Genomic DNA, 562,487 nt, shown 5'->3' on the forward strand with positions numbered 1-562,487 from the left:
AGAAAAAGGAAAGTGGAGAAAAGCAGGCATCCAGTGTTTGAAGCCCTTTCTTGCCTTGCTAAGGTAGCTGGACAAAGCAGCCACAGGCCTTCGTGTCTCCAGGTGTTAGTCTAGCTCTTTCCTGTCGGGGGCTGGTAGGTTTCTCGTTCCTTTTGCGACATTTCTCTTTCTGCAGGACATAACTCGGCCTACGCTCTAGTCAAGACGGTGTTTCCGTGAGTCATGTCCTAACAGGCTTGCGCTGCGTTGCAATTACTGTTGTCTGGCGTGTCAGCCCAGATGCGGATCTAGTTCTACATTTCGACGTGCATAAGAGCTGCTTTTAACTCTCTTAATCTGCCAGCCTTTTGTGTTTTCTCATCAAGAGGAGGATAGCTTGTCCTTTTGCTTTTGCCTTAACAGGCCCCAGAGAGATCCCAAGGGAAGCCACACTACCCTCTTTTTTCTTAAGTAGCCTGATCACTCGTCACCTTCCATGTGGTAGATTTCTTTACTGCCCGCATAGGATGCCTAATGAAGGAGCCTGGGCAATGCACGAGAGACAAAATCATATCTACACCTTAAGGACAAGCTGCGGAGAAATGCTATGTTTGGGGTTTGGGATGTCAGCTCTTCCCCTTTGGTGCACGGATATCTCAGGAAGTTCTCTGAGGCAGTAGTTGGTCATCCTGGTATCACAAAATCCGAGAGACTTCTTCATTAAATTGGTGTTTATTTAAAAACTGCCTTTGGTGATTCTAACGTGAGAACCATCACTCTAGGCGCACATCGAAGCCAGTGGGGCAGGAAGGACCGGGTTAGCTGAGACGCAGGCTTGGGCCACACTTCACCCCACCGGTGCCTGGGAGCCCCCGCCCCACCGGCCTCAGCCTCAGTTTCCCTCCCTTGTCTGTCTGCTCCTCCCTCCTCCACCCAGGGACCCGTCACTTCCTCCACTGGAAACCTCTGCATTCCTTCAGCATTCCTCCCTCCTGGGCTGCACCCTAAGATGCAGGTCCCCTTCCTCCCAGCCTCGCCTCTTCCCTCTGCTGCTGCAGAACCTTCCACACCCTTCCCGCCGCCCTGCCCCCCTGATGCTCACTTTGGCTTCCACCAGCTTGTTCACCCCCTCGACCTCACCACCCTGATCTTCCCTCTTTGAGACTCAGTGAAAGGGAGTGACGAGGCAAGCTTCTGAAGCTTTCTGGATCTCAGCTTCCTGCTCTGTGAAAGGGAAATAATTTACAACGTCATGGGAGTTTTGCGTGAGTTTCATGAGACCACGTGTGATGAGCTGGCGTGCAATAACGGATCCTGGACAAGGCCCAGAAATCTGCATGTGTCTAACACCTCAGTGATAACAGTGGGTGGTATGGACTACACTGAGAAATACTGGTGAAGACAGTGATTCTGCACCTGGCTGGGCATTAGAATCCTCTGGGGAGCTTTAAAGACACTCAGGTGCCCAGGCTGAACCCGAGCCAATTAAGTCAGAAGTTCTGGGTGTGGAGATCTAGGTGTCCATGGTTTTGTTAGCCCTGCAGGTGATTCCAATTGTGCAGCCAAAGTTAAAAGCAAAGGCTTTGAGGGCAGCAGGACTGCGCTGTCCTGACTTGGAGCCGGTTGCTAACCTCTAAGCTTCGGTTTCTCCGTCTGAAGAAAGGGAATAACATGTGTACGTTGCTGTTTGATGATGCAGGTTGGTTGAGATAATTTTGTACAATGTTTGGCATGAAGCCTGGCACACGGCCCTCTGTTGACTGGGTTTGGGAGCTGGTAGGGGGTACATCAGAGGCTCTGGCAGACGGAGCCCCTCTCAGCAGCCCTGGGCCCACCCAGAGCACCCCGGCCCTCTGGGAACCAGGCTCTCCTGTCTCTTGCTACTCTGGTCCCAGCAAGTTTATGAATTAGGTTTTGAGCATGATTCACAGGGGCCAGAGTGGGGAGTTCATGCCAATGATCCTGTTTTAAAGCATTTAATGCAAAATGCTATTCAGTTTAAAAAATTAGTAATGATTAAATGAAAAAGACAAACCGATAGTATTAGTTTCTTTTGTTGTTGCTCAATTGCTAATATGCAGTATGTTACCTAACTTAACAGGTTAAAATTTTGCTTAATGCATAGCAACCTGGAAACATGGCCACCACTTACAATATTCTGTGAAGATAAGTGTTCTGAGGTTGAAACATCCAGCTTATAAATCCCCTTTTGGAACATGTTTATAGAGTATGTGAGTGTGTGAGTATGTGCATGAGTTGTGTGAGTGTCGGGGTGTGTGTTTTGAATGTGTGCATGTGTGTATATGAGTGTGAGAGTGTTGAGTACGTATGGGGGTGTGTGTGTGAATGTGTGTGAATCTGGACGTGAGTGTGTTTGTGTGTGAGTGTGACCCTGTGTGTGGGGAGGGCTGCATGTGCTGAGAGTTGTCAGAAATCAGGATTTTTATTTCTCCTCTCTAGTCTCCAGATTCCACTTTATTTCATCCTCTCCTAAGCCTTATGCAAACTTAAGACAACTCAGCCTGAGACCCTCTGTTACTGTCAAAGCCATTTCGAAGCACTTCAAATGCTCTGTTTCCATTCATCTGGGAATTCTGTGCAGTCTCGGAAATTATAACGGCATCCTAAGATCATCTGTTGCTTTGTAATATGACCTTGTCAACAAACAGTTCTAGGCTCTTCCGTGCCCACCCAGGGTGGGAGTGGGAGTGATATCTGTGGACAGCCGCCCCATGCTGGGTTGACTCTTTGCTTCTCTCACATTATCTCATTTACTTGCCAGAGGAGCCCTGCACGGCCGGTATTATTATTTGTCTTTGAAAAGACACGTCCAGGGAAGTTTAGCAACATGCCCATCACTGCACAGAGACGTGAGCTTGGATCACCAGCTCAAACTTTGCACTCCGTTTTTACACACTACCCTGGAAGCTGATCTTTATTTTCCTTGCCTTTCTGCTCTTCTTTTTTCTCTATCTTCGGCCCTTGCTAGGACATTCCTGGTCTGGGGTGATAGTTTCTGCCTGAGACTTGTTGGAATCCGATTGTAACCAAACCTGTTTGCTAATTGTAACCAAACCTGTTTGTCCCAGAGCAGATGTCCCAGTGGAGATAAAAAGCCTTTGCCCTCTCTAGGTTGGTTTTTCACACTATGGGTTACGGAGCAAAGTATTCCTGTTTCAGAAAGGGGAGAAAATACTCTGTGAGATTACTCTAATTCTCTAAATCTTTGCAATATGTAGTAAAATGGGGCATAATTTCAAATTTTGTTAATCTGAGCTTCGCTTAAAAACTTGCTGTGTTGTTACAAGATTCTTCAGTGAGGTCAGGACTCGCAGCCAGGTAACGTGGTATATTCTAGGCACATGGAGAGTCACCTGGTCTGTTTTCCAATCACCAGTATGATGGTCATTGATAGCGTGATCACCGTGATTATTTCTGGGCATCCCTGTCTCTCTCTGCCGCCCAGCCTGTTGGCAGCGGGGGACAGCCCCGCTGCAGGGCTTGGCAGAAACCAGGATGATGAGCTGTCGCTTTTGGACAGATGGGGAGAGAAGAGAGGGCTGGGCCAGGGAATAATTTGGGCGGATGCAATTGGCCTGAGGAAAAACATTTCTGTAGTTTACTATAGCGTTTTTTTCATCTATCACCAAAATCACAGAAATAGTTACATTTAGAGTTTACATTTTATAAAAACATTTCTTTCACATGGTTCAGGGTTGTTTTTATATCACCTTGTCCTCTCTGTTTTGCCTTATCCAGAGTATAATTTTGGTAACAAACAATTATTAAATAATAAGCTAAACCCTCAGAAACTCTTAAAGGATACTCTTGAGTTTATATAGAAATAGAAATATTTTAAAAACATTTTACTATTATTACTGTCTTAGCTCATTTTGCTGTTGCTATAACAGAATATTACAGACTGGGTAATTTGTTGAGGACTGAACCCTGATCTTTCTTTGCCCAAAAATTCTTTTCTAAGGGGGCCTGTGAGTCACGCCTACAAATGATAAAATCTCAGTAAACAGGTTTTTATGATGTGGTTCACTTCCCAACCTGATTCCAATATAGCATCACATAAAAAGCAGAAGACCCTTATCTAAACTCAAGCATTCCTTCCACTGATTCCTAGTCTTTTGGACAAAGCCTAACTCTTTCTGCCAATTGTCAACTAAAGAATCCTTAAACCCACCTGTGACTTGTAAGCCCCTGCTTTGAGATGTCCCACCTTTTTGGGCCAAACCAAGGTATGCCTCCCATGTATTTATTTATGACTTTACCTGTAATTCTTGTCTCCTCGAAATTCGTAAAATCAAACGGTAACCCAGCCACAGTGAGTCCACTTGCTCAAGGCTTCTTGGGTGTGGCTCTGGGTCATGGTCCTCAAATTTGCCTCAAAATAAACCTCCTTAAATTATGTTACAGAGTTTGTTTCTTTTCCATTGGCATTATAAAGAATTTTATTTCTCACAGTTCTGGAAGCTGGGAAGTCCAACATCAAGGCATCTGGCCAGGGCCTTAGAGCTGTGTCGTCCCATAGCAGAAGGACAAGAGAGTGTGACAGAGCAGGAGCAGAGGGGCCCAAATTCACTTTTTATCAGGATTCCACTTCTGGGATACAGACAGTAATTCACTGATGGGGGCAGAGCCCCCAGGGCCTAATCACCTCTCAGTGGTTCCACCTTTTAATACCATCACAGCGGCAATTTTTAAAACCTGCTGTCTGTCCTCTAATTTTTCTTTTCTTTACAAAAATGGAATATATGGAACACATACTGGGAGGATCTATGTGTACTACATTCAGAGGAAATGCCATTCCATTTCAACCAATGCAGGGAAAATGTATAGAGGAACTCTAATTCTTGTTGGGTTTGGTTAATGCTACAGCAGTATTTCAATCATGGGATCATCTGGGAAATTCTATCACTGGAGAAGGTGGTAAACATTTCATTAGCCAAAGCTCCATTGTTTTATACCTTCCTAGAGGCAGAAACCACTTACGCTGACAATCAAGATCTATTAAAGCAGATGCATGGGGTTTCAAAGCATTTGAGGCACTTTTTAAACTTTGTATCAACCATCTCTAGGACCTAGATTTGGGGAGTGACTGGGGTTGTCTAGGAGAAGGCTGCAGGGAAGCTCAGGACCTGTCGAGAAAGTGGGAAGACAGCAATTCAGTGGGGAGCCAAACAAGGTCATTTTGGCGTTGTTGCTGTTTTTTTTTTTTGTTGTTTTTTTTTTTCCTTAAGCCAGTTCATCAGTATGAGTGTACCCAAGAGTTTCTCAAAATAGGAGTTACAGACACCCCAAGGTTGCAGCCATCAGCCCAGGGCCACATTTGCCCACTCAGCTCCTGCTTCTGCCGTTTCTTTCTCCGAGTGGTTCTCTTGCTCTGAGAGACTCCGTCTGCCCACAGACCCAGCCCAGACCTCTCCTTTGAGACTGTCATTTTGCGAGGCCATTTTAGTAGATGGTGATATGGGTTCAGGGCAGCTGGTTTGTAGCTTAGAATCCCTGCCATGTACTGAAAGCCAAAACCATGAAATTGAATACTCAAAGTTTCAGCACTGCCCTTGGACTTCTAAGATCTGTCTTCTTATATAATCTTAGTCTTCAATGATTTCAAGAACAGATGAGTGCAGAGGGAACCCGAAGAGACCAAAAAGGCACTGTGAGCAGACCTGGCTTGCAACTATTTGTAAATTAATTTTGTCATTCCTTACTCCCTAGACATGTGTGGTTCCTTGAGTTCTCCTTTGAACTGGTTATAATATCTTACTGGCTCCCTCATGAATGAGTTAAACAAAATTTTTGGTGTGTTTTCATTTTATATTGTACAAGAGGCATGATTTTTTACCTTTGAAAATATCTTTTAACATTTAAGTACATTATATGCGAAGGAGCTCAGGAAATTTCATCCCAAAATATGACTTCTTGGTATAAAGAGTATTTTGAATTAAAGGCCCTTAGAGATCAATAGGCCCTTGGAAGGAGCTTTCCCTCTAGCTGCATAACCAGATGGACCCTTCCCCATCGAAAGGACAGTGGACTTCCCTTCCCTGTTATCTCACTATATTGTAGGAAAGAAAATCAAGAATGCAACCAGACCTGGCCCAAATAATTTTAAATACAATACCTGTCAAGGTTAGTTTAATTTGCAAAGAGAATCACTTATTATACAAGTCAATCTGTATCCCCCATCCATTCATCTCTAGTAGCCATTTATTGCCCCTAAACAGAATTACCTATATTCCTCATCTCCCCCTCCCCTCCAAAGGGAGGTATACAAATATCTGGAACCCAGTGGGTGCTCACTCTGATTGTCCCTGTGCACACAGTAAATAAACCCCTTCCTCTTATTAATCTGCCACAATTGTGAGTTGATCTTTCAGTGAACTTTCAGGGGGAAAGGGGAAGTTTCCCTCACCCCCACATATACTAAGTACTTTTCTAGACACTTTGTGTTTATTTTACAAACATACAGAACACATTTCCATATGCTGGGTGCTACTTTAAGTGCTTTGTAAGTATTAACTAATTCAATGCTTATGATAGGCCCATTTCATTTAAGCTTCCCTTCAGCCTTGATTAGCCTTGTGTTCTCAAACTGAAGCTCAGAGAGGCTCAGAATCTTGCCTGAGGTCGTGTCACAATGAAATGTTAGGGTCGGTGTGAGGCTGAGGCAACTGACCTTCCCATCAGGCCCTAGGAGCTGCCAGTGATGGACTAAATGTTTGTATGCCACCCCCCCTTCATATGTTGAGACCCTAACCCCCTGTGCGATGGTATTAGGGGGTCTGGCCTTTGGGAGATACTTAGGTTGAGATGAGGTTATGAGGACGGGCCCCGATGATGGCATCTGTGCCCTTATACAAGGTGACCAAGGAGCTTGCACTTCCTCTCCTCAGTGTGAGGGCACAGCAAGAAGGTGGCCCTCTGCCAACCAGGAGGAAGGCCTTCCCAGGCTCCCGATCTGCCGGCACCAGGGTCTGGGACTCCCCAGCCTTCGGAGCTGTGAGGAATAAGCTGCTATTGTGCCAGCCTCCCAGTTTTGCGGTGTCTTTGTTATAGCAACCTGAGTGACCAGGACACTCCGTCTAACTGAGCTGGGGGACGGCGTGAGGGAGGGTCCCCAGCTTTGGTTTCTGGGAAGCTACATCTTTAAAGAGCAAAACAATCGTGTTGACAGAGGGGAGGGGCCGTGATGAATGTGCCCTGAAGAAGCAGTCCCCAGCTGGGGAGTGTTAGGTTTGTTCCGGGTGGGAACCCCAAAAATATCGTAAAGCCTGTGAAACAAAAGCTGCAGAAGTCTGGAGAGTCCAAGGTCATAAATCTAACTTCGACCACAGACGGCTGCAGCGATGCTGGCATTCCTACCCCCCTGATAAGGACTGAAGCTACCCCCTCCCCTGTCTCTGCAGGTGTTGCTCACTCCCCCCTGGAGAAACCCTCTATAAAACCCAAGGCTTTCCCCTCCCTTGGTGTAGACGCTTTTTTTTTTTTTTTGCCTCTACCCACCTGCACCCAGATACTCAGAATAAAGAGCATTTTGCTACACATGAGGCTTCGTGTGTCTCTCTCCGCTCCAGACCTAACAGGGAGGACTCCTGCACCTGGGCGGTGTGTGGCCTTGGCCTGACAGCGGACAGGTGTGCTGACCATGTTCACTGTGTTTCCTACTAGAGGCTTAACTTAAATATTGGTCCACTGCTTTCCTCAAGGGCCCTCTTCCCCCTCAGAACATGCGTCCTGGTTTATTTTTAAAAACACATATGGTCGCTACGATCAGGAGAGAGTCAGGTGACAGCGGGAGGCAGCATGGTACTGGGGGTTGGGCACAGGTGGAATTTGCTAGACGGGGTTCAAATCCTGGGTCTGCCAATTACTGGGTGAATAAAGTTAGAATTGGCTTAAATTAGCATTTAAAATTTCAGTAGGATTAAGTAAGTGCTTCCTCCTGACTTTTGCAAGGCAGGTGAGAAAGGTCTCAGCTAGCTCTGCGGAGGGAAGGGCGGGATGGAAGGGGCCCAGGGAGTCTGAATTGGCAGAGAAGGTGGCAGCGCTGTTACCGGAGGGCCAATCCCCAGGCTGAGCTGCAGCCCTGTGCGCTGGGCTGGGCAGAGACTCAAAGCAAATTCAGGAAGCAACTCCCAGGCCAGATAATCTCTACCTCTGATCTGAGACCGGCAGCCCCAGGCCTCTGGGTTTCAGTTCCAGAGCAAAGGTCGCTCAGCCTTGCTCAGCTGCTTGAATCAGCCTTTTTTTTTTCTTCCCCAACTTTGTTTACTTGATAAGGAAGGTCAGCCTTGCAAAGTCAAAAGTGCTTCTTATCTTCCCCTGCTTTCTACAAATAGTTCCGTGAACCAGAATATTCCTGTGAAAGATGTCCGGGAATTCAATCCTGCTGGCTGCTGTCTCTGTTCTCTCTGCCTGTCAGCAAAGTAAGATGCTTGGGCGGGGAGAGAGGGAAAGGAGGGAGAGGGAGAAGGAGAGGGAGAAGGAGAGGAGGGAGGAGAGCCAGCTGGGTCCAGTGTTTGGGTTTAGACTTGTTTCCCGCTTGCTCTTGCTGGTGGCCCTGGGCTCTCTGTAGAGCAGTCTGCTCAGGGTTGTCAGCCTGCTTAACCTCCTTCCCCGGGACAAGCAGAGATTGGGAACATTCCAGAGATTATTTCTCTCAACAGGGATGTTGTGGGCCCTCAGAACTCAGCGATTCTGCGTCATCTGTGATCAAAACTCACAGCCCAGTTCAAACAAGCATTAGAAGTGTGCTAATCTGGAGGAAGAGGGGTATAAACTGTAAGGTTTTTTGGATTGGCCGGCGCCAGAGAAAGAAAGACGAGCAGAGTTGAAAAGGATAAGTAAAGAGGCTTTATTGGGGTGCTCCTGGGTGAGGGTAACGAGTCCCAAGAGAGGGACCCGGGCGAGATTTTTGGGTCTGGGGGTGGGGGGAGAGAGAGAGAGAGAGAGAGAGACCCGAAAAGTCTCATCGCCCAGAAGTCTGAGTGGGTTTATATATGTTTTTAGGGCCGGGGGTAGGGGTTTCTTTGGCAGGAAGATTTATGGTGGGGAGAGCAAGGAATTGTCCCTTGCAGTTTTAGGGCGGGTATTGAGAAATAGGAGGAGTCAGTGGTATGTGTGGACTCCAGGAACCCAGACTCTTATCAGGGTAACCATCCAGGTGTGGTTGTCCTTTAACCTAACTGGGCCTTGCAGGCATTGTCCTTGGCCGGTCTCGTGGGCTTCTTCTTCCATCAGGGAGGGGAGGAGTGCCCGCCGCCAGCCTTACATAAACATTCATTAGGAGTGTTCCAAGGGTGGCGTTGTTCCTGCTTCTAAACCTGGTTGTGATTTCTTGAGCCCTGATCTTTAAGTAATGTGCTTTCTTAAAGAAATTGCCTGTGGCTGGTATGATTATCAGGTTTAAGAAAAGTCTTCAGAAATATGAGCTTTAGATTAAGTAATTAATTCTACATTTTAAAACACCTTCCCACTAGGATTATTCCATATCCCGACTACCTGGTTAAATAGAGGGCTTTTTCTCGACAGGAGTCACATTTGCCCAATTTTTTATTACTTTTCTTACTGGGTTAGATGGGGAAAAGTATCTGAGTGCAAGTGAGCAAGACTTCTTACCAAGTGTGCCTGTCTCTTTATTTTTCCAAGTGTGCACTTACCAGGAAACAGGCAGAGCTGCAGAATGCTCAGGTTAACACAAACAGCCGGAAGCATGAAGCATGACGGCAGCACAATTAAGGCTCAAGTTCTGGCCTTCATGCACACACGGTGTCTTGCCTAGTGGTCTGTTTTGTGAATGTATAAAAATCTTTAACCTTCAGACACACATGTTTTTCTGGAGAAAGCTAGAAAAAAGAGGGAAGATGGGCAAAGTAAAGGGAGATTATTCTCAGTTGATTTTAATCAACTCATAAGAAGGGAAATAAAATTGAAGCTCTCCAGAAAAAGAGGTGAAATAGCTTTTCCGTCCTCATCATGTTGTCCCTATGATCGTCATGGTCTCTTTGAGGCCCTGACTGAGAGTGTTATATCACTGCCCGCAGTGCAAGAGGAAGCCAATACACTGAGATAGAGAAAGTTCATTTATTTTTTTATTTTTTATTTGGAATTTTACAGATTTGATATTCCATGCTTGAAGAACATACTTAATATTTTGTAATTTTTAGTTTATTACACAAAAAGGAATTCACCACCAGCCCAAATTATTACTAATCTGAATTATTGAGTGCTTACTGTAAAGACAGAGGGTATATAGAACCATAACAGTAATTATCAACATAATATGATGAATGGTTAAAAGAGGGAGTACCTAAGCCAGAGAGAATCCTTAACCAAAGCAACTTGATGGCATAGCTATTCAAACATCCTGTTTCTCGCCTAAGGCAGGCACACTTCCTGTTTCCTCCCTGTGTGGGACACTTCCTGTATCAGAGAATGTTTACTATCACAGGTGCCAGTGGAGGAGAGGGGAGGAAGTTCTCAAATCTGTCTCCTGGAGGATTTGGGAGAAAGGGTTTTTAAAGACAGTTTGGCAGGCAAAGGGCTAGGGAACGGGGTCTGCTGATTGGCTGGGGATGAACTCGTAGGGTCGGGAAGCAGAAATTGTCTTCTTGTGCCCAGTCAGTTCCCAGGTCGCACGACCAGTTGAATCAGTTCCTTGACAAGGGCCACCGGACTGGACCGAGTGGGTCAGACGTTCTACCAGAATGCAGGGCCCGGAAGGTATCTCAAAAGCCAGCCTTAGGTTTCACAAGGGTGATGTGATCTGTGGGAGCAGCGAAGAAAGCTAAGAATCTTTATGACCAGCTACATGGGTAGTAAGCAATTACAGGAAAGCAAGCTAGGGAACAATGACTGGTTATATACACATTTCCCCTACCACAGTCAAACCTTGTGGCCCTTTACTAATTTTATAGAGGGTGGTTTCAAGAGAAAAGGAGGGGGCTTCTACCCCTTGGGGCTGGTGCTGAGCCCAGCTGAGTTTTCCTTCTTGCGGCTGGGTTGAATGGGTGAGGGTATAGAGCGCCTTCCTAGTGTATGCCAGTGTCACAGACAAACGCCTACCAGGTGCCATTAGCCTAGAGAAAGACAGCACTTTCAAAGCTCTTACTTATTCACAGCTTCATTTTGAAGCTCTAGGCTCTTGTGTCATTGCCGATTGATAAATCTAGGGGCACACATCTTTCATTGTTTCCATTTCATTGGTGGAAACAAGACTTGCCAAATGTTTTCTCCAAGGCTGTGAAGCAAGTTAGAAGCGATGGTAACGGCAGGGTCCAGAATGGTCGAGTCCCAATTTCCTCTTCAACAGATAGATCCCCTTTCTTGGCTCCAGCTGGGCCCGTGAGCCACTGGCCTGTCCAGATTTATGCTGCCCTAGCAGGATGGGGCCCAGGGCTGAAAACAGTTGGTTCCTCTCCCACTGTCCTTGTCCTCACTCTGCTCTCTCAGGCTGCAGTGAGAATGAGAAAGACTCCTACTGTAAGCATTTACACACTTTAGATATTCAGCTACACATTTTAAATCCTAAACAACAGCTTATTTGGAGCAGAAGGGGATTAGTGGAAGGGAAACGGTCTGCTTTGAGAGCCCTTGCTAAGCCAGGATCAATATTGACTGACTCCTTGTCAGAGGGCAAGTAGTATCCTGCTTCAGTGGGAAACACATTGCCCCTAATACTCTAGCACACAGAGAGGTGGAGGCTACAAACTCAGTGTGGAATTTTAAAAGGAAGCCATTTTAAAAACATGAGTGAGTAAGAAATGGGTATCGATGTACTAAAATATGGGAGACGGGGGAGTGGTGTTGGAGAGGATGGTAAGAAAATGACACTGCAAGAAATAATCCGAAGGGGGCCGGGCGCGGTGGCTCACGCCTGTAATCCTAGCACTCTGGGAGGCCGAGGCAGGCGGATCACTGGAGCTCAGGAGTTCGAGACCAGCCTGAGCAAGAGCGAGACCCCGTCTCTACTAAAAATAGAAAGAAATTATCTGGCCAACTAAAAATATATATAGAAAAAATTAGCCGGGCATGGTGCCGCATGCCTGTAGTCCCAGCTACTCGGGAGGCTGAGGCAGTAGGATCACTGAAGCCCAGGAGTTTGAGGTTGCTGTGAGCTAGGCTGACGCCATGGCACTCTAGCCCGGGCAACAGAGTGAGACTCTGTCTCCAAAAAAAAAAAAAGAAAGAATCTGAAGGGAAATAATAGACCCTACAAGTTGATTATGGGGTGAAAAGAGGGAGATAAGGACAGAGGCAAGAACTATTGAAGGTTCAGAACTGACAGAGGAGGAAGTGTGGGTCTGACAGTGGAAGAAGTCTACAGAACTAATCATCAGAGAAGGCTATCCCAGCCATGAGTGCTGATAAACTAATGCAACTTCTGGACAGCAAATGAAAGAGAAAAAAGTCAGATCGCTTTATAACAGGGAAACTGAGTCAGGCTGGGAACCATCATCCCCCAAAGTTTTCTTGTGCCCAGATCCAGCCCTCCTTCTCATCTCCAGGCAACCACTGGTCTGCTTTATGTCACTATAGATTGCTTTGCATTTATGAGAATTTCATATAAATGAAATCATACAGTAGTACTTTTTAATTCTTGCTTTCATTCAGCATAATTATTTTGAGAATCATTCATGTTTTGTGTATCAATAATTTCTTTCCTCTTTTACTGTTGAGTAATGTCCCATTATATGGATATATTACAATTTGTTTATCCACTCACTTGTTGATGGACATTCATATGAGTGAGGGGTCCCCAGAGAAACTGAGTCAATGCACACACTCAGACACAGACACACAGACACACAACACACACACACATACACGCACACACGTTTATTTTAAGGAATTGCCAATGTGATCGTGGAGGCTGGCAAGCCTGAAATCTGCAGGACAGGTTGGCAGGCTGGAAATTCTGGCAAGAGTTGATGTTGGAGGCCCAGGGGCAGAATTCTTTCCTCTTCGGCAGACCTCAGTCTTACCCCTCAAGGTTTTCACCTGATTGGATGAGGCCCACCCACACACGGAGGGTGATCTGCTTTGCTCAAAGTCTACTGATGTAAATGTTAATCACATCCCAGCAACATCTGGGCTGGTATTTGACCAAATAACAGGGCACCATAGCCTAGCCATGTTGACACATCACAAAGTTCCTAATTTTGGGCTGTTACTTATAAAGCTGCTGTGAACATTTGTGTACAAGTCTTTGTACTTACGTTTTCATTTCTCGTGGGTAAATACCCATAAGTGGAATGACTGAGTTATATGGTTGATGTATGTCTAACTTAAAAATCCCTTCCAAACTGTTTTTCAAAGTGGTTGTACCATTTTACATTCTCACCAGCAGTGTATGAGAGTTCTGGTTGCTCTTACATCCTTGCCTGTCTTTATTAATTGGTGTGATTTGTCTTTTTAATTTGAGATATTCTAATAGGTATGTACTGGCATCTAATTGTGGCTTAAATTTGCATCTTACTATTGACTGATGATGTGCCACATCTTTAACACAACATTCCCCTTTACTTGCAGGTTATTTTGCTTTGCATGTCGGAAAGGCAAGATTAAAATACAAAGTTACGCCTCCAGCAGTCACTGGGTCACCAGAGTTTGAGAGAATATTTCGTGCACAGTAAGTACGGCTTCTCCTACCCTTCAGGGATCTGTGCCTGCCACAGATTCCCAATTCCTGATTAGGGGGAAGAGGTATGGAGAATACCCTACATGCATTTGCAACATCCAGTTATAACAAACTACTCTTCACAGCCAAGACTTTTCTCATAGTCCATGAAGCTTGTGCATAGAGTCTCTATCCACCTCTATTACGAATTCAGCAGGGTGTATTTACAGAAGAGGCTGAGATCTTAGGAAGAACTGCCATGTCTCTCATGACAGATTGGTCCAAGGGGCCTCCTCCAGCCCCATGAGTGCAATAGTCTCAAGTTAGATAAATAATGCTAGAATATTCTATCTTGATTTCTTCCTCTCTACTTTAAAACAGAGGTGGGTCAGTATCATCCTCTGTCCATTCCTCCATGAACCATTTCATCAAATCAGACACCTGTAAGAATGAGAAGGCTTGTCAGGTTACATGGATTCACAGTGTTTTTGATCATTGGTGCTTCTTGCTTTTTCAGACCCACACAGAATGTTCCACCATAAACACCATGAATTTGCCTGCTGCAAGATGCTAGGGCTACCTTTATATTTCATCCCCCAAAACTAAGTGCTGTAAAAAACATTGCATGCATCTCCATTGATACATTGCGGGGTTCTTTCGTTCATATTTTGGGATTTTTCATTTATGTCTATGAGTGAGGTTGGCCAGTACCTTTCCTTTGTTGTATGGTTCTTGTTGCATTTCGATATCAAGATTGTACTAGTTGCAAATGAGTTGGAGGAACCATCCTGTTCTATTTCCTCAGAGAATTTTAATAAGGTTAGAAGAATGTGTTCCTTCAGAATTGTGTAGAACTTGCCTTAAAATAATCTGGGACTGATGTTTTTCTTGTGGAAAAATTTTAAATTATGGGACTCACATTCCTTAATAATTATTGGAATAGTCAGTCTTGAATCAGTTTGGGCAGGTCATGGTCCTTGAGATGATGACATTGTTCTCTTGATTATCCACTTGCTCCAAGGAGGATTTTACAGAGTATTCCCTAGGCTTGAAAGTGTGGGGCAAATACCACTGGTAGTACACGGGATACTTTTAAGAGGTGTGTGTGGGCTTGATTTTAAATAACATGAACCACATGATGAGACGTCATTCCCATTTCAGTTGTCTTTGAATCCTTATGGTTACGTCAAGTGGAAAGTATTGGTTTGGTGCCAGTATGTCCTATACCTCAAAATTAATATTTATTTTTATCAGAGGAATATATTTACATGATCTGAAAATAAAGTGGGATTACAAGTCTTATAATGACAACAAATAACTCTTCCTTGTCCCTACCTCCCCTCACCCACATCTATCCCCAGAGATAACCACTGGCATCGCTTTCGACTACCACATTGGGGGTTTACTTCCATATTTCTAAACACTGTGCTTTCACTGCTATTTATTGATTTGCAAATTTTAAACATTGTCAATTGATTTCTTTTCATGGGAGAAAGAATTTCATGCTCCTTCACTTCCTCTTTTCCTTACCTCCTTCTTCCAGTTATGTTATATCACTTTGTTAAGGTAAATCAATAGCCGATATTTATATTATTGTGACTAAGTAAATAATGTTCAAAGCTGAGCCAAATAGTATATTGTGATTACATTTCCTTCTTTTGCCATTTTTCCCCCCTAGGGTTAATAATTGTCTCTTTGTTTATTTATTTGCTTAGTTTCATTCCCAAACCTCCTATAGAACTGAAAATCTCTTTTCATTATGTTCAAACACGTTAGATAATCAAGTAATATCGTTTTTTCCCCTTGGAGACATCTATGCTTGAGCTCCCCAACTTTCAGCTCCAGGTTGGAGGGTGCTTTCTGGACCTGCTTCACAGATGCTATCCTGAGACTTTCTGTCACCATGCTGGAAATTTCCTTTATAAGCTCCTGGTTTGGATTGCCTATTTCCTGGAGCACGTGTTTTCCTATTATCAATTTTCTGTCTTATTTTGGTGGAGTGCACCCCCCAGAAGCTTCCTGAGAGAGGTGGATGGTTGGTAAAGTTTTGAGACTTTCCATGTCTCAATCTGCCTTCATCTGGCCTCGTGTGTGATTGATGGCTTGGTTATGTGTATATTTCCAAGGTAAAAATCCTTACCCTAAGGATTTTGAAAAATTTCTCCATTGTTTTCTAGTTTCCATTGATATTCTGTGCTTTTGTGATTTCTGATATTTTGTTTGGAAACTGTGAAAACTTTAAGATCTTCCCCTATCCCAGTGTCCTGAGATGTGAATGGTGTTATGCTGGCCGAGAGGTTTTTTTTTCATTGTGCTGAACCCCAAGTAAGGCTTTTTCACAACCCAAAAGCTGATGTCCATCTGTCTTAGAATATTTTTTTAATGTTATTTTTCTCCCTAAATTTCCTCTCCTTCATTTTCTCTATTCTTTCATTCTTAAAACATATATTAGTTGTGTGTTGACCTCCTGGACTGAACCTCTACTTTTCTTTTATCCTCAGGTTTTCATATTTTTAGATTTTTGTTTTTGAGGAATTTCTCACTTTTCATTGATTTACAAAAAATTCAAATATCATAATTTTAATTTTTAAGAACTTATTTTTCTTCTGATTGTTTTTTATTTGTTGTTGCTGCTATTATTAAATCATGACTTTTTTGTTTCATAGATGCCATGTATTCTTTGATAGTGAAGATTTTAATATAATTTTAAAAGATTCCCTGTATCATCTCAGTTTCTTCTTATTTGTCTATTTTGGCTTTTATCTTTCATTTGTATCTACTATTCAGCTATTAAATATTTACCGAGCACCTCTCTATCCTGGAGATTGTTAAAAGAGCTTGGCCTTTATCCGTGAACAAATCAGACAAAAATCCTTGCCCTCTTGGAGTTACCTGAGAGGGAGGAAGACAGAAAATAAATAATAAACAGATAGTATTATTAGAAAGTAATATATTATGTTAGAAGGTAATAATTGCTAAGAAAAAAAAGAAAAGGAAAAGGAAAAGGAGAGCATTGTACGAGGGCCTAGGGTGGGTAGCTGGGGTAAGTTGGGGTGGGTCAGGATGTCAAATAGGGTGTGGGCTCCAAAAGAAAGTGGCACTTGAGCAAAGACTGGAAGGAAGTGAGGATCTTGGCCATGTGAACATGTAGAGAAAAAGCTCTTGGGGCGGAGGGAATATCGGGGCAAAGACCGTAAGTGGGAACGTGCCTGCTGGCAAAGAGGTTGAGGCCAGCAGGGGTGAGAGGAGGTCAGGTCAGAGGTAATGCCACGCCACGTAGGGCATTAAAGGCCACTCTAGGGACTTTTTCTCTAAGTGAAGCAGAAAGTCATTATTTTTAGGGTTTGAGGCAAAGGAGTAACATGATATATTTTAAAAGGCTGACTCTCTGCTTTGCTGAGAATCGTCTGTATGGAGGTATTGGTAGAGGCAGGAAATTTTGTTAGGAGGCTACTGCAACAAGCCAGGTGCGATGACAGCAGCTGGAGCCAGGGAGATAGCAGTGGAGTTGATGGGAAATGGTCTGATTCTGGATATATTCTGAAGGTGGAGCTGATAGAATCTCCTGACATAATAAATGTAGAGTGTAAGAAGCATCAAGAATGATTCTTAGATTTTTGGCCTGAGTATCCCAAAGGATGGAGCTGTGATTAACTGAGATGGAAAAGGCTGCAGAAGGAGCAGTTTTGGGGGAAAAATCAGGAGGTTCCATTTTGACATGTGTCTGAGATGTGACTTATGCTACAGTTAAGGAGAGGCCTTAAGCTTTATGATCTACTAAGCTATTCGGATTGTTTATGATTGCATCGTAAACTGATGAATACATTGGTGTTTACACCTCCAAGTAGAGGTAGAGAGTTGGCAGCTGGATATACAAATCTGCATTTTAGGAGAGAGATCTGAGCTGGAAATATAAATTCAGGAGTGACTGGCACGTGAAGATGATTTAAAGCCATGGGACTGGATGAAATCCTTATGGGAGTGGGTGCAGCTAAGGAAGAAAAGAGGACCAAGCACTGAACCTGGAGCTCTCTGGTATCAGGAGGTCAAGACAATGACCAGGGTCCAGCAAAGAGGTCTGAGCAAAGGAGATCTTAGAGGCTTTACTCAAATGTCAGGTGGTTCTTGACTGGCTGTGCAAATTTGAGAAAGAGGCAATAGAGAGTGAACTGGAAGCTCGAGGTGCATGGCTGGGGCTTACTCAGTGGTCCATGATTGGTCAGGAGGAAGCTTTCCTCTGCGGATGTAGGTCATCTTCTTGTGGAAGGAGTTCATGCACCTTCTCTCTAGAGAAAACTCTTTAAATCTTCTTCGGGATCAGGGAGAGAGTAGAGGTGGGGTTGACTTTTGGCAGTGCGGTAGGTAAAAGCAGGAAAGTTTTCCTGCGGTGCAGTGTACAGATTCTCACTGCTTTCAGTGACAGCTTTGCCTCCACCCTCCATAGTTCCTGGGGTCCCCCAGAGATTCTCTGGTTCAGTTTCTCCAGACACTAAACCTCCCATCTTCTGAGATGGGGAGTAGAGGTGAGGCTGGAAGTGGAAGGTGGACGTGGAAAGCCGCTGAGTCTTCCTCATGCATTCTTTCAGCCAGTCTTCTGTTCAAGCCTTTGGGCTCTAGGGTACCTGGTGTCTCCAATTCCTGAGCCTCTCGAGCTTCTGGGGTAAGGATGGTCTCAGTCTTTGTTGGTTCTTTCTTCTGCTGGCACTTGGGCTTCTGCTTTCTGCACTCTGCGAACTCAGCTACTGTTCCTCCTTGTGCTGTCCTTCCTGCAGAAGTTTGCGAATGTTGCTCTTCCACTCCTGTCTGCTCCCTTTCTCTTTGCTTTAAGGACTTTTATATATTAATATTTTATTCCTTTACTAGCATTTTAGTGAGGCTTCAGGAGTGAGAAGAAATAAACGTGGGTTCAATCATGTTTAGCAGGAAGAAGTCCTCGTAATATGTTCTTGACACCCCGTGAGCACCCCTTGTCCCAATCAACGGACAAAGGGTCTCACGCTTGGAGCCTTCAGCTGTCAATAGCATCTAACTAGAATTTAGTAGCTTTTTGTTTTCCTTGGATTTGTTTTTATACTTATCCCTTATTTAGAAAGTGATACTCTTTCTTCACTGTGGCAATGATATAAAATTTCTTTTTTCCTAGTTTAAGTTTAGAAAAAGTTGATTTATAGAAAAATACTAAGTGGTACACGGAGGGGGGGAGCTAACATTCTGACAGTAACAGATGAATGCTTGAAGCTGAGAGATGCCACACTATTTATAAGAATCATCACAGGAGGAAATTCCAGATCTTCCCACTTTGTCTTTCATGATCTGAGAGCTTTTAGGGGAGCGCTGCGTGTCCGACAGGCTAAATTCCTGGGCCACTTCTCGGTTCTATTTTCATTCTCATAGTTGCCACAAATTTGATTTTCTTTGAAGTTATTGTTCCCTTCTTCCTCTTCTATATGCTCTTGTCCTAGGAATAAAGCTGGACACTGTTTCCAAAATATTTCTCTTTTTTTTTTTTTTGAGACAGAGTCTCACTCTGTTGCCCAGGCTAGAGTGAGTGCCGTGGCGTCAGCCTAGCTCACAGCAACCTCAAACTCCTGAACTCAAGCGATCCTCCTGTCTCAGCCTCCCGAGTAGCTGGGACTACAGGCATGCGCCACCATGCCCGGCTAATTTTTTCTATATATATTTTTAGCTGTCCATATAATTTCTTTCTATTTTTTTAGTAGAGATGGGGTCTCGCTCTTGCTCAGGCTGGTCTCTAACTCCTGAGCTCAAACGATCCGCCCACCTCGGCCTCCCAGAGTGCTAGGATTACAGGCATGAGCCACCGCGCCCGGCCCAAATATTTCTCTTAAATTGCTATTTATAAAATAGGTGTGGTATGCACACTCAATTTCCTTGTTAGAAATGTTTTGCTTTGTGGGTTAATCACAGCAGAACAGAAGAGGGTTAGAATAGAATATAATGACCAAGAATCAGGGGGTATTTGGAGCCATGAAATAACTTGGGGGCACAGTAGTTTTTCCCCTGGTTTCTCTCCAAAGGGTGAATGGGGATGGCCCTACTCCGTTCTCTGAATTTCTTCTTGGAGATTCCCCAGCACTAGCGCAGTTCTTGCCTTAGATTCTAAGGTTTAGGATAAATCTGGCCAAACCAGATTAGATTCATCACTAGTGAAGCCATTTAGATTTTACCTGAAGTAGGAAGGGCAAAATTCCCCGGGGCAGTTCATTCCAAAACCTGCTTGGCTATCTATCCTTCTCTTCAAGGGTAGCTCCCCTCTCCACTGGAGAAGGGATGCACTTTCTTTTCTGACTCTTCTGGACCAAAGCATGAGTCCCCTCCACCTCGCAGGGGTGGGGAACCTGCAGCCTCAAGGCCACATCCCAGATCCCCAAGTTGGGCAACTCAACCGAATCCAAACTGCACGGAAAGAAATCTCTTCAATAAAAGGATTTGTTCTGTAAAATTTGGATTCAGTCAAAAGGCTGCGCTCAAGCATCCAGAAGGCCACATGTGGCCCTAAGGCTGCAGGGTCCTCAACGCTACCACAGAGATGTGGCCTTTCCTCCTACCCTTTCCTCCTGCTGCTTTTGCCCTCAGCATGTCCAAGAAGCCCCAAATTATGACTAATTCTATCTTTACATGGAAATTGAGGTCTCATCATCACTTCAAGGTCCACTGTTTCTTGTTTGAAGGTCATCTCGGCAGAGCTGACTGTTACGAAGTCCAGAAGTCCAGCCTTCCTGAGTTACCCAGGGCTCCTTCTCAACAATCCCCATTCAAATTCCTCTTCCGTTCCCACAGGGAGAGGCCTTACGGATGACTGTCTCTACAGTTTTTCAGTCCTTTGCCAGAATACATTTTTTTTTTTTTTTTTTTGAGACAGAGTCTCACTCTGTTGCCCGGGCTAGAGTGAGTGCCGTGGCGTCAGCCTAGCTCACAGCAACCTCAAACTCCTGGGCTTAAGCGATCCTACTGCCTCAGCCTCCCGAGTAGCTGGGACTACAGGCATGTGCCACCATGCCCGGCTAATTTTTTGTATATATATATTTTAGCTGTCCAAATCATTTCTTTCTATTTTTAGTAGAGACGGGGTCTCACTCTTGCTCAGGCTGGTCTCGAACTCCTGACCTCGAGCGATCCACCCGCCTCGGCCTCCCAGAGTGCTAGGATTACAGGCGTGAGCCACCGCGCCTGGCCTACATTTTTTTTTTTTAAATTGTGAAAATGGTAACTATAATTTCACCAAGGGCCATTCCTTTATGCTTTTGCTAAACCTAGAAAATTCTATCTTGTCTAATTTGAGCACCTTGATCCCTTTAGATTAAAGGCTTTTCTAAAATCTAAAAAGTAGATCCAAGTAACAAATTGATCTTCTTGCAATTTAAATACATTTCCTCTGATTCTGTCTTCACTGGAAGAGAACAGCTGCTGACCTCGCTGCCTTTCACGTGCTTCAGGACCACTGTGAAGCATCTTTTATCTTCCGTGTTTGGAGGCTGGGCGCACTCACGCTTCAGCTCTTTTTTCAAGCATTTGGAATTTTTGATTGCTCTCTTTAGACTAAAATTTTTAATATTATTCCTAAACCTGGAGTCTATAAGTCTATACAGTATATACCAACAATGGTTTCATCAGTGATAAGAGAAAAGAATTGCTTTAAGAAGCAATTCTTACAAGAAGAATTGCTTAGTTCTTGTGAATATATCCCTATTTGCTTAATGCTGGATTATTCAGTTCCTGTTCCAAAATTAACCTGCCAGAAGGCACAAATAAACCCAATCATCGTGAATCTTGGTACTCTTTAGAAATATTAGCCTCTTCTCTATTGCAGTTTAGTATTTTTTCATTTCATTAACTTTTTAAAGTCATTTTGAATTCTGATCCTGAAATTTAGAAAGTAAAACTAGTGACCTTAATGCATGTCTTTAAAACTATGGAGAAAAAGGGAAATTCACAAAGATAGTGATTTTTAAAATATTTTGCAACTGTAGGATTACAGTACTGTGGGCCACTCACTTTGGTAGTAAGTGCAAAAAAAAAGTGGGGGAAAAGAAAAAAAGAAAGAGTAAACACATCCCTATATTTCTTACAAGTACAGGCAGTCCCTGGGTTATGGACGACCCAACTTTTACGGCATTCTGTACTCAGCATGAACAGGCTCCCAAATCTCCCCATAAGGATAATTTGTAATTAAATAGTTAGATTAATAAATCGGGAACTAGTTTCTTCCATGCATGTAAACACACCCACATGTCATAAGCAGATCGTTGGTGTAGCATCTTTATGCTAGTGGCTAGTCTCATTGTTTATGTGGTCGCTTACACTTGGCATCGCTTTTGTCTTAACTTTTTTATTTAATTTTGTGAGTCTGTGTTCACACTTATGACCACACCTCCAAAGCAAAAGTCCACTGCAAGTCCAGATGAGTCTGCAGTGAAGAGATAGGTGATTACAGTGGAAATGAAAGTAGAAATAATTAAGTGTTCGGGGGAAAAGCCAGGTGCCATAATTCATTGGGAAAGCATTAGGCTTCAGTCGCTCAACTATCGGGACAATTATGAAGGATAAAGTGAGAAAAATGGGACATGTGAAAGGCAGTGCTCCAATGAAAGCATCAATTATTCCTAAGCAGCGTCGTGGGTTAATTATTGAAATGGAAAGGTTATTATTGATTTAGTTAGAAGATCAAAATAAGCGTAATTTTCCTATTAGCCTAGTGTTGATGCAACATTAGGTGAGTGTTAACCTTTAATATTCTTTGTTTGAAATTTCTCCTATCTAACCTTTTTGTATGAGTTTGTTTTTACGTTCTATTTGTTTGAATTAAAAGAAAGAGCATAATAGTTTCTATAACTTATTACAGCACATGGGGTGTGATTATTATTATTACAGCATTATACTGTATTATTATTATCATATATGAGCCGTTCTAGTATTGTTGTTAGTATTATTATTATTGTATATGCGTCATTCATCAGGGATCCAAGTTACTTGCAAATCTGACCTAAAGACGTTCTCGGGAACGTATCTTACCCATAACCAGGGGGACCCTGTATAACCGTCTTGACCATTAGCTGAAAGCACCAGATGCCCTTATCCACTGTGTTATTATAAAGGAGCTAGGGTCAAACAGTTTTTGTTTTGTTTGTTTGTGTTTTGTTGTTTTTTTTTTTTTTTTTGAGACAGAGTCTCGCTTTGTTGCCCGGGCTAGAGTGCCGTGGTGTTAGCCTAGCTCACAGCAACCTCAAACTCCTGGGCTTAAGTGATCCTCCTGCCTCAGCCTCCCGAGTAGCTGGGACTACAGGCATGCACCACCATGCCCAGCTAATTTTTTCTATATATATTTTTAGTTGGCCAGATAATTTCTTTCTATTTTTAGTAGAGACGGGGTTCTCGCTCTTGCTCAGGCTGGTCTCGAACTCCTGACCTCCAGTGATCCGCCTGCCTCGGCCTCCCAGAGTGCTAGGATTATAGGCGTGAGCCACCGCGCCCGGCCTATAAAGGGGCTAGGGATCTTCAAGATGACAAATGAATCTCAGTGATGAACTCTTCAAACTCCAGCATCCTCTACAAACACCAAACCGTCTGTCACAGGAGCTGGGGGATTCCCCAGGTGGTTAGGGGACAAGAGGCAGCTGGACTTTGGAGGAGCAGCAAGGCCCACTCCCATGCCTGCTGGTCCTGCTCCTCATCAGCAGTGCCGCTGGAGGGGGCTGGTTCCACTCATGGCCTCCTGCCACCAGCTGCAACCTGCCTATTGTGTCCCCACTCCCCAGTTACTTGGCAAGGAACAATTTCAGCAGTTACGAGTCTTTCTGAAAAGATTAACTCCAGCAACCTCTCATCCCCAAGCCTTTCTGAGCCTATTAACCTGTTGCTCTGATCCCCAGTTAGTGTAATAACCCCAGGCACTGCCCAGGGTCCAAAGTCAACGGCCCTGGGCCGGGTCACCCCCTCACGGTGCCACCGGCTCACGGCAGGGTACAGTCCACTGCTTCAGAAGGAGTGACCTAAACAAGAGGAGAAAGGAAAAGAAGCAAACAAAAAACTTGAAAGAGAAAAACCTCCTAAAAAAAAAAACCTCCTTTGAGTTGCCTTGTCTGTTTTTATTTTTAAAAAGATACACTGTGAGCATGGCATTAGAGATACCCTGCGGCTTATCAAGTTTTCCCTTTGGAGAATGTTTCAGATTTTCTGGACAAGGTGGTTGCAATCAAAGTTTCCTGTTGTGTGTTCATTAGGAATCTATCCAATAGAAGAAATATTCAGAAATGTTTCAGGTCAGAGGGCTCCAAGTGATGTGCACACCCTGAAGCGATATACTAAGTAATCCAACTGTGAAAATCCAATCCTTTAATTTTTATTTTGTGTGTTTTATAATGTATATGATGATCCTTTCCAGGCCAATATATTACCTTTGTGTCTTAGTCTGTTTTGTGTTGCTATAAAGGAACACCTGAGCCTGGGTAATTTATAAAGAAAAGAAGTTTGTTTATCTTACGGTTCTGCAGGCTGTACCAGACAGCCTGGTGCCAGCACCTGCTCAGCTTCTGGTGAGGGCTTTTGTGCTGCGTCACAACATGGAAAAGGTCAAAGGCCAAGTGGGCACGTGCGAAATGGGACCAAACCCGAGGAGTGTCCTGGCGTTATCACAGCCCACTCTCGCAGGAATTACTCCATCCCCTACCCCTGACCAGTCCAATCTTGGGAGGGCAGCTCCGGCGGGAAGGGCACCAAGCCACCTAGAAGGGATCTGCCCCCATGACACAAACATCTCCCGCCAGGCCCCACCTCCAGCACGGCCACACTGGGGATCACATTTCAACATGAGTTTTGGTGGGGACAAACAAACCCTATCCAAAGCATAATATGGTGCTAATAGATAAAACCCGAACTCTCAGTTGTTACCACGATGGAAATTTGTGTCTCGCCTGCCCATGTCTGTCCTGCAGGGTGTTCCTGGGCAGGTGGCTCCCATGTGGCCCCCAAAGTACAGGCTCCTCCCACCTTCTGACTCTGTCCCATTCAGCTCCTCAGAGTCTCTCCTTTTAACCAGCCGGGGTGGAAAGGGAACTTGGCACACCAGTTACTTAACCATTTGGCCCACAAGTGACGCGTGTTACTCACTCACTTTTCATTAGCAAGAAGTGGCTCCACCCAAATCCTGCATTGCAACAGTTTCCACTGTCATTGTCAGCCCGGCCTCGCCACCTCTGCTGCAGCAGGACGCGTACATTGCACGGGGCTGTGCAATGGTAAGGGCCATGCAGTCAGAGACGTTTGGAGACTGGAGGTGAAGGCGCTGCCAGGCCACAGTTTGATCCCTCCCACCCAATGGTATGAACTTTGTAGTATTAATGGCCGAGACGAGACTCCACTGGTACTCAGTCGGGACCATCCTCACTGCCACCAGCCACCAGGACCAGGGGCGATCTGCAGTGGCCGTGTGTCGTGAGCCCACATGGGCCAGGCTCCTCAGTGCTGGGATGGACAGGGAGGGGTTGCAGCAACTTTAACTCCTTAATCTCCACAGTCTCTACCAGACTGTCCCTTACAGTGACCAGTTCCCCAGTTTTTCTGGGACTTTCCCAGTTTGAGCACTTAAAGCTCCATGTCCCCCCAAGTCCCCCAGTCCCAGAAAAACCAGGACAGTTTACCTGGGACAGTCCTGATTTTACAATGGGAAGTCCCAAGGTCTGGAAACCTCCTCAGCTCAGGCAGGGATGGCTGGGTCCCTACTGTCCTTCCATCAAAGCCTTTTCTGTCACCATCTCCTGTGTAGAGTTAGAGGCCCCTGGTGACATCTGCTTATAACAAAGAATAAGCTTCTCCCTAATCTTCTCATGAGAAGCTTCAGTATCGAAAGAGCACAGGACTATTGTGCAAAGGGGGCTCTAACCAGGGAACCAGTAGACGTGACCCATCGTCCCTCCTGCGGACGTGCAGGAGAGGGGACAGCCCATTTGTGGTCACAGTCAGCTCTACCCCCTGTTCCACACTGGAGGAAATCACACACGGCTGCGGCGTGCTGTTTCCTGTCCCATGGGGGACGTTTTCTGGGTATCTCCTGTGATAAGAGGATAGGCTGTATCTGCCTTCATGACTAAACAGGCTATATTTCATGTTGTTTCATGAATTATTATTTTCACTTCAGTTATTTTCGTGTTGGTTTTCATGTCAATGAAACTGTAATTAGCCACTGATAGGACTGTCAAGAAGTAATTTTCAGAGTTTGTTCCCCTTGAGTTAAATGTGTCTGCTGACGACTTACTGAGAATGAGTTATCGGGGGACCCAGCCAGGCACGGACCACCTCACCGTGGTATGGGGGATTGGAGGGGCCCAGAGGCAGTGCTGGTGGCAGAAGGATGAGGGCTGGTGGTGGAGGAGGTGACAATGAGGGAGTAGAGTGGGATTCCAGGTATTTCAAGGCCAAGCAGCACCAGGTGTTCTCACCAGGGAGACAGCAGGGAAGACTGGCAGCCAGAGGGTTATTTGCAATCTCTGGAAGATGACAGCAAGAGATAGGCAAAGCCTCATTTCACAGGGACTAAGGCTTGAGGCGGGTCAGGATGAAAGTACAATGAGCACAGCACGGGCATGAGGTCAGGGTGAGCCCAGCAGTGACCAGCTACTTGTAGGGGACAAAAGGGACCCCTTTCTTGGAGAGGAAGGTATGGAGATAAGGTGCTAAACTGCCCTAATACTCCAGGCATTGCCATCCTGGAAGTGCAAATGTGACTATAATCACATCCTTGCCTAAATCTCAGTGGCTTCTAACCACCTGCTGCCCACCCAGGATCCCAGCACCCCTTTCCCCATCTTCCTGGTCACTTCTGGGAGTCTAGAGGAGGTGTCCAGGGACACAGCCTCTGCTGGCAAGCAGTTTAAGGGAGGGGCCGTGCCACTGCCCTGCTCCAGAGTCCCCTGTGAGCATGGAACCCTCCCCAGGTTCAACTGCTAGGAGCTGCTCTGGGTCCGTGGCAGAGGGAGGCGAGAGGTGTGGCTCTCCCCAACTTTCTCTTTGTCATTTGAGGCACGGCACTTCTTGTGTCTGGGGCCTCACCAAGTCCCTCATGAAGATGATCCATCAGCTTCTGGTCTGGTTTCCATTAAGGTGTGAAGCTAGTTCCCCAGCTTGGGCAGGGAGAAAGACCCAAACATTTCCTTCGTTTTCCTTTGCTTTCTCCTAGCTCAGAGCCTTCTTCCTCTTTCAAATAAGAGATGCAAAAGCACACCTACATATCAACTTATGTGGATAGGCACCCAAAGAGTTCTGCCCTCTGTGGTGCAGTTTGGACTTAGCTATGATTCTTTTATACAATATTACCTCTGCCCGCAAATACCATGCCAAGGCCACTAGCTCACTGTAAAGAAAAAGCCCTAAATAAGGCCGGGCAAGTGGCTCACACCTGTAATCCTAGCACTCTGGGAGGCCGAGGTGGGAGGATCGCTTGAGGTCATGAGTTTGAGATCAGCCTGAGCAAAAGTGAAACCCTGTCTCTATTAAAAATAGAAAAAATTAGCCAGACATCGTGGAATGCCCCTGTAGTCCCAGCTACTCGGGAGGCTGAAGCAGGAGGATTGCTTGAGCCCAGGAGTTTGAGGTTGCTGTGAGCTGTGATGACACCACTGCACTCTAGCCAGGGGGACACAGAGAGACTTTGTCTCAAAAAAAAATAATAGAAAAGAAAAAGTCCTAAATAAGCAGACTTTTATGAAGGATAAAGTGGGCTACTTTTGAAGGTGCTTTAATAAAATCTCATCACAGCTAACGTTGAATTAAAATATGTTGTTCAAAAACTTAACCAGTCCTCACATTTGGAATAATTTAAGGCGTATTACAAAACTGAATAAACAATGGACAATTGTGTTGTTTCCAAAAAGGATCATATATAATTCTGACGAGTGTGGAAAGACTAGAGCTCTACTATTCTCTCTGACGTCATGGAAAACCGTTCTATGTACTGAGCCAAGGAAAAGGAAATGTTGGGAAGCTGTTTATTTTTTACATAGCTGGGATAATTCTGACCATACAAACTCATAAAGCCTTTTTTCACTTAACCTATCATAGCCGCTTACAAATTTAAAAAGACATTAATTAAAAGACAACCATCAGAAGCAAAATCATGCCCAGGATGGGAAGCAGCAGAAAGAAAAACCTCGGTTATTCTTTGAGTTCTAGAAAGCTGTGGCTGTGGTTTGTGAGAGTGTCAGTGTTAGGCTCTAGACAAGACATGCCTTGGGTCGTTAAGTGGCCTGTTAGGCCTTGAAGACAACAGTCAGAAAAGGAAGAAGAAACACATTTTTGCGTTCACATTATCCATTGCTCACTTTCCAGGGGATGGGTGGTCACTCTCCTGGCCCTTGAGGATCTGTGTGGTAACCTCACTTTGTCTTTGCTGGTGGGGTTAAAATTTTCCCCTTGTGCTTCAGTATTCTCCACCCGCCATGGTCTTTATATGAACATCGAGTTTGTTAATTTTGCATTTTTCTTACCCAGCCTTAAGAGATAGTTGAGTTATTATTGGGGAGCTTTGTCCCATATAGAGACAAAGCATAAGCTAATAAGCTAATAAGGTTGAGCTGACCTATCCACAGTTTCTTGCCGAATTACGGAGAACGAGGGAAGAATTACGCTTTGCAATCATGCTTTCTTTTCTTCATGAAAAAAAATCACTCATGGTGACTTGGGCCAAAAGACCCAGGTCTTCGATAACCAGCATCAACTATTTCTGGGTTAGTTGCTTCATAATCTCAATTAAGTATTCAAGCTTTAAGGTTTATTTTAGGAAGGATATGGGATCATTACTAATTATACAGGTTATGACTCTTCCACCAGGATCTACTCAAGACCTCCTTACAAATTACATTCAAGTTCTTTCTGGTGGAGATATTGTCAGCAAGAGTTTAGTCAACCTACCCAAGATCACCTGGGGGCATAGCTCAGGAAAGAGGATGAATATAATGCATCTTTTTTTCTCTTTGCTAGGTGCAGACGAATTAATTATAGTTCTTAGAGAGCTAGTCCCTTTTGCTTAAAATAGTATCAGATTTTCTGTCCAAGTCTTTTATGAATAGAGGCAATTTGGTTTAACATTAAGGCAGGGCTTTGGAATCTGAAGATGGACACTGTCTATCTTTAATTCTCTGCAACACATCAGTCAGCCTGGGCTTTTGGGCCTTAGTTTCTTCCTCCATAAAATGGGAATGAAATATTTTCATTCATTTACTTCAGGAGGTTTTAGGGAAATTATTTAAAGACGATTTTTTGAAAATTATTTTAATTTCTTTAGAGATGGGATCTTGATCTGTCACCCAGGCTGGAGTGCACTGGCACAATCAGAGCTCACGGCAACCTTGAATCCCCTCCTACCTGAGACTCCTGAGTAGGTAGGACTCAGACGAGCCAGCCTACCCAGCTAATTAAAAAAAAATTTTTTTAGAGACAGGGTCTAACTATGTTGTCCAGGTTGATTTTGAACTCCTGGCCTCAAGAGATCCTCCTGCCTCAGTCTGCCAAAGTGCTGGCATTAAAGGTGCCAGCCACCACTCAGCTGACCATTTTTTAATGTTCTGAGTAACTCAAGTAGAAGGCAATAGATGAGAGGGAATTTTTTAAAGAAGAAATCTGTTTAATATGAATTGAGTAATACCTTAAGTTCTTTAGATAAGATACAGAGGAGTTATGTAGGCCTGTCTTTTGGAACAGGGGTACAACTTACTTCCACTACTGGCAACTTTCAGGTAGGAGAATGACTCCTGGCCTTGCTTTGAGGTTTAAACAATTTTAAATGTAAGGATCATTTAAGTTTGTTATGTAAGTTTTTATATTATTTTTGTTTGAATAGACTGTATATTTACCTCCAGATGAAAAATCAATACTTTAATGTACAGCTTTCTCGTAAAAATAACCCATGTCCTTATTTTTTCCTGCAGACAAAACTGTGTGGAGTTTTATCCCATATTCCTGATCACATTGTGGATGGCTGGATGGTATTTTAACCAAGGTAATTTTAAAATACAGTCAACTCTGTTCTAATGTGACTATGGTGCTTTAAGCTATTAAGGAGCAGATGTACAACCATGCAGGTACTAAACTTGGAAACCATTTTAAACAAGATAAGCAATGTCTGTGTACATCAAAAAGTGCTGTGTTGCAGATATGCTAACTTTGGCTTCATTCCAATTTAATTTAATAATTTTCTTAAAAACTTGGAACCAACTATATGCTGGGCACTCAAGGAACAAAATGACATGAGCCTTGTTTCCAAATATAATCTACAGTTGACCCTTGAATAATGCGGGGGTTAGGGGAGACAACCCCTCATGCAGTCAAAACTCCTCATAATAAGTTTTAACTCCCCCCAGACTTAACTGCTAATGGCCTACTGCTGACTGGAAACCTTAGCATAACATAAACAGTCGACTAACACATATTGTGTATGTTACATGTATCATATACTGTATTCTTACAATAAAGTGAACTAGAGAAAAGAAAATGTTATTAAGAAAATGATAAGGAAGAGAAAATATATTTACTATTCATTAAGTGGAAGTGGATTATCATAAAGATCTCCATCCTTATCTTCACATTGAGCAGGCTGGGGGGAGGAGGAAGAAGAGGGGCTGGTCTTGTCTCGGGGTGGCAGAGGCAGAAGAGGTGGAGGAGGTAGAAGGGGAGGCAGGGGAGGCAGGCACACTAGGTGGGACTTTGTGCAAATACATCGCATTATAATTTCCCTCTGACTTTTTTGCTTTTTCACTTCTCTAAAAATGTTTCCATACAGTACCACTCCTTCTTCCACCATTTGCTTTAGTTTCAGTGCCCATATCATAGAAAGGTCCAGGTTGTAAAAGAAGTCAGAAGCAGTTTGGAATAATTGAAACTCTTCTGCCGGATTGTCTAATGTCAGTTTGTTTCTGGCCCTGCGTCTTCTCCATCCTCTTCCTCGTTGTCGGGCACTGGTTCGGAAGCACTTGTCTCCATCACGTCATCTTCTGTTCATTCCTTTAGGTGGTGTCTATTAGCTCTTGAATTTCTCCAAGATCCATATCTTGAAACCCCTCACTCCACACCTTTTTTTTCCCATACTCACAATCTCTTTCATGATTTCCTTGGTTGGCTCTGTCATAAATCCTGCGAAGTCACACACAACATCTGGATGCAGTTTTCTCCAGCAAGAATTTATTGTTTCAGGCTTGATGGCTTGCTTTCACAGCTTTTCCTAGCACAACAATGGCATCTTCAATGGTATGATCCTTCCAGACTTTCATGATGTTCTCTCTATGCGGGTTCTCTTCCATAGTGTTGACAGTCCTTTCCACAGGGTACCATGTGTAATGAGCCTTAAAGGTCATATGACTCCCTGATCTAGAGGCTGAAGTAGAAACGTTGTGTTTGGGGACGTGTAGACCACTTTGATGCCTTCAGTGTTGAAGTCATGGTTCCACGTGGCCAAGGGCATTGTCCAATATCAAAAGAACTTTAAAAGGCATTCCTTCATTGGCAAAGGGCCTTCTGACTTCAGGGGCAAAGCATCAATGGATCCAACCCAGAAAAAGGCTTCTCGTTGTCCGGCTTTCTTGTTGTAAAAACAAAAGACTGGCAGCAGGTGTTTATCTTTTCCCTTCAAGACTTGGGGGGTTAGCAGCTTTATAGATAAGGGCAGTCCTGATCATAACCCTGACTGCATTTGCACAAAACAGCAAAGTTAACCTATCTCTTCCTGCCTTAAATCCTGGTGCTCACTTCTCTTCCTTCCTAATAAATGTCCTTTGTGGCATTTTTTTTTCCTGAATAGGTTACTTTCATTTGCATTAAAAACCTATGCAGGCAGATATCCATTCTCCTCAGTGATTTTCTTAATGGCATCTAGGAACTTGTCTGTTGCTTCTTGGTCAACAGAAGACCAAGTGTCAAAATAGCTGCTTCTCCTGTTATCTCCACATTTTCAAAGCCGACCCTCTTTTTAAAATTATCAAACCATCCTTGGCAGGCATTAAATTCTCCAGCTTTAGGTCTTTCACCTTTATTTTGCCTTAAGTTGTCATATAATTAACTTTGCTTTTTCTTGCATCATTAGAGTCTATGGGTATGCCTTTCTCATAGCAATCCTGCACCCACATAAAAGCTGCGTTTTCGATAGGAGATAAAAAGGTATTTCACAACAAAGAACAGGGTTTTTGGGCCTGCTGATATAGCTGCAGTGACAGCTTTATGCATTTCCTTTTCTTTTCTTACAATGGTACTTACACTAAATTCACTTATCTTGAAATGGCAGACAACCACAGCTGCTGACCTCAATTTATGATATATATCAAGCAATTCAACTTTTTCTTGTAATGTCATGACTTTTCTCTACTTCTTGGGAGCACTTCCGAAATCACTAGTGGCACTGTGTATGGGCCTGATGGTGTTAGTCAGGGTTTATGGTATTGCACTAATCCTGATGAAAAACAGGAGAGAACCATGAGAAATCACTTTTAGAGAGATATGCAATTTACTGGCGAGATGAACTGGTCATACAAAGATGACGATGTTTAAAGTAGATACTTGCAACACTTGAACTCACAGCAATAGCAACAGGAGATGGCAATGAAATTATTACAGTACTATAATATGAACTATAGTTAATTTTATGCAGTTAGGATTTAATACTACATATTTACATTTGTTTACATGTCTCTCAACTATGAATGGTGCCATGTCTGGTCTGTAAGTGTGTGCGTAAATTTTGATAAATTTTAACTTTTTATAAGATTTGTGTATATTTTATGGTAGCAAATGATGAAATACACAAGTATCTACATTTATTTTATGCATTCATGACATACCTTTTTCTTAATTTTTTTCAATGTTTCTAGGCCATGTGGTTCATTTGTGAGTGTTGTCAAATCGTTTCAAATCTCCAAAAAATTTTTCAGTATATTTACTGGAAAAAAAATCCATGTATAAGTGACCCATGCTGTTCAAACCTGTGTTGTTCAAGTGTCAACTGTAATTCTAATTTAACTGAAGGAACAGAACACAGAATTAACAATTCACCTTAATGATTATAGCTAATATTTATTGAACCCTTGTTATGTGCCAGGTACTGTTTAAAGTTTTATATATGTATTGTCTCATGTATTGATTTATGGGATTTAAAACCTTCATATGAGGTAGAGTTTAATTCCTACTTTACAGGTGAAGAAATTGGGGTAGAGAGAGGTTAAGTAATTTGTCTAACTCGACATTTACCAATGCAGGGAAAATTTCCCTTTCAAGTACAGAGCAGGGTCTATAAATATTTGTGCCAACAACCCATGTACCTTTTCTTAAGGGTCCTCTAGGATATAGCGCTGTTTGTGTGTAGCAACACTACAAATATCCACGTTCTGTTTGACTAGAGTATCCATGGTGAGCTGAGGGCTTTATCCAAACTCTGCCTATCCATTTAACAGGAGTCAGATCACCACCTGCTGCCTTCGTTGGGGAAATTCAGGCCCCTTTGCTTTCTGGTAACTTCCATTGCCTCATCTGAGTCTGCACTTGATTGCTAAGATTTAAATAAACCAAATCCTACCTGCTTTCAAAGGCAACCTCATCACTCTCTTTTCTGTCATTTTTTTTTTTTACTGTCAGCTGAGGGATTTCAGATAAAATATCCTTTAGAGAAAGACTTCTTAACTTTATTCCAACTCATACTTGTGTCCCTTAAGGGCATGAGCGAAAGCAGCTGTTCCTTGTCATGTAAGAGCACATTAACAACTAATCAGAAAAGTGCCTTTTGATAACGGGGCTCCGTCCCTGCCATTGACCCTTCCGGTGTCGCTGTGATGGGCTGAATGAGGCCGGCTGCCTGTCGGGGAAGGATTTCTTGGGTACCTTGTTAAAATTTTCTTTTCATTCTTTCTCATCCAAAGTGAGTTGCCTATTAACTGCCCCTGAACCATTCTCTTTGGCTTTATGGGATAGAGAGTCTACTATATAGAGAGTCTCGAACCTGAGAGAATACTCAGGATCCTTCTGCCCCCTCGGCCCCCAGCTCTTTGCTTGGCCCCCTCATTCCCTCCCTGCAGGCCCCAAGGCAGGCGGCAGCCCCTCTGCAGGCTTCCCCGACCCCTTCCAAAGGCAGCCTCTCCAGCTCCTCTCTCTCCATCCCTCTTCATTTCCTGCACTGCACTTTCAAGTTTGGACTTTTCTTCTCATCTTTTTTTGTTTGTTTTCTGTCTTTGTTGATAAACTCTATAAAGCCAGGGAGCTTGTGTCTTTTCCACCACTAACTCCAATCCATACGGTAATACCTGGTGTATAGTGGAAACTAAAAAACCAACAAAACCTGTGTGATCAAATAAAATCATAAATTTAATTTTATCCAGCATATCACAGTTCCACACATAGACTCCCAACGTTTAGAAGAAGAAGGCTCTGGCATTTTGTAGCTGCTGAGGAAGAGAAAGAGTCCCTTATATAGGGAAGATATTTTTCATGGTACGGGGTGGTGGAACATAATCGTACTGTATTTTACATTTCTCTCTTTTGAGATAAAATTTACATATAGTACAATGCATGAACCTTAAGTGTTTGCAGAGTTTTGACACAGGCACACCTGCGTGACTCGGTCCCTGTTGAGATGTAGAACATGAGCACCACCCAGAAAGCATCCTCCTGTTCCGGTCAGCCCCCATTCTCACTCCCAGATGTGAACACTTGTGGTTTTCCCATCATTTAGCTTTGCCCATTCTAGAATTTCATGTAGTTGGAATCATGTAGTAGGTACGCTGTGTAATGCTTCATTCACTCTCCAAAATCTTTTTAAGATTTCACCATGTTGTTGTAAATGTTTCTTTTCATCGCTGAGTAGCATTTCACTGAATAGAGTGTTACAGACTCTACCACAGCCTGGTTATCCATTCTCCGGTTGGGCTGTTTCCAGTTTGAGGCCATATGAATAAAGCTGCTATGAACATTTTTGTACCAATCTTTTTATGGACAGGTGCTTGCATTTCTCTTGGGTAAATACAGAAGAATGGAATTGCTGGGTCAAATGGTCTGTTCAGTTTTATAAGAAACTACCAGAACTTTTCCCACAGGGGCCATGCTATTTTGCATTCTCGCCAGTGACATTTGAGGATTCCAGTTGCTCTGCACCCTCAACGTTTTGTGTTGTTGGTCTTTTTAGATTTTATCCATTCTGGTGGATACGTAGTGATGCCATCTCATTGTGGTTTTAAATGGCAGTTTGCTGATGTTGAATCATGTTGAAATATTTTTCATGTGCTTATTGGGACATTTGTTTGCTCTTCTGTGTGGGTTCTCTCTATATTCTGGGTACAAGTATTTTGTTAGATAGATATACGTTCTCTGAATATTTTCTCAGTTTTCATACCACATCTTAAGAGACCTCTATTGTATTATGTGCCTTTTCTTTTTTTCCTTCCCTACAGTTTTTGCTACCTGTCTGGGTCTGGTGTACATATACGCCCGTCACCGGTACTTCTGGGCATATGCCGAAGCTGCTAATAAAAGGTAAGGAGAACCCAATAATTGTGTACTTATGCAAAAAGTAGCAGGCTGAAGTATGGGTGAGCTTTCTGCTCCTGAGAGGAACTAATAGCACTGAGAGTTGTGCTGGCAAAAATGATCCATGCTGCCTGAGGCCAAGAATTGCCAGGCCGCACACAAGTAGGTGTGAGATGGGAAAACGCAGGTATAAAAGTGCACACTGAGTGTGGGCTCTCTAAATCCTTGCAAAACTTCTGCATTGTCTCCAGAAGGTTACCAAGGAAATATCCTGCCCAGCCTTGCTAATCCTATCAGTGTTCAAGGAAGCCCATACACTTCCATGGCTAGGCAACCCCTTGAATCTATATGACGAACCAAAATTTTCAAATGGCAAAAACACGGAAGTTCTGGGTACCATGAGCAATGAGCAGCCTGTGTCAGGACTCCCAGCTTCTTCATCACAGCCCAGTTTGTCACTTCTCTCCCTTGTGTCCACTCGTAGGATCACTGGTTTCCGGTTAAGTCTGGGGATTTTGGCCTTGTTGACTGTCCTGGGAGCCCTGGGAATTGCAAACAGCTTTCTGGATGAATATCTAGACCTCAACATTGCCAAGAAACTGAGGCGGAACTTCTAACTTTTTCTCTTCCCTTTACGTTAATGCTTGCAGAAGCTGTTTACACCCGGAAGGTAATGTGGTGTCTATTAGTTAAATAAATAAATAAATAAATAAAAGTCTTTATTCTGTTTTTCTTGAAATGGCTTTGTAGAAAAACACCCTTTAGAGAATATGTTTCCTATTGAAGAACTGAAATTTGGTTGGGGCAGGTATATCCGTGTTGAACCCTGGTTTTAGAAGTACATGCTGCTGAAATCATGAGCAGCCTGATGTGTGTGCTGGGCCTCCTGTGGGCCACCAACATGGCCTGCCTCTGAGACTGCTTCTGTCTCCATGGAAAGCTCCAGGCAGATGCTGACAAGCCGGCCAAGGCCCCTTCGTTGCCTGCAGGAAAGCAACAGATGGCTGCCTGTGGGGGAGGTCAGGTAAACACTCAGAGTAGCCAGAGAAGGGAGTCATCAACTAATAGCACAACATGAATCTGGCTGTGAAAATGTACTTTACAAGAAAAAAAAAGGAAAAGGAAAAAAAAAATGTATCATTTCAAGGAACCACCCAGGGACCAGTGCTAAGGGAATATTCTCCCCTGGGCAGAGGGAGGAGGGTCCTGCTCGTGCTGTGGGATCTGGGCTGGGTTCCACTGCACACCCTGCACCACCCAGAGTGCGGGGGGTGACGCAGCACGTGCAGCACAGCCAGGCGGCTGCTGTGGCTTCCACGTGCAGTCACTGTCTGGCACGAGGAGGACTCTTCTTCGTCTCCTTCGTCTGTAAAATGGGCATGATTCTACCTCTCGGCCTTCAAAGACCTTAGGAAAATGGGATTAATGATGAGCATACACAACACATTGTAACATCAGGAAAAGAGCCCTCTGTCAATGTTTCCAAAGAAAATGGGGCGGCCTTGAATCTGGTGTGGGCATTGTCAAAAGCTGTTTAATGGGACTTTTCTTTTTTGTAGTTACAAAGGCTGTGAGTAATAGAAAAATAAATAAAGACATTAAAACGCTAGTGTTTCCAGAATACTAGGGGAGAAGACATGACCTCCTGCATCCCAAATAGCAGAACAGTATTAAATGCCCCAAAGTACACTGGCCTGGGAACAGGGACATCTGGATGGCAGCTCACGTTCTCCCACTTGTTGGCTGTTTGACTTTGGACAAGGCACCCCATCAATAAGAAGTCTGGGAGCAAAGACATGAAGACTCCAGGTGAGATGATCTATCCTGTCTTATCACTTGCTGGCCCTGGTACCCCAACACTTCGAAGCTCTCTGCCTCAGTTTATTCATAGGTAAAATGGGGCTAATACCCACTCTGAAATGCTATGATTATATGGTCTTTTTACTTAGTATTGTGACCAGTTATGATGGTGACTTGTATGATGGCATTTTAATTGTTTTATACATTAAAGATAATAAAGGGAGAGTGCAAATTTTTGACCCTAAAGCATAATTATTGCATAATCATGTCATCTGGAAGTGGGGAAAATCTTTCCAAATCTTACACTTGGAAGATTTTTAAACATTTCCATTTTGTGCTTAAATTGATTCTGCAGTGTGAAAACCACACACATAGCCCACCCGGTTTGGTTAAACAACATGTGGAAAGAGCAGTGGGTGTATCAGGCTGTGAAAGCTTTGTAACTTTAAACATTGGAACCCTAGATTTTATTTCCTTTGTTCTAATTCCATTGTCACCAGGCAACCTTTTGATTATTTGAATTCTTATTATATTTGGCTACAGGGAGCAAACGTTGGACAGAGAGGTGTGAGTTTCTGATCAGTTTGACAGTTATCTATAAATTTTTTGTATATTAGTAAATCGACCAGTTTCACTTTTAGAAGTTAGATTCATTGCCTCAGAAAGTCGATGTCACGAAAAAAGGGATGGAGAAGAATTTTTCTACATTGGGAATCTTAAGAGGCATAGAAACCAAACGGCAATGTGAGATCCTTCATCTAATCGTGGTTAGAAAAAACATCTTTGGAAGACATCTGTGAGATAATTGGGATGCTTTGACTATAGAACAGGAATTAGATGATATTAGGGAATTAATGGTAATTGTGTTAGGTGCGGTAATGATATTGTGGCTAAGGAAGAGAATGCCCTGATTTGGAGCTGCGTGCCGAGGCTTGGAGAGGTGAAGTGGTAGGATGTATAACTTACTTTGAAATGGTTCTGCAAAAAATATATTGAAACATTTGTGGCAAAGTGTTAACAATGATTAAATCTGGTTGATAAATGAATAGGTAGTCACTGCACTATTCTTTCTACTTTCCCGGCCATTTGAAAATGTTCATTCATAATAAAAAGTTTAAAAATTTGAGGAAGAGAAGTTAAAACCTAAAGTCAGGTTCTTGGTAGCTCTGAAGATTTTTTTGTGTTGAGCACTGTAGGTTTGATTTGGGATCCTGGGGTACTGATGGATCTGCAGCCATTAATGCTGGCCCGGCAGCTGTCCTGCACGTGGGCAGGGACACGGCCCGCAGGTGTGCAAATTGCAGTGATGACTGCCACGTGTTGCATGAAATGAGGCAGGTCTCTATGGCAGCTTGTTCGCAGGACATTAGTGTGGGACTCTAATGTCCTTAAACTTACACCAAGAAGAAAAGAGAATCAAGGAGAGAACTGAAGAGAAAAGAAGAGGGGAAAAAAATCAAAAAGAAAATAAAACAATAAAGGACTAGTTACCCAAAGCGGTAGCTCTGCTCCCTTCCCAGGTATTTTTCCTCTCCTACTTTTACGGGTTGGAGGTAGGCGGGGTGTGGCCCAGGAAGCCATTAATAAAGAAAAATATCAGGTCATTTGTTTTTCACCCTTTCTTTCCAGACTCAGTCTTCTTTGAAAACAATGGTCAGAGGCAGAAAATGCTTTTGAATGTTCCTTAATCTATCAGCAATGAAATACTGCTTTCTCACTGGGGCGGATGGCTACTGACTTCCTAGACAGATGTGTATTCTCTTCTCCTGCCCCCGTCACACACTTACTGCACCAGGATTTTTTAAAGGTAAGATTACACATAAGAACTCGTTTTAAAGGAAAAAAGTATTTCATTCATTGAGTACCGAACAAATTTTATTTTATTTTATTTTATTTATTTTTTTTTTTTTTGAGACAGAGTCTCACTCTGTTGCCCGGGCTAGAGTGAGTGCCGTGGCGTCAGCCTAGCTCACAGCAACCTCAAACTCCTGGGCTCAAGCGATCCTCCTGTCTCAGCCTCCCGAGTAGCTGGGACTACAGGCATGCACCACCATGCCCGGCTAATTTTTTCTATATGTATTTTTAGCTGTCCATATAATTTCTTTCTATTTTTAGTAGAGATGGGGTCTCGCTCTTGCTCAGGCTGGTCTCGAACTCCTGAGCTCAAACGATCCGCCCACCTCGGCCTCCCAGAGAGCTAGGATTACAGGCGTGAGCCACCGCGCCCGGCCCGAACAAATTTTAGTATAAAAAATGTGGCTTGAATTAATCGGGACTTGGAGGAGTAATCAACCCTTCCCAGTGCTTCCTGTTTTCACTTCTATTATCAGCCTCCCCCTGCGCCCTCCCTCCACCCATGAACCATTTCATTTTCTATCTCGCGTCATCTGGGACAGTGCTGAGTCCATATATAGGGACAAAGCCCAGTGCCACGTTGTTTCCGCCATGGTGTTACCTGCCACCCAGTCTGGAACCACAGGGGTAGGGCTGGCCTCTTCTTCCACAGTTAAATTCATTCTTTTGGTTTTCAGATACTAAAACTCACCTTTGTTTTGGGCCTACTTTTGATGATGACTTTATTCTGTGGCCTATTTTTCTGCTTAACCCAGTTTTGAAACATGTTGTGTGACTAAGATTTTAAAGTTGGATGGAGAGTCTTAGGTCAGGTCTCCTAGAAGTGGCGAGGTGAATTCACATGTATGTGACTTATTAACAAAGGGCTCTCGAGAGGAGAAGGGAAGGGGGAGTGGGGGAAACAGGACAGAGACAGGGAAGAAGCCAAGCCAGGGCGCAACTTTCAGCCAAGTCCCAGCCTCCGCCTGGTCCTGCCGGGGAGCTCTGGAGCAAAAGTACATCTCAGAGTTTGTCAAGTTAACTGGGCCTTTCCACTCCTGCACCAGGGAACTATTGGCTACAGTCGATCTGGAGGGGTATAAACTTCTAAGCACTTTCAACTCTGTGGTGGGCGCAGGCATGGCCAGGCTTTGAGAGCTGGAGTGGGGCCTGGTAGCGGTGAGGGAGGCGCTCCTGGGGGAGAGGGGTTTACTGACTGTCTGCTACAGTGGGGCAAGGCCCCTTTATTGCTTTATCCTAATGCATTCCTTTATTTTTATTTTTATGTTTTTTTAGAGACAGCCTCACTCTGTTGCCCGAGCTAGAGTGCCATGGCGTCAGCCTAGCTCACAGCAACCTCAAACTCCTGGGCTCAAGCAATCCTCCTGCCTCAGCCTCCCGAGTAGCTGGGACTACAGGTGTGTGCCACCGCAACCCTGGCTACTTTTTTCTATTTTTAGTAGAGACAGGGGTCTCACTCTTGCTCAAGCTGGTCTTGAAATCCTGACCTCAAGCAATCCCCCCTACTTGGCCTCCCAGAGTCCTAGGATTATAGGCGTGAGTCACTGCACCCAGCCCTAATATATTCCTTGATTTTTCTTTATCTTGCATAAAAACTTCACTATCATTTTTTGAAGTCTTCCGAATTGTGAGCCAATGAAAACTGAATTGTTATGGTACGGAATGTACAAAGGGACTACAGCATGTTCCTTGTGAAGTTGACTTTCCTCCCTTCTCTTTGCCATAGTCTTTAGAGTGCTGCAGCAAATTTAGCAAGTTTCAGTTGCGTGGTTGAATTCAAAAGACCAGGAATGATTGATCTCTACTGGTAAATAAATGTCTAAATAATGATACTAAAATTTTGAGAAAAGAACTGCAGTTAATCAGTTAAAACTGAGGAATAATATATCTGCTTAATTAAGGTTGGGGATCCAGTGAGGATCCTAAAATAAACTATACTTTGGATTGATTCAGATAATGATCTTTTATTTTTTTTTCTTTAAAAGTGGTATGTCAACATCACTTCATTTCTACATTTCAGAGTTCTGTACATTTCTTCAAAGGAAATAAACAATGCTCAATGTACAAGGTAAAAACAGAAAACTAGAAAAATCTGAATAAAATGGAGCAAGTTGCCATAGGTCGTACGGTACAAATTAGTAATTAGATGTCATCTGAAGTGCAATACCACTGCTGTGATGAGTTAAGGAATGAAATAAAAATACTCTATTTTAAACAAACAGTATATATATATTTATATGTATATTTTTTACAGATAGTAGACCCAGTGATATCTGCAGTATTGTAAAAACTTATGTACAAATAACCTTTTTTTTTTTTTTAGACATTACATATACATCAGCACCGTAGTAAAAACAAAACAGAAACAAAACAACTTTATTAAAATCTACCTCTCTATTAGTTGGTCCCAGTACTGAGCATTTGGAGGAAGCTTTTAAAAGATAATGGAGCCCCCGCCTCTCTCTCCGTCAGCCCCTTCCAGTTTCTCACCATTGCTTATGCATTTATTTCCTGTACCTTTCAGGGAAAAGGTATTGTGTATTCTGTGTCGTCTTGTCTGTTTCCTTTTTTTTTGTTGTTTTTGGTTTCCATCTGTTTCCATTCAGAGTTTCCCTGGTGGCATCCCTCCCTAGTTCAGGGAGTTTCGGGGCACCCTGCTGCCACCTGTTTGGAGAGGGCACATAGCCCCTGCCTGGGAGCTCACCCTCCTGGCACCCCTGGCCTCCCATCCTGCCCCTTGCTGAGCAGATCTAGAACCCTGGGTATGTGGAGAGCAAGTCAAGGGCCTTGTTTGCCCACCTGCTTCCTCCCCAAGCCCCCCGGCCCCAGACTTCCACTGGAACTGGCATTCTCAGGACTCCCCAGGGGCACCCGTCCAGCCCTCACATGCTCCAGTGCTACTGCGTGAGCACAGAAGGGAGCCACTATTTAGGACCCGGAGGGAGGAGGGGACAGGAGAAAAGTACAGGCCACTCTTACTTAGGACAACACTTAGGCCTATGGCTTCCAAGAGGGGGCGGTGGGAGGGGAGGCAAGGACCACAGAGACTAGCCTGGCTACAGTGGACACTGTCGATTCCTTCCGACAGATTTCACTTAGGGCTGATGGGAGTGAATTACAAAGAGAACAACTGTACAGAGCTTTTGAAGTGGATCACTTTGCCCATAGGAAAGGAACCATATCTCCCCACCTTTGATCATCCAAATTTGTAAGGTGGAGCAACTGATGTTTTAGCTCTTCCATGTGGGTTTTAGGTTTGTCTTTCCGATGAGTAGGGATGATGGGCAAGGCTGATTTTTAGAGCATCGCCCCTGGGATTTTCCCGGAGGGAGCTGGAACGAACAACCGCCAGACCACTCCTGCCTGGGGACACCAGAAGCATCAGATGTGGCTCCCATGAACCTGATGCCCACACATCAGAGCCACGCTCTCAGTTCCAGGCGGAGATACTCATTCAACTCCACACATGGAGGGAAAGAAAATGCCAGTGTCGCCTTTGCATTTCAGGCATTGCCTAAGTTCTTCTTGCATTTATTTGGACTCTGCCTGGGCTCCTGAAAGACAAAAGTGTCCCTTCTCCTTGGATTGTCTGTGAGGAGAAGCAAGGGCAGGCTGCGGTGGAGGACAAGGGCAGTCGGGCTGGCAGACACTCGGAAGCCGGCTGGGGTCTCTCCACCCTGCGGCCCCCGAAGCAGATGTGAGCTACCTGCAAGCATTGGTATTGCACCAGGCCCCCAGGAGACTGCAGCCCAACCTGGAGTGATGCCACCATGGTCCCCCACAGAAGGCAGCACCCTAGACTGCCGGACTGCCCCTTCTCCAGACTCAGTTGGCTATTCTTGTCAGGTACCAGCAGCAACACCTCCGCAGTTCCCAGGGGTCACCACGTGGCAGGAGACAGATGGCCCAGCAGGACCCTTGTCATCTCCTTGTGAACATCTCGCTGGTTTTTGTGCCTACCCTCCAAACACAGTAGCATGTCTTGAAGCCTTCCGCCTCTTCCCACCCAGGGTTCGGTGCACTCTGACCTGTGCACTTGGCCTGTGCCACCACCCAGCAGCCTCTGTGGGGCTCTCCCTGGCTGAGGCTCTGCCTCTTTTGTGTCTCCAAAGCTGCAGTCCCCGGACTTGGGGCAGGAGGGGCTCCTGGACACCTCGCTTGGGCAACAGTCCCTCTTGGCTGGAGCAGCGCTGACGGGTCCAGGCCATCACAGGGAGTGCCGAGCAGGGGCTCTGGCTGGCTGCATCTTCCCCGCTGGCCCCTCCTGTGGCTTCCTCTCGCAGCAGGGATCTGCATGGTGTCTCGTCTCGGTTGCTGTGTGAAAATCAGGTGAAATGAGGCCCAGCGGGACTGTGGATTGGCACCTGGATCTTCCACCGTCAGCCAGCTGCAGTTTTGCTCAGTTTACGTGGGTCAAAAAAACAAAAAACAAGGATGAGCCAACATCCTGTTTCTTTTTCACTTCTTAAGCTTTAACCACTAGACTTGTGGCTCCTGGGGGCCCCTCTTGACTAGGGGTTACCAAACAATTCATCCAGCTCCTGCATCCACTCATCCCCTGGCCCGCCTTTGATGATGGAGTCCACAAGGTCTGCACTGTCCGGGAGGCCAGGGAAGGAAGCCCCGGCTCCCTCGCCACTGTAATTGTATGACATGTCCTGAGGAGGGTTCCGCTCATAGGCTTGGCTCTGGCTGCCGGGAGCAAAGCTGCCACTGGGCATCTGTGGCTGTGCCGGGGGCTGGCTGAATGCTGGCATGCCAGGGACACCCTGGCTCAGGCCAGACAGGACCATCGGCCTTGCCTGGCTGGTGCCTTGCTGCCCCGGGAGTGCTGGCATCATCTGCCGGCCCATGGCAGCTGGGTTGAGTGTTCTCACCGCGCCTGTGTTAGCGTCCACGACTGACTGGCTCAGTCCCTGTGGGAAGTGTTGCTTGGTCAGTCTCGGCTGGCCAGCTTGAAGTGGGTAGCTGGTGCCATTGTTGAATGGTCCTAATTCTCCACTAGTCCTCCCAGGCATCCCCTGCAAGCTCCTCTGTTGCCAGCTTTGTGCTCCTTGCTGGACTGTTCCCATAATGCTCTGAAGCCTCGGAGGGGCCTGGGGCCTAGGCAAGGCCTGGCCGACTGGCCCCTTCATCTGCTGGTGCTGCTGGGTGATGGCTGAGTTCACCAGCATGCTCTGACTGAAACCACTCACCATGCCAACCCCTTGCCCAGAGGCAGGCTGCCTCGGTCCCTGGGCTTGGTTGTGTGTGATGCTCATGCCACTTTGGTTTGGGTGCTGCAACATTTGGGTCATTCCTGTGCTCATACTGTACATTCCAGGCTGGCTGGTAGGCGTGGTGCTATAAGGGGCCAGTCCTATCTCCGACTGGGCTGCTGCCGTGGCCATTGTCCCCGGGTTCTGGGAGGCTCCCATTCCCATCATGCCTGTGTTCTGTGCCATCAACCGTGACGTTCGCATGCTCTGGAGGGCTGCTTGGCTTCTCACAGCTGCTATGTCCTGGGGAGAGCCTACAGGGGAAAAAAAGGGGACACACCACTCACTCTTCTCCATAGGCCATATACTGTAACATACTGTAACAAGTTGTTGGAATTTTCTCTGGGAATGACAAAATTCTTCTTTGTGAAAGGATCTACTCTGATAATAATCATTTTTATTAAATATTTATTATTTTTCTGATTGTAACATACAAATTTTTTCTGATTGTGAAAAATTTGGAAAGTATTAAAAAGCACAAAGACAAAAATTAAAGTTACCCGAATTCTCACCATCCAGAGATGACCATTGCTAACTATTCTTTTATTTATATATAAATAGACAGATACACAAAACTTGGGATCATCCTGTACATGTGTTTTTATAGCTGACTTTCCACTTAACACACCCTGATGTTATTTTTGTTTATACTTCAGAAGCAAATTATTTCTCCCTCTTATGGATATGATACCGTCCTCAACCAATGAGATACCATTTTCTTTGGAGGTGAGAGGAAATTCACCTCTTGGGCTAAATTAAGAAGAAATGGCTGGTCACTTTGCATATTCTATTTGTTGAAGTGGAACATGGCTCGGTAGAGAATACTATCAATAAAGCCCATTAGACTAATTTCCCTTAAGACTTGAGTAGGATTTGAGAGGTTAAAGGCCATCGCTTCTGCTAAGCAGCTATTTTGACAGATGGGACATATTTTGGATCCACTCTGTAGCTCCACATGCTCCAGATTCTCTGAATCATAACATGTCAGTGCAAACTGGCCAGCTTCCTGAGCTAGAAAAAGAAATCGTCCTGTTACTTGCTACTTGGCAATGAACTTTATGCATTTCTGCAGCAAAGTCCATTCCTTCAAATCGGCAATGATGACTTCTCTCGGCAGATTGCGAACACGGTTTTAATAACACTGTTTAAAAGTTGGCCAGAGTATCAATGCCAAGTCATTCAGCCTTAATTAGGCATTTGAGTGAGCCCTTCCTTATGTGTTCCCGGGAAATTTCCCACACAAGTCAATGCTGTAAATGGCTAGGAGGTGCACAAAAAATGGATTTTTCTATGTCCCTGCTCGTGAGTAAGTCTATGAAAAAAAGAAAAATAGGTTTTTTTTTTTTTTTTCCTGGACATTTAAAGAAGATGCAGCATGGGGGCCAATTGCTATTATAAGCAAATTCGATCCCACCTGGAACTGTGATGAGAAACCAGATAAGAACAGTCTAACCTTGTTAAACCTGGCACCTTGGCAAATAACTGAAGCATGTTTTTGTCTTCCTGATGCGGCTATTGATTTCTGGGCAGCAAATATGTCTCCATATTTTCTGCCTTTCTTTAAGAAAGAAAACTATGGGAATTTTGATGATGAGTTAAGTTTTTGTGGCTTAAGATCAATAGCACGATGCACTGAAGAATGAAATGAATGGTTTCTGTGGGGAAACCTGAAAGATCTGGGGGGAATCCCTAGAAATGTTTCAATTCTTTGTTTTAAGCTTAATTTTATCTATGGGTTTTTTTTTTTTTTTTAAATCAAAAAACACAGGATGATAGTATATCCTGCAACTTGTAATCTGGCTATGAAGTTTTGTGACCTTAACGACTAAATTCGATCGACTGCATGGCCAATCAGATCAACTGTGGTGAAATGGGTTATTGAGTTGTTTATCAAGAAATTTAAGGGGAAAATATTGCTGACTCAGAGATGGATTGGATGGACCCAAAAAAACATAAGAATGATGTGGTATAAGATTTTTGCCCCTGTGGTCACTAAGATGACAATCTAAACATAAGCAAGGCTGACAGTGGGCCAAGACACTGTCTGTCCTTACTGGTTGTTAAACTACTGAAATACTCTGTACCTTTGTTAAAGAACAGCTACCCTGACCCCTCCCTGGCCCCACTAGGACCTCTCAGTGACCCAAAGGTTAATGTCTGGCACAATAGGAGCCCTCCAGGAACACATTCTGATTGGTTGGGACTCTTTTTCCCACCAGTTGTTAAATACTTTGAGTATGACCTGGACACAAATACAGCATGTACGGCAATGCCCCTAGCTACACACTCACTCACACTTGGCAACTGGAACGTATACATGGAAGAGGTTTGCACTGGCCTCACCTTGAAACTGATTGACCTGCTGCACTGGGTACGGATTCCGCTGCTGCTGGAGGTGCTGCCGGGGCAAATGTGATTGCTGCAACTGCTGGGAAGAGGACAAGAGGGGCGGGGAGTGAGATGGGGGAGAGCAAGCAGTTAAATATCCTGGCAGTTCTGAGGAAGGCAGGGTTTGTCCCATAGCCCCCAAGTTAAACTTTGTGTCAAAGAATAACACGCATACAGCCAAGTGCACAAAGTCTAAGTACACAGTTGGATGGATTTTCACAAAATGAACACACCTCAGACAGCCAGGACAGAACATGGCCAGGAAGCCCTCGGGCCCCTTCCAGCCATCACCCTCCCTTGGCCCAGGGACACCGCTGTCCTGACTTCAGCAACACAGATGGGTCAGATCCGCATCTGTACTTTGTAGAAAAGGATTCACACAGTGCTGCTTTTGTGTCTGGCTTCTTGCACTCGGCACTGTATGTGAGATTCAGCCACACTGATGTGTACACTTGCCTGTTCCTTCTCACTGCTGAATGATATTCCGTCGTATGAACATACCACGATTGATTTACCCATTCTACCAGCGACGGCCATTTAGGGTGTTCCCAGTTTTGGGCTGTTATGAATACGGCTGCTATGAACATTCCTGCACTGGCCTTTTGGTGACCATCTACGTGTGTTTCTGACGTGTGACTTGCTGGCTCTCAAGGAATGCATACCGAGGGAGGGAGGAAGTTTTGACTTGGATTTCCAGCGTCAGCCTGCATGCTTTCCTTAGCACTGTGGGGACCAAGCTTGAAGGGACAAGCAAATACTTTTTAATGACCTAAGTAGATGCTTTGGGCATAGGACGATGGGCTCCTCAGAGGCCGTAAGAAAAGGCCAGCGTTACTCCCATGAAGCCACATTGCCTGTAAAATACATTTCTACACGTAAACTATTCAGCATTGAGGAAACCACACGGGATTCCACATATACCAGGAGGCCTGCGATTTAGTCTTTCTTCTCCCACTCACGGGGATTCTGCACCGTTAGCCTTGTTACCGATACACCGGGAAGGCTATTATCATTATCAGGCTGCATGTGCAAAGGGAAAGAAAATAAGAGTGAGGTGGAAAGAGCAGAGGAAGAGGTTAGTTCTAGGTCTGTCGTCAAGTAGCTGCGTGACCTTCGGGATGTCGTTTAACCTGCTTCCTGCAGCTGCTGAATATTCATTAGGCACCTTTCATCTGCAAGGGCTATAAAGAACATACAACAAGGTCCCTGCTCTTTAGAGTGTTCATTATAAAAATAACACACATTGACCACTTAACGCATGTGTTTATTTCTATTTTTTTCTCTTGTGCTTGTTCCTGGGCAGCTCTATAATTATCTTTTTCTTTTTTTCTTTTTCTCTTTCTCTACAAGGCCAACCAGCATTCTGGCAACCAAAGGATAAAAACAGCTTCTGCTCTGTTGAGCCCATCCTGTGGTGCCTACCATAGAGTTCTGCAGAAAGCTGTTGAAATTAATTGACTGTGTAGACCATTAAAGTGTAGACAAGAAACCGTGCAAAATCCTAGCACTCTGGGAGGCCGAGGCGGGAGCATCGCTTGAGGTCAGGAATTTGAGACCAGCCTGAGCAAGAGCAAGACCCCATCTCTACTAAAAAAATAGAAAGAAATGGTTTGGACAGCTAAAAATATATATAGAAAAAAATTAGCCGGGCATGGTGGTGCATGCCTGTAGTCCCAGCTACTCGGGAGGCTGAGGCAGGAGGATCGCTTGAGCCCAGGAGTTTGAGGTTGCTGTGAGCTAGGCTGATGCCACGGCACTCTAGCCCGGGCAACAAAGTGAGACTCTGTCTCAAAAAAAAAAAAAAAAAAAAAAAGAAAGAAACCATGCAAATCTTTTAGGCAGCAATATAAGGGCGTTATTAAGAGTAAGCTGAGCATTTAAAAGCTTCTCCGCAAACTTCCCCTGTTATATAAGAATCGATCTGCCTCACTTACAACTAGGAAAGAGCCCCGGGCAGCTCACGTGGTGGATTGAGGGTGTGGCCTGGAGTCAGGAGTCCTGGGTTCCATCCTGTCTCTGCCTCTCTCCAGTTCTGTGGTCTCAGAAAAATCACATAAGCTCCCTGGCCTCAGTTTCCTCATTGGTAAAGTGACTTCATGATCTGGAATGTTTCTTTCAGATCTAAAATTCTCAGTTCTGTGGAACCTTTGTGAATGGGTGAGAGGTGACACGCTCCACACTCTGAGAACAAGGCATCAAATGTTAATTCACGCCTGCTTTCAACCTGCTCGCTCTGATTTCCAAGTCTACTGGGAATCATTTTAAAGTTCCCAAAGATACGCAGATCCCCAATCCTTCTGTTTCTCCTCACATGTCCTTTCAGGAAACCCAACATGCTGTTTCCAAAATTGAAAGTGTTAGGACATTTTCAATGCTGCAGGGACCAAGATCATCAGCTTGGTGTTGATGTGGCAATATTCGCTCTCCAAACACAAAGCTGAGCGCTTCCCACTTGTAGCCCCCTAGGGGAACCTGCACGGATAAGCACCGTCTCCAGGTGCAGGTAAGATGCGACACTGACTTGGCTGCAGCTCCCACACAACACTCCCTGACACCAGGGTCACGTGACAGGTCCCCACATACATCTGTGCAGAGAGTACAGCTTCCAAAGACTTTACGCACGTTACCTCCTGTGATCCTTAAAACAGCGATGTGAGGAAGGCTGGGAAATCGTTAAAACTTAACCTTGCAGATGCAGAGGGAGGGTGAGTGATTTTTTCCAAAATCACATCACAAGCACAAGAATGGACAAATTCTGACCCTGAGAAAAGTGATCTTACCCTGGTCCCTCATCATCTCTTAGTACACAGAATTGCTAAGGGATTATACTCAAGTCACAGCTTCCCGTTGCCCCCACCTCTTCCAAGGAGCCTGTATCTCTTGGAGTCCTGGATTGAGGGGTCTCACCCAATCTCTCACCTGCCTCTGGGCATCCTTTTGATGCTTCTGGTCTCACACTCCACCACCTCCCTCCTGGCTCCCCAGGGTGGGGCTGGCCTTGCCCTGTGGGAACACCGCCGGGGTGGCACGGCTGAGCTCTGCGTGATTCCCCTGACTTCACTTTGTGCCTTGGTCATAGCACACATATCAAAAATCATCACTCAGAAATATCAGGCACACCTGAAATTTCCTGGGGCTTGGTTGAGATGATTTACAGAGCCCAGCTGCCCGAGGCAGCTCCATTTATCACTGCCTCAGAGAGATTAGCATGATTCCTTGTCACACACCTTTTGCAGGTGAGAGGGATAGAGGTTTGTTTGTACAATAGCTGCCAGGCGGCTGACTGACCTTGGTAAAAAGGGAGATAATTACACAGCTGTTCAGGAACAAAAGCAAAAAAGGGAACATAAGCGAATTGTGCTCAACAGTACCATTTTTCTCTTTGGGGGATGACTGGTGTCACTTTGAACTGCTGTTCTTGGTTAGCAGGGACCTCCACGTGCCTGTGTCCTACACAGTATCTTGCATCCATGTGGCGGTGAATGCTTGGTAAATTTCCAAAACTATGATCCTATTTAGAATAACGGCGATGCAGAGCTATGTTGGGCTTTGAGCCTTATATGACAACCTCGTACCTCCCGTGCAGAGAGGCTGCTGTGCGAGATCCCCTTGCAGACCTCACAGGAGCCGTCTGGGGATCTCTTGTGGACAGCCTCAGGCCTTTCCTCGGGATAATACTAAATCAGGCGTGGGCATCTCTGAAAACAAAACAAATCGAAACCTACAGGAGCAGTCCACAGGGAAGGCTTTCTTTCAAAGCCAGAGGAATTATATGGCGAGGGTGGACAAAGATGCCTAAGGTAAAGCTGTATTTGTGTTTGGCCTTCCTTTAATGCACAGCTTTCCTGGGCTGTTTTAAAAGCTGTTGGGAATTTTCTTAAGTTTGCACCCTCTCTGTGACCCCTGGTTCAGGTTTCCAGGTAGTTCTGTGGGCCCTATTGTTCGGCTATTGTTCCTGGTCCATTGTTCATGACCAAGTCTACAGAATTCTCCTCAATCCCTCCCTCCTGTCACTTTCCTCCAAGACACAAAGTTCTCTGAATTGTATTTTTTCCTTCCTCCTAGAAATACTGGGGCTTATGAAGAGTGTGAGACAACCCCCCGCCCCCGTGTGCTGATTACACAGACCCCTGCACCAGAAATCAGAAGAAAAGGAGTCAGGCTTGCATCAGAGAAATGTCTCTGGCAAATGAATCTTCAAATTGATGGCTGAAGCCTGTCTTTTAAGAACAAACTAATTCTTTACAGGAAAAAGCCTAACGAATGGAAAGGTATAAATTCTGCAGGTTCTTTTGTGATCCTGGGAAATGCTAGACTTGTGAGCATCTTGATGGAGGATGTGAACCACGACTCCCTTGCGGACAGCAGGTGCTCAATAAATGCTGGCTGAAGGAGTGAATCGCGCCAAGGGGTGTGTTACCTGCTCGGCCAGAATCTGCTGCTGCTGCTGTTGCTGCCTTTGCTCCCGCAGGAACTGTTGCTTCTGCTGCTCCATCAACTGGGCCCGCTGATCCATGAGCATCTGTTTCATGATGGCGGCCTGGGGCTGGCTGCCCAGGAAGCCCGGGCCTGAGGGACTGGCTCCGGAGACCATGCCACCGGAGCCTGGCGGCACAGAAGACTGCATGGGGCCTGTGGTCCGGGGAATCCCGACCGGGTGCTGCTCCTGGGACGACAAGAAGAGAAGAGAGAGACATGTAGTGATTCCCCATGGAGACCCATGGCCATTTAAAGGGAAGCCCCTGCAGAGGGGGAACGGGGCAGAGGTCCCAGCTTGTGCACCCAAGGGGTTCTGAGTGGCATATACCACATTTCCATAGAAACAGCCTCAAACCTGGCCATAAACCTGAGCAGAATTGGAGAGGCTATAAGAGGACAGTAAGACAGCATGGCTCTGGGAAATCTGAGGCCAAGTCCAGTTTGTTTTGCATGGGACTGATGAATGCATGGATGTGGACTGGGTTGTCAACCAACATCTATGTTCCTCTAAGGAAAGGGAACAAGCCCTCAGGCTGAGGTCACCTTAAGTCTGGAATGCGAGAGACATCCTGACCTTACCTGTTAATCCTTATTCCTTACAGTCTACTTGGCCAAAACAGACGTCTTCTTAGCAAGTAAGAGAGACATTTACAGAAGACTGCTGGAATTTATTAATCAACAGATCTGTGATAGAATTCTAATTAATTGCAACATTTGAGAACTCTATGTGTTTTAAAAAATCCTGAGCTGTTGACAGTAAGCATCGGGAACGGTTTACACTGACCGATGCTAGGTCATCGCCCAACATCTTTAAAACTAGAATTGAGTCTCATATGTCTGGGACAATTTATATGTGGGGGGTCGGATTGGGTCCCTCGATCCTATAATTACGTGTCAGTCAGTCAAACGATGGCAACTTTTAAGGACTGGTCCTCAGGGAATAGGAGGTAAAGTGGCAAAGACTTAATCCCACACAGCCCAAGTAACTTATTAGAGAATGTGCTCAGAAGGGAAGACTGTGCTCAGAGCCAGCCAGTGTAGACTATTAGGGAAAAAATGCCGATGGGAAGAATCGGTGTGTGACGGTAAGATTCAGTTTCTAGACGCCTCCGTTCCTGTTCTTTTATCAAGCACACCTGGCAGTGAAAAGTATTGTCGGAACATTCTGCAGAAATATTCCTTCTAACTCATTAACATTTCAAGCAATTAATCTGAACATAGAGGAGTGGACATCAATTAAATGGGCACACATATAAGGACATACATAGTCATTTTGTGAGTCACTATTATGAGACCTAAATAAGAATTGAATGTGAATAACTATAATTATTTAAAAAAATTTTTTAATCCAAACTGGATTTTAATCTTTATCTTCTCTTTTGCTTTGCTACCTTTTCAATATAGACATTGTTAAACATGCTGGCTGTTTCCTCTCAAAGCATCTAGTTGAAGTTTCTGTTTCTCCTAGAGAGAGAGTCCTGGCTTTGAGTCCCCACAAAGCCCTCCCTTCCCTCTATGGTCTGGTGTCTTTGAACCACTCATGCTCCTAGGAGTTACCTGAACTGCATCTTCAGTTGCTCTTCTTCCCTCCCTTTATCTACCCAAACAAAACAAAACAAACAAAACAAACAAACAAAAAACCCCAAACAAAACACTACTGTCTCACCCTAGAAACAACAACAACAAAAAAAACTAAAGAAGTGCTGGTTAGTTGGTGCATTAGTCCAGGTCATACAGCTAGTAAATGGAAGACCCATAACCTACAGGATGAGAACGCTAATTTTGATTCTAAATCCAGAATTCCTTCCACTAGCTCAGGCCTTTCCCAGACCGTGGGTTCGTGGTGCCAAGTGTGCACCTGAGAATTACCTGTACACCAAATATATGGTGTGTCTCTCATAAATGCACTGTGTTCTGTTTTTTATATGTAAGTGCTGTAGTTCAAGTTAATAAAAGTTTTTGTCTTTATATTTTCTTTGTAAATGGACAATTATTAGATGGAAAGCTATGGATTTTTTTCTTTTTCTTTTTTTGAGGCAGCGTCTCACTCTGTTGCCCAGGCTGGAGCGTAGTAGGCGTGATCGTAGCTCACTGCAACCTCAAAGTCCTGGCCTCAAGCAGTCCTCCCGTCTTAGCCTCCCAAAGTGCTAAGAGTATAGGCGTGAACCACCACACTCCACCTGAAATATTTTTGATGTTAATAAAAAGAGCTTAAAAATGCCAGGAACCTTTATGCTACCAAAAAGTTTACTTTATGACTGACCCTTGCTGGGGTCTAGATATTTCAGGGTCTTCCCTTTTCCCCCAAATACTTGCTACCTGTTTTCCAAGCCCTTCCTTCCAATGGGATAAAGCTGTTTCTTGCTACCTTTAGAGACAAGTGGCTGATTGACTTAACACTTTAACAAACGAATTCATACTGAAATATAAATAGCCAATCAGCAAAAATACAGATAGTTTTTTTCTGTGTATCTCAGTCTATTTGATACTCTTCAGTTTTGATAAGGAGGAAGAGAGTTGGAAAGAAAATGGGACCCAAGGGAAGATGAAGTATTCTTTGGCTTGATTTTCTGAGAGGACTGGTCTGGGCTGGCCCTGTTTATCTTTGTGTGTTTTGAGATATTCTTACCTTGTGTGACCAGCCCTGCACAGCTGGGGAGTGTACCCAGAAGTGTAAGGAGTGAGGTGTTGCTTTCCAAGCCTTCTCTCCACCAGGGAAAGAAACGGAGAGGCAAGTGGGATAATGATTGATGATACATCAAACCACTTTTTGCCCCTGTCTTCCTGGGACAAAAAGAAATACTTCAAAAGCACAGTATGAAAAAAACCCTCCCAAAGGGACAGTCAGGTTATTACTTCCCAGGATTATATATTTCCCCAAATGATTCCCTCCCCATCTTTAGTACTTTCCAACAAGGCTGCTGCATGGAACAGTGGGTGAGAGACAGCCCCAGCCCCAGGTGTAGATTCCGAAGTGTGAAGATGCACCAAGTAACTCGCCTTACAAATTCAGCTGGTTGAGGCCACTAACTGCTTCTTATTCCAACGCTTCTTTTAACCTCCAGTCTATGAGAGCTTAATGAGAAATAGTCTGTCAAATTTCAGGATTGCAAGCCACCACTCTTGTTTCTAAGAAGGACACACACTGCGTTGTGCAATTAGAGAAAACCAGGCTGAGCTTTCGTCATGCGAAATGTAATGCCTTGGAGCCAAATGATGCAGTATTTTTAGTTTTAATTACTGGTTTGTTCTCCACTCCACTCCCTTCCCAACGACCTCCCTTGCTTTCTCCCAAGAATCTTAATACAGTTTCTTCCCCTCAAAAATCCTATTGGCTTCATAGATCTTCATTACTCTCCAAACCCTCTCACTCTTCAGTAAAATAAAGAGAGGAAAAAGAAATCAAAACCAATGAACCTATTTTACATATCTTTCCCTCCAGGGAAAAGATTATTTCAGCAATTTTCTAAAGGCTAGAGTGAGGTGGGAGGTGTAAAAAACACCCTTACCTCGCCCAAAGAGGCAGTTTTCGACTTCAAAAAAAACAGCTGTGATAAAAATATCTCCCAAGAACAGCCAGCTGTTTATTTATACATCTGTGAGTAGGGAAGCTTTATTTCTCTAACGTGTTTTCAAGAACGTGCATAGTGTTTGGGTGAGAGGGGCTGGGGTTGCTGGCGGCGAGCCAAAGACTGCAGGCTTCTCGGGGCTGGGGGGCAATCACAAAAGGCTGCTGCGGGCGATGACACTGGGGCGACGGGGACTTTGTAGACGACTGGCTTGAGGATGCCCAGGGCTTCAGCCTTTTTCAGGCGTTCCTCGTGGGGGGAAGAGGGAGCGGCTGCTGTTCTCGCTCTGCCCCAGCAGATGGTGGTGTCAGCCCGGTGCTCGGGCCGGCAGCCCGCCGCGCCCCTCCCCTTGCAGATGGCTTAATCATGACTCGCGTCCCTCCCCCGGCGCGTCCCCCCGCCCCGCGCGTCTGGGCCAGCGCCGCGAACGCGGAGCCAGGCAGTCAAGTGTTACCGCGTACAGCAGGTAGCCTGGCAACTGAGAGCATAATACCGAGCAGATGGTGTTCGCACGGCGTGATGGACATCACACACGACAGCCTGAGACAATCCAGGAATTCCCTGGTGACTCGAGGCCCTCTTTACACAAAATGAGTTCTCTCTCCATTGCCGTGTATCTCTGGGGTTATCTCCCCCCTCTCTCCGACTGACACCGAACTGGTTTCTTATTACCGACTTTTCTCCCGGCCCGAGGGGAGGGCGATTCCAGGTGGGGGAGGGCGCGGGAAGAGGACATGGAAGGAAGCGGAAGGGCCGGGAGCGGGAGGCGGTGGTGGGGGACAGTGGCGACCGCAGAGGGGCGGGAGGGCGGCGTAAACCAGCGCCGGGGGCTGACAGTCCGAGAGGGATGCGGCTCCTCGAACCCCGGGCTGCACAAAGCCGGCGCGGGGAGGGGCCGGGGAGGAGCGATCGCTTGGCCTACGAGCCGCCTAAATGAAATTTAGGATTTTAGTTAAAAAGTCCCCTGGGGCCTACTTCAGCCTCTCGACTCGAGCCTATATGCTTACAAGCCCTTAGGGGCTGCGACTAAGCAGTCAGGAGTGGGCCCCGCGCGCTCCGCAGGCCCTGGAGTGCCTCTCCGCGCGGGCGGCCCTAACAAAGAGGCCGACGCGGTAGCCCGGGCGCGGCGGGGCTCGAGCGAACCCCCGGGGGCCCTGGAGGTCCTTGGCCCGAGCGAGGCTCGGGAGCCCGGGGGCTGCGGCGCGCTCCGGCGGGCGCATTTCCCAGCCCCGGCCACCCGCTGTGTGCTGGTGGCCAGAGAGGGCGTGGGGACAGGGACGAGGGTGGTAGATCAAAGATAAATCAATGTTTATCAATAAATCATGTCCCAGAAAACAAATCTGCTTTTCACACACATGCTGAACTCTGGGTCAAGTCATATTTAAAAAATTAAATGAATCTTTAGCCCAAACGCAATTTCGACTAAATTCCATATATCAAAAGGCTTCTAACGTCCAATCTATGACCAATATCCGGAGGCTTTCTCCTTCACAAGGTACTACTCAAGTTTTAAGTTTCAGAAGGCGGAAGTCTATCAAAGGTGAAGGCTAACATCACACCTGCCGGGCAAGAGTTCAGCAGTTTCGTGTCAGTGAGCACCAAGGGCCAATCTAACACCCACGGTGGGGGCTGAACGGAGGTGCCTGGCTGTGACTCCCTGAGGCTCAGGCAAGCCATTTGACCTCTCCAGCTCAGCCCCGCCCCCTGAAATGAAAATCACGTCCATAAGACGCCTTCTTGACAGTGGAAACTTTGGAGATGACATAGTTAATGAAGTGCGATAGAAAAGAAATGGCTAAGAAGATTCTACAACTTTCCCCATCTCCAGTATGGGCAATTTGGGAACAGTAAGGGAATAAATCAGGGCTTCTCAAAGTGTGGTTCCAGGATCAGAAGCATTAGCATCACCTGGGAGTTTATTAGAAATGCAAATTCCCAGGCTCCACCCCAGGTCTACGGAATCAGCAGCTCTGAGGCTGTTTTAACAAGCTCTCCAGGTGATTACAATGCCCCATAGTTTGAGAATCACTGGGGCAAATAATCCTGGCTAATGGGAACTGACTACAACCTGTGCCCTGATTAGATTCAAACCTGCACTTTCAAAATCAAGTCAGAGTGCTGAGTTGCTTAAGTATCGCATTTGGAACAAAACTCTCAAATTTTTCAGAAAGTTGTTCAGGCCAGTCAGTGATGTTTGCAATGCAACCCAAGAATTCTGAAAAGAAGCCCAAGGCCATGCTGCTTCCAGGACAGACAGTAGTTGCGACTCTGCTGTGGAGGCTGAGGAGCAGACAATACTGAGGAGGGGTGCATTCCATCTCACTCCCTTGCTAAGGGAGCATCAACCATTACTGGACTTCCCCTCATGTGATAATAAGGTAGAACTATGGAAAGCCATGATTTGAGGAAAGTCTCTGGTTGGAAAGGCTTCTTCAAATATGGAGAAGAACAGATGGTAACAATGGAAGAAGACAAGTAACACTTATGGGACACCCACTATAGGCAAAATTCTGTGCTAGGTGCTTTCACCTGTATTCTTAAACTCATTTTGTTGATTGAAAAAACCCAAGTCTCTGAGACGTTAAGTAACTTGTCTGATGACCCACAGCTGGTGGTGGTGTCTTTGGGATTCTGACTTTTCCACTGACCATAACATGCTTCTGGTCTAAATTGAGCAGACCACCCAGGAGGACACTGGAATAAAAAGAAATAGGAAGGGGGCAGGGAGAGGAATGGAGATAGAATAAAAAGGTAGAAACTCTATTGGGATCAAAGGATGAAACTGAAAGAGCACAAAAATATACATCATTTTTTATATGTTGGCTGATACCCAAAATTGGGATGCCTCTGCGGTATCAACTTTGACATTTAAAGAAAGGGCATAAGATTAGACCATTCAACCATAAGTGGAAGGAAGAAACAAAATGAAATAAAACCTTAGAATTCTCTTTGAGGTTGATCAAGTGTCAGGGTAGAAATTTGGTTTCGGGAGAGTGGCTTCTTTTACAGACTTTCTTTTTCCAGAACAGTTTTTCACTGTTAGAAAGTTCGAAGAGGTGCTTACAATAAATTCATAGCACAGCTCCACAATGGCCCACCCCATCTAAACTCCTTTGTCTCAGCAGATTACTGAAAAAGTTTGGATTAAAAGGTTTGTTTTGTGAAGTGTGATGGTTGTGTCCCTAAGATAATTGCGTTTGAGGCAGAGTTTATCAATTGAGGAAGCTTATCACTGAAACCACAGGAACCTAGTGCTAAAGCTGTAGATGGGTTCTTGTGCAAAGTTCTTGAGAGACCTCTAAAAAGGAGTTTCCACTGGGGGAACCCCACAGGCCTGGGTAGAAACTGGGCTCCACCATGGGCCAGGTGACTGGCACCCCCTGACCACATAGCAAACAACTTGTGGTTCTTAAAATTATTGGTATACTCTTTTGTTCACCCTGGGCCCCCTTGACAGGAAGGCTAAGCTACTTGTAGCTTAGTTCCTACAACCATGGGGACTGAGACTTTAAACTTGGTTTTCTTTCTAGGTTTTCAAGAGCCGAATGGAGTCTCTACCTAGACATTTGATAAAGGAACTATTTTAAAAATATACATTTTGCTGATTCTTCCTCCTGCCTCCCAACTGCTGGGGAAAATTGGAAAAACAATGCAGAAAAGTATAGAAAGAAAAAAAAGTCAAAAGTCAAAAAAAGGCAATACTCATTTTTAACACTCAAAGATAACCACTGTTAATATTTTGATGTGTTTTCCATTTCCTCCCAGCTTTTTTCCCCATATGCAGTAACATATTTTCCATGCTCATGATATATACATGATTGTACGCCCTATAGACTCTTACTAAGTAACATGGGAGAGTTAGAAAGTTCTAACTTTCCAAATGCTTACAAGTTATAATTTTCTGGCAGGATGATGTCCTTATGGTGTCATTCCTGGCAAGGTCTTTAGTTCCTTGGGGATCCCGACTATGAGTCTTCCCAGCACCCAGCACAGAGCTGGGTCCATAGATGCAACAAAATAAATATTTGCTGAACTTAATGGGCAATTGTTTGTGATGAATTCTAGCCTAAACCAGTATCAGGTATGACTGGAGAGGACAAAAAAAGATGGCCTTTTAATGGACTGCTTCTTCAAGCTGCTGAGCAGATCATCTGCTGAATATTAAAGAAGGGTTAAAAAGTTGGCGGTTCAGTGCAAAATGTGAGAGTGCCACCAGCCACAGGAGGGTCAGCTTTCAAGGACATTCTTGGGGGTAAAAACAACAAAAATACCATTTTTCCTTATCAGCCCTTTGAACATAGTTACCATAGGTCCCTGCAGTAGAAACATAACTTTGAGAATTATGCTTTTCCTCTGCCCTTGATGTAAATTATAGAGTGCTTTTGATCCCTTTCTTGTGATTAATTCTACCACCAAAGAAACTCTAAATTGGTTAAAAGTTCATTAGTGTGCAACAATAGGAGCTTGATTAAATAAATTATGGTACATCCATACCATGAATACTAGGTAGCCAATAAAAATCATGCCTTCTCAGACTGTCTAATCACATAGAAAGAAGCTTACAATATATAGTTAAGAGAGGGGGGAAAAAAGCAGTCTCTACAGTAGTCACCAAATAGTCTTTTATAAATAAGGATTACAAGTGATTTTTATTTTTATACTCTTTCAAATTTCTATAATGAACATAATTACCTTTAATAAATAAATATTATTTTTTTAAAACTCATTAAGAATACATCTAAACTGACACGAATGAAGTGCAGAGTTCAAGAAGAGCGCTGGTTATGTCTGGGACCTGGACTATTTCTACCCGAGCCCTCCTTACGCTCTGGAGGGTGCACTAGACATGCCTAAAAGGCAGCTCCCCTTTCAGGACCTGGACCTGGCATGAACAACTGGATTTGGCTAAGGTTCGGGAACAAGGCTGGCTTTCCATTGCTTCAACAAAGAGCTCCCAACTCCAGAGAAGGCTCTGAAAGGCACTGACCATCTTCCAAGACTTCTTTGATCCACTTGGACAAGCTGGCCCTTTGTGGCACCACCCTGCTCTCCATGGCTTTTCTCCATTCTTGGCCTGAAACCGCCCCTAGGGCATGGCCAGAACCAGCCAGGCATCCGGAGTTCAAGAACCAGAGAGGTGGGTGAAAACTGCCATTTGGCTCCACAGGTTGTCTTTTCCATGGGGCTGTAAGAAAACCCGAAGCACCGGGGCTGTGAAAACTGCCCCATAACAACAAGCATCCAAAGGGCATCCAATTGGCCGCTGTAAGGATGCATGGACTGTAAGTGGTCTGTCAGCTGCACCATTAGGGTTTTTACCCATATGTTTGCTACCTTTCTTTTCTTGATTTAAAATTAGGGAGGAGGAGCAGCCTCAGCTCCCTTTAGCTTCTAGGAAGATTTTTTTTTTTTTTCTTCTGAGCTACTGTTTCCCCCAACCTGAACCTTTCTCTCATTTCTCCCACCCTTTCTGATGATGAAGTCATCAAAGCAAAGATTGCATAACTGATGCATAGGCCTATCTTGTGTTATACTGGGAGACAGGCCAATGTTTCCATTAATAGACAAGAGCACCACGGTGCTGCCAAATGGAGTTCTCTGCAACAAACACTACAGGACAGGAGGAAGGGAAGGAAAGCTGGGTGCTCAGGGCATGCTATACAGTGAAGGCTCGGCACCTCCTCCAGCATCTCCAGACCCTCCGTGGCCTTGGGACGGTGGCTGAGGGAGACCAGCATGCACTGCCTGAGAAGAGCCACTTCTAGGAAGCTGCCTGTCCTGTGTCCCCCTGCTCTTGCCGCCCTGCAGAGGCTACTGTGCCGGATTCCTGACCACTGAACCTGTCTGTGGGCAAACCAGCTCCGACCACGTGCCGCTGAGGCTCCCAGAAGAGGGCTGCCTGCACCACATTCCCATGAGCAGAAGCCTGCCCAGCTGCCGTGGTGGGGTCTGAAGAGGCTAGGACTCAGGCTAGGACTCAGGGGAGGACATGGGAAGCAGAAAGAAAAACAGCAACATTTAGAAATCTGGAATTGGTACTTTATATATTTAGAGATTGTGGCTGAGAACTAGTTTCTTCGAGGAAACAAATCTAGGAGGAGGCTCACACCTGGTAGGGATGCGGGGTCGGGCCAAGCCTAAGGCCAAGTGACCCTGGGCCTCACATCCACAATGACCTGTGAGTTTAGATTTTTGATATATTCTTCCTATAAGGTTTTACACAGAGCCGCTGAGAAACCCTGACAGGATTGAAAGATAGCATCTATTTTACAGCTTTAAATTGCGCCCTGTTATTAGACTGCTCTAAGTCCATTATCAATTAATATTCCTAATATGGCCTATGTTTATCTCATAAACAGTATAATTACTCTGCACTGCATTTTAAAAAATAAAAACACTGCTTTTTGTTTTTAACCTTATTGGCATTTCTTCATTTTGCAAATCTACCTGGTGACTTCAAAACATAGAAGTGGCCCAGGTCTTTCCTTACCTCGAGAAGACTTGGGGACAAACTGGGATAAAGATAGTTTTAGAAGAAATACAGACCTCAAAGAGTTTCCTCAATTCCACTTTTGTTACAGTAAATACAGCTCCTGACTCCACACCATACACACCTTAGTAACCTGCACAAAGGAATCTGGAAACAATTAGAGATCATCCTCTCTACACATCTTAAAATTTCCACTTCTTTTTTTTTTTTTTTTTTTTTTGAGGTAGAGTCTCACTCTGTCGCCTGGGCTAGAGTGCAGTGGCGTCATCACAGTTCACTGCAACCTTAAACTCCTGGGCTCAAGCAATCCTACTGCCTCAGTCTTCTGAGAGGTTAGGACTACAGGAGCGCACCACCATGCCTGGCTAATTTTTCTATTTTTAGTAGAGATGGGGTCTTTGCTCTTGGTCGGGCTGGTTTGGAACTCCTGAGTTCAAGCAATCTTCCCACCTAGGCCACCCAGCGTGCTAGGATTATAGGCGTGAGCCACAGCACCTGGTCTTCACTCATTTTTATCAGAACTTCTCTCAGGTAGCATGATTCAACGGTGCTTGGCATATAGTAGGTGCTCATAAATGTTTGCTCTCATTATCATTATTGATGATGGAAATTAGGAACTGTAGGTGGGCCTACATTTTCAGCTCATATTTTGTTTTTTTCTTAATGATCAGATCAGTTCCTTAGCTATATGAAGGGAAATATCCCTATTCACAAATGACCACCTTTTGCTTCAGATAAAAATTAATTTTGTAGCTAAATATAGAACTAGATCCTAGAATGAAGGTGAAATGTGTGTGAAACTTTTGTTTCAGTGAGGAATAAATCCACTCTTGTTGACAATAACAATATAGGCCTTCTAAGATGGGGGTTATATGCCAAATATCTTTTGTAGCTTATCCCTTCTAAAAGCATAAATATTTTTACTTAAGCATCTGGGATGTATCACCAGTTTCTCGTTCCTTTTTACCAGAAGTGAAAGCCAAGTCTGACCTTACCATGATATCACATCAAATGCTTGCTACCATGCGCCCTTCCCCTTTCCCCAAAACTTTCTTGGGCTACTTTTTCCTCTAGCAAACTGACTTGTCCCCTTTCTGCTCTGCTTCCTGGATCCAGGCGGGCTCCTTCACAGCAAATGCAGGATTCACATACACACGTCTCCACCTAAAGCCACATGCCTCCTTTATCAGCTTCTGCACCCACTACCGCTTCTCTCAAAGGCGACTGCTCGTAGGTGGTTAAAATCAGCACAGGAGAAGCAGGCTGCTGAATGCTGGCGTAGGACAGCGACATCTAATCTGCTATTCAGGAGACTCATCAACCTGAGAAAGCTTCCCCGGTACTAAGGATCACGTTTCTGGTTTTCCTTCTCTTTTGACCATTTCTCTAGTGCACGCACTTAGTTTCTTGTTCTTAGAGACACAGTCTCGCTCTGTCGCCCAGGGAGTGCAGGGACACAATCACAGCTCACTGTAACCTCGAACTCCTGGGCTCAAGTGATCCTCCCACCTCAGCCTCCCAAAGTGCTGGGATTACAGGTGTGAGCCACAGCACTCAGCCCACTTAAGTTTCTTTTGCCTTGGCCCAACTAATCTCTTTACTTCTCCCTTGTGTTTCTTTTTCCCCTCATCCTCCCCGCCATCTTTAGATAAGTTCTCAATTAGCAATTATTAAACCCTTCCCAAGTCAACCAAACCTCTTCTGAAAGCTGGGATTAAATATAAAAGGCTGAAAACTTGCTAAGGAGCGGCGGAGGGGTGACAGTGCGGAGCGACAGACCTCTAAACTGAACCTTAAATCTGTCTCCGATCCCCATCATGCAACATGCAGGAAAAGCCAAGGAGAGGGGACTCCTGTCTTTCTTTACCTTAGGTTCTCAGGGCTCAGTTTTTATCAAAGGTTACTTTCTACAGAAGAACCTCTTGATTCATATTTAGAAGCATGTGAAAAAAGCTGACAAGGCCAATCTTTATTCCTTTTTGTGATGTAGTCATAGAAAATTTCCAAGGAAAGAAGGGTTAATTCCCATTAGCAAGTAAAAGTAAATCGCCAGGGAGTGAACATCCACGTGTAGGGTGCTGAGAGCTGTCTCACAGTGTAGAGGAGCCATCCCGATGACCACAGAGTCCTGCCACTGTCCCCAGGGAAAAATCCCCCATGGCTATAGCAGGTCACTCTCAGTAGCTCCCATAGATTTCTTGGGGACAGAGCCCAAATATATCCTGCAGTCAGATGCACACACACCCTGGGCAGAAACCTAGAGAGGTCTGGAATACTGTGATTCACTTTCTGCTGAGAGCCTTGGGTAAGGGAGGCTGGTCAGTAAACACATTGCAGAGGCAGCTAACCTAATAGAAGTCCAGGCATCTGGCATGAGAACGTGGAGCCTTTCACTTGAAGCTGTACAGCACTAAATACCCTGAATGGCAATTTCAGTTTCTGTTTCCAGATCTTAGAGTTGATTTTTCTTAGAGAATACTTACAGCTAAAACAAACAAAACAAATAAGCAAACAACTGGTTTGTTTAATACGTCACAAAACCCCTGGGTACGGATTGTGTTTACAGCTTTACTTTGGATTTTATGTGGAATGAGGTACTGTCACTTCGTGGCTGAAATGCATATATCACTCAGAAAACAAGCCTACGCCACAACACCTCCCCCCGAAATCCGAGCACTGGAACATTACGTATGGAATGCATACTTCATCATTAGTGTTTTCTCCCAATTCAGACAGGCATCCCACTTTTTAAGAAGTTTTCGTTGCTCACGGAGCTGTGTGGGCCACCAGCAACCCAGCACGATGGCAGGGGCTGTGGTGGACTCTCAGGACAGTGCAGTCAGGGTCCCTGTCCTTGTAGGGAGACGAAAATCCAAGTGCAGAGACAAGGTGCACCTTCACAGTGCTGCCCCTGCAGATGACACAAGCTGGTCAAGGGGAAGCCGTGTGACATGTGCTCCGGTTCCATTAGGATTCCACAGAGCTGGCCTGGCCAGACCGGGGATGGTCAGAGTGGTGGCACAGCACAGCAGAAAGAGGCCCAAATGGGAGGCGCAGGGCACATGAATTCCAGGCATCATTTTACCTGGGCAGGTCACTGAACATTTCTGAGCTTCCCTGTTCTTTATGAAATGAGGAAGGCAGCCCAGGTGATCTCTAAGGCTCCTACCAGCCCTAAGATTCTCCGGAAGAACTTCATGGATAAGGGGGACTTTACTGGGAGCCTTGATGGAAGTGCAGATTTGGAGTTGGGTGAGAGGAGAAGGAGAAGGAAGGAAGGAGCAGCCACCTGCAAGGGGGAAGGTGGCCGCCCAAGATTGAGTGTTTGCTGGGGGGTGCAAGAGAAAAGCTTCCAGGGCGGACTGACCACAGACAGGTCTGCACGCAGGCAGAGACGGCGGACAACAGGGAGCCAGAACAGCCTCTTAAAGGGAATAAAATGCTAAATGCATTATTTTAAGAAGATTAAGCTGGTGTCAGGAAAGCAGAGATTAGAATGGGGCTGGATCAGGAGAAAAGTGGGCAGGAAGGGCTGGGAGGCAGCCACGGGGCAAACCGGCCAGGAGGTGGGGAGAAGCCAGCCAACACTCAGCCACTGACTGTGGGACCTGAAGGGTGGAGAGTCGATGCACCCGCAAGGTATATTCTAGCAAGAATTCTTCCTTACTATATGCGAAGGTCTGGGGTCTGGTTTGGGGTCCCACTTTCTCCCACTCATTTCTAGTTTCTGTCATTGTCACTCTGCTCAGCCCATGTGGATACCAGAAATCCGGCAGAGACAGTGAGCCCTGCTTAAAAAACAGGTGTAAATAATTCCAGTTAATTAAGTAAACTTAATTTACTTAAATGGGAATTTAGTATACAGTATTTTAGACATCCCACTTGGCTTTCAACGGGGAGTGGAATAGTAGGTATATCCCTTGAATATTTTGAAAGCCGTAATAATACATCTTGAGGATGAAGGGAAGATGCCAAACAGTAACTGGAAATATGACCAAAACTCCTTTAAAAAAAAAAAAAAAGAGATGGGGGTCCCACTCTGTTGCCCAGGTTGGTCTCAAACTTTCCTGGGCTCAAGTGATCCTCCTGCCTCAGTCTCTGGAGTAGCTGGGACTACAGGTGCGTGCTACCAGCTTACCAAAGCTACTTTGAGAAGAAGAAACCTTTTAATTTTTGTGCTTTCAGAACTTGTTTCTCCAATTTCCTCCCTCCTGCTAAATGTTTCATTCACTTAACTTTTTTCAAGAATGCCTGACAAAGAATAGCATAAGTTACATGGTGGCCCAATTAAAGGGTTTTAATGACAAATAGACTTCATAACAAATGTGATAACTAAATATTTCCTAGGCTTAAGCTCTCAATTAGATTTTTTTTTTTTTTTTTTTTTTTACCAAGTCAGAAAATCACTCTTATTCTTATGGCTAAACCTTGTTTGCAAGAGAAATGGTGTGTTACATTTTTATAAGATGGTTAATATTGCATTTACTCCACCAATCTTTTAAATCTAGAGATGGTAGTAAAAATAATTTCTAGCAAAATAGTTTATCAGTACAAAACCAGTCAGGCCATTGAAAATTCTTGATTGAAGTTAAGGATACATTGGTCGTTTTGGGTAAAAACGTTTTATATCATCATCTTGGAGGCTGAGTGTCTTCTCTGAACAAATGAAAAATCTTCCCTTTGAAAATTTTTCCTACCGCTTATTGAGACAACATTGAGGAGAAGCAGATATTGTGGTCCACAACACTCTGAAATTACACTGGGCTCTGGAAAATGGATTGCTGTACCTATTTGTTCTGTCTTCTAATCCCAGGGAGGGGCTGCAAATCTCCCCATCTGTCTCTCTCACTCTGCGGGCCCCTTGTTGCCATGGTCTTTCCCACAGTGTCTAAAGGAACAAGATTCCTCAGACGTTTGACACTGGACCTCCGCAGGCAGCCAATTTGTTTTCCTTTCACCTCCCCCCTTCTCCTCCTCTCTCCCTTTCTAATATGGGATATTCTTTCTGTGCACCCACCAAAAGTAATGTGTCAAACTATGATTATGTTTTCTTTTATTAAACAAGAAGAAGAGAGACCGATTGCTTTCCTTCCTTTGATCAAGTAAAGGTAATAAAAAGCCTGGAGAAAGTAGGGGTGGGAGGGGTTGCTGGCGTCTGCTGTCCTGGGCGAGGTCGGCTCTGGTGGCGGTTCATCTCCAGGAACTGTGGGCCACTGGGCCCCGACTTTCCCTAGTGGCCAAAGGCCAGAGGCAGTAGCGTCTCACTGCTTCTGTATTCTGAGCCGAGTCTGGGCAGCCCTTAGTGGTTGCAGCCTGTTCTGGGGAACAGTATGGGGGCTGAGAATAGAGGGAAGCCTTGCCCTCAAAACATGCAGGGAAATCAATACTTAAACTATCGTTTCTGCAGAATGGACGACTTTCCAAGATTCCAGACAATTTGAAGGAAGTCCAGAGGTGGGAAAAACAATCCATTTAAACCCTTAAAAGTTACTACCAAATCCATACTATTTGCACCACTGAGAAAAGAAATGTAACTTGGGCTTTGGAGTGTGGGGGAAGGAGAACCCAGATCACGGGGCAACTTTTCCCCCCTTTTGGACAGAAATTTTTCTTTAAAACGTCTGCGTCCCTTTAGTTAGAGAATGAATTTTGGGGGAAAGAACTTTTAAAGATCTTGTAGGATATTTATTCCTTGCACACATGATTTTACTACTGATACTTATTAAGAGCAACAGGAATGCACGTAGGAGGTGGGGGGCCTTTGAAGAGGGGACGGGAAGAGGAACACACAGGAATGCTGCCTGTGGCACATTAACCTTCCCGCTCCTCACAGGCTCTCCACAAGAGCGCCTCCGCCTCTCTAAATTGTCCAGGGGCTGATCAGGAAGACAGTGCTCAGAACCAAGGTTTAGGGCGCTTGGGCCTTAAGACAAGACGCTCCCTTGGTTGGGGTTTTCCAGGGCTCAAAGCCTATCTCTTTCCTTTCTGGGGTTCCAGAGAGACAGGCCCACACCTGGAAGTAACAGCACTAAGGACTCAAATACCAGGAGGAGGGTCTGGAAGCTGGGAGGAATGGCACGCAGGCCGAGAACCAACTGGAGAACGGAGATCTGGTACTGAACATAAAAACAGACAGCAAGGGGGAGAGACGAGAACAAAATGCAGAAACGGACATGATTGAAACTGAGGGCACGGGATGCTGTCGGAGAAGAATCAGGCTGAGAAGAGACCAAGCACGGGCTCTGGCAGCAGTTCGCTTCCATCTCAGTCCCCCAGACCAGGATGAGGCCTCTTACCCAAAGCTGTGCTCTCTGTGGTCTCTATGCTTCTGGGGTAAGGAGCCAGGGCGCTTTGGGATGAAATTCCTTTTTTTTCTTTCAGCCTGAATGCAACTGGCTTTGGAAAGTTGAGCATTTTCAAGTAGTTGCCCCTGAGGTTTTGGATTGTGGAAAGGCAGGGAAAGTGAAGGAGGGGCCCAGCCTGGCCAGGGGTCTTGCCGGCAGCCATTTTCAAGGCCTGCAAAGCCAGCCTGGCTTTGTTTCACTGGCCTCCGGAGAGACCCTCTCTTGGGGGCCTCTCTTTGTGCACACACCATTTTTCGTCCTGCATCTTTGGTAAACAGAGTGTGGGCATGATTCTGGCTGTCCTGAAAGTTCCAGAAGGCACCTCCATTCTTCTATCCGTGCCCCCCAAACTACCAACAAAAACAATCCAGTAGTTCTAAACAGAGCTCAAATAGAACAAGTATTTGCTTCCTCAAGGAAGATTAGTAATTTCTTCAAACTGGGAAAAGACAAAGAATGGTTTCTAAATGTATAGTTTCTATATTATTATACAGATTGAATAAAGATATACCCTGATTTTAGAAAATTACAGCAGAGTTCATATCTGACCCAGTGCTTTAGCTTTTCAGTTTTCTCTGCATTATTGTTTTCTGAGGCAAAAACCCAGCCCGAGGAACAGCTCGTAAACCTCACCACAGACACAGTACTCATGGCAACAGGAACTATTTCCTATGGCTTGTGAGCTCTGGTAACTGTCAAGGGGGTGGGGGCGCCGATCAGAGAAATCTGGAAAGACATGAGTCTGTCAGAACACGTGAGCGGACTTGACATGGAGGCCACATTTGTGTCGCACAATTTGCATGAGCACTTCTGGACAAATTCTGTTTTCACATGCAGTGCACAGACCCGCGGCGGCAGTGCTAATTGGTGAGGTTGCCACTCAAGTGTGGTACCAAACAGGAGCTCTCACTACACGGATGAATAATACAGAGTTTTGAGCAATGCAGTAATTATTTTACAGTTATTCTGCGTCACCGTCATTCCATTATCTCTTTGTTCCTCCTCCCCTATAGAGGAGGTGAATAAGAAAATCCACCCCCCCACACCCATTACCCCACCAAAAGTGGAATTCATGTTAGTTGAAATCAGCTTAAGAATAAGAGATGGCAAGGAACTGCTATCATTTCATTAATATGGATGGATTATTCATGTCACTAGAGTGACAGTGAATTTGATTGTACCCTGAAGTGCCAATAGGATGCCAAACACAGCCGTGAAAAAACACAAGAAACTCTGAATGGCAGAATGCTTTGGAATTCATCTGCAAGAATCCCAGTCCCGCAAGCTAAGGTAGCTCATGGCCCACATGGTATTTCCATGCTAAGTGAAGGGGAAGGGAGGGTTAAGATCCCCTGGGCGCCTCCCATAGCTACATAGGAGGGAGAAGTGAGGGTGACAATTCCCCAGCCCCTTCCTAGGTGGCATTAGAAGCTTTAGAAACCATACAGCACCCCCTGTGGGTCACTCTCCAGCTTCAGTAAAATCAATTGATCGCAGGCACGGAGAGGCCTTCTCGGCGGTGGGTCGCTAGTCCCCTTCTGAAGATGGCCGAGCATGTGCTGCCTCTGCACTCAACGCAAACCAGGCGGACTCTAGAAATGGCCTCTGGTACAGTTTTTGGCTTTCTCCTCTTTGTTCCTCGGAGATATTAAGCCTTAAATCCTCTTTGAGAGTTTTTGATTGAACAGTTTCTAAACCATATCGTGTCACATGATGAAACGCGACACACTGGAATTCACTCCTCCATTGTTCACCCTGTCTGACCCCAGTGAAGAAGTCTACCCTTGTGCGGCTGGTAAAAAATAAATAAATTTAAAGAGGTAGTTAGGTCTTCTTTGGGCTCAAGTAACTTCTTTGTATATTCTACCTAAAAATGGTCTCCCTAAAACCACTATATTTTGAATTTCAAAAGTTAGTGATACATTTTCATCTTAGCATTTCCCATCCTCAGGTCTCATCACTACTACCCATCCCCCCCCTTTCTAATGGGTTTTTGTTTTGCTTTTATATTTCTGATTTCAGGATCAGTTGAAAATGAGCATTCTTTTACAGATAGTAGGAGTGGAGATGTCTACTTCCGTTTGGGACACCCTGGCAAGCTGTCTTTTGGGATAAAATCACTCTTTGTCTCAACTTAGTGACCTTCAGACCTGAAAATCAGTCCTCAGTCTTCAGGCTCTAACTCTGGATCTGGCATGCAAAGTAGGCAAAGATGAGTCTTAAATGAAGGTGGGCTGGGTGGTCGTCCACAGGTATGGTTTGCCAAATAACAAAATGCCTCGTAAAAATCTCTTTCCCATATCCCTGTCTCAATGTAACATCGTCACATTTGGGTTTAGATTTTCTAGGAGATGACTATAATACTTAAAATATTACTTGTAATAGTCTTACATATACAGGTTGAGTATCCCTTATAAAAAAAAGCTTGGCATCAGAAATGTTTTGAATTTTTTTTGGAACTTGGAATATTTGCATATGCATAATGAGATATCTTGGGGATGGGACCAAAATCTAAACACAAAATTCATTTATGTTTCATATATACCTTATACACATAGGCTGAAGGTAATTTTACACAGTATTTTTAATAATTTGGTTCAGGAAGTGAAGTGTTGACTGTGGCCCATCATATCAGGTTGAGTGTAAAATTTTCCACTTGTAGTATCATGTCAGTGCTCAAAAAGTTTTGGATTTTGGAGCATTTTGGATTTCAGACTTTCAGATTGGGGATGGTCAACCTGTATGCATAACCCAGGCAGCCGCTTATCCTAAAGAGTGCTTAGGTTCGCAGGGGTGGTATACAAGACGGGTGGGTTTGATGGAACCCAGGAGCCAGGGGACAGGACCTTGTGCCTGGGAGGGGAGGAAGAAAGACGATACTGAAATAAACCCAGGTCACAATTTTACCCACAGCAAGCCATACAGTTACAATGACATCTTTGACCTCTAATCCACAAAGGATCCATTCTTATGTCTTGTAGTGTCTGCATGTAAGGTGACAATATAGCTCCTTTTGATAAAGAAAGGTACACATTCAAAGCAGAGACCTCCAAGGAGCCCCCATGTAAAAGGAAGCCTGTATTGCATTTATTACTGCTGTGGTCTGCGCCCAACAACAGAAATCTGAAGCTTGTAATTAGCCTGCCGACTCTGAAATAGCCTTGTCTTCTCTCTTGCCTGTGACTCAGAGATTCAAATTCTAACTTTCCTTGCAGGCAGATAGTTCAACAATTTCTACAAAATGTTACAGATGGCTATCCTTAGGTTCTCCCTAATACATCCTTTTTCATTAACTCTAAGACTCATACATGTTAAGGCTCACATCATGTACTACTAGAAAGAAAAAAAGCTGCCTACTAAACTATGGTATGCCATCAATAGTAAGATTTGTCTTGAATTCAGAGATGTAAAAGTGTACATCTTAGGATCAATGAGATATGGTATTTAGGGCCAGTGGTCAAGTGGGCCCAGGCCTGGGACTAGGCTCTTATGCAACCACTAGGTCTTGAGTGGTGCCAATATCTCCTCTTCTGGTGGGTGGTGCCCACCCTGGACCTAGCCTGGCTCTTTCTGTGCTTAAGGCCCCACCTCTGGGGACTCATCTCTTCTCTGGGGACAAGGAGGACAGCTGGGGAAAAGTGGCTGGTGGGTCTTGGGAAACCTCGTCAGCCAGGAATCCCCTCTCATGTCTTCATTCACAGCAAGGCTTGGTGCATAAACCTTCTGTATTTGTCTAAATGATAGTTAAAAAAAACCCTTACCACCTAGCATTGCACATATTTCTTCCAAGAGAGCATGTGTATAGATAAGAAGTAACATGCCCACTCAGTGAACACAGGACTAGCACCTAAATGGTTTTAGCTTGATTCTAGAAGGAAAAAAAGCTAAGGGCAGGCAATAATTTTAAGGGGAAAAAAATGTCCCTCTACGTGGCTAAGCACAGTTCTTCAGGCTGCTGATGTCTAGGTCATTAGCCACTTCCTTGTGGTGACACTGGGAAGAGCTAAAAGGGGGAAAGAAAATGGGATGGCAAAGTTTTTGCAGGCTGGGGTGATTTTTTTGAACCTATCTGCTAGGTCAAGATAATAGGATACAATACAAACCTGAGGAATTTATTCTTCCTGTCTTCAAAAAGACTTACTGCTGTCTTGAATCTTGTTCGGGAGAAGGCTCAACTAGTAAAAAACAGATTTATAGAAAGAGCGGGCTCCACACTACTCGATTTCTATTTTCCTTCTCTCCTTTCTTCTTTACCTTTTTTTTATTGTGGTCAAATATACATAACGTGAAACGTATCATTTTAATCCCTTGTAAGGGTAAAATTCAGGGGCATTTAGTACTTCACCATGGTGTGTACCTGAAACCACTATCTATTTCCAGAACATTTTCACTCCAAACAGAGACCCTGTACCCATTCAGCAGCCTTCCTTTCTTTGTTCTTTTCTTTTTATTTATTTATTTTTTTTGCTAGGAGCATTTTGGCTGCTTTTATGGGTGTGGATACAAAGTTGGAAAGGAATGTGACGAATGCATGATGGGAAAAATCCTGCCTGAAAGTTAAAGATGAGTTTTAGAAGCAGGTAAGAGAGAACTATGATAAACAGGCCTAAAACCCCAACTCTAAAACTCACCATGACAATAAAGCATAATTTTAGTAAATGACTTAAGGGAAAAAAAAAACCTGTACTAGGGCAACTGCAGATCTTTTATGCGCTTCCCTACACGCTCCTCCGATGCCGAGGACAGGGTTAGTACGTTTGCAAGGCCACTCAAGTCAAATACACATTAAACCACCAAAGCCTAGCCCCGTTCATTGCTTCTGTCTGTCTGTCCGTTGGTCCATCTCTCCTTTCTTTCATGCATTCTCCTTTCCTGAGCAGGTGCTACACCTGTGCCAGGCGCAGTGCTGGGCACCCTGGCTACCCAGACACGCGGGCATCAGCCGGCCCGCAAGTAACTCCTACAGTGGGAGGGAGACAGATGGAAACGAAGACTTGCGTAATGAGAATAACAGATGAGGGGATGATTAACTCTGTCTGGGGACTGGAGTTGAGGCAGGGGTGAGAGTTAATGAAAACCCTCTTCGCCCAAGGCAGAATTAGGAATTAATATTACCTACTGTGTGAGTGTACACTAATATGTTGTAACGTTATAAAGTTATGAATATGATAATTATAGACTATAATGTGGAACTATAATATTAGCTGAAGAGCCAAATATAAAACAGCATATGCCCTCTCACTGCAATTGTGTAACACTTAAAAGCAGTGTATAATGCAAAAAATATAACTAGTTGTATTAGGGAGGTCAATTATGGGTGATTTTTTAAATTTAAAAATTTAGGCTGGGCAAGGTGGCTCATGCCTGTAATTCCAGTGTTTTGGGAGGCCAAGGCAGGAGGATTGCTTGAGGCCAGGAGTTCAAGATCAGCCTGGGCAACACAGTGAGACCCCCCCCTGCTACAATAAATTAAAAAATTAGCCAGGCATGGAGGTGCACCTGTAGTCCCAGCTACTTGGGAGACTGAGATATTGCTTGAGTCCAGGAGTACAAGGTTACAGTCAGCTATGATTGTGCTACTGTACCCCAGCCTGGGAGACAAAGCAAGACCCTGTCTCTAAAAAAAAAAATATAAATAAATAAATAAAAATTTAAACATGCTCTTGTGTTTCCTTTAGATTTTTTCTTCCTGATCATAAATTTATCCACTATAGAAAATCTGGACAACACAGAAACATATAAAATGGGACAGTAAAATCACTACTAATTGTTGCCACAAAATGGTTATCACTTGATAAATTTCCTACCAAAGTATTCATTCAAATAAAATAAGGATCGTAGTTTATATTATTCCGTTGTATAAAGATGTTATTTATTTAACCAATTGCCTATTGTTGGACATTTAAATCATTTTCAAATTTTCACCATTTTAATTAATGCCGAAATGAACACTCTTGTACATCAATCCTTGTGCATATCTCTGATAGTTTCCTTTGAATAAATTCCTAGAAGTTTTGTGGCAAAAATCATGAATGTTTTTCAGGCTCCTGTTTGGGTACGTATCACCAAATTATCCCCCGGAAAAGTTTTACCTATTTATACTCATCAGCAACATACTTGGGTCTCTAGATTATAATTTAGATTCAATTTTTTAAGATCACCATTTGCCCCAGTGCAAATGTGATTCTTTGTGATTCCTTCCTAATAAATAGAATGGAAGACACTGCAAATAGGGTTGATTTATAACATGTAGTCATCTACCCTCTCCCCTCAGTTTCTCCTTCGCTGCCAAAAGCCCTGGGAGCAGGCCTGGCCCGCCTCTGCTTTCCTGAATCGGCATGTTGACATCCTGTGTCTGTCGTTCTGCCTCTTCGGGGTGGTGACTGCCCAAATGCCACAAACACTATTCCCCTGGGTTGTCACCTGAGATTCTTCAGCTGTCTGCTCAGAGCAAGGCCCCCGTGTGTCAGAGTGAAAGGCATGTCTTTATTCCTGTAGTTGGCTTGGCCAGCTGGCCAGCACCAATTCGCGTGAATGACAGCTGGTTTGCTGTTCCATATTTCAACAGCTGGAGGCCAGGATAACACCTGTAGGCTCTGGGAGTGAAAAGCACCAGGACAACATTGGAGAGAGCCTGCTCCTGTTCTTTGACTTGGACCCCCCACTACCTCCGCATTTTGGATGAAAGATAACTGTGCCAGTGATGACGGCAACCTAGTTAGAATCTGCTGCTCTGTTACAATGGCAACTGATTTGATGCAGGGTTTCCAATTACTTTGTTTGATCCCCATATATGATTTACTACAATAGCAGAAAGAAGTGAGAAAATGCACTTTTGCATGTCAGTATTAAGTGAACATTGACACACTTAGCAAGAGACTCTGGATGGTCTGTTGATGAAACTCCTAAAGGCTAGAAAGTTCTACCAAATTTTTGGTTGCATGAATTTTAGGCAATGGATCAGGAAATGGCAATAGTTAAAATTAAGAAAAACAACCCTAACTCTGAAATTCCCAATCTAACTTCTTTAAAGTCTAATTCAATTTATTGAATGGACACCGTGGGGTCCAAAGTTGGGCGAAACAGTTTTTGCAAGTTTGAAGTCAAATTTTTGGCTCTGTAGAACCCCTGCAGTGATCTGGGAAACCATGTAGGTTATCCGGGGAAGAATGCTACTTTGAACCTTCTAATCCCAATGTACTGGTTGTTTAGTATGCTTTAAAAGTAACACTCCCCCCACTCAATGAAAAAAGTCAATAATTTTGAAAAGTATCATGTGCACTGATAAAAGCTATTCGCTTTCAAAAAGTCTACCATGGTGTTGAATGAAATGGATCTTTAATTTTGAGAAGATTTTTATTACACCCCTTGAGACCCACAATCTAAAGCCAGAAGTATGTTGGTCTATGTAACAGAATCACATATGGCCGAAGAGAGAAAGTTGGCCTTAAAAAGTTGTCTCTCAACATCCTCATGGAATAGCTCAAGAATTATACCTGAGAGTAAAGCACTCTAAGCCTAAACCTTAAATGGATCCCAATGCACTAACTATTTAATAAGCTAACTTCTACTTCACAGGGAAGCTGCCTTGGAGAAGTTGGTGTGTAAATTCAAGCTGGTTATAGAATATTTCTGGAAATGACTCGGTTGTGGCTGTGCTAAGCTGATTTAGGCTCCTGCCGGCATGGGCAGCTCTTTGCTCACTGCACACACCACTCCCCCTGCAACATTTTGCTCTGTGCTGGGTTAATGTCTGACAGGTCGGCACCCGTGAAACTGTTGTTACTAGGAACGTCAGCACACAAGATTCTTTTTTTTTTTTTTTGAGACAGAGTCTCATTCTGTTGCCCAGGCTAGAGTACCGTGGGGCATCAGCCTAGCTCACAGCAACCTCAAACTCCTGGGCTCAAGCAATCCTCCTGCCTCAGCCTCCCGAGTAGCTGGGACTACAGGCATGTGCCACCATGCCTGGCTAATTTTTTCTATATACATATTTTTAGTTGTCCATATAATTTCTTTCTATTTTTGTAGTAGAGACGGGGTCTCGCTCTTGCTCAGGCTGGTCTCGAACTCCTGACCTTGAGTGATCCACCCACCTCGGCCTCCCAGAGTGCTAGGATTACAGGCGTGAGCCACCGCTTTGGGCCAGCACACAAGATTCTTGAGAATCAAAGTAAGAATAATTCTCTAAGGACACATCCAGGTTTTGCAAAGCCAAAACCCTGCCCTTCTTCCTAAAGTTTTTAGGGAGGCTCTCCAGCTTTGCGGGACCTGGTAAGAATGCCTGACTAAGCCTCACGCTAGCACAGCCGCTTGGAAGCAGTCTCACAGCAAAGAGAGAACGCGCTGTGGAACCAGAATGAAACCAGTGTCCCTGCCCACTCCACTCCAGCCTCAAACTCATGCCTCTGGCCTCTGGGCCTTTGAAATGGTGCTACCATCTTGCGAGCCTGATGTCTGACCCTGGGGGTCACCTTAGACTCTTCCTCCCTGACCCCTTTCTTCACATCCAAACCATTAGAGAATCTGGTGGGTTTTACCTCCTTCGCAACACGCTGCCCGGCATTTCACTGGTCCCTTGGCTCACTCTGCTAGTCTTCTCACTGGTTCTCTATTTTTTGCTGTTGTTTGCCTCCAATATGCCCTCCAGCAACCGAGTTGGGACCCTGTCAGTACTTCCTCTCTTGCCCCTGTGACAGCAGGGTAAAAATACTACCCCTTAGCAGGGGACACCTCAGGACCCAGCCCTCCCACATCATTTGTCGACGGCCACCATGTCGGTCCCCGCTCTAACACTGGCCCTACCAAATTACTTTTGTCTGGCAAATGTGTCTTGCTCTCTCTTGCCTCCAGTCCCCCGCCTTCATCTCTCACCTGGCTAACTCCTTCTACTCATCCTTTAACACTGAGCTCCAGAATCACGCCCAGGAAGCCCTCCCTGCCATCAGCTTGGCTGGTCGCTTCCTCTCCGAGCATCCAAAGCACTCTCTGCCTCTTTCCCCTGGCCTTCCCACTGCGTGCACCAATCACACTGCGTGCCACCAGTGGATCCCCCCCTCGGCTGGGGTCCCTTGACAGCCTTTGTCTTGGTACTCACCTGCCTCTTGCAGTGCAAATGACAGAAAAACAGGTCTGTGATTAGCTGCTTCTTATAACCTTCCTACATTCCTACCTGACCCCTCCACAGGTCAACTCAGGACAACTTTTTAAGTTTTCTTGGGGGAGAGCCATCTGCATTTCCTGTGGCTCCTACCTAAATCGAAGTTCTGAGCATCCACGGAGAAGAAGCCATGCCTTCCTGCTAGGCAGATGTGGCCTGTGTATACACTGCTGTGTACAAACCAAAGAGTCACTGCAGAATCTGAATATATCTTTTAAAATGTTTTGCTAATATTTTAAGATAGGGTTGCTATAGCCAATTTCTACCTATCTGTGTGTGCAGAGGTGGCCAGAAAGACTGATGTATGCCCAACTGTTCATTTGACACCAGACACATACTTTGATCTGGGTCTGAAACCTCTATTTGTATGACTTGTCATGGCCTTTTAAGGCCAAGTTCCTGACATGGTGGTCACAGCAGTTTTCCTTCATCCCTTCCTGCTATGTGCGACTGTACGACTATGTCCTGTAAGTTGTCACACATTTCTGGTCCCCTGCTGATGCCTCCCTTTATTTCCCAGTGACAGCCTTCCCAGAATAGGCTTTTCCACATTCTTATCTGTGTCATCTGATGACCAGCTCGTCTCGTCCCCAAATCCCTCTATACGATTCACATCTTCCTCAAGGCTTTTCCTGGACCAAACTAAAAAGTTTCATGAAGACTGCCAGCCCTTGACAAATATACCAAGTGATATCCCTGTTTCCAGAATATCAATCACACATCCAAAGACTCACTGAGCTGGAAGGGACCTCTGGGCAGCGCTGCACCTGAACTTCTCTTGATGAGAATCTACAAGACATTTTGTTAGATGTGTGTCCATCCATCCATCTGTGAAAAAATCACAGTGATTGGTTGAGAGACTGGTTCTAAACTGAACATAATGTCTTTGGAGACAGATGTCCAACAAATCACAGTCACCCAGAGAGAACCTTCTCGCCCATATGATTCCTCTTCTAATCCCTGACGTTCAAACTGATGGTTGGGGGGGAGAGAGAAACATGTCCAGATAAAACTCTCAAGCTGGAGAGTGTGGGCACGACAGTTATGACAGAAAGAGAAAAACCACAGCGAGAGTGACCGGGTTATTCCCCTAGGGAAATGACAGCAAGAGGGTTGGGGGACTACCACGTATGGCCTTGACTAACAGCACAGCGAAGTACACAGCATAAATAGAGCGAACCTGCTGCCACAGGGAGGTGGTCTTTGGGTTCACATGGCAGGGACACCCCTGCCCTACACCACAGCACATCCATCCTACCCTTGCCCCAGGGCCCAGCCTTAGGGCTCACCTTGAACCAGCACCTCTCCCTCACAAATTTTCCAGCTGCTCTTAGCCTGTAGTCCCTGCTCTAGGTGTGGGAGACCAACCCTAGGTCTTGGCCATAAATTATTTGAGCACCTAAGCAAACTGCTTTCTAGATTATGAAAAGAATTGCAGATATCAAAGGCTATCTCTCTCTAGGGCTACTGGACAATTTTGCTTTGCGCTTGCTATCTCTTTTTGTATTTTCCATAGTTTTTCAAAGAAGTATGCATGATTTTAATATTTTGGGGAAAAGGAAAATGATTTAAGATAAAAGATTTTTGCATCTGTGGTTGTGGGAACACTGTTGATGCTGAGAATTAATAAATAATGGAATATTAGGATGAATAATGAAGACAAGCAAGGCAATAGCCCACTTTCATATAGACGGTAAACGGGAACATGATATTAATTTCTGGCAAAGTTTTAGGACAAAATATTAAACACAATTTCTGAAAATATATAAAACTAAGAGGCCACCTTTAGTGCTATTCTTTACTGTTGTTAATCTGTTAGGGTGGGAGAATGCTACACATACATGACATATCTAAAACCAACATGGTATTTGGCAAACTCACTCATGAGAGCTTGTGAAGAAGATGGAAAAAAATGCACAGCATTAGAAGGTAGGTTGCTTGGAAGCTGGCTGAAGTCTGGGTCCTCCTGGTTGGTGCCCAGACTGGTGTCAACCTGGAAAGAGTTCTCTAATGGGGAGCTATAAGGCACTGTGACTGACATGGATGAAGGCAGCAGATACAATGAGACAAATTTTAAAAGGTGAGCCAAAAACTCTCCCCGTGGAGTTTCCAAGATGCTGGAATGTCAAGCAGTAACCTATAATAATGTCAACCTTAACAGAGATAAATCTAGAATTCAGGTGAAAAAAGAAACCAGCTATACAAGTTCGGGATGGGAGGCAGGGAAGTGGGTTTGATAGAATGGGGGCTTAGGAGTTGGATAGTCTGCTAGGTTCAAATCCCAGCACTTTGGGAAATTTACTTAACCTAACTCAGCCTCAGTACAGGTAGAATTAAGTAAGGTGACGATGGGACAATGTTTAGCACAGCACCTGGCCCATGGGACAGGACATGCTCAATAACCGGTAGCTGCTGTTGTAATTATTAAATGTGGTCAGACAAGAGTTCGTTGTATGCAGAACATTAAGGAGTTTCGTTGCCCACAGGAACAGTAAGAACTGACAAAGTGATGAGCTGTAGAACAAGTGAATTTGAACATAAGCTACAGATTCAGGAAAGAAATTGTACCATTATATTCTATCCTGATCAGAAGCCATCTGGAATGTTGTTCAGCCCAGGACATCATGTTTTAAAAAAGACATTCGAGAGCCTGGAAGTTTACGGAGAATGCTGTGAGATGAGAGTGAGAAATAGCTGGGAAAAAAACCAGAATCATTTGGTAAGGAAAAGTGAGTCTAAGATGGGTCATGGTAACTCTCTGGGGACACTCGAGGGGTCAGTACATAGAAGAGAGAGTCAAACTATGTTCTAGAGGATGCATTTCTAAATGTCTTCAGCTGAGGTTGTTTAACCAAAGGGAAAACTTTTCAACAGTCTGGGCAACAGAACAGATCGCTTGATTCTCCGTCCCCGCATGGGTTCAGGGAGTCTGGGTGAATGTCACTTAGGGAACTGGAGAGGTTTTCACAACTGCTCATCCTCCCCCTTGCCTACTCCAGCTGCCACAGCCTCTACTGCTGGACCTCACCAAGGTCCCCTTTGTCCCATTAATTACTATTAGGTGGGATGCAGAAGCTCCTGGTTCCTAACCTCTTCCACTAGGGCAGAGAAGGCACATGCTCACATCCAGATGCACATTCATCCAGCAGGGATGCGTTGGAGGCAGTCTGCAGGTCAGCAATTGTGCTACTTGACAGGGACTACAGAGATGAACAGAGTATATGCCCAGGGAGCACCCAGGCTGGTGTGAAAACACACCCGTCAACAGATCCCTGTGACACGGTGATCCCAAGTGCAGGATGGAGATGAGTGCAGGCGCCTGGAAGCCCAAAGGAGGCTCAACGGACCCAGCCTGCCTGGGTCAAGCAGGGTCAGGGAGGGTTTTCTGGGGGAGGAGATTCGGGAAGCTGAATAGGAATTGGTGACATAAAGTCTTGGAGGCAGAGGGTGAAAATCAGCCCTGTGGAGAAAGAGGTGCATGTTTCTGGATGGGGGAAGGGCATAGGACTGTCAGGAATTGGGCTGGAGGGGTTGGCGGGGGTGGGGGGGGGGGCCCACAGAGCCCAATGTGGGTTTCTAAGGGCTTGTGTGCTACATGCACTTACGAGGGACTCTGGATGGAGTTGCAGAATCCCATCTAGTCCTTGGCATCTAGAAATTATCTGTGCAATTGTCTGTTTCATTACCGTGTGTGTTCTGTTCCATGAGTGCAGGAACCTTGTCTATCTAGTGTCCAGCCCAGTGCCTGATGCATGGTAGGTGCCCAAGAAGGAAGAGTTGGAGCCGAGAGGATGCTCCCTCACAGGGTCTTTGTGAGGTTTCCTGTTACTATATGTAGCATGCTTAGAGCACCTGGCCCTGGAAGGCACGAATAAGGGAGAGCTGTTGTTACTATTATTCGTTTTAATTTCTTGTTCTGCCGTCTTGTTGGTATTGCGAGCCTACTACTTAATACCTTTGCTTTTGTGGCTGCTTAATAAATTTTGGTGAGTAATGGTGTTTGTCAAACAATAACAGCCTCCAAAGGAGGCCCCCAAGGTAGAGAGTTACAGAAATATTCAATGTCATAAACCACAAAATGACATGGGGAGGAGCGCGCCGAGGAGCTGATTAATGGGTTCCCTAAAGCTCATCTTGGCAGGAGGGCCCCCTAGAGAGAGCATGCAAGTGTCACAGAAGGCTCCATTCTGAGACTGAAGGCCAAAACTTGTTACCCTTATGGTGACCCTTGGATAAGAGGCAGGTGGAAAACTGGTTATCTGCAGTTATACACAGTTATGTGCAGACCCCACTGGCCCTAACAACCATCTGAGTTAATCTGGTGGGGGAGGCCAGGCACAGTCCTGTGGTCCCCCCAAGGAGGCGGGAGTGGAGATGTGTGTGCATATTTGGTTGTCCACGGGCAAACATTAGGCTTCCTCACATTGCCTTCTCCAGCTTCTCTTGACATATTGCCTTCCTGGCCTGTGGGTAGCCTGGGATTGGCTGATCTTGGTTACAGGGAAACTGATCAGTGGTGTTCACTCTATACTATTTGTTTTGAAGATTCAGGAGGAACAGAACTTTCTCTGAGAAGCCAAGGCCTTATCCAGGGCTGACAACCTAACTTTTTAGGGTCTGATAAAAGATGTCATGCATCCCTTGTGGACAAGAGTTAACCAGAGAGATTTCTCTTACTACCAGAATAAGCCTGAAAAAGAATTCAACATTCCTCTCCTCTTTCAAGTTCCAAAAGGACACATTCCTTATAGAAAATCTTGGAGTCTCCCTCCTCCCCTGAATGACGAAGGCCCTAGGCCAAGCTGAAGAAGAGTGTGGATTCTCTGAGAATGAATGAGGTGTCTAACCAAGCAGAAGTACAGAGAGAAAGAGGCACATAGTGTTGAAATACGCTAGGTCGCTGTAGCAGGGCTTCTGGTCACTTCCTGAGCCAGGAGAGAAAAATGAAGCTTAGGTGTTAAAAGCTCAGGGGAAGCTGAGATGACTTCAATTGCCAAAATAAACAAAATTGCTTAATTAATCTAACTGAACAAACTTGTTCAGCACTGGATTAAAAAACTGTGTTGATGCTGCCCCTGATTATTTGGCTGAGTACTGGACTGAGAGGGTATATTTAGCCTCAGTGTGCTTGCAGGATTGCATCTTGCAGCTCAACAGGAAATATCTGGAGTCACAGCTAAAGATATCGCTGCATGTTCGGAAATTTACGAGCAGCTGTAAAAGTGGAGCTATGGTGGGCAGAGGGCTGGAACAGTCTCCCTTTCAAATGAGAGAAGCCGCTGAATTAAACACTCGAATATACCAAGTTCACGGCAGGCAGAGGGCACCTGACACGCTAAAAATAGCCCAAGTGGAAGCGCTTCTGTTGCTAAAATAATACTGAACTGACATGTTCCTTTTCTAAACCTACAAGAAATGGGCAAAGGAGTAGAGGGCAGCCTCTGAGATTCGCAAAAAGTGTGTCAGAAGCCATGCCCAAATGGAGGAAGCAATTTCCTAGCTTTGCCACTTTTCAAAAATAAATAGCTTCCTTAAGCTGAGCAAACTGAAGTAGCAGTAATCAATATATTATTTTTTAATAACCTGAGACAGAAATCGTAGCACCAAAAAGACTTTGCATACCTGGACCCGGAGTCCTGCTGACAAGCAAACCTTTTCCATCGTGGGCAGGAATCATTTATTTTTAAACATCCTTTTGCAAGACTCCCTTATCAGCGGCCCCACACCCTGCTCACTAATGCCTGGCTGCCAAGGTCCCTGCTCACTCCTGCGCACATGCCCGGCAAAGCTGCTTGCTTAACAACGTGGACACGGGGAGTGTGCGTGCAACTGCATGTTGCCAGGTAGAGGAGGCCATTACCCTCCCCAGAACGGCCAGTAGGTCCAAGAACAACTGCACTTTCATTCTGTGAGCGAGGACCCTGTCTCATCTTTCCAAGTCTCACCTTCCCTTTTGGGTAATGTGGAGCTAATAAAGATCACCCCAGTGCCTCCTAAGGTTGTTGCAGAGATCTTTTGAGCTAACCCGTAAAGCCTGGAGCCTGCTGGAAGATGCTGTTGCTGTTGTCACCGGGCATTCTACTGGAAAGGCAGGGAAAGAATAGCAACACCTCCCCGTGATTAGAGAGTGCTGTGCACACAGACAGTGAACTGAGATCTCTTTTGTGGACGGCGCCATCGTAAGCGGGTGAAAGCATTGTCCATATCCCGTCCGGACCAGCAGGGGCTACAGGAAGTCCGCTGGCTTTCGATCTCAGCTTGGCTCATTGTCATCACTGCAGGCCAGGCGACACTTCTGCTTCAGCAACTGCGCCTCCTCTGGGCAGCTCACACAGCAGGGCTGGGTCTGGGCTCCCCGGGAAGCAGGGACCCAGGCCAAGGTGGGCCCAGGCTTGATGTGAGGGTTACTAGGTTACCGCCAGTGCCTTCCCTGGGCCTGGGCTGGGTAGTTCTTCCAGCTGGGAGGACAGAGATGCCCACCTTATCTTAGGCAGTCCCACTAACAGCTGCTGTCTAGGCTGCCATTTCACTGAGGTCATTATTATTTATTTTCCTTGGTTCTTCTCTCCTCCCTCTCCCTCCCATGTTACATCTAAATCTGATAAAAAAAAAATAAGTTCACCATGATGGAAACTGTGATGCACATGGACAAAAATATGTATGCACATTGTCTAAAGCAGGAAGGGAATATTAAAAATGAAATTACTTGTATTAGGATGGCAGGATTATGAATGTTTCCCTTGCCTTTTCTGCACTTTCTAATGTTAAATAGTTTTTAAAATAAAAAAAGGAAGGAATTGTAATTGGGGTTTTAACATTTTATAAAATGGTATCAGTTACCCTGATTTTGGCTTCAGTGGGCTTGAAGTGCAAAGTTAAAGAAATGTAATAATGGTAATAATCATATTTTCAGCCTCTAAAATATTTTAACGGTGGCCTCCTTCATTTCAAGGTATTTTTTTGAGAATGTAGTAAATGGCAAAGAACATGCAATGTTTAAAAGTTAGGAATCAAATCATAGCCTTTTTATTTGGAAAACCCTTAGAAGTCTACAATCTTTTCCGTCAAAGACGAATGAGGTGTTTACTGAACACCTACTACATGCTGAACATTGGGCAAGGTGTGGTGTATTTCCCTTTAGTTCACCTTTTTTCCTGTTTATCCTCCCAGAAAGTGATTCTCACTGGTTGTTTTGTGAGGCATGCAGCAGTCAACTCCCTTCATGGATGCTTTTTTAAAAGTTCTAGGTGCCAAGACAGTTGCAGTGAAGGGAATTTCTAACAACTTCTGGTTCCTCAAAGCAGCAACCATCAGCCATTACATAACAGGGCCCGGCACCTCTGGCAGCCAGCAACACCCAGCTGCTTTCTCAGGGCAACTGCTTAGGTCCTCTTCTTTTTCTCCAGACACCGCTAAGTCTACCATTTCCTCCAGCTTAATTTAAAAAGCATCATTCACTCTCTTTGACAAAGAGGTAAATGAAGACAGGGTGAGGTGAAGGTTCTGGCTGCTGGGTACAGAGCAGATGAAGAGCGGAACTGAGAAAAAGACCAAGGTTTGCTACTGCACTGTCTCCCGGATGCCGGCTCTGCACCCATGGCCGTGGGGAGCTAGTGAACGCCGTGAGACTGAACAGTGCGAGGCTGAGCTGGTTACTCTTCGCATTTCAGTAACCACACACAAAACACCGGGGTGAGGAGACGTGCTCCTTCCTATCTCACAAAAATGTCTTGGGTACACATAACAGATGTCCACATCACCATTACTGCCCGCTTCACCGTCATACCAATTTGGTCACTCCATCAATCAATTTACTTCCCTTTGCCTCCCAAAGAAACAGACAAAATAAAACATTACACCACAACAGCCTTCCAATGGGTACATGTCATTAATTCTAACCAAAAAATCCCACACTGGGTCAGCCAATCCCCGGCCATCCATTCAGCTCAGCACTAAATCTCTGTTGGTGGCACCAAGAAACACGGTGACTGAGTTATCTATGTTGATGTCAACCTGAAATGGTGAGAGCCACACACCAAACCACTGAGTCTTCTCTGCCATCTCATCATAGATCTATCATCCATGAAATTGGTTTAAGCCGTTTTAAAAGCTATTTATAGACCTGGTATTATCACATCTTAAGTTAATGAAATTCTATAAGCTTAGGAAATCAGCCATGCAAATGAGTGATGCTTTTTTCTTTCCTTCTTGAATTTGCCTCTTTCAAACTCCAGGATGGTCCTCCTGGTTTTGTCTTACTATACTAGGATTTGGTGAACATGTTCATGTTTGCACTAATCACACACTTGGTGATTTTAAAGAATCCAATTACATTAATAGTTCCTCTGAGTCTTTATGTATTCAGACAGAAGAATCCAACTTTTAAATTTATTTTCACATAGTATATCTTAAATTAAAGGTCATTCACTTTGGTCTGAGGACGCCAAGTAAGCCACGAATGGGCATGAAAATGCACGCACAATTGTGTGTGAACATGCATGCCCTTCTCTGGAGGAAAGGGTTAGAGAAATTCTCAAAGGAGTCTGTGACTCCAAAAAGGTGAAGAACCTTGAACCATCTTGAGTTCCGGTTAGATATTTCTTGAGATGCAGTAGCCAGAATGGCATATAATATTCTAGATGAGAATATGTCAGAATTCTGAACAAGATTATTTTGTTTTCTTTGTAATTTTTCACCAGGTGATGTGTGCTATATTGGTGAATATTTGGGTGGCAGCAGCTGCCCCTGGAACCATGTCTTCGGGGAATGGTGTCCAGTGATTCTCCTGTCCATTTGCTGAGTGCAGTCAGGCACCTTGGAATATTATCACACCATCAGCACAGCCTAATCTGGGTTACTTTCCCCAATGCACTGCCTTCTATTCCTCCACACTGAGTTTCATCTGCTACTTGTCTACTTCGCAGCCACAGTCCTGTCAGCCATTCTGGAATTTATATAATGTGGATTTGACTTTTCATTGTAACGGTGTCCTCTGTAAACTTGCATTTGCGCCTGTGTACTCCCCTTTCTAAACAATTTGTAAATAAGTAACCAAGCCCATATGGCACAAACAACTACCTGCCCCCAAACATTAAGCTCCCCTTCCCCAGAGTAGAGAGTCGTGCCTGGCTGGGGAAGGGGCTGCCTGGCAGAGACCACAATTCCCAGAACCTCCCGGGAAATAACCAGTTCTCGCCAGTGAGATGTAAGCGGAAGTGAAGGATGTCCTGCTGGCCAGAGCTGGTTAAGAAGGGGTGGGGGTTGAGCGGGGAGGGGTCTTCTCCATCATCCCCTTCCCTCCATGTGCTAATGGGATACACAGGACTCTGGCAACTTGCCGAGGGCAGAAACCCAAGAGGGAACAAGCCCGAGTTCCCGCATTGCTGCGTGAAGAAAAGCTGCCCGATGACCAGGAACACCCACACCAGACTGTTGGGCGAGTGAGACATAAACATCTGTTTGCTCCACTGAAATGCAGATGTTTTACTTGTGATAGCAGGTAGCATTCACATAGACCACCATTTGGATTATTTCTATTCCTAGAAAGCTCCATTTCCCTCCACCCTTTATTCAGATATGTCTATGTCATTTCCCTGTCCACAGATAAAGGTCTCCTTGTAAAATCTTGGTATCTAAAGGATTTTAATAGATTTTATCAAGGACTTTGTCAAAGATATTTTGATAGTCTTATGCCACAGGTTTATTTGCCTAAATACCAGGTCCCGGTATGTAAATGATAACATATATGAAAACATTTTTGATTCTTAGAAACAAGTTGCTTTATAATTTCCATGTGTTAGTATTTACTATTGCTCAGATTAATTTAGCCTTAGCACTGTATCAGCATGGGCTCTGTGGGTCAAGTATAAACATGTATTTTGGTTTATAGTTTAAGTGCCTCCTTACGGATCAACAGCAATGTAAATAAGTAACACCAGACCCTTAAGCTGTTCTACCAATGTTTAGGAAATAAAGCAATATTAATGTGAATTCCTGGTGCCACTTTTAGTACCACAATGATGTAGAGAAGGCCCTTGGTGGGCCAAGGCAGAAACCAGTTCTGCTGCAGCGTGAGATGGTACTGGCTGAAGTATGGGGCTACAGTGGCTCTCTTGGACCAACAAGAATGTTGGACATTCGTTCTGCAACCACCTGCTTCCCCTCAAGTCAACAATATGTTTCCCCGCTTTCCTCCCAGGCCGTAATATAGGACAAGACTGTTTAAATTCATTTGGCCTCAGTCAATGTTGACACAAAGTATTCACGACTCTATAGGAATGGGGAAATGGCAGGCCCTAGGTCTGGCCAAGTCTTGGCTGTGGCTGCTTTGGTAAGAACAGGGTGTTTAGGAAGAACAATTCCAGTCTCTTTCCAGTGCTCACCTCCTGGTAAAGTCACTAAGGGAATTCCAAGTTTCAGCACAAGCAGAAGCCCAACCATCATAAACAGGCTTGGAGAACCCTCCGGGGTGGCAAAGAAGCCAGGGGCTTGGAGGACTCAGCCAGGAGCTGGGAGCAGGCGGGCAGGGCCACGGCGCTGCGTGGTGGGTGCTGTTCTCCCACAGGACGGCACATGTGTCCCTCACACCTGGAGGGGCTCTGGGGGTTCCTGAATCCAGATGTAGCAGCAGAAAAGTCAAAACATACTTTTCTGAGGATGCAAATCAGGGACATGGAACACAACACACGCCGCTTTGATTAAGTGTGCCCTCCTGTCCATTTGGTTCTAAATCCATGGGAGAAGGCCATCTGCATGACAGTGACACTCTCTAGTTTACTACGACCAGTCTTTTCTAGGGAAACCACTTTGAGTGGTATATCTTATGGGACACCGCGAGGCTCAGTAGTACCATCACCAGGAAAATCTCCGTGTACGTACAACACTCATCAACCACAATAACAGACGGCGGGTTTGAAGGCCTTCCATGGCAAGGCTTTTTTTCTGTTAGGAGGATTCAGAGACATCCCGAAAAATATTTTCATTACCTTTGCATATGAATAAAGTAAATGGTGGTATTGGGGAAAAATCTTTGGACACTTCTGGCTTAAAAGGGTGGAAGCTCTTAGAGTTCAACAGTTCTTCCCAAGGATAGGGCAAGGGTAGGGGAAAGAAAAGAGAAGTCTCTAGTTCTTAATTTACACTTTTTCTTTCATTAATAAAAAGACTATTCTGTTTGTGTCCCTGGCAACAAGCCCCTCCCAGGCTCCTAAAGGAGCTGTAGACAGGGAGCAGGAGACGGGCAGTGGCTGAGCTGAAGCAGGACGGAATAGGATACTGATGTCAGAGGGCGAGGCAGGCGCTCAGCTAAAAAGTTGTTCTTTGTTCCTAAAAATAAAAATCTGACCCTGCTTTTTTGGAATTTTCCCTGGAATGAAGCCAGCCAACTGCTGACCTCTTTTTAGAATGAGCTCAGTAACTCTCAGCCCAAAGGTGAACTCCAAAGACCCTCCAGATCTTCTGGCCCTGGATAAAATGTTACACAATAAAGTAAATGACATGAGAGAAAACATTTCTCTCGAAAGGAAATGGATGGCCTGTATATTTTAAAGCAAAATCAGCCTAGCAGAGAGGTGAGTGGATTGGACTAGGGCGAGGTGAGTGATACTGAAGACGGAAAGAAAGAGAACACCTAGTTGGAAAGGCTGCCTGGAGGCCATGAAAGGATTAACAACCAGATGTGTCTGTATGCTTGAGGATCCTCTAGGAAGCCCGGGAGTGGCAAGGAGACCTCACACAAAGACCCTCCAGGAAGGATCCACACCACACCTTCCTTCTGCAGAGTTCTCGACAGCGCACCGAATCTTTCCTAACTTTTCTCCATGCATGACGTCTTCACCTAAAGTCACAGCTACAGTTTGTAAAATGGCAGTGATGTATCATGCTGCCCATCCAACAGAAGGAAGGGTCAAAGCCTTTCTCCTCTGAAGAAGCTCTATGTTGGAGAGGGTCCGGGGTAGCCATTGTATAGACTGATCACACGCTGTTATGGGTCCAAGATTCAAAGCCCTTTCCAGAACTCTTCTAAGGTTGAGCCTTGTGCTATGGGCTGATGGTTCTGTATAGAAAGAGCTTTCATAAAACAAAGGGACCCTTTTTGCAGTGTCTTTCCTAACTATGCCAGTGACCAGCCACTTCAAATGACTCAATGCATAAATAAAACATCAGGTAGTCGAGACATTCTTCCCTTCTCTGGAAGAGGGAAAAAAGTCAGTGGGCATAAGCAGGAAGGTCCAAATACACTTCCTCCATTAGCAAACACTGGAAAGAAGAGTCACTAAAACCTGAACCATTCTTTTCTATATAAGTAGTTGGGACTATAGGATATAAAATAAAGGGCAAAACTTCACTAGTTAATCCATACTACTCATCTAGAGTTTAGCTGTTGGAAATAATTTTCTGCTTGAGAGAACAGAAGATGTAAAAGATTTCTCAGGGAACTTTTATTTATTGGATTGGAAATTTCCCAGCCTAGGACAGAATTTCTTAATTAGGTGATCCAGAGAGACCACTTGTACCAGAATCAGCTATAGGTGCTTTGAAGATGCAGATTTCAGGGTCTCATCCTAGACTTGGATCTCTGGGGTGGGGTCTGAGTATCTTCAATTGGAATAAGTTCACCAGGTGATTCTTATGCACATTGAAGTTTAGGAATCCTTGCTATTTCTTGAAAGACTCCCACCCCCTTAAAGTAAAAACAACAACAAAAAAGAAAAAAGAAAAAAAAGAAAGAAAAACAAGACCTGCAGTTCTTTAGGTGTAGTTCTTGCTCACCCAGTTCACAAACATTTTTAAGAAGTTAACATAACATCACTGGGCCTTGATTAACTTTTACCATGTTATAGCAAGACCTAAAAGGATGAGTTGTCCAAATACAGAATGTGTTAGTGAATTTTCTACCACTGCAGGTGTTCAGGTAGAGGCTGGAAAACCACTTCTTGGGAATTCTGTAGAAAAGAATCAAGTATCAGCAGAGGGTCCCAACCCTGAAATAATTTATTACATTTCCCCTAGCTCTATGATCCTGTGATGATATTACAAGAAAATCAGCTTTAATATATCAAGTACTACATTTTAAAAAGTCTAAGCATATACTTGGAAATTTTATTGGCAGTTTTAAAAGGAAGCATGAAAGCTAGTCTATAAAACTGAAGTCCAGAAGCTGAGGACAGACCTATCAATAGACTTGGGGATTCTTAGCCTTAATTCCCGCTCTGAAATGTACTGGCTGACCACGTGCTCACGATGACGAACAGATAAAAGGCAAAGGAGTTCGTCATCTTCACGTTGTTCTACACAATCCCAAGCTTCTCTGTATCTGATGACAATGAAATGACTGCTAAGCCTTGTCACACTTCAGAATGGTGTTCATCAGATTATAGACCTTAAATCTCTCCCAGTGCATCAGGTTCTTTAACAGCAAAAGAAGCATATTACTCAATGCCCAGGGAAGCCACAATTCTCAAGAGGATAAATGCCTGACTCTGCACCTGTTTTCCACTGCCCTGGAGTTTCCTGTCACTGGTCAAGAGTGCGCATGTGCATGGGTCATTGCTACTACAGAAAAAGAATTCCAAACATAGATGGTGGCGAGGATGGGGTAGCAGTCAGCATATTACCAAAAGCCTCAGTGTTAATGAGAACAGAAGATGAGCCTGTGCAAAACAAATTAAAACGCATACTGAAGTTCCTCAATTAATTAAACTAGCAATTCAGATAAATAAGGGGATGTGGGGGGTGGTGAATTTGTGAAGCCTGAATTATCTGGTAAACCATTTACATGTATCATATTGATAAAATGGTTGCCAAATTGCCCATTCTTCAGTTCGTGTTGTCCAAACTGCACATAAGCACTTGGGGAGCTTTGGACCTCAGACTTGAAACAGGCACTTGGAGGAGATGACTGAGAAGAGAGATGTTCAATTTGATGAGAAATTACAAACAACAGGACCTCCGTGAAGTCACATTTATGGATTGTTTCTAATTGGGCACTTCTGAAACAGTTTTCAAGTTTTGTAATCTCAAACAAATGGTTAGGATTTGAAGCAAGCCACATCTGGCCATCCTTTGCAGCACGTCACGTGATCTTTACGTTTACAAACAAGGACCAGAGAAGCGCGTGAGTCAGGGGACAGCAGAGTGCCAGGACCGGCATGGCTTCAGGTTGGAATGCTCACCTCCAGAGTTGAGTTTTGGTTTGCTGCTCCTCTAATTTCAGAAGCAGAAATAATGGCCAGAATGCACCTCACCTTGACCATCTGACCTGTGCTCATCCTCCCCAGTGACTGCTACACTTGGTGATCATTTATTAATTGGGTGATCATTTGTTACTGTCTTCCCACCAGTCTGCAAGTGACCTGAGGGCAGGACTCCATCTATTTTGTTCACTATTTTATCTCAAGTGCCCAGCACTGTGGCTGGTACCTTATGGGAGTTCAATCCACAGTTGTCAAAAGGATGAAGCAACAAATGAATGAATGAATGAATGAAGGAGGAGACACTAACAGACCCAGAAGTAACTAGGGCTCCGTTCTGCAGCCCACTCTAGGGGTGGTAGCATTTCCCCAGTTTTTGAGCTTCAGAGATCGCTAAGTATGATTTTGTGAAGTATGAAAAGGATTTAAATTCTGGGTCTCTCCATTAATGATCAAGACAGGAAGCATCTTAAGAACAGAAAAAAAGTGAGTGAGGGGAGGATGGCAGGAGAAAAATCATGTTTAAAAAAAACTAATTGAAGATTTACAATAGTAAGTTTTGAATCTTAAACGTGAATTACCCTAAACCCTGATAACAGAATTCATGACAGACGGCAGTCATAGGATGGCTTGAACTGCTTATATGATATGTTATTGGATCTCCGCACTGCCAAATTGGTGGAATTTAAGCTGTTTGTAACTTACTTTGGAGGAAAGAGAAATAAATGTGGTGCAAACGTTCATCAGGCCGATGACCTGTCTTTCGGTGCGATTTGATAGCTACACCTGAGAGATGGGCCAAACTCTCTTTTGGGGAAGACTTCCTTTTAGAGGATGCCAGCCATCCCCAAATCCATAATGGTGAATTACACGGGCCTGAGAAGGAGAGGAAAAGTCACCATGACTAGAATGAAAGGATAATGCAAGGGTACTCAGGCTTTCCAGGGCTGCGTGGTATATGATTCTCCGGGTTTTATATGGCTCCTTCCTTAGCCCTCAGAACTCTTAATCCTATTTTCATTGCCCTAGGTAAACTGGGAAATATTTTCTCCTCCTAGACTGCAGTTACTCACACAATAAACAGGTAATAAACATTTTACTGCCCTCAGCAACCTCCTGCTAGGTAGGCAGTCAGAAGAGAAAAGGCTGTGCCCAGTAACCCCCACAGGATAAACTGCAGGGGACAGAGGATGTGAGTAACCCTTTAATAGAGCGCACGCACCCTCTGTGGGTTCCAGGAGAGTGACTGGGAGCCGCAGAGCCACATTAGCCAGCCTGGCGTTTAGATTCCTCTCTGCTTGAGGCTGGAGGGGGAAGACTTGATTTCACCAAAAGGTAATCTAGTTGCCATTTCAAAGCTCTGTCTAGCTGAATGAAGGATGAGGAATGAAACTGGGGTTTACTGTCTCCCAGGTTAAACCGTGAGCTCTGAGGCTGGACAGCCAAAGAGGGGGCCTTAGCAGCAGGGCGAAGTAGTTTAGGGGGCAGAATGATTCAGGTGGATTTCCGTTTGATTTGGGGTTTGCGTATTATTTTCCAACACATCCTTGTTTCATTGTTACTGTTGATATCTTTCCTGTGTATCAAATCAAATAGCTGCTATCACCGGTTGCCTATACGAAAGGCACAGTGGACATCCTTTGACATCCTGTTTTTCTACTGCACTCAGGGTTCCCTCAAAAGCCTGCAACCTTCAGCCGAGTTTAAAGCATTTTATGGTTCCAACCGCTTAGGAGATATTTCTAAGGTACAACTTGCAAGTGCTAGAAGACTCTGTATCTTCCTCCAACTCAGGGAAATAGGAGGAAGCCGAATAAGAATACGATAAACTCTGCTGCTACCACTGTCATTTAACTTATTTATGGGAAATAAAAATCTTACATAAATATTTCCCACCAAATAGCATGCCAAATCTGAATGGATTAACCCAAGGCAAATGATAAATGCATCTGCATAGACAATTTTCCAGTGCATGTAGGCTGCAAAAAAAAAAAAAAAAATGATTATTTTGTAAAGCAACAGTTCTTTGATGTCAATTGCAGTTAAGTTATGGTATTTAGCTCTAATTTTATTTTGGAATATTCATTTTTGTTGTATTTTGTTGCAGAAGTGTGATGATGGTCTAGCGAGAACTGTAACATGCTAACGTGTATGAAGAGATATATTTGAGATCTGATTGTGCCTGACGGGGCTGCTGTCCTGATACAGGGCCCTAGAAAACCCCTACATATGCTTTGTGCCTTGGTTTCTTTTTTGAAACTTTCTTGGGAGGGTTAAGGAAGTGACACTGCAGATTAGGCAGTAAGTGATTAGAAAGCACTTTACAGATGCAAACTGATGGATAAGTGACAAATAACAAAGGTTCTGGCAGCTGTAGGAGAAAGTGCAGAGCTGCAGCTACTGGGCATTCATTCTGGCAGAGATCTCAAGTAGATTGAGTCTTTCCATGAACTGTGTTTGGATGGTTCCTAAAAAGACAGGCTGGAAACACACAGGAGAGTACATTTCAAGCCCAAAACAAAAGGCACAAAAACCAGATGGCAAAAGCCCGGGCATAGCTAGAAGCCCAGGGGCAGAGATCATAGGTGGACCAAGTCAGGCAGGCTTCTCGTGGGAAAAAGGACACACTCCTGCCATGGCTTAAAAGGAGAGTGACGTACAAAACGCAGGAAACATTCTTTTTATTTTACCACTATGAGGCTGTTATTAGACTTGTGTGTCCTACTTTGGCTCTAGTGTTTACAAAATGATTTGTACAAAACTGGTGAGGACCCAGAGGCCAGCAACAGCCCTGATTAAAAGGATAGAAAAAAGGTTCTCCGAAGTAAGATGAAAGGAAGTGGGTGGTTTATCCCGGAAGAAGAAAGGTAAAAGGTGACAGTGACTTGTATTCGAACATAGAAAGGGTTTTGGAGGGGACACTCATCAACTCCTCTCTATGTGCAGGGGGGATGGACAAAAAGCAACAGGTTTAACTAAAAAGCTGGCGAGTGTTCAGGTGGATAGAAGGAAGAACTTATGCAAAGGCAGGGTAATCAAAACTACAGGCAGACTAATACAGATCTAGGACTTAACATGTCCAAAGTAAAATTTCTGGTTCTTTTTTTCCCCATTCCTGAAAACAATGCCAACATCTACCCTGTTGGCCAAGTAAAAAATTCTAGGAATCATTCACATTTCCTTCCTGCCCACCCCCAGTCTAGTCTTTCAGCAGATCTTGTCACAACAAAGTCAGAATTTGACCAGGTTTCAATCTCCGCTGCCACTTCCCCAGTCCGAGCCATCATCATCACTGACTTGGACTCAAGCCAGGAGGATCCTTGTATCCTCCTTCAATCCAGTCTCCCCACAGCTGCTTTTTAGAGCATACATCAGACCATGCTACTTCCCTGCTTGACACCATCCAAAGACTTCCCATGATGCTCAAAATAAAACTCACACTCTGACCATGGCCTTCCAGCCCCTGCGTTAGCCAGCTCCTGCCCTCTGCTGAGCCCTCATCTCATCCACTCTCTCTCCCAGCTGCTCTCCTGAGCCATGCTGACTTTCTTGCTGTTCCTGAAAAGCCTGCTTTGCTCCATCTTTGTGCTAGCTGCTCCCTTGGCTGGGACACGCTTGTCCTAGCTCTTCCCTTGCTTGGCTGGTCCTTTTGTCATTCCGAGCTCAGCTCAAATGTCACCTCTGTGGGCCTTCTCTGGCCACTAGAAATGTACACTCTGAGAGTGAGAACCTTATCTGTCTTGCTCTCAAGGGTGTTCTCAAGCCTTGGACAAGTACCTGACACACTGAGGGGAGGCAATACCTATTGGTTGAATGAAAGAATAAAATGATGATAAATGCATGTTGTTACTTGCCATCCCAAGAGAGCTGGAGACGAGAAAAAGAAACTGCTGTGATGGTTTATATTGCCATGGACTAGGTGATCTTTTAGGCTTAGAAAGAGACCCATAGGGCTGTGCCCCTTTGAAGTGGGGGCCTTGCCTCTTCCACTGAGGTCCCAGAGAAGAGTTAAACCCAGTGGGGCATCATCCTTACCAGAGTCAGAGACTTTGGGAGGCGTTTCCCTGAGCGAGGGCAAAAGCACACAGGGCTGACCTTGGGTCTTGGAGGGCAGCCACAGTGGAAGGAGAGGCGGATGGGGATTTAAGATCTGCCACCTCAGTTGAAACCATTGTGTTGGATCACCTGTCAGGATGAAATCAGGTTTGTATTTTCCTTCTCCTTTATAAAGAATCACAAGAGGCCGGCTGCTCCCTTACTCTTCTGAAAGCTAATCCCTAGCTCCACCTCCAGAGCATTTATAAGGCCCTTGTGGTTCCAAGTTCCCATAGAAAATGCCATGAGCCATCCTAAATCTGCCTTTACACAGCCTATTTTGATTCTGAATTGGACCACAGAGGATTGGGAAGGACCACTGAAGACACGACTGTGAGATTTCTGTAGGTCTTGCATTACAAGTGCTTAAAATCACCCCAGCCAATTAGCCAAGGCCTTTAGAGCAAGGTCAATGTCTTCTATTTTATTTTTGCCCTTTATTTCCCCAAAGACTGCCCCCCAGTTTTTGGGGGCTCTACAAACGTAATAATTGACTCACGGAATTCACAGAATGCATAACTCTAGCAGGTTTGTTGCCCTTCAGTTCAAAATCCCAAAGTGTTATCATCAGGTGGCTGATAGAAATGGAAGATAATTGAAATAAATTTAGAAGCTTAATTTAAAACATAATTTAAGACTCTATTCCCCCCTACCCAAAATCCTAGTGGTGACAATTTTAATTGTGCCTTTTAAGGCTTATAGTCCTGATTTTTTACACTTAAGATTGTTTCTAAAATGTTTGAGGAAGGCCAGTAAAACCTCCTTAAATTTAGGAATACAAGTTAATATTGCCTGCCCATATCGAGAAGTATTTCCTAGACTATGTCTGTATCCCTGGATTTGCCAGTGATACACAGGACCATGGGATATGATGACAGACTGGAACATGGACAGGATTCTTTATAAATCAATAATTGGAGGAGGGGTGAGGGCCTGTAGCTTTGGTGATTTCATTTTCAGCCACAGCTGGCCAGATTGCTTATTGGAAAATAAAAGTCATGGCAAATTGAGCTTGACAATAACCAGGCTTGACGATGTAGGCCCCTTCTCCACTCTGCAATTAGAAGGGGTGGAGGAGGGGAGGCCGACGGGGAGACTCTTCCCTACCCTGTCACAGATCAGTCTTAGTTATTTAGTGGGGCACACGCCATATGCTGCTTGTGTAAGTGCTGTTCTCCATCCGCTCCTGGACTCTGTTCTCTCACCTCTGGGCTGGCCGAGGCACGGTGTTCCTGACTTCCAGCTCCTCTTAAAGGTCGTGAAATCGAGAGCCGTGCTGTCCAATGCAGTGCCCATAAGTTAAATCCAAATTTAATAAAATTAAAAACTCAGTTCCTCAGTTGCACTAGCCACTTTCCAAGTATTCCTAGCCACATGTGGCTAGCAGCTACGGGACTGGACTATGCAGGTGTAGAACATCACTCCCATTCCAGAAAGCTCTACTGGACAGCTCTGATCCAGAAAATTCACCTGGTGCCAGGAGGCCCTTCCTTCTTTGTTCACAGATTCTGAGGTCATGGCAACCTTTGCGGGGTCTGTTAGAAGTGGAGGATTCTCTTAAGGCTGTGCATCTATCTAGAAAGCAGGTACCAAAAGCACTGTGACCCAGGACAGAGTTCAAGCAACCTCAAGCCAAGGACAGAGTCCGAACTAACCTCAAATTTCTCAACAGAAGCATAAGATGTATATGTGTTTATTCTGCCAAACGACAAAAGACATGTGGAATGCTTTCTTTTGTATTTGTCCTCTTTCATGGTTGCTCACGAGTGATCCTTGACAAAACTGCTTTTGATTGTGTACATGTGGCTATGTGTGTGTTGGCCATTTCTGATGACAAAGAATTACAGAGGCTCTGATGATTCCCCTGGGCTCACAGGACAGTCATCAAAATCATCATTTTATCCCTGTTAGGATGCCCAGTACCCCATCCCTATGCCCGGCCACTGCAACTTCTCTACACTGCATTGCATTAATCTCTGTACAGTGCTTGCATTTTATATTATAAATTCTTAAATTCTTAATTTATTTATCACACTCCCAGGTGCTATACATCATCAATGAAAAATGGAGTTGTAGAGGAAAATCCAGAAACACTCTACAATATGAAACAATATAACCACCCTTTCCTATTTGGATCAGAATTTATACTGTACAACTCAGTGGCTGCACTTTTGAGGCATAAACAATGAAAGGGAAGGCCTTTAATACTTCCAAATAGATATAACAACGGGGAAGTCCTGCAGTTTAAAAGGTAGGGGCCTGCTGTTTAAATTTGGTAAATTTAATGATATTTAAGTTTGGTAAACCTCAAAATCCCAATTCTATCACTAGATTGAATTGAGCTTTCTTCTGATGACTTCGGAGCATTTTCATACACATAATCTGCATTGCATACCCATTATGGCTATTTTCTCTACTAGCCTCATTTGTTCTCCTGCATTAAGCAGGATTAGCTATTATCCTAATTTCATAGGTGGGCAAACGGAGGAGAAAGCGGTAAAAGAATTGGCTTCACTTGAGGCAGTAAAGGGTAGTTTTACTTTTAGGACACTGAACACAAGCCAAGCCTGTTTCACGCCTGGGGCACGTGGGCATCGGTCTCAACACCAGCTACTCCATTCATGGTGATGCTGCCTCTTCTCGAAACTTGTGAAAATATGTGACACCCTAAAGTCAAGGTGATTGATTGACATGAATGGCATAAAATGCTAAGGATAAGAAAATCCCCACATGCAACCACCCATGCATGTCCTTTGATTAGATGATGATTATCAGTTTGGTCCAACAGAAGCTGAACTGCACTGGGTGGAGGGGCGGTTGGGTATCACGGGGACTGCACCACGGGACACAGCATTGAGGGAAGGTGCTGGGAAGTGGAAGGGAGAGGCCGAATGATGAGACTTGAGAATTAAGCCTAGATCTATATGCTCAACCCATATATTGTGATGAGTCAAATCTGTTTTGAAAACATCAGCTGAAACATTTTTTGAATAAATTTCGCTGACTTTTTGACCAGTCTGGCATAGTGAAACTTATAGCTCATGTGGACACAGAGACAGCAGTGTTAGATCACATATATATGCAGAAATGATGTTCTTGGGTGGCTCTCCCCACTTTAACGGGGCTCTTAGGAGGGCAATCCACATGTTAAATGGAGGTGGGTCCTCCTGGAACCTCTTTTGGTCGTCTTTTAAGGACTGGCAAAGTCAGGCCAAGGAGCAAGTGCAGGCTGAGCTCTTTTACTGCTGACGAGCCAGCGCGAGCCAGAGGTGTGTGTGCCCGGCAGCTGCGGTGTCTGTGGGTGAGGCGGCACTTTAGACTGGAGGCCTCTGATGTCAACCCTGCAGCTTTGAGCTGCTGGAACACGTTTGGGGCTCAATTTGGGAATCACCCCTCACCTAAAAGCATTTTCCCCTTCCATGTTTCAGATGGGGATTTGAAACCTTCAAAGCAGAGACTTATGATTTTACCTGTTGCCCTCTCCTATGCTCCAAATTTGGCTTTAGGCTGCCTATTTTCAGTGTTTGGGACTTCAAGAAGGAAGCAATGCATAAAACCTCAAGCTAATATGAATTGTTCCCCAGGGCTTGCCATTTAGCTGCAGCTTCAGCAGGCATTTTGAATTAAAAAAAAAAAAAAAAAGGAAAGAAAGAAAAGGCACATGCAGCCTCCCTATGTACAGAGGCCTTAAAGAAAACATGGTCCTTAAAGCCCTTTTGTGTTCTAACTGTAGTACAAGACAATAAAAATGGATACAAGTCGCCTGTTGTTCCTATGTAAATGCCACCTTGAGGACACAGTCTTCACCAGGCAGATGGCTAATTTCTCTGCTCTACCCTCATTTCTCCAGTGTTCCTGTGTTCCTGTGATGTCCTGCCCCTGGAGTCAGGTCCTAATTGCTGTCAAACGTTCGGAGACAAAAGTGGCGTCTACACATCATTCATGCGAAGGCTGTTACTGGCTGTGACCTGCAGTGGCTGCAACACAGACCTTGTGGCAGGTAGTACCTGCCAGTGCTGGGCTGCTCAGAACCTGCTTTTCTGCTTCCAAGTGTCAAGCTGAACATTTCCCTTTGTTACGGCTTCCAGCTCCCAGACTCCAACATGCTGAAAGCCCTGTGTCTCTCTGCTGGGATCAATACTCGCTTCCTTAACTGCGCCTCTCTAGTTCCGACTGCCTCTTGGCATCAGTCTGTCTGTGCAAATCTGGGCAGGACCAAGACAGGGCCCATTTGTCTCGTCACAGATTGGGGGGGTGGGGCTGGTTAACTTGTGGCCCCTTGGAAGCCCTGCTGCCACCAAGCAGACAGGTAATCCAGATAGCCAGGACCCTGCCAGTCAGCGATTGGCCGTCTGATTGGATGCACATTCATCTTCAAATTATGTTGTGTGACAGCCTAGGCTGCTGAACACCATTTTAACATGCAGATTGACTCCTCCGAGGCTCTTCATTATGCATTTAGCGGTCTGTTTTCAGACTAACCAGCATGTCAGAGAGGCCCGCTATCCTTTTTCCACCTGGGTGGAGGAAATAGCTCACTGGCTGGGGGAGCCACAGATATTAAAATGCATATGTTTACTTTCCTGAGCATCCGCACACAACAGCTTTCCCCGATGCAAGAGAAGAAGAAGAAAAGACCCTTGGTCCTGAAATGCAAGCGGAATGGCCATGCAAAACAAGGGAGCCTTTGTTGAACAGAGCAGTCAACAGGGCCAGGCCAGCCTGATGCCGCCCGGCTGCCCGCAAGCCGGGCTGGGCGCGTCCACACAAGCGCTCTTCTTATCGGCACACAGACCCTCTCTTTCTCTCTCACACACAGAGCCTGAGGTATTTTAAGCAGAACACTTCGAATTTCCTGTTTCTAAAACCGTCTTGCATCTTCAATGGCATTCCAAGCCAGCCCAGCGCGTCATGGGAGGAGCGGACTCGGAGTGCCAGCGCGGTGTGTGCAGGTGCAGCCATGCGAGGGCCCTGGGTGCCTCGGAGGCTCCAGGACTCGTCCCTCTTCCCCTCCTGGTGTGAGTTCCTCCCACTTGCTAGGAATATTTCTCTATGCCCTTTACCTGCGACTTCATGAGCACGGATGATTTCCATCTGCATGTGTGTTCCCCTCCTCAAAGATCTCTTTCCCTCTCTTAACAAGGAACCACATTTATGCTGCTTTTTAAAATTCCCTTCTCTTCCCATTTAGTCCCCCAAAGTGGCATTTTCTCGGTTCTTCTGAAGGACCCTCAAAACTTGAAGGGCTCCTAGATCCTGGGCCCTTGGTCAAGTCAGCAGCCTCTTCTGTCACCTCTGCTGGGTGGGGGCTTCCCAATTTGGAGAGTGAGGCCCTCCTGCTTCATGTCTTTGTTGCCGCCAGAGAAAGCTCCTGGACAGGTTTAGAAGGCTGGCGGGGACACAAGCGCTAATGAGGCCAGAGCTGCGACCTGGAGTCCTAACCCACAGCCACCCTGCCGCGTGCCTCCCGGGTGCCCACTCCTCCGAGCAACTCGGCTTCCGGGTCCTCCCAGGCGGTGCCAGATCCCGGTATCAAGGACGTGGCTGCTATTTACATGTTTAAAATATTAATCAGCAGAGCTCATTTTAGCAGGGCTCTGGGCAGAAAATAAAATGACAGCAGAGCCGTATTCCTAATTCTCTTCGAAGGGCTGTGAGAGAGGAATAAAACGGTTCCCGACGCTTGCTCTGGGATCCGCGCGTTCCTGATGAGTGAATCGGGCAGTAAACGCAGCTTTATTTTCGTGCGGAATATGGTGACCCCACTGGCAGGCACAGGCTGCGTGTGGCTGCCGGGCTGTCGCTCGGCTGGCGTTGCTCTGCGGAGCATCGTCTGGAAAGATACTGCCCAGCAAGAACAATATGGCTGAGGCAAGGCATGGAGAGATCTGTCCCCTCATTCACATGTCTCTTCACTAGTTTTTTTTTTTTTCTGTGATAAAACAAATGGATTTCCTGAATTGAAAATGCTACTGAGGGTTTTTGGTCCTGGAACTATTCTATGTTTTAAGAAAAGTCCTTGATTGGCAAGTGAGCAGGGGGCAACTTAAGGTTTGCAAGCTTCTCATACACAGAGAAAGGGACCTGTGAATTCCACTTCCAAATAGCGACCTGCCACGTGGACCAGGGAAAGTCAATAAATCTTGAATTTTAAGTTCATGATGGTAAAACGGGGGTGTTATGGACTGAATTGTGTCCCCTACCAAAATTCATAGGTTGAGGTTCTGATCCCTAGTATCTCCGAGTGTGACTGTATTTGGAGATAGGGCCTTTAAAGAGGTAATTAAATGAGGCTATTAGGGTGGGCTCTAATCCAATACGACTGATGTTCTTCTGAGAAGAGGACTTTTGGACGAAGACATAGAGGGAAGACCATGTGAAGACATCGGAAGAATAAGGCTGTCTGCAAGCCCAGTTGGAAGAAACCAACCCTGCCAACACCTTGATCTTGGACTTCTAACCCCCAGAAGTGTGAGGAAATAAATGTCTGTTGTTTAAGCCACCCAGTCTGTGGGACTTGGGTATGGTAGCTGGAGCAGACTGAGATGAGGGTATGAGTGCTAATGTGCTTCAGGGATGTGAGAAACGATGGAAGGGGAGAGGGTAGCTTCACGGTACTGGGGGGATTGCAGGCACCATTTTAGCTGATATACCTTAAGAGGAGAGTCCAGTAAGTCTCAGCCCAGATGTTAATGTCACAGGGACTAGGTGGGAATTGGGCTGCGTTCTGTTGGCTAAATACCTGTAAAAGTGCGGTGGTTCTTTAGGTTCCTGTGCATCGGGCAAAAATGACATCTTGAACTGAGAAAATGCTGTGAAGGACCTATCTGGCCCTTCAAATAAATCTCTAGATTTTTGTTTGAGCCAATCAATCAGTTCTCCGAGGTGTCAGCTGGTAACAGACATATCTGTCAATACAACAGTCCTGCTGTCACCGGGCAGGTTGTGTTCACAGCAGGAAGCACGGCGCAGCAGTTACTTATATTTGGCAAATGGATAACCCGGGATTATGCGTTTCAGGAGGGGAGGTTAAAAAAGGGTCAAGGGCCAGGTTAATGCTAGCAGTTTCCACTGGAGAAAGAGAGCACAATATCTTGACTTCAGGGAAATGATGTGTTTCCAGCCTTGCTTAGCATCTCTGCTTCTATTCCATCTGTGCCCTACAGGCGCACCCCTGCCAATTGCTGCCGTAGGAAACGCTGAATCACGAGAGTGTAGTTGGAGGAAAAATAAATAATCCGTACCTAACAGAAACATGTACATGCCTCAATTGGGTTTGGCCACCGCACCTTTTAGTTCAGTTTCCTCTGCCCAGCCGTGAGCAGAGCTCTCCTGAACTTTCCCCGTCTTGTAGCAGCACTTGGCTAGCGTCCCACAGGGCATTTCCTTACACTTCACTTACTCATTCTCAGCCGAACAGACACAAATGTTAATGTAATTCTGTGCCCCTTAATCAAATACAGGTCCCCTCCTGGAACAGAGAAATCTTCAACTAAGGGAATACTGGTTACAGACCATCTTATATCTTTGTTTAATATTCTTTTCTGTTGAATTCAGTAAGTGTTGCCTTTTCATACGATGGGACACTCGAACCAAGGAGGAAGTAGCCCTTTCTAACTTATTATTCCTGTTCTATTATACCTCCTCTTCCTTCTTCAAAAATGCCATTTTCCAAGTCAGTAAGCTTATATAAATCCCAAGGCTCACTACTTTTCTAAAGTATTTTCAAATCCCTTTTCTGGGATTTAATATCTCCTATGATAACCCAAACTGGACACAGAATAGCACTAATGTTTTGTATGTTATCCTAAATTTTCTATATTATTTTTTCTTTTAACCCCCAAGCATCCTATTGGCTTTTTAAATTGCTGCTGCACATCAGACAGATATTTTCCCCAAGTTATCAGCCATGACTCTTAAATTATTTTACTGTGAGTTCAGAGCCTATCAGAGATTATGAGAAGTTTAGATTATTTTTCCCAAAGTGCATTATTTTACACTTAACCAAATTAAATTTCATCTGCTTTCACGCTACCCAATCCCCTAGTTTGTTTAGCTTTGCCTGAAGTGTCTCATAGCAATCCTTAATTTTTTATTAACCGTGCCAATTCAAAGCTTCGTACTTAACTCTCCACTTTAGAGCTTTTGCCCTCTATTCTCGTCACACTTTTGGAAATCAGTGGGTTTTTAAAAGGTGTGGAATGAAGCATTATTTGTTAAGATTCTATGCTAAGTGACACGGAGAGGATCCCAACAAGTTAATGAGGACAGTCCTGAAGATGAGGCACCAGAGTCAAATTCAACCTCAAGAAGCACCTTCATTCCTGCACTGAGAATAAATGATCCTGAAATGTTTCCCATTTCGTCTGGATATTGCATAACGGAGAGGAACCCTAGCAGACTCATTTTCCTGCAGGGCCACCCTCTGTTCTGGCTTCGTTTACAACCTGTGGTGGCCACAGGGGACCTGCTGCACAGAGCCTCCTGCACCTCCTTCCTGTTCCTGTCTCTTCTTCATGGTGGCTTTCCTTTGCATTGAATAGTTCACTAGGTGTTTTTCCATGATTACATACTGATTTCTTTCCTCAGAAATCAAAAGAAAGACAATGTGTTGCATCCTATCTCCAGTTCTTTGCTCCTGGCTGTCTCTAATCCTTCCCCCGACACATTCTGGAGGACAGAATGAAGTTCTCCCAATCTCCAAATTACTATTAGGAATGTAGCTGAGACTGTAGTTGATTATCAAGAACCCACTTTCGCCATTTTTAGCTGGGTCCATTGCTGGCAAGCTAAAAGGCTATAATCCTTAACTTCTCTTGCAGATAGGGATGGGCAAGAAACGAAATTTTGGCCTATGCGATGCAGTGAAAGTTTGAATAGGTTTTCTTAGAAATTTCCTTCAAAAAGGGCATGCCTTCTTCTTTTGTTCCTAGAACAGAAGTTCTACCTAGAACTCAGATGCGATGGCTAGATCTCTTAGAAGCCATTATAGACCACGAGGGTCACAACCTAGGGATGGCAGAGTAGAGAGTGGATGGATGCCTGAGTTCTTGATGACTTTGTGGAGCTGCCACACTAGCCCTGAACTGCCCACTTCTGGATTTCCTTTGCCAAAGAAAAATAAACTATGCTGTTTAAGCCACCATTCCAGGGGGTGGAGGTGAGGGAGGAAGAGTGGAAACCTCTGTTATTTGCAGCTGTGTCTAATTTTTACTGATACCAAGAGACTCGGCTTAGGTTTATTTTGTATAACCAAGGCCTTTTAATGCTAGAGAGCAGTCTTAGAGATCATCAGATACAATCCTTTCCCATACAGTCTGATTTATTTCTTTTGTTGAATGTCTACCACGTGATAGGCAGCAGACTAGGTGCCACAGGGGAGACAAATGCTGTGAAATATGGGTTTTCCCTTAAAGGAGCTTTAATCCTACAGCTGACAACACAAGGCAGAATGTCATCTTAAGAGAGGAACTCACGAACTCACAGTGTACTGCAGAAACACGGAGAGGCTTAGATTTGATTAGGGGGCCGGGTGGGGTAACCTGGACCTGGGATGTCTTCACAAAGGGTATTTGAGCTGAGTCTTGAAGAAGGGTAGCATTCATAGTAGGAGTAGGCAGAAGGAAAATAGAGTCTAGAAAGAGGGCACCTCTTGAGCTGAGAGGAGCACAGAGCAGGTAAATAGTCTGTGTGTGGGACTCGGTGGCAGCCCAGTGTGACCAGATGCAGGTGGACGAGAAGGTGCAGCAGGGGTAAGGCCTGGAAGGGAGAGCTGCAGTGTTTTGAATGTCAGATAAGACTTTTTTTTTTTTTTTTTTTTTAAATCTTAGTCTGTAAGTATTGAGGAGCCATCAAAGTTTTCTGAGCAAAGAAGTGATATGCAATCATTTAAAAGAAGTCTTAGAACAGAGGAAATATTGGAGATCAGAGAGAACAATCAGGAGGGTACCCCAAAGGTTTTTGTACAACCTCAATTAGGGCAATGCTGGAGAATTCAGAAAGGAGGGGGTGATGCGGCAGGCATGGGGGGACGTAGATAAAGGGGTTGAAGATGCTGAACTTGGGTGACTGAGAAGCTCATGAAGCTACCAACCAGATTTAGACTATGCTGAGCTTGAGGAGCTGGTGGAATGATCCCAGGAGAAGTCTAGCTGACGGTAGGGATGTAGGACATTCAGACCTTGTTTGCAAGCTCAAGTGAAAAACTGTAATCATTCAGGCACTGCTACCTAATGACTCCTTGAGGACCCTGGTCCAACAAATCTCTGAGGATGCTGGTCTTGTCTCTGGGGCAGACAGCTTGGGAGAAACAGGCAGGGGGCAGTGAGGGAAGGGGCCACTCATCTCACCTGTGAGATTAGTCAACTCTATGGTGGTGACCAACAGAGAGAGACAACATCCACATCTGGAGTGAAGTAGAGAAGTTGCACCCTGGAGGTAAACCTAGAGGTCACTGGTCTCGAGCTAAAGACTGAACACTCGTCAGCAGATGAGGGAGAAAGAGAAGTGTGGGAAGAAAAGGAAACCAGAGGGAGGCCTCCAGCAGACTCACCATTTTGTCTAAGGCCTATGGAAAAGGCAGAGTGGGAAGAGGTCAGTGATGAAGACCAAGAACAGATGGCTCAAGCAGCAGGGAGAGAATGAGCAATGCCATGGACGCTGAGAGTGGAGAGTTTCCAGACGGGTGATGAAACAACTTGCTTATGGATGTAGCGTGAGTGTTAGAGTGAGCCCGGGCCCTGGGCTCCATGGATCCTGGATTCACCGTTCCGTGCCTGGGTGCCCTCAGGAAAGTTATGTGAACTCTGTAAATCTGTGTCTTATGTGTAAAATCAGGACAATCCAACTACTGACTTCTCAGGGTTGTGGTGAGAATTATAAAAAGCATAGGAGACCTGCCCTACAATATGTACTCAACGAATGCAAGTCAAACAAACCCATATATAGTAAAGAAAATGCCAACAATATATTATTCTCTATCTTCCCAACTTTTTTTTTTATTACTTGAGTAATCTTTTTTGCTTATGTATAGGGCAAACCACTTTTTTTCTAATTGTGGAAAATATACATAACAAATTTATCATTTTAACCATTTTTAAGTGTACAATTCAGTGGCATTAGAACATTCACAATATTGCACAACATCACCACTAGCCACTTCAGGAAACTTTTCATAACCTCAAACAAAAAACTTTATACTCATTCAGCAATAAGTCCCTAATACCTCCTCTCTACAGCTGCCAATAATCTCTATTCTACTTTCTGTCTCATGAATTTGCCTACTCAAGGTACCTCATAAGTGGAATTGTACAATATTTGTTCTTTTCTGTCTGGCTTATTTTACTTAGCATAATGTCTTCAAGGTTCATCCACGTTGTTGCAAGTATAAGAATTTCATTCTTTGTTAAGGCTAAATAATATTCCATTGTGTGTACATACCACATTTTGATTATCCATTCATTTGTTGATGGACATTTGCGTTGTTACTGCCTTTTGGCTGTTGTGACTAATATGATACTTGAGTCATCTCATATTAAAATCTCTGTAACCAGCCAGCTATCGACTAAGTTCCCATAGCAACATAGAGAAATCTGAAAATTTTTACAGTGTCCCCTCTTCTTTGTTCTGGGAGTTTTGTAGGGATGATACCATTTAAAGAGACCATATGAACAGAAATTAAACAGAATTTTTGAATAAAAAACTAAGGTGATATCATGATATGATGCCTAAAGATAATTTAGATAAAATTTTAAAGTATCTTTTAAACTCTTAATATGTACTGACTTTTAAAAACTTTATAATAATAGAGCTTTACCCTTATATACATTTTTAAAGTTTATGAAGTATATTCTCATACATTATCCTTTAAGAAAATAAGGCACCCATTATCTAAACAGACTATGTCATTGACTTATGAAGTTATAAACAGATTTCCTCTGAAATATAATAAAAATATGTTTCATAATATATATAAGAATTCCCTTCAGTGCATTTATTAACCTTTTAAAATTCTTAATTTTAAGATGATAGTCAAGGCAGCTGTACTCACTATACCGGGAAATGTTCCTCCCGAAAGTTAACTGTTGAGCTAGTCGGTCATAAAGCACATTATTTCAAAACCAGTAATATTCCAGAAACCAGAGCATATTTTACAGCATTTTTGGCCCATTGTGTTCAAGCCACATGTTCTGCATTGCTTCCTCACCAACATAAGCTACTGTTCAGCAGCCAGCTCCCTGGCATTGTTATTGTAGCTGAAGGTGTTCCTTCCCAGAGCAGCCCACTGGGGACAGATGGACCTGGCACTGATGGAGGCTCCACCTGCTAGAGGGTGCCAGATATACTGGAATCTCTGTTTGAGCTTAGAGCCTTTGAGTATTTGGGCAGATGCATGTTGTAGGCTAGAGAATATGAATGCAGACAGTGCTACATATGTTTTGGTTGCATTGAACAAACCAATTTCATCAGCATTTATTGAGTACCTGCTAACTGTCAGGCACTATGCTGGGTTCAAAGCATGCAGTTCTGCTCATGGAGATATGAAGAGAGCAGAATGAAGACATGGTTATTGTCCCACACAAAGGGATGAGACTTTATATTAAAGTCTCTCTGAAAGAGACCTGAGAAGTCCTCTACTCCACTTCCTCCTGTAAAAATGACCAAATGGTTTCCTGTACAAATAGTATATTTAAAACAGTATAGATGGTTTGGGAACTGAGATTTAACCTGGTGTCTTAACATCAATTTAGTTTTAAAATATTTAAGATAAAAATTATGTTTGATATTAATTTAGATGTCTCAAAATTAATATGCTCTGAGTTACATTCTATAATAAGACTATCTCACAATTACACAGAGGTTAAATGAATTAACCAAGATTAGACAGCTACTCTGTTCCAGTCTGTATTTTCAGATATACACATTAAAAATGTCATATAGTTGGTGCTCATAAGCTACCCAGTTAGCAACAAGATGTGGAATGTAGGAAGTCCTTGACTGAGCCCGAAGCCCTTCTTTTTTCTATTTATTACAAGATTTTTAGAAGCTATTAACACTACGAACATTGCATTGTAGAATTCTAGTTCTGATAGAACTGATCTTCTTTAAGAGTGCTAATAAGGATGAGAAGTTATTGCCTCACGGGTAGATCCATTCCTATCCAAAGACAAGACATACATTCATATAAGAGCCACCTATTACACTAGCTTTTGAGTCACCTTTCCCTCCAGCCCATCTAGCTTCAATTTAGACTTCTAGGTTCATGGAGAAGAACACCAACCCAACTGCTTACATCAGAGACCTGAACATGAAGACACAGTACAGGACCTCCCCGTAGGGCACATTTATTGATGCTAATTTGCCCATGCCCCGTTAAGTAACAACACTCCAATTTCCTCTTGGGGAGTTATCTCCGCTGACTTTGTGGAACTGCCAGGCAAGGTGCCCTGTTCTCCTCTCACCAAGCTGCGGGCACATGACCCACTGGCCAATTGGACCCTCTCTCTCAGGTCTTTGAATCTCAAACAAATGGATGCAAGGATAGAAAATGGCTGGAATTGGCTCATTTCAGTGGTGGCATCTTAAAAGCCTAAATACCACTGCCTGCTAAAAGAGCCCAAGAGTTATCTTTATACCTGTGCTTTTCCAAGCATGATTCCCCAGGGTTCTGGAATCTAGAGGCTATCTAATAGCTTTGTAATATTTTCTTCTTTTGCTTAGGTTCACCTAAGTTGATTTTTACTGCTTTCTACCAAAGAACCCAACTTAGACACTGAATCCAGAAATGCAGACCTTCAGCTCCAGAGAGTATTATACACATTTTCTATAATTTGTTCATGTTAGATTAGCAAACATCTATAGATGGATGTTGAAATATTCCACTGGTAGTGTCCACTGATGAGGCACAAGTCTAAGAGAATATATTACTTTCCTAATTAGAAGGAAAAAGAAAAAAAACCAAATAGCACTGCACATCGCCACAGCTTACCTTCTGACATTAGCCAGAACTCACTGTCAGGAAGCACTCATGTACCTAAGGAACAATCTTGTGTGGAAAATCCATATTCATGCCCATGACCCCCTGGCCCTGTTATGATCCTGAAGTAACTTATAAATCATTATGAAAAAAAGATTGCCTCATACTCATTTCATTTTACTATGATGGGTTTATTTGAAAAATTGTAATATTCATGTTCAGTATTTTAGTTACTCCAATAAGATTAACCAGAACACTATACTCCCTTAGAATGCCAGATAACAGACAAAGTCATCACACACCCTTGGCTAAAGAATGATGCTCTACCCGGGAAGGCTCCCCTTCTCTCTGACTTGGTGTGCAGCACCAGGAGGAACATGTGTGGACTGGGAGGAGGGAGGCCAGCCACCTAGCCCGCTGGTTAGATCAGCAAAATCAACCCAGGCAATCGACGGGTGCCCGGTGTCCCCAGCAGGGCCACCCTCACACCTGGCCTGAGTGTGCTCTGGACACCCAGGTGCCTTCCTAGCTCACCCTGGTCCTGGCCCCACCTCCGTGGCTACTCACAAGGCCTTGCTGAAGCATAGTAGCCACTTCCATCTCCATCTCAGCCGTTCCTCTGCTCTATAACGTGCATGACTTACTGAGATGGCTTTCCAGTTTGGGCTTCTACTTGATCTAAAGAGCTCTCGTCCCGTTTTCAAAATGATTTTCTACTGGGAAAACGCCAACCTCTCTGCTCCCAGTTTTGTGGCTAACATGCAGCTGGGGGCGGGGTGTGAATCTGTGTTCCACATTGGAAAAGTGCATCTGTGTTCGATTCTTGCTGATGGCACCGCCAACGGTCTTCGCTCCTCTGCAGAGCTGGCCAAGATTACTTGTCTTCACACTGCTTAATAGACTGGGGTCAGGTGCCAAGAGGACGCCTGCCCCGAAGGCTTCTTTTCTGAAAGAAGGTACGAATTGGTGGCAACAACACCTAGAAACTCCCAAATAGCTGAAGTTTTCGAGGGAAAAAAATCATTCTGCCTTACCAATATAGTCATCTCTGCTCAGAAAGTGACTGAGAGTGAAGCGATGCTGCTTCCTCCCCAGGGCTCAGGAAGGGCAGCCACACAGCGAGGTGAGGAGGCACAGCTGAAGCCATGGAAGATTTGCATCATGCCTGTCACTATGTCAATAATTCATCCTGAAATTCAGGAAAGCCTGAGACGCTAACTTGAAATTTCATTAATAATTATAATAAAAAAAAAAAAGACTAACCCAACAATAGCCTAACATAATGTTGAATTTCACAGACATTTTACTGAAGAGGAAAACAAAAAAGTAAATTTCGAAGTCCCTTAAAATGCAGACTTCTGGCTGTTGTTTCTTAAAAACAAAAGTGTAAGAATGTCAACTACATTTGAATTCAATTGAATGGGTCATGCTTTATGTGTCAGGCATATTACACATGAAATGTTTTTGAATGCATTTTAGTGAGTGTTGAGGGTGAAATTAGAATGCTTTAAAACTCAGAGGCAATTTCCTGTTAAATTGTCAAATCTATCTTGTTATAGGAGCTTCTGGGGAATGTTGCAGGCAGTGCAGTTCTTGTGTTCTTTTACAAAAAACTGCAAGAGTGGAAGACATTTTTTAAAAGTCACAGTTTCTGGTAAGGAAGGGACTCCATTCTTTTCTCCGCAACACAGACAGACATTCTTGGCTGACAAATCTTCCCACCACAGAGATGTGGTGTCTTGAAAGCTGCAAGCAGGAAATGAGCTTCTGTTGTTTCAGCCGACTCTCCTGAATGAGGTTTCAAGCTGACCCCATTTACAACATGCTGTAGTACCCTACCCTCGTCGAGATGAAAAACACTTCCGGAAGATCCTAAATTATTCTAGGAGACGGTGGTCCCCAGATGTGTTCCCTTGCACGTATGCACACACAAACACAAACATTCTTTTTCTCCCAGTTCATGCCCCCACCCACTCACCCCACCCTAAGTGTGACTGTAGCGTCTTCAGCACAGGTGTGTAACTGTGGGCACTTGGGTAGGGTAATTTTAGGTAGCACAAGGGAACCTCTTCTTTGAGGTTGGAAAACTAATTTCTCTTAGGCTGACAATTTTTTTTTTTTTTTTTTTGAGACAGAGTCTCACTCTGTTGCCCAGGCTAGAGTGAGTGCCGTGGTGTCAGCCTAGCTCACAGCAACCTCAAACTCCTGAGCTCAAGCGATCCTCCTGTCTCAGCCTCCCGAGTAGCTGGGACTACAGGCATGCACCGCCATGCCCGGCTAATTTTTTCTATATATATTTTTAGCTGTCCATATAATTTCTTTCTATTTTTTTTAGTAGAGATGGGGTCTCGCTCTTGCTCAGGCTGGTCTCGAACTCCTGAGCTCAAACGATCCGCCCACCTCGGCCTCCCAGAGTGCTAGGATTACAGGAGTGAGCCACCGCGCCCGGCCTAGGCTGACAATTTGAGGTGAGATTTGATCAGGCATGGAAATATGGGGCCTCTATTTTTTTCTTCTAGAATGACTTTGCTGTAATTTTTTATAAACAAAGGATAAGATCCGTCTCTGACATTGAATTAGATTCACCATGCATTATAATCCTTGGCTTACAGGCGAGATGACTATTATGAGGCTTTAGGAATTGCTGATGTCTACTAGGGCTTTAGAAAGAGAAAAAACTTTGAAAAAAGAAGATATTTTACACTTCACATGTCTGACAAGGGTGTGTGGGGCCAATTTACAGCAGGGGCTTAATATATTTTTGATGAAAATTGCTGCAATGTGGCACACAGATTAAAGAGAAAACAGCTATTTTGTAATGACAGCAGTAGATTCTGAAATGAAGCCCAGCTGGTACAAAGATCCTACATGGATTTCAAGATACACTACCCTCTTCCCAGCATTTACAGCAGCATTTAAAAGTCCTCCCAGCCAGAGCATCCTATCAGAGTTTTCCATGGGTGTGAACCTTGCGGCTCCACCCCGTAAAGGAATGAATTGGATCTGGACAGGCCCCGGTCTAGCTCCGCCACCACAACTACAGCAGACACCTAATATTACATAACGAGCCATAAGGCAGAGGCTAGTTCTGTCCCTTTACACCAGCAATTACAAAAAGGTTCCCATACACATGCTTTAAAATGATCACATATCAAAAGAAAGGATATTCATCAAAGTAAGCACAGTGCCTGGGACACAGCAAGAAGGAACAAATGAATGAGTGAATACATGGTGACTAAAACAAAGACCCAGTGGTTAGGTTTTCCAGATCTTACTGTGCACCTGAGCACTGGACTTGGACCCAGAGAGCTGTAGGTAGGTTATTTAATTTATCTACCTACTTAAACTCAATTTCCTCCCGTGTAAAATGGGGCTAATAATTCACAGGATCATGTGACACCCAAAAGTAATAACGTCAAAGTGCCTGGCCCAGGGCCGGGCCAGGGCAGGTGCTCCTTAACAAGATCGCTGAAGTCTTCAATTTGTTCTTATAATTAAAGAAAATATATATGGCACGTGAAACTTCACAGTTTTACAGTTTATCTTAACCTAAACTAGTGTTATTTTAAAGTAATAAAAACAAGATAGATATGTACACATACACATGCTGATATTTAACTAATTAGAGTCCAGGTAAGGGGTGGTCCTGGCCATCTGAGCAAGGAACACGTCAGCAGGTTCGTGCTGCGGGATGCGGCGTGGGCACTGGCCGGGGGGTCAGGAGAGCCAGGTGAGAGGACGCAGTCAGGATCACTTAGAAGCTAACAACATTATGTCCCACGTGACACTGGACAAATGGCCCAGTTTCTTCAACGAGTCAAGGGCGTGTGATAAAAAGGAGGGAGTGTGCACTGCTCCAGGTTAAGGGTCTTAATCCAAATGCCACATCCTTGGTGGGAAGGGGTGTTCTCCCATCACAACAAGGACACTGAGCAGCCAGGGCATTGCTGGCCGGCCTGTGGGCACACAGAGAGGTAGAGAGCAGATTCCAGGGCGGTTCATTTTTCAGAAATACATACTCTGTGTATAGGGATAAACTGCCCTGCTGGTTGCTTCAAACTTGCTTTCAAAATACTTCAGCAAGAGGAATAAAGAATAAATGAAACAAATGTGTTCCCCCTACCCACCCACCCCCAAAAAAGAGACTTGAAGATGTAGCACCCAAATGCAATAGCTAGATTTCGTCTGAATACTAACCAATCATAAAAAACATTTTTGATGCCATGTAAATACAGATGAAGCACTTATTACGAAGTTTGTTAAGTCTCAAAATGACATTGTGATTACCTAAGAAAATATTCACATTTTAGAATGTATATGTGGCAATATCTTGATAATTGAATTTGGGTGGTATGTCTATAGGAGTTCATTGTAGTAGTTCCTCAACACTTGTTTTGTTTAAGTGTTTTTCAAAATAAAATAAGAAAAAAAATCACTTATTCTTTCTGAGCCTTGGTGCCACATATTTTAAATGAGTGGTATGTTTTAGGTTGAGCCATGTGAAATTGCCATTTTTGTAGATCGAAAACAGTCGCATAGCACCAACTTTAAATGGTTGAACTCAATCCAATCCAAAGACCCTCAAAGGGACTTTGACCTCTGACATTCTATCCATAATCCTAGACAGAGCTAAAAACCGCAAAACGTTCAGTGTCCAAGGTTGTTGGGCAGTACTCTCCAAGGGACAGGCACAAAAAAGTCAGATACTCTGCTGGCCGCCTGCTATCAACAACTGCTTCTATTGTAACTCTATCGTAAAGCGCAGTGGAAAGACGAACTCAATACGAAGGCCATAGCTGTCACTTTTTTGCTTTTAAGGTTAAGCCCACCAATCACCGGTCCTGGTGTGCTTTCCCTACGTTCTTGACCTGGGAGTTTCCCTCACGCATGTATTACACATCACTCACTCATAGACTATGCAGGTCTGGGCCAATCCCACAAACACTGCTTTTTCCTAGTGCAGGTAGTAGAAGCCCTCAGAGACTGACATTCTGCCAGTTTCTAAATCTAGGCCTAGCCTTGCCTCCAAAATTAAAGTAACAAAACTACTTTTGGTATTGTACTTCAAAATAGGGAAAGTTGTCCAATTTAACAAGGATGTATTAACATGTCCTTTCTAATCCTGATATTTTACCAGGCCCTTTCATAGCCTTCACATTACATTTAGTAAATTTAAGTATATAACAAGTTTATCTATTTATCTGAACTGGGCAGATTAAAAGCAGCTGAATCTCTTGGTCTGTAAGTAATGACTTCAGGCAGTCAAAGCCATCTAAACTTAATGGGTAAGGTTTTGAGTGTCTTTCCCAAGCTTTCTGTTCCATGGTTCATAAGACCATTCCTACCCTAACCAGCCTTACTGTAACCTCTGGTCCCTTATGTTCAAAAATTGGGGGGGAACATTCAAAAGCACGACCTTTATTGTCTGCAGGGTGAGTAGTGCCATTTTTGTGCGTGAAATACCACACACAATTAAATGACCAACTTCTTCTAAAGCAAACCACTTCTGTGAGTTATAACTGTTTCTATTTGTTCCGGATCCACAGTCATTCAAGTGGTTCTTACAATGAAAAATGCCTTAACATTATACGTCAACCTAATGCTACCAATTGGCTAATGATAAAGGCAGCTATTCTACTTTCAAGGTTGAAGCAACTGAACTCAGAAAATAACCAGACAAATGTTCATAGCCAAAACGTGTACTGTGTATGTGTATTAAGGAAAAAATAGATAGTTAATTTTAAACTCTGGGCAGTGAAAAGGAGACGCAAAAATCCAAGGAAGGCAGTTAACTAAATTCTCTTTGTGTCCTCATAAGACGGTACATTATTGGGTTCATGTAAGGAAAACTGAAGATGTAGCCTATAAATTAACAGTAGGATGAGACTGGGGCAAGGGAAGGGAAGAAGGATAGGGAGGAGCTGGATTCTTATCTTTTCTTCCAGGTTAAAGTATCTTCAGTTCTGTAGAGACTCAAGACTGGACTTTTGATTCAACCAGTTCCCTCCTACACCAAGTAGGAGGACAACGCACAGCTAGGGCTGATTTCAACTGCGGCATTTTACAGTTCCATTTTCAGAGGGAGGGCTCTGGGCAAAGCCTGCGACTCATATTTAAACAGAAGCAAATGCACTTTAATATTTACCCTCTTAAGTTTCAGAAGCAAGAGAAGGAGCAGAAAAGGGGGACTATGAGACCAAGTATTTATAATATCAGGAAAAAAGCATCAATCTTTGTATAAAACAAAACTGTACTGCAAAGGATTGTATTTATTCTTCTATAATACTGAAGAATATATAAGTATATTATTAAATCTATGACCAACATTATTTTTATCTCAGTAAAAAGCAGAATCGGGTTATTTTTTTTCCCCCAGACTTTAACAACCCATACTTAAAAAAAAAATTGCCACATGTGCCACCCAAAGTGAATATTCTTAAATGCTCCCTGGTGGATGTTGGTGAGTGCAGTGATTTAGGAGTAGAAGCAGCCCATATCTATGTCTAGGTAGTTTAATGGTGACCTGTCTCATCTTCCTTTTTTTTTTTTTTTTTTTTTTGAGACAGAGTCTCACTCTGTTGCCCAGGCTAGAGTGAGTGCCGTGGCGTCAGCCTAGCTCACAGCAACCTCAAACTCCTGAGCTCAAGCGATCCTCCTGTCTCAGCCTCCCGAGTAGCTGGGACTACAGGCATGCGCCACCATGCCCGGCTAATTTTTTCTATATATATTTTTAGCTGTCCGTATAATTTCTTTCTATTTTTAGTAGAGATGGGGTCTCGCTCTTGCTCAGGCTGGTCTTGAACTCCTGAGCTCAAACGATCCGCCCACCTCGGCCTCCCAGAGTGCTAGGATTACAGGCGTGAGCCACCGCGCCCGGCCTCATCTTCCTTAAGGAGGCAGAGAGGGTTGCACAGAAGCCTACATGTGTGGTCTCGGCAAAGGCAAACTGATCAAGATTTTGTCTTTCCAGGACATAAATTCCTGTGTATAGAGCTGTCTCAAATACCTCTGTACTTAGTAATTGATTTGATGATGACAATAAATGAAGATAAAAAAGAGAGAGAAATACGTAAATCGATGAAAATTAGAAAGGTTCTGTTTTAAAAGTTTTACAGCTCTGAGAGAGATTTTAAAGAGAGAAGAAGGAAAGAAAAGGAGCTGCACCTCACTCGCCACGTGGACCTCCGTGATGAAGCCCTCCATCGCTGAGAGACTGTACACACGAGATAAGACAAAAAGAATCCGAGAGGCCCCCGATTTGTTTTCATTTGAAAACTCAAAGCCAGCTTTAATTTTTGAAAGGAATGAGAGATAATGACTCAAAATATGGCAGACTTGTTTTACAAACAGCCATTTGCCCAAAATGAATAATAATTTTCAATGATGAGTTGTAAACACTGATTTCATGTATTTTGCAACCAGTAACCCTGTAGAGGAGAGACGGGGCTGGCAAATTGTTTGAGTTATCTGCAATGTTCCTGGCCCTTATTTGCAAAGTTGGGGGAAATCCTGGTGAAGAGAAACATAAAATGACATTTTGATGGTTAGAACGAGCTGTATCCAGGTAGGGATCTTTTTCAGGGATCTGGTCTGGTGCATGCTGGGCTTCAGATGCCTGGGTTGGACTGACAGATCAAGTTGAAATCTGCTCAGTTCTTAGAAATAACCAGGCTTCTGAGGATAGCTAGGAGCCCACTGTGGGATAAGCCACTTTTGGTGGTAAAACCCACCTTTCGCACAGGGTTGCGACCATCTCCGGACCCCTTCTTGGGAGGACACTGAGTTGCCACACAGGGCTCCCAAGGAGGGCTGCTGGATAAAATATAAGACACCCAGTTACATTTGAATTTCAGATGAACAACTTATACTAACAGACACAGAAACTAAAAAATTATTTGTTGTTCATGTGAAATTCAAATTTAACTGGGCATCCTGTTTTTGTTTGTTTTCTAAATCTTGCAACCCTATTCTCAAGACAAGGAAACTCAGCACGGGCCAGGAGTCAGCTGCACCACCATGGCTGCGAGAGAGGAAGCCTGGAGGCAGGTGGGGTGGGGAAAGAGTAGCACACAACAGAAACTCAGAAACAGTGGACTCTTTTCCACCAAAAAGCAGGCCATAACATATGTCCTAGTGAAGGCATCAAAACCGAGAACAGATTTCAGACTTGGGTGAGTATCCAAGGGAAATGTACGCATGTGGGCACACATGTCTGTTCGTGTCTGCATCTTTGGAAACTCCAGGCAGCAATGGTGCTTGTGTGAGGAACAGACCAAATAACCAAAGTGGGAAAGTTGTTAAACAAGAAGAACAGATGAGAACTAGGAGTGCAGCCTCGTAAAGAGTTAATTCCTGAGTGATGGCAGGTCGCCGCAGGTCTGGGCTCTCCACAGGTGCTTGAGCTTCCCAAAAGCCCAAGAGTCCTGGGCAGAAAGGGGCCAGATGGACAGACAGACCACCCCCTTCAGAATGGGGCCGAGTGTATGACCCAGGGAGTTGTGGTCTGGCCATTTCTGAACACCAATGGTTGTCTTTCACTACAGGGCTTCAATCCCAGAGCTCAGCCTACCTCCAAACCCCAGATTCCAGTGAGGGGGTGGGGGAGTGCTCACTCTCCAGCCCCACTGGGATCCAGTTGCTTCCTGGATGGGGCAGGAAGCGTGCAGTTTGGGTAGCCTGAAGATATCCTATAACTGGGGATGTCTGGGCTGGAGCTGATTGGTTCTTAAGTTGGCTGGAACTGCCTACTGGAAGATCATATACATCTCCTAATGTGCACCTCTCCCCAGAGTCTCTGGCTGCAGCTGGGTGAGTGTCTGCCACTGTGTTTTTTCCTCTCACCCCTTGGTTCCCTGTCCTCCCCATCCAGAGTTGTATCTGTTCACTCTTTTCCCATGAGCAGCTTCTCTTTGCCTTCTCCTACGCCTGGCTTCCTTTCATTACCTTACCTTTGGCTTACTGGTTTCCTCTTGCTCATTCATTCTCCAAATACCTCTCTCTACCCCAAATATTGGAATCATAAAATTACAAAGCTAACAAACAATCCTTATTTCCTGTAAAAAAATCCAACTGAATATAGTTGTTCAGGGAGCAGGGTTCCCCGAGCGCCCCGCAGCGGCGTGGGCTTCCGGGCGAGGCTGCCCCGCAGCCCGTGAGAGATGGATGGACGCGGGAGCAGGGTCAAGTCCCGGCCGTGCTCACGGTTAAGTGTGGGCCTCCAGCCAGTTAACCTCCATTCCTCTAGCTTAAAAATGAGGATAATCACTCCTTCTTAACAGGACTGTTGAGAGGATTAAAGAAAATGTGTATTTATACATTAAATATAATGTTTCCAAAGTGCTTTGGAAACTGAGCAGCCCTTTTCAAATGTAAGGTATTATTACCTAAATGACAAAAATGTCTCTTACCTAATTTTACTCTACAGCAAACAGTGTTAAATGATTACATATTATTGCCGAGAAATTGTGTAACTACTCCACTTTAGAAATGTTGCCCTCTCTGATATCCAGATTTGTGGCTCTTCCAAGATGCTTAATAATATGAACTGGGGAACTCTCCATGAAGTTTTTGGATCACTTGAAAATGCAGTGCTGCATAGTTTATTATAATCCTTCAAATGTTACAAATTACTGTTTTTGAGCAAAAAAAGATTTTATAAAGCAAAACAAAACAAAAACAGAACCTCTATTACGAAGTTCTAAGAGTTATATGTTCTTTTTGCTTAGGCATAGCACCGTAAAGGGAATTTTTGTCAGCAGGTGCTTGGGAGCTGCGTAAGTTAATGACCATGTTTACCGTCCAAACAGTGGAGAGAGGGCTAACTAATGCAGGGAGGCTGGCTGTGGTGGAGCATGAGACATTGGGTGTACACAGGGTGGCAGCTGAAAGTTACTGATGCTGCCACATGCCTCCACTGACTCAATCCCCCAGAGACATGATGAAAATAACGAATCCTTCACAGCACTTTACAGTTTATAAAGTACCAGTTATGTAAGCACATATGCACATCATCTCATTATATGCTCTTTAAAACCCTATGAGATAGGTCTTATTTCTGTAACTCAATTTCATGGAAAAGGAAACTGAAGTCAGAGTTGAAAACCTTGCCCAGGATCACACAACCAGTGAGTCCAGAGCTAAATCTCAATTTGGGGTCTTGGTTCCAAATTCCATACTACTTCACCATACCCGGCTCATGTGATGCAGGCACACTGGGTATGCAGGGATCTGATAGAGGCTTCACATGTAGCGTGCAGAAAGAGACTGCAGAAAAAGCTGGAGGTCAGGAGACCCAACTTTCTGCCCTGGCTCTGCCCCTGAAGAGCTGTGTGCCCAGGGGTTTGTCTCCTTAGCAACTTGGACCTTCGTCTTCTCATCTGAGGAATGAGGGGGTTGGAGTAGCTCTGTCATTCTCAACTCTTTTTAGGGCCTTAGACAATTGGCAACCACATGAAATTCAGCTACTGACTTTCCCTTCAGAAAAATGCACACACATGAGACACACACAAATGCAATCTCACTGACAATTTTGGGAGATTCATGGGTCCCAGTAAGACCAGATGGCTTGGGCTAGTTGATTTCTAAGGTCTGTTTATGCTCTAAAATTCTATCATACATCCTTTCTCCATAAGCATATTAATTTATATGTACTTATAGTCTCATATGTATGCATAAATTTAAGTAACAGGACAGTAAAGTATTAACTTTTGTAGTGGAAAAATGTATGCTTTGGGAAATCAAACAAAAAGTTTTACCAGGCTAGCACCTGAGACTGACTTAGGAGAGAAGTGTGACTTTAGGAGTAGGGGATAGTGTGTCTAGAACACTGCTATCTAGTAATGAGAAATATGTTTGAAAATGAATTTATTATAGGCATGAAGTTCACTTATTTCTTGTTTACTCAAAGACTAAGAGTGGTGTATTATTAGGGATAGTCACTGATGGTAATATAAGAATAGCAATTGGACATTTCTCATCTGAGAAATAATACCTTACAATGGGTTAATTTAATCCAATTAGTTTTCAGATGGAAATTATTTAATTACTAATGACTTCTAGCTTGTCAGGTTCTGTTGGGTTTTCTCATAGTCTAACCCCAATTTAGCTAATCAGGACTCTCCTTTTAAAAATGCCACTTTGCAATCATTTTGGAAACAGAAATAATTAAACACTTAAGTTACCCAAGAATAACCTTAACAAGAAATGAATAGGAACTATATGCAGAAAATTAGAGGATCATTAAAAAAAAAGACTTGAGTAAATGGAGATATATTGCATATTCCTGAATGGAAAGACTGGATATTGTAATAAGGTTAATTCTTCCCAGATTATGCTATAGATTTAATATGATTCAAATCAACATTCTAAAGGGATTTATTTAAGAATTTAATGAAATATTTTTATAGTTATTCTGGAAAAATAAACTGGAAGGAGGAGCTAAAGAAGAGTAAAATGAGAGTTAAAACCTTTTCTAAAGCCATAATAATGGGAAATTGTGCTCGCAGTGGAAAAATTGAGAGGTCAATGGAAGAGAAATTATAGACTAGGAGATCTTAAGAATTCATTATCTGTCAAAAACAGGGAATCAAAGGATTATTAAATAAACAGACAACAGTGGGGGGAAAATTCAAACTCAGATCTGCAGGTCACAACTATACCAAAATACAGTTTTGAAATGCATACAATTAAATGTTACAAATTAACTCTAAAAAAACATTAAAAGTCAATGGGCTTTGGTATATGGAAAGCCTTAGTATAGAATAACTAGAAGCTACAAAGGAAAAGGTTAATGGTTTTCATTACATAAAAATTTTAAGTCTATACATTAAAAACCCTTAAAAATTAGGAGGCAGAATTAAAAAGTAGGATGAAATATTTGCAAAAAATGCAAATTTATAATATGTAAGTTCTTAAAAAGTATATCCTATTCTTAAAAAATGGGCAATAGGCATGAATGGAAGACAATTTATGAATGTAAAATACAATTTAGCCAAAGATTCTTAACAGATGTTCAATCTAACTAATGATCATACAAATGCAAATTAAAATAACAAAATATATATTTTCACTATTATATGGCAAAAAAACTTTAAGTCATACTTCCTAAAGCTGGAAGAGATGTGGTGAGAAAGCTCATTCAGATGGCTGGTACAAATTGATAAAGTTTTTCTGGTAATTAATTATACAACACATGTCAAAATCCTAAAAGGTTAATAACTTGCAACTTAGCAATTCCTCTTTTAAGAATCTATACTATAAAAACAATCAGAAATTCCACTGAAGATCTATTTAGAAGGATGTTCGTAAACAAAAAAAGGTAAAAAACTAAAATGTTCAACAATAGGTGACAGATTAAATTTTAAATAATTTATGTAGCCACGCCAGGGGAAATTATGCAGCCATTAAAAAACATGTTTTATAAATAATGTTTAATGACAAAAAAAATTCAATAAGTGAAAAAAGTAAGATACAAAACCAAATGCTGTGTGATTTAAGGCTGTATAAATCAAGACCTTGTATTGGTCTTATAGGCATAGAAAATGACTGGAATGAATCACTTGGAAATGAGATAGAGAGATCATCCTGGATGGCAGGATTATGCATGATTTTGAAAACACATTATATGTGTACTTTTTAAAATTTCTAAAATAGGTTTTTTAGGATTACAACCATGTAAAAAGTAATCTGTTAAAATTCACCACAATACTTTAGAGAGAGAATATACACTCAGTGGCAAACTAGGTTAGACGTCTCATCACTGGGCTTCTTCCATTCCTGTTTCTGCCACCTATTTGCTCTGTGACCCTAAACAAGTCACTTATCTCTCTCGAAGCTTTGGTGTCTTCAGCTTAAAAACTGTAACCTACAAACTGTGCCATATAGAAAGCTGTGTTGCAAACTGTAAACTATCATACATATATAAGCTATTATTATTAGTGTGTGTGTGTGTGTGTGTGTGTGAGAGAGAGAGAGTTTAGAACTCTAGACTAAACGGACCTTGCAGATTAAAGCAAACATTTACTAACCCATATCTGAAAACCTCTGATTCTGTAAAATCAATGTACTCATTTCATCATACCCAGGACACACCCTGTACATGCTGATCTGTAATAACTGGCTTGGCAGCCAAGAGATGAATGATAAATTGCATCTAGGGTTATGAGTAAGGCAGATAAGAGAAAGATCCAGCCAAGGATGGCCTGAGCCCAGATTCCACAGGATACCTAAGAGGAGCATTCGGGTACCCTAAAACACTGCATGCCCAGTGGCAGACATGACTTGTGGTAGAACACATTGCATTTTACACCTAGGGTACTCCCGGAGGAACACAGTTCTTTGCCACCAGTTTGCTCTCCTTTTGAAGTCAGATCATTGGTGTCAAATAAAAAGGGAAAGAAATAAAGAAGGTGGATTTTATTATTAACTTGACAAAGGTGAAATGGGCTCTGGGCATATGGGTATACTACAGGTGCATGAATGATGTGCTCCAAGTTTGATATATTTTCTTATCAAACAAAACAAAATGACTGTGAATTTTAGCTTAACAAGTGCCATGTTCAAAGGTAGCACTGACTCATAGCCAGGGCTGTTCTATCATTGGGATTGAAGGGTGGAGTGGGAAACGTGTTCTCCTCCACTCACATCCAGCTCTTCCTTCCCCTCACTTTCTCTTCTGTCTCCACAGGCATCGTGCGGAGGATAGTTATAACTTACAGTGTGTGGAGAGGGGCCAGACATTCATCTGTCAGAGAAGCTGTGTTCAGAACACAACAGTGAGCTCTACGTATCCATCATTCATGCATCCATGCATCCATTCACATATTCATCCATCCATCCATTCATTCTTCAAACGGCTGCGTGGGCCTGGGGGAGCCCCTCCCCAGCATCTCTGGTGGCCTCAATATTTTCAATGAACATACATCGGTGTACAAGTGAAGGGCATATATCACCGGCCTGTGGCCAACCGCTGCAGGCACCATACCACTTCTGAGCCCTGTTATTTGATTATCACCATCTTTATTGGCCACAGAGGGGAAGGGATATTATAGTTTTGTGGCTTTTGAGAGTTCTGTCCTTAGTGAACTGCCAAGCCTCAGCAGCAGCTCCCAGATCACAGGATGGGGGATTTTTATGACCACATCTCCGTTCTTACCAGAAAAGGCAAAAAAAAAAGGAGGAAGCAGGTGACGCATTATAGAATACACAGCCACGGATGTGCCCGACAAAGCCACATCACAGCCATTCCCCATCTTGAGTTCTCTCCCACCCACGATTCCTGTCGCCTCTCCCAATATCCCCTCCCAAACTGCACTCAGAACGATTTAAATGGGCTCAACCTCAAAGAGAAGGAAACACAAAGCTGACTATTTGTCATATTCTGTGTCATGCTTTTTTCTTGTCATATGGCTCCCTGAGCCCACCGAGCGTGAGCAACTCCTCGCAGTGGGCCCTGACACAAGGGGTGTGCGTGTGGGTGCGTGGACACACGTGCGGGATGAGCCAGTGGCGGTGGCTCACTGTGTGAGCGTGTGCATGTGTGTGAGAGAGAAGATGAGAATGTTGGTGTGCGACTCCCCCCTTGCTCGGCAGAGGCTGGGAGGCTCTCCTCTCTCAGAGCAATTACTACAAATGATTTATGTGACCAGTCAAAAGGGCCTGCCAGGGTTCTTATTTCATCTCCAGAAAAAGGAACTCTGCTGGAATGTTATCAGGGAGCTTGGGATTAAACTGACAGCTGCCTTTTGTTTTTCCTGTGAAAGAGCTTCTCCTTCGGACTGTGGCATTTGGTTTCCACACAGAGCACATGCAGGCGAAGACCAGCTAGAAAAGCGCCACGAGGGAAGGGAAACATTTTTAAATGGGGAAGGAGAGGCTTCTTTGCTTCCCTTTTGCATTTATCGTGACAGGGTGTGTTCTTAGCCGCTGATTTCAGGAGGCAGCCTGGCTCACGCAGGCTTGGAATATCGTTCTTTCTTTCGCTGCACAGAAACAACCACGGCACCAAACCTCTACGCTCTGTCACCCGTGCAGAGAGGAAAACAAAGGCCCCTTCCAATGTCGGCTGTTGAAGTGTGACCCTGTCCCCGCCCTCTGCTAGACAGTGCACTGGCACACGTCAGGTCACAGGGCACGGGTGTGAAACAAGGCAGGACACACAGCACTCTGTCGTCTGTACAGGCAGGAAAACCCTATGGATATAAAAACACGGAAACCATATGTGTTCTCACCCTCTGCCACCCAAACTCTAATAGACCATTGCAGTTTTCATAAATCCTCAGCTGTAGGCTTGGCTGGCCACGACCCTCCCGGCACGTTAGCCTCTCCACACCCGCCACCTCCCCGACACGACACGACCTGGTTTGCTGCGTGAACAGAGCAGAGGGGTGGCCAGTTGGGGCTGAGTAAAGAAATTCGCGCACACACAATGATGTTGCAGTGACTGCATAATAAAGCTTTGAAGATAAATAACAGTAAATACAAATTAAGGAACCTCTCAAGGGATCAAGAAAAGTGTAGTAAAAAGAAGTTGGTGGGTGGGATAGCTATAAAGAGAAGGCATAGGAAGCAAGGCATGGACTGTAAAATCACCTTTATATTCTCTGTGTTTTATATTCAGACATTCTAGCTAAAAATACACTTTTTGACTTGTGATAATGCTTTGCCAAGAGGTCTCATGGAATGCCCAAAACAAAATTAGTTTTTATCAAGTATTAATAATACATTTAATAGGTCTGTATAGGTCTTCACGGCATATGCTGATAGCATAGTGAAAGATCCCAGAAGGATCCTAGAGAAGGGAACTAACATTTATGGAGGAATATTATGTGTCAGGTGTGTATTTTCTAAGCATTTGCTCCTGTATTCCTCACTGCAACTCTATGAAGTAGGAATTTTTATTCTTACTTTACAAATAAGATTATGAATATCAAATGAGATGAAATAATTTGTTGCTTAGTGTGGCAGACAGCATTGGCTGCCTGGCTAATGTTCCTTTTCTTTTCATTAGAATCCTGATTGTACTTAAGGGGGGATTTCCAGCCTCCCTTGCAGCTAGGGGTGGCTGCGTAATACAGTTCTGGCCAATGAGATGTCAGCAGAAGTATGCTGGGAATTTGTGATCGGCCCTGCTCCTTTTCCCCTGTTACTTTCTTCTCTTTCCTCTGCCCTAAAGAGCAGATGTAAGGCCAGTAGTGAAGACGGCATCTTGTCACTTTGAGATAACAAGCATGAGGATAAAAGCCATGTACTGGGGTAGGAAGATAGAAGGAGATGGGAAAATATCTGATATCATGGATCAGCCATATTTCCTCTCATCTGCCTATCTCTGGCTTTCTATTACATGAGAAAAATGAAACATCTTTTTTATTAAGCCGCTGTAATCTAGTGCTTCTTACATATAGAAAAATGCAATCTGAACTGACACCTGACTAAAGGGACAGAGCTGGTATTTGAACCTAAATCTAATCTGCCTAAGGGCCTCTATTGTACTATGGTACCATCCTGTTTTCAGAGTGCCAACAGTCTAGAAAAGCCTTGGACAAGTGGATGGGCATGGGGTGATCTCTTCAGTATGACTCATAGCTGGCATAGTTCCTGCTACTTACTTAGGCTGCTCTGGAGTTTGGGATTGGATCTCGGTCCAGAATCCAGGGAATTGGTTGGTTCTGATCTGTGAATTTTAGACTACGTACTGGTGAACCAGGGAAACCTGACGTATGTTTCCTGGGATAGTTCTAGAATCACACTGCATTTCTTAAGCATATTTCGATGCAGACCCCCATCACTATGGCAGCCCCAGGTGAAAATATTTCAGGATGAAGGATTTGCCGAGTAATCCAGACAATTTCATTTTGATGCACATAGACATAGGGTATTCCCTATGTCAGTTCATAAATTTCAAGTAAACAAAGCAGGTTGAATACATGTTTATTTCCGCTTCTTTTCTAGCTTACCCCTCACATGCCACAACATGACAAAAGAGAGAATTTTTTGAAAAGAAAACTTTACATTGAGCAGCTAGAAAAGGAGACAAAAGCATATATGAGATGTCAACAAAATGTTGGAAACTAGAAAGCAGATGAATGCATGGTTAACTGACTTAGCAGAGCAAGAAAAGCTGAAATCTAAACTTTCAATGGGGAAAAGCCAAGGAAAAGCAAGCCCATGCGTGTTAAGAATTTTAAAGAGCTCAGGAATTGGAGGCACCAGGGCCTCTGATGATGGGGATGCATACGGGACTGAAACACAGGATGGCTGGTTGAGATTCTCTGTAAGGAGCCCTGGACTCTGAGACCCTTCTCCCTCATCCTGTGCACAGTGCATTGCCATGCAACTATTCCTTCTCCACCGTGTAGGGGTTGGTGGTTTACTCTTTAAGAAACTGGAAACACAGGGATCTGGCACAGGGACACAAAGCATAGTTGAAGTTGGGGGTGCTATACTGGAAAAGGGAATTATCTGGAAACATAAACTCAGTGGTGGGATAATCTTACTTCACTCCAAACTTTTCCATCACTTGGCTTCAAGAACATTGGCAATCAGTCTTATACCATCTAGGCAGAAGACCAGTAGATTTCTCTCTAGGGAAATTAACTAGTGTATGAGAAATGGCTAACAGATCTGGATTCCCCATGGCTGGGTTCCAGGCCAATCACAAACAGTTGAGAATCTTCACATATAAACAAAAGTCTCCAAGTTAGATTGCTAACACCTCACTCTTAACAATTAATGTACAGACAAGGATCGGCAAACATTTGAGGAAAGCCTCTAACACAAAATGCAGAGTCCAAATATACAAATGGAAAAGAGGAAACAGAAATAAAGTAAAGGCAACAGAAGAACACTTTTAAAAAATCATTAATATATTCTCAGAAAAGTAAAAAAAATACGAAATTTATGAATTAAGAACAAACAGCATAAAAATAAATATTTAGAAAAGTATAACTTTCATAAATTTAAATTATAGTAACAGGAACAATATTAAACTAAGGGATGCTAAGGTAAAGTTAAAGAAATCTTTCAAAAAGAGAATGAAAGTAGAAGAAAAAATAAGCAGAAGACATCATAAAATTATCAATAAAATCGTACAACAAAATTTCCCGGAACTTCAGGACAGGAGCTTTCAGATTCAAAGGGCCTAGAAAACACCTTGAACACTGGATGGAAAAAAGGCCACACCAGGGTACATCCCCATACAATCTCAGACAGCTAAGAATAAAGAAAAGATCCTAAAAGTTACCAAAGGGTGGGAATTAGAATGACAGTGAACTTCTTGATGGCAACCTTGGAAGCCAGAAGAAGATGCATGAAGTGCTTCAAAATTCTTTTGGAAAGTTATTTACATCCTAGAATCCAAATCCAGTCGGATGTGAGAGAAGAATAAAGTATTTTCATATGTGCAAGGCCTCAAGGTTTTATTTCTCGTGTGCCCTTTCTCGGGCGATGATTAGAGAATACGTCCCACTGAAATGGGAGCTAAACCAAGACAGAGAGGGCTTGGAATCCACAACCAGAGGGTCCCCACTGGAGCAAGGGGAAGTGAAGGCTGGGGGTGCCGGCTCTGCAGCAGGCTTAGCACCCATCCAGATGAGAGCCGAAAGGTGCAGGACTCCAGGAGGAATAACCCCATGAAGAAAAAGAAAAAGATTGATTATCCAATGTTTGCAAATGTATCTAGAGAAGATTTACACTTTTGATGAAGATTGCATGAATGATTTGAAGACAAACATAAAAAACTGAGCAAGCAAAGAAATATAGCCAATACCTACAGAAAAAGCAAAAGTTGCGTGTGAGAGAAATGTCATCAAAGTTCAACATTTGGCTCAGCTGTGAACAGTATTTATCTAGCCATGGTACACACATGTACACACACACACACACACACACACACACTCTTGATGATACCACCAAAAGTTAGGATGTAACAAAGATTAGGAAGCTGGAGGAGGACCCGTGTCTGAGAGGTAGAAGAAGAACCGTGAGTGAGCAAATCTCTCTTTTCCATGGTAGGAAGTCCATAGGTAATATCTAAAACATAATAATCAAGAGATAACTGTAGAAACATGTTATTTAGAAACACAGAGGTTTATACTAGAAGCAGTAGCTAAAATGCTTTAAAGCTTCAGGGAGCAGAAATCAGGATGGTGATGCTTTGTGTTATATAAGCTTTGCAGAACTCTATGACCTCTCAAATTATGTCGCTGTGTTACTTGGATAAAGATGCTGATTAAAAAACAAAAGAGCAAACCAGGTACCCATGAACACCTAATCAGGATGAAGGTGACGGGTGGGTTTAATTCCCCCAGGCTTTGGAAGCCACCCCGAGAGAGTTTCCCATCATGGAGGAAAATTTCAATATTCCCAGCACTGTTTCCCACAAATCTGTGGCCAAGGTTCTTTGAGTCTTGATTTGGGGCTGCTGGGTAGATATGGTCAAATTGCAATGAACTACGTGGTTCAGAAAATTTTTGGTATAGCTCAGATTGCCAAAAGGTGGGTGTAACCCCCCAAGATTTGGCAAGTTATGCTGACAGTGTAGTTTTTGGGGCTCACAGAGGGGCTGGGAATTTTCTGAGAACCTTCTGAATCCCACCTGCATCTGAGCACCGTGACCCTCCCTATGGACTTGCCAAAACAGGCCGGCAACCGACCCTCCTTCCACATCCAGTAAAAAGGGTAGGGCTGGAAGTGATGGAGGCACCCGGGTAATAGAAGACAAAGGGGAACTTCCACGGAGTTTTATATGCTATTTCCATGGCTGTACTGTAGAAATGAAAGAGTACCATTAGGGTTTAGAGTCTAATGAGGCAGCATTAGATAAGCCAAGGAAAAGTCACTCTATGTAAAATATAATTATCTGGAGAAGAAGAGTAAGTGCATTTGGATTTAGACCACATGAGAGCCAAAACCTAATTTTGATGAAATGAGATGAAAATTCTGACTATGAGAAAGGCAGACTGGGAAGCTAGAAAGCTCTCCTTATGAATGAGAGACAAAAAGGCCTGTTCTGTAACTTAGTGTCCATTTAGTATCTACGGTATCGATGGCTTGGGAATTCAGAAACAAGGGAAGGTGAGAGTCTGAGGTGCACTGTGCTTGTCAAAGGAAAACTTTTTGAGGACTGAATCATTTCTCTTAAAATAGATAAATATGCCCTGTTGAATAATAATAGCCTACATTTTTGAGAGCTTATTATGTGTCAGACACTGTTTTAAGCTCTTTATAAATGTTAGTTTATTTAATCCTCAAAATGAGTCTGTGAGGTATGTACTGTGACATGTGTCTGAGAGGTAAAAGTCTCCATTTTACAAAAGAAGAGAAAAGCAAGACGCAAAGAAATTAAGTAATTAGGCCAAGATTACAGATAATAAGTGGCAGAGTGGAATTCAAATGTAGGTTCCAAAAACCCGGGCTCTTAACGTATCTATCTCTATAAATTATAAAATTCATATCATTATCAGCATGCGGAGTCCTATTCTGCACTAATGGCACTGTTTTTTTTTTTTTTTAAAGTAATACTACTATATTGTGTTGTGTGGTATGTGCTTTATATAGACACCAGTTCAGGCTTCTGGAATTCAACTAGGATACGTTTTAGTTCACAACCAAAGTTTTCTCCGAAGACGACTTTCAGACCTTTGCCTCCCTTTGCCTGTGGACCTCAGGAGGTAACAGCAGCCTGAGCACTAACACAGCAACAATAAGGATGACGATGAGCGTAATAAATAATACTTCTAACGCTTGAACCCTGGTGCCACTAGGGGAAAAAAGAAAAAGAAAACACTCATTGTACTGAATGGTAGAAATATCACATCTGTGCATATATTCACCCCAGCTCCAATATAATTCTTTTAAAACTGCCAAGCTCTGAGACCTAGAAATGGTGAGTCAGTCAGGAGGGGGAGGGGGCGACAAAGATAAAAATAGAGATGTTGATTGCATTGTTACTAATTCAGTTTAGCTCCAACAGCCCCAGCCTGGTGAGTCAACAGCAATGACAGGAAGGCACAAAAAAGAAAGCAGCACGATGCTCAGAGGGGCTGAGCATAGGGGATGCAGACGGCCACATCAGTAACTTCACGCCAAAAGGAGACCAACGGCATTGAGGCTGTGGTGTGAGTTCAAACACAAACAAGTGGGAAGTGCCGAGGGATAGAATGGGCTGGAATCGATGGGCAGCAGTGCCGCTGACCCTCTGGTAAAAAGCTGCCTTTTGTAAGAATCCCCTGATTGTGGGGGATGGGGCCTGCAGACTGAGAGCTTAGAGGCCAACTTACACCATTCAAACACAGTATTGTTTTCTCTGGGGTATAAGGCTTACTGCGATTCCAGACATGTCGCCATGGCAGCGGTGGGGGAGGGAGGGAGGGAAGGAGGAACAGATGGGGGTCACCCAGGTCCTAATTCTCATGCAAGGGCCCCCATGGCTCCCCCCTTTCTCCCTGAGGAGGCCAGCGTTGTGCTGCCTCTTCTTTCACTACTTCACTGGTGTCAATCCAGTTCAATTTAATACATCTTCTTGAGTGCCTACTAAGTGTCGGTCTTGCACTTCTAACTAACATTAGCTTCTATTAAAACACCCAACCTCTGCTTGGTTCTGAAAAGCTGAAAAGGGGAAAAAGACCTAGTTCCCATACTCTCAAAGTTTATCTTTTCCTATTCCCAAACTATATGGCTATACAGGTTAAAGATACATAGCCACACTTAGGGAACCTAATAAACGAAGGTATGTGAATTTGCTAGTAGTCTGCACATGCTAACCTTGCATTATTATACAATTAGAAGAGTGATGTAGTCCTTTAGCAACCTTAGAGTTGCTGTGAAATTAAAGGAGGTCTTTGTCCTTCTAGTTTCTCATCTGTGTATAACATTGCTAGGCAACCCTTCTGAAACATACCTCCGCCGTGATGTTACCCTGAGTACCTTCAATGGTAGTCTAACACATTAGCTTGGAATTCAAGATCTGCTATAGCTGGTCCTCATCACCTACCACTCTTCTTCTTCTATCATTCAAGTGCTTCCATCTTCCTAGGAGTGTGTAATAGGCAGAATGAATGAATGAATGAATGATAAAACAGGCAAACACACACCAAAATAATCATTTCCATCTCCATCCATTGGCTCATGTGCTCACGATATCTCCCCCTTGAGAAGAACATTTTCCTTGTCTTTCATCCATGCAACTTCTACCAAGGTCTAGTTCATATCTCAAAGGTACCTTAAACTCAGTATAATCCAAATGAAATGCGCAATTTCCACCAATTGTGACTGGAAGCACTGCTCTCAATCTGGTCTTATAAGCCAGAAACCCAGTCTCTATCCCCATTTTCCAAATATCACCAGAGCCTTTTAATGGTCACCTCCTCAACACATGTCAACTCCCTGCACTTCCCTCTGTCTCCATATCCTATCACTCCATTCTATCGGTTTTCAAATCAGAGGGCTGCAGTCACCTCCAAATGACTCTCTCCATGTCCACTGCCCTCCATCATCAGTTCTCTATGTTGTGGTCAGAGGGATGCTTTCAACATGCAAACATGATCCTTCCACACTCCTGCATAGCACTCTGTCCTAGGAGCTTTCCATGGCTCCTCGGACAGTGGGCAGAATCCCTGGCAAGGGCCCTGAAGTGATCTGGGCAGCACAACTCGCAGCCTCAACCCAGCCCACTCCCCTCTGGCTCTCTGCACTGACCCCCTGGCGGCTCCACTTGCTCTCTGTGTTCCTTGTGGCCTGGGCCTCAGCACACTGTTCCTTCTGTTATAACAGCCGGAATGCTCTGCCTCCCTCCCATCCCCAGCCCACCTCCTCTGCTGGAATCATGGTTCTCAAACCCTAGGGTTCATCACCATTGCCTGAGGGCTTATTAAACCTCACAATGCTGGGTGCCACCCTGCTGAGTTTCTGAATTAGTAGGTCTGAGGTGGGACCTGTTCATTGCTAATTCTAAGTCTCCAGGCACTGCTGAGGGTGCTGGTCACTTCTCAAGTCACTATTGGTTTTCTGGATCTCTGAGAAGCTTCCTCTGACCAGCCCCTCCTTCCTAGGCCAGGTTATACATGTTTGTGGCCATCTATACATTTCCTTCACAGCATCTGCCCTCATCATAGGCTGTAATTATGTATCTGTGTGATTATTTCATTAATGGCTGTCTCTGCAGTTAAACTCCTATGCATGAGGTTAGGGACCATCTCTGTTTTCTGTCCCCAGTGTTTACTAAGTACCTGGCATATAATGTATGTTCATAAATATTTTCTGAAGCAGGACTAACCTCTTCCATTAAGTTTTCTTCAGCTAATTGAGGACATGTCACCATTCCTTCCCAAGCATGCCTATTTTACTTAGAAGTCTACCCTCCTTAAGGGTTGGTACATTTTAGAAGTTCCCTGGAATAGGAAAACCATCAAACACTGTTAAATACCCAATGATAGTCAGAAAATTTGTCAGAAACAAAGAAGTTGTTACAAAAGATAGTAGTGCCTGCTGTGAGGCCCATTTCCTTGGGATGAGCAAATTGGATATGACATGGCAAGAACTTAGTGTAGCAAACACTTAAACATGTTTGCTATTATTATGGACTGGTATCACAGTAGCCTTTGCAACCTGGGTCTTTTAGCACCAGACTAATTCCAAATGTTCTTCCCCAAGGTCACATTTCTTGACATATTTTGTCTGTAAAATATGGTTGCACAGATGGTCTGTATCAAACATCTTAATATTCATACAGTATATTGTATTCGAATAAATGTAACAAACATTTATTAAGCACCTACTGTATGAAGTCATTTGGCCTGGCATCAAGGGTATATGCAGATGAGTAACAATCTGACGGTGGAGAGAAAGAGATAACCCACAAAGATGGAAGGCAGAATAAAATAGCCATTAAATGAAGGCACTCTTAAAAATCTACAGGTGTGGAAAGGACATAGAATTTCTGGCTGAGGTGGTATCTGATTGTGCCCGGAGGGTGGAGAGTGATCTTGGCGGGCAGAGAAAAGAGGCATTTCAGGCCAGTCTGGGAGGAGGGAACTTAATGGGCTGAGGCTCTGACTCCCTGAAGTGTGTGGCTCACTCAGGGGAGAAAGCAAAGAACAGCGTGCCTGCAGTAATGAGAGATGTAGTGAGAGGGAAAGGAAGCTGGAAAGGTTTTGTATTTGGAGTTAGACTATATATCATCTTGAATGCAATGCTAGAAGGGTAGTATTTTGTTCCATAGGTAGCATGGCTCCAGTTGTATCCTCTGTATGAAGCTGCCTCAATATCCTATTTTTGCTCAGGTTTGGCTTAGGGAAGACAGGTGTGATGTCTACAATGAGTTGATGGGCAGGATTTGCAAGGCTAGCCTTTGGCTGACTTTTCACTTGTTGTGGGGTTTCTTTCCATTGGATTATATTGCCATCAGGTAAGTGGTCCCAGGTAGTTATGACTTTATCTTCTAAACACCCAAGTGTTCTCAGAAATATGATTATGAAAGCAAGATTAGCAAAAAATACCTAGGTATAATTAGGTAGCTTTCTTATAAATGCTTGACTCAGCTTTCTCTCCTATCTAACCCTACTCAGGTTTGAAGACTTTCTTTAACTGACCCTGAGTGTTAGCGTTGACATTTTAGACTTGAAGTCAAAGGTCCTTCCAGGACATAGATGGTCCTCGTTTATAGCTGTTTTCTCACATGTTGAAGAAAATGCTCATTTTCTTCTGCTCTGAATCCCGTAGTATTGAGATAGTATTTTGATGACTCGGGCTTTCTCACTTAGTCAGCGGTGCTGTGCTCGGCACTCCAATACCCTAACTCTCCTCTCATCTCTCACCCCTAGTATAAAAAAGAAATTGCCTCCTGTATCCATATGATTGCCACAAGAGAGGATGGTGGATATGGGGCGTCCTCCGTGTCAGCAGTGCAAATCTTCAATGTGCCATTGTTCTGATCAAGTGAAAGTTTGTCAGCCAATCAACCACCTTGTGCCAATATCTTGGCAATGAAACAACTGTAACACGAAATGGCATAGATACCTCTGCTTTTCTTTGAAAGAAACTGCTTTTAAAGAAACATGAGATTACAAAAACATCAGCTTATATCAGATTGTAACTTCTGGCGAAATGTGTTTTAAGATAAAGAAGAAAATTATAGAGAAACATGAAGGAGTTTCAAGACTGATAGAGCTATCCTAGCACTCATTTTTCACTGAGAACTTAGGCTGATGAGACAAAGTATCTCTTCTGTTGCCAAAATTTTCTCTAGGTTATTTCTTAAGCTCTTTAACTTCAGATTTAGTTATGGAAAAAACACAGTTATTCTTCATTTCACTAAACCAAAAATCCAATCTATCCCAGGATGTTTATATTCTCGCTCTTTTTAAAATATTAAGATCATATGGAGTTTATATTCTATTTTTTTTCACTTATTATATCATGGACATTTTCCCCATGTTATTAAGCACTTTTCTAAAATATCTTAATAGCTGTGAAATGTCTTTCAGTTGAATGTATCATAATTTATTTAACCAATCCACTACTTTTGGTCATATAGGTCTTTCTTCCAATTTTTCACCACTATAAATAATGAACATCCTTACATATATATTTTTTGGTTACATCTCCCATTATGTTCTTGGGATAAATTTCTTTCAATAGAAATCAGGTCAAGGGACAGGAGTACTTTTGCGGATCTCTCCACTAAATTGTTCTATGCCCATTTCTCGCATGTAAGATGTTTGGTGCCACAGCTTGAAAGTTCCTATAAGAAAACCCATTGTCAAACTGAATGGAAGCAGTAACTTCTGTTATCTAAGTAAATCCACTGTTATCATCACAGGAATGGATTATTTTTCTGCCTATATGGAGCTGGTCACTGAGTTTCAGTTTAATGAGCTGATCTATTACAAAGGTTGTGAAACACATGTATTAGGCAACAAGCTATGCAAGCAAGCAGGGCCCTGCTGCACACACCACCCAGGAGAACAGAAGAGGCTGAGAGTACGAGAAGAGTCAGCGAAGTCGCCCTGGGTGTTGGAACCTACCATTTCTGAGCCCAAAGCCTGACTGTAGCATGGTAGCTGGATGCTGTGAGCCAGGCTCATTTTTCCCCCGTAGGCAATGGGACCATAGTGCCTATATTCCAAAGATGCGTGAGGATTAAGTGAGATAAAATGCTTTTCACAGTACCACATGAATTGTAGGTATCCAGGAAGTACTGATTTTTAAAAATTATGAATTCTATGCTCACAACTGCCTACGGAACTTCAATATTTGGGGAGTAGACGAAACCAGAAACAATCCATCTATTTGGGACCAGAAGTTTATAAAGTTCTCATAGCTTTCTTAGCCCGTTTTGTTGATAAGGCAACTGAAAGTGAGGATCATCACCATCATCCCTCACCATCATCAGCACCATCATCATCACAGTGGCAAACAAGGGAGCAGGGGCCCTAGAGACCAGGGCTCAGTGGCCGAGCTGCTGCTGAAGCTGTACCTCCTGCTCTGTGCTTGGAGCTGAGTTTCCAGTGTGAGAGCTGGGCATCAGGCCCCCTGCCAGCCTCACTCTGACTCTCTGGGCAACAGGTTTGCTGAAGGAGGAGTAAGGGCTCATACTTTTGAGGCTCAGGAGTCCTCTTATTGGCTCTAGATCCATGGGCAGGGCTTTTCTGCCAGGGTTAATGTTCTCTTAATTAAGCACAGCATCTGCCTGATCAGAAACGGAGTTTCCTTTGAATCCGTTCCTTCCTTTCGCTGACCACAAACAAGGAAGCAGCTGCAGAAGTACACACGGACATCAGGCTTTCCGCAGGATGGCTACCTGCACTGGGCAGTATGGGCTCCCTTCGGTGACCTGCTCCACATCTCAAACCTTAATCAGGCAGGAAGCCAGGAATCCTAATTTCAGTCCCAGTTAAGGAGGGGGAAAGAAGAATCAGAACTCTATCTGTTTTGCTTTTACACCAAATCGATGCCATCATCTTTGCAGTGATGCAGGAAGCACAGCCCTGACGCTGAAGAACGGAAGCAACGTTCATCTCGTGTCTCTCCTCTAGGTGCTCCAAAACCAGGCAAGGGGTGGGCTTGGGGGTATTTACCTGGATCCTTCCTATTTCACTGCAAGTGTAGTACACGGGACGGGAGGAAACAGATAGTTTTCAAATTAATGAAATGGACCAAATATAAGGGAAGCTCGGACATTGTGTAGCTTTGTCTTTGGAATATCACTGGCTATTAAGACAATCATAATCCTGGGTTATTCCTTCTTAGAAAATCAATAAACGATTCCTTGCCACTTGGGTCAGCCAAATGGTAATACCAGTACCTTGTGATTCTATGAATATGACCATTGTCAGGAAAAGATACGTTTCACACTGAGGATTACATGATGAACCACTGACAAAGGCAGAAAAGGACCCCAGAACTCCAGCTGGGAATCCTGAACTGAATTGGGAGTGCAGAGGCCACCCCAAAAGCATCCCTCGCCCACCCTCCAGCCCTGCACGTTCACGGACATTTGCGTACAGAGTACCTGTGGCAGCCAGCGCTGGTACAACAAAGATACAGCTTCTGTGTGTCTGCATGTGAGTATTGTGGCATTTGTGTGTAGTCTCTGCTCTGGAGGGACAAGGGCAGAATTGAAGGCATCGGCAGCTTAAAAACCGAGTGTCCCAGAACTTCACTCCACCTTCCCTCATCCTGCTCTGCTGCTTCTTTGTTCCACGGCACTTAGGACTGTCTAACATACTGTGTAATTTACACTTATTTATGAGCTTAACATCTGCTAGAATAGAAGCTCCACAAGGGCAGGCATCTTTATCTTTTTAACCCATTGGTATATTTTAAGCACCTATAGCCGTAACTGGCACAAAACAGGTAGTCAATACATATTTGCTTAATGAGTGAATTTTTATTAGCCATTCTAATTTTAGATTCTAGTTAAGCAATTGATAGATCCACAGGCCAAGACCCGTTCATCTCTTTGAAACATTACCCTCACCCCCACCCCTCAGGCTCAAAGCTGCTCTTGATATCCACAAAGCACTTGGCTCTGACACTGTGAAGCAATCACTGTCACTTGGTAAAACTGAGGAGGAAGTGAAATATTTACTGAAGCAGAAATTCCAGGGGGTCAGTAGCCTGGGCTGTTTTCACTTAACTAATGATGGCCGTTGACGCCCCACCCCCACCTTGATATTTATTTCACAAGCAAAACAAGGCCATGTATGATTTTGATCTGTGATTCAAGCATATTCAAGATTTTTGTTATATCTACCAATGACTTATATTGCTACTACTATGCACAGAAGATAGCCTGCCTTCAATGCCTTTCTATCCCCAGAATGCCTTACACGTTTGTTGTCAGTAAATGTTTGAGAAGGATCTTGAAAGTATGCAAGAGAACAGAGAATAAAAATAAAATCATATCGAAGCTGGGATCTCTCAGCTTCTCCCAATTGCTGAGAGGTATAATTAGGGTAAATATATAATTTTTCATCCAAATCAGGACAACTGGCATAAACTGGGACTGTCTTGGGCAGATTATATAGGTGGTTGTCTTTGGTATAATCAGCTTCCATTACACTAGACGATGGGAAAAGGGCTGGCAAGGATCATGCGTCTGACATGTCAAAAGCTCTGTGGTTTGCATCCTACCCGGTTTGAATTCAAGGGTCACAGATGTTGATCAAAATATTCATATTGCCAATTTACACTAATTTCACTAGTTTGTAAGTATCAGGCAAGACTGTTCAATAAATGACCTAGCAAATTAATCTATTTCCCCCCATTAGTTTCTGGCTCTTTAGCATGACAATATCAGACACCCTGTTAAAGCAGAGGCCTGTTTGAGCTGTGTAACTGACGTTTTCGTATTCCTCCTTGGAGACGCATCTGTCTACTTACCACCCCCGCCCCAGCCCACATACCCCATCCATCCCAACCAGGCCTCTATTTTTCAGTTCTTGCAGTACAATCAGAATAAGTGAAAAAGGACCCTGATTTTCCGGAGGGACCTCGCAGTCTGAAAAGGTACATCTTCAACATCATTAGCAGTTCATCTTCTAAAACCTCAGGGCAGCCCCTAGGCAGCCCCTCCTGCAATCCCCCCCACCCCCTCCCAACGCCACCTCTCTCTTTTGGTGTCGGCTTATCAAATTAATGAAGCCTATCTAGACGGGAGGAAGTTGGGGTAGAAGACAGTGACTTCAGAGCAATTCAATGCAAGCCCCTCCCTTTCTTAAAAAAAAAAAAAGAATAATGGAGAAAAAAAATCAGAATTTCTTTCTCTTAGAATGGGAAGAGGAAAGGGAAATGGTGTTGGGGGTGCAGTGGGGGGTGGCTGTGATTGTCTCATAGTTCTCTGAAGGAGGAGATGTCTATTTACTTTCTCCAACCGAACATTTGCATGTTTAAAGGGGGCAGTTCCTTTGTGGGCAGGATTTATCAGGGCCACATTTTCTACTTGACAGAGCAGAGTGCTGGGTAAGGACTCCAGGTAAGAAATAAAGCAACTTCCCACGACCTTCCCGCTCACCTTCAGTCCCCTCTATCACACGGAATACCTGGGAGGCCAGCGGGAGATTTCCGTGGCCCTGCGTGTTTGTGCGGCGCGCTGGCGGGTGGCAGAGGGTGGCAGCTGCCTGCTGCAAGGCTCACAGCGCAAGGCAGTGCCATTGCAGCCTCCCCATTCCCCTGTATCTGGAGAGGCAGTTTCAGCGCGAGGTACAAAACACATCAACATTTCTCCTCACGTCACTGACCTAAATATAGACAATGACTTCAAGGAAGAGGAGAGGGGGGAAAAAAAAAGTTGCACATTCTTTTATACCTGCAAATGCTGCAGAGCTCTTCAAACAAGCACTGGCAATGAGGAACAATAGATAACCAGTCAGATGTGAAGGGGGAAGAGAGGAGGGCTGGGTGTTCTAGAATGATTTCTGTGATAAGGCCATTACGGTTTCTCCTCGTAACATCAATCCTCGTTTGTGACCTGGGATCGGGATATCGCTTTGGGAGTGGTTTTGTGTCCCTTGCCAGCGTTCCCAGGGGGAGCCCCGTGGGAGGAAGGGGGTACCCACCACAGATCTGGCTAAGCGAGGCTGGTCTCTTCACTGATTGGGGGCAGGTCCCTGATTCCAAGAGAAGCCTTTTCCTTCCCATCTGAGAGGAGTGTGCTGTCGGTGTCTTTGTCACAGAGCAGCCACTTGGAGCCATCTCGATCCTTGTCCTCCCCTCAGCATCCGGGCTCAAGGCCCCTTCCACTCTGGAAAGCTGGCGTGGGCTGTCTCGCTTGTTCGTACCACGCGAGGTGTCAGTAAAGGTTGCTTTTCCCTCACAGCACAAATTCAGAGTCGGGCTGAGTTTTTCTAAAGCTATGTTTATAAGAGTGCTTAATTTCTTATTAACTGGGGGATTATTCACCTGCTGGGAGAACAGAAGGGCCATATTAGCAGCTTTTATGGACACGAATCCCATAACTAGGGACCTTGAGAAAGACACCTGAACGAAACATTAAGTACAGAGAGCGGTGGTCTCAGCAATTAGGACACGACTGTGGGCAATCAATTGCAGAGGAAAAGTCACATGTCTGTCCCATATTTCCAATGCGCTTCCTGTTCACTGAGACAACTATCTGCATGAGAACAGCCTGGGTAGAGGCTCCCTGAGTGAAACATAATTGCTGCTGTTGGGAACCAGCAAGCCACTCCGGACCAAAGCTGTCCAGGACTCCCTCCTTTAGGCTGAAACACAACCCCTGCTCTTTTGTGTTAGCAAAGCGTCCACAAATGCAACCGTCACTTTGTTTCTTCAGAGAACACATACACTAGCAGAGACATACATATTACACCATCCCCCAAAGAGCCCTCTCCCTTGGGAAAAGTCATGAAAAATAATGGAAAGAATGCCAGTCTCACACAAGATGGGGACGCTAAAGGCGCCACTACAAGTGAAATACTATAAAAACAATGGAAGAAGTCCAACAAGAAAGAATTGAAGACAAAAAGAAAGCCAGAAGTTGTAAGTAAACACAAGCAAATAACAGCAACGATTAGGAAAAGGTTTCAGCCAACGCGGAGCTGTGAGTGCCCCAGTCAGTGCAGCCCGTGCGGGATCGTCCAGGCGGGCACCTCTTGGTAGCTTCCCTGGCACCGTGACCCTCTGGCATTTACTATTCTTCTAGAATGTGAGGCTACGTCAGAGCACGGAAAATAGGGAGGCGTATGTATTCAGAAATAAAGACACCCAATAGGTGACAGAAAAAACAGCTGTGGATTTCAAATACCAGTTTAAGGTGACCACAACCAGAACAAGAATCTGGCTGCTCTCTGATGCGTAACAGAAAAGATTCCCAGCAATGCCCTACGCCAACGAAGACTGACTGCAGAGGGCTTCTAAGAAGGAACTGGGACTGGGTTCAGGTGAAGTTGCTAAGAGATCCTGACACAGTAACAGGGAAGTCTTTTCAGAAATGGCACTTCTACTAGGTTTCGGCTTCCCCGACACAGACCCTTGGAAATATACTCTCTGGGATCGGTGAATGCAATTAAAAATTACAAAGGACTAGAGGGGAAAAAAATAGAAAATAATTTGGTCAAGAAGAAATATGCCCAGAGTCATTTTTTTTCCGATCCAATATGTTTGTTAATTAAGCATTTTTCCAACCTATGATGAGAATACTAATAGTAATCTAATACTATACTACTCATTACTAATAAAACATATTTATGAAATGGAAATATAATGTGCCTATTTCCAAAATGTGGTTATAAATGACTTACTCTAAGCCACAATTTAAAATGGTTTGAGAAATGAGTCTTTAATAAAGAATTGATGAGGACAATGACTGCTGATAATAATTCTATTTGGTAAGGTTATGTGGTTTGCCATGGCAATTTGAGCTGAGGTGAATGCCTTAAAAATTACTGCAAGTAACCAATATAGGGAAATTTAATTGATGATAAAAAAGCGGTGATATGTCAACTCTTGAAAAAATGAGAATGTAACTAAAGAATCAAGCATCGTCTTGTTTGCTGAGTATACTCATTGTCACTATCCTGCTGTCAAGATGTTATCTGTCTGACACATTTGCACATAGTAGGGATTTAAAAGGTGAGTGAATAAGCACCTATAAATAGTCCTCGATGTTGGTTCCCACATGCAATTATAGTTAATTATAAACCTATTAACATTTAGGGGGAAAAAAGCAATTATAATACAGCCTAGGATACAGCTAACAGCATTTGTGACAGTCAGTGAAGTGGACGTTGGCATGTTTAGAAAGCCCTGATGTTAGGACAGCAGGATTCAGCCTGACCTTTTATAAGGGGGGAAAAAACCCAAACAAACCACCAAAGCTCACTTTTCATTTTATTGGTTTTGCTGCACTAATAGGTCAGGTTGTCTTGACTTGAGCAAAGCATTTGCTATAACTTCTTTGGCTATCCCTCTGAACAAAGAGAGCTAAGTGTCCTAGTAGACCTATACCAGAATCACATACACATAGAATCTTACCAGAACACTAGGCATTAATGTCCTGGATGGTTGAACTCCACAGAATAAACAAAGCCCTGACCATCACGGAGTTGAAAGTCTAATGAGATCAAATAAATGAACAGATGGTTAAACACAACATAACAAATGATAAATGTCGCAATGACAGAGTGGAGTAGGTGCTTCAAAGGAGATGAAGGTTCAAAGCGGGCCAGAGAAGGCTTTGCAGAAGAGGCCATTCTTTTTTCTTTAACAGGTTGTGATTGCAATGAATTAGGGTCTTCATTCAACGTGAACATAAAACAAAAATACACAAGAAACGTTGGCGTCCAGGGTTGGTGAGGAGGTGGGAAATCCTGTGGGGTGGCTCTCCCTAAGTCACGGTCCTGACACAGGGCTTAAGAAAAGGTAAGTCTTGAGTTAAGCCTTAATGGATGAGTAGAAGCTTGTGAGTCAGATCACGTGTGGCCAAAGAGTTCCCAGCAGAGATATAGCCTGTGTGAAGATACGAAGAACCTGGGTTTGAGGAACTGCAGTGGCGAACCCCAGAGGATGTATGGTGGCCGGAGTGGAGATGAGGCCGTGAGGGTTGACAGGGGCAGATGACGAAGCTGGACATACCAAGCAGCCTGGGTTCCACTGCGCAGTGATGGACAACCCTGAAGGAATTTTGCTCTCCATGTGCATTAGTGACTTGTATTAGTCACTGGCATAGGAAGCGGGAAGAATGACAATGACAAGAAAAAAACAAATCTTACCAGGCCAGGAAAGATAAGTGTTAAGATCCAAATACACAGATTCACAAACACTAACTACTCTTGTGATGTGCTTGTCTGTATGTGGCTTATGTTAAAAGATGTGAGGTTTATAATTGATTCAAGCACCTTTAGGCTTCAGGCAAGTTGTGATAATTTTTTACTGAACTCTGCATTGGTCAAATGACATTTGGGATTTTATATAGAGATCTTGGAATATCATTTTTAAAAAGGTAACAGTTATGATGAGCATGTCAGAAAGAGGACAGCCTTTGTGACAATGGGTCAGATAATCATGTTACTATAAGGACTAGTAGAAGGGACTGGCAATGTCTGAGTTGGAAAAGGGAAGATGGAGAAGTATGAAAGCTTTTGTTAGGTCTCTAGAGGTTGCGTATGAAAAAGGCATAGATTTACTCTGTGTCACAACATAGGAGCAAAGTGGAAGTTACATAGAGATAGATTTCAGCTGAAAGCAAGGAAGGACTTTCAAATCACTCTATATCCAAAAAATGAAAATGGATGACAGGCAAGGACTCGACAGCCATCCTGACAAAGAGTTTTGGAGGAGATTCTTGCTCTTGGCGAGAGGTTGAGCTAGACGACCTCGACAGTCCTTTCTCCCCAAAGATTCTCTAAAATGTCAGTACATCCTGGCTCTGTCAGATATCTGCAATTTCAACACAACCAGTGATCCCATATAATTTTCATCTCTGGAAATCTAGTTCATGTTAAATTAATCAACAAATATTTTTGCACATTGTGCTAGTTTTGGGGAAGGATTAAAAAAAATAGGACATGATTTTATAATCACTCTTTTTCTTAAGGAGGCATGCAACATGATCCCAAAGACAATCATGGACCGCTTAGGAAATTGAGGATTGATTCCAGTTTGGCATTAATCAGGAAGCAGAAATAATTCAGAAATAGTTATTCTATCGATGGAGTTTATAGTATATTTTGAGGATACAAAGGGTTCCTGTGAGTTATAAAACCAAAACAACAAGAGCAATATTGATAGAGTGCTCAGGGCATACCTAGCACTCCATGTTTCGGCTGCTAGGCTATAAGGAGAGCAGCAAAACACCAAGAAGGTTTCTCTTCCAAATCTGAACCACTGACACAATCATGGCCACCAAGACCCCTCAGAGAATAGGGGAGGTTTCAACTTTCATAAGCAAGGGACAGTCAATGAGGTCATGGTGAGGAGGTTTCCAATTACTTGTTGCTAAACCAGTATAAGTATCAATTTCACACACCAGAGATCTATTTCTACCTATTAGTTATTATAAAATCCTCAGGGTAAAAATTAACATCAGACTGCTGTTTTTAAATTTTTAATGATTTCTAAAAGCCCAAATGAAGGTCCTTGGATCTAACTTTTTATTTTGAGAAAAATAATCAACACCTAAAATCTTAAAACAAACAAAAAAAATCTGACTTAACCAAACATTTTAAGATTCACTGACACCAAGTCCCAAACTCAAACCCAAGGTCCCAGTTAGAGCCTTGAAAAGTAAACACTCCTGTCTTATTGCAGTCAGTCCACTGGCGAGCAGGTGGGAAATCCTGTGGGGTGGCTCTCCCTAAGTCATGGTCCCCGATAAACACCCGCTCCCTGTTTATTGACACATTTTCTATCCCTGACGGAGAGGGTGTGGCCTTGCTGATTCCAGTGACCAAGCTGAGAACCAGAAGAGTATTTCTCACCGGACAAAGGAACCAAACGCATGCACACACTGGAGCTTAACCTTCTCCTGTGGGATCCCCTTCTCCTCTGTGTGACCAAAGCTGGGATTCTGAGCATGTGGCCACGAGGAAAAAAAAAAAAAAAAAAAAATCAATCAAACTGAACATGATATCCAGGGCACAAAGGCCAGCACCAACCCCGGGAGGTGATTCCCTCCGTATTTTAAAAAGGATTGTTTTCCTCACAACGTGCAGGAGGCTTGCGGGAGGAACTGGATGTACTGTCTGTACCCCTCTTTCCTCTGGAATGGGGAGAGAAGCTAAAAAAAAAAATGAAGCACAGTCAGCCTTTACTCACCATTTCTTCCAACCTTCATTCTTTCCCTACAGATGGACCTTGTGTTTTCCGCCTTTCCTCTGCTATTGATCTAATACAGGAATTCTGCCTGGTTTCTTCTTACTAAACCCTCACCCTCAAAAGTATGGATGCACAAAAGTCATTACCTAAAAAAAACTTAAGAGACGACCTTCATATTAAAGTAAAATGCACAGAAAAGGGGGAGTCCCCATGACCATGTCATCTGTGTAAACAAATGGCCTCAATGGCTCTTTGGCAGCCAGTTTAAGTATCTGATATTTGTGTGTAGCATCCTTCTGTGACCAGCATGGATTCTCCTCCTTAAATTTTAAATAGTAACCTTGGAAGAAGGGAAACGCATCGCCTTTATTTCTAGTTAAGAGAAACAACAGGCCAGAGAGCATAACGGTAATTTATGATTTTGCTGGTGTATTATCATCCAGTAATAAGTGCAACTTGAAACTGCCAATTATCTCATAAGAGGGGTATCACCTTTTCTGTTGTGAATGACTACATCAATACATGGAGGTTCGGCTCCCTCACTCTTCCCCACTTTCCAGCAGCAGAAGTGAGGCAGAAAAGCGCAGAGGGAAAACAAAACCAGTCAACACACACACACACTCAAGTCAGCCGGCCTCTGGCCCAGGAGCCTGGAGAGGGGCCAGGGGAAGACGGAGAAAGACAGGGGGAGGGGCGGCGTGGAATCGCCCGGAGCAGTCGGTAGGTCACACACATGCGGTGCTCGGCAGCAAACTCAGTTTACAAAGAGACATCTGTTCCATTACTCCAATGCATTGTGGCTAATTACATCCTGGCCCGTCTGTGAAATGACAGCCACTTATTCTCCAGTGAACCGTAAAATCTGTACATGCTCGATGTGGGGAGTGGGAGAGCAGAGGCGTGGAGGCTGGAGTGGGAGGAAGGGGGGCGGCGAGGGGCAAGAGAAAAGGCAGGGGACACCGGAGACACAGACCGAGCTGTGCTTCCTGGTGAGACACTCACGGCCCTAGTGGAAGGACGGTGATGAGAAAGAAAGAGCTTCCGCTCTCAGTTCAGGGGCCCTAAGTTTGCGATGAAAGAACTTGTTGTCCCAGCTGTTGCTTTTCCTTCCTATTCAAAGGCTGCAGTGCCAAGGGGTGGCCACTTGAAGTTCTCCATCATCATTACCCCAGGGCTGTGGCTTGGGGACAAATGACTTGCCCATTTGTGTCGGTCTCCAAGGGCCTGCGAAAGAGGCAGCTGGTGGAGCCAGGGTGTGGCTGCAGATGGGGCGGGGCTGGGGTCCCCATCAGCTCTGCGGAGAGTAGATGGCTGTGTTGGCAGGAAGCCTCTGTGGCTGAGGGGTGGGCTTCCTAAAGAGTGGGAGGAAATCCACACCAAGGATTTTTAAGAGGAAAAATCAGTGAAAGAAGTTGGGGCGTGGGGAGGATGTTCCCCCTGCTTTTGGTTGACATTAATACTTCATCCTAACAAAAATCCAAAATCACTTCTGTAACTTGGTGACAGGTACAAGGGAAACAAATGGAAAATACAGAACACTGCCACTTTGAAATGAGACTTCAAGCCACGGCAGGGTTTAATAGGGAACTTATCTTCATTCTTACACAAAAGCTTTCTGCTACTTCATTCACACACTTCCATTGGCATCTGTATTAAATACAACTGCTGATGTTCTGGAGTACTACTGTGGTTCAACATTGATCTGTCTTCCTCTTGGAACAATATCGTATTCTGTGGATCACAGTTGTGGGCTTGAAGGATCTGGCAGCTCTCTGGAGAGGAGGATGACCCTGTAGCTTCAACTTGCTACCACCACTAGAGAGCCTGTTCCTACTCGTGGGAACTAGGTTGCCACTTCTCTCTGTGGCCTGGGGGTCCCCATGAGCCGTGGTCTGTAAAACGGTGCTTTTCCAACCTGAAGGTGCGTAGCAATCACCCGGACCTGATAAAGTGCAGGTTCTGATTCAGTAGGTCTGGGGTGGGCTGTGAGCTCTGCATTCCCACCAAGTTGCAGAGTGATGCTGCTGGCTCCCCCGAGAGCAGCAAGGCTCCACGACACCCCCTGCCCCCCACACTCCTGTTTGATTCTCTTGCAGCTGGGCTGACGTGGGGGAAGGCTGGAATAAAGCAGAGTTCCTGGAATACGAAGCACCGCATTTAATCGCTCTAAGAATTTTATTAATTTTGAGTCAAAGTGATTTTAACAACTCTGTATTAACTACGGAGATGTCATAAAATGGATCAAAGGTTGACCACCCCTTCCTGGGGTTGGGGGGTAGGATAAATATAGTATAGAAGAGAGAGGGTGTGAAATGTGAAATAGGTCCTGACTTTATGTTTACCCCTAGAAGTTAATATTGTTCAGTTCAAAGGGAAAAGTAACCTTATAGGAGTCTTGGACTTAGACTCATGTTCTATCAATACAATTTCTGCTGGCTGAGGAAACAAACAGCCTTGGCAAAGAACCCAGTTATAGGGCGAAAGGAATAAGACAGGGCAATCTCCCCTCTCCTGATGTGTGCTCTTGCGTAGTATTTTGGATTTAACTAAAGTAAAATTTTCACTAAGAGCAGAGGCTGAAGGGAGGTGGCTCCTTCATCTGGCTCGGCGATGGCTCCCAGTGTCAGCAGTGTGCACAGGTACCCTTGGCGGCAGGTGTGCTTGTGTTTCTGTCCCGTGCTGGTCGTGAATGGGCTTCAGCTTATGCCTCCGGGCGCCTGATATCATGCTACAGTCCTCAGTGTTCAATGAACGCTGCTGACCAACTATAGACAGGTGAGGTCCCGCTTTCATTTCGTATTTGAGGTGTCCTGAGACTGATTTTATTTTGGTCCTTGTCTTCTTCCTTCCAGACTCTAAACCTATGACTTTCTGTGAACCAGAAAACTGTGACTAGTCCATGACTGAATTTCAAAGTCCACTCAGCAGTGGGTGGTAACATACAGACACTTGCGATATTAGTAATATTACACAGACATGGGAAAAGGCTGAAAGGAGCCCAGAAATGGTCTAATCCAACTTCTTCATTTTACCAGTGGGGACCTTCCCTGCTTTTACTCAACGGCCTGTGGTCACTGAGACGAAATGAGTCACTGGGTGGTGTCAGCTCCCTGCCTTGAACCCAACCTTCCTAGCTCTTATTTGAGAGATTTTTCTATTACATCCTGCTGCCTCTCGCCCAAAGTTTAATATAACTTTTCCAAAGAGGCCCATAATTTCCTTCATGCAATGACAGAAGAGTCAAATATTATTTCCATGAATGAATTGATTGTGGCTCAAAAGAAGCAAATCTAAATGCAAAGATTTTATAAGAAAAGTTCCACCTATATAATGGAAAAGAAAATAACCTTATAATTCAGGGAGCTGATATTCAGAAATCCATTTTTGATGCTTGCTCATGGAAGTGGGGGAGCCTTGGGTGCGGGGCCTGGGGGCTGCCGCAGAGGGTGCTGAGGGGCCCTGCGGGAGAGAGCAGATGACACAGAACCTTCTCAGGGAAGCCATCAAAGGTGGTGGATCACTGTGGCCCTCGGCCCGCTAGGGCTGAAATGCCAGTAAGAGGGACAGCAACACTCATCATTCTGTCTCTTCACTTCCATGGAGTTTCTATAGATAAATTACATTATAAAACGCACCAAAGTAAGATACATAAGTAAATAGTGACCAGACAAACGTCTGCATTTCAGCCACTCAATCAATTTGTCTGCTCCACCCTCCTGAAGTCTGCCAACTGGTCAGTACACGAAAAAAGCTAGAAAGGGCAGTTGGGAGAAATGCATCAATACAATAAAAGTCACAGACCCACACAGTGTAAGATTACAGGGGCAAGAGTTATGTTGGTGATAGAAAATACCCTCAGAGGGTTGTTAGGAGAGCTATTTCCAATTCAAAACAACAATGATGAGCAACTTTATTCAATTAGCAACTTCTGCTGTTGTCTTAATGCCATGTTCAGGGGTGGTCAAATTACCAATTAAAAATGGAACACTGCAATTCCAGCAAGCAAGTCCCAACAGTTTCGCAAAGTGCTGGAGCCCTCTTTTGATAAAAGGCCACAGGGCCCTTCCTAGCTTCCTGGCTCCTGTGCCTGTCAAGGCCAAGAAATGCTGGGGAGCATGGCCAACATTATTCTGGGTGGAATACATCATTACTCTCACCCCAAAGCAATGCTGTTGCTACTACTATTCGGCTATCTTTCTAGGAAGCTATGAGGTGCTTTCAGACCTCTAATTTGCTCAAGAATTACCAACTCCAATACTAACTCCAACACCATTCCTATCAAAATCTTTTTTCTCACAAAAGCATAGCTCAGCTCTCAAGGCAAAAGAAGGAGCTTTCTCCTTCATCACACAATTATTTTATAATACTATTAATTATAAGGATAATAAAAAACCCTTTTGGCTGAATAAATAAGAGCCATTCTGCACTATATGTGTTAGATGGGAAGGATGGAGGATCAGCTGGCTGAGAGATCTGTGTTAGATTATACTCCCGGTAAGAACATGGTCTATACCAGCAAAGCCTGGGTTGGGATGCGTTTTCCTAGATCGTCATTATAGGAGGATACAAGGTAGCTGGCGGCCGCTTTATATGTGCTGCTGTAACAAGTCTGCCTCTGTTAGTAAAGGATCTATTTGTTTGGTCCCAACCCTACTCTTAATTGTGATATTAGCATGTATGTGACTCTAGTATTAATTTTCAACCAGGCACTAGATTTTTAACTTTCTTTTTTGGGTTATTTCTGAAAATCCTGCATGTCAGCAGTATTTCTCTACCTTACACATATTTCCCTACCCTTGAGATATTCCGTTCTGTCTCATATCATTTTGAGTCCAATTTGGAGGAGGATAGTATCCATTAGATATCACTCAATTCATCTTTTTCCCCACCCCTGAGCACTCCTGCTTTGTCCATGGACCCAATTTGGGGAAATCAAGACAAGACATTTTTCTTAGAAAAAGGAATCCTAAGCTTAATAAAATGCATTTCTGAGAACATGAAATTCTCGAAGTATTGTCTTTCAGTTCCCTGAATCAAAATTTTTTGTCGTCGATTCTTCTCATTTGCTTCTTCCATTTTTTTCCCTTGTAAATTGGATGCATTATCTAAGTTTTCCATAGGAAAAAGCTTGTTCTGTCATGTTCAGGACAAGATACTGTTCTGTACATTCTAGTTCCTTTCATCCTAGAACAGAAAAACCTTTATTATTATTATTACCATTACTATCCAACGCTAATTGCCACTCTCAAAGCATTCCCATAGAATCTGGATGTGGTGTGCTCCTGTTTTCCTTGGTTTCTAATGGTGGGTTCACAATGGGGAAGTGGCCTGCTTGGTCCCCAAACACAGCATCAGTGTCATAGTTCTAAACAGATTTCCAAAGTCTTCTGACCCTTGGCTGAAGTCACTTGAAAACATTCATCCTAAAAAATTCCAGTGGGCTAAGTCATGAGCTTTTCATCCTCCATCAAGATGAAAAGTCTGAAGGGAGCTGATTTCTGGAGGCCAGGTGGCTTGCACATCTGCAAGTCTGACTCGTGGGCACCGCTTGCTATTAAGAACCTCCTGGCATCGTTCCTCATCAGAGCAGCCTGTGATCCCCACAGGTGCCCCTCCCCACTCATCACAGGGACAATGTCCAGCTGAAAGAGTCAGACAGTGGCACCGGGTCCTGTTGCACAGAAAGTCCATCACTGTCCACTGTCATATAAGTCAGAACCTACAGGAACAAGGGTGTCAAGGGGCTAAAGTACTCTTGAGACAGCTTTACCAGAATGTGTGGCTAAGAATCAATTGCTTTTGGCATGTTACCCACACTTTTTCAAAGACAAATCATCATGAACTAGCTCATCTTCTGCTACACAGTGCCCTATCCTAGTCCAACAGATTTATTTATTTTTTTTTAATGGCAGGTTCTTTGGTTGGCATTCCTTTCACTCCTCCCCCAAGAGGAATGGAGTTTGGGAGCAGATATGCAGCGTGTGTGTACCCCCAGCATGTGTTTTCTTGTTCCCACCCTACATTGTTTGTTGAAATAAATATGGAAATAAGGCCGAGCAAGACAGCCCAGCCAGCCAAACTGAAATAAATTCATCACTCATGGGCTCTCAAGGGATGGAAACCATGCATTTTTTTCTAAATGATTATTTCTGAAGCACTGAAGGAATGGCTATATCACTAATGAGGCCTGTACGCTATGACTGCTGATTATAAATGACCCACAGAGCGACGAGGAGATGGTGGGTAGGAAGGGGAGATGGTGGGGCGGAGTCGAGGGGAGGCTGCTGCTGGTGGAGGTTGCAGCCACTGGTGGCAAGCAGTGGGGCTGAGCATCCAAAATCAACTCTCCCTGCTCTCCCGACCCAGCAGTAAACCCCTGGAAGAGCACGTGACTTATTCTTCATGAATTCAAGTGAATGGAAAGGTGTCAGAAGTCCCCCAAAGATAAAAAAGCATCTTGTCCTTAGACCACCATGAACATCTGCCTCTTCCTGTGCGTGGAAGGTCTTGGCAGCATCCCAGGATCTGGAAAAGACCTGGATGGAAACCGCAATGACACGCAAACCACACCAAGAACGATTAATAAATGGTACCCCTGGCCCATGGAATCCTCCCTTGACAGCTAGGTACTGGGTATAGAGAAAAAGAAGGTGCAGATATAAGCACAGTTCACATGTGGGATGAGAGCTCTAGACAGAGCAGCTGGTGAACTCCAGGCCAGGTTGACAACACCGGACTTGCAAACCAGGTATCACACTGCTTGGACCGATAGCCAAGATGGATCCTGGCAAAACTTCTCCAAGCTCTGTGATCAAGTGTTACTCTTATTTCATACGCTGTGCTTTAGGAAAATGCCCACATACCTCCTGGCATGACCTAGCACAAATCATTCAGACAGAAGAACTCGCTGTGCATTGTGAGTAGCAGCTAGAAGAAAAGGCCTGGCAAGGGATGTTCACGACCAATGAAGCGATCCTGTCCCCAAGGGCAAGGGCAGAATGCTGTGGTAGCTGCTGTTCGAAATGGGTGTATCATTTAAACCCAAGGAAATGCCCTAATTATCCTCACATCCTTACAAAAAGGTGTAGGTGGGAAGGAGATTTTGCAACCGGTGGAACTAAGAAACTGTGACAGGATGTGAGGTATGTCAGCGATACTGGTGGTGCCAGAGGTTCCTGCACATAAAGAAGATGGTTGCTCCGTCTGCCCACTACAGCCAGTGAGCCCTCACGCAACATTGTGATAAGGCTCCAGAAGCTTCTGTCATGCACATTCTTCTGTACGTGCTTCATGGACATAGAGTCACATGTGGCAAGAGCGAAGACCTGGGCTCTGTCTCTTGATGCAACGAGTACTCTGGCTGCTCTAGGTTCTCAGCAACTGCTCTGGTCACAGGGACTGCAAAACGAATCGAGGATTCTGGACTAACACCCTCCATTTCCTAAAGGTCTAGAGGGATAACAACACCAGAACCAAAAGATATGTGGCTTCCAGCATCATAAGGGAAGGCTGGTCGCCAAATCTGTCAAGGCAATACTCATAAAATAGGGAGGAAGAGGGAAAAGACATAAAGGACTAATTATAAAGTGTCACTCAGGTGACTTCTGTTTTTCAGCCTTGCTGCTGTGGCAAGAAAGACACATGCATTTAACCCCCTCTCTGCAGCTCTTTTGGGCAACAAAGAGCCACATGTCAGCAAAGAGAAAAGCAACAAACAGCAGGCCCGACATTCTCATTCTTCTCCCTGGGGTGAACGCTATGCCCAGATCTTTCTCTCTCTCTCATCTTCTTCACGTAGAGTGAAAGCATAAACAGAGGTTCTCAGAGGAGCATAACAAAGAAAAAGAATTAAAAGTCACCCATTGCAAGATGCAAGCGCCTTGCCTTGCCGCTTCCAACAGGGCAGCAGAGAGAATCCCACCAGACGCTGCCTCACCTCGGCGCGATGCTCTCTAATGAATCTGACCCCTGGCTGGCGCTCTAAAAGGGTGCAGCAGCGTGTCAGTGTAAACAGCTAAACCTAGTGTCATGTCAAGTGGTAACAAGGCCACTGCTGGGTTTTTTTCCCTTTTTTTTTTTTTTTTGCAAGCGCTGTGCACTTAGCAGATAAAAATGAGCATCCTATCGCTGACCCCCACAAGTCACACTTATCAACAGTGAGAAGAAACAATGCTTTGTTTGATAGGTGTTGCTTGGTGCCAGCATTGGGAAGTTAAATTTCTTACAGGCTGTCCATTAGCATGATGAAAAGGCAAGTAACAGCTGTATTAACGAGATCTTTTTGCATGTGTCCACAGGTAAGCAGCACAGAGCTTCCTGATGTGGCCTCTAATAAAGAGAACTAATTACCCTCCACAGTGCCACCTGGGCTAGAGACAACCAATGTCAGGAAAAGGCTTTGACAAACACATTTATTTGTCCAGGACCAAGTCCAGGGCCAGCAACCTCTATTCTTCCTGGTATCAGAGTGGAACCAGATGCACACAAGATCAATAAGAGGTCCGGAGTTCACTGCAGGCTGGGGGCAGTACCTGCAGACAAGGCGTCCCCGGGGAGGACCAGGGCTTGCAGCCCCGGCAGTGGCGAGGCCTTCAGAGCCCACACGGAGTACAGATCGGCCCCGGCACCGTGTCCAACACTGGGTCGAAGTTCTTGTTTGAAGAAAGCTGAGAGGTTTGAAGGATGTCAAGCAAGGAAGGGGAGTTAAAGAGAAGGGAAGGTTGTTTTACTGATGCTAAAGTACCTGCTTTTTAATAGAAAAATTTTAAGCAGAGAAATATTTGTTGGCATTATTATCTCTTCATTTTACATGCAAGGATACAAGGAAACTACAGAATAGGTGAGTGACTGCCTCACATATCTAAAAATGCAATTACTGCATTTAATGAGCATCTACTCATTATCTAATTATTTCCATAATCCAAGGAGGTAGACATTTTTAGACACATACACTCGGGTTGAGGCATAAGGAGGTTAATGAACTTGCTCAAAGTCACTCCACTAAGGCTGGATTTACACTTTAACCCATCTGGCTTTAAAGTCACCTAGGAAAGGCCCCTTGGCCTTTTATCGAGGGCGAGCTCCAGCACTTTGCGAAACTGTTGGGGCTTGCTCGCTGGAACTGTGGTGTTCCATTTTTAATTGGTAATTTGACTACCACTAAACATGGCATTAAGACAATAGCAGAAGTTGCTAATTGAACAAAGTTGAACATCACTGTTGTTTTGAATTAGAAATAGTTCTCCTGACAACCCTCCGAGGGTATTTTCTATCACCAACCTGACTCCTGCCCCTGTACTCTTATTCCATTTTAAGCTACTTCGATGCCACATTGAGCACTGAGTCCATGCAGGAAGCCAGTTGATAGGATTTTTGGAGTTATTGGAGTAATTTTCCCAGGCAGCTGGGGTCTTCAGGAAGCTTTCACTCTATCGGAGTTTCAGTTCCATCACTGAGGATTTACTATGGTAAACAGGTGCAGCTCCTTTTGTTAACTGCACGTGCTTTCTTTAACTTCTTTCCCTGTAAAGGTAGGCCTAAACCAATGACTTATGACATCTGTTCCTCCCAAAAGTGCTACTGGTACTCACTTGATAATCGGGCTTTGGCAATTACCTTATGTCTCCCAACCCAACTCCCCAATCTACTGTAGAGCTCGGCATATAACACGAAGAACACACCATCCACCTTTTGCTCAAATGTGAGTACATTATGAAGACATGTCTTCTCTTGAATGCATGTGCTCACATTTAAAAACACATCAGACAATAACTTGATAGATCACAATTTTAGATTTACTACGCAGTCCCAGCACAGGGAAGTAGAGTGTTTCAAAAATTATGAACTAAAATGCCAACTTACAGTACCGTCTGGAATTAACTACTCATGTTTAAGGACAACGCAAAAGTAAACCCAAAAACTTGATTAGTTAACACTTAAGTTATCTTGCCCATGTTTTTACCATCTCAGCTCACCAAATCTTTTGTCAGAAAATTCACAGACTACCTATTCATACATGCAGGTGATTATGGACAGAAATCACTCCTAAAGTACCTCACTTCTTTTGAGTCTTCTAATAAAACTGCTACTATCCCCAGTTTCACAGCCAGATTAGTACTGTCCTCCTTGGTCTGGTTCTGTCCTAGTCAGCTTCTGCTGCAAAAACTGAGCATCCCCTCATTTCCTGAAGCCTCACTCTTTGGTCCTGATGAAGCGACCTCCTGTAGGCGGCATCGTGACCATGGAGAGGAACCCCACCCACCAAAGGAAAAAGCTTTGCCCACAGGGCCCCTGGGAGGTGCCATTTTCGTCTTCTATTGCACTGCACTGACATTTTTAAATTATAATGACTCCATATCCCAAATGAGTCCTAAGAACATTCTGAATCAGCTAATTAATAAATCAATTGCTCTTCAGGATGGCATTTATCAAATTCACAACTAATATGTGAGGTGAGGTTAGAGTGGAGGTCTGCAGCTGCTACACCACTCGGGTTGAGGAAACTGAGGCTTACGGAGCCTCGTTTATGTAGGATCCAGCTTATTCCAAAGCCTGAGCCACACTCTGGCCGTACGCGAAGCACCTTCAAGTATCTGTGCACACCGTTTGAGTCCATTGGGATACAATTTCATCGCCAGAGACAGCGTCTTACAGAATAATGAGTAGTTGCTTAAAGAATGAAGAACAGGAGCATCCCTACTAATCAGACACTAGATGTCCCATATGGTGATGGTAATTGAAACATCCTTCTGGTCACACTGTTGAACTAAGATTAAAATCAATTAGATGGTACTGTTTAGATGTTGGTGGCATTCCGCTGTCTTTATCCTGTTCATTAGGCACAAAGATGATGGAGGAGGGGGTTGACAATATCAAGCTGGGCATCCTCCTTCACCAAGAGTAGACCCTTCCTAGACTCTTCAATCCCTTAAGACCTGATGCTTTTTCTACAGGCTTCAGAATCACCACCAGCACATCCTGAAATCAGCTGTAACAGTTCAGCTGCCAGAGGAGCGTGTACTGCTCTTAATCGTTTACTTGGTATCTCTTCTTGGTCACCGACCGTCCCCTCCTTACCACTGTAGCCACATGGCTCTTCTTCACCTGCTGTTGAGGGGCTGGTGTTGACAACAATGGGGGTGGGATAGAGCAACAGTGGGAATACAGCCCAAATGTGCCATCCATCAATAGTGGCATGACACAGAGTTGGACCAGAAGACAAGACAGCAGAGAGACTTGGTGAGCAGAGAGGCAGAGAGCAGCTATTCAGAGGCTAGAGGATTGAGCAAAAGCCTGCCATCGGTGTAGCCCTATTCTGGCTCACATTAGTCACCCTTCTTTCCTTTATATCATCAATATGGTTTTTCTCCTGGAGTGGAATCCTTTCTGTCTGTCTTTTTTTGGATGAGATAAGGGGCGTTGACTTTGCAATAAGACAGTTACCCAAGTTTGATGGCGCCACGAATTACTTAAAATCTAATCCTAAGGGCAGATATCAATGATAGGGTATGTGTGTGGGGAGTCAGAAATAGTACACTGTCCTACAGTGAGGGCACAGGAAAGAAGTAAGCGGATGGAAGGGGAGAGCTGAGAACGGTGACAGAGAGGAAGAAGGACGTAGACATGTGGTTGCATAGAGAAAGTACATGGAAGAATGCACCAACACAGAAATGGGAAGAGGTGTACAAACGAAAATGGAAGAGGGCATTTTTATCCAGGTTTAGGATGTCTGAAGTAGGTCAAGTTAGCAGAGATACCCAGGTAGACATTGAAGTTAGAAAAATCAAATCCATGCAAGGGAAGCATATTTTGCTACGTAAGTTCATTTCTGAATATACAGATGTCAGAAAGTTTCAATGAATGCCCGTATTCTTTTCGCGACTATACTAAGATCTCACACAGTAAGTTATATCAGGAGTTAGACTGGCTTGAGTCCAAGGCAAAGCAGGAAACTACTCTGAATAAAATTTTACTCATCTCAATGTTTTTGGATTTGAGACAGATGCTTACCTCCTAATCTGAACTAAAGCATTTCATGTGATGTGATTCCTTATTCTCTCTTTTGTAGTTCCATTTATAAATCTATAGTGGGTGGTACATAATAGTTTCATAGGTACCACCATCTCCTTATGTCTGATATTATGATAATTCTGAAATAAAAACTCAGTTAAATACATAGGTAGGTCATTTTCAAAATGACTTTTATTTGCTCAACAGATTGAATCTGTGCAGTAGTAAAATTACAGTTGGTTAAGTAAATCTTGAGTCAGAGTAAGGTTTATCAGGGTTAATGTTGATCTTTAACCCCTTGGTCTAGAATGTATTTTTAGGAGTGGGAGGAAATCCCAACATCTATATAAACACAGAATTCACAGAGTTTGAAATGTTCCAAGCAGACTTTCTCATAGTTGTTTGTGACAGCTTGACAGTGACAAAAAAATCAGGAGCTGGAATGCTTTCTCCTCAGCTTTGCGGATGACTTTTTATGCAAGCCTTGATAGATCATTTTGTGCCTTAATTTGCCTTCCTGCAGATTGCTGGAAGCCTTGTTGACTAAACTATGGATTATAATAAGCTAACACTGCACCTTATTTTTATTTCACTAGCCAGACTCTTGCACCAAACTAAGCATTTTTGTCTGTAAGGGAGAGAGTTTAAGAAAGAAATGATCTACTAACCATAGCTTAAATGTTATTTTATATTTAAAGATGTATTTTAAAAAAGCCATTAGTTTATATGACTTCTGTATGGTAACAGTCTTTGAAACATAGCTGCATTGAAACATTTTTGCTTCCGGCCTTCTCCTCTATACTTACAAATACCTCTTGCATGGCTTTATCAGGGGATCCTGTAATTTAGAAAATCAAGGTGATTCATTTTGATAATTTGGAGGAAAACTGTGTGGTTTTCCCCTGTGAGGCCACCGATCCATGTCACAGCTCTTTGATCGCACAAAGGCAGGGGAAACTCAAAACAGTATAATGAGACTAGATGGATCTGCTTTTTCTCACATGATTCAGTGAGATCTTCACAGTTCACACTTTAGGATTTTCTGGATCTATGAAAAGGAGGCCAGAGACAGGGTGATGGGACCGAGCTCTGGCTGACTTGCAAATGGTGCAAATTTCACTACTTGACATATCTCCCTCCGTCCTTTTCTCCTTCCTTCTTTTTCCTTTTTCAGCCTTCTTCCCTCCTCCTTTCCTCCATTATTCAGATTGTGTACACTTACAACACACACATATATATGTTTCTTTTCTTCTGGGTCAGTACACATCACTGTTAGTCCAGGCAAGTGTGAGAAGCTGAGTGCAGAGAGCAGTGTGAAGAGAACAAGATCACTCACTGATTCAATCTATTGAGCCAATCATAAAAATATGTTTTAAAGGGCCCTGCAAGAGTCATACGGAATTACACAGTGCTCGTTTTGCACGTGTTTCCATGCATGCCCGATACTGTATCTCTCTCTCAAACACTTTTTGACAGCTCAGGTCGTGGGAGGTAGCAGGTAAACTGGAACACTGTTTCTAGGCCTCAGTACAAAGCCTTTTAAATATGATTTAGAGAGCTGGGAACTGATTATGAAAGCAAGTGCGGTGGCGAGCGCTAGGAAGCTGATTGCACTGGTGAACAGGAACAATTAAGCACAGGAGATAGAATCTTCAAAAACACTGTCTGGCCATGCCCTGTTCCTGATCACCAAACTCAAGGTAATGAAAGAAAAACATACTTCACCTGATTATTGTGACAATAGAACACGGCTGCTCCTATTGTTCTGAAAGGTTTGCCTGAAGAGGAAAGTTAACCTGGAGGAGTGAGAGTGGCAAACCTCGCTCACAAAGCACGGAGCCCACTTCACTGGAAATCTCTGTCTACGTGGGACTCAGGAAGATACAGAATTTGGAATATTTTGTTTGTTTATTTGTTCATTTGGTAGTATGTTTGATCTGGGCAGGAGACTATTTTAGGGATCTGCAAGCTTGTCTGTTTGATCTATTTTCCTCTAAGCATGTGTGCTTAGTAAATTATATATTGTAAGCGGCCCTAGGGTGCACAATCCCATCTCTTTTAATACACTTTTCCATTCTGACAAGGAGCTTCAGTGGCTTGGAATAATCCTCTTCAATTGACAAAAGAAGCCCCCAATTTCTAAGTTTTTAAACCATTAGTGGCTGATCAGTTGCAACAAATATGCTGCCACTGCTGCTGCTGCTGCACCTAATGATTGAATTTTAAATATTCATGATGGATGGATGTCTGTGTGTGTGTGTGCACAGAAATGACAGCATCGGCGGGTGCTTCTCACCAGGGCACCGTTAAAGCTGAGGCAGAAGCTGCATGTGTCAGATATTTTCTGGTTAAATATTCCAGTCATTAAAAAAATTATTCTATCATATAGATCCAGCAGCATTAATGCATGAGATATATGCATCTACAAATACAATAATGTTGGAATGGGCAGAATCCTTCAAAAATAGCCCTTTAATGATTGGAAAAAACAAAACAAAACAAAAAACACTGAACATACCAGCAATTCTGACATTGGTTATTTTCAGGCATTGTGATTTCCAGTCATTTTCATTTTCTTATTTTTGCTTGTATTAAAAAATATTTTCTACAATAAACAAATTATTTCTGTAATAAGACAGAAGTTCATCTAAAAAACCCCAAGCTAAGCAAGATAACAATGTCATAATAAAATGTTGACCAATTAAAAAATTCTTATTTGAGAAATATGCATTTATATAAATAAACACAAAAGAAGAGAACAGTTTTCTCTAAGTTTTAGCTATGAAATAGGTGGGAAGTAAGTTCTATTTTTCCTCTAAGACTAGAAAAAAGGCAAGTGAATTTTTAGAGGAAATTCAATACAGAGAATATAGTGATCAGAAAAGGGAAATGCTTTATGCCAGGAAATTACACCAAATATATTCTTTGGCTATCATTTATTGCTCAGATTATAAACAACCGAGAAAATTAGCTGAATTGAAAAATGTCCCTAGTTTCAATCTGGTAGGATGAGTCCTTATGTCTTTCTGTTTCCCTCTTTCCTTTCCAGCTCAGCAATCTCTTCAGCCCTACTGTTCTCCTTTTCTGGTAATGTTCTTCCTGACACACATATTTAAACACTATTAAATCCTACTGCTTCTTGCATTGTGCACCCCTATCATCTTCTTTTTCTAAATGGATTCCTATTTAAAAGTATACATGACTCTCATGATCAGAGAAAAAGGGAAAAATAACGAACAAACGCAGGTCTTATAGAAAGCAAAACCAGACATACCTGAACTGCTCTGTATGCATGAACAAAAACTTAGGTTTGTTATTCTAGGATGGGATTCTAGGAGTTCTCAAGACCAGTGACTAAGTGGTTAAAAGGAAAGCTGTATTAACTGCTTGGCTATGAGTGGTCTCTAGGAATTTCCTGTAGAAAAGGATTAGAGCAAATACACTGAAAGGAGGGTGCAGATTCTGCATCTACAAGAAACACGGAGGGTGGGGGGGAATAAGAAGGCAAGATCTGACCTCACGGCTGATAAACAGGTTAAACTGTGCATCTGGGATTGGCTCTCCCCATTTCAGAAGTTACATCATGAGTTTGTTCAGAGGAAGGAGAAATAGCAGAGATGGGCAAATGATAAAGGCAAAAGGAACCTCATTAGGAAAGAATAATTTTAAATTATTTGCATCGTGACAATGTTGCACCTGATGGCAACAGGACCCTGAAGTACAGACTAGTTCACCCAAATGAGATCCACTGCAACTTAACACTCCAATTTTAATTTGTCATGTTTGTTCTATCCTATCAAAATATCCCTTTATGGGTCATTTGTGGTTCAGTGTGTTTCCTTGAAATGTTACATAAAATTCTAAAAGGCTATTTTTCTGTAATTGTTAACATTTTCAATAATATTTGGTGCATTCATAGAAGTTATAGAGAAAACTATCTTATAGGAAAACATGGCTTGGTATGCTAACTAGAAGCAAAATATACACATAAACCTTTACACTATGTAAAAAATGTATTGCGTGACTTATGTGAAATTTACAGGCAAATAGTACTGGTATTATCAGCCATCTTTTTGGTTTGCTTAAAATTCTTAATTGCCTAACACCCAATTTTATTTAGACTCAGTGTATTTCCCCCTACTAGACCCTATGTATGTGTAGCTTCTTGTCCTGTACCTGGTATCAGAATTAAAAAAAATAAAAAGCACGCAGTATTTTATAAAATCTAAGTTTCGATATGATTCTGTGTAAAAGAGATGAAAACATTCAAACAATGGCAAAACAAAATCCTAAAAGATGGTTTCAAGTCATTATTAGTGTCTCAGCACTTTCTGTCCATCTGGTTAATCTCACTGTGCATCATTAAGGTGACGGCACATCCTGATTTCTCAGGACCTTTCTGGCTTACAGCAGGTGTCATGGTGACCCATTTGGGTAGTGTCCCTTTTCACCCTCAAAAGTGTCCTGGTTTGGATGATAAATTAGATGGTCTTGTCTGAGGATTTCTGTTAGCCCATGAGATAAGCCAGGCTGTGTTGTCAACATCTAGCACTAGTACAAACCTCAAAATATATTTTCCCTTGCTTCCGAAAGGATTGTTGAGATTAAAGCTTTCAATGTATATATACATACCCATGTTAAGACCAAAAGAGGACCATTTGCAAGATGAAGAGAAAAAAAAAGAGGGAGCACTTTACCAAAATGTAGAATATGGTTGGCCCTAGAAAATTATCCATATTTTAAGATCTTTGTTCCAGAAAAGTGGGAAATTATGGTAATTTTACATGCAATTTCTTTGGAGTTTTAACACTCATTACTTTAATAACTTGGGTTCCAGAACTTTCTCTAAGTATGTTCTCCTTTCAAACACCATCCCACCAAGAACCTTCTCTCTTAGAGTACCAGTGGCTTTATATTCCACTGGGGTTCTTAGAACCGGCCAGAACCAGGAACTGAAGGTCGGTTCTCAGATACAGAATCGCATCACAGTACAACAATCCAGCTTCTTCTTGGGTGCTGTTTATCTACGGTCTAGGTCTGCTATTGCCTTGCAGTGCACATTTGACATCATGGAGTTAACATGCCACCTGGACCACTTTCTTCTCCTGGGCTTTTTGAGACTCTTTACAGACAGGCCAGCTTCCTTTGGCTTGGAAAATCCATTTTATATTGCCAATGCCCAAGGATGTAAATCCTGGAGCTTGGAGAGAAATATGGATGAAAAGAAAGAGAAAGAGAAATAAAGAGCCACCAAATTGTCTTAAAATATAGAATGTCTTTTGGCCTTTCTCTTCTCAAGCACTGAAAATCAACATAGAGCTCATTATTTCCATTTTCCAAACAGAGTGTCCATGTTCATACCTATGGGGCTAATATAAAGAATAAGTGAGATAGGCTGGGTGGGTGCATTGGCTCAGGCCATTAGTCAGAAAGTGAATTTTGTGTACGTGGCTTCAGGATTCCTCTTGAGATTGCAAAGGAAATAGGAAAACGTGGTTATGCTTGCAGACTGGGATTATTTCGGCCCGTAGGCAGGTGTTCTCACATTAAAACAATGGCCACTTGTGAATAGCTGATTGCTCAAGGAGGGTGAAGGGGTGTTCCTGCAAGAAGCTGACCTTAGAGATCTCTTGAGTGCACAGCTGAGGGGTCAGTGCTAGGAAATAGAGAAGTGGAACTGCCTTCTAAGTCAGTACACAGTCTCCCTCCGAAACAAGCAAGGAGTTCTAAGACCGTGAGTACCTCGTGGCTTGCTGCTAATTGAAACTTGAGTTGAACTGGCAACATAGCAGTTGCCAGTTCTGCTGGTTCTACTGGCTATGTTGCAGGCCAGAACAACCCTACAGAATAATAAGGATTTATAGACTTACCACCTACAGGAATCAGGCCCAAAGGAAGTACACAGTTTGTAATTATTGAAAACATTTTGGAACACTTGTTCTATGTCGCCAAAAATCATTTAATCAAGTACATCATCACCAAGGTACTGAACAAAGCTTGATGAAAACTTTGCAAGGCATAACCATTTTTGGGGAGGAGTTTCATCCTTCTTTATAACCCCTCTACAAATCAACCAATGCCCATGGAGTAAAATGTAAAAGAAAGAGAAAGAAAGCACCACAGGGCCAAAGATGTGCGAAACCTATCATTTATTCCCAGTGCTCACCAAGATTCAGAGGACTGGGTATTTTCAGTTGGATGGTACTTTTCATATTCCTGGACTATTAGTAATCCATTCCAGGAACTTGACATTTGCCACAATGAAGCATTCTGGTTAAAATTATCTCTGCCTTCCTCATTGACTCAGCTATTGCGAAATAGAAAGAGCACACAGGGTTTGTTTCCTTGCTCTGCCCTTTGTTAGTTGGGTGATCTTGGGTAAGTCTTGTACCCTCCATGATGGGCCTCCGTTTTCTTATCGATTTTTTGTCTTGGGTTAAAAGAACGAATGTATGTGAAAATGACTTGGAAACGGGAAAACACAGTACACAAGTTATTACTGTCCTCCTGTGTTATAGACAAAAAACTGACGTCACAGAATGACTACGTGACGAGAACCACAAAGTGACTCCATTACACAACCGCAGCCAGACCCAGTGCCCACACGCACCGGGGAACTGCACGCTTCTCATTTCTGCTCCCACTTTTACACACCGACTACGGACAGGCTTCTAATCTGTATTTACAGTTGCATCCATTTCAAGCGGTATTATCAAAAATATTGCTCCTTTTCTCATGATAATAGTATGTTCCCTTTTTGAAAATGGTAAAAATGAAACTAACTAACCTTGCTGAGGGTGTTTACGTAAATGTTCCAGGTACAGAATAAATAGTCTTTAGAGTCTCAGATAAAAAAAAGTGACAGCAGAGCAGGTGGGGGGCCTGCAGGTGCATTTGCTGGTCCCATGTGGGAGGGAACATGGAAGTTGTACTTTGAGGATTATGGAGACAGATGGCCTGGACATACCTAGGGGACCCGGATATAGAGACCGGGTGATAAGAACACAAAAGCCTCTTCAGGGGAGGCACATGATCTCTGATTATCTCCCAGCTTTATCTCTCTGAGAGCCCAGAGCCAAGCTGATAATATGATGATAATAACACCTCAGAGCTATTCACTTGCTAAGGTCTTCAGGCAGCCTAGTCGGAAAGTCAGAGGACATTAACGGGGGAGGAAACTTCAGTACCCCCCAGGGTTAAAGGAGTCAGCTGGGGAGGCGGGTGCTTAAATACCAGCTCTGCCTTTTACCAGTGCTGAGGCCTTGGGTAAGTTCTTACCCTGTCTACGCTCAATTTCTTCCCCTGAAAACTGAGGAAAATAACCTCATAGGTTGTTTGAGAATTAAGTCTGATGTCTACAAAGCTTTCAGCTCAGTGTCTGGCATATAGTAAGTGCTCAAGAAATGTCAGTTGTTTTTGCTACCAATCCAGTTTCCTCACTGCTCATGAGAAAACTGAGGGCCAGAGAGGTATAGTGACTTGCTCAAATCCATAAGGGTCAAATTGGTGGCAAAATATGGACTATTCACCAAACCTTTTTGCCATTATTACAATACGTGTCCCCCATATTTTAGGCTAATTCTGATGTCCAGTGTGTCCCAGGGACGGGCATCTGTTGAATAATGGTCTGGATGTGCTCTCAGGGCCCTTCTAGTTCTACAGGATCAGTAATGTTAAATGACAGAGTAGTACATAAACCATCTTTCAGTGTTGTATGTTAATGGTGAGGAACATTTTCATGGATAACCCAAGCTGTGGCTGACCCACTCAGTACAGGTTTAGGCCTGGTGGCAACAGCAGAAGGCACAGCCCCGGTCCCCAGTGCAGGAGATCTCTGTCCTGGGGGTGATCCCACTCCATGCTCAAGCTGACTTACAGAGCTGAATGCCATTCAGGGAGGAAGGCCTGCTCTTTGTTGCAGAACAGGAGGGTGGGTACTTAGGTCATCTAGGTGTCTCCCCCAGCAGGGGAGCCGTCAGACAAACTCCCTGGAAGAATATCCTGCTGTGTCAATGGCCCCAGCCTGGCTGTAGAAGCTGAGCCTTAGAATCCTCCAGCTTATTGTACTCATTCTCCATTCCCTCCGCAGCCTCCTCTATTTCCTAAATCATCTCTGTGCTCTCACCCAGGAGAAAGGGAAATCAAGCTTGTTTAATCACTAACCTCGATTTACTTCCAATTCTAAATCAATGGATTTGAGCCCGGGGGTGGCTCTACATCTCAGGCTGTCTTTTACCACTAGAGTTGGGCATGTTTAGATGTCTGCAGTTTCTAGAAGGCTCACCAGAGGATGGATGGGGTATGGCTGGAGCAGGTGTTATATGCTCAGCAATTCTGTCCTTACTCTATTTGAATATGAACTTCATCCTATGCTACATGCTGGTGGATAATAAATCTCAGGGTCTGACACTTTTGGAGGTCTCAGGGAATGAAGCTGCGGCAAGATAAAAAGCATTTCATGCAAAGAGATGAAACAATGTCAGAATAAAAAGTTTATCAATGTATATATTAGAGAAAAGAAATTTGTTCAAGTAAAATGGCTTCGGGGATGTTTTACAGTTACAGTATTTTTAAAAGGCCCTCTCTATTTTTCTCCCTGTTTTTCAACACATGTACTAGATTTATCACCCTGGTGGCATGTCTACATGCATTGCATAGTGTTCTTTGCTTCAGATTTCCAAAGGATTTCAGTTTTTCAGGTTTAAAAATCACCAGGGAGTTTATAAGGAATGAAAAATATTCCAAAAAGCCCGTTTGATAGTCCTAAAACCTGACATTTGTGTTGTTCCCTTTACTTTATGAAGCGCCTTTGTACCCATGATCCCATCTTTATCATGGGCATCAAAGGTTCGCTATCATTTGGAGAGCACGAGACTGGTTCAGGTCTGTGGAGACTGTATTACAAACCCCTTCTTTCTAAGTTTTAATTTTCATATGGCAGCAAAAAATTTTACGAGCCTGCAGGAAAACAACATAAACTTATTATGAGGAAACCATTGTATGCTTCCTTATGAAAATTCCTTAATAAAATTGTTCCATTCCAAATGTAGGGTCTGGAAAACTCCCACTCACCACGTCAGACTGTTCAGATCTTGCCTTTCCAGGGGTCTGAGGTTCACTGATTCAGTCCCCACTGTCTGGACCACGCGTCCTTTGAGCTCCAGACGCACCTGCGTTTAGCAGGATCCCAGCTCATTCCACGAAGCATCGCACCGTCTGCCTGTCTCCCCAGGGGGCTACAAGCTCCTTGAGGGCAACGGCAATGTCTTCTCTAACCTAGCACAGTGCAAGGCACTTAGTAGATGTTCAGTAGATATGAAATGAATGGAGAGAAAAAAACCTTTGTAAATAAGTACTTTATGGAAAGTTTGTGGCATGAACTGGGTGCCTGCTAGTGTAGTCAAAGAATATTCTTAAGCAATAAGATGATCACAACTTTTGTCATTTACGAAGTCAAAATGAAATGGGGGCAGAGAAAAGGAGTCAGGAGACAGATCCTCCTACTGGGAAAAGGACAACTACAAGGACCTGCAATGTAGGGACCTGAATAGACACAAGAGGTGACTGACCTTAACTCTTTCTTCCAGCTTAAAGCAAGTTTCTGGATAGAAAGATACTGGGAAAGCAGAGTGAGCAGGAAGTGCTCAGAGAGTCGATTGCCAGTGATCAGAAAGCAAATGGATGGCTTCATCCTGGTATGCTACACCCAGGCAGGTAAAGGTTGAACTAAAGCCTCTTGTCCAAGTTCTGTGAAGTTGTAAAGTGCTGGAGTTAGAGCCGAAGTTGCACATAAACTGTGAAAAGCTTGTACCTTTAAGAAAATCAGCAATTTTTTGCCTCTAAACTTTGTGATTCTTTGAGTACGGGAGAGTTCTGGCGCCCCATTCCACCCACGAAAAGAAAGTAAATCGACAATTATAATCTTTGCTATTATTGAAGAATATAATTTGTAACTCTTAGGAGACTGCAGCTAATAAACCATATCTGGAAAAAAAAACATATCTGTATGCTATTTTGTAGCACTGGCAGATGCTTAAGGCAACAATAAATCTAAACATACAAAGGGAAAGGCAAAACTGTATGTGAGTGTCTATGTGGTTTTCAAATTTAAATTCTAGTTGTAGAAAAATGAAGGAAAATACAAAAAAAGAAGCCACAAAAACACAACATAAAAGAAGATAATTAATTAGCATAGGCATAATGAAGTTCTGTAATTTTAAACAATAAATGGAACCCAAAGCAAATAGGAAACATAAATACCCGTGACATTAAACACCGAAAGGAAAGAGGAGCGGGGAGTTAGCTTAACCTCTGCAACTGGTTTACTGCTGGCTGAGGCGGAAGAGGTTTAAAAGAGATTAAGAAAGATAAACAATAAGCAGTCTGTTGAGCCACTCTTTATTTGGCTGTATGTACCCAGCCAAGCAGAAGGTCTGTTTTTGAGCTAAAGGGCTCACATCCATCCAACAAAGCCAGGAAACAGGCAACGAGGGAGTGCTCGCTCTAGAACACCACGGAGGCCTCGTCACCCCGCTGCTCCCAGCCCGGCAACGTGGAAGGAAAATGCCACCCCCAGATTCTCACCTGGGGGTTTTGCATTTTCTTCATTGGTGTACAATAAATCAATACACTGATAGTAAGTTTTCTTATCTATTGTCTTAACTAAAATAGCCCAGTTTATTCTTAGAATCACAGAATTTCAGAGGTTGGGCATCAAAGTCCCCAAGTCCACCTGTCAGTAAATCGAGTGGCCATTTGGCCTATGACCACCTCTAGTGACAAGGACCTCACTTCCTTCTGAAGAGGTTATTTCCATCCTTGAGCAGCTCTGAATATTAGTGAATTCTTCTTTAGACTGAGCCTAAGTTTGTCTTTCCGAAACATCTCCCTGGGGCCCCTGGGTAAAAAACAAATCTAAACCATCCACAATATAAGAACCTTTCAAATATTAGAAAATGCTATTATGTACTACTGGCGTCTTCTCTACTCCAGGCAAAATATACTCAGTTCTTTTAACCTTCCATCGTATGATTTTAAGTTTTCTCACCATCGCAGCTACTCTCCTCTGAATTCAATCCAGTTTCTGTCTCTCTCTCTCAAAGTGTGCCATCCATTGGACACATGCCACCTAATGTGGTCTGACGCGTACCAGCCACAGTGGACCATCGCCACCTTTGTTTGGGTTACCACATACTTCTGTAAGGCAACCGCAGACTGAAAGGAATACTCGCCACATTTACTGGAGTATCTACAATGTGACAGGCACGGCACACACTGCAATGTGCTGATTTTAATACTGAGGATAACTCTCTGTGTAAGTGCTACCACCATGCCTAGTTTACATGTAAGGGCACAAAGACACAGAGAGGTTAAGTAACTTGTCTAAAGTCACACAGTAACTGGCTCGTCTTACACTGATTCCGGGCACACTTTATCTTGATAGATTGTGCCCAGTATTCCAAATCATGAAGTTATTTTTAGATCTCCATTTCTTCCTTCAGTGCACTGTATTCATTATTCTTCCCAGCCCTAGGTCATGTCCAACTTGATAAACGTGCCCTTTATAACTTTATCCAAGTCATTCATAAAAATTTTGACCAGGACAGAACTATGCCTGGTTTGCTTTGATGACTCTTGGCTCTCTTTTTTGCAATGCCAGTGGGAATTATTCCATTTAGTCAAATTATGAGACTTCATTTAAAAAATGAATTCATTGTACGTTCCTTAAATGCTAAGACCATGTCACATGCTTCTGTGCATCCCACACAGCTAGTTAAAACTCAGTAAAAATGGTTGAAAGGAGTCCTGTGTTCTGGAGCATGAAGCCATGGAGGAGATTTGAGAGGGTGGCACAGGCCCTGCCTGCAGTCTCTGGGGACCAACGTCTCAAACCGCGTCTCTACTCCTGACTGACCTGCTGTCACCCCGCCTCTCTCTGTGGGCAGATGCCATTGTGTGCTTTCCAGGAGTCAGTAACACCAGGAACATATATCCAGGACACAATGCCTTCGAGACTGGGGATTCAGTAGACACTGAGAAATTTAGAAAAGGAATCACATTTGACTGAAATTAATTGCTACTGGATCAGAAGTCATCTATAACAAAGGGTTTCAAGATGAGCAGTATTTGTCAACCATCAACAAGACTGGAGTCTGGAAACTAGAGTGAAAACAAGGAGAAGTTTGAAGTATATTCTCTCCTCTGAGGGTGCCATCGTGGTTACCACTGTACCAGCTCTCAGGGCGTTATAATTAATGCTCCAGTATCCACGGGCCTCACAACCACGCTCAAAAGCATCTCAGGGTATCAGGGATCTACTAAGGCAGTTGGTCACACCTGTCCGCAGGCACACACTGATGGAAATCATCTCTGATTTCACCCTGAAAAGCTTTATTCTTTGACAGCAACGTTGTCAGAGGTTCTACTGCATTTTATATAGAACACCTTGAAGTACCCTGTCATAACCCTGAAAATAGTGTTAACTTCAAAATTAATAGCAAACCGTGAGTATTGACTAAGTTCCAAGAACTGTGTTAATTGATTCGTACATTCTCTCATTGAATAGTTACGATTTTATGAGAAATATAAATGTAAACTGAGACACAGAGAGGTCACTCACTGCTTGCAACCAGCTGAGCGGCAAAGCTTGGATCTAGCATTGCTAAACGGAACCTCTTAAATAAAGTGTGTGTGAGTTCAGGTTTTCCAAACATGCAAGGATTTTTTTAGGGGAAATGTCCGTGTGAGAGAAACTGAGGCACGAGGCAGGGAGGCCCCAGGGGGCAGTGAAGTGCGACCCAGAGAGGGCAGGGCAGGGCCGCGGGGAGACGCGCCTCTTTTGTTATTGGAGGTGTAAAATCTAAATCTTACAGAGGGATTTTTGTTTATTAACAAAGAATTTCAGACACGTGGCTGAGGAGCGGCCAGGGTGCGGTCTCCATGCGGAGCCCGTGTCACCCCAGGCCTGGGCAGGCGGGGCTGGGCGGTTCCTACCAGCGCCCGGAACAGACTCGCTCCCAGGGAATGCGCGTCTGCAGACGGCTTCATGGGTTCTCTGGGAAGCATTTGGGAGAGGGTTTCTCCTGGCCATGTTCCAGATAGTTCCCAGGGAGGAATGTCCTTTGCCATGCAGCTCACGGAAACCAGGAGGGCGGCTCCAGGGACGCGTCCTAGGTGTGCACCTGCTGTTAACACCAATGTCCGTCTAATCTTCTCTTCCTCCTATTCTTCTCTTGCCTAGTCAAGCTACCTGTTATTTCCCCACAAAATAAAGAAAAATATGACAAAACTGTTTATTTCTTTGAAACCAAAGGAGAGATGGGCTTATTTGTTCACTTTGACCACTGTCCTGCACCCACCTGGTGGGGCACTGGGTCAGTTATGACTTCATCAATCTTCCCAGCTCTGGCTCCAACTCAGGCTGTGCACACAGATTAAACACGGGCACTCGGTTAAGCCTTTTGAATACACCTACGTACATATACACATACCTATATATTATTATGAATAGTATGATATACATGTATGTATATAAAACTGCCTGAAATAAAAAATGAGATCTTTCTTTTCCCTGGCAGACCTAAAACCAAGATGCAACCCATGTGTCATTTCCAGCCCTTGACTCCTGACCTGTGGTATTGCCTGGTGGCCACCCTCAGACCTCAGGGTTTCACTCCTGCCCACCCGTCCTTGTAATTCCGAGATAACTTCTTTCTTATTTCCCTTCCTCCCTCTGCTTTCTCTTTACTTGCCTACCCTTACACGTTGGCATTCCCAAAGGCTCTATCCGGGGCTCACTCTCTCCTCTCTGTGCACATTCTCACTGTGTAATTTGATCCACTCCCAGGGATCCTTAGTTCCTCCTATTTTTCTCCCTGTCCCTCCAACATTGTCCCAGCATCTGAAATTGCAACCAGGCTACCACAGAATATCCTCTCCATCACTATTCTCTGTGTTAAGGGTACTAGGATGTGTGAATGTCTGTCCAGTGCCACACATCTGCCAGGTGAGATGCAGATATAGATAGTCTCACAAGCCTCAAAACAATTGAGCAAACTACTATAGATATTATAAATTCCACATTACAGATAGGGAAACCAAACTCACACAGGTTTAGTTAATAGCCTGAAATTGCAAGTTGGCAAAGGTGGACCTTTATTTTGAATCGAGCCTCCCCTTCCAGACTTCTGTCAGGCTCCTGAACAGTTGCTTTCCCCACTGCTTGGTGTACCCTCAGCAGGGCCAGAATAACTTTTTCCAGAAACAAATATAGCTATATTTCTCCTTTTCTATAAGCACCTGTTGATTACACCCCAAGATTAAGTCCTTACTCACTGGCTCGATCAGTGGTTACCAAATTAGTCTGCATGCTGGACTCACTGGGGAGCCACGACAACTACTGATGCCTGTGTCCCACCCCCAGAGACTATGGAGTTCATCAGGGAGGTGTCTGGGTTTTTAAAAGATCCCAGGTCATTCTAATGGAAAAACGTGTTTGGAAACCACTGAGTCAGGCATAAATGCCCTTCGCCTTCTGACTCTTTCTTATCTCTCCAGTAACTGTATCTCTCACTCCAAACCCTGCTGTGGCTCTCATCATTCAGTTCCCTGTCTTGGGATCCCTTCTGTCTTTGACACACTTTTGCATCCTTTGATACTCAGCTCAGATGTCACTTTTCTTTGCCCTGACCACCCATGTTGCCCTTTGCTGTTCTTGCCAGTCATTCATGCTTTGCGGTAACCTGGCTGTTGACCCACTGGTTTCCCCAGACAGGTGCTGGGTAAGAGTGGATACTCCTCCTATCTGTCTATTTCTGCCTGTATCTGCCACCCAGAACACAATGTCTGGCAAAAAGAAGGTGCTCTGTAAAGAATGAATGAATGAAGAAATGAATCAATGTCAATGAATACCTATATAAGCAGTGGAAAGGATACTGGACTAAATCCACATAGCAATGTTGAGTGGAAAAGCTTGGAATATGGAGCCGGGCAGACCTGAATTTGAACCCTGGCTCTAGTTATTAGTTATGTGATCCTTCTTAGGCTGTCAAAACATGCTGAATTTTAGTTGCCTCTTCTGCAAAATGGGAATAATAATAGTATAGTAGCACCTTCACTACAGGGATGCTATGAAAGCAGGAGTTGATATTTGTGTAAAATGCTTAGCAATGTCTAACACTCAGGTCTTGAAAAACATGGTAACTCTCATAACTATCACTAGCGCTGGTTTGTTCATTCGTTTGTTGTGAGATTTTTGGCATGTTACATACTTTTTCTTGTGCCTCTTTCTTGTTTATGAAAATATGCAGAGTAATATTGTTTCTTCCTCTCTCAAAAGGAAGATGAAAGTGGTGATTGATTGTACAAACACTTTGAAAGAATATAAAATGCTCTACAAATGTAACAAATTACAATTAGTGTGCCATGTTTGTGTTTAGTTCCTAATCTCTGTACTTTCTTTCACCTTCTGTGATAACACTGGAACATGCATTACCTTTCTTTTGTTCTGAAAACTCTTGACATTGGAGGGGAGAATACGAGGTCTGTCTGGAAAGTATCCAGCCATGTAATATGAAAAGTAGAGACATTTACTGAAGAAGATATAAGATACAAGAAACATTGCACGTCGGACAATGACGCCTCAGTCCCCTTAAGAGTGGGCACCTTGGGTCCTCACACAGTTCTCCCAGCGTCTCTTAACTTAACCCATACACTTGCAACCTTCTCAGGTGTTCTGCTTGTTGCAGGCCTTCCAGAACGTGGATCACTTTCAACAGATCCACCGTCTTTGAAACATTTGTGCCGCACTTTGATTTGCGCTGCACTCATTGCATTGTCCCCGAAAGCCTTCAGAATCATCCAACTAGTTTCTGCAAAGCTTACGGCAAAATCTGATGCAGATTCGTTGCTCTACTCACTCAGTCATTTTGAATGCCATGGTCACAGAGTACACGTGCTCACTCAATGGCATCTAGTGCCCCGCTGACTAGTACCGTAAAGTCATCGCTGTTCACGCATGCGCGTCTCAGTCCACTCGCCTTGGCTGCCAGGTTACATCGATGTCGCACAATCTGTTCTTGTTATGTTAACAATGGCTGGATACTTTCTGGACAGCCCTCATCTAGCCAGACACATTCTTGAAGCTAAATGTGCAAATACTACAAGAGCAGATACGTTTCCCCGTAAAAACCAACAAATTGTGATGAAATATTTCATTAGGGACACACCTTCAGATCCATCTAATGTGATAAATGCAAGACCAAAGAAATTTGTAAAAGCTTTTAAAGTAGTATCCGCCACAAAAAAATAACTTTTCTACCATAGGTGTCAATGCCATCACTATTGTGGTAATGCCTGACACGAACCTAACAAGATTTTGTGAAATTTAAACAGTAATGAAGAATAGTACGAAATTATCATTTCGTGAGAGCTACTTTGAGATGACAGGCAGGGAGGCAGAGGCTGAAAGAAGATACAGACTCCAGGCCATTGTGTAGCTCATTCACAAACTCCTTGATGAGTCTGCTCCTCATGCAGGCCTCAAATACTCTAATGCTCCAATATAATCATTAATTACTCACACCATAACTCTTTGGCTTTACTTGCGATGAATCAAAATCTTGAATGATAAATTCCTGAATATCAAAAGTCAACTAAGTTCGCTTATGCTCTTCCTACAATTGCCACCAACATGTCTGGGAGCAAAAGGGGCCCTATTAGGTAGGGTTAAAGGACTCCCCAGAAATCTCAAATTCCCTGCCTACTAAGCTGACTTGGAATAAAGCTAAATATGGATAAAAATACTTTTAGGACAATACTAAGGCGAAGTTGTATCTTGATATTTTGCTGCAAAGCTTTACTTGTTACTCATGTTCTTCCCTCTTAAATCATTCAAATATTTTATTTATAAAACAAAGAATTTGTGAAATGGAGACAAATTATAATGTTGAAATATCATTAGAGTTTTCTTCAATCCTACAAAGTATATTTGGGCAAAATTTAAAATATCCTTTCCTCTTTAATTCTGCAAATAGTGCAATTTCAAATACAGCAACTATCCTCTCTCTAGCTAAATATTCAATGAAATGCTTCAGTTTCACTTGTCTGCAAAGTTATTTTTTTCCTCCTTGGAAAATCAAAATCAACCTTCAGTTTTGTCCCCTTTTTGGGGATACAATACATTGGAATGTTCCCTCTTTAATGGGTCAAGGGGCCAGTACCCAGCAGGAAAAGGGGAAGGTGACCTTGATCTTGGGGAGAAATCATTCCCTGTCCCTGCTTTCAGGTCCAACCATCATTCTTTTGCCTTTCATATCCCTTGTCACTGAAAGATAGAGCCCTGTGGCCTCTGTAAAAGCAAGTTGTTTTTTTTTTTTCCCATTCTCTAACTAAACACAATAATAAATTAAGAGTCCCTATCTTTTCAGAGGTGGTCCATGTTCTCCCTTTTCATCAGCCTCTCTTCCATCCTGTTTGAAGTTACCCTCTTCCTTGCAAAAATGAAGCAGTCTTAATGACTCTGCCTTCATCGTTTCCCCAAATTCTCTTTCTTCTCTTCAGTTATGCTCAGGGAAGGCCTCCTGCCCTGGTCCCCATCTTCAGAGGGTTTGATGAGGTTCTCCTCTGGCCACATCCCTCCCCACCACTGCATGTATTAATAGTCTGCAGGGCCAAGGCAGGAGCCCGTGTCCCTGCTTCTAAACCATGCTCTGGGTACCTGGAACCTCCAATTCCCTGCATAGAGGACTTCAAGTCTGCTTCTCCAGGGCTGTCATCTGCAAGGCCGTCACACGGCAGATGCAAGGAGTGGCCTTGGAGGTGTGAGTGGGAGTGTCCCACAGGGATAGAAAGAGAATGGGGTGGTCCAGGGAACCCACGCTGCAGAAGCACCAGGAGGCAAGGATCCTAACCTAGCCTTCCCAGTTGCTATGGAAGTGTATCTGTCAAGGTCAGCCGAATAGAACATATTTTACTTAACAGCTTGCTAGCTTGATGTATAACGACTAAATATGAAGCATATGGTGTGAAGACCTACATTTGTTCTCTTGCCTTGGACCCCATAAATGTTAGGGACAGATCTGTCTCGCCTCACCCAATGGCCAATCTTCTGCACTAAATTCACATACCATTTGGGCCGTGAACACAGAACAGTTTGGACCTTCAATGTTGAGCTCCCGTTCCCATTAGCCAGGGTTTCTTCTTTGCGCCATCCCTCACCCTCTTCAGATTCAGTCCCTGCCAGAAGGCCCAGCAGTTAATTCGTAAACAAGGAAGAGAAGCTGCGGGTGTCCAACCCCCGACCCCCGCCAATGGGTGCTCTGGGGTCAGACCCCGCCCAATGTGGACCCAATGTGGACTCCGTCTGCAGCGGTAGCCACCAAGAGACAGGTGACCTCTTTTTTTCTTTATTGATTTTTCTCTCTTCCTCACTGCATTATTTCACCCCTCTTTTCTAAAGTATGTTTCAGACAGAGGGAGAGGCCATGATGGAAGGCGGCCAAGCAAAGAGGAGGGTGGGGGAGCAGTCGGCAATTCCAGTTTGACGCTAATGATTTGTGTACAATTCAAGGTCAGAGAATGATATGTGAGGCTTGTGCGCCCACCCACACAAGCATACACAATTTAGTACTTGATTATATCAGCATATAGCGCTAATACATCTCATGCTGCCTTGTTCACTTGCCTCTCCAATTAGAAAGAAAACACGGAGGGCAGGGACCACATGTTAAGCTTCTTTGTTCCCCATAACACCCACCACCTTATTAGGCACATAATAGGCGTTTGATAAATATGTTGTGTTAAAAGAGGCCTGCCTCTGTTAATGGAATAAATGTGTTCTTGCAATGTCCTAAATAAAGTGAGTTTTTGTAAATGGAATCTGATTTTAACGATACTGGGAAAGTTGCAATGGGAATACTATGATAAATCCTTATACAAAGCCGATAATCATTCCATCTGGAGTGTCATATATTTTTTACTCTCTTTGGACCTAACCCAGGGAATCTTAACCTGGAAGTCTAGGAATCCCCTGCAATCACGTCCACATTTGTTTTGGGAATGTGTATTTTTTTCTGGAGTTATTGCTGTAGCTTTCATTGCATTCTCAGAGGGATATGCTACTTAAAAAAAGGGGAAAAAAAAAAAGTTAAAACCCATGGGTCGAGAGGGTGCTACAGAAGTGGAGCTAAGGTTCTAGGAAAATAATTCACCAGCTTTGGTAAGTAGAAAATAATAATAACCAGAGCTAACATTTGTGGAGCATCTGCTACATACTGAGCCTCTGACATTCACGGTATTTAATGTTCCCTGCAAGGTAGGCACTGTCATCCCATTTGGCTGATGAAGAAACAGGAGAGACCTGCCCCGGGCACATAGTTATTAAACATCAAGTGTGAGATTGAACCAGAATCTGTTGATTCCAAATTTGGAAGTTTTTCAATAAAATGGTTTCTGTCCTTCTGATGTTCTACCTAAAATAACAATGATGAAAATGGTAATAATAATTTAACTTTGAGTATATTACTTTCCCTATTTCACAGACTGGAAAACTGAAGTTAAGAAATATACATGAAATTCAAGTATAGACGATAACGTGCTAAAGACCTACAGCTGTAAGTGAAGGTCCATCAGCTGGGGTCCAGCCACTTACTAAGCCCACTGTCCCTCACCGCCTTTCACAGCCCCCGTGGGGACGGCCTGGCTTCCCCGTAACTCTCAAGCAAAAATCAGTAAACTGGGTCCTGGTTTCAGTATACCATAATGATTCTTCTGAAACTGAATTCTCTTCCTTCATATTTCTCTAGAGATAAGTCCAAACCTTTAGGCATTTATAAAGCACTTCTTCTGTACCTAGGATTGTGTTAGGCACTGTGGGAGATGAGAAACCTATCTGTGTGTTTGAGTGTGTGGTGTCTGTGTGAAGCAACCACACTTTTAAAGTAAAATTCTGGATATTATTTTCTTTCTGATTATATTTAAGGGCTACTTAAGAAAATGTTAATTGTGCAATCAACTGTGCAAGTTGTATAAGTAATACTCCCTCCCTGTTCAATCTGAAAGGCATACCACCTATAAATGTAGCAGGAATTCAGAGACAGTGCTGTTGATATTAGATATATATGGAAGTTTGGCCACAGGATCATTCAAGATTCATTTGACATTATGAATTCATTCCATTTAGCAACTCAGCTTGATGCTACAAGAATACATTAAAATATGAAACTACTGTTAGCTCTTTGAAGGAAAATAATACTGAAATTCAGGTTTAATATGTAACCTGGAAGGCAGTTATGAACAAAAGTTAAACAAAGCCTGGGCCCTGAACTCAAAGGGCTCTGAGTTCAAATCTCTATTCTGCCATTTACTAGCTATGTGCCCTTAAATCAAATATATGTATTTGATTGATATCAATATATCAATAAATATATATATTTATTCTCACATATAAATGGAGATAATAATACCTTTATGACAAGCTTCGTGAACATTCAATGAGGAAATGTACATAGAGTGCATAGAACAATGCCTGAGACACTGCATTCGCTCAAAAAAAGGTAGCATTTTTTTAATGTCATGTCTAAAGAAATAGGATGTACAAAATAATGAATAATACAAAATAATGAATAATACAAAATAATGAAATTTCTCTCTAAAAATCAAAGCAGGATAAAGGATACAAATTCTCCTTCTCCATGAATGATAGCAGTGGCATTGAAAAGGAACTCAATTCTTACAGTAAAAGCTCACAGGAAAAGAATTCTAAAATAAGTCTTTTCCTGTGCATAGGTTTATCCAAATTTCCTTCCCAATTTTATTTATTACTGTTGACATTTTATTGCTCAAAATAATCTTGTGTGATCCAGAGGCAGCCACAGAAGTGGGTGGGACACTCTCTGAAATGCACTACGGCCTCTCTGTACACGTCAACATTAAAACAAATTATTTCAACCCCATGTTTGTGTGGGAAACAGGGAAAAGGGAAGATACAGTGAAGAACCCGGTTGGTCTATTCCAATTCATAGTAATTTAGTATATGGAAGTCAGAATTCTTTAAAAATCCTAATTTTCAGAAAAGCAGGGGTGAGGGCTAGCAGCAGAGGGTGCATGACATTGGGGAGCTCCACTCTTCCTTCCAGTTGGCAAGCGAGCAGTTAGATCCATCGGGCCACGGATCTATGTTTTCAAGGACCCAAGGAAATCAGCTTTCTAAAAGCAATAAAATTTTTGTTCTTAATATGTCGTGTCCTTCAGTGAAAATGACAAGGAGGTTGGGGTAACTGGAGGATGCTGCAGACAAGAATTCTTCATCCAGAGATAAAGATGAAAAAGACCTAGGAAGCTGGATAAGAGCAATGTAAAATGTCTGCCTCCTTTCTTGCCAAAATGATGGTAGGAAGTACTAATTCTCAGATGTTTACAGATCACTTGTCCGTGATCCAAGGCCTGCAGACCAGAAACACACCAGTGCCCGTTTGTACAACCAACCAAATACCGCCCCCCCCAAACTCCAACAAAAAGCACATATATTCATTTTTAAAAATAAGCATTTATCCTACAGATGGGGATAGGGAAAGGGGGAAAGGGAAGAGACACAGGAAGCACTGCAATTTGGTTTTTGAAACTGAAGGGCCACTGCCCTGGCAAGGTTAGGAAAAAATGAGACCAGAATGTTGGCTGTGATCTTCAGATGGCTTTCTTGTGCCCATTTCACCCTGTGAATGTCAGCATGGAGGCAAAACTGCATCATGTTTAAGGGCTCAGGTTTGGATTCATAGACTTTGCTTTGGTTCTCAGTTCCAGGGCTGACGTGTGACCTTGAACAGACTACTTAACTTTATATGCCTGAGTTTCAAGATCATTTGAAGATGAAATGAACGGATTCATGTCAAATGCTTAGCACAGATCTTGGCACACAAAGCATTCCACCGATGGTAGCTGTTAATATGTACCTCAGTTTTTTTATTATTAAATGCAAATTGCTGCTTTAATTAAGATAAATAAAGTCCATTATCAATGAGGGAATATGTTAAAAGACCTTTCAAGATCCTGTCCTATACAGTCTAATTCATGGGATGCAACCAAATATTTATTTATTTATTTTTTGAGACAGAGTCTCACTCTGTTGCCCGGGCTAGAGTGCAGTGGCGTCAACCTAGCTCACAGCAACCTCAAACTCTTGGGCTCAAGTGATCCTTCTGCCTCAGCCTCCCGAGTAGTTGGGACTACAGGTGCATGCCAGCACACCCGGCTAATGTACCTTACTTTGGATCAGAGTTTATTAACTTTGGTATCACGGGTATTTTGAGCTAGGTAATTTTTTGTTGTGGGGGACTGTCCTGGACATTGTAGGATATTAACCAGCATCTCTGGTCTCTACCCACTAGATGTCAGTATCTACCTCAACTCCCCCCACCCCCAGCTGTGACAACCGAAAATATCTCCGGATGTTGCCAAACGTCCACTGGGGGATTGGGTAACAACACCATTTGTGGTTGAGAACCACTGCCTTGGATCAATCCAAGTTCTAGAAGATGAGGACAACTCCATTCTTTGTGTTATACATATTTTTTAAGGCCCAGCATTAGCAATTCATACTCTTATTTTGAAAGCCTAATAATAAATACCGTAACTATCACAGTCTCAGTTTCATCTTGAGACCCTTGCTTCAAGGTTCCCCCTTGTTCTAAATTCTGACCTTGAAAATTCTTTTGCTATCTCTTTCATTTCACTAGATTTAGAACAATTTCTTCCTACAAAGAAACTTACACAAGTAATATACATTCAACTGAACAAATTGGAAAATTCAGATAAGCAAAAAAAGAAAGAAAAGAAAAGAAATATCAATTATAATTCCATTAGCTAGAACTAACTAGGATTAACATTATGATGATGAATGGGTTTTCAGATAGTTTTCAAATATATTTATGTACAGGGTTATATACAACATCTCTCAAGAAGTGGTTCATCAACTTATGAGTTTTCAACTAACACCTAGATGTGGATGAACCTGAAATCCACACCTTTACTCCTTCATGTCTCCAAAGAAAGATAACTTTAACTGAATGTCCAACTGGCAATTAAGCCAAATAGTGTTAAAAAAAAAACAACTATTCACTTTGGTCAACTCAACTCTCCCCTGACCAGTAGTAGCCAGTGGCTGTGCTCAGTCTTTGAAGTTGGAGGCTGGTGGTCAAATCTGACTCTTCTCTTCCTGTCCTGTCCTATCCCGACTCCTGCCCATGGTCACTGCCACCATCTCTGTCTTTTCCTTTGGATCTATTTGCAGAGTTCCCATGCAGTCAGGTCCTAATTATTTTGTTCCAGGTGTGCTGTTTCCTAGCATGTCTCCTGCCAATCACTTTGATCAAGATAGTCCTCTTCTCTTTTCAGAAACCTACAATGACTACCCGTTACAGCCCGCATCATGAGTCAGATCTTACTAACCAGTGAGCTCCGAGCTCCAAGGGGCTTCCTCTCTCCCCTGGGTCCTCCTCCTCAGCTTGCACTTTTCATTCCTTATCACCCTTCACAGCCCACGGCTCCCCTACTCCCCTCTCTGAACAACAGTCCATTCAGAGTAAACTAAATCAAAGCACAGGGCTGATGTCTTAAAAAAAACAAAACTCAGAACATTAATAAATTATCCTTCTGCTTATATTACTTCAGTTACCAGTTGTAGCTCATTATTTGTTATATTAATAGGGTGTGTCTTTTTGTTACAGATGATTCATAAATGCTTTATTTATTTATTTTGGTTTCAAAAACATGGTTGAATTTTCACCCAACTGGGTGAAATGTGCTTATAAGACTAGGAAGTCAACCTCAGGCAATGGTTTTCTTGTAGCAAAATTTCTCATCAAGGAACATGCATTTACTCCATCCCAAAGACAGCTAACTAGCTTTCTCAATGAAAAGGTATACAAAGGAATAACCCTTGATTTGATCACTGTAACCTGGACAACGTGCCACTCTATTGAATGTAAATGAGAATCGGTATATGGTTATTATTTTTCAAAAAATGCTTTTTAAATCCAGCTTTTAGTAGAGGATAAACTTCTTAAGGACAGGGACCATGGCTTTTACTTCCTTCGTGATGCTCACAGTAACAGGAACACAGCTTCATGTGCAGTTGGTCCTCGATAAATGTTGCTAGGTGATTCATATTTGAAGGGGAAATGGAAAGAAAAGCCTGAAGGACTTAAAGGATTTGCGTGCATGCATCTTGCTGTGAATAATACAAATGTGGAGGGAGATGACTAAGTGGACAGGATGGAGTCGGAGGGCTCGAGCCCCTGAAATATTCAGTGACAGGAAGTTACACTGTGACTAACGGCGGCACCCAGGTCGTGAGATGGAAAGCAGAGGGTGCGGGAAGAGCTCTGACGTGCACAAAGAAGTGAGCGGCAGCATCACACATGTAATGCCTGTCGGGGGGGAAAACTTCAGAAGGAAAGACAGCACAAAGGACAAAGGAAGGGACAGAAACAATAAAAGCCTTAAAATAAAAAGCTGACGACAGAATTCTGAAAGCAGACGTGAAAAATCCCGTCAATGACAAGGCTGGGTTTAGAGTGAGCAAGATAATGGCTCAGATGCCAAGGCCCTCTTGCATTTTCCTTCCTACTTTAAATAAAAGCAAAGGCATCACATCTGGCTGCAGAGTGCTGTATTACTTCTCTGCTGTGAGGTGTAGCTCTTAGATCAGGTCTGGGGCTGCTAAGTGAAAGGAAAGAAATTTCTGGTGTATCTGGAGCCTCTGACATCATCGCTCCGCTCGCCCCAGCACACCCACCCCGCCCCGATGCGCAGATCCCCACGGACAGAGCTGCTCATCTTCGCCAGCTCAGCTTTCCCACCCTAGGCGTCCTGTGCCAATAACAGTTAAGCACTTCATAAAATGTCAAAAGCCGTTCATGTTAATCATGGTGTCCACAAATATGTTCACAAATTCTTGACACTCCCTTCGGAAGACAGAATCTAATTCCCCTTCCCTAGAGCGCGACTGGACTTAATTATTTTTCTTTTAATAAATGGAATAGTGAAGAGGCAAAGGTGTGTGGCTTTGACTATGTCATGAAAGGCACTGTGGCTTCCTCCTTGCTCTCTCTTGAACCACTCACTCTGGGGCAGCCAGCCGCCATGTCGTGAGAACACTCAAGCAGTCCTGCGGGGAGGTCCATGTGGTGAGGAACTGAGGCCCCAGCCAGCAGCCACGTGAGGGAGCCACCTAGGAAGCACAACCCCTAGCCCCAGTCTAGCCTGCGGATGATGGAGCCCTGTTGACAGCCTGACTGTGACCTTATGGGACACCCTGAGCCACAACTACCAGCTAAGCTGCTCTTGGACTCCCTCAAAAACTGTGTGAGATAATAAATGTTTACTGTTTGAAGCAACTAGGTTTTGGGTGTGACTTGTTACACAGCAATAGATAACTACTACAGTAATTTTTCTAAGATAGCTCTTCTTTATTTTGAAGTTTTTAAAGTTTTATTAAAATGTCTGTTTTAATCTAAATAACTGCAAGATGAAAGAAAACATTTTAAAATAAAAATACTTTTCATTATTTTGGAATACTTGTTTACCTGCTTTTAATACATAAAAAAGGTTAGATGTTATAAATGTTCAGATAAACTGAATCCCCTCTTCCTTTTATTTATTTTTTAATTTTTGTGCTTATTTATTTAATTTATGAGAGCTCCTTTTATTTATAAGCCAATTTTGGTACTGTGTAGACATGTACAATACACAAAACACATCTAAACACACACACACACACACACACACACACAAAGCTTCAACAGCTTTTGTCTCAGAACTCTAGCCATGAAATCCGCTGAAGTGCCACATAAATCTGCACACATTATGTTTCTGTTCCTCTTTCCCTGTCCAACAGCGGACATCCCTGCACCTTGGCCAGGTTGCCCATGGACAGAGATGTCTTTCAATCTATTAGACCTTGGGACAGAGATATCTTCTAATCTTCCAGAACTCAGGACAGAGGCGCTTCTAACCTTTCAGACCTTAGAACCTGGAGCAAGAGAAACTACCATTGGAGGTGACCTTCAACCTCCCAGACCTTGGACTGTGTTTATAATACTATTAATGGAAAAAAACCCAAACTCTGTAAAATAATTTACAGAAGTTTATTCTGAGCCAAATGTGTGTGACTGGCCTGGAATACAAGGCCTCAAGAAGTCATGAGAAAATGTGCCCCCGCCCCCTTCCTTTTTAGCTTCTGATTTTAACAAAGACAAATGATTTTTCTCATATGCTGAGGTACCAGAAACAACTAGGGCATTGTAAGGCATCAAAGAATCTAACACAGGGGTCCCCAACCTATGGTGAGTTATATAATTATTTCATTACATATTACAATGGAATAATAATAGCAACAAAAGGCACAATAAATGTAATGCGCTTGAATCATCCTGAAACCATCCCTCCCCCTCCCCAGTCCATGGAAAAACTGTCTTCCATGAAAATGGTCCCTGGTGCCACAAAGGGTTGGGGACTGCTGGTAACAGACCTCTAAGGTTAGGGGTACGGAGCGGCTAGATTATATCTTGAGGTGTCTCTTTCTCATTTAAGGTCATTTAACATAAAAAAGGTGGCATTTTCTTATTGTACATCAAAATATGACAAATACATGATTTTTATCTTAAACAGAGGTAAATGTAGGAGGAACAATTTTGTTGGAGTCAGGATGAAAAAAAATCATTTTATCGCCAGTAAAACTTGCTAACAGTTTGTTCTTAAAAGAGAACATTAATACGATTTTACCATTTTGGTTACAGTCCCTGGCCATGTAATTTTCACGCTACATATGATAACATGTTTCCTGCAGAATCTTTCCACCTTTGTATGCTCAATGCTTGGGCTCTGCAGATACACAATAAATCCTGAATGAATGACGCTAGCTTAAAGGAAAACTGAACCATAGTTATACTCTCCTAGAGGATCAAAAAGATGTGAATAGCATATGGAATGATTAATGTTTTTACTTTAAAAAACACAGTACCTACTAAGGGTCTGATACTATTCTAAATGCTTCATATACATTAGTTACACAGAATTGTCCTAATAACACTATTAATACCACCCCCATTATGTAGACGAAACCTAAAGTTCAGAGAGGTTATGTAACCTGCCCACAGTCCTGCAAGTAATGAAGTGAAGTCAGGATTTGGATACTTGTCCTGGCTTCGGAGTTGACCCCTGACCTCTCCACTGTGCCACCTCCCCACCGGGGCAGTTCCTTGAATGGTCACACACGAGCTAACACCCAGGCAGTCCTAGAGTCAGCAGAAGGTGGAAGTGGCGCGAGTCCTGGCGAAGCGGAGAGAACCGTGGCTGCTTTGTGTTGTTTTGGGGAATTGAGTTTATTCACGAGTTTCTCTCCCTAGACCACCGATTTAACATGCTGCCAACTGTCCAATTACTCACGTTCACGTGGAGCTAAGTGGGTTCTTCTCCAGCTGCACACCTTCCTTTCTCAACATAATTAATGAAGCTCGTCAAAACCCTAGGAAACAAGCCCAGAGCACCAGCCACTCTCATCAACATGTTAGGAGGGTGCTCCTGACCTCCCCACAGGACATTTATAGGGCCGCAAGCAAGGCTGCCCACACATGTTCTGTGTGGACTGCGGGGTTTGCGTGAACAGGGGGGCTCCTTCTCCCGGTGAGCGGCCGCCCTACACACATGGCTGTGGAGTCTCTGCAGACAGTGAGCCACACGGACCAGAGGGATTCTAAGGACATAGGCACAAAACTGGCTGGGCGTTAGGTTGTCCAATGCAGCGGGCACCCTGGCTGGGTGGAGGGTACTGGGTAACACTAATCCATTCCATCCATTTAGGATTAAACAGCTTTTAAAAGATCTTTTGCAAAGAGAGGCTCACAAACAACAAAAAATTTTATCATTTTGCCTCACCTCTGGCCCTGCCGATATGGCCTTTGTGACCTCACAGAGCAGAATTTTCATTGTTGTTGTTCTAGATCACGCGACACAATGAGACACCAGCCACATGTGGCTACTGAGCACCTGGAACGTGGCTGGTGCAAATTGTGCCGTAGGTGTAAGAGGCACATCAGATTTCAAAGACTTGGCATGAAAAAATGAATGTAAAATATGCCATTAGTAATCTTTCTAGTGATTACATGTTGACGTCATCATATTTTTAATATACTGGGTTAAATAAAAATGTTAAAATTAATTTCACCAATTTCTTTTTACTTTTTGTAACGTGGCCAATAGAAATTTGAAAATCACATGGTTTGCCTTTGTGGCTTGCCTTATATTTTTATTGGATGGTGCTGCTCTAGAGTTTCGAATGTCTACACCTGTCACCCTCTGAGAGGGACGCAAAGGCCAAGCGATTTTTCCAAGTCTTGTCTCTGGGCTTTTTCTGCCACAATAATGAAATCTTATTAATGGGTGATACTGAAACTAGCATTATCCACCACGGAGGCTGCTGTACACACAGATGTGAATCGACTCACGTCCAAGGGCCTTCGATCACCTTGCACTTACCGGCTGCACACTTCAGGCTTCGACTGGCTACAGCAAGAGCACCCTCTGCGGCACACGCAACTCATTCTCACCGCACTGATCTGAAAAGCTGACTGTGCTGCGCGCTTTGTGGCTTTTAGGGAATGGCCAGGTAGACCCAGGGCTGCTACCTATGGCTATGCAGTTTGTGCACGGCACAACAGTGCCCAACGGAGGGGACAAATGGAGGTGCCATCACACTGGGGGTGCCTCTGGGGCTTTAGTTCATCTGCTCAGAGAGGGTGCCTCTCTACACCCAGAGACGATCTTTTCATTGCCTGACTTCAGCTTGGTACTGAAAATGCTCGTGGCCTAGCAAACCCATTAGAACATCCTTTGTGCAAACTGGCTAGAGCCAGGTGCAGAAAAGAAGCCCAAATAAACTCCAAGACATCTCAGATCTAAGGGCAAACAGAGAATGCAAGTAAGTTTATAAAACCTCCTCTAGAAAATCATAATATTAATAAATGGGAGTTATTAGTTTGGATACTATTTGGGGTCACTATTTACTGCTGGCTAAATATGTATAGGTAAACCACATATCTCATGTATCATATAAACTAATCATGATGATGTATTGGAACTCTAACTAACATGAAAGGTATTTTGATTCTTTATGTACTAGATCAGGATGCAAACCATTCGGTGTCATAAAGAAAATTAATTCTATAGAAATTTGTCCAGGAACCAAGACATAATAGAATATCTTGATATAGGAAAGCAGTTTTTTTATTTTCGAAGAGTTTTGTAACCACTAGAAAAGCCCAGAGTTGCTATAAATAGTCAATGAATGTTGACATAATATATTTTAAAGCTTGGATCTCTGCTCTTCTCATATACTTGAATAAAGACTATCTTTAGAAAAGACTCTCTTCAAATAACAGATATGACCAAGTAAATCTTTATAATAAAAATATTAAGCAAAAGGAACATATGATAGTCTGTTACTACTCTAAATGACGAAGACAACCATTTTCATAATAACATAAATTTCCTGAAAAATAAAGACTTATAAAAGCAAAAAGTCCAACTATAAGATTCAAGAGTAGCTATTTGTGGCTCAGTGCAGCACAAACCTGAAAAGAATTGCCATGAGCTTGCTTGACACCTTTTGCTGAGGGTGGGACAAGTACCCCAGCAAACTGGAAATATAAACTACAACTGTCTGAATTGCTTTTAAATATACTGCAAACAAGATTTGATACTTAGATTTGACATGATCATCATCTTTCAGAAACTATTAATATTATGTCCACACAATATTCTACCTTATGATCATAAAGATTTGATTCATTTTCCTTTCATTTTGTCTTATATTCGATCACCAAGTTCTGTTATGTCTTTCCTCTGAAGGCCACTATGCCCATTCTTCCTTAAATCTTGATTGAACACCCAGGTAGAGAGTCTTACTGTCTTACACCTGAAATAGTAGAAAGTTCCCTGTTTTTCCATTCTCCTCACTATTCCCCAGTGTGACCCCTTCCCTCCAGCCTGGCTATAATCCAAGTTGGCCAGGTAAGGCACAGCCCTTTGCCTCCACCAGAATGCCTTTCCACCCACCTTCATGCAGTTAATTCCTACTCACTCCTGTCTGTCTCGAAGCTTATTTCCCTGTTGGAGGCTGCTCTTGTCAACTCCAGGCTGCACTGCCCTTGCCTCTCTCTTTGCCTGTGATCCTCAGGCAGGATCTTAACTACCCGCTGCCCTGTACTGACTTAACGTGGGTACCTCCTTATCTCCCTGACTAGAGTCTACATTGCTGGACATTCTACATTATATTATTTTTGTATCTTTTTTCATTCCATAAGATTTAGAATTTTAGGAGTGAATATGCACAGGGACAGTATGATTGGCCAAGTTTCACAGTTTTCTATACTTGTGTCAGACTCTCAGGCTAGTAGGCGCCTCCCAGGAAAAAAATAAAGCCAGGCCTACTCTCTTACCTGTGTGCGCAGCGGATGCCCATTGTGGGCACTGGGCAGGGGCCTAGGGTACAGCAGAACACACCTTGAAAGGAAGGGAATTTAACACTCCAGAAATGGAATGAAATTGGGCAACACCTCCTCAAAGCCCAGAAACACCTGGGAAAGTGGCCTGGATGCCATCCTTGATGTAACCACGGTCAGAACACTGAACACAGAGTTGTGGCCCTACTCATGTGCCTGAGAGCAATCTTGCTCTGAGGAGAATGTTCCAAAAGAGGTCCTGCATAAGCTTTGTGCTGCCTTTAATGCATACACTATCCATGCCATTGCAGCCTGTCTTCCTAGAGATCTTGAGCAAAGGAGCTTGGCACACACAAGGCCGTGCCGTTTGTAGGTCCTGACACAGAGAAATGAATAAGCAATGTTGTCTTGGAGAGATCAAGGGAGATTCCACCCTTCACCACGTTGGAAGGGGGGAAGAGGGAGCAGTGGAGGATGGGTTGCTTTGTCCTATTAAGAAAATCAGCAGGATAATAACTGCTACATTTAAAAGCATATATAAATATTTAGCAATGAGATAAACACAGGCTGCTCTAACTGCCGTTTCAGTGTTACCTACTATCTCCATCAGAGAACAGCAGTGGAGGTGGTAGTGCTTAGGGGATGGGGGTGGGAGGGGGCTTATTAAGATGCTCACTCCCAGGCCTCATCCCCGACCTACTGACTCAAGCCTTTGGCAGTGGAATCTGACGACCTGCATCTTGAACAATTTCCCCAGGTGATTCTTAAGCCCATAAATGTTTCAGAACCAGTGTTTGATGGGTTATAAGCTCTTTCAGTAAACACGAATATTCTCATCCCATAAAATCTTTAAAGAGTATTCTCATCGGGGGCCAATTAAAACCTCTTTCTTCCACAATACTATCACAAAACTAATTCCTTTTCTAAAATTTGTCCTTTTCTGCTGCTTTCTCTTAGCCTCATATTTGTAAGACTCTGATAGAATATCAACCAGAATTTTCAAAATATGCCAAGATGTGCATGATTTATTTTACACATCGATAGGAGCGTTTCATTTATTATCTGGATTTTTGGAGCACTTTTGCCCACTGGGTTTCCCTCAGCCGGGAGGGCCTGGATTCAGTCGGGGATGAGTGGTCTGTCAGTATCTTACCGTGCGTCTGAATTTCCAGGTACTACTAGCTTAGTCAGGGTCATGGGTCCTAAACTTTTTTCTTACAGTCCTCGAAGTCAGTCAATATTTTCAAGAGTCTAAAGACTACTCAATGGTTATAAATCACAAAATCTTCATTCTAAAATAGCATGATGATCATGTTGACTCTGCTGTCCTTTTGAATACTTGTATTTGACATATGTAAATTTTATGTTAAGAGAGCACTTTAAGTTTTATGAAATCTGCTCTATTAAAGCCAAAAATAATGTGAAATCTGCTGTCAAATAGAAATTTCAATATTGGGCAATATTCGATATCCAAACAGAAAAGTGTTGAAAGTCACTGAAGGAGCCTCTGGGAGAATGAACACCCACAATTATCTTGGCTTTCTCCAGTGCCCCAGTACAATGACAAAAAGGAATAGAAATGATATAAACATTTAAGGACAAAGAAGATAGGAGATGGCAATCGCAATGGGGGGGGGGTGTCAACAAAATTTTGGAAGCTGAAAATCAGATGGCTGGGTGGTAAACGACTTAGCAGCTTAGAGAAAGCTAAATCTAATCCTGCAGTTGGGAAGCCAAAAATGAAGCAAGATGGCTCAAGCTAAAGAATGCTGTGAAGACTTAGGAATCGGAGGCACTCTGAATGCCAGGGTAGGAGTTGGGGGTGCAAAAAGGAAAATTGGCTGGAATCCTGTATAATTAAGAGGTGCATGAGTTACCCTCCCCCAGACTGGAAGAAGGAAGGTGGATTGCTCTGGAGAGACGAAGCCGGGAGACTCCAGAATCCTGGATCTCAGGTCCAGCTGAGAGTGGGCTGAGGAGCCATAGAAAACAGGGAGATTAAGTAAAGTCTCCGTAGTATTTACTGAGACAGCCCTCGCAGTCACCACCAATTATCACCTCCCTCCCCTACTCAGCTCCACAAAGCCAGCAACCAGGTTTACAAGCCCTAAAGTTATGAGACTGAAAAAACAATCTACAGACCTTGACCCCACGCAATGGCCGGGTTCTAACCCAGTCACACTGTAACAAAGGGCCACATTTGACAAACTGTCTAGGCACACAGAGCAACTAATGAGCTTTTTTGTGCCTCACTCTTAAACAGATATCTGAGAGAAGCTTCTAATACGAAATAAAATAAAGATAAAATAAGCACATGGAAAAATGTGCTTGGGAGAAACAGAAAAAGCAAGGAGCATAAGAAAACTTAATTTAAAAATGATAATTAATATCCTTAGATTGAAAAGGATAAATCAGAGAATAAGAAAGAACTTATGGAAATTAAAAATGTGACAAATAAAATGAAATATTTAATATGAGGGTTGGAAGATAAAGGTAAGGAAATCTCACAGAACATGGGAAAAAAGGACAAAGCTATAGAAAAAAGACATGAAAATCAGAAAATAATCCAGGAGGTTCAATATATAATGAATAGAAGTTCTATAAAGTTGAAAAGGGAGAAAATTATCAAAGAAATAATCTAAGAACATATCCCAGATCTTAAGGACACATATTTTCAGATTTTTTAAAAAAGTTCACAGTATTAGAGTGAATAAAAATGAACTACGCTAGACATAGCATTATGAAATTTCAGGGATAAGGAGAAGATTCGAAAAGCTCTCCGAGTTACTAACCAGGTTACGCACATAGGTCGAGGGATCCAAATGTCACTGGACTTCTCAATAGCATGAAAGTTATGACCATGAAGAAATGCCTTTAAAATTCTAATTGAATGTTTTCTAAACTATAATTCGATATCAGGTAAACCATCAATCAAATGGAAGGATAAAGACATTCTCAAAAATAGTTTCCATAAAAACAATCTCCCATGCACCTTTTCAAAAGAAACTATGAGGATGTGCTCTACCAATTTGAGGGAATAATTCAAGAAAGAGGAGGGATAAGAAAACAGATAATGCAACAGAGAAGGGTTGTAAATCATTCGAAGAACAATGGCAAAGGGCAGTTGCAAGACTTCAGTTAAGGGGCAGGCCAAGAAAACTGGAGGACAGAAGCAGACTGGAGCGAGAGGGTAGAGACCTTGGAGAGACACTGAATGCAGAAAGGAAGAAGGGAGGAAGGTGGGGAGGGAAAGGAAAAGAAAATAAGAAAAAAAAAAAAAAAGATTATGTGATATGTTTGATCATACTGAAAGTTTTACAGGGTCAGAAAAGTTTGTGAAGGCATTGAAGGTAAGTGCAGAGACAATACCAATTAAAAAAAAGAAACAATTATTAATTACAAGGGAAACAAAAGTAGTACAAGGAAATATAATCATAGCATACTACATGGCTACACTGTGAGGCGCTATGCAAAAATTAATCATGTAAATATGGAATATTTTCAAAATCATAATTTGTGGCTGGGCACGGTGGCTCACATCTGCCATCCCAGCACTTTGGGAGGCCGAGGTGGGAGGATTGCTTGGGGCCAGGAGTTTGAAATCAGTCTGAGCAACAAAGCGAGACCCTGTTTCTACAAAAAAATTTTAAAATTTAGCTGGGCATGGTGGCGCATGACTGTAGTCCCAGCTACTCGGGAGGTTGAGGCAGGAGGATCCCTTGAGCCCAGGAGTTGGAGGCTACAGTGAGCTATGATCATGCCAGTGCACGCAAGCCTGGGCGACAGAGCAAGATGTCTCAGAAAAAACAAATAAAGAAAGAAATTATAATCTGTGATATAGCTAGTTGTATTGAGAGAATGGGGAAGAGAAAGACTGTGTGAGCAAGGAGTTGTGTATATTCGGGAGGAGGTAGTGTAAGCAAACTAAATCCTCATCTTCCATAGAATCAAGTAATTGAAAAATTGAGAAACAGCAGTTTATGGAGATAAATGAGAAAACAACTTAATGAATTGAAGTGGCTGCCTTTGGGAAGCAGAAATTAAGAATGGAGTGGGTGAAGCCGGGGACTGCTGCTTCTCATCATGCTATTGTGGTACTGTCTGACTTTCTGAACCACCTGCATGTATTACTTGGAGAAAGTAAACAATATATAATTTTTAAAAACTTAACAAAGGGGCTCCAGATTTTTAAAGTTAAGGAAAATGTATCTTCAAAGAGATTGCCATGTGGGCTGTGAATACTAGAACTCTGTTCCTTCTGTGGAGATTTAATGGCTAAAAATCTTATAATAATACACCTCACAAGGTATTCCACAAATTCTGGCAAAATAAAATTGAAAGGGGAAAACATTCTGTAAAATCTGAGCATGTATGTGCTCCTTAGGGTGCACACAGCCACACACAGAAAACACACAGGTAGAGTAGTCTATGATTTATCTAGTCCTAGGAATGCAAGTATTAAAAGTTAACATCACGTTCAGAAACAGCTGGGTGAAATTAGAAAGTAAAATAAATAAAACAATAAAAAAATAAAAGTTAACATCACGGTTTGGAAATTATTCCCCTTTCCCTCTTCCATGTCGGAATTATTCCTGGGCTGTGGGTAGGCCTGTGACATCCTTGACCAGCGAGCAGCCCCTTGCTTTTGCTTTACTCCTTTCAGACTCGCTCCATTGTTTCCTGTTTGTCAGACACAGGGATGGAGTTTGCCTTCCCAGCAATCTCATTGTTGTTCCCCTGGTTCGAGATAACCACCTCCTATCAAAGGATTCTTTTCAGACTTGCCTTTTCAGTTCTTCCATTTGATCTCAACAGCAGCTCTGTGTTATTTGTGCTAATGCTTTCTCTGTTGGCGCTGATGATCAACTGTAAACATATTTTTGGCCTAAACTCTGATAATTGCCATCAAATGATTTATTAAATAGCCTTATGTTTAAGACACAGTGTTAGGCACTATGCAAAAATTAGCTAGAGAGAGAGAGAGATCGATCCTGCCCTTGAGAAACAATAAGATTAGGAAAAAAAAAAAATAGATAGACATGACCAAAGTAAGTCCTGGTTATTTCATCACAGAAACATTAAAAGACTAAAAAATTAGAGAGCAATCCAGTAGGTCCAATCCATGATGAATAGAAGTTCAAGGAAGTTGGGGGCGGGGAGGAGAAATGATCAAAGAAATAACATAAGAACATATGGCAGAGAAGATCTGAAAACTTATAATGGTGAAAATGTTGCTCATACTTCGTTGTCACTATTTTAGCTAAAGTTTTATAGGAATTAGGACAGAGAGTACTGTAAGAATTGAAAAGGGGATGTGGAAGAGAAAGGAAAAGAAACTGAGTGTGGAAGAAAGGTTTTAGGACCCTCTACCAAAACAGGGGTTTGCAACTAGTATATGTAAATGAATAGAAAATAATGGTATTGTCTCGATCCAACTGGCAAATCAATTCGACAAAGAATATTTTCTTAAAAGAATTAGCAAAGTGAGAATATTTTTTTAAATAGGGGTCTCCCCTTCCTTAAAAAAGGTATTTATTTTTCCTGATGGTAGAATTAACACACCCGTATGACAGAAAATTTAGAAAATTCAATAAAATATAAAGAGGAAAACAAGTATCACTCATAATTTTTTCAACCAGAAATAAATACCAGATCTAACAGTTTAGTTATTCAGTATTTTTCTATACCTATTAGAAAACACAATTTGGATTGTAACATACAAACTCTTTTACGATCTGCTTATTTTAATCATATTATGAGCATTTTCATGTGTTTACTCTTTCATTAATATCATGAGTTTCTTGTGCATTATTTATTTTTTTGGTTCTAATTTTTCATTATCATAAGTGATACCATGAACGTAATCTTTGTTCAATCCTCTGACTATAAAGTATAATATGTAAATTCTGAGAAGTAAAATTACACATTCAAAATTTCGAAATTTTTTTTTTGTTTACATCTTTGGTTTCTGTTTTTTGAAATATCCAGGAAGTGAGTGCATTTTTATTTATTTCTGAGAGAAATGGCATTTTCTACAAGTGTCCCAAATAAGTAAACATCTGTATAAAATAATTTTCTCAAAATAAATGTGTCTAATAGGCTTTGTTGCTCAAGTCTTTCATTAAAACGAAGTGTTCTTCGTGGTCCTTGTGAATAAAGTGAATTTTCGCTAGCAATAGCAGAAAACAAAAATGAACTACCCCTATGTATAATTATATTTTATATCTCACCTGTAATGCGTGCTAGTATTTGTGCAATGTACTGACATATAGCGTAATTATTCTGAGAGCTATGTAAATACTGCTCCACAATCAGATAAAAACATGAAATAAATGGTATGTTTGCAGAAAGATATTCACATGTTTATATATGTATTCTGAAGCCTGTATCAAACACTGGTGAGTTAATATTTCATTAAAATGCCTGCTTTTACCTGACGGTTCTTTACAAGGTTAAGAAGTGATTATTCTAATGAGGCCTCGCAAAGGAAGATTCCATCCACTCTGCAAGTACCTTGTGAGACGCAGGAAGAGAGGAGGGGCACACAGATGTAACCCAGAAAACCATCAGTGTGGCTTCTCCACCTGACTGAGCTCTTTGAAAACATGACCTCTGCAGCCAGTGGTGTCGGTGCACGTAGTTAGGCAAGCATAAGGGCCTGAAATAAGTACCTTTAAAATTCATGTTCCCACAAAGACAGGAACTTCGTCCCAAGTTAGCACATTTTGAAAGACATTTAGCGAGGGGGGAGGGGAGGGTGGGTACATCCCTGCACCCACATGTCTGCAGAGCCTGTGAGTTGGAATTAATCATCTTTGGTCTGGTTCAGGGGAAATACGCTACTGTAGCCGGCGTAAACACAGTCAATGGAGAAGCACAATTTGTATTAAGATTAACAACAGACCATTCTAACAGCTTGTGATCTCATAAACCTCCTGACGCGTCTGGGCTACCACAAACATCCCTGCATATTGCCTATATTTTTGATGCTTCAGAACTTAATCTTGAAGTGTACAAAATGTTGCATTTTTCCAATGGTGTGTGTGTGTATGGATATATATATATTTTTTTTTTTTTTTTAATGAAACCAAGATAAAACATAAAAGTTCCCATTTCAGTGATGTTTTCCTACTAGCTACTGATTGCAGCTGATGTAAACCAAGCTATACTTTTATTTATCCAGACAGGGTTTCTTTAGAGTTGGCTGGCATGTGCAGACAAGAAGCCACTGTGAGGTTTTGGGGTTGGAAGGCTGAGAAGGACAAGAACGAAACCACAGAGCCCAGGCCTGTCTCTGCAAGCTGGCACCTCCTCCAGCCCTGCAGCCTTCATGAAGCTTGGGGGCCGAGGGGTGGGGTGGGGCGCTCTAGGAGATACAAGATGCAAACAGCCCAGTGAAGCAAGATCTGCCCACATTACTTCCCAGAGCTTCTCGTGCATCCCATTGTGGACACATAGCCAAGCGATACTTAGAACTTGTTTAGGCATGAGGGCCTCTCAGGCAAAGACTTTTCTGCAAAATCTCCAACTACAATGCCCGTACCTGCATCCCGAAAGGGCTGAGGCACGGCCCCGCAACTGGCAGTCAGAGTATCCCTCCTGAATTCATCCAGGTTGGGGGAAGGTCACTCTCAGGTGCATTTCCCCACTCTCCCCTCCCTTCAGGGTTGATAAAGTGTTAGATGAAAGGAGCTTTGGCAGCTTGCCACTGGTCAGGACGAGGACAGCGAGATGCTTGTCAGTGAGTGTTCACTGCCCAAATGGCTGACGCTCATTTTGTACCATGCACACTGAGAGCCCTGCCCCCTAAGCCAGGACATCATGAAAGAAGACACTGGAAAAGGAGGAGACTTTAATACAGCACTCACTGAGACATATTCACCAGCAAATTTTCTGGAAATAGAGCTGAATGAATCGAAGAGGTCTCACTGTACTCCCAAATAACAAGATTAAACCAGCTCCTAACTGTTGCTAGTCCAGCAGCAAGTGTTTTAAACATTGAACGCTCCTACAAAAATCTATCCACCACTTCACTTTGAAAACACAGAAAACTCTGCTGTATTTGAACACCAAAAATCCAAATCTCCCATTATTCATAATTCAGTAAGATGGGTGAAGATCACACAGGGCTTTATAAAACCATTGTAGACAGCCCTAAATATCCCCATCTTCCTACCACCCCAAGCCCAGGATTGCACGACTTCGGAGAGAAGCTACAGAGGTAGTACCATGTTTGGCCTGCCTGCCTCAGAGTGAGAATTTTATGTAAGTTTTGGATTCTTATCTGCAGTCAGAAACCGAGAACTTTGATTCCCAGGCATTCAAACACAAGAAAGTTCATCACACCACTTTTCCACCCCATAGAAGAAAGGGGGACAATGTCCCCAATCCTGGCCACTACATGAGGGTTTCTGCAGGTCATTAGACCCCACTACAGCTGAGGCTTGGCGAGCACCATAGGGTGACAGTCTGAAATGCACCGAGAGAACTGCTGCAAGTGTGTCTCATGTTCACACTTACCTGCCCGTGGGACGGAAGTGCAGCGTAAGCCATGGGCTGATTCATCACGCCTTTCTGCTTCATGAGCAGCATGCGTTTCTGGTCCTCGCTCAGGTGTGCCCTGGGAGCCTGGAGCTGTGGTGGCGGCTGCTGCTGCTGCTGCTGCTGTTGCTGCGGCGGCGGTGGCTGCTGGATGTACGGCATCAGGGGGTTTTTGCTGGGGTTGGCCATGGGGGGCGTCATTCTCTGACTCAAGTCTGCATTGAAATGGGTCAGAGGTTTAGTGTTGCCATAAGTAAGAATATTGTGCTGTTTGTTTAAGGAGTTTGTACCCAAGTTATTTGGCTGCTGATTGATCATATTCATGTGATTCTGAGGGAGGTAGTTATTCATTGTCGTCTTCTGCAGGTTGTTTGCCATGGGAGGCACTATAGGGTTTTGGTTGTTAAAGGCTTGGGGGTACATCATTGGGCTATTTGGTTTTTCTGCAGTAAAAGCTGCTCCGTATGGACTAGACGGGGGCCCCAAGGGAGACCAACTGGAAGTCTGATTTGAGTGTTGCTGTGGCTGCTGTTGTTGTTGCTGCTGCTGCTGTTGCTGTTGCTGTTGCTGCTGCTGCTGCTGCTGCTTCTGTTGCATGAGCTTGGCCCTTTGTTGTTGCTGTGCAGCCATCTGTTTGAGCTGCTCCGCCGGGGACATGTCAGAGCTGGGCACAGCCACAGGGCCTGACCCTGAGCCGGCCACTGGCACTGCCGCTGGATTAAGGAGATAACCGTTGCCAGGCCGAGGTGGCGCTTGGCCCGGAGTGTGGGCTTGGTTTGGAGTCTGGGGGGACTGGACAGCACAGTTTGCTGGTGAGCTGGCGGGGTTCGGAGCTGCGGGAGTGCTGGCAATAGAAGGTAAACTAGTGGCAGTGGAGACGGTAGAAAAGGGAGGACCAGAAGAAGAAGGCCTCGCCTGGGGAGAGCCCATGGAGACCTGCGCAAAAGGGGAGTGAGAGGGGTCACTCTTCACGCTCGCGCTCTCCTGGGAGAGAGGGGTCTCAGTTGCTGGCTGTGAGAATTCCGGGTCCTTCTTCTCTTCAAAGTCTTCGTTGAACAGGTCCTGTATGTCATCTTCAGGAACCGTGTTGGCCAGCTCATCTATTAATTCTTGCCACTCCTGATCATTCAGATTGATGTCTGAGAACAGCTTGTTCTGATTTGAAAGAGATGTTTCTGATGTGTCTATGCAGGTAGGGTCGTCTAAAGGTTCTTGTTTGAGGTCCTTGCTCTGCAAGATGGTGAAGCTGTCCTCCAAGTCACTGCAACCGTTGACAGGAAGTTTAATCTCAGGGAGCCTCCCGTTCTTACTGAGATCTTCTAGAAGCCCAGGAGTGTGAGTTCCACTATTCTGCAAGGGCAAAGAAGGCTTCAGGTCAAGTTGGTGAAGAGGAGAAGCTGAAGGCAGTGGCAGGCTGTTGGGCAAATTGTTGATGGCTTCCATCCCCGTGGGAATGTCCTTCCGAATTCGCTTGCTAGTTGGAGAAAAATTCCCATCGCAAGCACCATTCTGCTGGTCTCCATTAAGTGGTGATCGGGCTCCTTCCAACTTCCTTTTCACAGTCTCTTGGAGCTGGAAGAGAAACAGGAAAGAGGGTGATTAAGTCTCCAAATCATATTTTACTCCTTAAGCATCATGATGTACATTGCTAGGAATTAACTTTTAAATGGTTTAGAACACTTAGGAAAGAAATCGTACTTCTCATTTCAAAATCAGGCAACACTGCAATTCAAAGGTTTTTATCTAAAAGCAGAGCTCACGGGGCTAAGAGACAGAAAACAAACTAAAGATTGAAGAGTGGGGAACAAAAGAGAACAGACAGTTAAAGGCAATATTCCTCTCCCAGGGAAGAAACATTTGCTATTATTTTCAAAACGAATGCTAGCGATGAGACTTGGAGCAAAGTGTACCACACTTGAGAAAGACGTTAATACCTATCTTAAATTCTTGCCACAACTTAATTGAGAACATGAGGAAATTAAATCAATAATATTTTAGAGAACACTGAAAAAAACCTTTAAGAATACAGAATTGAACATATTTACCGTACAGCATGGAAATGAAGATTAATGTTTAACGGAACCCAAAACATCCTTTTGGTTCCTATTTTACCTCCTCTTTTAGCACCTTTTGATAAAGTAGTTTACTCTCTTTTAAAAGTTCATTTCCACAGATTTCCACCACATCACTCCCTTCTGGACTTCTTCTTTTCTCCCTGTCAGCTCTTTTCTCAATCTCTTACGTAGTCTTTATTTCTCTTCAATTATGGGATTGTTCAATGTTTTGTCTTAAGCTCTTTTTATCCTGCTGCTCACTCTGCCTGCTTGCCCAGGTACTTTCATCTGTTACAACACCTTCAGCTATCTTCTCCAGGCTGATGGCCCCCCCAAAATGTACCCGGCCCAATCTTCTCTGCTAAACTCCACTAACTCCAATGTTCTCCTCCTGCATATGCCACGGACATCTAAAACTCAACACATCTCAACACTGAGCTTAGTATTAATATCTTCTGTTACTCAAACATGATTCTCACCAATGTTCTCCATCTCAGTATCTACCCAGTTATCCAAGTCAGAAACTAGAACATTTTTCTCAAAACCTCCCACGTCACCAATCACCGAGTCCTATGAATTCTACCTCTAAAATATTAATAGAATGCTAACATGCCCCCTCAGATCTACCCTCTTTGCTACTGCACTGGGCCAGGATAACATTCTCTCTCACTAGATGGTTGCAATAATCTCCCGACTGGTCTCTTTGCCTTGCCTCCATTGATCCATCCATTTGCTTTTTGTCTGTTCTTTTATTCACTGTTTTGTCCCTCCTTAATCTATTCTCTATACTGCCACCTTTTCCAAAAAATACTGCCCTTCTTGTTTATAACTCTGCAATAATTTCCATTGTCTGTAAATTAAAATCCAAACTGACTCCTGCCAATATTGCCAGGCTCCTACTCATCTTCCCAGGCACATCGTTCTGCCTTTCTACTCAGCATCCCTCCCCTCCCCTCCCCTATGTGCGTTTTCCATTAACTCTCCTGAAACTCTTTCCGTCCCTTCAAGGTGCCAAGCTTCCTTCTGCCTCTAGGGTATTGCACAAACTGTTTTCTTTTCTTGGAACACACTCCTCCCCCTCCCTCTCCTCTTTCCCTGGTTAATAGCTGCTTATTTTGCAGGTCAGATCTTAGATTTCACTTACTCCAGGAAGTCTTCTCCTATATCCTTTCCCCACCCCAACTATATTAGGCATCTTCCTTGATCCACCTGTACTGGATTAAATATCCTGTAATAAGTTTTTCCAAGCAATATGTTTCTTCATCATAGCTTCTATCACACTTTTGGGCAGTTGCGTGTCTGTTTTGCGAGCTCCAAGAAAGTAGGGACTGTGGCTGCCTTGCTTGCTGTATATCCATAGGGCTGCACCTAGTGGTCAGGTTCATAGCAGTGGTTAATAATTAATTGCAAATTGAATGAACCATTCCATTGTCTAATTCAAAGGGGCTAAAAACGATGAGTTTGAATCAGAGCAGGAGGCAGCCCGCTGACCATAAGGAATGCCTGATTTGAGACTCTACATTCCTGGAAATGGGAGTGATGGATCTCTTACCCTAGAGAGTGTTATAGCTACCTAACTGGACTCACTTAAGAAGTCCAGTTAAAAAAAAAAAAAAAGCCTTGGAGACTCTATGGACTTATTAACTAGAAATCTGATTCATTTGTCTGCTATCTTCCTTTCTGCCAAAAAGTGCCAGTGCATGTGGCCCTGGTGAAAGAGCTTGGCATAGAGTAGTACTGGGGAAATGCTTGCTTAGTGACAGGAGGAGGACCAGGCTGGGCTAGAAGGGGTTTCAGTATCTTTACACAGCTGCAGGCAGAAGGCAGAAAGACACAGGGTGGGAGGGAGAAGGCAGAGCAGTCCTTCCACCCAGGTACTCTCTTACTCTTAACAAGGGTGCTGGGTATTACAGGCCCAATGGGAGAGGAGTAGGATTCCCTCTGACCCCAGCACTTTAGCACTCACATGGGAAACTGCCCAGGCACTAGAGGAGCCCAGTGTATAGTAAAACCAATCAGGAGATGATGTGCTGAATTTCAAGAAGCATCGTTTTCTTGCTGGGTGTTTTCTCATAAGTAGCGAATTCCATTTGAAAAGTAAACAGAGTCCAAAGGGTCCCTGAGTAAAACTATACGCTAACTCTCATTTCTAAATCTTATATAATCTTTTTCTATTTTATTTTCCCCTTTATTGTTGATGTTAACTTTTTCAAATACATAAAATAGTAATATGATTCAAAATCCCAAACCATGTAAAAAGGAATATTGGAAGATGTTCCATTCACTTTTTTGTTTACATTCATTTTTTTTTTTAAATTTCAGAATATCATGGGGGTATAAACATTTTGATTACAGAAATTGCTTTTGTATCGATTGAGTTAAAATTATAAGTGTGCCCATTCCCCAGATAGTGTGCATTCTACCCATCCCTCTCCCCACCTGTTTGATTTCTGATGAATGTTATTTCTGTATGTGCACATAAGTGTTGATCAATTAGTTCCAATGTAATGGTGAGTACACATGGTGTATGTTTTCCATTCTTGTGATACTTCATTTAGAAGAATGGTCTCCACTTCCATCCAGGTTAATATAAGAGGTATTATCAAAAAGTTCCAAAACAACAAATGCTGGCATGGATGCGGAGAGATAGGAACACTCATACACTGTTGGTGGGACTGCAAACTAGTATAACCTGTGTGGAAAGTAGTATGGAGACACCTCAAAGAACTAAAAGTAGACCTACCATTTGATCCAGCAATCCCACTACTGGGTATTTACCCAAAGGAAAAAAAGACATCCTATAAAAAAAGACATCTGCACTCGAATGTTTATAACAGCACAATTCACAATTGTAAAGATGTGGAAACAACCCAAGTGCCCATCAATCCATGAGTGGATTAATAAAATGTGGGATATGTATACCACGGAGTACTACTCAGCCATAAAAAACAATGGTGAATTAAATCTTATATATTTTCAGTAACACCATCAAACTCTGTCCGTAGTCATGTGGTAGAGGCTCCTGAACTGCTGAAGACAAGGCCCTAATTGGGACACACTAGAATTTGACTTAAAAAAAAAACATACTGGTTCAGTCCATCATATTAGGTAGAAACTGCTAGAAAATGATGTTATTTATTGGACAAACCAGGAAGCCAGGGCTCTGATCTCAGGAATGGCAGATACTTGAATGTAGCTGCAAACAGAGTGGCGAGGGCAAGTACCCGGCTTCAGGGCCCGAAGGAAATGAGGCCTGGGGCCCTTGCCACCTCCCATGTTAATCTTCAGTCATGTTAATCTTTGAGAAATAAGCACTTGACTTAAAAATGAACCTGATTTTGTTTTAGAAAGCACAAGTCCATGATTACGCTCTAGGTCATGTAATGGGTGAGGCAGGATGAGAAATGAAGGCAGATGCTCCACGTGTTCCTCTGTGAAATGGTGGTGGCTGAGACCATGCAGCTAGCCAGGTCCAGCTGGGAACCCCAGGTTTCACCTCTTCCCCCCTGAATGGGCCCTGCTGGGTGAGGCAATGTAGTGCAGAATGAGAGAAACAGGAGCCCTTGCTCTGCAGTCAGAATGCCTGGGTCAAACCCAGGGTCCTCTACTCAAGAGCTGATCCATGTCACTGTTGTCTGGCACTTAATAAAGGTTGGCAGTGATACCCCCTGTTAGAATGTAACAGAGGCAGGGATTTTTCCATTTTGTTTACTACTTGGCTTCTAGGAGCTCAGAGTAGACATACAATATCTGTTGAATGAATGAACCCTGGAAAACTTATTTAACCTCTCCTAAGCCTTGGTTTCCTTATCTGCAAAGTGAGTTAATAATACCTACACCTCGTGGAGTTAATGTGAATATGAATTTAAAATAAATAATATAGAACCCACTTAGCTTCATACCTGGAACCCAGTAAGCATCCACGAAACCTTAGCTTAACAATTTTTAAAATTCAGTGATACCAATAGTTACAACTGCAACTGAGATAGACTGCTTCCTGGATCTTCAAAATACAAATAGGTAGAATGATAATATTTCTGTTCCCTAGCCAGCAAAACCCTAATGTTTTCCAAGCATCTGGTGTAGCTTTTTTAATATGAACAACAAAAATCAAATTTGCAATTCAAGTCCAAGTCCAAGTGCTAATGCATTCATGTCCTAGATTGTAGAACAGCAGAGGCTAGATCGTTGAGGTTCAAATCAAATACATTTTCAGCACGTCACCTGAATGGAGCTGCTGACTATCTCCTTTTCCTTGAGGGCCTAATGTTCTCTGCCCCTTTAACCCAAGTCTTGATTTATATATTTCATGTGTCAGCATTTTATAATATAAGAAAGATACCACTAAAGATGCTATGTTATGGTTTTTATATTTTGTTTTGTTATGTCCAAAATAGCAGAGCAATCCTAGCATCTCTTCTGTCTGCCTTGTCATCCTTTGTTATATGGAAAGGTGGTCTGAGAGTCTAATTCTCGCTTTATGTCCCTCGTGGGAGATAGAAGGAGCAAGGAGGAAGACACAGAATCGGCTCTGTGTTTGAGAGGACTGGCGAACTCACAGGCACCCTGCTCAGGGAGCAGGAGAATGGCTGACTGCGTACAGGGCAATGTCCTTCTGAAACCCCGACCTCCAAAGGGCCCAGGACAGAATCTCATGCCAAACAGGCTGATCTGAGGAAGTCCCTGGCCCTTCTGCCTCTCAAAACTGGAAGCCTCTTAGTATGATTGTGCCCACGTGAAAGAATCACAGAAACTCTTTGCTGAGCATCAGCCTCCTTTCTCCTGTATTACTATTATTACATATAAATGTTTTCTCCCATTAGGGGAAGCTGTGGTGCCAGGAGCTGAAGTACGCTGTTCATCCAATGCCTATGACAATATGGGCTGCTATCATGTGTCAATTACTCTGAAGGAAACAATTCCCCCTCCGTAATGGCTCCGGCACGAGTCTCTCGTCTACAATGTGGCTTGATGGCTTGTGCGTCCGTGAAACTGTGGAGCGTGTGTGTGTGTGTGTGCATGACAGAGCGAGAGAGAGTCAGAGAAAGTGAGAGACGGAGAGACAGAATGGTTGGGGGAGGGTGTATACTACACCCAGACCAGTAGTAGTAAGAATAGCTGTGCCTTTGGAGTTACAAAGCACTTGGACACAGAATCATAGTTTATCCTCACAGCAAACCTCTGGGGCAGGCCACGTGCTGGTCTGACGGTTCCACAGGGAAGGGGGCAGTGTTCTGGAAGGGGTGGGATGGGCAAGGCTGGAAGATGCCCTTAATGACGAGGAACATGGCTAAGATCCCCAGGCCTCTGCTGACAGAGGGGCCCCATTCCTAGCAGATTCTTGAGGTGTCCCTTGGGCCAGAGTGTCCACGACAAAGAGATCCTTTAGATTTTTAGCAGTGCTCACAAGTTCAAAGAAACTTGATTTTGCATGAAACTGGGCAGGATCACTGAGCTCGGGAACAAAGATGGCGATACTGCTACTAACCATGAAGACTCGAAGATGGAAGACATGGGAGTAAACCAATATTTTTTTTTTTCTGTCCCACTCCTAATGATTCTAAAAGGTAGGTTTTATTACAACCATCTCACAGAGGAGGGACCGAGGCACAGTGAGATTAAGCAGTACATTCCAGATGACGGGGGGGAGGAGGAGACAGGAGGAAGGGTGGAGGCAGGAGGTGGCTAAACCCAGGTTCAAATTCCAACTCAGGTCTCACTCCACAGTCCACACTGCACCCTCAGCCAGGGCTGGACAAGCACAGCTGTGCCCTCATCCACGGCACAGGGCTCTGGTGCCACCCGTGATGCCGCTCTCTCAGACTGTGTGCTCAGGAAGAGTCCTGGATCCCAGCCCTACACACCACCCACACCCAAATCCAGAACTATCGCTTATCATCTGTGGACTTTCCTCTTCCACCCCCAGCACCCCACCTCAGTTCAGATCCTCAACACTTATCCCGTGGGTCTCTGCAGCAGCTCCTGCCGGGGCCTCTCCGTCCCAGTCCCACCTCGCCCAGCCCATTCTCTGCCTGTGGCTGTGATTTCCTTTATAAAATGTGCAGGCGATCATGCCCAGTCTTCACCCTGAGCCCTTCAGAAGCTGTCCACTGTCATCAGCATCACTCGAGTCCAGCGCACGGGCCCTCGGACTGGATCCTCGTCCCTGCTAAACTCTCCAGTCCCAGCCATCACCTCTGATCTTCCCCCACTTGCCCTCCAACCCCAACCAACTCCAAACTTTCAGCTATCCTCAATTGTTGCAGTTCCCAGGACATGCCATGTTTGCTTTCTTTCTCTCTGAGCCTTTGCATGTGTTACACTCTTATCCAACTCCTTCACCTGACCAGTTCTACTTGCCCTTCATGATGCAGCTTAGACATTGCTTTCTACATGGTCTCTCCTGACAGCCCTTCCCCACAACTCCTGATGTTGCTCCCGTGGCATCCAAATACATATCACACTATAGCTGTGTTCCTTCTCCTTCATGGATGAATGAACGAATAGTAAGAAGAGCTCTCAAATAACCACAATGTGTTTATATAACCGATCTCCAAAGCAGGAACTGGCAAATGTTGGACTGCATGGTGTTTTCAGAGTTAATGTACAAGTTCTTTTGGTTACTTTAAAATATTGAAGAGGGACTATCTCCTCCTTAATATTTCTGAGGACTCTAAGGGTCTACAGAACGTACTCTGAGAACCACTAGACAACATATGAAGTGATCTGTGGAAAAGAAAACAGAAGCCGAAATCCAGAGACCTTAAGCAACATTACCAAGGTCACATGTTTTCACATGCATGTGCACCCCAAAGGCCAGATATTTTCATACTTGAACTTCAAACGTCCATACGAAGGCTGCAAGTGGTTTTCACCCACTGGAGCACCCCCTCCAACCATAAGTGTGAGTGAACTTTCCTCACTAACTGCTAGAGACACTACTCTTTCTCAAGACTTGAAGATGAATTAGAATCTTAGCTTGCAGATGCTATAACTAATTTGGAGGCTCCACGAGAACGTTTTGGTCATTTTGATCTGTTCTGGTCAAACTAGAAGATGATTCACTGGAATCAATTTTCACATGGTTATTCTCTTCCCAGCCACCAGCAGATAATAAGCCTATGGACACATGGAAGAATTTAACTTGCTTATTTCATTAGTGACCCAGAATACTCAGGTGTTAGATATTTTAATTAGTAGAATATGAATAGTGTGCAAAATACTTCTAGAACTGTCTTCTAGATTTAAGCACCCTTAGAAAGGATCTTTTGAGATTTATTTAGAGATTTGATTTTCTTTAGTGATTTTACAACTTTAACGCAACTAGTTACCTGGGAAGCTGTTAAAAATGCAGATTTCTTGTTCTCACAGTCCATAGGCTCTGATTTAGTAGCCCAAAGCAAGGTCCAGACTGGGACATGGGGTGGGGACACAATCTGAAGAACTTAATAAAAACTTCAGATTCTTCTAAGGTAGTTGGTGTAGGATCCCCAACTTTTAGAAATTCTGATCTAGACTAATAATTCTTTTGGATTCTGACATTGTGAGGTTGGTGGTTTGATTTTTTTTTTTTTTAAATAAACATATACACACAAACTCAATGGCAATATAAAATGTTTCTGAGTTGATTGGTGACACTCTGGGGCATCTTATAAACAGAACCAAGAAACAGTGCTCTGGATTGGGCTTTTTCAATCCTCAGAGGATTCTGAATTCTGCAGAAGCTTGCTGGATTTCTATAATACTTTTCATGAGAAGGTGTATTTTTTCGTATTTTAGATTTTTCTAAGCACAGTAATATTCTAGACCATTTCCCCCTCTACATGATATACTTACCTTCACTTTCATTCAATAAATTGAGGGGGTGCTGTGTGCCAGGCACGTGCCAGGTGCTGAGGGGTCAACTCATTCCCAAGAACAAAGACCACCCCAGAAAGCGAACACATGCCAGGCATATGTTGACAGAAACTGGGTACATTTGTTTTAAAGAGATCTATGTGAAGGGCAAAGCAACACAAAAAGAAAAAGAAAAATCTTATAACAACTCCTGAAGCCTCCCTTGTCCACCTTAAACACTCCTAACATTACTTTAGAGAGAAAATAACTTTACTACATATGAATTTAAAAATTATATGTATAATAAGTATATACTATATATAATATTGCACGAAAGCCAAGAGCTTAAAACCTCTGCTTGTGACCATCCCAGAATGTAGCTTCCCTGGACCTGGTCAGTGGGAAAAGTTAGGTCTCTGGAGGGGTCTCTCATCAGCCATGAGCAGTTAAAAATCTCCATTCTGAAATGCTCCAGGAAGAAAAAGATCATTTGTAAAGGGGCCTCACCCTCTTAGTGGGCATCTGAAATATCAGCCGAAGAGCCCCAGGGAACAGAACCATTCAAAACATTTTGAGGTCCTTTGAGGTTATTTTCAGAAACGACCATGATCTTTTTTCTTTCTGCATGAATCCGATTTAGAATGCAATCCCCAAGAAGTCTTAGGTGTACACAAGGCTGACAGTACCTCTTTTCAATGTTTGGAACGCAGATATTCACCCGATTCCAGCTGTGAGGTGCTAAAACAACGGCCCTCATTTACTCTTTAAAAACATTTTAAATCTTTTTGTGTGTGTGGCTAAATGTTTAGGCATGTTTTTATCCTTTAATTATGCTTAAACATGTAACGAGTACCAACTCAGTGCATATAAACATACTGCGAATAAATCATAACACACAGGAGCAGTGGCAGCAAAGCCTCGACGTTTAGAAACCCTAAGTCCCAAGATCCCCTCAAACCTGCAAATTTCCAAATACATAAATGTTTGTACAGGCTCTTGACTTTCTCCCAACTGAGTGAATAAATTATATTTTCATCACAAGTCACACGACTCCTATGTAGTCTTTATATCTGAAGTTAGAAAGTTTTTCACAAGCTACATACATGCAGTTTAAATTGGTGCATTAACAAAATTATTAACCACTCATTAAAAACAAGACTGTTATCCCTACAAATGCCAGGCTATATGATTTTCAAATCTCCTCACAGAGTTTTTAGTAGGATGCTCTAAACTTCTAAGTTTTTATCAGAGAAGTTGATTCACTGCTTACTAAATGTTTCAAGATATTATTGTCATAAATAGTCTAATTGGCCGAGGGCTTACCATATGCCAGACATCAAGCTAAGTGCTTTACATATATTGCCTCGGTTAATCCTCACAATAACCTATGATGGATGATGAATGGGTTCAGAGAGGACAGGCAATTTGTCTGAAGGCACACAGCAGACTCCTGCTCTCACCTATTCTGTCATTCTGCATCTGATGATTTCCGTCCCAATCAAACCTCAGCAAACCTTGCTTAGAAATTCTGGGAAAGTGTTTTAGACACCTGTGTCGTGACAGTCTAAAGAGGATGTGTTCATGTCTTTGAGTCAGATCTGGCTGATTCACAGAAAAACGTTGTGCTCCTCTACAAGGAAAGATGACATTCTGCAAAGGTGGCATGTGTTTGAGAAGTGATGATCGCTGCGGCCCTGAAAACTTCAGGAGAAAGCAGGCGTGTGCGTCCCGGTGGTAGCTTCTTCCTTCCCTCGGTATCTTTCTGTTGGAAAAGCTCCACCGAGGTGGGAAGTTGCCATCAGAATGTCACCATCTGAACCCTGAACTGCTCTGTCTTGTCATATACATAAATTCACACACATATTACATTTATTTTTAAGGACAAGAAACAATTTCCTTAGGAATATCTTCTGATGTCTCTTACTAGAAGTCATGCATACATTCTCTATTCAAACACGCTTGTATGCATGACCTTGTGCTACGATCTGAAAATCCTAATGGAATTTATTTAGAGCTGTAAAGAAATGCCTGTGAAAGAGGGTGGTGAGGAAGAAGGGAAAGCCATAGGGAGGACGAGGGCAAAAAAAAAGATCAGATCTTATCCACATCGTTCACAGCGGGAGACTCACACCAACAGCACAGACCAAAGAACAGGCATGTTAGAACTAAGCATGAGGTTGCAATTTGTTTATTTTCTGGGAGGAGCGAGGCGGGAAGGAGAAATACCTCAGGGAGGCTGAGGACTTTTCTCTCCCTTGGGGAGCAATCAAGAATCTTTTTATTTCATTGTTTACTCAAAATGTCCGTTCTTTTCAACAAGAAATTCTCATTTTTGTTTTTAGGCCCTCCGGGGAGACTGTTTCCCTCAACGCCAGGAAGTCGTGCACCAGCTTAGGGGACACAACAGCCAGAGCGCCCAGACCCGACTCTGCTTTTGAATAAAATCCCAGCACATGTTTATCTCCCTTTGGGAAACAAACGCATTGAAATAAGATTTCCCAGTCTATAAAAAGCCTCCCATTTCCCTCAGACAGGCCAGACCTTGCTCTTCCTTGTGAGCTGTCGTTTGCATAAAGCAGTACTTCCAGGCGACTTCCTCCTGGAAGAGAATTCTGAAGTTCTCTCTCTCATTCATTCTCTCTCTCTCTCTCTCTCTCTCTCACACACACCCCCACATCTCAGCAAACAAACAGAATATAATTCTTATTTCTAAACAGCATCTGACTCCCAGGTCATAGCAGGTTTTTACTCCACACCTGAAGGCTATGGGACCCGGCTTCATTTACCAACAAGGGGACTGCCATTATTTACATTTCTTCACAAATAGGAGCCAAGGCAGAATGAGAGGATTTTCCCCTCCAGGATGAGTCATCCGTGGGTGAAGATGCCCACACGCAGACAGGCACATTCTCACACACAGGCAAACATGGGGGTAATTTAACCCGCGCTGAAAATTTCAGTGGGGCGGCGGCGGGCAGCGCACACCCAGCCTGTAAACAGCCGAGCTCTGGAGCCTGGCGGCAGAGCTTTCATCTGTGGGGAGAAGCTGCTCGGCTTCCTACCACCAGCTGAAATTCATTTTTCAAAAGAAATTAGACCAAGGTACTGTTGTTATAGCAACAGTCAGAGTCATTTACACAGCCTCTTCCCACAACCTCACTCTGACTTCTGTGGGCAGTGATTTCAATTATGCATAGGGGGTGACCCAGGCTGAGCCAGGGTGGACCCTTTATTAGCCCTTTAAGGAGTGGAAGCCTAAATCCTCTGTGTCCAATCGGAAGCTAAAAGACAACAAGACTTTGCCGTGTGCCTCAGAATCCTCCCAGTCCCGAAAGTCCACTGCACAGTGAAGACAGGCAGAACACCTTTGCATCCAGTGTTTTCCTCTCCTGGGTAGGAACTGGGCACGTGACCACTGAGTTTCCTGGGTTAGCCAAGCACTGGCCATTTCAGAATAGGAATTTCCGGTGAGGATGGTCACGTGGGCAATGAATTCTGAAGTGACTTTGTTATTTTAGTCCTCCAGGACTTTATTCTTGGGGGTGTGGAATTTCAAATATGAAAAGCACACTCCAAACTCTGCAAACAACAATCAACCCCCAAAATGCCCCTTTCTTGGTAAAAAATGTACACTATTATGGAATCTTATGGCAAATAACTTTCCAGAGAAGCGGCGACGTAGCAGTTACATCCACCCTACGGATACACAAAGATGGTAAAAATCCATGAAGCCAGGGCCCACGACTAATGATACAGACTGAACTGTGCCTCCCGCTCCCGATTCACATGCTGTTGTCCCAACTCACAGGACCTCAGAAGGTGGCCAAATTCGGAGATTGTCTCTAAAGAGGAAATTAAGTTAAAATGAGGTCATTAGGGTGGGCCCTAATCCAATATCACTGGTATCCTTATAAGAAGAAGAGCTTAGGACACAGGTACAGAGAAAAGACCCTCTGAAGATACCGGAAGAAGATGGCCATCTACCAGCCAAAGAGAGAGGCCTGTCTTAGTCATTTGTGCTGCTATAACAAAATACCTGAGATTGGGTAATTTATAAAGAACAGAGTTTATTTTCGCAGTTCTGGAGGCTGGAAAGTCCAAGAAAAAGGCACTGCAGTGTTGGTGTGTGGTGAGAGCCCGTTCCTCATTAGACGGCACCGTTCAGGTGTCCTCACATGGCGGAAGGGATGGAGGCAAAATGAGACACTGTGTCCTCCCACAGCGGAAGAGCAGAAGAGCAAAGGGAAGGCCCTAAGCCAGTTCCCTCCAGCCTTTTGAGAAGACACTAATCCACTCATGAGGGTGCAGCCATCATGACGTGGTCATTTCCCAAAAGGCCCCACCGCTTAATACCACCACGGTGGGGAATAAGTTTCAACTCATGAATTCTGGGGGACATTCAGATCATAGTCACAAAAGCAACCAACCCTTTTAACACCCTGACCGTGGACTTCTGGTCTCCCTGTTACGGAATACATTTCTGTTGTTAAGCCACCTAGTGTGTAGTACTTTGCTATGGCAGCCCTAGCAAACAAATAAAACTAATAATTTAGTTTAAACATATCTCTAGCCTCTCAGTGTCTTATATAGGTTAGGCTCCCCATAGCTATTTTAAAGGAATATTTTGCAGAAATTTGTTCATGCTTAGTTCAACTAACTGAAGACCTACTGTTTGCTAGGTTCTATGTCAGCCATTAGGGACACCCTAATGAGCAAGTGTCAGTCTCTGACCTCAAGAGACTTCAGAATGGAGAGGAAAGAAAAGCAGATGAGCCGGGACAGCATGGTTTGTCGTAGGCGCCTATGCTGTGGGAGCACAAAGGAGCACTCAGTCCCGACGAGGTAAGGCTTCCTGGGGGGGACTGATGTGTGCGCTAAGACCTTAAGGACTCATAGTGAGGCAAAGACAGTCCAGGCAGAGAGAACACAGACTTTGGCCAGAAGTGACGGAAGCACGCTTTTAAGTGAAACCTTGCTTAATGATGGGGATACGTTCTGAGAAATGTATCATGAGGTGATTTTATCATTGTGTGAACATCATAGGGTGCACTTACGCAAACCTAGATGGTACAGCCTCCTACACACCTGGGCTGAGCTGACAGCCTATTGCTCCTAGGCTACAAACCTGCACAGCATGCTACTATACTGAAATCTGCAGGCAATTGTAACACAGTGGTAAGTGCTTGTGTATCTAAACATATCTAAACATAGAACAGGTACAGTAAAAATACAGTATTATAATCTTATGGAACCACCGCTGTATATGCAGTCTGTCGTTGACCAAAATGTTACGATGCAGCACAGGACTGTAGTTGTATCTGGCTCGAGCCAGAGGCGGAAGTGCAAAGAAACAAGCTTGGAGAAGAAAGAGCTATATAGATCATGAAGAACTTATGTGCCATGTTAAGAAGCTTGGACTTTATCCAGAAGGTTTGGGAGACACTGGAGGAAAAATAGTCACTTGTGAGGCCAACTTCTGATTTTGTTATGAAAAAAATTGGTTATGACCGGTTGCAAAAGATAAAATATTCAAAGTGATCTGTATCGGTTTGTTAGGGATGCCATTACAAAATACCACAGATTGGTTGGCTCAAACGACATAAATTTATTTCCTCACAGTTCTGGAGTCTGGAAGTCCAAGATCAAGGTGTCTGCTGGATTGGTTTCTCCTAAAGCCTCTCTCCTCAGCTCGCAGTTGGTTGCCTTCTCTGGGTGTCCTCACACGGTCTTCCCTCCGTGAGCACACATTCCTGCTGTCTCTCTGTGTGTCCAGATGTTCTCTTCTTATAAAGACAGTAGTCATACTGAGTTAGGGCTCACCCTGATAGCTGCATTTTAACTCAAAATGGACCTAAATCAAATGCAGTCACATCCTGCAGTACTAGGGACTAGGACTTCAACAAATAAATCTGGTAGGTCATAATTCAGCCCGTACCATGATCCAATATCATTCCTGCATGGCTGATTAAACAAATGGATAAAGCCATCCTTAACTAGCCAGTACAACACAGACTTGGTCTTGAGGCAAGTAGTTCTACAACTGTTACTTGGTCCAGAGCTTAACAGTGTTTATATTTATATTTATATTTATTTACAGATGAAGTCTCACTATGTTGCCCAGGCTGGCCTCAAATTCCTAGGCTCAAGCGATCCTCTCACCCCAGCCTCCCAAGTAGCTGGGGCTATAGGTATGCACCACCACATCAACATGTATATATTTTCAAAAGTATTTGCCTCTCAAATTCAAAATAAACTTCACATTCATTCTTTAACTATTAGCAAAGAAATGTAATCAGAGATGATTCTATTTTTTTTCAATTAAATATTTTTTCTTTTTTCTTTTTTTTTTTTGTTTTGAGACAGAGTCTCACTGTGTTGCTGGGGCTAGAGTGCTGTGGTGTCAGCCTTGCTCACAGCAACCTCAAACTTCCTGGGCTCAGGGATCCTCCTGCCTCAACCTTCCTAGTAGCTGGGACTACAGGTGCGCGACACCACACCTGGCTAATTTTTTCTATTTTTAGTAGAGACGAGGTCTCACTCTTGCTCAGGCTGGTCTCCAACTCCTGAGCTCAAGCCATCCTCCCGCCTTGGCCTCCCAGAGTGTTAGGATTACAGGCGTGAGCCACCGCGCCTGGCCAGGGATGACTCTAAGCAAAACCTCAGAGTAGGCAGAAGTTAGCCGGCCATGACTTAAGAAGGCTCTGAGGAATGAGTGTTTGCTCCCTGGGCTTAGAAATGTTACTTTGCAGTGATGATCCACAATCTACCTGACCTCAGAGAGATGCGCAGAGAGAAAACCGAGGCACAGAGACGAGGGCCACAACGTAACTCAGAGGATGAGCAAGAAACGAGTCAAATTTGTGTTGCTGCCGAATGCCCTGTGCGATAAATCACTTTGCCTGTAACAGGTTCAGAGTTTGTCAACTTCCTATTCAAATTGTTGTGCATTGTAAATGTACTGTAAAACTGTAGAGCGAAAAGTATGTATTTCAATGGTTTTATCTTTCTTACCTAGCCATCCAGATATTATTTATGCAGTTTCCATTATAATACTACCGTTAAGTTTGCATAATATTTTCTGTAACTACCTACTTTTGCATGGTTATAGCTCTCTAAAACTCCCCTGGGACACAGTTTTTTTCACCTTGGTCTCAGTTCAGAAGTAAAATTTTTTTTGTAACAACAAATGATGACTTTCGAGATATTTTTGAAGTTACGTGAATGTGTAAGAAAGGAGGATTTTTACTGCAATGAATATTTTGTTACCTTTTGTCCAAACACCACAAATCAAAAAGAGCTGAACAAAAAGGCATCAAGCAAGGCACGGTAATAGATTTCACTGAAGACTGCCCACACTGCCAGATTTAACTAAATTAGGTTTGCATTCACATGCTTATCAGTATTTAAAAATACCCTGAGTGTACACAACAGAAAATGTCAGGAACTTGAAAAGCAAAAATATGCATGTGGCGTTTTCCAGATCTCATGAAAGCACAGCAACTAAACAAACTTAATTATGTGATCAGGCAGCAGTTACTTAACCTCTCCGAACCTCTGTTTCCTCAATTATAAAATGAGAGGGTTGGACTACATGATCTCCAAGGTTTGTTCCAGCTCTAAGAGTCTCTGTTTGGACTCTGGATTCAAACCAATAACTTACTTTTAAAACCACTCTCGAAGGCACTGTTAACTCAGATGGGCAGCTGAACTCGGCAGCCAGTAACTGAGTGACTAAGATCCTTATTTTACATCAGAAAGCAAGAATTCCTTACACTCTTCTGCAAAGATTTCTTGGCCTTGATAAATTTGAAAGAAAAATTACACTTGAATCCTAATCACCATTATCTTTTATAATACAAAACCTCAGAAAACCAAGTATGCGAATTACATAATTCATTTAAAAGAATTTTTTACCTTTTGATGGCCCACTTGGTGTCAGGTCTTGAGCTGGGTGCAGAGGACACAGAGATGCACAAGACCCCTAATTTCAAAGGACTCTGTGGCCTGTTGCATGTTTTGATTTTGTTGCTAAGAGTCTGTTGGAAAATGCTTCCCTCATGCATAGGACTTGTCAGGCACAGACAACAATGTTGTAGCCTATTCTGGCATCCACAATGTGGCTATCTTATACAACTGTGCTTGGCTCCTCTTCATCTCCATTGTGGAAGATCTTGAGTAAATTGCCTTAAATTACATGAAGCGTTTGAATGGGTCTGTTTGGATAATTAGTTAACAGACCAGGTTACAAGTAGCAGCACCTACCTTTTCTGGGTATCCACCATTGCGTGTATTATCTAGAGCAGGCATCTGGGTTGCGGGCCTGTCTAAGGCTTAAGAGTCACAGGGCCCTGGGTCCTAGAATCACTTCTGTCACAGCTAAGCTATGTGTTCGGTGGAAGTCAGTTGACTATAGTATGCCGCCATTTTTGCCCTGGACAAAATCATCTCTAAAGTCCCCTACAGATCTAAAGGCCTAGAATCTTATACTCTCTCTAGGTTAATTTGGGTAGAGATGGAAGATGAACCGACTGAGATTTTAGGATTTCTCTTAACTTTTTGTAAACCATATGTTTACATACGCTTTTCTAAACTACATAACTACTTCCTAAATTCGGAAGAATGAAAACGTTTGTGTCTATCACTGTTCTATGTATGGTGTAGTAAAACCTGCGTAATTCAATTCCTGCCAATTTTGCTTTTAGCTGTAACTTGGCTAAGGGCCAACCTGATATTTACCCTTATGTACAAAAAAAGGAGCTTACCGGGTAAAAGAATAGGTAATAATAAAGATTATAAGGGGAAAATGGTTAACCTACTTAAGATGGAAATAAGTCTCAAAAACTCATGGAGTCAAGAGCTTCAAATTTAAGTAAACAATTGATACATATATTATGAATTCTTCTCATATATTTAAGTAGTCCCCCAAAGGATGTTTATTTACTAAAAATTTGATAGTCTTGCTTGAATTGCAGTTGCTACTTTTAAATATATCACATGCAGTGTCTATTTACTACTATACTTCAATTCAGATTCGTCTCAATTCAGGCAGCTGTTTGCCCAAATTAGTTTAAATTAGGGGAAGTCTATTGTATTCATAAACTTCATCTAAACAGCTGAAATGATGACTATAAAATTTGTCTTAGGTTCGCTGGGACTCTGCAGCTTACTTCTGGTCTGAGGTCCGTAAAGAATGAACATGGGATGATTAATGGCCATTACTGATTTCTTACAGCTGTAACTTACCAGAATATGTATACTCTAATACTGTGTCCATGGTAATTATCTCATTACTATGAAGTGTCACAGAAAGACATTATGCGAAGAACGTGTTGAATCACATTCAGCAATTTCTTTTTATGTTTTAAACCCGGAAGCTTAGGGTTCTCTAACAGTTGGAGCTTTGCGAGGGAGTCTGGGGCTCAGCATGGGAGTCCTGCACTTGGACTGGAGTTCCCTGGCAGAAGCAGAATCAGCTTTGTGACTCTGGTCACTCTTTTAAACTTTTTTGTACAGTAATTCCTAATTTGAAAATACACATATTCATGTCTGACCCCGACTACATACCTCATGGAAAGGATTAGTCTATAAAGATTAAGTCTATAAAACAGTTGGTCACCATGAGGAAAGACATTAAGGAAATTACTCAGCCTACTGCAGTAATGACTTCTCTAACTGCATGAATATTTAACAAACAGGTACACGTAATACTTGACATTTCTAGGGAGCTTGGCGTGCAAGCATCTCAACATCGCTGAAATGCATGGCAATAATGATCAAAGATCTGGGAGGCATCAGCTCACTGGCCAGAGGGGTAGGGACAGCACAGCTTTGCTTTTAACGTCATAGTGTTCAAGAGCAGTGGTATAGCCAAATACAGTTATCCCACACACCTAAAGATATGGCCTTAGAAATAAGGCAATGTCTACTTGAGAGTCATCCTTACATACATATAAGGCTGCCTAGACAATGTAAGCACAAAAATCCCCTAAGAAAGGGAATGCGTAGTTGGAAATGGGCCCTGTTAACCACATGAGAGGAGTCAACAAAGAGATAAAGAAACAGTGTCCATGAGAGATCAAAATAAAACATCATCAAGAAAGTAGGACAAAACAAAAAAGAATAATTTGTGGTCAGATTTGCAGTGTTAGCTGCAGTTTTGAAATGAGGACTAAGAGACTATTGCGTTAGTATCAGAGTAATTCCTGGGGAATCTAAGAGACAGTTTCTCTATCGCCTAGCAGCACCAACATCACCTGGGAACTTAGAAATGCAAATTATTGGCCAGTGCCCAGACTTTCTGAGTCAGAAACTCTGAAGGTGGGACCCAGAATGCTGTGGTTTCACAAGCCCTCCAGATGATTGTGATGAATTTGAGATTCCTTGCTCAAGGACAGTGACATCTCTCCAATAGAACGGACTGAGATGATGGACACGTGCTACATCTGCACTATTCAATACTTTGGTCATTAGCCCGTGTGGCTACTGAGTACTTGACATGTGCCCAGTGCTACTGAGGTACTGGCTTTTTAATTTTATTAGTTTTAATTAAATCTGAAATAGCTACACGCAACCAGTGGCTACTGTATTGGACAGCACAGTTCTAGAATTGTGCTGTAAACAAATGCCAGGTTTTGGGTCAGTGAACCAAAGCAAATGGTGAAGAATGGAGATGCCAGATGTGACTCTCGTTTAGAAAAGCAGGAAGGAAAAAAAAGGCATCACAGCTTGTACATCATGAAGTAAAGGCTTTTTCAGGAAAAGAGAGCTCTGAGTGGGTTTGAAAAAGTAAAGTCAGGGAGCAGGATAGGAAGACACTAAGGAAGGAGCGACAAGTGAAAATTTGTGCTGGAAAAGTCTAAGATGTATAACCTAGACATATGTATGTATGTATATGATTGTGGTAAAATGTCGTTAACATAAAATTTACCATCTTAGCCATTTTTGAATGTATAGTTCAGTAGCACTAAAAACATACCACATACATTCACATTATCGGACAACTATCCCACCATCCATCTTCAGAACTCTTTTCACCTTGCAATACTGAAGCTCTGTCTTCACTAAACAACTCCCCATCCTCCCCCCTCCCCCAGCCTCTGGCAATTAGTATTCTACTTTCTGTTTCTATGAATTTAACTACTCAAGGTACCCTGTATAAGTGGAATCATACAGTATCTGTCTTTTAATGACGGAATATTTCCTTTAGAATAATGTCCTCAAGGTTCATCCATGTTGTTGCATGTCAGAATTTCCTTCTTTTCTACGGCTGAATAATATTCCATGGTGTATTACCAGAGTCTAAATGTTTGTATTCTCGCCAAAATTTGTATGTTGAAATCCTAACTCCTGAGGTGATGTTTGTAGAAGGAGGGACCTTTGGGAGGCGATATAAGGGCTCTGCCCTCATGAATGGGATTAGTGTCCTTATATTAATAAAAGAGACCCCAAAGAGCTCCCTCATTCCTTCCATCATGTGAGAACACAGCTAGAAGACTGACGTCTGTGCTCTAGGAAGCAGACCCTTAATACCCACTGAATCTGCCAGCACCTTGATCTTGGACTTCCCAGCCTCCAGAAATGTAAGAAATAAAGTTCCATTGTGTATAAGCCACTCTATCTGTGGCTTTCTGTTATAGCAGCCCAAATGGACTAAGACATATGTATATACCACATTTTGTTTATCCACTTACCCACTGCATCCAGAGTCTGGCTACTGTGAGTAATACTACTAATGAACATGAGTATACAAATATCTCTTCTAGATCCTGTTTTGATTCTTTTGGGTATATACCCAGAAGTAGGATTATTGGATCATATGGTAATTGTATTGTTAATTTTTTGAGAAATTGACATATGGTTTTCTACTGAAGCTGCATCATTTTACATTTCCATTGAGATATTTGTTTGTGAAACAATGAAGAATGCCACATCAAAGCCATCAAAAGAATGATTAAAAGACAAACATGGGGGAGAGAGATGTTGAGATGAAAGTGGGGGGGGGTAGGGATGAAGCAGTTTGGCTCTAATAGTCTCCATTTTCTCAATGACCTTGACACAAGGTTATCACCTCCAAGGAAGAACACTGCTGAGGAGGAAGAAACAAGGGCTTGAGGAGAGAAGTGAATGAGTATTTTGTAGAGCTCGTCCATTGTAAGAGAACAAGGAGACATTCTGGGGGCTCAGAAGCAGAGGTATAACTACTGTTGCAGGTTGAGCTGCAACCCACCCAAAGCGATATACTGAAGTCCTAAACCACAGTACCTCGGAACGTGATTTTATTTGGAAACAGAGTCTTTGTAGATGAAATTAGTTAAAAAGAGGTCATACTGGAGTAGAGTGTGTCCCAAATCCAACGTGGCTGGGATCATTGTATAATATAGAAGATGGCCACATGAAGACCCACAGGAGAGTGTCACATAACAACGGAGGCGGAGACTGGAGTGATGCAGCTGTAAGATGCTGACGGACCGCCAGAATCAAGAGGAGGCAAGGAAGGGTTCCATGTAGAGTGTCAGAGGAAGCATGGCCCTGCTAACACCTTGATTTCAAACTTCCAGCACCCAGGACTGTGAGACAACGTATTTCTAGTGTTTTAAGCCACTCAGTCTGTGGTACTTTGTTATGGCCCTAGGAATTAATACAGCCACAGAGCATGAATCTGCTGTAGGCCAAGGTCATCCCATGCCAAGGCCATTTCCAAATTAATGTGCACCCCACCTATGAGCAATATGCTTTCTGACACACAACGATAACATAAGTAATAAGTCAATGTAACACATATTTTGAATCATAGTCCTTACCAAAAGGTTTTTCTTTCTGTCTGTCTTTTCCAGGCATAAATGAGGCATGCATATAAACACACTCAATTGTATGCTTGTAAGAACCAAGAGGGAGGAACAATGTCAGTATCTTGGGGCAGAAGTAGTTGGAGTAGACTTGTACAAGCAATGCCTTAGTGTTGTCATTACCTGGAAGTTCGGGATTGTATTTCACCTACATTTGTCCCCTAAATTTTTTTTTTTCCAAGCTATAATCTTGAGTATGGCTCTTACTTCACCTGTAAAAGTCAAAGACCTTTCTAATTTTTGAAATCTCTACATCTGTCTGCTTTGGCTGACTTTGGTCTTTGTCCTAAGTGCCAATGACTTCCGGAAAACAGTAATACAAATATTTTCCTACTTTTCCACTTGAGTTTCATGGGAAAAAAGTCAGTGTTAATGGTCTGGTGATGAGTGTGAACAGATGAAGCCGTTTAAGAAAAAGCTGTCTGGTTATGAACTCCTGGGTGACTCTCTCAGGGGCGGATGTGCACTAAAGAGCTAAATAGCCAAGGGGCTGTGGGGGGTGTCAACACTGCCCCTGACTTCAGCGCAAGACAAGGGCTGGATTCTTCACAACATCTCGACAGAGGAGTGTGGAAGGGTAGCGCAGCTACTGCTGACGTAGAAGCAGCGTGGGTTACTCGGTTAAACAGTATAACCTTGAGCATCTGCCAAGTCAAAATACAAGTCATAAAACAAACACACACACATAAAAGCCTTCCCCTTGCTGCCTACTTGCTCTCTCCCTTTAAAACATTCTTTTGCTTTTGTTAAATTTCACCTACATCCTAGTAAAAAGAGGAAGAAAAGAGCTGTGAACTGCAGTTGTCAAGAAAAAACAAATCCAGAGATAACTACACTTAAAAATTTTTTTCTAAGAAAAGTATCCAGTAACAAATTCTTTCCTTCCTCCCTCCCACAGCCCCTCACATTAAAAAAAAGAAAGAAAAAAAAAAAAAAAAGAAAAAAGCATTTAGACTTTGGCTTTTCATGAAAGGCATATAGTAAATGTATCACTGTTCCAAAATTCCAATGCCATTTCACAATCATAATGAAATGAGGGAGGAAATGGTTTTGTGAAGGTCTTAAAAACAATCACCCCATGTTGCTGCGCGGAGTATCTTTATAAATTATAAAGGGCTTTGCAAAAATTAGTTCATTCATTCAACAGACACTCACTGAGCATCATTTGTGCACCGGGCCCTGTGTGAGAAGCTCGGGAGCAAAGATGAATAAGACACAGTCTGCCTGGAAGAGCTCACAACAGAGGGAAACTGTTATTATTATTATTCATTATAATGTGGCTGGGCTTCCCCTGCCCTGTGCCTACCTCCAGCCCCAGGAATCTTGATTTTAATTCACAAAGAACCATATTGTGGGGAGGAAAAAAAAAGAAAATGACCACAGTAAATCCTGTAAAGGTGGCAGGTCTCTCCAGAAATAGAGCTACGCTGTGAGCTCAGACCTCCTTTAAACGACAGGCAGGCGAAGAAAAGAACACAGCAAAATACCTAACCAAAGCACCAAACCGAACCACAACAAACATCTGGAACGAAATGAGAGAAATTCAAAGTTAATTGGGAGAGAAAATGATGGAGAGGGTAAAAATCAATTAAAAAGGAAAACAAATGAAAATAGAGCCAAAAGCATCTTTCTCTCCTTGTCTTGTTCCTCCGAACTGCCCCAGAGTGTCACCTGAAGAAAGACAGTAAGTTCAACTCCACTGGAGACTGTGAAGTTTCATAGACAAAGGGATCCAAGAATGGAATTGATAACCCAATTTCCACCTATTTTGGGTTTGGTTCAGATGAGCCAACTCAAATATCAAAACTCAAGTTTTCTGATGTGATCTGATGCCTGCTTAAAACCAGTGGCTGAGAAAAAAGGACATATGCAACAAATCGAAAATCATTCAGTGACCTTAAGTCCACCAAGAGGCTTATATTTACCAAAAATAGGCATTTGCCTCCCATATTACAAAGACATGCAAATGATCGCAGGTGGCAAAATCATTCTGGATAGTTTATTAGTCCACTCTCCCTCATTGGAGGACAGAGGGAAGAGGCTTGAGAGCTTGATCAGGAAAATACTACATTTGTTAGTTGGCGACGGCATCTTGTTAACACAGCCTCTTGAATTAACTGCGGTATGAACGTCAGTTCACAGGAAGGGGAAAAAAACCAACCCTCTTTGGAAACAGATTCATGCTGCAAAATTATCCAAGTTAATTTCCTTCAGTTAATTAAGCCAGTTTCCTTATTAGCAAAGGGAGATGACCAAGTCTAGTCTCAATCTAATGACTAACAGAATGATGAGGTTAGCTGGCCCTATCTCTATTTTTAAACTTAACTTTTAGATAGTTTTATAAAACCTGCATAACTTGCCCCACCCAGTATTGAGTTCTGCTTTTCCTACTGTTGAAGCAAGGATTCTCTTGGAAATGTCCATGGAGATGATGACTGAAATCTACTAACTGCGAAATTACAACTCTGCTTCATCTCAGACATCTGCGTGTGTGTGAACCCAAGGTACCAAGATGGGCAGCATCCCCTGTGAGGCGGGGGGCCAAGCAGCGTTAGGAGTTCCTCTAACCCACTCTGTGACATGGCACCTTGTATGGAGGATGCGGTTCACGGTGCACATACTCTGACTTCCTGCTTATCTTAAGCAAAATTTGGACAGTGAAGAGAGGTGGGGAAGGGGACGGGAATTCCTGTGGAATCACTCTAGGATTCAGGTCCAAACCAGAGTAAGCCCAATAGCACAGTTCACCCAAGTTTACTATTACTCAGACCAGCCCCAACAATTTAGACTTTCCTCAAGGTATCAGCAAACTCTGTGTGTGTGTGTGTGTGTGTGTGTGTGTGTGTGCATCCATTACATGCCAGGCAAATTCAAGGTCTTTTCTCTTAATTCCCACATCAACCATGCAAGGTTAGGTTAATAAACATCATTTATCCAAATGAGGAAACTGGGGCTTCGGGAGATTAAATGCATGCCCCAAGGTCACACAGCGAGTGTGGGGGCGTTGAAATCGGAATTCCAAAGCCCACGCTTCTCCGTTCCATGCCTCTCCACTTGGGAATGGAATGTGTTCCTCATTTCCAAACTGTTCCACAGCTTGGCTCCTAAGTGAGATGGGAAAAGAGAGAAAAGGCATCCTCAGAACTAGTCTCTCCCCTCAGCGGTCGGCTGACACATAAGGAAGTTCTATCTGAAAGGGGATGTCCTGTGAGGGCTGTGGTCCTTTCAGGTGTTCTCAGAACAGTTCCACAGCTGGCCGAGGTGCTGAGGTGTAACTGTATGTTGGCTGCTAGCCCAACACCGGCTTAACTCTGGAGACAACGGTGTTGGCAACAGCATGCCCCCATGTGGGCCACCGTAATGACCACTTTCCAGGGACATCACTACTGAGGCATCAACATAAGCACACGTTTCCTAGGAAACCAAACCTGCTCCTAAGCTCTGGAATGCTGTGCTCTAGGGGACCACAGCCCAGCACTTAAAGTGCAGAGGACCACTAACCATGTTTCATTGCTGGGGCTGTAAAGACTTGCACTGTGCGGCCACTGCCTTCACCCAGGTCTTTCTGACTCTCTTAATTAATAGCTTTAAATTTCATTTTACTCATGAGTAAGATAGGGCTGATATTGCCTAGGTCAGAAGATGGTTGTAAGGACCAAACGTACTAAGCAAACATATCCACCAATAGTACTTGAAGACTTTTTGTAACTTTCCTCTTCCATTAGAAATTCGATAATAACCTGCAGGGATTTTCAAGTGGGTGTTCTTCATCCTCCTGTAGGATATTGTTATAAAATATAGAGATAATGCAGATATGTATTTTTAGATGACAGAACCAGGTTCCCCAACATTGATACTGCTGACTTTTTAAATGAGAGTGCTACAGAAAAAATGGATTTTAAGTGCACTGAGAACCCTGAAAAATTGTACCAAGAATTTTGTGGGTATGATCTTTTTCAGAAGAGAGGGTCCAAAGCTTTTATCAGATTGTCAGTGTGGTCCACAACCCTATAAAAGTTTAAGAACCAGTCTCCTATGGTTAGCAGTAACAAGATTTGATGGGTAAAATTTTGCATTTAAGATAGGAAAAATCTGTCTTATAAGCAGCTTTGGTTGCCTGTAAGTTCAAAGCCATGTGCTCTTGCAGTTCTAGGTTGTGTTCATAAATACACGTTCTCCAAATCCAGGGAGACATAGGTATGCTCTGTACCGATGGCATCTGGGAGGCTGGCCTCGATTCTCGAGCTGTCACTCTCGCGGGCAGCAGTGCAGCAAGAGCGCATGATCAGGGCCCCAAAAACCAATCAAGAGAGAAGGAGGTGAAGGAGCTGAGGACATTTTGCTGGAGAAAGAGAAGAAGTGGGGAGTAGGAATGCCACGGCTCCTCTTTAAGTAGTTAATGCTTGCCATGTAGGAAAAGCATTAGATTTGATCTATGTAGCTCCAGAACATGGAACTAAGATCAATGGTTGCAAGTAATGGGGAGAAAGAATTCAGCCTCTATATAAGGAGGAACTTTTAAAAAACGATTAGAGAGATTCAAAATAGAAAGGGCTGCCTTGTGAGGCTAATGAGCTTCCTGTCCCTTGAAGTTTTCATACCAAGAAAGCATGTTCATCTGTCAGGGATTTGTAAAGGGGATTCTTTATTGGGTGGAAAGTAGGAGAAAATGACCTCTACGATTCCTTCTAATTCCATGATCTATTAAGGTTTTATATCTCTTATTAAAATTTATAGTCAAAGACTCACACGCATCTTCTTTTACTTTACAGAATAGACACTTCAGGTGAATCACTTTATAAAGGAAATAATCACTCTTTTTTAAATCAGTTTTGATTTTTACATATTTTGTTTTCTTCAAAAGGGGTGCACCTGTGCCCGGGATGCTGTGTCTGCACGGCCAGCACACGCGTCTCCCACCTGTCTCCTTTTCTGAGTCTCCGCTGCCCCGGCCAGAGCTCGAGCCACCCTGCTCCCTGCCCTGGCCTCTGCAGCCATAGTCCTGCCAGCCTTGCTTCCCATCTTACCCTTTCCAGCCTATTCTCCATGAGCATCCAGAGTAATCCTTTAAAGACGTTAATCAGATCATGTCTCCGCCTAAAATCCTTCTGTAGATTCCCATTTCTCTGAAAGTCAGACTCGTAACCGTGGCTCATTCATACCAGTACTCCCGCCGTCACCACGCTCCAGACAGCTGCTCCAGCCTCCCTGGCTGCTCCATCCCTCCTCTGCACCTGCACCTGCCATTCTCTCCCCGTGCAATGTGCTTCTCCCAGCTCCTCGCTGGGCTGGCTCATTATCGTCCTTCAGGTTTCCGCTATCCTCAGAAAGGCTGTCCTGGCCACCCTGGGTCAGTCACCTGCACTCCCCACCTGTCCTCTATCGAATCCCTCTGTTTTACCTTCTTCATACCACTGAGCACAACTTGTAACCTTCTTGCTTCTTATTTTTCCCTTGGTATTGTCTTTCCCCCCATGTGAGTGCAGGCTCCCTGCAGACAAGGACCTAGTCTGTGCCGTTCACTAATGTGCGTCTCCAGTGTCTGGCAGAGGGACTAGCAACATGGTTGGAGGTCGGTAAGTATTTCTGGAATAAAAGAATGAATGAAGGAGCGATTGCATGAACAAATCTGTCTAGTACAGATGTTCAGCTCTGGGGCTGTGTGTGACCTTGCTCTTCTCTCAGACTGCAGGCATCAATGCCCACCTGACACCTTCTCCTCCCACCTAGGAGAGAACTGTGCACACTGCAGGCCCTCAAAAGAATTTTGGATGGACCCCAGGAAGCTCACAAATGTAATTTAAAGCAAGGGTTAGAGAAAACAATCTTTTTTGCTGGAGAGAGAAAGACATTACCCATGCCTCTGAGTTTCCTTATATGCACTGTGGGGTTAAATCCTAAAGAGAAATACTAGAGGTCCCCAAACCTAGGATAGTATGTCTTTCTTTTTTTTTTTTTTCTCCCCTCTCTGAGGGCTCTTAAAAAAATATTCTGGCAGCGAGGAACCAGAGATGCTGGAATGGGTTACTGAGGAGGTGGTAGAATCTCCTTTTCTGGAGATCTTTAAAAATAGAACAGCCATCTGGGATGATTTAGATATGGTCTCCACTGAAGGAGGGGGATGGAGGGGGGATGAAGGATCTCTCTAAGTCCCATCTCATCCTTGATTTTCTGATATTTCACTTTAAACTTTTATTCATGGCAAAAGCCTGAAAGGAGCTAGGAACTCACTTTTTCTTTTTAACTGAAAGTTAAATCCTATTTTATTTTGAACTGTAATTCTGCTGAATCACTACCCTTCTCTCTTCAAATGGGCAATTTGGATGTCATAACTTTTTTATGTAGAAAGTTGGGATGAAACTTAACAACTTTCATTCCCTCTTTCCTAGAAAGGAAAGCAAAGGATTTAAGATGGGAGAGTTCAGATGCTGGGAAATGACTGCTTGAAAAGTACAAATCTCTGTGTGGGTCCTGCTCAGGCCACGGAAAAGGACCGACGGGGAGGCAAAACACGTGGCCAACAAGCCTTGCGGAACGTGGGACATCCCACATCGGCGACCTGTTGCAGCTGAACACAGAAATTAAGCCCTAGGGGTCTAGTTTACTATTAATGACTATTGATTCTTCTTTTTTTTTTTTTTTTTTGATGCAATTAAGCTTGGCCAAGTCAACATGTAAACAAGAGGTATATTTTTCTTATATTTGGCTATAAAATTCTAACAATTGAGCTATCTGCTACTTTTGTTCTTCTGACTCTTCCTTGACAACGCAAAGCTGCATAGTCAAAAGAATAATAGATTTTAATAGACATAAGGTCGAATTTTACTATTTTTACTATAGAGGCCACATTGTAAAAAGAAAAAAAAAAAGCCTTGTTAAATTTGTTTCTCAGCAGTATTTTCATGCCATAACTGTTTTTCTAACCTAAATAAACTTGGTTGTGATTATCAGATACATTTATTTTTAAACGTTCATTATAAGCACGTCTGTACATAGCAAACTAATGACTAATATGACTCTATTTTTTTTCAAAAGAAACACAAATAGCTTTCCATGACATTAACTTTTTTACCTTTCCATAAGTTAATGACTTTTTTTTTTTTGCTTTTCTGTAAGTTAATGAATAATCCATATTTTAATGGAATATTGTGTTAAGTCAGAACAAAGTGTGACCATAAAGGTCTTCACAAACCATACTTGAAATCTGGTCTTGCATCTTTCTATGGTGTTAATCGTACACGTGCTCCCTCACTTGCCTACTGATCTGGGGAGTGGCTGAATGTCACAGGAACAGCGCTTCTGCAGACCTGTGTGGGTATGTCTGTGAGCACTTGTGCTGGAAATGGAACCTGAATGCCCAAAGTCCACAGAAAGAAAATGCTAACGTAAGCCTAAGAACTCCCCAAAACAAAAAGGCAAAAAAAAGGATACTCTCAAAGAACTATAATATGAATTAACATTAACGGGCCTTCATAATACAAAATCCACACATGCTTGTGTTTTGGTTCATCCTGTTGCGTAACTATTTGCTAATGTGGCTACCACCCACCTTAGTGGATGGAGGATACATATTTTCCCAGGGCAGACAGAAACATCTGATCCTTTAACAGAGCAGAATTAAGTGTCTGCAGGGAGGCTGTCATTTCTGCAGAACATGGCTCCAACTCTTCCTCCCATGAGGCCCCGGCCCAGCGCTGGAATCACCTCCTGGGGTGAGTGAGGTGCAGGCGTCCAGCTGGAGCCAGTGCTGCAGCGCTGGGCACAGGAGTCAATCCCTTGGGGAAAGACTGAACCGGTTAGGGCTCACCTAGGTCAGACCTGAAGAGCGAAGCCCCCGCACACCACTCACACCACCTTCTATCTGCATTAGAATCTTCCTTTGCTGCACTCACACCAACAAGGCAGCGGGGAGGAATAACTGAGGACATGGTCCTCCCAAACCCCTCTTCTCTTCTCTCTTCTCCCCATCTGCCCCTCTCTCCTCTCCACCTTACTCACTCTGGTTGATCCCAGGGAGCCTCCAGGAGCCCTGGGCAAATTCAGTGGGCCAGTGACACGTTCTCCCAGAAATCTAGGTCTGAATCTGGAGCTGGTGTATCCAGCACCCCTCACACTGCCCCTCACACCCAGACTCCAGGGCGGCTCATGCTTAAGTTCAACCATTTTCCCTTCCCAGCTTCTTGTCTGTTCCCTTCCCTCTCCATCGCCGCCTGGCACATCTGAAAGCTGGTCACTTTGTTGTTTGCAAACTACAGTTTTCGGTCTCACTCGCTCTCCCGAGCTGCTCACTATTGCTCCTGTGGGGTTTTCTCACAGTCTTCGCTGACAAATTCAGCACCACCACTCCCTCCGTGTAAAAGAAGCGTAGGGAGCTTGCTGGGGCTTGCAAAAAAAAGCCCTTCCTCTGGCACTGCCATGTTAATGCCGATCTGCGGGGAGATTGCAATTCTAACATAATGAGATATTAATGAGCTTTGCACATGTCCCTAGCCACAACACTTCTCTCCCCATCCCCCCTCTACTCCCTCTTCCGCAAACCTAAAGAGGGTCGGCTCCTTCTCTGACACTACAATTCCTCCGCTTCCCCTGGAGCCCGCCCTCTCCCACTCCAGCGCCCCGGCTGCCCTGCTCACCTTAAGCTGCCAGCACTACAGAGCACCAAATGGGCTGGCACTGCCTTGTTTCCTGGCCTAATGGATGCTTGTTTAAACACTGAAGCTGTTTGCATTGCTGCGGCTCACTGCATGTTAAACACAGTCCTCTGAAACCCTGTGCCAATCCAATAAAGGTATCAGCAGTTCAGTGTGGGGAGGCAATTACTATATGGTCCCAAGTGTGCCTTCTAAGCTCTAGGAAGGAAAATTTGATCAAACAACTAAAAGGAAAATCTGATTCGGCTCAGCATCACGTGGAGGACACAAGGCTTAACTGCAGCCAGGTCTGTGGAGGGCAGAGGGAAATCAATCCACGAGCGAGGGAGAGCAAGTGCACATTGTTAAGAGGGCTTTAAGCCAGCCTGTTAGGAAGACTGGCTCCCGTGTTTGGAGAGACACCTCCTGTCCTCCCCCCTTCCCTTTTGCCGGCTTGCTTTCTTTTTAATTCCAAGGGGTATACTTATTTATTTTTTAATGACAAACTGCCATCCTTCTTAACACCCTCCACCTTCTCACTCACCTTTAATTCCTTAAGCACTCATATAAAAAAAACGGCTTTTCTTGTGCAAGATCATTACCATATCAAAGGGGAGAGAGAGAGGGTGCACAAGGAAAAATGATGGAAGGATAATATACAAGCAGAGAGAGGAAGGCAGGCCTTCTTCAGAGAGAACGGCAGGTCCCTAACCTCAAGCTAATGATACCAGTCGATAATGCAATGGATTGGTTTTCTGCCTTAGCTAAGTCTGAAAAATCAGGGGAATTAGACACAAGATTTACATTTATTTCTCACCCAAGAAGCAAAAGTTTGGGGAAAGTGAATCCTTTCCTCTGTTTTTCAGTTCTGGACGTGTAAAGATGCGGAGCTTAGTGTTTATGTTCCTTCTTTATGTAAAAATCTCTGAAACCGCCCTTCTTCCCCTAGGAAGAGTGAGAAAGCAGCAACGCATGTATCTGGCAGCACTGAGCAACGCGACCCACAGTGCTCACGGGCGCCATCCATTCCCCAGGAACTTTGCCAAATCCTTGACTATTCCCCAAGGTTCCTGGCACAGGAGACAGAGCCAAGGCGGAGCTGGAGGGCTGCTGTCAGCACTGGCCAGCAGCAGCCCTATCTAATGGGTGCAAGGATAGAGCTGTCTTTTCCAAGGGCTTCAGGCTAGAGTGTTAGGGGGTTGGGGTCTGAATCTCCTGTGAGTCCCTGCACCCCAGTGCTGAGGAGGGACGGAGCTCTGCCCATGACAGGACTCCAGAGCGCTAAGTAACACAGTGGAAAATACTCACTTCTGAGCGTATTTACGGGGCCCCTAGACCAGCACACTTTTGAGTCTCTGCAACAGTAGAGGGTCCAGGCTTGTATTCTGGACTTCCATTTGTGTTACTTACTACACTGGCCTTAAAAAAACTGCAGCTCCCCCACCGCACGCTCCAGGCAGCGGGGGCTCCTCCAGGCAAGCAGCATGGCTCTACCAGCCCCTCCTGCAGGGGGCGCCGCACTCCACCACCTAACTGAAAACAGCCATGACTGCTGGTAGAGGACAGTCTTCAGTGCCCGTAACTGTGGACATCAGGTCAAGTATTGCTGATTTTACATGAGCCACAAATAGTATATTTGGTTCTTGTGTTCTCCTTGGTTTCTTGACTTACTATCCATGGAATAGCCTCATTACCTCAGGCCTGGAGATACAGGTAAATACACTATAAAACCTCTTCTGAGAATGATAATAAATGATTTGCTTGTCTTGCATATTGAGGAGTGAAGTATTCTACTAAGTTTTATACATATATATATTAAGGGGTAGTCTTAGTATGTGTGTGTTTGTGTGTATATACACACATATATACTAAGGTTACTACTTTTAATAAAAGTGCCAAAACAATTTTTAAAGATTTTAAGTCTTTGTGATTAAAAGCTTTCTAAAAACATGTGGATGCTTCCCAGGTTTATAAGAAGGTAGGTAGTTAACTTTTTTTTTCTTTGGTTTGAGACAGTGTCTTACTCTTTACTCTGTCACCCTAGGCTGGATTACAGTGGCACAATCCTAGCTCACTACAGCCTCCACCTCCTGGATGCAAGCGATCCTCCTGCCTCAGCGTCTGAGTAGCTGGGATTACAGGTGCACGCCGCCATGCTCAGCTAGTTTAAAAATTTTTTTTTTGTACAGACGGAGTCTCCCTATGTTGCCCAGACTGGTCTTGAATTCTTGGGCTCAAGCGATCCTCCCACCTCTGCTTCCCGAAGTGCTAATTAACTTTTTGGATAACTCATAGAGTCATAAGTTACTAATCCTGTTACTGGTTATAGGTCTGCCGTTTTGTTTCTTTGTCTAGGAAAAAAAAAGGCTAACCACTTGATCACCAGCTACCTTTATGATGAAGGAAGAGAACCTTGCAAAAGATGATAGAGCATTTATGAGACTCATTTATGACCCTGTTTCAAGATACTACCTTGCTATATTTGCAGAGTCTAAACTCTGTAGGAATGTTAGATCTGTTTCTCAATAATATATGAACTGTCTCCATCTCCATTCCCCAGAAACAGCACATTTTAATTTCTTTTTTCTTCCCAGTGTTTGACATATCACTATGGAATTAAAAAAGTGATACTGACCTCAGACTTCAGCCTACTCTCTTTTTCTCTCCCCAGACACAGAAACTCACAAAATCCCTGTGCTCCTATAATGTCATTCTAATCCAGAGGTATCACCTGAATTATAATAAAATTACAGAAGGACATTCTACTCCAGTGATGGAGAAGTGTGGTACAAGAGAGTATTTTGTTAATAGCAATTTAAGATGATCGAAGTAGAGGCAATCACAGATGGACACATGGGTAGTCCTCTTCTTTTGATTGCTTTTGTGTGTGTACATTGAGAGGCTATTTTAACTGAAAATACATAAAAAGCTATCTCTGAAATCTTTACCTTTCATACTATTTATATAAAAAACTTTCCTTTTTTCTAATTTGTAACACGTAAAATTTTCTCTCCATGTAACAACATGGAGAGAAATTCTGTTATCTCCTTGAATTCTGTTATCTTGAATCAGGCAATGGCATTCTATCCTTCTCATCAATATGAAATAAAAATCATATCCTATTGTAAAATTGTTAGCTGATTACTGAAATCATTGAAGTCAGGTGCACTAAAGTGTACTTTCATAATCTGGCAAGTTACACTGAATAAGAAGCCAATGTTCCATTGCTTCACTTCCAACCACTACTTCTCTCAAAGAGGTGTGGGTTCACACTTTGATATCCTACTTGCACACAGATGTAAAAATCTCTTTCTTCCCCTTAGGAAACTAGCATCTTATTATTCCTCTACTACCTTCTCTGGGAAGAGTTACCTTGATCTCATTTCAGTTATCCATTTAGATCACACTTACTGAGGACCAAAAATTGCTGGAATGCTTTGTTAGGAATAAAACCTGAGACCCCTAAATCTGAGTTACTGATGATTAACAACTGGAGGGACTGTGGTTCAGCGATCTTTTGTTAAGCTTCCCCCCAACACCCGGCATTTAGTAACCCAGATGCCTGATCAGAGAAACATGACTTAGGTTCCTTTAGAAGAATTAGGTCTTTAGAGCAAAAAGTGCTTTTGAGGTTACAGTATTAATAAAAGCATAAATAAAATTTTAGGTCCCTAAGCGAAACATTTAAAGAGGTCACTTTTACATTAACCACCCCCCAGAAATAACCTCAATCTGTGGGCAAAGGGGTGGTCTTCTGTGGATCCCTGCACTCTTGATAAGATAAAGCGGCCAAAAACCCAAGCAGTTGTCCAAAACCAAGAGTATAAAAGGAAGTATGAAAGGATGATAGGAGCTGGGGCCAGTGCTGTCACCTTCATGCTCACCACTGATGACATCTCATTTTTGGTACTCACAGTTGCCTTTCCTTGGAAAGCGTACCTCTATGGTTACGATCAAGCTGACAAGGGGTTTATTATATACTCTCTATTTTTCTGCATGTTTGAACATTTCTAAAATAAAAAGTTTTTTTTTTTTTTTTTTTTTTTTTTTTTTTTTTCTAAGTATGTGGACTGGTTCCCTGGAAAAGGAGCGTGCACAGACAGCAGAGGAAGTGAACAGGGTATCAGTCCAGCAGTCTTGGGACTGGAAATGCGGAGCGCTCAGCAAAGTCCACTGTAAGTAAGAAGGAAGAGCAGGATGGAGAAAGCACAGATGCAATGAGGGCAGCCCCTGGTCCCGCTCAAAGAACTGCCCAGGAAGGTCCAGGAAAAGGAGGACACGCCACTGGCAGCATCATGCTGTCAGGAGAGGATTCAGACAGAGTGGCTTCACTTCAAAATCCAAACATCCATGTGCACAGAAAGCATATGCTCTGGTTTTTATGTTGTTTGTTTGTTTGTTTTTAGCAGAAGGAAAAGGCTTTTTGCACAGGTTGTCAGACCTATGTACCTAGAAACAAGTGGAAACAAGAAGACATAGGAAACAGTAAGACACAGAAAGGAGTGGTGAGTAGAAAGAATAAAAAGAGTATTTGACTTTCTTTGAAGGTAGTTTGAATCCCCTTTGGTTAAAGAAATGCCTACAATATTATTACTCATAGCCTCCCTTTAATTTTTTTTAAATTTTGAACTTTTTTTTTGACTCACAGAAAGTTACAAAAAGAGTACAAAGCTCTTCTTATCCTTTACGCTACTTCCCTTAATGCTAATGTCTTACATAACCATAGTATAATTATCAAGAACAGGAGATTAACATTCATATGATATTATTAATTAAACTGCAGCCCTCATTAGAACATCACCATCTTTTCCACGACTCTCATTTTCTGTTCCAGGATCCTGTCCAGGAAGATCTCATAGTGCATTTGGTTGTCATTTCTCCAAAGTCTCTTCCACTCTGCAACAATCCCTCCGTCTTTTCCTGCCTTTATTGGCCTCAACATTTTTGAAGAGAACTGATCAAAATGATTTTGTAAAATATCCCTCCATTTTGGTTTGTCTGATGTTTTTTCATGACCGAAATAAGGTTATGCATTTTTAGTAAGAAGACAACAAAAACGATGTTGTGTCCTTCTCAGTGCGTCATCTCAAGGGGTTCCTGGGGTCAATATGTCTTATTATTGGTGATGTTTCCCTTGATCCCTTGGTTAGGTTGGTGTGTGCTGAATTTTCCACTATAAGTTACTATTTTCCCCTTTGTAGTAAATAAGTATCTTCAGGGAGATATGCTGACTATGCAAATCCTGTTTCTCCTCAAACCACTGCCCATTGTTTGAGCATCCTTCTGTGGGTCTTGTCTGCAACAATTATACTGTGGTATTTGCCTAACGGTGACTTTGTTTTCTATTTTACTTCCATTCGTATTATTTGGAATTCTGCTTAAGAAAGAATTATTTATCACTTCTCCCCTATTTATTTTTTAAATTATTTATTTATATCATTATGGACTTCTGGATATTATTTTACTCTATGGATTAAAATGCATTCCTGTCATTATTTTGCTGCTCAAATTCTTCTGGCTTTGGCCACTGAGAACACATTTATGTTGACTTTTACTTTCTTTTGACAATCCCATGTCCTCTTTTGGAGCATTTCCTTGTTTACTGGCACTATAAGATGTTCCAGGTTCATTTTGTGTTTGCCCTCCCTGAGCCCTGGAATCAACTGCATCTCTGCGTGGCTTGGTTCCTTTTACTGGAGAATGGTGTTTAGAAACCAGATATGGGTGCTGAGTGAGCTTATTGCTAATGGGCTGTCATTGCTTCTGGGTCTTCTCAGCAGCTGGAGCTTGGTAACATATGTGTGTGTACCTACCCATTTGTATACGTACATATGTATTTCTGCATCTAGCTATCTACCTATCTATGTAACTGTCAAAACAGGAGTTTATACTGCCAGTCTGACTCCAATCCTACATCACAAGGTTTATTTTAGCTTTCCCCTTTTCTTAGTGATAACTTTTTTCTCCATCAATGCAATACTTATAATGGTCTCTATTTAACTTAGAAGATAGTTATGTTTAATAATGTGCTCCAAAGCCATTCACTGATAAGTTTGGAAATGGATTTGTTCATTTAGTAAGTGTTAATTTGGCACACATCATGTTTGAGGCCCTATACTGTGGGTGGAACACAGATGAAACTTAGACCCTGCACTCAGGTAGTTTATGGGCTATCAGGAAGCATATAAAAATAATAAAGACAGTAAGGAGTATTGAGAGAAACAAATAAATCGCCATGGGAGTATAGAGGAAGGAGAAATACATTCCTACTGAAAAAATAAGGAAAGGCTTCGTGTTGAAACTGTGGATCTTTAAGGACGGGCAGGATTTGGATCCACAAAGATTAGGGGAAAGCACTCCAGGAAGAGGGAACCAAAGTAAGGCAAGGCATACAAAGGAAACAGGAAAGCTGTGAGCCTGGGTGGGGAACAGTGACCACGAGGGGAGCGTGTGGCTGGAGCTGGACCCCAGGGCTCAATGTGGTGGATGTGTGGCCTTTGTTTGGTGGACCATGGAGATCCCCTAAGAGTTTGTGAGCAGACAATTGACTTTGTCAGGAGTGACACAGGGGGACTCAGAATGGAGTGGAGATTTGAGGGACAGGGAAGATCTTTGGAGGAGAGAGATCAGTTTGGAAGGTACTGAAATAGTTTAGGGTATCCGAGAGGGTCTGGATTGGGGCAAGGACAGTAGGTATGCAGAGGATGGGATACATATGAGCATAATTGATAATATTTGACAACAAATTTGATGAGGAGAGCAAGCTTTACTTTAGACAAAGTATGTCTCCTACCCTAAAGGGTCTCAATGTATAAAGCTACTAAAATGGTTCCTCAGACATTCTTCCCAGAGAAATATAGCTAATTTTAATCTTCAGAAAATAATAAGAAAAAATTATTTAATTATGCTTGTCCGGATATAAAAGTGCCCTACAGAAGATAGGGGTCCACTATTTGTCTCTTTGGGACAGTCAAGAGTCACATCGAAGGAGAGGCTCACGATAGATACAAAGAAAACCTCAGGTGACGTAAGAGCACTCGCCACCAGAATATATTTCCAGGCCGAGTTTGTGGATGGGAATTCGTACGCTGAGTTCACAAACATGGGCAGAAAGGCCGTGCACCAAAGGTAGGGGAATGGTCCTGCACTTTGAGAAGCTCAGCAGCCATTGCTACAGGAATTTCCAGCCTTGGCCAGTAGGCTGTGTATGTGGAGAGCGAGGAGAAGGACAGCTACAGTCACATTTGTAGTCCTCTAAACAAGACGTGGGGGAGAAGAGTTAGAAGGAAGGCGGAGTCCTTGTCTTCTTTCTCCTGTAAGGAACCTTCACTTCCAGCAGGACCTACTCTACAATTTGCAGGGCCCCTTCATCAAAAATTATAAAGAACCTCTGAAAGGCGACAGCAGAGCATTAAACCAAGCCCCAAGTCCCAGGTGTCACACAGCCTCGCTGCTCTGCAGTTCGGCTCTTCCTTCTGGTTCCTGTCCCCTGGCCACCTTGTTTATCCTTCCCCAAACCTTCGCAACGTAAGAGACATGGTAGCGGGAGCAAGTCTATCGTTCTTGCCATTAAAAGTAACCCACACACTTAATACAGCACTAGTACACGATGAATTTCCCTCTGCCATTTCTTCTTGTTCCCTTGTACCGTCTAGAACTGCAGAGACATACTAAAATGCTTTGCATTTCAGGTTATTTTAAGTACTATTTGATTAGGTTTTTGCTTTAACACGAAATCTGATGTTCTGGGAGGCATCCCATGCCTCCTCTGATTTTTGTTACTATACAAAAGTTCTGACGCCAGTTTGGGAGGATGGAAGGGCGTCCCCCCTTCCTCAGGAGCCTTTGTCCTCCTGCCCAACACGCCTCACCGTGCCATCCCCTTCAGTAATCCCTCTTTCTGGAAATACTTTCTGGAGCATTGAAAGAACTTTGTACAAGTACTTTAGAAATAATTTCCTGATTTGCATAATCCTTTGAATAGAGCCTTTGGCTGCCTTTCTCTGCCCAAATTTGTGTTAAATAAAAGTCATGTAAATAAAAGGTACTCAATTCTAATTTCTCACAACAGGGACAGTAACTTCCTCCTATTCCCAGATTTTCATTGCTTAATTTATACATGGGTTCCTCGTTGGTTTATAAAATGTTATTTTGATCTTTTTGGACATCTTGGAATTTTTTGGTCTCTCCTCCTAATTCAGAGTAACTGGAAATGGAGGGATGTCATCATGTGGGAAGAAAAAATTATGAAATACTTCAGAAGAAATGAGCAGCACCTCCAACTAAGGTTAACAAAGTGTTGCTTAGTTAAGGGTGACTTGGAGTCAGTTAAGTGCTTTAATAAATAGATAAGGCTTATTTGTAATTAGCATATTGATTGTTTACATATAAATGAGTGCTTCTAAAGTGCTTGAGGGGAGCAGAAAACAGCTTGTTAAGAGTTTTAAATACCCCCTCACAGACCATTTATCTCAACACTAATAGACGCTGTCTTTAAACCAAGTCTTTGCTAGGCCCAGAAACATCAACCAAAAAGCTCAGATCACAAATTTCGAATAAGTATAATTTACTAATGATCTTTATTTCTAGAAAAATGTCACCAAAAGTCCCTTTAGAGCGAGTTCACCCGATGGACAAACAATCGAAGACAGTAAGATGCTCACAGAATTAGCTTCACACTCTTTCAGCTGCAGGGCTGCTCTCCCATATCTCCGTTGTAAGGGGAATGACCAGATTCCACAAGTTTTGTACCTGAGGCTGCCTCCCTTTTGGTCACAACTGATTGGACCAGGGAAAGCCCATGGTCTCTGTATGACATAGGTTGGCTTGAAAAGTGAGCTTGGTCAATCAGCTTCTGACCCTCCAAAATTTATTTGGGAACACAGAGAAACAGACACAGTAGTGACAGCAGCCCCGAAAAGACAGTGACATGGGGCAGGGGGACCAAGGAGTGGGATGAGTCATATTCCAGAGCCAGGATACAGAGAAATTGCTACAAGGAGATGGAGATGTGGAGAGAGAAAGAAAGAAAAAAGAAGGAAGGAGGGAGGCAGGCAGGGAGTACAGGGAGAAAGGGATGCATGCACAGACACACAGATAAGACAGATGACAGCGTGATCATGTGACCCTCCGGAGGGCGTGGGTTGTCCCTGGAGATTCCCTGGCTGGCTTTTCCTACCCAGGCCCAGCCCATAAGCATCCTTGGAGTGAACGTCTTTGTCCTTTGAGGTGAATCGAATGTGTCGCTCTTGCTTACTCCATAACTTGCTGCTAGAGACTAAGACACCCCCAAACCATCTTCCTACTGGGAGCAAGGGAAGGGGCCCGGGGGGAGTGCGTCTGTGACAGGGCAGGGTGGGGAGACACCCAACACGTGATACATTTTACACCGAAAAGCTTTCCTTCTAATACTCATTTGCTTAAATAGTTCCGTATTTTCACGAATACAGAACTACAAAAGGGTCTTTATCTGGGATCCTTAGACCTGCACCCTGGCAGCGAGGAAAACTGGCGGCCGCCCCGTGTGGGCCTGACGCCAGGGACGCGGTGGAGGCTGCCACACTCCTTTGATGTTCACAGTCAGGACAGCGTCTGCCTGCTAAATATTTATTTAATCCAATTTGGCCAATCAAACTTCAGGTCTAATAAACGATTAGAGTAACAGGCAGCTCTTAACCCAGAGCACCCTTCTACTTCCTGAGGTCCGCCTGGGGCTTTGTTTGAAAACAAGGAGTGAGCACAGCAGGGAGGAGGGGACCCAAAGGAAGAGTGCCAGTGTGTGTCTGTGAGTGTGTGTGAACGCGTGTGTGAATGCATGTGTGTGTATGTGTGTGCGTGCGCCAGTGAGTACGTGAACGTGTGAGTTTGTGTGTGGCAATGTGTATGTGTGAATGTGAATGTGTGTGCAGTTGTGCATAGACTGTGAGTGGCGAATGTGTGTGGACAGACTCGTGTGTATACATATTCGTGTGTGTGTCTGTGAATGCATGTGAATGTGTGTGCCTGTGACCGTGCGTGTGTGAATGCGGTGTCTGAGTGTGAGCGTGTGAATGCAGCGTGTCTGCGTGTGACGGTGCGTGTGTGTGCGTGTGTGTGACTGTGCGTGAGTGTGGGTGTGAATCTAGGTGTGTGCTGAGGAGGGAGGGCGAAGGAGGGAGAAATGGAGAAAAATAAAATGGGAAACGAGAGGCTGTGTGAAAAACGCATGTGGCAGTTCTCTGCCCTCAACTGGAAATACAGATTAACATGTAGGAAAAGCAACCACGACCGGGGTTTTCAGCTTTTGGCGCAGCAGTGATGTCATTCTCCATTAATCAGAAAGCAGATGTTGTCGCCTTCGTTCTCTGCCATCGTTCTCTCAGAAAGAGGGCGAGGAAGTCAACAGGGCTCTTCAGCTCTCCTGTTTCTACCTCCATCAAAAGACAAACACGAGCCATGTGGCTCTCTCCACCCCTGACTTTAAAAGCATGTGCAGCTAAGGGACCTCAGCTTCCAAAGGGGCAGTCCTCAAAGGGGTAGGGAAAAAACCAAACTCAACTCCTGAGGCATTCTTCCCTAAATGTCAAGGAAATCCGTGCGGCTGTTGTTTTTCTAAACCTCTTTGCCCTAACAGCACCTTGTAACATACAAGGAGTGCAAGATTCTCTTTCTGCAGAGAGAAAATAAACCCTAAGGCATATAGTAATTTTCTGCTTGTTGAATCTTGCGCCTGGTTTGTTTCAACAAAGCCAGGTTTCCTTAGCATCACCTGGCTCAGTCTACAGAGCAGGCACTTCCATGAGAGTGTAAGCACGTTTAGCAAAAGACCTCTGCTTTGCCAGCTACTTAATGTCCTGGGCAGTAGTGCTGCCAATATCCACTCAATTAGCAGGTATTAATCATCCATTTTACTGCCCTCCTTTCTGCCCCTCACCCCCTTCCTCGGCAAGGCGCGGAACACAGCAGACTTCTCATGTAATTCAGCCTTCCAGGCAGATGCAGTTACGTGGCAACCATAAAGACACCTCTTTTTTTTTTCTGACGGATATTCTATTAATCCTTACAAGTTTATTAGTTCTGACTCATAACAATCCATCAGCCATAAGTGCAATAAATGATGCTTGGAAATTAATACCCACATTTCAGCAGAGAAGGTTTTACATATTAAATTATCTTTAAAGTTATAAATAAATAACATACATGAAATAGATTTAAGCAATAAAAATATATTCAGCAAACAATACCCAGTAAGCTTAATATTCAGCAAGCTGAAGCTACTTCTGCAATATCTGGTTAATAGGCGCTCTATTCCCTGCCTCGCTTCTCTTCCCTGGTAAAATCATAAATCCATCACATCACACATTGGGGTCGTTCCTTTCTTAGGAAAAATAGTGCTTCCTTTATCTAACACTTATTCTCAATGCTTCGGCTTTTCTAGGTTGGGTTTTTGTTTTTTGTTTTTTTTTTTGCTTGTTGTTGTTGTTATTTAATTTTTAAATTTTATTTTATTTTTGTAATTTTTTTACTATTTTATTTTTTCAGCTTCCTTGAAGTATAGTTGACAAATAAAAATTGCATATATTTGAGGTGCACTACATATTAATATTTTGATATATGTATACCTTGTGAAATGATTATCAAACTAATCGACATATCCGTCACCTCACATAGTTATCATTTTTTGGTATGCAGTAAAAACCATTAAGATCTACTTACTTGCAGCAATTTTCAAGTATACGATACAGTATTGTTGACTAGAGTTACCATATTGTACATCAGATCCCCAGAACTTATTTATCCTGCATAACTGAAACTCTGTACCCTTGACCAAGATCTCCCCATTTCCACCCCTACCCCCAGTCTCTGGTAACCACCATTCTACTCTCTACTTCTGTGAGTTCAACTTTTTTAGATGCCATATACAAGTGAGATCATGCAGCAGCTGCCTTTCTGTGCCAGCTTATTTCATTTAGCATAATGTCCTCCAGGTTCATCCACATTGTCACAAACGGCAGGATTTCCTTCTTTTTAAAGGCCAAACACACCCCACTTTTTTTTTTTGAGACAGAGTCTCACTCTGTCACCCCAGCTACAGTGCAGTGGCACAATCATAGCTCACAGCAACCTCAAACTCCTGGCCTGAAGCGATCCTCCTGCCTCAGCCACCTGAGAAGCTGTGACTATAGGTGCAAACCATCACACCTGGCTAATTTTTCTATTTTTTGTAGAGATGGGGTCTCGCTCAGGCTGCACACACCACATTTTTTAATTCATTAATCAGGTGATGGGCAGTTAGGTTGATTCCAAATCTTGGGTATTGTGAATAGTGTGTGCAGATACCTCTTCGACTTACTGATTTCCTTTCCTTTGGACGTATACCCAGCAGTGGGATTGCTGGATCTTATGGTAGTTTTAGTTTTAATTTTTTGAGGAAACTCCATACTGTTTTTCATAATGGCTGTACTAATTTACATTCCCACCAATGTTGTTTTAAAAGAATTCAGAAATTTTTTGAGATACCTTTTTTTTTTTTTTTGTGCACTCCTGTTACTCGGGAGGCTGAGAGAGGATTGCTTAAGGCTGCAGTGAGCTATGATCATGCCTGTGAATAGTCACTGCACTCCAGCCTGGGCAATGCAGTGAGACCCCTTTCAAAAAGAAGTTGAAAAAAAAAATCTGAGATATCTTCGTTTGCCCCTGCCCCCTCCTCTTTATTTCTTCTCCTACTCGTCAACAAAGCCACCTGAATAGCTTTTAAAAAGTGACCTCTTAAAGGAAGCTCTGTTTAAATTGTGGCTTCAGTAGAGCTTTTCAAGGACCAAGGCCATTAGAAATTCATCTTGCTCAAGGGAGCCAAGAGGCCAGATTCAGGAGCAAGGAGGTTATTTTGTTATATTATGAAAGCAAAGGAGGGTCAAGTTTCTACTAGGTGTCAAACAACTGTATCACATTATCATCTAAAAATAAGTCAGAAAATACCTCTTTATATTTACTTTTGTTTTTTAAACAAGGAGAACAAAAAAGAGAACACATGCAGTGCTATTTGCTAACTTGTAATTCTTGCCAGCTAAATTTTCCAAAAGACACACCCAAATTAAAAGTTTCGTAGTGATACTTTTCTTTCAGCAATGAATTATATCTGTATAATTTCATCAAATGTTGCCCCTCATGAAAAATTTAATTATTGCATTCTTGTTTCCTATAACTCCTTTATTCTTAACCTCATTCATAGATTTCACGCACAACAAAACACAAGGTTCATATCAGTGACAATGCAAAATGAATTAAGGTTTATTGACAGAAGTCTGGTCTAGACAATGATCTATCAAGGGGCATTTTATTATTTACCCTCAGAGGCAACAAAAGCAGAAAGTCCACTTTTTGTCAGCCCCTCCTCTAGCTCTTTTGGCCCCTTTCTAACGTGGTTCTTCTTCCTGTGCTTCTCTGCACACAGACGTGCTTTTTGCTCACGAATTTAGGAGAACCGCATCCATACATTACATCACATCTTTCCTGCCTACATGCAATTTCCAAGACTTCAGAACTCTACAAAGCAGACAGATCAGGATGCACAGACTTCCACTCGATTCCCCTTGCTGGATTCTGAGCCTCGAGAGACTCACACTGATTTAGCAGTTGCCTGCAGGTAAAAGCACTGCTTGGATGCCATACACCCAGTGCTCCTGTTTTTCCCTGTCTCCTGTGCCAGTCTGTCCACTCTTACATCCTCACCAAATCTGGACACCAAGGGCTATGTGTGGCCCCCAAGGCAGAAAAGACTTTAAAATAGAGTCAGCGACAAATTTTGAAACTATAATGGCAAACATTTTGAACTACTATCAATCCTTGGGTAGATGCTCAATACTAGAGATTGGGAGGGGGACAGGAATGCTAAGCCCTGGGCACCAAGAGCACAGAGCATCTTACAAGTGGGGGAGACCCTAGTGACCATCTGGCCCAACTCCATCCGTCTACAGAAAAGGACACTAAGATCCAGAGTCATGAAGTGCTCAAGGTCGCAAAGCCAGTATGAGGCAAGCTAAGGCCAGAACCTGTGTCTGCTACCAGTAAGCCTCCTTACACTTATTCAAGCCAGCTCTAGAGCCAACAATCACAAAATATAATGATGTTCTAATACATACACTCTCTGACATTAGCACATGACACATAACGGTGCTTGGGTGATGAGATCTGATAGGGTTGTGGGAGTGGAACGGTGGTGGTTATGAAAGGGGATGAAACATTTTACAGCCTGCTGTGTTCTGAAATAAGGGCACAGTTTCATTTTGCCTCAAGGGTTACACAATGGATCAAGATAAAACTCCAAATTAAAACAAAATGGATAATCACGTCCATGGAGGCCATCTTTTCCTTATATAAGTGTTTCAAACATATATATGAGATGTATTGTAACTAAAATATTGAGACTAATTTTAATGTACAACCAATAGTACTCACAGTGCCTACCCAGGACACACCTTTGGATATACACAAATCCAATTAATATGACGTGTTATTGTCTTTCCCAGACACAATTCTGCTAGTAACCTTTTATAACTCTTGATAAATGTATGACTAAGGACAGGTCAGTTATGAGCTACCCTTCCCCACTCTGCACACTGTGAGACTAGCTTCTCATTTAGGTGTGTAGTCTATGGACAGCTTTGCTTTTCCCCTTTGGGAACACAAATACTTTTACTCAAGGAGATCCATGCCTGCACCACTGACTCCTTCATCATCCACATCTTGTGTGATGCTACCTCTTTAATGACTATGTGTTTTTTCCTTTTTCATTGGCACAGATTTGATGGAGGTTCCCTTACCTCCAGTAGAAACTATTATTGCAAACGCCATTTAACTATTCTCATTTCCCTTCATTCTTGACAGAGGCATCAGAATTATCATCCAAAGCACAACTCTAGATGTCACTAAGTTGCTCAGAATCTTCCATGGCTCCTCATGGCTAACTGACTAAAGTCTAGAGTTCCTGGCATAATGTTCCAGGTTCTCCAAAAGATGGCTCAGTCTGGTGTACTCCCTTTGGCCCAATCCTCCAGGCACCACTTGGATTCCCACCCTGTACCTTCGCATCCACTGACCTGAGAGCCTGAAGGGCCTTTTCAGCCACACTCATCCCCACCTCAGCCGCATCACCACTGGTCAAAGCTCTCTCTGTTTTTCAACATCCAACTCTAAAGCCCAATACTTACAATTCCCCACGCCTTGCAATTAAAATCTAGTCTCTTCTCTCCTGTCCTTCCATAACACCTTGTTAATATCTCCAATGATAGCTCTCAACATATTGTTATATGTGTTTTTTCTCCATTCAACCATGAATTCCTCGAGGGCAGGGATGCCTCCTGTACGTCTGAACAAGATACCAGTGAAGCGCTTTGTGCAAAGGAGGCTCTCGATAAATATTTGTTGAAGTGAATTTTGTACCTCTACATGCCAAATAATTTGTTAGTGCCCTACTTTTCCAACCTGCCATAGCTCTTTTGCATTGTTTCCAATTGTTGTTTAGGTACACCCTTACAATCTTCCCTTTCCTGTCCTTCTACTGCCCCCACCACTAACACTGCTTGTGGTTGCTTTATTTAACTTGCCAGAAGCAGCCTTGACTTGTATTTGGGGAGCTCATTTTCCCCACATTTACACCATCCAATCTATGTCATATCTGCACAACATCTAAACATTTACGAGGGCACCCAGAGTAAAGAGTGATTGGCAAGCGCACTCACTTCCTGGCTATGCGACTTTGAGCAAGGTGCTTAACTGCTCTAAGTCTTGGTTGCCTCACCTGTAGAAAGGGATAATTATTTCTCACTTCTGTATTGATTATCATGGCAGTAATATAAGAAAATCACTTGGCACAGAGAAAGCATTCAATAAATAGTATGTGGTATATTTTAGACCAGGCCAAAGAAAGCTGGGAAAGGAAGCAAATTATTTCTGAAATCTGTGTTAGCTGCTTCATGAATGAGCCCTTATACTCACCTTCAAAAGCTGACTCCCTTCTTGGGGACCCACTTGGCTTCTCCCCAGCATACTGAATTTCTGAATTCTTTTGTGCAGATGCCGCCATTTATCCTTCTTCCCATATACAACATGATACAACGCCTGGCACACAACACCTTTTACTTTAAGAGCACAGTACAACTCTCGCTCCATTTTGCCAAGTCCCAGCACACAAAGATATAATACCAGGGAGTTGCTGTTCATTAAGATTTACTTGTATAACTTAGGAGTTGGTTCAATTCTCAGACTATGTTATTAATGATATTGTCCTGTAATCTACATTAAATATAGATCATGAGTGATGCTGATGAATGGGTTGGATCTCACATTTTTGTTAGTTAAATTTACAATCATAAATTAAAATGTTCTCCACTCCCACAATGTAGATTTGGTCCAGGGTTTCATTATGATGACTTAATACTCTCTAAGTTTTCATAAAAACATGCTGGCTTTTTAATTTTGTTTTCTATTTCTAGATTTAGCTGTACATTATTGGCAACATATCCTGCCCATATTACAGAATTTGGTAATAAATTATATTTATACTATCTTTGATAATTCTTTTCAGGGTGGAAGATCTTCTAGCCTAAGTTGTTATATGTGTTTAATCTTGCTTTTCTTGCAGTATCATGTAGATTCGGCAAAATGATCCATGGACTCATTCATTCGAGAATGTATATCAATGTAAGTTTCTGAAACGAAATCATCAACATGCAGAAGCATCAATGCTTTAGGTACACAGCTTTCAAGAGTACTTATGTTTGTTAGGGAATTTTTTCCACAAAGGTCCCCAAACGAATTCTATAGCCTAATTCTTGTGCACAAAACTAGGATACCAAACTGACAGTCCTAATTTATTGTTGTTGTTGGTGGTGGTGATAGTAGTACTGGAGTCTTTTTTTTTTTTTATTGAGGTGGGGGAAGGATTGTGAGGAGAGTAAGAATGATAGTAATGACCAGATATCACTAAGGTATGTGTACTCATGTGTGCACATGTGCATGTATTTGTGCAAGCACCTGCTGTGTGCGTGTGTGTTTAAGAGGGCTGACACATGCTAGGGGCAAGATGAAGAGCGCTGAGCAGTCTCTGGGCCCTTTGGTCTAATATGATCTTACATTTCAGTATAGATCCATATCACTGAATCAATTACACAATCCTTTCTTACTTCACATTAGAAACCCTTAATACCAAAACAAAGAGCCATAATATCAAGGCGAACACAACCCAGAGGATTTCATTGTATTCTTTAATAGCCAAGCTAAGAGATTTGGGAGTCCATGCCCACTTACAGTGTTATAATATTAAGGCTGATGACTACAGGGTTGGAGCCTTCCCGTTTCCCATTGTCTGTCCTGCTACAAACATGGTCTGGCCTGAAACCACTTTGTGATTACAGGGGTAAGTCCTCTGTGATTAATCTGGACGTAGCACTGTCCAGCAGATGGGGAGACACGTCTTATCTGAGAGCCACCACCCTCTGTCTTCAGTTGTATATTACCTCAGTCTTCAGAAAGATGATTTAAATCAACCTTCAAGAAGATATAATTTCATTACTTTTTTCTTAGCAAAGTATGCACCTGTTGTCTATACTCTTAATATTACAAATGACTCAGATTTACAGTTTTTCAACATAAATAAGGCACGTATTAAATGTGTAAACTATATAGAAACACATGTTGGAGCAGTTACATTAGAAAACTGAATCGTGATTTGGTCCTTTTATTCCCCAAAGCTAAATAAAGCAGATATCTGTGAAATCACGGAGAGACAAACCATTTTCAGTTTGACAGGTTAATTTGGGCAACATTTTTTTTGCCCTGCTCTATTAGAACCACCATCATAACTCAAAACAACTGCTGTTAAATTTTTGCCAAGGTAAAATGTTTACAGAAATGTGTTTGTGTTTTGTATGTTTTTGTTCAACAAAATGCATACCCCTTTTAAACAAATATATAAAATCAAAATTTTTTTATTTCTATATGTGAAATGGGGGTGCTGACAGAAATTTAAAAGAATGTTTCACCTAAAATAAAAAGATTCTTCCAAAAGGAAAAACTTAAAATATAGGGTTGTTGTGAATAGGGCCTCCCCGTCCAAATATATAAATTTAAAGAATAGAAAGATGCTTCTCTTGTAGAAGAAAAAAATTTTATAATCCGTACAGCATACAGATGTAAAAGAACATATTGGAGAAGACAGGCAAGATGACAGGAATAGAATAAAGAGGACCTCCAACTGTTGGGGCCTAGAGACAGGCTTGAGAGAGTCACTAATGGCCAAGGGCTGGAAAAGTCAAATGTCCACATTTTGAAAATAGAGAAGAGAAGAAGTAGAGAAGAAACTAACTGAGTATTAGAGAAGAAAAATAGGAAGCCAATGTAATTTGTGCCCTGGGGTGGGAAGTGGGCTACAGGGGGCTGGGCACACGGGAAGATGGTTCAAGTTTAAGGAGAGAACTCTACTGCAGCGTTCTGGGATTCTAGTGAGTGGCCAGCTCTGGCTCCAAGTGATTATGGACAGTATCATTTAGGCTAAAACCCAAATAGCAAGAACCAGGATGCAGAACTCATTTCTTGACCTGGATGTGTAACTGCAGAACTAGTTCAACTGGTTCAATTTTGACAATAACAGAATAATAAGGTGTTTTTCAATTGCACTGGACCCCAGGCTGCAAGTCACAAGCAGGGGAACAAGCATGCTTGGTTAGTGGCCCTGGAGCCCACCAGAATGAAAAACTAAACCACATGTGGAACTTAGGTACCAGGACCAAGGAGCAAGGACCACATTAAGACGTGCTACAGTATGAACGTAACAGCCAAGGACTCAGCACCACCTTTCTGCATAACCCAATCAAACCATGCTTCATTGCATTTTCCTATCTCCCCCATAGTCATTCTCTTCCTATAAAACCTGCCCACAGACCCCAGCTTGGGGAGGCAGATTTGAGCCTGTCTCCTTGCTAGCTGACCTTGCAATAAAGCTTTTTTTTTTTTTCTTTTCTCAAAAGCTGTTGCCATAGTATTGGCTTCGATAGGTGTCAAGCACTGAGCTCATTGCTAGGTAAAAGGTTTGTACCAGCTTGGATTCAATACCTACATTGAATGTATGTAATTTACCTGTTTAAAATGTGTACAATGGAGATCCTCTTGCAATAGCAGATTTCATATGCAAAATAGCCACCATTCTGATACCACAATCTGTTGATTATCCACTACAGAAAGTCTGGAATACAGTATGTTTTCTTAAGATTAGATTATAGGCCCAAAGCCAAAATTTTAAAAAGGAAGATTGTACTCTCCCCACCCCCAAGCCCTTGCAAGGGATTGGGGCAATTTCCAGGAAGTTCTGATGTGAGGTCCATCCACTCTCCCAGGCTTTCTATTAAGGAAAGATGAGCTTTCCTGCTTTTTAAATTCTAGGTTCTTACTTAAGACTGAATTATTCCAAAGCAAACAACTCATCCTATTCCTGCAGATTATTTGAATTATCATTTTATTTGCTTCTGGTGAATTCGGATGCTTAAATGACTTCTAGCCATATTGATGGGACTTTGTCTAAAACCTTGTTAAGAAAACTTTTCTAAAAAGGTTATCCTTACACCTTCAAGTTTCTTATTTAGTATTAAGGATTGATGACTGCTGGATGCTAATTCCTCTTTTTTAATAGACAAACATTTATATGTAATACAAAAACCAAGCCACAGACAAGACAGCATATTCCATGACAGTCTATATTCTTTCAGATGTAAAGTCAACGTTTTAATTTCATGAAGATATTCAAATATTAACAAATCATCATGTTAACTTTAAACTAGGTTCACAAACTTTGTTTCACTGATCTTAAATAGCCTTTGTATAGGATAGATATTTAATAAATGTTTTTTCAATCTGTATTTTTTCCCCACAAATAAAACTAAATAAGAAATTTTATGTGAATTGTTGAAATGTGGAAGTCCTCCAGATCTTGATTTTACCAACACAGTTTCATCTATCTATCCATGTATTCCACCTACATCACACTAAGAGATTTATTCAGGAGGTAGCGGTTTTTAATAAGCCATTGTATGAAAGAAACAAAAAAGGTGGAAGGTGTTGCCTGAGAACTAATGGCAGTAATAAGGAGCTGGCAGATTGCTCCTTAATAAGCGTATGCACTGCACACCTCCTCAGTCCTGATTAACTACATTCTATTTTAGCAGCAGACATCAATGAGAAAATGTTAAGTTTCCCCAAATGGTATGATGGTAGAATCAGAATGGAAAATACTAACAAACCCTGTGAACACTATGCCCCCAAAATGTGAGCTTATAAATAATTTCATCTTTTTTAGTTCCACCTTGATTTTTTAAAAATTAATCATTCAGTAGAGATACTATTGAAAACTTACTGTGTACAAGGTGCAGTAAAATTTTATATTCAGAAGCCAAAGATAATCTGTGCATCAGCTTCATGATAGTAGTTTTCGAAGGCGAGGTGGAGTTTATTAATTATTTCAACAATCCATCCAGCCTAATTCTCTCAGACTCAGGGAACATGGGCTTGAGCACATTTTCATGGTGGGTATGAAGGACTTACAGCTAGAACTAAATATTTTTCAGTCTGTGTAATGACCCTAACAATGTGAATAATCTCAATGCAATAATTTTTTAGATGTTAAACACATGAGTATATACAAACACACACAGGTAACCTCTGAATAGTCAAGAAATAACTATACCAAACACATAACTGCTAATTTTGGGGATAATATAATGAATAATTACAGATTTTTTTCTAAGTGCAAGTTTTCATGCCAGAAAAAAATGTATTTCCAGGAGAATCATTAGTGTATTATTTAAGTAAAAATCAAAATGAAAGCTTTCTAAACAGCCCAGGTGACATCTCTGCTTTTATTCGAGTAAATAATTATTAAAAGTAGAATAATAAAAGCTAGCGCAGATGAATAAAACATGTTTCCTGGTCTCAGGGAGGTTATTAGTCCACTGAGGGTCGAGAAACACTAATACTTCTAAAACTACCTTACATCAACTCCTACTGACATTTCAAAAGGAAAACAAAAATAGGAAACCCAAACTTCTTGAGGCAGAGTAAGCTACACACACACACACACACACACACACACACCCTTTACAAAAGTAAAGTTTGCAACATGCTATAATTAAGCTCACATCCTGACAGTAAAAACACAAAGTTTTATTCTAAATATAGAGGAAGGCTCTCCACATTGCGTAACCTCTCTGCTTGTTTTTTAACATTAGTCATTGATATGCAGTGTCTCCTTTGCATAAAAAGAAAAAATCCCTCTTTCTGAAAATATACATACAGTAGACGTGAAAATTGCACTGCTTTCATTTTTTACTTGGAGTGGAGATTTTCTTAAAATCTCTGGTAAATTTTTACTCCTGCCTTGTCCTTCCTGTAGCTCTAAAACATTATTTAAATGGCATTTTCCTTCTTGCTTTCAAGGTAGTGAAGTGCTGTTTGCTAAATGGATGTGGGTAGCTACCCACAGCTCACTTCCTAGGTTTCAGTGTTCTACACGGGCTGCCCCCGACCTCCTTCATAGAGGAGAAACTTGTCCACAAAGAGAAGTTTCAGGAACCTGGGCACGCAGGTCGGCCGTCAGGAAGCTGGGCAACTCCGGCTCCATGGAACATGACAATACTGTTATGAAAATTACAAGTTCCTAGCATGTCAGATTGGACTCAGTACTACTTTATAAAAGAATTATAGATCTGAGAACAGCTCAACTCACACCTTACAAAGCACCTACAAGTCCCTGGCAGAAAACAGGGCTGATTTTAATTTATAAGATTTAAAGAACATCAGAGGATGGTGGTTAAGAGTCTGGGCTTTTGCATTCCTGCCAGCTGGAATCTAGCTAGCTGCTATGCACCTGGAGTGAGTCACCTCTCTAAGCCTCAGTTTCCTCAAATGGAAAATAGGGATAATAATGGTATTTGTTTGGGTTATTTTGAAGATGACGTGATAATATAGGTAAGGTATTTAATATGGTGCCTGGCATGTGGAAGATCTCAATAAAAGATATCTAGTATTTTAATGTCTAGTATTTTAATTAGGATTTTTAGAAAAATAAAAGCTACCACTCTGCAACAAGAAGTCAAACATGGAAGTATACGAAACAAAAGCCTATGTAGAGAAAGGCAACAATTTACAAAGCAAAATTAGATGTACAGGAAGCAAACACACTCCTAAACACTCCTGCTCTACCTCTGTACTTCATTTGGCTGTTAAGAACAGTTGATGGGCCTTTAGGAAATATATTTCAGCTTTGAAATAACTGCTTAGAAAAGGACTAAAAACTATATTTAACTGCCTCTAGGGCAATTAGACCATGGCCATCACCACATCTGCTATTTGCTCATCAGGAAACTGCTTCCAAGACATTTAACATTCATAGGTGTATTAGCTCATTATTAATATCCTGGAAATTCTCCATGACACTATTAACTACAATGCGGAATTTGACATAAGGAGGCTCCATCTTGGTTTCAATTCATCTAAGAGGATTATGAATGGAGTCCCCTAGCGGATAACACTATAAAGTGGTCTCAAACATGGACCAAATTATAGCAAAGTTCCAATGTGTAATTTATTTCTAAAAACTTTTCTGCAACCATCTCAACCCTCTACTCAGACATTCTCCCTTCATATTCCCTGGAAATAATCATCATGATAGCAAACACTTATGTGGCACTATGTGGAAACGCTTACATATGTTAATACAATTAATCCTCCCAAGAACTCTGTGAGGTGGAAACTATTACTGTCACATGTGAGGAGACTGACGCACAGGTAGGTTAGGTAACATGCTAGTAGTGCCAGATGCCAGAGCTGGGAAGAACCCGGGCAGTCTCACCCCAGGGTTAAGCTCTTTCCTATGGCTATGCAGCCTCTATGCCTTACTGACACTCTTCTGAAAGTATAGAAGTGGTGGTAGAAATTACTTACTCTCAGGCTGTTATCCTAAGACAGAGGCAATATCAGGAAGTAGACTCACGCTCTTTTAGCTCTCTGTGCTAGCCCATGTACCATTCTTCTGACACCAAGGTTAAAAAAGACTATTTCCAATGAATGTCCATTCAGAGATTATGCCACGTACAATCTGTCACAAGAAAACCAGCAAGCATGTCACTGGGACAGTCTGGCCTGTAACATGACTTTTATTCTAAAGACATTCTCGTCATTTGACCTATGAAAATTTGAATATAATGCTTTACTTTCAATTTATAAATATTGAATATACATGAAATTTATCAAAATATGGAGCCTAAAATATCGATGTTACCTTAAATTCCTTCTGATTAGATTGTCGACTGCTTGACATATCCATGCCTTTAATGTGCCTGAATTCCCATGTGGTGGTAAATTTTAGGGGTTAATTTGAATAGGCTATGGTGCTCAGTTGTTTGGTCAAACACCAATCTAGGTGCTGCTGGGAAGGTTATTTTTTAGATGTGATTAACATTTAAACCAGCAGACTTTGAGTAAAGCATTTTACCCCCCATAACTTTATATAATCAGTTGAAGGCCTTAAGAGCAAAGACAGATTTCCCAAAGAAGAAGCATTCTGCCTTAAAACTGCAACACAGAAAACCTACCCATGTTCCCAGCCCACAGATTTTGGACTTTAGACTACAACCCTAACTCTCACCTGAATTTCTAGCCTGCCAGCATGTGCCACAGATTTTGGACTTACCAGTCCCTATGATCACATAAGCCAATGAGCCAATTCCTTAATAGTAATCAATCAGTCAATCTCCCTCCCTCTCTTTTTCTCTCCCCATTATTGGTTCTGTGTCTTTGGAGGACTCTGACTAATATACCCCGGCAGCTATCTCCTGTCAACTTCCCATAGGAGGCTCTCAGAGAGTCATAGATTGAGCTTCCATCCTGATTTCCTTATTGTCATTCTTACAAGAAAGGATGAAGTTGCCCACTTTCCATGATAACACACAAATTAGCAACCTTTCTGGAACTGGGTAACACACTCTCCCTGGCTGGATGGTGACAGGTTCTAATCCACATGCCCTCTGTGAACAGTTGTGGTTTGATAGGCTACAGAGAGACACAGTGTGGTCTGTGGAATTCCCCAAATGGGGCCCCAGAGACGGGCAGCCGCCCTGCTCAGAGTTGTCCAGCCAAGCCCTACCCTAGCACCGCCCACCAGCAAGGCTTCTGGTGCCACTGTGGGTTAGCCCGAAGGGCTTGAAGGGCCCATTCAGTTTCCAGATGGCATTTTGGTCACCTTTCCCCCCACCCCACCAAGATCATGGAAAACAACCTCACTGCCTCCGTGGCTCCCAATTCTGTCTGCACATGGGTTTGGTTGTTACAATCTCATTTTGCTTAGTGCCAACCTCCCATTTCAGCTGCTCGAATTCTAGAAAACCAGTATTTATTTCCTTAAGAGAAGATCTCAACAAGCCAAGCCTCCTTCTCTTTTTCCCCTCCCCCTTTCTTTCTCCCCATCCTCCCCAAACCGCAAAGCCCTGTCTGTCCTTTGTAAAGGCCCTGTGCTGGGAGCTAGGAATGTGTCACACCAAGAACATCCACCATTGCCCAAAGCTGTTTTCCTTGTGGCTTCTTCAGTAGCAGGCACGCCGCCTTCAGTGTTGACAGTCAGCAATTTTGAATGTGCTGACATGGAGAACAGTGACCACAGAGTCCATGCAAACCAGTAAGGAAGAGAAAACAGATGCGGAAATGCCAAGGCAACGCTGGGCCCCTGTGCCGTCCTGCTTCCTGAGGCCCCCCGGTGAGGTCACAGATTGGGCAGCAGAGGCCCGGAGGAGGGCAGGGAGCAGAGGCAACCTCACCTCCTTCGCTGTTTCCTTGCCATCACAACTTCGTCCCCACGTTGCTATTTTGGGGGCTGACGCATGCAGAGCTGTGGGGGAGGGAGCCATTCCCTCTGCCGCTGGCTCAGGCTGAGAGCAGAGAGGAAAGGGTCGGTGAGCATTCCTGGCAGCCTTAGGAATGGGTGTTGTCCCTCTCCAATGCTGAACTTAACAAAAGTTCTTTATATTGCTGATTTGTTTTTTGTTCATTTTGTTTCTCCAGGAGCAAAGGAGAGTTTTGTAAGCAAAAAAAGCGCCAGAAAAATTTCTGGGTAGCAAGTCTAGTGTTACAGGGGAGGAGGATGAAGCCATTAAATCAGAGCTTGAAAAAGACTATTATATTAGCACTATAATGTTTTACAGGCGGCCTGGGAGTTGGGGATTCTGGAATCCCTCTATTCTTGGCTCTATCTGGGTTAGATAGTACAGAAGTCATTTAGTTTCAGGTGGTTCAATTCATGAAGTGATCCGTTAGGCAGTGGGTCTCCCCATCCGCAGACGCGTGCAATGGGTTAGTTCTGGGAACTGGGCTTACATAGGAGCAGGGGCAAAGGTTGACCTTGATCTTTGGCCTCCTGAATAAAGGAGTGCTTCTCCAACTCTGCAGTTTACAGACCACATCCGTGGTATAAATGTCCGCACCAACCTCCTACTGTCCTCTCATATGCCAAGAGGAAAACAAATCCCACTCACTATAATTAAAAGAAAACGAGGTCCATTTGGGAATGAAAACTGGTGCAGAAATAGCTAGCTACCCACCAAGGACACATGCACCATTTCAACTACGTGGAGTTGATACTGGTAAGTGGTTGCCCAGGCAAGGACTACATTTCCCAGCTCCCCTTGCATCTAGTTCTCGCCAAAAAATGTGGACAGAAATGATGTTTGCCCATTTCCAGGCTTGGCCATAATAACCTCCAGCAAGATTCCCCATGACCTTCTAGGCTCTCTCTTTTTCCCACCCACCAGCTAGGAGCAAAAGATTTCAAGACCCACAGAGGAGCTCCAAGGTGGCAGGAGCTGGTTGGCTATCCAGTGAATGCTTACATTGGACGGTTGCACGAGAGAGAAATAAACTCATACTAGTAAGCCACTGGGGATTTCAAGATTTATCTATCACAAAAGTTACTTTCACTGCAGGAGATCAGCAAAGTGATGCCAGAGGAAAATGATCAACTGGATACAATGACATAGATGTTAAACATGGCAGCTACCATTTGTGTTTTTTTAAAAAAAAGAGCATATGCCTACAGAGACATTTCTCTGTGCTTGAGATGTCACTGGAAGGAAACCTGAGAAAATGGTAACAGTGGTTGCCTTCGGGGAAGGAAACTAGGAGACAGGAAGCAAGGGATGGAAAAGAGATTTATCTTTCACCGTCTATTGTTTTTAACCTTTTGAATTTGTCCTATGTGTATGTGTTACCTACTCAAAAGTTGCATTTCAAAAAAAAAAAAAAAAACAAATTCTGAAAGAATCCAGTTTTCAGACCACCAGGAGAATATTTACAGACAGTACTATTAGTCCCCTGGGCCTTTTTCGAAAACCAATGGTACAAAGTGTTGACATTTAAAAATACACAAAACTGTACTTTTCTTGAAAACTCAAGGGAGGGGTGGCAGTAGCTGCCACTGCTGTGGTGCATCTGAATGCTGGGAATTAACTTTCTCATCCTGCTGGAGACATTCCTTTCCTTCAGATGGGGACAGGAAGCTGATTCCAGAGAGGAGTTGGGAGTTGTTCCTTCTGCTAGATCGGGTTATTACAAAATGTGCATGCCCCAAGTCATCCACAGGGCTTAGCAAAAAAGGGACTCCTGGACCTCTTTCCTGAAAATTCTGATTTGGTAGTTCTGAGGTGAAGCCCAGGAAACCAAACCACTAACGAGGGTCGGTTGACTCTTACGCTCAGACACACTCGGGAAACCCCGTCTCCCTCTGTCCACAGACCCTACCTGCCACGTTGGATAAGTTGCTTCACTTTCACATTTTACATCCCTGGAATACAGATAATGAGATTTATGACCTATGAAACTCAAACGTGTCTGCTGAGACTAGGTGATGCCTGTGAAAATGGCTGAACCCTCTACAAAATGACATTACAGACAAGTGCCAATTATTAATATGATTATAATTACTATTGTTAGCATGTGTGTTTCGGATTGCTATTTTATGTTTTAAAATTCACTTGATCAAAAACACATTTTAAAAAGAGAAGTAGGGGGGCAGAAAACGTGTTTTCTGTGTTTCCATGGAAAGCCTTTGTAAGAATTTCTGCCGTGCTGTTAGGTGTTTAGTGGGGCGTTCCCGTCAGTGGTTCTTCCACCCATGACAAGTACAGCTGTTTCCAGAAGGAGCAGGGCATAGCCTTAAGGAAAGCTCTGCGGGTGGGTCCAGTGGCTGGAGCCGAGGGCAGCTCAGGCACAAGGAATCTGGGCGGCCATCGGTCTGTGGCAGATTCCTTTACAGAACAGGGTTGGATGCAAGAGATGCACTTGGCATAAGAAGTATCTTAAGGCTGGTCCTGGGCCAATTCATTTTCTGTCCAGCTCACAGGTCCCATCCTTATCTCTGAATATTCTAAAATCTTTTGTAGCAAAAGGCCACTCAAACCCAACCCCGCCATGTTACTTAGATTCAACTGGTTCATGTGCCTGACTGCAATTTTACATCAATTATTGAAACAGAGAGAGGGGGGAAATTATCTGGGAAATAGCCTGAGTAGTTAATAAAACTTTAGAATGACAAAGGTTTTAAGATATCTTAGGAGTAAACGCTGACATTTTCTAAGGAATAACCTGAAGATAATGTTTTTAATCTGAAAGTTTCTCTGTAAAACAGATTAGGGAGAGGAGGGGTAGAACTATTAGATTTAAAATACAAGTTTTCTGTTTATCTTTTGGAAGAAACTCTAATTTTTAAAAGATCAGGTCCAAAAAGGGTAAGGTTAACATGACCTCTTGTGATTACAATTGTTTCTTTTCTTCTTTTTGACAGCTACCTCACACATCAAGTGTTGTTTAAATTTTCTCTCTTTTCATCGTCCTCAAACAAATGAAATGCTCCAGTTGCAATTTTATTAGGAAGCGTGCTTAATTCCACATGGGTCCCCTGTATTGCATAAATTTAAATGGACCACCTGAAAGCCCGTGATAGAGATTTCTGGAGCTCATCATAGCTGGTTCTCCTCCCTTCCTGGGCATATGGGAAGGCTTTGCAGGCTCTCATGTAGTTAACTGGGGGCCATGTAACTAGTTCTGGCCAGTGGGCTCTGAGCAGAGGAAGCGCTCGTATGAGTTTTCCGCACTCCCTTCCCCTGCTGCAGCAAACCTGGAGGCCACATGCTGAGACGGCAGTGTCACAACACCCTGGAGCTTCTGTCAGCCTGGATCCCTGAGTGACTAGGTGGAGAAGAGCGTCTCATGCTTCCCCCATAAACCTGAGTTGGAAATGGAGCAGGACTATTTGCTGTATCAAGTCAGTGGAACCAAGAGGGGAGCTGGGGGAGGGTAGATTTGTTACTGCAGCATAATCTTACCCTTTCTGATTGATATAAAGCAAATGGTTTAAAATCTCTGAGTTCTAGTCAGAATACTGGACTTCCCATTTGTATCATTGGTAGACAAGTCACCTCATCATTCTGAGCATCAGTTTTTTTTGACTATAAAATGGGAATAACAATTTTTGACATGCCTACCATTCAGGGTTATGTGAGGATCAAATGAGTTCTTTCTGGAAGTATTCCGAAATCTGTAAATCAACTCTAGATGTAAAGTGCTAGCACCGCTGCTGTGGCTATAGCTGGAGTGCTTAAGGGGATAAACCTGACTGCTTATTTGGGTCGGTTATTAGAATTCACAACCTCATCGTTCTTAAAAAGCTAAGCAATACATTTCAGTGATAGATCAGGAACATGTGACGTCAGATTCTGATACCACTTGGAGAATAATATGTTATCTTAAAAATGTGGGGGCTAGCTGAATGGCTTCAGAAGCCTTCCTTCCAGCAAGCACACTCAACTATCTGCCTTTGGCATAAAAAGAAAGGGAAAATAGAGGCCCCAATGAAAGGCTTGGCAAGAAGCCCTTTATTCCTCCCACAGCCTGTCAGAGCAGGAGGGGGAGGGAGAGTGCGGGGAGTGGGGGGGAGAGAGTGGGCATTCCAGACTCCACCCCTGCACACAGAAACAGGGAGGGCTGCGTCCGCTCAGGAGGGGTAGCACAAATCTATTCTTGCGTTCCTCTCACAGAGAAAACAGATTCCTCCAGAGAAGAAAGGAGAAATGAAAGAAACGGCCTTCGCACAGAAGATCTAGAAACAGGGCAAGGACCTGTGTTCCCTGACAAAGGGCCGAGGCACTCTGCTTCTGACCCAGAAGGGCTTCCTGACCCTTTGAGCAGATGACACTAATCCACAGACGGACTTGCCAATGGGTCATGTTCACCCAGCTGCTTAGGTTGTCAGATACTAACAGTTGGCTTTTTTTGAGCACTTACTAAAATTGCCAAGCACTGACATTTTATATGTCAAGGAAGGGAAGCACAGCAAGGCTAAGTAACTTACCAGAGGTCACACAGCTGGAACATGGCAGAATGAGAAGTTAGGCCCAAGACAGTCTAGCTAGGCGCTGTGGTCTTAACCGCTACAGGTATAAAGAAAGGATTAAAAAAAGGGAAGGAAAATGGAGAGCAAGCCTGTCACTTGCTACATGTGTTGCCATGGATTTCAGATGCATTAACTCACTTAATCCTCATGGTCTGTTCTCACATAATTGGTATTTCTTACTCTACAGGCAAAGAAGTGGAGGCTCAGAGAGGTTGATTAACTTGCCCAAAGTCACAAAGCCAAAAAGTAGCAACTTAGGAATCAAATCCAACCTGACTCTGCTAGACTACAATGGGAAAGTCTATGGCTAAAACAATATGCAAGAGTCTGCGGAAGAAAACAAAATACATCAGAAGGCAGAGGAAAGAAAGACTATGGAACAAAGTTAGAAGCAGGCAATTCTGGGTCCGGAGAAACTTAGCACATCTATTAATAAATACAGGATAATGCCTATTAACAGAGTTCCTTCTATCACAGAGCCTTTTTGTTTACAGAATTAGAAAGATGGTGAAGCCAGTGTTTGGACCAAAGAAAGCTAGTCCTGCATCATCAAACAAATCTTTTTATACTCAGCAAATGGAGAGTTACTATGAAAGTAGCCAACTGCTTTTTCTTTGGCTGTCTTTATATCTTCTCGCACTAAATTATTATGATCATATACTTCCACGTTTCCTAAACTATGGACAACGGAATAAGCATTAGTCGTTTTGTTGTTATTTTGCATCATTTGCTAATCCACAGCTAAAATGTTCCTCCAACCTTAAGCTAGACGGGAGCAATGCAATTATGACACAGGCGCAAAAGAAGCTCATTAACATACCCGTGACTGACACAGAGGATCATTAATTAGGCATTCTGAGCATAAGTATATATGTATAAATTAGCATCTATTCACCATTTAAACTGTAAGAGATTTTTCATATCTGAATATTAACTAAGTTGGAAAATTACTAAGTTTTCCTGAGTGAATTCCACAAACAATACCCATCCCTGATAACAGAAATAAAATGAGAAAGGATTCTATGAGCTGAACTAGACATAGTAGAGTCTGGCGATGTTATTCCTCTTCATCTACCAGTGTCTTCATTTGTCTGTCTCCTCTCTTTTGTACTTCCGACTGCCCCACCTGTGGGGTGCTCTCTGTGGACCCTTTTCTGGAGAGAATGCTCAGATACGGTACCACCGCTGACATTCCAGAGATGCTGTGCCTACGTCCGCATTCTGTCATTCTTCATGCATTTATTCTGTCAGTAAATATTTACCGAATGTGACCTATGTACAAAAGACGATGTGGGGGACACCTACATGAATATGGCAGAATTTTTACTCTCAGGGATGTCACAGTCTAGCAGGAGCGATGAGACAAAAAGTGTACACCTAAAGCTATAATGTAAGGCAGAGAATTACAACTCCCAAAGGAGTCCGAACCCTACCCGGAGGAGGAAAAGGCAGCTTCTGGCAGGGGGAGGAATGGGGAATGCTTCCTGGAAGAGGTGGCATTTAAGCAGGATATCAACAAGAAGTAGAAGAAGCAAATCTGGACAAGTCTGGGGCACGTCAAGAAAGACACATACTCCAGAAACCAAATCGATGTCCACCTTTGCAAGCAGGTCTCGAGTTGCCCGACTTCCGTAGCCAGCTGACGTCCACCCCCATGTTTTTCAATGAGTCTAAAACACTTACCCTTTCAGGCTTCTGGAAAACTACTAGTATCGGGATCATAATGATAATAATACTCTATTGTCCTTCACATATATGACAGTGATACTAATTACTTTGTAGAGCTTGTGCTTGCATTGTTTTTCTTGCAGTAGTCTTGGATTCATGCCAACACATCCATTGTTCTCTGTTAATTTTTCTTGCGACCAGTGGTACACTTTTGTAAAATGGCTATCCTGGCTGAGGGCTGGAATTTGCAGCTCTTAGACCATTTTTTTCCAGGTGGAGCTCACTAGTCTGTGTGGAGACTGAACCAAGGAGCTTGGTCTTTTGGGCGCCAAACTATAGCCACGTGAACTCACCAACCACATGTGTTTCACCGGGATGCCTTTTCCAGTGGAAGAACTAGCATTTTAACAAATTCTCCTATTTGAAGAAAGGCAGTGAACTGGTTAGCCTGTGAGTAGAGTAAAATCTCAGGGCTTCCACAGTTCATGACATCTCCCTGTAAAAACCAGGTAGCCCATAGATCACTGTGTTCAGGAAGAGGCCCAGAGTGTGGGCTTTTCCTGACTGTCCTGATTCCGCATCCTTGGCATCCGGCTGTGGGCTGCTCTCAGGCTGCGATCCTCACTGTGAGGCTTCTACAGCGCATTAGTTCTTGACACACCTCGGACAGGATTCAAGACCAATCTGCTTCATATTGGCTACTGCGCCATGGTAGTAAGGAAGGCCGTCAAGGACAGTTTTCAGGTGCGCTCACGGAATAAAAAACTAAGTGGCCAGCAGTGGTTTTCATGAGCATGTGTGCCTTTTCTGCCTCAGCTATTGGCAGGTATTGAAGTTTCCGAGGCACGCTGTGTCCTGGAAGAAATGAGCAGCTTACCCATAATGTTATTATGTTATTGAGGAATGAACTGCCTAGGATCATGACTGCTGATTTTTCCCATGCTCCTAGCTAAATAGAAATCTTTCTCCTTTTGTTGGGCAGATATATGTAGAGCAAGTATAAATATTCCATTTTTCTAATGGAAGTAGAACTTTTTAAGGCCATTAGCACCCGTGATTAAAAGGGTAAGAAAATTCTTGACTTTTAGATCATTACAGGGGATGATAATGAATGAATGAATTGAAAAACTATTCATTAAGATCATGCTCTATACCCTACCCTCTACCTGGCATACAGCAGACACAGACAACTTAGAAAGCAGAGAGTATCATTTAGCTGGAGAGAACCACAGAGATCCAAGTGCACGCTTGCCCTAGAAATTCAGAGGCAAGGAAAGCTCGTGATGGTCCGAGGTCATTCCAAAAAGCCTACATGGCGGGAGGAAGATAGAGAGTTGGGTTTTTCAGAAAGTGAGGGCATCACATGATCTTCATGATAAAAGTCATAGCTTGAATCTTGGAAGTACACAATAGAGAAAAAGAATCTGAGTTCCATAATCTCAATAAATATGTCTCAAATTTAATTGTGTCAAAGAAGGAATATGAACATTTTGTCCTATGTGCTCTGCTCAGATGTGTCTGTTTTAAAAGCTGATTGGCTTCAGCATTGGCTGTGTTTGCCCCTCCTCCCTTACTACCTTCTAAAATTGGACAAAGCTCTTCCCATGGTGGTCTTCAGACAAACACAGAACCCTGAATTTTTAGGCTGAAGCTCTTCTGCTATACGAAGAGTGGCTTGGTAAAGCTTCACAGAGAGAGATGTTCTGAGCCCAACCTACGGAGACACGTTCCAATTTAAACTGTGGAATGAAAATTACAGGGCAGCCACAGAGGCAAGTTTAAAATTAGGACAGGCTTCACTTTGGGCCTCTTAAGCCTCAAAGAGTTAGTAGATGAGGCAAAGGAAAATGGGAAAAAAAAATTAACAGTAGGAACTTGAAAATCAAAATCCCCAGACTTCTGTTCCTTCCTGTGGTCCTCCTGATACCCTCAGCTTTTTTGCACATCTGAAAATCAGCAGAAAGAGCTTTCTGAGTTCCTCAGCAGCGCCCTAGGAGCCACTGCTTAAGTCAGGGCCTGTGAGGAAATTCTGCAGGCAAACAGGTCGGGATAATCCTGTCTGGGAAAGAGGGAGGAGGGAAAAAATGAGAACTTTCTCTGCCCAAGTCCTTTTACTCAAACCTCCATCACTCAGCACACAAGTTAACAGGTGACTCAGTTTCAGAAGGAGCTACAGATGTCACGCAGCCTCCAGGCCCACCCAGGAGCTAGCGATGTTGGGTGCGCGGAGCCTTCTCAGAGTGTGACTGTGTCCCTAGGTGCAGCTCAGCAACAGAGCTGGGCATAGTGGTAACCGACAGCAACTGTCACCTCCAGGCTGCCCTGCCCCACCGGAAGAGGTGGTCTCCCAGGGGGGTGCCCTGGGGCACCTAGTCGTGGTTTCCTCTTGCCTCTGCTATTTCACCTTCCTGTTTCTAAAAGTTAGGAAAACATCACCTGCATTTATCTTCTTTTGAGACTATTTTCACTGGATGCTTTTGTCTGTTAAGAGTTTGCACTCTGAGGTATTCAATGATTACTGAATAGAGAAGGAACTATTCCTACTTTTCCACAAAAGGGGGTATTTTCACCTGAACACGTTTTCAAAAAGTTCAAGGGCAACTACTAACAGACCCCTCCCATCATATTAGTAGGTACTGAGGATCTGAATGGGGGAGGCACCAGTCCATGCGATCGGTCCCACAATGGGCCTGTCCTGGGCTCCCCTTTTTGGAAATCATTTGCTAGATGTGTTTGAATTTCTAGTTCCACATTCCTAAGAGCCAGAAAGTAGAAGACGATAAAATGTGTAAGAATGGTTGCTTTCCTGTATGACTTCCTTACTGATGGTCTAAAGTGTATTTACAAAGCTTGTTACAGGAAATGCCTATATTTGCTTATGTCACTCTTTGGGAAAAAATAGTTTTCAATAAATAGGAAGTAGAGTGTGTCTCCAAGTAAAACGTAAATACATTCCTAACCTAATTCATCATGTAAACTAAGAAGTCAGACACATTGAAGGGTTATGGCTCATCTACGATTGTCATGTTAAATCTATAACCTTCTTAGTCCAGAGTGCTTTGATAAATCAACTCATCCTATCAGTGGGCCTTTCTCAATAGGTGTTGCCTTTTAGGCTACAAAACTCACTTTGTCGGAGCGATTTCAGCTCAGGTTAGAGCACAACTAGTTACACAACTTGATCTCATTGAAATACTTGGTGCCTGCTGATATGTTCAAACAAATTCACCAGATCTTGATTATGTTCTGGCAATTAAAGCTATTAAGTCGGTAGATAGACAGCAGGTTATTTCATTGCTGGTTGAAAAAGCCAGCTTTCTTTTCTCCCCTTTTTATGTGACAGCACTGTAATTAGCCTTAATCAAATACTATTTGTGTTAGGTGCTGTAACTTTGCTTCCTTAGCCAGGAAACTCTGCCAATCTGGGAAAAGTAGAAATAAAACTCTGGTAAAAAAGCAAGAAAGATTGGCATGGTGGATACGGGAACTCTCCGTACTATCTCGGCAACTTTTCTGTAAATCTAAAACTTTTCTAAAATAAAATGTTTAATTTTAAAAAAGCAAGAAAGAGGAAAGAAAAGAGAAATGCAAAAGACAAATGCCATTTAATGTGAGGTTTCAACTCCAGCAGCATACCATGTAAAAATAAGCTGTAGAAATCGTTAATTAGTTCAGAAAATATGTTTGCCCTTGGAAATTCCAGGTTAACTCTCGTTACACTGGGGATAATACCTCTGTACTTTTTTTTTTTTTTTAACCGCTGCAAACAAATTTGTAATGGAGACCAGAGGGAGGTGAAGGGAAAGATAATAACTATGAATAAAATTTATTCTTCCACCATTTCTCCAAATTTCTAGTTTATTTCTCTGTGTGTCAAATTCACCATTTTTTTAAATATCCCTGGAAGGAAGAGCTCCTCAGATAGTTTGGGAATGACGTTAGTGAGCAGGTTTCTCAAACTTTAATGTACATACAAATCACCTGGGTTGTGGACCGATACATTCTGATTCGGTAGGTCTAAAATGGCCCCCAAGATTGTGTTTGCAGAAAGCTCCTAGATAACAGAGCTGCTGGTCCACGGACCACAGTTTGAGTAGCAAGAGCGTAAGGACTACTAACTGGGTGAGGCAACGGACCAGAAGCAGAACCACAATATCTTGTCTACGTGGCTGACAATGAGAAGTTGGCATGAAGCAGTTGCCAACCGTTATTCATTTTCTATTTTCCTTGGCCAATAAACCCTTGTGTCAACTTTTCAAAATACATTGGTAAACGGCATTATGCCACGGGCCAGATTAGCTATTAGCTCAGAGAATCCCAATAACAGAACTAACCCTTCACTCCTGTTCAAAGTGCCCCAGCCATGACAGGGAGGCATGAGGGATAATTAAGAGAGCAGTGATCTGATCTTTGTTTGTAATTTTGACTAATGCCTCAAATTCTATATTTGTGAAATATAGCTATTAGAACAAGTAATATTTTGAGGCTAAGGAAGAAATGCTATGCAACTCTGAGAGCCTCCCCGGAAGCACTCTGTCCTTCTCAGAGATGCTGGGAGCTGTGTTCCACAGGAGGAGCTGGCGCAGGTGGAGGGACGCCCTGCCACACGGGTGACAACGACAGCATTCATCATCTCACTCCGTCCAAAATGGGAAGACTAGGCCATTAACGACTTTGAATAACTGCAAAACGTATTTCTTACAACTCTTAGGAAGTGTGTGATAACTGCCACATGTCTAGTTCTCCTCCACCAGGTTTTTTACCCTTTGAATACAATTTTTGAATTCCAAACAATGGTTCTTCTACTTATGTTAGATTTCCTCCATATCTTGACTAATGCAGCTCAGGCTTTAAATCCAGTGGTGTGCTGGCAATTATAAAATCTAACCACTGGCTCTCCAGGAGGGGTAAAAAAAAAAAAAAAAAAAGCCCTGATATATAGCTTTTGTTTATTTTGATGATGTAAATACTCCCACCATGGTCAGTTCTAAGTAACAACCTGGCGTTACTAAACACAGAATTAGGAAAAATGTTAATAATCACAAACTTGTACAAGTCTGTTAGGTACATAGCAAGTGACCCCAAAGATATAAAATGTTGTTTCAATTATTAAATTATATTAATAATAATCTAGGAGAGGTAAAAGTATTCTATAATTCCAAGATAGCTTGTTCCTTAAAATGTTTTCACCTTGTTAGTGAAGAGTAGAAGTCTATAAGTATTTTTATAAAGCAAAAATAATTCCCTACTAGTCTTTTTTTAATCACAGCCTCATGATCTGTGTAATTGCTGCAAAATCTTATAAAATAAGCCATTTGGATTTCAGTGGTACAACATACTGAAAGTTCGTAATTCTTCTGCATGAACTTGAGAGTTAACTTCTTCCATTTTTGTGTTTCGCTCCTGACAAGCTCTTCCATGAACAACTCAGTCAGTGTCTGTGGCCATGAGAATCTGCAGAAAACCTCACCATGTTTGTTTTTTACTGTTCTCTACAACTGCCTCTGAGAATAATGGCAGCTTAATATCTTTGTGTTTTCTCCTATGTCTGATTTGCTTCAATGTTTTTAAAAAGCTATTTTGTATTTAAAAAGACACTAATTAGTCAGGCTTGGTGGCACTGGCCTATAGTCCCAGCTATTCGGGAGGCTGAGGCAGGAGGATCGCTTGAGCTCAGGAGTTTGAGGCTGCAGTGAGCTATGATGAACTCTAAACAAGGTGACAAAGCGAGACCCTGTTTCAAAAAATAAAAAATAAACTAAAAGACACTAGAATGAGGAAACTCCATTTCTAACCATAAAGTTATAACAGGTGCATTTTTTTGAATATGTATTTAACATATACACTCTTTCTAGCATCTCATTCCTTTATTCTACTTTTAATCTTAGATTCTTTTTTTTTTTTTTTTTTTGTTTTGTTTTTTGTTTTTGAGACAGAGTCTCACTCTGTTGCCCAGGCTAGAGTGAGTGCCGTGGCGTCGGCCTAGCTCACAGCAACCTCAAACTCCTGAGCTCAAGCGATCCTCCTGTCTCAGCCTCCCGAGTAGCTGGGACTACAGGCATGCACCACCATGCCCGGCTAATTTTTTCTATATATATTTTTAGCTGTCCATATAATTTCTTTCTATTTTTAGTAGAGATGGGGTCTCGCTCTTGCTCAGGCTGGTCTCGAACTCCTGAGCTCAAACGATCCGCCCACCTCGGCCTCCCAGAGTGCTAGGATTACAGGCGTGAGCCACCGCGCCCGGCCCTTAGATTCTTTATTAAACTGTGTTTAAAAATATTTTTACCTACAAGTACACCTGCTTATTACCAGTGAGGTTCTTTTTGTTAAATTTTTATATTATTTTATTTTATTTTAGAGAAAAAGTGGTCTCGTTATGTTGCCCAGGCTGGCCTTGAACTCCTGGGCTCAAGGGACCCTCCCATGTGGCTGGGACTACAGGTGCATGCCACCATGTCCCGCTCCAGTACGGTTCTTGTAAGAACACAAAAGCAAAGGCTATAGCTCACAGGGCAGTGGGAAGGGAGGGTACTGGTGAAGAAATACCTGGCCAAGTAATGTAACTAACTTGAAGAAAAACATTTACATCATGACCATACTCATGTCTTTTCCATCAGCAAAAGCCAAAGCCAAGCAAAGAAAAAGCCACCAGCATTAGCCCACCACCCCAAACACACACGATTCTGGCAGTGTAGTCAACATGAAACAAACCAGGAAAAAAAAAATTCCTTCAAGTCAAGTCTTCCTGCTTGCTTTCAGCAGATTCACCCGTTGTACCTTTTGAAATGCGGATCATGTGCACCTATTAACTCTTCAATAATAAATATATCTTTTAAAGGCTTCCTATTTTTTTGAACTTTGAAGATTCATTTTTCCCGAGCATCCCATTCACGATGCACGCATCAGGTTATAACGCATGCAGAACACGGCACGGTGTACCCCCTACCACTCTCCAGATGTTAGCAACTAGAAACATGCGAGGATTTTTCATGTTAGAAAAATGGTGGAAGTCAGCTCATCAAAAGTAAAACAGGCAGAATATGTCCCTGCCTTTGCCTTTCCTAAGATGCATTTAAATTCACTAGGTTCGTCTCTAGTTTGACAGGATTATTAATAGGATGGGCTTACCACTCATGTAGATGAATATGTTAGCCACGGGAAAGCCTTTTACTATCTTGCATGTTTCTTCCCGACGCCTGATGACTACCAGCTCATCTTCACATTAACCAGAGATTTGGGCTGATGATCAGTTTCTAACAAAGTAAAACTGGTAACATTATTTTCACCAAATTGGATTCCAGCTTTTTTTTTTCAACAGAAGATTTTTACATCACCCAGAAGTCTCTGGTTAACAGGCTTTAAAGGTGACAAAAATACCCATCACGAAAGAAACAGTATTCACAATACTGGATCTTCTTGAATGATTGCAACAGAGACCTCTTGACTTCCCACTAATCAAGTGCACCAGCCCTGCTGCACATAAGCCGAAGCTACATCAAGACATTTAAAAGACATATGAAGAATAAGATCTCTTTGAGGGACAGATATAAAGACATGAGCACAGACGTACATGTGGACATAGACATATTCCAGTAAACAAACGAGTATTCATACCATTTTTTACAACTGTGAATAAATTTCATTATACTTAAATGAAGACCAAAACAAAAGAAAAATCCTAATATTCTCTATCAGAAGAAACAAAAATACACAGCAGCAATGGAAAAGAGGGGCTCTTTTTTTCTCTGTGGGGCACTTCACAGATATTTGGGAATTCCTCACTGCTGAGTAAGAAGCGAAGGAGGTGGTGATGAAAAGGAGGAGACAGTTAGAGGTGTTCAATGAAAGCAGTCACCCCCGCAAATTCGCAGCTCTTCCCTGAGGTCACCTTTCTGCCTCTTCCTCAGTGCCCTTCCTGTGGGTAGCATTTGGGAAACAGGAGAAAGAGGAGGGATTGACAATCAAGCTGGCATTAAAATATAATTTTTCCCTATTTGTCTCTGGCCTAGAGCACATTCCTTTTTAAAAATAACATGAAAATAATATCAAGTTGGTTTTCTTTTTAAGCCACACACTCTCTCTCTCTCTTCTTCATCCCGGCAATTTCCCAAATGAGATCTGCCATCATGAGTCTACGGACATAAGGCAATGAGAGAGAGCCTCTCCTCCCGCCAGGCCTGAAGAGTTCTTGAGGGCATCTAAAACTGAAAGCTTTTAGCAAAACACAGATGTAAGCAAATTACAAAATCAGTGTCTGTGGGACTGGATTCTGGTTGGCACAGGGTTGGAGTTGATTTTTTTAAACACCTGGGCAAAGCGGGGAGGAGCCTCCCTGCTTCTTGGCCAGTCCTGTGCTCCATTCAGCTCACTCCTTACTGTTTTCTTGCCATACTTGTATGCAAATTCAACCTCTGTTTCCCAACAGACACCCCACCCCAGACACACACCCCAGGCTCCACAGGACTTCTGAGTCACATTAGGGTGTCTCTTCTTCCTTAAGAACCCATGGAGTGCAGATGGAAACCCATACTGGGTTCATATGCATGTTAAGTCTAATGCCACTAGGGACTCCATCTGACCCCCTTTGGCCAGCTGGTCTAGCTCAGTGCCTCGGTTTCTCCCTGGGTCAAGAAGGCTACTAATCTCCATTGGAAAGACCATTCCAAGTACTGAATTTTAAGCAGCAGGCAAAACCATTCTTATAGTAATAACCGTTTGATATTTTTATGGTACTCACTATGAGCTAAGTGCTCTGCCTATATTAACTCACTTAATCCTCACAAACTCCCTATAAGGTGGGTTCAATTACCCCTATTTTACAGATGAGGACACTAAGGCACACAGAGGTCAAGGACTCTGCCACCTTGAGAGGTAGAGGGGGCTTGAATCCTCCAGTGGCCCTCCAGAAGCCAGCTCTTAGCTACCGCCTCCCAGTAAAGACTTTTTGACAAGTACTTTAGTGGTTGTGGTTGTGGGGAGTACAGACAGCAAATCCCTCTGTTGAAGATGTCTGGGGAACAGAAGACACTGTTCATCCGTTCATCCTACCAGCATTTTCCAGTTCCAAGGAAGCAAGCGGAGTGCATGCTGCCCCAAACCTGCCTGGAAGTGCTCAGGTGACTACAAATCAGACCTAACAGAAAACAGGAGCAGAGTGAGAGAAACAGAAGTAGAGGATGACTGGCCACCAGGAGCCAGGGTGGGGAGGAAGGCGCCAGGAGATGGGAGACCTCCAGTGAGTGCTCTGTGAGCTCAGCCCCAGCACTGACCAGGATAATCGAGGGCCTTCCCTGCAGAAGCGGCACTGCTGGGTGTGAGGGAAGGAAGGTTTGAAGTCCCTTCTCCCTCCTCCACACCCCCACTGCACACCAGATAATGCTGGTCAACTGGAGATTTATATATGGACCCCCTCACCCCACCCCTACTACAGGATAGATAGGTTGGTAGAGAGATAGATGGGAGAGAGATTGGTTTAAAATATTAAAGACCGAACCAATCATTTCTCACTTTTCTGCTCTTTTGCTTCCCTACATGTGTGCATCAGAAAATTATACTTGGAAAAGTGAACACACACACACACACACACACACACACACACTGTGTCTCCTTTCAGCACATTCTTTTGTCAAGAACCTTTATAAGCATGAATTTCCACATTTGATAATTTACAACAAACTTTTCATTTGGGTATTAAAATGTAGACACATGAAAAGCTCCCTGACACCACCTCTCCTGACAATGGTAACATATTTATGTAAAAGAATTCGCAATACAGACTTTATGTTAATATTCCTTAATCTGTATTTCTTGCATTTCAACTTAACCTCCCTCATAGGAAACAGCTTCCAGACTGTTCCAAATATTCATAGGGCCTACTGTAGATGGAGAAAACATGTTCTAAATAAACACATGCACCCCTGACAAGCATCTCAACCTTGCTGCCACCATAAAGACTGGGAGCCATGACAACACTGGCCATTCTGCACCACTGACAAAGAAGTGTTTCCAAGGTGAAGCAACTGATGGAGTGGATGCATGCTAGGTGACATACTGGAAGTCCCAAAATCTTGATGTAAATAAAAAGAAACCAGGTTTTAGACCTTGATCTTCCACTAACATCTGGCCCTGGGCAACATTCTACAGAATTTGATGAAGATATTTTATTAACTACTGGATATGAGGTCAATGGATCATGAAAGATACAGTCCCTGTCTTCCAGGAACTTACTATTTAGTGAAAGAGATAAATGTATAAACGCGAACCCACAATCACACAGCAGAATGCAACTATGGTCAGAGAAGTTGTCGGCAAGTGACAAGTTGTCTACAAGTGTTGTGGAAATGCAAAGAATCAATAATTAAATTGAACTGGGAGAATCAGAGCAGGCTTCATGGACAAGATAGCATTTGAGCTACGCTTTGAGTGAAATTAGTTGGATTTTGATAGGCGGAGAAGGTGAGGAAGAAAGAACTTGAGTGAACCCAGAAGTAGGAAATGCTTGCAGCACACGAAGGCAGGAGAGTGGCCGGGGTATTGAAGCACAGTTCGTAGAGAAGCATGGTGGAATGAATGTAGATGGTGGCTCTGAAATAATGGGAGAACCTCTGGACTTACTGTGCAGGCAACGCAGATCCACTCAGGGTCTTAAGAGGAAAAGGGAGCACTGGTTTTAAAAATGGACCAGAGAATCAAGAGTTAGTAAGCAGAAGGGAGGTTACGAGGATGCCCAAGCAGTTTAGGTGACAGATGAGGAGGAAACTCATTTAATTTCAAGGCTTTAGCATCATTTTCTTTTCTCCAAATGAGGGAATAAGGTCAGTCATGGAACCAATGCACGTAAATATCTTGAGGCAGAACTTAGAGGCTCGTTCTCCTAGGTTCTAATTGCACCTGGTATATAATCTTCATTACAGCAACTTCCACTGAATTTCATAGTCACTTTCTTTTTCTTTTCTTTTTTTCTTTTTTTCTTTTTTTTGAGACAGAGTCTTGCTCTGTTGCCTAGGCTAGAATGCAGTGGCATCATCATAGCTCACTGCAGCCTCAAACTCCTGGGCTCAAGCAATCCTCCTGCCTCAGCCTCCCGAGTAGCTGGCAGTATAGGCACACACCACCACGCCTGGCTATTTTATCTATTTTTAGTAGAGACGGAGTTTCGCTCTTGCTTAGGCTCATCTCGAACTCCCAGTTAACTAAAAACTTTTATACTAATGCTCAGGAAGATTTAGAATATGGTATGCATCTACATTTTAAGGACCTAGGGATTAATTTTGCAATCTCTTCACATCCCAGCCACACTGGAAGACAATACCAAGGTTTATTACAAAAATGTATCCAATCCATTGCTCAAAATGTTTTTGAAGCTCAACTTTGAAATGACCATTAAAAACAGTTCACAAGCCTCATCGGAAACTAGCTCCCATGATTTTATAGTTGCATTTTGGCTTTGACCCAAGGATGTATCAGTTCACATGATCACCAACCACCTGAGCCACTAGACTTGGCCACCTGTGCCTTTTCACTTTCTACAAAAGTCAAATCCACTAAAACAGTTGCCACCAAATAACAGTAATAGTAAAAAATATGCTAAAATGTGAGAAATTTGGGGGAAGATGGAAACGTTCTATGTCATGACTGTGTTGGTGGCTACACAAATATATACATTTATCTAAATTCACAGAAGTATACACTAAAAATCAGTGAATTTTATTTTATGTAAATGATACCTTAATAAAAACATTTTTTAGAGTGTGAATTCTGAAGAAAATTTCCAAAGAGGAATTATCTATATCTTAAATATGAAAATAAATATATAAAGCTTTTGACAATTCCAAAGGAACAACACTCATTTAAATTATTTAGAGAACTATACACAGATACATATGAATATACAACAAGCTATGACAGAGACTACTTTACATAGAATATGCACCAAAGATACCAGATATTTCATTTTTCTCTTTCAGATGAATATACTATGAGTAAGACTATGTTTCTGATGAGTTCAGTGAGGCATTTACATTTTATCCTGGATTTGTGATCACTGATATTCATCTCTTGGATGATTGGTTAGAATAAGAGTCCAGAATCAAGCCACTTGGCTCATTCAGTATTTCATCCTTCTTAGCATTACTGTAATCACACTATGGTCAACCAAGTTGACTGACCTAGTTATACAGCCAGAGCACAGCTCACTAATACTGGACTTTTTAAAAAAAATGAGCTCTCCCAGACCAGCAGGATTTCCCCAACAAGTCATTTCAAACCTCAGGAGCTTTGCTTTGGCTGCTGTGCATGGACAGGAATGGCAGGCCGGGTTCACTTTCCACACTGGAGTCAGTGTTTTGGTCACATACAGGCCAAACTCGAAACACTGCCGAATTTATTAGCAAAGATTAAAGCACTGGAAAGTCTTTATTCATTTGTTTAAAGGGGGGAGGGGAGTCTAAATTGTAAAGGTTAAGTGTAACAGGTCTATGTTCTGGACCACAGACTCCTGGAAACCACTGTGTCCCGAGAACAATTATTACTGGAACGGAGCCTTCCCACCTCCACCACATGGAGCCATCTTCTCAAGTCAGACCCCAGTCAGGACACTGCTGGGTCACAGGATGAATTAGGTCTCCTGAAATAGTCCTGATATGGCATCAACATCTGTGAACAGCACAAGTTCACACCTACAATCAATACCACTAATTATCTAAAAAAAAAAAAAAAGACAAAGAAAAGAAAAAAAAATGCTCAGAGGATGGATGGGATACTGCCATGATTATCTTTCCTTTGTGGACAAAGAATGTTAAAAAACATTTGTTTTCAATCCAAAGTGCTTTGATAAATCTTGCTGAAGCAACAGCTGTAACATGCAGACGTGACAGAATTACCTTTTACCATTTCATCAGAACAAAAACCTCCAAGAAAGGTAAAATTTTTCATTCTTCCATCTAATCATATTCACAAGCCAATCCCTAAAATCACATACCTGGCTTTCCACCTCTATAATATATGTGAATTCAAGATATGGTTGATGACTTAAGGGCCTCTAATGTTCCTTTAAAAACAAACAAACCAATAAAAAAAATCAATTTACTTTTACATTTAATTGAACGTAGTAAGCACCTGTTATAGAAGTACTGTGCTAAGTACTACTACAGCAGATTTGGAGAGGTATAAGGCATGGTGTCATCCCTTAATGAACTTACAATTTCACTGAGAAAGGCTACATACAAATTACACATCTAGTTGAGAGAACTTGAATGAGGTCCTAAACTTTGCTGGGCCCCAGTTTCCTCATTGGTAAAATGAAGGAGTCAGAATAGATGATTCCTGAGGCTTCTCTAGTCTTAAATTCTATAAACGTTTGATATGGTATCTATCAGTCCTGCTTAGAAAACAATGCAAGACAGTATAAGGTTAAGACCACATGCACCCTATGAATAATCAATACTAATCAATACAGTAGGAGATCAGAGCAGAGGGAGATCAATTTTGGGGTGGCAAAGGTTTTCTGGAAAAAGCAACTTCAGCTTGGACTTGAAGAATGGGTAGAATTTGGAGGGGGTGGGGGGCCAAGGTTCACTGAGAGTGCAGAGGGCTTGTGCAGAGGGACTGGAAAGTTCATGAACGGGAGCAGGGGACATGAGGAGCTTGTATTTGTCTCTGTGGATAAAGGGATTATATATTTTCAAGTGGTGGGTAAAAGTAGGGGAAGTGATATGAGGAGTTGGTGACATTATCCTATGAACCTGAAGTCAGATCACATCATCCTCTTCTCAGAACCGCCCAGCAGCATCCCCTCTCTCTCAGATAAAAGCCAAAGTCCTTGCAATGGCCGGCAACACTCCGCATCATCTGCTCCTCCGTCCCCATTAACTCTCTCACCTCATCGCCCACTTCTCCCCACACCGGCCTCCTCACTGTTCCTCCAACGCCAGACGTGCTTCAAGCTTTTGCACATGCTCCTCTCTGCCCCAACTGCTCTTCCCCCGGGTATCTCCACCTCTGGCTATTCCTCTACATATTTGCTCAAATGTCACTTTCTCAGTCAAGCCCTCCCTATCGCCATATTTGAAATTGCAGCCCAACTTTCCCAAACACACACACACACACACACACACACACACAATACCTTCTGATCTCCCTTTCCTGCTATACTTTTTCTATAACATCTACCATATTCTACCACATTCTATAATTTATTTATTTTGTAAGATGTGTCTCCATCAGCTACCCCAGGGGTCCCTAACCTATGGTGAGTATAATTATTTCAATATCTATTACATGCAATAATAACAGAAATAAAGTACACAATTAATGTAATGCACTTGAATCATCCCCAAACCACCCCCCCTGCCCCCATCCATGGAAATATTGTCTTCCATGAAAATGATCCCTGGTGCCCAAAAGGTTGGGGACCACTGGGCTACCCACTTCCCCCTGGGTGGGATATAAACGAGGGCAGGGAGCTTTGTCTGCTTTAGTTCCTGCGGTAGTTCCAGAGCCTAGAACAGTGTCTGGCACAGAACAGGGGTCCAGAACTATGTGTCCAGTGAATGAATGCATGGATATGGCAAAAAGGCGTGGGATCAGGTAAGCTCATGGGTTGAACTGCAAGGGGGAGAGCTTAGAGGGTATGAAATCTTCAACTAAAGGAAAGCAACAGGAAGAGGAAAAAGGACTGACGAGGAGAGACCACATCAAGAAGTAACAACCATTCCTGCAGATGACATTGGGCAGGGGGAAAAAACCCAGAAAGAAGTAATAACCAAAAGGGACTGTTACCGATTCAATATTCAGGCCTGGAAAAGATACCCACCGTGGGAGTTAGGAGAATGTGCAAGGGCAAAAGAGGAACTGAACATGTACTGAAAATAAAATGAATCATAGTTTTATAAACAAGTATCAGTCCGATTTAACTTCAGTTGTTTCTAAACATAATTGATTGCTGTTTTCTTCCTGCTTACATTTCTGAGGATGGCTAAAAGGAAACTAAAAAAGAAGGAAGTGGAAAATGTATAGCATGCCACACTTGCCTTTTAAGGCAACTTCAGCCTGAATGGCCCAGCAAAACCTCACACATTTCACAATTTGTTCTCTATCGGCTCTCAGGAACACAAAATAGAATACAGGAAAGACAGATCCTGTTCTTCTGTTTTTTCTTTTTCTTTTTTCCCCCCTTCTTCTTCTTCTCTTCATTATGTTTTCTCCTCCTCGCAAATAGTAATCAGTGCAGATGACAAGAAATCTTTCTAACATCAGCCTGGGTGTAACAAACATGTTGGCAATGGAAAAAGAAAGACGGTGTGGGATGCAGTCTTTACCAGTCTGTGCAGATGTTAAGACTTCACTAGAGCCACAGCAAGAAAATACTATCTGTGTGAGGCTAATATCGTAGTCATACATTTCTTGACAAATTATGAAAACGTGGTGCATTAACATCCAGTCACCCAATATTATTTGGACTCATATGTAATGTCTTCAGGAGAAAAAACGGTGGATGGTCCTCTTTCTTGACTAAAGAAATCTCACGTGCAGTTGAGAAGCTGTATGTGGATGGTATGTATGTACAATAATGAGCTTTAAGAGTCCTACATTTCTGCAAATTCAAATTTTACTAATGCCTCTTTAAAAGTTCAGTATTTTAAAGAGGCATTTGCTTAAGTTTGCTTCTATATTTATCTTTCTGCCTCTTAAATACATACCCTAAATTAGTGGTTCTCAACTAGGGGTGATTTTGCCCGCCCCCCGCCCAAGCACACTTGGCAATGTCCAGAGATATTTCAGTTGTCATAACTGTGCAGAGGGGGAGTGTTACACCTCATAGGCAGAGGGCAGGCGCGCCATGGTCTGAGTGTTTGTGTGACCCCAAAATTCATATGTTGAAACCTAATGACCAGTGGGATGATATTAGGAAGGTGGGGCCTTTGGGAGGTGATCAGTTCATGGGAACAGAGCCCTCAAGAATGGGACTAGTGCCCTCATAAAAGAGGCCCCAGGGAGCTGCCTTGCCCCTTCCCCATGTGAGGACACAGAGAGAAAGTGCCATCTATGAACCATGAGACAGATCCTCACCAGACGCTGAATATTGATCTTGAGCTTAGACATCCCAGCCTCCAGAACTGCGAGAAATAAATTTCTGTTGTTTTTAAACCACCCATTTGATGGTATTTTGCTACAGCAGCCTGAACAGACTACGACATTAGGGATGCTGCTAAACACCCTGCAATACACAAGGACGGCCTCCGCCACAGAGAATTGTCTAATTTCAAATGTCAATAGTGCCGAGGGTGAGAAACTCTGCCCTAAATCATCTCTGATAGAGATCCCCAAATTATGATAAAGTAATAACCTTTTTAGTCCAAGTGTGTCCTTCACATAAGACTAAGGAGGAGAAGCATGGAGCCCTGCAAATTGCATTGTTTAAAAATGCAGTCAGGCCCTGCTTTGGAACATTCTGCCCAAATTGGTAATGCTAATTAGGAACATTTAGATTAAATCTCCAGATAAGAATTAAAAGAATGCTCTATGCTCTTTTCTGTTCCTACACAGAAATTCAGGGAAATTTATCACAGAGCCAGGGAATACTGCAGAAGTCATCATGATGGGCCCTTTCCTTTTCCTGCTGGGAGGGGAAGTGACGCGGAGTGAGGGCCACCGACTGGCTCCCAGGCCCACAGCTGGTCAGTTTCAGAGCTAGGACTCACCCCATCCCTATTTAACACTTGAATCAGAAGTAGATGTGAAAAATGGAGCCCCAAAAGGTCACAAAGAAGACCTTGGACCAAAGTCTCCCTCTCGATTTCAGCCTTACAGGAAATGAGCTAGTGGGAGAGGCATGGTCCACCTGGCCCCCTGAGCAGGGGAGGAGGCAGCCCCGACTCTGGCTGCACCCCTGTCTCAAGGCCCGGCTACACCAGCCAAGGCCTGTCCAGGGGGCCTGTGACAGTGAGTAGAGAACAGCCTCAACAGGTGGCAAGTGGGTCTCAAGTGCCACTTCTCTTTGAAAAGAAAGTCCTACAAAAGTGAAGATCTAGAAATGCTTTAAGAACGAGTGGTACAGGATGGGCTGTCTGATCTCTGTCCTCCTAGACGAGGGGCAGCTGCCCCCTCACTACACCGCCCATGACTTTGCAGCACCAGCCGCATCGGAAGAAAGAAGAGAACACAGCTCTCTGCAGCTGCACGGGTGCTCCGATCTAGGCCCTGGTGGGATGTCAGAGAACCTTGGGTCTCTTTCTGGGCCCCTAATCCCAGGTCGTCTCGGTGGCTCCCATTGGCCCTCTCACGGATGACATCCCTCGGAGACCTTGCCGGTCACCCTGCCCTCCTGGCCTCTCTGCAGAACCAGCTACCGAGCAGGAAGCAGATTTCCCGCTTCTCCATTTCCAGATGGCACTGAGACAAGTACCAATCCTCCTTCGTGTTCAAAGGGCTTTAGGACTGGTTGCTTTTAGAGAAACTGATCAAACAAAAGAAAAAACCTTCCCATGTGATATTATTAATCACAATATCAGCCACTGTTTATTAAGCATATTGCGTATGTCGTTGGGCTCTGCATTAGGTGTTATTCCTGCATCATCTATAAACCTTTCAACAACCCTGCACAGGAGGTATTTTTACTCCCATTTTAAAGGTGAGAGAATTAAGGATTAGAATGATTTAAGACCTCAGGGTCTGGGAATAAAATTTTAATTGGTCTAAGTTGCCTTTTTCTTCAACGTGCTGTAAATGAGTCTAGACTTGCCCAGTTGATCGAGACATTGATTCAAACGTGCCTTCCCACAATTTTGTGCCTGGAGGCAGAGCTCTTCAATCCACCCATCTGTAGAGACCGCCACTTCCCACCTCCTGTCTGCCCCTGTCTGCTGAGCCCCTTCCAGCTCACCCACAATGCTGTTCCCTGGTTGTAGCCTTAGCTCTAGCCAGGCCCAGGCACTCACAGCCGGGTTGGTTGCTATGGTTTGTGGCCCCTCCGAAATTCAGATGTGGCCAATGTGATGGTGTTAAGAGGTGGGACCTTTAAGAGGTAATTAGGCCATGAGGGTTTCCCCCTCTTGAATGGAATTAAGGTGCTAATAAAAGAAGTCTCCCCACAGCATTCAGTTAGCTTGATCTGCTTTTCTGCCACGTGAGGACACAGTGTTTTTCTCCTCCAGAGGATGTGGCATCAAGGCACCACATGGGAAGCAGAAAGCAGCCTTCAACAGGCATCAGCACCTGCTGGATATTCTGTTATAGCATCAGGAACGGACTAAGACAGTGGTTCTCTGGAACAAGCACCAGCAGTGAGTGGGACTATCCCACTGCCCCACCCAGGATCTGGGTGGCATGTGCAGCATCTCGGGGCCTGGCTAAGCATTGAGCTATTGTCTTCAAGAAGCCATGGTTCCTTTTACTGGAGAATGGTATTAAAAACCAAGATTTCTCCAGCGACATTCAGCTATGTGGATGCAGGCACTACATGTGCTCACTGTTGCTGGGTGCCATTTCTAGGCCTTCCAAGTGACAGATCAAGGGAATATATGTGCATATACTAACCTGTGTATATACACATATCTGTAAATATTTATATATGTATCCATCTATATCTACAATAAGCTAAACATGAGTTCACACTGATGTCTTCAACTCTAATCCATCATCACATGGATCATTCTAGTCTTCTCTCCTTGCTTCACTGTAAACCCTATCCCACTTCAAGAGTGAGAAACTTGCCTCCCCACATCTATCATCTATTAATCCTTCAATTGCAATAATGCATCATAGTCATTTCAGAGTTGTTAATCTGCACCTCCCTTATGGAAAAAAAAAAAACTATCAATTAGAGTACAGTGCTTATGTACAACTGCTTTGGCCTTTAGTTTTGCAGTCTCACTAATTTCCAAAGCTCTTTAGGTCGGCACCTTTATCGTCCCATTCCTTTAGTGAGGTTGTTTCATATATTTGTGACAGTCAGACTCTTTTGTCACAATCTGCTTTCCTTCTTGGAAACCTCTGACCTCCTAAATATTTTTTAACACTTGCATACATTAAGGTACACTCTTTATGCTATAAAATACCATGGGTTTTGACAAATGGTTTTGTGTATTCCCCATTATGATATTACACAGAATAGTTTCACCACCCTAAAAAAAGGCCCTGTGCTTCACTTATTCAACCAACTTTCCCTTTCCTTTCAAATCCGTGGCAACCACTGATCTGTTTACTATCGCTATAGTTTTGCCTTTTACAGAATGTGATAAAAATAGAATCATACAGTTCATAGCCTTTTCAGACCAGCTTGAACGCTAACGTTACAATAGAGAGGTAATGGTCAACAGGTTGAAGGTTGCTGTGTGGTAAAATAAGTACAGAAGAGTGACTACAGCTTGAGTCTGTCTTATACAAAATGCTTGGGATCAAAAGTGTTTTGGATTTTGGATTTTTTGGATGTTGGAATATTTGCATCACACTTGCTGGTTGACCATCCCAAATCCAAAAAAATCCAAACCCCAAAATGCTCCAATGAGCATTTCCTTTGAGTGAGTTGTTCAAAAAGTTTCTGATTTTGGAACATTTCGGATTTTGGATTTTCAAATTTGGGGTGCTCAATCTGTATTAGATTTGGTAACACGGAAGACACTATTAGAAGAAGAAGATGTGAAATACCATTTAGAAAGTGAAAAAGGAAACACACCAGGGAAGACAGCATAAGTGTGTTGGGCTGTGGGGTACCACTGGAGAATGTGTGGTCAAGAATTTCTAGAGGGAATAGTCAGCACCACCACGTTTTTCTCCAGTGGTGTTCAGCTGCGTGGATGCAGCCACACAGTGGTTGGGGAGATAAATTTAAGCAGGGCTCAGGCTTTGTCAGGCAAGTTTAATGGAGGAGACAAAGGAAAGAAAGTAATGGGTAGATGTCAAGATGCAATTATAACAACAGGCCCTGATATCTAAGTTGGTTTGGGAGTGAGATAAGGACATGGAGAGATAATGTATCAGGAAAGCATGGTAGGGTCAGCAGATGGGATGAGTTTTGATGAACTCAAGAAGTGGGAGCCAGGGGAACAGGAGGTGGTAGATGGATAGTAGGGTGTTTGAAAGTTAAGATCAGTTATTTCTAGTGATAAGTCAAGGATGTGGCCTTCATAACACATGGTTCATGTGGGGTTCAAGAAAATATATTGCAAGTGAGGAGATGAAGGAGCCACAAAGCCATGAAAACAGATAGTGATATCACCAAATACAGTGACAGAGCCAGGGGTGGAAAGAAAAAGACAGTAACCAAGGTGAACAGCGGGGGAGTAACCAGGAGATTTATCCACATCTTAAAAAGCACAGATACCAATTTCAGTGTTCTTCTTGCTTTGTATGAAAAAGTCAACATACCTAATTTCCTGACATGATCAGTCATCTATTTATTACAGCATAACCTACCTAAAAGAGGATCACAGGACAAGGTTAAATAATTTGCTCCTGCTCTTACAAAGATACCACTTGGTGTATCAGAGTTTTCTAAAGAAACAGAACCAATGTGAGATTTATTTTAAGGAATTGGCTCATGTGATTGTGGGGGCTGGCAAGTCTAGAATTTGTAGGGCAGGCCAGCAGGCTGGAAACTCAGGCATGATTTTATACTGCAGTCTTGAGACAGAATTTCTTCAGTTTTTGCTCTTAAGACCTTCAGCTGATTGGGATGGGGCCTGCTCAGATTTTCCAGGGTAATCTCCTTTACTTAATGTGAACTGGTTGGAGATGTTAACCACATCTACAAAACCCCTTCACAGCAACACCTACATTAGTGTTTGACTGAATAACTGAGTAGTATAACTCCATCAAGTTGACAGATAAGACTAACGACCACAGATGGTATAAACGGAATAGCAAACACAGAACAAGACAGCTGTTGCAGCTTTCTGCAATTTAATATGGCAAATATAGATTCTGGCAGTTCGTGATTAGAGGACATTCATTATGACATGGAAACACCACTAGATTATATTTTTCTATACTCCAAAAGTTAGCTTTTCTTTAGCATAGTAAGACATACTCAAAGACTATCTCTGAAAGTTTTTAAAATGAGCCAAACTAACAGAGTTTATAAGGTTTCCTAAAAAGTGACAGGTATGAGCATAGCACAGGCTAGGTCTAGAAGTTTCCATCAATAAAGCTGAACTTCCTTACAGGTTGCTAGTTTAGTTCTCAATGCCAGTGACTCAGGAGTGAGGGTAGGAACGTCACACTGGACAGAGGGGAAACCTTACCACGACCATGGGGCAGAGCCCTGGAGGAAAAAGGCTCATGTCTTGGAGATCCTCAAATCATAAAGTACATCACATGCTGGGTAATAAGTAGAAGATGAGCCAATACCCTATACGACAACTGAAGTTTCACTGTACACAGTAAAAGTTTAGAGCCTTCGGATGTGCTTAATTTATTTATTTGAGCTAAAATAGACGGTGATCAACAGTAAAACACGACCAACTAACTTGGGAATCACTTAAACCTGTCATCTAGCTAAGCAGCCCCAAATGAGAGATGCATATACAAGGACTAAGATTCTGTGCTGTCTCGAAACTGCCATGTGTAGGGAGATGCCCACAGAAAGCCTCACCCAGAGGCAGGGCACACTTGGCCATATATGCCCAGGCCTGTGGGGAATTAGCCAGAATTCTACCATGTGCTACACACACCAGCGAGCGTTTAAACAGACCACACCAAAAGAGGCAACACAGATGTCCACTGAGACCCTTATAGCAATTTCTTTAAATAAATTTTGGAATGCAAGCTCTTAAAGACTGGCTATGGAAATAGATCAGGTCTCTTTGCTGTCTCTGAGGTGACACCTCCTCATGCCCTTTTCAACCTCATTTCTGCCAGCTTCCCAAGTTCATTGGTGGACTTAGCAGCACCCTCTTTTGCAAGTATCTACCCCTCGTGATGTAGTTTCTTCCAGCCCTACAGAAAGCAGGGCCGGATGAACAAAGGAGCAGACCCACATGTGATCTTTACCATCCTGGCTCTCACTTTTTCCTACAGACGGCTGAGTAACACTGTTTCTTCTGAGTTTGGCCAGGGACAGCACCATCCCTTGTCATAGGAGTGCTATCACACGTGACAGTCATTTGTTTATTCTCCTCCCAGCTGTCTTCCCCTCCTCCTCCTCCTATTGTGTTCTTGCTTGGGTTGAGTATCAAAGTTCCTTAGCGTCTATCAGGGACAGGCATATTTGCCAAGATCCGAAGATAAAACATCTTGGAAGAAAGCCGAGAAAATGGTGTAGCCACCGAATTTCTATTTCTTTTTATAACTACTTTTAGTCATTATCACTGGATTAAACACACACTCACGCACACACGCACAAAACTGATTAGTTCTGGTTGTTATTCATTATTCTCCCACTTCTTGTTTCTAAAAAATCTGCATTACAAACAACCCTCCAGGATCTTATTCCAATCAACCTATCTCAAGTCTTACAATTAATATTCCTAATATAACCACTGTGCCATTCGACTTTTTCTTTTTTTTAAGCAACGAAAACCAGTGCCAATGAATCACAAATCTCCACGAAGAGGGAGGCCAAAGAGGTTAACCGGAGAGTGATCTAGACATTGCAAAGCAAGAACCTCCCCTGTGTTTCCCTGTTCACTAAAGCTGGTGGCTTTGGTGAACGCAGGAAACAGAGTAAACACACAGTGAATTGTACACACAATGCAGCCATCGGCAATTTGCCTGGTGGGGTCGGATAGCACGCAGCTGGGAGGTCTCAGGAGAGGAGGAACAAACAGCCGTGATGGATTAAGTGATTGCTATTGGCTGTGTGCTTGCCCTGAATATTTCACCACGGACAGTAATCAATTACTAGAGACCAGTAATGATACCAATCAAACGCACTTAGCACTTCGCCACTGTCCACCCTAGGGCTGCCGCCTGCCAGTTAGAAAGGCGTGAGGCTGGGTGAGAACCTGTACGTGTGGCAGCCACTGCGAAGCCTTTAGGTCAGGCAGGAAGGCGCTTGCTTTCCATTCGTGTTAAAAAGATAAATGGATAAATTAGCCACTCACCTGCCCTACATTAAGGTTTATTTTAAAACAAGCAATAGTCTCCCTCTCCCTCACCCCCAGAGGGATGACAGTTTATAAATATTTTGGCATTAATACGAGGTATCCTGGTCAGCAGTTTTTTGCGAGCAAACAGCCTCGAAGAAAAGGACTGAACAGAGGCCATGGTAAAGCAGAGAAGGAGCTTGCCTGTTGTTTCTGGACACCACCCGTCACCCTAGAGTGTGGCTGTTATGATGTCACTTCCCATCTTTCAGCTCTGTGGCGGGAGCACCGGGCGTAGTCACTGGACGTGCAGAGTGCCTTGAGCTGGAATGCTGTTCTTTATGGTGTCTGTGCGAAGCCGAAAAAGAAAACCAGCCTCTCTGTGTTTCCAGCATGTCAGAATATAAACCAGTTCATCTCTTCTTGGGATTTGGCATCTTGGTTCTCCCTTCGTGATCTTCATTTACGGCATGATGCTGCCTGGGAGCTCTCGGCATGAAATGCAGAGTTCTAAGTGTGCGGAGTCTGGTGTCCTCTCGTCCAAGCCCACTTTGGTCAGAGCAAGTCTTTTATGAAATAATGGGCTGTCGCACCATTGCCACTTCAGTGGACCTTTTGGCTTAACAATAATGGTAACTGCTCAAAAGGGGGCAAAAGCCTCAGAAGAGTTGTCCCCAACTTAATCCTTGATGCTTATTGTTGTTGTGTTTTAACAGTTTTTCCAGACAAGCATGAATTCCCTTGTCATGAGCCAGAGAAAAAAAAAATCTAAGTCCATTAAAGGCTTCCATTAAACTGCCATTTACAGATCGCTCCAGTTCTTTAGTTGTTCTGCCTTAAACTGACACACAATAGGGACAGGAAGGAGCAAAAGAGAGGAGAGGGGAAATATTCTGTATCTTGACCGTGGTGGTGGTTACACGGGTGTATACGTTTGTCAAAACGCAAACTGTACACCTCAAATTGGTGCAACTGTTGTATGTAAATCTTAATAAAATCGAAGTTAAAACCCTTGACTAACAAGCAGCTCCCAACTAACAAGAAAGATCACTGGAGGAGGAAGTGAGATAAACGTGTCCTTATCTTACCCCTGTCTAACTGGGGCAATCACTTTCAAATACAACACATTCCTCAGAGAATCGCCCTCTTCCGTCCACTGACCAGTTTAGAAGGGAAGTGAGTGCTCTCGTTTGAACCTGCTCCTTCTCCGGCCGCCTCTCTGACGCAGCTGCTGGGTACAGATCTACTAAATTGCAAGTCGATCACTCGGCAGAACTGCCCCTTCTCAGTCATTTACAGACTCTGTCCATCTGAGGGCACCACCGGAGACAGGGCTCCGGAACAGTCAGGAGCAGGAATTCTGGCCGAGCACACAAATCTCTCAGAAGCGCCAAAGGCACTGCCCTCCAATAAAATGCCATCCTGAATGGATTCAATCCTGCCCCATTATCAAGATTGTTCCTAATAATATGTGCCACCTTACCTATGCCACAAGGGCACTGTGAGAATTAATGAACTAATGAGGCCTCTGGGGCACTTTGCCCAGAGAGGCCACCAGGAGTGTCAGAACCATCAGCCTCCCCAGAGGCGGCGTGTACAGATGAGACCCGTCTGGTAGTTTCCGCTGACTTCTCTCTGTTCTTTCTCCCTATTAGGGCATATCTATCACACAAATCTGGACAAAGTGTTTGCCTGTGTGACTTTTCAGCTAAGCCATCCTCAGTGTGGGCTGTTGTGCACAGTCCGTGAGTCCTGGTGCCCACAGGATTCGCTGTGAAACCCAGGGATCCTGCCTGCTTGCCATCCCATCAGCATCATCAAGCAATTTGTGACAAGCTTCCTCCTGCTAAAGAGGATACGTGCTCCGGTCGTCTTTCTACCCAAGTGCTTCTGTCAGGCTACTATTTCTCTTGAAAGCCAATGGGGCCAAGCCCTTTAAAGGACTGGGTAAGAGCAAGGAACACATGGCTATGTTAATGCTATAGCTGAGAGCCTGAGCCTGGCTTTTTTTTGAAACAGGGTCTCACTCTGTCACCCAGGCTGGAGTGCAGTGCACTATCATAGCTCACTGCAACCTCAAACTCTTGGGCTCAAGCAATCCTACCAACTTAGCCTCCCACGTAACTCGGACTATAGGTGCCACTATACCCTGCTAATTTCTAAATTTTTTTATTTGTAGAGACAGGGGTCTCGCTATGTTGCCCAGGATGATCTCAAACTCCTGGCCTCAAGAGATCCTCTGCCTTGACCTCCCAAAGTGCTGGGATTACAGGCATGAGCACCACGCCGGGCCAAGCCTGGCATTGTTCATCTAGCCCCTGCCCTTACTACCACTGCTCAGTACACACACACACACACACACACACACAAAGAGTGTGAGAGACAGAGGGAGAGAGAAGTATTCAATTCCAGAATAATATCAATATTTTAAGCATTAAATATTTTTAAAGTAAATTGGCAAGTAAAAGAAAACATCAGAACTGTGACAAAAGAAATACGATAGAATCAGAAAAAATTGTTTTGCTCTAGCAAAGTAATCTTTCATTTTTTCACTTTTCAGAGTCTGAAGTATGGTTGACTACTTCTACAGAGTTACACAGATCACTAGTCCCCAACCTTTTTGGCACCAGCGACTGGTTTCATGGAAGACAATTTTTTCACGGATGGTGGGGCGCTCAGGTGGGGATATCAGCGAGCCATGGGGAATGGCTGTAAATACAGATGAAGCTTTGCTTGCTCGCCTGCTGCTCCCCTCCTGCCCCCCACCTCCCTGCCACAATGTCCCACCCCCATTTCTTAAGTATCATAGAAGACAATTTTTCCATGGACTGGGGGAGAGCTCTGCGGCCCAGTCCCTAACTGGCCACAGACTGGTAGTGGTTCACGGCCCGCAGGTTGGGGACCACAGATATAGATAACTAACATCGCTACACATTAATCTAACATTTACTTACCTTGAGAGGCCTAAAATCACATGTAATAAAATAGAAAATATTATATTAATTTTCAGATGTTAAACCAACCTTACATTAATGGGATGAATCCCACTTGGTCATGGTACATAATCCTTTGCACATGTTTCAGGATGCAATTTGCTAATATTTTGTTAAGGGTTTATATATCTATGATCACAAGGACATTCTTGTAATGTCTTTGGCATTAGTATCATAAGTTGGGAAATGTTCCCTTCTCTATTTTCAGAAAGGCTTAATGAGGGAATTTTTTAAATAAATATGTATTTGATGCAATTCACAACTAAGGCCATCTGGGTCTGTGCTTTTTTGTGTGGGAAGATTTTTAAATGCTAATTTAATTCTTTTACTTATTATATATAGGTCTATCCTTTCTATTTCTTCTTGAGTCAGTTTTGGTGATGTGTGTCTTTTAGGATTTTGTCCACTATTTCATGTAAGTTATCTGATTTGTTGGCATGACATTGTTCATCTTATTCCCATATAATTGTTTTAAATTCTGTTGGGTCAGTAATGAATACTTATCATTCATTCATGATTTTGCTAATTTCTTTTGTCTTTTTTTCTTGGTCATTCTAGCTAAAGATTTGTTACTTTTCTTGATCATTTAAAAAAACAAACTTTGGGTGAGTGGCCACAGGGACGTGGACTCTTTCTGTGGCTGGATCTCATAGACTCTTTTCCACCTCAGTGGACATTCATGAACTTCCTGATGCTTAGTGGCTGCCTGGTTGTTGTTCTATGACCCCCTTTGGTATATTAAAGAAATGCCCTCCTGATGACTAGAGTCAGACAAGGTCTACTGAGGAAGCACCGTGATTGAAGCAAAAAACCTGAATTCAGGAGACTAAGGAGCAAGATGGCGGACTAGGAGCAGCCTGCACAGTGCTGCTTTCACAGAGAGGGTCAAAAATGGTGCATAGATACCCACCTTTGGGTTGATGTCTGAGTGAGAGCACTAAGAACCCACAGAAAGGAGGCAGGAATGAAGCGAAGAAGATAGAAGTGGGACAAGCTGCTTGCAGAACCAGAGGTAATGAGGGAAGGCGTCCACATGTGGGACAGGGACAGAGGAGAACAGTCCAGACTCCGGGCTTCCCCTGAGGATACTGCAACCAGAGTGGTGGTGGGGCCCCTCCACTGCAGCGGCTCCAGACTGATAAGGACACCTGACTGGAGGCTGTGCAGCTGCACTGCTCTGGAGAGAAGAGACAGCCAGCTTGTGAGCCCTGGGTGCTGCAGCTGGCGCCATTACAACATCCCAACCCCAGAACGCTACTTTTATTCAGGGGTCAAATTTGTGACTGCAGCCTCCCCCTTGCCCCTGCCAGGTGGGAAGGGATCAGGGAATCCTGGAGCTCACGTGTGCCTCATGAGCAGGTGACGTGCATCGCCCACCCACCACGACCACCACCACTGCTGCTGGGAGCCCTAAGCAGAGCAGGAGACTAAGGCCTGGCACCCATTGCTGTGGCCTGAGTGGTCCTGCTCAATTGCACTTCCCATGGGACCCCAGTGGGGCACATGCCCGTAGCCCTTGGCACCACTGCCACCACTGCATGAAAGGCCCCAAGAGAGAAGAAAGCCCTCGCAGCTGTGGCCTTTGGATCTGGGTGATCCAACCCACACTGTCCTACACAGGCACCCTGGGTGCTGTGCCCTGTGCACATCCTGTCCTATTCCCACACCCCTGCCCTCAACCTCCCTGGCCCACACACGAGGACTGTGTCCCACAGACCTGCTCCATTCTAAGTAGGTGCCCTGTCCCACAGGTGTGCTCTGTCCAGGGGTGCTGCTCCACCCCACACAGGAGCTGTCACCTGCTGGCCTGCTCCACACTGGGGGCCACTTCACCCCATGCAGCATGGGTTTGTGGGGCCATTCATCATAGTGATGCTCCCTATATGTGATAATCCATTTTTCTCTTGGCACTTTCAAGATTTTCTCTTTGTCTTTCACCAATCTGATCCTGGTGTATCTAGATATTAATCCTACTTGGAGTTAGTTGTGTTTTTTTGATGCGTACAAGGTCTGTCCAGAAAGTATCCGGCCACGTAATGTGAAAAATTATATTAACAGTGGCTGGATACTTTCTGGACAGACCTTATATATTAAGGTTTTTCATCAAATTTGGGGAGTATTTGACTATATTTCTTCAAATATTTTCCTTTCCTTTCTCCCTTCCCCCTCATTCTGGGATTTCCATTGTATGTATGTTGACACTCTTGATATTGTTCCACAGGTCTCTGATCATTTTTCCTCAATTTTTTTATTTCTTTGTTTTTCAAGTTTGATAATTTCTATTGATTTACCAAGGTTATTTATTCTTTATTCTGTCTCGTTGATTCTGCTGGTGGGACACCTACTGAATTTTTCATTTCAGTAACTGTGATTTTGACTTTAGAATCTGTTTGGTTCTTTTTAATTTTTTAAAAATAATTTCTGTCCTCTTATACAGAGTCTCTATTTGTTGGTTCATTATTGTTACACTTTCCTTTAATGCTTTAAACATGGTTTCTTCCAGTTCTTGTCCCTAGGTGGTCTGCTTTACCTCAACCTTTCAGAATCAGAGTCTTCCTATATTTGTTTTATACATAATGTTGAATGCATTTATAATAGTATTGAAGTCTTTGTCTGCAAATCCAACATCTGGGGACATTCAGAAACAATTTCTATTGACTGATTTTATTCCCAAGAATGGGTCACACTCTTCTTTCTTTGCATAGCTCATAATGTTTTGCTGAAAATGGACATTAAAGATGATATGCTATAGCAATTCTAGATTCTGATTTTTTTCCCCCGAATGTTATTGTTTTTGCTTTTGTTTGTTTCTTTTTCTTCAATATCTTGCCCAATTAATTCTGTGAAATCTGTCTCTCTGGCAGTATGAGGTCACTGATGTCTTTTCTCAGCCTTTTTTTTTTTTTTTAGCTTTTATTTTCATTTTTAATCCTAGCTTCTTATTTGTCACTCCTGTGTCTGCAGAACATAATAGTTGGCCAATGATTAGACAGAGATTGTGATCAAACACCTCAAACCAGTAAGACTTCTATTCTCTGCTGATGGATCTATGTGTGGGTAGAAGAGAACACTCAAAGTTTGGTTCATTGTCAAGTGGATCTCAGCTTTTGCTTTCTACTGGGCTCTTCCTCGTTTTCCTCTATGCATGTGCTCAGCCTCAAGACTGGCCAGCAGCATGTGGACAGCTTGGGCTCTCTTTCTTGTCTGCTGTACATGTAGGCACCTCATCTACGAATATGCTTACTCCAAGCATGACTACAACTGCAGGATAACAGAGCCACTGGCCATTCCTAATCCGCTACCACTAGGATCACTATGTCCACTGACAAAGCCACTGGTTGTGAGCATTGACCACCATTCCAAATTGAGTGAGCCTCTGACAACAGCAGCAACCTTCCAGTCCACATAGACTGTGGTCCTCTCTGCCCTCAGAACCTCCATGACAACTGAGCTGGGTGAGAGATGGATGCAACCCCAGGCAAGAAGTCTACAGATTCCTACTATTCTTAACAGAAGTTCAGCAGTTTTTCTAGTATAAACCTTTCTCAGATTATTTTATGTCTTTATTCAATTTCCAGAGCAAGTGATTGTTTTTGTTCATTTTGTGCAGCCTTATATTTGCTTTCTTAAAGAGAGGATTTGTTGACTTCCTTATTTGGCTATAGGCAGAAGTCCCACCCAGGACTTATTTTTAAATGCTGTGGATACTACACAGAAACTTAGCACTCCAGTTTATTTATGGCCCATCCAATATAACTTTTATAGTGTCAAGTAGTATGCAGTTCTTTTTAGGTCTCATAAATCATATCTCTTTTTGAGTGAATAAGGCCCAACTTGAAACTGTGGATTATTTTCTTATAAGGGATAAAAACACAATTGATGAATTAAAGATTTAAGTCAAAACATTTGGGGACCCAGTTCTGAATATATAGTAGGAACTCCATAAATGATCCTTGATTTGTAGATGTGGATTATCACATACATTTTGAGGAAAAATGTGCTTATTTTCCCCCACTTTTAGGATATTTCTGCCCACTATGTTTCACCAAGCATCTACACTAAATGTCATATGAAGGATATAATTAAGGACCATTTTTAAAAAGACTGCCCCCAAAATATCTAATCATAGTTACACTTTACTTTTTGGCATGATCTTTCTCTTGAAAGTCACGAAGGGTTTTTTTCAGTTAATCTCAGACAAGCATCTTGATTGAGATGTTGCTAAGCTTAAACTGCAATACCATTTGATTAATATATTAAAACTGTCACGGTCATCCTCATTTACCTCAATAAAGACTGCTCATTACTTTCAATGGTTCTTTATCATTATATGACCGAAATTATGAGATAAAAAGAGCCAGCAAAGCAGTAGGAGATCCATAACCTCTATTCCCCTATCCCTAAAGAAAAAAACAACACAGCACTTCCTGTGGCATGATTCGACCCAGAAATAAAAAAGAGCTTTGCCAACATCAACTAAAACTCACCACAGCTGGTGATGTTAAATCAATACTCGCCCCTTAGAGGAACATAAACATATTTGCCTGAGATGATGTAACAAATTGGTACAACCACCAGAAACATGGCCCGGAATGCTTGCCCTTTAATCACCACATCCCAGCCTCCCTTTACTTACATAAAAACCAAACTATATGGCCAGTTACCCAAACCTTTATCCCAGCCCTACTTTGCTGGAGAATTTTCTTCCTAAAGGAGAAGAATGACGATCTGGAAGTGGACAAGGATTGGTTCAATGATCCAGCTGTGTTAATCACACCCTTAATGGAAAAAGAACGAAGACATAGGAAAAGATTTGGCCTTCTTTTTCTTCAAATGCAATGCAAGTATGATCAAAGAATCAAATCTCAAATAAACTAACAAAACATAGATTGATTTTGCTGTTTCAACCCAGAATGGAATAGATGTGTGTTAAATTTGCAACATACCACTCCAATTTTCTCCATGAGCAGCCGCAGTTTTAGCCACCATCAGTTCTTACCATGTTAAAACACATTTTCAGAGCTTCTTCTCTATAATGAAACCAGTCGGAAGGTTCCAAATTGCTTTCTTATGGGAGATGTTATCCCATATATCCTGATAACTGTTATAATACTCATTTAAGGAAGGTAGGGAGTAAGTATTATAATTCCAGTGAAAGGACAGCCAAGAGCTTAAAAGATGCTCCCAAGAGGTCTCAGAGTTAATAAGAAGCAAAGCGAGAAAAAGTCAAAGTTGCTGGAGTAGGCACAGAGCTGTGTTTAAGAAACTGAGCTGACCCTCTCCTGGGTGGGTCATTACTTTATGTAAGAAATAGGTCAAAATTACAGGTGGCAAAAGTCCAGAAGCCTGTCTGCACATGTGCACGTACACGCACTTGTGATCCAAGGTTTTATTCTGGGTATTACTAACCCAATAATGTTTCTCAGTATGTCCTGATGATTCTATGAAAACTACAATGCATCTTTCCCATGTACTATAACTTGTTTGGATGATGAAATCTACATGTGCTTCACAAAAAGTTTATCATTATTTAATTATATCCTTGCACTAACAAATACTGTCAATCTATACTGGGAGCCTTTTTACTTTTTTCTTTGCAAAACAAAACAAAACAAAACAAAACAAAAAAACCCCACCAGATTCACACCTGGTGGATTACTATGCCTTTTTCACAGAAGCATGGAAAGATGAAGATCATTCAAATGAACACTATTAGTTTTTTTCTTTTTAAAAAATAATTTAATTTTTAATTGACAAAGAAAAATTGCATTCATTTATGGTGTGCAACATGTTTTGAAATATGTATTCATTGTGCAATGGCTAAATTGAGCTCATTGACACATGCATTGCCTCACATATTTCTCATTTTTTTTTTGTGGTGAGAACACAAAATCTACTCTTAGCAATTTTCAAGTATATGATACATTGTTAACTATAGTCACCATGTTGTGCAATAGATCTCTTGAATTTACTCCTCCTGTCTAACTGAAATTTTATATCCTTTGGCCAACATCTCCCCAGTACCCCCAACCCACACCACCCCTTGCTCCATTTTACTCTCTGCTTCTATGAGTTCACCTTTTTTAGATTCCAAATATAAGTGAGATCATGTAGTATTTGTCTTCCCGTGCCTGGCTTATTAATATTTTTTCTCTACCTGAAGTCTGTCCTGTTTAACTTATAATTACATTTGGAATAAGATTTAAGGTCTGAAAAATGCTTTCCATTGAGGTCTGAGGTGGGAAACCTTACACAGAAGCAGAAGCAGAAACACAAATAGGTATTTTAATAAGTCACAATGGGAAAGAGTAAGACTGCTCAACTTTCCATCAAATTTATTTTCATGATACGTTGGTAAATGTTCAGAAGACAATGATGACTTTAAATTTCACTGGAATACAGGTTCTAAATACTGGACTTAACAATCAGAAGATCCAGGACTCGTCATTATCACGAATGACTTATTAAATAGCAATCCACTGCCTAACACAGTATCATTTTACATGGCTGTCCTTAAGGAACTTACACTCTGGACTTCAGTCTCAATATTCACATGCCACAAAAAAAAAAAATAATAATAATAATATAGTTATAAATATCCCTTGATTTATTTACTAGATATGCCCAAGTCAACCTGGCAGAAAGTAAACTTATGCATATTAAAAATCATTTTCTAGTAATGAAGCATCCCTCGTACCGCAGAACTCCCGAGGGCCCTCCCCTACCAGCAGCAGTGGTCCCCTGGTCCCCTGGGCAGGCGCTGGCAGGGTTGGTTGGAGAGGCTCCCACTATAGTGCAGGAAAACCACGGCAGGGGCAAGTACACAGCTCCAAAGTCAGACTAAAGAGCTGGGTCCAAAAGCCTGAGCCTTTTAAAATAATTCGACTGGGTGGATGCTTTAATTTACCAATTCTTTTTCAAAATGCCTCTATGCAAATTTATCGGAAGATTTAGGATTCTACAGTTGGAAGGAACTTGGTATGGGAGTTGATAGGTATCCTGAACTGGTGATGGCATCAGAACTTGACCCCCTGCTCCCAGGCCAGTTCTGCTTGTATAATACTATGCCACACTAGGTTGGGGTACACTCGGAAGTGACACTAGCATTGCCTTGGTGGGAACATGAGTTATGTCTGGGTAACCTGGGGGGAAATTCTAGAAGAAGCTCTTCAACAGAGTTCCAGATATACTGGGAGAAAAGTACCTAGTGAAAGAGAAATATGGGACACACCTTGGGTATAAGGAGAAAAAGAGCCAAACGGCACTAAGGGGTATAGGACAGGCTTGGGGACAGTGCAGGAGAGAGGAGCAGACTCAGGAACCCTGGCATGCCAGGGGCCAAGGATGACGCCCATGAGGCCAATACGATAACCTCCAACAGCCAGGGAGGACTGTGAGAAAAACAGTGTCCTATGTTACAGGCTTTGTCACCCAGGGTCAACACTGGACAATTCTCTGTTTTCTGTGCTTTGGTGTTCCTCATTTTAAAGTGGGGATAATAACATTTTGCCAGTGACATCTTTCAAAGGGGACTGAGATACTGCCATCTGCCCCTGCAGGAGTCTTAACAGAGCACCAGATTCAAGAACTAGCTTGGCCACACTCTGGCTCTGTGTCCTAGGAAACATCCCCAAACATCCCCTAAGCTCCGTTTCCACATCTATGACAGTGAGGGCCCAGGCTCCTTGCGTGGTCTGTCCCAGCCGTGTGATTTCCATATGTGAAGTGCTTTAAGTTCCTCCAAGGAAAATTTCTGTATAAATTACAAATGGTTTTAAAAGCCTCGTCAATGCAACCTTTCTTCCCTCTGCTCTCCACCTCAGCACAAGCAAGAGAATCACTTAAAAAGCACTGTGAGCTACAGGTAACGGGAAGAAAGCAGAGAGAGTGTACCTGGGCTCTTTAGAGTAAAGCCCCACCAAGCCCTTAATGCTTTACTTTGCTCAAGACAGAATGTGGATTAGCGTGTTGATTTCAAACACCTTTCTGAACGCAGCACCTATGCAAATCCACAAGGCATTTGTTGTCACATTTTGCCTCTTACTAACAATGGCACAGAAGCCAGAGGACACTGGCAGTTGGCGGAGGGGGGTGTTAGTCAACAGCACGGTTTCTTTGCTTACCTCCCACCTCCCCCTACAGCCCCAGCCTTCAGTATTTTTAACTAAAAACTGTTACTTCAAGAACATAACTCCCAGATCCACACAGTGATCTGTCAGTTGCAAAGGCGTCACATGTTGTTCCCTCACTTCTCTGAAGCTCCTTAGAAACCCAACCTTTTGAGCATCTACTTCACCAAAATGATCCTAAATTCCCTGAATCACAACCCGGCAAGAGAGGGGGCCTGGGGAGGGGACGGGGTGAGTAGCGAGGAGAGCAAGAAAGGACAGGGATGAACGGGGCCGCCACCCACCGCAGACAAAGAGCCCTGAGACAGAGGAGACGGGGAGACAATGACGGCTCCGCCGGCGCCCCCTCCCCGCCCCCGCTCCTGCCAACCCGGGGTCCACAGCAGCTGCTCCCAGGCTCGTCTCCCAGCTGAAAGAGGACGGCTACGGTTTTCATTTTATTTTTTAGGATAAGGAATAACTCCTCTCCACTGCCGCACTCCCCAGATACAGCTGTATTTTCAACTACCAGAACAACAAGACAGAATGATTTTGGTTTCTTTAAGAGTTTCGAATGTCTTGTGAAATAAAATAAGAGGGAGAAAGAAGTTCAGCAAAGTAGCTGAAATCTGTGCTTGTTCCAAAAACACAGGAAAAAAATGTTGGTTGTGGCGAGTGGGGGGCCGCTGACTGTGGGGCTTTTAACCACGCGGTGAATGAGCAGGATGGTGTTGCCACCCTTTGTCCTGGTTGGTCTAACTGCTTAAGGCAATTTTTAATGTTTCACCTCTCCTCTTCCCCCAAAAGTATCCAGAACAGGTTAATTCACGAGTGCTTCCTAATCCTCCTTGGCAGAAAAAAAGAATTGTGGATTTGACAAGTAATGTGTGTAAAATCTTCCTTAGCCTAGAAAACATTAGGGGAAACACAATTCAGAAGAACTGAGATCAAAAACTAAAACACAGAAAAGGGGAAAGACCCGAACAGTGCAGCTGCTAAGCAGCCACACCAGGATGTTGGAAACAGCATCGTCGCCACAGGACTAGATCTGTTTAAAACCACTCTCTGTTTACAAACAAAGCGCTTACTAAATAACACCCCAGGTAATGGATGAGGACAGGAATAGGGTTTGCTCTTTTAAATAACAACAGATTGGAAAGATATTTCAGTACCATCAGACAACAAATTAAAATGAAACATCTTTTCTAACTGGAAAAATGCAGATCTAGCCGGGAAAATTGATTTCCAACCCAACCCCCCATCCTCCCAAAAGGAGATTAGAAAGAGAAAACCGAATAGCATACATCCTGGAGATGAACTTTAGTAATGAGCGCATAAACATTCATGGGGAGCGAGGCGCCTATTGCCTAGGTCCTTGAAAAAAATATTTTAATATGCTCACGCAAGTCAGTCTGCAGTGAAATGCATTTAATGTTTAATTGTTTTAATACACTGCAAGAGGGAGTAAAGTCTTGTCACTCACCAGATGATATCTGATCTCTCTCAAATCATCTCACCCAATAGTGTTAAAGACATTACCGCTGTGACATAATTCAACCTCAAGACATCTGGTGGGAAACACAGGTCAGTTTTAAAGCACCAGGGGGGTAAACAGACATTATTTAGCATCCTGACCTTGAAGTTTAGTGGTCTGTATACTCCTCTTTTGCTTAGAAGCTGCCACTTCAGATCATGTGCCATGCAAGGGTTTTCCAAAGTTAAGTGGACTTTATAGAATAAGCTGAGTCTTTTTTTATCAGAACAAATGAGGTGCCAGAAAATACTCTTCTGTCGTCTTCCTAATTCTAAGGTGCCCATAGGGAGAGGGGGAGTGAATGGGGGAGAGGCCCGTAGCCCTCCCCTCTCCTGGTTAGTATTAGAGTGAACAAGAAGTGAATTAGAGAACATTTCAAGACCCCTGGGCAGAGCAGACAAAAAGGTGGTTGGCATGTTTTCTCATTCGACTCAAGTACTTCTGTTGACCTCAAAAGGTCAAACAATTGCAGGGCCAACTTTGCATCTAACCATAGCAGGGGATGAATTGCAATTGACAGTTTATATTCTTCTATCAAATTAAAACAATTAAATAGGTAATAATAATGGCAAATACATTGCACTTACCCTCTGCCAGGCACTAATCTAAGTGCTTTGCATATATTAACTCATTTAATCTTCCCAGAAACCTCTTGACGTAGGTGCCATACATATGTGAATATAAACTTGGTTATACCTAAGAAATAAAAAGCATCATAAAGCTGGTGGATAGAGGCAGGTGGCAGTTCTGAAAGGGAATCTCTGAAATCCACATATCCTATAGCATAGGATGTTGCCCTGTATACCGCTGGGGCAAATGCTATACGAAGAAAACATACAAGGATATGTTATCCACATTTTGGTTAAATAGCCTAATTCATAAATTTCCACTGAAGAGAATACTAATCTTTGTAGACAGAAAAGTCAGATTTAAAGGAGACTAGGGGGAAAAAAGAGGATATGTAAAAATCTAAAACAAAACAAAAACCTGGGCTGATCCTTCTTAGAAGTCATAATCATTACAGGTTTTATTTCCTGGGATTCTTCCTAATGCCAATTGCTAGTAGCTAAAATAATAATAGGGGTATGGAAGACGAGGCAAAGGGAAAATAGGCAATGTTTCTGTGTTTCTTTACATCTGGGGGAGAAAGCATCAGAGATCTAGAAAGAAAGAGGAGGAGGAAATGGCAATTGAAAAAGCCTTCCTGTATCTGTTTGTTTTGCTTTCTCACCCATTTTTAATTTAGCTGTTTGGAACAAAAGGGAGAGTGGGGAAGATCAGGTTATATTCCAAAGCTGCCAGCCCGGGACAGCCTGGGAAAACCAGGCTGACCACATTCCTCCATCTATGGCTGTCTTACTAGGCTCCAGTGTTTGTCCCTGTGCCTTCTCCCGTACCAACCGGGAGAAGGCACTGGCTTTCCTCCACCAAAGCTGCTTCTCTGCTCTTGCACTAAAACCTCCTGCCATTTTAAGGACATGGCCCTTTAGGTCACCTTAATCTAGTAACTCACAGTCATTTATTTGGCCCCACTGTCAAAGAGAATTTTTCATCAGTAAGAAATGGCATTATCGGGTGGCGTTAAGTCAATTTATACTGCTGAGAAAAGAGATTCCAAACGTCTAGGATTAATATTTGTGATATTTACCCTAGGCTAGTCCCAGGGTTAGAATATTTTTTAAAAATGTTTTTGCATGGTGTTTACAGGTTTCTGACCTTTCAGAATCGTATCACATGGCGAGGACCAAACATTTTCTGACCAAACATTTTTTTTCAAATAAAGTAGATTTATTAGGAGCACAGTTTACAGCCTATCATTCCCTCATGACACCGGTCCCTAAAGGAACGACCCAGGGAAACTACGAGCTGATAAGAGATGAAAAAGCAAATGACAGATCTTCTTTTTTCCCTCCCAAGTTAAAAGCCAGCCTTTATATTGATTTTCAGATGCTGAATATACATAATTCATCTTCCAGATAATCTCAATGTGTCTTACTCCAATAAACAAATAAAATTTATGAGAATGGAAAAAAGAGATGAATCTATATCTGTAAACAAACTTTATACAGACACACACACACACACACACACACACACGTTAACCTGATATGCAATTGACTTCTTGCCATAAAACAGATGTTTCTGTGAGGCCCCACCCCCTCACCTTCACAAGGATGTAGATCCACCTGCCTATTCCCCCACGAGCAAAAACTCTTTATCAATTAATTTGACAGGACAGGAAAGAGAAATTGTTCCTAAATTATAATTTGTGTATTTGGCTTAATCTTAAATTCTCTGAATATCTAAAAGGGTCATCGTTCCCTAAATTCTAAGACATATTCCTGTGGGTTTGAGTTCTTAATATAATAACATAACAGATACCCAAAATTAGCATGTATTTGCACCACTGTACACAGGCTTCTATATGTCGAGTCCAGCAATAGTTGATGCTGAGACGAAACATCAGCCTGTGCCTGTTGTTCCACGTACTGTGCCTTTCGGTCCCTTTTGGTTTTTACTAGATGAGAATTGCCAGGGAGACACAGAACATGGTCAAATGTGGGAAACAGGCCCCAGGCTCCCACAGGTCTCGTGCTGCAACAGGAGGTGACAGCTTTTTCCACAGAGCAAGCTTTCCCGCAGCCCTCCTAGCACAGGTGTTCCCTACCCTGACACCGCAATTCAGTGTAAAATGCACTCATCTGGCCTTCATCCTGTGCCTTCTATTCTGGTTAGCAAGAGATCTTTTCCTATAAAATTTTTTATACTCACCTAACCATGGTGACCAATGTCTAAGAATCACTGTAACATGTTATAATAATAATATATTTTAGGTGGGGCGCGGTGGCTCACATGTGTAATTCTAGCCCTCTGGATGGCCAAGGCAAGAGGACTGCTTGAGGTTAGGAGTTCGAGACCAGCCTGAGCAACAGCGAGACACTGTTTCTTCTAAAATAGAAAAAATAATCTGGGTATGGTGGCACACACCTGTAGACCCAGCTACTTGAGAGGCTGAGGCAAGAGGATCGCGTGAGCCCAGGAGTCTGAGGTTGCAGTGAGCTATGATGATGCCATTACACTCTAGCTGGGGCGACAGAGTGAGACTCTGTCTAAAAAAAAAAAAAAAAAAAACACACAACAACAAGAAAAAAATACATATATTTTACATATATTTTACATATATTTTAAACATCACTTCACTAAGAAGTTCTCCCTAAGTCAAGCAAACTATTCTCAGTAATCCAGGCAGAAGGTTTAATTACATTGTATTTAATTCAACAAATATCTCATGAGTACCTGCTATGTACCAGGAAGTGTTCTATGAGTCAAAGATACAGAAAGAAATAAAAAGACAAAAGTCCCTGCCCTTGGGGAGCTGATATGAGACACTTTCCTAGATTTGATGTAGGAAGATATCTAGAATCACAAGAATTTTATCAGTTTAAGCTAAACTAATTTGGGATAGAATGTATCTTTGCATAATATCATTATTTACATATTCTAGGGCTGGGCTTACCACTAGTTGAGCAAATAGCTGGATGGCATAAAAAATTAAGCGATTTTGGTTATCCAGAGAAATTGTTTTCTACTAAGACCATGTGGAAATAGGCACTGCTTTTATTGGGTACCACATTCTAAATTTTTGTTTTCTAGTGCAGAAGGTAACTTTACCCTCACATGGATGAGAGTGGCATCCAAACTACTAAATACAGTGAAGGAATAACACAGAAACTTCATTCTTTACACTCCACAATGCTTCACATTTTAAAAAACATTAATGTGTGCTACAAATATGAGGCCCTGGTTAGTTCCATAGCTTAGTGAAAAGGGCTCATTTCACTTGATTCTAAACTGCATAGCTGGCATTCGGCAGAAGGAACAAATTTAAATCAGATGTTTTGACAGGGGTGATTGGAAATTTGCACCACTGATAAGTACACCTATACATACACACATATCTATGTTTGTGCCATACGGTCTAAGTGTTTTTTAAATGTTAGCATTTCTTTAAAGTGAATATGTAACTATATACATATTTGCTAGTATAGTCATCTTTACTTTTTTTTTTTTTTTGAGACAGTCTCATTCTGTTGCCCCAGCTAGAGTGCAGTGGTGTCAGCCTAGCTCACAGCAACCTCAAACTCCTGGGGCTCAAGTGATCCTCCTGCCTCAGCCTCCCAAGTAGCTGGGACTATAGGCACAAGCCACCAAGCCTGGCTAATTTTTTCTATTTTTTTGTAGAGACAGGGTCTCACTCTTGCTCAGGCTGGTCTCGAACGCGTGACCTCAAGCGATTCTCCTGTCTTTGCCTCCCAGAGGGTTAGGAGGATTACAGGCGTGAGTCACCACGCTCAGCCATATGTACTCTTTAATTCATTCTCTTTGTAGGGGGCAGATCAGTCTGAACCACTTAAAACTTAGAACCAAGAATTTTTATTTAAAAAATGCTGGGTTTTTTTCCCAAGCACATTGTTACCTAGAACTAAGTCAATAAATATAAATGTCACCCAAGTATAAATTTTAAGGTATCTACTTGCATGTGTTTTCTTGAGTATCTTCACATATATCTGTAACAGTTCTGTAAGAAATGGATCCTTTAAGATCAGTGAAATCAAAAGAAGTGTCAAAATATTTTGAAAGAGGGGTATACTTGATAAAAAGCTATTTCTAATTTGAATTAAGGGGAATGAATAAACAATATATTAATATAAGAAACATATAGGCCCTGATGACTTTACAAAAGAGAAAGGATACTAATCAGTTTTACTCCAAGTTTTAGTTTTTGTTTTTGTTTTGCAAGGGGTGCGGATTGGCTCAAGTGAACTAATTTAGGCCCTAATGATTTTTATTAGTGCTTAAAGTTTGACTTTATACATTTAACATCTTCGTCCATTTGTACATTGGCCAAGTTTCTGTATATGTGGAGGACAGATTAATATATTAGTCACTTTTCCACAATGCTATTAACAATTTATTCTCTTATTCAATCCCCCTTAAACATTCTACCTCTGAAGAAAAGGAGAAAAGCTTTTTCATGAAGAATTATAATAGAAATTTCTCCCTGCCTAGATTATCAGAAGTTCTGAATTAGTGAGTCAAAGTTAATTTTACCATATACTAGGGAAGTAATCTAAATCTCAAAAAAAGGTCTATGGATGTTTTAGGCAATTACCTATTATTTAATACCTCTCTTTAATCAGACAACTTTTCTTGCAAGGAAGGGGTTTTAAAATAGAAAGTTTTGAAAAACAGGGAGTTCTTGCACGTTCGGCAACTAAAAAAAATTTTACTTGGGAGATAAATCAATGAGGAAAAGAAGAGGAAAGAATTAGTGCTCTTGGATTCAAACACAAGTTCTGCTTGTGAAATCCAAGCTGTAGTTCCCACAGTGGAGAACCACCACCCGTTATATGTGTCAGGGGACATCAATTGCGATGTTACAGGCCGTGGAGACAGACATGCCCAGGTCAGTGAGACTCAAGATCTCTGTCGTCTAGGCATGCTCCCTCTCCCCAGCCTCCTGTATGCAATCAGTTGTCCGGTCCTTTAGTTTCTCCGTACCGCCTGCACCTCTTCAGTTTCCGTCCGCCCAGCTTTACCTGTCCAAGGCCAGCACTGACGACCTCACATCTATATTTCCAAAGCTACCACCAACTCAGCTTCCTGCCTTCATCCTCTCACGTACTTCACCACCAAAGAAATGTTCCTAAGTTCCATCTGGGGCACTTGTTTCACAGCCTTCCCAGAGACCTCTTTATTAAACAATTTAAAATTCGTACCTTTTTAACCCGGCAGTCCAGTTTCCCCAGGACCTGGCCCTAACCCACCTTTTGGGCTCCAGGTTCTACTCCTCTCCTTCATCCTTAGAGTTCAATTATGTAGACACCCAATGCGACAACTGCCCTGGCACCCTCCCATAGGGGGCACTGAAACACCACTAATAAATTAGAAATACAGTGCCAGTTAACGCAGGTCTCTACCCTCAAACTCCTTTACTCACAGGTAAAATGTAAACCAGAACCACTCCCATCAAAGCACCCAATACCCTGAGCAAAGAGACCATGTGCCTGTGTTCACATAAATGACTTCTATCCATGGTGAGTATGACTAACCATATCCAATTATATGTCATTTTTTAAAACTATAAAATGAAAGACAAGTCCAAATGAGTCAAAATGTCATGTTGCATTCTGAGCATGTAATAGACATCTTATTTTGAACATAAAGAAAGATATAACTATTTGGGTATACTTATTTTATTAATGGAAATCATTTTTTCCTTAACTCTCCCACTAGAAAATGGCAAATAAATATTTAAGGAGCCAAAAGATTAGCTTGCCAGGGGCGCGGGCGTATCTCAGCCTGCCTTCCTCACCCTTGCCATCTTGTCTACCCACAGCCCCAGGAACACACCTTGCCATTCTTCCCCTTACCTGTTCTTAAATCTTCCTCTGGAATACCTTCCTTCCTTTTTTCTTAAGCCATCCACGATTCTAACTGTTCTTTAAGACTCAGGTGATTTTCTAATTTTGTCCATAACATCTTCCTCACTTTCACTAGCCTTAAGTAATCTCTCTGTCATCTGAAATCCCATGTTGTCTCTGACACAATACCACACTCTTTTGTGCCCATTTTTCTTTTTTAAGAAAAAATATACACCTATCTCATGCCAAGCCCTTTTCTAAGAGTCTTACCTGCATTTTTCCACATATTCTTCTAAATAACCTTAGATATTATCTTTAATTCCATTTTACAGATGAATAACATCAGATAACTTGCTCAAAGCCATACAACCAGCTTCCTGGGCATGGTACAAATTCCAGGTGTACCCAATTCCAGCGTCTGAGCTCTTACTGCAATGCCATAGGGCTGCAGTCTTGCTTCCCCAGCCCTGGTGTAAATCCCCTCACAATTTGAGGACAAGCATGTGTATCCACATGTCTCTGCACAGTCCCCAACAGAGATTCTTTCTGGACCATAATACTTAGCAAATGTATGTTAATGATGGTGCTGAGACTCCTTGGCCCTTCTGATAGGAATGCAGTACCGATCCCGTTACACCTTCGCCTGTTCTGAAAGCACTTCAGGATGGGATGAGGCTTCTGTCAGTTGTATGGACAAAGCCACTCTCTGCAGGAGCAACATTACAGACACTACACAGTGTAGAACCACCTTTCCATGAACTCCTAAATTGGTCTAACAAATTTTAGCCACAACTTGTAATTCTTTCCTAATCAACTTCTTTCTAAATTCTCCCAAAGCTCATCATCTAACCCTGTTCCGACTTCCCAACACTGCAGTGGAGCAGTAAAGCAATGCCATATGCTCATTTGTTAAGCAGCTTGACATAAATATCCAACCACACAACCAAAGACTAGAGTGACTAAAATGACAAGGCACTATAAATGATTTAAAAATATGGATATGCAAAAGCCTAATACAGACATAAGTTAAAATGAGATGACGCATCACAGCAGGAGGGGGTACAAAGGTTTAACTACATGTTTATCATTGTAAAAGACAGAAACAGCCTAAATGTCCAACAATAAGGGACTGGTTAACTAAACAAGGGTGTAGCCAAACAATGGAATACTACATACTCATCGGAAATTATTCAGTCATTCAACAAAGACTCATTGAGTACCTCATTTTTATGTGGCAAATAAGAAAGCAATGATACCTGCCCTTATGGGCCTTAGAGTCTAGATGTTGATATAGAAGAATATATAATGACAAAAAAATGTTATATTGTTGAGTGACATGGTAGCTTATAATAGAGTAAATCTGTATGAATTAACTTTTTGCTGTTGCTATTTTTCATAACTTGAAGATATATTTGTTCTGTGTTCACAGCCTTCCTAGAAGATGCTTAAGTTCAATATTAATGTCATAGAAAATGTTAAACGTCAAGCCCTCCCCTTCCTTCTTATCTGCATAACACTAGGATATCAAAAAGTCTAAAATACGGAAAGACTAATTAGGAAGCATGGAAAAGCTAGCATTATTTTATAAAAAGGAAGATGTAAAAAGTAAAGCTGCACATTCAAAGTTCAAAATTCAAACTGAAAGATAATTCAAAATTCAAAAATATTGAAAACTTCAAAAAATTCAAAATATCAAAGTGAAAATGAAGCATGTATAAATCAAATAAGGATTAGTTTGGAATTTGAACTGAAACTAATTTTCAGATGGTTCTTTGAAACATTTTTATATACTCATTGTAAGCACATATTATTTTAAAGTGTGAATTAAATGGCTTCTATTGATCAATTACAATGCAAAAGTATTGCCTACTTATGCATTTTTAAAAGGAAAAAAGACAGAAAAAGAAAACAATGAAAGTCAAGTACACAAAACAAGAAGGAAATGAAAATTAAAATCTCTTACAAAATGTCAATAAAAAGGACGTCTCCTACTCTGCGTTGCCCTGCTTTGCCTCGGACCTGAAGATGCATCTAACTAGCAAGAATATAAGCTCCACAATTTCCTAAGTTAACCAATGATTACCTATTAAGATTTATAATGTTCAAACTTCTTTATTCTTTCAAATTCTTATTTTTTAGGAATAGAGAGAAATTTCTTCAAATTGATATAAGAAGGCTAAAAAAATCTACAGTTAATATAGTTAATGTTGAAAGACTGAATGCTTTCCCCCTAATATTCGGAACAAGGCAAGGATGTCTGTTCTCGCCACTGTTATTCAATAAAGTATTAGAAGTGCTAGCCAGGGCAGTAAGGCAGGAAAAGGAAATACAAGGTATGAGAAAGCATCTGTTTCTATTTGTAGATGACATGAGTATGTAAGTGAAAAATCTCAAGGAGTCTAGGAAAAACAAAAACAATGTTCCTAAAACTAGCAAGTGAATCTAGCCAGGTAATAGGATAAAAAATTAGCATACAAAAATATAATTATATTTCTATATACTAGCAATAAATATACAAACATCAAAATTTAAAATACAGTATCACTTATAATTACCAAAAAATGAAATGCTTAGGTGCAAATCTAACAAAACAGGTGTAGGACTTATATGCTAAAAACCAAAATACACTGATGAAAGAACTCAAAGAAGACCTAAATAAATGGAGTCACATACAGTATTTATGAATTAGAAGACTCAATATAGTAGATTGTGAATTTTCCTCAAATTTAACACAATTCTTATCAAGATCCCAGCAAGATAAAGGCAAGATTATTCTAAAATTTATGTGAAAATGCGAAGAAAATAGAGTAACAGAAACAATTTTGAAAAAAAAAAGAATAAAATGGAAGGAATCAAGGTACGTGATTTCAAGACTTATTATTACTCTACATGGCTATGGTAATTAAGACTGCGGGTCATGGTGGAGAGACAGACACCAGATCAATGGAACAGATTAGAGAACCCAGAAATAGAGCCACACAACATAAATATGTTCAACTGACTTTTGACAAAAGTGCAAAAGCAATTTCGTGGAAAAAGGATAGCCCTTTCAACAGATGGACTAGAGCAATTAAACATTCATTGGCAAAGTAAACAAACAAAAAATAAAACAAAACAAAAAACAAATTATCATGATCTAAATCTCACACCTTATAGAAAAATGATCTTGAAATGGATCACAAACTCAAATCTAAAATTTAAAACTATATACATTTTTTAAAGTAAGAGAAAATCTTCGGGATCTAAAACGAGGCAAAGAATTCTTAATATCAACATCAAAAGCATGATGAATCAAAATTGATAAATTTGACTTTATCAGAACTAAAAACTTTTGTGAAAGACTCTCTTAAGAGGATGAAAAACAAATTACAGATTGAGAGATAATATTTGCAAACCACATATCTGACAAAGGATTTGTATCTATTAATAGAATACATAAAGAATTTTCAAAACATAGCAGTAAGAAAACAATCCAATTAGAAAATGGGTAAAAGACTTGAATGGATATTTCACTGAAGAGGACATACGGATGGTAAATAAGCACATGAAAAGATGTTCAACATCATTTGCCACCAGGGAAATGCAAATTAAAGTCACAATGAGACATTACTATACACCCATCAGAATGGCTAAAATAAAAAACAGTGACACTACCAAATGCTGGCAAAGATTCAGAGACATGAATCACTCATACATTACTGGCAGGAAGGTAAAATAATACAGCCACTATTGAAAAGAATTTGGCAGTTTCTTAAAAAACTAAACATGCAACTACTATATAACCAAGCAACTGTACTCCTAGATATTTATCCCAGAAAAATAAAACTTATGTACACAGAAAAACCTGTACATGATTGTTCATATCAGCTTTATTCATAATAACAAATATCTAGAAATGTCCTTCAAGGGATGAATGGTTAAACTGTTGTACATCATACCATAGAACACTACTCAGCAATAAAAAGGAACAAACTACCAATACGTACACTAACTTCAGAGAATCATGCTTAGTGAAAAAAAGCCAATCCCAAAAGGTTAAAGTGGGTGATTTCATTCACATAACATTCTCGAAATGAAGTCTTACAAAACCACTCAACTCAAATTGCTAACGTGAAAAATCAGTAATTGGAGAATGATTTTTTTTTTTTCCTCTTCCAGATTGTTGTTTAAGCCTCAATCTCTTGACCAACTTGGGTTTCAATTGCTTTCTGTCCACGTAAATTAACTCTACCCTCCAGCCAAACTGAACTACTTTCACTTCCCCTAACTGTCCTTGTACTTTTTCAGGCTGTTGAACACTTCCCCTACCCAACACTTTGACTGACTGAATCCTAACAGATCTTTGGGCTTCGAAGACACTTTTTATGTAAAACCTTCCCAGGTCCCTCAGAAGGGTGGGTGAAGCTTAAGTGTCCTGTAATTATTTCACCATATTGTAATTACCTACTGTCCATCTTGCCCACTGGACCCTAAGCTCTCTGACAATGTTTTGTTCACGATTTTATCCCTAGCACTGAGAAAAGGGCCTGACCTGTAACAGGTACTCAATTAATACCTAAGGAGTAATGAAAGAAAAAGGAAGGAAGGAATGAACAAATAGAACATAGATTCTTTAACCTCTGGTATAGGGACATGGGCAACTTCTTGTTCATCCAGATAATTAGTTCCTGTTTATAGACACGGTCAACAACATGGGGAACCTCCATGAAACGTATTTTACAGCTTCATCTCTCCACTGCTATACAATCCAGGAGCTTAAGCACCTTTCCAGAAAACAACACCTCATCTAAGAGGTGTCTCCTGAGAGCTACTCTTGGCAGTACTGAAGTCCTTTTTGGCAAATACTGCAAGGTCCTTGAAAAGATACATCAGAGAACTTCAGTGTGCAACGTGCAGCTGGGAGTATTCAGAGGCATAAAAGGGTGTCTATAATACAATATTTAGGTAGGTCGATCTGACTGCTTAATTTACCTGAAGAAATATTAAAACCCTGGGTACTCTGAGATTTCTTGGTACTAAAGTCTGTCACTAAATTTCCCTCTTTCTCAGTATTGAAACTATAAATCTTTGAACACCAGTTCTGAGCGAGCTGGGTAGCCCTTCATTGGACAAAGGCCTTACGACACAGGATGCATGCCTGTCCCTTGTTTTCTCAAGTCTCATTTCAGAGGGTTCTTCCCACTGCAATAGCAACACTATTTTTTTTTTTCCTCCTGACCTTTGTCAACTGTGTTGCTGTACTGCATTTGGAAGTATTAACAATGGTCATTACCTGCCCTGTTTATTCAGTGTTAAGTATTAACAAGGCCTGTGCTAGCTCAGCTGCCGCCATATTTCTCCAGGAAAGAAGTGCCCGTGTCAATGTCCTAATGCAAACAGGAGCCTTGCCTTTTTCTAGGTGGGGGTGGGGAGAAGACTTAGAGACAACTGAAAGGATAGAAGAAAATAGTGGATATCTCAAAAGAACAGTTTTCAGAAACTATAAAATAATTGTACCATGAAATCTAATTCAAGACAAAATTAGGATTTTTGTCTGTACATTTGGTCAGTTCTGGTATTTACTAATATGGGGGCTTTGAAGCACATATTTGTCTTCAAACAGTTTAATATCAGTAAAGAGTGTATAAATATTTTATAGAATAAAAAGAAAAAAAATAACCCTTGGCATTGAACTCTTTGTTTAGGGTTTGCATGTTTGGTTTCTGGTGTGAAACAGCTATGTCAGAGTGGGAGGGATCCTGTTTCTGAGGGGATGGAAGAAAGCTGACACTATTTTCCTGCACACAAAGGAGGGTGAAGAGTTTTATTAAAACGCCTATCGGATACTGCTTGTTGGACAGTGAAATTGCAAAACTTGCAAAGAGGAGGGCCAAACACCATGCAGAAGAGATCAAACACAAATGGAAAATCGACTTGGGGGAAAAAATCTTTTACCTGAGTCAGCTTTTCTATAAAAATTAGCCCTTTCTCATAAATTTACCTGAGTTTGTGCTTGGATCAGGCGACAAGGCAAAAACCATCCTCAGAGAGTTGCAGGGGCCTACCAATGAAACCAGGAAGCCAAAGACATGCTTCCTAGACAAGATCTGATCCACAGAAAGCAAAAGCGTAGGTCACCTTTTCATTTTTAAAAGTCCAAGCAGTTCCACAGAGATGAAATCAGACCATGTATGGAGAAGAGAAGACTAATGCTTTTCTGTATGTAGAGCTGTTGGAAATAAAACAATAATGCTAGTTCCTCTGGGATTTACACATGTGTTGTTTAAGAGGACTGGCTTTGGAGTAAAACTTGCAAGCTCTGGATCCCAATATAACCATTATATTATGAGCTTAGACAAGGCCCTTACCTATTTTTAACGTCCTACTTTGAGAAGTGCTCATGGATTACTTAATAGAAATTAATTACAGATGGAAAAAAAATGATTTGCTGGAAGTACTTTAACAACATAACCTTTACATAAAAACAAATGTCATTGTTTACTGAGGCTCTAATATGTGCCCAATATTTCAGATACATTATTTTAATCTTTGTACATCTCTGCCAGGTTAACACTATTATTTCCAGTTTATAAGATGAGAAAAACAAGCCTCAAAGTAGCTAAGTAATTAGACCTAGGTTTCAAAGCTGAGAAGTGGCAAAATCATCTATCAACATTCTTTATCTCATTTTTTCATTTAAAAAATGACATATGGATTTTTCTTCCCTCTCTGATTCCTGTTTTCCTGAAGTATTTTCCACTCTAGGTCGCAACTGCATTGAAAGTCTTCCTTCTTTTTTCTTTCCTTTCTTTAGCCCAGTTAACTGTCCTAAATCTACTCCACCAAGCTGCTCCCTTCGCCCACTTCCTGGTACTACTGATCCCAATATTTCTACCATTTGGTTTGGCTTGAGTCCCAGCCTCAGCGCCCTGCACCTATCAAATCCACCTCTACCTCCGTCATCAGCACCATCATCATAATGACAGATGTATTTAGCGCTTTTCTATGTGTCGAGTACCTTACGAGATAGGTACCACGATTATCCCTATTTTAGAGATGTGGGAAGTGGGTCACTAAAGGTTCCATAGCCCGCCAGGCGCACGGAGTAAGTGGCAGAGATGGAGGGCTAACCTCAGCAGTCTGGCTGCGGAGTTCTTAGTCTCACCCTCCACTGTACTGCCTCCATAACCCTGGAGGGACCCAACATGAGTTCCTGATTCCAGCAAGTGGGTGCGAGCAGGAGAGGGGAGTACCTGTTTAAAAAGTGGGTAAACATATTCTATGGTGTTTGAAACAAAATTATTTCCTTTTTGTTGTAAATGTGTAGGTTTTTAATCACTATGGATAAAATGTTTTTTGAGTGGGCTAGCCTACGAACATTGTTTTAATGGGAACATAAATTCTGACTGATCCCCCTGCCCCCAAAAATGACTGGAACAGCCTGTTCATATATTGGGACTTCCTTTATTTCCATTTGGGGTAAAGTGGGGGAAATGGGGAAAGGAAAGATTTCTCATTTCTTGTAGATACAATTCCTGCACAGTGGAATGCAATCTAGACAATACATCCCAACTTTCTAAGTGTGCTAAAAATAAACATAAATGGTTCATTAGAGCTAATCTGGCAGCCAAATGTGAATATTAATAACATAGAAGATCAATAAGATGCCTAGCAAAGAACAATGGATGAACTTGGTTCTGGAAATAGCAAAATTAGTGTGGGCCACGGAAGAAGCAACGGGGCAGCAGGCACAGTCAGAAGAGAAAAGTCGTCTTGTCTTTGTAAGATTCAAGGAATTGAGAGTAGACAAAATATGCCCATCTCTTTTTGGCTCTGCTCACTAAATAAGCAGTTTCATCAATTTTTACCTTTCCTTTCCTGTCTTCATCTGCCACTACTAACTCAATAGAAGAATGTATAGCCATAGTTCAAATACAGGTCAAGATGGCTATTATAAATATTATGAGCTTATGCTATTACTTTCTCCCTGAGTTCTTGTGTTGTGTACTCTATTCAAGTAAAGGACAGCACAGGGTAGTTTTTGCCCAAAGTATATGCAATGAAAAAAGTGTTTCTATGGTCAAATAAATCTGAGAAATGCTGCAGGAAAATACCATTTTTAAGACATTGAAGGTACTAAGAAGACTTGCAGGAAAGACACCCATGCAATATATATTATCTAGGGTTTCCAAGCCTTTGGATCTCATAATCCTTTTTATTTTACTCCTATTAACATCTTTGTGCAGATTCCAGCACTTGAGGTGGGAGGATTGCTTGAGGCCAGGAGTTCAAGACCAGCCTGGGCAATACAGTGAGACCTTGTCTCTACAAAAAGTAAGAAAATAAAAAAAATTGTCTGGGCTTGGTGGCACGTGCCTGTAGTCCCAGCTACTTGGGAGGCTGAGGAAAGAGGATCGCTTGAGCCCAGGAGTTCGAGGTTCCAGGGATCTGTGATCATGCCACTGCACTCCAGCCTGGATAACAGAATGAGCTCTGGGCCAGGAGTGACTTAAAGAAGTCACTTTCACTTCCCTGGACTTCAATTTCCTAAGGGAGCTGGAGCACATGATGGTACAGGCTCCGTCCAGCCACACAGTTCTAAGGTATCTTCAAACTGCCTGCGCAAGTAGCCATCCTCAACAGCACAGAAGCTGAGGCCTGTGGAGGCGCTCTGGGCCAACACACGCCCTCCTGCTAAGCCCACTCCAGAAGCAGCTGCCATCACCCAGGAGCAGCCTAGACAATGGATTCTTTTTAAGAGATGGAGTCTCCCGTTGTCACCTACACTGGTGTGTAGTGGCATGATCATGGCTTACCATAATCTCAAACTCTTGGGCCCAGGCAATCCTCGTTCCTCAGCCTCCAGAGTAGCTGGGACCACAGGTGTGCACCACCAGGACCATAGGTGTGCACCACCACGCTCGGCTAATTTTTAAAAATGTGTTGGTTTTTTTTTGTTGTTGTTGTTACGGGGGGCCTCACTATGTTGCCCAGGCTGGTCTCGAACTCCTAGCCTCAAGCAACCCTCCCGCCTCAGCCTCCCAAAGTGCTGGGATTACAGGCGTGAGCCACTGTGCCCGGCCAACAAAGGATCTTTTACACCGCTTCACATTCAGTCCTTTATGTCCAGGCTGAGCACTCATATTGCAAAGGCTATTGGGGGGATTTGCAGAGAATTGATAAAACAAGCTTCTATTTGTTCTTTGAAACATTTTCTGGCATTCAGACATGGCTTTTTAAATAGTTTATTGTGCTTTTGCATTTAAATATGCAAGTTTAATAAACATTATTCACCCAAAACAGAGAAATGAAGCAAACCCTTACAACTGATTCTTTAGGCCTACATTCTTAGGCCACATTCTCAGATGTTTTCACTTGAAATACTGTTAATCCTGACATTTCAATTTTTTTGTGAAAAATTATCACAATCCAGAGGATTGTTCCTAATATTGAAAATCATGACTTTTATACAGTTTCACAAAATTATTCACCTTTTACTTTTATTTACATATTATTCTTCTTTAAAACAGTGTAGAGAGAACTAAGGGTTACCTCTCTACAAGCTGAAATCAACTTACTTTCTTGTTTTTACAGCAAGGACATATTCATGATGTAACAGCAACAGTTAACACTCATTTAAGTGCCTAGTATATGACAGACATTATTCTAAGTAATGTGTATATCTATGTATTAATCTTAACAACAGCTTTATAAGATAGATACTATTATCCCAAATTTACAGACGTGGAAACTGAGGCACAGAGTGGGGAAGTGACTCACCAAGGTCACACACCATTTGTAAATAGAGTTGAGATCTGAATCCAGCAGTCTGTGTTCTTAATCACTATGCTATACATTCCTCTTGCTTAAATTTGTAAAATAATAGAACTATCACCATAAAAATACATATAAATAGCTGAGGAACATAACTTGGAGTTACATGAACTCCATGATATAACCAAAGAAAAAGGAATTTCCAACCTCTTGTTCTACTTAAGTCCGATCAAGGGGGAAAGGCCTAACGCTATAAAAGATACAGGTTAGATACATAAAAACACATTCTGCCTGTTCGATGCCGGGAGACTGGTGTACCCGGGGAAGTCATGGAATCTCCTTCCCAAATGCTTAATATAATAATAAAAGTGAGAGAACCATCTGAAATATTCTGAAAAAATTCTCACAGAAGTATTAAATGGGCTAAATTAACTGTCCTCCACATTGTTACCCTAATTCTTTCCTGCGAGCACGCCGTGACTATTTCTCCAAGTAGGTATAAGAATGCTCTTTAACAGGCTGATGGGTGGGGGCAGGGACAAAGACTCAAGAGACATAACAACCAATGCAATGTATGGACTTTGTCTGGATCCTGAGTTACACAAACTGACTTGGAAAAGGCTTTTTTGGGATAATTGAGGAAATATGATTATGGTCTAGGTATTAGATGATACCCAGAAGTTATGGTTAATTTTGTTAGGTTTGATAATAGCATTGTGGTTATATGAGAAATCTCCATTTTTTAGAGGCACATCCCAAAGTAAATACAGGTAAAATGATATGATGTTTGAGATTTTTACTTTGACGAAAAAAGAAGGAGATAGATGAAGTTAAGTGTGGCAAAATCTTGATAATCATTGAAGCTGAGTGATGATATATGAGAGGTGATTATACTGTTCTGAAACCGCCCTTTATAAAATTAATAAAGGGCCACAAGGTGGGAACTATGGTGGGGGAAATATATATATATATATATAAACAGCCATTCATTGTCCCCTAGCTTGCTTTCCTATCATTGCTCACTACTCAGGAGTCACATAGCTGATGGTCACAAAGATTCTCAGTTTTCTTCATTGCTCACATAGATAACATCCCCCTTGTGAAATCTAAGGCTAGTTTTGAGATATCTTCCAGGCCCTGCATTCATGTGGAACAGCTGACATACCCAGCCCAGTGGCCCATACCAAGGAACTGACTCCACTGGTCTTGTGACCCCCACCCAACAACTGACTCAGCAAATAAAGACAATTTCTACACCCCTATGGTTCTGCCCAGAACCCAGCCAATTAGCAGACCCAATTGCCTAGCCCTTTACCCACCAAACTATCTTTTAAAACCCTTTCTCCCAATTTCTTGGGGAGATGGATTTGAGAATGTCTTCCCGTCTCCTCACATGGTACCTGCGATATCAAACTCTTTCTCTGCTGTAACGTCCGCTGTCTCAGTGCATTGACTTCCTCTGGAGCAGCAGACAATGAACTGGTAAGGCTGTAACAGTTCTCTCTGCTTGTGCACATGTTTGACAGTTTTTGTGATAAAATGTTTTAGTAAATAGAGAAGGATTTCTCTCCCGATGAAAAGAAATATGTGATAGGTAAAATAGTATGAAAACAAACTACTGGAGGGAGAAATAGCCAGATACACACCTGGGTTCATAGTTCATTTCTCCTGAAATGGAGGCCAGGAAAAGGAAGTGAGAGTTAAAGAGAAGAGAACAGGACAGCTGTGGAACAGAGACAGACAGAGAGAATAAAGAACCACAGCAATGGCACCAACATCGTTTCAGGGAGATTTTATGGGACTAGCTGTGACCTCCCGATTTGCTGTTTCTGCTTTCAACTTCTTCTAGAAGTGTCCTGCTACTCAACATTCGCAATCCCTGATTGAAAAATACTAAGTAAAATGAGTCTGATATCCCTGCCCACCTTATGTGTTTGGTGTTTATAATCTCTCCCCTGATGGGCCATCAGTCCTTCGGGTACTTGCTTTAACTATTGAGGTCCACACGTGTGCATGAACATGTGTGTGTGTGTGTGTGTGTGTGTGTGTGTGTGTCTGTGGTCAGCTCCTCCCACATCCTTATCTTTCACCCATTGGGTTACAGCTCCATAAAACTAAAAGCCAAATTTCTACTTGGTATTCCAGGTGTGCTTAATATACATCTATCTTCAGGACAACTAATATCTCTCAATAATTAGGAAATTAGATTGTTTTGCAAAGAAAATGACCACATAGCTAAATCATTATACTTGCCCTAACCTTTACTAAAGGCTCATCAAAACATACATTAAAATCCAAATAAAAACCTTTGCAAACAGGAATAAACAGTTGAAGAAATTAGTTGGTCAGATTCAACAAATACTACATTTTCTAGCATCCTTTCCCCACCCTCATCCCTCCCCACACAAACACAACCACTGATACATGTAGTTTCTAAAAATGCACTAGCTTTTTGCTTTCAATCACACTCTCGCATAAATTTTGCGTCCTAGCTTTCTTATCTAACGTTAAAATATGGGTCTTTTCCCGTTCTAATTCTTCTTAAACACCCACCAGTAGCAGGAGAATATCCTGTCAAGTGGAGACAGTCAAGTTTTCTTAAATTTTCCCCCACTACTGAATGTCAGGCTGTTGCCATTTGTTTAGAATTATAAAATAAACAATGCTCTAATGTACATCTTAATGTGCAATACTTTCTTACCTAATTGTGTGTGTTTCCATAGCACTGATTCTTAGATGATAATAAAAAACTCAATTAAGAACAGTTTCTAGTAGTTTACCTTAACATAAGAAAAAACAAAAAAACACTAATAAAAAAGACAGGTCCCACTGACAGGTGAGTTTGCTGGATGGGCCTAAAGTCCTGACTCCATTATCCGTGACTCACTCATAGGCTGTGCTCAAAGAAAAATATCACTGTCTCATTGCTTCTCTGTAGCACATTGTGTTATCCTTGATCTAACCCTAGTCACTTCCCCGAAATGTTTCTGGCTCCAGTTGTTTTTCTCACACTGTAACAACGTGAATTTGCAGTCCTGACTGCTCTGTTTAGAGTTTCCTCACTGCTGTCTTCGGCACCTCTAGGGTGGCAGCACTTCCTCCATCCTCCCTCGTGGAGTGGTGACTTGTTTGCGTGATCTGTCTGCGGCGACTCTTTAACTCATCTTTTCATCACCTCCAGTGCCTGGGATTGTGCTCGGCATGGAGGAAACACTGCCGGGCCATTAGCTGATTTTAATCAAATTATTAACATCGTTCTGTTCTTGAGCAGCTTAATTCTCTTTATGTTGTCTTCTGCCCCACACAAAGTGCTTAAAAACACCTCTCTATTTAACTTCTACAAGTTTAATGAATGTGCTGTTTACATGCTTTTGCAGATATTAATGAAGATGTTAACTAAGACCATGCTGAACATAGACCCCCGCCCTCTCCAGATTCGATACATTGCCATTTATCATGACACTTGCAGTCCTTCAGGCAGTTTTCAATCAATGTGACACATTCAAGTCAATTTCAATTCATTTTCTGAACTAAATTTCATGAGGCCTGCTATCAATTCTTCCATTAATGTCTGGATGTATTTAGATATAATAATATAGCTAGTATATTCTTTTTTGTCTACTGTTTCCCAATTTTCAAAACAAAAAAAAAAATCAATTAAGTCGGCCTAACATGAAAAAGCTTTATAGATCTATGCTGTTTGTGGCTCATGGCTCTAATATCCCACAGACGTTTACATGTTTACCCTCTCAGCTGTTCCATTATTTGTTAGCGATGTGGTTTTCCTAATTCATTTATTTATTCAACAAACACTTACGGAATACTTACTATGGGGCAGGTACTGTGCTTGGAATAGGTTTAAGACTAATCCTATTTAGCAATTAATTATTCAGGGGCTCTTGTTCTGTGAAATATGCAGGACAACGTCTCTTGTCAACTGTTATTTTTACTACACATTGGCAACACTGGCGCAGGGATGGGGCAAGAAGAGGAGAAAAGCTCGGGGTGGCTGGAGCTATGATAAACAGGTTCTTGGGGTAAGGATTCTGAAAAAAGTGGCTAAAATAAGATAATAGAATGAATCTGTGCTTTGATGATCCATGATATCTCTGCCAACTATACTCGGGACAGCTTAGAATTGGCCATGCCTCCTTCACTCCCGTGTCCGTCCCTCTCATTGTTCTTCATGATTTCCAAAGGACAGCTTCCATATTTTGATGGATTCATTACTACTTCCATTAACACTCGCTAACACATCATCCAAGACCTTGCCTATTTATTTGTTTTCTTCTTCTTCTTTTTTTAATGAAACAGGTCTTCATTACTGCTTAATTACCCTTATTTATCTTCTTAAAGGCCAGTTTTTAAAAGCAGTTCCAAAGCTCAGCCATTTTGCCATCGATAGCTCAGTCATTTGAGCATAATCATTAAGCTTATCTCCCTCTTCATTTAATCCTAGGCCTCCTTTATCTCGGCTATGCCTTCCTTTCTCTTCTTTATTATGTTTGTGTTATTACCCTTTGCACTACTGATCACCATAAATACTTCTTGGTTGTAACTCTGGAACCTCTTTGATGATCCATGCTGTCCTGTGAGAGTCCTACAGACAGACTTCATTTACTTTCAGCCTTCTCCTTCTTTTTTCCCCCTTCTATTTTTGCACAGTTGTCATCGGCACTTTGATATTGCCTCTGGTTTTTCCAGTGATGTCTGGCCTTCAAGGTGAAACCACTGACCCTGAGCAAAGCATCTGCCCCAATTTTACAAGGTGAGAGGTGCTACAGAAGCACAGGACCCAGCTAAATGGTCAGAGGCTGCCTGGGTACACCTGCTCCTACCCCAGTGGGACAGGTACACCTTCTCAGTAAGACCAAAGCCTGTGCAGCACAGTACAGCAGCAATGCTGATTCTACTAGGGAAAAGGAAATAATGCCTACCCGTGAGTTTCCCTCCTCAAAACAGCACACGCTGCCTCTTCCAGCAATGGTTCCTCCCTCGAATACTGCCACTGCTTTTAGGACAACTGTTCTCCCACTTATCAATTATGCCTCAAAGACCACAAACTAAAGAAATCCTGCATTCTCTCTCTTTTCTGGGTGATATCCATGTGTATATCTGGATTTAGATACATTCACTCCTTCTCTTTGTACTCCTTTCTTATTTGTCTGGTAACTGAATTTGTGACTGTTAATTGTTATACTGGATTAATTACCAATTAATTTTCACTCTGTATTGTAGCATAGAAATAAATTTTTAAAAATAGGGAAAATTTTGGGAAAAAGATTTGAAAGAGTCCAACTAGAAAGAAGTCATAAAGAAAGAGGTCTTATTACTGTATTTGTACGTGTAACACTATTTGTAAATATCACATATATCATTTCAATTACATGTGTCTTTTAAAAAGACTGACACAAGACGCCCACAATTATTATATAAATGCCATTTTTATACCAGCTTAGCAATGTGCACATTTTTCTTTCAAACCTGCAATAAGCAAAGGTACCAACTTATTATGTTCTTTAAAATTAATACCAAATAAATCTATCTACTTTTCTGGGTCCCAACCCCATATTTTTAACCAAAATTATCGTGGCTTATTTAAGGAGGACTCTGCTTGGTCTGACAAAATACGACGATGAAGATGAAATAAGCAGATTGTTTTTTCTCCTCTGAGTGAGAGCTACGCACACATTCACACCAGTTTCATTTGAGCGTGGATGTAACGTTCTGTGAGTAGGAAGGAACGAACAAGGTGAAGTGAGGATCTTTTTTCCCCATCACATCTTTCCCTCTGCCCATCCTGGTTTCTCTAAGCCCAAGTCTTTTCCTCTCCTTCCGCTCTGGCGCTGTCCCTGTCTGTGGTTCATTCCTCCTCTCCCTCCCATTTGCAGGATAACTGCGTTCTTCATCTTTAAATGCCACACCAACAACACATGAGAAACTTCATGGCCGCTTCCTTGGAGATCGGGGATTCAATTATTGTAAAATTACAGTCATTTATTGATACACTACCACGCAGAAGGCCCTGGACAACAGACGCCTGCTTTGGCAAGAGGCCTGCCCTAAATTACCCCACACTCACCAGGGGCAAGCCTGGCTCTTTGGAGTGAAGATTAATACCACGGGAAGACAAAATCAGCTTTTATTAACTGGATAGAGGAAAAGGAGAGCCAGGCTCGAAACAGCTATCCCAAGGCATGGCATCCTCAGCCCCATCCACCTCCTTTCAGCTTTTCTTTCTCTCCTCACATTTTTGGGTGTTTTATCCTTTTCTGCCCATCCCGAAAACTCTAGATTCCTTCGCCTCATCTCAGTTTCTGTCCCTTCAGCTCCCAAGGCGTTTTACCCGCCCCCCTCCTTTCGGCTGTTCATCCGACTCTCCCAGCTCCTGCTCTCTGGACCGCTGCCAGCTAAGTGCTTCAGGGGGAGGGAGTGCCGGGGTGACCCCCTGCCACTGGGCGAGCCTCGTAACAGAGGAGACATTTCAAACCCCAGGGATGGCAAAAAATCATCATCATTATCACCTCTCTGGGCACTGCGGTGCCAGGCAGAGATGCAGGCTCCCACCTTTGATAATGAGGAACTCTGCAATGGCACAGGTGGGTAGCACAGCATCGGCATGGAATACCACCCGAAGGAACCAAGCTCTGGTTACCTCACAGCGAGGGGCAGAGATCAAAACCCGCCACAAACAGCTGCAGACCGCACAGACGCTGCGCTTCTGCGCTCAGTCATGGTGATCAAACCCCTTTCCTTCAAAACTGCCACCAGTTGGGACTACTCCTGCTCCCACTATATTAGGAAAAATTTTTAAAGGGGCATTTAAAGCAAATTCAAGCACAAATAGATTAACAACAAAGAAAACTCCATCATTATTCTCCCAATGCTTACTCATTCTACGATTTAAATATTTATTCTTCAAATACAGCCAGTGTGTGTCCATATGAAATCATCGGAACATTGGACCTTCGGCTCGCCTCCGAGGGTCAAAGCTGAGATTCTGTGTGTATAATATTATTATAGAAAGAATAAATATTTAAAAATGAACTAAGTAATTTTTTCTTATAGACTACCGCAGAGAACAAAAAGTTTCACACCGCTGCAAACTCCGAGGAAGTTTGTGAGTGTATGTGAAGAGACTACAGAGTTATCAGAGGATAGACAACAGACCCTAGGAACCTGTCACAATTCTTTCTGTGAAATTTTGCTATATTAAATTTTGATTCAAATAAGTAATCCATCAGCAAAGGTTTTGCAATATTGGTTAGACAAAGATTTTCAATGAGTGACATTTGTTGAAGTGGGATTTAACTTAAATTTTTTAATAACCCTATAGTGGCATGGAAACTTTTATCCATAACTTTTAAACTTTCATAGGGTTAGTCATCATGATATTTTGGAAATGACAAGATTACCTTCATTAGAAACTTCCTTCCAATATTTCTGCCTGCCAAAGTACATATGAAAAATTTCTTCTTTCACAGAGATTTTCGTTGTAATTTCTCTGTCCTCTGAACTATGCTCAGATTCTCCTACAGGTTTTATTTCCAGTCTTGCCTTCACCCTCACTCCCAACCTTTACTGGAGGCAACTTTTTTCAACAACTGGAATGAAATTTGCAGTCGCTGTCTGCCCTGGCTGATTGGCCAAGTATCTTAAATAGTGAGCACTAAATATATTTTTTTAAATGTCCAAAGAAAATATAAAACTTTGGATCCTAACTCCAGCTCAGCCTCAAATTTATTTGTCTTTAGGCACGGTTCATTTTCCCAGCCACCAAACAGTATTCCCATAGCTCTGGTTGTATCCATACAGATTTTAGATGGATGGTTCTAGAATCACAGAATTGGAAATGGTTTTAGATATAATTTAGTTCAACCCACTCGTTTTCAGAGACAAAGCAAAGGAAGCTCAAAGAGGTTAAGTGCCCTTTTATCACAGTTAGTGATAAAATCCAGGCAAAATTGAAAGTGGCTACTCTGGTCTGTATTTACAGCAAATGACTTGTCTTAGAATTTCTTGAACCTCTAGCATTGAATGTAGAGTGATTTGAGCCTGAAGGAAAACTTCAGACTTGAAATTATTCTGTTTTCAAAGAAACTTAAATTGTTAATTAGTTCTAGTAAACCAGACGTTTAAAACCATCTCACTTTTATTTGGTTCCTCGCCAAGCCTAAGCAATTTCAAAGTCCTGTGACTAGCAAAACTGTAAGTTATCTGAAAATAATTTCTATTACACATTATATAAAAATAAGAATATTAGACTCACGTGACCATTGCTGGTGCAAGTAGGTAAACTAGTACAATCCTGCCACAGGCCATTTGGCAGTATGTTATCAAAGACTTAATATCTGAACCCTCTTCATGCTGTCAATGTCACTTCCAAGGATGTATTCTAAGGTAGACTTACTAGACATCTAGGAATATGATCAATTCTTACTCTTCTGCCTTTGCACTTTTCAATAAATTCCAAAATTATGTACAATGAATTTATGTCATTTCTGCCACTGGAAAAAATTTCTCATTGTTTATAAAGAATGAGAGAATGAAACTGGCTGCGTACCCTTCAAGGTTCCTTGACTGACTTATTTCTGGTTGAAAGTTTATAGAAAGCGAGAAAATGTGTCTTCGGGGCAAAGCCACCAGCTCCTAACTGTGAACAGGTGTTCGAAGCACTAGTTGGAGTTTCAATTTCCAAAAAGCTATAGAAGAATAAGGCTCCAGCTGAACCTCTTTTTTGCATATGGATTTCACATCATCAATAGACCTAGAAATACTTATGGAACACATCCTGTGAACATCATCGCACTAAGAGCTACGTAGACATAAACAGCAAGAGCTTTTCCATGCCATTTATGCCCTATGGCAACCATCTGAGCACCTGAAAAGATGACCATGGACGTGAGGCTGTAATTAACCTCTAAATATTAATACAAAATGTAGGTATACAGAAAGGAGAGAAGCTCATGCAGAGCCAGAGTGACAAGGAAAGGCTCTGCAGAGGAGGAAAGATTCAAGCCTTGAAAAAGTTGAAGCAGGAAGAGGCAGAGTATGGGAAAGGAAGGTTTTACTGGGTTTGGGTGGTAGAATATTGAAAACCAAGGGTCAGAAGGGCTGGAGAGGCCCAGCCTGAAGTGCACTGTAACTCCCTAATGACATCTGATCAACTCACTGGGTGTCTATTTTGTGCCCCACGCTGTTCCCGTGAGGTGGTGTGGCACAGTGCTTATGAGTGCTGAGCTCTGGAATCAGAGGACCTGCATTCCAACCAATTCTGATACTTACTGGCTCTGTGATCTCAGATAACTCACCTAACCCATCTAGGTCTCAGTTTCCATGTGTATAAAATGAGGGTCACAACAGAACTCACCATATAGGGCTGTCAGGAGGATTAAGTAACGTATATGTAAAGACTGGATGAATGTTCAAATGTTGGCAAGGCACTGGACATAAAATGAAATGATGTCTGTATGCATTAAGCAATGGTATGAGTCTTTTTAAAAAAAATAGTTAAATTCTTATTTAAAAATCTTTGTAAGGTATGTTAAAGGATTTACCTGCCTTTGGAAATACAACAGCTAGAACATCACAAATTGGTTTTTGATGACAACCATCTTGCAATGGGTCTCAAAGTCATCATAAGACATGGCTCTTCTCACAGTGTGGACTGATGATGATAATAATAACAGCAGCAGCAACAACAGCTCTGTATAGCACCCAAGTGTTTACAAAAGTCTTCTATATCATTCACAAGAACTTGGGGGGTAAGCCAGCCAAGAACCAGGATACAAGCCAGACTAGGACCCAGGGTTTCTGTGTTCTCGGCCAGGACTCTGTACAGCTTACCAAGTAGCCTACAGGAGAGATGGACTGAATGCAAACTAATCCCAGCCCCAACCTGCAAATTAATTCCTTACAAATGAATATCTGATGTGAGATACTTTGGTTGTGATTTCACTTTGACAGAAATGTAGTAGATTACTAGGAAATCTAAACCCTAAATAGTTTACTGAGGTTTTACTGTCCAATATTCACATACCTATAAATGCGACGGTTCAGTAACTGAACAAATTTTTGTCTTACTTTGGATTTGAAGGGGAGGTACAAAATAATAGGCACTGCTATTATTTGATTATATTTGACTCCCTGCTGATTTAATTCCAGTAAATTCCAGTTAATGACATATAACCAAATCAAATGACATATTGACAGGGTTTATAGATGCGTGGAGCAAGCAGATTAACATCTACAAACCGCACTGGAAAACTGTTACCAGACACAAGTCCAAAACGTGTTTAGTTGTCCAACAGTGTGAGCCAAGGGTCTAAGGTAGACCCTTAAAGATAGAACACTTGTGCTCCAAATATGCGAAATCAACATACTCCTTTTCAGATCTGATATTGGAACCGAGGACCCAGGTTTTCCTCCTTGTTTTATCCAATAGTATAGTCATTGAATCATCACTTGATAAAATATAACTTTTTAAACCCATAAAACCATGTCTTTACCTCTAGAGAATATATGTAAAGTTTTTCCATTAAAATGCTAACAGAATAATAAAGTTTAACATCAAATTGCTCCATCTGAGGTTGAGGGGTAAAGCTTTAGTTTAATTCTTTTCAGAGGAGACTCTGCTTTTAAGAGTTTTACCCTGCTGTATTTCTCCTTGAGGAGCTCATAGAAGAAGAAACAGCATAGCTGAGAACAGATTGGGACGAACTCAAACCAGAAACAAAGCGTATCTACGAAAGGGAATGGATTGTATAGGAAAGTAAGGACTGGGACAGATTCCTTTTCTAAACGGCTTGTCGCTGTACTACAGCCTTATTCTGTTGTCAATAGTATTTCTGCTGTTAACTGAGCTCACAGACACTGTCGGTCAAGGTTTTCATTAAATAACAAGCGTGCGTGTTTTCCTAATGCACGTGCGGCCTGTTCTGACACAGTCTGTCCTGATACGAGGCAAAGGAAGAATCTACCAGTGGCACATGTGATAGCCGGCATCACTGCTTTCCTGGATTTGTTTGCCTCAGGTGGACACAGCAGTTGGGGAGAGGGATGTCGCAAGAGACCTCGGTCACCCAACATGCAGGAACATAAGTATTTACCGGCTCCATCTTCATTGTCAGGGAATACTACACGGAGGATGAAAGAGCTACAGTGATTTAAAACCTGCCCCTCTTGAAAACAGCCGTGCCACTGCTGTGCCACACAATGACCCTTTCACATCGGGTGCTGAGCTAGATCAGCACCTCTCCCTCGACCCCTTTGATGGCTCAGTGGAGGCTGTGCGGTGTGCGGGCAAGTCCAAGCGCCGCTCCAGCAGGAGGCTCCTGGAGCAGAAGGCTGGGGAGATGATGAGAAGGAACAGCTTCTGAGCTTCTATCTCAAAGGCAGCCCGTGTGCTCCAGCCCTCCTTTTCCCACTCCAAGCGACGTGTCCTTTCTTCTTTTTTCTATTTAATAGTCACGCAGGAATAATTTACTTAAAAGTTGTAAAGTTACAAAACTCATAATGCTTTCTTTCATTTCTTTTCCCAGAAATTGGTCTCCTAGAGCTGATCTCTAGAATCAAACTCTCTATGTGTATTTTAGAAATCACCTTGAAGACAAGGGTCCAAGAGCACACGATGGCCCATGCTGGGACTACAGCCCTTACCCTGTGCTCTTCAATCCCACTTTCCAATGCTGAAACTTGCTTCAACAGGAGAATTTATATTGTCAAAAGTTCCAAGGATCCCAGCTAGCATTTCTGTGGCCCTGCTTGGGGGCAACAGAAGTAGAAGACATTGTGTTAATGTAATGGTATCTTTTAGTCCTCTGCTGATTGTATAACAATTCAGTAGGCTACTGGGAAAGTGAAGCACTAAGATTTTCGTTCCCAGAAAAATCTCAAAATTCAAAACTGTTTACAGGGAAGCAGTATAAATGACTTCTGACTCTCTGCTTTAAAAAAAAAAAAAGAAAGAAAGAAAGAAACAACAGCTAAGATGTGATCAAAAAGTTCCTTGGGTTAGGTTTTAACATGAATGCTTAACACATTATTATCTTTCCGCTCTAAAACTGGAGTTTGCACTTTAAACAGAGATTTCAATAAATTAATGCATTAGCTACAAAGAAATGGACTCAATTTAAATGACTAAGCAAGTGACCTGAATATTATTTCCTCTAAATAGCTTGAGCAACATAAAAAGAAAATGAATACAAAAAGGAATCTGAGTAATGCCCTATGTCTACAAGATTCCATCTAAGTAGAGCGTGTCTCTGTGTGGTGTGACTCACGGGAGGCCTGCAGCTTCAGTTTTGAACAAACGAATGCAAGTTTTCACTCAGCACAAAGCGTTAGTTACCCAGCTAACTAGTTATCCAGGCTATCCACGTTGACATAACCAGAAACATGCCCTCCTTCAATAAGACAAGGCCCAGTGAGTTAAAGGTGACCCTAAGGTACATGTATTTCAAGGCATACCAAACTGTACATTTCAGAAAATCATTTCGTTTAACAAACTCTCAGCAGGCACCCTGATTAGACATAATCTATAAGGGCCTTTTGTCTCAGGCTGCTCTGTTCTGCTGTATGGGGCTCTCTCTGCGGTGGTAATTGGTTTGGCCGTCCATTCCACCCACCAGGTGATAGAAAACTATCAATCAGCCTAAATGCAATGTGAGAGAAGTCTCTTTAGCCAATTAGTCAGTAATGAGAACATTAGCCACGATATCTTCTGCAGAGGGCACCTTAGCCATTCCACTAGAGTCTGAGAAGATGACAGTCCCTGTGTGATTAATAAAGATCACAGGATACTTCAGAAATTCTACATGGGTGAAGAAGAGAATCAGAGAGAAATGCACTTGTAAGAGCTAAATGTTTCTAGTGCCACCGAGTGCTCTATGCAAAAACCTTCCAAAAACACAGAATCAAACAACTTCAGATCTGGAAGGGACCATGAAGATAACTTATCCCACCCCTACGTTTTACAGATGAGGCAGGGAACGAAAAGACTTGTCCAAGGTCACCCAGCTGGCTACCAATGGTGCACCTATCAAGGCTCCAAATAAAAATGTTTGGGCTGTCGAGAACAAACAAAAAAAGACAACACATCAATATGGAGAGACCCCTGGGTGGGTTCTGATACTTTTATAGGTGTGTCTTTTGTCTCTACTGGAGGCAAGAATTTTGTGTTTTCCTTCCCTCCCCTGGGCCCAGCACGATGACTGCACATTCTGAGGAAGTAGCACACATAATTAGAGCCATGACCCCCTAAGCCAGACCACCTGGGTGCATAATGCCACCTCCACCACTTACTAGATGTGTGACTTTGGGCAAGTACTGAATGCCTTGTACCTCGGTTTTCCCATCTGTAAAATGGGGATATAATAGTACTTACATCCCAGGGCTGGTTATGAGGATTAAAGGAGCTAGTCTACATAAGACACAGAGAGCAGAGGCTATCACATCTAAGCTCAGCTATTGTTATTTAGGAGGGTGCTCTTGGGATGACAACTGCAATGGCAGGGCTACTTCTGCCTGTATAGGAATAAGGTAAATTAAGGCACATTAAATAAAATGCCATAACCTTCCCTGGGATGAGGACTGAGGGAATGATGGAAAAAAGAGTCAGATCCAAGGGGAGAGCTGGGGTGAGGATGGTATGGGTGAGACTGTGATTTGTAGAAGCATCACCGAAGCTTTGGAAGACAGTCTATAACGTCCCTGTCTGCTTGCTGGAATGCTCCCCAGTAGCACATTCACATGGAAATCCATGTGCCACTCGCTCCTGCAGTCCACCGGCCAAGGAACCATGATTCAGGTGACCGACTGCACACGGTCATCCTTACTGCGTGTGCTTGCGTGGTCTGAGAGCTAAGCACGCCTTGATCAGAAGCATCACCATTCTCTGAGTCACCGGCCCGGCCCCTGAAGGTGACTGCACCTCTCCTAGAGACTTCCCGCCTCTGCTCCTCCTCCTGGTCCCCCACAGCACTTCAGGCACAGCCCTCCCACTGTGCTGGTGACACTGCGTTGTCACCTTGTCACTGCTGGTTTCATTCCATCTCTGTATTTCCTACCACTCCACAGTGCCTCCTGAATGCAGGGCCAGAAAGGTATTTAATATTTGACAAAACCAACGGATTGTCCCAGCCTAACAGACACCAAACAGCAAGAGCTACCTGACATGGGTGCTACTGCACTGCTATAAAATGCCTCTGAGATTTTGCTCTTTTAGGAGCAAATATACTCTACTATCATCACTACCAATCTCTCCTCTTACTCCCAGTCCCCCCCCCAAAAATGAAAATACACATGAGATTCCAAGGCCAGTGCCTTTGCCACTGCTGCAACAGGGGGCAAACAACAAACAGACAAACACCCACAGAAGCTAAACAAGCAGATGATGAAAATGGAGAGCATGAAGACATAGATGGACATACTAGTGAAACCAAGATGCCCTCAAGCACTGAAGATTTGGGGCAGAAAGGCCCAGGAAAAAGGGGGGATGCTACCTAGCTTCTCTTTTCCTTTATGCGCGCGCGCTCTCTCTCTCTCTCTCTCTCTCTCTGTGTGTGTGTGTGTGTGTGTGTATCTGGTCTCATATAAGAGAGACACAGGGAAAGGGAGCACCTTATTAGATCCTTGAAGGCAGGAATGCTTTTACATATTCATTTCTATTCCATCATAGTGTTGGGGGTATCTCTAATCATCTGAATGAGTGAATGAATACTGGGTGGGATGTAAAGAGAAACAAAGAAATATATCTTAAACTCTGATATACCTCAAAACTTGCCTAAACTCCAGAGAGGGGGGTACTCATGATGTGCTGTTTTCAACCACTATGTAGAATTTCAACCAGAAGCAATGCAACTCTCTCTCTCCCATGCAAGGTTAATAGGGTTGATAGCCACCAATCTTCCTCTAGTCCTTGGGGGTCATAATTATGTCTAATGTTATGTCCAACAGAAATTAGAAACTTCAAAGCAAACCCCCTCAAAAAATCAACAATACACGGGGTACAGTGCATACCAAAAGGACACGATAATTTTGTGAAAAAATGCAAATATTCAATTACACACAGAGTAATTGCCATATTTATGTCTTTCCTACTGACCTTATCTTGCCAGAGTAGGGGAATCAGTGTCAGGAATGAACTCTTCCCTGATTTAAATAGGATTCAAATATATATATATATTATGCATAATAAGTCTCCTTCCACTATTACATAAACATAAAATATTACCCTCCTTCTATTCCTGAGACGTTATGACAATCTCAGCGAATACATTTAATTCAACTCAAATCTCTGAAAGAAAAGAACTACTTCTGCTTGTCTCTGAAATGCAGTCTATGAAACTTTCATGGAGGACACCAAGGAATCATTGTATTGGATGACACATTGTAAAGATTTTTAAAACTCTTACATTTAAAATAAGACCTTATTTTTGTATGATGGAAAGTATTTAAGGTCCAATGATATGCAAGCATTTCTATACAAATTCATATGGAGGTGTCCTAATTTTCAAGAGGTCAATTAAACTACTTTGTGAATGGGTCTTGAAGCAACAACTACGAATGAGCTACCCCTGGATAAACACCTTTGCTAGCTCGGGCTCCATGGATTGGGCCAGTGGTGGGAGGATAAAGAAAGAGAGACAGGAAGAAAGGGACTAGGAGATGGAAGAGTAGGAAAGAGAGGGCAAGGCAGGAGGATCAACTATTCCAAATTGAAGAGCTAGAATTAAATCCATCCCCCCTCCCTCCAACAATTAGAGGAGTGATCTTAACTCTAGCACTATTTAAGATGGGGGGGGAAAATATTAGGTTATTAAGTATGAAATGTCTGATTTCCTTAAGTACTAAGTTTGACAGTTAATATCTCAGACATTTCACTTTGACACTTCTTGTTGTGTTTTTATTGTGACATCCTCAGTCTTTCAAACACACGTTTTGGCTTATGGTTATCTTTCAAATTTTTTTATAAAGCAATTTTTGTGAAACTACAGATAAGTCAAATATTCGTGTTATTTTCAAATATGAGTTCTGTCATGAAACCAATGCAGCACAGACAGCTCAAAATATCCATGAAGTGTTGGGAAGGATGTGGCTAATAAATGCACAGTACATTGATGGCTTGAGAAGTTCTATTCTAGTGATTTTCATCTTGAAAATGAGCCCTGTGGGTGACCTGAGACAAAAGTGGATAGGGATGAGCTGAAAGCTATAGTGGAAGCGAATCCATCTCAACCTACTCATGAATTAGCAACAAGGTTTGACATTACTATTCCAACAATATTGGACCACTGGAAACAAATGGGCAAGATAAAGAAGCTGGATGGACGGGTTCCACATGAATTAAAGGAGTGTCAGGAGAGAAATTGTCTCAAAGCTTGCTTTTCTTTGCTGTCATGACATAATGATGAGCCATTTCTACCCCATGTTATTACATGTGATGAAAAATGGATTCTTTTTGACAATCACAAGCGTTTGGCACAATGGTTGGATGAAGTGCCGAAACACAGTCCAAAATGAATATTCATCAAAAAAAGCTAATGGTGTCTGTTTGGTTGTCTAGCGCTGGTATTATCCCTACAGCTTCATGAAATCTGGTCAATCGATGACAGTGGATGTCTATGGCAACCCACTGGATGGAATGATGAGGATGCTTGCCATTGAGCAGCTGAGATTGGTCAACAGAGACAGGCCAATCCTCTTACAAGACCTCACATCACACAAACAATGCTGCTCACATTACAGAAGCTAGACGTGGAAACTGTCATCCACTGTATTCACCAGACCTTGCACCAACTGACTACCACTTCTTCCAGGCTTTGGACCACTTCTTGCAAGGAAAAATATTCAATTCTCAACAAGCTGTAAAAAAACACCTTAAGCAATTTCATCGCCACTTGCTCTCCAGGCTTCTTTGCTGCTGGCATAAGCAAGCTACTGTTAAGACGGCAAAACTGTGTCGAAAGCTTAGGTGCATACTTTGATTAATTGTACTGCTTCTTGTTTGAGATATAATAAACTACACTTTAGACTCAAAGTTGGACATTTCCTATTTAATGACCTTAATATTTATTTTTTAAATGGTCCAGACAAATGAAAACTAAAAAGAACAAACATACCGCTAGGATTTAAAGGGAGGGCTGCACTTCCATCATCCAGGGAGCTTGTCTATTTCACAAGAGACCTTTAACTAGAAGAGTTCTCAGTAAGGCTATACATGTAGCCACCTCTCATTCAAGATATAAATGAATAAAACAGCTAACCTTTGCTACGGTTAAGACCTAAGTGTAAGGTACTGTTGGAAGCATAGATTCACTGTGAAGCAGGAAGTATTATTATCCACATTTTACTAATAGGAAGTAATTAGTGTATCCAAATTACACAGCCAGGAAATGTCAGAGCTGGGATTCAAACCCAGCTGTCTGACTGCAGACCCATCACTATCAGCCATTTCATTAGTGAGCGAGCGGATGGATGAGGGAGTGAATGAATACGAAGCTATGCTGGCTGTTTGTAACTTGTGGCCTTAAAGCCTGCTGCAGAGCGTGTCTGTAAGCACACAGAACAGCCTTCTGAACAAACCATGGCTCAACAAAACCACGCCTCGCACACGTCCCGCCCCTACAGCACCTGCTCTGATGGAGAGCCTTTCTTCTAAAAGGAGCAAGGTCAAAAGTAAGGTTGATTCCTCCTTTGTCTAACCCAGTCACACAGGGGCCATGCTGACAAGACAGTGTTGCGGGATCTGGCTGTGGGATACAGATGTGAAAGGGACTGTGGAGCTTCCTGTGGGCCCCCTGGTGCTTCCTGTAGAGGAGAGAGATCTGCCCTGGTGCCCTGGCAACATTCCAGCCTGAGTACAAACTTGACATGAAGTTTGAGGTTTCAGTTAGTTGGCAGGGTCTCCACTTCCTGTTCCAAGATGTTGGGTGAGTCTTGTACTTCAAGTCCCTGAGGCGTCTAAACTTGGGTGGTGCAATGCCCTGAAAGGCTCAGTGACCACGTTGCCCAAGCCAGGAACAGGGGGGACTCAAGTCTGAAAAAAAGAAGTCTACCTATGGGGACAAAGAGACAAGCTATTCAAATTCAGGACTGCTCCAAGATGCACCACAGCAGTAAGGATATGACAAATTGGACATGACATGCATATTTTATGACTGTATCTCTCCCTTCCCCTCTGCTTCCACCCCGCCTCTCTATTTCTCAAGTCCTCATTTATGGAGGCAGAATAGGAGACACTTAGGTCTGTAAAATCTATACTCATTTACCTAAGGCTCTGTTCAACTCTTAGACCCCAGACAGAATTCTTTTCCTCCTCTAGTTTCAATTTTGTTTTCCTATATTTGAGAACTGTCCTGTCTCAAAAGCCCTGATTTTTATTTTATAGGAATGCTGAGGAAGAAGGGAAAGCAATCATCTGGAGGATTCATGACCTTATAAAAACTTCTGGTAGTTTCCGACATCCAACTTCTTCCCTTCCTCAAACTCTCTCCATGTCTCCACATTCTGCCATATATTTTCAGGCAAGCATCTGAGCAAGCGAAGAATTTAAACGTGAGAAAAGTGAAAGTGGCCAACAGCCACAATAAAATTTTTATTTGAAAACTGCAGCATCGTACCTAGAACAGCTTATGCAAGTATGCACAGCATATTTTAATCAAATCGACTGTGCCCACCTAGATTTAGCTCTTGGAAAAATTCTAACAAAGACAACACTCTCAATCAGTTTAAAATAGTCTATTGTGACAGGAAAGTACCTTGAAAAATCAGTGAAGACTTATACATAGAACCAATTTCCTCTCTAGGGAAAACCAGCGAATATAAATTCATTAGGGTAGTTAATTCCTCCATGTAAATAGCTACTGACATCACGGTTAATATTAGGAAAAATTAGCAACCTCTTATAATGAACTGATTGTAACACGTGAAGTGAAGGGAGTTGAGTTCTACTGGTGCTCCTTGTAAAAATGGAGTAATAATACATGTTCCTGTTTCATGAAGATGTTTTAAGAATAAATAAGACAAATAGGTAAAAATACTTTTAGTTCTTCTGGGTAAGGCACTACCAAGTCCCAAGAGAGTTCCATCAGAAAGAAAAAAATAGATTGGTGTGTTCTCTGCAGTTTCAATGAGGGCTATGGGCCCAAAATGTTTTAAAAGCAGAAAACTGTTAACACTGGAGATATTGTCAAAATACATTTCCCTCTGGTTAAGAAAAGGAGAGAGGGAGGGCTAAAAGGGTGGAGTGGAAAGGAATTGTCATCAAAGCATTGTTAATATGAACTGAATTATACTACAATGGCGATGCTTCAACATGGGGAATGAAAATTGTTCTGTATTATTGTGGATTGACAATATGACAATCGTTCATTGAAAGAGGATGACAGCTGTAGCATTATAGCTCAGTACACAACACAAGATGAATGAGTGTTACAAGTTCTTCCAGAATGGGCCCCTATTTCACAAGAGTCCATATCATCCCAAAATAAATACATGCCAGTTTTTCACTATCTCAGCAAATTTAGCATCTCTTTACAAACCAACGTGCTACCAGCGGCCTCAAAGTGCCAGTGTCATGTCCCTGCTTAGTGGATTTGCAGCAGCTGTGAAATGTCAAGTCAAAATGCCATGGAAGATCTATACAGCGCCTCAGCAGAAGAAAGGGCAAGAAATGGTAAAACGCTTCCGCCTGGACATGTGTGAACTGATGTCAAACCGTCTCCTGATCCGCAGGAGCACTGTTTCTGAATTTCTGTCTTGGCACCAGGCTCATCCCACCATAGACATACGAGAGTCATTCGTGTGCCTTAGATCAAACTATTCACCTAAAGAAGTAACATCATGCAAGCTACTTGAAATTAACCCACTTCAGAGACCAGAGATATATTTACATATCTCCTTATGCGCAAGTCATTCCTGCTCACTTAAACACCCCCCCTCAAAAAGCAAGGGAAAAAGCACAAAAACAACTCATAGTATGGCCACAAAGAGATGAAAAGAGGAGCCCTGTTCACATTCACATATTAGTATTTTTCTTTCCAACTTTAATGCATTGTTTAAAAGCAGAATCTGCTACACATTCTGTTCTAGCGCCTGCTTTTTTTTTAACTTAGCAATGTATTGTGAACATTTTCTTCAATCTCCTAAAACATTCTTCTAAAATACAATTTTAATAGCTACATGTATTCCACTTTCTATATATACCACAACATACACAGCTAGTCCCCTGCTGTTGGACATTTAGGCTGCTTCCAGCTTTTCACTATGAAAAACAAGGCAGCTATTATGTAATGTTTCTATACTCTCTGAGTAATTTCTTAGAAAAAAATTCATAAAATCTATGCTAATTTTCTATGACCCTGACTGTGGCAAATCTCAAAGTGAACCTGGGGGCAGCCCTTGGAAAACAGCCTCGAGCCCAGCTGACCCATTAGAAGAGCCTCTGAAGTATTGGTAAGAGCAGTTGAAGAGCTATAAACAATGAGTAAGTTCTCCATCTTGTACTTAGAAAAAACCAGAACCACTTATCCCTTAATTGCTGGGGCCAAGTCTCCTAGGGTTAAGCAGTACACCTTGGTAGGTGAAGAAAAGAATAATATATGCAGAGAGAGAAGAATTACATGAATATCCTCCACGCTTCCAAATTCACTATTAAATATAAACTCTCTCTAAAAACATTTGAGTAGATAGTATAGTATGGGAGTCATTTGTGCTACTATCCAAATATTTCTAGCAATCTTCCAGGCACATGGTAGAACTGCACTTCCAGGCTCTTGTGCGGTTAGATGGGATCACACGTGACTATTGACCAATCAACTGTGAGCCAAGCAGCAGGGACCATTTCTGGGCTGGGACATTAAATTGCTGATGTTAGACTCCATGGAGCTCCCTTTCCTTCGGCACAGCCACTAGTGTGAGATAGTGGCTGGTTTTGTGAGAATGAGTCCCTGAGTGACAACGATCAGCAGAGTCCCCCTTGTCCCCACCCGCCAACTCACAAGGAACATGAGCAAGAAATAAATCGTTGTTAAAAACTGCTAAGATTTGGGGGGTATTTGTTACTATAGCATCACCTAGCCTCTCTTGACTGATAAATATAATAATATTTAACAGAACTTCATGATCTAATTTAAAATATTCACAGAAAGTTCCATTCTTCTCTACATCTATAGTCTGAAAATCTGGTGAATTATAGACATAACTTTTTAGGTTTCCTCTGACAATTCAACAGGTATTTCTTCACTGAGTACTAGGTGCAGGGGAGTTACATTAAGCACTCTGAGAAATAAGAAGATGAGGAAGGCACAGCTCTGGCTGTGAATAACTTAGGGAGGATAGAGTTTCAGATTTTCAGATTTTCTATGAAGGAGGAATTTAAGGTTAGCAACTGGATTGCAAAGGGTACCTGGGGGACCGTTTTGAAGCTGTCCTGGCATAGTAAATGCAGTCCATATGCAATTAAATATTTATTGGAGGCAGTTCTGCAGGGAGGCTGACGGGGAATACAGGAGAGTGGCAAAAGACCTCTCTGCTGCCTTTGACTACTAAGGACATGGCAAGTACAACTCAGAGCAGAAGATAAAAAGTTCCAAGAGAGAGGTGGGGAAAAAAGAGGCCATGGTGCTTCAAAGTCTGAGAGGGAGAGACTGAGAGAAAAGTTTCACTGAGGAAATTGTACTTGAGGCCAAGATGTCCACAGGGCGAGAGTGGGGAAGAGGAGTCTGGAAGGAAGACACAGCTTAAGCAAAGGCACCGAGGGGAGAAAGCAGAGGGCATATCAGCTGTCCAGGGCGAGATGGCACGGAAGTCTTAACTAGTGCCTAGAACGAATATCGGAGCAAGTGCAAATTTAGGGGGGAGGTGCAGAGGGACTTAGAGGGATTTTTGCTTGGCCGGCTGAGTTAGGAAATTTAGGGCAGCAGAGGTGGGTGTGAAGCAGGGATTTGAAGGCAGAGAATTACAAACCGGGAAGAAGAGGAGAAGCAGGAGGAGCTGGTCCTGGCGGGTTTACTTGGCAGGAGCACAGCGCCTGTGTCTGAATAATGAAGTTGGTGAAACCGAGAGGGCTGCAGCCCAGAGATGGAGGCTCAGAGCCAGGACAAGGTTCACGCTGCGCTTCCAGCTCCAGACTCTCCGCGCAGGACTGAGCACAAAATAGGAGCGTGGCCAATGACAGCTCTTAACACCGACCCACTGACTAACCGCAGGACAAGTCAGTTTTACAGGACTTGATAGCCAGTCTTTTTTTTTTTTTTTTTAAACTTCTTTGCCCACTTTCAGGGCTTTAATTTGTTACCAATACCTTTTCCCCAAAATGGGCACAGCGGAAGATGGAGGCACTGCTCACATTTGAGCATCTGGCTACCAGCAGATAGCTCTGGTTTAGCCTGCGGGAGACAGATTAAGGGAAAGGAGGTTTGAAGATAATCTACAGATTCTAGCTTTAAATACTAAAAGTGAGAGCTGCAGCACTGACCATCTTTAACTCCATTATAATAAGGAAAAGATAGGCTCTTCGACAAAAGGAAAAACATTCCAGTTACTCAACATTCGGTGAGGCTTTTTGTTGGTAAATTCCCTTTTGCTTAATCTGATGATCCCACACGCCGGCTTCCCTTTATGAAGATGTTTCAGTGTTGGTTCAAACAGACAGACAGACAAAAATCAGTCTAAAGGCTGGGAAAAGCAGGTGGAGTGGGAGAATGATGATCACTTTACTGTGTGGATTGGATTTCTGGCTCAATAGTAGGGCAGTATTTCAAGTATGAAAGGAAAATTTCTTGAGGGAAATGGACAGTTTAAGCATGACTATCATCCTTTTAATATTCTGCTGAAACACCAGCAAATTCAGGAGGAGGTTACAGGAAACCTCAACACCTTTGACTCAGAAAGAAACACAGGTTATTTTTTCAAAGGGCTTACAAGAGACCAAATAATAAAGCCATCCCCAAAAGGTCAGGAGAAATTTATTGGGAACCTACTGGGCATGGAACTGAAGAAAGTCTCCTTGTAACTGGGCTTCACATGGTTGCAAAAACAGTGGGTGCCTTCCCTGCTTTTATCACCCAAGACAGCAAACATTTTCCATGGAAAACTTAACTGGAATCTGTTTTGTTCTAAGGTCACATCTACAAAGCCATAATTACCCAGGTAACTTGGTCTGATGTTGCCCAAAATATGCAGGTAATTATAGGAGAAAGGTCATTTCCTCTGTATAATCTCAACTATACCACTGGCTGTCTATACTGGCAGTTATCCAGTTAAGAACAGCCTTTCATTTCACTTTGTGCTTGCATAGACCTTGCCAAAGACTATGACATTCTTAACAAGGGATTTTTAAAAATTCTTTTTATAAATATTCCTCTTCCCTTTCCCCATTCCCTAGGATGATCTGATGACTTCCTCTCAAGATGATCTATAAAATACTCTTTGCTAATTTTTACATTCACAGGAAATGCATTCTGGAAGGAGAGGAGAAGAATACAGTGAGACAGAAAGGAAATAAGAGAGGTGAACAGGGGTGCCAAGATCTGCAAAACTGTGGGGATTAAAAGACTCAGAGAGAGAGAGAGAGAGAGAGAGAGAGAGACAGAGGGGTGGGGGGAGCAAAGCAGATATGCAGGTCAACAGACGTCTTATTCAGAGTTTAAGCTTTGACAACACAGGCAGTTTGGGGGCAGAAAGAAGCGCATCTGCTGGTCTGTGATTGCATAAGAGACGGGACCATTCCTTTTCTTCACAAAGGAAAAAATGGCATTTATCTCAAGTACAGCAAAGCATATTAGGATTCACCTCCCCCATTCTTTCTTCCCTCTTCCTCCTACCATCTCCCTCATCGCCTCCCCTTCCTGTTGGAAAAGAAAAGGTGGGAGGGAGAGGAGGACCCACCGGTCACAGACAACGCTGTGGGATTCTCTTTCTTCAGCTTTTACCAGCCTGTGGGGGTCAGGATGCTATTGGTTCAGCTTTATGTGTGATATGGTGCCTCTCACTTAGCAACAGCGAGCAGGAGAGGCAGGAAGCAACGCCACCTGGCTCAGCAAGTGTGCGGATGGTTTAAAATGAGCCACTCACTCAGAAGGAGACAGAAGGGGGGGAGGTGGAGAGAGCAAGCAGTCTGAGCTTAATATATTGTACTATTAAGAGCAAGGCTTAATCAGGATGTTAACAACAACCAACAGGCGGGCTATGGGGGAAAAGCAAAACTGGACAGGAGTTATTTTTAATGAGTATCTGTGTATAAATCATGTATATTGTCTACATGTATTTTTTTTAAGGACAAGCTACACTGTGCTGCATGGGCGTTGGGTGGGGGGGAAGAGATGGTTATCTAGGCAAAAAATAAGAAATAAGATGAATCTAAAACTCTACAGTGAGTTTACTTGGTTTTGCTTTGTTTTCACACTAGGGTGTTACTAGAAAAAAAAAAAAGTAAAATTGGGTGTACTTGAAAAAGCAATTGGCTATGTAATCACAGGATTTTTTTTTTTTTTAAATTAGTCAACACAGTAGCTATTTCTAAATCCTAAATTCCATTTTAGCATTTGAAAATTAACTTTCTGGAATGGAAAGTGGCAAAAGAGTGCATCTCTGCTAGCAAGAGATTTTTTTTCTTTGCTTCCTTTGTGGTAAAAGGGAAGTTTCTAAGAAGGATGCTGATAGAAGTTCTGAAAGCTCACGCTGCCTGCATATAACAGGGCTCAGCACCCATAACAACAAGGAAATGTATTCTGCTATTCCATCCTCTTTCATTTCTCTTAATAGAATTTTCCTTTCCTCTCTGTTCTAGATCTCCCCACTAAACTGTAGAAGGATTATCTCACCTCCTTATCCACCCCAACTCAACCCACCCCATAACATCTAAGAGCCTTAGGCTCTAAAATATATGGGAAAGTTTCCTTCTTCTGTTCTTAGAGAAAAATGGAGGCAACTTAGGTCTCACACTGGAGTCAACTGGTGCCCTAGAGACAAAGACCAACACTCTGGAGGGCACAGATGGGTCTCTATCTGCCCTTCCAAACCAGAGCCAATTAACCCCTTAGGCTCTGAGTAGTAAAAGCCACTGACTACAGTGACACCTACTGCTCGGGGCACAGCTGTACATCCTAGTATCACCTACCAGGTTCTCCACTGATGTGGGCTCCATTGAACACATTTCTCACTGCTTGGGGCTAACACCTGGATAATGTCAATTTCAGCCCCCTCTCTCCATAGGGAGGCCTCAGAACCTGTAACTCAGACCCTTGTAATAGGCCAGGAGTCCTTACCTGTGGGGATGCAACACACTCACATCTCTAATGGGACTCACTCAAGCAGGGATTCCATACAAGAGGGACGGAAAACAGTTTGATAAGAGCCCACACCACCTTTAGAATCACTACGTTGAAATCACTTATTCATCCTCTTTGATACCCGATTAAATGATCCTGGGAATAATGAAAGTTTTACCCAGTATCCATTGAATTTTGCTCTGCAGAGAAAAATGTGACAGTGAAGCACTAGTACAATAGAGGTATTTAGAAACTCCCATTTCCACAGTTTATACAATAGCATGTTAATTAATCTCTATGTCTTTTATTCTATGCATTTAGTCAGATGCCAGGAATTCTCTCCCATTGAGAAAAAATCCATTTAATTATGAAAGTCAAAGTTGTACTTTTCTGAAGGCATAGCAAAAGTGCCTATATGTTGAGTACAACATATCTGTGAGTCTAGGAAGGACAAGATAAAATATCACTAATGGAATCCATGACTTTCCCCAAAGAGGCACTAAGTTTAAAACCATATTAAAGGTGCCAAGAGCAGTAAGTCAGATGATTATAAAATTAATGGGTCAGAAGTATAGCTTACTTCCTTTTTGGCTAAGAATATCTAACGAGTCTTCACCAAGACAGGTACACGTTGAACAGAACACTAGTAATGCTGAAAATTCAAATATCACCCTTCTTTCTGGATATTCAAAGTGCTATGCAAATATTTTGCTTTTTAGTCCCAAACATTCCACTTGAAATAACTAGATGTTAAACCGTGATATTCTCATTTCCCAACTGAGAAACAGAGGAACTCTGCTGTTTGCCCAACATCACAGAGCAGGCTGGTGAAGGAGCTGCACAAGAACCAGGCTCCCTGATCTACATAAAGCCCATGGCTTAGCCAGTGGGCCACTGGGGCCAAAGCCCGGTGAGGACTAACTCAGACTTCGCGCTGATGCCTCACGTCTGTGTGTGATTTGGGCTACTGTCTCAGAGTTGTGATGTCCCTATTTACATTCTCCTTAAAGTTTCTTACACGGTGACCTCATTTATCAGTTGCTTTCATGAAATGGGTTAAGGAAAAAAACTAAGTATGTGGGAGGCTTAAACAAACGGTTCAAACACAAGTTAAATGAAAAGCTAAATGTACCCTCCTATACCTACCTTCCTCTCTAACGTTTGAGCACTAAAATGAGTATTCCGTGAAAGGACATTCAGAAAAGTAGCAGCACTGGCTCTCCACTGAGACAGGAATCCACAAGGTGGAGCTACTATGGGGTAGCCAGCTATGTAGTCTAATTAACAGCACAACAGCGAAACTTCCATTCTTTTCCACAGAATTTCACACTGGCAGAACACACCTGAACACAAACTTGTGTTGTGTGTACAAAGTACAGCTCTGTGACTGTGCCATGAATCACCTAGGCCCATGTGTGGGAATCTGTTTAGTGGGGTGAGATCGTTGAAATGGCATCCTCAAATGTCACGCAAAAACCCCATAGAGTTCAGCTGGGTCTGGTGGCTCACATCTGTAATCTCAGCACTTTGGGAAGCCGAGGTGGGAGGATCCCTTGAGGCCAAGAGTTCGAGACCAGCCTGGACAACATCGCAAGACCTCGTCTCTACAAATAATAATAATAATTAAAAAAAAACTAGCTGGGGGTGGTGGTAGGCACCTGTAGTCCCAGCTATTCAGGAGGCTGAGGCAGGAGTATCGCTTGAGGCCAAGAGTTCAAGGCTGCCATGAGCTGTGACTGTGCCACTGTACTCTAGCCTGGGCAACAGAGCAAGACTGTGTCTCTTCAAAAACAAATGAACAAAAACACTATATATTAATATTTTTATTTGATGAGAGGCTCCTTCCCTCAAAATATTCTTAAATCTACAACTATTTCCTCCTGCTAGGGAAAGTAAATAAATGGTAATAAATGTGTCCCCCTGACCATTTCTTTTCCAGACATTGCTTTAACACAAAGCCCAAATATCCAGCATTACCCTAATGGACAACACTTAAGAGTTGTATACAGCTGAAACAGGCCCATAAAACTCCTCTCATTGAAAATGTAAACGTTGTATTTCGTTAAGTCAATCATGACAGAGGCAAACACACCTCGAGGGGTTACACTAATATGAACTGCGGCGGCCAGCACCTGGTGCTCCTGCTTCAGTGCTGGACAGACCACTTCAAATTCAGCAAGTCTGAAACTTGTCTCTCCAGACAGTCCCTTCTGATATGCTTCATGTCTTCCACACCCCAGCATCCTCTCAACACCAACCTGGAATTCGGGGGCACCTCTGACTACACCCCCCACTGCACCTCCTTCACTGACTCAGCACTCAGCAAGATCCTTAGACTATGCTTTCCGAATGTCTCCCAGCGGGCTCTCTCGCGTTCATCTGAATTCGGTAATTCAGTTCAGTTCGGGAGCACACCACTAGACACCTGTGTTATTGCAGGGGCCACCTTCCCTGACGCTTGGATTTTCCTCCTGGGCCATCTGGCTTCAAGATACTGTTCACCTTCACAACCATCAGTGGCTCTTACTTAACTGAATCATTTCAGATCTAAGGAAATTTGCTACAACCTGGTTCGCACAATCCTACTTTTATAAACAAAACACCATGATATGTATACATGGATATGTTTATAAAAAATTTTGTTTGAATGAATATATCAGCGGCCAGCAAATCTTTTCTGTAAAGGGCCATTTAGCAAATATTGTAGGCTTTGAGGGGCAAAGGGCAAAACTGAGGCTCTTATGCTAATGCTCACACCATAAGAGAAAGAAACAAAATTCCACAAAGTTTTGGTTGACAACATCCATCACTGTATTTATGGACACTAAAATCTGAATTTGATATCACTTTCATGTGGCATGAAATATTACTATTCTTTTGAATTTTTTCTAACCATTTAAATATGTAAAAGCCATTCTTGGCATGTAAGCCATAAAAACCAGGGGCTGGGTCTGGGTTTTGGCTCCCTGGTCCTTAGAATATATACCAAAGTGGTTAAAAATGTGGATAAGTCTAGGGAATGGCGAGAGGAACAAAAGATAAGGGTTTTTATTCTTCATTTTTAAATGAAAACATTTCTGTCTGCATTGTTTGCATTTTTATTACAGACATGTATTACTTTTAATGATCTGAAAAACAATAACATAGGACGTGAGTGATTGATAAAATAAAGACTTCTTCAGAGCTTTCAAGTTGCCTCATATTTAACTTAATTTTGGTTACTATTCTCTGTTTCTATGAGCATGATGGTCTCTTCATCACCTGCCTAAAACCCCACGTACCTCTCCTGTTTCCACACATTTGCTGCCTGGTAAAATCATACTCATATTTTAAGGCTCATTTTCTATTTCCTTTTTCCTTCAAGACTTCTGTAACTATGACAGTATGGGGAAACCTTCAGTCATCTGACCATCATTTGTCAGTTCGTTTATTGTGTGTTTAATCTCGTGTCCTAATTAGTGCATGAGTTTCCCAGGGGCAGGGACCACCACAGAACATGCAGCACCCTCCTAAACACCAAGCACAGTGATGAATCGCCACTTAGGTGTTCAGAAAATACTTGACAACTATTTATTTGGTCACCCTATGCTAAAATACAACTGTAGAATATTTTTTAAACGTTCTAGGATCAGGGGATGGAAGTTGTTATAGAAAGATAGAAATTTTGTCTTGATTTCTGAAAATATTTTTTTAACTTTTAGAACTGTCCAACAGTGAAATATGCTGCCTCTTGAAATAACAAATTTCCTGACACTAAAAAGTATTCAAAACACAAGTGTCTGACCATCTGTCAGGGATTCTGTAGGAGGAATTCCTGTATTATTTAGGTCAGACCACATGGCCTCTAAATTCCCTTCTTAGTCAAGAATTTGTTACTCTGATCGACTCTATTCCCCAACCCCAAATATCTCATTTATTTCTTAAAGTTAAGCGATTTAAAGTAACAGGGATAATAAGGTCACAACACATAATCAAAACCCCTACTTCTTTGCCATTTTTTGAAATTCTATGGGTATACTAAGACAGTATTAATTGGTTTAAGCAGGCATAGTTTATTATTTGATAAACCACCAGCACTAACCTGAACAAAAGATACCTGAGCAGTGAGAATCTCTTTGCCTCTTATTGAGACAGCTCCCTGGGGATGTTTTGCTTATTGTTTTTATTTATTTGTTTGTTTATTCTTTTTAAGAGGTTGTTGGTTGTTGTCACTAATCAGCTGTCTGGAAGACAACATGTAAATCATAATTATGCTTATATTGTGTTCATCCGGAATCTAGCTTTCTAGATCCTTTAGAATTCAGAAAAACCCCAGATTCAAAAGGAACTTAGAAACACATATCTCACCACCCCTTAGGAGATAAAATATAGCCCCTTGAGCACTGAGCCACAGGTAAACACGACGGCAAAAAGTCAAAGGTACAAAATTACACATCACGAGTTCTTTCCTCAGGTGCCTCCTGAGTACTCACCATGGGCCAGGCAGTGCTCTGAGTACCAGAGACAGGAAGTGACAAAAGACCCAGACCCTAACTCAAGGATTTACACTGGTCACCTAACGAAGGGCCAGTTAGCTGTAAAAAAGGAAAGAAATACATGGAGTGGCTTGCAGTGTCTATAAAAGACCAAGAAGTGGAGAACCAGTGACAGAAGAGATAACAGACAAAAAAGAAAAGCACACAGAAAGGAGAGGAGGAGGAAAAGAGAAGAATGGGGACCAGCTGCAGCAGCAGGGGCACATGGCATTAGAAGTGCGAACAGGGAGCGAAGACTTGGACAGAGAAGAAAGGCAGGAGGGTCGAGATGCTACCTGGGGGCGAATGCTGGGAACCCCTGGGGCACCCGCTCCTTGTGTGTGTGCAGCATCGGATGGTCCACGGTTCCTGCCACAGCGTGGAATTCGCTTTAGCAAATTAACTGGCCGTCGTAATAAGGAATAACCTCACTATATTTCAGTTTCCCAAGTACATTCTAAGGGTGTCATGACACACGTTCTACAAAGCACCTATGTGCAGGTCTGGCACACAGCGTGCCCTCGGCTAATCTTAGTTTTCTTTTCATATGCTTCTTCCGTCATTAATAAAAGATTCAATCACATTCTCAATCTTCTGCTCATAAAAAAATCAGCGGTAATAATAATAGCTTACAATTATTGAGTGCTTACTGTATGCAGTCACTAAGCTAAGAACTCTAAATGTTATCCCAACAGCCCATTTTTGGAGCACAGAAACTGAGAATTAGAAAAGTTAAGTTGCCCTGGTCATGAGACTAAGTAAAAAACAAAGGGAGGATTTAAACCCAAGCAGTGTAACTGCAAAGCCAGCGCTCCTAACCACAGAGCTGCAATCCAGTATGACACCACGTCGACCCAGCTTCTCATCTTTACGCCATGAAGACGCTGTTTAATTTCTCAACATCAGGAAATGAGATGGTAAAACTTGGCTTTGTTAATAGATGTTTGATTAACTAAAAAGTTCCTTACAAACAAACAAACAAAAAACCTCAACTAACAAAAATCACGTCCTAGGACTCCAAAACAAAATTTTCCCCAAAAGACTGATATCGACTCCAGGGACTATTTGCCAAAAGCTTTTTCTCTGAAAAATTATAGGAAGAAGACAAAATCAGTGACCTTATTGGCATTAAAACAGAAGAAATCTAAGGAACAGCCCTTTGGTCAGTAAAGAATGTTCTAAGCTGATAGCTAATATTTATCAGGCTTTAAAAGAAATACAGTATTCCACTTAGTTGAATTATCCACGTAACTGAAGTTTAGTCATTAAAGTAAAGGCTACTTTTAAGAAAATCGTTCTAAAATATTACATATTTATATTCCTATATTCTTAAGCAGAAAATACCATCTTCTCTATGGTTTACTACAGGATCATCATTATAAATATTACTAGTAATAACAGGCTGCAATTCAATTACTTTTGGGTTAAGGGATTATCAAACTCAAAACAGTTCTTTGACTTTGCATTATTTCTTTTCTGCCTATTCTCTGCCATGTTCACTTCTCGTTACTTACACCCTGCTTCTAGTTGGCTCCTATTTTATATGTGGGTGGCTTACGGAGGATGGCAGGGTGGCTCCATGCCTGGCCCACCCCCCTTGCTCTGTTTTTTTTTTTTTTTTTTTTTTTAAATCTCACATTCAGGTTCCAGATGATTGAGGTTGACAGAAGCCTAACCTTTGCTTAAATATATAGTTACTCTAATTTTCTCTTTTAAAAATGCCTTTCTTAAAAACCAGCATGTGGATTTCTGGAGAAGTTTTACTCATTTGAGAAATTAGGTACCATACCTTTTCAAAATTAAATATTAACATATAATGGACCAGCAAGAAAAAAAAGTATGATTCTTTTAAAAAGTAAAATAGACTTGTGTTTTCCCTTTGGAATATATTTTGCCTTTGAAGTCCTTCATGTTTAGATTATTTTTTTAAATTACTGATTTAAGTTTCTTTGCTAAGAAACAAGAACCTAACATTTGGTGTAATTCTTTCATTATTCCTGATTGATTCTGGTCAATGAATGGATAGATAGGTATTAGATATGAAATGGAAAATTATATATATTACATATAACATGTAACATAAATTGTATAATATAGATTATAGATTATATATGGCATTGTTAATCTGTATGTTCACAGTATTTATATCATGCCTGTCAGTTATATTGTTCCATGTTCCCATGTTTCAACATAATGCCCAACTCACCATGTTAGTAGTTTTCTGGTATTCCCATTTTTTTAAACTTCCATCTTTTTGTTTTACTACTCCCCTATTTGAGCATTTAGTTCGTTTTATAATTTTTTTTGTTTTGCTGTCCTAAAAAGCACCACAATGAATTTTTTCTTATAAATTACTAGTTCTGAATGAATCCTTTGGGTCTAAACATGAATCGTCATGTTACTGACCCAATAAGAAATCCAAGCACAATTAGAACAGTAAATAAAGGAAGAAAAAGAGAATAGGTATGAGAGAAATGAAAGAAGAGTCTGGAGAGGTTTTCTCCTGAGAAGACTGCCTCTTGTACATAAAAGGCTGGTAATAACATCTGTTCTTCTGCACATGCTGAACGACACTACGATTCAGGTGAAGATTGTTTATTTCAATGTGATTTCACATATTGCCTAGTTATTCTAAATGTAGAGCAGAATCTGAATATGGTGCGTTCTAGAACAACTTTTATTATTTCTACCGGAGCTTTACTTTCATTTTAACAATTTTGTCTAAAAGAAGCAAGGAAATAGATGTCATTATATCATCAAAAGCTTAAGGGCAACTTCAAGCTTGATGAGGGAAAGAAAAATATCTTTTTTATTCACTGTAATATCCCCAGCACAGTCACACAGGAACAAAGTGGGGATCCAATAAACACTTTCTAGAGGAATACCTGGTGGTAAGGACGGTGTTCTTTCCCCTAAAGGAAATCACTTTCCCCTACTGTGTATTTCCTACATTTTTCCATTCTTATGGATGGAAAAGTTGCAAAAATCTGATAACCCACAGTTCCTAAGGAATGTGCTCAGGAGCAACTGCTGACTGAGAATGACTTAGCTCAAAGGTGAAAAGAAATGCTCTGACATTCTCATTATCTGATTACTAAAAAAAAAATTTTAACCCTTATTATCTAAAAAGCATAAAATAAATGCATAAGGAAATGGCTAAATGTTTAAGAAAGGGATTACTCTGTCTGAACCAAAAGATAGTCTGATATAGGTCAAACTTCATAAATTTGTATTAGCATATTCCTCAGCGAAGGGAGTCAATCCTCATAAAGGAGGCTGGGGTGAAAACTGACCTGAGTGATTTTAAGTTTGTCAGAAGAGCCAAAGACCAGCATAAATTATCAGGGTTACTATGGCATTGCAATGACAAAATCAAATATGCATCTTTTTCAAACAGAAAAGTAAAAGGCATCTAAAGCATAGGCAAAACTGTCTTTCTCCAACAAAATAGTTCTTACATTTAAAACCCAAAAGATCCCTAATTTTTGATATAAGATATATGTGATATGATGTAATATACATTTTAATTTACATTAATAAAGGTCTGGAAGACTCTAGCTGGGGTTTGCAAGGGCATCAAAAAAGGGACAATAAAGTCATTAGAAGTCACAAACCTGACATCAAAATCAAAACTGTGAACCATGATGGACTAACTTCTCTTAATTTAACCCCCAAACCCTGCCACTGATACGGCTAAGTAGCACAGATCTTCAAAACATTGTAAGAATTTCTTTGAACAGGGCATCAGATCAGTGCTAACATGGCCAATCACAATAAACACATAGAATGCCATTTCAAAGACAGACACTAAATTAAAAAGAAAGTTAAGAGTCTTGACTATGTTATGGACTTTTCCTACAAACAGTGTCAGATCCTACATTAATGTTATAAAACAGTGTTTGAATAGCCACTGACTACTTAAAATATCACTATCATAAATGATATTCTGATGCTTCACAATATCCTAGAACCCACTTAAAATGCAGGTACTATTTTGAATTGTTCATATAGAAGTAAAAGGTTTGACCTATTACTAACCACAGTATTAATGCAACAATCAGCAGGAACACACATAAACAGAAATCTAACTACACATGCCACTGGATTTCAGCCAGAGGGTCCAGGTTTTAATTGGAAATTCAATGATACCAGCAGAAAATAATCTGCTCAGCTAAATAGGAAGAAGCAACTGGAGTCTCAGAAATCTTTGTTTGTATTTTAAGTTATCATGAAGAAATATGATGGCTCAGATTTTATATTGTCAGGAGTGACAAAAAGCATGCACATTTGATGTGGATCTCTATGTGGCACCCACAAGCAGAGGTGGATTTTCAAAGCTCTACTCATCTTCCCTTTATTTTTCCTACTCACTCAGCCACCAGCACCAAACCTGACTGCCATATTTCATTTTTCAGTGAAAACCCTGGGAACAGTCATTGCTTTGCACCAGAATTGGGCTCAAAAGAAAACACAGTCCCTAAGTGAAACAGTTCAGTGCACCAAGGAGATTTATCATAGAGAGAGATCTGCCTAACCCCCTAACTATGACATGGAAGACTGCATTCTCTCTCTAGTTGAAAAACACACTGCCTCTGATATATGGGGAAGACAGCAATCTAGCATCTCTAAGATTAGCAAGAAACAAAAAAGCCTGTTCTTAGAAGGTCTCTTATGAGAAAATCCGTAAGAATTTCTATAATCAAAACCATGATCAAAGTTCACCGTGATGCAAGAGTTCCAGTATGTGAACTCAAGGCAAGTAACAAGACCAAGTTTATACCCAATTACTAAAATACAACCTTGGCCAGTAATAATTTGTGCCAACCTAGACATACCTTCCACCTATTTAATGAAAAATAAGACAATCTGATGTTCAGAATGGAAAAGGTCTTCATGAGCAAGCCCGTTTCACAAACGGTCACTCCAGGCCAAAGCTTGTTTCTTAGACTTCATTTGGTGTTGGCAGAAATTACCCCTAACTGGCAAAAGGAACTGAGAAGAGAATGACAATATGGTGCCTGTATATGTAACCACCACAGAGCCCAGTGTTTTGACATTGTTACTGAAACAAACTCAACTATTTATGAGAGCTAAGTTGAATCAAACAGTTGGTGTGGCAGAAAAAACATCTGTTTCTGAAGTCTTTTTGTCTAGAAAGTCACTAAGAAAGGAGGAGAAAGCAGCACAATCACAGCAACACAAATACCTCCAAAAAATCATCAATAGCATTGTCAAGTGGGAACAGATACCTCCCACCCTGACAGTAACAACCCCCAGCAGGCTCGGCTCCCCGGGAGTCCCAGGCAAGGCATCCCTGTAGGCAGCCCTCTCTCCCCTGGACACTTTAAAGTTTCACTCTTCACACACCAAATAGGGTCTTTTAATTAATTATTTTGAACAACGTATCTCTCTAAAATGGAGTGCAAACACTTTTGCCTTCTTACACAGAGAAGGCGGACGACTTTAAACTTTTTCTTGATCTCTGGATCACAAGCAACAGAGAGGACAACAGGTGGTATGAATTGTTTCCACGTCACCGAATGTGTCCAGGACCGGCAGCATCAGCATCGACTGGGAACTTGTTATAATAAAACTACAAATACTGTACTCACACCCCTCCCAGACCTGCTGAATCAGATACCCTTGGGCTGGGGCCAGTCTGTTTTAACAAGCCCTCTGGGTGATTCCCATGGAGGCTAAGTTTTGACGACTGGTGTCATCTACTACCTGGCTCCAAACTGCTGTGTGCTTAAGAGTTTTCTGTCTGCTTTCACTGGGGTTTCCTTCTACTTGCTATTGAGATATTAATTATTTCTGCCCAACATGTAGCTGCCTTTATCAGTCCTTCTCTCTTCTAATTTGCTGTATCTAATCCACTATAAGCTTAGAAATCAGTTGTCACAGTTGTTAAAATCGTGTGTACGATACAAATAGGTAGAATCAAATGAGTAAAGAACTGCTTAGGAACTGGAAAAGCACCTCTACGAAGAAAGTGCATAGTTCTTGGGCATAGATTTTGAATATCTATTTGGTTATTTCGAAGCCTTTTCTGCTTACTTCCTTAATTGTACAGTACTTCCTTGTGTTTATGCCTGATTAAGACAAGAGGATGCTGAATAACTGAGTTCCAGTAGATGACATGTTTCTGTAGTTTACGAGTAACTGCAACATTTATCCTAATATTTTTAAAATAACAGTAATAACCACCATTCATCAAATATTTGCTATGTGCCAGGCACTGCACTAGGCATTTAATATGTGGTATTTAATGAGATACTCACAACATCATGTAGGTTATTATTGGCCCCATTCTAGAAACTGAGGCACTCTGCTATTGAGTGAGGTGCTTAAGATCATAGGGCTACTAAGAAGCAGAGCCAGAACTCAGGTTTGTTGGATTCCAAAGCCCTACTCCTTTAAAAAAAAAAAAATCATTTTATTTTATTTTTTAAAATTAATATCACTGGGCCATGAAGCAAAGAGGCAGTCAGGTCTGAAAGCAAAACTTAGAAGAGAGAAAGAAACAGAGACAATGAGTGAGCGACAGAGAGAGAGAAGATAAATCTCAAGTGTAGGATAGAACTATAACAGACGGTCAATATCCAAAAAGGTATAGATGTGTCCTTCCTAGGAAGGAACCGGGACTCAAGTCACATCGCTCCGTCTGGAAAGCCAAAACCTGCCAGTGCCCGTGGTAAGAGAGGCTGCCCGTCCTGCGACACACCAGCTGTGGTCCTGTCAGCACCGCCTCTGCTTCCTGTCTCGAAGCTGGTCCCCACTGTGGATAGCCTTCACGGATTCCCCGATCTATTTTCCACAGGGGTCTCTATTCCCCTTTATACCCTACTTGGGGGTCCTTACAGTTATTGTTTAAGCTTATTTAAAACACACATGATCTTCGTGTTTTATAAACATCATGAAGTGAGACTCTTCCAGCACATAACAGACACTAGAACTGACACTAACTGACCATCTGGAATACTATAAGTTGAAATGTCTTCTTTACGTCTTACTTTGCTTGCTTTCTAGCCTTTTTAAAAACAATAAAAGGAAAGATTTCAAGTTCTCTTTCTTTTAGTCTAAGATTTTGCTAAACATACAATAGCACTATGGTATATGCTATGTGGTGCTCTCTGAAACATTTAATATACAAACAGATGCTACTGGTGGATGCTGGTGGAATAAGTCCTATTAAGCATGTTGGAAGAGAGGTTATCTAAGAACGTGTCCATCACGCATTGAGGCAAACCCTGTGCGTCCTCTGAGAGCTGCTTCTCCCTCCTTAGAGCTGCTGGGAAAACTCCATGTCTTAAATCGTCCCCATTCCTTACTGAGAAAAATCAGATGCAATTTTTGTATTTCAATAACTTGATTATAATCCATGTTTAATCATTTAAATGGGCCTCTGTTTTCTTAATTTCAAACAATCCCCTTCAATTTGGTTCTTTGAAGAATCTATAATCGCTGGGGAGATATTTTAGGCAAAAAAATGCATTCTACAAAGTACCTATAGCAATGACTGAATTGAGAGGTAAATATCCAATTATTGCACAAGCGAGATATCTTAGCATTCTGATATAACACTCAAGCCAGGGCAAATGTAAGAAGTACAATATAAACCTTTTGTGTTGTGATAAGAAAGACATGATGTAAGATGAAACGTAAGGGGAACACAATTTTCCAACGTTTCCTAAATTGGTGGCTTATAAAAGTGCTTTACTAATTTGTAAACATTTCTATTATTTATACAGTTGGGTTGGAGGTGGCTTTTGCCTTTCCGCACTTCGGGCACTACTTTTTTGGCTGATTCCTCAGTGAAAGATAAAGGGAGCCATCGCGCTTGGGACCTCTAGCTCCCAGCAGATCAGTAAGGTACAAGCCCGAGTTCCTTTTGACGCTGCCATGGCCTGGCCCTCTTTGGAAGCTGGTATTTCACAGTACTGCGTACTAAGCAGCTCAGTCTGTCCCCTGAGAAGCACACACCTTCCCTATCTCCCTATCAGAAAGCATCCCTCCCCACCTTACCAAAACAACAGAACAACAGCTGTGCCCTAAAATTAAAGGGGGCCTTTTAAGGTTTGTTTTTTGAAGTTCTCTGCTAATTACCAGAAAGTTTCCTCAAGGCTTTTTTTCAAATTGCTGGAAGGTTCCGAAGACTCTAAGCTTTCCATCTCCTGAAAGTGAAAATTCTTTCATCCAAATCACCAAATGGACTCTTTTAAATCAAAAACAGAGATGACATTTTTCTAACCAGCACAACCTGGACTGAGGTTGTCTCTACCTTTCGCTGCCGTGCAAAAGCATCTATGTGGTAGAACTTTTATCCACGAACGTACCTCCGACATTAAATGCCAAGGCCTAGTAAGGAAGCAGAAGTAAAAACTTGCTTTTCCACACAGGGTTTGCCAGCAAAATCCAAAAGCTACTTTGTGAATATACATATATATGCATATATATGTGAAAGTATAAATTAAGTTGACATTAAACACTCAGTTGTGTTTGGACTTACAGTTTGCTTTTTCTTTCCTGTGTAAAATTCCATCAAGGTAGAACCTCATCTTTCTTTTAAATTTTTTTCCCCACACACATTGCTAGTATTTATTTTACTGAAGCAGAAGGAAAAGAGATATAATTATTGCACATATCAGCTGGCTCTACTGATGGTGCTATTTCTCATAGAAAATGCAGTCTCTTCCTTCTGCCTTTGGAAATCGGGAGCAGCCTTTCACCCACGGAGCTGTAACTCTTTTCAAAATCAATGTCTCTTGGCTTTACCATCTTCAAGATCTTCGGGATTAAACTCAATGCAGACGGTCTCTGCTGACCCTCAGAACTTGCCAGCCAGACTCGCAATGCCAGCAGGGTTGGGTTGTGAGAATCCGGGCCCTGGCTCATCCATATTAGGATTTTTGAAACCTTTGGCAGAGCCCCCACTTATAAGTCTCTCCTAGGCTATACAGGAGTTGTAAGTTTTATTCCCTTTTAAAAAAGCGATCTAGCCCATGAAAATTGAAAGCTCTAGACCAATTGAATCCATGTGAGATTATTCCCATCATAGAAGGCGCTTTCCTCTGCCCCGCTCCCACCACCACCTCATTCCCCGCACCCCCATCCAACAGGAAGCTCCGGAGGAAACACACCAGAGCACCTGGCATGAAGAAGCTGCTCAGTAAATATCCGTTCAATGAATAAATGACATCCTGACTTTACAAAAGGATTTACTCAAGGTCTTCCTCATTTGTAAGAGCTTAAACAGTCAGGCCTCTTGGTCCACACTATTCCCAATGATTGATTTACACATGATTTTCAGGGACACATCCATGTGTCTCATGCACTAGCCAGACCAAAAAGGATGGGTGAAAATGAGTAAATCAGACATATGAAAAACACCAGATTAGGCCTTTGCTTTTCAAGACTGGTGTGTTATAATCGGGACCTGGGAAGTGTACGGACTTGAGCAGCAGAGCTAGTAGAAGTGGGATAATACCTCTGGAGTTGGTGAGAGGAGCAAATACACTATTAGTAGCTAACATAGTGCCTTTGTCACACAGAAGACATGCAATGAAGGCCAGCTCCTAATACGTGCAACAGGTTCCCGGAGAGCAGCTGCATCATTCTGCTTGCAGGGCAGACCAGAGGTTTTAGGAAGTCCCATTCTGACACCTACAACCCAGAGTTCTCTCTCCAGCGTAGACTTCTCAGACCACACAGGTCAGCTTGCCCAATTTGGCATGTACGCAGAAAGATGTGTTCTAGGAATTAATCTAAGAGGAAGGAGTTCTACCTTAGTTCAAAATACAAGTATATCCATAAAAACAGGAGCAGAAAAAAAAAAAAAATCAGACTGCTGAAAATGACAAATGTGAAGTTTGGGAATTCAAAGCTGAATAATTACACAAATAATAAATGGTAAGTGAATTCCAACTCTATTTCCATCAAGGTCACCAGAGGCAGGGAATATACACAACACAGGAGGCCTGTGTGGACCTGGCCTAGAATAGCCGAACACTTGGCAGGCAATGCCAGGACTGTCCCAGATCCACCCATCCCACCAACTGCTGCTTCCTTTCTTGGCGATCCCATCCAATTTAAATTTTGATTAGTATCACTTTGAATGCAGTATCTGTAGATCAATGCTGAGAGATGACCACACATCTTTTAATGCCAATTATTCAGGCACAGAATGAAAGAAATTTTATACCACCTAGGCTATTTTTAATATCAAAGATTTCTAATCTTTTATGTAAATAGGTTAGGACCAGCATCACTTATATGAGCAAGCTCAACAATAATGTTCACCTATGAATCCCCATATGCTTCTTCTCCAATATCAAGGCTTTCTGGAATATTTTCATTAGTTTGGAAGCAGGCAGAAGGACTCAGGATAGTAATCAAGGGAATCACTAACTGTTCCAACCCTAGCAGGTCACTCGGGATAGGACATTAGGGAGGTGTGTGTGTATGAGAGAGAAAGGGAGAGAGAGAGAAAGGTATAGCGATAAGGAGATCCAAGGCTCTCAGAAAGGGTTTAATTTCCTCTACTGCTCAGGGATATGACTTGAGCCCAGTTATCAAAATGGCCAAGAGTTTACAAATCTGTCGGGCAGATATTAGAGAAGTGCTGGGATGGCCACAAAGTCAGTGAGGGAGAGAGCATAAGTGGTATTTACAATACAACTTGCTAATACTGTCTGTATGTTATTAAATTATTATGTCTCGGAATATAGAAGTAATTACGGTGGGAGTGTTGTTGACAGGGTTAAGTTCCTAAGACAATAGAATTTTCTGTATTGTCTCTACTGTTAAATAGCACAGTCAACTGCCAAGATTAGGCATCTACTTCTATTTGTGATAAGAAATACAAGACAGCATGAGGCTGAATTTTTTCCAGTATTTAAAGCTTTTGAACATTTATTACACTTCAGATAATACATAAAGGTCAATCTTAACCCCTTTTTTAAAATCTGCTTTTTGTGAACAGAAAAGCCTTTTCTGACTTCGCCTTGGAAAACAGCAGTCACACAGCATCACTTCCACGTATTCTGTTGGTCCAAGTAGTGCTGAACCTGCCCAGATGCAAGCGGGTAGAGACCTCACCTCTCAACAGGAAGAGTTTCAAAAGTTTTGGTGCCATGTTTTACAACTGCCATGATGGTTTTATCAATCTTTGCACTCTCTGTCATTGCTTGCAGATAGTGTACTCTCCCGTACACCTGAGCACACACAGGCTTTGCATGTAGTAAGGGTATAAATGCTTTGGAAAGCATATCATGAATCATTTTCTCAAAGGGAAGTTATGGCATGGCCACTGAGATGAAGGCCACTCACAAAGGAAAGTTCAAAGATATGCAATGAGTGTGAGCACTTAAACAACGGTCTCTGCCTAGGCATTTTTCAGACCAACTGGGTCAGTTCTTAAATTGATAAGAGAATGAAAATGAATATTCCCCAGTAAAGAGAACTCTACCAAGAGCTCACTCTATCAGCTTTAGGATGAGATAAACGTGGATTTAAATCACTTATAAGCTGGACCTTAAGCAAAAACACATTGCTTCACCTCTCTGAAATCTGTTCTCTCATTTTTAAAACAATAACAAATAATACCAATTATCTCATATTGCTGTGACGATTCAATATGTAAATATCTATAAAAGGTAAACAACAGAGCCAGGCACAACAGTGGCACGCAAAAAACAGGTGGCTTTCTGGTTTTTATTTTTTGGGTTTTTTTGAGACAGGGTCTCGCTCTGTTGCCCAGCCTGGAGTATAGTGGCATCATGATAGGTCCATGCAGTCTGGAATTCCGGGGCTCAAGTGATCCTCCTATCTCAGACTCCTGAGTAGCTAGAACTACAGATGCATGCCACCATGTCCAACTAACTTTTCTATTTTCTGTAGAGACGAGGTCTGGCTTTTGCTCAGGCTGGTCTAAAACTCCAGAGCCCAATCGATCCTCCCACCTCAGCCTCCCAGAGTGCTAGGATTACAGGCGTGAGCCACCGTGCCCAGCCCTTGTTTTGTTTTTGCATCATCATTACTCTTTAAAAATTCTTAGACCATTCCCTAGTATATGGTAAGCACTTGGTAAATGTCAGCTATGAATATATTTATTACCCACTATTCTCATTTTGTCCAGTTTCTATCTGCCTCTCTACCTCCCTGTTGCAGCCAAACATTGAAGGGGTTGCTGACAAATTTTACATTTGGACAGATCAAACTTTCTGAACTTCTTATTCCCTCATCTTTATATTCTGAAAAAATGTGAAAAAGAACAATGGAAATGCCTAAGGATGGGTAACTTTAAGAAAATCAGGCCCTGTAAGCAGCTTGAATAATCATATAATCAATATGTGACTTTATCAGTTTTGACTCGACTCAACATGAGAAAAAAAAACTTTCACGTTGATTTTTGCCACTTCACAATGTTCCTATCCTGTAGGAGAAGGCAAAGTGTGGAGCCTTTTGAGAAGACTCTACTGTAGGGAGTTCACTCTTTCTCTAGTCGACGAAATCAGACAAGGAAACAGGTGTGATGTTATGAAAGAAGGAACAGGGATGGCATTTTGTAGCAGAAGGCCTACAGAATACAATGTATAATAAAATCATACTATGGAGAAAGATTGAACTGGAGTTGTTAAAATAAAAAACTAAACATGAGCCAGACTCTAAGTTTTATGAGGACAGGGACAATGTCTGTCTTGGTCACCACTGCATTTCTGATTCTAGCTTCTGTATTTGCCACTTAACAAGTGCTTCAAAAATATGTGTTCAATGAGTAGCATACATTCATGTTCAAATAAATGGCTGGGTATTCTCTCAATATTTTAGCCTAACAAAGTACTTTGACTTTGAGGCCTATAAACTTATTTTAATCTACAACAATTCTGCTTTTCCATTATTAAAACATTTCTCTCTTTTGAAAGTGAGCTTACTTTTTCAGTTCACTGATGAAGATAATCAGAACAAAGTAGAACACACTCTAGGGAGAAAATAAAAAGACAAGCTTCAAAACTAAAAGCAGAACCCACAAAAGCAAGCAAACTGTTGTGCAGCATCGCTGCAGCTGACACCCAACAACCAAAATGAAACTGGCCTTTGCTTAGCAAAGCCCAGCTTAGAATCATAAAAATCAAGTCTTCGAAACACTACAGATGGCACCGATGTGCCCATGAACAAGTTTTAGAGCCTCAGCATGGAGTAGGCAGATGCCTTCGGATGAGTCCCTGCAGAAGGGAGGACTCCTGCCCACGGCAACTCCTTCATCCTTCGGGTTATTGTTGTATTTATTTGAACTTGACTGAGCCTTGCGCGCACACACAAATGGTTTCTCCCCTCTGCATTTGGTCAAGACAGTCATCATTTTAAAATCATTAGGAAGCAGAAATGCCCTCTTTCTCTCTCCAGAGGGGGAACGCCCTCCACGCTAATAACCACAGGACTGTGTCTGACTTTGCCAGCCGCTTGCACCCCGGCCCCTGGGTCTTCATGAGAACTGCCAAACTTCCCACAACAGATAATAAACGTGCCACTTAAGCAGGAAAGCAGCACCTTTCTGCCCCAAACTCCAGCTTCCAGATCACCTGCCTACGTCTCATCTTCTGTAGCCTCCTCTGTCTATCACATTCATACTGTGTGCCTTGTCATTGTTGGGAGGACAAAAACAACTGGCGGTTTCTCAACAGCTGTCTGGAAGAGCTGCTGCAGCAGACACACGTGTGCACAGACTCCTCTCTCCCCCCTCTCTCTCCCTTCCCCTCAGAAGCAGGGTCTGGGCAAGCTGCAAGGCTGCCCTGAACTTGTTCTATCCAGTTGACTCCACCAGCCTTTTCCCAGAGATACATTCCTATGGCTGGATGGAGCCCTGCAGGTGGAAACACTTGCCCAGCTTTCTGATTTAACAGCCTGTGCATGAGGTGATCCCCGACCCCACCCCCGCTATCATGCATTACCCCCGTTAGCTTTAAATGTTAAAAAAGAGGGGTCAGGACGCCTACTTTTTTCAAGGTCAAGAAACCCAAAGTGGCATATGAGAATAAACATAAACACATGCATACTAGCCCAGGACTTAAAAACAAATCACATCATTCCTTAGACCACAGCCTCACAGTAATCATACTTTAAAAAAAAAAAAAAAAAAAAAAACACCTCACAGTGAAATGTATCAGCAGACCTCCTCCTTCAGATTCAATACACAGAAAATCGTTACATTTGTAATTTTACAGGGACTAAGTTTAAAAAGAGAGAGAGAGAGAGCAAGCATCTGCTTTGTGTTCTCAGTGACCAGTTGGACAGACGGTCAAGAATATCATCCGTTAAGAAAGCTCTCATTCATTATCAGAAAGTCCCTTGGGCAGGCTGGTGTGGGGTGCAAGAATGTCCCAGAATGTGATATTCGAAGAATGTGTTCATGTCTGAGATATGAACCCATGCGGTGGACGTGGGGGAGGCAGGGAGCGAACAGAGAGCCCGTTGTGATCCACACAGCAGCCACGGGTACCTCAGCACTGGTGTGTCACCCAGACACTTCCGGCTTTCATTCCACTCGCTCCCTGGACAGCGTTCACAGTGAAGAAAGCCATTGACAGGTTTCAGGAGCTGCCATAATCCTTCCTTCTCTAGACATAAGTACAGTAGGTTCTCTGTGTCCGTGGGCTCTCCGTCCACGGATTCAACCAATCGCAGATCAAAAACATTGGGGGGGGGAAATTGCATCTGTACTGAACACAGACAGATTTTTCTTGTCATTCATCTCTAAACAATACAGTATAACAACTATTTATATAGTATTTACATTGTATTAGGTATTGCAAGTAGTCTTAGAGATGATTTAAAGAATATGGGAGGATGTGCATAGGCTACATGAAAATACTCCACCATTTTATATCAGGGACTTAAGCATCTGCAGATTTTGGTATCTGCAGGGGCCCCTGGAATGAAATCCCCACAGATACCGAGGGGCGATGGTACCTCACAAATGGAAAAATACAAGGGAAGATGGAACAGGATGTGCTGGCTGGAAATGCCACTTCTTTGCCCTTCGTCTGGGCTTAAACGGAAGACCTAAAAAGAACCAGGGGGCCAATGTGTTCATGCTAAGATCAGTGTTTCCAGGGTGAAATTTCTCTAAATTGAAGTCATTCCTCCCCCTGATCAACAGAGAGTGTCAGTCAGCGTCTGGGTAGGGAGGAGAGGAGGCGACATTGAGCACTAGTGAACTTGCAAGGACTTGAAATCAACCGATCTGCCACTGTCTGATTTCTGTACCAATTTATGTCCACCTTTTCAACTTAGCCTCCATCACAGGCACTCCAGTACCACCCACGAGCTCCTTGGCCCTTTGATCTGTCCTCCCACCCAGCACTGAGCTCCACAGGCTGTGAGGTGTCACGCCGGGCACCCACGAGAATACGAGACAGGCGGTGTGGGGATCCCTGGCTGCCATTTGGAAGGTGGGCTGTGTGTGAGTGAACATCAAGCAACATTCACAGCTTCTACAGGTGGAAAAAGTAGCCTTCAAAATAATCCATATATTGCTTTTTGCCAACAACTCACTTTGGTGCTTTGGAGAGTTCTGATGAGGAAATCAGTGAGGAACCTCAAGGGTTAAGTAGGAACCAGGGTCACCAAAATCAAACAGGAGGCCAGGTTTGAAGCAGGAGCAAAGAAACTGAAGAAAGGACACATGCACTATGAAACTATGAAGTAGAGGGTCATTATTCATCCCCACCTGTTCCCCAACTCCTGTCTCCCTTTCATTTACCAGCAAGCACTGTCCTGTGAGATCTAAGGCAGAATCCTCAGCTGCCTCCACGACTGCTCTCCGGGGACGGGGTAGGGGTGAGGAGACCACCACCACCACCAATAACACAGGTTGAATGTGTCTGGTCTGAAAATGCAAAATCTGAAACGCTCTAAAATCTGCGACTTTTTGAGCCCCGACCTGACAGCCACAAATGGAAAACTTCACACCTGACCTCACCCAACAGGTCACAGACAAAACCCAGGCACACAACAATTTATTCCGTCCCCACCTATTCTGGTGATGCTCCTGCACTGGTAAGTTACCCTGAACACATCATTGTTGCACTGTATTAATAGTATGTCATATTTTTACTATCAGTTACTTATGTGTCAATCAGTGTAAGAAAATGATTGCTTATCCGTACCATACAAATTCATGGTCAGGAATAAAGGTGATGCCAAAACAACCACAGATCGTTCACATGGGTGGTTGAGATGGTGACACCTTTACTTTCCGATGGTTCAATGTACACAAACCTTTTTTCATGCACAAAATTATTAAAAATATGGCATAAAATTACCTTCAGGCTATGTGTATAAGGTACATATGAAACATAAATGAATTTCATGTTTAGACTTGGGTCCCCATCCCCATAATATTTCATCATGTATATGCAAATATTCCAAAATACAAAAATATCTAAAATCCAAAACAAATCTGTTGCCAAGCATTTTGGATAAGGGATACTCAACCTACGGTTTGCTTTTACTGAGTGTTCACTATAGACTCGGCATTACGTTAAATGCTGTAGTCTATTACCTCATTTAATGCTCGTAACATCCCTCTGGGGCAGGTATCACTGCCAATTTACTGATGAGAAAACTGAATTTTGGAGAGGTTACGCTACTTGGCCAAGGTCACACTGCTAGCAAGTGGCAGAGGCAGGAACTGGATCCAATTTACACCCCTTCCAGTGTCAGGGCTCTTGACCCCTTCACTGTAAGGAGTCCTTTCTATTAATATATCCTGGCCAAGATCTGATGGGGATTTTCTAAAATTAACTGTATAAAGAAAGTAAGAAAAAAGTAAAATATAAATGCATATTTTAAAAAGTTTTTAAAAGTTAATAAAAAGTCAGTCTCTTGGACTCTTAATATCAAAATCTAGATGTTCAGCAATTAAGTTTGCTAGCCAATTTTCCTCACAGTGTATGAAGAACATATATATACACTGTATATTTATTAAAGCACAATATAAAAGTTAAATATATATTTGATATATATTTTATGTAATATAAAAGTTATTATTTTCTTTTTAGGAATATTTCATCTCTATCCCCCAACCCAAGGTCTGTGAAGATCAAAGATATTATGGAGGCTGAGGATTCTGCCTTAGATCTTTTCTGCAATATTAAAAAAAAAAAAGTTAACATTTTATATCTTCAAAACGAAAATATATTGCTTTTGTAAAGCAAATAATAGAAATAAAGCTCAACCCAACTTCTTGGCTGGTGGAGATCTTAGAATGAGGTGTGCATACAAAGTGAGACAAATGAGATTTTTATGGTTGGGCTGAGAAAACGCTCCAGCCATCCTGTACTGACCTTGCATGTTTCTCCGCTGTCTCCCTCCAAGGTCTGAGGCTCTGGGCCCCTGGAAGTCCCGCCTTCACCTATGCCCTACTTTGCGTGGTGCCATTTGGTTTGTCAGACTTTGTTGAGGCTTCTAGAAAGTTCATTTTCTTTGCCATTTACTCTGAGCTAGCATTTGGCCTCTTTCACCTGTGGCCTCCACATGGGTACCACGTTTTCCTGAAACCCGTCTGCACCTTATCTGTCCCTTCTAACCGTCCATTTCAGAGTCTGTTCTTCCTGGAATGGGCAGCCACAAGATGCTGTTTCCTGACTGGTGCACGGCTCCAGGGCAGCTCGTGTGCAGACACGGGGAAGGAGATCCCATATTACTTCTTCAAGTTCTTTTAACTTGAAACACCCTAAAGAATCTTCTCTCGATCTCTCCATGTCTAAAGCTGGCATCTTATCAATGTAATTTGTAATCCCATGTTTCTAATTCATACGAAACTTCCCCATCGGCACTGCCACACGGAAGCAGAGGGCTGTTCCCTCCACACCCAACAAAATCTTGCAGCCCCACAGCAGAGGCAGCCCTGAGGCACCACCACAATGGGGAGGCCAGTGCTTTCCTCCACCCTATTGCCCCCTGCTCAATATAATACTGAATTTTGGAGTCAAACAGATTCGAATTCAAATTCCAACTCTTCTAAAGCTCTGTGACATCGGGCAAGTCACTAAACTGCTCTAAGCTTCAGTTTGCTTATCTTCAAAGGGGGGCTAAAGATAACAGCTATTTTACAGTTGCTGTACGGTTTAACAGGAATAATGTAAAACCAATCTTGGCACAGACGACAAGAAGTAGACCCACATTTTAGTTTATTTATCAAGGTAACCACTATCCTCTTCCGAGCAAAGCAGAGTTAAAAATAAAGTAGAGCTTCTCTGTTCCCAAACATTTCTGGAAATGAATCCGTTGCCACAGTCTTTCCTAGAAGTTAGGTCCCTCCCTTCCTTCTTCCCTCCTTTTCCTTCTAAGAGGGCCTGACAACAACAGGGATAAAGGATCTATGCCAGGGACAAGAAGGCACCGTAGCAGTCAACGTTGGCACCAAGGAAAGGAATCAGATGTTTCGGTTTTAAGAAAAATATCACCCCCTCCCACACCAATCACTTCCAACTTTAGCAAGCTACTAAGCATGAGCCGTACAACCCATACTTTAGTTTAGAAATGGAAGAACCCTAGAGAAAAATAAAACTCTTTTAATCATTACCATTTTTATTACACTTTTATGCCTCCCACACAGAGCTCTGAGGAAAGCTACAAGAGCTCAGGGTTGTTAATGTGACACCAGCTACGCCGTGGTAATCAGAGAAGGCCACTGTGGGCCTGCTGGCTCTCAGAGGCCTCACCGCTCACAGGACCGGGGAGGGCAGGGCTCAACATGGGAGCCCGCGCAGGACACCCCACACCCCGATCCTGAAACCTGCCTGGACTCGATGAGCAATTTGTGCCTTTAGAAGAAAAGTAAAAAGATTTGAGGAAAAGAAGGACTAGAGCAAGCATTGACAAGGAAAGGATAAAAATGAAAAGACAGCTACAGAGTCAAAGGCATTAAGCTTTGACTGCAGCTCCAGGATGAAAGCAACTTCGTGCCAAGCTCCAAGGGAAGGGACCCTCTCAACTTAGCACAAACACCCCAGGACCCATCTTGAGGAATGGAAAGGAAAGGAGACAGAGGGGTGATTTCCAACCTCTACGCTCTAGAGACCATTGTCACAGGGGGAAAAACAGGCAGGAGAGAGAAGGAGGTCTGGTGGGTGCTACGTTATAAGCTGTGTCCACAAGGGTGTATGGAAACCCAGGAAGGCTCTGCTTACCCAGATGTGGGCCACCCGTCTTCTGAATCCCACGCCAGCATCACTACGAGACAAAACCAGGATTCAAGAGCTCAGGCCCTTCTTTTTTACGGACCCACTACTGGCAAGAAAACCTCTGCCTTAGTCTCCAAAAAGGACTAAACCCCCACAGCCACAGTGGTGAACTGTCTTTAAGGAAAAAAAAAAAGTGAGAAAATCGGGGGAAATTAGATTTGTGTGAATGCCCTTCTGAAAGGAGAAAATGTAAGAAGCAAATGGTAGTTCTATATATTTATATTTTTACTCCTTCCATTGAGAAACTAAAGAGTTACTAACTCCTATCCCAAAAGAAAGTTTCTTCTAAATCCTAAAAAATGTTTCGTCAAGGTTTAACCATATATGAGAAAGTAGTTACTATTTCCCAAATGATACAAGACCAAAGACTGAATTCTGCATTACTAATTCCAGGACCACCTTCTTACTGACTGCCCTGTTTGTAGGCATTCAAAGTCAAGGACAGGAAGCTAGCAGTATATTCATTTTCTTAATCGTTATGTAAGTATCTCAGACTGACCTGTAAAGCGTGTGGAATCAGGGAAGGTATAATTCACTCTGAAATATGTGTTTACAAAATGCAAGGCAGGTGTTTGGATTTTTCAAATGCATTTAAAAAAAAAAAATACCCAATACCATATTCCCTTGATCAAAGAATACCAGAGTGTATGGCAGTTAATTTTGGGAAAAAGAAGTGCATGTAATCACTTCCATTTTTGAAGTAAAGGTTAATTTATAGGAAATGGGAAGCTAAGACGTGTGCAATTAACCCAAAGGCACACAATATAAAGACTGGGAGGCACAGACTCATGAAGGAGCTAGAACAAGCTAGCACAGAAATGCTTCCAGAAATGACAAACAGCAGAAATATCTCTTATTTAGGCCCTTTCCCCCCATTTAACCATCACACACAGAAGCTCTACACATGGGTCAGAATGTGCCCAAAGACAGCATCACTCAGAGTGTGGTCCTAGACCCTGTGCACGCTCACCCTAAACTGGGACTGTTCCATGCCCACAGGATGACTACAAAATTTGAGAGCGTATGGTGCGAACCGTATATTAATTTGTAATGAAAGGAACATCCAAGCATGTGATCATTTTTCTAGTAACACTTTTTTATTGTATTTTCTAAATCTAACAGTCCACAGGGATTGGAAATGGAGCAGGAACTGGTCTTTCACCACAGGCAGTTCGCCAAGCACCGCTAAAAAGCCCACACTCTAAAATTGCAGTCCATGAGCCCTCAACGTGGAGTTGAGAAAATACATGAAACTTTCCGTGGCTCAGCTTTTACTTTGATTTATGTTTTTCCAACGCAGAAGCCTGCCTGGTTAGTATAGAAACTGATGAAAGCAGCTTACAGTGATGGCTATTTTAGTTTAAAACACTGATTCCACTAAAACCAACACCTGGCTTTATACTGTTGAGCTATTCCGCATAAGGCAAAACCCCATGTGATCTTTTTGTTTGTTTATATAAAAAGAAATTCTGAACTGAGCAGTCTTCTATAGAGGAAAAGAAGGAATTAATGGTTTTAATTATTAAGTATAGCCAAATATTTACATCTCATTAAACATAAAATATATGAGCGGTTAAATGGGTTCTTCCCATCCTCTCCCCATGCCTCACTGTAAAAGAACATGTTACATACAATACACAGACCACATCACATTCTCTCACTTCTACTTTATTTTTTGTTTGAATATCTGTGGTTACAGTAATACCACTTTTTATCTTCTAAAAATATTTTAGGCTTCCTCTGCCTAGATTTTTTTTCTTCCTGGAATTCTGCTTGTGAAGAGGTGTAGGTAGAAAAAACACAGTACTATGCTTTTGTCAGGAGCTTAAACACATCAAGAAAACCAAAATATACATACACGTTTGTACATGAACACAAATGTAAACACACATGGACAACCCACTCCCAAAGTCCCACCAGCAAAATCCTCAACTCACTATCTTATCGCTGAGCAGAAAAACCGTATGTGCCCAAGGATCGTGAAACAACAGCCTCATTATTTACCAACACGGCGTGTTTACGGAAATAAAGCTTTTTAGCTACCGCCTGGGTGATACTAAGCAAGTGGGTTTCAAGTTCCATATGTAAATGCCAACTTCACCCAATGTGCAGGCACGGGGTGGCTGGGCCTGGGTGGCTGCAGGAAGGGCAGCGCTGGTATCCGTGAGCTGGGGAGGTGGAAACAAGGCAACAGTGACTCAGTTTGAGAAATTCTCTGAGTAAACACTGAAATCTTACCGGCATGATTTTAGATTTTATCTAGTGGCTTTAATATTTAGCTGCTGCTACAAATGCCGGGGTCGTCTAATGGGGAGGGTCAGAAACAGACCTTGCGCCCCACGACACTGGAGGCTGGAGACAGGCCAGGCCGCCCCTAGATCTCCATAAACAAGGCCTTTTCCCATCAAAGGCCTCTGCGGAATGGCGCTGGACTTGTTTATATTCTTTCTTTTTCTATTAGGTTTACTTTCCCGATGTTAAACCCTGTCAACTTTACTGCCCAGAAACCCGTCTTCAGAATGGGACCTTCTGCTTTGAAGACTCCTTTTACGAAATGTCAGGGGGCAGTAAACATAAAATAGGATCCGTAGCACCAAGAATGACAACAAAAACAGGGCCAAAGCTAATCAGTCTCCTCCATAAAACACGCTCGCTCTTTTCCTCTCTCTCACACACAGTAGCGGACCAATAAGATCTGGTGAGTGAATGTAAGCAACAGGGTAGGAAGCAGCCGAAAAGAAAGGATTCCTGCTGAGTTCTCCCCTTGTGCCGGCTTCGCAGTCCAAGGGGTTCAAGGGAGGAATGTTTTATTGCACGCTGCTGTTCCCGGCTAGCAGTGCAGGTTTATTCTGCCTGGGGGCTCACGTGGGACGAATTTGGTCATCTCCATATGTTCTCAAAGTGAGATTCTGCCCTTTTTTTTTCTTTCCATTTTTCAGGCCTGGACTAATTTAAAATGAGCCACACAGAGACAACAGCATACAAACCAGCAAAGCAAGCGGCTCCCTCGGAGAGGGAAGGTGGACCCGCAGTACTGGGATGACGATGCTGCTTCCTTACAGACGATCCCAGCGTCCTTCCTCCCTCCCTGGGCAGCCTCTTGGGCCTACCGTGGAGCTCTGCCCACAGTAGTGTCATTACCACGGTCCATCTGGGGCCTTCACAGTCCACAGCACACGGCCCTCGGCCTCCTAGGCCAAGTCCATCCCCATCGACGTCAGGAAGTGAAGGTTCAGACAGGGCAGGTGCAAACTCCCATCATGCCCAAGGCACCGAGGCACCCACCAGGCTTTCCCCAGACGAGAACATAAACCACTCTGGGATTTTTTAAAAAAGAAACTAAATTTGGGACTTGTCAAAACAGCTTACAAGCACACCCTAAAGTTGGAGACCAGTGTGGAACTCCTGGATCTCACTGGGACTGAGCTCCTATCCATAGCCCTAAAGTCAAACAGAACCAGAAAAGGTTCCGTTTACAAGTGGACCAGACTCCTGAGGCCCCACGGAGGAGGCAATCTCTGAAAACAGGTGAGGCCAGCCAGTAACTCTAAGTGCTTGGGGGATGTTATTCATAGTATTTTTAAAAAGGAACATGTGATTATACAAACATGTGTATACAGTGCTTAACAGTTTACTCTGCCTTCTTTCTATGAATAATTTTGTGTCCACTGCAAACCTAAGAGGGGGAAGGGTAGAAATTATTATCCTTCCTTTATGGAAAAGAATCTAAGGCTCAGAATGTAGCTAGTAAGTAGAGAAATGAAAATAAAACTCAGTTTTGTCTCTTTCCACTGCATCACAGCTCACATTCAAACAGAAAGAACCTTACCTTTTTAGCATCGATACAGCATTTCCCCTGTCTTTCCCCATACTGCCCATTTTTCTTACGTGCAGGGAGAAAAAATCCCCACTACTTTTATGCATATAATGAATGCATGGTTGCTGCTCAGCAACTGATTTCTGAATATATGCGCTCTCCCCTGCATGCCTTTCCAGTGCACCAGCACCCGTCTTGCCCTGGGCCAGATTTAGGGAAGTTAGAAGCATCTAATATGGAATCTTAAGTAGCCAGAAAAGCAGGGAGGAATACAGATGGGTATGCTCCTTGTTTGCACATAAATGCCATTTGGGCTTCTCAGACCTGACACTTGACTTGAGCCTTTCCTGAACCGTGTGCTTTTCATAACATGCAGGTCTGCCTGTAAAACGTAACGCCACCAGCCTGCCACCCACCTCTCTGGCAAATCCAGTTATTGTTTAGTTTGACCTCTCTCAGTTTTACCAGAAGGTCCCCCTAAGTCTTCCCTGTTTTAAGTAGGCCAAATGATGTTTTGCCAACGGCAGGGTCTGGGGTTTTTGTTTTGTTTTAGAATCAACTTGCCATTCCCTACCTCTCCCAGGCTGTTCAGAGGCATTTGGCCCACCCGACTCCCCCTCCAGGCCTGAGTTCTCCCCCACACACTGACTCCTGCAGGCTTCAAAGCAGCTCAGTGGCAAAAGAAACACCCTAGATTAAAAGACTAAAAAAACCCCACAAAACCTGCTGACAGTGGAACTCAGCTCTAGGATGGGTACCAGGTGCAAGTCACTGCTGACCCTCCGGACAGCAGAAAATGGCCAAACCCACCTCCCTAATTCTAGTTATTTCTAAAAGTTTGAAATCGATAATGTCACCGTCATTCAGCACTCAATAATATTTATTGAGTGAATGCATGAATGAATGATTACTACTACACAGTAATGTGCACCTGAGAGAAACTTTATCAAATTCTTACTGAAAATTTAAATTACTGGATAAGCACAGGGTCAATGACTACGCAGAGATTTACCCTCTCAGAGGCACATACAACTTTACAGCCATGCTTAAGTGTCTTGTTACAATCATCTAAATGTTTTCTTTGTTTACAAAACTTTCAACTATTTTTGATGGTTTGCTGCCATACGAGCAATGTATGTGCACGTGATAGGCATGTGCATGCGGGTAACGAAGGTCGGTGACACTGGCACGCTACCATTCTAAAGAGCACACTGCAGTGTGTTTCTTTCATTATGCATTTTCACTAGGAGAGCAGCCATTTTCAAGTTTATTTCTTCCTAAATTCTTCAACTTCCTCTGAGTATTTATGTCTCAGATTTCCCCCATTACCTCCTCTCCCACCATTTTATTCCTAATATTGCACTTTTCACCTCGTTACTATGAAGCATGACCTAAAGCCGGCATTTATTCCCTGACCTCCAAAATGGAAAAGACTCATAAACAAAAAAAAAAGAAGAAGAAGAAATTTAGCAACTATTTTTGGACTCCATAAATAAAACTTACTTTTCCAAAGAAACAGAAACCTTTCACCTACTTTGAGAGCTCAAAAATTACTAGAACACATTATGTTCAGGGTTTTATCATAAAATGGGAAAAATACAATGGTCTAATATTAAAAATGCTACAGGTTTTTTTCTATAATTAACCACCCTAGTCCAACAGTCACCTTAGAAAACAGGAAACAAAAAGGACAGCTACATGGTTGACATCAGGTTATTGTCATTGTTGGTGCACTGTTGCTGTCATTTGGTAATAATTTGGAAATCCTCCCTTTTAATGTCCCCTCTGATGCTTTCTGCATCTCAATATGTGCCCCGAGACCACAATGAAGCTATGTTAGTAGCCTGTGAACAGAGTTCACAAAATCAAGGATTTGTTTACAGACCAGCCACAGCATAGAAAAACAAAAAGGTCTGACTGGTTGTTGTCTAACCTGTTTTTATGTTTTCTTTGCTTATTTCTTCCCAAGCTCTTAACAAACAGGTAATGGTAGTTAAACATTTGAGACCAGTTACTCATCCTGCTTTGCCGTCAGAGGGCTGGTCCAAGTGCAGCAGCCAGTAACTTCAAAGGACACCCTTGTTTGGATCTGTTTCACAAGGGACAGAGCCCAGGCCCCCGGGCACCCTTATAAAACTTGAAGAGGCAATTACTTCATCCCCTGCCCCTGATCACCTGAGCCACACCGTGCACACGTACAGAAGCTGACAGGGGTCTCTCCTTTGCCCCATTTGTCTCAGGAAAAGGCAAACAGAAGACAGGTCCCTGAACGGGCTCCTCCCACTTCTTACCAACTCCACTCTCTGGGCCCTTATGCAAGCTACTTAGAAAGGTCAGGTTTCCAGAGCTGCTCGGCCAAAACAGGCGAACACATGGAGTGAAACGAAGAATTGTGAAAATGTTTCTGATTTCTTTTCTTGTCTCTCACACAAAATCATGCTTAACCCACAGGCACCCTGCAATTTTAACTTACAATACAGTTTCAAAATAAAGAATAAGGCACCCATGCCATTTAGAAACACCCAAAATTCTACCCATTAGGTATGGCTGCTGCCTTCATTAGAGTCACAATTTCTCAGAGACTGTAGCTCCAGCTGTACTGAAAACCATCATTTTTAATTATTTTATATCTTGTGACCATTTCTCCTACAGATTGCTCCCCAGTCTCTACCATTTCGCCAGTGGAAAATGTATGCTTTCTCCTTTAACTACTACTGGTCTAAATTTACTTTCCTAAGAAAATTCTGGCTCTAACTAAAACTCATGTCAACTTTCCATTTCACCCTGATGTTTTCTTCTCTTGGATTCAACACAAGTCTTTTCTAATCTGAGAAACGGCTCTTAAAAGCCCTCCACGCATGTTTGTTTTCCAATTTAAGAGTGTCCCTCTGCACACACACTAAAAGCTTCAGTGATGTATCCAAAGCTGTTCCAAGCTGGGAATAGCTGATCTGACCCTCCACCATCCCCACATGGGCTCTGCCTCACAAGTGTGGCCGAGTAAGACCCTGTCCCCTCGGTGTTCACTGCAACTTTTCTTCTTTGAATTCCACTTTGATAAGCTCACATGCTTGGACTCCAACCGTCAACAGTTCATCTCCAGTATCCATTTCTTTCATTTTCTTTTGTTCCACAATACCTAAACAATACACTGCCTACTTGTCAAAATGCTTCCAGTGCTTCTGCATGTTTTATTTCAATGATTTCTTCAACATCAATCTAAGAACAGAGAGGACTAGGAAATTTCAGCTAGTCTTTATGGAAAAAAAAGGCATTTAAAATATCAAAGATTTTGTGATTGGCTCAAGATCTTATAGGTATGGCAGAATCAGAACTAAAGTACCAGTGTTCACACTCTCACCAAGATGGCGAATTCATCCTACTGCGCTCTCTCATGAATATACAGTAAACATAAACAGAACCTGGACCCCTTAAACAGGGGACAGGGAAGAGAGTCCCCTCTAGCAGGGAGGAGACTAATGAACATTAAACTATTTCACTAGAAAGGTTCTTTTTGACTATGCCCGTACTGGCTCGCTTAGGAAAAAGAATGAAAACCCAAAACAAATTCTTCTACCAGTCTCTGCCCAGTACTGAAAACTTCCATCTTTTTATGTGACTCTAAACTCTTTTAGTAGTCTTATTCTCTAATTGTAACCAAGGATCCATGCTGTCTTGTACACCCTCCTATTGACTGTCATAGCATCCCATTCTAAGCCAAATAATATATCTTATTAAGCAATGTTTGCCTCAACATTCTGTTATTTGGGAATTTGTATTGTTTTCATTGCATTGTTGTAAATAACGCTACCATGAGAAACTTAATTCTGTACAATTACTTGGAACTCCCTATGGTATTTAGGCTATGAAAAGTAATGTTTTAGCTTTTTGTAATTATTGCAAGATTCTTCTCTGGATATATTGTACCCATTTACAGGAACCTCAGCAAAGTGTTAAGTGAAGATGTTCTGCCACATTTTGATCAACGCTGGGTTGACTTTTTTCCTAGTCTCTTAGGCACATAACTGCACTTTAAAGTTGTCTTAATATATGTTCCTTCAACTCCTAACTAGAGTGTGCACTTTTCAGGGTGCTAATTTATGGTCTGTAGTTCATCCTGTGTGAACTGTCTTCTTCACTCACTACTCACTGCCTCTTTTTAAGCACTAAATCATGCCATAGGTAGAGGAAAAGGCCAAAAATAATGATTTAATCATCACTAACTACATAACCAACTCTTTAGGATGAAAACCAGAATTCTCTACTCAAGGAAAATGGGATTATAATTAGTCTTCTGGAAATGAGTAACAATTAAGCATAAATACTCACTGCTTAACAGGTGCACACATAAAGCACATGGAAACAAAACTGACCTGGGCAAAGACAGAGGACCTTTTCCCTCCTCCCTGCCACAAGCTGCTCTACCAACCACCTCGCTCCCCCACCCTGGTCCCAGGCAAACTCCCATTTCTCCATCATGGCAGGGCTACCCTCCCACAGTCTCACAATCTTCTCTGAATGTTCCTCCCTCTTGCATCCAACAGGTCTTCCTACATCCAGAATCCCCCGTCCTTCGCATCCCTGCTGATGGTTTGGGCCCTCCTCACTTCTGCCCAGACTAATGCATTTCAAAGCAAAACAGTACACCTCTGTGCAGAAGGATGGATAGCTAACAACGTAATTTGGGATGAGGGAAAAGAAGGTTGCAGATACTACCTAGATGTTGGTAAAATTTTTTAAAATAGGCTGCTCTGAAGGTAGTGAGTTATTTCAATTGATTGTTCATGGTTAGAAATCAAACTCCTTTTTCTCTTCTTTCCCCTGTTCTCACTACTGTACTTGAGTGGTCTTAAAAAAGTTGTAAATAATAGTAACCATCCTAGCTTGTATAGAAGTAAACTTTCTATACCATGGGGGGGCGGTGGGGGGGAATCTGTCAATGTAGGGGGAAGGAATGGAAAAGCATGGGGGATGAGATGGCAAGATGGATTAAAATAGAAAAAATGCAAAAGCCAAACTCATCAAAAGAAGGATATTTCATAAATTTTGTTGTTTATCATGATGTGAATCTTAAACTTTTATATTAAATATTTTTCCTTTGAATACTCTAAAAAAAAAAAAAAAAAAAAAAAAAAAAAAAAGCAAACTCATTTTCCAGCTCCCAGTCTTTGCCCCTCCACCTTACCCCATGGTGCTACCAGTAAACCTCCTATAGCGCAGCTCTGACCTTCTCCCTCCTGTGTACAAAATTCTGAGGTGCTTATGCACCGACAAATCACATCCCAACTGCTTCTTACCAAGAAACTGCATTTCCAATAGCACTTTATTTGTGCCTCTCTTTCGTATTTATAAGCTTCTCGAGGAAAGGCAGTTTTCCTTATCATCATCACATTTTCATAGTGTTTTGCAAGATTCTAAGTGTACTCAAAAGAACTAATTTTTTTTTTTTTTTTTTTTGAGAGAAGATGTCACTCTGTAACCCAGGCTGGGGTGCAGTGGCACGACTATAGCTCACTGCACCCTCCAACTAGTAGGCTCAAGCAATCCTCCTGCCTCAGCCTCCCAAGTAGCTGGGACTACAGACACAGCCACCATGCTCAATGCCCAGCTAATTTTTTCTTTTCTTTTTTCTTGAGACAGTCTTGCTCTGTTCATCCCCCACCCAACCCCCGCATTAGAGCACAGTGGCATCATCATTGCTCACTGTAACCTCAAACTCCTGGGCTCAAGCAATCCTCCTGCCTCAGTCTCCAGAGAGGTTAGGACTACAGGCACACCACTGTGCCCTGTTAATTTTCCTACCAGCTAATATTTTTTATTTTTATTTTTTGTAGAGACAAAAGTATTGCTGTATTTCCCAGGCTGGTCTCCAACTCCTAACCTCAAGCAATCCTCCCACCTCTGCCTCCCAAAGTGCTGGGATTACAGGCATGAGCCACCGTACCTGGCCTCAAAAGAACTAACTTAAATTAGAGTTTTTTGTGTATCCATTTCATAGTATCTAGTCATCAAATATAAACATATTTTAAAAAGTCTTAATTATATCTCCCATAGGCCAGTGCTTTCAGTCTAGAATTTGCATAAATCATTATTTAACAAATTAAGAAAACAATAATTCTCTATTCCAATCTGGATCCACTAGTTTTGTGTTCTAGAATAAGCCACCTAGAAACATATCAGTAATTAAAACATCAACTAAAAGATAGTACTACTCAGAATACTTCCATCAACTAGTTATCAAAAAGAAATTATTATAAATCAAAATAAATGAAGGCCTTCAGGTTAAGCTCTACTATCAAATCATACCTGTGATCAATACCAGCAAAGATATGGATGTGCCTCACGAAGGAATGTGTTACTAAGAGACTAATCCATATGCTTTCTAAAGAAATTGCACATTCTACAAATCTAATCCTTCCAAAAATTGTAATCATAAGTAAGGCTCAGTTTGCTTGATCAGATTTTGACCGATAATAAAAAGGAGAATGGAACTCCCGACCCCACCCCCTTGACAATCATCTAGACCTTCTGCTTAATCCCAGCATGATTTAACAGACGCTACCTGGACTAATAGTTGGAATTCCAAGTTCATATTCTTTCTTTAATTAGCTTCATGACCTTGGGCAAGTCACTTCATCCTAGGAGGTCTCCGTTTCTTCACCTGGGAAATGAGGATGTTTGGCTCTGATCTTTAAGATTCCATCCAGTGCTAGAATTCAGTGATTTATGAGTGCTAAAAATAAGCTTTTTACTGATACACGTACTAGCGTGAATGAATCTCGGATGCATTATACTAAGTTAAGAAGCCAGACTGGAAAGGCTACCTATCCTACGATTATATTCACACGACACTCCAGAAAAAACAAAACTATAGGAATGAAGAGCAGGTCTGTGGCTGCTGGTGATTAAAGCTGGGGGCACTGCCTGCCTGAGGGAATGTTCTTTGAGGGTGGGGTAACAGAACTGTTCTATGCCTTGATTGCGGCGTGGTTATGTGACTCCAAGCGTTTGCCAAAATTCACAGAACAGGACACCAAATACAGGGACTTTGACTGTATGTGACTTAAATTATTCAAGGCATTAAAAAACTTGCTTCTCCAAAGCCAATGCAATTTTTGATACCATAATAGCTGGACGGTTTCCCCAAGAAGTTACTTCCGACCTTCCGCATTTGCTCTCACTGTTTTGTTTTCCAAGACCAATGAACAAAGTTAGCATCCAAACAATTTGCTGTTTGTTTTTGTGGTGTTGTTGTTGTTTTTTAATCTTTAAATAGACATTCTACAGAATCCTCTCTCTGTGTAGTTCTATTTTTCAATGTGGTACATCTACCAATGAAAAAGTGAAATGAACCCAAGTAGGAAGGATTCTTGGGCTGCCCCGGCCCTGCATGGTCTTCATAGAATGTAAGAAGGTTGTTATATTTGTGATTCATACTAAAGGCATGAGGGACTGAACACGAATAATAACAACATGGCCATAACAACAGCTAACATTTAATTAGCACTTATGTTTCAAGCACTGTTCTAAGTGCTTGCTTACAGCCTTACTAAGTGATACTGTAGCACATTTAGTTCGCAGAACAGTCCTGAAATGAGTTATATTGTTATCCCATTTGACAGTCCAGAAGCTCAATTTCCTCAAGGTCAGCTGCCTAGTCAGGTGGCAGAGTCAGAATTCAAACCTGGCTCTTAACCACAAAGCTAAGACCCTGTGTAGAAAATCTTTATTTAAAGGAGTAATTTATTCATCTTCCTGAAGATTCTGTGGCTATTACTACATGATTCCACAAATGCTTATCTAGGCTTTCTTTAGAAATTAGAGAAAAGGCTTTTTCTTCTTCTTCTTCTTCTTCTTTGTTTTTTTTTTTTTTTAGAAAGCCTTCTCTAATTAACACAAGCCAGTATTTCCATCTCAGCCTGTTGATTGCATGAAGTCTGCGTAGCTTAACACCCTAGACAACTTTTTGCAATCAGGCAAAACCATGTTTCCCTACTCCATCCTCCTTGCTCACAGCAAAGCTGGCTTTAGCTGAGAGGCCAGCTATTTTTCCTAAGGCCCTCCCAATACAAGGCAAGAGAAGGGCTATGCTTCTCCCACCTGCCCCCAGTGAGGCTCTACCTTTTCCTTCAATCATTTTTGCTGTTTTAGGTAGGTTTGGGCCTTTGGGTAGAATCATGTCCCAAAGCAGACAAGTTCCTGTTCCTGAAATGACTAATTCCCTGCACAAGGCAAAAGAAGCTGTCTAGAACCCTTTAAACGGGAGGACATGGTTAGTAAAAAAGGACCAAGCTGCCTAGTGAAGGAAGCTACACAAACAAAAACAATCAGCCCATTAGACAGTCCTCGTAAGGTATTTAAACCCTGAGAACTTAGTTTGTAGTACAACGGCAGATTACAGGAGAGAAAGGGCTCCCAACTAGTTCATGGGTTTGTTTAGTCTGCTTATCTCAAGCCCAAACTAATCATTTTAATGGTTGTTTATGGCCAGAACAGGGTTCCAATGGCCTTTCAAAGAAAGCAGGGCAGGCCTGGCCCGGCCTACACTGGATTGCAGCCTTCCCAGCTCCAACCACCCCAAGATTCTAATTACCAATGATCTCCACTCTGAGCAAGTTAAACGGTAGACCATACTTTTTATTTATTTCCTATCTGTCCCTTTAAACCAGATTGTAAGCTCTAAAAAGAGCAGTGAGTTAGTTATCTCTGTTGTTCATTGCTCTTTCTAGCGCAGGGGTCATTTTCGGAATAAAAACTTTTTAAAAAGCCCAAGGGTTAATGGATTGCCTGGAGGGAAAGATGGCAACTCAGACCGAGTTTAAGGGCTCCCTTTCCCCTGATGCAGACACCAAAACCTCGAGGCTGAGAGTTATGGGGTCCCTTCCTCCTGGAAGGGAACTTTTACAAAATCTTCAAAGTAAACCAGCCATCAGAATCGAGGGTGCAGATTTCCAAAATTCGAATCCAATGGGGGGAGTGGGGTGGAGGGAAGACAGTGAAGAAAGCAACCCTTGTGCAAGCCACCCACCCCTCCTCAAAGCAGAAGCAGATGAGACGCCGGGTGAGGCATGTTAACCGAGAAGCCCTCCTCCAATTAATGTGCTATTGCTCCTTTAAAACCGAGAACAAACGGCCCGCCGGCTCGCGATCCCAGAGGCTGCCGAGCAGTAATTGTCACTTAGCCACTTAACTCCCCGCTGCACTGCTCCCTCAATCGTCGTGGTTTATCTCTCAGCCAATTACTGCTGTCATTTGCGTTTCAATGTGTGCAGTCAGAGGCCAGGCCCAGCCGACTGCGGAACAGAAAACACGGGGCCCAGAGCCCAGAGCCCATGGGCTTCCTGAGGCGGGTGGAGCCCACACCTCGTTCCCTGTGGCTCTGCGGGGGGCTGCGGTGTCACCCCTCCCACCCCCAGCAGAGGCCACAAGACGGCTCCAGAGGGGACCCAAGGCTCCCTGACCACACTCTGGTTTGTGCTGTAACTGTCTCTACACTGAAGCAACCAAAAAGAGGAAAATCTGACCCCAAAGCACCAAGTCAATAATAATGATAGTGAGGTTAAAGCAACAGAAATTTTAGCCACTTAGCAAGACAGCAGATGGGAGAAGTAGAAGTAGTAGCAGGGATTATTGCAATATATTGTTTTGAAATCCAGACAGGCATAGTCTACAAATGTGAAGACAAGAAAACCTTAATTCAGGTCTCATGCTCTTTCACCCAAGCAGATTTCCAAGCAGGGGTTCATCCATCTATAACTCAGCCCCAAAGTGTGGGGAACAGGTGAATTTTCTTAAGCAGTCCTGAATTGAAATATCTAAAACTTATATTTGCATCCTATTGTGATATTATAGGCTGGCGGTAAATTGTGTAGTCACAAAATTTTACTTTAAAAAAAAATCCTTAAAGGCACAACCAGATATGAATGTATATCATTAAATCAGAAAAAAGCTTCCCAGACCATGTGTCCAGATTTTTAAGTTCTGCAAAGACGGCCTTTCCAGTTGCTCAGTGGATCCTAACCACAAAAGTAAAGGCTCATTTTTTTCAAATATTTTGTTCACTCTGCTTTCCTGGACCAAATCTGTAACACCACTGTACTATATTGGGGCTTTTATCCCAGAAGGTTGCAACCTCTCCTGTTTGCAGAGGCAGCATCTTAGTTGAAACGTATTCACCTCAGCTGAGACTTTCTTTGGACTGCACTTGGTCTCCTTTAGGGATATAAGCACATGTTTTAAACCCTGAACATGGGAGGAAAGAAGAAAGGAAAAGAGACTGAAGACCAGACAGGATCTTGTATAACCCGAGCGCCTGCTGGATGCAGCGCAGGTGAGAGTACCTGGAAGGCAGAGTGCACCAGCATGGAGGAAGGGGGCCAGCCAGCCGGGTGGTGAGCACACTCTGGGGAGTTAGCATCTTGGTCTTCCCAGCTGAACAGCAGTCAGGTTGTCCTGCTCCCCCTGCAGTGAGCAGCGAGCCCCCTCTGACATTCCATCCTTTGAGGCCAGGGCAACCACAGGAGTGGGGCGGGCAGCTGAGGCAGAGCTGGAAGAGACCTGTTCTAGCTGGATCTACACAGCCCAGTGGTCTCTGGGCCTATAATAAAACTCTTAACTTCTCTGCCAATGAGCTTGGCCGGGCCTGATGATGTAACAGGTGCCGTGAGTTCTATTTGCAGGCAGGGTCCATCTACACCTGGATTTCATCCAAGGAAGGAGGAATTGGGGAGGGGACGGGGTGAGAGGCTCACAGAGGATGGACCTGTCTTCCCACTGTGCACAGAAAAGGTCTGAAAGAGCTAGTGAGGTGCCAGAGTGCTGGTGCACGTCATCTTGGGCTGTGCTAAGAGCTAGAGCTAATTGCTATCCTCCGGCTAGATGCTCCCCACTGAATAGCAGAGAGGGGACTCTGTTCAGTGCATAACAAAGAAAAATCACAAGTCAAATAAAGCTAAGCAGCCGCCAGCCAATGCTGTGATGCTGCGACCATGGCACTCAGATTTGTCCTCACACATCTCCTCTCCGGCCTTCTAATTAAGAAAACCTTAAACTTGGAACCAATTTACTCCTTTGTGGCTCATTTGAGTCATCACCCTGACCCACCTCTGATGACGAGAGAGCACTTTAAAAGATGGAAAGGAGTTCCTCAGACAGCGAGTGGCCACAGTGTGAACTTCCTAATTAAGGACCCACAGGAAAGTAACTTTCTCTTCCTTTCGGCTCTTTGTGTTTTTAAAACTGCTGCTTCAAGCTGAACAAACGGTTTGAACATCTTCCTCCTTCCTCCTTCCCTCTTTCCTCTGTCTGTCTGTCTGTCTGTCTCTCAGCTTACAGATCAATAGCTGGCGCTCTCTGTCGTGAAGTGTGCAATCAGCTGCTCTTTTTCTCTTGTCTCAAAGCCAAAAGACACTGTATGGAGAAACAAGTTCCTCTTCTCCCCCCTCCCCGCCGTGCGTGGCAGCCCAGGGGAGGTTTGGAAGGCTGCCACTGTGCGCCAAGAACAAACCCAGGCCGATCAGCAGGGCGGGTCTGAGCCCCTGTCTGCGGAAGAGCTGCCTTGCCACAGCCCAGGCCGCTGCCACCAACAGCCCCCAGGACTGCCTCGGCCCTGGGGCCTCAGGCAGGGCCTGCATCGTCCAAAAAAATAAATAAATAAATAAAGGCACAGGGTACCTGCCCTTGGAGTGCAACACACCTTTCTTCACTCTTATGAGATTCAATTCTGACTGAATGGGAAGAACTTTTGCTGCTTCCTACCTCTTCTATTCCTAACAATCCCAGCGCTCTCCCCAACTTTCGCAGAGCAAAGCAGTGGGCTCACCACCCCCAGATTCTATGAGATCACATTGGACCCTGCCCAGACTCCAGGGGTTCCCCAGGCCTCTCCACACACAGGCCAGACCTGCACATCCAAAGCCGAATCCATTATCTTCCCCGCCAACGTGACCCTCCAATGTGTGACCTGACCCTGCACTCGGGGCTGGGGTCATGCTTAACTGCCCCCTCTCCTCTCCGTAGCAAAAGCTACATCTGCAAGCTTTTTGAAGTTTACTTCACACATATCTCTCAAATCCAGCTCCAAGAGTCGGGAGATAAGACCACAGCCCTAGTTCAAGCCCAATCCGTCCTCCTCACTGCCCTCCTCACCCCTGTCCCTGCCAGGAGGGAGCTAATAATGCAAGTCTAATGCCGTCGTCCAGTGCCCCTCTGCCCTACCCAATAGCCCCTCAATTCTCCAGGGACTTGCAGGAACCCGTGTTCTTTGCCACTATCCCCCACTCACTCCCTGCAATAGGGATCTTCACACAGGACACACCGCACCAGGAAGCTTCCTGCCTCTTGCTCAGGCTCCACCCTCTCCCCAGAAAGGCCCCTCCCTCTCCTCCACCCAGCTAGTAACTAGGACATCGCTCAGGTGCTCTCCTCCTCCAGACTAGGCTGTGTGCGGTGCCTCTGGGCTCTGATCATGCTCACACACACTTCTGTCATTGCATTGAGTTCCTTAAGGGTAGGGACTGGGTAATATTTCTGTGTAGCCTCAGCACCTGTTACACACAGTAGGCGCTCAGCAATTGGGATACTGCATTTGTACTTTTCAGATTATTAATGGATGACATCTACAGGGTAGTCAATACCTTAGTCTGAATTAGACCCGTTTTGGTATTATCTATTTAAAGAAGGCAGACTCCTAGACACATAATGTATTTTGTCTTGCAATTTATGTACTTTGGGGTACTTAATAATGTGATGGAGTTGAAGATGACGATGGTGACAATGACGTCAACCGCGACAGGAAACTGGAGATGATTAGACATCCTTTATTCTCTGAAGCTGTGTAGCTGCTTAAAACAGTACTCGATGAGTCAGAGAATGACAGCTCACTTATCTTGAAGCCTTAACTAGAATATAGCCTGAAACCTCAGTCGGACACGCTTCTGAGAAGCCAAAATACGTATCAGAAAGTCCACACACGAGAGCTTAAAGAGGTAACTCGTGGAAGGGGTCACCTAGGTCTACATTCGGAGCCTATGTGTTCTTGCTTTAAATCCACCTTAATAATCTGTGCGATCTCATTCCCCAGTCACAGCGTGTTAAACATAAAATATGAGAAGAGGTGAGGTGGCAAGAGCCTCCTAGGGACTGACACAGTGGGAGAGGAACAAGTGCCAGCCATGTGGAAAAGAGAAGATAGACACTTTAAAAGAACACAAAGTACACAGTAGGCTGGGGACATTTCATGTTTAGGGACAACAAGTCCCACACATATTAACAAATCCTAATGATACCATTGCACAATAAATGTACAATATTTACCATCACGATGATGACAGACAGCAAAAGAGAGTTAAAGTGCAATATTCTCTCCTGGCAGAGAGAAGAAAGTTTAGAATATTTAAACATGATTTCCATCAAGGTGGCTTTTAGTTTTAGCATTTGCTGGAGTAGATTGTGTTTATTTGGGAATTTTACCACTGAGATAACTGACAATTGAGCCATTGCTTAACGTCATCCAACACGCAACTGTTAAGTAACCACGTCATAGGCCTTGCCCACCGAGCACGTATGACCTAAAACTACTCCAAGCCCTGGAGCATCTGGATAGGCAGTATTATTTTAAAACACAGTTGCAACAGTAAACCCTATCTGCCGAAAAACCTACCAAATATAGCATGTCCCACACCTCCCCATCCATGTAAAACACAAATAAAGTAAGATTTTAATTTAGGGCAAGAGCACAAAAGATGAATCTATTTCAAGGCAGTTTCCACTTGGGAAACAATTTTCTTTTGGTCTTGATAACTGACTCTCCTCAGTCTCTCACTCCTTTGACCACGTCACCTCAGAGCCCTCACCTGTGCAGGAGCAGTGAGATGAAGATGACTAAGACTAGGTTTGGTTCACGTCATTACAGTCCCAATGGCCAGCATTTCCTTAGTGGTTCAGCAGGTACAATTGGAGAAGGGAAGGGTGAGAGATAGCTGATTATTTTCCACAAAAGATGGAGTTTGAAATGGGATTAAAAGAAAAGGCTGCCAAATTAGAAAACATAAAAGGGGAAACTCTTTCTGAAACAGGATACTGCAAGAAGGAAGGTACTGAGGGGAGGAGAGAACAGGTGAAGCGTGGCCAGAAAACGAAATTGGTTAATCCTATAAACATAATCAAAGAGTTAAGTGCAGAGAATGATGGGAAAGTAGCTAACATTTGGCCACTTATCTGACTATTCCTGCAAAACTGGAAATTTCACAACGGCGTCGCTTAGCTCACTTTCCTTCCTGGTGACAAGAGGGAAGTGAACACTTTGAACAAGATGGGAGAAGTGACCACAATATTCCCAGTACTGTGTTTCTACCAAATGTTTCCAAACTGGCATAGGATAGAGAGCATTAAGCAGTTATCACTGATTGGTTTGGCATTTTGTCAACTTGCCTGTATTGAGAAACTTGTGTTGACAATAACATTTTGGGCTGGGTGTATAGCTCACACCTATAATCCCAGCACTTTGGGAGGCTGAGGCAGGACGACTGCTTGAGGCCAGGAGTTTGAGACCAGCCTGGAGAACACAGTGAGACCCCCATCTCTACAAAAAGTAAAAAAAATAGAAATTAGCCAGGCATGGTGGTGCCACATGTAGTCCTGACTACTCCAGAAGCTGAGCAGGAGGGTTGCTCCATCCCAGGAGTTGGAGGTTACAGTGCGCTATGATCGTGCCACTGCACTCCAGCCTAGGTGACAGAGTAAGACTCCATCTCTAAAAAAAAAAAGAAAAAGAAAAGAACATTTTTTATTTAAAGCTAAACCTTCAAGTCCTCCACATATTTTTTTCTCTACCACAAAGTATTAGACAGAAATATACATAAATCATGCATTTAGTCAACATTTACTAAACACCTATTGATTATGTGCTTAGTCCAGGGAGTGCTTAGAGTTCTCACATTTTCAAATTTGGGGTAAATTCTATTTTGCATGTGTGAAGTGTGTTGATTTATACCCAAACAATATTCTGATAAAGGATATTTACAGTACACTCAACATATTTGCAATACACTCAACAGGGCAAAGGTTTAGAATTATACAGATCCAGGTTTGAATTCCAACTCTATTCCATGCAAGGTGCATGTCCTTTGGTAAGTTACTTAACTTCTCTAGACCTTGACTTCTTCATCTGCTTAATAGAGGACCAGGTTTTATTGTTTTTGTGAAGCTTAAGGGAGATATTGCATGTCAAGCACCTATCAGAACCTAGCAAAGGGAATTTAAGCAATCATTCACTCAGTAAATATTTTACTGAGCATCTACTATGTGCCAGGCTCTGTTCTAGACATGGAGCTTCAGCCACAGAAAAAGAGAAGCAAGTTCCCTCTTCTCTCAGTGCTTCACAGTCATCACCAGGACTTGTCAAGGGCTCTGAAAACCTGTGAAAATGCAACCAAGTGGATGTGGTACCGATCCTCCAAATGCCATTATTTTCAAGATCTCGTTGTGATCTGCATCAAGGATTGCATTTTCAAATGAGATTTAGCCTGTGGCCATGAGTCCTGAACATAAAAACCTGTGGTTACTAGCGTGCGTCAGGCTGTTCACCTGGGAACCCAAAAGCAGAGAACCAGAGCAACCCAGACCCTAGTTAAGAGATATAAATTATTGTCTTTTGCCTTTTTGCTCTTAAAATGAGAAAGGTAACTTATTTTGAAGGGGTGAGCTCTAGTCAGAGGAAGTTCTCAAATGAACTGCTACATTGTTCCTCTTACTCTCTGACTCATTTTTACTTTTCCTCCTCATTCCTTCCTAGCCCTCCCTTGATGTCTTCCTCTGTTCCTTATGTGGCACAATAGGGTCTTTGTTTAGGAGATTCTAATGTGCAATAAAACCAGTTATTAGGCCAAGAATAATTTATGCACAAAAATGGGGACAGGAAAATTGACACAACTGTGTATTTCACCATATTTTCTTATCTGTAACATTTCAGTTGAGAGAATTGATAAACTAGTTTAAAATTTTACATGTTTCTAAAACTCTATTCAAGCTGGAAGAATGTGACTAATATACACACACACACACACAACCCAGGAGTCAAACATTTTTAAAAGCCTTAAACAAAATTCTGAGTTCTTTATTTTTGTTACTGGCAAAACCATCCACCCAGTCTCACAAATAAGAAATCTGAAGTTATTTTCAATGGATGAGGCAATGAGATTTTATGGGAAGTCATAGACACTTTGTAGCCAAACACACTTGGCTTTGAATCTCAACCCTATTCACTTCTAGCTAGCCACCATCAGTGAGGTTTTTAAACGTCTCAAAACCTCAGTGACCTCATCTGAAAAATGGATTTTGGAGAGAACTAAATTAGACAAAGGATATAAGCAGAGTGTTCGAACACATGTTCAGCAAAAGTCATTTTACCAACCTCCCCTCCCCCAACCCACCTCTCAAAACCTTTCTATTCCTCAGTTACAGCTCTCCTGGACTACTGCCCTCCAACTGGTTTTTCAGCCTGTTGTCTGTAACTTCTCCAAACTATCCAAAATCTGCTATTAGAAATAGCATTCAAAAATCAGAAATTTGATCATGGCACTCTCTGCCACAAATCCTTCCATGGTGATTACACTCAGAGCAAATCTGCATTCAGAGCAAGGTCCACATGTCCCCAACCCATCTGTTCAGCCTCACCTCCCACAACCACCCCACCCTGCCCCCTGAACGACCGCAGCCCCCACGTTCCAGGCACCCAGGCATTGTCTGTGGAGCATGCCATCTGCTCCGGTGCCTGCCTCTCGCTGCCCCACCTCCTGCATGCCAGCCCCACTCCACCCGCCCCCCCCACCTGTAGCACCGCTGTCCCCTTCAAGACTCAGCTCAAATGCCACTTCTCTGAAACCTCCCAGATTTCTTGGGCTGACTCAGAGATTCACTCATGTGCTAAGTGTGCCTTTCTCAATTTTATTACTTAAGCTTTTATTCTGCAGTTATCCATATCCATGATGGTCCTCCTCCTGGACTGTTAGTTCCTCCATGATGGAGACCAAATTTTATTCATCTTTACAAATAATCTTCAAGTATTATCATTCCTTGCATGAAGAAGATAGAACCAAATGGATAATTTCTTCAACGGAAAGGAGAGAATGAGGATAGAGGAAACTAAAAAATGCCTTTGTGAACAGAGAAATTTCTTAGTGGAGAAAAAAAAAAATATATATATATATATATGTATATGTATATATATACACATAGAGAGAGAGAGAGAGAGAAATGTAAAAATGGGGCACGCCATAAAGTGTTTCAAATTCCAGCAAAAGGAAACTAAAACACTGAAAATGAAGTTTTGGGTATATATATATTTTTTTTAAATAAAATATTTCAAAAACCTCAGCAAACCACAGAGGTATACACCACATGTGATGGATTAAAAATGGCCCCAAATTCTTTGATCCTTCTTCCATGGACAGATGAGTCTATTTTCCTCCCCTTGAATATGAAGCCGCCTGGAACTGCTTGGACCAATGGAGTATGGAAGTGGTATGTCATTCGCAAACCCAGTGTTTAATACAACTAACAGCTTTGGCCTTGGTCTCTTGGAACCCTGAGCTTCCCTGTAAGAAATATTATTACAGTAATGGAGAAATGACACAGAGGCTCCGAGGCCACATGGAGAGGTAGAGGGACCCAAGAGGAGCTCAGCCTCCCAGTCATCCTTGTCAAGGGGCCAGGCAGGTGTGTGAAGCAACACTGGAACCTCCAGATCCAATCAGTCATTGGCTGAACACCGCTGAGTGACCACAGTCAAGGCTGCATAGAAGAATCACTTAGCTGAGCCCTGCTTTAACAAAAATCACAGATGTGATTAAATGGTGATTGCTTTAAGCCACCAAGGTTTGGTGTGGTTTGCTAGGCAGCAATAGGTAACTGGAACACCATCTTAATCAATTTTGGCTCAGCGTCCTACCCTACCTAATAGAATACTTTTCCTCCAAAGGGAGCACTTCTCTTATTTGTCAACAGATAGAACAGTTTTAAGCTGAACTTATCTTAAAGAAATGTTTATTACACATTACCCATGTGTATTACAACTCCACCTGTCCTAGAGCCTGCTCGGTCTCTCATCCTTGACAGCAGCACCCATGTTTTACACCTGCAGCCCACGGGATGTGGCGCACAAGAGTGCTCAATGCCATTTGATTCCGAGCTCAATAAAGAGCATTAGACTGGAAGACCTGGAGGTATAGAACCTAACCTCTATTCTTCACTTTGAGAAGGGAAAGAACAGACTAGTCACTAATATTTGGAGAGTTGTAGTTAACACATAACTTCAGGAACAACTTTGTTGAATACTACACAGCTACAGTCCCCAACCCCTGGGCCGCAGAGAGGTACCAGTCTGTGGCCTATTAGGAACCAGGCTGCTCACCTGGACAAGTGAAGGAAGCTGCATTTGTATTTGCAACCACTCCCCATCGCTTGCATCACTGCTGCCTCCTGTCAGATCAGCAGCAGCATTAGACTCTCATAGGAGCATGAACCCTACTAACTGTGCACGCGAGGGATCTAGGTTACGCGCTCCTTGTGAGAGTCTAATGCCTGATGATCTGAGGTGGAGCTGAGGTGGTGATGAGCACTGGGGAGTGGCTACAAGTACAGGTTACCATTAGCAGAGAGGTTTGACTGCACAATAAATGTGATGTGCTTAACTCATCCTGAAACTATGCCCCCAAATGGAAAAACTGTCTTCCATGAAACCGGTCCCTGGGCCAAAAACATTGGGGAATACTGCTCTACAGGAAGCCAGGAGACCCTCCATTCCAGTCCTTTACCACCCACACTTCTTGTGCATATGAGGAAAAAATCTTTAAGCATACATTTACCTAGTTATCAAATGGGGAGAAGCATATGTGATACCTCTTAGATCAATAGAAGTTAGAAGTGAAATGAGGTTATACACTGAAAACACCTCCAGTTCGTTGGCCAAAAAATTCCAGGTAAACTCAAGGTAGTATCATTGTTTGGCAGACAGTACATAAAATAGCTTGGGGCAGGCGTGGTGGCTCATACCTTTAATCACAGCACTTTGGGAGCCCTAGGCAGGAGGATCATTTGAGGCCAGCAGTTCCAGACCAGCCTGGGCAACATAAAGAGACCCTATCTCTACCAAAAAATAAGAAAAGTTAGCTGGGTGTGGTGGTACATGGTTGTAGTCCCAGCTACTCAGGAGGCTGAAGCAAGAGGATCACTTGAACCCACGAGTTTGAGGCTACAGTGAGCTATAATCGTGCCACTGCAGTCCAGTCTATGTGACAGAGTAAGACCCTGCCTCTTAAAAAAAAATAACCAGAATTAGTAAATCCAATTCCATGTGCTGGGTCAGCTGAGCATTTGTTTGACATTTGTCAGATTTCCCTTCATTGTCTTTAAGACATAGCAATGGAACAATGCTGAAGTGTGCAGAGAATTTAACTAACTTTTGAAGGAGATGTAATACATGTTGGAACGAGAAAAAAAAAAAAAAGTCATCTGTGCCATAAGTCTGGGTCTTCTACAAAACATGAGCCAGGCAAAATGTGGTGAAAAACTTGAAACTTACACGTGCAGTGAGTTATGTTGTCCTGTTGTAATGGCGGCACTCAGCAGAAAGCCTGGGCTACTGGAAAACGGACCTCAGCCTGTGCCTGTGGACACAAATTCTCCATATAGGGGAAGCATCAACTGAGCCACTATCATGATTGTGTTCTGGCATTTATTTTCATACAACCCCATAAGGTAGAAACCATTTCTAACCCCATCTTAAAGATGGGGAAATGGAGGCCTAGAGTGTTTTTGTAACGCTCCTGTATTTGTTTGCTATTGCTGCCATAACAAAATAACACAGACTGGATGGCTTAAACAACAGAAATTTATTTTTCTCACAGTTATGGAGGCTGGAAGGCCAAGATCAAGGTGCCGGCAGGGCTGATTTCTCCTAAGGCCTCCCTTCTCAGCTGGCAAATGGCTGCCTTCTCTCTGTGTCCTCACGTGCAGTCCTTTCTCCATGCATGCTTATCCCTGGTGTCTCTTCTTACAAGGATACCAGTCATACTAGATTAGGGCCCCACCCTTATGACTTCATTTAACCTTAATTACCTCCTTCAAAGCCCTCTCTCCAAATACAGTCACATTGGGGATTAGGGCTCCAACCTGTGAATTTTGTGGGGACACGATTCAGTCCATAACAACTCCCCAAATCACCAAGCTCGTCGGTGGTGGAGCTGGGTGGGGTATGCACCCGGTGCCCTGCCATGGCCCGTGGTTGACCCAGTTGCTGTCTCTGGTGCTTCCCTGTCCCACCACTGCCTCCCTCGTGTCCACAGAAATGGCCTGTGTCATCCCCCATCACACAAAGTGAAGGGAATGAAGGCCAGAGTACGGAAGCAAAGGAGAGCAGGGAAGCTGTGGCTGTAGAAAGCGGAGGGAAAACCCCAGAAAAACTGACTCTCAGCAAGGCAGGAAATGCAGCTCACACCCAGACCTATTCTCCCAGGGCCCAAAGCCCCCTCCCTGCCCCATGGTGCTGGCTTTGCTGTAACAGCAGGAAACTCCCCCACCCTCCTCCCCGACACTGAGGAGGGACCAGTGCTTGCTCTTCTACCAGAATTCATTGGCAGGGCACAACTCAATCACATGCTTTTTGCAAAACTACAGGATAATATACAATTTAATTTTTTCCATCCCATTTTTATAACCAAAAAATTTCAAAGATCTTCTTGGATTGCTATAGCTTATAAATGCAATTAATAAAGATTTTCCAATTAGCTACAATAGGTTAAATCCCAAAAAGCAAGACACGGTTTTCTTCCTCTTTCAGATAATGCAGAGAAGTATCTTATATTTATGAAAGCACACGTGTTCAACTATATTGAATGTTCCTTTTAAACAGAACAATCATTTAAAGTGGCTGCTAGCAGAGGATTGTTAGGTACATTTAAATGGGTATTTGTGTTCTGAAAATCCTAATTGGAACTCTTTCATTGTTGTCATTTATGTCTGTGTTTGTTTTGCTTCTAAGGGAGAACTGGGCTTCTTTTGTGCATTAGGAAGCCTTTCATCTAAAATTCCAGTTTCATACAAAATTAAACCAGCATATTGGAGATGCAACTTTATTTAAAGCATGGACAAGCTCAAGTATTGTTTTTCAAAGATATGAAAAATCAAAATGGTCTTTCTGTGTGAACCATTCTACAACAAATAAGAGACACAGCAGGATGGAGGGACCTTGAAAGGAGATGACATCCATGTTGCCCACGACCCATCCCTCCCTATGTCACCCTCCTGGGCTCTGCAAGACGGTCAGACCTCACCAGCACACCCCGAGACACGGCTAGTGAGGTACACACTGCACATCACCTTCGGTTGTGTTGGCTTCCCCACATCAACGTCAAACTGCATTCTCAGCTTCACCAGGCCAAAGACCAAACCCTTCGGTTTACAAGCCAGCCCATCCTATGGGGTAGGAAGTGGCTCAACCAACCATATTTCTCCGCTATTCTCTCAGCAAAGATACAGTATGTACTACTAGAAACATCGTATCAGTAACCTCTGTTCTAAAATAGAGATGCTCATTTGGTGCTAAAAACCAATAATCAAAACCAAAACTTAATTTTTTAAGTACCTTAAATAAAAAAATTAAGGCATCATTATAAAACTTTTTTCCCTTTTTTACCAAGCCAAAGGGATTTAAAATTACATATGTAGTTTTTCAGTGTGTATATTTTAATAGTCTGTTAGTGGCACTGTCCTTCATCTGAGACATTAACTCAAGGCCTTTTCAGCTTTTCTCCCTAAACTTTCAGAGTGGGTGTAGAGAGTCCAGAGTGCTTACGTAAGGAGGAAAAGATACCCTGATATTTATACCGGGATCCCCCGCCTGGCAGGAATATGTTCCAGCGTCCTTGTCCCGAAACTCCCTGCCTTAGCTGACTGCATGAAGACCCTCCGCTCTCTTCAAAGCCACCCTCTCAAGCATGTAACTCCCTTATGCCAGAGAAAATCGTGTGTCCTATCACAGAACAGACACTGTATTATAAAAATAAAGGCCTCTTCTGCTAGTGCACGTTCTTGGAAAGAACATTTTATTTATAACTTGAGAAAAAGCATTTTAAAATGGTGATCAAAACAATCATGATACTAGATTTAACCAGCGGCGCATCCAAAGGTTTCGTGAGAAACTAGACTCATGGTCTTAGCCTGACACTCCATTTCAAATTCTGATGGTCTTCCTCTCCAGCTCTCCTTCTGCAGAGCTAAACTAAGTGCAAGTAAGTGTCAAGGACTCCCCTACAGAACCTCTCAGTACCTTGTGGAATGAGTAATAGGAAGTAAACATGCAAAGACCCAACAGGTCAGCCCTTCCTCTGTCTGACAAAACAGGATTATTCCCTGCAGGACATTTTCAAGTTAGATCACCTTCATTTTTCTTGTTTACAAAGCTTAGTATTGATAAAGTATAACAAACAGCCGCCTGTTTAAATAGTTTCATTGACAAATTAATAAGTGAGCATCTAACTCCGGGAAGTTGCTCATGACGAACATGGAGGAAAAACCCAAAACCCTCTTCCACAGTCTGGTCAATGCATCCATCACACATCGATCGAGTGACAGAGACACTGGCCCACGGAGGCTGAAATCCCAGGACCCTGGGGTGCAGTCTCCCAATGAAACAACTAGGAAAACATTTCTATCCTTGAAAAAACTGAACATGAAGAGGCTATAGTTTTCCAAATTCAGAAGAGATGTAAAATGAGCTCGCCTGGTTTTTCCACCTCGATGCTCCTAATCCCACTTTTAAGACTCCTTACTAATAATTCCATCACTCTGCATTATGCCACACCATCAGGGACAGGCATCCGAAAATGAAGGAATCACTTGTCATCTTTATTTCAGGATATTTCTTGGTTAAAAACTGGCTTTTCTTTAAAAAAATAAAATAAAATAACCCCCTCCTAAGACATGTTAAAAGATTGGGGGAGAGGAGGTTCAAATTAATTTTCCATTTCCTGTTGTTTTCAAAAACCTTTCTCTTTGATTAGACATCCCCTGCTTGGAGGCAAGTGCAGATGGACTAATCCTTCTACTCAGCCCTGGCTGTCACAGAAATATGCTTTTCCTTCTAATTGCTCTTGACTATCACGAGGCCCCATTCTGGTGAATGGATTTATAACTCTCCTGAGTACATCTCCTTCCATGCTATATCGGCCACTAGTCTTAGAAGCACCAGGGTAACAGAAGCAGACATTTGTGCGTGTGTGCGTGCCCACAGACAAGTGAACTGTAAAAGTCAAAAAGAATCTTCCTTATGCAACTGCGACCTTCAGTCTGGTTTCTTATTTTTAAAAAAAAATCAGCGTTTCCAAATACCTCTAAAGTACTGGGATTTAAACTTTTATATTAGTTTAGTGCGGCATGGAGACTGATACACGCTAACGCTCAATTTCCTCACTTTGAATGGCTTTAGTGTTTACCTTTCTCTTAATCACTGGTGTCCTAGTCACGTGGACTATTTGGAAAGCAGTGGCAACCAATCACAGCCGGAGAGCAATTCACTGTTTTTCTTTTTTAGTCTAAAATAGTGAAGACTTAGCAAAAGCCTGAGATTAGTCCTGGGATAAAACCTGTTAATCAAGGAGTTAAGTTTAAGAAAAGTGATGTTTTTATGAAAAAAAGAAAATAAAAGCAGAGAAGTTATTAACATTACTGATTGGAGGACCAATCTCCTTTATGTATATAAACTACAAGATGAAAATATATTGATTAGTAGTTAGTACAGAGATTGTATCTGAGTCAAGCTTTCAATCCAGTACTTGGGGCTAACAGCTGAAGAACCATCACCGTCAGATACTTGGAATGTACACATCTTCCTCATTTTAATTATCTAAATTATTTGTCCAGCACTGATGGTTTACCAGTTTCTTCACCTGTTCTGCCTGACAATCTCCTCTCATTTAGGGTCTCATGACTATGGATCAAAAAATGCTTTTTTATTGTAGAGGAGAGCCCTTGACCACAACAATGAAAAAAATATATTCTGAGAAAAGAAAAGGCACTGAGAGAAAAAACAGACATGCAGAAAACACAAAATTGAGAAGGAACTACCATGGAAGTCAACAGCCTCTAGCTTGTAAGGACTTAAAAGGAAACAATCACAACAATCTTTGGTTCGGGTCCCCAGTCACATATATAACAGGAGACATCCTGGGCTTATCCTGTGCAAACGCTAGAGAATCACTTTACACATCTTACCCCACGCATGCAGGGGCGTATGTACACACACACACACACACACACACACACTCACTCCAGAATGGGCCACGGCCTCATTCTTCTGTGTCTTTACTCAGGCCGGCCCCTCAGCCTGGAACTCCCTTTCCTCTTCATCTACTTTCAAATTATCCTTTAATAACCTGCTCTATCATGACCTCCTCTTGGGAGCTCGCTGTCCCCTGCTTTGCACTGGTCAGTGCCTATGCCTGTCCGGGCACTTAACAAGCTGTTCTGCAGTTATTAAATGCTTCCCTGGGTCTCCAACAAAACTGCGAGTTCCTTGAAGGCAAGGCTGGTCTTGTACATCCCTTGAAACCACATAATGAAAACAAATACACAGAGTCAGGCATACTACATTTGAATTTTGTTTTGTCAAGCTTCTCTTCTGCAAAATGGTAATGGTATATCTACTTTGCAAGATTACTGTACAGATTAAATAATTTAATTACCTAGCACCTACTAGGTGCTCAACAAACGTTAGACTCTACTTCCTTTTGATTAGCAGGACCAAGAAAAATACTCACCATTTAGTACATGTTCAATTTACGTGTGTTGGATTAAACCGGATCCATCACACTCTGATCAGTTACATGCCAGTGGGATGTAAAGGGTAATCTCACTTACTCTGTTAACTTAGACTTGAATACTGAAGAATATGCCAAAGAAAACACCCTGCGTGAAACATCAGGCGCTGGGGCCACACTGCCCAGCCCAGGGCCCTTCCAGGAAGCATCCACCACCCCATCTGTCATGCCTGGCTCTCCAACGAACAGACAGTCCTGCCCAGGAATACTCCTTTTTAAACTTCACGGTCCCTCCTTTTTCCTCAAATGTAACATGGATACAGAAACATATACACTTTTCTTCTTATTTACAGGCATAGTGTGGTTACCTGAGAACCATAAAGCTAGTTTCGACTTGTTGAGACAAAGCACCACACGTATACACAAGTTATTGTCTCTTAGCATTTAAGGGTTTTAGTTCAAGGCATTTATCAATTTTTAAGAGAGAAGAGCCTGAGAAAAGAAGAGAGAAGGAAAACAGAGGAAAGGGTAAGTACGCTAACTGTGCTTGCCAAAGAGGAACCCCTCACCCCTCCACATGTGAAGGTATCCTCCTACATTCAGACAGATGCAGTCCAGTATGCATAACAGAGTCTAACTCTATACTCTGCAATAATTACAGCGCTCTGTTAGAATTCTATGACAATGATTTCTTACACTTCTAACCAGCAAAAATTCAGTGACGATCTCTGGAAGAAGAATGACTCAACCCTCTTTCAGTGTGCAGAACTGGTTCCCCAGCCCCCAAGCAAGCCTCTAGACCGCACTGTGTCTCCTTGTGTCCTCTGAAGCCACTGCATTATCACATTAGATCGGGGGGAAGCAGAAAGGCATCGTGTTAATAATGTGTACCCAGACAGCCATGCAACATCCGGAAACCATTTTTTTTTCTTTTAATAGTCCACTTTCATCTTATTAATAAAAAGTAAAAACTCCTACTTCTTCAGAATCACCTAGAGCCTATAAGGGAAATCTTTTCTTCAACTAGGCTAGCTTTTCTCCAGCTGATCCTATAAACACTGCTGGCAATTTTTTCCCCAATGCCTCTAACATATTTTCACTTAGCACCAGTTTGATGTATAAGATCTGACAGCCCGGCAGTTATAGGCCACCTGCATCACTGTCGCCATGACAACAGTGAAAGACAATCCATGATCCTATGCCCTGGTCACACGTTTCAATACAGCTTATCTGTCCAAAGCCACTGAGTCTAATGGAAGAGAGTAATTACCATCTTCCACTCATTGTCAAAATTCCCACCATATAATGCTCTTCAAAATTATTTTATTCCTCTCACATGGCTGCTTTGCAAAAACTAAAAGAAATCTTAAGTGGGAAGGGGGATGGCTGGGAGAAAGAGGAGGCTGTGACTGGTATAAATGTAGTTGACTGTGCGTGAACTGTCCCTTTGCAGCCGAGAAATGCACCAGCCAGCAAGAGGGATACGTGAACAACTCTAGTTCACTGATTATCATCTTAGGATTTTTTAAAAATTTGGGTAAGGAAATTAGACAGGCATTTCATTACTACCAACACAACCCCTGCACAGGTACCACGATCCCCCTGTGACAATGTGTGCAGGCACGGTGACAGTGCACGGCACACGGCTCAGACGAGTGGAGAGGAAGGCAAAGCAGAAGCCGTCCATATGGAAGCTTTTCCTATAGGCATTTTTCCCAAACGCTTCCTACCTCCCCTTCACGCTCTAATAACAGAATGGATACTTGACTGTTCGATGTTTGCATATTCTTGGTGGTGGGTACAACTCCGTCTTTGAGCAAAGTCTCATTCACACAGCATTAAAAAGTGAACTAACTGTGACCCACCAACACTTTTTGTGGGAAAACCTTGTGGAGAAAAGTACTTACAGGAAAGAGTAATTAAGTTTAAAGGCAACATTAAAAGTCACATGGGTTTGAAAAGCAAACTACAAAGAGCAAAAAATGGACAAAAGGGCACAGAGAAAGATGACCCTCCAGGCGCAAGGAGGGTGTAAGATGGCTCCGCCCCTCTGGCCACAGTCATTCTCACAGAAACAAAATCATGCCCATCATCCGCTCGCTAACTACCAAGAAAGTTATGTGAAGTGGTACCTACCTTTGTGGCTAACATAAAATACTCCCAGTAATAAAAAGTAAGCCATTTCATATGATGAAGTATAATAAATACCAATCCACGAAAAGGACAAAGTAACGTAATCTTTAAGTATAAATTATGAATTCTCCGATTAGTATTTGTAAACCTGTCAGAATAAGCCTGAAATGTTTTATTTATGGCTAAATCCTAAAACTACAGCCATGACACATTTTACCAGCTGTCAAAACATAGTTATGGACTGACATTATCTATGCTATGTTTTAAATATGGCATAGCACAATAATTAAACACTATATTATATTGTACATTACACAACAAACAAGAAAAGCCTGATTAGTCAAAGACCTCTGTAATGCAGCCATTGTATTATAATATTTGGTGGCTGGTGGACACCTTGATGGCTTGATCACCTTGGGTCCCCTCACTGTTCATTAGCAGTCCTCAGAGGAGGCCAGGGAAAGATGTAGGAGATTACGGTGAGGTTCAGCCTCCTAATGGAAAAATGCAATAGTTTGCGTAATTTTCCATAGGACATTGCAGAGACAGATCCTTGCAAACACATGGATGTTCAGTAATCTTTGGTCAAAATGGCCAACCCGTGACTAGAGCATTCCAATCAGTTCTGCCAACTTAAAACACCCAGAGGAAACATTTTCACGTGTGGATTTCACTTACGTCATCCTAGCTTTGTCCCCTCCTCCTTATAGTGGAATTTGATAAACATCACTTTGATAACAAGAACTAGATAAATATAAACATTTTGATAGACTAGCGCTGGAGAACTCAAGTTGCCACTGGCAAAGGAATTTCCTATCTGTTACCCTCCTCCAACCACCACCCGCCCCCTTGAAAGATCCAACTTGTAACAGTCTTCTGTAATCTTCATTTTAAAAGAAGCATTGCTTCTGCACCAGATACCCCATGTGAAAAGCAAACCTTGAAAACTGGCTAAGAAACCTCCTCTTCAGGATCAATAGAAAGAATGGAAATATCTGTTCTTCTCTTCCAGCTTGACCATTTCTGTAGCCCCAACCCTCACACTTGCCCTCCTCAGTAGCTGTCCCCTTGATCTTGACATTTTTGAAGAAGACAGGTCCATTCCTTTATAAAATGACCCTCAGTTTTGGTCTGTCTGATGCTTCATCATAATTAGATTCAGGTAACTCTCTCTTAGATGAACACAGAAACTGTGTGTGTCCTTCTCAGTGCATGATATCAAGAGGCACATGGTGTTCATTTCCACACTGGCTATATTAACTTGGATTGTTTGGTTAACATGATATCTTCCAGATTTTTCTTCCATAAATTTATTCTGTTTGCCTTTGTAATTAATAAGTAATTTGTGGAGCGATACCTTGAAACTATGCAAATACCTCATTCCCCATCAAATTTTTCCTACCAGTCTCAACACACAGTGATGACTCTCTAACTTCATCCTTCATTTCACACTCATTAGTTGGCTCTCTAAGGAAGAGCTTTTGCCTCTCCCTCCTTTTATTTATTTGATCAATTTCTATATCAGTGTGAATTCATGGATTTTTATTTTATTAAATTGGTTATAATCCATTACCATATTTATCTTGATGGTCAAATTCTCCTAATTTATCCAGTGGGAGCCCATCAAACTAGACTGGCTGGCCTCTGTGTCCTTTTGATTTTTTGATAATCCCCTCCTACTTTCTGGCTAAACAAGATGTTTCAGGCCCATGCTGTACTTTCCCTGCCCCAGCCTGGGAATTTAGCCATTTCTCCAAGGTACACCTCATATTTTGAGAGGTAATAATATGTTGACTCAATGGCTTCTAAGACTATGATGCAGATACCTTAAAGGAAATAATATAAAAATAAGTTCCAATCTGTTCAATACAGAATGGAAACATCACTGGTGAGTGTTTAAAAAGTAGCCATGGAGTATAATCTTTTTCACATGCTTGATTCCAGTAACATCTGAACTGGCTTTGCTTCTGGCCCCACATAGCTTGGCTGTGAGAGTCATGGGCAGCTAGAGGTCAGGGAGAAGAAAGGTGAAAACACAGAGATCAGGGTTCCAAAGAGACAGTGCAAGATGGTAGACACAAAGGACAGCGCAGCAGCCAGTCTCCCGGGCAGGGCCAAACTCAGCAAAGACTCTTTTCAGACCAGTAGAGCTTACCCAGGAGGCACGGATTTTCTCCCTCTTGTGTCAGGACCAAATTATTTATTACATTTCACTTGCCCAGAAAGTAGCATCTGGTTCCATTTTACATACAACTGCATAGTAATCTGTGACCAATCTGTGAGGGAGAAAATATTGTCATCTGTTCTTTTCAGAAAGAAAAACTAAAGCATGAAGATGCTTCCATGCTGTGCTTGGAAGCACAGGAGGTTTCAGGCTTTGTGGGACCTGAAGCCTATAACATTTTATCTTTTAAGAATAAATTTACTAATATAAAATAAACAAGACTATATGGCAATTTCTAGGGACCCTCCCATGATTTTGGGCTGTGCCAGTGAGGGGACTTCAGCTTAAGCTTCACTAGCCTCAGGCTAAAAGTCCACCTCTGCTCAAGAGTTCCAGCATCTTGTCATGGACCCCATGGTCTAGTATTAACAGTAGGAGAATAGCTCTTCCATGATGTCATTCAAATGGCCCTTCCACTGGTCTGGGAGAGTCAGACCTTCCAGGTTCTACCCAGTAAGTAGCACCAAGGACATCCCCACTCAGTGGGCTTCAAACCCCACCAGTACCTTTCCACATAAAGCAGAAAAGCAACCAGAACTCCCACAAAAGCCTCGGAGCAACCTGTTTGGCAGAGGAGCAGAGAATCTTGTTGGCTGTTTGTCGGCAACTTCACCTGTAGCAAACTCCAGTCTGCCTACCCAAGTGAAGTGACACTGCAGCTGGGACCCCTCACGTCAAACCACCCAAAGTCACAGGTGCAATGTGAAACTGAGCCTGGACACTGAAGCTAACAGGTATGAGAAATGCTGCTCTCCAGGCAGGAGGGACTTGCATTTTGGGATCTTACTTTCATGTTCCCGTATCTGCTGCCACCCCATTTTACCCCACTCTGTGCTTTACACTCACTGAACCCAGTCACCGTGCTGAACTCATTTTCCCTGCTCCACGCTACTGGTCATGCTGTTCCCTATGGCTGCCATGGCTTTCCTGTTTTCTCTGCCTAGAAAAACCCTACTGGCTCCTCAAGGCCCAGATCAGATGCAAACTCCCTGCACAATCGTCCTTAACATGGCCCTTCTCTGCTCCTCTCTGAAAGCAAAATGAAATCATTCTAACTTCTGTGTTTCCATAATACTTTTTTATAAGTCTGTTAGACCCTTTATCACATCACAGTGTGGAGTGATATGGAGAAATCTCACCAGCTCCGTAAGTACGAGGCCTGTATCTGTGTTCTTTGAATGTCCAGCAATCTCTACAGTACCTAGCACAGAGGAGCTTCCAAAACACGTTTGCTGACTTAAAGACTGTTGCCTAAATGGCAAGTGTTCTTTCTGCTTTCACCTAAGTAGAGGCTTATCTTAATTAAAATAAAACTACAATATTATTGGGTTGTAAAATCATGTAGCTGTATATAGCTGTATATAATTGCATTGCAATCAGACCTCTGGTATTTTTAGGCACCTCCTTCCCTTGAAACTCTCTTAACTATCTTTGACAAAATATCAATGTATTTCTACTCAGTAAGTTTTGTGTATATGTGTGTCTTTTTAAAAACTTTTTATTATTGAAAATCTCAAACATACAAACATAGTTAGAATTACGTAATAATTCACCAGCTCCACCTACTTTCTTCTCCCATATCACACTAAAGCAAATTCCAGACATTATACCATAACTGTAAGTATTGCAAAATGTACCTTTAAAAGTTATGGTTTCTTTTAAAAAATATAACTGTAATATCATTATTGCATCTAACATATTTAATAATGATGCCTAATATCATCAAATATTGAGTGTTAGGATTCCCAAATGCCTCAATTCTTTTGCACTAAGATTTTCAACAGGGAAAATACTTAGTACAACTCATAAGCAAATTGTCTTATTTAAATAAAAAGCCCCAAACTCATAGAGCCATAACATTCCACAGAACAAGACAAATGAAGTCTCATTTTAATGCAATGTACTAATTACCTGCTGAAATTTTGTTAAACATTTGTCCTATATAGATATGTAAAATAATTTGTTTTCAGTTCAGTACCTTTCTACTCAACGATTTTATTCCACAAAGACTTCCACATGAGTTAGCACTACTTTTTGAGTCATTCATAGCCTATAACAATATATTGTATTTCTAAGTCTTCAAATACATGTTTCTCTTCCTCCTGAAACTCAAGTGCTCACTCTCAATGAACACAAATGCTCTCACTCTCAATTTTCACTTTTAAAATAAAACTATGACACAAAAAATTGCCCTCAATGAATAATTCATAAACAAGTATGCAAAGCTACAAAATATCCCTTATAATTTTTACTTGGGCATGCAAATCAATGAATAAGAATAAATGTTTTCATCCACAATAACACAAGTCGATGGGTACAAAAGCCTAACACCAGCACAGATCTGGGAGGTGGTCAGTGTCTTCAGGCTGACCCCGGCACGACAGGGATGTTCAGAAGCACTTGAAAGACTTAAGAACAGTCCCCTAAGCTCATTTCTTGATGACTCTGGACCTATACAACATATTCCTTGATCTGTAATTGGAAACTGGTACATAAAGAGCATAAAGTAAATACACTCAATTTGTGCAACTGTTTCCGCAAAACTGAATACAATCAAACATTAGTAGGGGGAAATCTTGCCATTAGATGAATATTATGGTCAAGATTTTGTGAAATTAAGACCCTTTTTTATAATGCAAAAATCATCAAAACTTTTTAAATTTAGGTTTGAATGTAAAGGGTTTCCCCATCAAATACACAAAGTTAATGAAAAGGCAGATGTCAATTGAAATATAGAAAATATTTACTAATTCACACTAATTCTAGGTAAGGTGACATGGAATAATAAAAAGTAGCAATAACCTTGAAGTATATACAAATATACAGACTACAAATATTTGCTAAATATCTATCCTTTAAGATCCTTACTTTGATGATTTTAGTTGCAATTATTTTATTATTTCCATGAATAAAAAAAGATCATTCTAAACAAAAGCAGTTTATCTTACTGAATAGGTTAACTATCCTCCACTATGCCTGTTTTATTTACTGTTAGTTTGTTTACCAGCACTCTTTATAGAAGGTAAGAAACCTTATTGCAATTACCACAAATTCCTAACATCTGGGCTCAAATTAATCAAATTATACTATATTCCTAGAATTCTGAATTTTTCAGTTTTTTTCATGTGTTCAAAATGACTCTATCCTGTATCCAGGGCCCCCAGAGAATCAGCCTTGATTCAGGGGGCTCCTCACTCAAAACTGGCCAGTAAGTGTTGCTCACATGGTCTCCTGAGAAAGACGATGATGACAGAGATCGTTTCTCTCGCATTTCAGGACTATTGCCAAGTCACCAGAAACCAAGAGGGTGTCTATTATACTTCAGTACAAGGACGAGGCTGACAAAGAAACACAAATTAGAACAAAAGCCAGGCGGAGCCAACTGCCTGGATTCAATTCCTTCAGAAAGTCATGTTGGAAACTGCCACTCTAACCTCCCTGCAACCCCACTGTTTCAAAAGTGGACATGCCCTCCATCCGCGACAGTTCTGGCCACTTCCAGACTAAACCATTAGGCCTGGTTTATACCCTACAGAGCAGGAAGTGAATCATGCCTTTTACTCAACTGAAACTGCAGCAGGTTTTAAGGAAGCTAAACACAGTCAACCAAATTGAATCAGGAACACTTATCTTGTAAAGATGTGTCTAGGGATTGTTATTGATGACAAAGGATTAGCACTTTGGATTTACATCTCCCTTCACAGATGAGATTTTTTAAAAGCATAGGGCACTTTACATACAGACGGAGTATAGCTGCGTAGATCACCTTCTGCAATATGAGTGCTCAGAGTGTTCTCACCACTAATCCAGGCACTTCAACTCATGTTCGAAGCTCTGGCTTGCAGATCAGGCTAAGTTCCAGACGTGGGCTATCTTTCCTCTTCTTTAGCAAAATAAAAAACAGTCTATTTCCTCTTCCTTAGAAAAATAAGAAAGTTCTCCAATGGGGATTTCTCTAATCTCACCTTTTATCTATCCTTAGTGTGATCTGTGGTGATTTTTAAGATCTTAATATAAGTAAAATCCTAATTATGGGAAGGCCATTATCTTATATCTTATTTGCAATAACCTGAAAACAAACATTTGGGGTTCATAATTATATCGATCCAAATACTTCTCTGTTTTCTTAAACACTCATTATTCTCTCTCAAGACTTTTAAAAGCTGTTTCTAAATTTACACTTTTACTTGGAGCTGTTGACCATATTAAAATCTAACTTCCAAAAATAAAATTAAACTTGAATGCAGTTTTATGTCCTTAAGCATACTCTATAAAACTTAAAAAGTGTGATTTACAGAATATTTATTTCCTTAAGAAAATATTCCAATGCTTCATTAGTGACAAAGTAAGGCATTCCAAATCTGAAATCCTTTGTAAAACAATGTCTTTTTTTTAAATTCACAAAATACATCAAAATTATCAATAGAGAACAGAAAAATTGGTCTGATCTGATGCCACCTTCCCAAGTCTTGTAAAAACACAAATAAAAAGTTTCTAAATTATAGCTATACTTAATAAAATTTAAAAAGCCTGAGATTATCAAAGGAATAGAACAGGTTCTTTAAGCACATGAGACAATACCAGAAGTCAATAGTTCAGATTAAAGAGAAGTTTAGTAATTCTCAAGGTAGTTTGTGTAAACATGTTTTTAAGCCTTCTCATAGATAAACATACATAGTAATACATACAAATACATGTAAGATAATACATAAGAAATAAAACCATAAAAGGATGCACTAAATTCATTTTTTTTAAACTATTCCAAAATGAGAATCATGACATCCACAGCAGGCATTCCCTCAGGGTCGACAATTGCCACAAAAAAATTTTCTCTCTGATACCAGCTTCGACTCAAATCAAAATAGTTAGGAGTTTGTTTTCTTTTTTCCCTACTGTGTTCGTTCTTTTAAAAAGTAATATTCATGAGCACAGAGTCTGGAACCAGACTGCAGGTTCAAACCACAGCTCACCACATATGAGTCATATGACCTCAGCTAAGTCACTTAACCTCTCTGTGCCTCAGTTGCTTCATCCATAACTACACCTACCTCACTGGGTTGCTTTGAAGATAAATGAGTTAATAAGTACAAAATGCAGTGTAGTATACAGTAAGAATCATGTAAGTACTAGCTAATAATAATAATACATATGAAAATCAGGCAGTAGAACCCTAACCTTGACTATCTTTATGGGACCTCTATATTTCCTGTGTGAAAAACAGAGTAGATAACTCCGAGAGGAGCAGATAACATTGGAAATATTTTGGAAAGCCCCGATTCATTCCTCGGGTAAGTATTTATACAGTATTACAGTCCATCGGAAATCAATAGGCTATAACAGAGAAAAAGAGCTCAACGTGCTCTCCAATTGCAAAAATAACACACAGGAGAGCCACTTCTGATCAAGTGAGCCACATGGTTGTGTCCCACAAACACACACACAAGGCCTCTGATGGCACACACAGGAAGGAGGCAGCACCCTACTTTCCAAATGTAATCATTCAAACCAACCAAATTATTTTTAGACCAGGCGTTTGGAAATTAACGTAGGCTTGTTACTGAGGGGAACAGTATTAGCAGTAGCTTCAGCTAAAGGCAGCTTCAATACATATGCTGCATTCCCCATAGAACGCAAGGCGCAAGGTAGGTGTGGTGTACAGGTGTTTTCGGCATTCACCTTGATCAGGTCAACCTCAACGTCTTATCCTTACCTCCAATCTCTTGGGATAGAAAAACCTATTCAATTTTCTACTACATAACCCTTTCTAGAGATCACTCTAAAAGGTGTAATTGTAATGAGCCATTTTTAATAGATAGGCTTGAAATGGTACTGTAATCATTTGGCCATTCATTTCGGGGTAGCATGAGAAAAAAACCAAACTCAGCCATTAAAGTTTTACATTAGATAGAAATGAATTTAATTAAACTAATTTGATACCTTCCTAAAACACTTTCTTTACCTTTCTTTCTCACATCTCACAGTCCATTTTTGGATATATGGTGGTCCATTCAGCTACCTAAGCACAGTCATTACAGACTCTTTCTACAGCACTCTTTAGAGAGACACTTTGAGATACACAATATTTATGCATCTGTGGTCAAACCTCTCTCAATGTCTCTATTTAGTCAACTACTATTAGCTATTCCAGAGAAGCAAATTAATAATTACTGTGAGCTTGAAAAGAGACTTCCAATCCCAATCCAGTTTGTCTCCTGAGGTTCAAAGCTAACCAAAATGTCACACATACAAGGTGAATCTGAGCGCCTCCCCTAATGCATAAGGAGCTGTATTAAATTACAGGTTACTACCGATACCATATGCAAAAGGCTGCACATACAAACTAGATGATGTCTTATAAAAGTAGTTATTAACCGAAGACAAATTAATGAAGCCTTTGCTTAATTAAAAGGTATCATATCATTCTTGATATGATATCATTCCTGTTTCCCTACTTCATTATTGGTACATGGAACTGCACAAATGTGTCTGATGTAGATTAATATTTTAAGGGTATCCAATCCTTAGGCATCATGCTTCCATGTTAATCTTTTGCATTTTGTTGCATATAATCCTTTTCCCACAGTTCTAATTTTAGATACAGTCCATCAGAATTAATCTTTTCCCATATAAAGACTGGTCATGGCCAGGATCTAATAGTTTCTCCTTAATCTATTTTTTTCCTCATAGAGAAACATATAGATTATAATATTAACTGTTCTTTTTCCTCACTTTTCATTTTGAAATTACCAGAAGACAGGGAAAAATGTCCACTGCTTGGTCCCCGAGCTAAAGTAATACAGTAACAGTCAGTTCACAACTCAACAGCATCCTTAGGAATGGGTTACACTGTGGTGATCTTTAAGCATTATTAAAAAAAACACACACACAGTGGTTTTAGAAAAAATGTACTTCTAGTATCAAAGAAAAATCTTCTGGGCTAAAAACTGAATCCAGACTAAGGGACAGACTTAACTTTAAGCTTCTAATATAGTCTTTACTTCTCTAAGTTTACAGAAGTGCTGTTTCACAGAAAATTCGGCCAGTGGATATGCTGTAGAGAGAACTATCAAAAGGCAAAGTGATTTTCATTTGGACACATAAACTCTGATGAGCTCAGACTCAATTTCTTGGCTTCTTAAAACTTTTGGACTTTTAAATTTTGCACAGTGGTCTCTGAAGCAGAGAGATTTGTCTGTTCCAAATTGTGCCAAAAGGTACAAACATTTATGTTTCATTGGCACTTACCATGGCCCAGGTGAAATTTAAAATGTTAAATACTCCTATTTTCATTTAAATAATCCAATCTTGGAAGCCTTAGAAGATTATCCCGGCCACTTTACAACACAGCATGTCTTTCTCTTGACTCTAATAGTAACCAAGTTCTAATATTCTATAGTTAATCAGAAATGTTCTCTGGCTGGCAATCACAACTAAACCAACACTTTGAAAGGGAAAAAGAGGTGGGAAGCTATGTAGATTCTAGAGGGGGTGAGGGAAGCCTTTACTTTTATATACTAGCCACTGATTTTGCCTGTCTTGACAGAGACTTGATATGGCAAAGCAAAAAACAGCCTTACAGATACACTTTATTTTGTTAATTCCCTTTGCTCCCTCAAAGTGACATCTAAGTCAAGTCTTAAGAACCAAAACAAAATTTCAATATACTAGAGGCTTTTGTACTTAAAAGATACTGAGGGGAATTTTCTAAAGAAAAAAACCTTCTAATGACAAGAATAATCAAACTTGAATGCATTTTATAAGACTATTTTGTAAATCTGAAAGTCTCATCATTTCTTAAAATAAATTACACCAATATTTAACTAAATACTAAGTAAATATATGCAAGGACTTCAAATACTTAGAGTTTTGATCCTACTGATAGGTTTGAGCTTTCCTGAAATACTCTCTCATCCTCCAATCTCTCCTATTCTCTAGTAAACCAATATAGTCATGATATTAAAAATAAGACAAAAACAGAAATTCTGAGTATTTCAAACTTCTTCCAGGTAGAGCTCTATGGCTTTTTAAAGACATAGCTATAATCAGAAAAGGCCTGGCACGTTTCAGACCACGGTTACTTTGCAACTACACTGTGACTCCACATTTACTTAGTCCTACCTTGTCCCAGCAAAGGTTTATTAAGATGGCTTACAAACACACACACAAAAGTAACCATAAAATTAATTATAAAGGGTTGGCAATTTTGGAAAAAGGTATATTATATCTACATTGACATAGTTAAAATGGTCTAAAAAGTTATATCCCAATTTCATAGCACATGTCACTTCTGAATAGTGCGATTGTGGGTAAGTTCTTTTTAAAGATGCATTTCATTTTTAAAAGTAGGTGACAAATTTATTATAAGATGTCCATGTGGGTGAACTTTTTTGAACATATTTTCATATTTTCTTTCAATCTCTCAAATGTAACTTTGAGAGAGGTCTTCTGTTTTCTAGTTCCTAAGTCTGTTTTCCAAGTCTGATTGGTTCAAAGGAATCTCCTTTGGGGCCACAGAAAAAAACGACAGCCTACCCCATCAGAAGAATCATGTTTGAAGTCCATTATTGCTCCCACCATTTAGCTCTGAATAGGATGAAGCATTTAAAAAGCAAAGAATTTTAAATTAGCTTTGGGCATCATCTTTAAAAGATGGTTGACTTCTTTTTGGGTAGGCAGGTACTGCATAGACCTGCTGAATAATAAAATGAAGACGGGGAAACGAAAAAGAACTCACTTTTTCCTGGGGAAAGGGACAGGGAAAAAACCCCACACCTTTGTAAAGTTTCTGGGGTGGAGCTATGTGAGGCCTTTTTTAGGCAGCTTCAAGCCAAACACCACTCTCTTTGCATCACATCTCACAACAAAACCCAAAGTGACTAAGGTTTAAAATCAAAATCCCTAAGTTTTATTCCAGTTTTAAGGAAAAACCATCATACTTCCCCCCCAAAATTCCAAACATATACCAATAATCACCTACTAGCTCTCTCTTCTCAAACTTCCAACTTCAGTAGTCAAAATGCTTTCACTTCCGACAGACCTAGTTTTACCCTTTTCTCTGAGGTTTTTAACAATCATACATTTTGTCCTTTCTCTCCGGAGTTTCCTCGAGGTTTCTTGAACATCTAGTCTTAATCCACCACACTGTGCACACTGTCATGTATATCTTGGCATCTTGAAACCTGTGCGTAGAGAGCTGAAAACCACATCTACTCTGAAACAATGTCTAAGATACCTATGCCTTCATGACTAGCTCCTAAATACACCCAAGACAGAGTCCACCTTGACTTATTTGTAGCTCCTAACAGGTGCCTAAGGCAGCGCTCTGTGTCTAATGCAGTGATGTACCTTCTTAAAAGCACTGACCAGGTCTGGCTGGGAAAGTTTCTAGGAAGGAAAAACACTTAGACATTTCCAAGTCTCTCTTAATTTGGAAGAAATAATAACCATTAGGAAGTGCCCTCTCAAGTGCCTGGAAACCTTGTCCAAGTTATCCCCAGAAGCACAATAAAATCTAGGTGAAGGTACAGAAGAAGCCCAAAGCCATCACAAAATGAAGACCTGAGTACAGCCAGGAGAGGTGGAGTTAGCATTTGGATATTCAGGGCTACCAGACTCGTTTCCAACTCTAATTGATCTTGAATTGATCCTTCTTCCCAGTCCTTTAGCTGGTAAACTGCTAAAAAAAACATGGATTACTCCTTGTTCTTACTATAGGCAAGCCTGTGGTGCAGCTGGCACAGCCATGGGCATCCTAAATTCCATGATTGGCCCAACGAACAGACTCACTCCATCATCTGAAACTCCCAAGGAAGCAAGTCTCTCGAGGTTAATACCCAGCCTATGAATGTCCCACATCCAATGCAAAGAGTAAGATTCTATAACATAAAAATTAATTATGCTCTAATGTTCTTTAATTAAAGAAACTGAGCATTGACTTTGTTTTCTTAATTAAGCCCAACTTTAGGTATTTTTCAATATTATGAAGTTTAGACATTCAATTTGTATGAGTTCTATTAAAAGACACTTCAACTCATATCAGCATAGAAATTAATATTAACATATATAAACTGATCAATATTCAACCAAAAGAACATTTTTAACAAAATAAAAGCTATTAAAATGCATATTATTTTGAAACAATGAAGAATTCACCACAAAAAAAAAATTATTGGATACAGGCATAGCAGCTGTAGGTCCCAGCTACTCAGGAGGCAGAGGCAGGAGGACTGCTTGAGCCCAGGAGTTTGAGGCCAACCTGGGCAACATAGTTAGACCCCATCTCTAAAAAAAAAAACAAAAAAGTTTTTAATAAAAAAATTTTAACAACAGTATTTTTTAAAAAACAAAGATTTTTTAAAAATTTGATTGGTAATTGCATGCCTTTATTCCAATTACTTGTCATTTGCAAGAATCCGAATTTCGTTACACACATATACTTACTAATGCACAAGGCAAACTGACCATATCCCTCCTATGTAGAGGAGAAAGTACAGGTTTTAAGGAGACAGTACCATAGTTCCATTTAATGGACCCTCATTTAAAATAAAAATAACAACAATAAAAAGGACTGTAATAAGCATTGTTCAAAAAACCCCACAAAAACCAAGAACTACCAAGCCACTCATATTCAAGATATTCCTACCCCTAAAAGGCTTGCCAACTGCTTGAAAGGGGCCTCTCTCTTGAATGTGAGATCTCCTCCTAGCCATCCCCCTCCCTCCTATGTGCGCTGTGTTTAACTCCATCAAACTATCCTCTCTTCTGCTACGTTGCTCATTCACTGCCTCTACTCACACCATCCCATTGCAACCCCTCTTTAAAAAAAGTCAGAAGCTTCCTTCCAGTTGCCAAAACCCAGGACATCCTTTGGTCCGTATCTTGCTGCACTGACCCTGCTGGCTGTGTTCTTGGTTCTCACTACTCCACCCTCCTGTGCTCATCACCAATTGAACTATTCTTTCTTCATCACCTTTGAAGAACCTTCTCCTCCAAGAGTACACTGAATGTTGTGGTTCCCAAATTTCCTGCCCTGTTCTTTTCCTTTCTTACTATACGTGCTTCACAATTCCATCCACTCAAATTTTAAGCCATGTGCAATGTCCATACCTGCAACTCAGACCTCTGGGCTAAATTCTCGTCCTGCACATCCAAATGACTACTGGACATCTCTTCAGAATGGACCATCAATAAGCCTATTAAACTCTGCATGTCCAAAACTGAACATCTATGTTCCCTCCAAAACCTAAGACATCTCCTATATTTCCTAACTTGGCAATGACACCATCTTCCAAGCCAGAAACCTAAAAGTCATCCCTGATTTCTCTTCATCACCCCTGTCTACTCCATGGATTACTTCCTTAGTATTTTTTGAAAATGGTCTCACATCTCCATCTCTACCTGCCATGCATCTACTTTAAGCCCTCAACCTCTCCTTCTGGAGTGCTCAGTAAGATCCTAACTGCCCTCCCTGCATCCAGTCTTGGTCTCAAACCTGCCTTTCCTGTGGTCATCAGGGTGCTTTACGTGAAGTCTAGGGACCACCTCACTCCCTCGTTTACAGTCCTTTGATGGCTTTTCTGCACCTGTATCATAGGGCTTATGTTCCCTGAGGGTGGCATATAAGGCCCACTGCACCCTAATGCCTGCCTCCCACACCAGCCTCTCGTCCCACCACCTTCCACCCTGAATGCTCTGTTTCAACATCATCAAAAGACTCATGATTCCCCACCGAAGCCCTGTGTTTCACACCTCTATCCTCCATCCAGCCAAACGCTCTTCAAGCTCCTCCGGGGCAAGGGCAGTAGCCCAGATGGTTGTCACTTCAATGCTTAGCCCAGCATTTGGCTCCTAACAGGGACCATGTGAATGGTCAGTGGTAAATGACAGGAGACAGGATAGGGCACATCCAAAATGAATGACACAGGTACAAAGAGTTGAGGGCATTTGGACTCACATTGATTGTCATTGCAATGAGGACCGAACGTGCTATACACTGTCCACACGAGAAGTGCGAGAGTGCCGGCAAAAACTCGACGACTCCATATCACACCCACCACAAACATGGAGTCGCTACGCTACTTTTTGGAGAAAACAAGTTGTCTACCTGCTGAGCCTGCTGCCATTCATGAGGCACAACAGTGGACATCCTGGTGATGTGCTAATGACAGCTGGTGTTTACAGAATGCTTACTGTGCATCCAGAACTTTACTGGGAATTCTGCATGAATTACATCTCTCAGTCATCAACACTATGAGGATGGAACTATTGTTACCCCTGCTTTATAGGTGGGCAAACAAGGCTCAGATATCAAGTCACTTTATGAAAAGCACAGAGAATTAACATGAAGGACATTATTCACGGGAACACAAGCCACGCCTCCACATATATTTCACATGGCTCCCAAAATCGTATGTGTACATTAAGAGCTGACCACGAACGAAACATCAAAATAACCTATTATGTCATCAAACCTTGAGCCACTGTTCCCACCACCAAATAAATACGAAATCGCTGCCTTCATTCAGTGCCTCACAGATGGCGTCACCATCACATTACGGAGACCTAAGTGACAGGACAGACAGCTCCTCTCCTCCCTGGCGAGGCCCCTCTCTGGCTCTCTTTTGTCCCCTCATCTGTCCATACTCCTCTCTGGTTTGCTCCAAACTTCTCCTCTCACCTTCAATGAACGAGGGTGCTTTAGAACACATAAGTTGAGGCAAGATCTCTTCATAAAAACAGGGACCTCATTACCTCAGAAGGTGCAGAAGCCAAAAATATTCATAAGCTCAAGAAGCATTTAGATAAATCCACGAAGGAGAGAACTATACAGCAGTAGGAACTTGGAGAAGAATTCTTGTGCCAAGGGACAAGCATGCTGGGCTAGAAAACTAAGACAGGTACATGCATTGAGCACCTACTATGTCCAAAGTACTATCCTAGACCCAGCAGACAGAGCAAGGAACAAAAGAGACAAAATCCCTGCCATTATGGAGCTTCACGCTCTGACCACCAGTTGGTTCCTGTTGGGGGATGTGGACTCAGAGCTCCCCAGAGCAATGGGATCCATGCACCAGAAACTTCCAACACCAAGGACCTGGTGCTCTCGGGAAGCACTCTGTGTGCCGTCAAACAAAGGTGCACACACAGGCTCTGCCCATGTACAGCTCCAAGGCAGCTGCTCTGGGCCTTACCTGTATGCTCAAAGTGCAGAGAAGATTCTGACTTTGGCAATTTGGGAGGGGGACAAATTAGTAAAGGTACATAGTACATTTAGATAATAACTATGGCTAGTGGGCCACATATAGGGCCAGGGTTGGAGCTGACCCCCAGGCAACTCCGAAGCATGACCCTGTCCTCAAGGTCAGGGCAGAGGAGAGAGAGCCAGTCAGGGGATAAATGGAACAAGTTGCATCTGAGTGTGGACCTTCAAGATTTCCCTTCAACCACACTCCACCAGTGTAAGTTAATAGTCTTCCGAAGTCCTAAATCCATCAGTGCCCTCCTAGGACCAACATCGAGAGGTAATTAGACAGAGTGAGTAGTGACACAGCCTCTGGAGCAATACTGCCTGGGTCTGAACCCCTAGTCTACCACTCACTAACCCTGGGCAAGTCATCAAAACCCTCTGGGACTCAGTAGCCTCATCTTTTTTTTTTTTTGAGACAGAGTCTCACTCTGTTGCCCAGGCTAGAGTGAGTGCCGTGGCGTCAGCCTAGCTCACAGCAACCTCAAACTCCTGGGCTCAAGCGATCCTCCTGTCTCAGCCTCTCGAGTAGCTGGGACTACAGGCATGCACCACCATGCCCGGCTAATTTTTTCTATATATATTTTTAGCTGTCCATATAATTTCTTTCTATTTTTAGTAGAGATGGGGTCTCGCTCTTGCTCAGGCTGGTCTCGAACTCCTGAGCTCAAACGATCCGCCCACCTCGGCCTTCCAGAGAGCTAGGATTACAGGCATGAGCCACCGCGCCCGGCCTAGCCTCATCTTTTAAATGGAAACAATAATTATAACAGCCTCATAAGGTCATTGTCAAAACTAAAAGAATGATAACATGTAAAGCATTTAAAACAGTGTCTAGCATGCAGGAAATGTGAGCTGTTACTATTATCACTTTTTCCATCAATAGGAGCATGGAAGTCCCCTTCTGAGTCATGACAAATTCTAGGTGCCCCATGGATGCCATATACATGAATGGCTTAGAACATGAGTGGTCCCATTTGGAGGTCACACCAAGATTCTACATAGAAGGTGTTTCTAAACCCCTCACCCCACGCCCCAATTCTTACATATGCCTTTTTTCTCTCAATGAGACAATTTTGATCAAATTAAGTCAAAACTTATTTAGGCTACAGCATATATTTTTAAAAGGTAAAGGCAAAAGAGCAGGTAGATTACGCCTCCTTGATAACACCCCCTGGCCTTTTGAAAAGACAGGATGAGTCTTAGACTGCCAGGGAGAGCAAAGAAATAGAAAATAAAGGAGAAAGAGGAGGAACTTCCAGGCTAATAGACAATCAGTATAGCAACTAAAAGAGGCAACGTCCAACCAGTCATTTCAAATCGAAACAAAACATCCTAATATTTGTCACTATTCTAATGAATCTGCACTGTTGGAAAAGGTACCAATAATAAAGCTAACTGTTAGCTAAAGCACAGATAAGAGATACATAAGAAAAAGTTAACTTGGAAAAAACCTTCTGCTTGTAAACTTAAAACCAATGAGGTAAGTTTTTTTGTTTTTTCACTGTGGGCATGGAACAAGAAGTTTACCAGTGCATCACAACAATAGAATTACCCATGTAATTCCCAGGCCAAAAGCAGACAAACTCTTGGACTTGAAGAAACAGTATCTATGTTTACAGACTGTCTGCATTATTTGCATATATTGTGAGTCCTATATATTGGCCCATTGCTCACCCCCATGATTTTATCTGCCCAAACACATATTCTAAAAGAAGATCAACTAAAAATGCCATAGTATTATATTGTCTGAGATAGTCTACCAATAAGAAATTGACAGTCTAAAAAACTGTTCTGAGAGTCACCTACACCTATCTGCTACAAAGGCCTGCAAACTGCAGTTTGTATAAATGAATCTTTAAAACTGATTAAAATCCTTGGGATATTAGTTGGCCTTACGAAGGACAGGTATTCTAATAAATGATTAAGAAATGGCATAAAAAAAGTATGTCTTGGTTTCTCTGCTAGGTGGTAGATGGATAAATGCTAATTGAAAGACAAGAAAAGTAGCCCCAACTAACCATCAGAAAAGCTTGCAGGCCTAGCTTACAAGCTGTATTTAAGACTCTAGCCCTGAAATTCAGGACTAACGCCATAATTAATAAGGACATGATGAAATATCTCAGCCAATATTATAATTAAGGTCTATTCAAGAAACATTTACTGGCCAGGTGCGGTGGCTCCCGCCTATAATCCTAGCACCCTGGGAGGCCGAGGAGGGAGGATCACTTGAACTCAGGAGTTTGAGACCAGCCTGAGCAAGAGCAAGACCTCGTCTCTACTAAAAATAGAAGAATTAGCTGTGTGTGGTGGTGCGCACCTGTAGTCCCAGCTACTTCGGAGGCTGAAGCAAGAGGATAGCTTCAGCCCAGGAGTTTGAGGTTGCAGTGAGCTATGCTGATGCCACTGCACTCTAGCCTGCGCAACAGAGCGAGACTCTGTCTCAAAAAAAAAAAAAAAAAAAGAAAAGAAAAGAAAAGAAATGAAAAGAAACGTTTATTGAGTCAGGCCCAATCTCTGCATTAAAGCTGCTCACCACCCAGTGCTGGCCACTCACCCAGGCGCAACACAGGACAACCACCACGTCATGTACAGGGTGTCAGGGGAGCAGGGGAGAAGGGGAGGCCCGGGGTTCTGAACAGAGAGGACAGACAGAATTAGCAAACACCCCTTCACATAGTGGTGACTGGCCTAATTTACTCACCTTATTTCCAAGCAGGGTGCGTGCACATATGCCTTAAATTAATAAATTATTATCTGCTGGACAAAACCCACCAGTCATTTCCATGAAGGTCAAGTCCTCTTTTGTTTTTGTTGTGGTGGGGGCCCCTGGGTAGCCAGAAAGAAAGATGCAGATGTTTCTAGCATTTAAGGTAGTACTAGCATGGCTACAAAAAGTTACTAAACATTTGTACTTCCTAATTTATTTCCTTCTACTGTAAAGTATCCTTATAAATCAACCAAATCAAACTATGAGTTTTGTGGTCCTAAGAGATCAAATGATTTGCTCAAGGTCACAAAGTTCATTGTGGCAGAGCCTGAACTAGCCCTGGTTTCCTGGCTCTCCATATAATGATTGTGTAGTTAGACAAAACTGCCTCTCAAGTGTGGAGATGACAGCCAGAGACAGAAACGACAGTGGGAGCATTTGTTATATTTGCTCATCAGAAATTCTGTCTGTGAAACACAGACGGATAACACAGCCATCCACAGGAAGTTACTGGCTTGGCGTTGATTGAGCCTGAGAAAGGTACAGTACAGGCCAGGAGAAAAATGGGGAATATTGCCCAAAGCAGCAGACCTCTGCCTAGACCAAAGGCGGGCGTGTTCAGGCGTGCGCAGCACCGCGAGAGCACAGGGCAGCGCCCCCACCAGGGGGAGGATGGGGTCTCTAAGCCAGGCATCGAGGGACGGCTCGCTTCTCCTGCAGACCCACGCGCTACTTCTGCTGGAGGACTCCGTGCAGAGGCAGAAGGTGCCTTGGAATTCGTGCAGAACCACAAAGATGGCTCAGCAGGTAGGAAGCAAAGCCAGACGGAATTTCCACAGGCTATCTCCAAGGAAAGCGGAGAATGTTTCCGTCTTACCATCTCAAAAATCAATTCTATGTAAGAAAGAGTCGACATCCAAATGTCTCCTAGCAATTCCTTGGCTCATATTTATCTCATCTTTTCCCTCCTTCGTCCATCTACCTCTCCCCTCCGTGGCCCATCCCATCCACCTCCGCCATCTCTGGTTCTGGTTTCAGGGGCAACGGTGGAAAGTGGTGCTGACGGCAGGGCGAGAGCATCAGCTGTCAGCCTCCGCCCCGCCACCAGGCCAGGGCTGTGAAGCAGCGAGGGAAGGGGAAGGCTCTTTGGGTCATCTGCCCCTGCCCTCCGCTCAGGAGATACACCAGGTGTTCCCCACCCACGTACATGCAGCAATGCTGTCTCCTCTCCAACTTCTATTTGAGACATCAGAGATGTCATTATTTCCATACGCTTCTCCTAATAAAGTCACACCCTTCTAAAGGCACCGTGGTCATGTGAAGTACACAGCAACTGGGCAGCGAGGTCTTGTTTACCGTAAGGAGGTGCCAGGGTGGGGCCTACACCAATATAATCCTTGCCACCGTCCTCAGGCCTGTCCACAGCTCCGCGCCTGCACTGACCTCCAGGCACGCGGGCCTCAGTGACAGCGCGGGTGAGCACACAGACTGAGCAGACAGAGTCCAGGAACGCGCTGCTCCCTTGCCCCGCTCTCCTATGAGAACAGAGTTAATCAAGCAAGAAGCTCGGTGAAAACTGGAGATAGAGAAGTTCTTATTAACGTATTGACACTTGCAAAAAAGCCTGGCCTATCTCAACGGGTCGCTTTACTTTCACATATACCTGGTCCCTCACAGGACAAAGAAACGAAAAACAAAGACGACTTTCAGATCACTATGCTTCTCACAGCTATGCAGTCAAGAGCGGGAAAAATGCCTTTTATCACTTCCTCTGGCACTAACTGAAAACTCTGGACTTTGGGGAGGCTATTATAAAAAGGTTAAATATGAGACTAGATAATGATATACCAAGGGACTCATGTCAGGGTTGTTTGAACACCACTCAGAAGCAATTGCTGTTGAGAGTTGGCGACCGCTTTAAAGAGCTCTGAAGAAGGCCAAGCCTGCAAGTAAATGCCTCCGTGGTGCCCTGGGAGGAGCAGGCTGAAGACTTCTTATTTTGCACAAACACCCCTGAAAACATTTGTTCTCTGTTCCTTAATTCAAAGATTACTAGGTACACATATCTAGTAATTATTTCCTATATGTGGCATATTTTCTTGTATTGTTTTTGGTTTAATTCTAGTTTTACAAAGACATAGCTTCATATACACAAATCCCCCTTTCCTTCAACGAGAGCTAGAGAGGTTTTTGGTCTACATCTTTAGACATCGTATTTCATTGATTCTAAACAAGTCTGTCAGTCAATTATTTAATATGATTGTGCTGATAAGAGTTTACTTCAAAGTGTGAGTGCTGACTGTAAGTTCTATAAAAAATAGGTGGGAGATTATTATGATACCTGTATTTATTTTAAAAAGGAAGGGAGAACAGAGGTGGATTTCTATCAAAAGGAGCTACTGTATGTTGTTACATGTCATATACATGATAAATATTTACTTACAATCTTTGATTGGGTTTAAATAAAGCCAACAAAAAGGAAAGCAGAGTTTACTTTAAAACTCCTGTTTGTGTAACTTAAAAATCAATCAATATGTAACCCTATCTCCTGCCCCTAAAACTACAATGGTCTCCCTATACAAAATCTGTAGTATTACCCAAAGCACCTCGTGCTATCAATTACAGGGCTAAGAACATCCAGCCACTAAAGCTATCTGATTGGCTTAACATCCCCTGTGCTTTATAAGGATAACTACATAGCATATAATTACACAGTCCCCAGAAGATACTCATAATTGCATCACAGGGCACTTTGTGAATGTTTGGGACAACGATTAGAGGACCACAAAGTGACACTATCGCAACTCTTGCCAGCTAGAATGTAAATGAAGCACCCTAAAATTCAATTATAAGAGTCCTTCAGGTATTAAATAATTATAATACAAATCACATTAGGGGACAAGATTTTTTTTTAATTGAACTACCCCCATAATCCCCAAAGATTATACTTCTTAATAGTTTGTAAAACAACACAGCTAGACTTTCAGATTTTTATTTCTTTGTCCAACTGGAAAATCTGTACCAAAGGTAAAACATTCAAAAACCCCGTTTCTTCTCTTACTTTGCCACCTACTTATTTGGTGAACTACTGAGTTGGGTCTCATAACTCCACTGGTCCCATAAACGTGCTATATAATTAGAATGTCTACATCATTCTGCAAATATAAAATGGCTTAGAGATATTTACAAATTTAATGAAATGGAACCGAGGATAATTCATTTATCTGAGTTTTCACCTGTCCTTAACACACCAAGGTGTCTTATCATTTCTTACCCTCACCTTTTTCCCCTTTCCTCCGGCTGTCCCTCTAGGTCTTCCTCATCCCTACTCACCCCTCTGCTCTCTCTACCATCTCTCCCTCTGGGGAGGCTGTGATAGTTGCAGCAAAACCTCCAGGAGTGGTTATAGTTCGCTCCATAGTGCTCAGGGCAAGGACAGGGAAGAGTCAAGTGTAGGCCTTTTTCGGTCATTATCTTCTTGCTTCCATTGCTTAAAGAATGGTCCCCTAACTTAGGGAACACAGGGAAAGTAAAAGCAAAAATACTCCTCCCCCGACTTTGACTTGTGTAAACACACTATCAAGGAAAGGTTGAAAGGATGTTCCCACACTCAAGGAGCTCAGACAAGCAACCTCCGGGTCAACAGAAAACAGGACCCCAATCATTTCTCCAGATGCTCTGAATCACTTCCAGGGCACACTCATAAACTTTCCCACCCCCTGAATGCTACAGCAAGTGCACACCCACTTACAGCAGATTTGTAAACACATCTTTTCACCACTGAAAAACGTTTTTTTCCAAGGCCAGTGATCAAAAATGTAAAAACTAAGGCCTGAAAAAATATCAGTTCCCCTCACAGAGCCCAGTGTGAAAACAATCTACATACATATGTAGATTTATTTCCAGTAGATTTGGCCTTGCGATGACATTTGCTTATAAGAAAAAGAAATTCACCTGTTCCAACACTATAACCTAACCAGCCTTCAAGGATGTTCTGCAAATAATGGTCCCATAGAAACCAAGAACTTGGTGACATTTGGTGGCTCCTCAATCAGAGTGTGAATATCACCCGTTTTCTCCTTTTAGCGCCTGCAATAAAAATATTCTCATGCACGAAGCCCAATAGCACAGGCTACAGCCCTCCTCATGGCGTGCGATTCTCTCTGAGACTCGCCTTCTGCTGTGTTTGAAGGAACCTCTCCCAGGACCACGTAGCCCTTCAGAATCGTCCTTTGCACCTTGAAGTCAAAAGAAAAGGATCCAGAATGGGTGACTATGACTACAGAGAGGGTAAAGTCATAAAGGATTCAGGACGACAGTACAACTCTGGCCAAAGCGGAGCACACGAACAGGACAGCCAAAGAGACCCCTCCAGAGGAGAGTGGAGTTAATTAGCCTTTTTATGCACACACACATGCCGGCTTCACACATTGAAAAAAATAGACCCATGCCAAGCAAAGGGTCTATTTCAACACTGACTTGTAAAAACTAGATAGACGGGCACTCTCTCTTCTTTCTAGCAGCAACCCTGGCCCTAAATACTTGCTGGGTTTAGCTATTCAAGCCATAAAAATAAAGAAGCAATGTGCAAAGTATTCCGAAAAGCATTAAAAACAAAACTAAACAACTTTCACTCTCACTAGAAATACTGAGCCCCCATGAATTAACTATGAATTAGTAACTGGCATTCCTGTAGCAATTTTCCTTTTGTAATGTAGCCACTGAGCTGCTGCACGAAAACATCCCAATTTATACTTGTTGAACAAATGATTTGATCAGTGACCAAAGTAAGGAAGAAGAGTGAATGTTTTCCAAGCATGAGCTTTTCTGCATGGCCTGGGTCAGCCCCCGCACAGCAAGGCTGGCACGGGGCCAAGAGCCCACTTGCCAATGAGACTAGAAGTCTCTGAAGAGCCATCATACACCCGATGCTGGGAGAGTTCCCCACACAAAAGCCGGCCACCGAGTTCAACAACTGGCTTGCCTTGGCACCATATGCTCCACAATATTGTCCTGCTGCAACACTGGGGCCTGTCTTCAGTGTCCCCGTGTGCTGCACAGCTGTCAGCCCAGAAGCTGTTTTATCAATTATTTTCACTGTTTTATTACGTTTCTGGTTATTCAAATCAGTGGAACCGCGCTTGATGCACCCGGTGAAAAATGGCATCTCCCTTCCCCTCCTCCTTCAACCTAATGAATTGCCTTTTTTCATATCAAAGAGTAATGAGCACCAAACCACATAATATTTATGCATGGAACAAAAGACACAGGAATGAAGTTGGGGGAGCAGAGGCAACTCCTGGGTGACAGAAGAAAAGCTGGACATTTTAAAGGAGCTCCCTACTCTGACCCCTGGTGATATTGAGTAAAATTTATAGGGAAATCCAAACCTTCTGGCTCTTCCCATTCTTCCCTGGGGGGCCCCCCTTCAAGCAATGCCATGGTCAATGCTTAGAGCCCCTGCTGCTGAGAGCTGACAGTAACCAAATGTAACTCAGCCCATTGACTTGACTATGAACCATAAAAACATTTTCTTTCACAGTGAAATTCCACTGAAAAGCCTCCTCGTCTGTCTTACGAGCAATAGGCCTATAAGTCTCAGAACATTCTAGATAGATCCCCTTTTCCCCCTGTATCATCCTAGCCTCCACTGTGGATGAGGGCATGACTTGGCCCAGGGAGGAAGAGCCATAGAAATAATGGTGATGCTGGAGCCATTCCAACCTCGATGACGTGAATTTTACCCCTCCCCACTTTTTGCCATAATCGATCACACTCTGCTCTACAAGTTTTCTTATTAATCCAGTTAATAGAAAATAAAGTATAATGGTAGGAATAATTTATCCCAATCCTTGGTTGATCTCCTTTATAGACATGTGGACTGTTTAATCATTCCCTTTGCAAAGGGTCCCCAAATTGGGAGAGGCAGGATGGACTACTAAGTCAGTCAGTGCTGAATGAGTCAGGTTTCTTGAAGGTCACTGCCTCAAACGCATGAGCCACCAAAGTGAAAAGAAAACTATTTTTTAAGGTAAGGTAGTTATTAAACAAAAGCTCCTCAAAAATGATACCCGCTTATGCTAAGGGAGGGGTTCAAGTTAAAAGGCACCATGCACAATCCAGGGCGTTCTAACACGGGTGGCCGAGTTGCTTTTTCTTCCTTCCATTTTATTACTCAGCATCTTGAATTTCTCCATTTCAAAATTCTCTTTTGAAAATTAAAAAGGAGATTCTTTTAAACTATGAACACTGGTTAATTTTTTTTTTTAATTCACAAAAGTAGTCACTTCTTCCTCCTCCTGTGCCACTCACATGGTCGTAAGTTTTAACATTGAAGAATTTTTTATATGGATAATTTTCCTCAGGCCCGGCAACCGAATCCTTTTCTTAAGCAATCCTCTTGTTTCCTCCTCTTACAGTCTCATTTCTGAAAGTCTGTCAAAGCTAATTATCTCTATTCTCAAATTTATTGCCCTTCAGTGTATCATAAACACATATATTACAAAAAGTTGAAGAAAACAAGTGAAGCGTGCATTACACTGTGGAGAAAAAGACAGACATAAATAATTACCCAAAGTATCCATTCTCTCTGTTAATAGAGTAATGAAAATGACACTAGAAAAAGCCTGCGGATCCCCCCTTCCTCTTCCACAGATGGTGGTTCCCACCCCCACGAGCCAATACCAGGGACTCCTACACCATTACTTTAGAATAAAGAAGGAAGCAAAGTTCTCAGGTTTGCAATCCTTTGACATTCCAGACCACAGACAAACACGAAGCCTACCAAACCAGTAACACCAACAACCTGTGCCTCAGCGCAGGGAACAAAGACACGGTTCTCACAGGCACACTCTATCATTAAGCTCCCTCACTTGAAACTATTGTTACATATTTCTGAGTGCTCCACTTCCAATCTCAACCACAAATTTAAAGTTAATAACCCCCCCCAATGATTCATATCAGTTCTTTAAATCTAAGAACGGGATCAAGCACTAAAAAAGCAACAGCCCATTTGAATTGCAATAACCTGGATGCCATATAGCCCTGGTCCCCAAAGTACCAGTTTGTTATACCCTGTCACCCTCAGAGTCACCTTTACATGCTCCTAGTTCATTGTGGGCTCCAGACAGATCTGCTCTAACAAATACAACTTGCCGAAAGTATTTTTGAGTATGGTAATTCACCGTTATAACAAACAACTTTTTCAAATATTCTTTCACTAGGTTCTGAGAATAAAGCCGCGTGCACTCCAAATCTAAAGTCATTGTTTCCAGCTTCATTGAAGAAAATGAACGTGTTTTTAAACATCCAATAGCAGCTGCAAAACATTTCAGAATTCCTAGTTACACTGCAAAATACATTTTCAACCATTTAATCATAACAACTTCTAAACTGAGAAAGTTGCTTGTTTATATAAACCACCTCTGTTTACCAAACAGACAATCTCCGGGTAGAGGGCTACTGCAGGATGTTGAGTAGTAAGAGCATGTTAAAATCCATGAGGTGCTGATCTGCACACATCACCACGAGGAAATACCTGAAGTGATTAAAGATAAACACCACCTGCATGCTCTGCAAAGGCTCTGCAAAGGGGTCCGCTGCTACAGCCACACTCTCTCCTCACCAAGATAAGGAGAAAGGATAGATTGAAATACCACAGTGGATTACAACTGGGGACCAAAGCAGCTGGGAACAGAAGATGAGAGCATGCAAAGGGAATGTGTTTTACCCCTGCTGGGAACTTAGACATTCTGAAGCCCAAACTCAAGAATAAATAATTAACACTTAGAACTTCTTTTACTTAGTAGCTAGAAAACTTTGTTGAGCTCTGAGATATGTCAGATTTCTTTGCACAAAATATAACATGAACCCCAAAATACTCCTATTTAAGAATTCATATCCAGTTACTGAACTGTCCTCATGGCTACTCTGTCAAGATTAGAGCCTTGAACTTTTACCATATTTTTCTTTAAAAACAAAAATGGTCTGAAACAGTCACTTTTTATAAGTTACATTTAAAAAAGAAACTCCATAATAAGGTAAGATCTGATTCTACTCATTTATTACCTATTACAAATCTCTGGACTCTTTCAAAGAAAATCTCTAGAGTCTCTGGACTCTTTCACAAAAATATAAGAAAATGTTTTCTAAAGGAATTATAAATTAGATGTTTACTGCAACATAGCTGTAATCTCAATAGCTTTCAGAAACTAGTTTTCATCTAATAGTTATTATAATCAGACAGCTATGAAATAGCTAGTGTTCAAAACATTTAGCTAACCGTTTCTCTGTCTATAATCAATATCAAGGTAAGTATTATACTTCATGCAAAATGCAAGACAGTTGTCTACCTTATATGTAGTGAAAGTCAACCTTGAAAGAAAAAATTCTAGGGCAAGGAAGGAAAGAAACAGATCCAAGAAAAAGCAGAAGCAAACATGTAATAAATAAGATGGCACTCCTCGGAGGACAGCAGAGTAGTTAAACTAAACAGTCAAGGAAAAGTCAGAGGCTGAAATTGTACTGCATGAGCACAGCAGCAACTAAAAATCTCTCAGTTCATCCTCTAGGATGGCTTAGGTGCAAGACTAGGAGATAAGTTTTTTATGTCCACAACCAACTCTTGCTATCTAAGCCACTCAAAAGAAGGTATCTAGCTGTCTTTCTTTAGAATGAAGCAGCCTTCTTCCCTAAAGCTGGCGCTGACCACAGAGCTGCATTAACTTAGCTGGCCAAAGGGTTTTTTCACTGAGAGGCTGTGTGGCCCAGCTAAATGGTAAAAAATGGCTCAAGAGAATCTAAGTCACAAATTGAAGCATTACTCTTAGTTTACTGGAATCACTTGGTAGAGACAGCGTGTAAAGTTTAGGCCCCCAATTACTTACATTCTTGCCTTGGGTTTATTTCTCTGGTTCAAATCATTGCCATTTACCCCTTGTACAGGGTTCCAGGTCTTACTGTCACTGAGGCAAAGGGGAAAATGAGGTGGTGGCAAAGGAGATGGGGAAAGGAGGGACACACAAGGTCAGAGGTGTGTGAGTGAGGCCAGGAGACAGCATAGTTGCAGTCCCCATCACGGAACAGCAGGGCCAGGCAAGGACCAGCTCTACCATGTACCTTCGATCTGGCTCCCATGCAAACTGATAAGGCAAAGTCAAGTAGTCGAGAGCTGCTCCTTGGGAAAAGCACGACCACTTAGAAAATGCAGTTGCTCATACCACCTTTGCAAGAAAGAACACTGCAGTCAGTGAGGGCAGAATAATGTGGTAGCCAAGAGCACAGATTCCGGAGCCAGACTGCTCCAGCTATTGTAAAAATGTAGACTATAATTATTATGTTCTTGGTGTAGGGAAGCTGCTATGCCAAAGGCAATCAAAATAGCCAAGAGCTCTGATGAATGGCAGTCTTCAGACCACGTCAGCACTTGTGTATAATGAAAACTGATAGGACTTCTCACTGTCTAAACAAATGCCATAAGGTGACTGTCGAAGCAAGTCCGTTTTGATGCATTTTCTACAGTTGGCCAGGTCAGCAGGCTGTTATTACCATGTTACACAGATGACTGGATTAGTCAGGGTAATTTAACCTGTGGGAAGTAGCAACTCGCAGACCTGAGATTTTTACGACCACTCAAATCTGCACCCATGAACACCCCCGGGTACTGTGTCACCAACTGAAATACATTTCACAAATAAAGCCACACAATCAGGCCTGTGAGATATGAAGCTCGGGAAAGGCAAAGAGAACCACACACTTGTTCAAGGAAGTGAATTTCCCACCTGCAGAATGAGTGGGAGCTGGCTAACCAGGCTCTTCATTCACTCACCTCCTCTGTAGGACCAGCCAGGAAAAAGGAACGTCACCCTTGTAGGATGTGTTCTCTGCCAGATGCACTGCCTTTAAAAGCTGTAATGTTCTATACAAAGACCAACACGCGTTACTAGAGCTGATTGTTTTAAGCTGTGTTTTTAAGGAGACACAATTACCATTTGCCCTACAATGGGCTACAATAAGATTCAGGTGCTATTAAACCATATTACATTGCAAGATTTTTCTGCCAACTTTTTCCTGTTTATACATATTACATCTATAGAAAGAACCCTAATCTCTGCCACAGAGATCCTCACATATGTATAAGCGATATATGGATAAGGATGTTCATCGCAGTAACATTTAATTAGCAAAAAAATGAGAAACTACCAAAGTATCTATCAATAGGGGATCACTCAAATTAGTCACAACATGGAATGCTATATAGCAGTTAAAAAGAATGAGTTGAAGAAATACATAGATCAACCTGGATGGATCTCTAAAACATATTAAATGGAAAAAAGTGTATCTCAGACAAGTATGCATAATATATTTCCACTTATGTAGAAAAAACTAATGTGAGATCATGTACACTATATAATCGAACAGAGGAAGGTCTGCAGAGAGCTACTCTAGACTACAGTAACTTCTGAGAGGGGGAATAACATTGAGGGAGGGGAATTAAGTCACTTCTTAATCTATTTACTTTCATTTAGTAATTTATTCAACAAATATTTAGAGTTCCTTCTAGATACAGGTAGGTCCTTCAAGTTATAAAGATATAAAAATGAATAAAAAGACAAAGTCCCTGTCTTTCTCCCATGTTCCAGCCAGATGAACAATTTTTGCTGGGACATGTCTGCTCATCAAGGCAGCCTATTTCATCTTTGAACAGCTTTAATTTTCATAAAATTGGCTGTTAAATATATATTACCAAAGCCTGAGTCCTAATAACCACCAATCAATGATCTTGAATTTATCCCCTTGAGGTCATAAAGAGTACATTTGATCTCTTCTTCACGTGACAGCCCTTCAAATATTTTAAGAAAGTAATGCTGTCACCCCCTAAATCAGACCAAACACATCCAGGTCTTCTAACTGTTCTTCATATGACATAGTTTCAAGTCTTTCTATCTTCCTGCATGTTTCTCTCTAAATGCCCTCCTCTTTGTCTGATTTCCTCTAAAAGCTTGATGTCAAGCCATTATCATGGTGCTACAGGTGTCACCTCATCAAAAACAAAAAAAAATCTGTCTCATTTTTAACAACTATACCATACCTTAATCTTATTTTCCACCACACCAAATAATCCTCTCCTTCCCCAAAATAATTTTATTTGAAAAATGAAAGGAATTTTGTTACAGAAAGCAATGCTTGCAAGAAGATACAAAGCATTTAGCACTCTTAGGATTTTCCTAAGTGTTAGTTTATTAAGTGTTTCCATTAACATGTTTAATAAAACCACAAATACCATTTCATAAAGCTAATCTGAAACATGAAACTATGCCCTACTGTAGTCCAGTGAGAACGAGGACACCCCGTCCACCACTGTATCCCAGTGGCTAGAATAATGCCCAATATGCAGCAGTTGCTCAACAGATTCATTAGACCTTGGCTTTTGCATGAGTGAAATAAGCCTCAAATCACTCAACTTTAAGTCTGCATTTGGGCAGGCGGCAAAAACTAAGTGAAAAGAAATTCATAAAAATACGCCCAGCATTGGTGCAGCACCATAAAGTCTTTGGGACTCTTACATATATTAACTCATTTGATTCTAACAATCACTACATGAAGTAAAAAGAATGACAACTGTTCACCTTCCTGACAGGCAAGGAAACAGAGCCAGCCAGCAATCATGGAGTAAAAAACCAAAAACTCATGTCACCTGACCAGCTAGAAGAAAGCCGAAATGCAACACAGTAGTGCTCTAACTTCTTCCCAGGCACTCTCTCTCTCATCGCTGCACCTCTGCCTTGCTCCACTCTTTTAGTGAGAGTAAAAGGCTTAGAGGAAAGCCACCTTGTGTAAGTACCTCTCCTATCACACTTTCAACATTCTAGGGGAGCTCCTTGGTAAAAGCGGGGCTTCTCAACAGTAGCAATACTGGTATTTTGGATCAGGTAATTCTTTGTTAAGGGTGCCTTGTAGGATATTTAGCAGCATCCCTGCTTCTACCCATGAGACACACCTGTAGCACCCTCCAGTTACAACAACCAAAAAGGTCTCCCTACCTTGCCAACTATTCCCTGGGGGAGGGCAAAATCTCTATCAGTCGAGAATCACTGAATTAAAGGAATCTTACAGTAAATCCATTCAAATGGAAGTAGTAATAATTTAAGAGACCATGGAAATATTTCAGGAACATGATTTTTTTTTTCAGATAGAAACAATATAGCCATTAGCTCTTGAAAGTATATTTTTGAGTTTCGGTAAGGTCTGCAGGTTCAGAATAGACTACTAAAGGCAAACTTTACCTCTGTCAACTCCCAAGGCACTGGGATACTGTTTACCACAAATGCACAAAACCGATAATCTCTCATTATTCATCTCCCCTGCCATTCATTCTAGCTGAGACCTCCAAAATGCTCACCCCTTTTGCCTCTCCTTACCAGTAGAGTTCAAGCACTTGACTGGGTACCCATCCCTTTAGATTCACTCTCAATTGCTGAGATGCTTTCAGCCTCTAACGAACAATTGAAGAAAAAAAAAAAACCAACCACAGAGAGAATGAAGGGCACAAGCAGAGCTTGTCTCTTAGAGCTGTGCAATCCTTTTGAGCCATGGTGACAACCCAGGTTGAATCTACACAAACAGACTCAGAGCACTTCAGCCTTTTTCTTTGAAGGGAAAGAAGCCCCTGTCTGGACATGAGTTCTGGAGATGGAGAAAGGTGTTGGGAGAGGGAAGGAGAGATAACATAGTAATTCGTCCCAATAACTTCTTTACACACAGCAGTAAAGGCTGCAAACAGTTGAGGGTTGGAGGGTCCATAAACATGAAACAGTACACAACCATATTCTACCCAACAGGATGGAAATTTAAGGAGTTAGAAAGGAAATTCTTAGAAGTTGTTAGTTAAAATGAAGTATTTCACTTCAGTTTTCCACAGTTGTTAAGCCATGGCTAAAGGTGGATGAATGTTGGTTGTTAGCATTTTAAGAGATTCTGCTTCAGCATAAAGGTCATGTCCAACCGATGGGAGGTTCAATATAATTAAAAGGAGGTGCCTAAGTTATTCTTGAGCAATCACTTTCCTTAGTTAGAGGAAGTACTGCAAGCCTTTTGAGATTTTTATTAAATTCCCCTAAGAATAGTATGCACAGCTTGCCTTATAAAAAAAAAAAAAAAAAAAGAGCCATAGCAGTAATTTTCTTTTCCTATGCATGTGTGTCATGTGGCCGTAAGGGAACACTCCGCTTCTGTCCCAAATAGAGAAAGGAACTCAGAAGCCCCTCCACTGTTTAAACACATGCAATAGCCAGCTAGACTTAAAAAAGAAGAGTGCTCCTTTTCTGATCCACTGAATGCAACTTGATCTTTAAGTATTTATTATACAGCAGGCCTTCAACTCCATTTTCTGAGTAATTTTATCCAATCTTATTTCTTTTGTTCTTCAAACTTTCTTAGACTTAAACCAAAAAAATTAAATTAAGGAGATTTAATCAGTTCTTAGTGACAGCTGATTTTCCAGAAGCTATAGTTCCAACATACAAACCTGAATAATGAATTTTTGGAATACGTCTGTCTGAAAAGCATGCTGTATTTTTAATAAAAATTTAATTTGGGGGGGGTCCTATAACTTTAGAGCAGTCACCTGTAAATTGCCCCTTTTTTTTTTTCAGATACCAATGTCAAATTAGTTTGAAACAACAGGAAAGTAAAGCGTATTATTTTCCTTAAAATATCATGCAAATGGGCTACAACAGCCTGAAGCTACTGATAAGTCACTAGCATTAATGATATGTTGATTAAACAAAATAAAATCTGCTATCCCCTTAAACACCTAGCTAGAATAATACTGAAAATCTACAAAGAATATACATTGTCAAAGTCTTGGACGCAAGAGCATGATTTAGCATTTTAACTTATGTGAAACACTATGGGCTGTGTATCAATGTTGTTGAATAAATGAAATAAAAAAATTCAGCTTATTCTCTATCATCTGTGCTAAGGAAACGAACAGTGTATAAAATCATGTCCATAGTAAGTCCAAAATAGTTTCATATCCAATCGTTTCATTAGTTATGAGAGTCAGAAGCACCAAAATTAAATTTCTTCTCTTCTTATTGCTTCTTCCCCCTCTTTGATAAAGGTGCTAAAGATCAGTGAAAAGACCAAAAGGTTGGCAGCAGGAGGAGGAAGGAAAAACAAAGCAAACTGCCACAGGATCTGCAAACTCAATCATCAGCCTCTGAATAATAGAGTGAAAAATGTAAAGCTATTTGGGAGACTTAACAGGCAAATACTATGAAAATCTTGAGAGTGAGTTTTAAGTGTGTTCCTCTTGATGTCTGATTGATTTCACTGTTATCTATGATGGGTAATATGGGAAAAGATGACAGAAATTAGCCATCCTAAACTCAAGAGTATAGCACAAGACTACTACTTAACAAACATAGAACATTAATCAAATAAAATTCCATAAATGACATTAGATAAAACATGAGTACTTCGAATGTATCCAGGAATTACCATGTAACATGCAAAATGGTTTATAATACTAGATCCCTTTCATGGTACCAGCACCAATGACCTATGTGTGTGTGCGTGTGTGTGTTTATGTATAAGAGAGAAAGAGAGAGAGAGAGAGAGAGAACACATCCCCGTTCCTATCTCAATCAAATGGAAGACCCTGCTCAGGAAACCTTTTCAGTCACAATAGTTGGCTATTAGTCTCACAGAGATAGTTGGACAAAAACTCTATATAATTATATTTTATCATTTAAAATCCTCATCCTTCGTCTTACAGAAATGTCAGTAAACTCTGTACCAGGACTGCTCATTTTTCTCTTATCAGGTGCTCAGAAAACCCTCAAAAGATTCTAAAGTTTGCCCTTACAATTCTAATGAGACAGGATGCAAAGTATCTAATGCACTAGCTGCCTGAAAACTCAACTTTCCCTGAAAAGAACTCAGGCTGAAGAACATTTTGTAGATGATTAATGGTTAACTAACTGTGCTTCTACTTTTCGGACTGCTGGCTGCTCAGTACTACATAAAATTGGCCACAGCCAAAGAACGTAACAGAAATATGTGTTGGAGTTTTAAAAATGCTTCTTGAGAATTAAAAGGAAAAACCTAACACGTGTGAAAGATAAGGCACGAAATTTCAGAAAGTTTTTCTCCCAAACTGAAGGCACATTATACTGGGCTATGGAAAGCTTTTCAAAAGACGGCTTTCTGTTCTATCACTTTTGATAGTATAAGCCAATGAAAAGGTTATCATAGGAAAGATTTAGAAATGGTTCGGTAGTACATACTTACTAAAAAACCTGGATGCAGAGCCAGTAATTTACCTCTAACAGGATAAGAAATGGGAAACCAGATTCATTTATAAAAAGGTTTAGCATTGGACTAATATGTCAACATTGCCTGGATCTATTCCAGGAATGGATGAGAATGTTTTTGATGGGTTACAGTTGTCTCCAATACTCAGTAATTAATACATTTATTAGCAAATGAATTTTATGAGATAAACGCTTCAGAGCAGGAGGTCACATAGATTTTATGCAGTCTGTAGCTGTATATAAATTAAGCACACTCTGAAAGTTATGATGATGCTAATACAGAGAAAAGGTCATGAAAATACCATGGGTCTTACCCAGGTCAAGTAAAACTACCACCATTTTGGAATTCTGAAAACTGTGCGTTGTCATGCTTTCTGATATGCCTGAATGATTACCCCCTTGTCCAGCCCATCTATCTTTGGGCTTTAAAATGAACTGGTCAATTGAAATTTACCTTAAAATTTTAACCAAGACCTTGGTTCCAAGTATAGCAAATGAACAATGTCTCCTTTTGTTACCACAAATAATTAAAAGTATTTTAAGAAAAGAGACCTTTTCAACTGAGACTCTTTAATAGGCAAAATAAATAGTTTTCACCAACAAGTCTTTGGAGAGAAGAAAACCCCTTCTGTAAATAAAGTGGTGGCTGTGGTCATGGGGGTGGGGACTTATTTTGACTACATGTTCAAAAAGGACCTATTACCCCAGACAGGGTAGCTTCAAACCCAGGCCTGGGCTACCTGCTCTATCAACAGTGCTAGTGAGGACTCACACAGAACCCAGCTCCCTCTGGAACAGCCTAGAACCAAAGAAGGTTTGTATCACCCCTCACCACCCTGCTTTTTGTTTGCTAGTTTGTTTTTTGTTTTTCATGCCCATGCTTGTAAATGTATAAGATAGGAAAACAAATCAAAAGAGGTAAAGCCATCATTAGACTGCCTTCTTAACCCAAGCCAGGCAGAAAGAGAATTAATCGATATTTAGTACTTTGGACATATTGGCTCTAAAAAGGTAAACAATAGCAATAAAACAGGAAAGAATCCTATTCATCTTTATTTTTATATAGCTGCTATTATTATTTGGCTGTGGTTGATCATTCGTTTTTCTTTAGGGCTTTCCAAACAGAGAGCCCAATCTGAGAACTAAATTTAATTGCTCTGTGCCCCACCAGAGCACAACTATAACCCAGCAGTCAATTCAAGAAAATGAAGACCAGCATTTTCCTTATAACCTGTTTTTAAGCTTTTATCTCACACAGAGACTAAGTTAAAATACTCATTTCAGAGGCCAATGTGAATTTTTAAACTAATCACTTTAAAGGGATATATATAACATGTAGAGAATATTAATTTTTTTTCTCTTTTTGATACACAATTTACTCAAAAAACTCTGCTTGGGATTTACGGCTGTTTATTTTCATGACATTTTTCACACATACTTCCCACCGATATCAGTGAGACATGCATATGTGAAACAGTTGAAGCTTAGAATATACTCCTATTCCGTACACAGCCTTGGCATTTACATAAGTCTAATCAATAGACTAAATCATTATTACAAAACTGATAGGAAAATTTTATTTTCAGGCAATCATTTTTCAGGACTATCTGTTAACTTGCTAAACTGGGATGCACTATGAAATTTACAGCTGATGTCTCATCCATTCAAGTAAGCATTATCTTTTCATTTTCAAAACTAAGCTCTGGCATGGGCTTGCTGCCTCCCCTCCTTCCAGGTAACGTGAGGACGCGGGTTTGCTTCCACCTGCGGGTGTATCACCACCCAGGCGCGCACCCCGCGTCCTCCCTCCACCCATCCCAGGGCCGATATGGCACCTCGTGAGAACAGAGCCCAAACACAAAAACTTTCCTGTAGCAAACTCTACTCCTCTTGCCTGGGTCAAAAGCGACCCGGCACTGGGAACGGCACTGCCTTTTGTTCCAGAGTCGCCCAGCTGGCGAGGTAAGCGCCTCTGGGGTCCTCCATCCCCAAAGGTCGTGAGAGATGCCGTGGGACGGGAATTTTGGAGCCTCACGAAAGCAGCCTACTTCTACGCAATCGATGCGCGTGGGGTGTACAAACGCCCAAAGACAGGGCGTGCGGTGGGCAAGGATGTAATCCTAAGTGTCTTTCAAATTCTACTTTTGTCTCAGGTTCACAAAGTGAGTGTCCTCCGCGGAGGGCGCGCGGGGGGCGGGGGCTGAGAGTCGCCGCAGATAAATGGGAACAAGGAGGGTAGCGAAGCTACAGTCAGGATGCAGGTCCGGCCCCGCCTCCGGGTACAATCAGAAAAGCTACAGTGTGACAGTGGTTTTCGGCTTCCTGTTTGTAAAGCGAGAACCTCCCCCCCACCCCCGCCACCCCGACTCTGGGACTGTAGTTCTTCCTCAAAACGCAGACGGCCCCTTCTTCGCGCTCCGGGCCGGCTCGGAGCGCTGGGAGCGGGGGCGCGGCGGGGCGGGGCCGGCGCGAGGGAGGGGGCAGGGCAGCGGGGCGCAGCGCCCCTCCCAGCCGGGCGGCCCGGGGGCTGAGCAGGGCCGCGAGGCGGACAAAGCGCCTCCCGCTCCCTCCCCCACGGCCGCGTTCCAAGAGGGAGGGGGAAGGCGGGCAAGAGGGGATGGAGAAGGAGGGAGCGGGGGAGGAGAGAAGGTGCTGCCGGCGGGACCCGGGAGGATCGCGCCGAGCTGGGAGGGGAAGGAGGAGGGGCTGGGCGCCCTCGGAGAACTGGGAGGAGGGAAGGATTCTTGAAGCCCAAGATAAACAAATTGTTCCTCTTCACGTGCGGGGTGGGGGGAGGTGGGGAGCGAGCGCAGCGGCCTCTCCTCCCCTCCCCCAAGCCGGCTCTTTGTCACGGAGCGCCGGCCCCAGCGCCCGGCGAAAGCCCGCGGCGGCACTGACACCACCCCCGGCGCCGACGACTCCCAGCCGGGGGACGTGCGCGATTTATAAACCGCGCACCGAGAGGGCCGCCCGCGCGGGGCTCTGCGCCGCCGATCGACGCGCGATCGGCACGGGAAGCCGCCGAAGGCGCGCGGCCACGCCGCGCTCCAGGATCCCCAGCGCCCAGCCCACCCGGCACTCGGGCGGCGCGGTGGGGGAGGGGTGCGAACACCTTTTCCGAGCTTCCGGCCTCCCCCACCCAGAAAGGAAAGCAAAAGAACCAGACGGAGTAGATAAGAGAAAGGATTTTGGGGGGTGGGAACTGCCCCTTCCTCCCCGAGAAGTTAAGCCATTGGCTGCTCATTCTATCTCGGACCCACCCACCCAGCCATTTAAGCTTCTTTCACCTCCTTGCTACCTTCCACTCCTCCAGGCTGATTAGGCCCGCAAAGTTGGCGGGCAGTGGGGCGGGGGTCGAAGCGGAGAAGGCTCGGTGCTAGCAAGTTTAAAAGGAGGAAGGGAAAGAATCCCAAGCGAACTTGCGTGGCGGGGACTCTCGGCGCAAGCCCTGGGCGTCGCTTTCTCCACCCGCCCCCTCCAGGCCGCTCCCCCCAGACCCTCCCCGCCGCTCCACCTGCCGGGCTAGCCCCGGGTCTCCAGCGGCAAGCGGAGCGCACCCGGCCTCGCATCCGTGCGCGCTCCCGAGAGCACCCCCGCGCACAGCCACCCTCGCTCGTTTCTCACCCACTTCAAAGTTCATTCACAAAACTCTTAGACTTTCTCAGCCCAAAGGGGGTGAGGTGGGGAGAGGAGGCGAGAGGTTCTCCTTCCACTCCCCTTCCCCCAAGGGGCTGAGGGCCTGGTGCCCGCCCAGAATCTGCGACAGCATCAATTTCTCCCTGTACCCGGCGGATGTGCTGAGCGGGGTGGGCGAAGGGGGACGGGTCTGGGGAGGCGAGGCAGCTGGGCGAGAGGTGGGGTGGGGAGCTGTGAAGAGGAGGAGCAAGGTTCCAACTCAGGGGTTCACTCTTTCAAATCGGCATCTAAGAAAGGGAGGGGGAAACTTTTCCAGCACCTCTCTCCGAGGCTCCCTCCGCCCCTCGAAGTCGTGACTGGTTTCTCCCCCTCTCGCCCCCTCCTCCCCAAATCTGACAACCCTGACAGATTAACAGGTAGCGGCGACTGCGGCTTTTTCCCTAAGAAAAGTTGACGTTAACCCTTCGGCTTCAGCCCACCTCACTCACCGTGCAAATTAGACCCTCACACCCCCATGTAAGAAGCTCCACGCCCCCCCCCCCCCACGCGCGGCCAAGCCCGCTACCAGTGCGCCCTCACCATGATCAGCGTGTGGTTCCTCTGCTCCGCCGAGGCAGCCTCCGCATCTTGCTGGGGTTTGCTCGGGTGCTGCTGCTTGCCGGTGCCGGCGCCCGATTTCTTGGCCCTCTGCTCCAGGGTCCGCTGGTAAAGGCTCACGGTGTCCCGGCGCTCCAGCTCCAGCTGCTCCACCTGAGCCTGCTGGTACCTGTTCTCGCAGTTGACGTGGTGCCGCCGGCAGCCCTCGATGCGCTGGCGGAGCCGCTCGACCACGGTGCTGTGCTTAGGGACGGCCGCCGATCCGCCACCTGGGCCCCCGGAGCCGCTGCCGCCGCCGCAGCCACCGGCAGCGGGGTGATTGCTACTCGGAGCAGCGGGAGTACTATTGGGAGTATTATTCACACCGATCCCGGCCCCGCCGAGGCTGCTGTTCAGGCTACTGTTGATGCAAATACTACTGCCATTTGCGGCAGCAGCGGGGGCTGCGAAATCCCCCATCCTGCTCCCCGGGCACACTATTTTGGAAGAACTTTTTTTATCCACCCCCCCTATCAGCCTCCTCCCTGGGTCCAAGGATTAAAATAGTTTAAGTGGAACGCGGGGGAGACGCAAGCACATGGATGGAAACGGCGATCCCGACGGGGCGAAAAAAAGGGGCAGATTTTTGGGGTGGTTTTTTTGTTTCCTTTTTTTAAACTGTAAAAGCTCGAGGGGAAAAAAAGGGGGGGTTATCGGAATACCATCAGACACCTATCAACAAAAAGAATCACAACAAACTGAGCCAGCAGCAAATCGGGTTGCAACTCAAGGGGAGATCCGCTCTTCGCCTGCCTTCTTTTTATAATCCATTATTTTCTAATAATTCCAGGAGATCTCCGGTGGTTGGCAAGCATTTTCTCCCTACGTACCGAAAACACACCCCATGTACACACACAAGCATATGCCTCCAGTGCGGACACGCGCGACACACACTCACTCCACACCGAATCGGAAAACGGCAAGCTTGCTTATTGCATTTTCCTTCCACAAAAAAGTTTTGGTGTTTATGCCGCCCCGTGTTCTCAAAGTACTTTGGCTGCTCAGTTGCATTTCACAGGAACCTAGATATCGAATCCTCGGGCTGGGGGAAGTAAACACATGGACAGTCCGAGGCGACTGCAAAAGTAGATCGGTGAAGTCCTTTGCAAAACGCCGCGCGGAGAGCAGCCCCTAACGCTCGGCTGGGCTGCCGCTGCCGCCGCTGCTCCTGCCACCATCACAATGATCAACTGCTCGCCGCCGCCGCCGCCGCCACCGCCGCCGCCGCCGCCTCCTCCTCCTCTCGCTCCTCCACCTCCTCCTCCTCCTCCATGCCAGCGGAGTGATATCAGGACGAGCGAGCTCAGTAAACACGGCAGCGGCGGCGGCTGGAGGCCGTGAGACAGGCCCGGGGACACGGCACAAAACCCGGCCCGGACTCTCACCCGGCAGGAGCGGGCGCGGCATGCACCGGCACCCGGCTCCCGCCTCCGCTGCCTCGCCACCCCCCCGCCCCTCCCACACCCCAACCTCACTACTACCCTGACTGGGAACCCCTAGCTGCCAGGAACGATGAAAAGAGAGATTCTGAGGGATCTCAGGAATGAATCAACTTTTGACCTGTGGGCGCGCGCGCGCGAGTGTGCGTGTGTGTGTGTGTGTGTGTGTGCACGCGAGCGCATGTGCGCGAGGACGCCCGCGGGGACGCGCCTGGTTGGATTTCCTTATTCCAAGGGAGGTATCAAGCGAGCCCAAGTTGTCGTTATACATTTATGCATTATATTGCAGAACTGTGCATGACCAGGCAGAAACATTGAAGCTTCACAGCAGTTGTCTGTCATCCCTATCCATGTGGAAAGAAAAAAGGAAATGAGTGACTTGTTTTTAAAACCCAGGTAGTAAGTCCTTGCTAGTAATAGCTCTACTGATGGACACTTGTTCAAACTCTAGGCCAGTCTTAACACACAAATACAGAATTCTAAAGAAATAGAAATGAGCGTCAAAAAACTTGTAATATTTAATTCACTGTACATAATGATTGTTGTTATTAAGGCCATTATTGTTTTACTTACCCTTGGAAAAAAATTAAAATACAACAAGCAAGGACTTGGAGGTGAGACTAACAGTACATTTTAACAGACTGTTTTGAACACTAGGTGCTAATGACAGCAGTAATTAAGGGTCCTTCGTAAATCAAGTGGAAAGATTGCAGATTTCATGGAGTAGAACTATAGGAAAAACACAGCATTTCACAGTTTGTCATGACCAAAACAAAAACAAGCAAAAATAACAGGCCTACTTTATCGTTGGATATATTTCTTTCTATTTCAATGGATTCACAATAAGTACAATTAAAATGGACACTAGCAACTGCAGAAAGCAATCTAAACTTTCCAATTTATTATGGTAAATCATCTTTCCAGATACTAAGAATCTAAAAACAACAACTACAGATCAAATATTCTTGAATATGGACTTAAACCATTGCATATACACAATTTTGAAAAAACTAAAATGGAGAAATTGTTATTTCTGTGATCATCAGGCCACAAATCTTGATTGTGAGCTGTTAATTATAAGGCATTTTGTATTATCTCAATAAATCTCATAGAATTAGTTTTTAGGGTAAAAATACACCCCAGTTTTCTAAAATAGCCAGGAATAAAAGAACTTTGGATCTTATGCATTAATCATGAGATCTGATTTAAACCATCTTCATTTCTTGGCATTGCAGATTAGCATAGGATGCTATTTCTAACCTCATAATGTCAGTGATAAGAAGCTATGTTTTCTTCAATTAATCAGGTCTATAGGGTGAACTGTATTTTTAATATCCACTGGATTATATGGTAAAATGGGGAACAAAATATTATTTAACATGGTGTGAGGCTACCTTTAAGTAGTAAAACCAACATGAAAGCGTGTCTTTTGTTGAAGTTGCCATACTTTTTGAGGGCTCCTTAGTTAATATACAAACTTCTGTATCAAAACTGCCCCTGCCCTAAGTTTCAGTCAGAAAATTAGAATCGAATTAGTTCTTCAGTAAATGAGTCCATTCAAACTCTTAAAAGATGTAAAAAAAAAAATCATAAGAAAAAGAGGTAGCAAAGTGGCCTTTGACTTTTTCATATATTCACTAAATAATATCTCTATGAACTCAGGAAATACATGGCTTCACCACAGAGGAGAAGCTATGACTTTGCATTCGTTTTGCTCTCTCTTCACTATAGTTTAATTCTTATCCCTCTCCTACCCTGCTTGCCTCCATCACCCATACAAGACTGCAGCTTGATTCACAGAGGCAACAAATGTTAGGGTCTTGAACTTTAGGTCTTCAGTTTTGAGACTTGAGTGCTCATTCTGGCTTTTTCCTGTGACTCAGAATTTAATTGTTCATTGAGAGTTTCTCACCCTGGGGGGGAAAATGACAATAACACCATGTATTCACATCAAGCTATTTACCTCTCCTGTCATGAAGACAAACCAAAAATACACAAGAATTTGCATCCTTCTCTTTGGGGAACCAGCAGGTGGGCGAGCACACTTTGTGGCTTTACCACAGAGCTCCCCAATAACAAATTGAGCTATTCTTGCACAACCCCAGTATACTTTGCTGCCTGATTTTAGTGCATGAGTGGGCTATACCCAAAAGAAAAATCAACTGTAATATATGTGCACACACACAGGCACCCATCTTTTCTCTCTTCAAGATGGTGGGAGTGGCAGCCACAGGCTCCAAGACCAAGAAATGGGGAAAGGAAGGACTGTGAAGCTCTGTAATGGCAAGAAGGGAAGAGTCTTTGAGAAGCCAACCTGTGCAGTACTCCACTGTGACATACTGTGAGGTCAGAAACTCCATCCTAATTGTGCAGGGCAATTAGAAGAAAGAAGCAGGAAGTAAACAAGACTTGGGTCTTGAGCAACATAGGCCAGCAACCCTGAATTAGAGATGTTAATCAGCCTCAGTGTCTCTAGAAGAAACAGAGAACTTCATGCTGGCTACTTCTGACTCTCATGATATATTCCTGCAAGATTGTCAGCTTTCTTGGTTACCATCCTAAAGAACTCCTTGACAATCGTAGAGAAATCCAAATTCTAGGGAAGCAATTTTAGTTCTTTCCCACTGCCTGGCACTGATAGCATGACCATCTTTGTCTTTTATGTGAGCCTGCTACAAAGCAAAACTTCAGGATGGGAGCTATATAAATACATCGTCGATGCTGTTGCTCTTGAGTGGCAAAAACTCTGAGATGCCACAAGAGTGATGAGAAAGAAATTACTATGGCTGCTTCCCCAACTATAATGATATCTTTCCAGATGCCAAAGAGAGAAGGACTTGATGAGTAAGTACCTGCACAAGGCTGTCCTGCAGCCCTGGCTCGAAGCCAAAGTTGGCAGTTCTGAGGCATTGAACGAGGTTCCCTTTCCTTTAGGCCAGCTCTCTGTCATCCTCCCATGTCCATCTGATAGGGTCTAGAGTCCCAATGACAAGAAAGAGATCTTTGTGCAGAAATTCCAGTCTATGTGCCACTTCTCCTTCCCTATTACTATAGATCCATAGAACTGCCTTCATAATTGTACCCTAGAATAGAAACCCTCTGCTGCTCACATATGAGTAAGCAAACCTTCATATATCCTTCCCGAGTGGGGCTCAGGCATTCCTGAATTACTAGCAGCCATGGGATGTGCCCCCAGCTGTCTAGCAATAGCAATCATTTCAGTAATTCCACAAATATATTTATGGCCTTCTGTGTGCCAGGCACCATGGTAGTCGCTGGGTAAGCAGCCTAATGGTGTATAGAACATGGTTCCAACTTCAGTGACAGCCAACTAGGATCAGTGTAGTAGATGCTGTGATGGAACCAATATGGAGTGGACGTGGGAACAAGTGAGAGAGTGCGTGCCTGGGGGTCTAAGAATCCTTTTCCAAAAACTCCACTAGTAGTTCCCCCGCCACGGGATTGTGAGCATTAAAGGGTGCAATGAGAAATGAGGCAAGGCCGGGAAGATAAGCAGGAGCCAGATTGTTCAAGGCCATCCAGAAGTTTACACTATAGCCTTGGGACAATGGCTGCCATTGAAAGGATTTAAGCCGATTTACACTTTTTACTGTCAATGCAGCAGACGTAGTAATATTGTGTTTTTGAAAGTGTGTTCTGAAACACCTAGTTCCATAAGATGCCGCACCAGAAAGGCTTCTGAGCCAAGGAAGTTTAGGAGATGATCTGTCCTGCGTCTCTCTCCAAGAGTTATTACCACACCGAAGGTCACAAGAAATCTTGCGGTGAAGTGTGTTTAACTTTGTTTAACCTAGCATTGCCAAAATCCTGTTATGTCCCACAGAATACAGCACACTATAGAAAGCTCTGTGCAGGAGAGAGTAAAAATTGAACACGGTTCTAAATCCACTTAAATTCACAACAATTGCCTGGGCACGTAGCCTGTGTCAAAGACCACACTGCCCTTACCATCTGCTCTACCAGAGTCACCAGTACCCAGAGCTCAAGGCCCTCACTAACCTCAGCTGGATGTGTTGAATTCTGACCTTTAAGTATTGAGAAACTAGCACCATAACGGCAAAAGTCCAGAAGTGTGAATTTGACTAGCTTTTTCCAGCATTGGTACTTTGAGTATGTTATATTAATATTTATCTCTATATAATAAAACCTCCTTATTAGGGGAAAAGGTCAGCCTTATTTAATGAAAATCTTAATTATGTAATATCTTTAAAGATATAGATTTTCATAACTTTTAAACCATGCACTCTGTCTAGCCTAACAATACTGGCCTCTTGGAGCTATTTTAATGATCTCCTTCTACCTACTAAATCAATTGTATGCAGGTGACATCTCTCATGAACTAGGGGTGTTTCAAAAGTTTGCTTCCTTAAGTATTTAAATGTTCCTAGCAAGATTATATTTACGTTATTAATTTTCACTTTTTATTAAGAAGGGGTTTACTAAGCCCTAGACCATGTCATAAATTTTGAAAGGAATATGAATTAATGGGGTTTATTTTCTTATTCATGTATTTTAATACGTATATAATGGTTTTATGGTTATTAGGGGAAAGGTTATCTAAAGTCCATGGCAGAGAAATTTTTTAAAAGCCTTTCATTCTGTTTCACATATACTTCTACTCTCAGCACTAAAAAATTTAATACAACAAGGCATCTAACTCTAACAAGGTCTGGCTTTCATGTAAGATATTGAAGACTTCTGAAAAAAATTGTGAATTCTTTGATTTATTAAAGGCCTATAATCAGCTAAACTGTTAACTTTAGAAATAATTAATTTTAATGACCAATGGTTATTGAAAACTTGCTCTATTCCAGGTTCTATTATTATCCCCCATTTCACTGGTGAAGAAACTGAGGCATAGTAAGAAGCTACAGGAACTTTCCCCAAACCACACAGCTTAAAGTGGCAGAGACCTAGTCTGAACCCAGACAGTCTGACCCCAGAGCACACACGATGGGAGGAACATGTAACTAGGTTCCTAAGGTTCCTTCTAATTTTAAGGAAAATGAAAAACTAAAATTACTGTGTTTTACCCAGATGTCATTTCAACAGAAATCTGTTGCTGCACGGGGGTTACAGCTGAGTCACTTTTGCAGAAAGCTGTCTCTGGCCGAGCCTCTCTCAGCCCCCATTCTGAGTTAGTCACCTTCTCAGTGCCCTAAGAATCCTGGGCATTTTTCTGTCTTGGCACTTATATTATCACAGTGTATTGTAACTGTTTATTTACGTGTCTGTCTCTCAGTTTCGTCTTATTGGTCTTGGGATCTAATACACAGACTGTCGGTGACAGAGCTCTGTAATGGGTAAATGAATGGTACCCAATTTACCAGAGTCACAAACTTAGAAAGAGAGTTGTGGCCAGTGCTAGGCAGTAGCCCCCAAGGAGAGTAGTACTATGGCCAGCCTCTGGCAACTGTTTGAATGCAGCATAAGAAAATCATAGGGAGATAGGATTCGTTTTTCAAATGCTGTTTCTCAGCCTTGGGGGTATTCTCTAACTTGACTTGAAGAGGTGCAAGGATGGAGGAGAAGTGGAGTGATCCTGCCTCCTAGGGACCCCCTCACTGCTCTCTGCCGTCTGTCAGGAGGGGGAAGGGGCTCACGTTTGTTGTGCACCATAGCCAGGTGTCAGCTACTGGCCAAGGCATTTTCCATATATTAACCAATTTAATAATTCCAGCAACTCTAGAAGGTATATAAACTAGTATTGGCCCAAATGTGCTTTTAACATATATGAATTCAACTATGCCCTCAGGTTAAATATATATATATGTATATATATATTCAGTGGGTCCCTTTACATCATCTGTACTCAGAATAAATAATGGATGGAAGGAGACTATAGATTTTGGAATTGCTGAGAGGCAGTAGAGGAATGCACCAGACCCTGTGTACTGTACTTACTTTACATCATGGATGATGTAAGGTGTTATGGACTGAGTTTGTGTCCCCCAAAATCCATATGCTGAAACCCTAATGCCCAATATGATGGTATTGGGATGTGGGACTTTAAGGAGGTAATTAGGTCATGAGGGTGGAGCCCTCATAATGGGATTAGTGCCCTTATAAGAAGAGGCATGGGAGAGCTTGCTTCTCTCTTTCTTTCTTTCTTTCTTTCTCTCTCTCTCTTTCTTTCTTTCTCTCTTTCTGCCATGTGAAGATATACCAGGAAGGCATCCACCTCTAAACCAGAAAGAGGGCCCTCACCAGGAACAGAATGGGCCCACACATTGATCTTGCACTTCCTGGCCTTCAGAACTATGAGAAATAACTTCCTGTTCTTTAATCCACCCAGCCTATGGCATTTTTGTTATAACAGTTCAAGCTAAGAAAGACATAAAGGGTTTGAAGGTAATTACAACTACATGCCTGAGAAAGATATAACTTCATTACATTATTATTCCCATTTTATAGATGAGAAAATCAAGTCTTCTCTACATAGCTTGCATTCAGATTAGGTCCAAAGCCTCTGTCGTATGCACCTCCGCACTGTCAGAATTCCCCTTTGTGTTGCTGTTGTTGTAGGGACCGCACAGCCATTCTCTCTCTGCTTGTGTCATTTGTTCAGCAAATATTTATTGACTATTGACAAGTCCTGTGCCGGGTGCAAAGGATGCATACTTGAAAAGAAACACTTTCCCCCCTAAGGGAGCTTAATAATGTAGTGGTGAGAAGGAAATGTAAATAATACAACAGGCTAGCAGAAGGGAAGTATAGTCAGCTCTTGACTGACCAGAGTTTAAGGGAGAATAGAGAAAGATTTGTCACAGAACAAAACTAGTAAAAAGGGGATTTTAAAAAAGTGAACCTAAACTTAGTTAGAATTATACTCAATATTAAAGAAGGGTTTACCATCCAATGCATATCATTCAAAAGGTAAAAATTCATAAGATACAATAGTTTAAGAACACAAAGCATCACTTTCATTGTCTGATGAAAAATTGCCCAGAGGAATCTGTTCAATGGTTTGATAGTGTCTGTTCCTTAGCTGCGCTCTCTCTTTTTAACATTGGAACAAAGCCTAGGCAACATCAGTTTGTGTCTGAACAAACTGTGTTTTTCACTTGTGCTCTAGACAGCCTAGGTCAGCGGATTTTAAGCCACGTTGAGTCCTAAGAATTCCCTCAGAGGGGCCCAGGGGCTGCTGTATGGGCAAGAGGGGAACCGGCTGTGTCTTGGCCCCTCTGCAACCCGACTGCCTTCTTTTGCAGAGTAAGGTGTCCTTTGAGTAAAGGGTTCCACAGCTGAAAAGAGCTTGGAAATAGTTCTATGCTTCATCTTGGTTTTGCTCCCTCCTCGGCTCAGCCCCCACCCGGCATCACACACGGAGGACCGCTGCATTCTCTTCTTGCTGTCACCAAACCCTGGTTCACGTTGGCTCCAAATTGGTTACCTTTGGCTCCAAAGCTTAATTATCCACTAGTTTAAAGTCAGGTCCTTGAATTTCCCTTCATTCATCTGAGCTGCACGGGTTTAAGGATGGCCCAATTAAGCGTGTGGTAAGATGGAGAGAACCATTTACTACATCTGCAGGGGGCGGGGCTGGGGGTCGGACATGCTCAGAAGAAGCCCTGGGATGCTCTGTCCGGTGCGATGGTGGGGTAGGACTCTCTAGAGCCAAGCGAAGGTAGGTGGTTAATAAACTGCCTACTAAAAAGGATGTGTCCTGATATCACAAGCTTTTTGTCTTACTGGCTGGAGTGTGCAGGTTTGAGAATGTGGAGGAGAGAGAGCTACTAGTGACCTAATTACTCTCGCTTTCTCCGCTGAGTAGATGCCAAAGTAACGTCAAGGGCCACCAAATGCTTAACCTATCCGAGACATACACATGCTTTGGTCCAATCATGCCTCTGATTACTTGTTGGCTTTCGGTGAGGTCGGAAAATAATCTAGTGTGAGATATGATAAGTTTAGGAGTAGGACATGATTAGCTCCTCTGAAATTCAAAGGAAAGGTCTCAGCTTTGGGCTGAAGCTGTTTATTTCTTCTGCATCCCCTCCTGCAATTGTCTGCTAAAGAAAATCTTCAGCAGGGACAAAGTAAAAAGTCTGCAATGCCCCAGCTACCGTGAGAAACAGACCTGGCACAGGGAGGAAGCAATGGCTGCCCAGGAAGGTGGAGGTTCATTGAGCCAACTCTGCTCACCGTGTGTGGATGAGTAACTGACAGGTGCTGCGAAAAGGCAAGAAGGCAAATCGGATTGGCAAGGGGCAGGGGTCTTCCCTACCTTAATGCAGACACACTGTGACATATGTTGGTTAAAATGAGGCTCCAAACCATGGACACCTTCTTACAGGTAGATGTTATACAGATTTGTAGTCATTAAAAACTTTCTTACCCCACAAAAGCATTAATGTTTTTCTAAAAAATAACTATGTTAATCTGCTCTAAGTATTGTTGTTTTTAGCTTCTCAATAACCCTGCCCATGTCTCCTAGCAACAGAATAGCTTTATACCTTTTCAAAACTATCCCACCTGCCTTCTCAGCCCATGAAGATTGCAGAGGGCTGGAGAGGCTGGACATCCCCTGGTCCCAGGGGTGTGCTGGTCACTCAGGCCACGTTTGACTTGACCATAGTGATTGATTCGCAGAGGGACATGTGACTTGGGCTGGTCCAGTTAAAGCTCTCTCTGGGAATTTTGCTGGAACTACCAGAAAAGAGACATTACTGAAAACAATGTACAGGTTGCTCAAAAATTTAAAAATAGAACTACCATATATGTACCAGCAATCCCACTATTAAGTATATATCCAAAGGAAGTGAAATCAGTTTGTCAAAGAGATGATTGCACTCCCAGGTTCACTGCAGCATTATTCACACTAGCCAAGAAGATATGGGATCAACCTGAGTATTTGTCAATGGACGAATAAAGAAAATGTGGTGTACAGTATATACACAACCGAATACTGTTCCACCTTAAAAACAGAAGGAAATCCTGTCATTTGCGACAACCTAGGTGAACCTGGAAGACATTACATTAATTGAAATAAGCCAGGTACAGAAAGACAAATACCACGTGATCTCATTTATATGTGGAACCTAAAAAAATCAAACTCATAGAACCAGAGAGCAAAATGGCAATTACCAGAGGCTAGAGGATGAGGGGCTTAGGGAGATGTTGGTCAAAGGATACAAAATTTCAGTTAGACAGGAGGAGGAATAATTTCAAGAATTCTATTGTATAACAGGGTGACTATAGGTAACAACAATCTATTATATACTTGAAAATTGCTATGAGAGTAGTTTTTGTTTGTATTTTTAGAGACAGACTTTCACTATGTTGCCCAGGCTAGATTCGAACTCCTGGACTCACGGGATCTTCCCTCAGCCTCCTGAGTAGCTAGGACTACCCACGTGAGCCATGGTGCCCAGCTCACATAGGAGTAGATTTTTAAGTGTTCTCATCACAAAAAAATAATATGCATGTGAGGTAATGCATATGTTAATTAGCTTTATTTAGTCATTCCATAATGTATATATATTCAAGCATCAGGTTGAACCCCCTAAATATATTCAATTTTTATTTGTCAATTAAAAATATATAAAAATAATTTTTTAAAGAAATTTAAAACTAGGTTATAAAACAAATAACAAAAATATTCTTATGAAGTTATGTAATTTTGGGTATGTGGATTTAGCAAACTCTAGAGAGCTAGTTAAACATCATTACTCTGGGTTTTTTACCACCTTATTCTTTTCTGTATTGCTTTAATTCTATATGCGTATATGAGGTCTGTCCGGAAAGTATCCAGCCATTGTTAATAGAAGGAGAATGGTTACATGGCTGGATACTTTCTGGACAGACCTCTTACAATAAACAGAGAAAATGAAAACTTTCTATTTTCTAGAAAGAAAGAAAAAGAGAGAGAAGAAAGATAGGAAGGGAGGGAGAGTCTGCAGAGAGGGAAGAATGGAACTGTCTGTAGTCTGAAGTTTGCCTAAATGATTTAGGAAAAGATTCCAGGAGGAGGTGATGCCGTCTCGTGAACCTGCAAAGATATTTTCCAGGGGAGACAGATGAGGAGAGGGCATCCAGAAAGAGGAAACAACAAAGGTGGAAGTTCAGAAAAGTGAGAAGCCATAATGTCTTAAGGAATAAGTTGTGTGATATAGCTAGATAAGCATCAGTAAATTAGCAATTTACCCTGAATAACTAAGGTAGAGGTGATTAAAGTCAATGTTAACACAAGGAGTTCCAAATCAGCATTACCTATGGAATGTACAAGGGAAAGAAAAGCACTGTATCTCCAGGACACTGTTGTTCTCTGGACCCAATTGCTTAACCACAACTCTCCTGTGAGGCCTAATGAACAGAACCAACTTAACATGTCCAGAGCAAAACTCTGAACATCCTCAGCAAATCTGCTCCCCCTCTGTGATGATTAGTTTTATGTGTCAATGTGTCTGGGCCATGGGGTGCCCACATATTTGGTCAGACATTATTCTAGGTGTTTCTGCGAGGGTATTTTTGGATGAGATTAATATTTAAATTGATATTAATAGAATAAATAAAGCAGCTTGCCTTCTCTAATATGAATGGGCCTCATCCAATCAGTTGAAGGCCTGCAAAGAACCAAAGGCTGACCCTCCCCTGAGGATAAGGAAATTTGTCCTGCCTGACTGCCTTTGAACTGGGACACCAGTTTTATTCCTGCCCTTGGGCTTGAACTGAAATATTGGCTCTTCCTGGGTCGTAAGCCTGCCAGCCTTGGGACTGAAACTACACCCTTGGCTCTTCTGGGTCCCCGGCTTGCCAACTCACCTTGAAGATCTCGGGAATTACAGCCTCTATAATCACTTAGCCGATCTCTTTCTCTCTCTCCACCTCCCGTCCTCCCTCCCTCCTTCTCCTTCTCCCTCTCTCGCTCCATAAATATGTATCGTATCTGTTCTGTTTTTCTGGAGAACCCTGACTAATACATCCTCTTTTTCCAATGACAGCAGTCTACCAGGGGTAGACTGGGTATAAAAACCTTGGGGTCATCTTTGACTCTTCTCTTTCTCTCACTCACAGGTAAGATCCAACCCAAAGCAAATCACATCAGCCCTACCTTTAAAATCTATCCAGAATCTGACCACTACTTATCTTGTCTCCGGCTACCATCGTGGCCTAAACCTGTTATCATCTCTCACTTGGACCAAAGCAATGTGTCCCAGTTTGTCTCCCTGCTACCACCCGGCCCCTTCACGGTCAATTTTTCAGCACAGCAGCCCTCAGAGATCCTTCTCAAACGTGTGAGATCATGTCCGTCCTCTGCTCAAAACCTACTAGTAGTTCCCATCTCATTTGCGGTAAAAGTCAAAGTCCTCACCTTCAGGCCCTGCAGGATCTTGCTGCCCCGGCATCTCCCTGATTCCATCTCCTACCACTCTGCTTCCTACCCCTCTTGCCTATTTTTTTTTTTTTTTTTTAAATATGCCAAGACCTCCTTCTGTTGAAATGCTCTGTTCCCAGATGACTGCAGGGTCCGTGCCTGATTCCCTTCAGAGATGTCCCTCAGAGACCTTCCCTGCTACCATCTTTCTACATTCTCTTACCCTTCTTTGGGCCACTTTTCACCACCAGGCATAAGTGCATCTTGTTTCATTTATCCTCTGAATCCCCTTCCAGAACATAAGACCCACGAAAGCAAGCAATTGCCTTGTTTGTCTGTTTCCTGCACATGAAACAGAGACTGGTATACAGGAGGCACTTAATAACAATTTGCTGATGAATGAATTAAGTTTCTTTTCATACATTGAAGGAAACAAGATACTTTTGATGTGGTAATACTTAATATCTATTATTGAGCATATACTATTTATTGGGCGTTATGCCAATCATTTTAACATAAATTAACTCATTTGGTTCTCACAACAACCTGGGGGGCACACTGCATTTTCTCAATGAGGAAACTGAGGCAGAGATAACTTTACTAATGTCTTGCAGCTGACAAGGGTTGGAACCTATCTTCCAGCTCAGGCTGACTCCAGAGACCATGCATAGGTCCAGGTCTCCCAATTAGAATGGACTTTCTTGCCAATTCATTAAGAGATGCTGAAGAACAGCAAGAATTGTAAAGACTGATGCCCTAAATTTATGTTTCAGGGTTAAAAATATTTTCCACTATAGCGTATCTCTACCAGTTTACAACCAAACAGCACAACAGAGAGTAAACAGACAGTGGAAAAGCTCAGCGGACTCCTGTGTAGTTCACACTGTGACCTTTGAAGCAATTTAGTTGAGACTAACAAGGTAACAGCAAAGACTTGTTTGGAAAGCGTTCCTGGGTCTCGCATACCTTATAAATTTGGTAGGAGCTTTACAAGCTCATTTGAAGATGCAGGCAGTCCTTTTTGCCCTTGTGGATTTATTCATTTGTGTATCCAACAAATATTTATTAAGAACACCCTCAGGTGTCAGGCACAGTTCTAGGCACCAGGGATATAGACATTTCCTCTCTCATGAATGTCGATCCTCACCTGTAGTGAAATGGAGCTTATATATCATAGTGACTTGAATCTAAATTCTGCAATGAAAGCGATGGGTTCAGATCGCAGCCCTGCTGTTACAGGCTGCATGACCTCAGGCAAGTTACATAACTTTTCTAAATTTCAATTTCTTTGTTTATAAAATGGAGGCAATATTGATTATAAGATCTATCACACCAGTTTATATGGAGAGTTAAATGAGCCTGCCTAAGGCATAGGAAAGACAGTAAGGATTCATAAGTAAACTATCTATGCTGATGAGGTTGGGCTTATCAAATCTTTGTGATACTGGATATGGTTTTGTACATAAGGACAAATTTAGAATTTTGTTAAGTTTCTCTTCCCTTCAGTATCAAGAGCTTGTTCAAATTTGAGTGTTTTGAAAGAATGCAAGTTTAGTAAACATTTTCAACTGGAGTGCTAAACCTTGCGATGAAGTCATAGGGTCTTACATTCACAATTAGACATCATAATAGAACTATTAAAAGAACTCTGATTCATTAATTTGTTGATTCTTCCTTCTGGGGCTGTCTGGGAAAGCTGCCCATGTGTGGACAGCTCCTTTGGCTATCTTCCTCTGCCTTTCAAACCCTCAAAACAAAGTTCTTAAGTACCTCATAATGGGTCCATGAGATTGTTGATTTTGTTTATAACATGTCAGAAGGAAAGATTTTTATACTGCTAATAGACTCATTACAAAGTATAGGGATATCTCAGGTGGTTTCTGAATGGACCAAATATTCATATTTATTCAGAGGCCCTTTCTGCTTTAATGAACATTAGACCAATAGTTAGGAGACATAAATTCAAATCCTAGGTCTGCTACTAATCAACTGTTTGATTTTGATATTATTGGTGTTTTATTATTAACTGTCTACAGCAGAAGGTTAATGTCTATGTCATCTTCTGCTCCAAAATTCTTTTATTTCTCATGAATAAAGCTAATCAGCAAGAAATTTATCCCGTTTGCTATATGGAAGTGAACCTGAGGATGCAGGGACCCATCAAGGAACACGAAAGCACAGGGGCTCTCACATTCCGAGTTGGAAACACTGTTACAGACCCCTGCAACAAGATAGCAACAAGAGTTAAAGTAGTAACATAAATATATCCTTCAAAAGAAAAATCAAAAGCATAAAGATATATGATAGCTACATTCATCTCCTTGAAAAATATTTGAACAATATTGTGTATTAAAGACCTATTAAAAATGCAAATGCTAATATATCTAGTACCACTTACAAAAAGTTGAAACCTGAGACCTTCCTTGCTGGTTGTTGAGTGACTCTAACCAAACCTCACGGCAGTTAGAATCAATATCAGATTTGAAATTCAGTCCAGACCAACGCTTCAGAGAAGTCTGGTCTTCAGATGAGGAGTTACAACTTTTTGAGGACTTTGGAATCCTTTGAGATTAAAGGGACACTTTGAGCCTGAGCTCCGGATGACACAGAATTAATAAAATGTTCTAGTTTAAAGCATTTCACCCTTGGGAAACAAAGGAACTCATCCAGGACAATGGGTTATATTTTACAGATTGAAGGGGACTACAAGTATGTGCTTTGGTGCCGAAGTCCTCTTGGTGAGGAAAATATTTCCTAACATTCCTTCCGACCCTGCAAATTGGGCTCCTTGGCATAGAAGAATGAGTCTGAGGTGCCCTCTGAAGGGAAGATGGAGACAGATTGTCAGAATTGTGCCTAAACCAGTAATAGTCTGAATTCATGAAGCTCCTAATTACTGTCCTCTATGAGCCATGCAAATTAACCTGGGCCCATTGCACTGCCTGAGAAGAAATAAGGAATAAGTACAATAAGTTACTGTTCCTTTTTTTGGGGAGTGCACACGGGAGGAGCGGGGTGATTGAGACAGAGTCTCACTCTGTCACCCTGGATAGAGTGCAGTGGTGTCATCATGGCTCACAGCAACCTCAAAGTCCTGGGCTCAAGCAATCTTCTTGCCTCAGCCTCCCGAATAGCTGAGACTACAGGCATGCGCCACCATGCCTGGCTAATTTTTCTATTTTTAATGGAGATGAGGTCTTGCTCTTGCTCAGGCTGGTCATCTCAAATTCCTGACCTCAAGCAATCTTCCCGCCTTGGCCTCCCAGAGTGCTAGGATTGCAGGCGTGAGCCACTGTGACCAGCCTAAGTTACTGTGTTTTACATGCCTGTTACTTTTCCTCTTGGATGTGAGTGCAGTGTGAGTATGTCTGATTGTAGATAGTTGATTCTCTGAGTGTGATAAAATAGGAAGCTAAACAGAAGATAAGACATTTTAAGAATCCGTATCACAGCAGTGATTTTTATATAAAACAGGTACTCAGTATATGACTACTATAAATAAAATGGGATGAATTTAAAGCATTACTCTCTTGGAAATTTAGTCAAAGTCCTGAAGTTTCTTTACCTCAATGCATGAATGTAGATGTTTTTACAATTGAGTGGTTATTTATAGAAACTAACTAAACATGAACATTCTTGAGAACAAGTAGTTATGAAAAAGAACTGATTAGAAATTTTGGAAATAAAAAATATCAATAGATGGGTTAAAGTCTATATGAGACTCAAAGAGAGAATTGGAAAATAGTGCTGAGGAACTCACACAGAATGCTATTCAAGGACACACAAACTATGAAAGAGAAGTTAAGAGTCATGAATAATAGACTGAGAGGCTCTGAAATAAATCTATAGCAGTTCCAGGGAAAAAATAGATGAAGGTAAAAGATAGGAAAAAAAAACATTTAAAGAGATAATGGCTGAGAATTAAAAACATACATCCTCAGACTAAAAATTCATGACAAATTCCAAGCCAAAAAAAAAAATCCATATTGTTGAGAAACTATAAAAGATCAAGGGCAAATAGAATCCTAAAAGTTACTGGAGAGAAACAACAGTACCTACAAAAGAATGACAATTGAGTTGGCAACAGACTTCTCATCAGCATTAATGGAATAATTATTCAAACTGCCAAAAGAAAATGACTTTTAGCTCGCAACATTATCATATAGAAATTAAAGCATTATTGATGAGAGAGGCAAATTAAAAACATTTCACCTATGGAAAGTTTACCCCTCACAGACTCAGTAAAGGATTAACTTGAGTGTAAAGGAAAGAGCCTTTGATAATGATAATAACAATAAGTGAACACAACAACACTATGAGGCAGACACATCTCAATCCATTTGACAATAAGGAAACTGAGGTATACAAAGATTAAAAGCTCACAGCTGGTAAGAACCAGGATTTGAACCAGGCAGGTTGGGAAGATATTCGATGAAAGAAACAATAGTAAGCAAAGAAGTTAATGAAATATGTGGATATATTTCAATTGGCCATTGGCTATAATAATTAACTTTTTAGGGTAAAAAAAAGAGGAAAAACTAGAACTCTATATTATAATAAGACCAGGAGTTGTTCTATAAGTGACTTATGCTGAGACTGTCAGTGTGTTTAGGAGAATATGGCAATAGAGAAAAACTTTTAACTTTTTATAAAAATTTAAAGTTACATAGGTTTAAAATTTAAGGGTTAAAAAAAGGATAGAAATGTAGTTTTTAGTTTCCAAACCAACAAAGGAAAATTAAAGGTGGAATAAAAATGTTTATGACTTCAGTAGAAAGCTAGAAAAAGAGAGGGATATTACAAAAGGGAAAAGGATGGGAAAAAGAAAAAATAAAGCCAGTAGAAATACATTTAAATATACTGCTAATAATAATAAATAATTGTGAAATGAAATTTATTTATTAAAGGAACTTACTAATCTATTATATTTTTAAAAGTAGACAAGAAATTCTATTACCCAATTTTTATATCTGCCTCCTGCAGGTTAGTATCATTTTAACCAATGATACACAGAGAACATTCAAGAGTTGTATCTTACATTTCTGATTTTAAAAGCTATATTTAAAAATTAAGACTTGTGTCTATGTAACTATAATGATAAGGGTAATTAAGAGCCAAATGAAAGGATATTTATAAAACTGATATTCCAGAAAGAACTTAAGAAGTAAGAACCTTTTGCAACTCCTTTTTTAATTAAAGAAGTTATTTCAGAACTATGTTTTTTCCTAATTGTATTCCAGAGTATGTTAAAGGAAAAACATTTAGCAATCTTAACTTTTTTTAGATGGATTGCTTTGCAGAATGATTTTCTAAACACCATTATTGGAAATTTAGCTAACTAAAAGCCAAATGTTTACATACTTCTTAAGAGTTGTATGATTTTCTTTAACGTATTACACAGATGGTATCCAGTATTTAACATACCAAGCCAGAGGAATGATTTTCGTTGTCCTTGTACTGAATATGAAGTTAACATGTAATTCTCTATGATGATCAATACTGTAGATTGCACATCACAATGAATTCCAAGAACACAAGTTTCTGCATCTTCTGTGGAAACTGTGCTTTTCACTTGTAACAACATTCTCAAAGAGTTTTCAGGTTGTTGGTATCTTGCTCTTTTTGGTCGCACGGTACAAAAGATTCCTGGACAAATTGCCTGCACATTGAGAACTTTACGTAACTGCCACTGCAATCACAACAGGGAATGGTACTGACACCATACGTAAGGCCCCCTCCTGCCACCACTTCAAAGCTATACCCAATGCCTCTCCCACCCATCCTAAACCCTGGCAACCACTAATCTTTTCTCTCTCTCATAATTTTGCTATTATAAGAGTGTTATGTAAATGGAATCATATAGTATGTAACTTTTCTTCCCCACTCAGCATTATTCCCTTGAGTTTCATCCCAGTGGCATTTATTAAGGTTTCATTCCTTTTTATTGCTGAGTGCTCTTCCTTGGCATGGATGTACCATAGTTTGTCCATTCAGCCACTGAAGAACAATTGGATAGCTTCCAGTTTGGAGCTATTACAAATGAAGAGGCTATGAACATGCGCGTACAAATTTCTGTGTGAACGTAAGTTTTCATTTCTCTGCAGTAAATGCCCAGGAGTGTAATTGCTGGGTCATATGGTAAATACATGTTTCATTCTAAAATAAACTGACAAACTATTTTCCATGGTGGCTGTATCGTTAACATTCCTACCAGTGATGCATGAGGGATTCAGTGTCTCTGCATTTTGGCCACCGTTTGGTGTAGCCAATAATTTCTATTTTAGCCATTCTGATAATTATGTATTGGTATCTCATTGTGGTTTTAATTTGCATTTCCCTGGTGGCTAATGATGTTGAACATCTTTTTATGTGCTTATTTCCCATCTGTATGTCCTCTTTGGTGAAGTGTCTGTTCAAGTCTTTTGCACACTATCTAATTTGGTTGTTCATTTATTTACTGTTGTGCTTTGAGAATTCTTTATATGTTCTAGATATAAGTTATTTGTCAGATATGTGCTTTGCAAATATTTTCTTCCGACTTGTAATTTGTCTTTTCATACTGTTAAGACAGTCTTTCCCAGAATAAAGGTTTCTAATGTTGATGAAGTCCAGTTTATCGGCATTCCTTTGTGTGGATCATGCTTTTGGTAACAAGTTTAAGAACTCTGCCTAGCTCTAGATCCTCAAAATTTTTCCTTATGTTTTTTCTAAAAATTTAAGCCTGTGATATATTTTGAGTTAATTTTTGTATAAGGTGTGAGATTTAGGTAGAGGCTTTTTTTTTTTTAACCTATGGATGTCCAATTGTTTCAGCCCATTTGCTGGAAAAGTTATCTTTCCTTCACTGAATTGCTTTTGCACCCTTGTCAAAAATCAGTTGAGCATATTCGTGTGGGTCCATTTCTACATTCTCTATTCTGTTCCATTGATCTATGTGTCTATCCCTCCACTGATACCCAGTCTTGATTACTGTACTATGTAAGTCTTGAAATCAGGTAGACTGTTTCCTCCCACTTTATCCTTCTTTTTCAAAATTGTTAGCTGTTCAAGTTTCTTTGCCTTTTCATATACATTTTAGAATAATCTTAACTATGGCTACAAAAAAATCTTACTGATATTTTCATAAGAATTTCATTAAGCTTGTATATCAATTTGGAAGAATTGATATCTTTATTATGTCGAGCCTTCCAATCCATGAATACAGTATGTCTCTCCATTTATTCAGGTCATCTCTGATTTCTTTCACTGGCATCTTATAATTTTCAGTATACAGATTTTGCACATACTTTGTTAGATTTATACTTTAATTTTCTTTGGTACAATTATAAATTGTATTGCATTTTAAATTTCAGTTTCACTTGCTAGTATATAGAAATGTAATTGATTTTTGCAGGCTGATCTTCTGCCCTGCCACCTGAACTGAACTCACTTATGAGTCCTAGAGTATTTGTGGGTTTTTTGTAGATTCCTTGAGATTTTCTAGGTATATAATCACTTCGCTTGAAAATAGAGACAATTTTATTTTTTCCATTCATCATATTGTATTTTTAAAAGTCAAATTCTGTGCTTCCTTCAAGATCTATAGCTATAAAAGATTCTGAAAATTTGAAAATAAGGAATGGAACAAAATATACCAGGAAAATGCAAACACATACACATGTGCACACACAAAGATGGTAGAGACTTATTAATATCAGAAAAATAAAATATAAGCCCTAATACAGATAAAAATAGGGCACTAAATAATATCAATCCACCATGAATATGTAATAATCATGAATTTCTATGCAGCTAACAATATTGGATGTTAGTAAAGAAAAGACTGACAATTATAACGGTTATTTGGCAAAACACAGTGGGCTATTTTAATACACCTGTATTAAAAACTAATGACTTAATCTGAAAAAATTATATGAAAATAGAAGTATTGAGAAATAAAGTTGTCAAGTTTGAATTAACATGTGTGCATACACACACACATCCCACATCCAACTAATAGAAAATATACTTTTATTTTAAGTGCTAATGGAACCTGTATAAAATGGACCATCCAAACTACATTACGCATTTCAAAGTAAGGTTGCCTCATAGACCACAATCTCTTGTCATGGTAAATTTAAATTTGAAATCGACAGTAAAAAGAATGTTAAAAAGCACATATATTTGGAAATTAAAGATACATTTAAATAATTTAATGATTAAATAGGAAATCACAGTGGAAATAATAAAAAATTAAGGAATAAACACTATAAAATTACCACCTGTCAAAAATTAAGATATAGCTAAAGTGGTATTTAAAGACAAATTGTAGCTTTAAATTAATTTCTTAAAAAGGTAAGAAAACTGAAATAAGTAAGCTAGAAGTATAGAGTAAACCTAGATAGAGTGAAAGGTAAGAAATAAATAAAAGCAGAAATTAATAAAATAGAAAACATAGAAATAAGAGAAAGGCAAGCAAAACCAAAATCTGGGTTTTAAATGTTTTTTACTTTAAATAAATTTTTTTTGGAGACAGGGTCTCACTCTGTTGCCAAGTCTAGAGTGCAGTGGCATGATCATAGTTCACTGTAACCTCCAACTCTGGAGCTCAAGAGATTTGTTCTTTTAAGCTACTTTAAATTTAATTCTTAAATAGGCGAATCATTCATATAGTTCAAAATTCAAATTATATGAACTGGTATGTGATTTAAAGTTTTATTTTCACTTCTTTCGCTTGGCCACCCAATACCTTTCTTGGAAGCTGCCAATATTATTAGTTTTTTCATCCTTCCAGTGATAACTATTTTACATTAAGGCAGTACACATAGTACAGTGTCTCTCCCCCACACCCCATTTTTTAGCTCAAATTTTAAAGCTGGATATATTTTTCAGATTTTTAGCAAGACTGAGGAGGAGGAGAGAGAGGACATAAACAATAGTGGGAATGAAAAAGGGGAAATAACTATGGTTGTGGTACACATTCTAAAAGTTCTAATTGAATATTACACCAGTGATTTTTCCCGTGTATGTCAATAAACTAGAAAACCCAAATGAAGTAGGTGATTTTTTTTTTAGAAAAATATAAACTATCTGGATAAGCCAGGGTCCAGTCAGGAAAACACAGCCTCTGCAGGTAGTCCAGTAAAAGGAATTCAATACAGGAGAGTCGCTACAAAAGAATGAACCTCAAACTGAAACAGCTGGAGGGGAGGGGGGGCGGGAGGAAACGCTGAGGTCAGTAATGTCAGGAAGTTGTCACCACCCCTACAGCTGAAGAGACCAAAGTGGAGCTGGTATTACTGGAGTGTAGGAACCAGGGTCACCAGTGGGAGCTGGATTTATGGCAGAGGCTGAGAGGGAGCTGGGACCACGGGGAAAAGTTGTCTAGTGGGAACCGGAACCCCAGAAGAGACAGCCTCTGCTGGGGGCAGAGAGAAGACACGGAAAATAAGCTTAGCTTCTCTCTTTCTCCCACCCACTAGTCTTCTAGTAGAGCCTACCATTGACCCAAATTAGCTGACTGGATAGGGAATCTTGGAAATCTAGTTTGCAGCAGGAAGACAGAGAAATGATCTGAGAGCAAATAGGAAAGAAATGACATCCTCAAAATTGGCTCAAGGAAAAAAACACAAAAACAAACCAACAGCAATAAACCTGTAGCCATTCAAGCAAAGGAATCCACAGACAAAATATCCTCTACATCCTCTCTAACCCCCTGCTCCAAAGACCCTGGGCCCAGATAGTTTTATAGGAATTAAACAGATAAATCTACTTTATGCAAATTATTCAAAATAACTTAAAAAGCAGAAAAGCTATCACATTCATTTCATGAAGCTAAAATAACTTTGAAAGTAAAAACAAAAAGGGATAGTACAAGAAAAGACAATCACAGAACAATCATATCTCACTTATAAACATAGATGGGAATAGCCTAAGTAAAATTAGAACAAATTGAATTCAACACACACATATATATGTATATATCTATATGATACATCATAATTAAATGGAGTTTTCCCATAATGCAAGGATGTTTCAACATCATAAAATATGTAAATGTAATCCAACATGATCAGAATGAAAGAGAAAAACCATTCTCAAAAGATGCACAAAAATATGTTGGAATAAAATTAAATATTTAAGATTTCTTAAAAAGTCTTAGTAAATTATAAATAGAAGGGAATTTCCTTAATCTTATTTCTAGACTCACTGCTTTCACTTCATCACCTAGTATTTTTTTCCTCAACCCAACTAAATCAGGCTATAATCTTCACCATTTTACTGCCAAATTTAATGGGCAATTCTTATTTTAGTCTCCCAGCAGGATTTGACACAGAAAATCTCTCCCTTCTTTTTGTAATACCTTCTTCCCCGGGGTTCTGCGACTCTACACTCTCTGGGCTTTTCCTCCTAGATGAATGCATTCTCATTCTCATTCTCTGGGGCCACAGTATCTTCCTGGTATTTAAATGTTCGAGTTCCCTAGAGTTCTGCGCTCAATTTGCTTTGTTTTATCTCCTCTCTTTCTATCCCACCCCGGTGATCTCATTCATTCCTGTGATTTCAAATACCATGGGTACACTGGTGACATCCAAACCATATCCAGCTCCAACCCTGTAGTTGGCATATCGGCATGGAATGTAAAATAAGTATCTCAAATCTAACTTGTCCAAAACAGAATTCTTGGTGTCCCTTCTTCCCCTACCAACACAAAAGGCTTTCCTCCCCGAGTCTCATCATTTCTTTCTTTCTTTCTTTCTTTCTTTTTTTTTTTTTTTTTTAACAGGGTCTCACTCTGTTGTCCAGGCTGGAGTGCAGTGGTGTGATTGATCATAGCTCACCGCAGCCTCGAACTCCTGCCTCAAGTGATTGAGATTATAGCCATGAGCCATCATGCCTGGGCCCCCTCTCAGTCTTTTTCAAACTCTGTAAAGGTAACTCCATTTTACCAGTTGCTCTATCCAGAAATGTAGGGTCATCTTTGACTGTTCTCTTTTTCCCAACCTTACTTTCAGTCCATCATGAAATCCTGTTGGTTTAATCTTCAGCAAATCCTTAATCGGACCATTTCTTACTACCTTCCCAGCTACCAGTAAGGCGCAAGCCAGCATAATCTCTTACACAATCGACTGCAATTGCTTCCCAACTGGTCTCTCAGCTTTCACTCTTGTTCCCCTGCAGTCAATTCTACTAATAGCAGCCCGAAAGAACTTCTTAAAAACCCACAATTCCATTTATACAGTTTCCCTTGTTATAATTCCCCCAAGGCTTCCCTTCAGAGTAAATTCCAAACTTTTTGCCAGCCCCTGCACAGCCTGACCCTGTCCTATCTTTGAGACTCATCTGCTATTTTCCCTGCTTGCTCACTTCCGGTCATACTTCCCTTCATTCAGCTTCTTGGACATGCCAGGCTCATGCCTAACTCAGGCATTTCTTTCATTGCCCCCTGCAGGACCACCATGCTTCCGGTTCTTCACGTGGGCTATGATGCCCCAGCCAGATCCCTTTCAGAAGGTCTGTTATTGCCCCTGCTAGAGTCTCAGTGGGTGGCCTCTTTAAGGAACTGCCTTAGTTGAAGAAAGCAACCTTGCCTATGATCACATGACTTCCTGAATGGCCCACATCCAATGTCTGATAATGCAAGGATAAAAAGGCCAAGCTCCCCTGCCCTTACTTATTCTAACTCCTGAATGGGGTCACTGTAGCTCCAGGGCTCCCTATCAGATGGGGCAAGGCTGTGGTTGAACCTGCATTACACTTCTCTTCCCACCCATTCTCCTTTCCCTCCCTTTGCTTCCGTAGGTGTTGGTTCCAAGGGCACCTCCTACATGACCTGCATGCTGAATTCCATCTCAGAGCCTCAACATACAACCCATGTGCCACTCGTTCAGCTCTCTGCTCACATGTTAATTTCTCAGAGAGACCTTCTCTGAGCACCCTACCTAAAACAATCATTCCCTGTCATATCATGTATTCATACCTGAAAGACCATCACTTTGAAAAGTGCCTGGCACAGAGTAAACTCTGGATAACAATGTGTTGAATGAAAAGCAGAATAAATCTGATAATGGGTATCAACTGCAAAAAACAATAGAAACCCTTTTCTTAATACTATAATTTTAGAACTTTAAAGTAAGGAAAGGAAAGGTATAAGGATATTTCATATTAACTCACTGTTCAACAATGACATAAGCTGAAGATAATGATTTGATGAATAAGAATTAGAAAGACAAAAGACAAAATTATCTTTATATGTAGACTATATGATTATCTATGAAAGAAGTACAAAAAAAAGTTTGAACAATCTATTAGAGCTAATAAAAAAATTTGGCATATTCCAAATATATTCAATATAAGGTGAAAATATAGATCTATATCATTCCTAAACATAAGCAATACTCAATTTGCACATATAATCAAAGGATAATTTACAAGAGTAATAAAAACTATAACTACATAGGAATAAGTCTAAAAAAGGTATGTAAAAAGTTTTTGAAAAAAATTTATTGAAGAACATCAAAGAAAACTTGAAAAAATGGAGTAAAATGCTAAGTTCATGGATAAAAACACATAATACATAAAGAAGTCAATTTCTCCAAATTATTCTAAAAAGTAAATACAACTCCAATCAAAATTACAGAAGAGTTTTTCAAAGAACTTGACAAGCTAATCCTAAAATTCATTTGGAACAGTAAAAGACAAAAATTAACCAAGAAAATTTTGAAGCAGAGCAAAATGCAACAATCCCAACCCAATATTAGCTAGGAATATTTAAGTTAGTACAATTTTAGGGCAAAAAGAGACTCATTGATGAAACAAAATATAAAAATCCAAGGCTGGGCAAGGTGGCTGATGCCTGTAATCCTAGCACTCTGGGAGGCTGAGGCGGGTGTTGAGTTCAGGAGTTTGAGACCAGCACTGAGCAAGAGTGAGACCTCATCTCTACTAAAAATGGAAAGAAATTATATGGACAACTAAAAATATATACAGAAAAAATTAGCCGGGCATGGTGGCACATGCCTGTAGTACCAGCTACTCGGGAGGCTGAGACAGGGAGATCCCTTGAGCCCAGGAGTTTGAGGTTGCTGTGAGCTAGGCTGATGCCACGGCACTCTAGTTCAGGCAACAGAGTGAGAACCTGTCGCTACAAAAAAAAAAATTAGACAGGTGTGGTGGCATGTGCCTGAAGTCCCAGCTACTCAGGAGGCTGAAACAGGAGGATTGCTTGAGCCCAGGAGTTGGAGGCTGCAGTGAGCTATACCACTGTACTCTAACCGGGCAATAGAGAGAGACCTAGTCTCAAGGACAAAAAAAAAAAAGGAATACCAATTTTCACTTTTTTCCCAATTTACAGTTATGTAACACAAGGTTTCAATGATGGGTCACATATACACTGGTAGTCTTATAAGATTATAGTGAGTGGAGCTGAAAACCTATTGCCCAGTGACATCATAGCCAGCATAATGTCGTAGCATAATGTATTACTCACTTCTTTGTGGTGATGCTGGTGTAAACAAATCTACTGTGCTGCTGGTCATATAAAAGTGTAACATACACAATTATGTATAGTACATAATACTTGATACTGATAATAACTCACTATGTTACTGGTTTATGTATTTACTATGCTATATTTTTTATTGTTATTTTAGAGTTTATTCCTTCTACTTATTAAGAAAAGTTAAGTGTAAAGCTCAGGCAGGTCCTTCAGGAGGGATTCCAGAAGAAGGCATTGTTACCACAGGAGATGGCAGCTCCATGCATGTTACTGCCCCTGAAGACCTTCCAGTGGGACAACGTGTGCAGGTGGAACACAGTGATATTGATGATCCTGACCCTGTGTAGGCCTAAGCTAATGTGTGTTTGTGTCTTAGTTTTTCACAAAAAAAGTTTAAAAAGTAAAAAAAAAAAAAAAAATTTAGTGGAAAAAAGCTTATGGAATAAGGATATAAAGAAAGAAAATATTTTTATACAGATATACGATGTGTTTGTGTTTTAAACGAAGTGTTACTATAAAAGGTTTAAAAAATTTAAAAGTTTATAAAGTGAAAAGTTACAGTAAGCTAGGCTTAAATTATTGAAGAAAGAAATCTTTAAAAATAAATTGAATGTAGCCTAAGTATACGGTGTCTATAAAGTCGACACCAGTGTACAGTAATGTCCTGGGCTGTCACATTCACTCATCGCTCTCTCACTGATTCACCCAGAGCAGCTTCCAGTCCTGCAAGCTCCATTCATGGTAACAACTCATACAGGTGTACTATCTTTTATCTTTTATAATGTATTTTTTACTGTACCTTTTCTATGTTTAGATAGACAAATACTTTCCATTGTGTCACAGTTGCCTACAGTATTCGGTGCAGTAACGTGCTGTACAGGTTTGTAGCTTAGGAGCAATAGGCTATACCGTGTAGCCTAGGCGTGTGGTAGGCCACCTGGGTTTGTGTAAGCACACTCCATGAAGTTTGCACAATTACAAAATCACCTAATGACACATTTCTCAGAATATATCCCGTCATTCAGCCACATATGACTGTATAATCTTGAGTGCTGGTAAGGCTGTGGTTAAGTTTTCTCTTCAATCACTGATGTCAGCCATGTGAATCAGCATCATATTTTCTGAAAAGCAATTTGGGAATATGTAACAAGAGCACATTTACCATAATAGTAAATTTATCCCAAGGAAATAATCAAAGATGCACACAGGAATATACATGCAAGGATGCTTTTATTAGAGCATTCCTCAGAGCACTAAGGAACTGGAAACAACCTAGATGTCCAACATCAGGGGATGGCTCAATAAATGACAGTACGTGCAATAAAATACTATACAGCTGAAAAAAGCATATATTTAAGGAACACCTAGTAAGGTGGAAACATACCCACAAATAAAAGCAGAATATAGGATATACTTCAAATTTTGTCTTTTATATATATTTTAAAATACTTGGAAGAAACACTTCAAAGTTTACCAGTGATTATCTTTGAGAGGTTAGATGATCCATGATTTTTACTTTTTAATCTATTTCTATATTTTCTAAATTGCACAAAAAACATAAATTTTATGATCTGGAAAAGCTATTTTTAAATAAAGAAAATAACTTTCATCTCTGCACCCTTCTTGTCTCCCTCTCCAGTCCAGTTGGCACCAGGTCACGGAGCACACAGAGATCCCTGGGTTATAGTCCACGGCAGGTAATTACAAACCACCATTATAAATTGCCCCCTTTCCCAGACTCTTTTTGAAAATGTAAGCAGGGTTATATGGCTGTGCAGGCCAACACGTAAGAAGAGCTTGTGAGGAACAGCATTTTATTCCCCAATCTTGCCCAAGTATAAATATTCCTTATTATCCATTGCCCTCAGTTTATCGGCCATGGCATCGTCCTGAACTGGTTTGTGACTTGAGTTGATAGCATTTGTTGCCCCAGAGGAAGGGTTAAACTATGAGAAAAGAGGAATGGATTAAACAAAGAAGAAAAACTATCAATATGTCATAAAATATACATGCTATTTCTAATTTATTCCTGTCCATTTGAGGCAACATAGCTAATGTGTTACAAGCATTTCTGGTAATACAGTATCGTTGTTCCCTTTAATAATGTGTTAGTGTCTGTAACTCTCATTTGGGCTTGGTGAATTACTGTTTTATTTAATGAAAAAAAGATAAATTGTACTTGATTTGTACTTATTAATTTCTGTGAATTTGGTATATGACACTTATGAAAGCTTGGCCACATAATTTTCCCTTTCTTTAATTTACAGTCAGAGAACTGTTTAAATGTAATTTTAAATGATGCATAAAATGCTTCCTGACATATTTGTTTTCTGAATTTCCAACATGCATATTTGCCATTTCTATATGATGAACAAACGCTGTCTCAAATTGTGGAGAAAGAAAAATGTTACCTGTTTAGGATTCCTTTATTAAATCTTAGCTCTTGTATTTTGGTGGCAGCAGGCTGAGTTTCCTGGAGGTTGATAAGTTTAGTTGCAATTGCCATCTAGTTCACGCTAACTCAATTTGATAGGTAAGGCTTTGCAGGTGTAGCAATCATCAATTTGGTGCAAAACCTCAGAACAAAGTCTAAAAATAGATACTACTTTGATAGCATTTTGGAGGATAGAAGTTAAATAATAGATGCAATACACTGCCTAAAGAAAATTATTATTGCTCTGATAATTTCCTAAACTAAAACAGTATTTTTTCTTCATATTTCATTTCTTTAAAATGATTCTATTTCTCCTGTTCTGTATTAAGGCACTATTAATTCATAACGCCTCTGAAAGACTATATGTCTGTTATTCAAATCAGTTCTGAAATTTCAATTTTTACAATTTTTAAATAAACACAAGCTTTATAGGGTGTTTTTTCTTGAGAATAAGAGTCAGCTATTTATTTTGCTCTATTTTAATCAGAACACATTTGAAGGCAGATAATCACTAACTCTTTAAGAGCAATCTGTGAATAAAGAATGGAGAGGCTCAAGGTCTGCTCTTCTCCTGACTTCTGTCATTAGAACAGATGTTCTCTATAACCTTGACCAAACAACTCCATCCTCTAATCAGAAAGAGCAGACTTGTTTGTGGATTTATGATAGATGTCTGCGCCTAAGCTTAGAAGACTGTCTAGGACCATGGGCTCTTGCAGACTTGTGTTTGTGCTGAAATTTGGCTTGGAATGCTGATTTTAACTTGTTTTATATACTTTCACCCAAACATGATTTTACTTCTTTTTTTTTTCCTAAAAAGATTTTCTTATTAATTGGGTATTTCCAATGTATTCATCAGGATTATGAGTAGCTATAGCTTTAAATATATGATGGACTTGCTGATGTCAGCTGCCGAAAACTAATGCTGCTGATATCAGCTGACAGGACACTAATTACTAGTTATGTGGCTGTTGCCTGCTTAAGGAGCTATTCAGTGAGTTATGATTTAGGAAGGCTGGAGAGCACGGGGCTGATTTGTGAAGAGACATCTAATATGAAAATACCACAGAAGTTCTCAGATTGATCCTCATGACAGAGATCTGTCTAATTAGGAAGTGTCTATTTTAATATTAGACCACAGAAAAGCCCAGCTGGAACAGAAGAATTTATAGGAAGACACAGAGCCATCACTAGTTCGGCAGATAGCAAATGCAACCTAAGCATGTTTCTCGGCGTCGAATCAATAGCGGCTGTGGGACAATTACTCCCTCGCAGACAATCCGTCTCCTCACATCCGGAAGGAGGGTCTTCACAGGTGATCAGATGGAGGGTCTCACACCACTTCTCTTGAGTCGAGGCCTGCCGAGAAGTTAGACACTGAGTAAATTATCACCGAGGAGACAGCAGAACTGGCCACGTTCTGTCCCAGGGTGATGAAGGAAGTGGCCCTTGGTTCTGAGTTCCAGGTGAGACACGACAACAGCAAGAGTAGGGACTTTCAGTCCGGCTGAAGACTTAGATTGTCAGATTCTGTGATTAGACTCTAATGCTCATGAGGATGAGAACCTGTTGCTAAATTTAAATTCTAGGTATGATCAATAATGACTAACCTAGAGAGATCTTTGAAGGGGAAAAAAAAGACTATAGTTTTCCTCTGAGGTTAAAAAAAAATCTGGTTGGTTATTTGCCAAATATGAGAAGACACGAAACCTTCTGAGCTTTGTTTCCCTGTGGAGTTAAGTCTGCGTCTACACAGTCGCATAGAAACACTTTGCGGGAGTGACACCGGGCCCATAGGTGCGGGCATCGGGCTTTAGACCTCAGCAGGTTTCCTTCTTTTCTCCCTTTGGTGGCTGTGTTGTCAGCTGGTATGTGGAGAGTTTCACAGACTAGCCTGCCTAGCAGGCTGTTAATGAGTCATGCCGCTCCCTGCCTTAACGTTGGCACGATCTCAATCTCTAGGAAGAGAGAGAGAACAGAAGAGAAAAAGGTGTTTTGAAAACACTTGCTTATGTTGCTCTATGTTTTATCATGGTTGATCTAGCCGCAGACTAGGTAATAGGACGACAAATCATCAGGGGTATTCCAGAAATCTCAACACATGTACTCCACACGTATTTTTGAGTCTCTGTTAGGATATGAAGCCCTGACCTAGGCCACGGGGGTGACATGAAAACAGGACGGCCACAAGGCCGGAGAGAACAGGTGAGTATTTAGCGTCTGCCTTGACGACTGAGCAACTATGTGACCACAAGCCGGTGACACATCCTTTTGCACTTCAGATTTCTCGTGTATGAAATGGCTTCTCATACACCGTGGCTGTGGTGAGGATCCAAGGTGATCGCATCTGTAACAATTCCAGCACAATGCCAGGCACAGTAGGCATTCTGCAACCACCACTTGCCTTTTCTCCTGTCTTATTTTGGGTTCCAACCCCAGCAGACGCAGAGACAAGGATTCTGAGACAAGCTGCAAGGGACACTGCATGGGAGGGTGGGGAGTGAAACAGACACTGGGAAGCAGCCAATAAGAGTCTGTAATTAAGCCAGACAGCAGCGTGGGCACTGGAACTCAGTCCTGCAGGGAGATGGGGCAATGCGGAGCCTCAGAACGATCCCACCTGAAAGAGTAGAGTCCTGGGGTATTTATATACCTATTCCCAAAAATCATAGGTTGCAGGTGACTGGGAGGGGAGTAGATGAGTCGCCAGGCAATGTCGGGCTGCTGTGTGGTTTCTCCTTCTGCTGTTCTGGGTTGGGGAAAGCCCTCAGCACAGAGATGCAGACTGGAAGTCAGCTGAAGCTCACTGAAATGTCCCAGGGGCATGGGCAGGGCAGCGACAGACACAGTGGGGCATACCGAGACGTCCAAAACATGGTAGTTTCCATCAAGAAGCCACCACTCTCAGAAGGAAGATAAGGCAGATGAAGCTTCAAAGGGAAAGGTTTGTGATGCTAAGATGTCTGCAGTTTTGAGGACCGATCAGCACCTGGATCTCTCCGGGATAGCACTCGCTGCATTCCAGCCTCTGGCTGTCAGCCCCGCCTCTGATCTGTCAGCATCTGGAGAGTGAATTCAGAGGAGCTGTTAGTCTCAAGTTAACCAAAACCCACAGAATCTGAGCCAAAAACCAGAATGCCCACGTGTTGATTTGCATTCTCCTTCTTCAGGCTGAGCTTCATGAGGCAATAAATTGTAATGTTAAAGTGGATTTATAAGTGGAGATTCAGAAAAATGGATGCTATTATGAATTACTACTCTCTGGACTTAGCTTGAGGAAATCTTCTCCACCGAAGGGATGGCCTTGTCAGTAGGGTTGTTTAGAGGGAAATGCTTTGTCTCCAAATTCCCATCTGGCACTGCCAAGAGTGGATGCTGGCTCTCCTACCCGTGACTTCCAGAGAGACAGGGTATGCAGTGGTTAAGGGTGGAGTCTCTGGAGTCAAGGTGCCCCTGGTTCAAATCTCATCCCACCATGGCACTAGCTGTGTGATCTCTCTGTGCCTCAGGTCTCTTATCCATAATAGTGCTATTTTATAGAGTAGTTGTGAGGACTAAATGCAATATATGAAAGTATATACAGGCTTATGCCTGTAATCTCAGTAATTTGGGAGGCTGAGGCAGGAAGATTGCTTGAGGCCAGGAGTTCGAGACCAGCCTGGGCAACATAGTGAGACCCTGTCTCTAAAAACAATTTAAAAATTAGCCAAGTGTGGTAGCTTTTGCCTGTAGTCCCCGCTGCTTGGGAGGCAGAGGCAGGAGGATTGCTTGAGCCCAGGAGTTAGAGGCTGTAGTGAGCTATGATCAGGACATTGTACTCTAGCCTGGGTGACAGAGTGAGACCCTGTCTCTAAAAAAAAAAAAAACAAAAAAGTCCAGAATAGAATAGTATAGTAGTATTTGGCACATAGTTGAGTATTAGTTATCATTATAGCTTCTCTTAAGTTGGCACAGTCATTATTTAGGTTTGGTAATAGCTTTCAGCAAATTTAACAGTGTTCTTGGAACCAGTTTGACTCATTAAAGGGTCTTTGCAAATCTGTAATACCATACAGCATAGTGCCTACAGCTTACAATACTGTATTAGGTACTGAAAATGTACTATGAGGGTAGATCTTATGATAAATGTTCTTACCAAACTAAACCAAACAACAATGAGAGAAATAATAATAACAATAAAGGGGGTGGGAAGAAACTTTAAGGGGTGATGGATACAGTCATACCTTGATGGTAGCAATAGTTTCATTGGGTGTATACTTGTTTCCAAACTCATCTGGATGTGTACATTAAATATATGCAGTTCTTTATATATCACAATAAAGTGCTTTAAATGGGGGGATGTCTTTGCTTATTATCACTTTAAGAGGTCTTTCACCTGTGTATTGGGGAAGGGGGAATATCTCATTTCTCCTTCCATTGTCCTGACTATACATATAAATACAGACACAACTCAATTGCAGAACAACTTGGGCAGGGCTCAGGAGACGATCACAAAGTGCCAGGAGGTTCAGAGACCAGAGGGCTCCCTGAAGCAGGGAGCAGGAGCATTGCAACTGCATTTGACTCATGGGTGAGCAGGCAACAAGCCTAGAATATCATGTTAGGAGGGTGTTTGCAAATGTTGCACAGTCGAGAACATCTTTAAGCACTGGGCCCTTGAGTGCAGTCTGGGATCCTGCCAAGTAGATCTCTCTTACAACTTGGGGGCAAAGCAACAAATCAAAGCCACTGTCAGATTTAGCCCTGATGAGTGAAGTATGGTCCTTGGTGGAACCAGAGATCCCAACCCACCCAGGAGGACACTAGGACTTCTTGAAAAGTGAATGAAGTGCGTCAATACAGAATGTATATATATTGAACACATTAAAGAGTCAGAAGACCTAGAAAACTTAACAGCTGCAAGTGTGTTGGAAAGGATGTTGGACTTAAGGACCCCACACTGTCCAGGAGAATGGAAGGATTCCTGGAAATTCCTTGAAAAGTGAATTAAAAGTATCACTACAGAAATAGAGCTTGAGAGACCTGTAAGGAAGTGTATCAGCAGCGAGTGGATAGAAAAGATACTGGGGTGAGAAGCCCAAGTCCTGTTCTCAAATGGGTCACCAATTGGCTATGAGACTTTGCAAAGGCCATTCAGCCTCTCTGGATGGACAGAATCCTTCTCTGTCAAATGAAAGGTTTGACTAGTTGTTTTGTATGATATATTCCAAGTCTGACACTACGTTATGACTCTAAATATTCAGGTAGATAGAAGAGCTGTTTCAGTGGGAAAACAAAAATTTCAGTGTTCTTTAAAACTTTTTCCCTATCAATCCACAGTCCCTGGCAAGAAATCTTCATGCACTAAAATGAAGCCAGCTAACATTCCTTACTACTGCTCTGTCATAAATCATCGTTAACTCAGAGAAGGCAGATGGGGCGAGTAGAGATGAGACATATTCTCGGAGTTGGGTTTGTTCCTATCCCACAAATTTAATTTCATAAAACTGGAACCCCATTTCCATTCTTCAGAAGCGCAGGGTCCTGCAGACCCTCCGAGCGTACATAGACACAAAGGGAGCGGATAGGTCAACCCGGTGAGGACCAAGCGCCGCCCACGGGGGCGGAGCACTGTGCAGTCACCGGCGACGTGAGAAGAGCAGTGTTGGTGCAGTGCAGGTGGGAGGACCTATCGGAGTGGGCTTAGGGGAGACGGGGAGAAGAGAAATGGCAAACAGTAGGAGTAGACAGTTCTTTTCCTAAATTTTGCCATAAAGGGAACGAGATAAATGGGGTGCAGTGGAGTCAAGAGAACATTTTTTTTTTTTCAAATGGGAAAATAACAACATATTGTGGACTAAGAATGATCCAGTAGAGAGGGGGACAATTGACCCCATAGGTACAGTTGAAATTTAACTAAGGTTTTGGTTTAGCCAAGCCAGTTCAAGGGAGAGAGGGGCAAAGGAGTCAAGTCTGTATGCAAGGGATTGGTTATACAGGTAGACCGTGGAATTTAAACTGGATAGGGAGGAGAGGATGCCAAGGGGGTGGAACGGTGAGAAGGTGATAGGATTGTTGGATTAAAGTCCTGGTGGTGTTCAAGGATTGTGTGTGTTCAAGTACCAGAGGGCATGAGCTGGAGAGGTAATTAGTAGGTGGCAGTAAGAGAGTAAGATGTCTGAAATTAAGATTTGGAGGTGTTGAAATTATTAATAATGAAAAGATCAAAGGTATGACCATAGAAGTGAGTCGCAAAGACTGAGGGGAGGACAAGGCCATTGGAGAAATAACATTAAGGAACTGACAGGCCAGGGTATCGAAAAGAATATCTGGCTATTGAAACCCCATGAATAATAATTGGACTGATTTTGAAGAAAGTAATAATGAATTGGTTGCTAAAATCTTCAAGGAGTGAAGAGTAGTGGCTGAGGGATCAGACACCTGAAACTAGGGGGTGGAAGTATCTGCTTAGGGAGATTTAAAGCTGAGTATTTTAAGGAAGAATAGATGAATCACTGGCTTGAAGAACAGTGTGGAACATGGAGAACATCTATTCCACCTCTGACTCCACAGTACAGAGGATGGATAGCTCCCAGACCGCCTGCGAGGGCTGCAGGGGAAGACACATTCTCAGGCCGAGCCAGATGTCACCAGAGAAAAGTTAAGAAATGTTCTTGGAAGAGGCTGAGAATATAGGGCAGATGCTGGCGAGCTATAGCCTATGGGTGGCTGGGCATGGTGGCTCACACCTGTAATCCTAGCACCTGGGAGGCTGAGGCAGGAGGATCACTTGAGCTGAAGAGTTGGAGATCAGCCTGAGCAAGAGCGAGACCCCATCTCTACCCAAAATAGAAAAATTAGTTGGGCACCGTGGCACATGTGCCTGTAGTCCCACCTACTTGGGAGGCTGAGGCAGGAGGATCACTTGAGCCCAGAAGTTTGAGGTTGCAGTAAGCTATGATGACACCACCGCACTCTAGCTGGGGCAACAGAGTCAGACTCTGTCTCAAAATAAATAAATAAATAAATAAATAAAAATTAAGTATAGCTTATGGGCAACCTGTTTTTGTAAATAAAGTTTTTTTAGGGGCCACAGCAGTGCCCATTGATTTATGCATTATCTGTGCCTGCTTTTGTGCTACGATGGCAGAGTTGAGTAGTTGCAACACAGATCATATGGCCTGCAAAGCTTAAAATATTTACTGGCTGGTCCTTTACAGAAAAAGTTTGCCAACCCCTGGTGGAGTGATTTTATTGATGAGTATTGACCTTGAGTTTCAGAGACCACAGTGAAAGGGTTTCAGGAGACAGGGAGGTGAGAGATGGGGGTCATATAAAGCAACATGAAACACTGCAGATGAGAGTCTGGCAGTGGGAGGCCATTTGGGAGTCTTGAGCTTCTTGTGAGACTGACATGAGCAGTGGTAAAGGATATGATGGCCTTGAACCTGATGGTCCCAAGGTAGGCAGTGGTGGAGAAGCTGTGAACAGGAAGGCAGGGGTCCTTCCAGAGGCTAGATGAGGTTGGAGGCTGGCGTATGAGTCCTGCAGAGGTGTGGAGTTGAGCAAGCTGAGCCCTCTCCTGACCCTACTGCTGGTCACTGCAGAGCGGTGGGCTCAACCTGAGTGCATACTCTTCCTCTTTACTTGTACCAACAGGTCTCCAGGCCAATGGAGGGGCCTGATGATCTTTGATTAGAACATGTCATTTTACAGAATGTGGCCTGAGTTAGCCTTGCATTCATTTCTCTTCCTAGATTGGGCATTGCTTATTAGATTCTCCTAATACAAATTTACTCGTTCCAATTTAATATTGATGCTTCATTAAACAGGAGGACCTTCAGCCTGACCTTCAGTAAGATTATCTTTATTCTGCTTTATGACAAATGGTGCTAAACACACCATCCATGGGCAATAACTTTAAAGAATTAAGTGAAATATTCAAAGGCAGATGACTCACACTAGTGCAGTTTATTTCAATTTTAAAATATTTTCCTTGTATACCCAAAAACCAGTGATTCAACTTGTACCCTTGCACAAGTGGTCAGGCCTGAGCAGACAGTGTGGCACACAAAAATTTCTTCCTTTCTTGTTTTAATGACAAAGGGATCAAATAAAAGGGCTTTCAAACAGTAGCAAATCAGTACTGAAGCTGTATCTCTGCAAACATTTCCCAGCAGAGGTCAGGTCTTGCTCAAAGGACCTAAACTCGGGGATTGCCACGTTGACCAGGCAGCACTTTTCCCTGATGCCAGAACCCCCTTCAGGGACTACCTAATTCTTTTTGCCTCCCTATGAATTCCTTCTAATGCTGTGAGCTCTTTCAGGGCTGCTTCTACCTCATACCCAGAAGAATCATGAAATAGAGCTGATTTGTTGGTATGGATTTATCACCCGATGTGATATACTTTGAATGTTTGTCCCCTCCAAATCTCATGTTGAAATTTGATCCCCAGTGTTGGAGGTGGGGCCACTGGGAAGTGTTTGGGTCATCGGGGCGGGTCCTTCATGAATGGCTTCCTGCCAACCTTGAGGTAGTGAGTGGGTTCTCCCTCTATTACTTAATAGTTCCTGGGAGAACTGATTGTTTAAAGGGGGTGGGCACCTCCCTCCCCGCTCTGGTGCTGTCTTCCTCTTGCCAAGTGGTTCCTGCTCCCGCTTCACCTTCTGCTGTGATTGGATACCAAATTAAATAAGACATGGATGGCCAGGCATGGTGGCTCATGCCTATAATCCTAGCATGTTGGGAGGCTGAGGCAGGAGGATTGCTTGAGGCTGGGAGTTCGAGACCATCCTGAGCAAGAGTGAGACCCCCCCCATCTCTACAAAAAACAGAAAAATTAGCCAGGTGTGGTGGCATGTGCCCACAGTTGCAGCTATGCAGGAGGCTGAGGCAGGAGGATCGCTTGAGCCCAGGAGTTTGAGGTCACAGTGAGCTATGATGGCGCCACTTCACTTAAACCAAGGCAACAGAGCAAGACCCTATCTCAAAAAAAAAAAAAAAAAAAAAAAAAGACATGGTCTCTGTCCTTGTTTTCAAGAAAAAAAGGTGAGGGCAAGGTGGGAAGTGATTCTGGAAATCAAGAGGCTGACTGATGATTTCAGACAAGGTTCTAGAAAAGATTATTAAGCAGATGTTTTGAGAGCACATAGACAAGAGAGTAGTGATTATTGGGAGTCAGTATGAGTCCACTAGGGAAAAGCATTGAGCCTAACATAATTTTCTCTTTTGATAAGGTTACTAGACTAGTGGATCAAGGAAATAATATAAGTCAGGTGGCTTAAGTAGCATTTGCGAGTCTTTCACATTATCCTTGTGGACTTACAGGAAGATGAATAATAAAATAGTGGGTGGATTCTCAGCTATTTAATTCTTTCTTTTCCTTTTTATTTCATTCAACAAATGTTTATAGTGTTGAATAAACAGTATGTAAGGCACTCAGGTGATGGGGCTGAATATATGATCTCTGTCTTCACGGAACCATCTATGGCAGGAATGAGACAAGTACTATGCAAAATACACACAATGAAATGGGTGATCCATGGGGGAATCACCAAGAATATTGATTAGTGGATTAGTATAAGCCCAAAAGGAAGCTTCTAGTGGTTTGGGTGGCAGAGTTGGCTCTGGACTTTCCTATGGCTTTATCAGGAAGTTGGATGGTATAGAAACCATTATAATATTTGGGGGGAGAATTAATTCATGCCCATATATTACATAACATGCAAAGTCATTCTCAAATAGATTAAAAGTGCTAAATAGTTCACACTTATATAAAAGTCTGGTTAAAAATAGAATAAAATATTTGCAGATTTATTGAGGAATGATAATATTCTCAGCTATAAAGAAACAGAAGCAATCCAAACAGAAACTACTGACGACTGACAAATGACAGGCTGGAATAAGTAAAATTTTAAAATATCCACACAATACAAAATAACATCACTAACGTTAAAAGGGAAAAAAAAATTAGGCTGTGAAAAGGATTTTCATCAAACATGACAGAATAATATCTATAATATGTGAAAAACTAGGTTCAAATTTATAAGAAAAAGCATGGTGAGTAGAAACAGTAATTCACAGAAGAGGAAATACACATATTTAAAAGACACATTCACAGGAAGAACAGTTCACACTTTGCAGAGCAGTAAGAGTCTCAGGGAGTCTCCAGGATCATGATCCAACGGAGGATCTGTTTGCAGAATGGACAGAGGGCTCTTCTCAGAGAATTCTGCCCAACAGAAGAGACGATCGCCTCCCCCAGGACGCCTTTCCTGGCATCTATACCGGCCTTCACAATCGGATGCTTCTCTTTTGTGCTCCCATGATATCCTTTGTGCATTTCTCTCATTGTGCTTATTATTTTGTATTAGAATTATGTGTTTATGTGCCAGTCTCCCCCACCAGACTGGAAGCCTCTTGAGTGGCAGAACCAGGGCACGGACTTTTGTATTCCCAGAGCCTCATGCCTGGTGGGGTCCAACACTTGTGAGTCATGAAATAAGTGGCATGCATGTTCTTGATTGAGGAGCAATGGTCATGGGAGACCATGATGTGACTTGAGCAAAACAAAGAATGAGTAATAATACAAACCGACCTCCACACCTCTATGGTGTGAGTCTAAGAGCAGGTCTAGGAGCTCCTGAATGAAGGAAAACACTGCCCCTCCCCAGACGTCTGCTCATCATTAGGAAGAGTGAAGGGTGGCACCAGAACTTTGCACGCTGCTGGCAAGACTCTCTCACTCTTCCTTCCCTCACCTCCAAACACTGGTGGCACTGTCATGGCCTTTATTCCTGTTTACATCAAGCATCGGAAGAAGCTCGGGGTGCCCTGGACATCATTCATGTTCTGGAGTCTTATCCACACGGGCAGTGATGCTGCCACTCTGTCCAACTCCAGAACCCATGAAGAGAATCTCTTTCCTTATGGTCTGCAGTTGGGGTCAGCCACTGGGAGGCGTGGCAGGATGCCAGGGGACAGGGGAGAGTGAACTCAGGGAGTGTGCATGTCCCTGACATCCTCCTGGCGGGCTGCCTGCATCCCTCCTCCCAGGCCACAGCCCCTGTCAGGCAGCCCTCTCCCTCCCTCAAGGCATTCTCTGGGTCCCTGTAACCTCTCTCCTCTTGCCCTTTGGGTGGCAACAGCTCCTGTTTGTTGCTAGCCCCCAGGAACTACATCATCCTTTGTTGGTTTCCCTAACTTCTGCCTGTATTTGCAAATAATCCCTTTATTAAACTCTTCTCAGTTACCCATCTGCTTCCTGCTAGGATTTTGACTGATACACTGCTGAATACGTTAGTTGCTGAATGAATGAATGAATGACACTGACTCTCTAAGAAAATCGAGATCACCAGGAAGCACTCTTTGCAGCAAAGCTAATGGCTACAGGGATGGTGGGAATTTCCCCCCCTTCGGCAACCTGATTCTGGAAGCACAGAAGGGAGGAGCAGGTAGGTACCTGTCAGGCAAGGCAGAGGAGGACACAGGCCCCAGGCCCTGAGGTATGGAGCTGACCTGAAAGCAGCCATCAGTGGGAGCCGCTGCAAAGACGCCGTGTTGTGGCCATTCACAGGCACCAGTGAGAATTTCAGGAGGCCCAGGCTTGAAAGAGCAGGGTAGTATGTAAGGCTGTTGGGCCAGAGAAATAGCGCCTCCCCGCTCACTTCCTTCTGCATGTCCTCTGCCCCTTTCTGCTCTTTCCTTGTGGCCTCAATGAGCATGGGTAGCAATAGTCATCAAAGAAATAAAAATGACAGCAGCCTTGATCATATGACATCTGCAAAGTCAGCACAAGTTATTTAACTGTGGTGAAACTAATATTCTCATGGACTTTGGTAACAGTATAAATCAATGCGACTCTTTCAGAAAGCTCCATGACAATATGTATTGCATTTTAAATAAAACATCATATCTTGTGATCTGATAATTTTATTCCTAAATGAAAGTTCATTCTAAAGAAAGTTAATGCTAAAGAAAGTTTGTAAAGGCGGCTTTCTAATACAGCATTATCTCTAGTGTTGAACAATGCATAATATATAATATTCAGTAAAAAGAATAAAATATCAAAGTATATACACAATGGGCCGTGATATAAAAATAGGTAAACATATAGGCCAAATTTGAAGAATAGGCAGGAATGAAGACAGGACCAATAGAATGGAATTTCAAATTATTTTTCCCCAAATCCTTTAATGTTGCTGTAACATTTTAACAATAAAATGTAAAAGAGAAAAAAATGCTTATAAATTTTTTAATGACACAACACATCTTTCTATAGGAAAGATCATATAACTTCTTTTTGTATAATCCTCCAATTCTCCAATGGTTCCCTTGTGCAATAAAAACACCATGCAAATCCCCTTCCGTGGTCTTTAGGGTTCCACATGTCTGGCCTCTGCTGCCTCCTGGATCTCATCTGTTGACTCTCTTTCCCTTGTCCATTATGTTCCGGCCAGGGACTTTATGTCCCTTGAAAACACCAAGCTTATTCCTGTGTTAGAGTCTTTGCTTCTGTTGCTCTTGGTCTAAATGTGTTTCCTCTGGATCTCCATACAGCTGCCTTTACTCATTACTTAAATACCACTTCAGATGTCACTTTTTAGAGAGGCTGTAGAGACATCATCTATTATCTGCCCAACAAACATCCCTGGAGCCCACTACGGAAACTCCAGAGGGGCAGGTATTCTTAACACACCTGTGGAAGCTAAGACATGGGCTCAGTGTAGCTGATCATTCCTGACCCTGGACTTCAAATTCCAGGAGAGTGGTGCCTAGGGGCTGGGCAGTTATGGTTTCATGGCAGCTCTGGTGTCATGGAGAGTCCATTGGAACGTGGGTATCTAAGGCTGGTGGAGATGATCACAGTGATGGCTGCTGAGTGCCAGTGCTGTTAGCAGTGGCTGTGGCTAGTTGGTGTTTGGCTTGTGCGCAGACTACCATATGATTTTTATCTTGGTTGTACTTTGCCTCCCTTGGGTCCTACTGAAGCTGGGTTCTAAAGCCTATGTATCAATGCTGTTAGGTACATGCAAGCTATACATTTGACAAAGCACTGATATCCAGAATCTACAAAGAACTCAAACAAATCAGCAAGAAAAAAAATGAATGACCCCATCAAAAGGTGGGCAAAAGACATGAGCAGATTTTTTTGAAAAGAAGATAGACAAATGGCCAACAAATATATGGAAATATGCTCAACATCACTAATCATCAGGGAAATGCAAATTAAAACCACAATGATGTACCACCTTAATCCTATCAGAATAGCCATTATTAAAAAGTCAAAAAACAATAGATGTTGGTGCGGATATGGTGAAAAGGAAACGCTTATACACTGTTAGTGGGAATGTAAACTAGTACAACCTCTATGGAAAACAGTATGGAGACTCCACAAAGAACTAAAAGGAGACTTACCATTTGATCCAGCAATCCCACTACTGGGTATCCACCCAAAGGAAAAGAAATCATTTTATAAAAAAAAAAAAAAAGACACCTGTACCCGAATGTTTATCATAGCATAATTCATAACTGCAAGGATATGGAATCAACCTAAGTACCCATCAACTAATGAGTGGATAAAGAAAATGTGGCATATGATATATGCCATGGAGTACTACTCAGCCATAAAAAGCAATGAAATGTCTTTTGCAGCAACTTGGATGGACCTGGAGACCATTACCCTAAGTGAAGTATCTCAGGAATGGAAAAGCATATACCACATGTTTTCACTTATAAGTGGGAGCTAAATTATGGGTATATATGGTCATAAATGGGTATAATGGACATGGAAAACTAAGCAGAGGGGAGAATGGCAGGACGTGAGAAATAAAATTCTACCTGTTGTGTACAATGTACATATTCTGGTGATGGGTACACTAAAAGCCCTCACTTTAGCATGATACAATTCATCCATGTGACAAAAACACTTATATTCCCTAAATACTATTGAAATAAAAACAAAATAATAATAAAAAGATTCTCCATGCCTCTAGAAAAATATTACAATAAATTCTTATTAATATAATTCTTATTCTTCTCTTGGTTTGTTGTTGATGGCTCAGCTTGGACCATCAGTAAACTGCATATTATGCTAGTTCCCGCTCCCTGTCTACGCTCCACCCCAGTGGCCTTTGCTCAGTCTCTCCTGTTTGCCCTGCATTTCCTGCCTTTCTGAGGACTTTGCTCCTGCTTTTCCCTCTGCTCGAAGGTGCTTCCCCCCCCCAGTCTCTGACACCTCTACCTCTGATTAGGTCAGGTTTTCCTGTGACATGCTTCCAGAGCGTGCTGCACGTCTCCTTCCTAATACTCGTCACACTTGTAAATACACTTGACCCTGGAACAACACAGGGGTTGGGGTACCAACTCCCCACATGGTGGAAAATCTGTGTATAACTTTCGGCTTCCCCCAAAATTTAACTACTAACAGCCTACTGTTGACTGATAACATAAATAGTCAATTAACACATATTTTATATGGTATATGTATTATTATACACTATGTTCTTAAAGTAAGCTAGAGAAAAGAAAATTTTATTAAGAAAATCATCAGGAAGAGAAAATATATTTACTATTCATTAAGTGGAAGTGCACCATGATAAAGGACTTTATCCTCTTCGTCTTCAGGTTGAGTAGGTTAAGGAAGAGGAAGAGGAAAAGTTGGTCTTGCTGTGTCAGGGGTGGCAGAGGTGGAAGAAAATTCACTTACAAGTAGACCCACACAGTTCAAACTCACGTTGTTCAATGGTCACCTGTACTCAAATTCTGTCTTCCCTACAGACTATAAGCCATCGGAGAGCAATGGCCATGTCTGTTACTGCTGAATCACTAGTGTCCAGCCCAGGCATCTGGTGGGCATGCAACAATATGTGCTGAATGAATGAATGAACGGCAAAGCCAGTGGATCCCCACTGGTATGTGTGAATATGAGATTTTAAAATAAGTTTTATCGGTCACCATGTGGGCATTGTTTCATCTGTGCTTTTCCAAGGGCTTGACGACCAATTAGCACCAGCTCTAAACAATGGAAAGTGTTGTCACTGAGATTTACCTTTATTATATTGAATCTGGCCTAGCAATTGCTTCTTAGTGATTGTAATAAATTGGGATTGGCATGGTGATGTCACTTCAAATGCTTCTGTAAGGTCTTTCTTTGCTCTGTAAGAAAAAAATAGAAGTTTCCTCTTAGAGAGTGGCACAGGATAATGCATTATTTGTTATCACTGTTCAATCAAAAAGTGCATGAAGGAGCCACATAATTCATCTAGACAGCAATCACCAAGGAGTTATGCTGGTCTCTTGTGTAGGTGATGAAACAGCCAAATTCCCTGACAGTGGTAAATTATTCCTCGTGTCACCAATAGCAATGCCAAAAGCAGCATCAAGGCCACAAACATGGAGAATGGGGGGCTCTTCAAACTGCACTAGTAAAAATTTGATACATTTTATTGCTTTCTTTTAATCTTGATCATTGAGGTTTTAAAATAAAATTATAGAGATGCTAAGCTTAGCCAATGGGTAGGGTGATTAATTTCCACTTGGCAATAGTGTCAGCATGGTGGCTTCTGTCCAGGCCAAGCCTGGGCTGGGGCCCCAGTGTCTCCCTGTTCTAGCACCATCCCCATGGATCAGCTGGTACCTCAAATCCTAACAAAGGGTGCATGACACATGGGATTTTTTCCTTTTTCATTTATAGTCACATAATTCAGCAAATATACATCCCCTTTTCTCTCACAGTTAAAGTATTGACCTGATAGAATAAATCTTTAATTTTTAAAAGCCTTGTAGTTTGACAGATAAGCTAACATATGAATATGAAATCTGGTGATTAGGCAGTGTTTTGAATGGCCTTGAGAACTGTCGGTAAAACATTAAATTGTACTAACATTCTTGTTTAGTTAAACTTTTTAATGTTTCAAAAAGCCCTTCATAATATTATGGATAAGTAAATTCTTGGGCCTGATTTCAATTTGAGTCAAATTCCAACTAATAATGTTACACCCATAAACCTTCTCCTTAACAGCCCATAACATTAAACTGAAAACAGAATCCTTAAAGCACACTCTTATGCTGTCTACCCATGAAATAAGCATTACAGACTTTCGACAGATGTCTTTAATAGACATTGTTATTAAAAGAATATTATAGAAAATAAATTCAGACTGTGAGTCTGCCACAATTACTAAAGGAATACTTCTGCATGTTCAGATAATCACATCTATACTTAATTGGGAGGAAAAAAAAAATCTGTGGGCATTATAATCTCCTGGTAGTCGCCATCTACTCATTTACCCATCCAGCTCATTATCCCAGATTAGGATTTGTTAGCGCCTTCTCCATAGCATAAGCCCCAATTTTCAGGAAATTAAAAGTTGGTCAGAAAAAAAGAATTCCAGTTAATAAGCGTCAGCCTAAGAGCAAAGTCTTTATAAAAATCTTGGGGAAAAAAATTCAACTCTTTTTTGGTTATGAATGCCAAAAAAATAACTTCTGTGGTTTCAGGCACTTTTAAGTTGTATAAATTAAAAATAAGTTGGATTTTAAGCAGAAACAAGAAAGTTCCACATCCATAATATGGATTAATGCCTCTGGTATGTTTTGAAGATAACACAAAGCTAGTAAGAACAGCTAAAGTATTTGTTGGGAATTATGCTATTAATATACTGTGAATGAACATTTCAAAAAAACATAAGTACCTATGCCAGCATTGGATTTTTGGTTTCTGCCTTCAGGCCTACAATATGAAAAATACTACCCATTATAGTTAATTATGTAACAACTAAAATTTACATGTCATCTTTCATTCCAGGCTATTAAACAAAGTAAGGGGGAAAGGCCCGCTTTTCTGGTCAATGGTCCATCCTTTTGGTGGCCAGCTGTAGTTGGTGGAGGCAAATCAGAGGTAAACAGCCACTGAGATGGCCCTGATATTGACAATCCCCATTGACAGAAGAAGAACATGAAGGAGAATCTTAACCAAGATCATACAGCAAATCAAACCTGAGTGAGCATCTTTCCTAGGTGAGGCTATATTTGTAATGAGTTAGGCTGTGGCCTCATCCTCTTTGTTTAGATACTGTGCATTCAAGCGTGTCTGGCAGAATGGGACAAATCAGCATTTATAACTGGAACAGTTCTACCTACATGGAAGGGCAGGGAAGAGTGTGGGCTCTAGATTAGACAAAACTTAATGGATCCTTGTTTTGCAATTTACTGGCTAAGTGACTTTGGAAGGTTACCTGAGCCTCAATTTACTCATCTGTAAAATGAGGCTAAAAGAAATATATATCTCATAGGTCATTTTAGGGGTTATACAAGGAAGAGAGTTCGGCAAGTAGTAACAATCAAGCCATTATTATTATTAATATTATTATTATCTTCATCACCAAGTTCCTTATCTTGCTTCCCAATTGTTTGTAAATTACATTTCAGGTGTACTATCTGCAAGGATAGAGTTTACTATTTATACATGTAGGAAATAGCAGGCTATGATCCTTTATTTTTATACATTTTATGAAACCTAATCATAGATTTCATTAAAGAAGCAGCAATGAAGAGGGCCCAGGTGGGATTCAGGAGGCCTGGTTCCCAACCCGCCTCCACCATTTACAACTTAGGCAAACTGCTCACACCTTTCAGGGTGTGTGTGTGTGTGTGTGTGTATGTTAATATGCAAAGTTGGATGATAAATCTTACTTACTTCACACAGTTCCTGTGAGGATTGAATGGGAAGATAGATATGAATGAATTTTGAAAACTATAAAGCACTTAGCTTAAAGTGTTAGCTTAGAGTGTTTTTATAATTCTTATTATGTTCAGAGTCACTTATAATGACTGATTTCTATTAACAGATCCATGTTTTTTCCCTAAGTTTATTCTAATTTGGAACAATTGTTATTTATTACTTGTATTTTAATAGACATGGCATTAGTTTTCATGACAACCCTTTGCTAACAATAAAGCTCAAATGGAGTCATGGTTTAATAATGCTGTTCAGCTTTTCTCCTTTTTTGAAAAGTTGAGCCTTCACAATTTGTTGGAGCAAAGAGAAGGGTTGTATTGCTTAATAACTGTTCTACTAAAGTTCACCAAGTTGTACTTGATGTTCTGACATTTATTGCTTACAGAATATGTGTTTTCCACCTAGATTTATTAAACACACACACACACACACAAGTTGTTTAGTTATCAAAGTGGTCATACTAGTACAGTTAAAATAACTAGAGAAATTCAATTTGTCTGAAACTTCAGGGCTTCAAGAGCTAATCACAAATGACAGAGTTACTGAGAAATTTTGACCAAGAGAAGAACCTTACCTTAGGAAAGGACAAATATTTTATGTAAACACACTGGCTCCTTCCTCTGGCAAGGGTGTTTATGCTTAGTCATTGGAAAGTTTCAGATGAACTTTGTTCAGCATAGCTCAGTAATTACCAAGACATTGACTACCTACAGCCTAGAGAGAAAAGGGAAAGCTTGACCTACCAGTAGCACAGATACCTGAAAGGATCACCAAGTTCGTGAAATGCTTTCCTTGGGATGCCATCTCTTTATTTCCTGGCCACCCTGATATCCCTCTACTATCCGGTCTGCTCTGCCCCAGGAAGAAAAAATTTGGATGGTAGAAGAAAACCATTATTGAGCTCTCCATGCATTATCCAATGCCATGCAAACTTCCATTTCTTTAGCACGTTTCCTGTTAGCCTTCAAGGAAGCAACCAACGCACACTAACGTGTGATTACCTGCTAGTCATGGTGTTACTGTCTCTCAGCTCCACACCCACCCTTGTATACTCAGCTTTATGATGCTGGGGCCGGGACTCTGCAAACCATGTTTCTCTTGGGCCAGCAGCTTCATGGCAGGCTCCGAAGATACAGGGCATTGGAGAGAGCCTTCAAGGTTGGAGGAAGAGAAGGGACTGGCTCCTTCCCATTTGCTCCCTGTTGGCTTGATGTCCGCCATCGCCGTGAGCAGCCCCTGAGCCATACTCCTTCATTGAGGAGAAGCAGTTCTTTCCCACAGCAGCAAGTGAATCCAGTGTTTAGTTTGTCTGACACTTTTGGGACCACCCTTGTGTGTCCCCTCTGCAACTGACTGCAGCTGAGCTGTGCTCCTACTCAGAGGTCTGAGTTTCAGTTCCACCGGGCATCTCCTCCAAGTTTCTAGATGTTAATTCTATCTTCTTTCCTTCTTCCCCCAACCCTAGCAGTAATAGCTGTTTCCTGCAGTAGTGACCTCCATACTATCTGATATCCTCCTTTTATATTTTTAGTTACTAGATTAGTCAGGGTTCTACAGAGAAACAAGCCAATAGGACACATGGAGATATACAGAAAGAGGTTTCCTGTGAGGGATGGGCTCATGCAATCACAGAGGCTGAGAAGTCCCACGATCTGCCATATGCAAGCTGGAGGAGTCCAAGGCCAGAAAAAGATGAATGTCCCAGCTCCAGCAGAGAGAGCAAATTTACACTTTCTTCTTTGTCTTCTATTTAGGCCCTCAGTGGAAGGATGATCCCTACCTACATTGATGAGGGTGATCTTCTTTATTTAGTCTACTGATTCAAATCTTTTCTGGAAACACCTACACAGACATACCCAGAAATAATGTTTTACCAGCTGTCTGGGCATCCCTCGGCTCAGTCAAGCTGACACTTAAAATTCACCATCATAGTTACCTAGTTAACAATATTGTGCCTAGTTATGAATTCCTTATCCTACTTTTTCTCTGTTAAAATAACTGGGCTAATTTTTGCCTCTTGATTTGACCCTGACTGATATACCAGCTGACAGTCTGGATTCATGTGTTAATACTCCCACAGTATTTCCTCTTCTATGAGTAGCCTGTAGTCTACACCATTGCATTTGTTTGCCCAGAAACCAATCTTTTTATTTGGCAAACCTCCCCGTACTCACTCTCTGTCCATGTAGTTTAGGTAGGACTGACTCTACTCCTTGCTCCAGGGGTAGATTTGTGACCCAAGTCTAACCAATGAAATAATTGCCCATCCTGGCCATAGTGATTAGTTTAGCAGGTGGACATGTGTTTCAGATATACTTTAAGTCAGTGTCAGTTCCTTAAACTTTGAAGTTCTATAAACCAATAAATCCCGCTGCCCCCTTTTTAGTGATGAGATCTTGCTCTGTCCCCCAGGCTGGAGTGCAGAGGTGCAATCAGAGCTCACTGCAGCCTTGAATTCCTGGGCTAAAGCAATCCTCCCGCCTCAGCCTCCCAAGTTGCTGGGATTACAGATGTGTGCCACTACGCAAGCTAATTTTTAATTTTTTTGTAGAGATGAGGTCTTGTTATGTTGCCCAGGCTGGTCTCTAATTCCTGGCCTTAAATAATCCTCGTACCTTGGCCTCCCAAAGTGCTAGGCTTACAGGTGTGAGCCACTGTGCCTGGCCAATTTCTCTCTCTCTTTTTTTTTAAGCTAGGTTGAGTTGTGTGTTTGTCACAGACAAGCTCTTAAACAAAAGGAATGAACCTTTAACAGTGGCACTTTAGCAGAGATTTGCTGGATGTGTGGGTGGGCATCAGGCATTATTGTGGCCTTCAAACTACACCTAGAATGAAGCTGATAGTGGCAGGTAGGTACACACCTCACGTGGTCCTCCTCCAGCCTGGAGCCGGGGTGGGAGTCGTTGCCCAATTCCCCACAGGACTGATTCCATGTGACCACTTGCTGATGAATAGACAAAAGGGCTTGATCCTTTGGCATCTACAACATGTGACACCAGTGTAACTTTCTAGATGCACATTCTCATTGACAATGTAGCTTAATTACCTTACATGGTGATGGGGACAGAACTAACTAAAATACTTCCTCATATTACCTTCTAAATATGGTTATCTGATACTGATATCTAAGTTAAGATAGGAATGGGAAAAGAGCACCCTCATTTCATAACCGATGTAGGAAGTATGTATCATTATCCACTTTTTAAAGACGTGAAAAGTGAAGCTTAGAAAGGCTAAGCAACTGGTTCAAGGTTACAAGCTAATAGATTCAAATCCATTTCCCTCCGACAGTGAAGTTCATTCTATCTTTCCACATCAGGAAGGATTGGGGAAGTCAACAGTCCAAAGAGAAAAGATGATTACCGAAAATGTCTAGTCTCCTACCTTTCTCCTTGTTTTTCCATATCTAAAGTCCCCAAACAGAATGTGGCTGGAAAACTGTTCTAAAGCATCATTGCAGGCAAGAATCTGTCCTGTGTTTTAAGGGAAGTAAATCCAAAAGCAATAGTGCCTGGAATGTTAGAAAAATCTTAGGCTGTTTCTAGTCTAGCCACAAAAAATTAAGGTTTATATTTGTACAGTGATTTACTATCACTCATTAGTGTATTTTATACTTCACTGAACTTAGATAGGCAAATTATATAAGCACTTTATATATAAGCAAAACATGTCAGATGTCGGGACTCAAAATATGTATTTAATTAAAGAAATAGATCTCTTAAAACCAAAGCCCTAAATACATATTAAATGATACTCTAATCTGAAGGTAAATGAGATATGCCACCTACCAGATATTAAGTGACCCACATATACAGAAATACCTCCATTAACGAGGCAAATGCAATCCAACAGCACACTTTAGTGTCAGGAACTTCATTATCCGATAAAGAAATAACATGGAAGTCGTAAGGGCCCATCTAAGGAAGACAAAGAAGTTGGTACAGTGTGAAATTATTAAATATTAACCAAAATAACATCAAACAGGCTGCCAGAAAACAAGTATGTGGAAGTTCTAAGATAGAGAATGAAGGGGAAGTAGGAAGCACAGGGCTCACCTGTGGCTCTCCATGGAAAGGGAGCAAGGTTTGAAGAGGAAGCCTGTGTATAGACTAGAGTAGAATGGACTCAACCTGATTCGGCCACCCCGCAGCCCAGAACAGGCTTCAAGGAGGGAATGGGTCTGGCCCAGACACATTTCTGCAAGGACACAGACTATCTGGAGAGCACAGACTATCTTGAGAGGAGACACAGCACTTCTGACCTGCCCCCCACCCTGCAAGAGGCTCCCAAACATGGCAAGGACAAAAATCAGGGTCAAAGTTAGGCATATGTGATCTCATTGCCCTCCACATTGTCCCATCCATTTGAAAGTCCTTTTTTTTTTTTTTGAGACAGGGATTTGCTGTGTTGCCCAGACTGAAGTGCAATGGAGTGATCATTGCTCACTGCAACCTGGAATTCGTGGGCTCAAGCGATCCTCCTGCTTCAGCCTCTCAAGTAGCTGGGACTATAGGCATGCACCGCCACATCCCTGCTAATTTTTTTTTTTTTTTTTTTTTTTTTTTAGAGATGGGATCTCACTATGTTGCCCAGGCTGGTCTTGAACTCCTGGCCTCAAGTGATTCTCCCGCCTCAGCCTCCCGAAGTGCTAGGATGATAGGTGTGAACCACCATGCCCGGCCTGAAAGTCCTTTAATAAGAGGTTGGGGGATGTTCTTCATTACTGCATAGAATTACAGGACTAAGTACATTTACCTGGTTGAGGGTCCAGGTTGACTAAAACTCACTTAGACTAAAGTGTAGCTCATCAATAAATCAGACAGTGAGTACCCAAAAATGACCCTGCTCAGATCCATTTCTTTCTTGACAAAGGCAAGGAGGCTGGGACACGGGTTGACACTGGGCAGCTGAAGGGACAGAGAGGCAGCCAAGGATTATGAGACTCAGAAACGAGAGGCTGGGGAAACCCTAAATTTTGCTGATTTCTTATTTATACCATAAACCATGCAGGACAAACATGCTCTATTCACCGTGGTATTTTTGTCCCGTGCAGCTGTGTGGCTTAGCAGGAGCTTTGCTGTCGAGCCATATGACTCATGCCAACACTGCTGCATATGATTTATGAAGACTTGAAGGAAAAGAAACAGCCAGCTTCATTACGAAGGAGCTTTGTTTTCAGAGGATTTGTTCATCAAGGATCATGGTACCATTCGGTCCTTGCTTGCTTGCTCTCTGAGTGAAATGATGAGGATGCCTTGGCCAGCCATGGGCCAGAGAACACCCTCAGGTGCCCCCCCCATTTGCCCTATTCCCAGCTTAAATAACTATACCTCTGATTTAAGAAGAGAACAGATAGCCATAACCAGAGCATATGTGGCCTTCAGCCTCCGCAGGAGGTTTAGTGACTCAGAAACCTGCCAAACCACCCCTGAGCTGCTTGTTCCAGGATGAGTCTGCAGCCCAGGGCATGGGGGGAAAGACTGAAAAGGAACCAGGTTTTATTGGTTAGGCTAGTACCTTCTGTCAGATTGTCTGCCTTCCTCACTGATTAGGAGAACATCTCCAAGTTGCTTTTCAGGAACATTCAACAACCCTCCTTCCCCTTATCCCCAGCCCAGCTCCCCAGTAGGGGTCTGAAAGGAAGGGGCTGAGGTCTCTAACTCTGAAGGGTTTCTAACTTCAAGCCTAGGGCTCCCTAAGCTGGACTTGACTAGTCCTATCTCTTTCCTGTTCTCCCTTCCTGTTTCAGCCTCACTGTCCATCAAGTCCAAGACCTCATTTATTCCTTGAAAAATGGGAAAATCAGACCAGTTGATAGCCCAGGTTTGTGGCTGTAGCACATAATGGCTGCTTTGTGATAAAGTAGCTTTGACTAAGAAAGCAACTTTGGCAATATCCTGTTTATTGGCTATTGGAGCGCACCGTTCTCCACCAATACCCTCCCCACAATGGAGTGGAATAAAAGTTCATAAGAATTCGTGAATAATAACATAGTCATAGAGCCTGCCCTTTGAACAGTCTCATCTTCAATTAAATTGTGGAAGGTTCAGGATCAAGTTTGTATTCATTTTGTCTGACTTGTTAATAAGATACATAGTTTATTTTATTCCTATAAAAGATGAGAGCAAAGCAGAGTTGGAAGATTTGTAAAAGGAATTGAATTGACAAATTTTTAAATATTAAAAGTATATACCATATGCCAACAAGCTTCTATTTTAAGCTAGAAAAAAAAAGTTCTGGACCAAGTTATTTCCCAGCAAAAATGTTAAACTAAATATCCTATCCTTTGTTTCATTTTGTTGTAGTTAGTTTGGGTACAGTGCTTCCAGGTTTTGGTTTATTTGTTTAATTTTTGTGTGGTCCAGCCCCTGCCTCCCACCAACGTACACACAAAGGACCTGAACAATTGGTTACAGGTAGTTGTTTTAATCTCTCCCCCTGGAAGCTTTGAAGATGCTTCCAGCTGCATCAAAGTGTTTCATTGCTCTGTGCATCTCCGCCCAACTTCAAAGCCTCACGACAGGAATTTGTAGTGCAGTGTACCATGTAGTTCTAAAGGGCCTATTACTCTCCATTTATTGTGCAAATTTTTATGGAGATGCACTGGTATCTTCTTGACACACCACTTAGCCTCAGAGTGGCTCCTTCTAGCTATTATTAAGAACTATCTAGGAAAATTATCTAAAGAAATAGGTTAGGGTCAGATAGCCTGAAACTAGTTTTGCTGACTTGATGTCCTTTCAGTGTCTACGATGCCGCACCCCGCTTAACTAACTATTCTAGAAGGTCTATCGGCAGAGTAGCTGGGGAGCTTTCCCTTAGGAGCTGGGAGGAAGCTAATTAGTTTTAAGTTGTGATTAAAGAAAAGAAAGTTTCAGCTTTATAAAAATTACAGGTAGAAGATTCTAAAAAGAACAAAAGTCCTGAGACATAAGAGCAAATAAATGCTCTGGGTTGGGCCATCTAATAGAATTTTCTGCAACGATGGAAAGGTTCTGTAAGTCTGAGCTGTCCAGTATGGTGGCCACATGTGGCTATGGAGCAATTAAAATGTGGCTAGTACGACCATAGGACTGAGTTTTAAATTTTATTTAATTTTAATTAATTTAAATTGCCATAAGTAAGTGGCTACTGTATTGAACAGCACAGCTCTAGGAATTATGTGCCTGTGTGTGTGCATGTGTGTGTGTGTGTGTGTGTGTGTGTGTTTAGAAAATCTAGGACCTAAGTGGAAGGAAAGAGAAGGAAAAGTGAGAAAAAATAGTATCTACTGGGATCTTACTGGAAAAATCCTTTCGACCTGTCACCATTATCTCTCTACCTAGTCAATAAGGAGATGCCACAATCAGGCCTAAAGACAACAGTGTCATCATTTATTTTCTTTAATCCTTAGGGTACAAGGCTTCCATGTCCACATGTGGGCTGGGCACTTCCCTGCACTCATGCCTACTGATTGATAGCATTTCAAGTAATCTTGTGCTAGGCCGTGGACGAGGGGGGAAAGGTAATGAAATTGCCTCCTCATTTACCAGCCCAAGCCAATAACGTGTCATTGTGCGTGGCTGTCAGTTTTATACATCAAGGGTGCCCAATAGCAGGTAGGACACCAGCCCTTTTAAAGCAACATAAATCAGGAGTTGTACAAGTGGAGAGGGGTCACCAAGAGGCCACAGGAATCTCAGGCCTGTCCACTTGTCTGATCTGGGGCTTTCAACGTGTTCCCTGAGCTGGCAAAAACATGGCATTCTGCATACTTTGTTGGGGACTCCAAGCTGTGTGGTAGCTGCAAGCGACCTGCTGATGGAAAGGAGGAAGGAGCCTCCTCCTTTCCACAGAAAGACTAAGTAGATGTGACCATCCATCTCTGTGACAGAAGCTCCCTGCTGGAGGGAAGGGCGGGGGCGCCCAACACAGGCAGCAGAAGAGACACCACACCCCTTCTCCCCTCCCCAGCTCCCCACCTTCCCCTGCCTTCGTTTTCCTGCTAACTAGGAAACACTGAAGAAATCTGGGAAAGTATAAAGAACCAGACGTTAATAAGTTTTTCTCCATCCAGAAAAAAAAAAAAAAAACCCTGCAACTTGTTAACGAACTCACATTTCACTTCTGTAAAGTTGTCTTTTTTTCTCTGCCTCCTGATGTACGCATCCGGGCACAGCATTTAGCAAGGTACCGAGATGTTTAACGGCTGCTGCCTCTGCCGCAGTACTTTCTTGTCAAGAGAGATTTGCCTTTTTCATCACGAATTCTTTTGTTTTTCCCTGTGGCCAGCTGCTACAAAGATGCAGTCAATTTAGATTAAACAGGCTGAAGAGTGCTATTCAATATGTCAGCCAGGCACACTTCTCTAAATACAGCGTGCGGCAGGTACCGCTTAAAAAGAGAAGTCACGGGGGCTGTTCACGGAGGGGCAGGGACTTTGTTTTAAGTCTGGGAACAAGAGAGGGATCCTTGGAGTGCAGACGCGGGCTTTTCCGTATTCAGCGCTGGGAGCAGCTCTTGCCCTTTCTTTCTGCCTGTCTTCACCCTCGTCCTGCTCCTCCCCTTCCCCTGCTGCCACTGGTTTCTATCTCCATTGTTCCCTGAAGCCCAGCAGCCAATGTGCAGCCGGGCCCAGCACTGGCTCTGCAGCCAGCGACTTCCTCTGAAGCTGCAAGGCATAATTACAACCAGCTGCTCTGGGCTGCTGGCTGGCCAGCTCTGCAAACGAGCATCCTGATACCCCGAGTTCCAGGGAGGCAGCAGCCTGCTCTTGGCAGCAACCACTTCTCTGAAGGAAGTGCCCACACCCTTGTAAGAAGAGGGAGCTGCCCTCCTCCCTCTCTCTGTCTCTCTCTCTCTGTCTCTCTCTCTCTCTCTCTCTCTGGGCTCCCAGAGGCCTGTCCAGCTTCCCCTCTCGAGGGGGCTATTCCATGTCAGAGGAGTTGTTTCTGTTGGGCAGGTGCCTGCTCTCACCTGCAGCTGCCCTGCCTGGCTGGGCTGGTGTCTGTGCTGGTGCCACCACCGGCAGGATGTCGTGTCCCACGCAGCAGCAGCGTTAGGGGCCCTGGCTTCCAGTCAGCGCCTCAGCTGAGGCATTTTGTGAATGTGTACAGAGAGGTAGGGGGAGAAAACGTGCCCTCGGCCAGCATGAGGCTACAAGACAAGTGATGTTGCTTTAAAAAAAAAATACCAGTGAAAATCCAAACAAGCCTAACTTAACCTCCCTAAGGAGAGCAGCCTGTGGGCAAGAGAGACAAGGATTCGCCCATGCCCCGCCTCGGATCTGTGGGTTCACTTTGGGGCCTCAGTGATCTTTCAGGCTTGGCTACAAGGATGACTCTGATCCAAAATTAGGCTTTGAATGTGTAACACAAGGCTCCCGGCCCCACCCACCGCCTGTCTCTGCCCTATGCCGTTTCTTCAGCGCCTGGCTATGCGCCAGATCTGGCCCTTCTGGCTCTTGGGGGAAGGGCTGGCCACAGTGCTGTTTGCAGGCAGGGCTCTAGCATGGGTGAAGGTGCATGGCGCAATTCAGGAAAAGGAGGGCAGAGCGATACATTTGGGCAGGGCATCCGACCCTTGAGTCACCCACCTCATCCACCCAAAGCTGGAGAGGACCCTGCCAGGGCTGGTGTGCCACCCAGTGCTGTCACATTGCCCCTGCCCACCTGTGCCTCCCAGCCCCGGCTCCCAAAAGCCTTTCAGCTGCGAGAGAGCCAGGCCAGAAGAGCTGCTGTCATGCCCAACAGCAGCCTCTGCGTTGGGAAGCAGCTGCTCATTTTACAGGGCAATTTCCCAGGGATGCTGGCCTTGGCAGTAGCAGCTCAAGTGGGGCAGACAGGAGCCTCTTCTTCGAGAGGGTTCTCTCTTTCCATCTGAGCTGACGCAGCCACGCCATGGCCAGCAGTAGCCGGCCGGCCGGCTGTTGTATTGGGTTTCCCATTTGCGGCCCTCTTTGTTTCAGTATTTAAAAACCTCAGTAGAACTTTTCTTGCTGAGTGAACTGGGCAGGGAGCACTTGCTGGGGAGGAATTATAATAGCAACCTGGGTTGGCAAAGGCAAATGCAGAGAACTAAGTCGTGTTGAATGTGTGTGGGTGCTGGAGTTGGTACTTCATCAGCTGGAGCTTTTTTTCATCAGCCTCTGATAATCTTTGCAACTTAATTCCTTTTAGGAAAAAAAACACCTGTTTAAAGTGCACTTTTGGTGTTCAACCCATGTTTTCCCTTCTAATTCTTAAGCCCAGGTATTCTTTACAAGCACATACAAAACAAGTGCATGTCCGTAATAGCATCACGACGCGGCCGCTTCAGCCTGAATATTGCTGTGCGGCACGACTGGCTTCTGAGAGCAGTTTGGAGGTCCTGGTGACTCAGTAATGTGATTTTTGGCAGGTTTTTCTTCGGGCTTGCAATGAGGAACAAGCTTAACAAGCAAACAGTCATGTATGAGCTTTCACTTTACAGCAAGCCTTACGTGAGAACACCAGGGATGAGAGTGTCGCTTTAGAGGGCTCTATTCCCTAGAGGAGGAATGTTGGAGACAGCACCAGTAGCCCTGTTAGATCACTAAGTGGAGGAAAAAAAGATGTGCAAGAACAGGAGAGAAAGAAACCAGCCTTCAGGATTATAAAAAATGAAGTCGAGAGGGCTAAGCACTGGATTCTGAGAAGGAGACTTAGATTATTTTCTTAACTCTGTCCCTAATTATCGGTGTGGACTTGGCAATGTACTGACTTCTCCTGGTTTAGGTTTTCTCATCTATAAAATAGGGGAGATGATACTATCTCTCTGTAATTCTACCATGGGTGTGTGAGTGTGTGGTGAGAACAAGACAGGAGGCGCGCTAAAAATATTAAAAGTTGTTTCAAAATGCATTTTATACTAGAAAAGTTAACTATTAGTAATAATAACATCTACCTGTGCACCTTCTACATGTTATTTGTTTTATTTAAATATAATAAATCATTAGGCCCAGCCATTAGAGTGGATTTAATGAATACAATTAACTGATGAATAAAGAAATATAAGTATTTTTTCAGGTAAAGATCATCTTCTTATTTTGAAAACAAAAATACGTTCTGGAATTGTTAAGCCATGAGATGAGGTTTTATTTAACCACATAAGGGGAAGCATGAAGGCTTCCAGGCCCCTTCTAGCATCTCCCAGTGCTTTACAAAGATGTTCATGACACTCTGAGAGCAAGGTATCGTGTATCACTCTTTCTACAAACAGATGGAGAAGCTGAAGCATGAAGAGGTGACACGAGGTCACCGAGGGAGCAGGTGATGGACTGGCTTCTGGTCTCTTGCTGCAAACCCTGCTCCAATTTGTCTCTCTTATAAACAGCCATCAATAACTTTATCTCCAGGCTGAACACTGCCAACCAGGACCCACAGTGTGCGAAGCATTTGTGTGCAAATGAGATCTTCCCTGTCCTGGGGGAGAACACAGCGTGCTAGACAGGAATGGAGAAGAAAGAAACAATTGTTACCACTGGAGTCGGAAACTCCATCAAAGGCCAGTCTCACTGAAATTCCAGAAATAAGGAAGTAATAAGGGTTAAATTCAATATCGTCAGTCAATCCACTACCAACAGATCAAGTTCATATAAACCTCATGGTAGGACTTCCTAAATATTTACTTCATTAAAAACTCTATTTCTGATAGTATACTTAGAGTTTTTCCTTCCTTAATATCAGAACTGCTAAGAAATAGACTGAGGGCAAAATAATTAAAATTTCACATTAATGTTCATGTGTTGTGATAATGCATATTATCATCTATAAGTCAACCAAATGCTTAGGTTGACAGAACATTTCTATTTAAATATTAAAGTTGTGACTCATTTTCTCTTTAAGTGTTGTCTACTCAGATAAGTACCTTTTACCTTTAGGTTTTCAGCATGGCTCCGCCACTAGCTTTGGGACCTTAGGCAAAGGCCCTGAGCTTCAGTCTCCTCCTCTGTAAATGAGAGCAATCGTGCCTGTCTCAGATTTTTTGCAAAGACTCATTGATTTCATGTTTGTAAAAGTATTAAAAACAACCCTTGGCACACAGAGGTGCTTAGTAAATGCTATTTCCTTTTCCCCACCTTTGAATGTATTTGTTATAAAATCCTTGAATTGTTGGAAGTACTTTCATATACACAGCTCACAATTCTGTAAAGTAGCTAAGGAAGGTGCAATTATACTTTCCATGTATATAAGAAAATTCTGCTTCTGAGAGGTTGATTCGCTCAGAGCCACACAGCAAATTGGTGCAGAACTGGAAGCCTGGCACCCTGATTCCTATTCCTATGATATTTCCATTAACTTTCCTCTATTGCCACCATTGCCTCCCCCTCAAAGGAGGCATGTGGTTTGTAGCCCACCCCAACCCAATTCCAGCTCCCAGGGGGCAGCTCCTTGGTGCCTCTTTCCACCTCTGCCTGCACTATAGTCCCGGTTTCAATCCCGTCCCATTCTTCCATAACTTCCTTCTACCTCCACCTGGGCTGGGATGTTCAGAGATTAACCCACACAGCATATGAGTCAAAATGAACTTGGGAGGAATATTCTTTTAAATGGAAAGAGGTAGAATTAGATACCACTGTACATGTTGTGTTGTTAAATATCTACAGCATGATAAAATCATCCCAAATGTCACCAATCCCTGGGGGACTTATTAATAATTAAGCATTTTTAGTTCACTTAGGAATGCAGATTCCATTTAACAAGAGAATGTACACTAAATATGTCCATTATATTGCAGCTCACAGCAGAATATGTTAGAGATCTCAGCTGGGTTTCTCCAGGACAGATGACAAAGTTAATGCAGGTATCAGTCTTTCCTAAAAGCAGCATAGGAGCCAAAAGTAGCATCCTGGATTGGTTTATAGGGTTTATGTTTATTAGGAGTGTTTATTAGAATGACTAATAATGGAAGAGACAACTTGGCAAGGGAAGGGATGGGCGGAGGAAAGTCGGGAGAAGCCCAAAGGAAATTGGATGATCTTGCAAAACACAGGGAAGCACAGAGATCCAGTGTCTGTGGTGGAGTCGATCATCTGTTCCCACACTGATTTTCAAGGTTTTCAAGGAACAGACAAAGAAAACTATCAGTCTATATGTTCCACTTGATGAGAAGGCCATTTATATTTTTATTTGGCTTACTCCTGAAAGATGTATGGCCATGCTTACACACATATAGACATACATACATGTACTTTCCTTTAAAAAGCAGTCTTCGTATGTATATTCAACATATCTAATTTTCTTTTTCTTTTGTCTTTATTTCCTGGGCCAAGCCAGAACACTGAAAAGAAAGAAAGGAAGGAAGGAAGAAAGGGAGAAAGAAAGAGAAGGTAGGGAAGGAAGAAAGGAATGAAGGAAGGAAGAAAGGAAGAGGAGAAGGAAGGAAGAAAAGAGAAGTGAAAAAACAGGTTGCCAATCTTCTTTGTCTCTTTCAGAGATTTACTGTGTCTTCTTACTACTCCTTTTGAAGATGATACAGGAGGGAGAAGGAAGGAGAAAGAGAGCAAGGGAGGGAGAGAACTGTGATGAGATGTGGGGAAATTGGCTGATCTAGGCATTAGTCTAGGAGTTCTAACTAGCTGTGCAATGTGTGATCTAGCCTTGTTATTTAACCCCTCTCTCTAGGCTCTTTTCCCTACCAACAGAAGTTTTCATGATCTTAGAGATCCCCTCTAGACTTAATGTTCCAGATACCGAGGCTTGAAGCAGGGAAAGAGCCTCTTCTCAATGGTGCCTGAAAACTTTTACAACCTTTTAGCAGAAAATGACTGTGGATAAATTCTTCTACTTCCTTGTTTTCCAAACAGAAACTACGTTGCAAGCCATGCCACTTCTTTTCTCCCTCACTTACAGCACCTGGCAACCTAATAAAAGAGCCATAAATTTAGTTGTAAGGGCCCCAACAAAGGAGAAAATCCTCTCCTCCCAGGGCAGTCGGTGGGACAGGCTGTCACCAGGAAGTAGAAGCTTCAGGGAAGATTGCTCTTGTGTAGTGTCTCCAGCCTGGGCACTGGGGGGGCAGCAACATTGAGAAGCAGTAGAGAATTAATATGAAGAGTGGCCTCAGCGAGCTTTGCTGCCTCTTCACTTCCCGCCTGAAGTTACTGGAGTTCAAGGTCTAGCAAATACTGTCTCAAAGGGATTTCCTGGTCTGAAAAAGGTGTGTGTATGTCCAGGGGATCCCTTTCCAAGTGTTCTCTAAAACCAATACTTTCAGTAGTTTGGGAAGAGGGCATGGAGAGCTATTTATCAAGTAGCAGTCTGGGGAGAATCAGAGGAGGAGAGGCTGAACTGAGAGACTACGAAAATGGTGGAGGAGAGATGATTTAAAGCCAAATAGATTAATAAACTTAATTATCCTGGATGGTTTTATTTAGCCACTGGTTTTCCTTTTCTGAAAGTCACTGTTGTTTTCTCCTGCTATGAACTAGAACATCCCAAATGACAATAGTGTTTAGTATATTTCAACATCTATAGAAGCAGGTGGTGAGTTTTCCCGTTTTGCCTTAACACACACACACACACACACACACACACACTACCAACAACGACCTGACAACGCCAAGAACTGCTTTGCTTTGTCTCTTTACAAAAATCTAGAAAACTCTCTACTGTCAAGGCTAATCATCAAAATTATGCTTATAACCAAGCAGGATCCCATCACCTATGGTGCACATGTTGCTTCAGATAGGAACTGCGGGGTCATATCAGATAGGGTGTGGCCTATCTCTCCAGCGGCATTAACAGAAAATGTGTGTACGTGTGTGTCTGTGTGTGTGGATTGTTAACCTGGTTTAGCTGCTATAATTTCTCACACGTCAGGCTCCTGGCATAGAAGAGCATCTATGAAATTTCTAGGGCTCTAAGCATAATCACAGATTTTCCAAGCTTGCAGGAGTAGGGTCCAATCAAGTTACTGCACAGATGATTAAAGTGTGGCCCCCAGAAGTTAGCAAGATTAAGGGTGGGTCACTCAGCTGGTTAATCAGAGAGCCAGGGATGGAACACCGGCCTCTGGGCTCCTCGTCCTTGCTCTTTCTACTCAGGGTGGATTCTAGGAGATATGTTTTGCAGAATTTCCTTTAGGCTTTGTACTCAGCTGGAGACAATAAATCATATTATGGGTTTAAGTATTCAAAGTCTTTACCAGCCGAATGTTCCCCAGCGCCCTGCACTCTTGCCCACACTGTTGCAAGGCCACAGCTCTGTGACGGGAGAGGGCAGGAGCACCCTGCTCCCCCAGAACATACGTGCTTTTTCATCAAAGTCCTTTTTCCTTGTCCCAAAGCTAATTTCTCTTTGGCTTCAATTTCTTTTTTATCTGTGCCTATTCACTTATATTAGTTTGCGTCTCAGCCCTTACACAACTCACCTTTAAATTTGAAAGACACTAAGCATGGCTAAATGCAACTCATAGTACCCAAAAAGCAATCTAAGTTTGTGTAATATTTCTTCTCCCCATAGTGATCACATGATGCATGGGAACTCCGAAATCATTTCAGTATCAAGCCTCTCCTTCTGAAGATGAGATTAAATGACTTACCCAAGTATAGTAGAAAGAACTGGGAACAGAATGGTCTCCCTAGACTCACTGACTCTTCTTCTTTCAATTACGCCACAATCGACCTGCCAAAATCTATGTGCAGGTCCTCTTTCGCTCTTGTCCACCCCCCGTTAGGGATATTAATGGGCAGTGAGTTGGGCATGACATGTACATAGAAAGAAAATGGAGAGGACAGGATGAGGCCAGAACAACCCAGCCTGTGCTGTTCAACACATTAGCCACGAGCCCTATGTGCATATTTAAGTCAAAATTAAATGAAATGAAAAGTTTCATTTCTCAGTTGCTCTAACCACCTTTCAAGTGTTCAGCAGCCACAAGTGGCTAATGGCTACCACACTGGAGAGCACAGATACGGAACATTTCTGTCATAGCAGAAACTTACACCCTAGACCATCGGGACTAAATAATAATTACCACTTACTGAGCCCCTATAGTGTGCCAGGCCTATCGTCTCATTAACATTCATAAAACCCATGAAGTATTATTATTTGTGTTTGATAGAGGAAGAAACTGATGTTTAAAATTCTTAGTAATTTGCCCTCAGTGTTCAGTAATAAATGGCAGAAATATGAACACAGATCTGTTAATAGCAAACTATATGATCTCTATTTCTCCAGGAGGGGCCATAAAGACTGATAATAATACAGCAAACATTTATTGAGCATCTACTATGTGCCTCTGTTCTAACAGATAGCATACATAATCATGGAATTCTCTATATGGGAGGCATGATCATTATTCCCATTTTATAGATGAATAAATGAGCTTAGAGAAATTGAGAAACTCTCCTGTGGTCACCAGCTAGTAAATGGTGGAGACAGGATTTGAACCCATGCAACGCGACTCTACAATCTGGGTGCCAAACCACTACATACTACACGGACATTTAGCAGTTGCTTCTGTGTTGTATAAAAGGCAAACGACTAACCTGTGCCTTACAATTCCAATCCTTGTTCACAGGGCCGGTTGCTCTTTCCGGATGGGCTCTCTCATGGCGCTGGCTGTAGAATGCTCTGGTCTGAAGGATCTGCTCCACTTCTCTCTGCTGCTGGCCAGCAAGCTCTGCTGCTCTTTCTGCCAAGCTGCTACTGCTAGAAGTCATCACAAAAAGTGGTGTTTGAGTAATTCTTCACAGGAGTCCTTCGGCCTCCTCCTTGAAGTTGTCCCACCTCAGCTCACCGCAGGGCAACTTCAAGAGCATCCTGTTGCCATACTTTCTTGACATTTGGCCAGCCCAGCGGACATCCCTTCAGCCCTGGTGGGCTGGCTGCAGTCCAGGGCATGTTGGTGAATCTCTATTGTCCTTTAATGTGAAGCAGTCTTGTAGGTGATCCTCATGAACTGGCTTAAGAAGTTGGCTGGGATGTTTGCAGCACTGGTCTGTGTATTTTTGTTTAGTTTGGTCCAAAACCAGGTGCCATATGGGCCCCATAATTCACCTGCCACTCTCATCAAGACATTTTGATTTTTTTGCTCTATTTTTCCATTGCTTTGATATTTTTAGAGCATCACTCTTATCTGAGAAGTGAAATTCAATGGAGGTTTTTTTCCTTGTGTTTCAGTGGTGAAATTCTTTGGCTACCAATAGGATTTTCATTGCATTTCAATCTCGGTCAATTTTTTAAGTTTTCACATCCTTACTTAGCAGTATTATAACTCTGAAAGATGGGCCAAAATCCTCTGAAGGCTGTTTCAAGCAGGGTGGGTCAACAGTCACATGAAAATTCATTAATGACTTTAATGTGTGTGTTGTAAAGTTGGAGGTACCTCCCTAAGACCTGGTAACTCAGGTTTCTTTATGTATTCTGGAGCAAATAAACATTCAAGCCAGCCTCAAACTGTGAGTGGTGTGTACTGGCTTCAGGGAATACCAGCAAATGACTGGCAGAATCTTCCTGGGGTCCCCCTGAGCTTCTCTAATCAGGTCAATAACCGGCCGTGTGCCAGCCAACTCGCGTTATCAAAGACTTCTGAAAATTGGAGGATGCGACACACTTCCTCCGCATCACATACCACAAGCACCACAGGAAAGTCACCCCCACCTCACCACTGCAGCCCAAACACACGGCCGTCTTGCAAGCATTCAACTGACCTTATTGTGCAAGCATTGGTTTGCCAGGATGCTGACCTGAATTTTGCTATGATAGAAAGGTGTGGAAAGTTTGTGAGGGCTGGTTTATCATTCTCAATTTCTTTCTCCTTGGAAAAGGATGATCAACTTGAAATCTTGCTGTCCTTGGCACCCCCACATAATAAAGAATGGTAAATACAGCTATCTAAATAGCTTCCTCCATTTCAACTAGAAAATTTCCTCAGGTGCAGGGCCATGATCCAATTCTTGATTCCAGTTCCAGCTTCTTTAAGTTGGAGCAGATTCCTATTTTTACACCAAACTGGCATGGACACTTCAAGAAGTCGTACACTCCCCCTCACCGGAGAGACTCAAGCACAAGCTGGCTGGCTATGCAGAGAGAGTGCTATGAATGGGGCTTAAGAAGTGGTCAAGGTGGCCAGACTAGATTACCCAGTTGAACCCTGGCAGGCTTTGATTCTAGCATGTTCTCTAGTCTGCAAATGTCTGTATCCATAATGTTCTGCTCTTTAAACAGACCACACTTTTCCTTCTCAGGGTCTTTGCCCATGCTTTATTTATTTATTTTCCTGGAATATCCACACACTTCACCCCTGTACATGGCTAGTGTAGATTTTACTTTATTGTTCACATGTTGATTTAAATGTTTTTTGCTTAGAGAAGCCATTTCTAATCCCCCTATGTAGACATCCTGTGTTATTATCTATCTCTGAATCTATTTAATTTTTTCTCAGATGTATGCAGTTTGAAAGTGTACCTATACCTGTTTGTGGGTCAGTCGTGTGTATGCAGTAAGCAGGGATCCACATCTATTTTATTCATCAATACATATCTGTGCTTAGTACACAACAAGCACTGAAATAATTTTTGAATGTCTGAATGAATATTAAAATCAGATTAAAGTCATTCATAAACTCTAAGTTGCAGAATTTTTTAGCTAGAAGACATATTTAGAGATAATCAATTCCATCATTTATCAATGAAGTATAAATACCCTCAGTTTCTTCTTGATGGTTGAACTGTATAAATTTCTAGGCACTGTATAATAATTTTTGATTAGGTCACTTGTTGGGACTTGGGTACTGTGCCACCAGAAATTCCAGCAAAAGAAAAAAAAATGTTGCTTTTTGTTTTGTTTGCATTTTAAACAATATCTGGGGCTTAGATATATACCAATAGTCTATCGCTGTCTTTCCAGATCATTTGGAATAAGCTTACCATCCTTTGGACTACACGTAGCTCCAGCTTGTCTGTCTGGAGTGGGTGGATACTCGAGGTCTTCCTCTGGCTGTGTGGGTGGACAATGACCCTGCCTGTCTGACTCGTGGCCACCACGGTGAACTCTCCAGGTGGTCTGGCCACATTAGATATGAAAGGACCAAAGCAGAAGGCACCAATGACCAGATGCATCAGGAACAAAGAGGGAGGAAAGCAGGGTCCTCAAAATAGAAATCACATCAAAAAATAGATGACGAGTTGATAATGCCTTGAGGCCTTTGTTCAGGAACACTCTGGCACTATAAAGGGAAAAATGACAGTGCCATATTCTTCTGTGAAGCGTGAGTCGGTTTTGCTTCAAGAGTTCTTCCCAAAGAAGGTCTTGTGGGTTGTGGCTAACTCCGTTTTCCATTTTTATCTCGATTTGTTCTTTAACGCAAGTGTTATTCTTCTCCAAGGATTGCTGTATCATCACATTAACAATAAGATAAACAAACTTGACAAAAATTCACTGAAAACAATAAATGTGGTAATTGTATATTCTCGTCTTAGGTATTCCCTTTTTGTTCTCAATTAAAATGCAGTTGCAGCAGTTGTGGGTGCTGTATCATTTGTTCACCTTAAATAAATACTTTTGAATCTAAAAATATAGCAGAAATAAAACTTTCTGTGAAAAAAAAAGCTGAAACTTAGTAGCACATCAAAAATAAGAAATGGATTTTAGGGGATCAGGATGGTTTTCAAAAGGTTGAAGTTTACTAACAAGCCAACTCCATTATGGCTCTTGATCTAGGGGGACTAAGGGTCTATATAGCAAACGGCCAGCCCCAGACCTCTAGCTGAATGGTATAAATACCCATTCAGATATCTTACATTTGTTTAGACTTAAAAATGTGAGTTAACTACACTCATTGGCAGATATTTCATGAAAATACAGGATTTCAAGTAGCATTTGCTCAGCCCAAGACTAGTAATTCATTTTAATTTGCTTTACTTGAATTAACCACATAATTCTTAAGTGTGACCAACAGTGAAACTTCTACTAGAGAGGGTTGGTGCACAAGAGTTTGCCACTTCGAGGGGCATGAGCTCAGCCACATGTTTCTAACTACAAGTAACCAGTCCTGGAAATGACCGGGGAAACTTCAGAAGGAAGCACAGTGACTCAACTACTTCAGTATTCACACCTGATCCATGGAGTGGCCTAGCTCTGTACCCTTCAGGCCACAGTGACCCGGCTCCTCCCACCCACCTGCAGTCTTTTCAGCGGCAGGTTGCTAACATGAAGACTGAAAGATCTGACACAGCCTCCTTTTCTGTGCTCACACTTCCCCACGACAGGCTGGAACCAGCACATCAGAGCAGACACACTCATAATAAGACTAAAAAGCAGTGACAGTGCTGGCAATTTTACATCTGGGCCAAGTGCCAGAACTGACTCAGGGGAGGAGGTGTGGGGAGGAAGGGGGTGCCCTACTCTCAACCCTCTTTGAAAACACAGACTAGGGCTACTATTAACTCAGTGCTGCTGGGAGACTCTGGCCTGACGTTTTCCTCTAGATCCTTTGGAGATGGCTCCTCAGGTGAGGTCCAAAAGGGTTTCTTAGGCCCCAGACATATATATGGAAGCCGCAGAGCTGAACAAGTGAGGGGGCAGGACGCTCACTCTCAGCCCCACTTTGACCCACGGAAGCCTCATGGCTCTTCTGAGTGTTGCTGTATGAGTTATCTATATAGCATCTGCACACGCCAAGCAGGCCGAAATATTTTTTATCTCACACAGTGTTTCTCTGGGTCAGGAATTCAGGGATAGCTTATACCTGCATGATTTTGGCTCAGGGTCTCTCATGAGGCCAAGATGTTGTCCAGGGCTGCTGTCATCGGAAGGTGTGATGAGCCTTAGCGGATCCGCTTCCAGGATGGCTCACTCACGTGGCTGGTGAGTTGCTGCCGACTGGCAGCAGGAGGCCTCAGTTCCTTGATGTGTAGACCACTCCACACAGCTGCTTGAGTGTTTTCATGACATGGTGCCCAGCTTTCCCCAGAATGAGAGATACAGGGGAGAGCAAGGTAGAAGCCACAGTGTTTTTTATGGGCTTGGAAGTCACACTGTCATTTTACAATATTCATTTGGTTACATAGGTCAGTCCTGCTTGATGTGGGAAGGGAATATACAAGGACATGAATACCAGGAGGCAAGTGTCATTTGGAGTCATGATGGAGGCTGCCTATTGGCCCTGCGACTGCCCTTGGGAATTGGTCTGCACAACGCCTGATCTTCTTCCAAGAGCTATACGAATCTGATGTTCATAGAAATGCCTGAGTATCCTTTTAGAGAAGGGTCCATAGCTCCTGACACCCTACTTGCCTCTGGCAGGTGGTGGCCCAGTGCCAGTCACCACCCCTCTGCTTAAGTAGCAGTGTGCATGTGGGGAGTGTTAAGGAGTCCCCAGTGAGCCCGGCACATACCATGGCTTAGAGTGCAGCTGTAAACCCACCCCCAGAGACTCTTCCAGCAGGAGTATTGCTCTAAAATGGACATCTGGTGGCCCCAAAGAGTTCACAAACCTACTGTGGTGTCTGAGGTATACCTGTGAGGCCCTGGGAGAATGTGGCCTCATCGGATTTCTGCTCTTGTCCTGAGGGGAAATAACCTTGCTGACTCAGCCTGGAGTAGAGAAGCTAATTGTTAGCAGTTGCTGGTTCACCTTTGGTGGATGGTGGTGGAAATTCCAGTGAACCTCCATCATTTCCTGCATGATAACCTGACCTAATTGCAACTGTAAAATTTAAATTTACTGAAGGGATGGTACACGGCAGGCAGTTTAGATACATTATCACTGTTAATCTTCACAGGAACCCTGGGAAGTAAACATGACCACCGTTTTACAGAGGCGTGAGCTGAAGCTCAGGGGTTATCTGACCAGCCCACCTTCCCAGCTAGCAAATAGGGGAGCCAGCATTCCCACTGGGGGCCTCTGACTCCAGCGCTCTTTCAGAACTCTCCAAAAGAGAAGGGGCATAAATCACAGGAGAATGTACGTCCACGGAGAGGAAGGAGAGGAGGGCCCAACACAGCCACGGCAGCAGGGCTGGCGGATGGTGGGGGCTGGGGCAGCAGAGGGACAGCTGGCATCCCCTGTTGGGAGCCACCATTCTCATGCCCCTTCCTTGGCTCTCCAACTGGAATGCTTGCTCCTGAGCCCAGGCAACGGTGATGCCAGGCCTATCTCAGGGGCTGCAAACCCTGCATCTCCCTCCTCCAAGGAGAGTCGTGTGGTTAATGATCGTGGTTACTCTATGCCAGGCCTACTGCTAAGTTAGGAACCACTTGTTAAAAATCCTCACGACATTCCTGTGAGGTAAGTATTACCGCCTGCACTTGATAGCTGTGCGGTGGAGGGTTGGTGGAGAGTTGAGTTTAGCAACACCCTCGAGGTCACAGAGCCCCAGGTGTCAAGGCTCACGTTTCAACCCGGGCCTCTGACCTTAGCGCCATCAGGGCTCTTAACATCGTGTTCCACCAGGTGGAGGTTGTGGAGGTCGTACGACGGCGTGGGCAGTTCATCTTCGCACCAGCGGACAGCCTTAGCCCCCTACGCAGACAGCGCAGGGTCCCCGTGGCCCGTCTGGGAAGCCCAGGCTCCCGCTTGGGGACCCTCTGCTCTCAGGCTCAGCCGGACCTTGCTGCCCGCGGGCAGCTCGGGAGTCCCCCCCTCTGGCCTGGGCATTCCGAGTCGCCGGGTCACCCACGCCCGGCCGGGCAGTGCTTAGGGTGGGCTTGGGCTCCGATGCCCGGGAGGGCCGAGCTGGGGAGGGAGGCGTCCAGGCTTGGGTGGGCGTCGGACACCGCGCCGCGCGGGCCTCCGTACCCGGCGCCCCATTTTCCTGCCACTATCTGTCTGCTCCTGTGGCGGGAGCCGGGGCGGGCCAGCGCGCAGGGACGGAGGAGGGGAGGGAGGATGCGGAGAGCCCCCTGCTTCTGGGCCGCCGGGGCCCTGGAGGCTTTGTGTATTCGGAACCGGATTCCCCCACCTCCCTCCCCTGCCTCCCATTCCCGCTTTCTTTCCCCCTGACCGAAGTCCCAGTAGAGTATCCAGCAATTAGCACGCGAGGAGGGGGTGGAAGGCGGAGGCGGCGGGGCGGGGGCGGCGAGACCCCCTCCTGGAGCGGCCGCGCTCCCGCCTGCGCTGCCTTCGTGCGCCACCTACCGGCTGCTCGGGGCCGCTGCGGCGCCCGCCGGAGCTGTTCCTAGGCAGATCTTGATCTCCGCGGACAATAGACAATGGGATTTTTTTTTTTTTTTTTGGAACAATGATTTATTTTGGGGGGTGGGGATAAGCAGGAAGGAGAGAGGGAGGGAGGAAGCAGCAGTGTGTTTGTCATCGCTTTAGAAAAAATCTCTGTTCTATCATTGTTTCTGCATATCCATTATATTGAGGACAAAAGAATCCCGTTCTGGAACAACAAAGCCAAGGGAAATGTTTTCTGTGGCTGACATTTAATTGTGTGCACAAGGTGCTACATTATCATGGGGAGAGATTGCAGAATGGAATAGGGCACAGCTCCGGTTCAAAAGCCTGACTTTTCTGCTTTAAGATATGAGCTTTCTTACATGTGCCCCATTTTATATTGTCTCATACATCTCGGCTCATGTTATACCCTACACACAATTCTACGATTCTATATAGTTTTCCAACCATTGCAAGGATTCCTTGAGGATTATTTTCGCACGTCCTCCAAGGTCTGTTCTTTTACAGCTAACAGGGATAATCATGTTTTGCTTCACAACCTCTCTACATGTTTCTTACTGAAAGGATCCTAGTTTTTAGAAGCTGTTAGGGACCTTGGAGAACACTTAGTCCAGCCCTCTCATTTTACAGATGAAAGAGGTAGAATGCCTTGTCTAAAGTTACACAAATAATTAGAGGCAGAGGCAGCACCCAAACTCTTGTTTCCTAATCCTTGGTCCCTGGACCTGCTGTTTGGCGCCCTGGTGCCCACACTCCCTGACTTGCTCACTCCGTGGCCTCCTTCCTGGCAGGAGAATCCCCGCACACGGTGAATTGTGTTGCACCAAGATGGGTGAATACTTGGGGCGGGGTCCAGAAGCTTCCTGGCTTGGTAGTAATCTCTTCCCCACCTCATTTCACCCCATCCCCTCTGTACAGCAAAGGAGAGGGCAGGGTGGATGTTGTCTTCATTTACTTATTTCATTATTTTGCTAAGATAAGTTAAGATGTAAGACCCACTGCAATTATCACAGCACTCCAGAAAACATTTTTCCCAGGAGGCAGGGCTTGAGCTCCCACTCTGATCCAGGGCATACGAAGAAATGTCTTCCATCTTTGGAAATTGTGTTCGGTGGTCTCTTCCTTGGGAACTTGAATAATACAGATTTCTTTCTAAGGCTCATGAAAAATCTTTAGGGAGATGCAGATAGCTGATTGTGCTGTAGAACAGAGACATTTTTCTTATGCCACCTTCCAAAACATACAACAGACGGCACCACCCTTTAAACTATTACTGTGTCACACTGAGACAGGAGAATTTTCAAGTCTTAGAGGAGAAGCTCAGTAAACATCTTTGCACATCCAAAATAAGTCAACCCATCATAGAAGCCTGCTTGCTTTAAAAGTTGTTCAATCTGTTTAAAGCAAATAGATCAATCTCACAGTCTGCAGACAAGTAGACAACAAGCAGAGAAAATATCAAAACAAAGGCCAGTACATTCCCTAACTCTCTTTAAACTGTCTTCTAAAAGCGTAGAGAAGAAGAAAACACACTTGGGTTGTAAACAATTTCTAAACCTCTCTGCTGGGTTTTGGCACTTTAAGAGCATTGGTTTATACAGGGGCCATGTGATATGTTAACAGGGAGCTTAGATCTCTAAACCTCCTAGTTTTCTTTTGTTTGTTCCTTTTCTTTTCCTACAGGGTAGTGATTCATCCTGTCTCTACAAAAAGATCCATAGTTCAATGGTATTCTAATATGACAACCACACACTTAGAAACACCTTGCCTCAAGGATTTTGTGAGACTCAAATGTGATCAAATGAGATAATGTAGGTGAAAGTACTTTTAAAAGCCTAAGTTAACTCTTCAAATGTGAGGTATTATTCCTATATATTTGAGGGTTAGAAAGCATTGAAATCATTAATTGGAACACTGCCACAACTGTTCTGTGGTGTTGGTGATTTGGGTCATTTTTCAGATAGGAACTTAAGGTTACACATCAGGGTAAAGCTTAATGTAAATTTTAGAATATTCAAATCTCATCTGAAAGAATATCCTCACATTTTGTTGGTATCTGGTAAATGCTAGAATACTGGTGACTCATTGCTTCCCCAATGTCCTTATTTGGTAGCATGCAAATAAAAATGATCATTTTCAGATTTAGATTTTCTCAAACCGTGGTGCGAGCAGCTATTTTTACTTTTGCTTCAGTCACCATTCTCTGTAGTAGAAAGTGTATTTAGAGTTGTAAAAACTGTTTTTCCATTTGCAGCCTGCATTTAAATATGGAATACAGCAACGAAAGTACTCTCTTGGTCAGATACGGGAGTCACGATAGTTAAATCCAGTACTTCTGACACAGGGCCCTGGTTTCCATACACTTAAGGCTGCACAGATACTTCACAAGACTATCTCCATAGTGCTTCCCTTTAGGACACCTCAAGTGATTTGCAGGTGTTCTATAACTAATGCTATTCATATTTGTATTAGAGATTGATGGGTCCATTGAAATGATACTTGCAGAAATTGAAATGTAACCTGGTCAGCTGGTTTCTATATTACAAGCCATGGGGTCACGTACCCTGTACCTGGTTCTAAAGAAATGACCGATGTTACCAAAGGATGAGCAAATTTGAGACCCCTCCCTAATTTCCCCGATAGTTGTTGTCCTAGCCTATTAAAACCAAGCCTACTATCAAGCTTCTCCAGGGTTCAGAGCTGGAGTTTACCTCCCGCTCAGGACATTGGCTGCTGGGTCAGGGAAACTTTGGACACATCACCTGACTTAACCCCGGGTCTTCACGTGACTCGCATCTCAGATCTGTGCAGTGACTAACTTCCTATGTGACTGGGCTTCCAAGTGTTGATGTCAATGATGTCCTTCCAGGATAACTAGTCCAGACTGGCCAGCTGCAAGCATGATTTCAAGTGGGTTTCAGTTAAATCCCATTCTGATCTTTATTTCTTTTCTCTTTGCTAAAACCCTCTATGGCTCCTTGGGGCCAGGTTGGTGGCACTAACTCATTGTAAGCTTATGTTTATGGGGCTTTGTGGGGTAAGTAGATGAACCTTGCTGGTTCTCTTTGGATGTCCTTGACTGCCCTGGCTGCCCTCTCATGTTCCAGATTTTGTGGTGGACTGGAAGACTCAGACACCAAATCTGACACCAAATCCTGATGAAACATGGCATAGCGCGTTGCTTCCAAACCTGCCCACAGAGTAGGTGGCTGGAGGCTGGAAATAAAGAGGATGCTGGCAAGTGTTGCACCTTAAGCAACTGGACATGCTCGCTCTGCCTAAAGCTACCTGTCCTCTATGCATTCCAGACTGGGGCTTGGGCAGTGGAGCCTCCTTTTTTGAGGTCTGGGGCACGTTGCTGCCCCTCCATCCTCCTCAAACTCTACCATCTTTACTGAGGACTTCCACCCCCGTAAATTCTTGCAGTGTAGGAAATGCCCAGTGGAAATGCAAAATAATCATGTCATCTTTCACACATTTATGGTACTTTGGCAGTGTTTCTAATAGGCACTAAGGGACAAGAGTTTATCTTTCTATCTTACTTCTCATAAATCTCTTCCTTTTTTTATCACTAGTGTAAATTGTGCTTAGTCCAATAACAAGGTTAAAATTATAGTGCTTTTCATCATTACAGAGATGCTCTTGCCTATGATGGGGACGATGGCCACATCTGAAGCTTAACAAAGTTATTTTTTCCTTTTGCCTGTATCAGGGTGACCTCTGGAAGGTGAGCAAAAGATTTTCACTTAGTTGTGCATAGGCTTTGTTCAAGACATCTGTTTGTGAGTGTAAAGGTTTAAGGGAGAGGCCTTTGGCCTAGGGGGAGTTGGCTAATCTGTGCCTCTGCTCTTCCTCTGCGTTTCGTTTTCAGACTCCAAACCAGAGGAGAGTCATCTGAGATACCGCCCAGCAGTGAGGAACCCACACTTTGTGGGTTTATTTAACCTCTCTGTGCCTCAGTCTTTTCCTTTGGGATTAATCATATAACCTCATAAGTTCATTGTGAGGATTTTTTTTTCATCTCTTGAGCCCAGGAAGTTGAGGCTACAGTGAGCTGTGATGATGCCACTGCACTCTAGACAGAGCAAGACCTAATCTCATCCAGTTTCCTGGCTCTAAGTCATCTGAGACAAAAAGAGATCTATCATATGCTTAAATAACCCAAGATAAAATTCCTTGGGTCTTTTGGATAATTAAATCTCAGGGTTGTATCAACTTTCCCCATGATGGTTCTCTCACTTGTCACTTTAGGCCAATGTCTTGAAATTTTAGTGTACTAAAATTTACTAAACTCCTCCAGTGCATAGTTAAAATATAGATTCTCAGGCCCACCCCAAAGAATAATATTCAATCATTCTGGGGTGGGGAGACATGAATCTGAAATATATGTATAAAAAATATGTGTGTGTGTGTGTGTATAATTCTGATACAGGTGGTCTGTAGAACATTCTGTAAGAGAAAAAAACTGCTTTGATTTAATTATTTTTTAATTTTAGTTTAAGCATGTTAATTCTAGGACCATTTTTTGTGAACATTAAAAAACAGCTGATTAATAGTTTTTCTTAAAATTGTGTGTCCTTACATGAGTATTTTTAGCCTCATCTATATTAAGCTCTATATTAAGTTGAACTTGATGTTCAACACATATTTATTGAGCACAAGTGTGCGAGACATCATAGTTATAAAGATGAATGAGTTAATAAATAAGGTAGATAGATCCACATTCTTAGAAAGCTAATAGTATAGTGGGGAAGGGAATAATTAGGATAACATTGGTGATGACAATCCAAAATTTGTAGACATTATGTATGTTTGTGGCAGTCCAGTAGAGGCAGGGACTTGGAGTCTGTTGTCCATGGCACTAGGAAAAAGTATATATAAAATGTCCTCTTGTTCTGGCTCTTGACTTTGAGCCTCTAGGACTAATGTAAAGAAAATGCCATTGCCCCACCACTTTAACAGCTTTCCAAAAGCAGTGAGCATTAGCCAATCAATCAACTACGCCTTATTGAGCATTTGGGATGACTAACACTCTGTAAGGCATTTGGAGAGCACATTGCTTTCTCTTCCCATGCCCTAGACTTTGCCACAATAATGCTACAGCCTTTCCTCAGTCATTTGGGTCCATTTGATTTCACTGCCACCAACACTAAAGCCTGAGTGCCCTCTCCATTCATGAAATAAATATTTAGTGAGTACTCCAATGTGCAAAGCACTTGCTAAATGATGTGATGAATATAAAAATGAATCAAGCACAGGTTCTTTTCTTAAGGAAATTATCTACAGTCTAGTGTTGTGATACATGATGTACCTGTCACAAAGTAGAATATAAGTAAATATACTATGGGATTATTTCCAGTTAGGAATGGAATCAAGGAGGCTGAAGGTATGGGAGGGTATAGTGAGTGAGGAGGGTTGTACCAAGGGGAGGTAAGTTCAGGTTTCGACTTGTCACATTGGAGGTGTTGGGGGACATCCTGAAGATGACCAGCAAGTAGTTAGAAAATGTGTGACCAGAGCTTAGAAAGAGGTAAAGGTAAGAGACACTGGTGACATATGAAGCTACCAGACTAAGTTCTATGAGGGGTCTTCAAAAAGTTCAGGGAAAATGCATATGTTGAAAAACTTATGCATGGACTTCAAAATTGTTTTGTACCAAAATAAACCTGTACTAACTTGTTATAACATGTCTGAACAGGATCTAGTTTGAGGCACTAAGAAGGATAAGACATCAATTTGAAAAGAACCCCTATCAGAGCAACATGAATTCTGCCAAAATTGAAGCAAGAACCAACAAAATTTATGGAGAAACTTGGGTGGAAGAATGGTGAAATCACTGATGCTTTATGAAAAGTTTAAGGGGACATACCTCTAAAGAAATCAATAGTTTACAAATGGATAACTTTTTTAAGAAGGAACAAGACAATGTTGAAGATGAAGCCCACAGTGGCAGACCATCCACACTGATTTGTGGGGAAAAAATTGATCTTATTCATGCCCTAATGGAAGAGGACTGACAATTAACAGCAGAAACAATGGTCAACACCATAGACAATCTGAATTGGTTCAGCTTACATAATTTTGACTGAAAATTAAAGTTGAGCAAACTTGTCACTGTATGGGTGTCAAAACCATTGTGCCCAGATCACTTACAGATAAGAGGAGAATTTTCAATGGAAATTTTAAACAAGTGAGGTCAAGATCATGAATCATTTCTTTCAATAGTTGTAGCAGGAGAAGAAACATGGCTCTACCAGTATGATTCTGAAGACAAAGCACAATCCAAGCAATGGCTACCAAGGGATGGAAGTGGTCCAGTCAGAACAAAAGTTGACCAGTCAAGAGCAAAGGTCATGGCAATAGTTTTTTGGGGATGCTCAAGGCATTTTACTTGTTGACTTTCTGGAGGGCCAAAGAACAACATTTGCTTATGATGAGAGTGTTTTGAGCAATTCAGCCAATGCTTCAGCAGAAAGACACCCAGGAAATCTTCACCAGAGAGTTCTTCTCCACCATAACAATGCTCATTCTTCTTATCAAACAAGGGCAATTTTAAAAGAGTTTTGGTGGGAAATCATTAGGCATCCACCTTACAATCTTGATTGACTTTTTCTGACTTCTTTTTGATTCCTAATCTTAAAAAGTCTTTAAGGACACCCATTTTTCTTCAGTTAATAATGTAAAAAAGATGTATTGACATGATTAAATTCCCAGGACCTTCAGTTCTTTAAGAATGGACTAAATGGCTGGTGTATTATCACTTACAAAAATGTCTTGAACTTGATGGAGCTTATGTTGAGAAATATTTGTTTTTATTTTTTAATTGTTTTCCCACAAACTTTTTGAAGTCCTCTCGTATTATCAAAAGAGTGCAGCAGGCAGGAGAAGCGGAATTAAAATACAAGAGAAGTAACTAAAAAATACCACATTTTCTTATTCAACCTCAATTTAATCACAGAGAGGTTGAACTTATAACATTTGGAAGATGAATTAAAATACCTTATTTCCTGATATAACATACATTTAATTTTTTTCCCTTGCTTTTCCTGTGGAATGAGCTTAGAATATCTCCCTGTAGCTTGACCAATGTCTCTACTAGACCTGTGAGAGAAAGGCTTTTTTTTTTTTTTTTTTTTTTTTTATCAGACTAATGCCTCTGTGTTTGTTTTATTCAGGAGATGAATGGAAGGAACTATAGATAGAAGAAAGGGAAAAAGAGAAATAGAATAGGGTCTGTTTTTATAGGCACCTATATTTATCGATGATTGAGGAAAACATCATGGATTCTGATTGTGACTTGACTGAGATTAAATGTACTCTTTAGAAGGTTGGGTCTACTCTTAGGGCTTCACATGACCCCATGTTGAAGACCTCCTATCTTTGGCCTGTTGGATTAAAACTATAATCTCCAAAAACACTGCCCCACAGTCCTGATGTGTTGTGCATTCTCTCTTTTCTTGTTTTTTTATTTCTTCTTCTCTTCTTGTTTCTGGCATAGAGTGTTGGGCTCAATGATAGTGGCTACTTGAGCAGGAGCAGAGGAAAGCCATAAGAGAATAACACCAAAGTGTTGATGTGAAAATTCCCATAGAGTAACTGTTTGGGCACATGAAAATTAAAATTGTATGCATAATCCTGTTCAGATGCATTTACATCTCTTTAAAATATCTCATACAGCTGCATGTCGACCTTGGAGTAGGGCCTAGTGGAGCTCATTTCCAAGGTAAGTAGTAGATTTTCAAGGCCCTTGTGACTTATGTTTACTTGTACTTGACAATGATATTCTCCCAGGAAAATGAGACTTTTTCTTCCACAGCTTAATTTAGGAGCGTCAGTGTAACAGAGCTTACGAGCAACTTGCACAGGAAGCCAACTAGAATTTGCTGACGCAGAGCTGAAAAAGGGTTAGCAGTGAGTAAAGGGGCTCTGCACTCCAGATCTGTGCTCAGAAACCCTCACTGAGCAGCTGTGGGTGAGAGGTGAGCTAATCACTTCTGCAACACCCCACTTGGTGAAGCAGGCTTTTGTTTGAGATGATACCAGGAGCTAAGGCAGGTTATCATCGCCATACCCGATGGTCTGAGAGAGCAAACGGAACAGCTCTGTGAGGTGAGTAGAGGTGAGAGAGGTGAGAAGAAGATTAGTGAGGCTCAAATGGGATAATTGGAAAAGCAGGGAAGGCAGTAAATTATGTTTCTTTGACTTGGCTTAGTTATCATATCACCAGAATGGATGCAATAGGTCAGCAACCCGTGGAAGAAAAGCAAGCTCAGAAAGAGCTGAGGGGGTGAGCTAAGAGCTGAGCTCTGAGGCACTTTTGGGGGTGCTGAGACGGTGCTGCTGGATTTTCATGCTTAGAAAGAGAAACAGGATGGAATAAGTCAACAGAGTTTCCCCTGATTATCTGGAGGTGTCTTTCATGTTGTCAGAGACTAGACCAGTCAGTAGGAAACAGGTTGAAAAGGAAAGTCTCCCAAATGACGAGGTAAACAAAGCTAGGGAGTGGTAGTCCTTAATGTGGGGTCTGGCTGCTGACTCTTGCCTCTGACCCTGACCTGCAACCTTGTCTGTGACCTTGGAAAGTGAGGGAGCCTCATTGCGCTGCAGTTTCCTCATATATGATAAGGAAATAATAATTGTACCTGGAACTTCATACACGTAAAGCTCTTAGAACCATTCCTTAGAAAGCATTCCAAATGGCTAGCTGATAAACATTCTATAGCATGGGTTCCAATGCCCTGGAGGGCACTTTGGAAATTTGGGGGAGGCTTTTTTTGGTTGTTTCAAGGATAGAGGGTGCCACTGGCATTTAGTGAGTAGAGGCCAACGAAAAAATTTATCCTGTATCCCTCATGACTTTTGAGTGTTCTACTGGACATTTCTGTAGGTGCAAAACCTAATATTATCAAAACTTAGAGTCTAATTCAGTTTTTGAAATTTACATGAAGTCTTTGTGCATTGTTTTAATATACACTGAATTTTGCATGATCACATCAGTCAAGAAGAAGATTATACTCTGCTTTGTTCAAAGAGTTGTTTTAGGAGTTGTTCACCATTTTAGAAAATCACCTCGTCAATGACAAAAACGTCCACCTGTCTAAATTTGACTCTGTTGTCTTACATTCAGGTATTTAAACACTTATTTGGTGGTCAGAGCATTTTGGTATATTGCCTGGACCTACTCTCAAGGATCTCGAAGTCTAGTTTATGATTAAGATGTGGCCATCCTTCAAGTCTCTGCAGAATGCTTAACTTCAAGAGGAAATGCCGTCTTCACTTTTCTGCATGTGAACTCGTCTTTCTCTCTGTAGGAAATGGATCATATCAGAACAGCATCTTTTCTTTGGCTTTCTGTTCTCCTTCTTTGTGGAAGGACCAAGGCAGCCAGGCAGGAAGGAAGGACCCCTTTGGCTGTGGCACCTCCTGCTTTGTCAAGGGCTGTCTCCCCAGCAGAATCACAGCCTCGAGGGCTCTCACTCCCTGCTGGATAGGCCTAGTGCAATTAATTCTGAGGCCCCCTCTCTCTGATTTCATCACCGTGGGTCCTATCTTAGGTAAGGGAGAGCATCTGTTTACTTTCTGACATGAGCAAAGAGAAAAAAGGAGCAGTTGCAGAAAAACTCTATGGCTGAGAATGTTATACCTAGAAGATGGTTGTGTTGCCTGACAGTCATGGGGAAGGTGGCAAGTGGAGTCAGATTTCTGTGGAGTCTTAGTCAGCTTGGGCTGCTATAATAAAATACCGTAGACTGGGTGGCTTATAAACAACAGAAATTTATTTCTCACAGTTCCGGAACTGGAAGTCCAAAATCCGAGTGCCAGCAAGGTTAGGTTCTGGTGAGGGCCCCTTCTGGGGCAGCAGCTGAAAAGAGGGCTAGAAGCACTCTGGGGTCCCTTTTATAAGGGCACTAATCCCACTTATGAGGGCCCCACCCTTATGTCCTAATTATCTCCCAAAGGCTCCACCTCCTAATAGCATCACATTGAGGGTCAGGGCCTCAACATACAAATTCAAGGAGACAAAAACATTCAGTCCATAACATGGGGGTAGGTCCTGAGTTCAATTTCTTTCCATTAATGTATAGAATATGTTAGTGGTGAAGGTGTGTTAGAATCTAGTCTGACAAAATCAAGACCCATTAAATCTTTCAAGATTTAACCTCTAAGCTGTATGCAGATGTGTAGTTTCTCAAAGATTTAAGTTTCCTGTGTCTAGGTACTGTAAGAAATAAAAAGGGAGGGAGAGAGGAAATCTTTGAGGAAAAACTGTCATTGGGCTGGAGGAGATCTGTGAAGTCTCTGCCTAGGGCTGGTTGTTATTCTCAAAGTTGGCCAGTGGTAGCTGTCATCCTACAGGCTCCTCCACAAAGAGGAGGAGTCTAACTCTTGAATTGGGCCCCTTATGAGAGCAACACCACCTTCTCCTGGAAAAGAGAAAAGGCTAGAATATTTCCATGGTGAGAAAGAGGGTTATTTGATACCAAACCCAGACCACACCCACTCGAACGGGGGGTGAGTTTACAAATATGGATCTATGACGGCGTCAAATTGCTAAGACACTGGAGAGTCCATGGGAACAACAGCAGGTGGCAGAGATGTAGGCGAGCAGGGAGAAAAGCCCGGGGTGGGCGGCTGGAGCGGCAGGTGGGCGGAGCCTGGCCATCTGACCCGGGTGGGCCCCTAATGAGAAAGGCTGGTACGGGACAAGTTTTGGTCAGTGTTGTCCGAATATTCCTCAGTGACTGAGCCCTTTGACCTTGGGCTGGAGGATGTGTGTGGGCAGGGTCCTGGAGAGACCACAGAGGTCTGAGCGAGGACAGCTTTGCGGGGTTACTGGCAGTGCACGTCCTGGCTCTGTTTTCCTCGAATCTGTTTCTTGCCGGTTTTTCTACCCTGTTGTGAATCAAAGGGGTCTGACCCCTGGAGGTCGCTTTTCTGAAGTTGGAGGATGATGAGAGGCACTAAGGACAGGACGGATGGAGGGGGGAAGAGAGGGAGAAATAGGTGCCTGTACCCCTCCCTCCCCGGCTGCACAACCTCTCTGGCTCCATTTGCTGCCAGGCAGGTCCACTGTGGTTCCAGCCTCCACCCGATGCCCCGTGAGACTGGACAGTCCCTGAGCTCCGGGAGCCGCGCCCCTCCCTCCCCTCTGCCCCGCGGCGGAGCCAGCTTCCGGCCTTTGCCGGCTGGGTGTCTCACCGCCCCCTGGCTGGCCTCTCAGCTCCTCCAGCCCTTGTGTAATCAATCCCTGCATCAAAGCCCTTCTGTTTCAAATTCTCTGGTGGTTTCTCTTTCCTGGTTAGATCCTCACTGATACACTGGCCTCAGGAGCTGGCCAGCTCTGATTCCGGGGCTGAGCTGCTAAGGACAGGAATGGGGGACACTTTGCTGGGAAAGGTTTGTTGGGAAGCAGCAGACACCGGACAGCTGAGCGTGTGGCGTGCTGGATCCCATCCTCTCCAGAACTGCGGAAGTGTTGCCTTAAGGGAGGGACTTTAATGGAGGAATTGACTGGTGATAGGTCGAGGCAAAGAATTCACTAAATTGAGTCCCAGCTACTTGGGAGGCTGAGGAAGGAGGATCACTTGAGCCCAGGGGTTCGAGGCTGCAGTGAGCTATCATTGTGCCACTGCACTCCAGCCTGGGCGACAGAACGAGACCCTGTCTCAAAAAAAAAAAAAAAAAAAAGAGAGAGAGAGAGAATTCACTAAAACAGAGGCTCCAGTGACACTAAAGACAGGAGGAAACTCATGTCAACTCAGTTTAGAAATAACCAAGGTTTTCTGGCTCAGGCTCATGAACCACTGAAGTGCCGTGGCACTCTTGGGCCCCATATTATGTTTGTACCTTGTTTCTGCTTCAAACAGAACAGAGAATAATGTAGTGAGTGCCTTTAATTTAATATTCTTATATTTCCACATCAAATTCCCACTAGGACAAATGTATACAAATGAATCATTATAATTTTTTCCCTTTTACCCTAGCCAAGCCACTTGGGCCTCTGCTAAGAAATGATGATAAAAGTGATGAAAACAAAGCATAACATTATCATGTCATTTAAAAAAAAATAAAAGATTTCCAGGAGATCCTTTGTGGTACTGGGAGAGCACAAGCTGCATGTTTAAATGACTTTTTGTTTTCCCTTTTGGATAATCACCCAGAGTAATGTAACCAAAATAATCCTCAGCTGCTGCCGAGGTCATCATTTAGCTCCTGCTGGCACATTGAGCTGGTCAGCCAGCGCAGGGTCTCAAAGGGAGACCCGCCCTGGAGTCACGCGAGGAGGCTGAGCTCAGACTGCTGGGGCTTCCCGCAGGGACAACAGGGGTGTCGTGTTTGAAGCTGGCTGTGCAGGGGCCCATCCCCACACTGGGGACAGGGACAAGGCATACACCTGTATACCAGGCATTGTCCATCCCAGTGGGAGAGTGAAATGCCATCTGGGATTGTGTCCTTGGGGGATGTGATTTTTCACTCTGCGTAATGAACTTGCAATAGGGAAGGGCATTTCATTGTGGGTTTTACTGCACTAGGCAATTCTGACAGGTATATGGATACTTATTCCAACTCGCAGTCATAAGATGAAGACAGTAGCGGGGAAGCTGCCTGGCTTGCCATGATATATTGGGGAAGAGGATGCAACATTGGAAGTTCAGAACGGAGACTAACAGAGTAACATTATAAAGTCTTAGGGTCATTTGCTCCTTTGTTCTCTTCCCTTCACTAGAAACAGGGCTGCGACCAAACATTACGGGGTAGTTTAGAAATGTGGCCAACACATTCTTTGACAATCTTCCCATTAAAATGAGAGATCCATGTCTTCTACCCTTGAGTCTGGGGAGGAGGGTGTGGTAAGCTTGTGAGCATTTCAACCAATAGAGTACAGTGACAAAAGTGTAATTTATGGGGCTGGATCATGAAAGGCCATGTAGCTTTCACCTTGCTGGCTGGAACAGTCTTTCATGGGGCCCTAAGCTGCCATGGAAGTAGTCTGACTACCCCGAGGCCACCACAAGGAAAGGCCACATAGAGGTGCTCCCACTGACAGTCCCAGTGGAGCCAGCCTTCCAGCCATCCCTGCAAGGTGTCAGTCATAGAAATGCATCAGCCCATCTGCCAGCTGAACATCTTTGCCTCATGAAAGAGGACATCAGCCAGCCAAGCCTTGCCTGAATTCCTGCCCCACAAAATCATGAATATAATATAATAAAATGATTATCATTTTAAGCCACTAAATTTTGGGGTGATTTGTTATGATTATGCAGCAATGGCTAACTGTAATATATTCCTGAGTAGACAAGTTCCTAGTTCATTTGCAAATGTATCTTAACAAGTGGAGTCCGCCGCTTAGGAAGCCTCAGTGCCAGATAGCCATCAGCATCGTTTATCAAGTGCCTGCTGCAAACCCCATTGATGTGGGGGATACATGGTATAAGGGTCAGTCTCTGACCTAAAGGATCTGATAAAATAATTATGGGATGCCATTTATTGAATGACTGGGCTACTGGTTCTCAAAGTATGGTGCTGAAATAATAGCATCAACATTACCTTGGAATGTGTTGGAGATACACATCCTCAGACCCTATTCCAGACTTACTGAATTAGACACTCTGGAAGTGGGCCCAGCAATATATATTCTAATAGCCCTCCAGGTGATTCTGATGCATGATGTAGTCTGAAAATAACTGTAGCAAGCACTTTACTTATGGCACCTTACCGAATCCTCTGTAACTGGGGTTTCTCAGTCTTGACATTGTGGGTGATTCTTTGTTGTGGGGGGCTGCCCTGTGCATTGTAGGGTGTTTAGCATTTACCCACTAGATGCCAGTAGCACCCTCTTCCCCAGGTGTGACAACCAAAAATGTCACCGGACACTGTCAAATGTCCTCTGAGGGTGGAAAATCACCCCCAGTTGAAAACCACTACCATAACCCTATGAGATAATGTTTTAAAATGTGCCCAGGAGTTGCTGTAATCAGGTTTGATAAGCAGATTTGATGGAAATGACTGTCACAAAGGAAGAAGTTTTTACTCGCAGCTCCCCAGAAATAGGAGGCATGGCACACCATGGGGGGGGACATGGGGGGGGACATGGCACACCATGGCGGGGGGCGGGCACCTGGGCGGGTCAGGAGGCAGAGTGAGTGAGGGGGGTGGAGGGCAAGAGCCTTACTGTGGTTTCTTTGGGAAGGAACTGGTGGGGGGAGGGTCAGCAGGATTGGGACTGGAGTGTGAATCATTTCAGTGGGCTCTGAGGCATATGGTCTGCCCTTAGTTGCCAGCTACCTGGCCCTGGGGGTGACTAGGGAAGATGAATAGTGATCCAAGTGTGAGAGCCCTGATAAAGGAGGTAATGGGGGTATGGACTTTCTTTTTTTTTTTTTGAGACAGAGTCTCGCTTTGTTGCCCGGGCTAGAGTGAGTGCCATGGCGTCATCCTAGCTCACAGCAACCTCAAACTCCTGGGCCTAAGCAATCCTACCTCCTCAGCCTCCCGAGTAGCTGGGACTACAGGCATGTGCTACCATGCCCAGCTTAATTTTTTTCTATATATATTTTAGTTGGCCAGATAATTTCTTTCTATTTTTAGTAGAGACGGGGGTCTCGCTCTTGCTCAGGCTGGTCTCGAACTCCTGACCTTGAGCCATCCACCCGCCTTGGCCTCCCAGAGTGCTAGGATTACAGGCGTGAGCCACCGCGCCTGGCCGGGTATGGACTTTCGATTGGCTGGTTTGCATAGACAGGTACACCCTCAGACCAGCTGTTTATTGTCAATAGGAATTGGCTAGCTTTGGGAGGGGCAGCCTCTCCAGGATCAGCATGGCTCCAGATGTCAAAGCATTAGAATAGAAAGACGTGCTTAACACAGGTAGAAACAATCACTGTGTATTTCAGGTGGCAGAACTGAAATCCAGAGAGGTAACCTCCCCTAAGTCGTATCTCCACCCAGGGGAGGACCCAGATTTAAACCTGAGCTGCCAGACCCCTCAAACTGTGCTCTTACTGATGTGCTATTCTGCTCTTCATCTAGCTAATTAAGCATATATGTGGGCACCCATAACTATATAAGAAGATAATTTACAGAGCAAAAGAGGATGGTGAGTAATTTCTACACAAAATAATTACACTAAGCAATGAGAGGGAGAAGAGATTGCTTGTAGTGGTCAAAGAAGGCTTGGCAGAAAAGGCATCATTCAGACTGTTGGCGCCTCCACTCAGAGATGACAAGGGGCATCATGTTTGCTTGAAAGCAGGGTAGAAAAGAGGAGAAAGGGCATTCTGAAAAGATGGGAAATTATGTGATCACAGGGTTCCAAAGCAGTAACGTGCAAGGTCTGATGTAAACGCTGTGTTAATAGGCTGCCTTGGTTACTTGAAAGTAGATGAGAAGGAGAGAGGAGGATGCAGCTGGATGCCACCCACTTTAATAAGCTAAATCCATCAGAAGCAGTGCACAGATGTACACAATGTTTGGCATGATAGACCAAATATCAAGGAAATATTTCCATCTAAAAGTAGTAGTATAATCTAAATGCCTGGGCTGGATGAAATTTACAGTAAGAATCAGGCTGGAAATTTCCAATTTGACATCTTACGAGATCATAAGGTAGGCTGGGAATCCGTGACCAATACAAAGAAAGAAAGATCTTTCCACGTGGAACTGAACACAGCATCAAAGCTTTTGGCAACTGACGTGACAGCCATTCTTTTGTTTAGATGTTTCTGAGTGCTCACGTTGTGCCAGGCACTGTGCTAGGTGATAGGGAGTTATGAATCATTAGTCATGCTAATAAAACAGGCCCTCTGCCATTGAGGGACTAGCAAAGTAGTGAGCACAGTCTCTGCAGCATTAGCCAGAGCAGAGGAGGATTCTGTGCAGCCCAGCCTTGGAAAGGTGTAACGAATGGGCACCTGTCCCTGTGATAAAATTCCAGGAGGGACCTGCAAAGATCCTGGAAGCACAAGGTCACCCCTCCCATGGCTTGGCGTGCAAGTCTCCCACTTCCCTGGGGGGAGTCATACCTACATGATCACTCTTGCACTTTAGGAGGCTCCAAATCACCATCAGAGTTTAATAATGCACATCACAGGTCCCTACCCCTGCAAAGATGCTGATTCCCTGGGTGATAAAGAAGCCCCACCTTAAATCCTTGATAACTCCTTTAATACCTTTGTTATCAGTTAACATTTAAGCAGCCAGGATTGGCAAGAATGTAACTCTAGAGTGTAAGCTCTAGAAGGGCAGAGGTATTTGTCCATTTGGTTCACTGCTATAGGCACAGTGTCTGTCCATATTAGGCACTTAATAGCTCTTCGTTGAATGAGGAAATTGGAACATAAGCATGGAGAATGTGGAGGAGGGAAAGGAATCAAGTCAAGAAGTGTCAACAGGAAGAAAGGGGCACTTTTAATAGGAAAGGGTATTAAGTGCAAACTTGGCTTTTACCAAAGATCTGCTGTATTTGAGACGGGGGAAGGAGGGGAAGCCTTGGGTCTTCTTCACTCTGCTAAACTAGAATTAAAAGTTGGATGGCACTTCGGAAATCACTGTTCTAAGAAATGCTTTGATTACCAAAAAATAACCATTCAGTACCTTTCAAATCCTCGGAAGGCTCCTCTCTTACTCTTTCTAACCTTCAGCCATGTTCACAGAGCAACTTCCAAGCTATAAGAATTCTCTGCCAGGGTCCTGTGTGCTCATTTTTATATACATGTTCCCAAGTTCGATGTTGACTCCAGCCCAGCAGCCTCATAATGCCCTGCGGTCTCCAGACCTCCTTCCCGGGGAGATGAGCAGAGCTTGAAGGCACAGGATAAAGGGAACAGATCTTGGTAAAGGCGAAGGAGAAAAATCGTGACACCTGGCCAAGTTAAACAAACACCTGACCAACATCTGGACCGAGGGCCGTGTAATCAGGTTTTCATAACATTATTGTCAATGGGAAATGCTATTTACTCATTATCTACCAGACATTAGGTTTTTCAGCACTTTTTCCCCTAAATTTAAATTCTTAGTTCTGGTTTTGAGTCAAATTCACTTCTCTATTTACACATCTTCTTTGGAAAGATTTTTTTTAACACATTTTTTTCCCCTTTTTTTTCCCCGTCTCTCTGATCATTTCTGTATTTGGCCTAGTTTTTTCCTTTGCTGTGGATTGGCAATGTGTGGGCCTCAACAGGTAGGCAGGAAAGCAGCTGGTCTCTTTAAAAGAACCAAGCAGATCACAAAATGTCTGTCACATGAACATGTCTGCCTAATGCTTCCCACTCCGATGCGCTCAGCACTGAGCTCTGATTTGCTCTGGTTAAAAAAAAAAAAAAATTCCCCTAATTTCACTGTCAAGATTTTGAGAAGCATTCTTATGGTTTTAAAGAGATTATTGCATAATTTGTTCATGTTTAAAGAATTATATTGTTAAATAAATTTAGCTCTCCAGATTCTAAATGACAAAAACAAGTGAAGTTACATCATTTGAATTATGAAGTGATAATGTCTTCCAATTCTGCCCCAATCAAAAGTGTAACAGTTTAAAGCTTATAATAATCATGTTCAAACATATTCAGATTATAATTACTTTTCTTCTGATAATGATAGCCCGTCTGATTGGATGATTACCTATTTGACTTTGATAAGTCTCAGAGGTCAAAAAAGGGATAATTGCAGACATCTGTTTTCTATGGAAAATATAATCTCAGAAAATAGTGTTTAAAGTGACATCTGCAAATATGTGTTTTAGAAAGAAACTCGTTGCACATTTAAAATCATAGGGAAAAGAAGCAATTCCTAAGCTACTGTGTATCACACTGTCTTTGTAAATAGACGAACAAGTTTAACTTACTAGTATTCATGTATGCATAAGTAATTACAAGCAGGCATGATTATATTTTGTACAGGTAGAATTAGAAATGGAAATAGATTATAAGAAAGGAATTTGAAAGAGTCTACGATATGGCACGATACAGAAGACTTTCTCTTTACTTGTGTTTGTTTTGATTCAGTCGAGGCATACATACGTTTTACCATTTTCCTGGTTGTTTTTTATTTTGAAATTGGAGCTGGACGATCTTGTCTCCTTGACTTCTCCTTGGAGGTGACCCTCTCCACTTATGAGATGGCTTCTGGTGGGGGGAAAAGGTTCGCTCATGGCTGCCATGCTTCTTTATGTAGAAGAGATGCCAGCTTCTCTCTGTGCAGGTGCATCAGCTTCCCAGCCATCTTAAAGAGATGCCAAGAGCCTCTCCCTCCCTCCAGCCAGCAGCTGCATTCTGCCGCAAAAAAGGAGAACTGTCTTCAATCTTTTCTAACTCATGCAAGACCTGTGTTATCACTTTTGAGATTAAACTTCCTAAAATATAACTTTCACCATAGATAGCACCTCCCTTCTCAAAAGCCTCTAATGGCTCCTCAGTGTCTACAGAAGGAATTGCAAAGTTCTCAGCAATTCATGATCCTTCATAATCTGACCTTAACCTATTTTTCTCATCCTTTTCTTCTACATAAAACTCTCCTCTTTTGTTAAATTCATCTAATGCCAAAAGGTGTTCATCTTTGTTGCCTCTGTAGATCTTTGGTAATGTCAGTACATTTACCTAAAATTTTCTCTTCACTGCCTCTGACTATTATTTTTTTGTTGTTGTTGGTTGGTTTGTTTTTACACCTCAGGTGCACAGAACTGTATAGAACAGAATCTTTGGGTTATAACATACTAGTATGGTTGGTCCATGCAAGAGCCTCTTTTATATTTATCCGTATATATTAAAATTTTACCCATCTACCTTAAATCCTATCATTTCAATAAGTTTTTCCCTATATAGACAGGGATAATGACCCTGCTAAAAGCACTCTTTCTGTCCCCTGAACTACTACAGTATTTCTTATGCAGGGTCTAGACCACCACTTGCATGAAATGTGTCACATGCTGCCTGGTTTCATCATTGTCCCTGCACACATCTGCAGCCAGTCAGTGTGCCCTGCTATGCTGTGTATGCCCTGTGAAATTGTCGCAGCTCTAGCATAGCTTTTACCAAGTTGTATTGTATCTTATCTGTGTCCATCTTCCCCCAAATCAGTAAGTTCCTTGAGGCCAGACTCAGTTTCTCATTCATCTTTGCATTCCAAGTGCCCATGACAGTGCCTCACAAGAAATGTTTGGTAAGCAGTCATTGCATGTTCTGAAAAACTAGATTATAAACTGCTGGGGAGCAATCAGGGAGCTACAGAATTTCAGGTAAGGAATGAACCTCATGACTTATATTCCCTTTTTATCTCTCACAGTGCCTAGCAGTGGTTATAAGTACTCAATAGATATGTATTGATTGATTGATGCTTAAATTTCTTCAGAAAATTAAATGAGCTGTATATATTAATATTAGGGAGGACAACCAACTTATCTCAGTTTTCCCTGAACTCTCTCAGTTTTAAAGCAAAAAGTTCCATGTTTGGGAGTTCCCCTTGGTCCCAGGCAACCAGAAAGATTGGTCAGGCTGGTTAGAATTCTCACACATATACAACACATAGATGCTAATATTATTATCCCTCCTCATTGAAGTCTTTTTATAAGGATCACTTTTGCAAACTTAACCTGAATTTCTGTATACTTGATAGTGACTTAAAAAAAGTTTCTTGAAAATTAGTCTAAAATTCAGGCTCTCCAGAAGTTAATTTTTAAAAATTATATTGGTACTCCCCCCCTAGCAAAAATTAGTAAGATTTTGAAATGCAACTAGAAGATTTCATTTCTCAGAGTGGGGTTTTCCTTTTGTGAACTTTAGGAGACAGAGCTCAACATAGACCCAAGCCTATGACTTTGTGGCCAAGCAGGAATAGGGTAGGCCCACCACTTTTGTTGTTGAAACTGCAAGGGGGTTTTGATCTAGGTCCAGTTGCTCATTGCAAAAAGATGCAATGATTGAGATAACAAGAATTGCCAAGGAAGAAAGGAATTTTTAATACGACAGATGTTTTGTTGGGAGAACGGCAGAAGCTGCCTTAAATCCATCTCTCTGACTGAGGGAGGTCATGGGCTTTTTAGTGAGGGGCCATGTGCCTTGGGGCAGGTCATGGTGTAACTAACAAGGGGCTACATGCATTGGGACAGGTCCTGTGCATTGGAGCAGGTCGTGGGGGCTGGTAATTTCTGGCACCAGGAATAGGAATCTTGCTCAGTGGCCTTCGGAATCCCAGATGCTTTGTCTTACAGAAAATCCACCATTTCTGGGAAACAACTCGAAAAGTTCAAGTAGTTAGTTAAGGAAGGAGACTATAAAAATATATATAGGGGTTCATGGAACCTGTTACACTTTCAGGTGGAGGCCACACCCCACTGGGCTGCGGACCCCTCTCTGTGCATGAGTTGTGAGCAGGGAGACATGTTGTGAATCACCGAGTCCCATTTGTGTACAACTGGCCTCCTTGGATCCTCTCAGAATTCTTTTATAAAAACTCTAAGAATTTTCGTACTCTCCATTTTCATTCCATTCCACATCCATTGTGATTGAGGGAATATTTACTTGCTATAGAAGGAAGTCATGTGGGATGTATAGTCGATAATTTCATCAAGAAATAATTTATCTCTGTGCTTTTGGTGGAAAAAGGGAGGGAAATAGTTTCACTCAAGTGGCTTATGAGCCTTTGAAGAATATTTACAAAGAGATATTTTTAGACAGACAAAGACATTATTATTTTCCAATTTTTAGTAGAAAAGCAGCATTAAAAACAAACAAAGCCTAAAACAAAACAAAACACTGGAGGCATACCCAGAGACTGTGATGGCCATTGATTTCTGTATTAGTCACTTAGCAAATGTACACACAGAAGATGCGTGTTTGTTTCTAGGGAAAGGCCCAGATGGGAGTAATCCTGGATGCAACTGACATGGTTAGAGATTTGTTGGCTCTTTCACTCCCAAGGAGAGGAAGAGGTAAAACAAATGAAAAAATAAGAAAACAAAGGTGGCCACTTCTAGTAAAAGCAAATCTTTGCCATAGTGAATTCTGAAACTTTAACACACTTGAAATTCACACAGTTTACATAATTCTATGGTTTTATTTTTGCTTGTTTTGAGATATCCAGGGGAGCTAAGTATAGTTGGCAAAAGGTGTTGTCTTAGTCTGTTCCTGCCACTGTCACAAAATACCACAGACTGGGTAATTTATAAACCACAGAAATTTATTTCTTGTAATTCTGGAGGGCTAGCAAGTCCATGATGAAGGTGCCAGCAGATCTGGTATCTGGTGAGGGCTTGCTCTCTTCTTTCAAGATGGTGGCTTCTTGCTGTGTCCTCGTACGGCAGAAGAGTAGAAGAAGGAGGCAGCTCTCAGAAGCCTCTTTTATAAAGGCATTAATGCCCTTCACAAGGGTGGGGACTTCATGACCTAGTCACTTCCTAGAGACCCTGCCTTCTAATAGCATCACCTTGGTAATTAGGTTTTAACACACGAATTTTGAAGGGACCCATATATTCTATTCAAGCCATAGCAGGTGTGATTCTCTTTTATGCCAGTAAATTGACCTCTAGGTAAGAACCATCTCCACTCCCTGACATGACTCGGCCCGAATGATGACAATGTCTTGCCTAGGCAGCTGCAATAATTTCCCTGCTTTCACTGTGCACCCCCACCCCATCTGTTTTTTTTTCCCCCTGGTTTTGTTAACTCTTACTTTTTATTTCAGAGTTTTATGGGAGTACACACATTTCAGTTACATAATTTGCTTTTGCACAGTTTGAGTCAAAGTTGTTAGTGTGCCTTTCACCCAGTTAGTGTGCATTGTACCCATTAGGTGTGAATTTACCCATCCCCTCCTCCCGCCACTCCAACCTACTTGATCTCCCTTGAGTTTTACTCATTTGTTTTTCATAATACAAACAGAATCAATGTTCAGTTTGCGTATATGTCATCCTCCCCTCCCACCCCATTCCCTGCTTAAATCTTTCCCTGGGGATGAAGTATTCTGAAGTTGAAGACCAAGGTCCTTAACATAGTCCTCAAGACCCTGTGTCATTTGGTCTCATCTACCTTTCCAACTCATTGTGCACTACCCTTTCCCTGTTTGTCTGCACTTCAGCCAGGCCTCATCCAGCTCCTCACACCTGCCATGCTGCTTCCTACCACAGGGCCTTTGCATATGCTATTGCTTCCACCTGGAGAATGTTCTCTCTCATTCTCTACTTGGTTGCATCCTTTTATTCCTTTAGGGCACAGCTCAAGCATATGTCCTCAGAAAAGCCTTCCCAGGGACCCATCTGGGTCAGAATCCTTTGTGATGTGTGCTCTTAAGTCCATGTTGTTCCATTAAGAAGATTGGTGAAGATGTAATAGTGTGCCCACTTTTGTTATTAAGTAACCTCTATCACCAACCACGTGCTTAGTATTTCATCCTCAGTGCTCAGCAAAGTGATTGGCAGCCACTGGTCAACTGCTTGGGATTTTTTTGAAGGATTTGTTTCCTTGTACACTCACTGGACATGCTAAGTAAAACAAATACTAGACATGGAATCCAAAGAGGAAAATTCAAGCTCTGATTATGTTCTTGTGACTTGGTAGAAGATATAATTTATTCGCCTTGGTTTCTCTGTCTATAACACAAGAATAAAAAGACCTGCTGCCACCGGGCTCGTCACATCAAATGTGCTATATTCTCTCATGACTCAGTGCCTCAGCACATTGTATTAGTTTAAACTTTAGATGCTATAACAAAGAGACCTAACATTGCAGTGCTTGAAGAAGGTAGAAGTTTATTTCTCTCTCATAGAAGAATCCAGGCAAGTGTTCCAGGGCTGGTGCGCTGGCTCAGCGGTGTCGGCAACCCAGGCTTCCTGTATCTTCTTGCTCTGCCGCCCTCAGCGTAGGGCTTCCAACTTGGGGCCCAGAACAGGCTCTCTAGCTTTCACTGTCGCAGACACATTCTAGCTGTTGGGAAGGGAGAAAATGGAAGAGGAGGGCTTCTTTCCCTTTAAGGATGAGCTAGAAGTTGCACATACCACTTCCAATTTCACTCCATTGGTAAGAGCTAAATCCTATGGATACAGCTAGTTGCAAAGTATGTTGTATTGTGATTCTTTAACTTACCTTTGTGTTTTCCCATTAGACTTTGGGTGTCTTGAGGCCAAGAATATTATCTTGTCTCTCTTTATTCCTCCTCCCCGCTCAGTGCCTAGCTGAGAACTACATAGCGGTTCCTCAGTCATTGCTTATTTAATGAATGGAATAAATCCAACTTCATATGAGTCCACAATAACTGAATGTTGGTATGGCAGAAGTTTGTCAAATGCTGGTGTTTTTATGAACTCCTGGAGAAATCTGATTAAGTCTTTTTGACTCACTTTATATTTCACTTTATATAATTCATTGTGAAAAGAGATCAGGGGTATTTTAATTGGGATCCATACAGGGGCTGTAGGGAATGTGTTTCTCCGAGAGGTCCGTGAGATTCCCAAAGTGGCTTGTGACCTGAGAATGTTTAAGACCCCCCGACGTGGCTGTGGAGATGTGAGGGGTGCCAATACATTTGCTGAAATTCAGAAATTCAGACGTGGTAAGTAAGGCAAAAGACTACGGCAGGTGGAGGCCAAATTTTCACCTATATCCCCACAAAAGGTCATATTGTATGTTTTGGCAAGTGGTCTTGCTAGTACTGAATACTTGATTTAAGCAAATTTAAATATTCAACAGTACTGGCTCTGAGCAGGGTGTCTCGTACCCGCTCTGCAGGACAGAGTGTTCTCTGGAGGAGGCAGAACATGCTTCCTGTGGGCAACTTGTTCCCAAGAAAAAGAGGGGAGGGGCAGGCTAGGTGGCACTCACTCAGTCTGTTTTTCCCAAGTCCCCGTCATATTGTCACTCTTTATTCTCTGGGGCAAAGTAAATGAGGGAGAGGTGTGGGGAGCGAGGCCAGGAGTTTTGTGCTATGGAGACTCCTTCACACGGTGTAGGTGGGGAAACTGTTCTCCCTCAACAATAAAGACCAAAAAATGATTTCTGGTGAGAAGTCTCTCTCATTCTTCACTGGAAAAATGAATAGGTTAGACTAAATAATCTCCCAAGCCTTTCCCAGCCTCCACATATGTGAAACAGTTCCAATTCCAATACTCACAGCTTCAATTTTTGGTTGTTTGGGTTATGTGGGAAGTTGCTTAGACAGTGCTGTATTTTCTGCTTTTTTGCTCCCATCTTTTTCGCCCTGGGTGGCAGAGAAGCTGCCCCGGCCTTGCAAGTTTCTCATCCAGCTAGCTGGAGCTGGGGAGCAGGTGGCCTTCCCCATGTCCCCGACTCAGGACCATTCGGGGCAGGGGAGTGTGGAGAGCTCCACTTGAACATTCTTCTTGCTCGACCCCATCAGCTTGCTTGATGAACTCAGGGGAAATGGGAAATGGGAGAGAGTCGGAAGCGAAGCCCCTTGAGCAACTGGAGAGCCTGGGGGGGATCAGGGAGGGTCTCAGTATCTCAGTCTCTGACCTGGGCATCCCTGTTTGTAGAAGAACAATGCTTTTTCCTGTTTTGAGGCCTCTCTCGAATGTATCCCATGCAAAAGGTAAGGAAATTGGGCCTCCTATATGCATACAAATAACATCCTTAATCATTGATCAAATATGCTGCCCTCTCCTTATGATGTTTCAGGAGAACAACCGGAGCATTCCCATGGCCTTTAGAAGGATTTTGCTCAATTCTGTAAAGCCTTGAGTAATATTGAAGCTCTGTAATAACACCAGGCCACCTTTGCATTTATTTTAGTCTTAGGTTTGAACATTATAATATTAGTTGTTTAAATTTTCATGGAGTCCAAGGTTCAGAAGAGTTCTGGAAAAATCATTTAAATTCCTCCTCCTGCAGGTCTCCTGGTAGGGCTGCAACTTGGCTAACAAAGACAAATGGTTTTCTATCTGATGCTGAAAGGTCTCCAGGGGAAGATTCCATAATGAACCACAGTAATCATGAATTGCTAACATGAGTGTGCCCCACTTTAAGAAGACCTGACATGTGAGAGCCTGTGTGGCAGGATAATTTATTGAGATACTAATCTGTGCTTTGTTCTCTGTAATTTCCCTCTCCTGTCCCACCACTCCCCGTCCCCCCGTGACAGCAGCCAGTTCGGAGGTGATAGGATTTACTTGCGCTGTGCTCGTATTGCTTTATTAGACGGAAGCACAGAGAAACAGAGCGCGCTTGCCCACGTGCTAATTCTACAGTCAGAGTCTGTCTGTTCGAGTAACATTGTAAGGAGGTGTTGCTCTCAGAGGGTGCAGCACTGCCCTGGGAGACAGGGGAGAGGTTTGGTCCTGGCTCTTCACGCGTTAGCTCTGTCTTCTTAGAAAATGGCTTTTATCTCTTTGACCTCTGTTTGATCATCTGTGAAATGAAAGGTTGATTTAATGACATGTAGGTACCTCACTGCTCTTAATTTTGTGGGATTATCAGTCTCTTAAGTTCTGACTCCCCAGGACAGCTGTGGATCTTATGCTTAAGGCCTTTGGAGTAGGGTGGCCCATTTTAGCCAAGGAAACACTATACGCAATATTTGGGGACATACTTATACTAAAAAATTATTTGCCATCTGAAAATTAAATTTAACTGGGCATCCTATATTTTATCTGGCAGCCCTATTTGAGGGGTGCCTGCATTTTGGAAGATGAGAGGGTGAGAGTGGAAGAAGTTGGCTCTTTTCATTCCCATCTAGATTGGATCCAATGTTTAGGAAACAGGTTTGTATATTTTCTCTCCCTATAAGCATGCCCATTTTATTTTTAAGTGTAAAGAGTGGGCATCTTGGAGTTAAAAACTATCCTAGTACAATTTTCTTCAAAATCTTCAAGATAAATATTTAACAGGAAAAAAAATACATGGGATCTACCCATTTTACTAAAGGTCAAAATTGCTAAATATTGTAGAAATTAGAGAACAGACCAATGAACCCTAAAGCGGGAAGAGCCCAGCTGTTCAATTGATCAAAATGATAGAAGCTCCTCCACATTGCTTCTCCCAGAGAGGGCATGACTGCTATTATGAGTGGGAGTTATATGTTTCTTCTGTCCTCAACGTCTCTATGACACAGGAAAGCAACATGGAGTCAAAGTTCTGATTGCCTTTTCCTAGAATGCTATAAGCCTTTTTTCTCTAATGTCCCTCTGAACTTTCCATTCCTTTGTTTTGGAATGGCATGTAATGTCATGCTATAATTTAAGGAAATCATCTGTGAATCAAGACAACCTTGATGATATAGGTTGGGTTCCTTGTGATTTCTGGACACAAAACAGGTCAGGATCTAAAACTGAATGTGGAAAGAAACACAATTTATATTTTGTCCAATTAGCGCATACATGACCTTCATGTGAAAGGAACATAGCCTTGGATTAAAGAACTCTCTCACTGATTTATCTCATTTTTAATCAAAGTAAGGTACCAATACATGTAGGATATATTAATAGTAACTCACACAGTCTCAAGATTGAATGCTGATAAAATTTGCAGCAGTTTTAGCATCAAATATATCCTTACCCATAACAAGGATATCACTCTGTTAGTGAGTAGTTCTGGGCACAAAATTGGGAAGTCCATTGTCCGGTGTTAATAATTTAGTGGAATCTAAAGCTTTATGAATGAGAATGACTGACCCTCTAATGCCCTCACTGCCTCTGCGTTTCAACTGAGATTAACATAGGCATGGTCTGCAGGAAATTGGTACCCTGTGAAGATACCTTCCCCTGTGTGCTGTGTGTGTGTGTGTGTGAGAGAGAGAGAGAGACAGAGAGAGAGAAAGAGAGAGAGAGAGAACACACGCGCACCTGCCTGAGAGATTGAGGGCAAACAATTCACTTGTCAATGTTCAATTTTCCTCAATATCAACCTGATCTCTTTCTCTTTTCGTACTTTATAATCGAGAAATAGGTTTGATTTGAGACACAGGAAGTACCAAAAAAAATCTGTTGCTTCTAATTTGCTTTGTCAAGAGATTTTTGCTTTAATTGCATTCACAGGAAGGGCGAGAGCAAGGTATTTCGGGCCATGGAAGAATGCCACTGGGATTAGGCTGGGAAATTTGTGGCATGGTCCCGATTCTGGACCCTGCTTCTCTAATGCATTTCAAAACAACTTAACATGCTCAAGCATTTTCTGAGAGACAGGACTGTCCTGCAGCATAAATAAAATAATCCAATTTTTGCTTTAGAGAGAAGGAAAAAAGTATTTAAGTAGGTAGACAAATGTTTAAAAGAAAAATTTTATAGATGCTTAGCTTTGCCAAAGTACTGATGCTAAGCAGGGGTGGAGAGGGCTGTGCAGGGTAGTGCAGGGCTGTGCCCTGGAGCCTGGGGACTCGGGGCTGGGGAGAAAGGTGGGGAGAACTTAGATCAGATGTGATGTGATGCTGCCTGATCAAGGTTAAGACTTATCCTGTTACCAGGGAGAGGAAGAGCCAGTGAATCTGACTACATAATTGCTATTTCTTTCTTAAAAAAAAAAAAAAAGGCTGGGAAGAATGGATGCAGGAAGGATAGGCTTAGACTCTCTGTAGGTTATTTCTGAATAATGGAAATATTTTAAATTCTGCTTATAATTAATCAAATCTATGTTCTTTTGGAGTAGAAAACTAAATGAATGCATCATTAATAGCTTACTGTAAAAGTACAATCATGCAAATTTAAGTCTCCTATTCATTCCAATTGAAAACTCTAATGATAACAGTTAACATCTTGAACTTTCACCGTGTGCCAGACATGTGTTAAGAGCTTTGCAAGCATTATTTTCTTCACAACAACCGATGAGGAAACTGAGGCTTAGAGAATCGAGGCAAGCTGCCCACATCTCAAAGTTTGCATATGGAGCAAACAGGATTTGAATCCTGGAGGTCTTACTCCAAAGTTACATTCAAAGCCATTATGTTATATTTTCTTTCCCTGCCTCCCTGCAACAGACACAATCTTGTAATCAGGAGCAGGTTTTTCTTAAGGAGCCAAAAGAGAGAAGAGCCAATTTAGATGATGGGAGGAAAATTGTGGCAGAGCACAACTTTGTCACAAACAGGTCTTTGAAAATCCCAAATGACTGGAACTGAAATAAATGGAGACAGTGTACTTATTTGATGTGGGGCACGGCTTACTGTTATGTCGGATCCGCAATGGCCAAGGGGCCTGTCCCTCGAAGACACAGACTGATGACCGAGTTGGCAGGAAAGGAGCTCTTGCTCACTGCATTCTCGAGTGGGGTAGTAAAAAGCTGGGGCATTTTGTGGGTGTCTCTAGATTATAATTTTTGTCTTGGATTGTGCAGATGCCAAGAGAAATAATAGGGAAATACAGCTTTTCAAAATTTCGGGAGATATTTAAATGAGAATGCAGTATTTCCCTTGCAATATAGGCTAGGTAGGGAAGAAACCTCTTCCGTTTTCAATGAACCAAGGTAGTGCTAAGCGATAAGTACAGCGTAGGTGTCCCCTGTTTAAATGATACGGAAGGAAGAGCCCGACAGACTTGGCTTCCCATCTCTGTACCTCCATGTAGGCAGGTTCCCTAACCTCCCTGACTCGGTTTCCTTATCTATAGCATGGAATTAGAATGCTTACCTTGCTGGCTTCTGTGAGGATCAGAGATCATGTACAACCCTACCTGGCAGAGTAAGTACTTGATAAATGGTAGTTAGTACAGTGCACTGTTTTTACTGGGTGAATGAGAGGAGGCTAAGCCCAGAAAGGAAAACATTTTAAAGGCTGGGGAGTGGGGGTCCTGGGGGAAAGGAGGGAGGGAAGGGACAGTGGCATCTGGCCTGTGAGCCCTGCTGTGGTCCCTCCCAAACTCTGTCCTTTTAATGAGCCATATGCAGCCTCCAACAGATGAGATCTGGTGTCTGCAAAGACAAAACAGAGCCAAAAGGCGATGCAACATGGAATTATAGACTGTGTTTCCCCTAATGAGCCAGCCTGCTCGTTTAGCATGCAGTGCTGTGGGAGCCCAAACCGGGCGGCGTGTGCAGCCCGCACCCGCCCCGCTCCTCACGTGCACGCGGGTGGCTTGAGCGCACGAGCATGACTGCCAATATCACGGTTGGTTAGCTGCCAGCCCAACGCGGGGCCGCCGGATGTGTGCGGGAGGCGGGGCGCTGGGGCCGGCTGTCAAGGACGACTGTGGGAGTCATGCAGTCTTTAAGCTACTTGGGAAATGGACTCTTGTCAGCCAACGATGCTCTCAGGATCTTGCTGAGTGAAGAGGTACCCTGGGGAGGAAGCGAGAGAAAGAAGAGACACCCGCCGCTCCCCCAAGGGCTTACTACTCAGCCAGAAGACCACACACAGCACACATGTACACGCTTACCACACACACTCTACATACCCACATCACATGCACACCATACCCGGCCCAAGCACATACATACACTGTGCACCACACACACATACCACACACACCAAACACATGGGCACATGTGCATATCATACACAAAACACACCAAATGTATGCCACACAACACAAACATGTACATACACTGTATGCACCACACATACACTCTGCATACACCACACACACAGACACACACCCCACATATACCTAGCACACACAGACCACAGGTGCCTGCATGTATCACATGTTACATGTATGTACACACCAAAATGTCACACATATGTGTGCAACCACACATGCCAAACATATGTGTGTATGTGCATACCACACACAGATACTGTTCACATGCACATACTCTGCATGCCTCACACATGTACACACACAGCACACACTTTACACATGTACCACATGCACATACACCACACACAGCACACACTTGTACACACACACCACCTAAATACCACTTATGTATACAAATTACCCACACCCCATCACAACTGCACACCCATATACATATACCTACTATACCCACAATTGTGTACGTACTATGTGCATGTAAACATACACATCACATCAATATATATCATACACATGCGTATAGATTATGTCACACAAACATATATATGACACTCACAGTATACACTGTATACACATGTAAACACCACACAAACATCACACATAAACACACATGTACACACACCACAAACATAAAAACACACTTCCACACTTCCACACACCATGCACATAAGTATACACTGTACGTGCACTACACATACACGTCTTACACACACCACATGTATATAAATCCTACATAGTCACACATATATCTGTACCACAAACATATGCACATGCACTACTGCTACCACGCACATATATCATGCACACATGCACACACCATATACATGTACCTAACATAACACCAAGTACACACATACATACAAAACATCCCACACAACACACATACATATACACACACCACAATACATGCCATGCACATGTCCCCCACTACACAGCTATATATACCACACATTACACATATGTACACATACTCCACACATCACCCTCATGCACATACCCTCCACACACCTCATGTTTAAACATACTACATGTACATGTACACAAACCACACATAGATATATCACACACATGTGTCTATACCCCTCGTGCAAAATATATCTCTATACCACATATATACACAGCCCCACTACGTACACATACCACACATACATACAGATACCACTTCCCACACACCTGATCACATGTTACTCACACAGTGCACACACATGCAGAAATCTCTTCCACATCCACATATATAACACATACACTCATGATCACACCTACATATATAACCTCACACACAGCCCATGAGCACCCATAAACAAGCACACACAGAATGTGGCTTGCTGTGCCCCCTTGCAAGAGTATACTCCTTTGGGGACCAGGACTCTAATCTTGCAGAATCTGGAGTTGTGGGGACAGGAATTACCAATTGAATCAGTAAGTCATTGGGAGTTGTGTTAAGTAGGATCTCTCCTGATGTCATCCAGCAAATCTCAGACACATGTATTCTTTCTGTTGGAGACACAGCACCACATAGGGGCCTCTGACTTTACGTACACATTGCATCCTAAAGAATGGCATCCCATCCTTGCAGAGTATTGCCTCTGAGCTGGCATTTCAGCTGCACTTTTAGCAGGTGGTTCCAGAATTCCAAGGCTGGGTGCCTTTGGGTGGTGTGCTGTGTGATACAGTGGGTGTGTCCCAAGGGCCCACTCCTTTATTTCCTTCACTGTGTAGTGGCTGCCCTGTTGGATGCCATGTTATTTGGGTTCCTGAGACTGTGGATCAGGGATATCGCAAACCCCTGGACAGTGGTGCCGGCTGAGGCTCTGCGGGCAGAAAAGGCAACTTCATTTTGAGATGGATAGCTATGCTGTTAAGGCGAACTGCTCACCCTTCCAGGATGGTGGGGCCCAATGTAGGTGCCCTGTCCCCAAATGGCCTATTGTTGTCCTTGGAAATAGCGCCACCTCAGGGACTCAGTATTCATCTTTGTTACTGACAGGTTGGGCATTCAAAGGCAGCAAGACCCAGATCAGCCTTGCTAAATGGAAGCCAACATTGTCGGGTCCATGAATAGCCTCCCTCTCCATCCCTGTGGCCACTCCATTCACGTGTCCAGCACGCCAGCCCCGAGACAGCTGGCAACAAAGACTGGCTAACATCGACTGGCTGGGTCATTTTGTCTCCTTAGTTGTCCAGTCCCTCTTCTGTGAGGATGCTTTATAATGAGTAGTAAAGTGTGATACAACAACCTGGACGCTCAATGCTCAATCCTCTGTGTCCACCGACACGCCTCTGCTCCGGGACTGCTCACCAGTATTCCAGTTTTTTATTGCCAGGCTCCCGGCCAGCCCAGGGGTCTATGTACAGTAGTCCCCCCATCTGTGGTTGTGTTTCCATGGCTTCAGTTAGCCACGGTACAGTACAATCAGATATTTTGAGAGAGAGACCACATTCACCTAACTTCTTTTACGGTATATTTTATAATCGTTCTATGTTCTATGTTATTATTAGTTATTGCTGTTACTCTCTTACCATGCCTAATTTACAAATTCAACTTTATCACAGGTATGCATGTATAGGAGAAAACATGGTTTATATAGGATTTGGTACTATCTGCAGTTTCAGGCTTCCTCTGGGTGTCTTGGGGCACTTCTCCCGTGGATAAGGGGGTCCACTGTATTCTCACCTCAGGTTACAAAGTGGATGATCAGGTGTACTGCTCACTGCTCTGCCCATTGAGAAGTTTCTCTTCTCTACTGTCTTTCAGGGTCACCCCGAATATGACTATAATAAAACTGTCATTGATTTCTGGCTTGCATCGCATATGGAGCCATGAGTCTCTGTTATTTCCACGTTTGCAAGCAGAGTCACTGACTGCCTTTGTTCCAACTCATCTTCTTCAGGAGGTTTGTATAGTGAACAGCCTTGAAAGATTTAGTGTCTCCCTCCAGAGCAAAGAGCAGCGGTGCTACTGCCCATTAGAGAACATTTGGGTTCCTGAAGCTCAGAGTTTCTCCCCTGTAAGGCAGCCCACTGCATGCGCAGGTGTCACCCGGCATTTTTTGCATTGCTTTATAGGAATTGGAGTGCAGGGGAACTGGCGCAAGAAAATGCTGATGCTCTGGCTACTGCGATTATGCTGAGCAATAAAGTTCTTTGTTTCTGACCTTATATCTTCTACCAGCATCCACACAACAGTGGCAGGATAACTTTTTAGCTTACAAGCAGAGTAAAATCTCAGATCCTTCACAGTTCATAAACCAGTCTTGGGCTTTCTCCTCTTGCCTCCCTCAGCCAGCCATGTGGGACAGTCCTTTGGCAAGAGGTGAGAGCTGGGGATCATGGTGAGTGACAAGGAGGTCTGGGCTCCCTATTGATGCAACTTCCCCATGCCTTTGGCTCCACTCATTTCCATCTTACAATAGACCCCTGCTGAGCCTGAGTGACTTCATGACCTGGTGGTTCCAACGGAACCCAGATCACAATGGACAGTCTGGACACATGGTCACGTGATGCCCCATGGTCCAGCATGCCATCAGAAACATGCCCAGAAATATGCAGGAGCTTTCTCTCAAAAAGCATGTGATTTTACTAAAAGGCACAGCCTTGCTCCAGACCCCCAGGGGCCTGCATTTTCTCACTGGGACTTGCCATAAACTCCGCACTATATTTTCTTCTGCTGTCGACACTTCCAACACCACAGGGCCTGCTGGATCACATGGCCCAAGTGGCAGGGCAACTTGTCCCACACACCAGATCTGCTGCAGAGCCCATTCCTACTCCAGGCCCTCTATAAGCTGACAGTCTCCTGCATCACCTGGTATACGGGCTGGAGCAGTATTCCTAGGTGTGGAATGTGGAACACGCTCTCTGTAAAAGAGGCCAAAGAGGCCTTCAAAGGAAGGTGCTGTGCTTCCTTTTTTGTGATAAGGGCTGCAAGACATCTGCCTTTTACTTTAGTGAGGATATTCTAGACCCCTAAAAACTTCACTGCAGTGGTTTCTCTGTGATTCTTCATACAGTTCTTCTGTGGAGTGCAAGTGTCTTCCTGAGGCCTCCCGTGTTTAGCAATCTCTTGCTCATCTTGCTCAATTAGCATGACGTCATCCCTGTAATGGAGCGTGATGTTCTGCAGAATGTCTAGTGGGTTCAGATCTCTTGGGACTATATTATGGTAGAGGCTGAGAAACGCCCTAGAACCAGATCACATTATAACAAATATTGTTTTTTAGTCACCAAATCAATGGCCATGTACCATGTACCTGAGACTTACTAATATGTTCTGGCAATGAAATCACACCAGGCACATCAGCTTTGATCAGGATTTCCACCTGGCTAGGCCTGAAGTAGACAACAGTCATTCTTCAGCGTCCACCCGGTTCCTGCAGGGGCCACACCGGCAAACTAAATAGAGAGATGTTGGCAGCCACGACCCCTGTAACTTTTAGGTCTAATGGGCACAAATCTCCACCCCTAGATTATGATATCGGTTTTTTTTTATTGACTATCTTAGATGGGGATGGGGTAGAGGTGGGAACAATTTCAGAGTCTTTCGTTTGGCTTTCGCCACTGTGATATCTCATTCCCAACAGACGAAGACTCCAACGTGGATTCTGGCAACTGTATACTCAGAGACTAGAGGCATCACTACTGGGTGGATCCATGGGCCTCCCAGAGGACACACGGAAAGCCAGATGTTAGGCAGGACTTTCTCTATCGCCTGGCTATGTGAGCCCCAACTCTCACAGGGGGGCTGTGACAATACTGCAGATCTGCAGATACCAGTGCCAGCTCAGACCCTGTGTCTGATAGTCCTCAAAATATCTACCTGTTTTCCTTTCCCCAGTGTATGTGGTCTCCTTGGGAAAGAACTAGAGAAATCACTATAGTTTATACTTGCCATGGTATTATAGCATCATTCTACCAAGGGATCCTGCCACCTCTTTAGTCAATGGGATCCAGATCTGAAAATCTTCTCAGGTCCAGGAAATTAATGAATAAATGATGGCGACTGTTAATTGAAGTGGCTATCTGCCACTTCCTGTCCCTCCATGGTTGCCTTCTTCCAGTTGCAGTACCACCCTCGTTGACTGACCGTCTCTTGGGCTCCCAGTCTTATGTTCAGCCACCTTGCTCAAGCATGCTCTAACCCTAATGCCAGGGTATTCTCCTGGCTCTTCTGATTTATGCTGGCTAATTCTCACAGCTCTTTTGGAATATAATCTCCTTCTTTGCAACCAGTACCTGACTGGGCTGAAATTTAATCTTAGCTGTTGGCCTGGCAGACAGAATACAAGATGGGATAGCTCCTGGGGTTGGGGGGCGGCGCACGCCTGGTACCTTGCTGAGGAGGGTCCCTTGTGGTATCTTTCTGAATTGGAAAAATCCTAGCTCTTACCCTGGGGGGCCACCTCTGAAAGTTCTGAGAGCTCAGGGGAGTTTAAAGAATGAAAATCCTTGGGAACATCCGCCTAGATATCCCCATCCTAGTTTTCAGGGTCTTATCTTCTCCCAACTGGGGCCCTGATCCCTTAAAACTGCAGTCCCTAACCCTTGGGCCATGGACTGGTACCAGCTGTGGCCTGTTAGGAACCAGGCTGCACAGCAGGAGGTGAGCAGTGGGCAAATGAAGAAAGCTTCATCTGTATTTATCTGTTCCTCAGCTGTGTCTGCTCTCCACTGCAGGACAGACGAGCCTCCCTGTAAACTACCAGCAAGGCCCTCAGGCTCCCACACTCAGCTTTTATCTGCATGTCAACTGCTCTTAGTTTCTCATTATTTCCCTGCAGGACCCCTGTACAGCTTAGTAGCAATCAGCAAACTCCACTGTACTTGTGGGCCATGTTTCCCCTTGTATCTTTCAAATGTCGAAATCATTGCACATGCAAAGCCATTCTTCCCCAACAGAATGTTTTCCCATGTGAAATCTTCAATGGCTGGGCTCCCGCCATGTGCCAGGGAATATCCAAATCCCAGATATCACTCAGAATGGGCTTCTCCTTGTCAGGCAGGACACATGTAAGCCAGTTGCAAATCTTTACTGCCTGTTTTCTCACGTCATTTCTGGTGTCTCCTGTGGCTTCTGAGCAGTGAACACTAAGACTGGACTGGAGATGTAAGATATTTATTGAGGCAAATAAAAAAAATAAGAGCAAGAATAGCCAGTGAATCTGAAGACAGAAATGCAGGTCTGACACCTACGAAGGAAGAGAGGAGAAGAAGGATTGGGGGCAGAAGCGCCATGGACCACAGCGCAGTTCTAGGTGACTTGGTCAATGGGAGACCCTGGGCCATAGTTGCTCATTAGAGAATTTCCCGTCAGGCAGGAATAACTGGCCCAGTACCCCCACCATTCTCTGTCAGTGACGGGAGCAGCCCTAAAGGATCCCGCAGTGGATCCAAAGGTGCAACAGATGGAGGCTGTCAATCAGCCATGCTCCTCACAGCAGGTCCCCTTAAAAGAGATCTGAATGATCCACCTTCATGGCCACTATGCTGGGAGAACAACCCTACGTACAGGATTCATGGAGACAGCTATCAGGAGGACAGTAAAGCACAGCCAGCCTCCGGGAGCTCTTTAGAAAGGAAGGAGAAGTTTGTCCAGGCAGCAGAAAGGTCAGGGTAAGGGTTCCCAGAAACGAACTTTTAACTTAGCTTCTTCTGCAAATAGAAAAAATTCAGTTGTAACTCTCTATCCTTTTGTTAAGTGGGGAAGAAGTTAAACAAGACCCTTCAGGATCCAAAGCACTGTGAAAAAAAGCAGAGACACCTGTAACTGGGTCCTAAAACGCACACTGGCTGGTGTGTTAATGGCCACGGCATCCAAAGCACCAAGTCATGCTGAGGGTGGCAGGCTCAGGTATGTATTTTAGATGTGTCAGCCCAGGTCACCGCACCTGGAATGCCGTTTCCCTCCAACTTCTTAGTGACTCTCTCCAACTATGGACAGGGATGTGTGGATGGAGAATATGGTTGTGTCGATATCAAGGAAAGGTATTGGCGGGGGTGGTAACTTGTGCAACAATTCTCAGCTTACCACCTATGGAAGCACCTGATGCCAATGTGGTAATTAAATGATTCCTGATTTAAGACATCATTGCTTCATTGTGTGCCTAAGCATAAATGTCCCTGCATGCATCAATGCAATTCCCTATCTAAATACCCAACTCATTGCCAGAAAGAGTTTGTCTGGGTATGTGTTAATTGGCTGACTGGCTGAATTCTCCTGTTCAAAGACTTGGAGGAGATAAGTCCAAACACTGAGCAGGAAATTTTAGTGGCCCGTGTTCCATTTCTTGGGCTAATGGAGACCACTAAGGATCACCCTCATCTCTAGGCCCTCATCTGACCACTATGTTTCAGGTTATAAGTTCTTGGGATCTCAAGATTAGAAGGACCACACACGCTATGCTGCACAACCCCCAGGACCTGAAATGTGGACGACGCTGTCGTGTAGATGAGCTTCCCTTCCTGCTGATCTGCACATAGCTACGAGTAGCTACTGGCCCATGCTTTGGTTGTCACCACTATTTGTTGTCCAAGGGTTTCTGAGTTGAAATGTCTGGGCCCTGTGATTTGAGGGCTTACACACTGTGCCTAAGTGTAGTTATCATAATAAATTTGGAAGCAAAACCCATACTATCTTTCCCCGGGCATCCCACATGCTTCCATCTCACCACGCAATCAGCTGATGTATGGCTTGGGAAATAGCCACGTGCCAGTAAAAGCAAGGCACAGTTAGGAAGCACATCTCCCATCAAGAAACCATGCAATTAATTTCAAAGTAAAAAATAATTGGATTATCTGTGGCATGGCCTTCTTCATTAGTGCAGATAATTGGGAGATTTTAGTAGTATATTTCCTTCCTTCTTGGAGAAAATGCTTATAATGTAATGATGGGGATCCCTCCCCTTTAGGTCTACACTGGGTGGGAGTTTGTAGGAGCTTAAGTCTGATATCTTTAGTTTGTAGGTAAGGGGTAAAGTACTAGAAAAAAGTAACTGTGGTTGCCTGGACTATGAAGAATAAAAATCATGGAAGCCATATCAGCACCCTCCACCACCCCACATGAACACCACATCTGCCGTGCACGGCCACGCTGGGGTCAGAGCCACACGGAGGCTTGCTTTCCAGAAGGAGCCGATGGTCAGGGTTGGGCTGCCCAAGTGGCATCTGGCAATGGAGTAACAGGAGAAGTCCAGGCAGGAAGGCTCCCAAGGGCAAGGGCTGAGAGTCAGTGAGGACAGTGGGGAGAGACACGCCTGAAGATGAAAAGGGATCCTGCTCTGTCTTCCACGCTGTCCTCCCTGCTGACTGGGCTTAGGACGTGGTTTCTCAAAGGATGGTCACAAGACCACCTGCATGAAAATCACCTGAGGAGCTTATATAATAAAAATGCAGATGCCTGGGTCCCTGCCACAGACCTGTTTAATCAGAATCTTTAGGAACGAGGCCCAGGAATCTATATTTTAACCTGTTCCCTGGGTGATTCTTACGGGAATGAAAATTTCAGACTCACTGCTCTGGGCACACTGTTGCAGGGTGGTTCCACATGCCCAGGTGTGAATCAGTATCTGGTCGTGCCAGGCCCATCACAGTGGGGTCCTCACAACGCCCCCTGGCATTAATATTCAAAAGGATCAAGTCCAAAATGGATTTAATGAGCATGATCTTTTTGAGAAATACTGTTCGGAAACCTCAAACCAGCAACGGGCAATCTCTTAAGGCAGAAAGGCTGAAAATCAGCAGCAATTTATTTTCTCAGAACTGGTAAGGGTGGAGCGGCTGTCCTTTCTAGCTGGATGTGCTGAATTAGAACCATGCAAAACAAATACAGTTCCCCAGGGGCCCTGTGCATGATTTATTTCCAGATTTAATGAATGGCCACGTGCCTGGGTTAGTGGAAAATAACCCGCAGACTGACTCATCCCCGAAGCACAGTGGAAAAGCCTCTCGCTGACGCCGTGAAGGACGCTGACCCATTTCCACATCCTAATCTCCCTGCAAAGCAGGTGACATGGCGGGTGGACAAGATACACCGGCTGCCTGCTTTGCCTCTGAGAACACAGCTTCTCGACATCCTCTGAAATGTCTATTGATCTGAGCATGTAGCTGATGTCAACACTGATTGTCTGAAGGGAGGCTACTCAATATCACAAGGTCACGACAAGGAAAAAAACTAATAATTCACTATCCCTGTACACAAAGGACTGGGCATTGTTTTCTTCCTTCTTAATAGTATCTTTCCGTGGCTGCCAAGTGACTCTCTGCCTGTCACTGCCCTTGCTGTGGGATTTAGGTCTTACATTCGCTTTTATTTACCTATTTCTCCCCTGGCTTAACTTTTCAGATTCATGTCACAGCGAACACCTGCTTTATATGCTCTGTCCCTGCCGCAGCCTCATCGCACAAAAGGCTGATTTAACTCCTCAAGAGAAAGCCATTATTTCGCAAGCCCTGGGACTTCTCTGGATCCTGTTTTCTGCCTGGTAGGAGCGCCATCTCTACGCTGAAATAATGTTGATCAGTGCTTAATTGATGTAACGGGCACCTGCCTCGCAGGTGTCCTGTTGGGCTTAATGAATTCATTACTGTGTGTAAGGCTTTTTGAGCTTCGCAGAGGGAATGTGCTAGAGAGGGGAGCAGTCTGGTGGGCACCGTGGTTAGTATCTGCTGCCACCGCAGCCCACACATCACCTAGAGATGGGTCACATAGCACCCTGCACCTCCCCCGGAAGGGCAGCCACCTTGAGGGGAAGCAGGGTGGCTTTTAATAACACTGAGTTAGTTCTGTCCAAGGTCGCTCCCGTTCAAGATTATGAGGTAGGCAAAGTTTGTATTCAGAGGTTCCACTCTCCTTTCCCCCTGCCCCGAACAGTATTTGATCCTTTGCTTCACTAATCCTCCCCCACCCTCTCACAGCCCTCCTTTCCCTCCGTCCTTTTTCCCTCCTTCCCTCGTGCGGAAACGATCCTTGCTCGCACCCTGCTGCCCGGAAAATGTAGATAAACTGGTTCACATCAAGGGAGAAGTGACTAATAAAGCTAACATCCCTCAATAGTATGTGTATTATTAGAAGAAGATCTTAAATCAAAGGGGGAAAAAAATAAAAACTGTTATGATGGTGGAAATTCAAACACCCGCACAGTGGTGAGGGAGAAAGTGGGGAGGGAGGCTTTCCATTGTTCCTGGAATTACAACGCTCGTTAACATCCTTCGTGCCTTTTCTTTAAGGTTAATAGAAACTCCTATTTCTTGGATCACATGTCACAGGTATCAATTTCATTTTACATTATTCAGGTATGGTAGACATAGAATTCTTTTTTTCCCTTTTTTTTCTTTTTAAGTCTCCATTCCGCTGGGGGAGTTGTAGAAATTTAATTTAAATTAATTTGGCTTCTCCCTTCCCTCTTTCCCCAGGGTTGCATCCACATTTTGGAGGCTTAGGCAGTGCCAGGTATTGGGAGGGGACATCTGGTCCTCAGGATCATTTGCCATCCATGCTGGCCTCCCCGGAGGTGTCCACCTCACCATCTGCTCGTCAGTTATTGGTTCACCAGGTGGCTGCTGAGTCATCCCTTGCTCCTGACCACAGGATCTTCACGCCCAGCTCTCTCTCCCAGCCACGTCCTGGACCCTCTGGGGCACAAAGGTGTTATTTGTTTCTGCCACACAGTTCCGGGCCTCAGAAGTCTCCAAGACTGTCCAAAAAGCCTTCCCCATTTCTTTGCCACCCATGCAAATCACTCCAGTGCCCCACACCGTGTCAGTGCGTTAGAACCCCACTATTTTGTGGGGATCATGTTGCTTCCCTGGGCTCTAGCTCGGAACCTGTACTTGAGTTCCTTCCCTCTGCATGCAGAGCCAACTGGGGTGGGTAAAGAGGGCATCTGTCTTGTCTTCCTGCTCTTGCAGGAAGGGGCTTCAGGAACGTTTCTCAGGGACCCTCCAGCCCCTAAATTCTTCCAGCTCCCTTCTTCCCCATGGCCAGTCGGTTACTCCTATTTTCTCTCATTTTTCCTGTGTCATTCTTTCTTGAGGCCCAAAAGGCAAAGTGACTGAATGGAGGGATGATCCAAGGGATGCAAAAGAAAAGGTGGATAAAGATCGATTTTGTTTAAAATATCCAGCAAACTGTGCACAGTAGAACACTGCTAGCCATTGAGAGGCATGTAAAGTATGACAGAGCATAGGCCCTACATGCAAGAAACTCACACACAGAAATGCAGCGCTAAATACCAACTCGGTAGTCATAGGAATTCACAAGGAAAAAAAAAAAAAGCCAATTCAAAATTACCCCTACACTTTTTCTTTTTTCATTTTTTTCCTTTCAAGGAATTAGGACTTTTCAGCTGCCAATGGGAATTTGTTAAAGTTAGAAGCTAAATAGAATACTGGTTAGAGTCTATATCAACAAATATTACTATAGCTCAAATCTGTGATTAAACTAGAAATATCAAAGCTTTGCCATGGAATTTACTTACGTTGAGCAGTACTGGATACAAATGAATTCTAAGACAACTAAAGGATTTGTATACGCCCCCACCCTTAGAATTGTAATATCATTAGCCTTTTTACAATTTATAAGCCTTTATTTCTAATATAAAAAATGTAGCACAGCAGCCACACAATTTTGTGACGGGCATGGAAGGAAATGGTTCGTTAGTCAGGGTAAGTGAGGCCAGCTGCTGCAACCACAGCACCGGAGTCCCGGTGCCTTAGCACAGGGATGGTTATTTCTACTTACTTGGCAGTCTTTTATTCCCCACAGTCATCTGGGGGTCTACCCTTACCTTCCACCTTTAATGCGTGGCTGCCAAGTTCACCTCGGGTGTGGACATGGAGCCCACTGATGGGGATAAGAGGTGTGCAGTATCACAGGTCTGGTCTCATGGGCCTGGCTTCCATCATACATATCATTTCCTCTAATGTTCAGTGGCCAGAACTCAGTCAGATGGCCCATCTGATTGAAGGGGGCTGGGAAATGTCATGAGCTGTGGGTCCAGGAGACAAAGGCAACAGGTTTGATGAGCACATAGCACCATCTCTGCCATATTTTTGAGCAAAATTCTCTAACTGCATAAGGCTCCCAGTGACTAAAGCTTTGTTAGGAAAGACCTAGAATTGTTTCAAATTATAAAGAAAGCTGGAGTGTCAGAGAGACACGATACTTCCCTCTGGCCCCCCTGACGTCCTACCTCTTCTCTCCTCCCTGCTCCAACTTCCTCATCTCGGTCTGCCCCCCTTGAAGCGGTGAGCCCAGAGCCCGCACACTCAGGGGCAGCCTCCCGGGTTTCTTTAGAAAGCAGAGGCAATAGCAGTCAGAACCGGGCTGCTCCTCCAGGTGCTCCCCAGCGCGCGCCCGAGCTCAGAAAGCACAGCACGTGAGTCATCAGCGCTAATGAACGTCAGCCTCATGGCCGGATGTTGGCAGATGCTCAGAGCAGCCCAGGAGAGCAAGCCGGGCGGCTGTGCTGGGCGTGCGGGGTGGGGAAGGAACTAAAGCCCACTGAGCTGGTGGACGGAGGGCCGTCTGTGCCAGGGGGGTTCTCGTGGAAGGCGCTCTGGTCTCTCCTGTGTTGCTCAAGCCAAGCACAGGCCCTGTAAGGCATTCACTTTGCTGATTGACAGGGAACCATTCTGAGGCAGAAAATGTCAACAGCGGTGGTGGGAATTCTGCTGTGGCTCTTGTAACGTCTAAGTGGTTTTAAGGAAATGGATTAACTCGGGGGTTTCAGATGAAATATTATTTTTTCCCGTCTTCAAATACATCATGTGTATATGCAAGACAGCCGCCTTCTGGAGCGAGCCACCATCTCAGGACAGAGGGCTGGAACCTCCTTAACGACAGTGACAGTGATGGGATGGAGGTGAAGAGCTGGTTGGTTTAGGCAGCCATCTTCTCACGTCACACATGCCTCCAAAAACTGGGGCCTGAGGAAGGGACCTGTGCCACCATGAGCCACGCTTATAAAAAAAAGCAGCAAGGGGATTTAGCTCTTGGTCCAGGGAGAAAGGCAGTGGTCACCCAAGAGTGGGAGTGGCCATTGGAGAATGACAGAGAGCTAACCTAGGAGTTTCAGGTGGGCATAGTTGAAGGTCTAGGAGGGCAGGATGAATGCATCTGATAAAAAAATGTACCGTCAAAGAACTCTTCTTTCATTTTTATTTCTAGTAAGTTCTAAAACAGTGAAGTTTTAGATTTCTCCTCCTAGGGTCTTTCAGCTAAAAAATAATCCATCTTCGATTCATTTCTGTGGAATCAGGGGAATGGAGTATATGAAATTCGAAAGTCTCTTCCCTCTGACACTTATACTAATAGGCTTCACAAATATCAATGCCAACAAACTCTTCACTGCTACATATAATTCCATAACTCTTTTGTTCACCATGGAGGATCAAGCCCTTAATTATAGCTTCCACCTCAGAGCTGGCAATTGTGCTGGGTGCTGGCTCGAGAGGTGCCTCCCAGAACTCTGTCACCAATGCCATTTCTGAGTGAGGTTGAGGTTCTGAAAATTTTCCTCTGGTAGGATCCTTGGCCAATCCTGTCTAGCTTAGGAAATCAAATGAGAATCTGGGTCTCAGTTGTGACGTTGCAAACAGTTACAGCTGAACTTTGATATACTCAAAGGACACGTTTTCCCACACACTGTCTCCTTACCATGGAATTACATAACCGCTTTTCTGAGGATTTATATGGCTAAAAAGAGGCCTAATTGCCAAAAACACATGGAACATGCCTTTGTTTTGATTTCTCAAGTAATGGCTTGAATCACCTGTTGTTTTTTTTTTCAGATTATAAAAGTGTGAGATAAGACCATTGCATCTCCTTTCCACAGAAGGTCAAGGGAATATTTGTCAGTTCATTTTTTTTTTTCATTCTTTCATGACCTCAACAATGATTTATTGTTTAAGACCTACCATGGACCAAGGGATAAATTATACAGAAAAGGAGAGCCTTGTTGCCAAAAAGTATTGAGAATATGGTGCTTTGAGGTTCTTTCCTTCAAAGAAGAATTAGAGGAGTTGAAAGCATGATCAGGAATTATGGATTTGATTTTTGGGTGACCACTGAACCAGTGCAATACTGTGTAGAGTTAGTTGACTCTCCTAGGCTTTCATTACCCTATTCAGACATAAAATTCTTAGGTAAAATGTACTAAAAATAAGCCAGATACTATTTCTAGTTCTGAAGTCATCCTGAACAGTATCTCCAGAATGGCTGTTGTTCTCAATGATAACCAGGTGATTTGCTAAGATTAGAAGAGGAAATAAATCACTACGTCACACTGAAGAGACCAAAGTGAATATCAAAAACCATATCAAGGTAGGTGTTCCTATTCATGCATAGTGTTGAACGCCAGTAACGAACGTAGATTGTAGACGCAGTTACCCAGTTGAATATTTAAATGTGTCCTTATTTGACTGTGTAATCACACAGCAAATATATTCAAGGGCAGTTTCCTTTATAAGAGAAAAAAAGTAAATGAAATGCTCAACGATGACATTAGCTCAATTTTATGTTTGAAAACTTAATTGCACTCAAGTAAGAAAATACAAAATCAAAGTTCTCACTGCAAAGACAATTGAGCCTAGTAACAGGGAGAGATTTTCTCCCATACGTTGGAACTACATGCAGTGTGGGTCCTGAAGCCTAGACTGGGGAGCTGCCTGCAGATCTAATCCACCCCTCCCCTAGAGCTTGCAGAAAGGCTTTCCTGAGAGGTTATGCAAAGATCCTTTATCTTGACAGTTACATCCAGGAGTGAATCTTGGACGGCACCCATTGAAGAGTTGACAGAAAGAAATTACTATTTACTGAGTGTCCTGCTACTGGCTAGACATTTGTATTAATTTTATCTAAAAATAATTTTGTTTCTCTTTGTCTCCTATCCATGGCCTACCCAGACAACCCCGTCAATTCAGAAAGATGAGACAAAGCCTGTAGGAGTGTATGGCAGTGGGACCTTGGGCCCCATGGCCCTGCCGCCAACCTTGCTTGGTTATTGGAGTCCAGGAGTGACTAGAGAAGCCCTTGACCATGGTGACACTCAGCACTGGTAGGTGCCTGTGGCTGGGATTCTCATGTTTCTTTCCTTTAAAGCCTTCGGGAGCCTTGGGAACGCCTGGCACAGCTTCTCCTCACCCAAATCAGCCTAGAAGAGCCCAGGTTACTCTCTCCTTTCTGCGGAAATGTCTCCTGCACAGACTGAGACATCCCTCTGTTCAGTGGAGCTGTGGCCACAGTACGGGGAACTCGTTCTGCCTTTAGGAAACACCAGTGAGAATCCAGGAAAAGGCCCAGTCTAGCGAAACAGAGTCTGGGCACCATTCGCCTAGAATTCCTCCAGTGCGGCTTAGTCCCTTCCCACCCTTCTCTGTTGTGCACCATAGGGGTACAGGTGATAAAGAAGACAGGACTTGCCAGTGCCACCTTATTACCTGCATGTAGATTTGTTTATTCAATGATTTATTCAACAAACTCTAATGGAAAGTCTACTACGGTGCTGTGACAGCCTCCTTGGGATATTCAAAGGTGATTAAGACATGGTCTGTACACAAAGGGGCTCCTTGTGTAATTTGAGAGGTGACATGTGTACAAATATCCAGAACATCAGCGAGAATGTGAAGAGTGTTGTGGGAGAAACCTGAGTGCCTGGGTTTCAGATTGGAGCGGAGGCTTCAGGGAGGGAGCGACGTTTGTGCTGGGCCTGGAAAGGGAAGAGTGTGGTGCCTGAGCATGGATAACTACAAAATGTTGGTGGTAGGATGACAGTAGATCAAGAAGAAATACAGGATTTTTTTCGTTTGTTTGTTTTGTTTTTTGCAGGAGAGTGGGGAGAGTAAGGTAGTAGGTAGAAGGTGGAGGAGAGATTTGGAGATAATGCCACTGGTTTTGGACATGTAGATTTTGGAATTCTAGTTGGATATTCTGGTGGAGCTTTCCAGCAGGCAAAAAAAAGTAGAGTCTTGATAAGTTTAAACTTGGGATCATACATCTGCACGAAGAAGCCTGTTGAGATACTGGATGTTGCCTAGGAACTGGGGCCGAGCACTGCAGTGAAGCGATTAGCACTGTACGTAACAGACACTAATGTCTTCATTACTTGCAGGCAGGACATACACCAGCACACAGGGAAAAATTCAGCTTGTTCTTTGCAGAGCTGCTGGGAAGGCTTGGAAACACAGGGAAACTCTCTGCTAGTTTAGAGCAGGAAGGCTGGTCTTTGGGAAAGTGGATAATATTAGGGGCGTTTTGGTGCAGTGTCCCCATGACTAGAAACTGATTTGTCCCTTTAAATTAAAAAAGAAAAGAAAAGAAAAGAAAAGCTGCACTTTCTTCCTGATTCAGAACCGTTTTAAGGTTGACATCACAAGTACCGCTTTTCTCCTCTTGCTATCTGGTGAGCCCTATCTTCTCAGAATGATGTAGACACGTGTTCTAACCCTTCTGCTTTTTGTCCACTGCTGTGCTATTATAAGCATTATTGATCACACAATCCATTAGGGCACCATTCACCATAAATAATTTATCTCTTCAGGCATGAGCTCGTCTCCGCCACAGATGCCGTCAGCAAGAATCCCCTTCAGGAGGTTTGTGCTGGAGGAAAAACAACTGCATTGCAGATATAGTTTAAACACACAAGGCCCAGGGAGAAATAAAAATAATGACTGAGCAAAACCCAGTGCCTGGAGACTGCATTCTACTGGGGATGTTCTACCAGAGAAAGAACAGGTCTGAGGGTTTTCAGGCCAGCTTTGCTCCCACAGAAAGCATGCTGTCCTGGCAAGTAGGTATAAGCCTCATCTTTTTAGCTGAAGGATTTTGTTTAGGCAGCATATCAATATTTGTTGGACATACTGGAGCAGTTCTAGATGTTGTAATTGCTGGGGAGCAGGGTAGGAACACCCAGCCAAAGAAATAGTAGACATGGCATCGTATCTGTGTATACTTTAAAATTCTATCAGCTCAGTAGGAAAGCACATGTAATTAAAACTACAAGATCTCTGGTAAAAAGAAGCAAAAGACTGCAAGAGCATTCGAGCTCCAATTGCATTTATAACTGGCTGAAAGGCCGTATAACAATAACAGAAGTCAGATTTCAGGCTTTACGTAGGTTTGCAAAGGAGGAAGAGCCACATAGACAGAGAGGTGGGTAGGGGAGGTGCAGTCGCAGGGAGGGAAGATGCATGTGCAAAATCTATAATTGGGAGCTCACAAATCGTGATGCCAGGAAGCAGATTTCCCCTGGGGCAGAGATCCCATGGTGTAAAGCCAGAGAGTACCAAGTCAGGATGGTGGAAGGGGTGCTTGGTTATAGCCTTTCCACACAACACTGGAGACAGAGGAGCCTTTTGGAGGCAGAGAAGACCTGGGGAAAATTCACCTTTTTCTTCCTTTCTGAGTTCTTTCTTGAGCTCCCTAGGACTTCCCTGCTACTGTAGGGTTTTGCAGAGAAAACATAGCCATTAAGCTCACTTATAATATGTCTAGATGCTAACTCTCTGAGTCAGGACTGAGACAAGAAGACAGCCTAAGTCAGGTAGTTCAATAAAGGGAATGAACAGAGGAATCAGCTATGCATAGACGGAAGAGCTGCAGCGCTGACAAGGACATGGGAAGGCAGAGATTAGCAACGGCAAGAGCCAGAGGGACCAAGGAGATGAGTCTAGGGCATCAGAGGACACTGGAGCCATGGTAGGACCACAGAGGAAACATGGACACTGCCAGAGACATCACCGCAAGCAGAGGAAGAGGGGTGGAAGTACAACTTCTTTCCTTCCCTGCCCTCTAACCTCCTGCTCGGACTTCCCTTTGGCCTTACCTAACTGGACAGAGACGGCCAGGCCCCCCCGGAGGTGTAGTTTGTAAGTGTGCACAGAGACAGGGTGGGGAATGACTGACATTCCCTTGTACAGTATTTGCAGGTGACTCCAAGAAAAGCCATGTTTGTCTCCAGCAAATAGATTTATTATGGTAGAACTGGGCAGCGAATGAGGCAGTAGATGGGGGCAAGATCTTAATGACTGCTATGGTCTGAATGTTTGTGTTCCCCTCAAATTCACATGTTGAAACCCATCCCCAATATGGTGAAACGAAGAAGTGGGGCCTCAGGAGGTGATTAGTGAGGTTTGTTCCCTTCCAAAAGAGGCCCAAGACAGGTTGTTCATCTTTTCCACCATTTGAGGATGCAGCAAGAAGTGCCGTCTATTAAGCAGAGAGTGGGCCCTCAGCAGACATCAAATCTGCTGGCGTCTTGGTCTTGGCCTTCCCAGCTTCCAGAAGTGTGAGCAATAAATTTCTGTTGCTTATAAATGACCTGCTCTAAGGTATTTTATTGTAGTGGCCCCAAGGGACTAAGACTCTGCAACTAACACTACTCAGTCCACTGCCGGTCTTCTGGCACAGTGTACTCTGCTGCAATCAGAGTGGTTGTGAAGTGGGGACTTGCCTAGATCTCCCTTGAGGAGTCTGAGGTCCCTTCCACCACGACTGCCCTAAGTTTAGCACTGGTGAAGAATCAGGCATCACCTGTCTTGCCCAGAAACGAAAGCGCTGGAGGCTCCGTGAAAGCTGAGCAGGGGCTGGTGAAAGTCTGTGGTTTCTGCTTCTCTGACACGGTCCTAGAGACAAAGACTTGTGCTCCAGAAACATCTGCAGCCTCCCTCTCCTCGCAAAGGTCCCCTGCTATTGTTTCTGGGCCCCTCTTGTTCCTCAGAGATCTTGCTCATCCCAGAGGAACAATCTTGGCCCAAGTCTCTTAGGTTTGATTTGAGTAACGGATGCAACCACACACCAGTTCTATCAGGGAAACTCTGCCGAAACATCCCAGGCCTGACGACACTCCTGGGTGCTGGGTCTCCCACAGACATTTTGTCCCCAGGGAAATGCTCCTTAGTAAGCTTTAGGGGCTGTATGCCTTTACATCAAATAGTTCAAAATTAGTCCAAGTGGTGGTCATGATGCAGGATGATAAGACGACAGAGAGATTGTGTTTTATTTTGACGCATGGCACATTGATTTAATACAATTCCCTTAGTACGGATCGATTGAGCACAGGGTAGAAGGCCTCACAGAGACATGATTCCTACCCTTATGCCAACTTAGTCAGGGCCCATAAGAGGACGCCAGGTGTCGGCCGGCAGCAGGGTTGTGATCAGTGCAGGACTGTGAAGGCAGAGCGTTGCTTTCAGAGAGTGGGACATGATGCCTGTGTTGTTCATCTGTTTGGTGCTATTGCTACAATTCGCTGGTTCTTAAACAGAGCTTGACAAAATAGGCTTGTTGTTAAGCCAGGCTGCTAATTGTGCTGGTAATTAAAAATTGGCAGTGCTGAGTTTGGCCCACGTTCCCTACCTCAAAACCTTCCAAATCAGCATTGGCCTTTCACAATGAGCAAAACACCTGCTCTGTTTCCTCCGCTCATTTTCTAAGACCTTCAAATGCCACTTCGTTGATACTTTCACTGGGCCTGGGAGGATTTCTTGGTACTTCATTCAGAAAGATCGCATGTGTCCTGGAGAAGGCAGGACTATATATAGCCAGGGCCCAGCAGAGGGTGACCTCCAAGAATGCTCCAAGGAGCCAAGGGCATGATTGCGCTCGTGGCCTCATATCACCCTCCTGCCAGGCTTCTTTGATGACACCAAGTTCTGTTCAGACTCTCTGGCTCTGGGAGCCCAAGTGTCAATTCTTGGAGGTTGAGAGCCACGTGGCAGACTGCAGCTTGCCGGCTTGTTTGTGCATGCACGCTCGTGCACGCATATCCACTCAGAGCTGATGCGTCATCCTCCTATATTTATCCAGTTGCTGTTTCAGTGGCTCTGAGAAGTGTCTGGAGAAAAACAAAGCTGCCTCCTCCTGCTATGCAAGCTGTCTGCACTCCGGAGACAAGCTCTACTGCCTCATTCTGTGTGCAGGCGTCTGTGTCTGTGTGTATGTGTGCACGAGTAGGGGCGTGGTGCGGAGCAGGGGAGAAGTGCATGGTTCCCAGAGCGCCTGGGTCACTGATGAGACACCCCCCTCCCTCCCTAGCCAGCCTGGAGCTCACAGTTCAGGAGCAGGCGGCTTTGGTGCTCTAGCCATGGCCCCACTGGCCTTGCTCACTCCCAGTTAGTTCTCGCTGAGAGGGACACGATATGAGTAGAATGAACATCTGGGTGGGGGATTGCAGCTGGCCAGGCCCCTGGGGCAGGACAAAATGGCAGCAATACCTGCAGTAAGGAACGAGCACCTGGAAAGGCATCACTGAGTGTCAGGGATCACTGATGTTGCCTTCCCAAGACTGCTGTTTTACAGGTGAGGAAACTGAGGCCAGGCAGGTGAATAAGAGTCATCCAGTGCTAAGCTGCCTCTGGAGCTCTGCACTTCTGAATCCCAGTGTGGTGACTTTCCGTGACCTCGTGCCCAGCAGTTGGAACCTCACCTCACCAGCGGGCCATTCTCCAGCAAACCTGCAGAACAGAAGATCCAAAGACGACGTGCCAGAGACTAACCACAAGTCTTGGCCAGGGAAGCCCATTGACAGGCGACAGGCAGTGTGTTGGCCAAGAAGGACTGGAGAGGCGATTGCACCTCAGGTCTCTGGCTTCGGCTGGGCCACCTGCTAACATATCCTTGTCATAACTCTGTCCTTGAGCCATTATCACACCCTGCACTCTGGCCACCTCCCAGGCACAGGCTTTTACAGCCACCACTTTATGCTTTATGGACAAGCACATTACCCACAAGATGACTCATTCTAGAAGGATTCAAATAGATATATCCAAATAAATCTGGGCTTCTTTGCCTTTCCTGAAAGCCCATTACCTCATGATAACGTATGTGAGAGAAAAATAAATACCATTCTGAAATCTTGCAGAATGATGAAGATCTTTATTAACATCTTCCTTGGGTCAGGGGAAGAGAGAGTTACTCAGAAGTGCCCATCAAAACTTGCTACAAATCCATGTCCCCACTCCTCTCTCCCGCAAATCCCGCAGCTCACGGCAGCTACTCAAATTTCTCTCCTCTCTTTCAAAATCTCCAGCCTAGGCGGCCTCTCTTGTCACTCCCTCCTCCCTCCCTCTTGTCCTTGAGTCCTGGATGTTTTCTGTGCTTCCTTAGGTGGCCCTATGCCCTATCCTGTGCAAATCAAGTTAACCTCTCTTCACTTTCTCCCAATCCTCTTTTCTACCCGTTTCTCTGACCAGCACACTAAAGGCATCCAAAGGCACAGGAACTGAGCCACTGAGACAGACAACGATCTTCCTGAGGATGCAGGGAAGGGAATGATTGTAAGTGCTTACGTGTTAGGTTTTTGTTTTTTTTTTTTATCTTTGCCCCGTGAAAAATCAAATCAGATTGATCTTCAACTAGTTGTACTCCGGTTGGGTTGCTCCATTATTGAATTCCTACAGTGCTGGAAGTAATACAGTGTCAATTAAGGGCCCCTTAAATGAGATGCTTCCTTATTTCAAACCGGCTGCTGCTGCCTCTCAGACGGGAAGTGGCCAGCCTGTCCCCCGCCAGCAATGTTCTCAGGATGCCCTGGCGGGTGCCTCCCCAGCTACTTAACTGTTGCCAGCTGGAGTCACAGCTCCTTTTTCTTGAGGTTATGGTCAAATCTTAAATCAATTCCAAAGAACCATAAACCCTTCAGGAACTTTCGCTCCATGTGTAGTGTATCTGTGTCCCTGTTCCACATGCGTAAGAGCTCAGTGCCAGAGCAGAAGGCTCGGAGCATCAACACAACTTCTGGGATTGGAGGGAATCTCCCCTCTCCTCCTAGGTTCCTGCTTCACACATACGTTAGGAGCTTTCACCCTTTAGAAAGCTTTGGGAAAAGTAGCTGTGGCCCTTCTCCCTGCCCTCTTCACTCTTCCCTGAGTGATAAGTTGTGACTTATCTGTTTGGTGACATGGGAAGGACTGAGCATGAGAAACTCAGCCCTTTCTTTCTGGTCCTTTTGCATCTCCCTTTCTGAGGGTAGGTGTGTTTCGCTCACCTCCTGCCTTGTGGGTGGTGATCGTGAGGGGGTCAGGGCCCAGGCCTGCTTCTAGGGCCAGGTGGAAAAACCTAGCTCTCATTTTGTTCCAGTGTAGGGACACCGTAGATGCAGCTGACACAACTCTTTTGCTATATGTCTGTAAGTTCTGCAGAGCCAACCTTCCCCTGGGTGAGCTGTACTAAGTTTTAGACTTGGGGGAAAACACTAGGGAGTCTGACTGTGGCCATAATGAAGTCCCACCCTTCAATCAGCTTTATCCTTAATAAAACAGACTTTACCGTCACTTGTCTGATTTTTTTCAACTGTTTCGCAGTAGCACTTGTGAAACCATAATATCTGCATTCAATTCAATTAAACTAATATTCAACTACCAATTCTGTAAATACCCCTAGGGAGGAAGCACATTAACTCATAACCCCTTATAATGAGTGAATCTATGTCATGCAATTAACATTTCCCAATCATCCACCATGAGTGAGTCTTAAGCCAAGAAAAACGGTAGGTCATCCTGGGTTAGTTCTTAGGATAATATCAAGGGTAACGACGGAGAATCCAAGTTCCACAATCCAAATGACAGTGTATTTTGATCTCAATGTCTGACAGCCTAGGAAATTGCTCTCTTCCTCCAGATCGACGTGGATGCTTGTTGGTGGCAGCGCGGTGGCCTAGGTGAGGGGCGTGGCTTAGGGTCAGACAGCTTGACTTCATCCTTTCTTTACCCTAATCACGTGACCTTGAACTGGTTACTTAAATTCTTTTTTCCTTAGATTTCTTACCTGGGAAATCGAGACAATACCTCATAGGACCATGGTGAGGAATAAAATGAGAGAACTGTATACAGCCTCTTTAAACAATGGCAAGTCGTAAGACCTCAATAAAGGATAGTGATTATTACTCATATTTAATAGTAAGAAAATATTTTTCTGCCACCAAAAAGTTTTCCTTATGGAGGCATCTTCAGAATGTGTCAATGGGAAAGTGTGTGTTACTTTTAAAATAATTTTGTTTTGCAAGCATTTTAGGAGGAACGCTTTAAGTGAGAAGAACACTTTAAGTAAGGAACAGCTATATAGCTTTCTACCAAATGTGAATTGCGAGTTACTTGTTAAAAAAATAGAAATACTGTTTCTATTGCTTTCTTCACCCACACCACCCCAAGGAACATTTCTTAGCTGCTTTTACCCAAAGACACATGTCAGACCTACGGTCCAGTGACAACTGCCTCCTGAAAGCCCTGACATGGGCCCCTCAGTGGAGGCATTTCTAATTTTGAAATGATCTGTGTGGTTCAAAAGCTCCATGCTTTCCAACAAGTGGATGATTGATAAGACTTTCTTGTTCACTGATCAAGCTTGGTAAAAAGGAAAAATTGGAACTAAAAATACCCTTTGTGTTTGAACTAGGGTCACTGAAAGTAAAAGGAGACCCAGATTTACATATGTGATTATATGATTATATATTTAATTAGTAGTTTGGAGTAAAATTATCCTTAAGTCTGGGAATTTTTGTTGTCTTATCTCAGAAACTCAGAATTGTTACTGTAACAGAGTACTCTGCCTCTTTGCTGATTTCTCCTAAAAATTCAAAGTACAGGCCCTTACTCCATGTAGGAATTTTGCAAACTATCAAGAAAGAACTCCATCTGAAAGTCAATCAGCCTTCACATGAATTTTCTGTAAAATTGAGGTAACATTTTATGTATGAACTGAGTAAGGGTGACATAATAAATGACGGTCACTTAGGCTCTATTCCTACCATCCAGAGGATGCTCAGGTGAGAAGCACCTTACAGAAACTCTCTGAGTCAGTCCACCACCTTCCATGCCAGGGGATTGTCATGTCATTTGATGCATTTGTCATAAATTGCTGTACTTCCACTGGATAAATAAACTGTCACTAACCTAAAGTTTATCCTGCAAGCAACAAGTTATCAGACTGGAAATATAGATTTTAAACTTAGTGTATGAACTAGCGTGCAGAGTAATAGCAGCAGAAAATTCATCTCTTTTATTGCAGATCTTCCATCTGCACCGAAGAGAGAGCAGTCTCAAACCCAAGAGCCTAAGTTAGTGTCCTGGGAGAGGCAGCCATTAAATTCAAGACCCCCTTGCTAATTTACAAAGTAAAGCCAAGAGTGAAGGCAATAAAGTCATCATTTCATGAAAGAATCAGGTCCTATTTTTTAGTGTCCTTTGGGGAGCTTTCTGTGTCCAGTGCTTTCCATGGCTGAGACTTCGTGCCCGTGAGAGGAACCCTATATACTGGAAGATAACAAGATGTCCCAGGCAGACGCTGTCTCTTGTGCGTGCATCTCAAGGAGACAGAGAAGCAAGAGCAGCAGACGGAGACGTTGACAGAGAAGCTGGCCAGGTGCTCAGCGAGACACTAGCATCTGGAGCAGTGAGAAGGTGGCCTCAGAGGGCAATGAGATGACCAGGGCCAGAGGGACCACTGGGACCTGAGAGCCTGAACAGCTGTGAAGGCCCCTCTAGTTCTTGGTGAAGCGTGGCTGGGTGGCTGCTGAGATGGGTCCCTTCCCTTTCCTTACTCTCTGGTTTCTTCTTACAATAACTGCCAACCACCAAATGGGTCTCAGTCCCTTGAACCCAAGAGAAGCTAACAATGGGTCATACTTTCTATCAAGAATCTGAGGACTAGGTGGCAATTCAGTGTCCCCATAATATGTTAGCACTCTCACTTGAAGGACCTGGTTCTTTGACCTTAACAAGTTCTATGAAAAGAATTCTATATTTGCTCTCTGCAGTGAGCGAAATAACAAAAATGCAAATCTCTACTCTTCCCCTGTATGTCAAAGACATTCGTTTTCAAGGGAGTTCATTCTGAGAAGTGACCTCTGAGTAACAGTACAAGGTAGTGGACTGCGGCTTAGCTATTTTAAAAGGAAAGGGCATGGCTAACAGTATCTAACATTTACTGTGTTGTTCTGGAGGCTCTGCGCTGCATGTACATTACCTAATCTAATCCTCTCAGCAGCCCTTGAGGTAGGTATTAATCTTATTCCCTTTTTATGTGTTAGTAACTGACCAGAGGTCATCCAACTGGGAAGTCATAGAATTGGGATCCAAACTTAGTTTTCACTCCAGAGCTTGGGTTCCTAAGCAGTGTGCTGTAATGGCAGCAAACTCCCAAAAACACATTTTATCCAGTTGATGGGATATTTTCTGTTCCCAGGAATTTCTTCTACTAGCAGGTCTGAGTAGCTGAGCCTGTGGGCAGCTCCTAGGCCCTTCTGCAGGGGGCGCCAGCGACCCCCACACCATCTGGTGGAACCGGGGTGCTTTCTGCCCTCCACTGAGAAAATCACAGGGGATAATCTTCCTCTCTCAGTCTGCTCTTTGAACACGATAACCCAGATTTTTAGAATTCTCTACTTTTACCTGGTTCTTGCTTTTTGCTTCAATTTCCAAGAGATCCCAGGCTTCAGGCTTTTTTTCCACCCAGGGGAGAGAAGACATGATACGATATGATTTTATTAGATAAGAGGAATAGGCCCAACATGTGCAGCAGTTTTAAGATATCAGGTTGCCGGTAGCCTTTTGCCACAGTGGAACATTTCCAAAAATAAGAAAACAAGTCCCATGACCAGGTCTCTAACTGTGTTTCTCCCCAGTGGTATCAGACAGAAGCTCTGGAAAATGGAATACGTAATGTGTCATCCCCCAGTTGAGGTCTCACTGGCAGAAACACTAGCAAAAACACACATCTTTGCTATGATAATGTCAAGGACTTCTCATCTGTATGCCAGCTCCAGGGCCTCGGTCAACAGAACTGAATGGGAGAATGGCGGTAATTCTCCCAATTGTTCACTTTGGGGACGTTTTCATTCAGATGCTTATGTGCGTTTCACTTGATCCTTCTTACAACCTCAGCAGGAGGCTGGGTTCAGAAGGAGGACAGGTTTTCAAGTCAATCACCACTTCCAAGAAGGAAATCCAGGGATTTTTATTCTCTCCTAGCCACAGATTCACAACTACACCTGTTCTTTAGTTGTCTGTAATGCAAATAATGGTAATTATTTCAACCGATGTATATGGCACTGTATGTTTCACATAGATATATTTGCTTTACGTGCACCTTTGTAAGAACACACCTCTTGCTTATGGGCCAATCTCTGTCATTGTTTTAGTGTTCTCCCATCCAAGTACTAACTAGGCCCGACCCTGCTTAGCTTTTGAGATGGAACAAGATCAGGTGCATTCAGGATGGTATGGTTGTAGACTATTTTAGTGTTCTAATTGAAAAGCACACACAAAGAGCAAGAGAGAGGAGAGCACAGATTCTAGGGAAGGGGTGAGCCTGTGGGGGAAATAGTTTTCAGCATCACCTGGGGGATTCATTGAAAGTGCTGTTCTTTCCCTGGTTCCCTTGCTGCCTCTACCACCGCACCCACCCCAGGAGGAATCATTAGGATCGAGGGCATGTTGAATCCCTCAGATGCACTGGAGTGGAAAAAAATCTTGAGTCACTACAATATAAAACATTTTCAAAGAAACAGTGATACCTAGGTTTCTGGAGTGGATTACTTTTGTAACAGGTATGGTTCTCCATCCACACATTAAAGTATGCAAGCAATACCAAAATCTCTTTATTTTCCAGGAATCAACTAAATTTGACTTTGAGCCCTGATCTTCCAAGGCTCATGAGAAAATAGAATCTCAGTCATTTTGGGGGCTTCCCCTCCTTCCTATGGTCATGTCGCTGTCCAGCATATTCTGCAGAGTGGAGGTATCTGTGGAGGTGGAGGACTTGGTGTTTGTCTTCTGTCCCACAGGTTTTCACTAAGACATCCATCGTCCTTGGTCCTAGGGGATTTTCAGGACTGTTGGCATTTTGATGCTTCCAACCCACACTTAAGATGGAGCAATCTCTTGTAAGGTGGTTTAGGGGTCCTGTCTGCCTAGACATTACATGCACCTCTTCCTCTATGTGTCTTGCAGCCTCTTTCCTGCCCTATTCTAAGGGCTCCCTTGGTCTTCCGCTCTGGTGCAGGAACCTTTTTTCTAATCTAGGAAGGTTCCTTTTTCTCCTGCTATCCTTTATGCTTCGTCTAACAAACCTGTTATTTTTCTTCTTCCTTGCAAACTCTCTAAGTTCTACTGTGGGCTCAGGCTTCTGGAAACAAACCCCAGAAATTCTTAGAAGTTATTTCTACTTTCCGCCCACCATATGCCTCCCTTGAGCCCAAATGAAACTCAGAAACAGCTCCAAGTTTGAGTGAGAGAAACATGCAAAAAAAAAAAAAAAAAAAAAAATATATATATATATATATACACACACATATATATATAAATTAGTGACCCAAAATATTACTTTTTCACATTTTTAAACCCTCTTTACTTGGAATTCTCATTTCTAGTTTCCAAACATACCTAGAAAGATGTTTTTGGGCGGTTGCAGTGATCCTCTAAAACTTTCAGAATCAAGTTAATGCTGGTGAAATTTAAAATTTTAAACATAAATAATGGTGCTGATTAAAGCTTGGAGATTTAAGAGCTAGAAAGAGCATTGTTCCTGCTCTTACAATAAGAAAAAAGCTAGATAAACTGCAAAATTAACAACTTTCTTGAACCTGTTGGAGAATTGGTGTTATAGGCAAACAGCTAGCTTAAAACCAAGAGAAGGACAAAGGCCTGCAGTGGGGAAACAGAATTCAAGCATATGCTTACCTGGGACAGATGCTGCCAAATGCCATAAAAACTGGTAAGAAGATTAAGCTAGAAATGTTTAAAGAATTGCTAAAGGCCAAGTGTGGGCTAGCATGAGAGTGTGAAATCCCAGGGGCTGCAGACATAGGAGGATTCACACTCTCTTGTAGTTTTTTACACCAGGTATCACAGGGAAGATCAGGAAGACAATGTCCTGCAAGGTGCCAGCTAGAGAAGAGGAGCAGCAGTACTGCCCAAACACCACCCTGATACATCTCCTTTATCTTCCCTACCCAACACAGCCTTAATCTGCAGAGGGCAGGGGATCAAAACTGTATCCTGAAGGCACTGGTGGAAGCTGACTGCAGCTAGGAGAGGAGAAGTGGGGGTGAGGAGGGGGAGCTCCACACCTGGAAGACAGGCAGGAATACTTGCTAGGTCAGCACTACAGCTGGGGAAAGGGCAGAAGCCATTGAGACCCAGGTTTCCTGTGTCTGCCTAAGACTGAGGCTTTATGAGAACATAAGAGGTCACCCCTCTCCCTCTCCCTGCCACTGTGCTAACAAGAGCTGCAGTGGAATGCAGTTTGGAGAGCTACAAGGTACAGACTCTCTCTGGAGAGTTGCCCAGAGAGAAGACCCCAAACCAAGAGGGGAGACAGAAACAAAGTATTGCTAGAGGAGTTTGAAGCCTCTGGAGCACTGAGGGTAACCATAGCAGTAGCAAACTCCTGGTCCAACTCTAGACTAAAACCAGGCATGTGGCCAAGTGACATTTGATAAAGAGACTAATATGGATAGAAGGAAGCCAAGTGCTATTCATCAAGACAAGGAGGCCATGACCCTAAAGGCATTTTGGAGACCTTTGGGGGCTGCCACGCCCATGACGTCCAGAGTGCTAGGCCTGGAAATATTATCAGAGCAAACAGACAAAAGGAAATATTACAGAGCAGAAATCAATGAAACCGAAAATAGGAAAACAATATATAAAATCAATGAAACCAAAAGCTGATTCTGATAGTCATAAAATTGAAAAGTCACTGGTCAGGCTAACCAAGATAAAGAGACTGAAGACACAATTTACCAAAATCAGGAATGAAGGAAGGACGATCAGTGCTGATCTCACAGACGTTAAAAAGATAATAACAGATGACTACAGACAGCACTATGTCCATAACTTCAACAATTTAGATAAAATGAACCAATTCCTTGAAAGGCTCAAACCACTACGACTCACTCAAGAAGAAATACCTAACCTGAATTTGCCAATATCTATTAAAAAATTGAATTTGTAGTTTTAAAACTGCCAGAAAGGAACTGCTAACCTAGATGGTTTTACTGGCAAATTCCACAAAACATTTAAGCAAGAAATAATGCCAATTTTACACAGTATCTTCCAGAATATAGAAGAGGAAGGAACATTTCCCAATTCATTTTATGAAGTGAGCATTGCCCTAAGACTCAAATCAGCTTGCACATTGCAAGAAAACTACAGACCAAGATACCTCATGAACATAAATGCAAAAATTCTCAACAAAATGTTAGCAAATTGAATCTATCAATCTATAAAAAGGATAATATATGACCAATTGAGGTTTATCCCAGATCCCAGGAAAGAAAAGCTGGTTCAAATTAAAAAAATCAATCAGTGTGATTCATTATATTGTATATATTCATTTCAATGGGAACAAAAAAAAAATCTATGAAATTCATGAGAAAACTCTCAGAAAACTAGGAATAATAGGAGGGAATTTCCTTAACTTTGTGTAGGAAAGCTGTGAAAAATCTACAATTCACATCATACTTAAGGGTAAGATACTGTGTTTTCTCGTCTAAGACTGGAAATAAAGCAAGGATGTCCACTCTGACTATCCCTCTTCAACATCATACAGGAAGTAATAGCTAGTGAAATAAGCCAAGAAAAGGAAATAAATGGCACATAGATTTGAAAGGAAAAAGGTAAGACTGTCTTTATTTGAAGACAACATTATTGTCAGTGTAGACAGCTCCAAAAATCTACAAAAACACTCCTAGAACTAACAAGTAAGTTCAAAAAGGTCAATATATAAAAGACAATAATATTTCTATATTTTAGACACGAACAATTAGCATTTGATATTAAAACAATACCATTTACAGTTGCACTGAAAAAGGTAAGTACTTAGGAATAAATCTAACAAAGTATGTGCAGGGTTGATATACTAAAAACTACACTGATAAAAGATATTAAAGAAATCTAAATACATTGAGAGCTACACTGTGTTCATGGTTTGGAAGTATCAATGTCATTAAGATGTAAGTTCTCCCCAGTTTGATAATTCAATGAAATCTCAATCAAAACCCCAGTAAGCATTTTGTAAACAATGGCAGGCTAATTTTAAAACTTACATGGAAAGGCAAAGGACTTAGAATAGCCAAAATAATTCTGAAAAAGAAAAAAGTTAGAGGGCTCACACCAAAGGATTTCAAGACTTTTGCAAAACCTAAAGTAATCAAGACAGTGTTGAATTGGCTAACGGACAGACACATAGACCAGTGGAACAGAATGGAGAATTCATAAATAGACTCACAGAAATATTGCCAGCTGATTTTTGACAAAGGTGCCAAGGCAATGCAGTGGACATTGGATAGTCTTTTAAAAATAGTCTTTTAAAAAATATGTGCAAAAAAATGAACCTCCTCACACCCTAAACAAAAACTAATTCAAAATGGATCATAGACCTCAATGCAAAATGTAAAACTAAAAAATGTCTAGAGGAAAACATAGCAGAAAATTTGCGTAAGTTTGGATTTGGCAATGAGTTTTCAGATACACAATAAAAGCACAGTCCATAAAAGAAAAAATTTGATAAAACTGACTTTACCAACATTTAAATCTTCGCTCTGCCAGAGATATAATTGAGAAAATGAAAAGACTGGCATAGAGACAAGGCACAGATTGGAAAAAAATTTGCGAATCACATATCTGACAAACACGTGTGTCTAGAATATATGAAGACACATTAAAACTCAACAATAAGAAAAGAAACAACCCAATCTAAAAAATGGGCAAAAGATCTGAGCAGGTATTTCACTAAAGAAGATATCAATGGCAAATAAGCATATAAAAAGTTATTTAGTGTTTATCGGGAAAATGAAAATGAAAACCGTAACATGATAGTACTATATACCTATTAGAATTGCTAAAATTAAAAAAAATCTGACAGTATCAAATTCTGGTGAGATGCAAAGCAACAGGAACTCTCATGCATTGCTACTGAGCATGGAAAATGGTACAACAAAGTTAGAAGACAATTTGGCAATTTCCTATAAAGTTAAACATATACTTAACACATGATTCAGAAATCCCACTCCAAAGTATTTACCCACATGAGTTGAAAACTTACATTCATACAAAACTCAGGTAAGAATGTATTAATATAACAACTTTATTCACAGTCATCCCAAACTGGAAACAACCAAGATGTCCTTCAACAGGGTAATGGAAAAATGAATTATGATATAGCCATTCAATGAGCTGTTATTCAGCAATAAAAATGAATGTGCTATTGATTCACAAAACAACATGGATGGATCTTAAATGTATTTTGTAAGTGAAAGAAACCAGACCCCAAAAGGCTACATATTGCATGATTACCTCTTTACTACATTATGTAAAATGCATACCTATAGGGACAGAAAACAGGTCAGTGAATGCCAAGGCTGGAGAAAAGAGGAGAGGTTTTCTATAGAGCAGCTGGATGGGGTGATTTTTAGGGCGATAGAACTGTTCTATATACTATTGGGGTGGTGGGTACGTGGCTCTTTGCATTTGTTAGACCCCATAGAACTGTGAACTACAAGGAGTGAACTTAAACTCTATGCACAATAAAAAAAAATCAGTGAAGATGTGAGGGGTTATCCCAATAAGGAATGCAGAAAAAAAATCATTTGCTGAGCAGCAGCTTTTAAAAAGTGTCAAAGGAGTAGAACAAACAAACAGCAATAAATATAGTGTCATGACTCCAAAAAAGTTCTTGTATAATTTCTTCACTTTTGTCCACTGCCGTGCATTCTGTTCATGGAAGCTCCTGAACAGCAAGGCCTGTGTTTGTCTCCCTCTGTAGGCCCATGGCTTACAGCACAGTGTTTCTGAAACTCCAGGAATATGCAGATCAATCACCCTTTTAAGGAGAAAAACCTCCCATCGTTTTTCTAAGATGTCTAATGCTGACGTATTTCATCACTTTGTTTAAAAAATATGCTTAAATGTACAAATGTATAAATTTTTATGCTTACAATGCTTATACAGTTAAGAAACCATAACAAAATTATGAATTAGGAACAAAGGTCTGTAACCTCAATAAAGCTCAATATGATAGCATCAAACTGATGAAACTGAATCACTGCTCACTGTATGACACTGCTCCCGAGGCCTGCGGTCTGGACTTTGAGGTGGACAGGCATGGTTACTGCTGGGACTCAACGTTTCCCACCTTTATTCTCTCTTTTAATGACTACACAAAATTCATTTTTACAGAATACCCTCCTGTCATATAGGACAGCTTGAAAAAGTTGAGTATCAGTTCCCACATTAGCACATTCATAACGACTAGGGGACTTTGTGATGATGACGGCCGACTCTGCTGTCTTTTGTCCTGAGTTTTGCCTGCTTCAGAGGAAGATGCAAACACCACCCTCAGGTGGGATTTCAAAATCTTGCACCACTACACTGATCTGTTTTGAACTATCTGGAACTCCCTAAGGCTACGGTAATGCTTTCTACTGTGCTTTCAAGACTGAAAGAAAAATCACTTATTAGTGGATGGTTCAACCAGCGACTTAAATAGAAATTATTTTTAAAAACATGCCCGACACCTAATTCTGTTGATTACCTGTGATTTGGAGAAATTTGTGGCATTACAGTGAATAGTTAAGTTTCGTTAAGTCTGGAGGAATCCAACACTTTGCTATAGTTCTTATGAAAGTAAAAGATGCCTTTGAATTTTTGCAATGGTGCAGCCAGGTTGCTAAAGGTAGAGGCTGGACTCAGGCTGTGTCAGGGAAAGATGCTGATTGGCATATTTTTTCTGTAGTGCTGAGTGTGGCAGCTGGTTGGGCAGCTCAACAGACAAGATAGCCAAAGGTCGTCCCACCCCATAGTGCCCTGCAGGTGCCTCCAACACAAACCACGCCTGAGAAGTGAGTGCATGCGAGCCAGACCCTGGCAGCCCCAGTCACCAGCTGTCTAGTCCTTGTGCACATCACCAGCCTCTGCATTTTCATTTCCTCGTCAGCAATGCCAGTGAGGATAATGGCAATGAGTTTCACATGAGAAGATTCAGGTAACGTGCTTAGCGTGTAGGCCATGCTCTGTACTGTTGGCTCTTGTTATTGCCACACTTAACACACTGGGTTATGGTCACCCATTTCCTCTTTTTGCTTTAAACTCGACTGGTCTATTAGTCCTTGGAGGGCAGGGACCAAAACTTATTTCTCTCTATATCCACAGTCCTGAGTACACAGCAGTCAATCAATGTGTTTTGAACTGAAGAGAGGGAATAGAATTGGAAAATTGTTCAAGAGAGAGCAAATTGAAGAACGCGACCAAGCAAAGGGACAAAAATGAGTAATTTTCACTTTGGAGTGTAGGAAAGTAATATCTGTGTGCCACCTCAGGGTCAACCTCTGTGCCCATTATTTTCTCATCTCAATGCATTTAACAAATTATTCCTCACAGTTTCTTTGGGCAGTAATTCTGTAACTACAGTTGTTTTCTTTCCTACAAAATAGACCTCAGTGGTAATAAGCAAGCCAATTGCTAAAAAGTCTTACCCTGAGGTGATGGAAATGTTTTTGATGGGGGTGTTGGATGCATATCATATATCTGTAACCTTCAATTTGCACACTTTATTGTATGTATGTTATACCTCAATACAAAATTTTTAAAAGCCCTTTGCCCATCAATAGATTCCTTCCAACACATGTTTGCAAGATCACCACTGCTACCCTGGCAGTTCCTTTCCTGGTACCTGCCAACCCACTGCTCCCAAGGCAGCCTGTATCTACTTAGCATCTAATCACAGGAAATCTCCTGCTACTCACTTTGAATAAGCAAAGTCCTCAAGGCTTTGAAACACTGAAGCTTTTTGTTAAAAAGCACCCAAAATTAATTTTCATATAATCTATCCACCAGAGGGAGCCAACAAAGCCAGAATAATAGGAACATTCTGACCTTAGCAAGCCATGAATCAAGATTTTCAAACAATGACTGCAGAGTTTAGACACAAGCAATTACCAAATTGCTTGGTTCCAAGGAAGGCACGTGAAATTTTACTGAAGTCAGATTTCATTCATGGCTTTATTTTTCTCAACAGTAGACATGTTGTAACAATAGGAGGCAAATAACTTTGAGGTGTTAACACTAATAAATAATGCCTAGTAAGGCTATGGGCATGAAAATGAAAATAGCTCACCTTTAAAAAACACTTTACATATTCTGAAGAATTTTGAGTTGGAAATGTGAGTGCTGGCAATTCTTCCCCTTAATATAAGAATTTAATTTATAAATATAGTTAATGCCCGTAGGAGATGAAAAAATAGTTTCCATTGCACCGATGCGGGGTCCCACTAGCATATATGCAAATTAGAAAAAGGCACACTCGGGAGGTCTGGGAACGGTTTGGCGGACAGAGCATGGGATGGATTGCAGACCCCACTTTCCCATTAGACAGCTCTGTGTGAGGGTAACATCCCGCTGTGGCAGCCCCGAGTCTGGGCAGTGGTGGCTCCAAGGGCATACTTGAGAGAGTTTTTAATCCTACCTTTTTCCCGTTCTTTGGAAAGTAAGAACAATGATATTTTCTTTATCTAATGTAAAACAACTTCAAAACTAGTTGCCTACCTGCTTTCTTCCAATCAGAATGGCAACCCAAGTTCTTCCTGTAGAGAAATTCTGGCACCACCACTGAACTATGGAAATAACCACTTTCCATCCTGTTCTCTGCTTCCAATCTACCTTGCTGGAAAGGTGTTGCTCGTAATTCCCAAATTGCCTTTTTCTTTATACTTTCCATTTCCCGATCACTCCCTAGTTCCTTACTTTTATAACCACTATCTCCTCCAGATTTTCTCACTGGTTACAATTTTTTTTTAATAGGAGGAAACTGAAACCAGGCATTCATTTAAACATCTTCTATGGGATCATTTCTCAGTCTTACCTTATTTGATCTGATGACAGCACTCAACGCTGTTGATCACTCTTTCCTTCGGAAATAATTTCTTCATTTGCTTCCAGAACATAGCTCTTTTGCTTCTCCTCCTTCCACCCTGGCTTCTTCTCAATCTCCTGCATTGGTTCCTGCTTGTTTTTCTGACGTCTAAGCGTGGACAGTGGCAAGCCACCCTCTGCTCTGTTCTGTCTACACCCTTGTCTAGATGATCTCACCCCACGTCAATCCCAGACAACTCCCCAGTTTATATCTCCCCTAGCCTCTGCCCTAAACTTCACACTCGTGTTGAACTGCCCACTTAACATCTCCATTTGGAGGTTTAAAGGCATCTCAACTGAGACATGCTCAAATCAAACTCTTAATTTTCCCCTTCTGTGTGCTCCTCTCATCATCTTTCTCACCTGAGCTAATGATGCGTCTCTTTTTAGTTGCTCATGCCAGCAACCTCAGAGTCTTCCCTGGCTTTCTCTCACTTTCTACATCAGCAAATGCTGTTGATTCCAGATGTGAAGTATGTCCAGAATTTGGCTACTTTATACCACCTCAACAGCCATCACTCAGGTCTAAATCACAGCGTCATCTCTTGCCTGGATTATTGTGATATTTGATAGTCTTCTAAGTCACTTCCTGATTCGCTCAACCAGAGTTGACTGTCTTCACCACGGTGAGAGAGATCCTGTTGTAACAGAAGTCAGGTCCTGCCTCTCCTCTGCATGGCACGTCCCATCTCACAGAGTGAAACCCAAGGGGCTTAACTGTGCCTGTGAGGCTCTATGTGGTCAGTCCCCTGTTGTGTTTCTAATATTGCTCACGCATTCCTGTCCTTGCACCTTCTTTGAGCATGCCAACCTGCTCATGCCATCTACATCTTTGCATTTGCTGATCTCTCTGTCGGTGTTTGTCCTTCAGATGTCCTCAGGCTTGCTCCTTCAGCTCCTTCAGTCCCCACGCCGAAGTCATCCTATCAGGTAGGACTTCCCTGATGCAGTATATTAAATAACACCTGCATTCCTATCACTTTCTGTCTGCCTTACCCTGCATTATTTTTCTTCATAGCACTTCTCTCCATTGTATGTGGATGTGTTTAGGTATATATGCATATAGCATATATATATTTGTGTGGGTATATATAATATATTTTTGTCCATTTGTTTAATTATTGTCTGTTTCCCCCACCAAGAATGTAAGCTCTATCATAAAAAGTATTTTGTGTCAGTCACGTTATATCCTCAGTGCCTAAAACAGTGCCCAGCACATAGCAGGTGTTTGATAAATATTTGTTGAATGAATGTTGAATGAATCTAGGCAGTTTATATACTAAGAGTTATATACAATATGTAAAATAAAATGTGTTAAACTTTGCCTTAAATTTTCCTGTGTTGCCCAAGCAGAATTGGGCATCTTGGAAAGCATTTAAAGGAGTACAGTGTTTATGCTTGGAGCACAGTGGATACCACATGAATATTTGATGAATGGTGGAATGAAATCTGCCATCTTTGTGCTTGAGTAGATTGCCTGAAGGTAATTGGGCAAAACAGGAAGCTACAAATCATCATTTAACCCTTTGTTGTTGTGTTGAATCACAAAACATTATATTTACTACATATTGTGGTTACTAATTGCTATCAAATGCTATTACTAAACAGGAGTTGTACACATGTTATGTGCCCATCCAAATGAGCATATTAGGAATGTCATGGTTCATTATCGCTGATGCCGAAGAATCCAGACTGATGTCTTATGAGGGACTACCCACCAGGGAAGTCAAGAATT

At 42.6% G+C, this 562,487-nt stretch overlaps 2 protein-coding genes and 1 long non-coding RNA gene across 3 annotated transcripts; 2 read left to right on the forward strand and 1 right to left on the reverse strand.

Annotated features, from left to right (window-relative positions):
- The first annotated feature begins 8,192 nt into the window (after nucleotides 1-8,192).
- On the forward strand, nucleotides 8,193-37,150 carry MGST2 (microsomal glutathione S-transferase 2). Its single transcript, XM_069493618.1, has 5 exons — nucleotides 8,193-8,420; nucleotides 13,525-13,624; nucleotides 29,551-29,621; nucleotides 35,044-35,125; nucleotides 35,604-37,150. Exons 1-5 carry the CDS (start codon nucleotides 8,363-8,365, stop codon nucleotides 35,734-35,736), a joined length of 444 nt encoding a protein of 147 aa, XP_069349719.1. The 5' UTR covers nucleotides 8,193-8,362; the 3' UTR covers nucleotides 35,737-37,150.
- A 3,567-nt stretch (nucleotides 37,151-40,717) lies between these two features.
- On the reverse strand, nucleotides 40,718-428,210 carry MAML3 (mastermind like transcriptional coactivator 3). Its single transcript, XM_069493616.1, has 5 exons — nucleotides 426,870-428,210; nucleotides 195,015-196,607; nucleotides 50,840-51,085; nucleotides 46,375-46,459; nucleotides 40,718-44,285 (listed from the first exon to the last, which is right to left on the reverse strand). Exons 1-5 carry the CDS (start codon nucleotides 427,344-427,346, stop codon nucleotides 43,285-43,287), a joined length of 3,402 nt encoding a protein of 1,133 aa, XP_069349717.1. The 5' UTR covers nucleotides 427,347-428,210; the 3' UTR covers nucleotides 40,718-43,284.
- A 111,606-nt stretch (nucleotides 428,211-539,816) lies between these two features.
- On the forward strand, nucleotides 539,817-546,673 carry LOC138398969 (uncharacterized). The gene is made up of 3 exons (XR_011236074.1): nucleotides 539,817-540,176; nucleotides 540,758-540,909; nucleotides 546,150-546,673. It is a non-coding gene; the product is annotated as an uncharacterized lncRNA (long non-coding RNA).
- The last annotated feature ends 15,814 nt before the right edge of the window (nucleotides 546,674-562,487 follow it).

This window comes from Eulemur rufifrons, chromosome 18 (genome assembly GCF_041146395.1).
Source record: "Eulemur rufifrons isolate Redbay chromosome 18, OSU_ERuf_1, whole genome shotgun sequence".
Classification (NCBI taxonomy): Eukaryota; Metazoa; Chordata; class Mammalia; order Primates; family Lemuridae; genus Eulemur; species Eulemur rufifrons.

Coding starts and splice junctions, on each gene's coding strand:
- MGST2 (XM_069493618.1), top strand. CDS start 8,363: ATGTCCGGGAATTCAATCCTGCTGGCTGCTGTCTCTGTTCTCTCTGCC. Junction 8,421..13,524: donor TCTCTCTGCCTGTCAGCAAA/GTAAGATGCTTG, acceptor CTTTACTTGCAG/GTTATTTTGCTTTGCATGTC. Junction 35,126..35,603: donor GCCGAAGCTGCTAATAAAAG/GTAAGGAGAACC, acceptor GTCCACTCGTAG/GATCACTGGTTTCCGGTTAA.
- MAML3 (XM_069493616.1), bottom strand. CDS start 427,346: ATGGGGGATTTCGCAGCCCCCGCTGCTGCCGCAAATGGCAGTAGTATT. Junction 46,460..50,839: donor AGCAGATTCTGGCCGAGCAG/GTAACACACCCC, acceptor TCCTCTTCCCAG/CAGTTGCAGCAATCACATTT. Junction 44,286..46,374: donor GCAGGTCAATCAGTTTCAAG/GTGAGGCCAGTG, acceptor TTTCCCCTGTAG/GCTCTCCCCAGGACATAGCA.